Source organism: Aricia agestis, chromosome 2 (genome assembly GCF_905147365.1).
Source record: "Aricia agestis chromosome 2, ilAriAges1.1, whole genome shotgun sequence".
Classification (NCBI taxonomy): Eukaryota; Metazoa; Arthropoda; class Insecta; order Lepidoptera; family Lycaenidae; genus Aricia; species Aricia agestis.
The window spans coordinates 12220134-12791001 of NC_056407.1; the positions used below are offsets into that span (position 1 = coordinate 12220134).

Sequence of the window (570868 nt, forward strand, 5' to 3'; positions counted from 1 at the left end):
AAATCCGTCGAGATGTTTAATTAGGGATTTGGTGTCCACGATGCATGAAGGCCAGCGAGATTACAGCGCCTCTTCGATACTTTAAATTCCTATTAATACCGTAATTGTATAAAACCGTTTTAAGAATGCTCAGATAAAATTTGATATTTTCATGCTCGTCTTAGTTATATTTTTAGAATTATACGTGGGAAAGCCATGTTTCAGCACGAATGGGCTGGCTCGACCGGAGAAGAACGAGTGAGTGAGTTTACCGGAGGCCCAATCCCCTACCTTCCCCTATTCCCTTCCCTTCCCATCCCTACTCTCCCCTATTACCCTATTCCCTCTTAAAAGGCCGGCAACGCACCTGCTGCTCTTCTGATGCTGCAAGTGTCCATGGGCGACGGAAGTTGCTTTCTATCAGGTGACCCGTTTGCTCGTTTGCCCCCTTATTTCATAAAAAGAATATATTCTAAAACTAGCTGATGCCCGCAACTCCGTTTCGCGGAAATTCGTTTACTGCGCGAGAACCGTACACTTTTCCGGGATAAAAAGTATTTCATGTCCTTTACCGGGACTCAAAGTATCTCCATACCGGGACTCAAAGTATTAATTATAATAATATTAGTTCGAATTTACTAGAAACCAACAGTACCTACCTACCCTGATCATTGTACTTAAATGCAGCTTTGTTCTATGTTTGATTCAGTCAGTTTCCGATCAAATTACAAAATAGTATACTCTTGAAATGATTTTCATAGGTACAGGAGCTACAGTCTTAAAACTGCATAAGTATACATTGAGACACAATTTGTCGTTACATTTGTTTTTGTAACATACCATTAAAACCTACAAAATACTTTACAACTAATTATAATAGTGGGGAGCCCAGGGTACTATCGTGTAGTTACTCGAGCGTCCGCGTCATGGAGACCTAGTAGGTTTTTTACATTAGGTAAGACTAATAGAAAATAAAAAGTGAGTTTTTTTTTATTTTAGCGGTGGGTTCAGAAACTGCAGCCATTTTAAAGTTATGAAAAAGAAAATATATTAAATATATTAATAAAAATTGCTTAATTAGATAAATTATAACAAGAGTTTAGACAACAAGAACGAAATTATTCAGTCGAGTGCAACATAAAATATCTGCATAAATATAAGCTGAACATTAATTTTATAACCAGTGAAAGTTCCTTCTTCTAGTTAATTTTGTGACATAGGGCGTATAATTATGTCTAGGGCTGTTCCAGTTCGGGTTTTAGTGTATGTGTAAGTGACCCAGAGGCGAAGTGTGAGATAGTGGTCTTTGTGAATATTAAAACACGCCGCGCTAATCTCTACACACTCGAGGATTTTCAAGACGTTGCACGCTGCAAGAGATTCGGTGATGAAGTCTGAGCACTGCCTAATCTTGCTTACACCCGGAAGCAAGATGGTATAGTATGGAAGATGGTTAAAAATATGTGAAAAGATATTAATATGTAGACTAAGCTATATAATAAATTGTTATTACATCGCAGTGCTGAATTTTTATTTATTACTAGCTGTTGCCCGCGACTTCGTCCGCGTTAGTATAGTAGATCACGTCCCAAGTATTATTTATTGTACAAAAGTATTCAATGTACAGCATTGACTTTCCTACGATTTTATTATATTATATAGATGATCCGCGCGGCTTCGCTTGCGTAATTTAGGAATTTCACGCCACCGTACATTTTTCCGCAAAAAAAAAGCCTATGTCCCTTAACGTGGTCTATTCTTCATGTTTGCCAAAAAACATAAAAATTGCTCCAGTAGTTCTTAAGAATCTTAAGATAATAAGCAATTTCATATAATTTCCCCCGTTTTTTCCACATTTTCCTCTATTTCTTCGCTCCTATTAGTCGTAGAATAATAAAATATAGCCTATGGCCTTTCTCGATAAATAGGCTATCTAACACTGAAAGAATATTTCAAATTGGACCTGTAGTTCCTGAGATTAGCGCGTTCAAATAAGCCCTTTCAAATAATTTCCCCCCGTTTTTCCCACACTTCCCTCTATTTCTTCGCTCTTATTAGTCTTAGCGTGATAAAATATAGCCTATAACCTTTCTCAACAACTGGGTTATCTAAAACTGAAAGATTTTTTAAATCGGACCAGTAGACCCTGAGATTAGCGCGTTCAAATAAGCCCTTTCATATAATTTACCCGTTTTTTTCACATTTTCCACTATTTATTCGCTCCTATTAGTTTTAGCGTGATCAAATATAGCTTGTAGCCTTCCTCGATCAATGAGCTATCTAACACTGAAAGAATTTTTCAAATCGGACCAGTAGTTCCTGAGATTAGCGCGTTCAAATAAGCCCTTTCATATAATTTCCCCCGTTTTTTTCACATTTTCCACTATTTATTCGCTCCTTTAGTTTTAGCGTGATCAAATATAGCTTGTAATCTTTCTCGATCAATGAGCTATCTAACACTGAAAGAATTTTTCAAATCGGACCAGTAGTTCCTGAGATTAGCGCGTTCAAATAAGCCCTTTCAAATAATTTTCCCCCGTTTTTTCCACATTTTCCTCTATTTCTTCGTTTCTATTAGTCTGAGCGTGATAAAATATAATAATAATAATAATAATATCTATGGACGCTTCACACCACGTCAGTCTGGCCCTGTGCTAAGTACCTGAAGGACTTGTGTTACAGGTACCAGACAACGGAAATATATTTAATACTTTTATACTATACATATATTTAAGATTTTTATTATATCATACACATATTTAATACACATCCAGACCCGGGAACATTGAAAACTTTTTGTTCCGTCGGCGGGATTCGAACCCACGACCCCCGGCTTGAGCTACCGACGCGCTCACCACTGAGCCACAGAGGTCGTCAAAATATAGCCTATAGCCTTCCTCGATAAATGGGCTATCTAACACTGAAAGAATTTTTCAAATCGGACCAGTAGTTCCTGAGATTAGCGCGTTCAAATAAGCCCTTTCATATAATTTCCCCCTTTTTTTCACATTTTCCACTATTTTTTCGCTCCTTTAGTTTTAGCATGATCAAATATAGCTTGTAGCCTTCCTCGATCAATGAGCCATCTAACACTGAAAGAATTTTTTAAATCGGACCAGTAGTTCCTGAGATTAGCGCGTTCAAATAAGCCCTTTCAAATAATTTTCCCCCGTTTTTTTCTACATTTTCCTCTATTTCATTAGTCTGAGCGTGATAAAATATAGCCTATAGCCTTCCTCGATAAATGGGCTATCTAACACTGAAAGAATTTTTCAAATCGGACCAGTAGTTCCTGAGATTAGCGCGTTCAAACAAACAAACAAACAAACAAAAAAACTAACAAACTCTGCAAAATTATAATATTAGTATAGATACAGGTAATTCTTGGTAAATATAATGTTATAATTTGTTTTATCATAACGTAAACATGAAAGTTAAAACTGTGTATGTGCAGCTCGGCTGCAGATTACCAACGATCTCGTGGCACTTAGATGACATTACCATAAGTATGAGTGTCACAACTCCGTTCGCAACAGCTGTCTATCCAGCGACAATAACTTACAAGGCCATACAAGCTCATTATTATTATAGGACTGTATCCTACTAAAAAGGTTTCAGCTATCTCTTCTAAAAATAATGTTATTTACAGAGTAAAATGTAGTCCAATAGCTATGTCCACACTATGCGCTTTCGTCTTCAATTTTCGTCATCTTCTTTCATTCAACTTTCGTTTTGGCGCATTCAATAATTGAATGCGTCAACGAACGCAACGCCAACATTGTCATTTTGTTTTTTGGATACTGTCAGAGCTCAGGGGGCATACGTCGCGGGCATGCCTCACGTTCGCTGTTGACTGCGCTATAACGCATGCCCTTGACGAACAAAAAAAGGCACAGTGTGAACAAATCATTTAGGCGTCATTGAGGCATAAAACTAACTAATAAAATATTATATCTACATTTGTATGAAATTTTGTGCCTGGCCTCTTTGATTCTGGTAGAGTCATATTATAGTCATATACGTAGTTTTCATGTCCTTAGACTCCTTACTAATAAAGTCAACATCCAGTAGGCAGTGTCATTATGTAAACACGCTTGGTACGCTATACTTATCATCTGTTTAAACAATCTTTTGACGTGGACATAAAAATATACTTTTAGTTTTTAACGTAAGGCCCGCTTGGAATAATCTGGCTAAAAGGTAATTAGAAATTCGATATTGCCAGAGTACGTATAACCATTTTGTAAAGTATTTTTGTTTTCAGTACGTAAAACCAGCCGAAAAAATGTACCATCGAGGAAACTGATTCCTAGGCAGTTGACGGGACCTACGTCATTTGGTCGGCTTATGTCAATTCAATGTCTGTGATCGGTTGGACACCATAGACATAACTGTCGGATGGGTTTGACTTAACACGACCAAATTACTTAGGTCCGCCGTCTGCCTAGGAAGCAACTTCTCTAATAGTACAATTCTTGGGCGATAAACGAATTACAGTGCTACAAAATTGCGTGTTACCTCTATCCATACTAATAATATTATAAATGCGAAAGTGTGTCTGTCTGTCTGTCTATTACCTCTTCACACCCAAACGGTTCCCGCGCAAAACGATTTTTGCAAAATGGTATTTGTGGTATACACACTCATATTATATCTTTCATTTAACCAATATTTGTGGTATCTGTTCATTTAATAAAGTCATTTTATGAATTAATTAATTTTATAATGATTGTGGAAACGAGTATTCATTAGGACGGAGTAATTATATTTCACAGTTAAGTTTTTTATTAAAACAAACAAAATATCAATAATAATTATAACATTCACTTGTCTTATGCAAACAGCTAACCATTAGTTTACCTGTTTTAGTTTGAGGCAACATTACATTCAGAACATATTTTTGTTTGTGGATGTACCTCAAGCATGCTCGAGAAACTCGCGCTTTCATTAGAGGTTCCAGCCCTAGTAGACAAGTGGCAAGCGATTATCGTAAACGCTAAAAAACGTATGCAATTTGACATATTAAGTCATCGCTTCGCTAACAAATACTAATGTCAAATCCCATACATTTTGTGGCGTTAGCGTTGGCGTTTACGATAATCGCTTGCCGCTTGATAGACATTAGAGAGCGGCAAGCGATACAACTGTTTGTACAATACGAACGCTTCCAAAGCTTCATGAAAAAACAAATATATTGGATCGATAGACCTTCGATACAAAGTATACCACCTGAATATTAATTGTGTACATTGAATCATGTTCCCCGTTCCATTCCGAACTTTCCCGGAGCCAATCCACGTTTTTAATCCGTCGGTAATACGAAAATTGATGTAAAAGTCCACGCAGACCCAAACATCGGGACCCACCGTCCATACAAAGTGTAAAACCTCCGAAAGCTTCTCAGATTTTCCACCAGAATCACTGCGGCAGCGCGGGCGTGCCAAATTGTAACCTGAACCGAAGCAAAAAAGGTTTAAATTCAATTGGTTTACGAGATTATTGGAAGCAATTCCGTTCAGAAAGAACTATAGAACGTGTTCGGGGTAACAAATCGAGCGAGGGGACAGAGAACGTCGCGGGCTTAACGTCGGTTTATTTAAGTTTTTATGAAACCACCGACATTGGGACGATTTTCATTCAAATTTTATTACGTGACTCAAGTTAATATGCAACGAATTTCTCGAGTGTTTTATGTAAGTGTTGTGATAATTATGTAATTTGAAATTCAGATGTATGCGCGCTCTTACGCGGATATCACTAGACGGTTTCATTACACTTTACTGCGAAAAGGTTCAATAGCACGGTTATCGGAAGTTAGCCATTAGTGTCAGTAGATATTATAGTCAATAGTCATATTATTTTACAACGTCTACTTTATCACACCTCATGTCGTTGTTTTTATTGGTGACTTTTCGGTTTTAAAATCGGTTCAGTGATTTAAGCGTGAAGAAATAAGAGACAGACAAACGTACATACAGACACACTTATGCGTTATTATGGATATATTTTCTAATTGCTGTTATAAAAAATATCCACAGCTGAACCTCCTCGTTTTTGGAAGTCGGTTAAAAGATTGTTTCGCTTTGCTTTGTTTCTTGCTGCATTCTTCCTTTTCGCAAAAGTTCGCATCCTCAATGAACTAGCACGATTTATATGATTATAAAGTGAAGTTGATTTTAAATCTTTCTAATTGGTTTTATACTTAATAGTCAAAATTTAATAATAACAATTCTTTTTCCTGCCAATATTTATAAAAATAATAACAGTTAAATCAATATCCATACTTTACTATCTAATTTACATTATTATTTTTAACAAAAAATTAAAACCGACTTCCAAGGTAAAAACAATAATAACATCCCTATAATATGAACTAAAAAGTATTAAATAATTTTTCCTATCTAATAGTGCCTTTTTCCGAATTCGGCTAAAACTCAACTATTTCTGTACTCAATCTTCATAATTTTGAAGTCGGTACCAGATATAGCTGAATCTTCAGTCTGTCAGAATATTTGAAACTTTTGTAACTGGTACCGACTTCAAAATTATGAAGATTGAGTACAGAAATACCTAGTTGAGTTTTAGCCGAATACGGAAAAAGGCACTATTAGATAGGAAAAATTATTTAATACTTTTTAGTTCATATTATAAGGATGTTATTATTGTTTTTACCTTGGAAGTCGGTATTAATTTTTTGTTAAAAATAATAATTATTTCACTCTTTTTAGTTACCTAGTAAACTATCGCGTACTATACGTAGAATAATTAATACACTATATTATTCTACGTATCTTATTACAAGCTCACCGATGAGCGAGACACAATAGAATAACAATAGATTTCCAAGAATCCACGATCGAAGGATTAATAGGAGTATAATCAGTAAAACCGTTTCGGAGGAGTAAGGACACGAGAATTTTAAATAATTTATGAAGATAAGAAGATGTACTTATTTATTGTATTAAATATTAATATTATTTGACGACCTCTGTGGCTCAGTTGGTGGGCTGTTGGTAGCTCAAGCCGAGGGTCGCGGGTTCGAATCCCGCCGACGGAACAAAAAGTTTTCAAAAAAAAGTTCCTGGGTCATGGATGTGTAATAAATATGTGTATCATATAATAAAAATCTTAAATATATGTATAGTATAAAAGTATTAAATATATTTCCGTTGTCTGGTACCCGTAACACAAGTCCTTCAGGTACTTACCACGGGGCCAGACTGACGTGGTGTGAAGCGTCCATAGATATTTATAAGGCACTTATTTAAAGGGGCAGTTGTAAATTGCAGTTTTGGTACTCGTAGGTTAAAAATTATAAATGGCACGTGTAATAACTAGTTTAGCAGTTAAAACTAAGCAGTAAAGTAAACAAAAATGAGTTATAAAAAATAATGAAACGGATCATTGAAAACATTACTTACAACAGTAATATGGGTGGTAAAAATTAATGAATGAGTGGTTACGTGTTGGCAGTAACGAATCGGAATTTGTCAGTAAGAAATCTCATTCTAAGCAGTTTTTTAAACAATGAGGTGGTAAAATATAATAAAATCGGCCAAGTGCGAGTCGAACTCGCCCATGGAGGGTTCCGTACCGTTATAAAGCGAAAGACGTTATAAGCGAAATAAGACGGTCGCCGGCGGCTGCTGCAGCACGCTCGCTGCGCTCGCTCGGCTCCCTTTGTGTTGTGGTCTAAGTTCTAACCTAACCTAACCTACTCTTGGACTTTCTGGATTGTGTTAGTTTTTGTTTAGGCGGGGGGCTGCCCCCCCCCCCCCCCCCCGCTACGGTATCCGTGGTTAAGTAGGCCTTCTGTTAAGTCGTTATCGAACCGCTCATTGCATCATTTTTATCTCTCATTCAGTTATTGGACTACGCAATTATTTTTTTATTACTGTCCATGTTTTACAGTCGCAATAATTAATCAACCGCCATAAAATTAAATAACTGCTCAATATTTTTTAAACTGATCATAATAACATCTCAAATATTTAAATAACCGCTCAAAAAATTAGTTCCCATATTATAATAAACGTAATTATCCTAAAACGTATATAAACTACATAATAGAACAAAAGTTCTGATAAAATTTTAATAGTCTAATTCAGCAACTCCACAGAATATACATTTGTACAAGCTACTCTAATTTAATGAAATTATAAATAGTTTCTTTTAAACACATTAACTTATAAGTAGGGAATTATATCGTAAAAGAAACACAAGCACGAATATTTGTTCGTAATTTATTTATTTGACAACTACTTTGCTACATATCCACCAATAGGATGTGAATTTGTGTACGAATTCGGACATCTACCGGTCCCTAGCAGTAAGTTGTATGACTCAAGCGATCTTTACACGAAATATTTCGAGTGTTTTGAGAATACACAAACTATTAGCAACAAATTATATCGTGCAGGAAACCGGTCTCGAACGCTTCAACTCCCAAGCGGACACATGTGGTGTACGAATTCGGACATCTATAACCGGTCCCACTCATTCGACTCGAGCGATATTTGCACGAAATATATTTTGAATGTGAAGTTTTGAGAAAACACAAACTGTGTTACGCTCGTAAAAATCTCATAATTCGGTATTTTATTCGAAGATGAACTTTTCTCACAATATCCTGAGAATTATGCCCCAGGTGCGTGTAGTCTATGGCGCGGGCGGTTGCATACTAAGGAATCTATGACTATCTCGATGGCCGCCGCGGTCTGGCCGCTGCGGCTCGGCCGCTAGTGCGCGCCCGGCCCCGCACCGCCGCGCCCCGCTCGATTGACAGATTAAAGCGAAACGGCAGACAGTTATTGTACTAATGAACGCTAAACGCAATGCATAAGGTTGAAATTAGGTTGTTTTCCAGAATAGTAGGTAAATAATAGATCGGCAATTTCGCGCAGTTTGTATTACTTTGTATGGAAGTGAGACAATATGCATGTTACTTTATCGAAGCAGCTTACTTCTCAGAAGTAATGTCAAATGTGTGCCTTACGCTCTGGAGTTAAGGCTGAATTTGTTATGTTTAATTTTGGTGACATTGGTGACCCTGACGTGGTAATGATGATACCATATGCTTTCAGTTCTTAAAACAGCGCCTAAGCCCCCAAACTTATATTTATAAGGAATCCGGAGTTCTGTTAGTATCTTCGGGACCATAGTATGCCTAGGCGCAAAATCTTGCGTTTTGGTAGCATATGCTTAGGATGCTTCTCATAAAACCAAAATCACCATATGTTTCCATATAAATTTGAAGGAGTTCCCTCGATTACTCATGGATCCCATCATCAGGTCACCACTTTTGTGAACATGGTATCTAATTGGAGTGAAACCTAATACAACAAAACAAAAATTTTGAAAATCGGTTCACAAACGGCGGAGTAATCGTTGAACATACAAAAAAAAAAAACTCCACAGCCGAAAATATAACCTCCTCCTTTTTGGAAGTCGGTTAAAAATTCTCATGTCACTCCTCTGAAATGGCTCGACCGATTTTCGTGAATCTTAGCGAGTATATCAGCTAGGGTTGGGAATCGGACAACATCTACTTTTTAGGGTTTATTATATTAATCCCATACAAAAAACTCAATTTTTGACCTAATTTTGCTCTATAATGGTACGGAACCCTTCGTGCGCAAGTCCGACTCACACTTGGCCGATTATTTGGTCTTTTTGGCTCGTAATCCATAATGGCAACATATAGACACTTGAATTTTTTTTACAAAATCCTCAATTATTACATAATAGGGATGATGACAAGGTCAAAGATTAGCGAATTTTGTTAATAAAATAAAAAAATTACGGCAAAAAATAAGTGTTCCCAAAATTTCAGCTTGATAGCATTTGTATTTTTTTGTTATGCGCCTTCAAGTTTGGATATTCAAGTCGAATTTTTTTTCAATAATATTTCTTAATATTTCTATACAATTCGATAACTTATGCAATTAAAAGCAACTTTTGTTATGAAACCACTTTCATAAACGCAATATTTAATATACCTGTCGAACAAAGTTGTCTCCCGATGCGTACAAACTACGAAAGACTGACGTCATACTTTCGTAGCACTTTGTATAGAGCGTTTCGGGCAGGTCTTTTTATGAGATGTTTGAATTGTCATATCTTGGTGAATTTTTAAGCTATCAGAGTCATTCTTTCAACGATGTTTCTATTTTTTAAGTGTCTTTCAATTACCAATAAGAAAAAAAAATTGTCATCATGCCTATTATGTGTACATTAATATTAAATAGTAAAATTAAAATACTTATAAAATAAATAATTAAGGGGGGCTCATATACAAAAAAAACACAATTATTCCTTATTTTCGCTCTATAACGGTACGGAACCCTTCGTGCGCGAGTCCGACTCGTACTTGGCAGATAATCTAATATATAAAATTCTCGTGTCACAATGTTAGATAGCGTACTCCTTCGAACGGCTTTACTGATTTTAACCAAATTTTATTTGCATATTCAGTGGGTCTGAGAATCGGCTACTGGGTACTTTTTATATTGATAAGTGCATTTGTTGAATAAATAATAGTAAATTATTACAACTCGAGATTGACGGCGACCATTGTTTGTGCGATGGGAAAGCGATGGACGTTGCCATGGTGACATACTTATTTAGTCACTTCAATAAAATAATACGGGCAAAATACTTTATATGGCAAAGAAACGTTTGCCGTGATAGACGACAGCTAGTAAATTATAGAAATGAAACTTATAATTTAATTTTTTATTTGAGGTCGAATTTCGTCCATTGGGCGATCTCTAGTTGTTATAAAAATGCGAAAGTGTGTCTGTCTGTCTGTTACCTTTTCACGCCCAAACCGCTGAACCGATTTTGCTGAAATTTGGTATGGATATTATACTTTTAGTTCCGGAAAAGGATATAGGATACTTTTTATTCCGGAAAAAATGTACGGTCCCTCGGCGATAATCGCTTCACACGTCATCTAGTCTATACTATAATATTATAAAGCGGAAGAGTTTGTTAGTTTGTTTGTTTGTTTGAACGCGCTAATCTCAGGAACTACTGGTCCGATTTGAAAAATTATTTCAGTGTTAGATAGCCCATTTATCGAGGAAGGCTATATTTTATCACCCTAACACTAATAAGAGCGAGGAAATAGAGGAAAGTGTGGAAAAAACGGGGGGAAATTATTTGAAAGGGCTTATTTGAACGCGCTAATTTCAGGAACTACTGGTCCGATTTAAAAAAATCTTTCAGTGTTAGATAGCCCATTTATCGAGAAAGGCTATAGGCTATATTTTATTAGGCTAAGATTAATAGAAGCGAAGAAATAGAGTAAAATGTGGAAAAAAACAGGGGAAATTATTGGAAAGGGCTTATCTCACGAACTACTGGAGCAATTTTTCTGTTATTTGGCACAGATAAGAAGTAGACCACGTGAAGGATCATATGCTATTTTTTGTGGACTAATTTGTCTGTGAAATATCTAATTTACGCGGGCGAAACTGCGCGGCACGTTATATTTCGCGTGGTCACGACATCACGCATAAACGGCTCGACCCATTTTGCTGAAATTTGCTATAATGATACTTTGAGTCCCGAAAAAGAACATAGGATACATTTTGTCCCGAAAAAATGTACGGTTACTGCACAATATACTTTTATGATTTGCGCGTAAACTATTCAATCAATTTTGATGGAATTTGGTATGGAGATACTTTGAGTCTCGGGAAAGGACAAGGAATACTAATTTTGTCCCGGAAAATGTACGGTTCCCGCACAATAAACTTTTGTGATTATCGCCTAAACTATTCAATCTATTTTAATGAAATTTGGTATGGCAATACTTTGAGTCTCGGGAAAGGACAAGGGATACTTTTTATCCCGGAAAATATACGGTTCCCGCTCAATAAACTTTTATGATTCTCGCCTAAACTGTTTAATCTATTTTGATGAAATTTGGCATGGAGATTGGTGATACAAATTTGAATCTGGGACAAGGAATGTTTTTTGTCCCGGAAAACACGGGAACAACTATAAACTAAAGTCCACGCGGACGAAGTCGCGGGCAACAGCTAGTACTTCATAATGCTTCACATTAGATACGCCTGTTTAATTTCAATAGCAATCACCAGATGCTCAATATTGATCAGATTGATCAGAGTCATACTTGTTCTTTCATCGTCATGGCCTATACAGCAACGATACCATACAGGGTGTAACAAAACTAATTGATAATACTTTAGTGTTTGTATGTGTGTGAAAGTGGCAGCGCTGAAAAACCATTTTTTTTTTCACCTTTGTATGGGTAAGCGTCCCAGTGTTACGAGTTTCCCCAATAAATGATTACGATGAAAGAACAACTTAGCTACTTTTGAAAGCTGGTCGTACAACATCAACTTACACACAAGAAAGTATCAAAATAACAAGATTAATCAATTCAGGTAACCCTTATTTAAACATATTCGGGCGGCCTTGGATCAGACCCTGCATTAGGGTTGCTGAGGATTCCTCTTCCGCTTCCTCATAATGAGGAAGTTCCGCAATATTTTGGGTTCCTCAACCGTTTCCGCATCCTCATAAATAAAAATAAAAAAATCCTCTTCCGCTATCGCTTCCTCAAAATTTTAGAGGAATTTATGAGGAATTTCACTGCGCATGCACGTCGCGTATCCAATCATGGCAACGCACACGCCAGAGCGCGAAAATTGTATCATTCACTCATCTTTTTAGGGTTCCGTACCGAAAGGGTAAAAACGGGCCTATTACTGAGACTTCGATGTCTGTCTGTCTGTCTGTCTCCAGGCTGTATCTCAAGAAAGGCTATAGCTAGCCTTCTGAAATTTTCACAGATTGTGTATTGTTGTTGTTGCTATAACAATAAATACTAAAAACAAAATTGAATTGAATTCAAAATTGAAATCTATAACGGTACGGAACACTTAGTGCGCGAGTCCGACTCGCACTTGGCCGTTTATTTTTGTTTGCGTGTGTTGTGTATATTACTGAGCAGCAGCAGTAAGAAGAGGTCCTTACTGCTGGACCGATTTTGATGATTCTTTATTGTGTGTGTTTTGAGAATGGTTTAGATTCATAGTTTGGTCCACTGGAAAATGCCTTTTTAATTATTTTTTTGTGTAATGTAATGTACCTATTTATGAATAGACTGGACAAATGCTTTTGGCTTGGGTCCGCTAGTATTTACAATTTCCTATCATCCCATTCCTCATCCGCTTCCTCATCCGCATCCTCTTCCTCAAAAAATATCCTCTTCCTCATCCGCATCCTCTAAATTTGCGCGTGACAATTCCTCTTCCTCCTCCTCTTCCTCATAATCACTTCCTCAACAACCCTACCCTGCATGCGTCTATTAAATTAACCTATTCCGTCGATAATCGGATCAGGTATCGGTATTCCACGTAGCGTATTGTATTAAATCCATTGTACGTTAAGTTGGGAATTGTTCTAAGGAGAATTAATAGAAGTTCCGCAGAGCCCCGGAGCCCTATTGTGGCCTGATTTATCGGTTAAGAACAATGATAAATCAAAACGGAATCGGGCCGTCTAACGTTCTTCAAGAAACGCAGTGGAACCCACAATATGAGATAGTTGCTGTAATTGAAGATTAATAATCGCTCACAAATCGCAATCGATTAATATTTTAAACTATACTGTACTCGGTGAAACATGGCGTGGCGGTCATTCGCTCCCTACTCCCTGTCAAAAACTTATCTCATTCTATATAAACCGCGATTAATAGTGAAGTGTCAGATGTTGTCAATCGCGGCTTTGTATAGAAAATGACAAGTTTTTGACAGATAGTCAATGACTGTTGCCGCCATGTTTCGCCGAGTACTGTATAGTGTTCTTTAATTCTGCTATTCTCAAAGTGTGCTCCGTGGAGCCCTTTGGCTACTCAAAGCCTTTGTAGAGCTCCGTGAGAAGTCTAGTTTTAAAAATAAAAACCGGCCAAGTGCGAGTTGGACTCGCCCATGAAGAGCTCTGCAGCAGCAATAAGGTTTATTTTTATGAATTTAAAAGATTTTTGATTTATTTTTATATTTTAGTTGATTTAATGAAAGTTAAATTAGGGTTTACCATGACGTATAAAAAAAAACTACTTGCTAGATCTCGTTCAAACTAATTTTCGTTGGTAGTTATTATAATAATATACATCATACATTTTTTTTAGAATTATCATGCACCTACTTTAGAAGTTAGAGGGAGGGTGGGACACACATTTTACCACTTTGGAAGAGTCTCTCTCGCAAACTATTCAGGTTAGAAAAAAAATATATTAGAAACCTCAATATGATTTTGAAGACCTATCCATAAATATCCCACACGCATAGGTTAGATGAAATTTTTTTTTGGTTTCAGTTGTACCTATGGGGACCCCTAAAATTTTTAATATTTTTTCCATTTTTATATTAAAATCTTAATGCGGTTCACATACTACATCTACTTACCGACTTTCAATAGTATAGCTCTTATAGTTTCGGAGAAAAGTGGCTGTGACATACAGACGGACAGACAGACAGACAGACAGACTGAGAGACATGACGAATCTATAAGGGTTCCGTTTTTTGCCATTTGGCTACGGAACCCTAAAATCCCTAAACCTGTGATATCAATCAATGTCAAATCATTTATTATTTAGTTTCCTATGCTTTTTACTTTTTTTTAAGTGTGATCAATTAAGAGGAGTCCACACCGCCGTTTTTCCATACAAACGCTGCCCCTGTTTCCTCCCTGGATAATGCCGGTAGACTTATGATTTTTTTCCTGAATATCTATGGCCACTATTAGCATGTCCCTATGTTTTCTTTTTTTTCATAATTTTATTATTAAAAAAGATAAGAACGTCCAAAGACCCAAAAAATGGCCAGATTTTCCTATGTGTTCAAACACCCAGAAAACAAAACTGGCTAGAATATACAAAAAAAAAATAAAACATAGGAACACAGCTCAAACCTTGCTTTAATTTTTAATGAAAAAAGTACTTAAATCGGTTAAGTTTTGGAGAAGGAATCAGCGAACAACGAATCGAAGATTTTCTGTTCTTTTATTAGAACTTTTGTCGTGTTGTCTCTATCGCGCTCTGCGGTGGGAGACTTGAGATTGGTGAGACAGCAATACATTTTCAAATACCTATTTTCAATTTCTCTCGCCCCTGGTGTATCCTCTTAATGATCACATTTAAAAAAAGTAAATAACAATGTTCATTTTACACTGATTAACAATCATTACAAAATGCACATAGTACGGTACTTAACCTTTTCTAATATTTTGGGGTTCCATCAAAAGGGTTTTGGAAACAAAAAATTAGTTTGAGAACCGCTGCTTTAGTTAGAATATTTATTCTAGTAACTTTATTTTAAAAAATGTGGGAGGTTATGATTAGTTGCGGGCTAAGGTAACTCACATTTATTGACTTCGATTAATTAATTATTATTATTGCAATGAAATTCAAGGATCGGATTAGATTACCCCGTTGAACATAATATTTTTTCGAACTAAAAGTAAGCGCGTAAGTTTGTCTTTCATGTAGAGAAGTGTAGTCTAATCGACAAAGTCAAAACATTTGAGGACCCCTCTACATAAAGTTCAGATGAATATTACTAAATAAAATACAACTTATACAACTACAAGTATTAACATACTAAATCTTTTACAGCTTTTTTGTCACAATTAGCATGTAGTCTACAGAATTTTTGTAAAGTACTTAAACCTCAATAAAATATCTAGTAATACCTAGTAATAGCTAGTATAGTGCGTCAAGAAAGTGAAGAAATTAAAAAGTGGCAACATCGTAGTATCATCCCTTTTTTCTTAGATTGATTTGAAAGGGATGACACTACGATGTTGCCACTTTTGAATTTCTTCACTTTCTTGACAGACTATAATCTAATACAAAAATAAAATGTTCACAAGGCTCAGAATTGTGTCGAAAACAAGTGACTCCACTGACGAAAGCTGATCACAAGTGATTGGAGAAAACGGATTTGAAAGGATTATCTCAATACCCCTCTTCAATAATTTGGAGCAGTACAGCAACAAATAAGTGAGGAGGCTTAAGGAATTACGCGCGGATGTTGATTTATTCCAAACATTCTAGTTTGTGTACGTGATTGGTTTATTTTATACTAGCTATTTGACCGAGCTTTGCTCGGTATTCGATAAAACACGAATAAAAAGACATTTTCTAAAAATGATTCGCGGATTCTTGGAAATCTATTGTTGAGGCATCAAAGGACTTATCAACGTATGTATTATTACAGACATTGATTTATGATCAGATGGCGGACCTATGCTATTTGGTCGGGCTATGTCAAGTCAATGTTCGTAATCAATCGATCAGTAGTTAAAGTAGGCAGGTCTGTCAATTGCCTATAAATTAGTATGGTTAGTAAAATTATGTTTTACCTAGTCTACACTATCAAAGGTGATGAGTGATGAGTGATAATGATGGCTAAACGCTAATATAAACATCATTATTCCTCTCTATGAAGCTGATGAAGAGAGACTAGCAAAAACAGTACAATTGCATTAGTGATAACACATCAATAAGTCGGCAGTCGGCGTTGATTGATGGACCAGCCCAATCTGCTAATAGCCAACCCGGCCGGGGCTAATACAAAAACATAGCAATTGCCAAACATTAGGCACGTTGTTTTTAGGGATTTTTATTTTATTTTAAATTATAACGAGATAAAAATCAAGAAAATAAGGGGAGAGATCGCACCCTGGACGTTATTCGAGAGGACTCCTCTGGAGCATGCTGATCTAATCTGCTCTGCTAGGAATGTTTCTGAGGATTAACAGAAACGCCTCGATTGCCTGGCCGCGCAGGCATAGCAGGGATTCTGTTGGATCTTCAAAACACCCTCCACGGAACGCAGCTTAGGTCAGTACCGGTAAAAACGCAGCCTTCTCTGCGATTAGTTACTCCGAATGTAATATTTTATGCGCCATTTTAAAAAGTATAATCTGAGAACTGTTACTTTTTAAAATGACGCGCGCGCGTATGTGAAGATTCTTTGCAAATGCCATAAGGTGTTACGGGTACTGTATTTAGATAAATACTAGCTATTTGACCGAGCTTTGCTCGGTATTCGCTAAAACACGAATAAAATGACATATTTTTCTAAAAATGATTCCTAGCTAGATCGATTTATCGCCCCCGAAACCCCTTATATACAAAATTTGAATGAAAATCGTTGGAGCCGATTCCGAGATTCTAATTATATAATATATACAAGAATTGCTCGTTTAAAGATATAAGATTATAATTACTAGAGATCGCCCAATGGTCGAAATTCGACCTTAGTTTCAATGACATTAGGACTACTACCTATATTTTGTAAAAGATATTGACTTTATCATTTTTTTTTCAACTCTTGTCTCTGGGACTTAGCTGATCTCAGACTGGCCGTGTAAGCATTGTCTAATAGTATCTTAGATTCAATAAAAAAAACTATAATCCATTTTCAATTTGTCAACTTGTTGTCAACAGACTTCAACCATAAATAAAAGAGTATAATTCGTATGTATAGGCTTGTCACTCAAAAATCTGTCATTTCTCATGTGTGTGTGTTGTAGTGTGTGTAATGTTTTATTTGTTAAAAAAATGTATGATAAAAGCATAATTTCAAAATAATATTAGTTCGATGCACTCCTTCACCATATAAACTATAACTGTGCAAAATTTCATGCACCTACGTTTCCCCATTTTTCGTAAAAAGGGTTACAAAGTTTTTCGTTCACGTATTAATATTATGATAAGATTATAATTCAATATATTACTTATGTTGAATTAACCTTACGTAGCTGGAATCTAAGATTAAGTAGCATGGACCCGATATCTATTGTATGTAATAGGCCGGTGGAATAGCTAATAGCCGGACCCACGACCCCTATGAAACTCCTTCCGCTCGCATTAACCTTTCTAATCGTGTTCGTGCTCAAATAATTCCATATTAATATCGTAAATCAATACACAAATATTTTGATTTACAAATATAATATCATTGAGCTTTTAATTTTATGTTGTTGACTCTTTGTGTGGTTCTTTGACAGAAGTTTATAATTTTAATAGTGATTTTAATTGGCTTACGCTAAAATAATGACCAGTCGACGACACTTTAGGGTGCGTCCACATTTGTATCATTTGCGCGATCAGATCTCCGATCAGCGGGGCTAAAATGGTCGCTTTGAAGAATCATGATATGAATCATAATATGATTCATTTTTCTAAAATCGCAAAATGCAACTTTGCTTGCAATTCATTTCTTTATTTTTGTACTGATTTGACATATTTTGTCAGTTTGATAGTTTTGACAATTCATTTGCTGAATTGATTGAGAGGAATTGCTAAATGTGACCATTTTAGCCCCGCAGATCTCCGTCGCGATCATCGCGCCGTATCAAGTATGCGTATTATAGTGTGGACGCCTATTAGATCATTCTGCCGATCATGTGCACTACGCATACTTGATACGGCGCGATAATCGACGGAGATCTGATCGCGCAAATGATACAAATGTGGAGCACCTTTAGAATAGTAATATTGTGTCAGGAGTTGCATAGGGGACATAATTATTAAATTCCGTTAAAAAAATGAATTTGATAAAAAATAATATTTACTTACCATATTATACTCTGCTGACTGCTATCTGAATATAGAAGTACATATCACATTCGTAAACCCTACCTATAAACTTTTGTACTCCACAAAACCGAGTTCGTAAAGTTCGCAATCGAACTGAGTTTTCCACTGACAGTATTTCGGGAGCAGCCTGTATATGAGTTTTGAAATTGATACAATATGACATAACTTCTCGGCTGGGGGAGCGCCTAAAGACGCGGAGGCAAATTTAATATACGAATAGAAATGTCTAATTAATTTTGTAACGAGGGAGTTTCGTGTATTTAATTCATTAACACAATGTCACAAACATATTATACACATTTGAACCCACTCGCACGGTTATCGGGACGAGGCAATCCACACTTCCTGCTTCACCCCTCGCCTGACACTAAAGATATAGGAAGTTAGTAGATAGTAGATACCCTGTAATTCCAAAATATTATGTTGTAGTATTTTTTAAACGACTTCCAAAAAACGAGGAGGTTATATATTCGGCTGTGGATATTTTTTTAAATCTTTTTTATTTTTGTATGTTCGACCACTACTCCGCCGTTTGTGAACCGATTTTCAAAATTTTTGTTTTGTTATATTAGGTTTCACTCCAATTTGGTCCCATTTTCACAAAAGTCTGATGATGGGATCCATGAGTAATCGAGGGAACTCCTCAAAATTTATATGGAAACATATAGTGATATTGGTTTTATGAGAAGCATCTTAAGCATATGCTACCAAAACGCAAGATTTTGCACCAAGGTATACTATGGTTCCGAAGATACTAAGAGAACTCCGGATTCCTTATAGATACAAGTTTGGGGGTTTAGGCGTTGTTTTAAGAACTGAAAGCATATGCTACTAAGCAAATTACATTCATCATCATCATCATCATCATCATCACTACCATGTCAGGGTCACCAATGTCACAACTCACATGGTTGTATATGGATACAATATACACACAACACCATAAAATATCATCAGTCATCACGTTATGTCCTTATTTATTTGGTACATTTTAAAGCGATTTTAATACAAAAAAATATACTTAATGTTGTTTCAAAGTACATAATATTTCAAGTATCACAAAATTGAACATAAGTAACAAATTCAACCTTACTCCAGAGCGTAAGGCACACATTTGGGTTGGACTGAAGGAAACGGGACACTATGGAAAAATACTTAAAAAAAATTTTCGTCTAAATTTTAACCTCCTATAACCACCCTTTTTGAATATACTAATCGATAGGGGGCGCCAAGCGGAGCAAAAAAGCTCAGATAAACTTTTCTCAAAAATCAACCCCTGTCGAAAGACAGGCCGAAATCTGACCCTCGTTAGCACGGAGAAAATACTTAAAAAAGGACGAAAAAATTCAACCTCTTATAACCACCCCTTTTGGATACACCAATCGATAGGGGGCGCCAAAGGGAGTAAGAAAGCTCAAATAAACTTTTCTCAAAAATCAACCCCCGGCCAGATACAGGCCGATATACGAACCTCGTTAGTATGGCGAAAATACTTAGAAAAATTTGGCTAAGGTTTAGGAACCTACGTCAATTAAATGTTGGTGACATGGGTTAAGGAGGATTGTTTTGGGTGAGAAAAACTCCTACTTACCGTTTCCACCGCCAGTAAACTCTCCGTTTAGAAGAAATTAGCATTTCAGATTTTCGTAATCTTCAGATAAGATCATCTGTTTTCTGATGTTTACGAAGTATTTTTAAGGCATCTCAAGGCTGTGATGAGTGGGTCTTACTCACAGATTTTATAAGTAAGGTCTTACTTAACTACTCAGCTACGGATACCGAAGGGGGGGGGGGGGGGGGGGGGGGACTTCAAAATGATGAAGATTGAGTACAGAAATATTTGAGGTTTAGCCAAATTCGGAAAAAGGCGCTATTAGATAGGAAAAATTATTTAATACTTTTTAGTTCATATTATAAGGATGTTATTATTGTTCTTACCTTGGAAGTCGGTTTTAATTTTTTGTTAAAAATAATAATTAAATACGCCCTTTGTTGTGTCTGTTTATTATAGCCTTTATTGTCAAGAAGTTTACAAAACACATTTTATAGAGACTGCCCTTCACGTTAGGCTATGGGTCCATAAGAATGTCCCAGATTGCTACTACCCATGCATCAGCTGTATAAGGGTTGATTCAGACTGCAACGCAACGCGTAGATGCATTTCTAAATTTATATTAGGCTGAGGCGTCAGTGACGGAGCGTCGTTGCGTCAAGTTGTCAAATGTGTGTTTTGTATACAAAAAACACATTTGACAACTTAACGCAACTTGACGCTCCGTCACTGACGCGTAAGTTTGTTCTAAGCTTTAAGCCCGGCCGCACATTGTCCGAAATTTCTGATCAGAAACAGTTGAACGTCCGCGCTGTCTCTTACATTTTGTACTGAGCCGAGTGAGCTCGAACTCGCCAGAAGGATATTTCGGATAGTGTGCGGGGTGGCGGTCCGGCGAAATTCAACTGTTTCTGATCAGAATTCGGACAATGTGCGGCCGGGCTTAAATGGATTTGACAGATTCGCAAGACGTCCGCAATTGAAATCTGTCAAATCCATACAAATTTATGCCACTCCGCGCCTCGCCTCGCCTCGTCGCATTGCGGTCTGATTTGACCCTAAGGGTTGATTCAGACTGCAATGCGACGCGTAGATGCATTTCTAATATATTATGGATTTGACAGATTCGCAAGACGTCTTACGCAATTGAAATCTGTTAAACCCATACAAATTTATGCCGCGCCGCGCCTCGCCTCGCCTCGTTGCATTGCGGTCTGAATTGACCCTAAGGGTTGATTCAGACTGCAATGCGACGCGTAGATGCATTTCTAATATATTATGGATTTGACAGATTCGCAAGACGTCTTACGCAATTGAAATCTGTTAAACCCATACAAAATGCCGCGCCTTGCCTCGCTTCGTCGCGTTGCGGTCTGAATTGACCCTAAGGCACAAATATGACAAATTCTTTAATCCTAACATCTTTTAATATGGATAATCAATATCGATCATGCCTATAAATAGTTCGTGGCATATATTATTTGCCCATCTTGAGACAACGAGAACAGGCCAATATGGATAGACGATATAATCATTGGTCAACTTTAACCTTTGTACTTATAACTACATCAATTATTTTGTACATGAGTGTATATCTCAATAATAAAAATTGTACATGTAGAATGGGATGCGAAATCAAAGTTTGCCTTTGTTGTTATAAAACTCCCCGCAGACAAAAAACAGGTTGAAAGTTCCCTCTAAATCTCCTTTTGATATACTTCAACCGTCTGTACGTTTCTAGATCTTCATTTAAGCCCTTTGCATGAGCTAAAGATTTAATACCAAGGTTGCCCCAGAGATAGACGTATTATGAGACAAAAAGTACACGCAGCAGTCTTATCGCCCGCGAACATTCACCCCAATGTTAGTGAAAAAGACGATTAAATTGCTTTTGTTTCAAACGAAGTCTTATTAAGTGAGAAATATTATTCAGAAAATTTATGCGATATTCTTAAAGTTCCCTAACCTTACTAAATATGTAGACCTATTAGGATAGCCAGTAATTATACAATTTTATTTTTAATCTTCTTAGAACTTCAATGCACTGATAGGTATTCTTTAATTAATTAGGATTGCTTCATAAAGTGCCTTTCATGGTGCAAAAGCGTCTATTCATTGAAAAAGGTTACCGTACCGCAGTAAGTCTTCGTGGCTTAATTATCTTAAAATTAAGGCCTTTATAATTGGAGACAACGAATTCCAATAATTTCTCCACAGTGTTTGTTACAAAGCTTGTTAAGAGAACGGTGGAACGGTTAGCGGTGTAAATTTTGCCAACTACTCGCTTCGGTGTGGCCACTAAAATTGTCGCCTTGTTTTGCACCTTTTAACGTGTGTCGTGAAAATACTGTTTTCATATTATATTATGTGGAAGACTAGACTTGTGATTGCAAAGCTTCGCACTGTATATACTACCATAATATTTATAGTAGAGTATGTTGGTATTTTAGTCTCTTGGAAAATACATACATTTCATAACAATAATATTACGGTAGGTAATCAATTCTTTCTTTTATTTTATAAATTTTCGCAACACTATTTTTTTAGGTTTTGTCATAGTGCCACAAGCATTTCCCACATAGTCTAGAGTTACCTACTAGTGGTCGCATACTACCTGTTTTATTATTTTTATTAACATTGAAATTTCGTAATGATTTCCTATGTTTACGCGAGTATCACTCATGAATTATAAGGTTTGAAACACTTACGGATTTTTGTCGCATCGTTTTCATTAATCCCGACGTTTCGACTGCTTTACATCGGAACGCAAACAAAAAATTGATGAATCTTCGGGTAGCTGAAGAACGACCGCTGTAAAGCAGCCAAAACGTCGAGATTAATAAAAGCGCTCGGTGACAAAAATCCGTAGTTGTCAACCTTATAATATTACTATATGTCCCACGCGGCTTCGCCCGCGTAATTTAGGATTTTTACGGAAACCGTACATTTTCCCACAAAAATAGCTCTTATGTTCCTACTCCCTTCACTTGGTTTACTCTATATCTGTGTCAAATATTGCCATAAAAATTGCTACAGTAGTTCGTAATTTCTAATATTTTCCCCGTTTTTCCCAAATTTTACTGAGTTTCTTCGGTCGTATTAGTCTTAGCGTGATAATATATAGTCTATAGTCTTACCTGATAAATAATCTATCTAACACTGAAATAAGTTTTTAAATCGGACCAGTAGTTCCTGAGATTAGCGCGTTTAAGCAAACATACTCTTCAGGTTTATAATGTTAAGTATAGATTTTTTTCAATTATCGTTTGACAAACTCGAGTCTCGATCTAAAAGACTATGAAAAGTACCAATAACAGGGTCATTATAGGCTCATAAGTCATAACCATGGAACGATATATGGTATAATATGGTAGTGATGATGATGATGATGATGAATGTCATTTGCATAGTAGCATATGCTTTCCGTTCTTAAAACAACGCCGAAACTCCCAAACTTGTATCTATAAAGAATCAGGAGTTCTCTCAGCACCTTCCGAATCACGGTATACCAGGTATACCTCGGTGCAAAATCTTACTTGTTGGTAGCCTATGCTTAGAATACTTCTCACGAAACCGAAGTCACCACATGTTTCCATATAAATTTTGGGGAGTTCCCTCGATTACTTATGGATCCTTCATCAGATCACCACTTTTGTGAATATAATACCAAATTGGAATGATACTTTATACAACAAAAGTAAAATTTTGAAAATCGGTTAACAAACGGCAGAGTAATCGTTGAATATAAGAAAACGAACATAACACCTCCCCCATTTTGAAAGTCGGTTAAAATTGTAGCCTATGTGTTATTCTGATGTATAAGCTACATTATTGTAAAGTTTCATTAAAATCCGTACAGTAGTTTTTGCGTGAAAGAGTAACAAACATCCATACATCCACACATCCATACATCCATACATCCAAACAAACTTTCGCCTTTATAATATTAGTAGGATGTGAGAAAAAACCTTTGTCACCCTTTTTACGAAAAATGAGGAAACGTAGGTGCATGAAATTTCGCACAGTTATAGTTTATATGGTGAAGGAGTGCATCGAGCCAATATTATTTTAAAATAATGCTTTTATCATATTTTTAACAAATAAAACGTAACACACACTACGACACTACTACTAGGAAAAATTACAGATTTTTGAGTGACAAGCTTATACATACGAATTATACTCTTTTATTTATGGTTGAAGTCTGTTGACAACAAGTTGACAAATTGAAAATGGATTATTGTTTTTTTTAATTTAATTTTAGATACTATTAGACAATGCTTAAACGGCCAGTCTGAGATCAGCTGAGTCCCAGAGACAAGAATTGAAAAAAACTATGATGAAGTCAATATTTTTTACAAAATATAGGTAGTAGTCCTAATGTCGTTGCAAGTAAGGTCGAATTTCGACTACTGGGTGATCTCTAGTCATTGAAATTTCGTCTAAATTACATGATATTTCCCAAAATTTTTGCACATCAATCTGTTTGTTGCATTCCCACGTTATTTTTTCGGCTTTAACAATTAGTTTATGTATTTTCCCGGACTAATAAATAATTACAGAATCACACTTAAACTGCTAAACCAAATCCGATAAGCTGTACACTTAGTAAAAATATTTTAATCTACATTTTATCCGCCGGTTTAGGTGCCACACCAACCTTAAATGCTCTCTAATAAATTAGCCAACTGCTATTGTGTGGGCTCACTTGGTGGCAGACTTATTTACCTGAGCATCGTAGTACTTGGCCAGAATTCAGAGCTATCCCTTTTTATATAAATTATTGAACCTTTTTGTTGGGACTCGGCGCAGATTTGACAGGCAACAGACGCGACTCAACGAAGCTGAAATACACTTCCAGTTTTCGCAACCGGCTACACGTGAGTGGTGATGATGATGCTAACTCCGAATGACTCGTTCGCAGTCCAATTCCGTGTCCATATACAGGATTATTTTTTTACCAGTGCAATTAATTTTACCACGTCATTGGTATCGATAATAGAGTCTAATTTCACAATTATTTTTTTTTCATTTCAATGAATTCACCTATATCCAATCTAATTTCGCTTGGGCGCACTAATTACAAGGCGACAAAGAGCGCATTTCAAACAGTTCTAAGTGTAAAGCCAGCCTAAAGACTACCGAGTCGTGTCGTGCGTCGCTGTCGCTTGTGTCGCGTATGCAACTATGCACTGGGCCTTATATAAATTATTGTGCCTTTTGTTTAGATAACGTTGTTCTTATTTATTTAGGTCAAACCGCCTGTGTTTTAATTTAAATTTTACTTTACACACTCTTTGTTGCATTAATTAAGTGTTTGTTACACACTCAGTACTAAAATAGAGCTTAGCAAGATTAGAAATTGTAAAATTCTTTTGCACTGGAATCAAAAGCAATAACATTCAAACTGCAAATGTTATCGTTATAAGAATATTATGTTATTTTTTTCTAGAATTTTCAGTTAGGATATAATATCAAAGTCTTAATAATAATTATAGTTTTTCTATCTAAACAGGCAAACTAATATATTTTTGTAGTCTTTCGTCTTTAGTTTGTAGTTAAATAAAAGACAGACACATTACAGACAATTATAAAAAATTTCATGAAATAACATTTTCGTAATCCCGTATTTATTTCATAAGGCGGGGACATCTAGACACTGCAAAGTCGCTCCTCCGCAAAATTTAATCCGGGATAGTCCCTGATATTCCGACTGTTTTTTTTTTTTCCCGGGACACACTGAGTGGACACGCGGGATTTCATAGATTGCGCAAATATTTTTAATCTTAATTTAGACAAACGTCGCAGTTATTATGTGAAAAACGTTAATTTGTTGTAGAGGTCAATTTGATTACGTCGAGAGGAGTTGCGATACATTTTCAAATTTGAAAAAGGCTGCAGGCATGTAATGTGATTTTATTAAACAATAAAGTGTAATCTTAATATTATGTAGAGTATAAGCCTATTTTAATATGTATTGCATAATGCATTGCACCGACCCGTCACGACTCACGACTCACGTTGCAATGTGAAGTGATCCTAACGTTTGAAAACGAAAACTGAATGGGTCTAATTTTCATGGAAAAAGTAAACTTAACGGTTATTGTAGCTATAAATTTAAAGAACATTATTTATACAAAGCCCGTCGGACGTTAAAGACCACTTTCAAAAGACGCCCGGCGAACTGAGTTAGGTTGAATTTATGTTTTGTTCATAAACGCTTATGATATAGTTTTAAACCTCAGCGCAGATGTTCGGCTCTTACATGACTTGCATTTAACTTTACCGTACGGATTTATTTATTCGACTTTAAATCGAATATCGATGTAGCTTCACCAATTTTTACTTCATAAAACTTTATGTCTTAACTGTTGCAAACGCGAATTCAAAAACATTTTCGGTCTCACCACAAAAAACTAAACATTTGTTGAACAGTTGTCTTGCGACCATATTGTATTGAATTTTTCTCTGATCAACTGTTCAACAGGTGTTTAAATCTTTTGTAGTAAGACCCTTAAAGGTTAGACTCGAAATTTTGGCCCTTAGCCCCAATTTCACCAACGACTGTTAAAGTTAACGCCGGAATTAGTATGACGTTACCTCTTTCATATGAATGAAAGAGAAGACATTACATTTTAACAAGCTGTTAACAATAACAGACGTTGGTGAAATTGGGGCTAAGCCTATCACTAGTCACTACCTATCTCCTTTACTAGGACAAGAATTATAGACTGCTATTTCGTTTACAAAGCGAAAACAATTATAATATTTTCATAATATGAATTAATAACCCTCCTGGCGGTCGGGTAAAAAGACTAAATGCGATTGTTGAATAGCCGACTTTCTTACCTATGATAACCGTGCTATACTCTCAGTAAACTTAAGAGCTACAGAATTATAGACGCTCTCATTCTTTAATTAATTATTGTACCTAGCTACACCGAATATATTATATAAGTACTTAATTTTTTATATATCCAACAATATTTTTTAAATACACATTAAAGTATTTACTGTATTTTATCCTTTAAGAGTGTTACAATTTACCTTTACATTATTAATTTATAAGCTATCCATTAAGTACAATTTTCCTTGAATATTCAGTATTGCAGGATTTTAAGAGTTCCCAGCTCTCCCAGAAACGATTATCCTCTTGTCGGGAATTTTGCAAAATGGCGTCGCTCTTCAGCCCTGTTTACGAGGCACTCAATGCGTATTTACTGTACTTTCAGACTCTCCACGTAATACCTTATTGAGGCACCCGTTATAACTAATGCCTTAATAAGTTAATTGCTTCCACAATGACGTTTCAAAAGCCACTTCATAAACTTAATACGGGGTCAACAAATCAACAAGCTTCCCAAGATTTTTGTTAGCTTAATTTTGTTTTTGCGGTTGTTCAGTATTTTTATTTCTCGTAATAATGTTCTTAAGAGGGCGACTAATGCAAAAAATCAAACATCGTCCTTTTCTCTTCACACTTACGCCCGTCTTTCATATGCCAGGTGAAAAAGGACGACGCGGATTCATCGCCAAATTAGTTTCTTCTCAATAACTCGATAAATATACACCATTTGAAAAATCCGATTGGTCAGTTTCTCAACAGTAGAATATTATACAATGTGTTAAAATATTAACTTAGTTTAATGTACGGTTTTGGCAATATATATGAAAAATTCGTGAAAATAAGATGCGTTTCTATACAGAAAATTTTAAGATATCGTATTTTCGCTAGGTCGGATCCTCAGAAATATAAATATGTAGTATCTATGTTTAGAAAATGAAACAATTCGGGTCTTATTTTCAAGTACAAAAATGAATTATAAAATCGACAATCTAGGGTAAGTCGCCCCTTAAATCTAAATAACACATGACAGAAAACTATACTATTATTACTTGTACTATTCAGTCTGTGCTATTAAATATTATCCGTAACTAAAACTCATTGAACTATTTTACTTTGACTTACAATCGGTTCCTCATCAACTTATTAAAGTTAGAACCTATGTAATTGCTTTTCGTGACTGTCACTAATACGATATCTATAATATAGATATCGTATTATATTATAATATATAAAAATGGATTTCCAATTGTATTAGTAACGCTATTATAACTCGATAACGGTTAAACAAATTATGCTAATTTTGGTCTTAAAATACTCCTTGAAGTTCAGGGAAGGTTTTAAAGTATCACGAAGTTCATCGGGACAGCTAGTTATCAATATAAGAAAAGTATAATTAATCGTGATTGGGGTATGGCTTATGAGCGATGTGTTGACTCACTCAATGGAGGGCGCTGTTGGACGCGAGCCAGGACGCGTTTATGCAAGTGTATTCAATCTAGAAATTACAAAAATTTTATATCTTACATTTTATTATGATATCACTGATAATTATGTTCACTCGTGTTTGGAGAATAGAATCGTAGACGTAAATTCCACGTCCGCGAGAAGGCTAATCGAATAATTGGAAAGTTTACAACGTAAGACTTAAGAGCAGGATCATTGTATGGTCAAAAGTGACTAAAATTGCGAAAAAAGTTACTAATTGAAAAATACCTGATAGCAAAAACTTAATATAATTATTATAATAAAATATGGAGATACATTTTATGGGTTTATAATAGTATACGTTTTTGGGCTACATGTTAATTTCAATACCAAATTATTATATTTCTGTTGAATTATTTTTAATATTTCATTTGAAATATCGAAAGGTATCTGGCACCCCTGGTTTTGTAGCGGAAAAATGCTCCAACCGTGGACACTTAAAATTATTACTGCATTACGAAAATTTCAACCACAGCTCAAATCAAAAAGTCAAAATTCAGTTCACATTTTCTTCTAAATGTATGAATTTTCGAAGTATTTTTGGCAAATACTCTCGACTCGTCCTAACCAGCCTGTTATCAATACTTTGGCCGGCTGCCAACAGGAAGCTGATGTTTTTACCTTCCGATTATCCTAAAGCTATCGTATTCCACCCTCTTTTGTTTTAAATAAGACATTAGGAATAATCAAATGTGTTTTGTTCCAGGAGTAACCCAGCATTCACTATGGATTTTTTTTCAAATTCCATAGGAGAAAAAAGGTATGTGACAGGTGTTACAAAACCCAAAATAAGAAATTTTATAAAATAACTAGCTGTCCCGGCAAACGTTTCTTTGCCATATAAAGTATTTCACCCGTATTATTTTTTTGAAGTGACTAAATGAGTATATCACCATGGCAACATCCATCGCTATCCCGTCGCAAAAACAATGGTCGCCGTCAGTCTCGAGTTGTAATAATTTACTATTATTTATTCAACAGAAGTGACACCTGTAGACAACTGGCGGGAATAACTAATGAAATGACGATTGATCAGTATCGACCGGGGATGAACAATGATTAAATTACTAAAATGGCTATAAAAAATAGGAGTTGGTGATAAAAAAAGTAAAAATTTAGGGTTGTATGTATTTTTAATACCACATTATAAAAAAATAAAAACAAAAAATTTCGTCCAAAAATAAAAATAAAATGTTTAAGGGTGAACAACCCTTATTACTTAGGGGTATTCAAAATAGATGTTGGCCGATTCTCAGACCTACTCAATATGCTCACAAAATTTCATGAGAATTGGTCAAGCCGTTTCGGAGGAGTACGGGAACGAACATTGTGACACGAGAATTTTATATATAAGATATAATATTTTAGGCATATTTTTAGGGTTCTATTACTGAGACTTCGATGTCTGTCCGTCTGTCTGTCTGTCTCCAGGCTCCACTGAAGAACGGTAATAGCTAGAGAGTTGAAAATTTCACAGATTATGTATATCTGTTGCCATATACAGTGTGTAACAAAAATAAGTGATAATACTTTAAGGTGTGTACGTGTTCCTTGTAGAGAGTTCACTGTGAAAGTAGCAGCGCTGAAAGACCAAACATTTTTTTTCACTTTTGTATGGGGAAACTCGTGACGCTCAGGCCCTTGCCCATACAAAAGTGAAAAAAAATTTCGTCTTTCAGAGCTACTACTTTCACAGTGAACTCTCTACAAGGAACACGTACACACCCTAAAGTATTATCACTTTTTTTTGTTACACACTGTATATAACAACAAATACTAAAAACTAAATTAAATTAATATTTAAAGAGGCTCCCATACAATGATCGTGATTTTTAAGCCTTCTTTGCTCTATACTAACAATGACAACAGGTAGGTACTTGAATTTTTCTCAAAATCCTTAGTTATATACACATATAGTACACACTTTAATATGTAATAATAATATTGAAATAAAATAAAAAATTAAGGGGGGCTCCCATTCAAAAAACACAAATTTTGGCCTAATTTTGCTCTATAATGGTACGGAACCCTTCGTGTGCGAGTCCGACTCGCACTTGGCCGAATATTTAGTTTTACTACTACTAATATATATTCTGTGGTTTTACGTAGTGTAATGTCAAAGTTAGTCAAAGTGATCCACTTCAAAATCTGTTTATTGTAGCATTGGACGCATTACATTATTTTAATGCGCCCAATGCTAATAAACAGGTTCACCAAAGTAAAAAAGAATTTTATTGACAACACAACTCAAGAATCATTTTTGTTTTTTTCCACAATAACTGAAATTCCCTTTCCACTCAAAAACTCGTCCTACCACTTTATTTGTTTCATTAATTTTTCATTAAAATTGGAATGTCAGCCATATTGAACCTTTGACAGGAGCTGTTCGATCAAAAACCTATTTTCAGTCGTTTTATTGAGGTTCAATATATTAATTGCGCTGGATTCATATGAAAGATAACTTTCCGCCTCGACGGTCGGATAAGCGATATGAGCCGTATGTAATGAATTGACAAACATATCTATAAAATATTTTATAATATTATTATCATTTTAAACCTTATTAAAATGATCATATTTTTGATATACCTATATATACCTATATATTTTTATTAATGACGTTTTGACACAATAATTATTATGATAACATTTTTAACTCCCGACAAAAAGGAGTGTTTTGAGCTTAGCCCGTGTTTCTTGTGTGTGTGTGTGTGTGTGTGTGTGTGTGTGTGTGTGTGTGTGTGTGTGTGTGTGTGTGTGTGTGTGTGTGTGTGTGTGTGTGTGTGTGTGTGTGTGTGTGTGTGTTCGCGGAATCGTCATCCAAACGGTTGGACCGCTTTGATGTAGTTTTTTTTGTTTGAAAGCTGACCTTAGAGAGAGTGTTCTTTGGTCATCATTACAGCCTGCCTGATTTTACATTTGAAAAAGATTTAGGGAGTGTATAGGTAATTTATGGATTTCCCTCGGATAAACCCTCGGGGGTCACTCAGCAACCCTCTTAATGGTTCTATAAAATACTTGCAAGTTGAACTGTTTATCTGTATATCTAACTTAAGATGTAAGCATCATAATTTTATAATCAGTACCCTTGATTCCACTATTTTAATGCAATATCAATGCAGCTTCTTTCCTTGCTCAATCCATTCCGTTTCATAAAAAACATTAACGTGTATTTTTAAATTTTAACAAACGTATCCATACTAATATCATAAATGCGAAAATGTGTCTGTCTGTCTAACTGTCTGTTACCTTTTCGCATCAAAATTTGGTATAGGGATACATTAAATCCCGGGCAAAGACGTAGGACACTTTTTATCTTGGAAAAATGTACGGTTCCCGTGAGATAAACTAATTTGGTCGCAACGGAGTTGCGGGCGTCACCTTAAGTATATACGTACGTAATAATATAAATAATTGGCCAAGTGCGAGTCGGACTTGCGCACGAAGGGTTCCGGACCGTTATGGAGGAAAAATAGGCCAAAATTGTTTTTTTGTATGAGAGCCCCTTTAATTTTTTATTTTATTTAAATATTATTATCAATTATTATTTCTTAAAGTAGACATAAAACTAAGGCCTTTATGTAAATTTCAAGTGCCTAGCTGTTACCATTATTGACTACGAGCACAAAGGGCCAAAAAAATAACGTTTGTTGTATCGGAGCCCTCCTTAAATATTAATTTTATTTTTTTGTTTTTTTTTGTATTGTATTTGTCGTTATACCGGCAACAGAGATACACAATCTGTGAAAATTTCAGAAGTCTAGCTATAGCGGTTCTTGAGTTAAGGCTTGGAGACAGACAGACAGACGGACAGACATCGAAGTCTCAGTAATAGGGTCCCGCTTGTACCCTTTGGGTACGAAACCCTGAAACCGAGCTTTGTGAGGGCTCGCGTTATCAAACCTTGACTGATGATTTGAGCACATCTACACATAAATTAAAATTATTATACTCGACTCGGGTTAACTTGTCGCTAGCGGTCATTGACTCCCTGTCAAAAACTTGTCATTTTCCATATAAAACCACGATAAACAATATCTGACACTTCATTGTCAATCGCCGTTTATATGGAAAATGACAAGTTTTTAGCAGGGAGTCAGTAACCGCTAGCGACAAGTTAGCCCGAGTGGAGTATAATATGTTAAAGCACAAATAAATAGGCGTGATAGTTTTTCCGTACAGTGTACCACAAAATGTACAAGTTGTGGGATATATACTAGGGCTCGCTTCGCTCGCCCTGATTATTATGATGCACTTCAAGTTTTAACTACGGTTAATAAGATTTGACATTGGTTTGATCAATGTGAAACGGACTGGTTCGAACGTGGAACGAAACTGCATTATTATAGCATTAACATTGCTGAATTGGGGTACTGCGTACAAGTTGCGATGTCCTAGTTACTCATTGTTAGAAGCCTATAGAATGCAGTTCTATAAATAGCGATATCGACCAACTCTACTGCAATATATTTTGCATTCGCTATCAGTTATTATCATACTTACTTTTGTGATAGGTCCAAGTCACTTCCAACAGTAAATCGCAATAAGTTTCGGACTATATGGCAGCTGTTAATGATATTAATGCCTCAGTGCCTTAGAGCGAAGGTCTTGACTAGAAGGTCGTAGGGTCGATTCCCGGGTTGAAAAAGTATTAATTTTAAGCATGGCCAGGACTAGTAAAGTATAATTGTAGGCTGATCCATCGTTGAATACATTAAAGGTTAAGCCCTATGTCTGATCTCTTACCATTCGGGTCGGCAATGTGACATAAAGTTACTCCTGAGTTGGCCTCGTTTTCAATGAAATTTAATAAATTTACGTGGGAAAGCCATGCTCTGGCACGATGGGCCGGCTCGACCGGAGAAATACCAAGTTCTCACAGAAAACCGGCGTGAAACAGCGCTTGCGCTGTGTTTCGCCGAGTGAGTGAGCTTACCGGAGTTTTATCCCCTACCCTATTCCCTTCCCTACCCTCCCCTATTCCCTTCCCTTCCCTAAACTCCCCTATTTCCCTTTTCCCTCTTAAAAGGCCGGCAACGCACCTGCAGCTCTTCTGATGCTGCGAGTGTCCATGGGCGACGGAAATTGCTTTCCATCAGGTGACTCGTTTGCTCGTTTGCCCTCTTATTTAATAAAAAAAAAGTTTATATTATGACTTTTCTAACTTCAATTAGTAGCACACATTCGGGTGACATAATATTGGGTACTTCCTTTGCATCCATTGTGGATGATTTATACGGTAACCAGTAAAGTTTTTAAATGTATGGTTGCCCAAGCACATACATACGGCATTCTCGCAACATAGTCGGGCTGGTCCAGAGGAAATAACTAGTCAATACGTCTGGGACCAACTATGTGCGGGTTTCCTCACGATGTTTTCCTTCGCCATACGAGCGTCCTACTTGAGATCAGAAAATGTCTCATTGGTACATGCCTCCACCCGTGATCGAACCTACACCCTTTCGAGTGCGAACCAAAGGTCTACCCACTAGGCCACTGACGTGGGTTCTTCCAAGTTCTATAAAATTGTGTCAATACAATTTCCATCGAAGCCGACGATCGATATAAAAGGTAAAGCATACAAATGTTTACATCGGATTGGAATCGGGCGTCGGACATCGGCTGGGGAATCAATTATTAAAGCCCCTGTATCGATTCGGTCATTACTTCCCTTGGCGCCTTACTCATAATAACGGCGGTGTCACAACGAGCTACCTAAGATCATAAAAATTGTCTAAAAGATTGAAAGAATACAGTTTTCTTTCAGGTACCAGAAAGCCGTATTCTTTTAGGCTAAATATACCTTAGATCAAAAGGGGTCCAATGCTACCTCTGCACCTGCTCTACTTACCTCGAAACTTGCGTCTTAAATATAGGTACATAGTTACTAACATTTAGTTTAATTATTATTATTATCTAGTTTATTACTTTGTGACTTTACCAGCCAGCATCGCCTCACCGGGTACATCGTCCACTAGCCGCAATGTACCGCGGCCTGGGCGACGCGCGACGCCGTATCGGCATTATTGGGCTTTCTCGCTACACCGACCGGTCAGCAAGCAGAGCACATCTCTCCTGGTCAGCACGTAGCATTGGCCCCGCACGGCAGCTATCCGACTAACTGGATCCCGTGCAGCAGCATCACAATTCCGACTTACTGGGACTTCACCGCAACAGTTCCGATTCACTGGAACTCCTAAAGCGTTCCAGTGAGTCGGAACTGTTGCGGTGGCGACTCAAGCGACAAGACTTTAAGATTCGACTCCGGTCTTCGGGGGGGAGTAAGGCTGCCTTCACATTAAGTCGCGTGTAGTGCGGCAGCCATGCGACTTCTATACTAAAACGAGCCGCGCGGCAGCCGCGTGGTACGCAGCAGCCTAATGTGGCGGTACCCACAATTAGCGCCACATTCCTGCATCGCGCTATCGAAGTTTTCAAAGTGCGTCGGTATATACAGTGTGTAACAAAAACTAGTGATAATTCTTTAGGATGTGTACATGTTCCTTGTAGAGAGTTCACTGTGAAAATAGCAGCTCTGAAAGACGAACATTCTTTTTCACTTTTGTATGGGCAAGGGCCCGAGCGTTTCCCCATACGATAGTGAAAATAAATTTTGGTCTTTAGCGCTGCTACTTTCTCAGTGAACTCTCTACAAGGAACACGTACACACGTATTATCACTTGTTTTTGTTACACCCTGTATACGACAGCTGAAATATATCACGTGGGTTCCGGCCTCCATGCATATTCCCACTATATTATGGACTAATTTTCTTTCTAAAAAAATAATACAAAGTTAGCACTGATTTAAGTAATGGAACATACTCTATAATATTATGTATGTGTTTGCGAACCCCATGTGTCCAGTCCAGACTTTATTTACATTATCTGGGGTGAGTAGGCGCTAACATACACTGTGGCCTCCTAATTAAAGCAACACTCAAATCACGTATGGAATACGTGCCTCCATAAGCTTGTGGGCAGCATCTGTTTATCCAAACGTAGTCCTGGTTTTTATAATTGCTTAAACATTTTCAATAAAATCTACCAAATCGCAGTTAACTAACGAATTATTTTTCTAATATTATGTTTAGCGTATAGCCGTATGAGCTTTAGAAGTGATTAAAATATGTAGAGTATTGTAAAGTTTTAAAGCAATCTATGTTTTATTTTTCAATAAAACTCCCCAGTGTGCGACTGTCTTATTTCATATTTTATTATTTGGCAAAAAAAAAAACAGTGACGTTAATGAAAATATTTTTAAAGTTTTTGAATACTTTTTCTTGAAGTTTCAATTATTGCACTTGATTTTATACTAATCATTTTCAAATCTCGCGTTGAGAGTTGAGATTTAACCTGATCTTTGCACAGATGTTCTAAATGCAGTGATAATATAAGTTTTGAGGAAATATTATTATCTTAAAGATTACTGTGTTAATGTCAGTCAGTTTTAGCACGTCGAAAACACTAGCACTAATGAATCTACTTCTTTGACCAATATATCATTCTAAAGTTGATATTTAAACCGCGTTTTTAGAGCGCAATAAATTTTAGCGATTTCAAAATCGGCTCGTCGCATTCCTGAATAACGTGTAAAAAGTATTTATAAGTTTTTCTCGCATGTTAAGTTTTCTTAGCCGTGTAAATTATCGATTTTCTATACGTCCATAATGAAAATAAATTGTTTAGTTGTACGGCGATGTATGTGGCGCGGCCAGTTGTCAGTTACTTGCGGCGTGGAGTGGAGTTCAGTGGAAATAAAATTGTTTTTCCACCGGCTTTCCGCGCAACACGTGGCTTCGAAAGTTTGCAAACAATTTCGGCTGATTACGTTTCGTGGATCTAATTACGTGTGTGTGTGTGTGAGTGTAGTGATGAGTGTGTGTTTGGGGTGAACCGCTCGGAGTTTGCTGATTTAATTATCGGGTAAGTGCCTGTATAAATGAAGAACGCTGTCAAATTAAAATGCCAAAATCCGTTAGTGTAACTTCACGTTATACTTTTAAAATGCTTGTAGGTATACCTTGTTGATAATAATATGGTTTGCGCGATGATAATATTATTAAACGTTTTCTTAAACTTTATTCTTAAATACAACAAAATTATATATGATGGAGAGAAGTAGTGTGTCCAAATCAAAATTCTTGTAATTATCTTATCAAAATGATCTTACCCAAATTATTAATCTCATATTTAAGTTTCACGTTACCAAGAGGCAGATACTGCATCCATACTTCCATACTAATATTATAAATGCGAAAGTGTGTCTGTCTGTCTGTCTGTCTGTCTACCTCTTCACGCCCAAACGGCTGAACTGATTTTGCTGAAATTTGGCATGGAGATACCTTGAGTCCCGGGAAATGACATAGGATATTTTTTGTCCCGGAAAAATGTATGGTTCCCGCGCGATAGTATTTTAATAAACACTTGATAAAAAGATCCACAATTATATATGCAAAATTTATAGTTACACAATATTTCGTTCTTGTCCTAACCTAACATATCGGAAATGCATACATTTTATAACAGTAAAGACAGTATAATTGCATTACCGATCATTTTACTGGTAAGGAGATAGGGCTGTGTCTTGGTTATATGACTTCAAAATTATGAAGATTGAGTACAGAAATAGTTGAGGTTTAGCCGAATTCGGAAAAAGGCACTATTAGATAGGAAAATTATTTAATACTTTTTAGTTCATATTATAAGAATGTTATTATTGTTTTTACCTTGGAAGTCGGTTTTAATTTTTTGTTAAAAATAATAATTTCAATCTTTTTAGTTACCTACTAACCATCGCGTAAGAAAATACTTCAACCCCTTAATATTATCTTAATCTTGGTAAATGCTTACAAGCCTACCCCAATTTATTTGACAAACTACTACAAAAGAAAGTCGACGGAGCCCCGCTACGCGGAGCTCCTATATCTGGGTGTTGTGGTCTAAGTTCCAACCCAACCTAACCTACTTTTGGACTTTCTAGATTGTGTTTGTTTTTGTTTTGGCGGGGGGCTGCGCCCCCCCCCGTCCCCCCCCCCCCCTTCGGTATCCGTGGCTGAGTAGTTAAGTAAGACCCACTCATCACAGCCTTGAGATGCCTTAAAAATACTTCGTAAACATCAGAAAACAGATGATCTTATCTGAAGATTACGAAAATCTCAAATGCGAATTTCTTCTAAATGGAGAGTTTTCTGGCGGTGGAAACGGTAAGTAGGAGTTTTTCTCACCCAAAACAATCCTCCTTAACCCATGTCACCAACATTTAATTGACGTAGGTTCCTAAACCTTAGCCAAATTTTTCTAAGTATTTTCGCCATACTAACAAGGGTCACATTTCGGCCTGTCATTCGACAGGGGTTGATTTTTGAGAAAAGTTTATCTGAGCTTTTTTGCTTCCCTTGGCGCCCCCTATCGATTGGTATAATAAAAGGGGTGGTCATAGGGGGCTGTATTTTTGTCGTCAAAATTTTTCTATTTTCGCCATACTAACGAGGTTGGTATATCGGCCTGTATCTGGCCGGGGGTTGATTTTTGAGAAAAGTTTATTTGAGCTTTCTTACTCCCCTTGGCGCCCCCTATCGATCGGTGTATTCAAAAAGGGTGGTTATAAGAGGTTAAAATTGTGACGAAAAATTTTTCTAAGTATTTTTTCCATAGTGCCCCGTTTCCTTCAATCCAACCCAAATGTTTGTTACTTATGTTCAATTTTGTGATACTTGAAATATTATGTACTTTGAAACAACATTATGAAACAACATTAAGTATATTTTTTTATATTAAAATCGCTTTGAAATATACCAAATAAATAAGGACATAACGTGATGACTGATGATATTTTATGGTCTTGTGTATATTATATTGTATCCATATATTTACAAACATGTGAGTTGTGACATTGGTGACTCTGACATGGTAGTGATAAAGATGATGATGATAAATGTAATTTGCATAGTAGCATATGCTTTCAGTTCTTAAAACAACGCCTAAACCCCCAAACTTGTATCTATAAGGAATCCGGAGTTCTCTTAGTATCTTCCGAACCATAGTATACCTTGGTGCAAAATCTTGCGTTTTGGTAGCATATGCTTAGGATGCTTCTCATAAAACCAATATCACCATATGATTCCATATAAATTTTGAGGAGTTCCCTCGATTACTCATTGATCCCATCATCAGCTCACCACTTTTTTTTTGTTTTCCACCAAATTGGAATGAAACCTAATATAACAAAACAAAAATTTTGAAAATCGGTTCACAAACGGCGGAGTAGTGGTCGAATATACAAAAAAAAAAAAAATAAAAAAAAAAATATCCACAGCCGAATATATAACCTCCTCATTTTTTGGAAGTCGGTTAAAAATGCTAATTGCACTTGTTGCAGCATTAACTATTAGCATAATAATAATAATATTAATGGACGCTTCACACCACGTCAGTCTGGCCCCGTGCTAAGTACCTGAAGCACTTTTGTTACGGGTACCAGACAACGGAAATATAATTAATACTTTTATACTATACATAAATATTTAAGATTTTTATTATGTGATACACATATTTAACACATCCATGGACCATGACCCAGAAACTTTGAAAACTTTTTCTTCCATTGACGGAATTCGAACCCGCAACCCCCGGCTTGAGCTACCAACGTGCTCACCACTGAGCCACAGAGTTCGTCTGCATTAACTATAATTAGCATATTATGCTAATAGTTAATGCTGCAGCATTAGCTATTAGCGATATTATAAGGAGGTGATAATGATGATGAATATGCAGCAAGTCTATGCGTTTTAAGTAACATGTGACCCGTGAGTTATCTTGTCAGTCTGACCGCTCACAGGTCAACGCAATTCTCTATCGTCTTCCTCGATCCTACGACGACGGGAGTTATCATATTATTATTGTTTGCATCTTATTTGTGTCCGTCTGTATGATGTTAGTACGTAAATACACTACGTATCTAAGTCTGTATGATGTTAGTACTTAGTAGATGAATACAGTATCTAAGGATATAGACATTGCGTGATATACCTTTCCGTGGTCTACTCTCATTTTCAATTTATATTGTTATCCACCACTATCTCTATAATCTTAAATTGTAATAAATCATAATTAATATCCAATAACATTAGTCATATTTATTATGCACTAGAGATCGCCCAATGGTCGAAATTCGACCTTAGTTTCAACGACATTAGGACTACTACCTATATTTTGTAAAAAAATATTGACTTTATCATATTTTTTTCAACTCTTGTCTCTGGGACTCACCTGATCTCAGACCGGCTGTGTAAGCATTGTCTATAGTATCTAAGATTCAATAAAAAAAACTATAATCTATTTTCAATTTGTCACTTTGTTGTCAACAGACTTCAACCATAAATAAAAGAGCACAATTCGTATGTATAAGCTTGTCACTCAAAAATCTGTCATTTTTCGTAGTGTGTGTTGTAGTGTGTGTAATGTTTTATTTGTTAAAAAAATGTATGATAAAAGCATAATTTCAAAATAATATTAGCTCGATGCACTCCTTCACCATATAAACTATAACTGTGCAAAATTTCATTCACCTACGTTTCCCCATTTTTCGTCAAAAGGGATACAAAGTTTTTGGCTCACGGATTAATATATAGATTTGACAACAGTCTGTGGGAAGTGGCAAAGTATAATTACTTTTCCTCATTCCAATCCATTATTTTCTATGTATAAAGCAGGGGTCACCAATTAGTTTCGCTCGGGGTCCATTTTAAGAAATGAAATGACCTTCGTGGTCCTCACATTTTATTTAAAAAAAATGAAACAAAGATAACTACGGAAATTATAAAATTATTTACATTATCGATGAAAAAAGTGTACCGTACCTAATTTTTTGTAGCTAACTATTATCTCTCTGATGTTTAGAGTGAAATTGGTGCAAGCTATTGATATAAAATCCTGGAGATGTTCATTAGTAAGTCGAGACCGAAATTTATTTTTAACGAAGTTCATCTTCGAAAATGCTCGGTCCGCACACAATTATGGGTCGCCGCGGTCCGCCATTTAGTGACCCCTGGTATAGAGTATATTACACAAAGGTCGAGGCAGAGGACGCTACTAGCACATACGGTATAATAATATAATAATCCGACCAAAATCACACACACACGTCTTATCAGAATATTGACAGAAACCTTATCAAATATCGATGAAAAACTGTGCTGGTGCTGGTGCTAAGATGTTAGTGTAAATCTCTATATTAGCTCCATGGTGTAAACACCGCGTTATCCTTGAAACCATCAAACGAGCCCGTCAAAATGAACAACTTTTTCTATGAGAACAATCCTCAACTGCAACTCAAAAAAATCCGTCTTCTTACCCATACAAATTGCCGATCCGGTATGGGTATGAAGACGGCATTTTTTTTGAGTTCCGGATCGGCAATTTGTATGGGACAAATTGCCGATCCGGTATGGGTATGAAGACGGCATTTTTTTTTGAGTTCCCAGCATTGTTCTCAGGGAAAAAGTTGTTAATTTGGTGGGCTCATTTGATGGTTTCAAGGATAACGGTGTTTACACTAACACACTGTATAATAATAGCTCCCACACCGGTTTCTGTAACGGTGGCTAGTTTCATTGAAACCGGGCCAGCTACGTAGGAGTAATTTTATAGTGTCCAAGTGTGTACGCAGTACACAAGAGCACTCTCTATGCCTTTACTCTCATAACCAAGTAGGACGGAAGACCGACACGACCGGCGAGAGATCAGGCGCAGGACCGACTTTTTACATGCCCATCCGACGCATAGATCATCTTACTTGTCAGACAATCGGGTGATCAGCCTGCATCAAACTTGGAAATAACATGTTTCCAACGCGGGAATCGAAACCTCCGAGTCACGAGCCGCGCTCTATACCTCTGGACCACGGAGGCGTTCATATAATATTATGCTATTAAGTACTTAGGAGGAGTCCACACCGCCGTGTTTCCATACAAACGTTGTCCCCTGTTTCCTCCCTGGATAATGCCGGTAGAGTTATAATTTTTTTCCTGAATATCTATGGCCACTATTAGCATGCCCCTATGTTTTGTTTTTTTTTCATAATTTTATTATTAAAAAAGATAAGAACGTCCAAAAACCTAAAAAATGGCCAGATTTTCCTCTGTGTTCAAACACGCAGTAAACAAAACTGGCTAGAATATACAAAAAAAACATAGGAACACAGCTCAAGCCTTGCTTTAATTCTTAACGGAAAAGTACTTAAATCGGTTAAGTTTTGGAGAAGGAATCAGCGGACAACGAATCGAAGATTTTCTGTTCTTTTATTAGAACTTTTGTCGTGTTGTCTCTATCGCGCTCTGCGGTGGGAGACTTGAGATTGGTGAGACAGCAATACATTTTCAAATACCTATTTTCAATTTCTCTCGCCCTTGGTGTATCCTCTTAAGTATTATTTTGGCTTACGCCTATAAAATAAATACTGCCTTCTACTTCTACGCTCGATCGAAGACACGATGATGACGCTGTTATTTTCGTGCCGCCTCCACACGTCGTCCGCCACTGAAACATAATAAAAGAAATCTTGTAAAATCGGCAAACATCCTTTTACCACCGTGAATTATCTGAGAACCCTTTTTTACACTAAAACAAGACGGGAATTCAATTTGGGATCAAAAATAAGATCCCGGCCAAAACACATTCCAATGAAAAATTTGGTTACATAGAAACTGCGGACTAAATTTAGTACTTATAACTTTCTCCTGACAGCCCAGTTTTTACTGCAGTGTCTAACCTATGCATTATGCAAAGTACCCTCTCTATGATAATTTTCCACTTGCTGATTAACTAATTATACAATATACATACTCGGCAGTTCAATACACTCGCTACTAGGTACTAGAGATTATTCATGCATCAAAACTTGAACCCTTAAACATAATATTATAGTGTATAACTAGATTTCCTTTATCATACGGAAATCTGATTTTTTTAACTAAGTCCTTTCCCTCAAAATATCCGATATCCGATAACATCGAGTATTATTGCTAGATGAAGAAAAAATTTGAACTAGGATAAGAAAATTCCGATCACTTTTTCTGCCCCTGTTCACACAATTTTTGTAATTACGTTTTTATAAAAAATATATTTAATTTTCTGGGTGAACTGACTACTTTTATAAAGAGTAATAATTAAATTTATAAAATAACAAATAATGTTGAATGAAAAGTGTTTTGTTTCCCAAATTCACCTACGACGTCTTTTAGGTTACGCGCGACCACTGCCTTTACAAAATAGCGCGCTCGCTTGAAGGTTAAAGAAAAGTTTTACGAACTTTTTTTATGTGCGTCTAATGAAATTGCGTTTAAAATATTATATATATATATATATATATATTTATATATAAAACTCAAGGGTGACTGACTGACATGGTGAATGGTGATCTATCAACACACAGCCCAAACCACTGGACCGATCGGGCTGAAATTTGGCACGAGGTATATGACGTAGGCATCCGTTAAGAAAGGATTTTGATCAATTCTACCTCCAAAGGGTTAAAATAGGGGATGAAAGTTTGTATATAACAATTAGACATCGGATTATATGCATGATCAAAGTGCCGAAATATGCATGCAAATATAATAATAATAATTTGACGACGAAGCGCGTTTTCAAATCCCACCAACGGAACAAAAAGTTCCTGGGTCATGGATGTGTATTAAATATGTGTATACCTATAATATAATAAAAATCTTAAATATATGTATAGTATAAAAGTATTAAATATATTTCCGTTGTCTGGTACCCGTAACACAAGTCCTTCAGGTACTTACCACGGGGCCAGACTGACGTGGTGTAAAGCGTCCATAGGTATTTATTATTATTATTATTTTAAAACATTTATTTATAAATACTAGAGATCGCCCAATGGTCGAAATTCGACCTTAGTTTCAACGACATTAGGACTATATTTTGTAAAAAATATTGTTACGTGCTAGGGTTCGAAGGATTTGGAGAGAAAGACCTGCTGACTCTCTTGAAGACTTTATTCACTAAGTCTAGGCCACACAAGCACACACTAGGTCACAACACTTAGCACTAAGTCCAAACACTCATCACCAGGTCCAATCACTAAGCACTATCACTGTCCTAGGTCGTAGCCAAGTCGAAGGTTTCACTGTTGATCACTTATTGTCAGTCCGAAATCGCCTTGATGATCGCTCGAACCGAACTGAACTGCCGGGCCGTCTACCTGCGGCTTTTTATATGGCGAGACGAACTCCAGAAAGTTCCCGATACACGTAAACAAGTAAACAAGTGTGGGAACTTTCTAGGAGGCTCGAGCATGTACCACAATAAACATAAACAACTAAACACGTAAACAAAATAAACCGGTAAACAAGTATTGGTTTTATAGAAGGTTCGAGTATGTACTTGCGCACCTCATGCCATCTAGTATTGAGTAGGGGATTTATGTTGCCTGTGTTCCCTCGGTAAGTTTCGCTGGTTTGTCGCTAGATGGCACTACGTGTCCGTATACCATGTACCGTAACACTATTGACTTTATCATATATTTTTTTCAACTCTTGTCTCTGGGACTTAGCTGATCTCAGACTGGCCATGTAAGCATTGTCTAATAGTATCTGAGATTCAATAAAAAAACTATAATCCATTTTCTATTTTTCAACTTGTTGTCAACAGACCATAATAAAAGAGAACCATAAATAAAAGAGTATAATTCATATGTATAGGCTTGTCACTCAAAAATCTGTCAATTCTCATGTGTGTGTCTTGTAGTGTGTGTAATGTTTTATTTGTTAAAAAAATGTATGATAAAAGTATAATTTCAAAATAATATTAGCTCGATGCACTCCTTCACCGTATAAATTATAACTGTGCAAAATTTCATGTACCTACATTTCCCCATTTTTCGTAAAAAAGTTTTTCGTTCGCGTATTAATATTATGACGATGATGATTATTCTTATTGTTCTACTTATATCTAAGCCAAAAATACTTGACCTCTGGTGAAATTTTTAGATACGTGATAATACTGTGCGGCATAAAACTTGCACTCTACGAGAACATTTTGTGCCAAGAATGCGTCTATAATTGTGAAGGGTATATAGGATGAAAGTAATTTTGATACATATTACAATGTATATGTCGCAGCTAACTGCTTAAAATAATCGTTCAATCAAACAGCTAGCCCTTTGACTGAACTGAGCCCTTTGAACTATTCAAATTTCAATCACACGTCTAGCTTTTTAATTGAGTATTTGAGTTGCTCAAAACGTTCAACACGTCTACAGCTGATACAAAAGCTTACAATATGGCGTAAACTAGCCGTTGTTGTTGGTTGTTTCAAGATATTTTTTCGAAAAGAAAGTAGTAAGTACTTATACGTTACAAGTGTTATTTAAGAGACCAAAATTATTGGGGCACATACGAGTGATACGAGAATAAATATTATTACGAACATATAAAAATATTATGTAATTTCTTGCTTCGTAAATTTTGAGTTTGTAATTTTTGGCTTGGTGCTATTAAGATTATTATAATAATAATATTGTGTTTACATTTTTAATTATTTTATCAAACTTTTGGTCACCCCTTAAACTTAATCCAAGAATAATGAATAATCTACCTGTGAAGACTTGTAATTGGCTTTTCGTTTTCTATAATTTAGAGTAAACTAGCTGTTGTGATAGCGACAACGGTTGTGCGATGTAGGAGACGTACAGCACCATCTATTATGACTTTTTGGAACTAACTTAATTTGAACGAATTTACGCATAAACACCCCCTTACAACCCATTTTTCCAGTTAAAAAATAGCCTATGTCCTTTCTCAAGCTTTAGCTGTGTACAAAATTTCATTACAATCGGTACAGTAGTTTTGGCGTGAAAGCGAGACAGACAAACAGAAATACTAACGCATTTATAATTATATTAGTATAGATTTAATATAGTTAGCTGTAAGCCCACCAAACATGATAAAATAAAATAAAATAATTTTCCAAGAAATTAAAAAAACTTTCCTATTCTCTCAATTAATATATTAAACTAACGGTCACCTTAGTGAATTTGCCATTTAACCAGTTAGCTAAGCATCATTTAGCTGAACTGTTGAACGTTGAAGTCAACAATTCGGCTAAACGACGCGAATAGCCACGTGATTGAATGGCGTTGTTCAGTCAAAGGGCTAGCACTGCTGTTTGATGGAACGGCTGTTTTAGCCAGTTGGCTGCGACATAATATTATTATTATACAATCATAGATATTGAAATAAATCTGGAATGTGGGAGTGACCTCTAAATGATTATTTTCGGTTCGATAAGAAATGTCGCGGAATATACCTGTCGCTGGCGCAGCGCGTTATAGTCCAAGAGCTAAAGATAAATTCTATAACCCTACAAATAAATGCATTTTTTTAAGAAATAAAGTTTCATTTATTTTGTAATTTGTATCAAATTACTTTGTTTCTCAAATAAAATATTGTCAATATAATAAGTTTTCGAATATTTTTTATGCATAATACTAAAAAGGTTGCATGAAACTATAATTAATATTGTACTTTTTAGCATACATATATTTGGTTATTTGCCCAATTATTTTGTAAAATTGTTCGTAATGTACCAAAAAGGGTGAAATTTGTAAAAATTATATATTTTTTTAAAAATAATTGAAATATAAACTTTTTTCGACGTTATAGAAATCCTAAAAAATTCAGACCTCCGACTAAGCTATTTTAGAATACGGCGCTATAAAAATTTTACTTCACGATGAAAACTTTCGGATGAATATAAATAATAAACTATCTATCTTGAAAATCTTTCTACTTTAATCTTTAACTGGCTTAACTTTATTTTCATTTCAATTTATTTACCATTGTGTCACTTGCCAGTTAATAAAGTGAAATAAAAAAAATATATCTATTGAGCATGGACACTAAACATCGTGGTTGTGAATGCACAGTGTATTCCAAATTCAAACTGTCTACATTACTCCTGCAAGTATAATATAGGCAAAAATGCATTTCATCCCTTTGAAGTGCTGACAGGACATACAATTCAAACAGTTCATAAAACCGTCGCTTCAATGTGTCAGTGGTTCACGGGGCATATTAATAATGGTGTTCGCGGGTTGACACTCAAATTTATACGGGCGTAACGGTTCTATATGCATCATGCTCAGCCGTGAAATTCGGTTAAGTATGTATTTTGGATGGAGTCCAAAACAATTAGTGCAGTTATAGTGTAGAACGAAAGCGGCGAAATTGACTGAAACAACGTTATAGTTAGTTTTATCAAGTACAACTATTTTATATTTTGTTGGATTCGCGAATAAAAAACATTGTTTATTTGTTTCGAGACGTTTTAATGACACAAAAAATTGGACGCGCGCCACGCGATGGAACTTTATTTGTGTCAACGTGTCAGATGATTTATAAGATTCTCGCTATAAGCACCTTGATAAATCAAAGGAAATTCTTCTTATTGTTGAGTGTCAAAATTTAATAAAATTTCCGGCGGATATTTCAAAACCTCTGAGGCTTCGTCCACATTTGTATCATTTGCGCGATCAGATCTCCGATCAGAGCTCCGTCGCGTATCATCGAAGCGTATCAAAATGATACGCGTATCATGATACGCCCCGCGTATCTTATACGTGTCGTATCAAATACGCGCATGATCGGCAGAATGATCTAATAGGCGTCGACACTATGATACGCATACTTGATACGGCGCGATGATCGCGACGGAGATCTGATTGGAGATCTGATCGCGCAAATGATACAAATGTGGACGCACCTTTACAGTATTATTTTCATATATCTAATTACCTAATGTGCCTTATTTCAATAGAATTGATGAAATAATGCCTAGTCAAAATGGTTTTTAGATACCAACCAACGCTCGAAAGATATACGACTGCACATCAGCAAAGTTATTTCATTCAAGCATAAAACTTTCATGAGATTTAAAGTGAACTATTTAAAAAATCATGAAAATATTATGCCATAATAAAGTTCCAAGCTTGCAAGATTAAGCGCTTGACCAATTGAGCTTTCCCCGCCTTTTGATGAGGTAATCAAATATTTACGTCCAGCCGCTTTAGAATGTATTAAATATTAAAACTTAGATATATTTACCTCCAGCGAGCTTGCAACTTTTTTATTTCCTGAAAAATATTCACGTTAAAAAGTTTCTAAAGAACTTTGCACTTAAACATCCTTGTAGACGAATTCATCAAAATGAAAGACTGAGTTTAACCGGAATAGAAAACTTTGACGAACGTTATTTTACTTAAAATATGTGTAACATCTCGATTTAGTATTTAATACTAATTCTGATAAACAAATTGACAGGTTTAAGCTGAATACATCCTACCTTAATATTATAAAGGCGAAAGTTTGGATGTATGTATGTATGGATATATGGATGTTTGTTACTCTTTCATCCAAAGACTACGGAACGGATTTTAATGAAACTTTACAATAATGTAGCTTTACAATAAAATTGTAGCCTATGTGTTATTCTGATGTATATCAGAATAACATATTATACAAAAAAGGTAAGCGTGAAAACAATCATTGAAAGTCAAGTTGAATACACAGGGTATTATGAGCTCTTAAATCCATTCACTTTACGTCCTTATACAGTCAGTAGCTTAGCTAATTGAAGACCCAAATTTTTAACACGAGTCCATTATAGAATGGTATAATTATAGCTGGCATTCTAAGATGAATCGTAGATTGTATGAATGAATGAGGTTGGTGTCTGGCAACTAGCCCAATTCAAGACTTTAATACATTTAAATGTAATATTATCATCCCTATATACATTGCGACAGGGAAATAAACAATCAAGGATTATATGGGATATGAATGACCACTCGACTTATCGTATACAGCTAGCTGTGCTCAGATAAATAGCTATGTCCATACTATGCGCTTTCGTCTTCAATTTTCGTCATCTTTTTTGTAAGGTGGCTCCAAATATGGAAGGTCTGATTGACATCTGACGGCAGTAGCCGACGTGTCGTCGACTATTGTTTCTATGTATTTCTATGAAAGTATCGTTAACTTCGCGTCGCTAGCTACGCAGGGTATTTCATAGAAATACATAGAAACCAGTTATAGTGTCGCGACGACATGTCGTCTGCAATTGCGACATGTCGCTCGGTTCCAACTTTAACCTTAAGTGTCGCTAGCTTCGTGTCTCTAGCTTCGAAGGGAGATTCATAGAAATACATAAATCATCAGACATCGAAGTCTCAGTAATAGGACCCCTTTTTTACCCTTTGGCTACGGAACCCTAAAAACCAGTAGTGACGCGACGACACGTCGTCTGCAGTTGTCACTCGGTTCCAACTTGTACCGATCAAAATTCACAAGGGTTAAAAGCTCCAAGCATATTATTTTTATTATGCATGTAGATAGTAGGTGTAATACAATAACTGAGAACAAATTAACATTGCCGGTGTAAATAAATTTGAAACAGGCCACTGCACCCTCCAATATTTGCTTTATCATAATAATAATAATATTAATATCGAAATTGAAATGTAACGTTTGTTGCCTGATGTAGAAAATAACAAAGAGGGCAGTGGCCTGTCTGAAATAATTATATTTATACCAGCAGTATTAATATAAAGTTCTCAGTAATTGTATTGTCTTTAACTACTTACATACAGGAAACAGTTTGAAATTGTTTTCTAAAATTAATTTATTGTATATATAATTTTAAGTTATAACATTGTAAACCTTATTTTAAAAGATTAATTTTTTCTCACTTTTTTTGGTAAAAAAGTGGGCCCCGTGCGAGTTTCTTACGCCGGTTCTTCTCGCCGGGTTAGTTCCCGAACCGGTGGTAGGCATCATGTAGACGTTCAGAGAATATTTGCAAAAAAAATATTCTGAATAAAAAAGTTAGAGTTTGAGTTTAATAATTAAAAAGAAATAAACAATCAGAACAGGTTACTCATGTAAATATTATAGTTCTATGGTAAGGGATTGATTGGATAATCTTTACCGTGTCCCTTTAGTGGAGTCTTGCCTTAAAGGTAGTAGTAGGTATAATTTGTTCAAAAACACATCAAAATACATTATGTAAAAAGCCGTGGACGTATCGGTCAATACGTATCCAAGTAACAGGCGACCTCATCAACAATTGATTGTCTGATATCGATCAGCGGCATAAGGTGGACTATACCGTCATTACTGAAGGCTATTACCGCGCTATTTTACAGGGGGTTGAATTTTTGATCGCGTGTCCATTTTGTAAGAAATGACAGCAATCTATGTATTTTGTGTTTGTAATTTATTGAAGCAGTTAAATGATAATGCTTTAATATCGTGTAATTCTTTAGAAATTCGGCGCAAAAATTCTGATAAAAATGTTTGAATAATTTATTTTTAAGTCGAATCAAGTGAGCTATAAGAATCTAAATCTCAGTGAATGCTCTGAAACTCAGTCACTGTTGATGCTGGTGTTCCTCAGGGCTGTGCGCTATCGCCTACCCTATTCATACTGCATATCAATGACATGTTACAGACCAAAGGCATTCATTGCTATGCGGATGATAGTAGTAGAAGTCTGCGCGTTCACCACTAAAAAGTCACCAATGGTCGTATATCCTCGTTTTGAAGGCACCTCTTCAATAATCTCCCTCAACATTGAAACACTTGGCGTAAACATATCGAGCGAAGTCCAGTTTCGATGTCATATAGAGGGTAAGGCCAAGTTAGCCTCGAAAAAGCTTGGTGTTTCTATCCGGACCAACGCCTACAACTCTACAAGGCGCAGGTTCAGCCTCAGTACACTACAGTATTCTATATACGGTTCACATCTTGTGGCAGAGGCGCCAAAATACCAACTTCTACCTCTGGATTGTACCCAACAGCGGGCCGTGTGCGCGCATTGTCATTGCATAAGGTGACCAAAAATATTTTATGCATCAAATTTCTGATTTTTTTCGTTCATATTCTTTCAAGATTAACTTTTACAATATTATGTGTGACGCAAAAAAGGTTCCGGTTACTTAAAGTCATAATTGTTATTACGACGATAATAACAAAATTGGTCAACGAACATTGAAGTGGTCGAAGAACATACAAATAAAGCTAGAATTCAAATAATATAATATAACACTTACTAACAGTATTGTACTCCTGCTTTTTGGAAGTCGGTACAAAGGTGTAGGGAATAAAACGTATTATCAATTTACTTACTTGCTGTTAAACTTAAAATATTATGTTTTTTAGGGTCCCGTAGCCAAATGGTAAACACGGAACCCTTACAGATTCTTCATATCAGTCTGTCTGTCTGTCTGTCCGTCCGTATGTCACAGACACTTTTCTTCGAAACTATAAGAGCTATACTATTGAAACTTGATAAGTAGATGTAGTCTGTGAACCGCATTAAGATGATACAAAAATGGAAAAATTATCAAAAATTTTAGGGGTCCCAACTGAAACATAGAAAAATTTCATCTAAGCTATACGTGTGGGATATCTATGGATAGGTCTTGAAAAATCATATTGAAGTTTCTAATATAATTTTTTTCTAACACCTGAATAGTTTGCGAGAGAGGCTCTTCCAAAGTGGTAAAATGTGTGCCCCCCCCCCCCTCTAACTTCTAAAGTAGGGGCATGATAAGTCTAAAAAAAATATATGATATACATTACTATAAAAACTACTAACGAAAATTGGTTTCAACGAGATCTAGCTAGTAGTTTTTTTATACGTCATAAATGGTAAACCTGAAAGTTAATTTAAAACTTTCATTAAATCTACTGAAACATAAAAATAAATCAAAAACCCTTTAATTCCATAAAAAATAAACCTTATTGTTGCTGCGGAGCCCTTCATGGGCGAGTCCAACTCGCATTTGGCTGGTTTATTACCTAAAATACCTGTAATTTTCTTTTTCGGATACTTAAGATTTTAGAACCATTACGTTGTAGGCCACTTGTGTGATACAGACCACATCGCAACCACGGCCGACCACATCGCAACCACAACTTTACATCGATGCAATGACAGTGCGCGCACACCACCCGCGCTCTCCCTCGTACTCAAACTCAAACATTCCAACGCGTTTGCGTAAGACACCCACATTTTGAAAAATCCCACGTGAGATGACTATACAGTCTGTAACAAAAATAAGTGATAATACTTTCGGGTGTGTACGTGTTCCTTATAGAGAGTTCACTGTGAAAGTAGCAGCTCTGAAAGATGAAATTTTTTTCTCACTTTTGTATGGGCAAGGGCCCGAGCGTCACGAGTTTCTCCATACAAAAGTGAAAAAATTTTTTGGTCTTTCAGCGCTGCTACTTTCACAATGAACTCTCTACAAGGAACACGTACACAACCTAAAGTATTATCACTTATTTTTGTTACACCCTGTATACTCAGGGTAGGGGAGGGGGTTGAATCAAATCTCACGAGATCTCACCAGGGGGGAGGGGCGTCAGAAAATCTAAAAAAGCACCTCACGTAATTTGCGGACGCCCCCTAAGGCTTCAGTGCTGTAGGTGCTCTTATAAATGACACTGATTTGATTAGGCTTGGCGTTGATTTGGGCAGAGATATGTTTATAAATAATCTCAGATACTAAAATATATTGAAGACGCTATTCTTCGAAGATAGAAAGTTTTCTTCTGACAGACAGTTAAGTGATATAAATGATTAGGTCTTTTGAGACGATTTATTAGATAGAATAAGACTTACCGACCAACATTATAACTTATAATTTTATATATTTGTGACGTGGGAGAGCCATGCTTCGGCACGAATGTGCCGGCTTGACCGGAGAAATATCATGGGCTCACAGAAAACCGGCGTGAAACAGCGTTTGCGCTGTGTTTCGTCGAGTGAGTGAGTTTACAGGAGGCCCAATCCCCTTTTCCCATCCCTACCCTCTCCTTTTTCATTCCCTACCCCCCCATATTACCCTATTCCCTCTTAAAAGGCCGGCAACGCACTTGCAGTTCTTCTGATGCTGCTAGTGTCCATGGGCGACGGAAGTTACTTTCCATCAGGTGAACCGTTTGCTCGTTTGCCCCCTTATTTCATAAAAAAAAATATAATAATAGATAATGCAACATCCAGACTTCAGAAGAATGTTACAACTATTGTAATAATTATTAAATAACTAGATGTCCCGCGCGGCTTCGCCCGCGTAAATTAGGAATTTTACAGAATCCGTACATTTTCCCATAAAAAATATTTCCCCCGTTTTTCCCACATTTTCCTGAGTTTCTTCGGTTGTATTAGTCTTAGCGTGATAATACAATATAGCCTATAATCTTACTCGATAAATGATATATCTAACACTGAGATAAGTTTTTAAATCGGACCTGTAGTTCCTGAGATTGACGCGTTCAAGCAAACATACTCTTCAGGTTTATAATATTAGGTAGGTATAGATTTTTTTTAATTATCGCTTGACAAACTCGAGTCTCGATCTAAAAGACTATGAAATGGTATATAATATAATAGTGATGATGATGATGATGATGATGATGATGATGAATGTAATTTGCATAGTAGCATATGCTTTCTGTTCTTAAAACAACGCCGAAACTCCCAAATTTGTATCTATAAAGAATCAGGAGTTCTCTCAGCACCTTCCGAACCACGGTATACCAGGTATATATCGGTGCAAAATCTTACTTGGTAGCATATGCTTAGAATACTTCTCACGAAACCGAAGTCACCACATGTTTCCCTATAAGTTTTGAGGAGTTCCCTTGATTACTTGTGGATCCTTCATCACATCACCACTTTTGTGAATATAATACCAAATTGGGATGATACCCTATATACCAAAAGAAAAATTTTGAAAATCGGTTAACAAACGGCGGAGTAATCGTTGAATATAAGAAAACAAACATAACACCTCCCCCATTTTGAAAGTCGGTTAAAATTGTAGCCTATGTGTTATTCTGATGTATAAGCTATATTATTGTAAAGTTTCATTAAAATCCGTTCAGTAGTTTTTGCGTGAAAGAGTAACAAACATCCACACATCCACACATCCATACATCCATACATCCAAACAAACTTTCGCCTTTATAATATTAGTAGGATACTAATAAAATTTGAGATTTTTGTTGCATGGAAATGATGTCTTTTTATGGCTATTCAGTTGTCTTAATAACTCATATCACCAGCTTCAGATTATATCTGAGGCTAATTGACGATGACACACTGCTCCATATAAAATGCAAATTATATTCACCTGAGGGCACTCTGAAATATATCCGGAATAATGGCCTTCGTGACCTCAAAATACGATCAAGACTGACAGTCGATATGCATAATCTATATTACTCCGCAATCTCTCATCACAGTCATGATCATCACCTCAAGATAACCATCATCATCAACAGGATTATTATGTTATGTATTCGTTGTTAACACCTAATTCGGATTTATTTTATTTGCAGCTGATTTGCGCTCAACATCACTGCGCGTAAATTTGTCCCCAATAATTTCTATGTTATCCCGGGTTTTAAAGTATGTGTATAAGTACCAAAATTTATCAAAGGTTCAATGGTTTTTAAGCCTGTAGAGGTAATAGACATACACATATTTAAATTTATAATATTACTAGATGTTCCGCGCGTTTTCGCCCGCGAAATTTAGGAATGTCATGGACACCGTACATTTTTCCGCAAAAAAAGAAACCTTTGTCCTTTCACGTGGTCTATTGTTCATGTGTGCCAAATAACATAAAATTGCTCCGGTAGTTTCTTAGGATAAAAAGCAATTTTAAATAATTTCCTCAGTTTTTTCAACATTTTCCTCTATTTCTTCGCTCCTGTTAGTATAAGATTGATAAAATATAGCTTATAGCCTTTCTTGATAAATGAGCTATCTAACACTGAATTTTTTTTTCAAATCGGACCAGTAGTTCCTGAGATTAGCGCGTTTAAACAAACAAACAAACTCTTCCGCTTTATAATATTAATAAGTATATAATCATTTCTTCGCTCCTATTAGTCTTGGCGTGATAAAATAATAGCCTATAGCCTTTCTTGATAAATGAGCTATCTAACACTGAATTTTTTTTTCAAATCGGACCAGTAGTTCCTGAGATTAGCGCGTTCAAACAAACAAACTATCAAACTCTTCCGCTTTATAATATTATAAGTATATAAGTATAGATTTTAGGATGGAAGTAGGATTTGCGTGAAACATTAATTGCTATATTCTATATGGTTGGAAAATGTAAGTGTACTTTACATAATGGAATGAATTTAGTGCACATTAACCAAACTCATGTCGTCAAAAGCAATACAGTAAAAGGCTTCATTTTATTCATTGCCCACTTATGTAAATAAATTTTAATTGTGGTACTTGTGGTTGACCCGTTGCGATAATGATAATACACATTAATACAAAGTAATAAAATGGAGAGCATTATTACGATTGCAGTTGGGATAATATTTTGATGGTTCGAGATCTCATAATAATAATTTATCTTTTGTCTTCAACATATTATTATAACTAGAGATCGCCCAATGGTCGAAATTCGACCTTAGTTCAACGACATTAGGACTTTATTTTATATTTTTCAACTCTTGTCTCTGGGACTCAGCTGATCTCAGTCTGGCCGTGTAAGCATTGTCTAATTGTATCGATTCAATAAAAAAAACTATAAACCATTTTCAATTTGTCACCTTGTTGTCAACAGACTTCAACCATAAATAAAAAAGAGTAGAATTCGTATGTATCGGATTGGCACTCAAAAATCTGTCATTTTCCCTAGTGTGTGTGTTGTCGTGTGTGTAATGTTTTATTTGTTAAAAAAATGTATGATAAAAGCATTATTTCAAAATAATATTAGCTCGATGCACTCCTTCACCATATAAACTATAACTGTGCAAAATTTCATTCACCTACGTTTCCCCATTTTTCGTCAAAAGGGATACAAAGTTTTTGGCTCACGTATTAATATATAGATTTATATATCTATATTTTATCGAAAACTTGAGAACAATGTTGTGGGTGAAACTTCACAATAATTAGCAATCGTGTTATCAATGTTTTTGACATCGATGTGACATAATTATGTACCATATTTTAATGACTGCAGTGGGATTTGGCCTAACAGAGCACATAAATTGGATGAAATATGTTATTTCAGGTCTTGCTACCATAATAATGTTAACAGTTTATAATATAACTATCTGTTTGACCGAGCTTTGCTCAGTATTCGATAAAACACGAATAAAATGACATTTTCTAAGAATGATTCCTAGCTAGATCGATTTATCGCCCCCGAAACCTCCTATATACTAAATTTCATGAAAATCGTTGGAGCCGATTCCAAGATTCAAATTATATATATATATATATATATATATATATATATATATATATATATATACATATATATATATATATATATATATATATATATATATATATATATATATATATATATATATATATATATATATATATATATATATATATATATATATATATATATATATATATATATATATAAGGTGTAACAAAAATAAGTGATAATACTTTAGGGTGTGTATGTGTTCCTTATAGAGAGTTCACTGTGAAAGTAGCAGCGCTGAAAGACCAAAAATTTTTTTCACTTTTGTATGGGCAAGCGCCCGAACGTCACGAGTTTCCTCATACAAAAGTAAAAAAAAAATTTGGTCTTTCAGCGCTGCTACTTTCACAGTGAACTCTCTATAAGGAACACATACACACCCTAAAGTATTATCACTTGTTTTTGTTACACCCTGTATATATATATACAAGAATTGCTCGTTTAAAGATATATATAATAAGATAAGATATTATCATAACTCTTTTTATATTGACAAAAATCACTACTTATTCCTTTGGTTTCGCAATAGTCCTGACTGTTTTACCTTCTAAAGTCTGTGGGTTTACCTGTAAAAGACAATTATTTTCACAGTAGGATTGTTTCAGCTGCACGATGTCTTACAATTATCATTCGTAGTTCTTATTTTTATTATCTTTTATACTTCGAAATCGTCCGTCACCTATTAAAATATACTAACACTCAACCAAACCATTATCACTTTCGCACTTTAACATCTTTACGGTAGAGTAAAAACTTACGACGCATAAACTATTTATGAGAGTAAACGTTTCATACGTGGCGAAAGTAAAGCGACTCACAAATGGCACATGCTAAGCTTTATTATCCCATTTTAATATCACTCCCCTTTTATGGTGTTCCGATTGCAATAATAACAAAACACAAGGGGCTATCATTTGGGTGCATAAGGGTTGGAATACCCCTTAGGGCAGCAGAGTAAGATAAAGACTTTCTTCAAGGGTTAAAAAGTCAAAACATTAAATTCTGTTATTTCTGCTATAATGTTAGTTGCAACAACAGTTGTTGTATCAAGTAGGTAAATATTATAACTTAAGGTGCCCTTTATTTGGGAAAATAATGATTATTTAATGCTTTTATGTTACAAGAAAGATTTTATTAAACTTAAAATTTAAAGTGCCTATTTTTTATATTTTATTCAATGCCTGGATTTAAATATTTAGGGCCTGTTTCACCACTTTCTGATAAAGTTCCGAGTAGGCTTTTCACAAGTTTTTTGACAGATTCTCCATACCTACTTGATCTGTCAAGTTAATTGGTGGATAGCCTCTTTGTCACTTATCAGGAAGTGGTCAGGAAGGACAACGATGGTCCTTTTTAGGGTTCCGTACCCAAAGGGATCCTATTACCGAGGCTTTTATGTCTGTCCGTCTGTCTCTGTGTCTGTCTATCCGTCTGTCTGTCTGTCTGTCCGTCTGTCTGTCCGTCTGTCTGTCCGTCTGTCTGTCCGTCTGTCTGTCCGTCGGTCTGTCCGTCTGTCTGTCTGTCTGTCTCCAGGCTTTATCTCAAGAACCGCTATAGATAGACTTCTTAAATTTTCACAGACTGTGTAATGTGTATTTCTGCTGCCACTATAACGACAAATACTAAAAACAAAATTTAGAGGGGGCTCTCACACAACTAACGTGATTTTTTGGCCTTATTTCCTTGTAATCAATAATGGCAACAGGTAGGCACTTGTAATATTCACAAACGTAGGTGCATGAAATTTTGCACAGTTATAGTTTATATGCTGAAGGAGTGCATCGAGCTAATATTATTTTGAAATTATGCTTTTTTCATACATTTTTTTAACAAATAAAACATTCGGTTGTCTGGAAGAAACTGCTTTAAAGCAGTAAAACCGGCTTTTTGCACAATTTTGTAAAAAAAAATTATACCTTTTTTGTTGCTGTTATTTCTTTTGTTTTTTTCTCTTTTATGTGCTTTTGTCTTTTCTTTTGTGTGTGCAAATAAAGAATTTATTATTATTATTATTATTACACACACTACAACACACACTTGGGGTAAGCCTATACAATTACGAATTGTACTCTTTTATTTATGGTTGAAGTCTGTTATCAAACTGAAAATAGATTGATATGAGTTTTTTTTTATTGGATCAATACTGTTAGACAACTATTACTATACAGCCAGTCTGTCATCATTTGACTTTATGCATCTGAGACTGCCACAGGAATAATTATGTCTAAAAAATAATTTAAGTAATTTTTTTGACAATAGAATATCTATATATATTATTAATACGTGAGTCAAAAACTTTGTATCTCTTTTAACGAAAACTGGGAAAACGTAGGTGAATGAAATTTTGCACAGTTATAGTTTATAAAATGAAGGAGTGCATTGAGATAATATTATTTTGAAATTATGCTTTTATCATACATTTTTTTAACAAATAAAACATTACACACACTACAACACACACACTAGGAAAAATGACAGATTTTTGAGTTACAAGCCTATAATATAATATACATACGAATTGTACTCTTTTATTTATGGTTGAAGTTTGTTGACAACAAGGTGAAAAATTGAAAATGGATTAAATATTTTTTTATTGAATCTTAGATACTATTAGACAATGCTTACACGGCCAGTCTGAGGTCAGCTGAGTCCCAGAGACAAGAGTTGAAAAAAATATGATAAAGTCATTTTTTTTTAAATATAGGTAGTAGTCCTAATGTCTTTGAAACTAAGGTCGAATTTCGACTATTGGGCGATCTCTAGTCAATAGAAAAGCGTTGAAATTTTAAACTTATAATTAATTTTTTTGTCTGAGGTCGAATTTCGACCATTGGGCGATCTCTAGTAATAATAATCCCATCAAAACATTAAATGTAAAAAGGAGCCAATCAAAATATTGCATAGCCATGCAATATATCTATCGTAAAAAGTTTTCAGATCACATTCAAGCCAAGCCTTCAACTTATTTTGTAATTTAAATCAACATTAAGTGAATTTATCAATTGTTTTCTTTATTTTATAATTATTATAGTGGCTCGGCAATGAGCACAAGAAAAACAAATATAAAACTTAATATTTGGGGTAGTTCATACTTACTCAAACGGCAAGGCGCGTAAAGTGGTTTTTGGTATGTAACGACGCATGTGGACGATGGTACCCAATAAATTAAATCAGTTGCTGATTATTTCTCTAGTGTTCATTGCCAAGCCACTATAATAATTATAAAATTAAGAAAACTATTGATAAATTCACTGAATGTTGATTTAAATTACAAAATAAGTTGAAGGCTTGGCTTGAATGTGATCTGAAAACTTTTCACGATAGATATATTGCATGGCTATGCAATATTTTGCTTGGCTCCTTTTTACATTTAATGTTTTGATGGGATTTCATTCATTTTTTTAAGGTTTCTTTTCTTTTCAGGTCACGTTAAAACTTTTCTGTACTTAGCTTAGCACCCATTATCTATCTCTAGGTATATATTCTAGGTCGTAAAATTAATTGATAATACCAGGTAGGTACTTCTACAAAGTACAAATTCTATGACGATAGCCCAACAACTTTTGAACTTTCAGGAGGTTATTCGTGCACCGATGTTACTTTCGATTGAGTATAAAGGACCTATCCCGGATTTTTTTAAACCATAATAATAATTATACTCCGCAAACAAGCGATACCGCGATATAAAGGGAGTGCTACACCATCTATCGAGCGAATATGGAGTGTACATCGTAATTCGCAGTTCTGATTTTATTTATATTTTAATCGAATTTAATTATCATAGCTTCATTGTTAACTTTGTTAACACTATTTTTCCTTTTGTACGTAAAATAATTATTATGAAGTCGAAACTCATTTTTAATGTTCTTGCAAAGCCACAAACATAAAAATCTTTTCTTTTATTCAATAAAGTTATATTATACTTTTCAGTTTTTAGGTTTCCTTGCCCAAAGGATGAAAACGGGAGCCTATTCCTAATGAGTCTAGATTTCGCTGTCTGTCTGTCGTCCGTCCGTGTGTCACGAGGCTAGATCTCGAGAACCGCAATAGCTAGATATTTTAATTTTTTACAAATTATGTACTTTTGTTGTCGCTATAAAAACTAATAGTCCAACTAAAATAAAATAAATTATTAATCGGGGGTCTCATACAACAAACACGTTTTTTTTGCTCTTTTTTGCTCTATATCCATAATGGTAAAAGTAGGGTTTTTGAAAATTTCAGAAAATACTTAATTGTATTTCAACTTTAATAATAAGTTATAAAAAGTACATAAACTTGTGATTTAAGGGGGGCTCCCATACAAATTTACGGTACGGAACCCTATGTACGCCAGTCCGACTCGCACTTGGCCAGTTTTATAATTTTTACTTTCATTGTGGATAACGACCTACCTTGTTGTCAAATTTCAAGGTTCTAAGTCTGCTAGAAGTACCTTAGAATTTTGATGATCTGTCAGTCAGTGAGTGACAAAATGTAGTAACTTTGATCATCCGTAACGATTAAACTATTTACCGAAATGTTATGTAATATGGAGGTTAAGCTAGTTTTAATACTTGCTCCTAGTCACCGAAATTCTAAATCCCTAGCTTTGTTAACATCGAAGATAAAGGGGGTGTGAAAAAGCCGCGAACCGCTTCGAGAAAAGTATGCTACGGCCGTGCCTTTGCTAAAAAGCTTGGCTGGGGCACGGCCGTGGTCCCAGATATTATAATAAGCAAATGAAACAAATTTAGATTTGGTTCGGTGCGTTTGATATTTACGAACCCTTATAAAAATGCAAAAACGTTGTTGGAACTTTGTAATCGTATTTTATCAAAGTCAAATCATGTTCCGACATCGTGCAACTGTATATCTGACCTGATCGCATCAAATTGTTCATGAATAAATAATATTGTGAGAGCACTTAAGGAGAAGATTAGGGTACAAGATTGATCACGTGTAGAGCCAACGTATCTGATAATTTAAAGGATATTTAAAATGCTTTAGCGATTTCACAAACTTAAAGAAAACACGCTTAAGAGCCCATGTGACCCTAACTTGACTACATACTTTAACCTAGATCTCTCTAACTTGACTACATACTTTAACCTAGATCTCTCTAACTTGACTACATAATTTAACCTAGATCTCAAAATCTGTAAGTATGACACAAGTAACTTCAGTTCATAAAGATTAAATGCTCTAGACGAAAACACGATTACACAAAAAATGCTCGATAGTTTCTTTTTTACAAAAACCTTGTTTTAGACACATTTTTGCTTCGATCTTCGAAGTTTGCTGTCTTTTCTTAAAAATTTTTAATATCTAAAAAGGTATTGATAAAGCCTAAATTTGCTCAAAACACTTTTTTCATAATCATTATATTTCGTCTTTTATTCAAGTAAAACTAACTCGGCGATGATTCCTCGCCGTCCTTTTTCACCTGGCACATGAAAGACGGGCGTGAGTGTGAAGAGAGAAGGACGATGTTTGATTTTTAGAGTCAGGTGAGCTCCTAACTGTGAATTTTGTCTACCTAGCTCCTTTTACGTAGGCTTGGTAGCTTATTTCAATGTGGCTACGCAGAAAAGTAGCTTTATGCGTATTTTAGGCGAAATTTTGGCTAAGTCCCCAATGTTTTATATTGTTGAAGAAAAGCTTACTAATTAATAGGTGTTCAATTTTGTCTGCTTGCCAGTAAGAAAGCGTAACGCCAAACCTTACTTACTACTAAGTCAATTTTAATTTGATTTAATCATTGGTTTTAGTTCCCATTATATCATATTCAAAGTACGATCTTAAAGGCCTGTTTCACCACTTCCTGATAAGGCTATCTACCAATTAACTTGACAGATCAAGTATGGAGAATCTGTCAAAAAAGTTGTGAATAGTCTATTAGGCACTTAATCAGAAAGCGGTTAACCATTTATTTGGATTGAAATAGTTTTATTAAACCTACGTAATATTCAATAATATTATGTTATAGCTTATGCATAAGTTCTGTAAATCCGATTCTAAATCATTGAACCAACCGTAATCCCCAAACCAAATTGAGATTATACGCTTACTCGCTAAGCTCTTATAACATGCAAATTTCATTTTCCATCTTACTAAAGTTACAAAATATAGGCCCACAACATTTTACCCGGCTTGATAGATTTTACGCATAGTGACCCTAAACGTTTTTGATCGCTAGTTTTATAAATAAGGGTTTCAGCCGATACAATCAGATACTGTACGAATAGGTCGTACCTGGTCATACATATTCGATTACAATATGTACGTGTACTATAATGTATGTGGAAGAGCCATGCTTCGGCATGAATGGGCTGGCTCGACCGGAGAAATACCACGTCCTCACAGAAAACCGGCGTGAAACAGCGCTTGCGCTGTGTTTCGCCGAGTGAGTGAGTTTACCGGAGGCCCAATCCCCTATCCTATTCCCTTCCATACCCTCCCCTATTCCCTTTCCTTCCCTACCCTCTCATATTACCCTATTCCCTATTAAAAGGCCGGCAACGCACCTGCAGCTCTTCTGATGCTGCGAGTGTCCATGGGCGACGGAAGTTGCTTTCCATCAGGTGACCCGTTTGCTCGTTTGCCCCCTTATATCATAAAAAAAAAACAATATTATGAAACAATTATTACTGAAAATGATTTACTCTGATCACAAAATACAGATTGTGTAACAAATCAGCGATACCAATCAGTCAAGTAACATGATATAATAATTGTACTAGCATTTCAATAAAATAATACGGGCGACATACTTTATATATGGCAAATAAACTTTTGTCAGTATCAATATAATATTAAAAGTAAATAAAACCTATTTTGAGGCCTAACGAATGTACACACAATATTTCATTAACATCGGTTGAGGCGTTTTGGAGGAGTTCGCGCACAAACACAGTGTTTGTGCGCGATACACGAGATTTTTATAGTATTCTATACTCCACTCGGCCTAACTTGTCGCTAGCGGTCATTGACACCCTGTCAAAAACTTGTCATTTTCCATATAAACCGCGATTGACAATGAACTGTCAGATATTGTTTATCGTGGTTTTATATTGAAAATGACAAATTTTTGACAGAGAGTCAATGACCGCTAGCGACAAATAAGCCCGAGTGGAGTAAAGCTGTCCCGGCAAAAGTTTATTTGACATATATAAAGTATTTCACCCGTATTATTTTATTGAATTGACTAAATAAGTATGTCACCATGGCAACGTCCATCGCTATCCCGTCGCAGAAACATTTTGGTTGCCGTCAGTCGCGGGTTGTAATAATTTACTATTATTTATTCAACAAATGTACTTATCAATATAATAAGTACCCAGTAGCCGATTCTCAGACATACTGAATATGCATATAAAATTTCGTTACAATCAGTAAAGCCTTTCGGAGGAGTACGCGGCCTAACATTGTGACACGAGAATTTTTTAAATAAGATTACATAAAATTATACTTTATTGTGAACGAGCATTTATATCTACGATTGATGCCTTATGGCAGACGTAACGCCAAACGCGCACGTTGACCATGGTGAAATCCACCATGGCCAACTCGACGTGGAGACGGGCTTAAATAATTTTAATATGCAACCTCTTTTATCGTTTAGTATTTTTTTTTATTTTGACAAGTAAGGCAAAAATGTCACTTACGAAATGACAATTCAAAACTTTAGTTGGTTTTAGATATGTGACTGGAGTATACGCAAAAATTTTGTGTGTTGTGTGTTTTTGTATTTTTTTTATGTGACTGTTTGATTTTTCATTTTTGTTTCAAAATTTATAGTTAACTGTTATGGTTTCTTGTGTAGTGTCGTGATTTTGTGCATTTCATTACATAAATTCTGAGTTGGCGTAATATCAAAAATTTTAAGTTAGAATCTAGTAAGTTTTCTAATTATTATGGTTAATATTATGCTTTAAGACATGAAATTACAAGATAAGGTATCTGATTTTACGAACTTCAATTAACAAAGATTTTGAAATGAGCATTTTTAAATACGACTTGGCAGAATCTTTCAACCGCTAGCCAGCTGAGCAGCAAGAGTAAAAAATATACGCCAAAAAACCGGCCAAGTGCGTGTCGGGCCACGCGCAATATAGGGTTCCGTAGTACCGCTAGTTTTTTATAATTCTTGTATCCAGGTCACTGAATGCACAATTATAATATTGTGTTTTACACATAAAGTTAATATGCCTAGCGGAACCGGAGCGGCGGTTAATATACCTACCTAACTAGCCAATTTCGGTTACGTTTGACAGCTCGAGATTGTTGCTCTGTTCCACTACGTATATTAACTTTATGGTTTTACACTACTAACAATTTCATCTCAGTTACGTTCAAAGGATTTTGAACGAAAAGTTCCTTTGTACTTTTACGAATATATTTTTTTAGTTTATCGACTATTTAATAACTTACTAGCTATTTGACCGAGCTTTGCTCGGTATTCGATGAAAATGACATTTTCTAAAAATGATTCCTAGCTAGATCGATTTATCGCCCCCGAAACCCACTATATACTTAATTTCATGAAAATCATTGGAGCCGATTCCGAGATTCCAATTATACAGGGTGTAACAAAAATAAGTGATATTACTTTAAGGTGTGTACGTGTTCCTTGAAGAGAGTTCACTGTAAAAGTAGCAGCGCTGTACTTTTCACGAAACCGAAGTCACCACAGACTTCGGTTTCGTGAAAAGTATTCTAAGCATATGCTACCAACAAGTAAGATTCTGCACCGAGATATACCTGATATACCGTGGTTCGGAAGGTGCTGAGAGAACTCCTGATTCTTTAAAGATACAAGTTTGGGAGTTTCGGCATTGCTTTAAGAACGGAAAGCATATGCTACTATGCAAATCATCATCATCATCATCATCATCACTACCATATTATAGCATGCATCGTCCACGAGATCACCATACGGTGATGTCGTGGACAGCACTAGGAACTTCCGTGCCTTTAAGCGTTTTTGTCACAATTACTATTGGCAACAGTCTACACAATAAATTAATTTAGCTCTAGCGAAGTAGTCACTATTATTATTAACGTTTATTCCCGTGGTGCTTCTCCCCTTCAGTTCTTTGACTTTCGGTCACTGCAACTTTGTGCTGTCTCCCGCTTTATATTGGGGAGGGAATCTGGAATTCTTTCTACTCCTCCTATTTTCTTCTGATTAATTTCGTTGCGGGTCCCAAGACAGCTTTAGAATGTCCCTCGGGCTCCCTGAGATCATATTAAAAGGTTTTCGTGGTTGGATACCGCTGTCGATCCTGGCGACACAGGAGATACAGTGGTGGGAATGTGTGGTGGGCCAAAGCCAGATTAAAAATAAAATACCATGCATCGTCCCATAGTTATGACTTATGAGCCTATAATGACACTGTTATTGGTACTTTTCATAGTCTTTTAGATCGAGACTCGAGTTTCTCAAGCGATAATTAAAAAAAATCTATACCTAGCTAATATTATAAACCTGAAGAGTATGTTTGCTTGAACGCGTTAATCTCAGGAACTACAGGTCCGATTTAAAAACTTATTTCAGTGTTAGATAGCTCATTTATCGATTAAGACTATAGGCTAAATATTATTACGCTAAGACTAATACGACCGAAGAAACTCAGGAAAATATGGGGAAAACGGAGGAAATATAAGAAATTACCAACTACTGGAGCAATTTTTATGGCAATATTAAGCACAAAATAAAGAGTAGACCAAGTGAAGGGAGTTATAGGGACATAAGCTGTTTTTTATGGGAAAATGTACGGTTTCCTAATTTACGCGGGCGAAGCCGCGCGGGACATCTAGTTAATACATACATTCTTACCGAATTACAGCTTTGTAGGTCTTATAGTCTCTGAGCAAAACCGCGGACAGACAGACGGACAGACAGACGGGCGGACAGATCGAAACTATAAGGGGTTCTTGTTGAGTACGGAACCCTAAAAACGGCTACTGAAACAGTAGTATAGTTTTAAGAGGTAATAGAGCAAAACTCTATACATACTAATATTATAAATGCGATAGTGTGTCTGTCTGTCTATCTGTCTGACTGTCTGTCTATCTGTCTGACTGTCTGTTACCTCTTCACGCCCAAACCGCTGAACCGATTTTGCTGAAATTTGGCATGGAGATACTTTGAGTCCCGGGAAAGGACATAGAATACTTTTTATCCTGAAAAATGTACGGTTCCCGCGCAATAAATGAATATTGGCGCAACGGAGTTGCGGGCGTCATCTAGTAGTTTATATTTCTTGCTAAAACTCGAGAACTCGAGAACAATTGAACCGATTGGCAAATTTTAGTCTCGAAATATTCGTGAAAGTCCAGGGAAGGTTTATAAGGAGGGAAGTGATATGAAGTTCACCGGGACATCTACTAAGATATAATAATATTATGTAGAAGTGAAATCTATTTGAAGGCATGTAGCTGTCTTAGGCGCCTACCAGACGTGCATGCTTGACCACAGTTTTGCTTGCGCAGGCCGGCTTGTACACTAACATTGTGCGTGTAGTTGGTAAAACGGTAGTATGCGCAAGCCCCAAAGTTTGGCTTGACGGTTTTTAAACTTCCTTGAAATTCTGGCATGTAAGCCCTTCCGTTCCGTGCCGTGTGATAGATATGTCAGTCTTCCGTTTTGTCATGCGAGAAGCATGCACCAGCAAAACTGTGGTCAAGCATGCACGTGTGGTAGGCACATAACTGAAAAACGCTATATTTTCTTTATTTGTGGTAGATGAATCAAATGCGAAGTTTCAAGATGGGGTCTTGTAAGAAATTAAAGACATAATTCGTAGGCATTTTAGAGTTACAAAATCTATTGATTTTTTGTTAGGCGCACTATGTTTGGAGAGTTAGGATACCAACTGTGGTACAAGATTAATTATTTTACTCATTTCCTATCACTTCACATACCTATATTAACATTTTAAGGTACAAAATTAAATGTAATAAAGCTTTATGTTAAAAAAATGTTCTTTTTATAAGGAACTGCTAGCTTTCACTACCAGCTACTTTTTATATTCAAAAGCTTTAATTTTTGTATGCGTTCACTTCCCTCATCTAGTTCTTAATCGGCTTATCGTATCAGCGGCCACATGAAAAAGCTTCCAGCAGAGTTTTTTCCGACTTAAGCCACTTGGCATAGAATTACAAATTGGTGCCCATTCTATGCAAATTCTTTAAACTGTTATTTCTTTAAACTTTACATTTTACAATTTTCTTTTAGCTCTTTTATATTTTTATGTTTCATTAGTTTCTATAGCTATGTTTTGTAGGGTTCCGTACCCAAAGGGTAAAAACGGGACCCTATTACTGAGATTTCGATGTCTGTCCGTCTGTCTGTCTGTCTCCAGACTGTAACTCAAGAACCGATATGGCTAGACTTCTGAAATTTTCACAGATTGTGTATTTCTGTTGCCGCTATAACAACAATTATACTAAAAACAAAATAAAATAAATATTTAAGGGCCTCCCTTAAATATTTCTTTTATTTTCCCTTACAACAAACGTGATTTTTTTGCCTTTTTGCTCGTTATCAATAATGGCAACAGGTGGGCACTTAATATTTTCACAACGGCCTTAATTATATGTCTACTTTAATATTTAAGAATAATATTAAAATAAAATAAAAAATAAGGGGGGCTCCCATATAAAAACACAATTTTTGGTCTATGTTTGCTCAATAACAGTACGGAACCCTTCATGCGTGAGTCCAACTCGCACTTGGCCGATTTTATAGCTATGTTTTTTCTATTTTTTCTATTTATTAACCCATCAGTCTCCAAGCGGCAGCCGGGTGCCGCATAATAATTGAAAATCTACTGTGTCTGCGATACCCACGATGGAGGTGCTACGGTTTAACCTAAAATGCTTATATGGTTACCGTGTTTTTATCCTATAGTTTAACATTAGCTTTTGTACTTTCTACTTTAAGCAAAGTTTGTTCAATTTCTAAAAACACAAATAAAACACAAAATATTGTGTACACGTAATAACGTGCACTTTTTCCACTATATTCATTAATTACTACAAATTTAACTTAAACACGACCGGTTTCGATATAAATCATCATCAGGTGTAACCACTTAACGTCGGTAGTTTTAAATAATTAAATATAATCAATTTTCATAATCATTAATAATCATTTTCAATTTCTAAAACCATACAGCACAAATTACAATTAATCGATCACTAATATTTTGTTATTGTGTTTTACTTTGCTTTAAAAAACCACCTTTTCACCAGCATAGAGCAAACTTAACAGAAACATAATATTATGAATACGGTGGTTTATATAGACGGCAGGTTTATTTTCATTTAAAATCTAGCACCTGTAAAGCTGTAACATTTTCTCAGCACAAAGCGTATGCGTTCACAGGGTTGCGTTTTATATGGCGGCTGCCTCTTCAAAAGCCTCTCTTTGTGACAATCTCTCTTTACTTTGACGAGTGTCTGTCTGAACGACTACAATCAGAGTAATTACAAATGCAGACTATCACTTGTAACCTGCAGCTGGAACTGTGAAATCAAAATATGATAGTTTTTTTTTTATATAACGCGGCAAATGTTATATGTATAACGTGCACGACATACAATTGTGTACGTAAGATAATAATAATAATTTAAGTAGTATAATAATTATTATGTTCGGGTGAAATTTTGGAACTCAATTTTGAAGTGGATATATTTAACCGATCGAGCTGAAATTTTGCAAGCACGTTTAGTTTGGATGACAATGCATGATATTGTATGTGACATCACTCTAAATCCAATATGGCCGACCATCCAAGATAGTGAAATAGTTATTATCTATGCAATTCTACAATATGGATATTAAATGAAAGGGTTTTTTGAGACTAACTCGGAAACGAATGTAATGTCATACTACATCCAATATGGCGGCTCATCCAAGGTAGAGTATAGTTATTTTTAATGCACTTCTGCGATATGGGTATCAAATGAAAGGGCTCATCGAGAGTAACTCGGAACGAATATGATGTCATACTACATTCAATATGGCGTCTCATTCAAGATAGGGGAATATAGTTGTTTTTAATGCACTTCTGCAATATGGGTATCAAATGAAAGGGCTTATTGACAGTAACTCGGAAACGAATGTAAAGTCATTCTACATCCAATATGGCGGCTCATCCAAGATAGGGGAATATAGTTATTTTTAAAGCACTTCTGCAATATGGGTACAGGGTATCAAACAAAAAGGCTCATTGAGAGTAAATTCAAAAGTCATGTCGTGTCGTGCCGTATCGTGTCGTATCGTAACATGTCGTGACGTGACGTGTCGTGTCATGTCGTGTCATGTCGTGTCATGTCGTGTCGTGACGTGTCGTGACGTGTCGTGACGTGTCTTGTCGTGTCGTGTCGTGTCGAGTCGTGTCGTGTCGTGTCGTGTCGTGTCGTGTCGTGTCGTGTCGTTCGTGTCGTGTCGTGTCGTGTCGTGTCGTGTCGTGTCGTGTCGTGTCGTGTCGTGTCGTGTCGTGTCGTGTCGTGTCGTGTCGTGTCGTGTCGTGTCGTGTCGTGTCGTGTCGTGTCGTGTCGTGTCGTGTCAGCAAAACCAGCCGGGAATTAGAAAATGCCCGGTTGAATCCGGTAATTTTTGGTTAAGTGATATTTAATTTAGACACAAAACAAACTACAATCAAGCAGACTTAAGAAATCTAGTCAGAGATTTAACTAAAAAAAAAAATTATAAACAAAAAACTTTTTGAAAAAAAGATTTTATTTAAATACTATATTTTTTTAAAATCCATACTAATATTATAAATGCGAAAGTATCTCTGTCTGTCTGTCTGTCTGTCTGTCTGTCTGTCTTGCTTTCACGCCAAAACTACTGAACCGATTGCAATGAAATTTTGTACACAGTTATTCTAGAGTCTGAGAAAGGACATAGGGGCGATTCCGCTAGAGACGACCCTCGACACGAATTTTTAAATTACAGCATTTGTTACATTTTTTTATTGAATTATATATAGAAAGATGTATATTTACTAGCAAAAGAACTTTTATCAGTAAAAATTTAAATCTGAATGATTTATAACATTCTGAAGTGATATCATCTAACGGCGCGAGAAAACCTGCTTATGCCACACATGATTATTTTTACGACAAATCACTAGCTCGAAGTTGAATTTCACTACATAATATTGACTGTATAACATAAGTTTATATTTCTGCGCAAAAAAATCAACAATTTTAAATTAGTTTTCAAACATTATTAAAACAAAAGTTGCAATTGTTGCACCCGCGATAAAAAAGGTACAAAAGTTTAGTTTTCTCGCTAAAATGTATTGTTAATAATTTGAAACTTTGTAAAAGTAAGAAGAATTGAGAGGGAAATAGGAATTAATCATTGGAATAAACTATTTTATGGTTTTCAATGAAAAAACAGTACCTTAAAAGTGGTTGCACCCGCGATCGAAGCAGTACAATTGCAAAAGCAACAATTTATTTTTAACTATTCTAGTAATTTTCGACATGTTTAATATTATTAAGGTAAACAATAACGTTAAATTATATTTGTTATCAATAGTTTTCATGTAATTACAAGATTTATAAAAATTTCAATAGAGTCACATCGTGTTTTATATTTTTAGATATATTTCATGTATTACTTAAGAGATGTTTCAAAATGATGATTAATCTTCTTTTATTTTTAAACATTTTATAAGACATGCTACAAATGACATAAAAATCATATATATTTCATATTTTTCTTTGAAAAAAATATTTTTACTTATAATTCTACCATAGGTATTCTTTTAAATTATACATATAAATTTTAAATTCAATGTTCTATAAAACCGAACTGTAGCACAGTTCGGTTTTATAGCAATACATCGAAAAACGTTTGCCTAAGTTACATTATTAAATTGTTTTTAGTGATTTAGACAATTTATTTTCTCAGATCGATAAATGACTGATAATTAAAAAATAACAAAATTTTAAGTAGTATTATTACAACTTACTAATAATATTATGTATTGCATATCAAAAATGTAGAAATTAGTCGCAGACTTATGAGTAAATTCAATTTCTTTAGACTTGTTGCACCCGCGATATTCTGATGTTGCACCCGCGATCGTGAAAATTGTTAATAATTCCTAGTACTAATAACTTAAATTAATTGTATCTAGTTAAATCATTTCTTTGTCTTATACACTTTTGAAATATGGGTTAATAAATAACTAAAAGTTTCACAATTAACAGTATTCTCAAATGAACTCGTCCAAGTTCTTAATGGAGGGCCGATTTGGTTGCACCCGCGATACTACTTAAAACATATTTTGTGGCTTTTCTTAGATTTAATTATAGTTTTCATTTACATATCATGATTAAACTAGTTAAAATGTATCCCTTCAAAAGATAATTTATTAATAGATATGTTTTATTTTGTCAGTAGGACGCTTTAAGTGCGTCAAAAGGTTGCACCCGCGATAATGGAATCGCCCATAGGCTACATTTTGATGTGGGAAAATATCTTATTTCCATGAAAATATCGATGAAAATGAATTCGCATTGCGCGTGGCCAGCGCTCATCCCGGGGGTCCTGGGTTCGAGTCCCGCAGGCGGAACAAAAAGTTTTCAATGTTCCTGGGTCTTGGATGTGTATTAAAATAAAATTTCAAAAATCTTAAACATATTTTATGTATAACATTATGAAAAATCCAGAAATATATCGATGCAATGAACATTTTAGTTCTAATACGATTCAACAGATGGCGTTTTATTTTTTACTTTATTGTAACATAGAACTAATCATACTTATTAGTTAGTATGTTTTTGTTTATAGTTTTTAATACGTTAGAATATTATGTTTAATAATATAATCACTTGGTATAATAATAATCAATCTATCTTATCTTATAGAACTCCTACTGCATTTCTAATATATGTGACAAGTTGACAACAGAAGGCGCTCTAAAATAAAGTAGTTCGAGTGTACCGTGTTGGCCTATATTCCATCCAGAAAATATATCAATGCAATCAACATTTTAATTCTAATATATGAAAACAGATGGCGTTTTATTTTTTACTTTATTATTGTAACAGAACTAATCATACCTACTTTTCTATTTATTATTATTTTTATTCATAACTAGCTGTTGCCCGCGACATCGTCTGCGTGGACTTTAGTTTATAGCGCGCGGTGTCAACAAAATCTGTGTCAAATTTAAAAACTTTTTAAAACCCTGGTAAGTGGTACCCTTCTTAGAGCCGCGCTACACCGGAATGGCAGCGCTGAAAGTGCTCGCCTCGCATGGCAGCGCCATTCCGGTGTAGCGCGGCCCTTAATTAATCAAAATACCTAAAAACAGCTGTGCAGTGTGCACATAATCTATACTAATATTATAAATGCGAAAGTATCTCTGTCTGTCTGTCTGTCTGTCAGTCTCGCTTTCACGCCAAACGCCAAAAGTATCTCTGTCTGTCTGTCTGTCAGTCTCGCTTTCACGCCAAACGCCAAAACTTCCGAACCGATTGTAATGAAATTTTGTATACAGATAGTCTAAGGCCTGAGAAAGGACATAGGCTACTTTTTTACTGGAAAAAAGGGTTGTAAGGGGGTGAAAATGCGTAAATTTGTTCAAATTAAGTTAGTTCCAACAATTCATAATAGATGGCGCCGTGCGTCTTTTACATCGCGCTGAATCTTGCTCAAAAGTCTTTCTATAAGACGTGGTATCATCTTACATTTAAGTTTCGATTTTTTTCGATTGTTATATCTATTCTACGGTATTAAATAACTCAGTACTTTATCTGTGCAGTGACGTAACCTTAAATCTATCAATGATAAATAGTTTATGGGTAAAGTTGTGTAATTGGAGGGCTAAATAAGCTTTAAAATTTGGCATAAAATATAAAGTTTAATATAAAAAAATGAAATACTTATTGTGTGCACACTGCACAGCTGTATTGATTTAAGGGGTACCAGGGGTTTTTTATAAAAGCTTTTGACACCAATTTTGTTGACATCGCGCGCTATAAACTGAAGTCCACGCGGACGAAGTCGCGGGCAACAGCTAGTACTTTAATAATAATAAAACTTGTATCTATAAAGAATCCGGAGTTCTCTTAGTATCTTCGGAACCATAGTATACCTTGGTGCAAAATCTTGCGTTTTGGTAGCATATGCTTAGGATGGTTCTCATAAAACCAAAATCACCATATATTTCCATATAAATTTTGAGGAGTTCCCTCGATTACTCATGGATCCCATCATCAGATCACCACTTTTGTGAAAATGGGACCAAATTGGAGTGAAACCTAATATAACAAATTAAAAATTTTGAAAATCGGTTCACAAATGGCGGAGTAGTGGTCATACAAAAAAAATATATATATATCCACAGCCGAATATATTATAACCTCCTCGTTTTTTTTGGAAGTCGGTTAAAAAGCTTTTCGCGAGACTTAACAATTTGTCAATATTTAAGTAATTACTTTATTAATAAAATAAAAAATATAACATCAGTAATTTACTCAGTTAAATTGGCACTTACTAGTAATTTACTACTTACAAATCACGCGACAAGCTTTTATTATCATGCAAATTGTATAATATATTGAGGCTATAACTTAATAGCTAGAATTTTTAAGGGGAAATTTATTTTCTTCTTTTAAGAGTAAGTATTTAAATAAAAGCTTTTTTTTCAAAAAGGTTTAAAAGCTTTTTTTTCAAAAAGGTTTTTGCTTATAATTTATTCTTAGATTGATTTAAAAGGCATGACACTACGATGTTGCCACTTTTTAATTTATTTACTTTTTTGACAGACTGTACTTTATTTTTTCCTAGTGTCTCTGCCACAAAATCGCCACAAAACCATACCAATTTTTAAATATTTTTATAGGATGTCTCGCATAGTGCAACAATACTTATGTTGCTTGATATTTCGTAATTCGAAGTATAAAATACTCACACCATACTAAACGATATTTATATATATCGTTTAGTATGGTGTGCGATTTAAAAACCCACTTTAACTTTGTAGGATTTTTAACATCGGCGATTTAAATGTGGATCGACTTTTAAGCGTTAAAAAAGATCGAATCTGTAATTCTGCATCCCCAATTGTTCTCTAACGAGAGAAGCAAAACGCTGACACTAGCGGTCGGCAATCACTCCGTAGAGCCCAATTTTGACGGAAATTACTGTGAGAGACGAAACGATTATATATTTTGCAAGTTTTTTTTTTAAATCAATGATATAAATCCTACCTAATATCATAAAGGCGAAAGTTTGGAAAAAAGGCGAAAAACTACTGAACGGATTTTAATGGAACTTTACAATAATATAGCTTATACATCAGAATAACACATATTATTATGCTATAATTTTAACCGACTTTCAAAATAGAGGAGGTGTTATGTTTTAAAGATTTCAGAATTGTTGGATTCTGACAATTTTAATCGCATGTGCCAAAACATAAACAACAATACGACCAAAGAGGAACACGTCCAGCGAATATGTCATAGTTTTAAATTCGTAAGTAACAATTGAATAACCCTAGGGACGATTTTCGGCATAATACGTCAAATTTAAAAATTTCAACATCAGTTCTAAGTCGGCATACTCTATAATTCTGTCTACTCTGGTATAACCTATACCAGAGTAGACAGAATTATAGAGTATGCCGACTTAGAACTGATTTTGAATCATCCCAATTTGGCACCATATTCATAAAAGGGGTGACCTGATGACGGGATTCATAAGAAGTTGAGGGAACTCTTCAAAATTTATATGGAATCATGTGGTGACTTCGGTTTCGTGAGTAGACTCACACTCATGAAACTACTATTATGCTAAGTACTCTCATACGGTTTTGCTAGATCGAGCAATAACGACGAGCAAAACCCGCGGCTCGGGATTTCGTCCACACATTCAGCATTGCTCGATAGTTTTATTCTAAATCGATATATTTAATTCCATCAAGCCGGCTCGATGCGAGCCTTCGAGCTGTCAGTTTTGCAGTCCACACAGTAATTATTACTCGATTTGGAGTAAAACTATCGAGCAAAATCGCATGTTAGTTATACTTAGCATTATATTGATTTGAATGTTCACTTTGTCATAAGCAATAATATATTGTCAGTGCGTGCGAAATATGGGTCATATTAAAACAGAATTTGTGATATATTTAGGATAAAATGACACCTCAGATCCACAACATTTGGCTGGAGACGTGCCAGGGATGCTATTCATCATTACCTCACTCCAGCTTAGTTACCTGATTTATGGTGACAACGTGTGCGCTGACAACTGGATGTGTCTTGAAAGCTTTGAGAGGGAAAGTAGGTAGCGAATCAGAATCTCCTTCCGTTAACCTTGCTCTTTCATCAACGTATTATAAGGGTAGATTCAGACCGCAACACGACGCGTAGATGCATTTCTAAATTTATATGAATTTACAGATTCGCAAGACGACTCACGCAATGGGCATTGTCCAAAAAAAATCACATGTACTTTTTAAATTCTTTTTCGTTAAAATAGGGTATTTTAAGAATATAAATTAAATAATTTTGAAATTCATTGGCTAGTTTTTTCTCAATAAATTTTTAAAGTTTCGCTCTGACGTCATCATCGGCCGCTAATTGACCTCTGCATATGTTTTAAATTTCCTTTCAATCTTATTTATAATGGCTGGTTCGTCAAATGCAAGTTCTCATTATGTGAAAGCTGATACGAGAAGCTTAGCAAAAGTTCGAAACGTAATGTTGGTCGAATTTATTGCTAATTTAACGCCATTGAAGGTCAAACAAAGGTTAAACGTATTTGTTCAAAAATATAAGTAACTAATGGGTATTTTTTTCGTTTATATACAGAAAAGCGATCACTGACCTTATTCCTCGAAATGTTTTTGTAATGAGCAAAATTAAAAAAAAAAATGGACAATCCCCATTGGAATCTGTCAAATCCATAAAAAAATATTTTTTCGCCTCGCCTCGTCACGTTGCGGTCTGAATTGACCCATAGCAATTCTGTCTACTCTGCCATAGCTAACAAAAGTTTCTGGCGACTTCATTCCGATTATCGTACGGGAACTTTAGATTTTTGTGCTAGAAACTGCTCTTTGGTTTTTGTCAATAACGTATGCGCCTCACGGTCTTGTTTAAATAATCGGCCAAGTACGACAAACCCGCTCGGCGCTCACGAAGGGTGGTGGTGGTTGGTGGTTGGTGGTAAGGGCGTTAAAGAGCCAAAATATGCCAATAATTGCGTTTTTTTTTGTATGGGAGCCCAGCCCTTAATTTTTATTTTATTTTAATATTTTTATTAATTAATAAAGTATACACATAATCAATGACTTTGTGAAAATTTCAAGTGCCTATTTAAAAGCCAAAAAATCACGTTTGTTGTATGGGAATTAAATATTATTTATATTTTATAGTATTTGTTGCTATACCATCAATAAAAATAAACAATCTGTGAACATTTCATAAGCCTAGCTATAGCGGTTCTTGAGATACAGTCTGGAGACAGACAGACAGACGGACAGACATCGAAGTCTTAGTAATAGGGTCCCGTTTTTACCTTTTGGGTACGGAACCCTAAAAAGGTATAAAACCAAAACAAAATTATATGAACCGTCAATCACTGTGTTCACCCTAAACCAGAATGAAATGTTCGCTAACGCATCGGTTCAAGTTTTCTCGTTAACAGGGGTGAAAACGCCTTAGTCTTGAGGTTCGTTCGTTATTTGATTAAGGAGGCATCTGCCATCATTTTCCTCTCAAGAGGCGATTAGCAGATAATTTTGATGACAGAGAAGTTTCATTTGAGTGAGCTTAATCATTTCGGTACAGATTACAAAATATTTTTGTATTAAGGGTGAAACCACGCACCGGATTTTAAACGCGCAAAGGAGAAACTTAATATGACAGCTGCTTACGTGCAATTTTAATAATAATAATCTTGGTTGAAACAATAACATTTACTTATAGTATTTTACGCGTAATTTCCGCATTGTTTGCACGTCGTTAATATTATACTTTGTACCATCGTTTTTAAAGTACAATATAGCTCTAAATCACTTAGGGTCTGACAGCTTTTTATAATCTATGATAATATTAACTTACGCACCCTCAATACACAGAAAATATGTACCTAGCCTTTCTTGACGATAGCTTTTATGGGAGCTCTCGAGCCCAACATTTTATGTTCTATTATAATAATAATTTATGGCGTCTTCCTAACTTTATTTGCTATTTCCTCTATCATCTTGCATATACTTTGATTCACTAGGGACATCACAATATTACTATCATCGTTATCATCACATACTATTTCGTTATAGAATGCATCGTAGAATGATAAGATCTATTTGATATTATTCAACATAACTATAAGTATAGTTTTCTTTAAGTTGTAGAAGGTTTGAGGTTGTGGTATAGCTGTTAGAGCCATATTTTTCGCCTCTTTAAATATACCCGAATTTTGGTGAATGTGCAGTCCCTACTGATTGCGAAAGACCAGCTGATATTTAATAAATAATATGAAGCATTGTGCTAGACAGAACTAAGATACTTCTATAATAGTAATCTCACGGCTTGCGAAAGGCTACCAGGGTGAAGCATGATGTTTTCCCTGCGAGTAAAGAAATATACCTGCCCTAGTAGACAAGTGGCAAGCGATTATCGTAAACGCCAACAAAATGTATGCGATTTTGTTGGCGTTTACGATAATCGCTTGACACTTGTATCTAGGCCCTGCTCAAAACTTTTTTAATTCAATGATACACAAAATAGTCAAAATAAAATGCTTTCTTTGGCTACAACGGAATTAATTAAGTAAAATGGTAACAGTGGTGTTAATTTTGGTTATTTTAATTCGTTTCAGGTTCCCCGACAGTCGGCAAGCTGGCGCATTTAAGTGAGTACAACAATGCCTGTTATCGGTTCAATTGAGTTTGCGAACAAAGCGGCTTGCGGCTCTTATCTCGCTGCCTTAGTCTGATTGTTGATTTAAAACTTCCATTATATAAATTAATTATATTGAGTCTTTGCTGTAATTAATAAAAATAGGATACGATCGGAACATAAATTCCCGTATTTAACTTAGACGTTGAAATCACTTTTAATTATTTATGAATTAATCGTGTTTCTACCATAATAAACTTTTTTTGAGTTTGAACCAATTAAAGTGCGTTTGAAATTTTTATTTATTTATAAGAATACCATTTTGATGCTCTATTGAACCGAAAATGCATGAAAAATGTGTTGGCTTTGTCCACACTGTGCCTGTTTTTGTTCATCAAGGGCATGCGTTATAGCGCAGTCAACATCGCACGTGAGGCATGCTCGCGACGCTCGTGTCATACACTTTTCTTTCCAACGCGGGTGGATTTTGACGCATTCAATTATTGAAATTGCCAAACGAAAGTTGAATAAAAAGATGATGACGAAAATTGAAGATGAAATTGCATAATGTGGACATAGCTATTAGCTATGTCCACACTTAGCACATTCATCTTCAATTTTCGTCCTCTTCTTTCATTGAACTTTCGTTTTGGCGCATTTAATAATTGAATGCGTCAGCGACCGCAACGCTAACATTGTCATTTTTGTCAAAAGAAGATACGATCAGAGCGCATGCGTCGCTGGCATGCTTCACGTGCGCTATTGACTACGCTATAACGCATCCCCTTGATGAACAAAAAAAGCACAGTGTGGACATAGCTATGTCACACGTAAATTCTATCAAAATCGACTGATATATTAATTAATTACATAATAATATTTTGATAGATTTAAAATAATTAACACTAATTATAAATCTATTGATTTATAATTAACAATGGATTTATAATTAACTGCAAATTTACGAGTTTCAAAGGTAGAGTTGAACAAAGCGCGGCAAAAAATACACTGTTTTAGAAGCCTGACTTAAATATTGTTTCGTTTATAGTATAAATAGCAAAAGTGTAACATTCGTTAAAAGCAGATGGTTGGATATCAATATAATTAATAATAAGGCTAGGTTAGGTTTAGGCTAAAAACAAAGTTCAAAATTAACTAATATTATGTCGTTAACGATAAAAAATAAGACAAGCTGCAAAATAGAATTACTTTGCACATCTTCCAGTGCATCGTACGACCGAGTGAAATTGAAAAATTCGAATGAATATTTTTCTAGTGAAGAAAAACATCAGACTGCATTCAGATTCCATCGAAAAGTTGAATAAATGAACTGCTCGCTCACGACAAATCGCGCGTGTCTCGCCCGTCCCGCTACGTGAAACTTGGACCATACAAGAGTTTCACGTTCAATATTTAAAAACAAAATGAAATTGAATTCTCCAGGACTATAACTTTTGTTTCAATTGAAATAATTGTTTCAACTGGCGTTTTTTCGTAGGTGTTTAAAGTTTGGCACGCATAATATAGAATGAGTCAAACGCGTGTTGTACAGTCGCATATGCAATCTTTTAATTGAATCGCGGAATGACTGGTTTTTCGTAGGTCGGTTAGTAAGTTTGTACCAAAGTCTGTGGTGTATAATGTATATTACACAAATAAAATATTATTGTAATTTAAGCCTTCAACTAAAAACTTTTCAGAAAAATTTATTTCAAAACACAAATTTTAGTGTTGAAAATCTCTTTAATAAAGGAGAGAAAATTTATCGAGAAGTTCGCAAACGATCTCAACGATATTATATCGATTTAGATTCGAGTTTTTTCGGGAATAGAAAAAATGTAATCAAAATCGACATCGGATCAGAGTTGTAAGTCGAAATCGAATCAGTTTAGGGTAGTCCTTCTTGCAGTAAAAATATTTTTGTATTATTAACACAGAAAAACAAACGTCATATGAAAATCCTCTGAAAAATTTAAACGCGAAAGTGGAAAAGATTTAAAGGCACGTGGCTCGTGTCCCGCTTTATTTGGAAGTACTCTTGGAAAATAATCTTAACTTACACGGTGAACTTCGCGCGTCGTCTAAGTAAAGAGTTTGCGAGAGTTGAGTTTGAAAAAACATTTATACAAATAGAAATCATAATAGCGTGAATATTTTTATTTGTTTTAAAGAGTTTTAGGAAACTGATACCTCACGAGAAAGAAAAGGTTAGTTAAGACTTTGCTATTATGATGTGTTGGTAAAGCCTGAATTGGTATTTTTAATTGTTTCTTTGTTTTGTTGTATGTTCACCTGATGGAAGGCAATTACCGTCACCTATGGACACTCGCAACATCACAAGAGTTGCAGATGCATTGCCGGCCTTTTAAGAGGGAATACGCTTTCTTCTTGAAGGTTTGCAGGTAGTATTGATCCGAAAATACTCCTGGCATAGTCATTCAAGAAGTTTACTATGCGTGGCAGAAAGTTATGCAAAAAACGCATAGTGGAAGACTGCCACTCATAAAGCTAATAAGAATGGTATATTTTTCGCATGGAACGATGGCGAAAAGTTGTTGTCAGGAGCAGGAACACCATTGGGGTTTTAGTGGGTAGTCCCGGGTGCGTCTTTAGTCCGCCCCGGGGAGTCCCACATACCTCGGTGGTCCTCCCCAGGCCCCGAGGATGCGTAAAAGCATTCCCCCAACGAAAAAAAAAGGACGTATGATTCTGAACAATTCCTCAGAGCACTCCCCGTGATACAACATATAGAGGACGCAGAGCGAAGGCACATCTCGTGGTCCAGCTTGTTTGAAGCACTATAAGTATTTTTTTATAGACACAACATTTTTGAAAAACTAAATCTATTTCTGTTTATCGTAATTTTGAGAACTTCAGGACGACATTCATGTTTTTACAAATTATCATAATATTTGCGAACGACGAAATTCCCGTTGACACGTCACGTGCGATTTGCCGGATTTATTACTGTGACACGGCGGTAATTCAAATTTCTCGAAACATTTTCTCGTTCGTTTTCAAAGAGAAGTCTGAGACCGCAGTCATTTCGCTCCGCCCCCGGGGTTAGCAGTTCAAACCTTATTTACAAGGCGAGAAAAGTAAATTACCCGACGGATTGATTGTTGCTGAAGATTGCGACTGCACGATGTAATTTTGTGGCTCGTCCGGAATCCCGATTATACCGTGTGTCCGGATTCTGGTTCACGTTTCTTTGTAAAGTTGAGCGCTAAGCAAGCTATAATAAAGAAACTTAAACACACAGTGTACTTTTTCTTCTATAATCCTAATATCCTATATCCTATATTCCTATATTCCTATATTCCTTTATTCCTATATCCTATATAATATTATAAAGGCGAAAGTTTGTTTGGATGTATGGATGTATAGATGTTTAGATGTATGGATGTATGGATGTTTGTTACTCTTTCACGCAAAAATTACTGAACGGATTTTAATGAAACTTTACAATAATATAGCTTTATACATCAGAATAACACATAGGCTACAATTTTAATCGACTTTCAAAATGGGGGAGGTGTTCAACGATTACTCCGCCGTTTGTAAACCGATTTTCAAAATTTTTCTTTTGGTATATAGGGTAATATCCCAATTTGGTATTATATTCACAAAAGTGGTGATCTGATGAAGGATCCATAAGTAACCGAGGGAACTCCTCAAAATTTATATCGAAACACGTGGTGACTTCGGTTTCGTGAGAAGTAGTCTAAGCATATGCTACCAACAAGTAAGATTTTGCACAGAGTATACCTGGTATACCGTGGTTCGGAAGGTGCTGAGAGAACTCCTGATTCCTTATAGATACAAGTTTGGGAATTTCGGCGTTGTTTTAAGAACGGAAAGCATATGCTACTATGCAAATTACATTCATCATCATCATCATCATCATTACCATAATTATTATACCATGCATCGTGCCATGGTTATGACTTATGAGCCTATAATGACCCTGTTATTGGTACTTTTCATAGTCTTTTAGATCGAGACTCGAGTAATTTGTCAAGCGATAGTTAAAAAAAACTATAAGTACCTTCCTAATATTATAAACCTGAACAGTAAGTATGTTTGCTTGAACGCGTTAATCTCAGGAACTACAGGTCCGATTTAAAAACTTATTTCAGTGTTATATAGCTCATTTATCGAGTAAGGCTATAGGCTATATATTATCACGCTAAGACTAATACGACCGAAGAAACTCAGGAAAATGTGGGAAAAACGGAGGAAATATAAGAAATTACCAACTACTGGAGCAATTTCTATGGCAATATTAAGCACAGATATAGAGTAGACCAAGTGAAGGCAGTAGGGGCATAAGCTATTTTTTACGGGAAAATGTACGGTTTTCGTAAAATTCCTAATTTACGCGGGCGAAGCCACGCGGGACATCTAGTCAGTTAATAAATTTAGGTAGGTACATGAATAAAGATAAGAAATACACATGTAAACAAATAACAGCCGAGGAAATACTTAGACTATTATAATAATAAAAGATGTGTAATATTATTTACATGTGCGATATTATACAGAAGTAATAATATTAAAAGATGTGCCATATTATTTAAAAAAACTGATAGTGTACTTATTAAAATAAAGCTGACGATTAAAAAAAATCCGGCTATAAAATCTGGCTTCGCAGCCGACGTTATTTCAAAATTAATTATGCTATAAAGGTTGCTAGTTCATTACACAGAGCCGAAGCCGTAATACCGCCGAAGGGGTGAAAGTGGTGAAACCCCACTCGTTGCCATGGCGAAGGCTAGATTCGCTGTAATTGGGAATCATTGTTGGCCTAATGAAAATATGTCCCATTTTATTTCACGTCAAAGGAATTCATCAGTTCATTAATTAACGCCGAAGCCGATGGATGCGGATCAACTAATTGGTCTGAGGGAATATTAATAAATACGGCTGGTTGCCGGCCGGTTGCTACTGTTTGTCCATTTTATTGGTTTTCATGTATCAAAGGGACAGTCAAAGAGTAAAGATGGCCAGAGTTATTGTTGTTGTAATATACAATTTACATTTAATTGAATAATTTACATTAGACTAGCCAAATTGGCACATGCTCTTATGCAACTTAATATGTTCCAAAACAATGCAATATCTTGCGTTGCACGTGCGTAGAACTTGTTGTTTCAGAGAGTTTGACTTAGAGCCTTTTCACACGGCGCGTTGCGTCAGCGTTGCGTCGACGCAGCACTGCCATTGCGTTGTTTTACATACAAATAATCACACGGCGCGCTGCGTCGTGACAGCAGCGCGCAAGTCGCAACGCACACGTCATGACTGACAACAGCCCCCGAGACGAAGCGGGAAGGGGTATTTACGCCAAGACTGCTTCGTGATAACGCTGCAGTGACGCAGCGCCCGTGTGGCCGGCTATGCGTCAAACGGCAGCGCTGCGTCGACGCAATCACGCTGACTCAACGCGCCGTGTGAACAGGCTCTAAGTAAACGGCTGGGGTGCATCAGCACAGTACCATAGTATATTATATTCACTTTGCACAGTACAATGTGTGATATTATTTGTAACTAGCTGTCCCGGTGAACTTCGTGTCACTTTAAAACCTTCCCTGGACATCTACGAATATTTTAAGACTAAAATCAGCCCAATCCGTTCAGCCGTTTTCGAGTTTTAGCGCGACTAACACATTTGAAAATCCATTTTTATATATAAGAGATATCGTGCTATCCTGATTAACCACAAAACTACAATAACAAAATGGCTGCGCTAACCTCCCAAATGGCGCTTCGTAGCCGTCGTAGCCAGGCGTAGGCGATAGCGTAGAGGTTGTAGCGCAACTCGACCTAGCGTCGACAAATTACATTTTTATATATTAATACGTAAGAGAAAAACTTTGTAACCCTTTTTACGAAAAATGGGGAAACGTAGGTGCATGAAATTTCGCACAGTTATAGTTTATATGGTGAAGGAGTGCATCGAGCTAATATTATTTTAAAATTATGCTTTTATCATATATAATTTTCACAAATAAAACGTTACACTCACTACGACACTACTACTAGGAAAAATGACAGATTTTTGAGTGACAAGCCTATACATACGAATTATACTCTTTTATTTATGGTCGAAGTCTGTTGACAACAAGTTGACAAATTGAAAATGGATTATTGTTTTTTTTTATTTTATTTAAGATACTATTAGACAATGCTTAAACGGTCAGTCTGAGATCAGCTGAGTCCCAGAGCAAGAATTGAAAAAAAAAACTATGATGAAGTCAATATTTTTTACAAAATATAGGTAGCAGTCCTAATGTCGTTGCAAGTAAGGTCGAATTTCGACCATTGGGCGATCTCTAGTTTTTATAAAACCGTTTTGTGACTTTAGTTTTATTTTTATAAATATTTAATAAGCGATTTGAATAAGTGATAACGTTTGTAAAGTAAATAGTACAATATTTTTTCGTTTTAATAAAAAAATATTAATTTCAATGTTATATTTTTTTTTTATGAAATAAGGGGGCAAAGGAGCAAACGGATCACCTGATGGAAAGCAACTTCCGTCGCCCATGGACACTCGCAGCATCAGAAGAGCTGCAGGTGCGTTGCCGGCCTTTTAAGAGGGAATAGGGTAATAGGGGAGGGTAGGGATTGGAAGGGAAGGGAATAGGGGAGGGTAGGGAAGGGAAAAGGGTAGGGAATTGGGCCTCCGGTAAAAATTATTGATCTTGGCATTGATATGCCGGGCATAGGTGAATAAACTTTGAGTTCAGATGTTTTCAAAAGAGTTTAAAACGACGCGAAGATTTGCTGATAAGTGCCGGATAGGTTATCCACAACTTATCTGACAGATAGAGTATATAGTATCTGTCATATAAGTTGTGGATAGCCTATCCGACACTAATCAGTAAGTTGTGAAACAGGCCCTTATAGTTGCAAATCACGCTGATGATGACTATGTTCCTTGTAAATGGTATTCGTAATTTTGTATCAGAATTAAATTGTTACCGCCGATTCTAATCTGCTAAGTGGCGTCCAGCTAACTGCTAACTCAATTAAGGGAACCCATCGAACTGTCAATAGAGCTAGTTAATATTTTATATTCATGTTTTTGCTAATGCTATTATTATAATGGAGATCGTGAAGGCTATTGCGTAACTTGTTAGCGGAAAATAGAACACTTTATTTGCGACTGCCAATTAGATGGTTACAACATTTTTATTTCTATTTCTTCGTTTTACTTTAATCTAAACTTAATTATTTCTTTAGCTAATTAGTAAGAAATAAGCATTAGTTTTTTAAGGCAAATCTGAAGCTTTGATGTAATGTTCATATTAACACATTTTTTGCAAAGCTATACAATTATATTGCAAATAAGAATATTGTAAATTGACAGAATATACTATAATATAACATTATACTCTATCATTTCTTAATGTACCAAAAAATCTCGAAAACAATATTTTACAACTAAAGAATATTTTAATACAATTATGATTATGAAAGTTACATACTAAATTAAGAATTAATTTTTTAAATGACAGTATTATCAAAATAACACCCGTCGGACTGAACAAGCCATCAATTTCAATAAAACGATGATGGAGGAGAAAAAACCGTCATCAATCACTCTATGTCATTTTGACAGTATTTTGGGGTGACCACGCGGTATCGCGTTCCAAATATTTGAGCTTCGCAAGGTTTAATATTAAAAATACCTTTTGTAATATCTTATATTGACCACAGGATATGACATAACGTAGACCTTACACTTCGCAAAATTAGATGTTTTAGAACAGGCACAGGGTGGAATTATGGTGGTGGGTGTGCGAAATATATTGTGTGACACATTATGTGAATGGGGTTAAGAAAAGTATGGCGATTATGATTATGAATTTTACTGAGAGTCATACTGGTATTTATTTTTTTAATGTTTGAAAAATTCTACTCTTACAATGTTCTATATAATAAATTATTGTTTTTGTGATTCGAGAGTTGTAGATACAGCAAGACTATTTTGTAAATAGTCTTGCTGTATCTACAACATTTGTGTAATGGCATATCTACGAAGCCTGTCCTTCTTTTATTTGAAGAGGTCGCTGACATAGATCTTCAGGGTGTAACGCTTGTATGATAAATTGTTTTATCAGAATTTGTATGCGCAGCCAGATTATCTGAGATTTGTAGTTCCTTTACTATTATAGCCCTCTACCATTTTTCTTACGTTCCTTTACAGAAAAAAAATTCGAACACAGAATATACAATTATTATGTTAAACATGTTTAGAATACTTACTGAAATATTATAAAATTATAATATTATCGTTCAATATTATGATATTGTATTTCCGAAAGATCCTTCTCTTGATCGTTTTCTTGATTTAAATTATAAAAATATATACTTAGATCATTATAAGATAGATAAATATATATGATGTCATGTTAATGTCATGTTGATACCTCCTTTTTCCTCCGAGAATAAAAATATACTTATTTTTACAACTGCTTAACACGTTTCTTGTATGATGCAAAATAAAATGGAACCTATTTCGAAAGGGTCTACACACCCTAGGATGAAACCACTTCTATTGCAGGAAATAGTTCCCTTAGATGAAATAGAATTAAAGAAACGTCTTGCTTGTTGTGGAAACGCCTTAATTATCACGATAAAACGAAAATGTACGCGATTTTTTTTATTCGCTTACATTCTCGTTATTTTTTAAAACCTTTATGATGAAAAATATTAGTATCTTGATCATGTTTCTTTTTGCATAATACTGCGAAAATACTGTAGCATATATTGTTATATTATAATATATATTACTAGATTTAAAAATCTACATCAACGAATTTGATTATTAATCTTAAACATAATATGCTTACAATTGTATCATATTCATATTTTAAGTAACGTGCTATCTACAATACTATAATTAATAAATCAGCAAACAAAGTGCTAGATATAGAATTATTATGCAAAGTGACACGTCTAACATCCATGATATAAGACAAAAGAATAACGACGCCAATATTACAAATATGACAGCTGGAATTGGTTTCCAGGCGCTACTGTCATGTCGTTTCGTTTGCATAATTGCATGTTAAGACCAGGGTAGGGTGTCCTTGATGTATTACCATAAAACATGGCTCCGTAGACAAGGGCTTGAATCCATAATGACGAATACCAGTCGTCATCGTTCAGTTGGTGATTTACATTCGAGAATTGATTTTGTAATGAGATCCCGTATTTTGTAGGAGTCGAACCCGAATGGGACTGCTTAGTAATGTATTGTAGATAGGCTCATTATTTGAAAAATAAAAGCATTCGGTTGAACTTTAGCTACAAGTAACTGCTGGTAAAATATGCTAATTGTCCATTTAAAAAAATATTGGAGCTGATAATTATTATTATTAACATATTTTTTTAACCCCGACAAAAATGAGGGGTGTTATAAGTTTGACGTGTCTGTCTGTCTGTCTGTCTGTCTGTGGCATTGTAGTATCCAAACGGGTGGACCGATTGTGAATTAGTTTTTTTTGTTTGAAAGCTGACATGATCGAGAGTGTTCTTAGCTATTATAGTTCACATCATCAGCCTGCTCATTGCTGGAAAATCGCGGTTCATATTCAGTCGGCGGTCTATGTCAGTTAGGTGGGTTTTAACATGTAACTGTCATGTTAACACATATTATAATCGGATATCTAATATTAGCACCGAACATCGTGTTAGTCTAGGTGTTATCGCGGTGTCACGGGGCAACACGCACGAACGCGAACCAAACACGACAAGTCGACCGGGAAATTGATTCAAAAATAACCCCCCCAAATTGAATAGTCGTAAGTGAGTTACGTAGAACCTCACGGTTGAGTTAGCTAGAGGGTTGTTCATTGTTTTGTTACGTCGCCACCGATATGCTTTATTACATAGATATTGTATAATTTTTCTAGTTTGTATTTTTTTTTACTTCAGTGTTATTTAGTTTTATCGTATGGTAGCTAAAGCCCACTTACGCCAGTCTGGGTAAAAGTTAACCCTTAGGGCCAGGCCACAGCAGTGCGTTTCGGTGCCTCATTGTAAAAATCTATGACGTCGCAGAACGCATCCTGGTTGCTACGCGACAGCGAGATTTCCGATGACATTTTTGCGTTGTGACAACGCATCGCATTTCTGTGATGTTGTTTTTGCGATACGACGCCGCAACGCAGTGTTGTGGCCTGGGCCTTATGGCTAAATATACAGACCTAGCGTTATCGCTCTCATTTCATAATGTATTGATACAATATGACATCAAAGTCTTGATATTATTATAACACATAGTTTATTTTAACACGTATTTTGGACCTAAGATTATCTTTTTCGATTAACAGTAAAGACTTTGAATGCTACAAATAATATTATGGTGGAGCCATTTTGTAGTGGGAGCGAAATTATTATTTACTCTTAAATAAGCGTTGTTAGTATGAAACAATTAATAATAGAATCATTTAATTTGAAATCACATTTTTATTGCATGCAAAGAAACTTAATATTATATTTCTTGGTACCTGATAGGAACATCATCTTCTGGTGCACTATGTGTATCCCGTTTTTGTACATCAACGGCTGTCTCATAGCAAATTTGTTTTCGATTTTCTCTATTCAAGTCCATTACGATGATGGGTTTCGTTAACGACGGGAATATTATGCGAGAATATTATATATATACATATTATGTATTTGCTATTACATTATGTGTCCTGCAGAATCTTCAGACAGAAAACTTTGGTTGTGTTTATCTTATTCTTCTGTATACTACTAAACATTAATGTTATCAGTGTTTTTAAGGTTCCGTAGCCAAATGGCAAAAAACGGAACCCTTATAGATTCGTCATGTCTGTCTGTTTTTCATAATAGTTAAGGTATTTTCTTACTATTTTACCTTCTTATAAATAAATCAATACAGCGAATACCCATACAGAGTCTGCTTGTCCTTGAATAGTTAAAAATACGCTGCGTAAATATTATTTTTAATAAGCTATAGAGTATACTATTATATTAATTATTTCTTAAAATCATTTACTATAACTAAAAAGATTATACTTACTGCAAAACTCAGTGCGTAAAGTTTCAGTGTAAAAATTCTTTATTTTGTCAACATAAAGAGACAAGAGGTTTATAAACTTACTTTAGGTCCCCGGAGTGAAGGGAATGTGGAAAAACTCACTAAGTACTCCCCCACGTGTGGGTAAGGTTACTAAAAGTATATTGTTATTGCTCAAAGGTAAGAGATAGGTACATCTTAATTTTATTCTAGTGCTTCAACGGAAGGGCGTCTTTTACTTAGTTTTATTACAAAATTGCCTTGGTTAGGTATGTAATTTTATATCCAACTAGCTGTCCCGGCAAACGTTGTTTTGCCATATCATTTTTTTTTTGTATGAAAAATAGATGTTGGCCGATTCTCAGACCTACTCAACATGCTCACAAAATTTCATGAGAATTTTTTCTGTTTTTTCATGAGAAAAAAATTCGGAGGAGTATGGCAACGAAAACTGTGACACGAGAATTTTATATATTAGATATTTTCTTGATTTCTTTTCATAAGGTTCTTTATTATATTGTTCTATTTTTACGCATACGAGTAGTATAACTGTTATTGCTACAAGTTTTCGCAAGGATTAGTTTTTATATGGACATAACGATTTTAAATGCATTAAACCCTATTAAACCTATATAACTTTCCGACGTCATAATCCCATCGTGTTTTATTTAAAATACTATCAAGTTTGTATTTATTTTTACACATGAAAATAATGCCCCAAGAATTTTTATTCACTGTCCAACCGGAAAAACTGCGAGGATTTTATTAAAAAATATTCGGCATTCTGTAAGGGCTTAAAATTTTCAAAGGCGTATTGATTTCCGCGCCCCCGGGCTAGGGTATGTTTGGCTGTCAATATGTTTGGGAATAAGGGGAGAGTACAATCGGCCGTCGGCTGCCCGCGGCTATCTGTTACCTGATGCGCCTTTGATGACGTCAGCATATGCAAAGGGTGATAGGTTTATAGTACAAGGAAAATTGGTTTAATTTCTACGAAATTTTTGTAAATAATGTTCACGTATTACACAAGTTACTCGACTGTAAGTAGTCATTTAAATGATGAATTAATAAGACTCGTATTACATTTTATGGTGACAATCATGTTTTTAACTCTTTGGAAGTCGTTTTATTCACTCGTACTTCGCAACATAATAATATAAAATATGAATATTACAGAAAATGTTAAAAGTTAACTTCGCGAGTAATGGATCGAACTTTATTTGGCATAAAAAACGTCCCATAAAGAAAGTAAATTTAATTGGTACGTAAAATAAATGGAAACATAATAAATGTAGCCTCGGGAGTTACGTAAATTTAATGACGAATTAATTTATATTCACCTGCAAAGTTTTCACGATTTTCGGGGTTCATTGGTTTAAATTTTTATTAAACCTCACAACTACTGTACATATATCGCAATTAACTATTTTATTCAAGTTTAAATTTATTTTATGGGTGAGACAGTACTAAGGCTCAATTCAGACCGAAACGCGACGCATGATGCATTTCTAAATTTGTACTGAATTGACAGACTTTAATTTCGTGAGACGTCTTGCAAATCTAGACGCTACCAGAGATGATACATTTATAATATACTAAATGACGCCCGCAACTCCGTTGCGCCAGAACTCGTTTATCGCGGCCGAACCATACATTTTTTCGGGATAAATAGTATCCTATGTCCTTTCCCGGGACTCAAAGTATCTCCATGCCAAATTTCAGCAAAATCGGTCGAGCGGTTTGGGCGTGAAGAGGTAACAGAGAGACAGGCAGACAGACAGACAGACACACTTTCGCATTTATAATATTACATAATATATAACAGAGTTGTCCATAATTATCATTGCCTTTCCTTTTGGCTTTGTCGTAGTCGAGTAATAAATAATATTAATGTTTTCTTTATATTTTCTTTGAAGAGCATTCTCGGAGTTTTTAACCTTTAACTTACCTAAGGAGTACGCTATGGCATCTGCGTAGTATCCATAGCATGCTCACTCCTTAGCGATATTAAAACTAATAAAGTTGGCGAAAGAATTTTAACACTCTTTATGACTTGGGTGTTGTTTAATTCCCTACTTTTTAATGAAAATATCTGCTATGACATAGAATATGTTATAGTTATGACTAATTATGCATTATGTTATGTATAAAGCTTTTTTCAGCATATCAGACAAAGACTAAATTTATAGTTTAACTTCACTATAATGTATGTTTACACAATGTAAATATTGTTTGTTGGTAAAGGTTACGTAGTAACTATTTAATAATCTGTGGTAAAGGGGTTTATACAATAATATTTTTTTTCGTACGATATGAGTTCACTTACCACGTCATAATCCAGACATTTTTGCCATTAAAAGTATTGTTTGTCACTGTAACGCTGACTCTAGTAAAAGGTAACGCGTTTTCATTTCCGGCAGCTGCTAAGGACTCATGGGAGTGTTTTGGTACAAAAAATACCCGCAGAGGTCCCTGGCCCCCGCTAAAATATTCGATTTACACGCCAAACAGACTCCGTGCTTTATATAAACACTGCCTTTTGAAAATTTATTAAATATTCTATATTGGTTTATCTAGATTCTAGGACCTTCTTCTAATAAACAAAAAATTTGGGAAAAGTATATTGTAAATCTTCACCTGATGAAACTCAATAAAAGGTGTAAGAAGAGTACTGTACGCCTAACTGCTCAATTTATTATCAGATTGCCCAAAAAATATTTATCTTATATCTTTAAATGAGCAATTCTTGTATATAAATATATAATTGGTATCTCGGAATCGGCTCCAACGATTTTCATGAAATTTAGTATATAGGGGGTTTCGGGGGCGATAAATCCATCTAGCTAGGAATCACTTTTAGAAAATGTCATTTTAATGTGTTTTATCGAATACCGAGCAAAGCTCGGTCAAATAGCTAGTGGTTATTAAAGGCAACGTTTTACATAAGGCCAAATCAAAATTAAAGATAGTTCATACGTTAAATTTCACATACTAGGCACTTATTATGCTAAGTACTCATATACGGCTTTTCTCGATCGAGCAATAACGTCAAGCAAAACCCGGCTCGGGATTTCGTCCACACATTCAGCATTGCTCGATAGTTTTATTCTAAATCGATAATTATATTTAATTCCATCGAGCCGGCTCGATGCGAGCCTTCGAGCTATGAGTTTTGCGGTCCACACAGTATTATTATTACTCGATTTGGAATAAAACTATCGAGAAAAACCGCATGTGAGTACTTAGCATTATAAGAAACGATTTTTTACACTACCTCTAATTAATGTGAAGCTAGTATGACAATATTTACAACAAATAAAACATGATATTAGTATTTTCAGATTTTTTTCATAATGGTAAACCGTAAAATATAATATTGTGATGCTTAGAAAATCTTATTCAATACTTGCTTCTACTCAATAAAAGTCCCAAAACACAATATAATGATGGCAAGATAAATGGATTAGATTTTTTCAGTCACGTGACTTTCACAACCGTGGATTAACAATGGAGTAATATGGATAAGGGAGCCTTTCCCGGGCCCATACAACTGAACTCCATACATGCGATATTGGAATTCGTCGATAAAGGACTGGACAACCTTTCACTGGAATACACTTTGTTCATCATTGAAATGTATACAAAAGGCCATGAATTCTTTTGTATAATAAATATAATAATAATATCATATTCGTAGCGTACCGTAGATGACAATGACGATATTAAATTCATACTGCGTAACGTGTGTTTATTATTACAGTTTTTTTTTTTGAGAACTATTATGTTTTTAATATTTTGTGTAAAATTGAAAAAAAAAAACAAATCTTAATAAGCACATGCTACAAATATAAACATTATTATTTTTAACAAAAAATTAAAACCGACTTCCAAGGTAAAAACAATAATAACATCCTTATAATATGAACTAAAAAGTATTAAATAATTTTTCTTATTAATAGTGCCTTTTTCCGAAATCGGGTAAACCTCAACTATTACTGTACTCAATCTTCATCATTTTGAAGTCGGTACCAGATATAGCTGAATCTTCAGTCTGCCAGAATATTTGAAACTTTTGGAATTGGCACCGACTTCAAAATTATGAAGATTGAGTACAGAAATAGTAGAGTTTTAGCCGAATTCGGAAAAAGGCACTATTAGATAGGAAAAATTATTTAATACTTATTAGTTAATATTATAAGGATGTTATTATTGTTTTTACCTTGGAAGTCGGTTTTAATTTTTTGTTAAAAACAATAATTTCACTCTTTTTAGTTACCTAGTAAACTATCGCGTACTATACGTAGAATAATTAATACACTATATTATTCTACGTATCTTATTACAAGCTCCCGGTGGTGAGCGAGACACAATAGAATAACAATCGATTTCCAAGAATCCACGGTCGAAGGATTAATAGGATTATAATCAGTAAAACAGTTTCGGAGGAGTAAGGAGTAAGGACACGAGAATTTTAAATAATTTATAAAGATAAGAAGAAAGCACTTATTTAAAGGGGTAGTTGTAAATTGCAGTTTAGGTAAGTTAAAAATTATAAATGGCACGTGTAATAACTAGTTTAGCAGTTAAAACTAAGCAGTAAAGTAAATAAAAATGAGTTGTAAAAAATAATGAAATGGATCATTGAATTATTGAACAGTAAAATTATTAAATGAGCGGTAAACATTTGTGAATGAGCGGTTACGGAATTTGTCAGTAAGAAATCTTATTCTAAGCAGTTTAAAAAACAATGAGGAGGTGGTAAAATATAATAAAATCGGCCAAGTGCAAGTCGAACTCGTCCATGGGAAGCATGGCTCTCCCACGTATATCCCTCGGAGACATGCATGTACTTACTTGTATTATCGAAGCAGCTTACTTCTCAAAGTAATGTCAAATGTGTGCCTTACGCTCTGGAGTTAAGGCTGAATTTGTTATGTTTAATTTTGGTGACATTGGTGACCCTGACGTGGTAATGATGATGATGATGATGAATGTAATTTGCATAGTAGCATATTATGCTTTCATTTCTTAAAACAGCGCCTAAACCCGCGAACTTGTATTTATAAGGAATCCGGAGTTCTCTTAGTATCTTCGGAACCATAGTATACCTCGGTGCAAAATCTTGCGTTTTGGTAGCATATGCTTAGGATTTTTCTTATAAAACCAAACTCACCATATGTTTCCATATAAATTTCGAGGTGTTCCCTCGATTACTCATGGATCCCATCATCAGGTCACCACTTTGTGAACATGGTACCAAATTGGAGTGAAACCTAATACAACAAAACAAAAATTTCAAAAATCGGTTCACAAACGGCGGAGTAATCGTTAAACATACACAAATAAAAAATAAAAAAACCGGCCAAGTGCGAGTCGGACTCGCGCACCGAGGGTTCCGACAGCTTAAAGGTATTATAGACCTGAGTATTTGGTATGAATTTCAATTTAATACCTCTACGCGTTTATGAGGAAATGGGTAGTAAGTTTAAAATTATTAAAAAAATATATATTATGTGATGTAACTAAAAATTTATGGTTTTCGTAATTTTTCCTTTATCTATGCTATAAGACGTTGCTTCGTACCAAATTTCAAGATTCTGAGTTCACGGGAAGCACCCTGTAGGTTTTGATTCCCTTGCAAGTGTCGAAAATTTGCGGCATAAACGGCTGTATCTTTTGATTGCGTTGGCTTAGAAGTTTGATTTTTTCACAGCTTCAAGGGACAGTAGACCTGAGTAATTGATATAAATTTCAGCTTCATACCTCCACGCGTTCCTGAGAAAAAGGGTCTTGACAGACGGACGGACGGACAGACGGACAACAAAGTGATCCTATAAGGGTTCCGTTTTTTCCTTTTGAGGTACGGAACCCTAAAAAATATCAACAGTCGAACATATAACCTCCTCCTTTTTGGAAGTCGGTTAAAAATATGTTGTTTAGGGGAAATTTTCACAAAATTTGTAAACTCGCCCCCGCCGTTTCACAATCACGCCCTCATTTTTGTCGAATTAAACTTTTCGACTTTCGCACGTGCGAATTGCGAAAGTGAAAGTGAAAGGGCGCGGCAACCTGTGAAACTTTACAAATTTTCTTCAAACTTGTTTCGCCCATGGTTTTTTACACGCCCGCCTAAGAGAATTTGTAATGACATTCGACGCGTTAAGAAATTGCTCGCTGATGAAAAATGTTGCACGTTGTTCATGGCGCTACGACGAAGTACGTTATTTTTCACTCCAAGTTATGGGTTTATGAATTTAATAACGTTACTGAAAGGAGCTCATATTATTTATGAACTGCGTGAATTAATTTAGAATAAATTTTTAAAATATCGTGCAAGAGTACGGTATTCCCTGTAAAGATAGACGGGATGATATTTTAATCTTATATTTTTATTAGTTTTACACATAAATAAAATAAAATTTAAATCGTTTAAATAAAATAAAAAAAATCATTATACATTATAATATTACGGTAACAAATATTATAATTCAACTAGCTGTCCCGGCAAACGTTGTTTTTCTATATAAAGTATTTCCATTGACATAAAGAAATAGTATTTCGCCCATATTATTTTATTGAAGTGACTAAATAAGTTTGCACCATGGCAACGTCCATCGCGATCCCGTCGCACAAACAACGGTCGCCGCGAGTCTCGAGTTGTAATAATTTGTACTACTATTGATTCAACAAATGCACTTATCAATATAAAAAGTAGCCAGTAGCCGATTCTCAGACCTACTGAATATGCATATAAAATTTGATAAGAATCAGTAAAGCCGTTTCGGAGGAGTACGGTAAGTAACATTGTGACACGAGAATTTTATATATAAGATATTTTACAGTAGCTGTTATGTAGCACCTGGCTAAATATTGATAGGTAAAAAATTCAGGAATCCTATGGTTTAGTAACCGTACTAAGGTTTTATTAAAATTAATTTTGTTTAACTTCTTTATTTTACCCAAAAAAAAAAATATATTATTAAGAATGTTGTATATTAATTTCGTTAATAATATATTATTAACATAATCAGAAGGCTTTGTAAATTAGAATTAAACACAATAAATAAGTACAAGTACTAATAACAGTGAGTGCACAAATATGATTATTTTTTTTACATCTTATAATATGTTCGAAAGAGCACATGAGCACCCTCATTGTTCCAATTCGAGGGGAATTGGAACAATGAGGGTGCTCATGTGCAATGATTTTCGCTTCCTCTCTATTTCCCCCGTCAAGTCGCGCTCAAATGACGGAGTTTGAGGTTTCTTGAGCGGTTCCGATCGTTTCTCAGCTTTGCAGGTATAAAGATGCTCGGTATTGACCTAAGTAGATACTGAGTTATTCTACCTGTTTTTGCACGAAACTCGAAAGCAGGTGTGTTGTTCATCCTGAAGCAAAAAAAAATGTTTAAAACAATAATAAGAAATTATATAATACAGCCGCATTTTAAATGATCGTTTTTAATTTCGTTGCTCGTAATATCTCAAGGAGGTTTTTCGGAATTAAAACAAACACAAAGACGGAATCGAGGCGGCGTGACGTTATGAAACCATTACTCATCGAAATAGGTAATCTTCCGAAGCACCCCTTTTTAATTATGCAAAATCTGTCCCATTCATTAACCTGCCAGACGTCCATATTATTATTAGGGGGGACAAAATGTACACCTGAAAATTATGAAACAAAGACTGATGAGCGATGACGCTATCTTTTTCAATTTTACTCAGAGCGATGGCTTCCGTTCTCTATTCCATTTATCACGACGAACAAGACTCGGATTCGCTGAATTTTTATCGTCAATTTTTTTTACTTGAAATCACTGATCGACGTTTCGTTGGGCGTCTCTATATTAAACTTTTATCATCGCTATTGAGTTTTTTCACCCAATTAGGTTAATAACAGGAATTTTAATGAATATAATCTATTTTCAGTAATTGATCTTTGATATTTTCGGGCGCGAGTTTTATTGGAAATATTTTTACTGGCCATTTATCTTCAGATATTCGTCTTAAAAATGGCAAAGGAAGGGAGAATTATTGTTAATGGTACTTAAAATTAGTATTTAGTTTTTTAAGGGAACATACCCATACTACATGACCTATTTAGGGGGGGGTCGGGTCCACTAATTGCTTAGAACAGCGAAACGAAGTTCGCGCGGTCAGCTGTATCAGCAGTATATAATTATATAAAAAGCTTTGTCCATGACATGAAAGTGGAATCACCGTACAGCCTAAATCACTGATCGTAGATTTGAAAGGCAGTTCTCCGTACGACTTAAAGTCAGTAAATATTATTTCGTTACTTTTTAAGTTCGTAAGTTTTTTTGGTGGGTTTTTTTTTAATTCCTTAATTTAATTTAATTTTATGCTTTTTAAACTTGTTCAGATATTATGTCCTTTTGAATGAAGCCGTCAATAATATGAGCCCAAACATGAAACCTCCACTTTGGTTTCATACGGAGCTCGGCTCCTATAGAATCCAGGTGATGCTGCAGCAGCAGCATGAAAATTGGTCACGCAGTATGAGTATGTTCCCTAACCGACTTCTTAAAAGGAGGTGGTTATCTAATTTACAAAGGTTCCGATGAAAATGAGCGAGGGCGTTATCCTCATTTCAAGACTCTTTTCTTAGTGTACGAGGAGTAAAGCTTTAAGCTGTAAATCCTGAATTATATGAGCTACGTGTGAGCTACAGCCAGTAAATAAATCGAACGCTCTAAAAGGGGACTGATCTTAGTTTTTTGAATCGGTAGCTCCTGTTATCACGATCCAAACGGCTGTACGCTAATTCTGCTCTTTTAATCCAATTATTATAAAACTTCGAATCGATTTTGATACGGTTTTGGTATAATAAATCTGCAATGTAGAGGTTTTCATGCTCTACCCATTGAGGCTTTGATGAATCAGACAAGTGCTGCACCTCGATTTGAAGACGGTGGCGGGCAGCGGATTGATGAGGATGGTAAGCTGCCAGGCAAGGATAGGCTAGCGATGCTTCTAAAATTTGAGACCAACGTTAAGAGGAGTCCTCACCGCCGTTTTTCCATACAAACGTTGTCCCCTGTTTCTTCCCTGGATAATGCCGGTAGAGTTATGATTTTTTCCTGAAAATCTATGGCCACTATTAGCATGCCCCTATGTTTTCTTTTTTTTCATAATTTTATTATTAAAAAAGATAAGAACGTCCAAAACCCAAAAAGTGGCCAGATTTTCCTATGTGTTCGAACACACAGAAAACAAAACTAGCTAAAATATACAAAAAAAAAAATAAATAAAACATAGGAACACAGCTCAAGCCTTGCTTTAATTCTTAATGAAAAAAGTACTTAAATCGGTTAAGTTTTGGAGAAGGAATGAGCAGACAACGAATCGAAGATTTTCTGTTCTTTTATTAGAACTTTTGTCGTGTTGTCTCTATCGCGCACTGCGGTGGGAGACTTGAGATTGGTGAGACAGCAATACATTTTCAAATACCTATTTTCAATTTCTCTTGCCCCTGGCGTATCCTTTTAAATGCTTTCTAATTGGTCCCTCCACAATTTGAGGTTTGTTTAAAGTTGAAGCTGCAGTAATGCTGCATACCAGAATCGGGGTATTCCTTTGAATCGGGAGCCCCCGGGATCGGGATACAAAACATCTGATTACGTTTCAAATGGCATTTCATGGTAGCCGATTATCAATTCACCTCGTTCGCAGCTAGTCGCTTGTCAATATTCATTTAGCGCGCGGCCGCCGCTCGGCGCGTGATTTGTCGCTGCCCGTCGACGCTGAAGGGCGGCGTGACGCGAATAGCAAACGAAAAGGGGGCAAATATTGCGGTGGACGATTTTAAAGTTAGTGATTGCTTGGTAATTGTTTTCGTAGGTGATGGCGAGTTATAGTTCGCTCCATCGGGATGTTTTTCAACTTGGAAGTTAGGCTATGATGGGTAACCGTGATTTAGAACATGGTGAAAATCATGGTAGTAGCACTTAGTAGTATGCACAATCGACATCGATCATCGGCGGCAACTATTGTCTATTATTACTAGAGATCTCCCGATGGTCGAATTTCGATCTTAAATTTAATTATCTTCTTCTTTTGGCCTTTACAGTATTAACTATTTCAGAGTTAATAAAAAACATTTTTTTTTTTCAAGTGAAAACTTCTTTAGCGGCGTTGAGCACTTTTGTGGGATGGGTAAAAACTGTGAAACTCACGTCAGATTCTCGTGCTGATCGAAAAACCGTAAGACGGTTGGAGAGTAGTGTTGTAATACCGAAATCGATTAATCGAACAATCGATTGCTTTTTTTCGATTTTCGATATTTTTTAATCGATTGTAAGGGTTTCGATTAATAGAAAAAATCGATTTCTTAAAAATCGATTTTCATAAAAAATTGGTTAAAAATTCAATCGATGTAAGGGTTTGGAATAATTTAAAAAATCGTTTTTTTTTAATTGATTTTCAAAAAAAATAGGTTAAAATTTATTCGATTGTAAGGGTTTCGATTGATTTAAAAAATCTTTTTAAAATCGATTTTCATAAAAAATGGGTAAATAAAATAATGCACAACGTTCGTTCCGTAGCCAAATGGCAAAAAACGGAACCCTTATAGATTCGTCATGCCTGTCTGTCTGTCTGTCTGTCTGTCTGTCCGTCCGTATTTCACAGCCACTTTCCTCCGAAACTATAAGAGCTATACTATTGAAAATTGGTAAGTAGATGTAGTCTGTAAACTGCATTAAGATTTTGATACAAAAATGGAAAAATTATTAAAAATTTTAGGGGTCCCCATTGGTACCTAAAACAAAAAAAATTTTTTTCATCTAACCTATACGTGTGGGGTATCTATGGATAGGTATTCAAAAATTATATTGAGGCTATACGTGTGGGGTATCTATGGATAGGTATTCAAAAATTATATTGAGGTTTTCTATGTCATTTTTTCTAACTTGAATAGTTTGCGAGAGAGACTCTTCCAAAGTGGTAAAATGTGTGCCCCCCCCCCCCCCCCTCTAACTTCTAAAGTAGGGGCATGATAAGTCTAAAAATAATATATGATGTACATTACTATAAAAACTACCAACGAAAATTGGTTTGAACGAGATCTAACAAGTAGTTTTTTTTATACGTCATAAATGGTAAACCTTACATTAATTTTCATTAAATCAACTGAAATATAAAAATAAATCAAAAACCTTTTAATTTCATTAAAATAAATCTGATTACTGCTGCGGAACCCTTCATGGGCGAGACCAACTCGCACTTGGCCGCTTTTTTTGACAACATGCTTCAACCATAAACAAAAAAGTATAGGTAATTCGTATGTATAGGCTCGTCTTTCAAAAGGATGGTAGTGTTGTACCTTGTAGTGTTGTCATTTTTTATTTGTAAAACGAAATTATGATAAAAGCATAATTTTAAAATAACTAGAGATCGCCCAATGGTCGAAATTCGACCTTACTTGCAACGACATTAGGACTACTACCTATATTTTGTAAAAAATATTGACTTCATCATAGTTTTTTTTCAATTCTTGTCTCTGAGACTCAGCTGATCTCAGACTGGCCGTTTATAAGCATTGTCTAATAGTATCTAAAATTAAATAAAAAAAACAATAATCCATTTTCAATTTGTCACCTTGTTGTCAACAGACTTCAACCATAAATAAAAGAGTATATATAATTCGTATGTATAGGCTTGTCACTCAAAAATCTGTCATTTTTCCCAGTAGTAGTGTCGTTGTGTGTGTAACGTTTTATTTGTTAAAAATATATATTATGATAAAAGCATCATTTTAAAATAATATTAGCTCGATGCACTCCTTCTCCATATAAACTATAACTGTGCGAAATTTCATGCACCTACGTTTCCCCATTTTTCGTAAAAAGGGTAACAAAGTTTTTCTCTCACGTATTAATATATAGATATTAGCTCGATGCACTCCTTCACTATATAAACTATAACTGTGCATCATTCACGGTTTACGTTTCCGCATTTTTCGTCAAAAGAGATCCAAAGTTTTTCGCTCGCGTATTAATATAATAATGGTATAGGCGTATATTATGCTCGTAAATCATAATAATATTATTATAGGTTTGAAATCGCTTAGGTACCCTTATATTTTGTCCACCATGATTCATGGGTTAAAGTATAGAGACCGTACAATGTAAATTCATATTATATTTTGATAGTCAAAATCACAAAAAATAACGTTGAATCTCATAAACTTTAGGATTTTTTCTCAAATTCGACCTAGATAGAACACTGTATTTTATACTATAGATACATGCTTCTGGCTTCAAATATTTGCTACGAGGATGATTTTTGTAAATAATTTGTGTAGTCTGAGTGTAAGGTCAGTGACTGCAGCCTGATTAAATGTGGTTGGCTAGTATGAATGTATTGAAAATACCTTGTTCACAATTTAATATAATATGTATAACCTGACGTATATTATAAATATTATACCTAAGAATATTACTTATGTAATATTTGACATAGTATTTCACCATGTAGGTTAATACTGTAGTTGCTTTATTTGCTACTAGCTGCGCCCCGACGATCGCGTAAAAGTGATAATTATTACCGCATCATGATGTACCCTTTGTGTTATTCTGATATTATTGTGTATAACATTGTAAAGTTTAATCAAAATCCTTTCAGCAGGTTTAGCATAAAAGAGCAACAAACATCCTCACAAACTTCGCGTTAAAATTATTTGCTGTAATTTTATTATAATTCATGTTGAATTGTTTCAGATTTTACGCAGTTCATAGCAGACATGGAGATGGATTATAAGACGTTATCCGGAGGCATTGACAGGTTTTTATGACCAATATTATCAATTTTTTAAGGACATGCGTCCTCTCATATTATGATTTAGCGTAATAATATTATAATTATATATATTTTGTTGACATCGCGCTTTATAAACTGAAGTCCACGCGGACGAAGTCGCGGGCAACAGCTAGTAATAAAATAATTGAGAATACCGATAAGTGTCGAACGAAAAACAAACTTTAATAGAAGTTCTTTTAGAGATTTCCGTAGGGTTTCTACACGTGACCCTCTACCAACTTTTTAAACTCAAGCAACAACTAACAAGTCATAATTGCTGCTTTAATGCTACCTATTTAAATGTCGAGCGCTAACAGAGAAAATATGATGAAGAGTTTTCATTTTTAATTTTTTTGTTTTTTTTTTAATGAAATAAGGGGGCAAACGAGCAAACGGGTCACCTGATGGTAAGCAACTTCCGTCGCCCATGGACACTCGCAGCATCAGAAGAGCTGCAGGTGCGTTGCCGGCCTTTTAAGAGGGAATAGGGTAATAGGGGAGGGTAGGGAAGGGAATAAAGTAGGGGATTGGGCCTCCGGTAAACTCACTCACTCGGCGAAACACGTTTCACGCCGGTTTTCTGTGAGAACGTGGTATTTCTTCGGTCGAGCCGGCTCATTCGTGCCGAAGCATGGCTCTCCCACGTATAATTTACTTACACTAACTTACATTAGAATAATTAAAATTATTTGAATTTGGATTGAAATATAAGTAAAGCATACGTTTTTTTATCTAAATTTATTGTAAACATGTTTTGTGTGTACAGTAAATTGTACACACACAAAGCACATTTACAACAAATTCAAATAAAAATCGATTGAAATAGAGTAGGTACTATTTCCATACATTTGAACTGGCCATCTTATCCATTTCCTCATAATACATAACCATGTAAGCACAATAGCTGGAGCCTTGTTAGCGCCATGTGTATTGGTTGATCTTAATTGAGTTATTAACCGTCTATGCATGTAGTTCAAACAGAGATCGTACGTTCAACACACTACAATATCGGGTTGTTACACGATTATACCAGAGCCAAGATATTGTTTAATTAATTGGTAACCTTGTACGCAAGATTGGTAAGATATCCGATAGACGGCTTGTAGATTATTATGAGGCTGAAATATGAGATAAGGTTTAAGTTTGGTTCGGTAAGTATTCTGATTAAAGTTCGCTTCTTAGCGGTTTAGCCGTCAATCAAAAGTGTGTTACTTTATGGATAAACTCAATTGAAAAACCTTCTCTCTACTAATTAAAATAAAAAGAAAACATTTCAGTTTATGTATGAATTTTCGTGAATACTTAATAGACGGCCGCTCATTTGAAATGTTGTTGAGTTTTCTGGAAAATGTGGTTTCGATATTTGAAACGAGTTGGTAAAAACTAGTTAGGAGCTAAAATATAAGAAACCATGAAAAAACAGTCCATTAGTCCATCTAACCAACATATTCGTAGCTTTTATTTAATATCAATCCATACTACTTTACTACTAATATTATAAATGTGAAAGTGTGTCTGTCTATCTGTAGGTCTGTCTGTCTGTTACCTCTTCACGCCCAAACCGCTAAACCGATTTTGCTGAAATTTGGCATGGAGATACTTTGAGTCCCGGGAAAGGACATAGGATACCTTTTATTTCGGAAAAAATGTACGGTTCCCGCGCGATAAACGATTTTAAGCGCAACTGAGCTGCGGGCGTCATCTAGTGGACTATGAACGCATTACATATTTTATTAAGTACGTCCTATCCTATTCCTTTGTAAAAAGTAACAGCTTAATCAATGTAAAAGGTGTGTAAAGATGTAAAGTATCATGTACTTAGGGAGGAGGTACTTCGTAAACTAACTTTTGCTCTCGACTTGGTTCATGTGACATGAAAATTTATATTATTATAATGTTGAATCGCGTAATATTTTTAACGGATCATAAGGTTTAATTAGACTGATAAAAAACAGGAATAGTGTTTCTTTCAAAAATACTTATAATATGTTAAAATACTAGAGTAACTTTTTTTAACTTTTGTATGGGCAAATTCATGACGCTGAGGCGTTTGCCTATACAGATCAGAAAAAAAAATTTGCTTTTCCAGCGCTGCCACTTTCACAGAGAATTCTATACAGGTTGTAACAAAACTAAGTGATAATACTTTAGGGTGTGTATGTGTTCCTTGTAGAGAGTTCACTGTAAAAGTAGCAGCGCTGAAAGACAAAAAAAATCACTTTTGTATGGGGAAACTCATGACCCTTGGGCCCTTGCCCATACAAAAGTGAAAACAAAATTTGGTCTTTCAGCGCTGCTACTTTCACAGTGAACTCTCTACAAGGAACACGTACACACCCTAAAGTATTATCACTTAATTTTGTAACACCCTGTTTAAGGAACACATACACAACCTAAAGCAGCCTTTCCCAAAGTGGGCTGTAACGCCCCTTTGTGGGCACTGAAGGTCTAAAGGGTATTGAACCCAGAAAAAAATGGGGCCGTTGTGTAGAGACTTGGGGAGGGTGATTTATTTCATCTGGATGCATTTCAAATTGAGACAATAGGGGCGCTAAAACATATTTTTTTCTCAAAGTGGCCAGCAGACAAAATAAGTTTGGGAACCCCTGACCTAAAGTATTGTCAAAATGTTTTGTTACACCCTGTAGTGATGCTCACTACTCAGATTTAGTGAGGAAATCTCTTGAGAGTCGAGATTCCCTTATCCGTAGCAACGTCATCCATCTTGTTTTTCTTGTTTCTCCCATCTCGAGCCGTGTATTCGTCAAAGTGCAATATCATCAAATCACTGTAAAAGAAGTTTCATGATTTGGGTGGAGGGAATGGGGATAAAATATTACAGCGAGAAAGTTTAGCTCGCTGGAGGACGAGTTGCTTTAGGGTTGTGTTCCAGTAGCAGCTGTGCGATTTATGTTGTTTTTGTAGCGTATAGTATTTCAATGTGGATATGTACTAGTACTAATACTAATCGTGTTAAGTATGTAACATAAGCGTGACGTTAATACGCTACGCTACGTAATTTTATGTTACGCACTTTGTAGTTCGCACATACTATTACTATGTAATCACAATACCAATGACTTTTAGATATTGTCATTCTTCTAATGATAAACTCGATTGTCAAGAGCATGGGCTCTCGATAATCGATAACCAAATTTTACTATGCCTATCTTTGAGTCAGTGAAACGACCTTTGCAGTTTATTACTAATTATTCTTCTATATATCTTTCTAAGTGCCTATCAAAAATAATCATAACTCAACCATGTAAATTAAAATTGATGTAAATTATAGCTTGCAGTGTGCAACAAATATCTGATGCTTAGTAGCGGCATCTTGTGCCGAGTCACTCAAGACGTATTTCATGGTACGTCGACTCACGAAATGATATTGTTGGAAATATGATTTGAGAGAGTAACAAATGTATTATGTTGCAGCTTTCTCGGGGCATGTGTTTGATTCCATTAAAAGTTCGCACGCATAGGTGTTAGACCAAATTGGGGCTCCATTATTTTTGTAACGCCGGAAAAATAATGTACCCCTCGTAAAGTTATTTTACGTTAGAGTTGATGGTATGAAAATGTAGTCGATCTTTATTGTGAGTTAGGGAGTAACTTTTTATTTTTACTCCATAAATCCCATCAACATTCATGAAAGTTTCCATTACTAGGATAGTTGGTCTTGAAACTACATGAACCTGGAATCTTTTGCGGAATTTGAATATAGCATTATCATACTTTATGAGTTTATGTGTTGTGTATATATACTGTGTTTGCACATTTAGTATTGTCAAAAACTTATAGTTTTATAGATGTGTCGAAACAGTAGGGGTTTTAAAAGTATTGATATATTTCTCAATATTATGCGACTTTCACATAAAATAATATTATTATCAAGAACAACATTACGTGTTAGAAATGCCCTGTATTTAGCGTGATATACAAAGCTTTTCTTTTAACTTTTATATTGAGAATGGATAACTGGGTTGATTGTCAATAATTAATTGAGCGTCGAACGTTTTACACATAATTAGCTAATAGGGTTGTCACGGGCGGGTGTCTAGAATAGCATCAGCCCAGTTTCGCCGGTTCAGTGGCGTGCCGGTCGGGCGTAAAGTGGTAGCCCTAACGCATGGCCGGCTCAAAGACAGGCGTGCGTGAACTGTGGCAGCTTTGGTTTATCGCAACATATTCTCTGAGGCTTTGTATTTAATTAGAATCACTCCCTTAAGGTGATCGCACATTTTATTATCAGCACGCACGAACCTGCTTCATTTTAGAATTCGTTGTATGAAATGATGCACTCGCATATTCGTCCGCACCGTACGTGCCGCATTTCGTGTATTATGCGGTGCGTTCGGCGCGTGGCGTATACGGCACGTACGGTGCGGACAAGATATTATTATGTGCGATCAGCTTTAGTAATAAAAAACTCTAAGGTATAAAGAGTATTGACGTGATTTTTATACAAAGTTTTGTTTGTGTATGTCAAATGACTTCTGAAGTATTTTACAAGGACGAAACTATCATTTTCACGATCAACAACCATCGCATGTAAGTGTTATTGTTTCACAAATCTGTAAGGTATAATACCAGCTATAAAAGAAATTATAATCACAAAAAATTGTTAGCATTTTGCTAACAATAATAATTATTACGTTTCATTAATTAACGTTATGTAAAAGTATACTATCTTACAATATTAACTTATAACAATCACAAGAAAATCAAGTTCACAAATTGTTATTCACAAGACGTATTGTGACCTATCCTGGACAATCGCAAGTGAATCAGACGATATCAACGGACGTAACAGACGATTCGCAATGGCGGATAATGCGGACGCCGAGGTAGAAGTTTATCGCCGGTCTTAATAGTGCTGAGACGGTGGCTAATCATAGCTCCTGATTCCACTGGCTGCGGCTGATTGGATATCGATCGGGACCCTTTTGATATTTACAAAAATATACAAGATACGTTTGATATCAGCTCGGATAATCCGTAAAGGAGACGGTAATACCGTTGATCGTATTAGAATGAAATATTTAAGTAGGTTATATTTTGTCGTATTCGTGTAATCTTCTCGGCGTGTTACATTGTGTTGGTATTAGCAAAAAAACTTAAACTTGCGTTGTTTTAAATTAAAAAACCGGCCAAGTGCGAGTTGAAGGGTTCCGCAGCAGCAATAAGGTTTATTTTTATGAAATTAAGAGGTTTTTGATTTATTTTCATATTTCAGCTGATTTAATGAAAGTTAAATTAAGGTTTACCATTTATGACGTATAAAAAAAACTAGTGGCTAGATCTCGTTCGAACTAATTTTTGGTAGTTTTTGTAGTAATTAATGTACATCATATGTTTTTTTAAAATTTATCATGCCCCTACTTTAGAAGTTAGAGGGGGACACACATTTTACCACTTTGGAAGAGTGTCTCTCGCAAACTATTCAGGTTAGAAAAAAAATTATATTAAAAACCTCAATATGATTTTTGAAGACCTCTCCATAGATACCCCACACGCATAGGTTAGATGAAAAAATTTTTTTTTTGTTTCAGTTGTATCTATAGGGACCCCTAAAATTTTTAATAATTTTTCCATTTTTGTACACTCACACACTACATCTACTTACCAAGTTTCAATAGTACTTATAGCTCTTATAGTTTAGGAGAAAAGTGGCTGTGACATACGGACGGATAGACAGACAGACAGACAGACATGACGAATCTATAAGGGTTCCTTTTTTTCCATTTGGCTACGGAACCCTAAAAATACGGAGGAAGTTTTCATTTCTGCCTGCGCTTCCAGAATACAAGCTGCTGTTTTAAGCAATTGCATAGATTTATCGCTGGCTTTGAACGCGGTGACCGAATCAAGAAATTCCGCAACGAAAAAACTCTCACTCGTCTAAAGTCGTTTTATTTCGGAAGATTTGGGAACGGTGTTCATGTGCGTGCGACTAACTGCAACACCTTACTCCTGCGGCAGTCCGCGTACCGATTGCCACACGTATTTTTTTACATAATAATATTTTTTGTATGTTAACGAAACGAAACAACACAATGGTCATACAAACAGTCAACGTCACTACATTGTAAGCTCGGTAACTTTAAAAATGCAAGCGTAACAAACTGCAGCAGAGTTCGGTTCGGATTCGCGTTGACGTTGTAAAAACTTCGTCATGCAAAGCCGATCGAGTTGAAACTAGAACTAAAAGCCCAGGTAGTTTCAAAGTTGATTGCCTATAGTGCTGTTGCATGGCTAGGCAAGTTTCACATGCCTAGGTTATTCAAATAACATCTAAATTATATTTAGCTATTCATTTCTGTATGCCCTAGTGCATTCAATGTGTTACAAAATATTATCGAGACAAATGAAGCTTAGGAAATCAAACAAGGTCTTTACATCCATTGTGGATGATTTAAACAGTATTTTCAGAAGTAACCACTCTTCAAAATATACTGTAGTGTCTGGGAAAAGGTTTTAAACGTCCGTATAGTTGCCCAAGCACATACGGCATTCTCGCAACATAGCCGGCCTAGTCCATTGGAATGAGCAGGTCAATACGTCTGGGACCAACCATGTGCGGGTTTCTTCACGATCTTTTCCTTCACCGTACGAGTGCCCGTATAATGTACTTGAGATCTGAAAGTGTCTCAATAGCTATGTCCACACTATGCGCTTTCGTCTTAAATTTTCGTCATCTTCTTTCATTCAACTTTAGTTTTGGCCCAGTCAATAATTGAATGCGTCAACGAACGCAACGCCAACTGTCATTTTTATTAACAAAGCGAAAGTTTTGGATACGGTCAGAGGGCATGCGTCGCGGGCATGCCTCATGTTCGCCGTTGACTGCGCTATAACACGGCATGCGTTATAGCGCAGTCAACGGCGAACATTGGCGAACTTGACGAACAGAAAAAGGCACAGTGTGGACAAAGCTATTGGTACACGCCTCCACCCAGGATTGAACCTGCACCCTCTCGAGTGCGAACCAACGGTCTTCCCACTAGGTCACGGGGCTCTTATTCATGTTAGGAAATTATGTCTATAAAAAATCATGATGTTACTCGAGGCGCACAAGAAGCACCTACAGTAATTGGAAAATGTTGCTGTTCTCTTAAAAAATCCTTACAAAAATAACAATGAAATAAATCGGTAGTGCTAGTCTCGTTTGTAGGCACTTGAAAAGTCTATACTATTGCGGAATTCGTGAAGAAGCGTTTCCAACTGTTTTATCGTTTCGTGCGGCTCACATCGATGGCTGGGATTAAATATTGTTTCTCGTCTTCGTAAAAAACCCGCAATGCATCGTTGGTATTCTTTTCGTTCGAAGCAAATTAAACAATAGAGCAAAAATATAATGGTACGTCTTAGTTTTTGAACATCAATGAGGGTCCTAGAAAACTTTATTTATGAGTGAACTCTTCAAGTTGGCTAGCCTATACTCGGTAGCATCATTGAACACTAAAATGTACCGTCTTAATTTGCTTATTATTTTACGTCTGAATCACAGAATATTCTGTGTAATAAGATTCTCGTGTCTCGACATAAAAAATAATAATCTTGTTACCACTGTCATGATTTTTTACTTTACGAGACAATGCAAGTTATTTCCTCAATTGAGAGTATCGTAGAAGTATGATACTATTTCCGTATTACGATTCTTCATCTATGAGTTGTTATCCTTGACTTTTTCTACTAAATAATAATTAGTAATTTTGTAACGTTTTAGCACGGTGACAGTATTACCTACATAATCTATATAAATAAAACTCAAAGGTGATTGACTGACATGGTGATCTATCAACGCACAGCCCAAACCACTGGACCGATCGGGCTGAAATTTGCCATGCAGGTAGATATTATGACGTAGGCATCCGCTAAGAAAGGATTTTGATCAGGGGATGAAAGTTGACGTTTTAAATGTCAATTCATTGTCACGCGTTGTTTTGTTTGCTGTTGTTTTTGTAAGCGAGCTAGCAGTTTTTGATATTTAATGTGTTTAAAATTGCAGTTGGACTTAAAAATAAGTGCGAAAAGTTATCTAAAAGTGTGTCTGTAAATACAAAATGACTGATACATGTGAAATTAGTGCTGAAAGTTTAACAGAACCAGAAACTAATTCTGAGGTTACGTCCTTTATAATTCTATGGTGTATTACCTCAAAGATACATAGGAAAAGATAGTAACCAATCAGAATAAGAGTTGGCCAGTAAGCAAAAATCAAGCCAATCAGCGTTAAGAATGTGCAATGTTACGAAGGCAACTCGCGTTTTCCCAAAAAACCTAATTTTTTTAGGATAATTGAAAAATGTTATCACCATTATCTAATTATCCGTGTTTTCGAAAAATCCCTAGAATTTTCGCGTAAATTCGATTTATCAAATAATCCTACGACATATATAATAATTCATCTTAACGCGAGCGAAGCCACGGGCAAAAGCTCGTATTATATAACGTTATATCACCGTAGTATGAGACAAATATTGGAGAATTACAAAGTACATAGTTGCTAAAATAATTTTATATAAAAGTAGTGAGACTGTCGTTTTACTGTTTTGCTGAAGAGCTATAAAACTAATGTACTATCAGAGAAGTTGATTCCTATGCAAATCGGGGACCTAAGTAGTTTGGTCGCGTTACGTCAAACCCAGCTGACAGATCACAATTAACATTGAATTGACATATTCGACCAAACAACGTTGGTCTGTCAATTGCATAGGAATCAACTTTTACGATGGTACTTTTTGAAAGTTCCATCACATCCTCTCATTTTGGTCACATCGGCTGCATATTTAGATAACTCTCAATACTGATGGAATATGAGCCAAAATAACCGAACGCGACATTAGGTCCTTAATGGGTACACGTAACCATTTCAGTTATCTGGTGTGTGATCTTCTCGACGGGTTCAGTTTTCAATTACAGCAGAATCTATTGGCCGATTTTCCACTGCCACCGTTAACGTGACGTCACCGACATTAAATCAAATAGAATGCCACTTTATGACCTAGCTAATAGATTTGATTTTTCTCTACGTCGCTACAAACGGGCGCCGACATGGGTCGCTAGACAAATATCAATAGGAAATGAAGGCTATAGCCGAGGTCATAAAGTAGCATTTTATTTGAATTTTTGGCGGTGAGGTCCCGATGACGGCGGCAGTGGACAAACCGCCATTAGGTAGTTGAGATGATACTCAGCCGGGCGACGCGAATTGGCGAGTTGCTGACGTGAATTTGGAGAATATAGAACGCTAGTGTTCTTTTAAAATACCGAAGAATCCTAGCTTTTTAAATCCGACGAAAGTCTTGTAGGAATACTTTGTTTAGGTAAACAAATATTTTTATCGGTATATTTATGGTCCTACCACAAGCTAGAATTTTCGACCATGTTTTTTTGTTTGATTATTGATTAGTTATAACTAAAACTATTATGTTTTTCCCTAATTACGTTCAATGTTGAATTGTGAACTGAATTTTGATATTGTGGCTCGTTTTTCCATAATTGTAGATCCTACCCCTACATTGGTAAAGCTTTGTAAGCTGCTCGGAAACTATTTAAGTAATCAAGATTATAATTAACAAATTAACACCCAATAAATAATCTTCCATCATCAATAATTTACGGAATACTCCCAAAATTGCGTTAAATTTTTGAATATCCCATAATGAACTCATCAGTAGCGAGTTTCAATGTAATCAATCCTTTTATTAATGGAAGTTTTTAATAACTGTAATGAAAGCTGCAAGTATGACGCGAGGAGTATGCATACACATTACACTGCGGGTGCCAATAGACGGACCATAATGTATTCATGAGCGGAAGCGGGTAAGAAATGTTTTTTTGTAGAGCCAGAAAATTTGGCACCATTAAATAAAGATTATTTCCATGACTTATTATTTAGTGTCTCTAGAACAGGGGTCGGCAAGTAATTTTAGTTGGGATCCGAATACTGTGGAAAAATTTTGACGAAGACCAGAAAAAAATACACTAGTCCTATGCAGCTTAATAATATTATTATTTTAATTAATAAAGGTATACGTATACCTTATATAGATATATTAATTGATACTTGGTATAAAATACATTACAATATTTCTCCGCGGACCGCGGTCCGCCTGTTGCCTACCGCTGCTCTACAACCATCTAAATCCACTATTCAATATACCATCCTTGAATTTTGCCTTGAATATTGCCATTGTGGATCACAACGGCAATATAAAGTCAGTTTTATAAAACGTAAAGTGACGCGTACGGAGTTTTATTTTTAAGGGTCGCCTCTTATAGTGTTTTTCTGTACTATGAATTTCCAAGCTTTATAATAAAAATAGCTGAAAAGTCCAGGTTTTTACATCCATCGTGTTTCTTTCAAACTTTCCGCACAATCATCGTAAATCGCTTGACGCTTCCTCAAATTTTTGTTTAGCTTACGAGTATTTTCTATAATATCGCTAAGCTCGTCAGCGTGGTCGCGTCACAGGTTTCATTTCCTACTGAACGCCAACTACGGTGCATTAGTAAATTACTCACGTACACACGTTCCGAACTCCTCAAATCTTGGGATTCGTCGTGAGATTTTATACCGGACCCCGACTAATTTGTTTAATTAACGCTGAGACATCAGAGCCTTAATTGATTTTGTTATTTGAATGAAAGGTTATAAATAGCCCCTCGAAACCCATACCGGAAAGTTTGTTGTAAGTTGGACGGTAATTTGGAAATGAGCAGCGCCGAAATGAAGATTCCTATGCAGGGGCGACTATTGTTTCAATTTCGCTTTGATACATTTTATAAGGAAAAAAGCCTTAAAGATACAATTTCTGTAACATTTACCAATGAAAATCTTTTTTTAATTTAATAATTATCGTTCATTTCGCACATTTTACGCTTTTGACGTTAATTAATTTACGCGTATCTACCTCTACAGTCGTAAAATTTGTAGAGGTTCCTTTCAAAACACTTTCGTGTCAAAATTAACAATTTAATGAATTTTTAGTTTAGTATTTATGTATTAAGTTTGCATCTATTTTGCATTATTTCATTTTTATCTTCGTCTTTTATCTTATATTGATCAAAAGTTTTCTTATTCACCAAAAGGAATCCCCAAAAACTTAATGTCCACATTCACAGTCATTACGGCGGAAAAGAGATAAACAAGATAAAAATAAGGCTATAAATATTTAAATACAAGCTAAACAAAAGGAGATAAAGGTAGAGATAAGGCCGTATTTTTATATATTTAAAAATAAACTTACGGAGCCCCGAGTTCTTTTGTATGGTATACGTATTATCCCTTGTCCTCCTCAAAGGTCCCACTAATGCCCTTTATGTTTTTATTCCATTAAGTCGAGCCACAACCGCTGGCCCCGGTTTATACCTCAGGTCGTCGTTAAGGCAACAACGACATTATGCCTTCCACTTAATTCTTGCTTGTTTCATCGGTGGATATTTTTCTGGTGCTGAAGGAAAAAAAAACTAGGCCTTTACATCCGTAATGGATGATTTATACAGTATTTTTCAGAGCGAAGTAACCACTCGTCATGTAAGTAGTGCCTGGGACAAGATTTTTAAATGTCCGTATGGTTGCCCAAGCGCATACGGCGTTCTCGCATCATAGTCGGCCTAGTCCAGAGGAAAGAACTAGTCAATACGTCTGGGACCAACTATGTGCGGGTTTCCTCACGATGTTTTCTTTCACTGTACGAGCGTCCGTATTATGTACTTAGGACAGAAAATGTCTCGTAGGTACACGCCTCCACCCGGGTTCGATCCTGCACCCAATAAGAGTGCTAACCAAAGGTCTATCGGTCCATTAGGCCACGGACGCTCAGGAAGGAAAGGGATTTCAATTATAGGAGTAGAAGATGCATTTAAAAAGTCAGAGCGACCACTCATGGGATGGATTATTTTTATTAGTCGCGAAATAGTGGCCACCCTTTTAATTTCGGCCCTGATAAGATAAATAAGTAAATAACATAATTTTCTAAAGTTACTATATAATGATTAGAATTAGTCTGTTTTGTGACATAATCATTTTGTTATAATATTACAAAATTACTTAATACTCACATTGACTTATGAGCGTAACTTTTGGCTTTAAATGCAATTAGAGTTATATCCCATAATTATTTTAATGCCCTAACATTTGCAATTCAAAAGTCCGATGCAAATCACAAAAATGTTTAAAGAGACCTCTTATTGAACGAATTTCATCCATATGGCATGGGAATAAAGTCGACCAGAAAAGGAGTGTTTCACCAGCCACAATGCGAGTACATCCTGATCTAGTATCAACAAAAGATCGACGGATAGACATGATGTTATACAGTTTTGTATCCGAGCGGGTGATTTTTAATCAGCAAACTTTGGAATCTGCCCAACAATATTGGTATGTCGGATTTTTAATCAGAGTACCTTTGCAATGAGATTCGTCGGAACTCGTTATTAATTTTCGGTTTGATATCCACGTTTTTATTACACAGTATTTTATTTGAATCATTCTATCGTGTATGACGAAATCACTCCGAATAATGTTTATTACGTTTTTTTTTAATGAAATAACTGGGCAAACGAGCAAACGGGTCACTAATTGATGGAAAGCAACTTCCGTCGCCTATGGACACTCGCAGCATCAGAAGAGTTGCAGGTGCGTTGCCAGCCTTTTAAGAGGGAATAGGGTAATAGGGGAGGGTAAGGATGGGAAGGGAAGGGAATGCAATTCAATAGGCAAAAATGTACAAAATTGCCCTCCCGGTAATGTCGCAAGTCGCGGTCTCGCCTACTAAGATGCTACCTTTAGATATAATCTAATACAGTAATGGATGTTCGATGTAAGCTCGGGGTCGTAAGTCAGCTCCGATATTAATGAAAACTGTGTCCACACTCCACCTGGTACTCGATATCTTGCCGCAATGTATTAGATTCATATTTCATTATACTTGAGATACATTCAATTTCATAATATTTTATTTAGTACAATCTAGATTGTGAGTGCAGCTGCAGTAGTCAGGACGAGCGAAGCGAGTCCTAGTATATCTTACAATCTGTACGTTTTGTGGTACATTTTACGGAAAATATATCACGCCTTTAATTTACTTGTGCCTTAACAAAGTAATTTTTATTTATGTGTAGATGTGTTATCATCAGCCAGTCGAGGTGTGAGGATGCGAGCCCTCACAAAACTCGGTTTTTATCTAGTTCATTTTGACTGTGATTCTCTTAAAATAAAAGTTGTAGATTTTTTTTATTGTAACAAAAATAAATTAGGATTTTCAAGCAATACTGATCTATTACTTGATTGGCCATTTTCACACCTGATTCAGTGCAATATAGCTCTCTGATGGGACTGATGAAATATTACGAGACATCCTTCACATTTATCTCCCCATGCAATTTCCTGAGACTAGAAAAATTGTTACGAAGTTGGTATCTTGAATAAGTAGGTACTTCGCTGTCGTCTTGATGTGACAATTTTCAATAACACAAATGGGTGGCCGTGGAACAGTATAGACTAGTCTCACACCTGCGACACTGGAGGGGAAATTTTGAGGAGGTTATTGTGAAAGCGATGTACATTGCGTATTATTCACTATTAATACTGATGTTTATATTATCAGTCCACAGTGTTTTCATGAATTTGGAATTAAAATTTTGAAAAAAAAAATAGGCACATTAAAGGTACTTATATATTATATTATTACGTCTGTTACTTTTCACGTTGACATCTGGTATGCAGATACTTTTATAAGCCCCGAAAAAAGGACATACTACAAAGGATTGTTTTTTTTTTTTAAATGTACGGTTCCCGCGCGATAGACGAGTATTTGACGGGCTATCTTACACTGAAAGAATCATCAAAATCCCTTGCGTAGTTTTGAAGATTAAAAGGGAACAAAGGGACATGAGGGAAAAAAGCGACTTTGTTTTATAATAAGTATAGATTATTTAAAGACTGCAAGAAGATTAGCCTACTTACTAGGCAATGTATGAGACCAGTATGAAAAATGTCGTTATGCTGGTTATCCCTATTTTGAAATATAGTTGGGTCCCAGATGCAAGTCCCCTTATACTAATTCAAACATTTAATCGACCGGCGTCGGTCGCCCCTAGTAACATAGGTAATTATGTTGCTCCAAGAAAATATTGTTTGTAATAATATTAGAACATAATGTCTTGCTTTGATATGTTAGAAAAAATATCTGAATATCTGAACATAAAAAGATTGATGATAATTGTTTGCAGATAATGCCTAGAAAATGTGTCTATATTACTGATTCTTTTCTGGGTAAAACAAAGGGATGTATGACATAAAACTATTAATTAATATTGTTTTGTCGAAATTGTAGATCCACTCTATATAACATTTTACTATATATGATCAAATAAGCAATGAATTTCTGAATATTCACTACCATTTTACATTATCTACAACATTGTAGCGAGAACACAAATAATATACTACAAGGAAATATCTACTTATAAAATCGAATTTATTTATATGAAACGCTCATAGTTTTATTGGAGAAATACGGAATGTGATTTTCTATAGCTTGTAAAAATAAATGTATTCAATTTAACAGATCGAAGCCAACTCCCAGTAGACGATGCGTCTTCACTGCGAAATTTCCATAAATCAATTTCAATACAAACACCTCTTAGTGAACTCTGTCCGTAGTTGAAGATGGGGTGTGGTGCCAGTTTTAGCGATAGCTGAAAATATATTGAAAATATTTTTGTTATTTTTTTCCAACAAAAATAATATTGTTTATTATGATTTACTTCGCCAAAACTTTGAAATGAAGTCTTCACTCTATACTCCAGAGTCTAGACTGTTTGATATATTATTGTCATGGTATATAATTGTCCACCACATATTTCCACAACTATAACTCCTTTGTCGCTGGAAGTTATTGAAAAGAAAAATAAGACATCAAAACTAATGCATGAAATGATTTTATAGACAAAAATATTATTTTCGTATCAGATGATAGTATAATCATTTGCCTAAATTTTGTTATTATGTTTATGTTCCATGCAATATTCGTGTACAAACAATCCTGATAATTCTGTCCCAAAGATAAACTTTTTCCCAAAGATAAATTGTTACTTTACTCGAGAACTTTCTATTCTACTAGGTAAAACCTTGTAGAAGCTCAATTTTTTGATGATGCCGATGACGAGGAAACGCTTTCAGTCGCGCCACGCAAAGTCCGTGACTTGGATGGCGAGCGGGCCGCGGTTACTCGGCGACAGTTGGAACGCAGTTATAGTGATCAAATTGAGTCAACCGCAGAAGTACCGGCGCGGGCGAATACGCGGCGCGGAATCTAGACTACGTAATGGAAAGTTATTTAATATTTTCACAGTTCGTTTTGTTTTTTAAACCGCAAAGGCGGAGTTTTAAATGAGCTTCTCACTACGTTTTTAGATCGAGTTGACGGACTATTTGGTCGGAATAAAGTCGCACGGTGTTCGTTTAAAAGTTTACAGATTACTTTTCACAGTTGTGAAAATTGTGGCCTCTGATTTAATTATGAAACATTTCGTCTACGAAACTTGATTGCAGAAGCAAGAATATAGCTTACGGAATTGTTCCGTTCCGTAGAGGTTCCGTAGGGTTCCGTAGCCAAATGGCTAAAAACGGAACCCTTATAGATTCGCCATGTCTGTCTGTCTGTCTGACCGCCCGTATGTCACAGCCACTTTTCTCCGATACTATATATATCGCCCCCGAAACCCCCTATATACTAAATTTCATGGGAATCGTTGGAGCCGATTCCGAGATTCCTGTTATGTATTATATACAAGAATTGCTCGTTTAAAGATACAAGATTTAAGTCAACTGAATAATGTAAAAAAAGTTGAAAACCTTTTGATTTCATAAAAATAAACCTTATTGCTGCTGCGGAACCCTTCATGGGCGAGTCCAACTCGCACTTGGCCGGTTTTTTATTTATTGATTAAAATATTAATAAATAATTATATACCACAAAGGCTTTTACTTGATCATTTATCAAAATAACATCTTTGATAAATGATTGAGTTTCAGGAGATGCATAAAATATTAGCCTAAAGCCATACGCTAGCCCTTTCGGGAAAAACTGGAAAAGGTGTCCGAGTTTATGCGTATTTTTTGCTTCGACTGTACTGTTTGTTCGGGCCTGGACAAACTTGTCTGGTAAAATAGGTTTTCTGTCGTGCACATTAGGATCGGAAATCGTTTAAATCGTTCGTTTCAGTCAGATTAGCAAATGGTTTACTATACTGAACAACCTTCGGCCGGAACCGCTATAAATATTTACCGAAATGCGGTTTCACAGAATGTAGGTTTGGAGATTTGGTGCTCTTTGTTTGTATATAATATGGTTGCACGTTATACAGAACGTGAGCTTCATTTAGCCGCTATAGACAGTATCTTCACGTGTTTCTACGAGTGTAGACTGTAGTTACATAAAAAAATATGGTAAAAAATTGAGTCAAGTATAAAAATTCTCGGTGTATCTTTTATTGTTTGTTAGAGCCATACTTTAGCACTAATGAGCCATTTCAATCTGGTCCATGGCATTACAGTAAACCAACGTTAAACTACGTTTAATTTTTTATCGTGTTTATAGAGTGAATGAGCTATGGCAGAGGGGAACTTTATGGACCAGTGACACAACTCGCAACACTAGAGAAGTTACACGTGTACTTGTTACTTCTCTACATTTAGTATCCCGTTTTGGTGTGGCTAAGTTATAAATAACTGAGCCTCACAAAACAGGATACAGAACGTATTTCCCTTAAACGCGTTTCAATCTCGACACACTTTGCGAACGTCAATAAAACATAATTACCTGAAGCTCCGCTCGTGTTGATTGATTACAAAAACGCCAATTTATACCTCGTCGAATGCAAATGTTTATTGAAAATAATGGAGAGATGCAGGAAAAGATTACCACTGATTGATTAGATCCGCAACAGGTGAAGGGGAGACGGGGTAAAGTGGATTACTCGAGCACTTTGAAGCCCGCCATTTGCTTACAAGCTGCCCGGACGTGCCTTTTCAGTTTTATATTCATTGAGTCCCTATCAGATATAAAAGAATTTAAGCTTGCCTTATCGATGTTAATACTGGACAACCCTGAAAGGGTGGGCTTGTTTTGATTTTATTCAAAGAAAGGTAGAGGTTATAATGAAATTCTTTTTCGGTTCCGCAATATTATTGAGATCCAGATTATAAGCTAGTTTTATAAGTTATAACCATCATATTTCCTTCGCTATATTCCTGGCTCCTAAGCAAACTAAGCAACGGGAAACACATCGTATACAAAACGAGAAAGGTTAAACAAACAGCTAGGAAACGTAACATCAGTATCAAAAGAATTATGAGAAGGTCGGTAGTTCTCCGTGAAACATGACCTTCGAATTACAACCCTGGTTTGTTTAAACACTCGATTTAAACTTTAATGGCGGAGTTGTGAAACAAATGAGAATAGTTTGCGGACAATTAAACTGGCTAATGCCGGCTAACTGCGTTTTATCCTCTTTATCTTTCACCTCGTTGTACTTACTTAAATTACCTTTTATGGTACCGAGCTATTTGACATTTAGTCGGTTTCTTATGATGCCTTCTCACGGCGCGTATTATCGCAAGCCACGCCGCGCCCGCTCGAGCCACGCGCCGTGTGAAGGGGTGGCTCGGGCTGGCTCGAGCAGGCGCGTTTAATATCACGCGCCAGCTCGAGCCACGCGCCCGAAGAAAGTGGTGGCGTGGTTGCGTTCTCACGGCGCGTGCTAACACAAGCCGCGCCGCGCCCGCTCGAGCCACGCGCCGTGTGAAGGGGTGGCGCGGCGCGGCTCGTGCAGGCGCGTCCCGATCCGATTAAAGTCGGTAACTTCAAAGGCGCGGCTTGAGCAAACAGGCGAGCACGAGCCACCCCTTCTCACGGCGCGTGATATCACAAGCCGCGCCACGCCGACAAAAATTCAAGTAAAATGAAACTTTAGTAACACGATAATAGATATTTGTTTGCTCTAAGCCACTTCGATAAATAAGTAAATTTTAATGAAATGCAACTTTATTCACTAGGCAACTAGGTTGCATTTCAATCTATGCCGCTAATTTTATTAAATTAAGTGTAATTCATTTATTTGATAACAGATGCCGCTGCTTGGCGGCTACATCGCGCTATAGCTAGCACGAAGATTTTTATTATAGGTGATTAACTAATATAAAACTCTTTCCACTTACACTCATTCTTGGTGTTATAGAATTATCACGCCAGAGGGATTTAAGCCCCAGGGTGGGATACCCTGGGGGCTGGGACTAAATTCCTATTGCGTGTATTGGTCCTCAAATACTGGTGGCAGTTTATTCCTGAGTTTTACAGTGCATGGCAGGATGTTACGCAAAAATGCACTGTGGAAGACTGCCACTCACCAAGGTGATGAGGATTGATAATGGTATGTTTTTCGCGTGGAATGATGACTAAAGCTTGCAGGATGTACGATTCCGAACAATAATAATTGCTCAATACCTTGCCAGTTCCCCGTGATGATAAACTACTTTTATGATTTACAATAATAATAATTATTATGTTTCCACTCATACTGGTGGAAGAATGACGCTTCTGTTCGAGCACAACATCACGAAATCCGTCTGTACGGGCTACGGCTACCCTGGGACTAAAATTGCTCTGGCATGATAATAATTGTACAACACCAAGAGTGAGTGTGAATGGAAATAGATTCATACCAGATAATCACCTTATACCTATAGGCTATAACAAATATCTTCATGCTAGCTATAGCGCGATGTAGCCGCCAAGCAGCGGCATCTGTTATCAAAATAAAGGAATTAAACTTAATATAATAAAATTAGCGGCATAGATTGAAATGCAACCTAGTTGCCTAGTGAATAAAGTTGCATTTCATTAAAGAGCTATGGCAGATTTTTAGGTAAAAATTTTTAAAGCGTCTTAGGAATGCATAGCAACCAAAGAATAACATATATTCGTAAATGATTTTCAACGATTTTGTTACATTGATCTAAAGCCAGGATAAAAAGATAATATTTAAAAATAGCCAAAGTGATTTCCTTTTCCAAAATGGCAATTTTCTGTCATCCGATGTTGCCAGACTAAATAATTATTTTTTCCAATTTAAAATCAAAAAAGTTTTCTATTTGTAATCACATTAAATGTGATTACAAATAGAAAACTATAAATTTTATAGTGCTTATATATTATGATTAATGTAATTTATTCCATTATTTGTATATTTTTATGTAGATTTTATATGAAATATTGAATAAGTATTTAAAGTACTTACAATTCATTTTATGCACAGCGGAGCTAAAATGGTCACATTTAGCAATTCCTCTCAATCAATTCAGCAAATAAATTGTAAAAACTGTCAAACTGATAAATGTCAAATCAGTACAAAAATATAGAAATGAATTGCAAGCAGAGTTGCATTTTTCGATTTTAGAAAAATGAATCATATTATGATTCATATCATGATTCTTCAAAGTGACCATTTTAGCCCCGCTGCCATTTGTAGTAAAGTACATAGGTATTACGAATGTAAAGCAATTTTGAAGGAAAATAAATTCAAGACTGCATCCAGATAAATTCAAACAATATTAGGTACTTAAATGGACTGGACTTAATAAATCATCATAAGAAACCTACCTAAAATCTTTTTTCGTCATATTAAAGTACACTAAGAAGCCTTTGCTAGCCCTGGCACGACTAACTACTTTTCTTAATTGTTTATTGCAATTTGCAATAAGTGAAAACATGAATTAATTATTCCGTTAGATATAATTTCAAGCTATAAAAGCATGTCATACATTTCGATGACTGATGTCTCCATAATATCTTCCCTCAACATCCATATTTCTCCCTCTCACTATTCATAAAGTTCAAGTTATTAATAAGGTTATCACCAATCTAAGTGGGATCCACATCCCATTGCTTAACTTGTGTTTTCATTAATAATTTTTGCCTAGCAATCGTAACCTTCATTTCCCCAACAGTTTCTTGAATATTTAATAATTAATACATTATTAAACATGGTACATGCATTAAATAATAAGCTAAATAATTACATAACCTTCAAAACTTCTAAGTATGATAACTCAAAAACCTGGCCTTCTAAAATCACGATTTTTTTTCTTAAGAATCAGTAAAAAATGCTCTTTAAAACAAGGTATATTTTATTCATAGACGCTTACTTTATTTATGACCTAAATTCGTCTATGGGAAGCTGCCATAGCTCTTTACTTATTTAACGTAGTGACTTAGAGCAAAATGATATCTATTATGGTGTTAATAAAGTTAATTTTACTTGAATGTTTGTCAGCGTGGCGCGGCTTGTGATATAACGCGCCGTGAGAAGGGGTGGCTCGTGCTCGCCTGTGGCTCGTGCTCGCTCGTAATAGCTGACTCGGCGCGGCGCGGCTTGTGATATCACACGCCGTGAGAAGCCAGCCTTATAAAGACAATGTTTAGTTTTAATATCTGAACAGAAACGACTGCTAGTTGGGAATAATTTTATACTCAGAAACTTAATAGATACAATTTATTAAAAAGATATATCCATGCAGATAAGTCTCTTATTTCTTTGGTTAAACTGATGAACCGAATTTGATGAAATTGAGGAGGTACTATGTAGCCCCGGGAAAGAACTTAGAACATTTTTCATTGAGTAAAATAAACGATGGAATGAGTTCCTGCGAGAAACATCTAGTGCTAAATATATAAGTAATAAAAACACACATTTTAACTGAAATATGAACAATTAGATGACGCCCGCAACTCCGTTGCGCCAAGAATCGTTTATCGCGCGGGAACCGTACATTTTTCCGGGATAAAAAGTATCCAATGTCCTTCCTCGGGACCCAAAGTATCTCCATACCAAATATCAGCAAAACAGTTGAGTGGTTTGGACATCAAGAGGTAACAAATATTTTGCATTTATAACATTAGAGTGGATAGATAATATAAATATTTTCTTTCAGCAATCGGTATAAAAAATTATTAATGTCTAATATTCAACACATATTTTAAAAACAGCAACTCTTATTGAACGCGAGAGATAAACAGAAACAGATTTAGGTGCAATTAAGAAATGGAATTCATTTATTTAGCGCCGGACGTTGGACATCTGTATTTATACTAGTTCCCGGATAACGACCGTGAGCCTGAGGCTGGAGTGAATTAGTGGCACTTGAACGTGTGACAATCAAGATTAACGACTGAAATACTTATCGGAGTATAACGCCTGAAGCGTCGGATTAACAATGATAAAACTACAGTAATTATACAGTACAGTCTAGCACGGTCCCAGAGTCTTTGACGAGATTGAGAGCCACAAATATATACAGATAAGACATCCTATGTCAAAATGAAAGACTCACTGACTGACTAGGGGAAAACCCCTAGGTTGGGAACACTGCTGAGACAAGTTGAGTGAACCACCGACCGCGACCGTGTAGAATGAATTGAAAAATGGTTAGGACCAAATTCCCGACAAAGGTTACCTTCGCGTCCAGAGTTTCTTCCTGACCGTCTAGAAGGCACTTTATAATTTTGTACCATCTCAAAAATTTCATATTATACGGAATTCTTACAAACTATATGTTGGCTTAGTTCAAAGTCTTCAGACTCTAGATTAATGTCCCGTAAATTATTGAAAACTAATTATTGTACTAACGATCCATCACCATTGAGAAAAATGTTACTAGTAAGTACGCGGTACAACCAGAGGACTAAATATCTGTACTCGGAGTCATGAAGCAAAGTAGGTACCAGGCTACATTATATATATATTTGTATATATTCTACCAATAAATAATGCTTGATTATTGGTGGAAAGTTTTAAGGTGATCTACGTGTAAATGATGATTAAATCGATTCCGACGGTGATTAAAATCATGCGGAATTCGCTCTAATTTTTCCTTTACCCGGTGCTGGGCGCTGGCCCAGTAATTTCCCTTCGCACCCTTTATAATTTGTCCAAATTATTGCGGGTCGCCAACCCTTAAATTATTTTGGACAGCTCGTTCGTTACTGACCGACGACTCGTTGATTTCGATGTTTATTTTACTTCATCTTGTGTAAAGAGTAAAATTAATATATATATATATATATATATATATATATATATATATATATATATATATATCGACGGGTGCAAAGTAAAAAGAGTCATCTACAAAACAGCTACTTTTCAGGAGAGCGCATAATAGGAAAAAATACTCCCATTTTGTCAATTTCCAATCAAATTTATTGAAATTTTCATCATTGTTTCAATATTTATTAATGAATCCACATGTATATTTAATTTCTTCTAATAATGTTTAATTTACGAGATATTGTAGTTGTCTGCATCTACATTGCGCTTGAAAATATGACAACTGAGTTAACTACCACTTGGTCGTTTCTACGTGGGAATTAAAAATTATATTTATTAAAGTATTTTTACCGATTACTAGTACAATTATCAGTAACTACGTAAAGTGTAACTCTTTATGTTATTAAAATATGTAGTTAGTGCCCGTTTTACATCTTAAACACACCAAGTTCAGAACATAATTGCGTAGATATCTTTTTCTACGTTGTCGATTCGGTGCAAGGTGCACGATTTAGAAGGAAGTTAAAATATGAAATACTAGCTTCTGCTTGCGGCTTCGCTCGCGTGTAATTTGAAAATCGCGTAAAATGCAAATATTCCTGTAAGCTCTTTTAGAAACATGATGTTTTTCCAAGACCAAAAGTAGCCTATGTCACTTTTCATCCTTTCAACTAAGTTTGTGCCAAAAAACAATACGACTAGTTTCTTCGTTAGAGCGTGAAGGGAGGACAAACAAACAATTAATAAATAAACAAACATACTTTCCCATTTATAATATTAGTATGGATATACTTAGGAATAATTCATTTACTTTCGTAAAAATCGTAATTTCTCACAACAAAAATGAAATTCTGTGTCAATACTTTAATTACTTTAAAACTAATTTAAAAAGTATTCAGTATCATTATCAGTACAGGAACTATGTTGTAAATTATTATAATTTAGGCAGAGGCTTATTCAGTCTTTGTACTTGGCACTTGTGATCATGATGGATTCACTATAACATCATAAGCATCGCCGGACGTTTTACACCATCGGAGGGGTGTATACGATTCTTCAGAACACAAAATGAAATTTTATTTCAACGATTGCTCAATTGCTTTTCGTAATCACAGAGATCCCAAAACCGGTCAAATATAAGTTAATAGTAAAACTTCGTGAGATATTTTTGCGCTACAGTTAAACTTGTAAATGCCGGAATATGATGTTTCGCAGGTTGCAATTTCCCATTTCTGGACTGATGTAATTGTTTACCTAAATTTTGTCGTAATTTACGACTCGTATCAATACACGTGTCTTTATTTCTCAATCGCTTTTTCTTTAGATCAATACTGAACTGACGTCTTTTTCTACCGTTTAACGAGGAAGGCGTAGAATATTCACTTGATGCCTCCACTGCCGAAGAAGTATCAATGGTGTTGTCTATAGAAGATTTACAGTTTGAGAGGGACAATATACTCGATGGTCTGTATGAGTTAATAAACTCAAGCAGGCCATAGATTAGGTATATGAGGTCAAAATATCTGTTTAATAAAAAAGATAAAATATGTTGATCTAATATTGATAATGGACGCGGCGGACTTGAAGTGATGAATTGTATTCTGAGGGTGTTGGCGTATTTGTTAATTTGCTGAGATCGACATCCAAATTTTCAAAATCATTTTATATTTCAGGCTGAGAGTGAACTGGTGTGACTGGCCTAGAGTATTCAGATCATGGGGACTTATATTACGAAGTTAACTTATATTAATTTGTCTTCATCGCTAACACATTAAGGTTTTCTATAAGATGTTCAATAACTTCATCTCTACGATAAATCTATCGTTTATGTTCTGAAAACTTTCAACTTCTTTAAAAAGTCGTTTTGGACTTTCTGAACATGAAACAACAGTTAAAAATAACAGTAAGAAATTAGAAGTCAATTAATATAGCTAACAATAAGAATTAACATAGATAGGTACCTATAAACATAACAAACCATACTTATTTACAAAAGTAAATTGAGACATCTAAATCACAATCGCAACGTAGAAAAAGCTATATGGCAGATAGCCGCTTATGCCGCATAACATGAACCCCGCGCGTCCCGCGTATAGACGACCAGCGGTAGTTATCCGCGTTTACATCGTGCAACTTCACAAAACAGGAGTAGATGTCTTCTTTTACGTGACAAAAGTACCAAAAATAAGGTGATATTTGAATTTTTGTTTTTGGTATGTTGTAGAACATGATATTTTAAGCTAGTTTCTACAAAAAAACGAAAAACCCAAAATTGCAGATGACTTTTTTTACTTTGCACCCGTCGATATATATATATATATATATATATATATATATATATATATATATATATATATATATATATATATATGTATTTAGTTGATTATTTCTAAAAGAATTGTACAATCCACACTCTAAGTACAATAAACATTTTCGCAATTAAAATTGCCAAAATGTTTATGTACTCATGTATTAATTACTTTCTCATGCTGAAACTAAGGAACTGATTTTTAAGAACTACGAGTATTATAATATTATTTATCTGAGAAAAAATATTATACTACGCGACAGTTATTTCGGCACAATAAATTTGAAGGAAGGGTCTAAGTCACTAGTCACTATAAAACAAAGTCGCTTTTTACGTCCCTATGTCCCTTTGTTCCCTTTAATCTTTAAAACTACGCAACGGATTTTGATGCGGTTTTCTTTAGTAAATAAACTGATTGAAAGGGAAGGTTTATAAGTATAATAACATTGATTAAATAGTGGAGAAATACTGTTCTTTTTGAGGTTTCTAATGTGATGTCGTAAATTACATTTTTTACGCTTACATTGCAAACGCAGGCTGAACCCTGAAAAAAATTCAGAAGTCTAGCTATAGCGGTTTTTGAGATATAGCCTGGAGACAGACAGACAGACAGACAGACGGTTAGACGGACAGACAACGAAGTCTCAGTAATAGGGTCCCGTTTTTACCCTTTGGGTACGGAACCCTAAAAATCAAGTGAATGGTCTGTTTGATTAATTAATAAAAATAAATATTAAAATGTAAATATAAATCGTTACGTGGCATTGGTTTACTCTTGATTCTTTGAATTTGAATTATTTTCACTGAGCTCAATCTGTGTCGTGCCTGTCACAAAGGCCCGGAAATGAATCAGAAACCTCTAATTAAGTTTTAGTTGTTTTTGTAGCCCCACAGCTCTGTTTCAAGCCCGTCACAGAATTAGCTTATTTATTAATATTTTTATAGCTAGGCATATTACTATAATTATATTTTCTATACTTACTAAATTTCGCGTGACCGCACACTCAGCTATAAAATATATTTCTGGTAGCTACTATAACATATAATTATTATAGTACGGTATATTAATATATTATATTATAGCTAAGTCTGTAACGGGCTTTAAGCTATTGCATAGCTTTTGTCGCGGGCTTTGAGCGCGGCGACTTTACGGAAATCAGGAAATTCCGTAACGAAAATAAACCTAACACCCCCCACTCCGACCGGTGGCTGTGCCGGTCGTTGCCGTGTTGCCGTACATCGTCTTACGTCGTATGAGTTGAACAGACTTCAGCACGGTGTTGGTGTGCGTGCGACTAGACTTATGCTAATTATAATTGCATAATCCTGTGTAGTAGTTTTACCGCGGCAGTCCCCGAGTTCCACACGTACTTTTACTAAGATTTACATGGGTCTTTAATGAAGTGCGCAATAAGTAATCTTCACAAAGATCTAAGGCCTTCTCCGGATGTTTTCATTTCTGCCAGCACTTCTGGATTGCAACCTGTTGTTTTCTTTCGTTCATTCCTGAGCAAAGCTTTTGTATCCCAGGTTCTTTAATATTAACTAGATTTATTAACTGATGGTGGGATCTATGAGCAATCGAGGGAAATCCTTGAAATTTATCAAAAGACTCATAGTGGTTAAAATGTTGTTTCTAGTAACTTAAACATATGTTACGAATAAGAGAAAGTTCATACGAAGGTGTATTTTGGTCCAAAGGTACTGAACAGAACTCCTGAACCTTTAAAGATGAAAGTTTTTAAATTGCAGCATCGCTTAGATAACTGCAAGCATTTACCACAATTTCGCTTACAGTAACATAATGTGAATAGTTAACATTCGTAGCGGTTATTTACGCATAAAGCCTTATCTTGTAGATAACTAAAAAGAGTGAAATTATTATTTTTAACACTAAAACAAGGTAAAAACAATAATAATATGAACTAAAAAGTATTAAATAACTCTTACTCTATAATAGTGCCTTTTTCAGAATTCGTCTAAATCTTGACTATTTCTGTACATACTACAGTCTTCTTTACTTTGAAGTCGGTACCAGTCCCAAAAGCTTCAGATATTCTGACATTGACTGAACTCACGATAAAATTAGCTGGTACCGACTTCAAATAATGAAGACTGTTGTATGTAGAGAAATAGTTGAGATTTAGACGAATTCTGAAAAAGGCACTATTATAGAGTAAGAGTTATTTAATACTTTTTAGTTCATATTATTATTGTTTTTACCTTGGAAGTCGGTTTTAATTTTTTGTTAAAAATAATAGTGTAAAAAGGGTTCCAAAGTTTTTCGCTCGCGTATTAATGTAACAATTATAATATTATCCAGTTACATGACATCTTAAAAAACTGATCGTAAAATAAAATTATTATCATTTTCAGTAATTAACGTAGCGAGCACGATATTATATAATAAATTAACTATAACGTATAATATAACATTTTAAAGATACTCACACCGAGTGGAACCGCAAATTTAATTTAACCTAAACGTCTAAAACACTCCTTCCAAGCAAATTGGATGCTGAATTGACATAGCAATTAACTTTTTGTATACTCTTAAGGTTTTAAGCTAATTAAAATGGTAGGGATATTACGAAATTGACTTTAAATTGAGATTTTAGTTCGAGGCAAATATAATTTTCGTATTAACTGTCGAAGTAGCTTTCTTTTGAATGCGATTACCTATGGGCTATGGTATATGTGATAACTGATAAGTATTCCAATGAATATTACAAATGTGATAAAAATATATATTTTTTTTTGCTTAACGGGCTTTGGCGCACCACACATTCCCACCACTGTATCTCCTATGTCGCCAGGATTGAAAGCGGTATCCAACCACTAAATCCCTTTGATATGAATATCTCAGGGAGCCCGCGGGACATGCTAAAGCTGTCTTGGAACCCGTAACGAATTTAATCAGAAGAAGATGGAAGGAGTTGGAGGTACACAGTTCCCCCCCCCCCATAAAAAGCGCGTAAATTATACGCGTCGAATTGATTACCTCCTTTTTTGAAGTCGGTTAAAAATACAAGATTTTTTCGTATAAAACGCAAGAGATATCATAGCTATAAAGCGTCGTACACACTGAAGCCTCTCTCGTGTATGGATAATGTTAATCGATCAGTCATCAATCACTCTTGTCCGTCGGCGCTGTCGCCGTACCCTCTGTTTTTGTACTGTCAACGTAGCCCGTAGGTAACTTCATTTGCAAACGTATGACGTCACACTTCAATGTTTTTTCAGGCTTTCGCTAATTCTGTCTACTCTGCTTTCGCTATGCCATGCCAGATACAAGTACTAAGGATCACTCGGACCAGTCTAGATTATTTGAAATCGTAAGTTAAACATTATGACTTTTCATTTATGATTCCCTAGAAGGAAATACATAGTGTTTAATGAATATTGGCTCAAGAGAATATGATTTGATAGAATTGCTAGAATAAAAATAATTGTATAGGTACCACTAAAATTAAAAACAATAGTAGGTAAAAAATTAAAATTCAGAGTTAATGTATTAAAATAATATAAATAATATACTCAATTTTAAGCTATGGATTTCCACAAAGTAACGCCTGATTCTATTTACAACAAAATATAATCTATAAATTCACACAAATGAAACGGGAATGTAAATGCTTTGATAGTTCAGCGAAATTTCCTGCCATGATATTGCTTTATTGCCGTTTTCTGAACTCGGAAAATCTGTTAATGAAATTCTTCGCAAAGCATTTCAAATAAATAATTCAATAACGTTCACAAATTGCAAATGCGCTGCATGATGCACACGCTTTACTTTTATCGACATACTTAATTTGTACCGTTTACACCTTTCCGATTTATTTATTTTGTAATGAAATAAGGGGGCAAACGAGCAAACGGGTCACCTGATGGAAAGCAACTTCCGTCGCCCATGGACACTCGCAGCATCAGAAGAGCTGCATGTGCGTTGCCGGCCTTTTAAGAGGGAATAGGGTAATAGGGGAGGGTAGGGAAGGGAAGGGAATAGGGGAGGATAGGAAAGGGAATAGGGTAGGGGATTGGGCCTCCGGTAAACTCACTCACTCGGCGAAACACAGCGCAAGCGCTGTTTCACGCCGGTTTTCTGTGAGAACGTGGTATTTATCCGGTCGAGCCGGCCCATTCGTGCCGAAGCATGGCTCTCCCACGTATAAAATTTTGATTTATTTTGATCCGAATCAAACTCTACTTTGCTAACATTTGAAGCTGTAGTGCTTATTTTCAACATATTAATAAGTCACCCAGAAATAAAGAAAACAATATTTATTATTTAGGGTTAAATCAGAAAGTTATTTAACTCATCAAAAAACGTTGTAGTTTTAAGACAGTTTTGATTGAGGCAATAATTATCCGATTATTTCAAATAAAAATCCTTCGTCTTTTACAATATCAGCTAATAATATTATGAGTTACGTTACCTTAACTGGACTAATTTAACTTGGCATTGAATCTTTTTTTAGGGTTCCCTACCAAAGGGTAAAACGGGACCCTATTACTGAGAATTCAATGTCTGTCCGTCTGTCCGTCTATCCGTCTGTCTTCAGGCTGTATCTCAAGAACCGCTATAGCTAGACTTCTGAAATTTTCACAGATTGTGTATTTCTAGTGCCGTTATAACAACAAATATGAATAAAAATAAAATAAATATTTAAAGGGGGCTCCCATACAACAAACGTGACTTTTTTGCCCTTTTTTGCTCGTAATCAATAATGGTAGTAGGTAGGCACTTTAGATACTCACAATATTCGTAATTATATTTGTTCTTTAATATTTAATAATAAAAATAAAATAAATATTCAAGGCTCCCATACAAAAAACACAATTTTTTGCCTACTTTCGCTCTATTACGGTACGGAACCCTTCGTGCGCGATTCCGACTCGCACTTGGCCGATTATTTTATATTTTTCTTGGTCGGCTCTAAGAAAATTCCGTATCGTACTCTCTATAATACTCGTATGTACGATGTCTATTTTACTTAATTAACTTACTTATTATAACATTTCTTTTTATTAAAAACAAACACAACGCACCGATAAATTATTATACGCTTTGTAAATCGATGCGAAAAACGTATATCTACGGTTACATTTTAATAAAGTAAATGTTGTAAATAGGCTCGCTTTATATTCTTTTTAGTACGAGTAGCGTACAAAAACAAATATTTGCTCTCCAATTTCAGGGCCCTCGGGTAGGGCTAACTAAAAGTTAACCGAGTACTGTGCGAAATGCGGGTACTGTCAATAAAAGAATCCCTGTATGAGAGTGGACGTACGTTATTATAAAATACTATTTGAAAACTGGAAACTTCAAAGGACGATTTACATAACTATTTGCGCGCCAGTCATGTGAATTGCAGCTGCGTTTTCTTTTATGCTGTGCTTCAATTTGCTATGTCAGGAGATAATAGAGGATACTGTCCTAAAGTTATCTATACATACGAGGGCTGCTATTTATGTATCCGGAATTAAAAAAAGAAACAAACATATATCATTTAATATGGTTTTATTGCTTTTCAAAATATTCGCCGCGATGATCGACACACTTTTGCATACGCTGGAACCAATTTTCATAGCACTTTTTCCATTCTGATTGAGGTATCTCCAAAACGTGCATTTTGAACGCATCAACAGCCTCTTCGCGGCTCGAAAAACGTTGACCACGTAATTTGTTCTTCGCGTATGGAAATAAAAAGAAATCGTTAGGTGCCAAATCAGGGCTGTACGGCGGATGACCAGTCAATTCGATCTTTTGACCCTCCAAAAACTGAGTTGTTTCAGCTGAGGTGTGACAGCTAGCATTGTCGTGATGTAATATGATTCTGCGTTGTCGGGTGTCCTTTCTTATTTCTTCAAAGACTTCTGGTAAACAAATGGTCGTATACCATTCAGAATTAACCGTTTTACGATTCTCTAATGGCACTGTAGCCACATGTCCATTAATTCCAAAAAAACAGGCGACCATTTGCTTCAAAGTACTTTTTGCACGAGTAACTTTTGTTGGTTTCGGCTCATCTTGGAACACCCACACCGTTGACTGTTGTTTAGTTTCGGGGTCATATGCATAGATCTGTAGCGATGTATTAAAATGTCTATAATTACTTTACTGTTTTATACTGTGGTGCGGTTCGGATCTAAGGAATGCGCACGCGCAGCCTTCGAGCGATGCCTCGCCAGTCTGAAACGAACCTCGGCACTGAAGGCCGCGCGCGCGCATGTTATTTATGATATTAGCAATTATTACATTACGTTTCTTAAATTCCTGTATTTGTGGTTTTTCTAAGAGACAATACAGTGTTTAAATTTATATAGGTGTATTTTTTACCGCCTTCTCACCTATATAATTGGTGACCCGGTCGGACATTCGCACGTGTTTGTCGCTCGCGCGCGTGGACAAAGTTATCAGCTTTGCAAGCTTTTATTGCGGTGAATACGGTGAATAGTGGAAAAAACTATAATAATTATCGTGATGTCTGCTTCGGACAGTGAACAGCAGCAAGATTTTAGGGACGCTTCGGATGCAGTGCCCGAGGAAGTATGCACTGTATCTGTGAAGGTTCCGCCATTTTGGCCCAACGAACCGGCATTGTGGTTTGTACAGCTGGAAGGGCAATTCGCCCTGGCAAATATTACTGCCGATTCCACAAAATTCTATCACGTAATTTCCAATTTGGAATATAAATACGTATGTGAAATTAAAGATATTTTAACGAAGGCGCCAGCGAAGAACAAATACGAGAAAATTAAATCAGAACTGATATCTCGTTTGTCAGCATCCCAGGAACAAAAAGTTCGTCAACTCTTGACCCTGGAGGAGCTTGGTGATAGAAAACCCTCCCAGTTCCTGCGGCATCTAAGGAATTTAGCTGGTTCGGAAGTTACCGAGGAATTTATACGTTCATTCGCTTCATAATAGCTGACGTCACGAGACCAATCATAGGCATAGATTTTTTGTCGCATTATAATTTACTTGTTGATGTTAGACATAATCGCTTAGTTGATAATATTACTTCATTCACTGCTTTTGCTACGCCCGCACCTGTAACTCCTCATCAAATAAAATCTGTAACTAGTAATACTTCGAAATATCATTGTTTACTTTCTAAGTTTCCAGACATCACGCGCCCTGCTGGAGATCTTTCGACGCGTAATATAAGGCATAATACAGTTCACTACATTCGTACAACTAGCGGACCACCCGTGTTTACGCGCCCTCGTCGTTTAGCCCCCGATCGACTTCGTATAGCTAAGCGTGAATTCGAGGATATGGTTAAAGCTGGTATCGCGAGGCGGTCCGATAGCTCATGGTCTTCTGCGCTCCATTTGGTAGCTAAAAAGAATAACGAATGGCGCTTATGCGGTGATTACCGTGCACTTAATGTACGTACGATTCCCGATAGGTATCCTGTACGTCATATTAGTGATTTTTCGCATCATTTACACGGTTGTAATATATTCAGCACTATCGACTGTTTACGGGCTTACAATCAGATTCCTGTCAATCCACCTGACGTAGCTAAGACTGCGATAACCACACCGTTTGGAATGTTTGAGTTTCCGTATATGAGTTTTGGACTACGTAACGCGGCTCAAACATTCCAACGGTTTATGGATGAGATAATGAGAGGGTTAGATTTTTGTTTTCCATATATAGATGACATTTTAGTAGCATCTCGTAACGAAGATGAGCATTTACAGCACCTACAACTTGTTTTTCAGCGTCTTCAAGATCATAGTGTTGTAGTTAACTCGTCTAAAAGTATTTTAGGTCAATCGCAAGTTGAATTTTTAGGTTACTCTGTTTCCTCTCGAGGTATTCAACCATTGCCACAGAAGGTTGACGCCATACAAAAATTTACCCGTCCTCGTACCATAAAAGAATTGAGGAGATTTCTTGGTATGACCAATTTTTACAGACGTTTTGTACCGAACGCAGCCAGAATTCAGTTGCCCCTTTACAGCTTGTTGTCTGGTCCAAATGTTAAATCTAGCACAGTTATTTCTTGGACACCAGAGCTAGAAAGTGCATTTTTAAATTGCAAGGCGTGCTTGGCTAAAGCCACTCTGTTAGCTCACCCAGATCCTAATGCTCATCTCACCTTGTGTACTGACGCATCTGATAATGCAATCGGTGCTGTTTTACAGCAAGAAGTTGATTCCAGTTTTCAACCGCTAGCTTTCTTTTCTAAAAAGCTTAATAAGGCTCAAAAGAAATATAGTCCTTTTGATAGGGAGCTTCTTGCCATATATGAGGCGGTTAAATATTTTCGGCACATGGTGGAAGGTAAAAATTTTACGATCCTCACTGATCATCGACCTATTGTTTCTGCTTTTAAAAAAAACCGGCCAAGTGCGAGTCGGACTCGCGCACCGAGGGTTCCGTACAAACCTGCAAGGTTTACAAAGTTCGTTCATTACGACAATCGAGTCATAACTATGGTATTTTTATTGCAAAATGAAATTCATAACATTACAATGGGGAAAGATGGAGGAGCATAAAAAGACAAAGATCTCTTTATCGTTTAAGTAGTAGCGCGTTCATGAGGAAAAAAGAAATAAGTTTATATTTATTAAAAAATATATATTTTGTAATGTAACTAAAAATTTAAGGTTTTCGGAATTTTTCCTTTATGTGTGCTATAAAACGTTGCTTCATGCCAAATTTCAAGATTCTAGGTCGACTGGAAGTACCCTTTAGGTTTTGATTCCCTTGCGAGTACTTGCGAGTTTCAAAATATGCAGCTTAAATTGCTGTTTCTTTTGATTGCGTTGACATAGAAGTTTGATTTTGTTACAGCTTAAAGGTATTATAGACCTGAGTATTTGGTATGAATTTCAATTTAATACCTCTACGCGTTTATGAGGAAATGGGTAGTAAGTTTAAAATTATTAAAAAAAAATATATTATGTGATGTAACTAAAAATTTATGGTTTTCGTAATTTTTCCTTTATCTATGCTATAAGACGTTGCTTCGTACCAAATTTCAAGATTCTGAGTTCACGGGAAGCACCCTGTAGGTTTTGATTCCCTTGCAAGTGTCGAAAATTTGCGGCATAAACGGCTGTATCTTTTGATTGCGTTGGCTTAGAAGTTTGATTTTTTCACAGCTTCAAGGGACAGTAGACCTGAGTAATTGATATAAATTTCAGCTTCATACCTCCACGCGTTCCTGAGAAAAAGGGTCTTGACAGACGGACGGACGGACAGACGGACAACAAAGTGATCCTATAAGGGTTCCGTTTTTTCCTTTTGAGGTACGGAACCCTAAAAAGCATCTGATAGCTGCTCTCCTCGTCAGTATCGCTATTTCGACTTTGTGTCTCAATTTAGTACTGACGTTAGGCATATAGCAGGAGACGAAAATGTCGTAGCCGATACGCTCTCGCGTATTGACGCTATTACCGATAGTCACATAAATTTAGAAGACTTAGCTTCTTCTCAAGATTTAGACAGTGAGCTTCAGCAACTTCTTCACAGTAGTTCTTCTCTTGTCTTAAAGAAGTTGAATGTATCTGGATCGCAAAAGTCACTTTATTGTGACGTGTCCGGTTCTTCTCCACGACTCTATTTGACCCCAAAGTTCCGTAGACTTGCATTTGACTGCATTCACGGGCTCAGTCACCCTGGAGTCAAGGCTACAGTCAGATTAATGACTGATCGTTACGTCTGGCCTCATATTAAAAGGGATTGCAGTAACTGGACTCGTACTTGTCTTCCTTGCCAACGATCGAAAGTCGCTCGCCGTACGCATTCAGCAGTACACTCCTTTACTCCTCCCTCAAATAGATTTAGCCACGTCCATATTGACTTGATCGGACCTCTTCCGACTTCTCAAGATTTTAGGTACTGTCTAACCTGTGTAGACAGATACACTAGATGGCCAGAGGTAATACCGCTTCGGGACATCAAAGCTGACACAGTGGCACTCGCATTTGTCACTGGCTGGGTATCACGCTTTGGTTGTCCCGAAAAAGTTACGTCGGACAGGGGTAAGCAATTTGAGGCTAATCTATTTAGGGAGCTGTCTAAACTTATAGGGAGCTGTCACTCGCAGACGACGGCGTATCATCCGGCAGCTAATGGAATGGTCGAGCGCTTTCACAGACAATTAAAAGCTGCTATAATGTGTCATGCTAAGGAGGACTGGTACGAAGTCCTTCCCTTGGTTCTCTTGGGAATTCGTTCAGCGTGGAAAGAAGATATTAATTCTTCTTCGGCCGAACTCGTTTACGGTGAAACGTTGCGTCTTCCAGGACTATATTTTAATAGACAGCCAACTGAAGAAGTAGATCATGCTGATTTTCTTTCACGCCTTCGATCTAATTTAAATTCCCTTAAACCTACTCCTGTACTACATCACGGTACATCTCCTATTTTTGTTAGCAAAGATCTTAAGTTGTCTTCCGAGGTATTTCTTCGCCAAGACGCGGTTCGAAAACCTCTTCAAGCACCATATTCTGGGCCGTATAAAGTTCTCGAGAGGCACGAGAAATTTTACAAAATTGACGTCAAAGGTAAGCCGGTTACAGTGTCAATTGACAGGTTAAAACCCGCGTACGTTCTGAGTGATGAGATCCCTCAAAGCGCTTTAAACACTCTTGAGCAACGCTTACCGCGTACAACACGGTCTGGTCGTCGAGTCATTTTCCCCGATTTCTTTCGACCTTAAAGGTCTCCGGGGGGGCTGATGTAGCGATGTATTAAAATGTCTATAATTACTTTACTGTTTTATACTGTGGTGCGGTTCGGATCTAAGGAATGCGCACGCGCAGCCTTCGAGCGATGCCTCGCCAGTCTGAAACGAACCTCGGCACTGAAGGCCGCGCGCGCGCATGTTATTTATGATATTAGCAATTATTACATTACGTTTCTTAAATTCCTGTATTTGTGTTTTTTCTAAGAGACAATACAGTGTTTAAATTTATATAGGTGTATTTTTTACCGCCTTCTCACCTATAGATCCAAGATTCATCACCTGTGTAGATATTATAAACGGCTTTTGACGTACCACGGTTGTATTTTTTTATCATTTTTTTGCACCAATCGACACGAGCCCGTTTTTGATCGATTGTCAAGTTGTGCAGAATCCAACGCGAACATATTTTTTTTACAGCCAAATGTTCGTGTAATATCTTATGTATGCTCGTCATACTTATGCCTAAGGACGCCTCTATCTCGCGATATGTAACATGACGATCACGCATTATTAGTTCCCGCACAGCATCTATATTTTGTGGGACAACAGCTGTTTTTGGGCGACCTTCTTTATTTTCATCCGTGAGCATAGACCGCCCACGATTAAACTCACTGTACCAGTGATAAACAGTGGTTTTTGATGGTGCTTCATCTCCAAAAGTTGCGGTGAGTTGAATAAAGCACTGTTGTTGATTTAGCCCACGCCGAAAATCGTAGTAAATCATTGCACGAAAATGTTCACGCGTTAAATCCATGGCAAATGAAGACACGCAATTTTCAAAATGACGCCACAATGGAAAAATAATTGACAGTCACATGAAACAAAATGTATTCTTCAACCAAAGAGTTCTATTTTCAAATGTTGTAATTACTTTTTAAATATTGTTCTTGTAAGTGGCCAGTTCCGGATACATAAATAGCAGCCCTCGTATAAATAAAATTGGAATGTCTGTTTGTAATATTGAAAGAACCGTTTTTTACTAGATGCATATGAATGTATATAGGGTACGTACACCAAAACAACATTTTTTTACAATTTTTGTCTGTATGTCTGTCTGTCTGTCTGTTTGTTCCGGCTAATCTCTGAAATGGCTGGTGCGATTTTTAAAGTTTTTTTGGCACATAGCTGATGTAGTAAGGCATAACTTAGGCTACTTTTTAACCGACTTCCGAAAAGGAGGAGTATATATTTCACTTTTTTTTATATTGGTTCGCGGACAACTCCGTCGTTTGTAGACCGATTTCCAAAATTCTATTGTTGTTGTATGAGATGTAGCCCGAATTTGGTAACATGGTCACAAAAGTGGTGATCTGATGATGCAATCCATGAGAAATCGACAGGACTCCTTAAAATTTATATGGAAACATATAGTGATTACGTTTTTGTAAAGGATTTTAAGCTTAAACTACCAAAAAATAAGGATTTGCGCCAAAGTACACCCTGGTTCCGAAGATGCTGTACAGAACTCTTGAATCCTTATAGATAAATTTTCGGCAATTTTGGCGTTGTTTCAACAACTAAAAGCATATTATCAGAGTAGACAGAAGTATAGAGTATGCCGACTTAGAACTGATGTTGAAATTTTTAAATTTGACGTATTATGACGAAAATCGTCGCTAGGGTTGTTAACTTGTTACCTACGAATTTAAAACTATGACATATTCGCTGGACGTGTTCCTCTTTGGTCGTATTGTTGTTTCATGTTTGTGTTTTGGTACATGCGATTAAAATTATCAGAATCCAATTTTGAAATCTTTATTTGAAATATTTATTTTTAAATATAATCAGCCAGCGCGAGGCACCATCCGTTCATAATCCTAGTGAAACCCGACGAATTTGACAGATATTGAAACCTGTCCGTTTCTTTGCAGTCGAACTACTGGTAGTTATGTCTATTGTGATATTATTATGTCAATGTGTCAATAATACTAATCATCATCATCACTATAATTATGCCATGAATCATCACAATATTATTATCAAATATCTTGCCTTTGATTATATTATTGTTCCACCGTTTGTTGACTGATTTTCAAAACTCTTTTGATGCTATTTAGTGTTTACTGTTTATAGAGGTACAATAATCGGGTTATTGTATTGATATTTGGTACAATGCTTACGGAAGTGGTGATCTGATACTGAAATTCGTGAGATATAGAGGGAACTTCTGGATATTTTTTGGGACACATATAGACGCGTCAACTATTTCTGTATTCAATCTTCATAATTTTTTACTCCGTAGCAGATAACTTTAGCGCAATTTCTATGTGCAATTTACCGCTTTTTTTGTAGATCTAGATTAAATGAACTAAAAAGTATTAAATAATTCATATTCTGTACTCAGTATTTCTGTTCTCAGTCTTCATTATTTTGAAGTCGGTACCAACTACCGGCTAACCTAATCACCAGTTCTATGACAAAATATTATATCTGCAACTTAAATGACTGGTGCCGACTTCAAATTATGAAGATTGAGAACAGAAATACTGAGCACCTACAGAATATGAATTATTAATTATTAATAATTTTTAGTTCACTTAAGAAAATTACTATTGTCTTTACCTTGGAAGTTGGTTTCAATTTTCGTTGAAAAATAATAATTTTACTCTTATTTGTTATCCTTAAGATTTTCTATACAGTATTGGCGTTTTTATCCACAACTTTAGGTTCATGAAAAGTGATCAGATCAACTACTTAACAAGATCCCATTTTTACTATTTGGGTAAGGAAGGGGAAAATTTATCTCTTTTTCATTTTCTTTTTTTATCACATTTTGCTGACGCGGACGAAGTCGCGGGCAACAGCTAGTTCATAATAATAGTAATGTGTATTATACTCATAAGATAAAACTATGTATGACCTCTGTTCGAATCCCGCCGTCGCGACGGAACAAAAAAGTTTTCAATGTTCCTGGGTCTGGATGTGTACTAAATATGTGTATGATATAATAAAAATCTTAAATATATGTATAGTATAAAAGTATTAAATATATTTCCGTTGTCTAGTACCTGTAACACAAGTCCTTCAGGTACTTAGCACGGGGCCAGACTGACGTGGTGCGTCCATAGATATTATTATATATTTGTGTGTGCGGTTGCTTGTTAAAAACCGGCCAAGTGCGAGTTGGACTCGCCCATGAAGGGTTCCGCAGCAGCAATAAGGTTAATTTCTTTAATATTAAAGGGGTTTCGATTTATTTTTATATTTCAGTTGATTTAATGAAAGTTAAATTAAGGTTTACTATTTATGACGTTTAAAAAAAACTACTTGCTAGATCTCGTTCAAACCAATTTTCATTGGTAGTTTTTATAGTAATGTACTATCAGAGAAGTTGACTCCTATGCAAATCGGGGACCTAAGTAGTTTGGTCGCGTTACGTCAAACCCAGCTGACAGATCACAATTAACATTGAATTGACATATTCGACCAAATAACGTTGGTCTGTCAATTGCATAGGAATCAACTTCCTCGATGGTACATCATATATTTTTTTTTAATTGTCGTGCCCCTACTTTATAAGTTAGAGGGGGGGGGGGGGGCACACATTTTACCACTTTGGAAGAGTCTCTCTCGCAAACTATACAGATTAGAAAAAAATGATATTAAAACCTCAATATGATTTTTAAAGACCTATCCAAAGATACCCCACACGCATAGGTTAAAGAAAAAAAAATTTAGTTTCAGTTGTACCTATGGGGACCCCTCATTTTTTTCATAATTTTTCCATTTTTGTATCAAAATCATAATGCGGTTCACAGACTACATCTACTTACCAAGTTTCAATAGTATAGCTCTTATAGTCTCGGAGAAAAGTGGCTGTGACATACGGACGGACAGAGAGACAGACAGACAGACATGACGAATCTATACGGGTTCCGTTTTTTGCATTTGGCTACGGAACCCTAAAAACTACTAAATAAATATCCATGTAGGTGTAGATAGGGTTTTAAATGTTTTTAGAATAATTTATTTCTATTGAGTTCTCCTTATTACTGCACGGAGTCGCGAATCGAAAAAAAATATAGTGATATAAAGTATTATATAAATTATTATGTATATATTTAGGTATCGGATAAAAACTTGTTCAAAAGTCGATATGTTTTTTTTGGTTCCTTTTATTAGGATGATAATGATTCCAAATTCAAATATAATTTCTTTTATATCCAAATATTCGTGAGATTTAAGTCAGTAGGTATACATCTTCAAAAGAAATATCAGGATTTAAGCAAGATAATCCGTGCCTCGTGTAAGTTAATCAAATCAAGCTTAAGATTTGTGAGCGTGAAAGTAATCTGTTACAATAAAAATTAAACAATTTCCTGTTTTTCTCTATTTATCATGAAATGTTTCGTATCTATATATTAATACGCGAGAGAAAAACTTTGTATCCCTTTTGACGAAAAATGGGGAAACGTAGGTGAATTAAATTTTGCACAGTTATAGTTTATATGGTGATCCTGCATCAGCATAATATTATTTTTAAATTATGCTTTTATCATACATTTTTTAAACAAATAAAACATTACACACACACTAGGAAAGATGAACGATTTTTGAGTGACAAGCCTATACATACGAATAATATACCCTTTTATATTTTATGGTTGAAGTCTGTTGACAACAAGTTGAGAAATTGAAAATGGATGACAGTTTTTTATTGAATCTGAGATACTATTACGGCGGTTCCCAATATTTGATCTATCTCTGGTTAGGCCCTACTAGAGATAGGAATAGCTCACATTAGACATTTTTTCTTATTATAAAATTGGGGCCGTCTATAGACTGTTCGTCCATATCCTTTTTTTGATAATTGAAATAATATTATGAATTTTAATTAATTGTGGTCCATCACGCCATGGACACTTTTTTTTTTTTTTTTTTTTTTATATATATATGTGTATATGTATATTTAATAGAATAGAGTATAATATGTTATACATATAATAAATAAATATATACATTTATTGTTTTATAAATTGCATAATAATAATATTAATGTTTTGAACGGTGAGGTCCCAGTCGGTGTGGCGGCCAGTAGATCCGACATTTTCCGATTTCCTTAGATTTTATGCTGCTCCACCCTTTGCCTTTAGATGTTGTGACATTGGCTTGGTGGAGAGGGGTCACTCAAGCTGGGTGGAGTTTCTAGGTTGTTAAAAGACATCGTTCTGTGTCGAATCTACCCGCCATGTGGCTTAGGACTTTATCGTTCCTGTCTTTTATTACACATTAGACATTAGAGACATATATTTTATGTCAATTGTGAGCTATTGCTATCTCTAGTAGGGCAAAACCAAAGATAGATCAAATATTGGGAACGGCCGTTAGACAATGCTTATACGGCCAGTCTGAGATCAGGTGAGTCCCAGAGACAAGAGTTGAAAAAAAATATGATAAAATCAATATTTTTTTACAAAATATAGGTGGTAGTCCTGATGTCGTTGAAACTAAGAATTTCGACTATTGATATATACAGGGTGTAACAAAAACAAGTGATAATACTTTAGGGTGTGTACGTGTTCCTTGTAGAGAGTTCACTGTGAAAGTAGCAGCGCTGAAAGACCAAAATTTTTTTTCAATTTTGTATGGGGAAACTCGTGACGCTCGGGCCCTTGCCCATACAAAAGTGAGTAGAGTAATGGCATTTTCTCTACTGAACGAACTTGCTATCTGGTGACCATTGAAATCGAAAATGAGTTCGTGTGACCTGAACCAATGTTCTGATATACACATAATGTCAATGTTAAATTCCTTTAAAAATAACTCAATTTCAAGTTCTTTACCTACCATACCTTGTAAATTCTGATGCACCAGATTAATTAAATTACAATTTTTTGGATTTTTTAAATTGTTGGTAGGAATTTGGACATTTAAACTTAATTCATTACTGCAAGAGACATCCTCCATTGTCTTAATATCTAATTTAAATAAATACTTGGAACATATTCCAATTCGTTCATACTATGACTAGTATTCTGCTCAATAGAAGCAGTAGTCGCTAAAGCCAAACACTTGGCTGGTTTTATAAATAAAAAGTTAAATAGCAACTTGGCTATACGTCTTTTATAAAAGTTAGATAAGTAGTAACTATCTCTATTCATAGTATGTACCTTAAAATCTAAATTATTAATATCTATGACCTGACATTTCTTATATGAGTCATTCAATATTATACAATTATTATTTACAGCTGTATATATTAGGCTATTCAGCTGATATCTAGTTAAGTTTTCTTTATCATATCTTTTTGGCAACATTTGTATGTAGTATTTATATATGGATGCTGTTAAGCATTGGTGTGTCATCCCACATCGGACTAGTTTTGAGTAATCGGCGTTTTAAGTTTTTTTGGAATAATCTTTATTTTCTGCTTATTTTAAGCAAAAAAATGTAATTGTGCGGTATCATTTTTTTTGTTGAAATGCGTAGATTATGATTATGAAAAAAGAAATTAATTGTACATTCGTTTTTAAGAGAAAAAGTATAAAAATGTTTAATGCTATATTGCTATAGGGCTTATTACATATAACATTAATGTCCTATTATATAAAATTACCTCGTCACGCCCATACCGCTGAACCAATTTTTCCGAAATTTGGTATGGAGATACTTTGATTCCCTGAAAAGGACATAGGATCCTTTTTATTTCGAAAAAATGTACGGTTCCCAGGCATTCAATAAAAATGATTTCTGCTTATACCGCTACATGGATTTAAATGATATTTGGTATGTAGATACGTTATGTGTCGGGAAAGGACATAGGATACTTTATATCCGGGAAAAAGGTACGGTACCCGTATGATAAACAAAAATGATTTGCGCCTAAACTGCTGAACCGATTTTGATGAAAATTGGTGTGCACATACTTTGACTCTCGTGAAAGGACATAAAATAATTATTGTCTTGAAAAATGTACGGTTACCGCGTTATAAAGTTTCCTATTTTGCGCCTAAGTCGCTGAACAAATTTTGATGAAACTTGGTATGGAGATACTTTGAGTCCCGGAAAAGGCCATAGGATCTTTTTTATCTCGGAAAAATGTACGGTTCTCAGGCGTTAAATAAAATGATTTCTGCTTATACCGCTACAATGGATTTTGATGATATTTGTATGCAGATATTATACGTTATGTCTCGGGAAAAGACAGAGAGTTCCCGCTTCCTCTTCCCTTCCCGCACTTCCCGCAGAGAGCTCTTATGTATTGCGCACACACTTGGCCACTATGATATTACTCCTGCGTAGCTGGCCTGGTTTTATTGAAACCGGCTACCGCCACCGAAACCGGTGTGGGAGTTTTTAGGGTTCCGTAGCCAAATGGCAAAAAATAGAACCCTCATAGATTCGTCATAACAGCTATACTATTGAAACTTGGTAAGTAGATGTAGTCTGTGAACCGTATTAAGATTTTGATACAAAAATTGAAAAATTATCAAAAATTTTAGGGATTCAAATCAAATCAAATCAAAATATTTTTATTCACAGTAATTTTTTTACAAAAACTTTTCAGAACGTCGATACTAAGGTGCCTACCACCGGTTCGGGAACTAACCCGGCGAGAAGAACCGGCGTAAGAAACTCGTACTAAAAAGATGGAAAATTACAATTTAAAACATATATTTAATATAGTGCATCAAGGCTTTAAATGAATATTGGTAAATTGGAGAACTGTCAAAATGACGTTTTTGTATGATTCCCTAGGTGCAACTGAAACAATTTTTTTTGTCTAACCTATTCGTATGGGCTATATATGGATAGGGCTTCAAAATTCATATTGAGGTTTCTAATAATTTCTTTGTAAACTGAATAGTTTGCGAGAGAGATTCTTCCAATGTGGTAAAATGTGTGTAACCGCCTCTAACTTCTAAAGTATGATATATGATAATTCAAAAAAATATATATGATGTTCATTACTATAAAAACTACCAACGAAAATTGGTTTGAACGAGATCTAGCAAGTAGTTTTTTTTTAAATACATCATAAATGGTAAACCTTAATTTACCTTTCATTAAATCAACTTAAATATAAAAATAAATCAAAAACCTTTTTATTTCATAGAAATTAACCTTATTGCTGCTGCGGAACCCTTCATGGGCGAGTCCAACTCGCACTTGGCCGGTTTTTATTTATTATAATTACCAGCATTGGACATTGGGTATAATTATTGAAATACTCGTTAGTCTAATTAAATTATTAATCTACTTGCAAACTAAAATTAGAATACATTTTATACATATTATTATTATTAACTAATTAACTTACGGGTAATTTCAAATGCACAACTTCATCAATCTGATTAATTTGTAATCTGATTAAAATTACTAATTACTTTATGCCCAACTCTGCACGTGATAAACTAATTATTTCTACATTAACTAAATTTAATCAAAATCGGTTCAGCAGTTTAAACGCAAATTAATAAAGTTTATTGCGTGAAAACCGAACATTTTCCATGATAAAAAATATTATCCTATGTCCTTCTCCAAAACCTTACGTCTCCAAAACCTTAAATCTGCATGTACTCTATATCGATATCATAAGCCAAACTAATTTTTGTTGACTGCTCGGGAACCGTACATTTACCGGGAAAAAAGTATCTAATGTCATTTTAATTGATTCAAAGTATCTGCATTCAAAATTTTATCAAAATCGGTTCAGCGGTTTAAGCGCAAATCATTTTAGAAACATAGTACATAAATGCTATATACAAAACCTCACTTACAGGAATAAGCATTAACCATTTTTGTACTCTAAAATATGCTACAGTTGGTTTAAAAAAAAATGGATTTCACTGTCGTTACTCTCTCCTTAAAAAAAATGGATTTCACTGTCGTTACTTTCACCTTATGTTATAAAGAACTAAACTGCATTATTAACTCAAAATCCAATTTTATGTGGAATGAAACACTAATGCTTAACAGCAGCCATATATAGTTAATATACTTTCTACCTATTGTTTTTATCACAAGTTATAAAAATTTTATGTTTACTTTTCACCTTTACTCAAAGGTTATATTATTTTGATTAACTTGAAACCCTTTAGTGTAGAAAGTCAATAACCTCAAAATAATTAATTGTTTCTTCTCATAACGAAGCCCTAAAAATAAACGCTTGAAATATATATTAAAGTTAACGTCAGAAATAAAATAAAAACTTTTGGGTATGTTGTCTTAACTTTTTAATGTTAAATAATATTATACTATACAATATATTTTAATGTTTTATAATGAAACTTCTACTTGAAGTTTAGAAAAACTTTTTACATACTATCAAGTGTATATAAAATGACTCCCCTCGCGTGCTCAACCATATTCGTGCACCGTAGCATCGCACGAGTCGAGGGGAGATTTTTCCCGATTCCCTTTTCGGGTCGGGATGCGATATCGAGTGTTATCAACACGGGGCGCACTTCAAAGAGTCTGGTCGCTTAGCAACCGTCGCGACTCCATGCCGACTGCAACACGGTCGCTTTAATTAACTCCAGGGTTGCAGTTTGCACCTAGGCACTAATGCCATCACTAGAACAGACCTACCCCGCCTGCAGTTTTCGCGTCTATGCCCATGATATAGAGTGCATTTTCGTACAAACATTTTTATTGTGCAGCTTCGATTATTGTATACAATTTATTGCTGAAATACTTTAGAGCGGTCATTAAATTTAAATGTGTTTAAGAGCCTTGTCAAGTCGTGAAGTTTAACGTTTTAACATAAATTGCTTCATTCCTTATTCTACAGTTTAAACATGGTGAATTTATCTTACTTTTAAATTGTTACGAGAATTAAGTGACTTTGTAATTTTACGACTAGTGTTTTCTCTGCTAGTTCAACTACTATAATGGAATTACATTACGTTTTAGTTCTTTTTCCTTCTGAAGGCTATAATTCAGTTTCAAAAACATAAAGTTAAAAAAAAAGAGTTTGTATTCATATTTATTTATTATTTTGTTTAATTTTTAAATATAAAGAATAAAGTATTTCCCGTAATAGATTCATATTTAAGACATAAAATTTATCACTCTACTGAAACTGAATGTATTAATTAGATGCTAGCTTAAGATACGATCTGAAATACTCTAAATCGTTTTAACTATAACTCTATCTTCTATGCCTTGTATTTTAATTCTTATTGACTTCTGGTTTTGAGTTTTCTCTGTGTGTGTGTTCAAATTTCGATGTCAATATTTATTCTCTGGCGCAATGCTGACGCAAATATATGTGTGGAATCGTCAATAAATAAATAAATAAAAAAAATAAGTTGACAATATTACCTCTATTATTATGATTTTGTTCAGTATATGTATACTAGCTGTTGCCCGCGACTTCGTCCGCGTGGACTTCAGTTTATAGCGCGCGATGTCAACAAAATTGGTGTCAAAAGCTTTTATAAAAAAAACCCTGGTTTAAATCAAAACAGCTGTGCAGTGTGCACATAATATTTCATTTTTTTAAATTAAATTTTATATTTTATGCCAAATTTTAAAGCTTATTTAGCCCCCCAATTTCACAACTTTAGCCATAAACTATTTATCATTGATACGTTTAAGGTTACGTCACTGCATATAATTTAAAGTACTGACTTATTAAATAACGTAATTAAGAAATAACAATCGAAAAAAATCGAAACTCGTATTTATGATGATACCACGTCTTATAGAAAGATGTTGGGCAAGCGTTAGCGCGATGTAAGAGACGGCACGGCGCCATCTATTATGCATTTTTGGAACCAACTTAATTTGAACAAATTTACGCATTTTCACCCCCTTCAAACCCTTTTTCCAGTAAAAAATTAGCCTATGTCCTTTCTCAGGCTTTAGACTATCTGTATACAAAATTTCATTACAATCGGTTCGGTAGTTTTGGCGTGAAAGCGAGACAGACAGACAGACAGACAAATATACTTTAGCATTTATAATATTAGTATAGACTAGTATAGATAAGACCTTGTTCGTGTACTTTTGTATTCCGAAAGTAGCGCGTATTAAACACGTCTTTGCACGTATTTTCTGACGATTTATCACTTTTTCTAAATATTACCTGTGGCTGTAGGCTGTAGTCCAAGTCCCTTTCGTTGAAAACGATGACGAAATTCGTTATCAAAATGTATGGGATTGTCTTAGAAAGCGAAATGTCATTTAGCGATGACTTCTGTCAAACCGCATACATTTTGATAACGAATTTCGTCATCGTTTTTAACGAAAGATACTTTGTCTAAGGGGCAGTTTACACACCTGTTACGTAAAACAATTCAGTCGCAAAACACTAATGCCATCGCATTATGAGCCGTGCGCGAGCAAGCGCGGTAAGTGGGCACTATTTCGAAGGAAGGTAGACACTAGACAGTAACGACGCGGGCAGATGGTACAAATCTCAGTCGTTCGGTACAGGGCATCAATGAATAATGTATGGACGAAGCGTGGTTCCGTACCGCTGCAACTGTTAACGTATTTCTTCTGAGTATTTATTGCTTACTTCCCCGCGTATCTTCGTGCTGACTTCGACGATTTACGGTTTTATTGTTTGTTGTTATATTTAACAACAAAGTACAGTGCTCCTAAAGTGATAATGCGCATAGAAATTTTCGTAATTTTTCGGCAACGGTCGTATTTCCTGAGCGTCGGAAGACGTCGCTGCAAGCGCTGTTTTAAACTTTAAGAAAAACTGCGCTTTGCAGCGACGTAGAGGCGCCTGACGTTGCTTGGACGTTACCATGGTAACACCGCGATGGCTTCCCGGTGAGTTATAGCACTTATTGACGGACCGGCGATAGTGGACAGCCACCGGTTATAATATGATATTTACTTCTATTTCCTTTGAGAAAGGTGCAAAATGCAAGTGCATTGTTTGGGGCTCTTACGTTTTATAGATTAGGGTGTTATCGTGATTACGACAATTAGCGAAGATTTGCATGCGCATTATTAATTTGGGAGTACTGTATGTAGGTACAAAATGACTAGAACAAGGCGGCCGATTATGATGAATCGTCACTGTCGTGCTTGTAAGAAACCAATTCATGCCAATTTATTTGCGACACATCATAACGAATGACGCAAAGTCGTCCTTGCTTTCCTACTCAAAGTGATGGTAATTAGCCCATCAGTATGTTACCTTCACGTGTAAATAAAATGTGGAAAATTTGTTGCAACTGGGACCTGCACGATTTTCCCTGACAAGTTGTCCATTACATTTTATCAATGGTAATGTGATTATTTAATAATCAATTTTCAATTCACCTACATTATGCTGTGGAAATTGAAAATCGTTGAAGCATAATATTGTACCTAAATTATTCCTAATTACATCACCGCTCTTTGCTCATAATTTATTCGCTAATTGCAACAACGACTGTGCACTAAAAGAGCATGATGTTACTATCATCGATTTGGAAATTTAAAATTAAATTTTGATTTTAAACAACAATTATGTCGCCGTCAGAAACTTTTCGGCTGCTCATTTATTACGAATTTTATTTTTATAATGGCGCCGCTATTGAGAGTGCTCCGTCAGCGGCCCGGTCTACTGGGAGGGCCCGAATACGTGTCTATTTAAAACGCCACGTCGATCGCTTTGATGTGCACGACGCACGCGATGACAGCTCCGATCCAATTATCGAATCCGCATCACCGAATCGGTTTAGTTTAGTCAATTGAGAAACGCAAGATCACGAACGAGATTAAAATTTGTTCGGATGCGGAGGGGATGCGAAACAAAGAAAGGCCCTGTAGGGCGGGCGGGGGCACGTGTTGGGCGGCTTGGGCGGGCAGTAGCGCCGGGATCGCCGGCGGAGGCAGACGCGTCGGTGTCCGACCCGCTATCCGAGATTACGCGTAAATACGACTGTGTTGTGTTTTGTTTTTTTTCTTTACATTACCTGTAAGTAATGTAGAGTCAGTGGATGGCAGTTGCGATAGCAGTTAGGTCTGTGCGGACAAGCATGGCTCGGAACACTTGACGGTGAGTCCTCGTAACAATGAATCCCCTATCGTAAAATATCGATAATTTGCCGGTATGCTTATAGAGAAGTGTGGCTGCAGCAAGCTCCATCCATTTTCATTGGATTTGTGGAATCTTACGTTGATTCAGTTAAATTGTGATTTTCCATAATGGATTATTTTAAACGATATATTTTTTTATCACGGTAACTTAATTGCTTGTAAAGTACCAGCTGAAATTCATATTCATAACAATTATTGTACTTTACGTAGAAAACTTGTTTTTCCAATGACACGTTCATAAACAAAATATGAATGATAGCGCGTTTATCAGAGAGTTGGTCGGACAGAAAATGCAGATCGACTGATAGTTATTCTGTGACAAAATATGCATTTATAATTTGAATTTTAATAGTAATTGAAGTCTTTTGATTTTTTTTTTGGAATACACTATACAGTTCAGCTAATATAAGCATTTTTTGTGATAAGGACACAAAAAATACAGTTTTATTTAATGTAAAAACTTCTTTGTTACCTTAAATAAAAGTTAAACTTTGAACTAAATATTATGTTACTTATAGTCCAGATACAATTTTTCCCGTAAAAATCTTAAAATGAACATACGATTTCAGTATCATGTAAACCGTAAAAGAGCAAAGGTCCTTTGAAAGCCGGCTGCCTGACGTCTATCATACATGTGACAGTTTCAGTTAGTGCGTATGAAAGCTTTCATATTATACGCCAGTCTGACCTAAAACTGTTAAACTGCAGTGTAAAATCTGCTTAAAATATAAAGAATTAAACGGTAATAAGGCATGAAAGATAAAAATAATAATAAAATTAGCATAGTCTACTGAAATACTCAGTAATAAAAATACATAGCAGACTTGACACAAATTATTATTATTGCCAAACGGATAGAGTTATTTTAACTTACAGGTAAAGTATTTTTTATTATTATTATCTATGGACGCTTCACACCACATCAGTCTGGTCCCGTGCTAAGTACCTGAAGGACTTGTTTTACGGGTACCAGACAACGGAAATATATTTAATACTTTTATGCCATACATACTTTTAATACCTCCATCGTGGGTATCGCAGACACAATAGATTTTCAGACAAGCAGCAGCAGCCGGCTGCCGCTTGGGGATAATTGATGGGTTAAGATTTTTATTATATTATGATACACTATATATTTAATACATATCCATGACCAAGGAACTCCGAAAACTTTTTACTCCGTTGCCGGGATTCGGACCCGCGACCCCCGGCTTGAGCTACCAACGCGCTCATCCGCTGAGCTACGGAGGTCGTCAAAGTATTACCTATTAGACTTATAAATTGTGTGTGCAAATTCACAAAAAGACAAGCGAAAAATGTACACCCTCCACACAGGGTGAAAATGTTTATATTGACCGTGTCGCACGCCATAAAAGTTTTCAATACTAAATGAGTGCGTTCAGGCTAAACTTCAAACAAAGGGTGTTAATTATCGGTCGTTTATTGCGCGACAGGTCTAGCGGCTGTTAAAACAGGATAACATCAATTTGACTGCATAATTATATTGTTTTGCGCAATTAATGTCGTGTGTTTAAAAATATTAACGAGCTTTTAATAACGCTTTAATAGGATGTAATGACGGCGTAGCACCACGTAGCTCGCCGCTACGGATTTTATGACGCGTTTAGTGATGTCACAATAATCGTATTACTTAGAATATTATGTTCGTAATAAGATGATTAACGTCCTCGTTATTAAGATCAGTGTTAATATCATATCTCATACTTAGGTAACGAAAGGTTTAAGTATTTTTATAAAATGTTATTTCTAAATCGAAATAAATAATATTGGTTGAATCTACGAATAATAAAAACTAAGGAAGAGTAGCTGTGTCAAAAAAATTGTTCACAGTCTACAAAATGTGCCCCGAATACATGCATACTTTATGCATGTGTTCGGTACACAATTTTGTGTAAATATAGAAGAGACAATTATGTCAACGGCTTTATTTCGTAAATTTGAGTATCAGTGTTTCGTTGCTATTGCCATATTTTAGTGTGCGAAAAGGAACCGTTACGTTTCCTTAGTTTTTATTATTCGTAGGGTCGAATGTTATGGGTATAAACCCATGTACAGTTTTGAGGTTATTATAATACGTACGATATAAATAAAATATAAGTAAACTAGATAACGCCCGCAACTCCGTTGCGCCAAAACTCGTTTATCGTGCGAGAACCGTGCATTTTTCTGGGACAAAAAGTATCCTATGTCCTTTCCCGGGACTCAAAGTATCTCCATGCCAAATTTCAGCCAAATCGGTTCAGCGGTTTGGGCGTGAAGAGGTAACAGATAGACAGACAGACACACTTACGCATTTATAATATTAGTATGGATTATATTTGTACCTCATTACTCATAGCACAAAAATCCTTTGACTACCACTACCGTTGTAGTAGGTACTGCTATCAACTATTCCGTTAAATAAGTTCAAAACAATTAAACTAGTGAAATATACATTTATTTCAGTCAATAACTATAAATATTAAGTTAATTCTTTTTCGTCTAGACGATAATTCTAACTGTATAATGGTTTAACACGCGACATGCTGTTTTCGAGATACAGATCTGTAGATATACTTTTAGCGAGCGTATAAAACGCGGACTTTACTGCTTAAACGTGAGGCCACATTGTTCAGCTACATTGTGTTGCGTTTTATCAACGGAACGGTATAACACATTGTACGCCACATTCGCGTTGCGGCAACGCGTGACAACTGTTCCAATATTTATTATCATAATGACGAAGTACACATTTCTATTAAGAGGAGTCCACACCGCCCTTTTTTCCATACAAACGTTGTCCCCTGTTTCCTCCCTGGATAATGCTAGTAGAGTTATATTTTTTTTCCTGAATATCTACGGCCACTAATACGATGTCCCTATGTTTTCTTTTTTTTCATAATTTAATTATTAAATAAGATATGAACGTTCAAAAACCCAAAAAAATGGCAAGATTTTCCGCTGTGTTCAAACGTCCAGAAAACAGATTTGGCTAGATTATACAAAAAAGCAAAACATAGGAACACAGATCAAGCCTTTTTTATATCTTTAATGAAAAAAGTACTTAAATCGGTTAAGTTTTGGAGAAGGAATCAGGGGACAACGAATCGTTGATTTTCTGGATTTTCTGCAGTTGTCTCTATCGCGTTCTGCGGTATAGGCTTGAGGTATGGGAGACAGCTATAGATATTACACGTGCTTTTTTTTCATTTCTCTAGCCCCTGGTGTATCCTCTTAAGGCGTCAACCCACCGCGGTGCACGGAGAGGCTACACACGTGCGTCAAGCTTCGCTTTGTAAGAAAATATATGTGACTGTGTCCACTGCAACCCACGCACACGCTACGCACGAATTGTGTCAAGTCAAAAAAATAAACCCATGCGCGTCCACGCGTGCGCGTGGCCGTGCACCGTGCGCCGCGGTGGGTTGGCGGCTTTATTTATTATCAAAATGAAGAAGTTCACATTTCTATTTTTTATTATCAAAATGAATTATTTATTATCAAAATGACGAAGTTCACATTTTAAATGAATTAAAATTCCGTGATTCACCGTTTGGACTTTACATGACCGTGGCAGCGATATTGCTATTCGCCCTTTATCTTCTGTCACTTAAAACATCGCATCCGTGGATGCAATAATGTGACATAGTATCATAAAATATTTACTTTGTGAAACTTTGGAGCGTTGACGCTGTGACAAAGCACCGTAACGCAACGAAGCATTGTGGCCTCACTCTTGGCCGTTTTTTTAGATCTTTAGATTGGGAATTAAAATTTGCAAAAGTGTCTTTTAATAGATCACAGTTTTGGATGCTACAAAAAATATAATATTAATATCTATAATAATACAATATTGAATGTTTTGTATTAGGCATCCATAATGTAATTTTATTCATCCTAACTATGGCAAAATAACATACTATGTTTACAATAGCCGTTAGTAGTTAATTTATAATTTAATTGTGATAAGCATTAATTACGTAGCAATAATGTTGATCCCCAACTTTTCAAAAGCATGGAGCACGTCAGACTGGTATTATGACAAAATGTCAGATTAAATTTTTGACATTCATGGGAAAATGTCAGATTAAATTCTTGTTGGTTATGGGGAAATGCCAGGTTTGTTTACAATCAGAGTTTTTTTAATACGATTATGGAATTTTAACGAGCAATGGCATTGAGAGGGGATACCAAAATTAAAAAGTACTTATATTATGTAAAAAATATCCCTACTAATATTATAAAATATGTAGATAATCATTAATTATTAAATCTCTCAGCTGTTAGTAAAATATTATTATCAACTAGCTGTTGCCCGCGACTTCGTCCGCGTCAACAAAATGTAAAATACAAAGGTAAAAAATAAAAAAGTAAAAATATGTCCTCCTCCTTTTTGAAAGTCGGTTAAAAAGTAGCCTAAGTTACTCCTTATTACATCAGCTATCTGCCAATAAAGGTCCCGTCAAAATCGGTCCAGCCATTTCGGAGATTAGCCGGAACAAACAGACAGACATACAGACAGACAAAAATTCTAAAAATTGTTATTTTGGTGTAAGTACCGTCTAAATATTCATATGCATGTAGTAAAAAACGGTTTTTTTTAATATTACAAACAGACACTCTAATTTTATTTATATGTATAGATATGTATAAATATGTATAGATATGTGGATATGTGGAAGTTCACATATCGAATCTTATTAAACCAACTCTACATTGTATACGTCTTATTATCTAAGCTCTCTCTCCATCTCTTTCCCTCTCAAGTCATACACCAACACCTAGGTTGCCGGCTCGGTTTAATGATAGAAATTGCTCTCGTATATAGTTATCTGGCGATCGCGATGCTCTCGGGCGAATAGTTCGCGTATTGTTCCCTCTCAACAGCACTCCTTAACAATACCTCGCTATATTGATTCTATATTGTTAAAATATTTAGGTGATTATCGGTGCTTATCTTATTGAATTGATATAATTATGTACCTATTACGGCATTTTGTAAAATGCATCAATGAAACTAAACATAAAAATTAATAACTATTTCATTCCCAAATTGGTTAGTTTAAGGGAGATCGCAGACGACACACTTTTTGTGTGATCGAGTCTGCGGCGCCCATACAGTCGGCATGGCGCGGTCATGCCGACTGCATGGGCGCCGCAGACTCCCTTACTAACACTTTTAGAATGTCTTACTTAATGCCTACCATTGCATCGGTTCGAGAACTAATCTGGCGAGTGAACCCGGCGTAAGAAACTCGGAAATCTCAAAAACTTAATTTTTGTAGTATATGAAAGTTATTACAAGCAAGCTGTTAAGGTGCATAATACAATAAGTCCGTTTTTAATTTAGTATCCTCCAATGGTTCTAATTAATCTTATCCTGCTGCGGTCGCGTACGTAGCAAAAGGCATTGATACTGGACCGAGTAAAACATAATGTAGCCTTTTAATAAAACGTATGACTACATTCATTAGGAGCGAGCGGGCTGCGGCTTGTGGTTTTTTGTTTCTGACTCACATTAATTGTTCTTTAATGAGAGACCGCGACACCGCAGCCCGCTCGCCCGCTTGCGGCGCACTTTGTTATATTGCGCCGTGATATAATTCACAGGTAATGGACTCGGGGGACAAATTGACCGGGTTGTGTCACGATGGTGAATCCATTGTTGCATGAGTTTGATGTCTATGGTTTGGTAGTTACTGAATACTATTGCTAACCTAGGAAATTATAATATTATTATTATTTAGGCGGTTGTGCGCACGCATAGGCTAGCAGGGAGACGCGAGTTAGAAAGACTGCGATATCACACATAAAAAAACACATCGAGACGAATTAAGCATTGTTTTGCTAAAACCCTAGAACGGCTAGACCGATTAGGCTTTTAATGGAAGGCTTACACGGTCAGACATTAAAAATGCCCTATTATGTTCATATTAATTAATAACATCTGTAGAATTGTCAGAACAACTAATGCTCGACTAATAATAATATGAGTCCGCTAGAACATAACAAACAATTGCATGTAATTTACGCCGCTATCTAGATATTAATACGTGAGCCAAAAACTTTGTATCCCTTTTGACGAAAAATGGGGAAATGTAGGAGAATGAAATTTTGCACAGTTATAGTTTATATTATGAAGGAGTGCATCGATCTAATATTACTTTGATATTATGCTTTTATCATACATTTTTTTAAGAAATAAAACATTACACACACTACAACACACACACTAGGAAAAATAACAGATTTTTGAGTGATAAGCCTATACATACGAATTATACTCTTTTATTTATGGTTGAAGTCTGTTGACAACAAGGTGACAAATTGAAAATGGATTATAGTTTTTTATTGAATTTTAGATACTATTAGGCAATGCTTACACGGCCAGTCTGAGATCAGCTGAGTCCCAGAGACAAGAGTTGAAAAAAATAGGTAGTAGTTTACAAAATATAGGTAGTAGTCCTAATGTCGTTGAAACTAAGGTCGAATTTCGATCATTGGGCGATCTCTAGTTTAAATAAATCGATATATTATATGTGGCAGTCGACTGGTTAAAAAAGCCAATCAATCAAACAGCTAGCCCTTTGACTGAACAACGCCATTCAATCACACGGCTATACGTCGTTTAGCCGACTTGTTGACTGTAACCTTCGACACTACAGCTATAGATGACGCTTAGCGAATTGGTTAAATGGTAAATTAACTATGGTGACCATTAAAGTTTAGTGCTATTATTACACAAGCGTAATGATAACAAGCAGATTAATTGTATTCTAACTCATTTCGAACCCAATTGCAATAAATACCTTGGTGATGCATTTCATAATCCCGTAATTTCTCCTCGAATATTTGTTTAAATTTAGATTCACTCGTATGTGCCCCCATAATTTCTGTCTCTTTGATAACAGTTGTAACGTATATCTACGAAAAATATCTTAATACAACCACAAAACACCGGCTAGTTGACGCCATATTTTAACAAAACGCACTTAGCGCCGCAGTAGTGAGCGCTGAACTAATTAAATTAGACGGCGGCTTTTGAATCAGCTGTAGTATTGAACGTTTTGAGCGACTCGAATATTAAATAAAAAACCGGCCAAGTGCGAGTCGGACTCGCGCATCGAGGGTTCCGACAGCTTAAAGGTATTATACACCTGAGTATTTGGTATGAATTTCAATTTAATACCTCTACGCGTTTATGAGGAAATGGGTAGTAAGTTTAAAATTATTAAAAAAAAATATATTATGTGATGTAACTAAAAATTTATGGTTTTCGTAATTTTTCCTTTATCTATGCTATAAGACGTTGCTTCGTACCAAATTTCAAGATTCTGAGTTCACGGGAAGCACCCTGTAGGTTTTGATTCCCTTGCAAGTGTCGAAAATTTGCGGCATAAACGGCTGTATCTTTTGATTGCGTTGGCTTAGAAGTTTGATTTTTTCACAGCTTCAAGGGACAGTAGACCTGAGTAATTGATATAAATTTCAGCTTCATACTTCCACGCGTTCCTGAGAAAAAGGGTCTTGACAGACGGACAGACGGACAACAAAGTGATCCTATAAGGGTTCCGTTTTTTCCTTTTGAGGTACGGAACCCTAAAAAGCTAGACTTGTAATTGAATGGCGTTGTTCAAAGGGATGTGTTGTCAAAGGGCTAGCTGTTTGATTGAACGGCTATTTTAAACAGTTGGCTGCGACACATAGATTAGCTTGTCATATTTCGCGGTGTAGCCGCCAAAACGCGAGATTGGGCGGACGCACATAAATCCAGTCTTAATATATCGGGAGTTAGTACATACTACATATTAATAGTAACTAAAATAACAACCAATGGCTGTGTGTTATTTGTGTTTATAAACCAAAGTAATAGTTGCGGAAACGATAGTATTGAAGCCTGAAGGTTTCCGAGTTATTATTCAACACCGCCCCGAGACTGTAATCCTATTCCCGATATTAGCTAATTACTACCGAGTTATTTAACTTCGTGAGCTCCGGGCACTATAATGAGATCTACAGATTTATTTTCAATAACATTACGACGGGTGCAAAGTAAAAAAAGTCATCTGCAATTTTGAGTTTTTCGTTTTTTTGTAGAAACTAGCTTAAAATATCATGTTCTACAACATACCAAAAACAAAAATTCAAATATCACCTTATTTTTGGTACTTTTGTCACGTAAAAGAAGACATCTACTCTTGTTTTGTGAAATTGCACGATGTAGATGCGGATAACTACCGCTGGTCGTCTATACGCGGGACGCGCGGGGGTCATGTTATGCGGCATAAGCGGCTATCTGCCATATAGCTTTTTCTACGTTGCGATTGTGATTGAGATGTCTCAATATACTTTTGCAAATTAGTATTGTTTATTATGTTTATGAGTACCTATTTATGTTAATTCTTATTGTTAGCTATATTAATTGACTTCTAATTTGTTACTGTTATTTTTTACTGTTTTTTCATGTTCAGAAAGTCCAAAACGACTTTTTAAAGAAGTTGAAAGTTTCCAGAACATAAGTGATAGATTTATCGAGCAAAATACTGTGTTGCCGGATGAAATTATTGAACATCTTATAGAAAACCTTGATGTGTCACCGATGAAGACAAATGAATATAAGTTAACTTTGTAAGATAAGTCCCCATGATCTGAATACTCTAGGCCAGTCACACCAGTTCACTCTCAGTCTGAAATATAAAATGATTTTGAAAATTTGTCGATCTCAGCAAATTAACAAATACGCCAACACCCTCAGAATACAGTTCATCACTTCAAGTCCGCCGCGTCCATTATCAGTATTAGATCAAAATATTATATATTCTTTTTTATTAAACAGATACTTTGATCTCATATAATCTATGACCTGCTTGAGTTTATTAACTCAAACAGGCCATCGAGTATATTGTCCCTCTCAAACTTTAAATCTTCTATAGACAACACCATTGATGCTTCTTCGGCAGTGGAGGCATCAAGTGAATGTTCTACGCCTTCCTCGTTAAACGGTAGAAAAAGACGTCAGTTAAATATTGATCTAAAGAAAAGGCGATTGAGAAATAAAGACACGTGTATTGATACGAGACGTAAATTACGACAAAGTTTAGGTAAACAATTACATCAGTCCAGAAATGGTAAATTGCAACCTGCGTAACATCATATCCCGGCATTTGCAAGTTCTCGCGAAGTTTTTCTATTAACTTATCTTTGACCGGTTTTGGGATCTCTGTGATCACGAGAAGCAATTGAGAAATCGTTGAAATAAAATTTCATTTTGTGTTCTGAAGAATCGTATGCACCCCTCCGATGGTGTAAAACGTCCGGCGATGCTTATGATGTTATAATGAACCCATCATGCTTACAAGTGCCAAGTACAAAGACTTAATAAGCCTCTGCCTAAATTATAATAATTTACAACATAGTTCCTGTACTGATAATGATACTGAATAATTTTTAAATTAGTTTAAAATAATTAAAGTCTTGACACAGAATTTCATTTTTGTTGTGAGAAAATACGATTTTTACGAAAGTAAATGAATGATTCCTAAGTATATCCATACCTACTAATATTATAAATGGGAAAGTATGTTTATTTATTTATTTGTTTGTTTGTCCTTCCTTCACGCTCTAACGAAGAAACAAATTGTATTGTTTTTTGGCATAAACTTAATTGAAAGGATGAAAAGTAACATAGGCTACTTTTGGTCTTGGAAAAACATCATGTTTCTAAGGGAGCTTACGGGAATATTTGCAATTTACGCGATTTTCAAATTCCACGCGAGCGAAGCCGCGAGCAAAAGCTAGTATTTCATATTTTAACTTCCTTCTAAATCGTGTACCTTGCACCGAATCGACAACGTAGAAAAAGATATCTACGCAATTATGTTCTGAACTTGGTGTGTTTAAGATGTAAAACGTTTAACTAAATATTTTAATAATATAACTTACTTTTAATAATATTTTTAATAATATAAAGTGTTACACTTTACGTAGTTACTGATAATCGTACTAGTAATCGGTAAAAATACTTTAATAAATATAATTTTTAATTCCCACGTAGAAACGACCAAGTGGTAGTTAACTCAGTTGTCATATTTTCAAGCGCAATGTAGATGCAGACAACTACAATATCTCGTAAATTAAACATAATTAGAAGAAATTAAATATACATGTGGATTCATTAATAAATAATGAAACAATGATGAAAATTTCAATAAATTTGATCGGAAATTGACAAAATGGGAGCATTTTTTCCTATTATGCGCTCTCCTGAAAAGTTGCTGTTTTGTAGATGACTCTTTTTACTTTGCACCCGTCGATTATTAGCTTGCGTGTTTCATACGTTGTATGAACATTGTACAAGTGCCCTGCTTCGAGTACCATGCAGTGCTTTTTAAACGTATTCAAAGGTGGGTCCAGATAATAGTTGTGACTATGACAAGACTACGAACATTCCTCTGACATAATTTACATAATTTATCGTAATGGACGAATATTGAAAGACGCCATTTTTTTCTGAGAAAAATATTATCACATACTTATTTTCATATCATAATAAAGACTATGTAACCAGATATGTGGGGCAGTAAAGCTTATTAAATAAAATAACTCTTGTTGATTTACAACACCACAATTTTGCACCCTTGTCGTCATAAAACAAGATTATCCCTTATGTAGATTAGACAGTGCTCAGGGATTCGAACTGTATATCATTTTAATGTACCTAAAGGGTTGAATCTTAAAGCCAAAGGTCCGACTCGAGGCTTTTCCGAACATCTTTTCGTTTTAATAAAAGCGCTGTAAGCAGAATTGCGTTTTTATATATTTTATTTTTGTGCCGCATATAATGAACGATGTTGTTTTGAATTCCTTGTGGCTGTTAATATATTTTATAACTTCTTTCATTTATTCATACATTGAATAATTAGTGTTTGCCATATATTTTGTTATTAATTCACTGTGACAAAATAAAAATTTTTGCCCCTGACAAAAAAGAAGATATAGAGACGTATCTATCAATCGGTCTGTGTATATTATGTGCTTGTAAGTGCACCTACGCGTGTGTTCTCTATCTAGTTTTTTGTTTGAAAGTCGAATATGATCGAGAGGGTTTTTTTTAGCTAAAGTTCATCAGTTCAGTTCATCTTAAGTTGGCTCATTGTTCAAAAAATTGGGAAGCTTTTTAAACTTCTCAACTGTGTTATGTGTAATACATTCATATTCTGACATATTGTCATAGACTCTTGCTATTTAAATAGCGAAGGCATTTCGTCTCAGATAAAATGTAATTGGATTGTGACTAACGTGTAATGTGACAAATGAATTATTCATGATGGAGTGACCCTCAAATTAAATTCAGCCCCCGTGATCAACGCTAATGACTGCAGATAAGTCACCTCTTGACTCTCCAACAATGAATTCGATGAACGACCTACTTTAATTCCTTGATGACGACCAATGAACACGCCTTTCAGTTTTCAGTAGAAATATTTTTGGGAGAGAATAAATTTAGAAATTATTTAATATTTGTCTTACATTTAAAGAAAAGTAAATGAGAAAAAAATATTACACTGGTTAGTATATTTTTTATGTAACTATTAATATTTTCATAATCTCCTTAACTTCCAAATTACCTAAGATATGTGATGGCCGCTCTCATACCGTTTTAGAAAGACATTATTTTAACCTACCTAAAAATTTAATAATATTACGATCCTCCCCCTTCATTTAAGGCCATCCCCCGAGCAAACGACCTTGACCATACATTTGCCGCGTTGACGAGATCGCACCAAAATCCTATTTTTTACTTATCTTAGTTCAAAATTGACCTAAAAAAATTCAAACGGATATAATATCATCATTAAAAACAAAAATTACGGCATCTCCGTAGTCCGGAGTGTCTTAATATTGAGTTTTAGTGTTTATTTATCATAACTTTCGTTGTTTACATTTACAAAGCTATGCCTCATTGCGTCTGCCAAAAGCTGGTGATTACCTACAGTGATTTATGTAACACCAATATCCTTATCGTTAAAAGCGCTTGACATTTACATATTTATTAGTGATTTTCACATAAAATAAACAAATGAATGAAATGCAATTTTCGAGTTGTAAAACTTTTAATGTCTTTTTTAAATAATCAGCCGATTGCGAGTCGGACTCGAACTCAACGAAGGGTTCCGTACCGTTATAGAGCAAAAATAGGCCAAAAATTGTGTTTTTTGTATGGAAGCCTCCTTTAAATTTTTATTTTATTTAATTATTATTATTCATTATTAAAGTGCACATACTGTTGTCATCGATACCGAGCAAAAGATGTTGGAAAATCACGTTTGTTGTGTAGGAGCCCCCCTTAAATATTAAATTTATTTTGATTTTAGTATTTGTTGTCATAGCGGCACCAGAAATACATAATCTGTGAAAATGCCAACTCTCTAGCTATTACCGTTCTTGAGTTACAGCCTGGAGACAGACGGACAGACATCGAAGTCTCAATAATAGGGTCCCGTTTTTACCCTAAAAATAGTTTGACTCTGTAAACTCTAACTGAATTTCAGAATGAGAGTAGTGAAATAAGGTAGGAATTCTACTTAATGCTATAAAAGGTTAAGTAATTTTACATTTACAGTGATACATAATATATAACTATACAGTAACTGTACCTGGATGACCGAGCTTTGCTCGGTAAAGCAAACACTCATTGACTTCGTGTTACTTAACAACGTCATCTGCCATTATTCGCCAATAGATGTCAGGAAGAGTCATATTTTTCAGTTTATCGATTATCGATAAAACACGAATAAAAAGACATTTTCTAAAAATGATTCCTAGCTAGATCGATTTATCGCCCCCGAAACCCCCTATATACTAAATTTCATGAAAATCGTTGGAGCCGATTCCGAGATTCCAATTATAAATTTAAATACAAGAATTGCTCGTTTAAAGATATAAGATCAATAAATACTTCAAATCAGTGCATATTTCTAATAAGTAACCATTTTAAATCACTTCTGTATCTCGATATTTGACTGAAAAAAATATGGAATGGATCAAACACATCGTTTATGACTTGATTAGATATACGTAAATCACATAAAATTGTATGTACTCATATTGAGTTTGTTAGGTGTCTCTACACGCTGGTATGTGCGAGACCGTGGGGGTGCAATGTCTAGAAATTACAAGATACGCCATAGAAAAGTATTAATATTTGGAAGGGTACATGCAAAGAACAAGAAATTTTCTAATGAATAGAAAAACGGGTTTCTTTACCGGTAGGTATATTATCACGAACATTCCCAGGTTTCGGCCTTAGGCAAAAACGTCTCTTTCACCCCATCAGCTGTTTACTTTAAAAAAAAAATTAAGTGATTGGGCCCTAACTTCTGGGAAAATTTCAATAGAGTTAAGAAAAAAATGTGACATTCCCTGTTTTTACCCTTCATTTATTTATCTTAATGCTTTACTAGACTATGGGTGATACTTAAAAAAATAGGGTATCTAGACCAAAATATTATAATAATATTATAATACTTATTTGGTTGATAAGGAATTCATACAATAATATTAGTCGTGTTCGTTTCCGTTTTTCAATGTACATTGCGCATGCGCAAAGTTAAAAATTAGTGTCAGTGTGAGTGTCATGTTCTAAAATCTGACAGAAATTGTTAGAACATGACACTCCATTATGAAGTTGACAGTCAGCTGCCAAACTGCGAAAAAATGAAACGAACACGGCTATTATTATGTTACGTCATACGTGATATATAACCGTCACCGTCGACGTTGACCGTACGAGAAATTTTTACACCGTTATAATAATTACTAGCTGTTGCCCGCGACTTCGTCCGCGTGGACTTCAGTTTATAGCGCGCGTTGTCAACAAAATTGGTGTCAAAAGCTTTTATATAAAAAACCCCTGGTACCCCTTAAATCAAAACAGCTGTGCAGTGTGCACATAATATTTAAATTTTTTAAATTAAACTTTATATTTTATGCCAAATTTTTAAGCTTATATTCTAGCCCCCCCCAATTACACAACTTTACCCATAAACTATTTATCATTGATCGGTGGTTACGTCACTGCATAGATAAAGTACTGATTTATTAAATAACGTGTAAAAAAGAAATAACAATCGAAAAAAAATCGATAACCAAATATAAGATAATATAAGATAACCTCTTATAGAAATACTTTTGGGCAAGCGTTAGCGCGATGTAGGAGACGCACGGCGCCATCTATTATGAATTTTTGGAACTAACTTAATTTGAACAAATTTACGCATTTTCACCCCCTTACAACGCTTTTTTCCAGTAAAAAAGTAGCCTATGTCCTTTCTTAGGCTTTAGACTATCTGTATACAAAATTTCATTACAATCGGTTCGGTAGTTTTGGCGTGAAAGCGAGACAGACAGACAGACAGACAGAGATACTTTCGCATTTATAATATTAGTATAGATATAGATTATTTTATTTAGTAGTATTCGATAGGAAATTGCCTAAATTTTCTAAGCTAATACCAACATTATATAGGTAATAAGATAATAAATATTTGATCTAGTATTTAAGTATAAGTTAAAGTGTTAGTTGCTGTGTATATGAAAATTCTACGCCGCATCTACGAGAGCTTTGCTCTTTGGCCGGCATTGAAAAAGTGAAAACTTCGTATTCGCATATCGGAATATTTTGTGAGCAAACAATCATATTGAATGGTTGTTTGCTGTAACTGATACGAGGGTAATAATATTAAAGCCGGCGTGTGTTTGTTTGTTTTCTATATAATACGTTCAATGTACATATTTACTGGTATCTACAATGTTTGAAGTCTTATATTAAAGCGATAATCTAAAGGCATGTATTTAAATCAATATCTGTATATTTCCTTTTCTCGATCAAAATATTTGAAAGTTTCACCAAAAATACTGACTTGCACACTAATTATGCACCCTAAATAATGCGAATTCAGCATACTATTTAAAGTTATTTGCGAAACTGTTTTACTGAACGAATAACTATTATTAAAATAGTATAATATCTAACAATTCCTTAGTTCAACAAACATACTACAACTTTTTAAAGGAAAACCATCACCTAAATTACTTTTAGGAACATCATTTATTCTAAATAAAACCCAATTTAATCTGTTATGTTCATATAAGTAATTAAGAACACATAAAAATCACCAAGTGCTAACTTAACATGGACTAAACTTTGGCACAGTGAATGGTAACTCAGTTTATAAACAATAATAATAAGCGATCGGTAAAGAGCGAGTCGGATTCGCGCACAAAGGGTTCCTTACCGACATATTGCAAAATAATTAAGCCTCCGGCTTAGGAATTGCACTCTAGGGGTTGACAATCTACTAAAGAAAAAAAAAGAAAAAAAACAACGCTACGCGGGGCTCCTATTTCTGGGTGGTTCACAAAAAAATAACCACGATGGCCAAGGCGGGAGCTACGCTGCGCTGCGCTCCCGCCTTAGCCATCTAACCTAACCCAATCAAGTCGTATTGGGCCAACATTGCTATTAATTATTTAAGAATCATTAATAAATTTATTAACCCATACAATTACAATACAGTAGTAAATTTTGATAATTTTTCTTAATTTTTATCAAGATCTCATCATAATTACCAAAAATCTTTGTCGCTAACACAGAAATAGATCAAGATATATCTATGGTCGCTAAAGAGTAAAGAGCGAGCGCAAAGGAGTAAGTGCGGCGTTAGATGAGGAGGCCCCAACATGTTTTTCAGTAAAACAGAGAAACAAAAAGAAAATATAGTTAGGCTAAAAATATTTTAGTTGCACGATTTGTCAATTCGTAGACTTGTTTTGATAATAGAAATTGATTTTATTGTGGTGCACCTTTCGATATCGTTTTTAGAAATTCCGTTGTAAAATTGTCCAATTTAGAGTGCAAGTTAGTATTTTTGATAAACAATTTAAATTTTAGTTTTACAAATAATATATCCGATGTATGAACCATATTTTTGGTGTGAATTCGGTTATAAAGGTCGTCTTGTTTTGTATGATGTTTAAGTTTTTTTTTGAAGGACATGTTCAGTTAATCAATTGTTTTTTTTGATCAGCATTAGTTTTTCTGGTATGCATTCAGTTAATTAGCGGAGTTAAGGTAGTGTGCTGCAAAATTATTCTGATGTGCATTTAATAATATCCCTAATCTAAATACTGATTTAGTTGAAACTCACTTGTAGGTGATCTAAATGGGGAAACAAAATTTCGCACAGTTATAGTTTATATGGAGAAGAAGTACACCGAGCCAACATTGTTTCAAAATTTTGCTTTTATCATACCTTATTTTAACCCATCAAGCCCCATAAACTCACCGGTGAGCGAGACACAATAAAATAATAATAAATTTCCAAGAATCCACGATCGAAGTATTAATAAATAAAACATTACACACACTACAATGCACACTACGATATTTTGAATGACAAGCCTATACACACAGTTTTATTTATGGTTGAAATATGTTGTCAAATTAAAAATGGATTGCTGTCAATATTTTGACACTAGAATATCAATAGAAAAGCGTTGTTTGAAACTTTTTAATTTTTTATTTGGCGACCTCTAGAATATTTTATTTTGTTAAATACATGACTCACGAGTATCTACTGGCTGCAAACCTAATATTATGATTCATGACAATAACTATGATTGAAATGTTTACCATAAAGTTTCTATACGTATAAACCTATAGACAAATTATTAATATGATGTGTAATTTGGTTCCTAAAATCCTTGAGAATATATTAGGTATGTGTCATGGGCGTATATATAGCTTTGATAAGGGGAGGAGGGTCCCTAACGTAAAAAAGCGGCCAAGTGCGAGTTGGAATCGCCCATGAAGGGTTCCGCAGCAGCAAATAGGCAACGTGTTTAGGAAATCAAAAATATTTTTTATATAAAATATTTTTCGATTTGAATCGGCGAGGTACATATAATATTATTGTCGAAATTGGATAAGTAAGATGGATAGTAATGGGGGGGGGGTCCGGACCCCCAGGACACCCCCCTTATATACGCCCATGGTATGTGTAGAGTAACCTAAGAGAACACCTATTACTCGATTCAATAAAGAAGATTACATCAGCATACCCATCATTCGGGATCAAACTAATAAATTAATTATTCTACCCCAGAGCGTTATTTTTTTGTCCGTGGGGGGTTGGATTTCAAAAGTGCATTTTCAACCCTCACGGCCCATTAGAGGAGTCCGCGGGAAACAGTCATTTGCATAAGCGGCTTGGCTCTACACATAGTAATTGGGATCACATGCAATGGCTACTCTATGCTGAGACGCCGCACCCCCCCGGCGTAATATATTGCCGACGCCGATTGGTTTCGACTATTACGTGTATGGACATCGATCGTCTTAGTTTTTGTGGATACAATATGTAAAGTTGGTGTAATAGATGCACCTCGTAGAAGCCATTGAAAATCAAGTAAGTTAATTGGAAAGATACCATGATTTACATGGAATACCATTGTTAAGCCTGAAGGGTATGAGGTGTCTAATTATTTTCGTTTTACTGAGTTTAATTTAAATTTTATTAAAATTGAGTTAAAATTACACTTACAGGATTAAAAATATCACGGATACATGTTAATGAAATCCCATTAGAGTAAACGAATTTTTTTCTCGTCATTTACTTACAAAATAATATCACAATATAAGTATACAAATAACGATCGGTCTCTCTTTCACGTAATTAGCCCTCTTAACCCGTTCGCTGCGTTGGGGTCTAGGTAAACTGGCCTGTCCAGTGTGGGTCGAAGTTGCTAGTCCGCTGTTTGCTCTGCACTTAAATGCGCGTACCTCTTGGTGCTTTTAATCGAAGTGCGAAATTTGAATGTGATTTAAATTCGTATTGTTTTAATGGATACGAACCGTTTGCTCCGTAAACTCTGTAAGAAATTAGCATTCGATTTGAATATTGATCTAAGTTTGCTTGCTGAGTTTTGTTTCCAAGTAGTCTATTAGATAATACGTAATTTTATGATTACGTTTCAGTACTACGAATAATTTGCCTTTTATATAGATGCCGATAAAAAAACGTAATAATATACAATCACAATCAGGTTAAAATATAATATTGAGTGGAAAATAAGGTCGGTACGGATCAAGAACGGATTCTTAAATATACTAAATAAATAGAGTTGAATTGGCAACATAAATTGATTCTAACAACATCACCAAAGAAACGACAACAAAGTTCAACAATTACTCTTAAATGTCGGGCGAGTCTTCGAATAGTTAATTAGTAATTTAGTTATAAGTTACGAGGACGTTATCCCGAAGTTGGACGTTGGTGAAATTTAATAAAACCCGGGTACCGGGTCGGTGTGTCATCATTTACATTTAAAGTACGAATTATTTGACGTCATTAGCGCCCTCTGGTGGACATTAAACGCACCCAGCACGCGTTTACCGCTCTATTGCGGTGATAAATTAAAAAATAAAATGTTTTTTTTTTTTTTGTAGAATTACCCAAATGAAGCCGTCGATACGTTTTCAGATAAGGTGAGCGTGATCGGAATATCGGTTAGATCTTGATTACGTCGATTGATGTGAAATAAATATTTTTTTACGTATTTGATGAAATTGATTTGCCTTCAGAATGTAAATGTTGTTACAAGATTCTGCGCACACAAAAGCTATGTCCACACTATGCGCTTTCTTTCTTTCTTGTCTTCAATTTTCGTCATCTTCTTTCATTCAACTTTCGTTTTGGCGCATTCAATAATTGAATGCGTCAACGAACGCAACGCCAACTGTCATTTTTAATAACAAAGCGAAAGTTTTGGATACGGTCAGAGGGCATGCGTCGCGGGCATGCCTCACGTTCGCTGTTGACTGCGCTATAACGCATGCCCTTGACGAACAGAAAAAGGCACAGTGTGGACAGAGCTAAACAGTAGTACGCCTCATGAGACACAATTTATCGTTTTTACTTTTTAGGGTTCCGTACTCAAAGGGTAAAAACGGGATCCTATTACTGAGACTTCGATGTCTGTCCGTCTGTCCGTCTGTCCATCTGTCCGTCCGTCCGTCCGTCCGTCCGTCCATCCGTCCGTCTGTCTGTCTGTTTCTTGGCTGTATCTCAAGAACCGCTATAGCTAGACTTCTGAATTTTTTCAGATTGTGTAATGGGGATTGTCCATTTTTTTTTTATTTTGCTCATTACAAAAACATTTCGAGGAATAAGGTCAGTGATCGTTTTTCTGTATATAAACGAAAAAAATACCCATTAGTTACTTATATTTTTGCACAAATATGTTTAACCTTTGTTTGACCTTCAATGGCGTTAAATTAGCAATAAATTCGACCAACATTACGTTTCGAACTTTTGGTAAGCTTCTCGTATCAGCTTTCACATAATGAGAACTTGTATTTGACGAACCAGCCATTATAAATAAGATTGAAAGGAAATTTAAAACATACTACAGAGGTCAATTGCGGCCGATGATGACGTCAGAGCGAAACTTTAAAAATTTATTGAGAAAAAACTAGCCAACGAATTTCAAAATTATTTAATTTATATTCTTAAAATACCCTATTTTAATGAAAAAAAAAATAAAAAGTACATGTGATTTTTTTTGGACAATGCCCATTGTGTATAGTATATCTGTTGCCGCTATAACATAAAATACTAAATACAAAATAAAAATATTTAAGGGCTCCCATACAACAAGCGTGATTTTTTTGGCCTTTTTTGCTCGATATCAATAATAGCATCTAGTGTTTCGCATCGCATCATAGTACAGTGCAGTGTGGGCCTAACCACGAAGCTAAAACAAAGCTTCATGGGCGGTGGGCCTAACAGCCATGCACTAGTCAATGCCTTTAGGGGCATTCGCTGGCAGGGTCGCGGTTGTGTAACACTCGTTGGGTTTTTAGTGGGTATGCCCGGGTGCGGCATTTCACCGCCCTGGGGAGTCCCACATCCGTAGACCGCCGGGGATGCGTAATTGCATTTTCCCAACGATAAAAAAAAATGGTAGGCACTTGATATTTCCACCAGAGCCTTAAGTAATTATATGTCAACTTCAATAATAATAATAATATTTAAATAAAATAAAAATTTAAGAGGGGCTCCCGTACAAAAACACAATTTTTGGTCTATTTTTGCTCTATAATGATACGGAACCCTTTATGCGCGAGTCCGACTCGCACTTGGCCGATTTTTATTTATGACTAAGTAAACTACAAAATGATATCTAGTATTATCTACTTACTACATAGTTATTACCTGATACAAATCCTTAATGTAATTTATGGAGTTTCCAATTAAGTTAATTACTTTAATGTTAGCAACATAACAATCAAGCATTTCTCGGTCATTGTCTCTAATCTCGGTGTACATTAAATAATATTGAACGCTCGCTGTAATTCAGCAGGTATCATGGATAATCCTAAACCGCCTAATTACGCGAAGTGATTTATTTGAATCAGCTCTCAACGCTCCGCCGCGCCGGACGTACACGCACCGATATAATTGCATACAATCCGTCGACTATTCAAAGGCGATTTGGATAATGAAGTCGAAATTATACGCTTCGAGTGTACTTACAGTCAAAGGCTACATGTAACAAATGAGTAATGTGTAATTATTTTACACTATAACCTATAACCTAATGAAAATAAGAAAGAGGTGAGGCCTTTGCCCAGCATTGGGATCACTGTAGGCTGTTAATAATAATAATATTAACTTTATGATACATGTTACCACGTCGTATCGGCAAACGCCATAGTCCTTCCATAGTCCCAGTTATCCAGTCCACTAGCACCCCACCTCCATAGCCCTGTATCATTTCTAGTATCCATTCTCTGCAATAGTCCTACACTGGCCGCTGGCTCTCCTTGGTCGTGCTCTCATAGTGCGGACAGGGAGAGTCGAGAGTTGGCCCGACGCATGCCTTCCAAAGGTCCAGAATTAAATTGCCCGTGGGCAATCATAATCATAATCATCATGCTTTACACAAACATTATAATAATAAACCTAATGAATACTAAAACTTACTACATATGAGATAATAGCAATTATTATCAACAGATTAAATAATTAATAGTACCTACTGTGTGCTAATTAGATGAGTGTTAGAAAACAAACACTGTAAATTAATTAATGTTTGCGCTCGAATAAATATCTACATTCAGACATTTTTTTCGACGTAAAGCTAAACAATGTAGCCCCTTTTAATTTTCACAGTCATTACCTCCCAATTTTTACTCCCACACAAAAATGCTAACTACAAAAAAATCTTATAACGAAGCAATTACGGTGTGTCATTTTGAGTGATCGATGGGGTGCGGGTGCGTCCTGCACAATACTGAGTCTCCCCTAGTTTATGGGGTATCGATATTTTGAATATTCTATCGGTCCTCACATATTCGCTGGGATTTTTCATCTCACTCAGAAAGTTCGCAGTCCATAAAATGTATCCCCGAGATAAAATAAAGCTATGGTCCCTTCTACCCCCAATTTTATATAATTCGGCCGAGGCACGCGTCGGAGACCGTTGAACCGTAAAAAGGGAAATCAATTATAACAAAATGGTGGCCTTCCACGAGGGGCCACAATGCATGCTATTATGTACTAGAGTTACATACTTTTTGATAGGCGCTGTCCCTTTTGTGAGATTTAATTAAGGTGAGGGGTCCGCATATCCCGAAAATAAATTTGTGCGTGTTCCGCTTGTTGTTAAAGTTATAATATATTAACTAATGATACTGCTTTATCATTAGTTTTTCCACCGCTAAAAAGTCACTTGTTTGTAATAATTGTTCTTCGGATTTACAACGTTCTACAAAAAAAAAAAAAAAAACTGGCAAGTAATCGAAACGACAAGCAAGTTTTTTCAATTGAAATATTATAAAGAACAATAACATAATATTATAATTGACATACTATGATGATGTAATTATGATGTGGAATGTTTAAAAAAATATATTATTCTGTTTATAGTACAAGGAGAATCGCCTTTTTTTATTCGAACTAAATCAGAGCGCTTTGCAGAGAAAGAAATACTCTTATTTTCTTCCTTTTCACCGTCTTTTTACCCCTGTTCCGTCTTTCATATGTTACAAAGTGTTATTTAGCGAATGTGACAATAGGGTAATTGCCTACTTGAGCTTAGCTCGTTGAGTACAGAAGGCACCCTTGTTAGCTCCCTCGTACTTGATTGCAATTCACAAGTCTGCGCTGAAAGAATGTTATGTAACTATTTTATGTCTGAATTGGCTTCAATTACCATGTTGAAGTTACTTTTTTGTAATTGCAATAATTTTGTTACTCATGAATAATATTATTATAGTGTTATGTTATTCTCATAAAAATAGAAGAATCAAAAGTTCTTTGAGAACGAAATAAAAGAAACAAAATAATTATTGTTTTATGTATTTAAGATTTTGATTTTCACACTATTATAATATATTTACTTAATATGTTAAGTAAGTTTAGGTGCAGCTACTTACAGTAATTGTTCTTTTTATGCCTTGCTCATTGTTAACATTCGTTTGCGATTGAAAGCCTTTAAAGGAATTTGGTAAAAATGTAAAAACTAAGCAATCTCGCAAAATTACATGAATATTTTTCTGAAATTATTTTATGAAAAATATGATACAGAAGCGCTGTTAAATTAATTTTCCCGAATAAAGTAGTCGTGAAATTGACGGACGAAGGTAATTCGGTTAAGCTGCGATTAAAACGAAATTATTTTAACTTTTAGTTGAAATTTTCATTTACTACAAATTTTCAACGTCAAAGAAAAACCTTTGAACATGCTTTTAAACAAGTAAGTTTTAATTTTTTTAAAGTAATATAAAGATTTTACGCTGATAACATAATCTAAAATCGACGATGTCGCAGTATTTTTGACCCAATTTGAATAGGAGTCATAATATTACTAATATTATTATGACGGTATAGTTTTATACTTACTACATCTTTTTTATTTTCTTACGCGGCACAACTGATAACGCTTCATCCCCGAAGCAAGTAGCAAAATTTGTGAATTTGTGATAAGACAAAATATAATGACTAAATTTGGTTGTGTCACCGTCGTTTTATAAATTTTATATTGTGAATATTGTTGACACACGAGAAGTATAAATGCCCACTGAACCTCGTAAGATGCAGATTTTCTTTATAACACCTACTGTAGACACTAATTAATTTTTGGTTTGTTTGTTCAAATTCGCCGAATACAGGAGGAGTAGGAGGTGAAGATAAGCTAAAGAGAAGATGAATTTTAGTGTTTGAAGCGAGCCAATGCTCTGTTTATTTCATCTCGGAAAGGATTAGGTAAGCCGGCGTCGAGCAACAGGTGCTCTCTGGCAAAACAAGCTACAAAATATGCGCTAAATAGAACCAACATACGCTCTATGAGTGAGCTCTCCACGTTATATGCTTTATGCGGCTTCATTTTTACAATGAAATCGTTATGAGGCTCTTAATTTTTTGTTTATGCTTATATTTCAATTGTGTAATTTATAAATATAAGTTTTTAATTGCTGTGTTTTAAACATTGTAGAGTTAAGCGTATAATATCATGAATTCATGATATCGTAGCCAAGGGCCGTACAGCGAAACCTTTTTGAGACTCAGACAATCGTACGAGAATGCCGCGTCCTACTCTACCAAATGAGCAATTACGATGTTAGAGCAGGACACGGCATTCTCAGCCGATTGTTTGAGTCTCAAAACGGTTTCGTAGTAGGCCTACAGGCTTTAGCAGTTTATAATGCATAATCTAATCTTATATGTAAAATTCTCTTGTCACAATGTTAGGCCGCGTACTCCTCCGAAACAGCTTTACTGATTTTAACCAAATATTATATGCATATTCAGTGGGTCTGAGAATCGGCTACTGGGTACTTTTTATATTGATACTAGCTGTTGCCCGCGACTTCGTCCGCGTGGACTTCAGTTTATAGCGTGCGATGTCAACAAAATTGGTGTCAAAAGCTTTTATATAAAAAACCCTGGTACCCCTTAAATCAAAACAGCTGTGCAGTGTGCACATAATATTTCATTTTTTATTAAAATTAAACTTTATATTTTATGCCAAATTTTAAAGCTTATTTAGCCCCCCAATTACACAACTTTACCCATAAACTATTTATCATTGACAGGTTTAATGTTACGTCACTGTATATGATACTAGCTGACCCGGCAAACGTTGTTTTGCCATCTAAATTATTTCTAGTATCATTATAAAAAGGAGATAAAAACCTATTCTCAGGTCTAACAAATGTACACACAAAATTTCATTAAAATTAGTTGAACCGTTTTGGAGGAGTTCGCGCACGTTGTGCCGAAGCAGTAAAACGCTGGAACGTACTGTCGCCAGCAGTATTTCCGGCGAATACGTCATCCAAACCTTCAAGAAAGAGCGTATTCCTAAAAGGCCGGCAACGCATCTGCAACTCTTCTTATGTTGCGAGTGTCCATGGGCGATGGTAGTTGCTTTCTACGACGTGACCAATGTTACACAAACTTGGACTTCCATGCACATTTAAAGACTAAAGCCAAATCGGTTCATTTGTTCTCTACTTTTAGCGTTACTAACAAAATTAAAATTTATTTTTAGGGTTCCGTACCCAAAGGATAAAAACGGGACCCTACTACTAAAACTTCGTTGTCTGTCCGTCTGTCTGTCTGTCTGTCTCCAGGCTGTAACTCAAGAACGGTAATAGCTAGAGAGTTGAAATTTTCAGCGACTATGCATATTTGTTGCCGCAGTAACAACAAATACTAACAACAAAATAAAATTAATATTTAATACTGCAGTACACGCGTGGACTACCATGGTAGACCAGGGTCACTTTTTCAGTGATATTTTTTCAGTAAAACTCGCTAGAAACTTGCCATTCCAGGTAATCCTCGTTTGATAAATTTGACAAAACCTCAGTACCTCCTGTAACCTTATAGTCAATGGAAATTATAGATATTATTTTGCATCAAAAACGCTGGACTACCATATTAGTCCGCGCGAGTATTGGTGTACTAAATTCAACCAAGTGTGTTATTTTAATTATCGACCTTTTTATTGTTTAAAAAGAACACATTACTTGGAATGTCACTATCACAAAGGATCACCAAAGTAACGAAAGTTCTCGCGCACGTAGCCACAAAGATAGATATAACGATAATATAATTTTTTCCGTGCTCTGAAATGCGACAGGATGGAATGACATATCAGTTGGTTGTCAAATCTAATGTCAAATACATATTGAGATTGCGTTCAGAATTTAAATTCAAATTCAAATATTTTTTATTTGCCAGAATATGGTACAAAAAGATGTTAATAATAATAAATAATAGCACAAACATATTCTGCCATACACGGCGTGCAAATATTTAAATATAGATAATACATAATAGCTTGGATTACAATAATTAATTAAAACAGTAAGATTGAAATAAATTAGATACAGTAAATAACATTTTATAAATTCATTAATAACATTTTATAGATTCAATAATTACATTTTATAAATTTATTAATTACATTTTATTCTTAACTTGTTAACTTAAGATTTATAATTTAATTTGTCTTTATTATTATTGATTTATCTTTCGATTTCTATATAGTCTTATTAAAAAAATAATCGGACAGAGTAACAACTTAAGTTAGCTAAAATAAAAAAATAATCGGACAGAGTAACAACTGAAGTTAGGTAAAATTGTGTTTATTTATGTACTATGTATTTTGAGACTATGCAATTTTGTCGCGTTCGCGATTCACTTTCACTTTTGTTGAGTTTCAGAACGCGATATTAGGTCCTCCAACGCGCACGCGAATTTGAACTTTATGCAGCGGTAATAAATTACAAATTGACTCTCCATTTTATTTAGAAAACGTTTGTATGGGAAATAGAAAAATGCTGTTTTGAGGATTTTCCCGGCAATTATTCGAATTTTTCTCACCTTTTAAACCTTCCCTAGACCTCCACGAATAATTCAAGACCAAGATAAGATAAATCCGTTCAGCCGTTCTCGAGTTTTAGCGAGACTAACGAACAGCAATTGATTTTTATATATATAGATGTGCGATAATAAATAATAGTAAATTATTACAACTCGAGACTGACGGCGACCATTTTTTGTGCGACGGGATAGCGATGAACGTTGCCATGGTGACTATTTAGTGACTTTAATAAAATAATACGGGCGAAATATTTTATATGACAAAGAAACGTTTGCCAAGACAGCTAGTATTATATTTACTTCATTTCATTATTATCTTATAAACTTCAGAACTGATTGTACATTTTAACGCATACTTTACATTTGGCACGTTTAACTGAATGTGACTGTTGAACTTAACTTTTATTTCATTTTGTTTCAGGTAATTTCAGATGCTGTTTGACTTGAAGATACTTTGAAATAATATAACAACTTTCATACCCACGTTAGATTTTAAAATCATTTAAGAAACCAACAAGCATTGACGTACCAAATTATTGAAGAGTAACTTAATCAAAAAAGATTCCACAACATACACAGTGCACACCAAGATCTACCTTTAGTTGGACTTGGTTGTCACGCTCGACGGATTGATCATAATAATTACAATTTTCCTAACTGAAGCCATGTTTGAGCAGCCTGAAGTATGTGGCTATCGTTCTATACTTTATTGTATTTCGATGCCAACAAAAGGAGAACGAATATTTTGAGTTTATTTATCCAGCTGTGCGTTTCGGACTACCTTGTCGATTTATTTATGCACAATTACGAGTTGAAAATGACAGTGTGAACATCGTCCGGATGACATTGTATATGATGCGTATTACCGCGTGATGTATGAAATAGCTCGCGACCGACTTGGCAGAGATACTCAACTTACGATTGCAGTAAAAGCACGGCTATCTAAATAGCAAATGCAACATATCTTAACGGTTAATTATAACGATATAAACTAAAATAATACACCTTAACCTCAATGCTAAAATCGTATGTTTGTAGATTTAATGCAATTAAATCATTTTGGTACGATATTGTAACGTGATTTAGTTCTAAATGAATGGTTTATAAATGTAGAATTTCAGGTATGTTTTGTTGGCGCGAATAGAATAGTGGTAATAAAATTTTTACTTTTTCCCAAAATACTTTTGTACTTATAGCACATGTTTATTTCATAAAAATAAGCCTGTAAATTGAAAATGTTTATAAAATTAAAAAAGAAGGTCCTGGGTATTGCGTATACATTTTGGCACCACAAAAAGGCTTCTTCGTGGCGGTAAATCCACATCGAAATCAGTGTAGGATATTTTGTTACATAAATGTAAAATACTGATTTTGTATGAGTATCTCGTCAACAATAAACCCAATCGCATCTTCGAGCCGCTCTAAATACAACGATTCCGTCGATACAACCGAAGATTCCTTAAATTTGCCAACGGAATGGTAATGATACTGAAATATTCTGCATGCCGGTGTAATTACTCAACCGTGGCGTCTCCCCGCGGCCGACGAGTGCTTTAAATGTTATTTTTGGATTTACACCTGCTTCTGAACTCCTATAGATGTGTTTATGTTACGAGACATTGACACGGAATTAGAATTGGGTTGTCTGATTGAGGATCAAGATGTGTGATATAACTTTTGGCTTTGGCTTACGTTATTGCTTCCCTAAATGGATAGATCAAAGAGTGTCTTTTATACCTGTTTTCGCTAGCAGCCGCTGAACTGATTTCGATGTAGTTGAATATGAAGATCCTATAAATCCCAGGATTGAACATAGGATAAGTTTCCTAAGTAATTCGGCTTCATTATAAAAACTTGAGATCGCCCAATGGTCGAAATTCGACCTTAGTTTCAACGACATTAGGACCACTACCTATATTTTGTAAAAAATATTAACTTTATCAAATTTTTTTCGACTCTTGTCTCTGGGACTTAGCTGATCTCAGACTGGCCGTGTAAGCATTGTCTAATATTATCTTAGATTCAATAAAAAAAACTATAATCTATTTTCAATTTATCAACTTCAGTCAACTTGTTGTCAACAGACTTCACCCAAAAATAATTCGTATGTATAGGCTTGTCACTCAAAAATCTGTCATCTCTCATTTGTGTGTGTTGTAGTGTGTGTAATGTTTTATTTGTTAAAAAAATGTATGATAAAAGCATAATTTCAAAATAATATTAGCTCGATGCACTCCTTCACCATATAAACTATCACTGTGCAAAATTTCATGCACCTACGTTTCCCCATTTTTCGTAAAAAGGGTTACAAAGTTTTTCGTTCGCGTATTAATATTATGATTATGACAACATCTAGCACAATAAAGCTATGATAAAGGTTTTCTTCATACTTTTCTCGGACATCTATTATTATTTAAGGACACTTTTACCAAGCGATTACTTATATAAAAGCGACTGCTTGACATAATATACAAAGAGATCTTTCGACATGTAATGGGGGTGCGGGTAGCGCGAGGCGTGGCGGAAGTATCGTCGTCGTCGCGCTCACGTCACGGTCGTATCCGGCGCGGCCTCGTTACGTACGCTTTGTGTCGGACGGTGTGAATGAGCCATTGTCCGCCACATCACACTCGAACAATTTGCGTATGAGACCTGTGAAATTGGCGAAGTAATTTTTCGTCTCGATGATGTAAATTTTGATCGTCCCAAGTTGGGGGATGTAAACAGTAAAACGTATTGTACAGTTCAGAAGTTAACCTTAAATCATTGTACTCTATTTTATCAACTGCAACATAAAATTCAATGCTACGAATAATAAAAACTATTATAATTCGTAGAGTCAATGTCACTTTTTTTTTCTAAAGCTATATAATATTGTTTATTTACGTCGTCACTCATCATAAATTAGCAAGCTACACCCAACTTGGCAGAATGAATTGTTATCCAATATCCAATGCTGATTTTTACGAACTTTATGGAGTCTTTAATTAGGCGTGGCATTTAAGTGATAAAACACACTCACAATACCCGACATGATAGTCTTAAGGCAGACTATTGTGGTAATTTGTGTGTGTATCCATTTGATTTGTATAATTACTGAAGTCTGTCTTAAAACTTTCGTGTCTCAAAAATTAAAAAAGTAAAAATATAACACCGGTGCCACACATAAAAAATAAAATTTAAGCGCTTATTAAAAATGTAAAATATTACAGAACAGAACGCAACAAGATTCCCGCATTCCTTGCAACATTTATATATTGGCCTCTGGACATATTTTATGTTGGCACCATGGCGGCGGTGAAAAATCGTGAAACTACATTCTCCTCGACGCCGGCTAACATTTTCCGACGTGTCACGTCACCAATATTCCGCGTGTAACCTTTTCGTTTTATTTTCTGTTCCCACTCGGTGATGGTTACGCTTGTCAGTTTATTCGACCTAGCCTAGAAATTTTAGCTGATACCTGTTTTTTATGTGCTTGCCTATGAGTTATAAGATGCTCATTCATTCAGTCACTAAAATTATCATTCTATTATATTATATTCGAAGCGTTGGTTATATCATTTTGTAGAATGTCAAATCAAATGAGGAACGCGCTAATCTAATACAACAATTACGTAGGAAATGATACATTGCGATTATTTGATTTGAAATACATTTTAAAGTAGATTAAAAGATAAACTAGAATTAGCTTGTAACACAATATCTCGTCATTAATATAGTCCAAGTCTCACTTAATCAACGGCATAGAATTCGCGGCGTGCGAGGAATGTATAATTAACTTGAACGTGCACATAACACAGTCGCCAAATATTCATATTAAATCTGTTTGAGCCAATGTTCGCTGAAATTCTAAATAAAACTTCGTTAGTCGAAATTGAGATTCTAAATTTAAACTTTTTGTAATGCCTGTGTCCTCTGTCTGCCCAAAAATTCAACTATATTTTTTAAAACCAGGAAACACTTCCACTTAAAAATGCTCAGTAGATAATTAGTTTTGGAATTCGCACCAATATTTTTGCCTATTGCCTCTTCACGATTACGCCACTTAACCTATTTGTGATAAAAAATTGAATGGAGATTATTGAAGTCTTGGAAAAAACATATTATAAAACTAAGAAACCGTAAAAAACTATAAGGTTTCCGCGTTATAAATTACGACGTATCGAAATTGCGCCTTACAGTTCTATAACAGAAATGTTTCGAGAAAGAAAGTACGCGATAATACCGATATTGGTTTGTAAGTATAAAAAATCAGGGCATTAAAAGCGCAATACACAACACAAATACTCCCTAACTGAAAGCGTAAACATCTCGAAGCTCGGGAGCACTCTCCGGCATATATTTTTATCGTTTCCAGGAGGAAAAATATATCTCAACTTCACTAGTGCCTCTCTAGTATATTACACCTACAATTTACAGGAGCGGGGAAGTAATAAAACTTAATGCAAACGCGCCGACTCTGAGATGTTTGTCCAAAATCCACGCCGCGGCTGGAGCACCCAGCCGGGTAGGCCTCCGCCGCTGCAAGTTCGTTGATGAGATTTATCGAGAGCCCCCTTCGAATACGGAGTACGAGAGGTCATGCGAGTCTGGTTGTAAAACTCCTCGGTGTAATAGGGTAAACACATTAGTAGAGACGGCTTGAAATGTGGCTGTACCGAATCGCGACACCTGCACTCGATTTACATAAGATTTATGGTCGCTTTTGTCTGCCTGTCCCTTTGGGTAACTTATGTAGGTGTATTGAAAGCCTCTTATAATATACGTATCGCCACCTAAGAGTTTTCCGGGTCTTTCTTTGGAAATACGAATTGATAAATCAGTTTTATCGTAAATCGCAATATGTGAAACCTGTGCGAAAATGTATTTTTGAAAATGAATACCACGCAAGCTTTTGCAATCTGTCGATTTCAGTACCTAGTTACTAAGTCAGTCAGTCAGTCGTAATATAATATTGAATTCCCGAACATTGTAACAAGGCCATTTATATTAACGTAACATAAAAATATAAGAAAAAATACATTATTCTTTTGATTAACGCAAATCGCTTTGTCTTTCGCGACGCGCCGATTCAAAATTATGGCTACATTTCCGGGGATCGTGACAAAAAACGATTTCCGATACATTTGAAGCGAAGGCGGTTTCAATAACGACACCAGTTTTCGGGTATAAAGTTGGTGTTCAGTCATTAGTTAGTGTCGGGAGTGGCACGTCATTACGGGAACCGTTTAACGTGTAGGTTTATGACAAGTGCGGTGGCGCGGGCGGGTGCAACCGCATCCATTGTTTAAACTTAAATTGCTTTCACAATTTGATGCCGACGGGTGACATAATATCACAAACGTTTGGCACGCAAGGGTTGGGGCTTATTGGTTCCGAGTTTCCAGTTTAACATTGCTGGGTTCTAATCGAATTACGTTAAAATCACTCTTGTCTATTGTTTAAATATTCAATTTAGATTTCCCATTGAGTTTTTACATAAAATAAAATATGGTCATAATTTTATTGCATTATTCGCACTTATAGAACACTAGCTGTCTATATGTGCGAATAATGGAAACGTTGTTTTGCTAGATAAAGTATTTCGCCCATATTATTTTATTGAAGTGACTAAATAAGTGTGTCACCATGGCAACGACCATCGCGGCTATCCTGTCGCACAAACAATGGTCGCCGTCAGTCTCGAGTTGTAATAATTTGCTATTATTTATTGAACAAATGCACTTATCAATATAAAAAGTACCTAGTAGCCGATTCTCAGACCTACTGAATATGCATATAAAATTTGGTAAAAATCAGTAAAGCCGTTTCGGAGGAGTACGGTGACTAACATTGTGACACGAGAACTTCATATATAAGATTATTGTTTATAATGTTGTTACATTTAAATAACATTAACATTCTAATAACATGGCAGTCACTTACACATTACATTACTCTTATGTCGCTAAGGGATGTGCAATGGACCTTACATTGGGTCTCCACATGCATGGAAAGTTTTAAATGGATGGCATTGTGGCGATGACGAGGTGTCGGACACTGACGGCTCCATTTTGCCCGCAACAGTTTGATTTAGGCGGGCTTTTGACGTTGTTCCAACTTTACTTGTTATGCTTTTGATTGTTTACGGCGCGAACTTTGTGCGGTTGGAAAATATTACAACTTACAACATTGTAAATAACGCGCGTCAACCTTTTGACGTCGGAAATATTTTTAAGTCTTTTTCGAACGTAGACTTTTGGTTTACAGGCCGTGAATGTCTATGTTGCGTTTTAATAAAATTATAAAACTAAACATTAAAAAATCTCCTATACAGTTTACTTTATAGAAATATTGTTTGCGAGCGCTGCATTTCCTTATTAAAACAACCTTGATTTTCAGTTTAATAAAGAAGTAATCCCGGAGACTAGAGCGCTATGTTTTATTTAAAAATTATATTACTTTGTAAATAATAAAAATATTAAACGCTTTGTACAAACTTTACGATGTCAACTAATTAGCAGAAACTAAATTAAATTCAAAAGTTCTAGATTTATTTTTAGCCAAATTAATGTGGACGCACATCTCTGAAGATGCGGCTGCTTTAATATTATTATCTTCGTAAGCATCAGCTTTTTAATGTAATTAGAGCGAAACTTTCATGTGTTAATTAAAAGAAACAGTAAGAGACACAAAATAAATAATGAAAATATTTCCAGCATTATTAAATAGCCAATCTACATAATATTATTGTAAATTCTTTGCGCTGGACTGATGAATTCTTAATCTGAATTCACAGATTTTCAGCAGTCCATCTAATAATTATTATAATACTTGCTGACCCGGTGAACTTCGTGTCACTTTAAAACCTTCCCTGGACTTCTACGAATATTTTAAGACTAAAATTAGCCCAACCCGTTCAGCCGTTTTCGAGTTTTAGCGTTACTAACATAATTGAAAATCCATTTTTATATATTTGACTTATAAGTATTATCACAAATCTTTTGTATGGGAGTATTTTGTAGAGGAAAGTGTCGTTTTTGGACTTTTTCAGGATTTTTTTTTAGAATTTTTCTCTCCGTAAGAACCATCCTCGTACTTCAAGGAATATTAAAAAAAAAGAATTAGCGAAATCGGTCCAACCGTTCTCGAGTTTTGCGCTTAGCAACACATTCAGCGACTCATTTTTATATTATAGATTATTATTTACTAATCATTTTGTCAAAATATCATTGCAATTGACTTTTCTTTCATAAATATCTGGAACGATAGAGATAAGAAATACTTAGTTCACCATCCTGAATATGGTGAAATCAAAGCCACGTCAAGTTTGTTCGGGACGTCAAGATTTGGACGCGTTAAGCGGCGAAAGCAGAAAGGCGGTGATTAGTATCATTTTCAGGAAGCACGTCGCCCCCGGGGCCTTCGCCCCGAGGCGTTTATTTCGCCTCATCAAAACGTCAACACGTTGACGTATATTTTGGGGAATTATAATCGGGGCCACCGCCTGGGGCGAGGGGCCCCTCTATGCAAATTGCGCGAGCCGTTTGTTCGCATAATTGTTTCGCAGCGAACTGACACGCGGCGCATTTCGACTCGACACGTTGTGTGCGATGAATTTTGTTTATTGGCCCTATTGGAGACGCGAGAGTGTGAGGAATATCGACAATGGAAATGCAGTCAATGGACTCGAGAGTTCTTAGTGATGCAGTACTCTAAATTGTTTGATTTCAAATCAATGTGTTGTATGCTGTGTTACAATATAAACACCATTAGAGTAAAATATGGTTTAAACGAAATTTTTAACAATTTCGTTTAAACCATATTATTCCATCATTTTTTTAACACAATGTGATCTTGACTAATAAATACATAATATTACAATCCAACTAGATGTTCCGGCAAACGTTGTTTTGCTATATAAAGTATTTCGCCCATATTATTTTATTGAAGTGACTAAATAAGTATGTCACCATGGCAACGTCCATTGCTATCCCGTCGCACAAAGCACAATAGCTTTGTCCACACTGTGCCTTTTTCTGTTCGTCAAGGGCATGCGTTATAGCGCAGTCAACAGCGAACGTGAGGCATGCCCGCGACGCCCGAAAGAAGATGACGAAAATTGAAGACGAAAGCGCATAGTGTGGACATAGCTATTAGACTATAATTGTGTCTACTCTGCACAAAGTGCGCTTTTATAATTCTGGGCGTCACGTTATCGTGGAAGCCGCGGCTTCCACGATAAACGATCCATACATTATTCTTTTTAAGTCTAACAAAACTTATTTCACATCATATTTTGGTGTGCCAAATTAAAGTGAACAAACAATTCAGTGCCTAAAAATCCGATTTTAGAATTTACAAAATGTACCAAACCTTTATTTGATTCTATTTATATGAAGCGTAAGAGATCTTTTTTGCCATTTGTTTTACAAATCTAATATGGGTAGGGTTGATGTTGTGCGCCCGTTTTAACCCTCAGGGGCGATCTAATTCGAAAGCTGAAGGTGTGAGCCCCGGGCTATTTGTACCTACTTGCTTTTGGGAACTTAGCATTATGAATAATTAATGTCACGCTAAAGTAGTTGGGATAATTATATCCCATCGGCAGAGCTTGCATGCGGTCGTGTACGGTTAACTAATGTTCGAACGGGTGGCTGGTAAATTTTATACTATAATGTCGTGTTGTGGTCTGTCGGAACTCGGACGATAATAATGATACCAGGTAATGTCGCGATATCATTAGTTTCGGATGACAAAATAGTACATATCCAAGTAGTGATAATCTATACATAATATTATAAAACAAAGTCGCTTTTTTTCCCTCATGTCCCTTTGTTCCCTTTAAAACTACGCAACGGATTTTGATGATTCTTTCAGTGTTAGATAGCCCATTTATCGAGGAAGGCAAAGATAAGATAAGATAAGATAAAATTATCGATAAGAAGTAGAGCACGTGAAGGATCATAGGCTATCGATTTTAATAATTTTTTTCAGTGGTTATATATTTTATACCCGTGCGACGCCGGGGCGGGTCGTTAGTATAATATTATAAGAACTAATTATAACTAAGATTGTTTTGACGTTGAAGTCACTCCCACGTGTTTATAAATCAGAGGAAATGTGGACATAATGTGACACGATATACACAAAATAATTAGGTTATTATTATGTTGCTACTAAGTAACAAGCTTTTGATCTTATAAACAGTATAATAGATGCTTGTCACTAAATTAACTATTATGAATATAATAACTGATGAAGCTTGGTAGGTGTCGCCTGTTTTGCTACTTAGAAACAAAACGAAGAGAAACGTCCAAAATCCAACGTCGAGCTAATACAAGTACCACAAAGAAGAGTATCCTATTTTTATGTCGAGAGGACCACAGAGCTCTGGAAACATCTTTTTTGATGCTCGTCAGTTATTTGCGTTTCCGTTTTGCTCTTTTAAGAGAGTCCTTCAAACGCTTTGATGTCGGTGAAATTTTGAGGACAGCATACGTCTCGGCATACCTCGCCTGTACCTGCCAAGAGCCCTCAGTACGAAAAATATATAGGATGTGTGTCGTATATTAAATATTAAAATCAATTTACTATGTTGATATAGATTTGTATTTTCCGTTTAAATAAAAAAAAAATCTTTCGAAAGCATATGTAACATAAGCAAGTAAAAAAACTATGTATGTGTATTGTGTATAGAAAATCAGTCATTTTGGGAAAAGTTATTTTTGAAGTATGTTTGTTATGTAGATCAGTACATTTTGACATTCATACCTAACCACCCGGACACTCTGAATTCTGCTCTCTTCGTTATAATTTCTTCACAGTTCACACTTATGACGCTCAACCAAATTAGAAACAATTTGGCCAAGAGGTAAGTGGCTCCCGAGAAATAAAATAATATCACGATTGTTTTTCTCCTTTTTACAGCAAAAGGTTTACGAGATTGACGAGTTCCAATTACTAGGTATTTTAAAAGTACCTTGCTGCGGAACTAAACTAATGTAAAATATAATATATCTTTTTTCACAAAAAGGGCCTACGCCTTAGGGCCTAAGTCGTGTCGTAATGACGTGGGAGAGCCATGCTTCGGCACGAATGGGCCGGCTCGACCGGAGAAATACCACGTCCTCACAGAAAACCGGCGTGAAACAGCGCTTCCGCTGTGTTTCGTCGAGTGAGTGAGTTTACCGGAGGCCCAATCTCCCACTTTATTCCCTTCCCTTTTCCTTTCCCTACCCTCCCCTATTCCCTTCCGTACCCTCCCCTATTCCCTTCCCTACCCTGTACCCTCCCCTATTCCCTTCCCTGCCCTCCTCTATTACCCCTTAAAAGGCTGGCAACGCACCTGCAGCTCTTCTGATGCTGCGAGTGTCCATAGGCGACGGAAGTTGCTTTCCATCAGGTGACCCGTTTGCTCGTTTGCCCCCTTATTTCATAAAAAAAAGTCCATAAATAATGGCAGTAAGGAAATTTACCGCGTTATAGTGAAGACGTGCGTTTGACCTTGTTGGGTGCGTCAGAAGGTTTATGAGGGACCTAACTAGGATTTACGGCTAGTAAGCCAGGGATCAACCCGTGTACATAAAAACGTCTAACATACATACATAATCGAGCTATACACGTCTTTTTATTATACTAGTGTATAGCACACTCACTATATGGGGTTGACCTAGGAAAATCGAGATACCCAGTATAAAAAATTATAGTTTACATAATATAATTGGATGGTTGCAAGCTTTAAAATCAGGGGTCAAAAGTCACAAAAATCGATTTTGGAACGAAGTTCCTTTTTGCCCGTTCAGCACAAAGGAGGCTAGACAGAACAATATTTGACCTCGACATTTTTTATTAGTACCTGCATGGTAGGGGCAGAGGGCGTTGATAGTATTCCTGTGCGTGTAATATACTGGGTACCTCGATTTTTCGAGATTTGCTCCTAAATTGGCTTAAAGTGTTGGGACTCGTATAAAATATTTCGCTTCATAAAAGGCAGCTTTATTTTCACAATACAGTAATGGAGTGATTTATTAGCAGGTATAAAACACCAAACCGAGGACAGTATGAATTAATATCGGGTTCGTAAAATGATACGAAAATAAAATAATAGATCAATAATTCATCGGCTCGAAGTCAAATATGAATGACGAATTGAAATGAATCGGAATACATCATTAATCAATATAATTGGGCCTCTCTGCAAATAGAGAGTATAACATCTGTAAATTTGTATTGGGTCATTCGAGCCGTTGCAGTGATAATGTGTTGGTAATGAATAATGGATGAATTCTACGTCAAAATGTTGGTTGTTGTTTAATTTTAATGACGTTCCGTACAATTGAATATGAAAAATCATTCCATTTTAATATTTTCCAAGCTCCGCGTTGTGATAATGTGAATACTATGAATTTTAATGTAATACAAATTAAAAAATAGTTTTGATTTTATATTGTGGTATATTAATTATACGTCGAACAATATGAAATCAATAAACTTAATTGGATGTCAAGGTAGATAATAGATATAGTGGAATGTGTAGAAAGAATAGAAATATTGAAAAGGTTGGAAAAAAACATCGCCTCCAAATTGCAGGCGATGTTTTTTTTTAAGTAATTTTAGGCCCGTACTAATAAACCATTCGTAACGCTAAGATTACGATCAAAAGCATTTTTGTGATGCTGTTTAAACCAATAGTAAAAACCATTCTCGTACTTCAAGGAAATTATATAAAAGAAAAGAATTAGCGAAATCGGTTCAGCCCATTTTAAGATTAGCCCTTACGAACACATTTATCTATTCACGAGCTTTTGCCCGCGGCTTCGCTCGCGTTAAGAAGTATTATTATATACAAACTTTCATCCCCTATTTGAACCCCTTGGGGTTGGAATTTATCAAAGTCCTTTCTTAGCGGACGCCTACGTTATAACATCTACCTGCATGCCAAATTTCAGCCCGATCCGTCCAGTGGTTTGGGCTGTGCGTTGATAGATCACTATGTCAATCAGTCAGTCACCTTTGAGTTTTATATATGTATAGATTTCAATATTATAAATTTAACGTAGACGTCTTTAACTTACATATTATACGATGTAGACGTCGTAGACGTTGCTACGAGAAGTTTGTAGCACTCAGGTAGTGCGCTACACCGGTTCCTTACAAAGGCAACACTATAATTATTCACCACGTTGTTTAAACGGTGGGTAGGTACTAGCTTCGTAAAGTTCCGTAAGAAAATATAAGCAAAAAGTTTTAGGTAGTTGCTTGGTGCTCAGATAAAAAGCCAAAAAACCAATCCGCAGTTGTAACTGTTAGTAGGATAGTGATATATTTATTATAATTGGTTTGTCCTTCATCATAAGGACTAAAATATGTTTGCCGCGTGTGAGACGCGTATATTTTGCTGATAATGCTATACTATACAGTTAATATACCTAGCGGAATAGAGGAACAAAGGCCTGAGCAAGAGAGATGTCACTATCAGTAACACTGCGTGGTAAAAAGAGACGTATAATACATGACAGCAGCACTCTTTTTTTGACGTCCAGTCGGCACGTGCCACACGTTGACAATTTAATCTCATAGAAATCATGTTCAATCATGCAAGCATGAAAATGTGTGTACGTATACACTTACACAAGTGTATACGTACACACATTTTTACACATCTGATGAAACCAGGTAGGTAGATGGAACCACTATTCCGCTAGGTATATTAACTTTATGTGCTATACTATGTCTTTCTCGGCAGCTCAAAGTATTAACATACCAAATTACACCAAAGTCCCTTCAAACGTTTCAGCCTGAAGAAGTAAGGAGATACAGATATACATAGCTTATTGGTTGATCTGAGAGTCTAAGAAATGTATACACTAGTCACAGACATCGAAATAATATTATGCCATAAAATTCATCTTGTAATAAGCACGGAGGTCAATAACGAGTACTCGACGACAAATGCACGCCAATTATATAAAGTCATACCACTGGAAGCGATGACTTTCCCCTTTTTTCGGGACAGAAAAACATTTCTTTCTGAACCCCACATTCACAACGCTTTGCTGACTTTTTGTTTGTTTTCCGACTGGCTGTTGTGTATGTCTGAAAGGTAGTACTTGTATTGGTATAATGAGAGCGGAGCAATCATCACAATGAATGGAGACTCCGGATGCAAGAGCCCTTGTCTACCGTCCTTAGTCGACGGAGCTTGCGGTGACCACGATTCTTGTGCTCTACAGACACGATTATTTTGAGGTTAGTAATTCTATTTGGATCTGTAGATTATATTGAAAGATATTGGGCAAATAATGTTCAGTATACTTCACGCGTAACTTCGAGGAACATTAAAATGTTAAACGTGGGAGAGCCATGCTTCGGCACGAACGGGCCGGCTCGACCGGAGAAATACCACGTTCTCACAGAAAACCGGCGTGAAACAGCGCTTGCGCTGTGTTTCGCCGAGTGAGTGAGTTTACCGGAGGCCCAATCCCCTAACCCCTACCCTATTCCCTTCCCTACCCTCCCCTATTCCCTTCCCTTCCCTACCCTCCCCTATTACCCTATTCCCTCTTAAAGGCCGGCAACGCACCTGCAGCTCTTCTCATGCTGCGAGTGTCCATGGGTGATGGAAGTTGCTTTCCATCAGGTGACCCGTGTGCTCGTTTGCCCCCCTTATTTCATAAAAAAAATGTGATCCATGTGTATAAGGTATAGAAAGCAATTCGTCACAATCAAAAACTCGCACCGTTTTGTTGCTCACCACTTTCAAATTAAGCATAGCTAACATACAGATTGCAGAGTTGTGTTAATAATAATTTAGAACTATTTTTCGTTACGAAAATCACTATCCCATAGTCCATACTTACATTTCACACAATGCTATTATCACAGCTTAGCTAAATGTTCATTTAATAAAAAATAAGGAAGCCTTACATGAAATAAAATTTCCAGTTTAGACGTTGATTCAGTTTGGTCACCCCAATAGATTTGCTTTTATGATTTGGATCGATTGTGTGATTTATTTTATGTTTGTAATTATGCATGCAATCTCCAGACTTCATAGTCAATTCTATGAAGAATAATGACCTATATATCCATAACATTATTTCAAATAAGTAACTTACTTTTTGAGTAATACATACAGATACAAAATACATAATATTTGAAATAAAAATGTATACTTGCAATTTAATACATCCCATAGTAAAACATTTAAGATCAATAAAATACCAAAAGATGTTATGAATAAGGGATCAATTATTTTGTTTTTCATTACATTCCATGGCGGAACAATAGAGCAAAATGCAGAATATGCCAGGCAGAACGAAAATGTTTAGCGCAAGTAAACGCCACGGGGGTCCAGGTGTTCGGGGAGATATATAATAGAGCCGGACTGGTCTTTGCGCGGCGCCGCTGCATTGTCTGTTTGTTTAGCTAATTCCAAAAATAGCTCCAGGAATTATTCGCCCCCAAAGTAAAAATTCATTAAGCAGACGAAAGTTAATAAAAATACAAACGCCACATCTCCCGCTTTTTATTTGTTCTCCGTTCCTCCCGCGCTCTGCGGGTGAATACTTAAGCTCGCTATGCCAAGAATACTTGCAAAGGATTAATTTGTATCACAAAGTAAATAAGGCTTCTATGTGATGGATATAACGAAGGGAGCGCTATTCTTTTAGTTTTGACTTTCTTCTTACTATTTTAATTAAGCTAACTGCACAGAAAATATATTCTTAAAAGTACATTGAAATTTAAATTGTACATGAAAAGCTGATTGGGTATAAAGGCTGATTCAATAACATTGCTGATTTTCAATGCAGATGGCTCGAGATGCGAATAGAGTTTTAGGAAGCGTTTGATAACTACGCGGAGCGGTCAGATCTGATATTTCATACAATATAATATTTGGTATCAAGCTCACGACCAACGAGCGGTCAGCGCAAAATTAATTGTGGTATCAATTTGTATTTCACTCACAGTATGACATCTACGTGTATGTAAAATATGGCTTAGTAAAAGTGTCTTTACTTTCCAAGGTGGGTTTCATTCTCGGCAGTGAGTCGTGTCACACAATAGGCAGTTTGCGTGCACATGACGGAGCTCGCTGATATATCGTGGACCATATCCGCCAGACGTTTAAGTGGCCCGGAGTCCGAGACAATGAGTACTTTATCCGGGATGAATACGGCCCTCGGACGCGGAGCCTCAACACATTAATTAGGCGCTTTGCGGCCGGCCGCGTCGAGTGGGTGTTTGTGAGTGGACGTGTTTAGGGGCACAGGTGCCATGTTTCATACATGAACTGAAGAATGTTAGGGACGATTACAAGAATCGGGATATATTCAACTTAACAATTATTTTATTATATCGAAAATATAAGATTGATTCGGGCTAATTGTAAATTTTGCAACTTATTGCTTTGGTTCAATGAAATGGGTCTAGGCTTGTAACACGAGTTTGCATCGGTATGAAAGTTTTTTTTTTTCTAACAGTAACTGCCGTCATCATTTTTCTAACAATAACTGATATTTTTTACCGTCTTTTATTTACAAAAACAGTATTATATAAATGTTTTTGTATAGAAATTACGAGACTAGAAACCAAAATATATAAAAGAAAATATAATTCAGTTCGCAGAAATCTCGGCGCATCGGAAGTTACAACTTAAAGATTTTTTTTACTTTGATTTTTGCTGAAATATTTCCATTGTTAAAGGAGAAAATTTAATTTTTCTGAATAGAAATGAATTGTTTTATATATTTTACATCCAAATTGTGAAAAATTATTGTGTTAAAATAAAAATGTAAATTTTCGTAGCACTGTGCTACGAGAATGCTACGAAAGCTCATGTTTTGCCAAAATACTAAGTTTACATTAAAATATGCTTCTTTTATTACCTAATGTTTTTCACGTAGATAATAATATTTTAATATGGTTCCAACATAGTTAATTTAGTAGTGTTTTAAAAAAAATATACCCAAAATCGTGATTACGTCACGATTATGCATAGAATTTTGACGTGGGAGAGCCATGCTTCGGCACGAATGGGCCGGCTCGACCGGAGAAATACCACGTCCTCACAGGAAACCGGCGTGAAACAGCGCTTCCGCTGTGTTTCGCCGAGTGAGTGAGTTTACCGGAGGCCCAATCCCCTACCCTTTTCCTTTCCCTACCCTCCCCTATTTCCTTCCGTACCCTCTCCTATTCCCTTCCGTACCCTCCCCTATTACCCCTTAAAAGGCCGGCAACGCACCTGCAGCTCTTCTGATGCTGCGAGTGTCCATGGGCGACGGAAGTTGCTTTCCATCAGGTGACCCGTTTGCTCATTTGCCCCCTTATTTCATAAAAAAAAAAAAGAATATAAGGCCCTACCATACCTAGGTACCTACCTAAAATAACATTGTACCCTATAAAGTTAATAAGGTTTTTACGAAACTTAGTGTAACACGTCTGCGCTTTGCGTTACTGTAACGCTACCCAGTCCTAATGTCGTAGTAGGGGAGCCCAAGCACATAATATACCACCGGTGATTTAAAAGTACTGGATGCCATTAGGGATATTTTAAAATTCCAAAAAATGTAGATTCGTATTTGCAGAACTAAGCTTCCTAAATATTTTAAATCGAACTCAACTAAATGGTTTGCATCTTGTTGTTCAAAACTATTATCATTTATTAAGCTTACATTATTTCTTTATTATAGTTCAAAACGACTGCAGCATCTGAATTAATCGCAAAAAAATTATAATCCTACTATTTTTGCTCCGTTTAATCTAAAAAACCTTCTCGGTCTCAACGATTTCCAAGTATAATAAATACACTAATAGCACTTTGGGCTCCCCCACTAGGTGCAGAGGCACACGTAGCCTCTTTAGTATTCATCGCCGGTACGGTCACTCAAATGTCTGCTTTTAAATACGCTCCCCGCAGTCTCACTGTCTCATACATACGGAATAAGTGTGACGTCGGCTGACCCATTTCGGTTTCGGATACCGTCCGTGTCATGTGCTGCGGTGGACACTTGAATTGGACCCGTGCATCGTTTAGCTGGCCTGTTTGCTCTTTAGCCGTTCCAGTGTTGATAGTTCGTAACGTTCACTGTAATTGCGTATTGTGTTTTGTCACTGTACCGGCGTGTATTTGATACATATTCTGTATGAACAGTGTAAAGGGCGGTTCTCATGGTTCTTCAGGTTTTGATGTCTCGTTTTGGTGGCTCGCTCGCTTGAATCACAAATAAAACTGGAAACCTTTGGCATGGCTTGAAATAATTGATCACTAATGATTTGCTTCTTGTATATTCAACTTCTACTAAAAATAAGAGTAATAAATATTTTATCAGTACGTACTTAAAGTATTATATTATTACTAGCTGTCCCGGCAAACGTTTCTTTGCCATATAAAGTATTTTATTAAAGTGACTAAATAAGTATGTCACCATGGCAACGTCCATCGCTATCCCGCACAAACAATGGTCGCCGTCAGTCGCGAGTTGTAATAATTTACTATTATTTATTCAACAAATGCACTTATCAATATAATATGTATCCAGTAGCCGATTCTCAGACCCACTGAATATGCATATAAAATTTGGTTATAATCAGTAAAGCCGTTTCGGAGGAGTACGCGGCCTAACATTGTGACGCGAGAATTTTATATCAAAATCTTTGTAAAAATTAAAATAAGTTATTTATTATTTTTATTATTATTCATAAAAATATATATTTTATACTAAACAAATTGAGGTAGTCAATAAATAAAATAAAAGCAATAATCGTCGATGTAAAAACATTAGGAATCATTTCGTGGAGACTCCATTTTGAAATGGAGAATATTGGCGCAGGGTAAAACAAGAGGAAGGCGGAGCATTTTATGTTCAGAGACTTGATTACTTCCTGGCGTCTCTGAGAATACAATGTTAATTTGGAAACCGAGATTTCGTCAATGTCTTCTTGAATCGCTTGTGTTGCAGCTTATTTACGTTTTGCGGACGAAGTAGATTGGTTTTGTTGAAACGTGTTTGGTTTCGAACTGATGTATTATGTAGCGTGCTCCGAATACAAAAGTTTTGTGTTAAAATTTGAATTGAATTGAATACAAAAATTTGTGAATATTGGATTTTGATTTATAAAATGGATGAAGTTTTTTTTTAAGAAGAATAAAAATTCAAATCATATTATACTTAATATAATTTATGTTTAGTTTTAAAATGCAATAAACAAAAATATATTTAACATCCGTTTCAAATGTTTTAAAGCTTGAAATCTAAGCTAAAAGTCACGAATGTTCAACAAAATGTTCTTCAAGATTTTCGCGTCGACTGTACAATAAAGCAGTGAACGGTACCGTTTTCCTTTAAGTTCACCTTCCTCGGACGCGTGCCAACAGAATATGGACCATAATCGTCATAATGTCGTCGGCCCATCTGGCTCCTTAGTTTTATGCTCTCATTGCCGCTGCGATATAATTTTATTGATACATTGATTTAAAACATGTCTGTCCCGCGAGTGTGTCGTAAAATCCGATTTATGATCAAAACTACACTTTTGCATTAAATCGCTTTCAAATTATAAATTACGACAGTTTTATTATGTAAAGTACTAAAAAGTTTACACTGTTTTCTACTTATTTTTAATTTGCTTGCCTGGTTTTGAATGCATAAAATCCCACCTTCAAAGGCTTCGGATGTGGACTGTACCTCAATTGGTTGGAATGTTAAAATACTAAACTCGTTGAAGCCACAACTTTTGCTTCTGAATGCTGTGTTTTATCATTAGCGGGGCCGTAACGTAACTATAACTGAAAACATTGAATGCGAACATTGAGTTTCACTTTGTCTTGTCCCGTGATGTTTTTCCCATTCCGTTCGTGAATGCAACAGCTTAGAGTACCTCGTTAGTGGTGTATTTCAAAAAGTCGAATGAGGCGCCCGAGTGCTGCTGAGACGGGCTTTCAGCTGTTCTGCAAGTAAGTTGATTGCTCCCCATAGTTGCCTCAAGAAATTACCGCTAACACTACATTTTGCAGTTAATGCCTTTTTTGTCTGACTACGCGGAAACCAAACTGCCGGATTATTTTGTCTTTAGAATATTTATATAAGTTTAGGCTTGTCTTAGGCTTGATCTAATTTCACTATAATTATGAGGCGTTAATAGGTTATAACGATGTCCGCCTCATAATTTAGTTATTACAGTAACTTTGCTATTCGTTGAAAAACAAATGAAATTAAAAACCTGACTAGAAAAGTATTTTCAAACCCACATCATATTTTTATAATTACTTAATATATTTTAACATCTTATCGAATATTTTGCAAATAATTCCGTCTATAAAATGATAATCTTGTAACAGGTAGTACGCTATAAAATAGTTGCTTGATTTGAGATAACAACAAAGCAAATATAACTATCCATTACAGCTTAAAACGTCCATAAAGTTACAACGTAGAAACGAGATAAACAAGTTCCGTTAAAACGGAATCATCTATAGTAAATTTGCACGTGAAATTGGTCCGCACAATCTGTCAGCAATAGCGATATTAAATATTTGTATAGGAGAATATTGGATCGGATCTCGGGCCAAGTATAAATATAAGCCTTTTTCCCAATAAGTGAACACATAATAATGTTCTAGTTGTCGCACAGTTCACAGAACGTAAAACTCGCTGAAAATAGTGTAATGCCCTTGTCTTCAGTTGCATTGTAAAGCGAAAGCTATACATTAATACGCGAGCTAAAAACTTTGGATCTACTTTTGAAGAAAAATGCGGAAACGTAGGTGATTGAAATTTTGCACAGTTATAATTTATATGGTGAAGGATAGCATCGAGCTTTAAATATTATTTTAAAATTACGCTTTTATCATACATTTTTTTAACAAATAAAACATTACACTCACTACATCACACACACTAGGAGATTTTGATTGACAAGCCTATACACATGAATTGTACCCTTTTTGGTTGAAGTCTGTTGTCAAATTGAAAATAGATTAAGTTTTTTTTTTATTGAATCTTAAATACTGTTAGACAATTCACAATTATTACACTGCCAGTCTATCATCATTTGATTTTAATAATCTGAGACTGTCGCAGGAATTATGTCTAAAAATAATAAAGTCAATATTTTGACAAAAAAATATCAATAGAAAAGCGTTGAAATTTGAAACTTTGAGGTCGAATTTCGACCATTGGGCGATCTCTAGTATCTTATATCTTTAAACGAGCAATTCTTGTATATATATATATTAATATACAACATGTCACCAGTCATGTTGTAAGTATATTAATATGTTCAATGTAGAATTTTCAATAAAGCAAAAATTTCCCATAAAGCGATCTTAGTGGATATGCTTAGAGAATAAATATACTTATTTTAAATTAAATTTTTCTAATACTCAAAAGCTTTCAAGTATTATCCATATATTATTACGCAGATAATATTATGTCATATAGATCTTATGATAATTTAAAAATAAATTATTTAGCTATGTATTGAAAAAAATGCCACTATTTTTTAAATAAAATACCTAATTATTAACCTTATTATTAAAATAAAGAAAAGGAAAAGAATTACATAAAAATAATTAATTATAACAGTAGTATAGTGACATAATAAACAAAACTACGATTACTTATTGTACAGTTTCAATAATTCAAACACGATTTAGTTCAAAACTGATTAGCCTGTAACGTTGTATTGACGTACGACGCTCATAATCAATTTACCGTACATATTGTATGTTACGTACAGTCACCGACAAATATAGTATGTAGCTTTTGAACTCTACTGTCATAGTAATAAGGTCGACGAGTGGTAAACAAGTTTTGTCGACGAACATGTAAATTGATTCAAGAGTTAGGGCCGACTGAGTTTCTCATTTCACGAGGCCCGTTTGACAATAGAGCCTGAGGCTACACCTCTAATTCGATAACAGCTTGTATTTGTTTATAATATATTCCTTATCTGTACACTACGTCTGCACATAATACATATACACTATGTATACATAATACTGCAACGTCATATTTGTAAATAAAATTAAATTAATAAATTTAAAAAAACCCCCGCCAAACAACTTTAAAAAGTAATGAAATAATATATTTTACTGACTTAAAGTTTAAATAATTCCTAAGGGTAAAGTGATATTTTAGTCCATAATTGTTGTCACAGTGTGTCGGGGGACCGCCAACAGTTTTGCATTTTCATTATTTTGCATTTTGTATCGTCATGTCACTGATTGTTTCGATTCGGTTCGCTGTGAACTGACCCTTAAACTATAATGTTATGTGAAATCAAACATCTACATTAGCGGTCCCCCGACACACCTTGACAACAATTATGGACTAAAATATCACTTTACACTTAGGAATTATTTAAACTTAAAGTCTGTAAAATATATTATTTCATTACTTTTTAAAGTTGTTTGGCGGGGGTTTTTTTAAATTTCTTAATTTAATTTTATTTCATGCTTTTTAAAATTGTGTTGGTTATAGTGCAGAATAATCCCTATCAACAGAATCATATTATATCCCAATGAATACTCTACGAATAATCTACGAATGTCCTTTTGGATGAGGCCGTCAATATGAGTCGAAACATGAAACCTCCACTTTGGGTTCATATGGAGCTCGGCTCCTATAGAAGCAGCAGCATGCAAAAATTTATTGGTTATCTACGTCTTACTAGTTGTCGCAATTCAAATGAGCCCAAACACTAAACCATTGCTCTAAGTTGGTGAGGAGTTGGGTATACTAGTCATTACCAGGTGATGTTGCAGCACCAGGTCAACTTTCCATTAATGTGTAAATATTCATAAATGTCACGAACTAGAATGCAATAAAGCCCACCAAACGACTGCAAGTTGCTAATCGGCCCTTCACGAACCAGATGAACCACGATTTTTCAGCACGGAGCAGGCTGATGATGATGAACTATAGCTGAGAAGACTCTCAATGAAGTCAACTTTCAAAAAAAAAAATAGATCGAAATCGGTCCACCCGTTTGGATGCTACGATGCCACAGACAGACAGACAGGCAGACAGACAGACAGACCGACAGACAGACACGTCAAACTTATAACACCCCTCTTTTTTGTCGGGGGTTAATAACTATATCCGCAACGTCTATCGTGAAACCTTTTTCCGCGATAAATACTCTAAATGAAATGATAATATTTTATTTCTAAATCAGTTAAAAATTAACACTTTTAGGACGTCCAAATCTTTTAATTTTTACATTCTAATTAATGCAAATAATTATATTTAAACATTATTATTTTAAAATTTATATGTTTCAACAACTAAAAGCACTTCTGACGTGTAAAGTGCAGAAATACATAATATAGCTGCTAGCTATATTTTATTTTATTTCACAATTTTATATAATAGCATATTTTATTCCACGGGAGAAGATTCTGCAGCCACATTTCATACTAAAGCTGTCCTCGTAAATCTGACTTAAATGTGAGCCAATTTTATGTCAAAACTAACACTTTCAGTGCTTTCAAAGTTTTATGAAAAAGTTTACTATTCCCCACCAAAACTTAATAAACACAATATAAACACGAAATATTTTGTGTTTACGTGTCTATACAAGATTTTACTTCATACTTGTATAAGTAGTACTTGTTTACTACCCGGCTTACTAGCTATAAATTAAGGAAAAATTAGAGCGAAATAATGACAAAAGTGTTTTAAAAAGTTACCCCGTAAAATTGTGGAAATTAGCATTTTTTGTCAACACTATTTGAGCGTGCAGGCGAACTCGGGCCATTACTTGTTTATTACCGTTGAATAAACCATCCCTAACGTCTAAAGCAAGGGTGGCCAACACGCGGCCCGCGGGCCACATGCTGCCCGCCGTTTGTTACCTTGTGGCCCGCGAAGCCGAGTACATTTTTTAAAGTAAAAAAAGTTAATACTAAAAGAACCATAATATTATCATACCTACTATAAAAAGCAAACTAAACACATCTTTTTTTTAAATCAACACATGCTTTATCTACATAAAGTGGGGCTGACTTTAAAATAACGTACTGAGCGCGTAACTGGGATATTTTATTTGCTTATTACATTTTTTGTTCTAAGCTCTAACTAAGTTCTAATAGGAAAAATTAGTATCCGATTTTGACTGTGCGCAGACTTATCTGGCGCGCACTACGACTACTACACATGATAGTGCGGCCCGGGGTAAAATTCTACTTCCGAATTTTGGCCCAAGTGTCGAAAAGGTTGGCCACCCTTGGTCTAAAGTAACATCTTGGACTGCGTTATGCGAAGTTATAGGCGCAATTTGCATAGAAATTATATCGCGTCCGCGATACTTGCTCCTAGGAAATTTTCCTAATTAAAACGCCTTCGGTGCGCGGATTTTGTTCCAATCAAAAGTTTTCACTAAGTGTAGCTACAATATAAATATCATTCAGTAGACTAACTAGACGGTGTACTTGAAATAAAACTCCTCGTCTCTGTGAGGCAAGTTTTATTCGTGTGCAATGTGATACTACGTGATATTTTTGCTGTTGTATTTTTTCCAAGTCTATTCAGTATTCTATATATAAGTCTATTATGAGGATGGTCTGCAATCTTCTATATTATTTAATTGTATTATGTAGACTTAAGTAGACCATCTGTTGTTCAGTATTGCGTACGTTACTCAAGTAGTGAGTCATATTGCATTTTTGTTGTAACGATTTAGGTTTGTCCATATAATATAATAATATGCATATTAATTATTATTTAACTGCTTGTTTGCTTTATTATGTACTACATAAATAAAATAATATTTCCAGTACCAAGAATTTTTATTTTTATTACAATAAATAAGCTCGATTTTTCCGAAATCACTTAAAACATCAGAGGCACTCGACATTCCCAGAATAAAATTATTTCAATAAAAAATAATAATAATTTATAACAAATTAAAAGTCCGCTTTTAGATTTTCCGTAACGAATATTTAAATAACTGTATTTTAAAAAGTTAAACCGACTTCAAAATTGTACGTAATTGAGAATTATAACCACCTACCTTCAAAACTACTGAAGCTATTTTAATGAAACTTGCACTAATCCCTAAGTGGAACAACACCTAGTTCAACAAAAAAAGAATTACTGAAATCGGAATGGTAGTTCCAGAGATATGCGAACACAAACATACATACGTACATACTTACACTTTTGAAATTTGGCACATTTGTTCATACGCTGATATAGACTAACATATTATATATTATATACGAAAATTGGATAGTTCTGAAAATATTACATACATACGCAACGAATTGATAACCTCCTTTTTTGAAGTCGGTTAAAAACAGGGAATCTTCCTAGTCTACTTTAGAGAATGTTTATTTTCTCAGGTTCGCTTCTCTCGGAATATGAATTTTTAAATGGGTCTTCTGAGAAATAATCACAAATATATTTTCTATTTATAAGGACTAGAGATCGCTCAATGGTCGAAATTCGACCTTAGTTTTAACGACATTAGGACTACCACCTTTATTTTGTAAAAAATATTGACTTAATAATTTTTTTCAACTCTTGTCTCTGGGACTTAGCTGATCTTAGACTGGCCGTGTAAGCATTGTGTCTAATAGTATCTTAGATTCAATAAAAAAAACTATAATCCATTTTCACTTTGTCAACTTGTTGTCAACAGACTTTAACCATAAATAAAAGAGTATATTTCGTATGTATAAGCTTGTCGCTCAAAAATCTGTCATTTCTCATGTGTGTGTGTTGTAGTGTGTGTAATGTTTTATTTGTTAAACAAATGTATGATTAAAGCATAATTTCAAAATAATATTAGTTCGATGCACTCCTTCACCATATAAACTATAACTGTGCAAAATTTCATGCACCTACGTTTCCCCATTTTTCGTAAAAAGGGTTACAAAATTTTTCGTTCGCGTAATAATATTATGATAATGAGAGATTTAGCTTATACGCACGACTAACAAAATAGAGGATTCATGATAATATAAGATCGGATCACTTGATTCGGACGGTTATGATTCTTGTGATTTACTCAACAAGAGAAAATTATTGTTCTCAGAATTTATGTTCAGGTAAGGTACAGTTTTTTTTCTGTTAAAGAATAGTTACAGTTTTCCATGGAAGGTAGTATTTGTGATTATTTAATCCTTCGATCGCGGATTCTTGGAAATCTATTGTTATTCTCTGTGGCTCAGTGGTGAGCGCGTTGGTAGCTCAAGCCGGGGGTCGCGGGTTCGAATCCCGCCGACGGAACAAAAAGTTTTCAAAGTTTCAGGGTCATGGATGTGTATTAAATATGTGTATCATATAATAAAAATCTTAAATGTATGTATAGTATAAAAGTATTAAATATATTTCCGTTATCTGGTACCCGTAACACAAGTCCTTCAGGTACTTACCACGGGGCCAGACTGACGTGGTGTGAAGCGTCCATAGATATTATTATTGTTATTATTATTATTGTGTCTCGCTCACCGGTGAGCTTATGGGGCTTGATGGGTTAAATAGGTAACAATAAGGTCCAATAATTATGCTGTAACCTTGTCCATATTTAGTTGATAATAAATTATCACGAAGAGTATTGAAAACAATTAATAATAAAGTTTTACTTATCATCTACGTGGACAAGACCAACGCCAATTTTAAATTCACGCCAGCAATTCTACCGTTTAAAATAAGTTTTTCCAATACAAGATTAAAAAATAAGTTAACAAATAGACAACATGTAAGCGAGAAATGAGATGGTCGTTGGCGGTCAGCCGCAACACCGACCGAGACTGTATTTTTCCATAAAGGAAAATAACCGTATTCGTTATGTTGAAACAAATAAGTGTTGGCTTTCGAAAGTAGTTCGAAGTTTTCAAAGGAAAGTTATAACAAGTTTTTTAAATATTTTCATAGGAAAAATTTGTAAGTAATAAATTTGTAGCTTTTTTATTCACTTCAAGCCAATAAATAGCTTTGTTTCCGTTGCGCTTTTTGAATTTAGCACCTTTTTAAGTATTAATTACGCTTTCGGAACTTTCGGATAAACAATTCGTAATAGTGAAATAGACCCCTAGTGTGTAGTTTCTACATTACTTACGTATGTATATCACATTAATAAATGTCTAGGTACGTATCTAAATACTTTTTTGACATAATCGCATCAAAAGTGTATCAAGAAACCTCAGAAAACGAACACAAGCCAGCTGTAGCCACGTGTCCTTTAACAGACATATTTGACAGGCAGGTCTTGCGGCCTGTCCAGTGTTCACATCTCCACGTCACGACGTCGACAACGTGGAACGGTGCGGTAACGTGGCACGGTACGTTGACGTGACGTGCATATTATTTACGGCAACGTAACGTAAAAATACACGTCACGGTGTAGCAACATTTTAGGCTTGCTTTTGGAACGAAGTTCCTTATTGCGCATTGCGAAAGGGGGCTAGACAGAAAAAAATCATACGAAAAGTTGTAACGACTCTTTTTGCCATAATATGTCAGATATGCGGGACATGCGTGTTTCTCTCTCTCTTTTTTGTTTTTTTTTTATTTTTTTTCTGTTACATATGTATATTTTTTTGTTGAGTGTTTACAGGTTTTTGTACATATTATATACAAAAACCTGTAAACACTCAACAAAAAAAAAGCCGTTCCATCCGGCTGTCCCTTGACACCTCTCAATTTTTTTTCTTAAATCTCTCTCTCTCCGTCTTCTTAACAATAGCAGAAGCAGAATACGTATTATGCGGTCCATATCTAGATAAATAGTGAAGAATGTAGCAGTTTCACAAGTTACAAGTAAGTTTTCACGTCACGACAACGTTACCGCACCGTTCCACGTTGACGACTTCGTAACGCGGACATGTTGGACAGGCCCTTAGTTAAGCAATCATTCATACTTTACCACGGACGTAAAAAAAATACGGACGGATCGCCATTAAGAAATGAGTGAAGCACCCTTAATAAGCCCAGGCGATCATATGTACACATCTTGCACAAACACTAGCACTGTAATAAGCCGATCGTACCGCCATTACGCAATTAGACTGCATCGCGGTGACACATCTTTGTCATTCATAAATAAAAATAAATATGCCATCTTGTGTAGTAAAATGGTGCAAGAACAATACAACCTTACACAAAAAACATCAAGGAATAATATTTCATAGGTAAGAAAACATATTTTTAAAGTATTTTGATAAAATAATGTAAATATTAATTCAACTTCAACAGGTCAGTAATGTCTATAACAAAGTGGGGAAATTTTCCCCAAACCGGGGAAAATTTTAAATTATTTTTAAATAATCAAATAATTAATTTTATTGTCTTTTATTAGTGTCATGTAAGTATTTAGCATACTATTGACCAGTAATTAGGCAGGAATACAATAATAGGGGTGTAGACAGTAAACGAAATCTAATACAAATTATTGTTTTTTTGAGAGTTTGTATTATAGAATTACCGAAAATGGACATATTTTACTCAATAAATAACTTTATAATATTTTTTTTATTTAATAAGTGATTTTTTTATTGAAATAAGAGTGTATTTATTTTTTATACATATTTTTAGGTGTACCAAAATACTTATGTACTATCAGAGAAGTTGATTCCTATGCAAATCGGGGACATAAGTAGTTTGGTTGCGTTACGTCAAACCCAGCCGACAGATCACAATTAACATTGAATTGACATAAGTATTCGACCAAATAACGTTGATCTGTCAGTTGCATAGGAATCAACTTCCTTGATGGTACATCTGTAAAATAAATATATTTTCTAAAAATAGTCTACACCCCTATTAATTTCTTAATTTATAATAATAATAATAATAATAATAATAATAATAATAATAACTTTTATTTCGGATCACAACAAAAATCCATAGTGTTAGTAAATAATATAATTGAGACTTAAACTATGTTAGTACATCACATTATCAAATAACAATAGCAGCAATTTGTGTATTAGGAATGGTGAGGCGTTGGAACTTTTAATTTACAAAAGTGGATATAGGTAACTGTTGTTTGACGACCTCTGTGGCTCAGTGGGTGGGCTGTCGGTGGCTCAAGCCGGGGGTCGCGGGTTCGAATCCTGCCGACGGAACAAAGTTTTCAAAGTTCCTGGGTCATGGGTGTGTATTAAATATGTGTATCATATAATAAAAATCTTAAATATATGTATAGTTAATAGTATAAGAGTATTAAATATATTTCCGTTGTCTGGTACCCGTAACACAAGTCCTTCAGGTACATATCACGGGGTCAGACTGACGTGGTGTGAAGCGTCCATAGATAAAATTGTTGTCTTAGATTTCCTTCAGTAGTAGGGGAGGGAAGGTGCTATTGGTGTAGTCACCCGAGCGTCATTGAGACCTAGTAGGAATGAAAATATTGAATGGACCTCTAGACCAGGAATAAATTTAACACCATGTTAGGTGATTTGATTTGACGTTAGCGCATGGTAGAACTCTCGATAGCTCTAACAGGCCGTTAACTGATTTAACAAGCCATTATTTATTTAACATTACTTGATTGTTTGATGAAACGGGTTACGGGACTTAAGTATCTTATATCTTTTCGTATACAGGTTTCTTATATAGGTTTCGGGGGCGATAAATCTGTCTAGCTAGGAATTATTTTTAGAAAATGTCATTTTATTCGTGTTTTATCGAATACCGAGCAAAGCTCGGTCAAATAGCTAGTAATAATTTTATTATTGTAAACGTTTGTACATAATCATTATTACTAATAATGTTATGTAAATAATATACTTCGCTGTACGTAATATCTGTTTTTTTTCTATCTATAGTGTCATAAAAATAATATTTTCATTATGACATCTTTAACAACCGCTTACATTTCTGAAGCGAAAAAAACATAAAAATATGTTTAAGTATAAAAAATACATTTAACTTGTCTGAGTTTACAAAATTTAAAAGTAGGGAAATTTATGATTTATATGGCAACCCTCATATCACGCACACGTCCTACACGGGCGGCCATAACTAGGCTTCACTCGTGATTAGAGAAGGTTACGTCCGTACTTTTTTTACGTCTGTGTACTTTACTTACAAATGCCAAAAAAAATAAACCCACGAAGGAACATATAAAATAATACTCCTTCCTATAAAAATGGTATTATTTCTTACACTCGACTTACGAACACAAAAGTTATAAGGAAAACGGCCGGCTTTATGGAGAGAAATGCTTTATACTTGGTTCTTATGTTGGGTCGTGCGAGGAATTATATTCTTAAGTCCTTTATTTTCATTCATTAAATAATTTCTAAGGATTACAATATTATCTAGTTTTCCTTATTGCTAATGATTGATCAGTAGCAATAAGGACTTAACGATGAGGTTTTTCATTAAGATATTATTTTATTTTATTCTATTTTTTATTTTTTACTTATTAATATCGTAAAGTTTGCTTGTTGTTTGCATCGTGTATAGGCTCTGAAACTGTTGAGACGAAAATCCTAGACGAAAGCTTTTCTGCTACGGGGATCCGTAATTTACTCTAGGGTTATACCTAGAGTAAACTATGGAGCCCCGTAGCAGAAAAGATAAAACCAAAAACCGGCCAAGTGCGTATCGGGCCACGCGCAATATAGTGTTCCGTGGTACCGCTAGTTTTAAAAAAAATATTTCAATGAATTTATAACGTGTTTTACACTACTAACAACATCACCTCAGTTACTTTTAAAGGAATTTGAACGAAAAGTTCCTTTATACTTCGCCAAATACATTTTTTTAGTTGATCGACTATTACTCAATAACTTATGAAGTCTTCTTAGCCGTGATAGTTTTCCTTTTAAATTCAGCATATTTTCTACTCCCGTGTTTTTTTTTTCACATTTCGAGAAGCAACCGTTTAGCTGGTAGAGGGAAGAAAAAAATATTTTAAAATTTCATGTACCAATTTGTTGGCATCATTAATATTATGTGCATTCGTACCAAATTACAGCTTTGTAGGTCCTATAGTCTCTGAGCAAAACCGCGGACAGACAGACATACAGACAGACAGATAGACAGACAGCCAGACAGACAGACAGACAGACAGACAGACGGATGGACAGACCGAAACTATAAGGGTTCCTTGTTGACTACGGAACCCTAAAAATGGATTTTTCTCAGCAAGCTCACTAGTTAATAATTATGTAAATTATATTATTTATTCCCTACGTTTGTTATTTACAAATAGTTCAAAACTTTTGTCCCAGAACATGTTTTACGGACCAGAAAAAAAACAATTTTGTGAGCAGAACTTTGTTTAACCGTAAAGCTTAGTTATTCAAACATGTGCGTGTTCCAAACTAACATTGAATTAAAAATAAACGCTGTACAATCTTCAAATAATCAAAAGACCGTAAATCATTTAAATGAGTTGTTTTCTTTTTATTGTGATTTCGTAGAGCATGCAAATAACTGAAAGGCAAGGAGATTCAGCACGCAATGCGACGTCTGGTTTTTTATAAAAAATATTTTTGTTCACCAATTTTTATAAACGAGTCAAATAATAATTTATCTCGGCATATTTTTGCATTTTTACTTTTACTGTGAGTTTTTCTCTGTGTATAGAAAATAGAACATAACATAATATTATGTGTCATGTTACAAAATAATGAAGAAAAAGAATAATATCTAAAGTAATATCTATAGACGCTTCACACCACGTCAGTCTGGCCCCGTGCTAAGTACCTGAAGGACTTGTGTTGCTGGTACCAGACAACGGAAATATATTAAATACTTTTATACTATACATATTAAATTTAAGATTTTTATTATTATATGATACAGTATACACATATCTAATTAATACACACCCAAGACCCAGGAACTTCTGAAAAACTTTTTGTTCCGTCGGCGGGATTCGAACCCGCGACCCCGGCTTGAGCTGCCAACAGCCCACCAACTAAGCCATGAAGAAAACTTGACATAAGTTAAATTAGAACCAAACAAATTGCAAATTGCAATATAATCATCAATATACAGTATACACTATACAGTATATTGCAATAATAAAATTTAAAAAATGTAAAAAGAGCACAACAGCGCTGGAATTACGAAGGATTGAAGGCAAAATAATTTTAAATGGAATCTAGTCTTTGTTTTTTGTATTCCTTGCAGTAAGTACTAAGGCAGCAGCGGACCGCGGAGTTCAAATCCTACCCATCAAACTTGTTAGCTCGAGCACTCGGAATATTCATACCCGGGAAACCTTTTAAAAGGAAGCGACGAGTGGTCGAAGACAGAATAGATTCTACATCGATATCGCGAATTAATTGAATAAAACGTAATATCGAGTGAAGCACGAGATAGTCGACCGGCCCTCATGAATATGGATTGAGCGAAGTGCTCTCGGCTTTTGTGAAAAAGTTTGACTTATTAATTTGTGAGTGTAAGTCGGCGGTTAATGGAATCTTTAGCGTTTCATTTTTTAATCATCAGTATCACTGTTATGACTTATGACTTGCGGTAGATATATTTTTTTTTTCCATCGGCTGATTTGGTTTTTGTGTACAACAAAGTGTGTTGGATTAAGTGTGTTGATGCGTTAAGGAGTGCGCACACTGAGACGGGTCGTGCTGGGGCTCAGCGTGCCGGGGCTCATCGCAAAAATCCGAATCCATACAATTTGTATGGAAGCGACTGCGCGTATCGCACACTGTGTCGGGGCGCAGCGGATTTCCGCTTCCATACAAATTGTATGGAGGCGGATTTTTGCGATGAGCCCCGGCACGCTGAGCCCCGGCACGGCCCGTCTCAGTGTGCTCACTCGTTTATAACGCATTATTTAAAACCTTGGCTTTTTCTTACGAAAGTTACGGGATTTATTACAAAGCTACCAATCAAATAAAAACTCTATTACGCCATCTGCGAATACCTACCTTCTATTAAAAAGTATTTTTAAAAGTCTATTTGTATTCGTTACACGTCGTATGCATTTCAACATCATTAAAACAACAAAAACAAAAAAGTTTATAAAATTCCCGTATAGTTTCGTGATTTGCCTCATTTGTATAATTTAATAGTCTCCAGGGAAAAATCGAGTTGCCGTCTCTCTCCAACCGCCTAATGCAATAAGCGACAGCGCTATGCAGAAACAAATAGAACATTGAAAACCTCACAACGCCACCGATCCGATATTTGGAGTGTTGCCAGACGTTATCGAATTTATGTAAAACGAAGGAAATTGAGGTGAGAAACGACTACCGTAACTACGTCTGCTTTTGTTATAAAAATCGGGTGAAATAATAAAAAAATGTGGGTATAAAAATGTGGAAAATATATTTTCAAACTTTATGATCTCAGTTTAGAGTTCACGAATTAAGAAACAAGTTGGGACAGCACGCGAGGGAGTTATTGATTACGCCCAGTTAAAAGTTTGTTGGGTTTCTTTGTGCTGTTTCATGTTTTAATAATAGGGAAAGTTTGCGTCTTTAAGCGCGCCCTATTAATGTTATGGTATCAATAATGACGGTTGTACACTTCGTGCGGCTGATGTTCCGCTGATCCATGAGATAGTTGCATTAGTTCCATTGTATGTCGACTGACAAATGGTATTGTGACTAACTTTATGAGTTCTCTTTTTTGTGAAGTTTACAATAATTAACTATTCTATGCGGCTCTGCCCGCATAAATGAGGAATCTCGTATCAATAATTCTAATATAGTAATCGGTAATTGTACCTAATTTTTCCCACAAAAAAGAAACATAATCTTGTTTCCCAGTGGCCTACACTGGGGACAATATTTAAATTAAAAAAATATAATAATATGACTAATACAACTTACATAACAATATATTATATTAGTTATAATACAGTGAAGTTTGAATAATTCCTAATTTTTATTTTTATTTTTTCCAATATTTTTTTGCAATACGGAACTCCTAAGAAAGATAATTAAAATTTTAAATCCTGGAGGGTAAGAGAATCAAATAATTAATAACAAAAAGCTGGCTTGTTCCTACATCTGCCGTCATTGTTTTCTCATTGGGGGCTCATTTAAATTCTCCACTCCACTCTTAACGAAACAGAATTACTTGCCCGAAATATTAAATCAGAATAATATGACGTTTGGTTTCATAATATCATTTTATCATTAGTTATATAATATAATATTGAATTTTCTGTTAAGTTATAACATATTTTCCAATTACATAGCTAAAATTTTATTTATTTTAACTACTTGAGATTATAACTTTGATGAACATACAAAATTTCGTATAAGAAACATTTCAAACATTTTTCTTGTTTGCATTCAGTGGGCTCCAAAGGCAAAGGATATATTGTTATTATTTTAATCAACTTTTAAATTAAATCGCCTTAAAGCTAGCTGCACTATGACTTTTTGCCGCGCTATTATTTTACCGACCAATTATTTTATGCGGTCAGTTCTTTCTTGTTTAAATATTTTGAGGCATCATCAGAAAGAGGCAAAGTTTTGAAACTGAAGAAGCTGATATTTCGCCGTATCTATTTGCCTATGAATCGATGACAGTAATCGATTTGAATCGATTAGAGAAATAGATTCATGATAGGTATCATAATATAGGCAATTAGATACGGCATCTACGCTATTAGGTCAGGTTATATTAGGTCAATGTTAGTCTTGACCTGATAGGCTGGGCTTGACATAACCCTTCTAAATTAAGTTAGCAAGCTATCTGCTGCTGAAACTATAGGTAATGTGACAGATATCCCACCGCTAATACACCTCGCTTGTATCCGCTAAGACGAGACCCCCAGTTAATATATCACACCGCATAAACTGAATAGCAATTTGGCTGATGGCGTTAATTAGATGAGGATTTAGCATAACTCCGTTTCGGCACGAAGCGGTCCAACTTGTTTTCGGCCCGAAACAGCTAATAAAACTTCCCATATGGGATAACTTTTGCTTAATGACATCTCTATATTAGTAGAGTTGTAACGCGTAACTTTTCATATTCCCCTCCCCCGGTCTTTAATATAAATCTGACAAAAACTTTGCTAGCCAACTTTGTCGACTTTGAAAGTCGGGAGGGAGCACTTTGAAAGAGTTATTATTTTTTTAAAGTACCGCCCACTCTGTCATGCGGTGTTTATTACTTTGTTGCATTTTTGTCTCATAAAGTAATGGAATAGTTTGAAAGAAACTTAGTCAAAGAGCCTAATTATTTTATGTTTATAAATATACATATCCCGTCCTGACTGATGATAATTGAAACCACTTTTAATATTCTTTCATGTAGCCAACTTTATTAAAGCTGGTTCTTTATTAAAACTTATAAGCGTAAGACTATCCAAAGCCCTTTGACCTACTTTAACGTTTTATATTAAATGCTACCGGAAAAAATGTTGTAATTAAAGGAAAAATGACTTGGTCTGCTTTACCACAGAATATATATTAGGCTATACTAACATGTATGGCATGTTTTGTATATAACGTGGAAATACATTTCTGAATAAATACTCAGAAGTTACTGAATCGAATTGGTAAAATTTTGCATAGATAAAGATTATCATAAAGCACGTAGATACGTAGATTCATGAGACATGAGACATGAATCAAGGAATCAGAAACTCAAACCTAATAATACCCGTCAACAATACATAATTTTTAAAGCTAAAACAACAACCCACATCTTAGGAATTTAATTCATAGCTTCTTCTACGGCGTTATTAATACCCCCCCCCCCCCCCCCAAATGTCACGGGACACGAAAATTTCCATTAATATAATAATACCAACACCATAACTCACAATCCGAAAGAACGCCACTTATACTCTATTGTTGGGAAGATTAATTCGTACCCCGGTTCAATGTTTAACGGCCTAAGGTACAAAAGGAAAGAAACGGTCGAGATAGAGGACTGTCATCCCGGTAATGTATAGCCGACGCCGGGAGAGATATGAAAATTGTCCCACGACACGTTCCCATTCAATTTATTCCGTTCCTAGTAGGTACACGGGTTTTATAATTGTTTTAATTTCTTGCTACTGACTTTGTTTTCCTCGGAGTTATTTGTGGTTGGTGTTGTATTAGATGTAGTTTCTTACCTATTCGTAACATGATTGCTTGGCTCTTTGCAGTTTAGTAGCATTTAAGTTGTAGTTTTAAGTAAGCAATGAGAATGAATACTTAAAAGGATACTTAAAAATAAACAACGCCGTTAAATATTTACGAATCCTTTAAAAACATAACATTGATCGACAGTAAAACGTTTAATACAAAACAATACACTGAGCGGACGATAAAAGTTTATACGTGTGTTTTTACAGCGATGTTTTTAAAACAAAAGACTGCGAATGCAAACATCTGGAAATAACGAATCTCATTTCTGGCACAAGTGGGCGGACCGTAAGCCGTAAACCCGAACAAAACGCATACGATACTGCAATCATAAAGTCCAACAAAGTTATGTAACTACGGCACCCGGGAGATTAAAGGGGATACCTTCACGTTGTCTTGTTTTAAGAAAATAATTGCAACGTTTTGTACAAGGTATGCGAGCACCGAGAACGCTGTTTTTATGGAGCTAGTGTATTTCATATTATGCGGTTTCACAATTTATACGAAAATAGAAAATGCTTTTGATTTTCATGTATCCCTCCACTCGGCTTTTATTCAATGTTTTGTTACTTTTTTCTATTTGTAACATCAGTTTTTGAACAAGAAAAGCACGCTCGTGATTTCGCAATAAATATATTATGTCGCAGTCGACTGGTTAAAAAGGTCATTTAATCAAACAGCTAGCCCTTTGACATTAGATTATGTTGAGTTTAGAAAAATATTTTAAAAAGTTGATAAACTATTACTTGCACAGTATGTTAAGTTACGTAGCAAACTGAAGGCGCTATGCGTGTAAAACTGCACTTCTTCAACATAATGCGCATTCTTATTCAAAGCTTACTGACGAGATAAGTGTTGTTTATAGTAAAGCAGTAAGCGCGTAGACACACGTCTGATTGTAAGAAATGAGTGCCTTGTAGGGTATACAATATGGGCTGCAGTAACGTGATAGTTCTGAACTGACTGATTTTAGAAAACTGTTTTACCGATGTCAGGGCCTGACTCCCGAAACTGATTCGATTTCGATGCCCGAGACTGATCCGATATTGATTTTAATTTAGTTTGCATCGCAATTCAAACTTCCTAAAATCTCGAATTGGAATCGTTTCTTCTATTGGTGTAATTATTGGTATTACTAAAAACTATCGAGTTCGTTTTGATTTAATTCTCGACAATGTCAAGAATAAGGGTCCCCTATAGACTTTTGTATTGGCGACATAAAGATCATCTTATATATTTTATAAAATTCTCGTGTCATAATGTTAGTTACCGTACTCCTCCGAAACGGCTTTACTGATTCTTATCAAATTTTATATGCATATTCAGTAGGTCTGAGAATCGGCTACTGGTTTTTTTTTATATTGATAAGTGCATTTGTTGAATAAATTATAGTTAATTATTACAACTCGAGACTGACGGTGACCATTGTTTGTGCGCCGGGATAGCGATGGCCATTGCCATGGTGCCATACTTATTTAGTCACTTCAATGAAATAATATGGGCGAAACACTTTATATGGCAAAACAACATTTGTCGGGACAGCTAGTAACTATATAAAATACAATATCGTAACTCTGAACGTTTTTGCACAAGTTCTGCGATGTTGCATTGACACGGTACGCTCTCAATATTTGGCAGTCAGTACAAATTATTACAATTTAAAAGCGTACGTAGCCATTAAGCAAATTGGTCCTGTTTGTTTTTCGTAATTGCGAAATTGTAGAGTGCGGCGACTCTTTCCTTGTATACGGAAATAGGTTAGCGGAGTACAATGAACCTAATTAGTACATTGCCTGCGAAAAGACTGCGAAACTTTCGAAGCTTGGATTTCGTTGTGAAAAGTTGCTAAATGAGTTTATAATTAAATAGATAACGGACAATTTATATAAGCTAAATTAAGAGAATTGGATTAGTTTTGTATGTGCATTTTGACATTTTAAAGAAATTGAAAATGTTAAAAGCATAGTTTTTTTATTGTACAGAGGTTTTTAATCTATTTAGATTTCATTAAATTCTAAAACTAAACTCTAAAGAGCTTTCTATAATAATTACAGTTCTGAGATATTGAAGAAATATGATAAACCACATAGCTCTTACCGAATAATAACAATTATTTTCAGTGCAAAAAGAAAAATTCAGACGTGTACACAGATACATCAAAAAAGTCGTTCGAATGCAAGGACAAAGCAGATACAATTAAGTACTTACATACAATGTTTAATGGCGGCTCTCGACATAGGCGAACGCGTTGGCCAACGCGTCTGCAGACGCGTTATCCCAATGTGTAGAACGGGCGTTCGCGCGTTGGCCGTAGGTATTTAGACGTTGGCCAACGCGCGAACGCCCGTTCTACACATTGGGCCAACGCGTCTGCAGACGCGTTGGCCAACGCGTTCGCCTATGTCGAGAGCCGCCATTAAATTGATACAACGTATTAATTTTTTCGCAAGATTCAAACACTCTCGTAATATTCTTGGGAAGGGAAATCATAGATTACAAATAGGAAACGTTCAATGCGTACTGTTTCCTAGATTATTCCGAGAGATCTCACAAAAGGGCGTCCGTGGCCCAAATCGCGATAAACACATAAAGGAGGCTTTTATAGAGCTACGGGTCGCGAGTCACAGGTTTCAGATTCAATTTGTTGGGGCCACTTTATGTGAGACAGCGCGATCAAAGAGGACGATTTAGCGATAGAATTAGTTTTGTCACGTTTTCACGCCATTTCGCAGTGCTATTTCTGTGAATATGTTTTTTACGATCGTGTCGTTATTTTTTATTGCCTTTATTTTTAAACGACTACCGGGTATTTTAATTTTTATTATCTCTCAGCATGTTTATTTTATTGACTCCCTAACACCTAAATACACTTATAATAAACGCTCTATTTTAAACAGAAATCTTTGGACATACATAGCTAAAAACTGCAGTACAAGATAACCGGTATTTATTTTAGTAGAGCTCCCAGTGTAAACATAGCTCAAGCGCTCCCTTAGGCACGTCTGTGCAGAGTACATAATGGCAACAACACAAGATCTACATAGATGCAAAGACGTTCTCCCCCGAGCGATACTTTTCAATCCGGATAGAAGTTATAATCTTAGCAAAGTGGCAAAGTTGTGTGCAAACAAAGAAACTAGTATTAAGCCGAGTACACACCCACGCTAATCCGGCCCGGTTGTAAGTTGTAATGCTCCCCGCGCCGCGGCGAAAAGTTGAGCCATCCGACGCGCTCTTGATATTAAACCGGTTTAGGGCGGTTTATACTGGCTTTATTATATTAGCGCGTCGACGTTCAGCTCGCGAATTTAGTGGTTTAATTACGAGCGGATGTGAGTACGTAGCGAGCGTGTTGCGATTGCGGGTTTAATTACCCATATTTCAACATGTCTGATACTTTTCACATCGACGTTTGATTTCGATTTGCTTGAAATTATTTTAATGTTTCGTTGCAATCGAAAAATGTTTAAGCGGGTATTTTACTTTTCAATTTTTCAACATTAACATTACCTAACTATTTTTAAATGTGCTAACGAAGGATAACATATTTTTATATTTAAGTTAAGTGTGTAGTAAGACATTTTTCATTCAATTTGTAAGAACCTTCAAGTTAAGGTCGCATTCAGACCATCCATCAACAAGTGTTGAACGTCTTCGACTTGACCACGAGTTTCACAATTCGGTGAGTTAGCCTTATTCATTAAAAATGCGAACTTTCTTATTGGAATGTGTCCAGATCTCAGTCTAAACGCTAATTTTACAACCTTACGGCTCAACTCAGGTTTTATAAACCATGGTATACGAGGAGGCATCGATTGCATTGTTTTATACCAAATACCTTTTGATTTTGAATGTTCGTCGAAATATTCTCGTCAGTGTTCGTAATTGCAGGTTTTGAATAAAGTTAAAATTTCGGAATAATCTTGTGGAACGATTACGATTTTGTAACATGAAATTATAACTTATCTGTGTCATCAATTAATAAAATAAAGTAAGTACTAAAAGTAAAACTTTTAGTAATTTATTTTATTAACCTTACCAAAATTTTAAAATAACTTTGTAAATAAAAACTTTATGATGTAATTGGTGGTTTCCGCCAACGAATGAAACAATAAGTTGAACAGGTAAATTAGCCGTCAGTGGGGAAACTGCTTCATAATCTCGCGCCACAGTCTCAGAACTTAGCGAGCACTTATCAAACTTCTAAGTCAAGAATTCGCTTTATAGCGCTAGGTGCTGTAGGGCTGCTACCTGTGTGATAATTTATGTTTCTTTTTTATTTCTTCAGAAAATTTAAAGCCACGCAATAGCATTTCAAGTTATAAAAATGGCAATTAGCTTTAAAAAAAGCTCCTTGCCATTTTTATTAAAAAAGCTACTTGTTATTTTTAGTGCATACTCTTTTATCACATACCATATTATTTCTTTTATGTTAATGCTTTTTATTAAATTTTTTGAAATATTAAAACTTATGAAATTTTGTTTTTGTTACAGGTACTGAACGAGTCTATTTCGATAGGCCAGGCCCCGTTACACCGCTTTAGTTTCATAATACATACATTTAAAAAAATCAGCCAACTGCGAGTCGGAGTCGCGCACGAAGGGTTCCGTACCGATACAGAGCAAAAATACGCAAAAAATTGTGTTTTTTGTATGGGAGCCTCCTTAAATTTTTTTTTTTATTTTAGTATTGTCATTAAATAATAAAGTACATAATATTATATAACTAAAGAATGTGTGAAAAATTCAAGTGCCTACCACTTGCCATCTATACTTTTCTATACTAATATTATAAAGCGGAAGAATTTGTTTGTTTGTTTGAACGCGCTTATCTCAGGAACTACTAGTCCGATTTAAAAAAAAATCCTTCAGTGTTAGATAGCTCATTTATCGAGGAAGACTATAGGTTATATTTTATCACGGTAGTACTAATAGGAGGGAATAAATAGAGGAAAATGTAGAAAAGACAGGGGAAATTATTTGAAAGGGCTTATCTCACGAACTACTGGAGCAATTTTTCTATTATTTGGCACAGATAAGAAGTAGACGTGAAGGGTCATATGCCATTTTTATGGACTAATTTGTCTGTGAAATATCTAATTCCAAGCCGCGCGAAACGTCTAGTTGATATAGACGCAAAAGGATGAAAATCACGTTTGTTTAATATGTGAGCCATACAAAGTAAAATATTAATTTTATTTTGTAGTATTTTTTGTTATAGCGGCAACAGAAATACACAATCTGTGAAAATTTCAGAAGTCTAGCTGTAGCGGTTCTTGAGATACAGCCTAGAGATAGACAGACGGACAGACAACGAAGTCTTAGTAATAGGGTCCCGTTTTTACCCTTTGGGCACGGAACCCCTGAAAAAACGAACAATACATTTAAACTCGGTGGTACTAGGTCAACATGTTGGACGTCCTGAAAGTATTTACTGCAAATTTATTTAGTACTTTTTTCTAGTTTTTTTTTACTTTTTTATTTTGAAACATATTTTTTCCAAAAGAAAAAGTAGTCATTTTGCCTAGAAAATTCTCCCTATAACTTGTAAAGATATTGGACATCTCGTACAAAGTTGGTGTAAGCATAGAAAAACATGAGACGGCGACACTTCATATTTCCTGGACGTATTCCCAAATAAATTTGTTAGGACCCTGTCGGACTCACGAAAATAAGTCGGACGTAATGCGAGCGCAAATAAAAAGAGATTTTCCCGCGTCTTCCCCTATATTATCTCATTCGGAGCAACTACTTCTAATGCCCACCATTACGAGAACTAATGTTTATGCTTGTCGGGCATTTATTGCACCGGTTTTATAGATGATTGTACTACACTTTGCAATTTATTGCTCACAATAAACACTAGTTCTTTTAAGGTCGCTTTAATTGTGGGTTTAACTGCAACAAGCTGTGTTTTTTATTTGCTAGATTTATTGTTGTAAACATTGAGCGTGTGTAACTGTCGTAATGAGTTTGGTTTATTTAGTGAATGAGGTTATTAATACTTTACTACCACTTTCTAGGGTTCGGTCATAGTATAGGTACATAACTGTTTTTCAAAAAAATTAAATGAATTTTAAAATTAGTCTGGTATTACATTTGGCATATCAGAGTAAGTGCTTGGATCTATATTCTATAGGTACTACCCCAAAAACCTAACACTGTACACTTTTGCGGTGGGTGTCATTATTCCCGCGACTCTGCCTTCAGCGGCAGCAAAACATCATGTTTTAGATAATATACTGGCTCTTAGAGAGTCCCACATAATAATAATATAATAATAATATCTATGGACGCTTCACACCACGTCAGTCTGGCCCCGTGGTAAGTACCTGAAGGACTTGTGTTACGGGTACCAGACAACGGATATATATTTAATACTTTTATACTAGACATATATTTAAGATTTTTATTATATTATACACATATTTAATACACATCAATGACCCAGGAACTTTGAAAACTTTTTGTTCCGTTGGCGAGATTCGAACCCGCGACCCCCGGCTTGAGCTACCGACGCACTCACCACTGAGCCACAGAGGTCGTCCACAGCCGTGACTCTAATCCTCCAGAAATGCGTAAAAAACTCCTACTGTACAGTGTACACCTACTGAAGAGTAGCCAAAGAAACGGAGAAGGTTGAATGTAACAACAAGTGATATTGATTCAAGTAATTCCCCGCACCGCCGTCGCCCGTGAGTACGAAATAAATTTATCACTCCTCGAACATTACGTGTCAGAAATTTCCAAAGGATCAATCTTAATTTGTATCGCAACACGGGGGATATAATTTGACGGGCGAAATGAAAACTTTCTATTGCTCTCGTCTCGGAACTCGGTAAGTCGTTACTCCGACGTCGGAGCATTATTTAAGAGGTAAGTTGTGTTCGAGTAAACTAACTCAAAGTAGGCCCCCGAAAGTGATTAAAAGTACATAATATCCCCACTGAAAAAATAAGACGCAAAAATGAAAGTTTGATCCTTAATAATAATTTTTATGGAGAGTTGAAACACGGTTTCGACATAAAATAAGCTTTTAAGAATATCGTAAAGTTCTTAGTAGATACAGTCGGAAAAATAAATGTACTAACAATTAACATAGAAATTGCCCTAACTGTTCTTTACAATATACTAGCTATTTCACCGAGGTTTGCTCGGTATTCGATAAAACACGAATAAAATGACATTTTCTAAAAATGATTCCTAGCTAGATCGATTTATCGCCCCTGAAACCCCCTATATACTAAATTTCATGAAAATCGTTGGAACCGATTCCGAGATTCCAATTATATATATACAAGAATTGCTCGTTTAAAGATATAAGATAATAACAATTGTCATCGGTAGCTGATGATGTTTGCACTTACTATTTTTATATCTAAGTTCTTAAAAAATTATATTCCTTTTATATATTACTTTCTCGGTATAAATATTCAAGACGCTGCCTAAAGAGGCGTATCTTCATACAAATTTCATATACGTTCATTTCGTGTAGCATCCATCGTTCTCCGTACTAATTCAGTCATTTTGAGAAAATATGAGCATATTTTATGTAAAAATCTTCCCTTAAGTAAAGATGAGTCGTTACACGGAAGGGCCATAATAAATCGCGAGACGCGGCCCGTGACGCCGCCCGTACATTTTCACGTGTTTGCTAATGTTTCATACACGATATTCAAGACGGAACAGTTGTTTTACTTTTTGAGGGGGCAACTAACCCTAAAGTGTCGATTTTATAATTCATTTTTATACTTGAAAATAAGCTCCGAATTGTTTCATTTTCTAAAATTAGATACTACATTATATTACCGAGAATGCGATCTGAGCAAAAACACGATATCTTAAAAATTTCTCGATAGAAAAAAAATCACAAAGATGCAACTAATTTTCAGGAATTTTTCATTTATTGCCATAACCGTGCATTCAACTTTAAGTTAATATTTTAACACATTGTATAAAATTCTATCATAGAGAGATCGACCTAGCGGTTTTTTAAAATGTTGTATATTTATCGAGTTATTGAGAAAAAACTAATTTGGCGATGAATCCGCGCCGACCTTTTTTACCTGGCATATGAAAGCCGGGCGTGAGTGTGAAGAGAGAAGGACGATGTTTGATTTTTGGGGTTAGTCACTTTCTTAAGTAGCTTTCATTTAAAAACAGATAGACTGCAGTCTTAAGATTGCACTCTAGATTTGAATCTAGTATAACATCGAAGAAATTGATTCATAGACAGATCACGGACCTACGCTATTTGGTCGGGTTATGTCATGAAATGATATAATTCGTGATCTGGGTTTTACATAACGCGTCCAAATTACATATTTTCACCATTTCTGTATCATTTTACTGATACTTGATAGTACATACATGTTCTAGATTTTAAACTATGAAAAAAAAGTGCGGCGCGGTTGTTCACTATTTCACTTAATCCATTAACGTTGTTGAAGAAAAAAGGAAGACAAAATTTTATACTTAAACAATATTATAAGCTAACACAATATACCTGTATCTACAGACTTTATGGCCATGAAATCTGCATTTCAATCACGAAAACAGTATTTATTCAGTGTCTAATAAAACATATTTAACGTTCATTCAGCATCAATACAATTGAGAAGCGCTTAATTAAATTGTGTTCGTGATAAAAATACAATTTGCTTACTTGTTCCAAAGTTCTGACAATTTTCCGATTTGTTTCCCTTTTCATACTTTAACGGCTCATAATTGAATTCGCAAAGTAAATACAACTACCCCCAAATTACTGACTAGAAACTTGGGCTGTTGTTTGCTCTCATCTCGAGATCAAAACATCTCTCATAATTACGCTCGCTGATCTGATTAATTTTATTCGATTATATATCTAGTTATTACATAAATTTATATTGAGACTTGTAAATACGAGTAAGTTGATTAATAATTATTATTATAGCTCTGACATCGGTTTTGGTGATTGTGGCCGGTTTCATCGAAACCAGGCGAGCTACGCAGGAGTAATTTTATAGTGCCCAAGTGTGTGCGCAGTACACAAGAGCACTCTCTATTCCTTTACTCTCATAACCCAGTGGGACGGAAAACCGACACGACCGGCGAGAGTACAGGCGCAGGACCGACTTTTTACATGCCCATCCGACGCATGGATCACCTTACTTGTCGGACAATCAGGTGATTAGCCTGCATTGTCCTAACCAAACTTGGAAATAACATGTTTCCAACGCGGTAATACTCGTAGACCCCACGACCTCCGAGTCAAGAGTCGCGCTCTATACCACTAGACCACGGAGGCCTTAAGTTGATTAAGTGCCTAATAAAATACGAATAGATTATGTTACTGCGCCACTATAATGTATTTAATTAAAAGCTTAAAACTTTAGCTAAAACTTACTTAAAATCATAAATATTTATTTGAAATAGAAAAAAAATTGTACAATTTGTGAGTTTCTCTACATAGAAATTGAATATAGTAACACAAAGTGATAACAATTAAATTATACTTAAATACTCCTAAATAATTTAAGCAACTAAGGAACTATGGAAGCTTTCCTACTTAAAAAACAGCTGTTGCATTTAAAGTACTAAGACATCTCGATGCTTCGAAGTATTGGAGAAAACAAAGGTGCCAGTTGTGGTGTAGGACGTTCATCATTAGACGCTTACAAGATGTTTCGTGGACTCCTGAAGCCGGGCGCCGCCGGCGCGTGCCAACCCGCGAACTTCGTCAATAAATAATTATAACGGGCACACTCGAACGGCAGAATTTAATTATATCGAACAACTTAACTTCAAAGCCCCAGGAATAAATGTTTGTGATACCCCGACATATTTGTTCAATGATTTGTTTTTAATTGACGAACGCTTGAAGCTTGTTTAAAATGAAGAAATTGATTATTTCTATCATCATTTGAAAAACTTTTACCGTCGTGTCTTGTTTGCAATACCATCATGTTGAAGACAAGTGAAAAGACAAGTGTGTATTTTGGTATACACATATTGGTATATACATATTATACGTGAGAAAGCCATGTTTCGGTACGAATGGGCCGGCTCAACCGGAGAAATACCACGTTCTCACAGAAAACCGGCGTGAAACAGCGCTTGCGCTGTGTTTCGCCGAGTGAGTGAGTTTACCGGAAGCCCAATCCTCTACCGCTACCCTATTTCCTTCCCTAACCTTCCCTATTCCCTTCCCTTCCTTACCCTCTCCTATTCCCTTCCCTACCCTCCCCTATTACCGTATTCCCTCTTAAAAGGCCAGCAACGCACCTGCAGCTCTTCTGTTGCTGCGAGTGTCCATGGGCGACGGAAGTTGCTTTCCATCAGGCTGCATCACATCAGTGAGCATACGGGTGCTCGTATGCCCCCTTATTTCATTAAAAAAAAATACACAATTAAAAATAGAGAACGTAATGAATATAATTAAATAAATATTCTTTAAAAAATATTTATTTTTCTTAAACGCTAACAAAGTTTATGAGCTTAAGCAAGCAAAATTTCAACACCTAAGCAAATAGAATACGAACCCGTAAAGACAAAACGGTGGCAGTGAAAATAAATTTAATAATATAATAAGGAGAATAGAGCTCGAAGAACTTAAACCGTCTGTACTTAAATGAAAACTTGAATGCCGTAAAAGTAAATGCGAAGATTTAAACGACGGCGTCGGTTCAGCTGTAGCATAAATCAGGCTCGTACATTCCCGTGAGCGGGACTCAGGTTACGCACACATTCGCAAAAAACTCATTAAAGCATTAAGAGCGCCTTTGGGTTGGTAGGAAGCTAAGGTGTTAGGGTTGCCACATTTTTTTTTTCAAAAAAACTTATTTGAGTTAGAAGTTCATTGATGATGTTACTAAAATGTGTGTGCCAAAACATAATGGACGATTTTTGAAGCATTATAATAAAGTATGTATTTTATTTTACAGTACCTCCGTTAATTTTATAAAGCATTTTTAATCGACTATGTATATAATGTATATTTAAAATGAATACCACACGGCTGCATTGCGCACCCAAAGTCATTATTTGCCAAACTTTTATACAGGCTTAGGCCTCATACTCACTCATAACACTCTATCTCTTGTGTGGCCAAGTAAATGAGTGAGGGCATAGGCATGCGTACAGTGGCCAAGTAAATGAGTGAGGGCATAGGCATGCGTACAGCGCCTCCCTCCTCTCCCACACGTCTATGCGTACACTCGCATGCAAGAACCAGCAAATATCACCACCACACAAGCAATAATGTTAGCAAATTCGTGCAAGGCCTCTCACCTACACGAATAACGTTTTTTTTTTTTTTTTTTTTATTAAATAAGGGGGCAAACGAGCAAACGGGTCACCTGATGGTAAGCAACTACCGTCGCCCATGGACACTCGCAACATCAGAAGAGCTGCAGGTGCGTTGCCGGCCTTTTAAGAGGGTATACGCTCTTTTCTTGAAGGTTTGCAGGTCGTATCGTTCCGGAAATACTGCTGGTGACAGCCCATTCCAGAGTTTTAACGTCACTCATTTACTTACAGGTTGAGGTTTATTTCGCGGAATATTGCTAAAAATGTCAACATACTGAATTTTAAGCCGTAAAGTAACGCCTGATTTTATTAACTATAATATTTCTATCACACTTACTGAGGCTACACAAAAATATTTTTCAAATAGTCACGGTTTCTGACAACCCTAAAGCAAAGGTCGCCGTCCCATGTCTTAACAAATAAAAGATTCTATTAATAATGCTCGCCTATTGGCGTTTCTTTCGTTTTGTATCCCCGGAACGGGGACTCTGGGGTTCGCCGAGCTATAATTTATGAACTCGTAATAATATTTATTGTTTATATTTTGGATTCCATACCGACCTCTTTACCAGATCTCCAAGAATATTTGACACAAGAAAATATATATTTGTGTAATAAGTATGAAATACGTTCGGGGTATTTATTATACAGGTAAAATAAATCTTTCTAAATCAGTTTCTAGATCCGATCTAAAAAAGCTTTAGAGGAGGTTTGTTATTTTCCAATAAACACAGAATTACAAAGTTTAAAAATTTGCGCTACAATCATGGTGGCTACGCAGCTACGGCGTAGAGCCTGCGTAGACCCACGCTACGTCGTGTGATAGGCATGAGACACGAGACATAATATCTAAGGCAAACCACATGTTTCTTTCCACTCACAAATAAAATTTTAATATGTGTGGGAAAAGAGTGAAACATATTAATAATTAGGACTAAGAATTAAGTACACAAAATTATAGTTATCATTTTTTTATGAAATAAGGGGGCAAACGAGCAAACGGGTCACCTGATGGAAAGCAACTTCCGTCGCCCATGGACACTCGCAGCATCAGAAGAGCTGCAAGTGCGTTGCCGGCCTTTTAAGAGGGAATAGGGTAAAAGGGGAGGGTAGGGAAGGGAAGGGAATAGGGGAGAGTAGGGAACGGAATATGATAGAGAATTGGGCCTCCGGTAAACTCACTCACTTCACGAAACACAGCGCAAGCGCTGTTTCACGCCAGTTTTCTGTGAGAACGTGGTATTTCTCCGGTCGAGCCGGCCCATTCGTGGCGAAGCATGGCTCTCCCACGTATAAAATCATATCATATTATAATTTAATAGAGTTATTGTGACATATAATATCAGGAGGCCAATTCCACCTCCAATCTCGGTTAAATTACCTCGTTGCAAAAATTGAGACCGAATCATACTTTGCCTTGAATGTCACTTTTATCTCTAGTAGTGTCATACAGTGGAAGTGTGTGCGTGGGTGTGTGTGCGCTAGTAAGGAAGCCTGCGATCGAAGTGGTATTGTAGGTAAAGTCTGGGCCATAAGATCATAAATTAAAGATTGAAATCTACAATCGTGTAATAACAAGTAGCAAGTTTAATTGCGTGTCACGTTGAGCACACATTAAGTACTCGAGCGAGGTATATTGTGAAAGCTACTTTTAATTTGTGTAATTTACTATGGCGTACGGTTTCATTAAGGGGCGGTCAAAGTGCTATTTGACTAATACTGTGTGCAAATCATATTTCCTTTGTTGAATGACTTAATATTTTTTCCTTTCGTATCAAATGTCGGGTACTTGTTTAGGTTTTCATTGATATTTATTTATTTCTAGTTTAAAATAAAGGCTACTCGTTAATGTGAAGGCACATTAACGAGTAGTGCGGCAGCTGCGCGACTTCTATACTAAAACGAGCCGCGCGCCTAAGCTGGCTTTATAATATAAAATTATATTTATACTAGCTGTCTCGGTGAACATTGTGTCACTTTAAAACCTTCCCTGGACTTCTACGAGTATTTTGAGACTAAAATTAGCCCAATCCGTTAAGCCTTTTTCGAGTTTTAGCGTTACTAACACAATTGAAAATCCATTTATAGGTTATTATATAGGTTATTATTATTAACCTATATAATAACTCTATTCTTAAATTGCTAGGAATATTTTGTTAGAATATGTTACGGTAATACATCGAATTCCGGAAAATGACGTAGGACGTATTTCCATCCCATAATATTGGGACAGCATCTTCTATGATACAAATGTCATAAGCATCATTATAATATTATTATTATTAAGTATAACCTTTTCAACTTTTAGTTAAGAAAAAATAACTTATTTTAATAACTTTTTAACGAATGTGTAGCAATTACTAGTTTTATTAGTTTTTCTTTAATCCAATTGGCTCCAATACTAGTTAGCCGATAATAATACATTTTACTCAAAGTAAGTATAGAATAGATCATTAGGACTTTAACCGAGCAAAATGTACTATCCGTGGGATGACCGTTTATGTGCGGGAAGTCGCAGGCAATATCTAGCAGTGAGATAAATCACAAACTATGATATATCGCGGTACAAATGGATACTTGTGCCGGCAGTGTGTATTTCGGTGTTTGGGCACACTACAGTCGACAGTGTAGCGCCAGATGCGAGTGACAAACAAACAGACAAATGAAAATTAAACTGCACGAAATCAACGCTGTCTTGGTTACGATTAAATTGAACGCGATTATAGTGTAAGCGAGACAGTTATTGTCTTGCTCGCATTGTTTTAATGAGTTAAATGTCGTTGTGCTGATTTCCGTTCTGGAACGAAGTTCCTTATCGCGCGTTCGGCGTAAATCTGAAGGGTAGACAGAACGATATTTGACCTTGATTTGACCTCGACTCTTTTTTACTAGTATCTGCATATTAGGGGCAGAGGGCGTTGATACTAAGTATTCCTATGCATCAACTAGATGACGTTTTTTAAAAAAAAACAGCAACGCATTGTTAGTATTAGTATTCCTGGGCGTCAATAGATTGCTTTTTTTTATTTATTTTTTTTGAGTGTATTATTTATGTACATACTTACAGGTTTTTTGAACATAAGAAATAACTTCGTTCCATTCAGGTGTTCCTTTGACACCTCTCAAGTTTTTTTATTAGGATTAGTTAAAACAACAAAGTGACTAACTGCCGTTATACTCAGGGAAATTTAATTGTGATTAACATTCAATTTAATGAAGAGTTTGACAGATAATGTATGAGGCTTATGTCAAAAATTTAAATTAATTACATTTAAGTAATTAATGTTCCACTCTGAGTGCGGCAGTAAGAAGCGTATTTAAAACACTTTCTAATATGATTTTTCTTTTGTTTCAGGTGGATGACAATAATAATCATTTAGCTTAAAGAAGCACCACAACCAGTAAGAGTATAACTAATTTTAAATACCGAGTAATAACTAGCTAAACGGCTAGCTTTGTGAGGGCTCGCTTCATCACACCTTGACTAACTGATAGTAATTTTTATTTATATTATGTTGATGATAACACATCAACATAATTTAAATGAAAATTACTATGTTAAGACAAAAATCAATAGGCGTAAAAGTTTTTTCCTAAAGTGTACCACAAAATGTATAGGTTGTGGGATATAATATGGCTCGCTTCGCTCGCCCTGATTTTATTGTTTTTTTTCGCCACTGACGAACTTCGGTCTGTTCTAACTTCTTTTATGGTCAGTTTACACCGAGATATCAAGCAAGATTATATTACTTACAAGTCTCAAAATGACATTTTTTTTTTTTATGAAATAAGGGGGCAAACGAGCAAACGGGTCACCTGATGGAAAGCAACTTCCGTCGCCCATGGACACTTACAGCATCAGAAGAGCTGCAAGTGCGTTGCCGGCCTTTAAGAGGGAATAGGGTAATAGGGGAGGGTAGGGAAGGGAAGGGAATAGGGAAGGGTAGGGAAGGGAAGGGAAAAGGGGAGAGTAGGGAAGGGAATAGGATAGGGGATTGGGCCTCCGGTAAACTCAGGCGGCGAAACACAGTGCAAGCGCTGTTTCACGCCGGTTTTCTGTGAGAACGTGTTGAATATCTCAAATATATCGCGAAGCGCTGCTTCTCGGTTTAAACTGACCTTTGTATTACACTTTATCCAAGCTTTCTTTATTCATGCGATATTATCGCAACATCGATAACTAAGTTGAATACCTAGCCATGCGACATCGATAGTTATATATTTCTAATACAGCAGTACGAGTAAAGGAGTGAGCACACTGAGACGGACTGTGCCGGGGCTCAGCGTACCGGAGCTCATCGCAAAAATCCGCCACCATACAATTTGTATGGAAGCGGATGCGCGTATCGCACACTGTGTCGGGGCGCAGCGGATTTCCGCTTCCACACAAATTGTATGGAGGCGGATTTTTGCGATGAGCCCCGGCACGGCCCGTCTCAGTGTGCTCACTCCTTTAATCACATTAATAACACCTACGCGTGACGATTACCGCGAGTCGATCTAATTGCGGCGGCCATATTGCCGCGCGGTCCGCAGGCCCCCGCGCGTGGCCCCCGCACGTGGCCCCCGCACATGGCCCCCGCGCCCGTTTCCCCCGGCCGCAACTCGTTGCCCGGTGTTAGGTTTCGCAAGGGCCCGCAGCCCCACAAATTATCCCCGGCGGGCCGTTGACGTAATCGCAGTGATTCGTTTAAGCAGTTAGACGTGTCGCTGCCCCATGTTAGATTAGGGATTAACATGAGCTCTCTGAATAATTAATTAGATTTTTATCACACTTTAATTACGCCTATCCTGTTTCGGGGATTATATATGACAGGACATGATAATTAATTTCATTTTAATTAACGGACGGTAGTATTAATGTCGTAGGTCATTTTTTTGATAGGTACAATAAAATGGTTTACAATACCTAATAATTTATGTTGCAATTATCTTTTTGTATCGAATCAAAATTTGATACACAAACAATTATTTGTTATTAACAAAATAAATACAGTATTGAACACTAAAAAAAATATTTTATAAGGACAAGAAAACCATAAAAAGAATAAAGAGCATTCTTAAATACGCTACACCTATAAAACGTAATCAACGTGATTAAAAAATGGGCTCGAAACAATAAAAACGCATAAAATCTGATTAAAACCATTCTCCCAAAACCTTTACGGTGCTCATCTAATTCCATTCTGTTAAATAGAAACAGAGGCTCTTTAATGGAACCACAAAATGTTCCGACAGTTTTCTGGTAAATGGTGAAGCCGCAGAAAAACTGATTAACGTTATGTGACCCCACCCCGGGTCAGAATCACTAAGGGGGCTTTATCGAGACCGCGAAATTTCATCTGCAAGCGTTGCTAGTATCATTAGGGGAGCACTGGAGACGTCGAGGCACGAAACGCCCGTTACGACTATTAGAGATGGCCCCATGTCGATACTTTTGTGACACTCGCTCGCAGGATTTTCTGCCTTTTCTGGAACACGCCGCGACCGCAACGCGTTACGTAACTCCCAAGCAAATATTGTGTTTTCTAAGCGTGATAACAAGTAATGGACGGCGTTTATCTTCACTAGAATAGTTTCTGAAGTACTTTACTAAACTCGACATAGTTCTACAGAGTGCTCTCTTGTTACGAAACTATTTAATTTTATAACACAGTTTAACTCTTGTTGTTATAAAGTATTATATTGTTACAAAATATTGACAATGGTCAAATTTATGTTAAATTATGAATGAATGAAATTAACTTTACATGATATATTATCTATCTCTTTAGAAATATTTATTATTTTTGTGTTTATTTTATCGATAACAGATTTTTAACATCCCTAATGAGTAATAATAGAGCACATTGTCGAGAGGTTTGGCATTCTCATATTTCTTACATCATTAAGCCAAACCTCCTGTACCTTTAAAAGTGAAAGTACGGCGCCCCTGCTCGTTGAAATAAATTGTTGAAAATATAAAACTTTTGCAAGGACAGGTAATGAATTTCAGCCGAAACAACTGGATAAGTTATAAACTTACAATTTATAAAACAAATTATTTTTTTGTAAATAAGAATCTGCAGATGCTGTAGCCTGCAAAGTCAATGCAGATGATGTTAATAATGATGACGAAGATAAAAAAGATGGTGATCACAATGATGATTGACAAATAAAGTCACGTAGATCTCCAGCAGATACACCAAAATTTTGGGATGTAATAAGAAAGCCCCACGATATTGATATTAACCGAAAACCCCCGATTACATACCGAACATAAAATTTTATAGCAGTCAAGCTTGGAACTCGAATCGCTCTATTTTCTTTCCAATTCGATACCTGTGCTCTCCGTACAATAGTAAATGTCTATTGAGCCTCACATGTGTCCCGAAACAATATTTCTAAATAAAATACCTCTATAGGGGAATTTCGGAGCTGTCTCAATTCACAGGAGGCATTAATTTTTTATTAACTTTTTTTACTGTTTGCCTTTACCTTTTACAAACTTTTATTTGTGTTGCCGGGTGTATATTTTTCTGCCAATTTGTAAAAGGAAATATGATATCATTTTATGGTTACATTTTATGGTTGTTATTTTTTGTGTGGGTTTCTATTTGTAGCTATTTTTTTCTGGTAACAATGTCATTGATTGAGTTTCTATTTGTTTTCGCAACATCTCAACACTGATTTCCATTCGAATCACCGGCCAGCTGTTGTCAGAACTCGACAACACCGTACAACGTCTCACTTGAACTCAACACAAATTGAATAAAGAAGGAACGTAAACAATCTAGCCTTATTTTTGGTAATCCATACTTTCTTGCTTTGTCTGAATCATAATATTAATACGCGAACGAAAAACTTTGTAACCCTTTTTACGAAAAATGGGGAAACGTAGGTGCATGAAATTTTGCACAGTTATAGTTTATATGGTGAAGGAGTGCATCGAACTAATATTATTTTGAAATTATGCTTTTATCATAAAAAAAATTAACAAATAAAACATTACACACACTACAACACACACATGAGAAATGACAGATTTTTGAGTGACAAGCCTATACATACGAATTATACTCTTTTATTTATGGTTGAAGTCTTTTGACAACAAATTGACAAATTGAAAATGGATTATAGTTTTTTTTTATTGAATCTAAGATACTATTAGACAATGCTTACACGACCAGTCTGAGATCTGCAGCTAAGTCCCAGAAACAAGAGTTGAAAAAAAAATGATAAAGTCAATACCTATGTTTTACAAAATATAGGTAGTAGTCCTAATATCGTTGAAATTAAGGTCGAATTTCTCTATATAATCTGTAATAATCTAATAGATTCGACGTAAATAATACTATCTGATAGACAGTATTATTATCTGATAGATTCGATGACATTTCAATATTCTAAATTAATAACTTTTTTTAACCCACCACGTGAGAAATCTGATTTCTATACCATGATAACTAGACACATCATGTCGAAAGCCTATACAAGCTTAATCTGACACGCTCCAGCTTGTCGCGAAATCCCCTCTTCCCCTCCCTAACTATATATCTATGGACTATGGACTTATTGGATGCTTCACACCACGTGAGTCTGGCCCCGTGCTCGGCACCTGAACGACTTGTGTAACAGTTACCAGACAACGGAAATATATTTAATACTTTTATACTATACATATTTTTAAGCTTTTTATTATATCACACACATTTAATACACACCTAGACTCGGGAATATTGCAAACTTTTTGTTCCGTCGGCGGGATTCGAACCCGCGACCCCCGGCTTGAGCTGCCACACACTCAACCGATTGAGCCACAGAGGTCGTTATATTATAATATTCATTTTCCGTTATCTTTTGATTGACGTGACTTATAATGACGTGTAGTTTACTAATAAAGTTGATGACGTATTCACATCAATTGGAGGACCTTTCTGCCCATCGGCACCCTCCTCCAAGATTATATCTTTGACGCTTGGGGTCTGTTGAATAGCAAACAACCTTTGAATATCTAAATAGATTAACAAAAGTGACAGCGAGTGGGAGATTTGCATTTTAAGTGTATCAAGTCATTATATAAAATGATAGCGAAAAGATTATATTCATTGTTCAGCAAAGTTTAACGAGCAAAATAATGATCGACGAAGGGTGGAAAAAGTTTACCCCTTTAATACTATAGGCAGATATTTCTTTTACTATTAACAAATTATGAATTAATATTTCTAATGCAACCTGTAAGATAATGATAATCATGTTAAAACACAAAAATCAATACAACAGTACGTTTAGGAATCGCACATTTTTCTGGACTGAAAAGTATCCTTTGTTATTTCTAAGGATTCAATGTATCTCCATACCAAACATTAAAATCTGTTCAGCGGTTGGGGCGTGTGGAGGTAACAGATACAAACTTTCGCATTTATAATATTAAGTATGAATTTCTCAAATATAAAAAATATTAGTAAACTTACACCACTTAGGGCGGATTCGACCAAACTGGAGTAAAATTTTACTCGAGTATAACTGTGTCCTAATCTAAGAGTAAGCTGGTTTTGCGTTTTTCCAACTTCTAATCCAAGAATGAGGTAATTACACGGGAGTAAATATTTACACGGGCTATTTTGGTGGAGTAAATATTAAACTGAGAATAGTTGCACAACAGGGTGTCAACTGTCACGGTCGGTGTCATTGTGAACTATAATTGACATTTTATTTCATACTCTTTGAGTAACTTGGGAAAATGCAAACGATAATATCCTAGAGTAAATTAAAGGAGTAAAATTATTCTCATGATAGTTATACTCGTGTAACTTCAAGTTTGGTCGAAGCGGGCCTTAACACTATAAAATTCTACATCGCATTTATAATATTAAGTATGAATTTCTGAAATATAAAAAATATAAGTAAACTTCCACCACTTCTTATAAATAAAAATCTCGTGTCACACTGTTAGTTACCGTACTCCTCCGAAATGGCTTTACGGAATTTTACCAAATTTTATATGCATATTCAGTAGGTCTGAGAATCGGCTACTGGCTACTTTTTATATTGATAAGTGCATTTGTTGAATAAATAATGGTAAAATATTATTACAACTCGAGACTGACGGCGACCATTGTTTGTGCGACGGGATAGTGATGGACGTTGTCATGGTGACATACTTATTTAGTCACTTCAGTAAAATAATATGGGCTAAAATCGAAATTCTTTATATGGCAAAACAACGTTTGCCGGGACAGCTAGTAACACTATAAAATTCTACAGCGAGCAAGTATTAGTAGCAGTAATAATGGCAGTCTGAGCTCGTTCGATGTAGGAGGTCTAATTGACAGGCTAAACGGAAAGCCACTTACGGCGAAGCACGACGCATTCCGCTAATGCTTGTACATTATTTATTTCAGTATCATTAAGTAGCGGCACAAGATCCTAGTTAGATTAGTAGACAAACAAAAGGTATTGTGGATGGTTTTAATATTTTCTTGCTTGGATGTTCGTTTATATTTGAGGTTATGTTTTGTGCGCCGCTACGATGAATATCAGGAAACGAAGTATAAACAATTATATATTATTTCGCAGTCATCTGGCTGAATCTGCTATTTGATTGAATGACTAGCGAATTCATTAAATGAAACCGTTTACAGTCAAAGACTTGACAAGTTGGCCTTAAGACGTTAAACGTTACAATCAACGACATGAAGAGTTAGCCTTTAGTGATATCATTCCACTCAATAAAGTGGTTTCATTCAATAAATTCGATAGTCATTCAATAAAATATCATATTAAACCAGAAGACTGTAATGTTAGTGAGGGAGGAGCATAATTTTTTGTGATTACTAAGAAGCTAATTTTTTGTGAGTTATCAAAATGTAGCTACTCACAAAAATAAGCTTGTTAGTAATCACAAAAAAATTTGTTCTAGGGCTCCCTGACTATGTGACATATATACAGCATGTATTAAAATATGTAACTGTATAGGGAATCAAAATATGCTATTACAGTCATCAAAGTGAAAGAAGAATATAAATTGTAATGTCACACACTGAGATTCGTAATACTCTAATCATTTTCGGCCTCGAGCCATAATCATACGCTTCTCAATACAAATAGCCCCCTTTCTATTTTCCTTTCAAAGTATCTGTACAGAATAAATATCATACAGTAAAACAACTTAGACGTGTCCTTGAAATTAAACTGTACAAAATAATTATATGAGTTGAAAACAGACGTTATACTGAAATATAAATATTGCTACCTACGACTACAGAGATATAACAGTTTAACTTTTAATTTGATCATAATTTTGACATTTCAAGTTTATTTTATTTTCTGTCAAACTCTGCATTAAATTAAATACAATTAATCATTATCTCCCTCAGTGCGACCGTTATAAAGTTGTCTTAGTATAGGAAAATGCGTGCGACCGATTTGCGCGATGTCTTTGTATTAACTGTATATCATTTATACTGTGGTATATGTACGGGGAGGCAAAAATGGAGTATTGAATGTAACAGTGGAGCGTTGAGTGCTAATTGACAGATTGAGTGATACCGCACTCGCTCCGGCGGCGATACAACATCAAATATTTCTCACGTTCTTTCGCCGAATCGATTTGTTTATTGTGTAACAAAAGAATGCGAATTGAAATATCAGAGCACAGTTTGATATTGATGCGATTATTTGGCCGATATACAATACGTCTTGCCACAGTAATATTTTAACATATGAAATTGTCGTGTCCGTGTTTGTTGCCTCTCAGGAACGGCTAGGCTAGTCCAATCTTACCTTGCGAATGCGCTAATGAGTTTGCCATAATATTGAAGTTGCTTACTTATGGATTTCGCACACAAAGTTACCATAAAATTACTGCAAATAATACAACATTGTCATGGAGTATGTTGTACAAAACAAAGGGAATTAGAGACATCAAACTATGTTTTGCGTATCATAAATAAAACGTGAATGGTAAATTGTAGTTTATTTGTTTTGAGCGAGTGATTGATGCGTTTCCGCGTCTGGCACTGGGCGCATTAAAAAAGATCTGCCGCCGGTAATATTTCATAAATTTACATTGCGTTTATTTTTTATTGAACAATCGACGTTTAAATTTCATTTAATCGTTTGTTTCGTTCGGATGTGTTATTAAAATATTTTCGACGGTAATCCCATTACTGGGCGTGTGTTGATTACTTGTTTGTGCACAGTCGGTCGTTATTCGGTTGGCAGTTATCGATTTAATAACACTCGAAATTTTCTTTATCCCGTTCTGCTCAGCTTATTATTTTTTCATGATTTAATAACATTTTTATAACCCATATCCGTAATTTATAAATACGAAAGTGTGTATGTCTGTGATTTACCTCTTTACGTCGAAACCGCTGAACCGATTTTGCTGAAATAGATACTCTGAGTCCCGCGAAAGAACATAGGATACTTTTTATCCCGACAAAATTTACGGTTCCCGCTAGATAAACGTATTTTGACGCAACGGAGTTGCAACGCCTGCAACTGGTAACATCATAATATATTTGATGTTATATATCTTGTCAAGTAATACAGGATACTATTTACAATTCTATAACGCCCAAATTCGTATATCATTAGACTACAACTACATGTATATATATATAGATACACTTTTACGGAAAAAACTACCGTATACTTTTCCCGGGATTCAACATATTATGCATACCGTATTTTAACAAAATTGGTTCCGCAGTTTAGGCTGGTTGCAAACGCACATTTTCCGTATTCGATTTCCGAATCCATTTTCCGTCTTCTGTATTCCGTGAGACTAGCTCAAACGTTCGTTTGAATCATGCGTGGATGCTCCGGCTTGCAATTGAAACGTACGTCCGGAATCCGTTCCGTACGGAGACATCATATAAAGGAAACATGTGCTGCAATAAATGTATTTTCTATAACTGATTCCATGCATTCGGATATCCGAATACGGAAAACGAATTCGTAAATCGCATACGAAAATGCGTATGCGGCCAGCTTATCTTAAGGACATGAAAAATAGATCGACAATACCACTTTTGTATTTATAATATTATAAGCATGGATAATACTGTTATAACCACAACAAAATATTATTATAATGTAATATCAAGTTTTCCCTCAAGCGTCTCCCCGAGGTCAGTGTAAGACAGTTCAGACAGAACTAATGAAGTCCCCAATACACATTGTTTCCACAAGCTAAAGGTTACACAGGGTTATATCGACTTATCTTGTGATATTATATTCTAACGTACCTATATGAAAAGATTTCTTAAGAAAAAGTCATAAGACTTAGAAAGTGTAATAATTTTTATAAAAAAAAGAAAACAAAAATTGTTTTTCTTAAATATAGTAGCTCTATATTTTTGACAATCACATACCGTATTTAAATGGTTTTATATTGGTTCTTTCGCCAAAGGTTGCAATCAAACTTGTACGAGCCGAGAAATAATTTATGAGTTTTCCTCGTACGAGCCGGTACGTTTTAGTTCCCAAGTTTTTTTTTTCCTTCTAAGAAGTGTCACAGTACAGTATAAAGTGTCTGTTAATTATTTATTTATCGGTGTCCAAGCGTTATTTACGATGTGCGACGGTCCATTTAACGGTTGGCCGCCCCTGCCTCTACGGTCTACGACGTAGAGGGGCTACGCCGTCACGGAGCTACGCCGTAGCCCGTAGCGCTAACCTATCTCGCTTGATGAATATTTATAAGCCTCTTTTATGTCACACTAACTTTATCTATCGATACACATTTGTAATTGTTGTCCTACGTTATGCTTTTTCCCAAGTTACATTTAAAGGTAGAACATACAAAACTATAATTAATGTACATGACGTTATAATCAAATATGTCTATATTTCGATAGCATAATATTATTTCAATTATATTTAAACAAGAGTTAAACAATAATTCTATATTTACACTGTTTTCAATGAGACGTTATGGTTATTACAATGTTTTGTTTAACATGTTACAAACGTGGCTAGATAGACAAGCACAAAACAATGTCTATAATGTTTGCAAACACAGTAAGTATATTTCGTTTTATTAGTATCGGTGGAAAGATGTACAAACTGTTATATGTATAAATGCTACTTGTTGCCAGCTGTACATTACTCGCCCTCCGTACAGCATTCCACATTCCGCTTCATCGCTCTGGGTCCCAATTCTCACACCTTGTATGTCATTTCGACCGCACACATAGTCTCCATACTCAGACTGAAACTTGTACTCCCAGTGTCATATTCACCTCCTATAATAATAATAATTAGAGTAATAATTATTATGAGATTACTAGAAGACTCCGTTGCAGCAAGATTCGCTTATTGTGAGGGAGCCGTACATTTTTCCGAAGTATCCAATGTCCTTTCCCGTAACTTACTGTTTCTCGTTTCAGCGGTTTAAGCATGAAAAGGTAACAGACAGACAGAGAGAAAGACAGACAGACAGATAGACAGAAAAACTCACTTTCATAATATTTGTAATATTGTTATGGATTTGTTTCAACATAGGCCACCCCCAACCTACGAAACCCCTAACCCTAAAATCTCGCGCGTAATAGTTATTGTCTTATGCGCGAGTTATACGGCTTACGATCCAAACTACTTTCGGGGTACGAGAATCGGGACCCACATGATAACCGTTCCAATGCATAAAGTTCATTTATTCCGTTCGTGGAGGGCTAATTCGAGTCGCCTCACGTCCCGACGCGATGGCCGGCGCCTATTTGTACCGAACACTATAAATTGGAAATGCGGAGTGGACGTCGTTATGTAATGCGATAGTGTCGGAATTACCCCCGGAATATATTATCTTGTACAAACCTATCCCTGATAAAGAAATTTACGTTCTCAAGGTTTGCTGTATGTGTGTGTCATGTCTCATGTGCTATATCTATCTAATATATAAAATTCTCGTGTCATAATGTTAGTCCGCGTACTCCTCCGAAACGGCATTACTGATTTTTAACAAATTTTATATTATGCATATTCAGTAGGTCTGAGAATCGGCTACTGGATACTTTTTATATTGATAAGTGCATTTGTTGAATAAATAATAGTAAATTATTACAACTCGAGACTGACGGCGACCATTGCTTGTGCGATGGGATAGCGATGGACGTTGCCATGGTGCCATACTTATTTAAGCACAATAAAATAATATTGACGAAATACTTTATATGGCTAAACAACATTTACCGGGACAGCTACTAGAGAAATATAAGAGCCTTGTGAAGTCGCTTGCTGTGTTAATATTTTTGTTCATAAGCGGACTACTATTATCTATCTTCTTTATATACTATTATACTTATAATAAAATCGTAGAGGTAAAATTTTTGTACATTGAAAATAAAATTTAAAAAAAAACGAGTCAGAGGCATGTTAGAAGAGTAGTAGAACCCATTTTAACTGTTTTTGAAATTTTTGTTTCTCTGTCTGTTTGTCTGTTTGTACAGGCTAATCTCTGAATCCGCTGGACCTATTTCAATGAAATTTGGCATGGTGATTACCTACCTTACATCCCTGGTCAACATCTTAGATACTTTTTTAACCGACTTTCAAAAAAGGAGGAGTTAATGTTTACTTTGCTGTTTGTGGTAAGATTTTCAAAATTTCTTTTTTTGTTGCATACATTGCCCGAATTTGATACCATGTTTACAATAAAATCGGCCAAGTGCGAGCCGGGCTCGCGCACGAAGGGTTCCGTACCGTAATAGAGAAAAAATAGGCCAAAAGTTGTGTTTTTGTATGGGAGCCCCCCTTAAATTTTAAATCTATTCTAATTTTATTATTCATTATTAAAGTACACATATAATTAAGAATTCTGTGAAAATTTCAACTGCCTGCCTGTTGTCGTTATTGATATCGAGCAAAAAAGGCCAAAAAAATCATGTTTGTTGCATGGGAGCCCCCTTAAATATTTATTTTATTTTCAGTATTTTTTGTTATAGCGGCAATAGATATATACAATCTGTAAAAATTTCAGAACTCTAGCTATAACGGTTCTTGAGATACAGCCTGGAGATAGACAACGGAGTCTTAGTAATAGGGTCCCGTTTTTACCCTTTGGATACGGAACGCTAAAAACGGTGACTTGATAAGTAATGGAATTGAAGGAACTCCTTGAAATTAACAACGACAACCAAAGTGATTACCAATTCTAGCAAAAAATGTCGATCTTTAAAACTTTTCCTAATATTCGTAAACGATTGTATCCAAACCCTGGATGGCTAATGGATATTGACAACTGCTGTGTATCTCAATTCGTTACCGGCCATGGAAATTTTAAAGTCAAACTTTACGAATCTAAGTCACTAGCCTCAGTCGAGTACATAGGTAGTAATGGTAGAATATGTACGACCGAAGGCAGTATGTTTGAATAAACCTCTCATCATGTTCTCTGGGAGAGTTTTTTCTGCCAAGACGAAAGAACTACAATGCTAGACAACCTACAGTGTAAATCTGATGTCGCATACTACGGTGATATCGTGGACAGCGCTATAAGAACTTAATCCGTGCCTTCAAGCGTTTTTGTCACAATAATTATTATTGGCAACAGTCTACAACAAATTCCAATATTAATTTAGCTATACCTACTGTGGCCCCCATCCCCTGTCCACGCCAAGCGGTCTTCAAAGAAAGGATTTTTCAAAACGATAAGTATCTAAGGTTCAAGATTCCTGGGTCTTTGATGTAAATTAACAATTTCGTGTGTAATATAGATCCAACTAAAATAGTCGTCGATGGGTGTTCAATTTTCTAAATCTCGGTTTTAATAACATACATTCACGCGGACGAAGTTGTGGGCAACAGCTAGTATTATATATAGCTTTGTTAGGATTGTAAATAAAATATTTTATCAACGGGATACAGAAAACATTAAAAAGTTTTAGACGTACCTTAAATTTGTTATAATATTTGTGTAGATTTGTTTCTATAAACTTAAAAAATCGGCCTGATCCAATTATTAGTACCTTACTTTTTATTTAAATATTATATACCATGAATGCCATTACTTACTGAAGTATGGTCTTTTAAATGGCAAATAATTGGGTGTTTTACCGTACCATTTAATTTCTATGAACTGTAAATGTGAAATCAGAAATTAATGAAATGCGAAATGAAGTAAAAGTGATATTAGTTTATAATAATATTTCGTCTAGCAACATTTATATTTCGTAGCACTTAAATTCAATTCGGTTCCTCCATTTGTCAGGAGCGTACAGAATGTAAGCCGTAAAATAGAATTTCTGCCACTCTTATATCAACAAGTCCTCTTTGTAACCACATAATTTCTCTAGAGAGACAACATGTCTATATTCAGTTACTCATCTCACTAAGAGGTATTTATTCTTCAGCGTTGTGAATTTCGCGTATTTCTCGTGTGGTCGTAATTTATGACTTTGTACAACAGAGGCATTGTATTCTTAAGATGATGTTCCATAGACGTACGCAATAGATTTACGCATGCCTACAATTATATGCGTTATATGTGTTATATGTGTAGGTACATGAAAATAGTACCTATGCTCAAACCGGCCCTTTTTAAGTCTTACCTAATAAATTATAATATCTAACGAGCTTTTGCACGCGGCTTAGCTCGCGTTAAGGAGTATTATTATACACAAACTTTCATCCCCTATTTTAATCCCTTGGGGTTGGAATTTATCAAAATCCTTTCTAAGCGGATGCCTACGTCATAACATCTACCTGCATGCCTTTCAGCCCGATCCGTCCAGTGGTTTGGGCTGTGCGTTGATAGATCACCATGTCAGTCAGTCACCTTTGAGTTTTTTTTTTTTTTTTTATTAAATAAGGGGGCAAACGAGCAAACGGGTCACCTGATGGAAAGCAACTTCCGTCGCCCATGGACACTCGCAGCATCAGAAGAGCTGCAGGTGCGTTGCCGGCCTTCTAAGGGGTAATAGGGGAGGGTAGGGAAGGGAATAGGGGAGGGTACGGGAGGAAATAGGGGAGGGTAGGGAAAGGAAAAGGGTAGAGGGTTGGGCCTCCGGTAAACTCACTTACTCGGCGAAACACAGCGCAAGCGCTGTTTCACGCCGGTTTTCTGTGAGGACGTGGTATTTCTCCGGTCGAGCCGGCCCATTCGTGCCGAAGCATGGCTACGTCAACTAGCGGGAACCGTAAATTTTGTCGGGATAAAAAGTATCCTATGTCCTTTCGCGGGACTCAGAGTATCTTTTTCAGCAAAATCTGTTCAGCGGTTTCGACGAAAAGACTAAAGAGGTAAATCACAGACATACACACTTTCGTATTTATAAATTACGGATATGGGTTATAAAAATGTTATTAAATCATGAAAAAATAATAAGCTGAGCAGAACGGGATAAAGAAAATTTCGAGTGTTATTAAATCGATAACTGCCAACCGAATAACGACCGACTGTGCACAAACAAGTAAACAAGCGCTGTTTCACGCCGGTTTTCTGTGAGGACGTGGTATCTCTCCGGTCGAGCCGGCCCATTCCTGCCGAAGCATGGCTCTCCCACGTCAGTTAAATATAAAGAAGAAGATAGATAGATACTTGCAACAGCAACTCTAGCTTACGCTCTAGCTAAATGTTGTTATGCCATATAAAGTATTTCGCCCTGGATATTATTTTATTGAAGCTACCAAGTATAAGTATGGCACCATAACAACTTTCATCGCTATCCCGTCGCACAAACAATGGTCGCCGTCAGTCTTGAGTTGTAATAATTTACTATTATTTATTCAACAATTGCACTTATTAATATAAAAAGTAGCCAGTAGCCGATTTTCAGACCTACTGAATATGCATATAAAATTAGGTAAAGAATAGTGAAGCCGTTGCGGAGGAGTACAGTAACTAACACTGTGACACGAGAATTTTATATATACATTTTTTTTTTAATTGTATAAGATTTTAAACTCTCGTGTCACAGTGTTGGTGCGCGAAATCCTCCAAAACAGCTCAACAGATATTATTAACATTTTGTATGTACATTCGTTAGGCCTGAAGATAGGTCTTTATCTACTTTTTATATTGATACTAGAAATAATTTATATGGCAAAAAAACGTTTGCCGGGTCAGCTAGTTTACTATTATATAACATTCTGTCGTAGAACATTTCGCCGTGAATAATATTTTGCTAAGCTATATACAAAATAATTAAAATTTATTTCACTGATTACAAAATATCATGATTATACTCGTAATAAGCATGTCCTGTATTCAAAAATAAATAAAAAGAAAGTAACTCGGTTAACTATTCTCAAAACGGCATGTTACAGTTAAACTCGACGATATTAAAACTAGATTAATGCAATCAAAATTAAACGAACATTCCCGAGGTGTTCGTAAACTAATGAAGATATCTGAGGTGCAAAATGAACTTCCCGGCTCCTCTCAACTTTGACGTCTCTTTGTAACTTAGTCAGCTTCGCCCTGTGCCCGATACTACCGCAGAGTCTGCTGTGACGAAAACGGATGCGGTTGTTTCAAATTTTCTTACGTACTACATACATAGTGGAAACAGTACATTTGTTGCTTATTATTATTATACTTTAATTTATTAACGACTAGATGATTCCTGCGAGTCCAATTTTATTTATAGCGCATAATTTTTTCTAGGATAAAAAGTATCCTATATATTTAACAAAATAAAACATATTTACCTTTTATAAAGGTGACGACGGGGTATGCGGTGAGCCAATACGAGTACCAGATTTAAATGTTAAAAACTGTTATTAAACATTCGTAAACATTTTCTATTAGTGTAGGAGCACGTATAACATGTAACAGTAACAAAATGTAACAATTGACAACATTTGTTAGTATTTTTTTTTTTATGTTAGAAATTTTTATAACGGCAGTACCGTAACATACATCGGCTTTAGCGTCGATGTCTATCTAACCGTGTCATTCCGTCTACACGTAGACTTATGAAGCTACATCGGTTGGTTGGTGATCGATAGCAACACCTTCTGAGTTGCATCTACAAAGTTGAACTGTATCAGTTCCGTTCATCATCATCATCAATATCATCGTCAGTCTATCGCCGTCTATACATCATCAGATCATCAAGATAGTCAATCCCTCAATGAATGTCAACTATTCCGATCTTGCAGCCGTCATCCATCCCCTGCCCGTCACCTTCTTTAAATCTTCAATCCGTCGTGCTGGAATCCTACGAATTAAAAGGAACGCTACGTTACTCATGGTATTCCTATATTTATGATATCATTTACATCAGTAAATGAGACTACGAGTAGGCAAACGTAGGCAATACGGTATACACATGAGTTGGAGCTCCATCGACCGTCTAAAATCATATTAGAATCAAACCAATATCATCACCGGCTTTACATGTTAAAAAATTATTCCATGCAACCGCTGAAATAGACCAAAATTGTCTAGCACAAACTAAACTTTTTTTAGATTCGCGCACGCCGTCAGAATAATCAAACCCGGCCTCGGCGTTATATCTCGGCAACAAATGACTCGCAGTTAGTTTAACGGCTATATTAATTGCTGTTTTGTCTACTCGGCCCGTAGCCATCGCGATTTATAGTTCGCCGGCTGAATCGATGGAGCAACAAAATACTGGGTGTTCTATGACCGACGATTAATGTTAGCATGACAAAAGATTTTACAACCGTATTGTTACTAAACGGCTCCACCCGAGGCTGCCAATTCGAGCGAGTATAATACGTTAACTGTGTGCTCGTATTAAATTTGATAACAAGTACGATAGGCGAATCGAATGGCCACATAAAACAAGTGCTTCAAAATTAAGCGGAGTACAACTACTACTTTAAATGTTTTCTTTCCTAAAATAACCTGGACTTTTCTTTATTTCTATTTCTGCGACCATCGGGAAAAATGGAATAATAAATGTTTCAAGCGCAGCCGGCCCTTAAAATTGACGACTTTGGAAACAATCGCGGGCTCTTGTTCGATCACTCGTTAACTGCCGGAGCTGGGAAACCTTTCGAGGGGGAAAATTAAGAAGAAAAATGTGAAGTATGCAAACAATGTAGACCGGGAGCCCTCTCGTTTCTCTAACTTTCGCTGTAAAGTTTGTCGACGTTTATTTATATTTTTCTTGATTAAAGACTCGCGACGACCTCAGAGTGAGTGACGCTACGTTTGAATATGAAGCGCAAGTATTTTATGTCGTCTTTTTTTTTAAAGTATGAAAACAAATATTACTGCATGTTTACTTTTATACTGCTTATTATTTTTCTTATATTTTTTGTAACTTGGCTTCTTTTTAAACCAAACGTCTATCTTTGTAACGCAATGCAATTAAAATAAACAGTTCTTGCATATTATGTTAGTTATCCATTTAAGGTAACTTAATAATTACAACTTAAATCTAACCTTCACTAAAATTTCATCAAATATAGATTCCACCATGTGGTCCAAATTCTGGCAGATGGTAAATGGCTGTTATATTTTATCGTAAACAAAATATCGAGTCGAGTGAGTAAGATAGTGTCGGGAGTCAGGACTCACAAGCGAACGGTCGACCGCTCGACCATCGAATGCGTAAATCAAGACGAGCTTAATTGATCGATACTGTTGATGCTGAGGAATAAATAACCTTCTGTGTTACATATTAATATAATTGCGTTATCATGAAATATTATCATTAAGGCAAGGAGTTCTAAAACCCTTGCTCTTTCCATATAATATTTTAGGCATTTTAAGTTTCCAGATCACTGTGGATTATTCTGTGGACTAATCTGAAGATTTGATAGTACAGTGACTGGATAAAGAATATTTCAATATTATGGATAAATAATTTTTGTACTTATGTAATTTCATTTCACTACCTCTGTAAGTACACTTTTACAGTAACAAACACATAATATGAAATATCTCAATAAAGATACGGTCATTGTCACAGTTATTTAGGACGTAGGTACCCATAATTTTTTTGTGAAACCAAAATTTCACAAAAAAAATCTACACTCAAAATATACAAGAAAATTGAGTGTGAATTGTGACGTTGAGAAGAGATTTGTACGTTAACGCTAAAAAGCGTCCAGAATTTTTGTAAGAAACAAGAAGTTGCAATTGCGAACGGCAGTAACATCTCGCAAGTCACCTAACAGTCGTTCGAAACAAATTGTCGCAGTCGCCATTGCGCACGGACTACAGAATAGGGTCGTTAAAAGAAGGAACTTTCGCCATAACCATTATCACTGTACCGCCCTTAGATTTTTGGTACGAAATTTTCGTGCAACTGTTAACAAAGTCGCTTATTTATAAGCGTTCCAGGCTTTTCTTACGTGACTCACCTTTTGTATCATTATTACGTTTTCGCTCACGTTTCTTATTAGGTTGTGAATTCGTGTCAATTCTTGATGTAATTATTTGATATTTTGCCTCACATTATTACTTCTTTATCCACAAAATCCCTAAACATCATGCTTTGAATTCGTTTCTCTTTCGCATTTCACAACATTTCATTTCGTGAAAGGTAAGAAGTAGTATAACAATTAAAAGCGGCCAAAAAAACTTGGCCACATTGTAAACTTCGAGTCCGGAGATCCTTAAACTACGTTAATTAACAACCTTTTAATTAAAATTCCTTTTGTCCGAGTGGAAAAATGCAGTTTTTTTAATGACGATGTTTCCGTTTTTTCTATTAAAAATGTAGTGTGTATTGGAAATAGGTAAAGATCTACTTTTAAAATATTGTAATAATAATATTATAATATCCTTCCCGAGGCCTTTCCAGCCAAAGCGAATCTAAATAACTCATTCGCGATAGTACGATTTCGTATTTTTTTTGAGATTTTGATTATTGATTGAGTGAAAATGAAAAAATATAATATCACAGTATCTATCATTTGTTTTTTTCAATTTTATTTGTATAAGATTCATTTGTTATGTGTATTGACTTTTTTTTTTTTTTTTTGACATAATACATGAAACAGGCACAAATCTATTACTTTTGCATATAATTATAATAATGTTTGTGAGAAAAATATTATTAGTATCATATTATGATTCATATTAAGATATAATGTGATGTAATAAAACAACTTGTTATGGAAGAATCGGATAGAAAAATTCATAATATGACTGAAACTGTTGATGAGCTGTAGCGATGACTTGCTCAAAAAGTTTCTGTTAAAATAGCTGAAAAACTCTCCTATGAAACGTCCATTTTAAAATGCATTCTAGAGAGTTCAACTTGAATTATTCAACTGTACGCTATGTACTGAGAATTTGATGAGATTCATAATACAAAGTTGTGTGTCGCCGGTGGAAGTACCTGAGCTGATGGCACGATTCGACGAACCGATGCGGCCGGAGAGACGATATTATTGTAATTGAATGGGCAACCGCCGGCGGCTGCGCTGCTCTGGAAAATTGATAAAGTTTCCACGAAAATTCACTGCCCACCGTCGCCAAATTTAAAACTCACGGACAGCAACATTTTATTGTATGCTGTTGCCAATGCGGCTGGCATTATTTTTTATGAATTTAGTTTAAGAAGCGAGAGTAGGCGCGAGAGAAATGCGTAGCTCGATTTTTATTCGGCGGTATCCGCTTCTCTGATATTTCACTAGATTTAGTTTAGTGAAATGACATATCACTAGATTTGTTTAGTAAGAAGACGTAAGAAACAAGAATATTCATATCCCTAGGGATTTCGGGATATCCCTGATATCTTCTTTTCCATGCGACATATACACATCCAAATTATTGTCACTTGGTTCTATTACACCGCGTATGATAGAGAGGTAGAAAAGTCCACCTTTTTACGGCTAAAATAGGTTACAAAATAAAAATAAGAAAATAGTAAAACGTGGAGTCGGGCAACAGCTCGTCAAGAAATCCAGTGTCTCGAAGGCCGTTTGAAACCACAATACAGCTGGCAGGTGTGCGAATTGAGATTGTTTCTCTACTATGTAAATATTAGTTAATTAAGAGCAAACCGGGGAAAGCAGTTAGTTCGGCGGCGAAGAAATGTTTGAGTTGAGACTGTGTTTAATAACCAGTGCTAACAGCGCCGCGCCTTAACTTGAGTTTCATACGCCTTCAAATAGAAATGGCTATAGAAATTCTCAATTTAAATCATCATTTGTAAGGTTCAGTACCTAAAAGTACTAATTACAGTAACTACAATGCATATACTGCAAAGTTGTGTGTCTGTGGTAGCTCTCAGTTACTTGAATACAACAGTCTTAAGTGACCGATATTATTGGTATACACATACAGATCTGTTATATTCTGTCTTAATACTGTTTGGATATCAAGTGAGCGCAAGTCCTATCAGCCAGCGCAACTATGAAATGCTTCATCTTGTTTTTAACCGACTTAAAAAATAGAGGAGGTTTCTTAATTCAACTGTATATACATTTTGTTTTAGTTTTTATGCCTTTATTATAATAAAAGTTGAAATGCTAAGAACCTTATATAAATAATATTATTATTATTTATGACCGAGAAAGATTAATGAGCACTTAGCATATTTCAAATTAAGTGATTTACTCAAAGCGCGATTCCCTGTTTTCTTTAAAAATAATTTATGTTATGTTTTGAAGATGGTAATTTGTTTGAATTTATATTCAAGCGTCCTCGATTCTTGACTGGGAATTAATATGTTCAGACTAAAGATCTCGGGTAGTATTTTTTTGTCTACTATTTCTGTTAAATGTTTAAAAAGCTCTGGTATAAACTGTATGTTGCTAGCAGTATCACTTATTACAATTACGACCTGTAATTTGCAAACCTTTAAGATGTGAGTATTCCCCTTTAAAAAGCTGGTTACACACTTGCAATTATTCTGATGTTGCGAGTGTCCGGGTGAAGTACTCGTGGTTGCTTCCCATTAGGTAACCCGATTTCACGTTTTTTTAAAAATTGTATATAACAAAAATACATAACCTCTCCTCCCTAAAATTATTAAGAGCTTACCTGACTCTAAAAATCAAACATCGTCCTTCTCTCTTCACACTCACGCCCGTCTGTCATATGCCAGGTGAAAAAGGACGGCGCGGAATCATCGCCGAGTTAGTTTTACTTGAATAAAAGACGAACTATTATGATTATGAAAAAAGTGTTTTGAGCAAATTTAGGTTTTATCAATACCTTTTTAGATATTAAAAAATATTAAAGAAAAGACAGCAAACTTCGAAGATCAAGCAAAAATGTGTCTAAAACAAGGTTTTTTGTAAAAAATAAACTATCGAGCATTTTTTGAGTAATCGTGTTTTCGTCTTGAGCATTTAATATTTATGAACTGAAGTTACTTGTGTCAAAAAAACAGTTTTCTAGAACTTACATGTTTTGAGATCTAGGTTAAAGTATGTAGTAAAGTTAGGGTCATATGGGCTCTTAAGTACTTTCAGCTATGAAAGTATGGAAGGGTCGTTGAGCAAATGCGAATGCTCGACGTGCGCTTCCAATTTTCATAGCAGAAATTTGTACTTAAATAATAGAGTATTAGAGATAAATATGCCGTAGGCAATAAACTTGTCGCGTCGCGACGATTCAACTATTATATCCCAGTATGTTGTGCCCTAGATAAATATCTAGTCCTCGCAAATCTTAAAGAAATAAAAACGTATTATAGTTCTTACTGCCGCGGCTGCCGGGCCTCTAATACGAAAAGTATTTTACTGCTAAATAAACATAGTTATTGACAATCGTATACTTTTATTGTTTTCCGCTACATCTGAAACGATCAGTAATTAATTCTTAATAGTCAATCCGACCTTAAATAGTAAGTAATATATCTTTCGGCGACTGGAATATAACAAAAATAAAGTTTATTTTAGCACGTTTTCCATATTCGATTTCCTAGTGGAAATATGATTTGGAATTCCGTGAGACTAGCGCAAACGTATGTTTTTTTCACGCGAACGCGCCGGCTTGCATTCGAAACGTAAGTGCGGAATTCGTTCCGTTCGAAAAGAAGCGAACATGTGCGCTAGTTAATGTATTTGCTACGTTTTCCGTATTCAGAAATTAGGATCCCACCAAAAACATTTTCATGTAAAAATGTTGCCAAGATGAGAACATAATATTATAGTTCGTCGTGTCAAAAAATAGTGAGATCGCATGTAGAGCCCATACAAAAAACACAAATTTTTGCCTAATTTTGCTCTATAATGGTACGGATGTAGGTTAAGTTGGGTTTGATAATTTTTATGTTGTTTCAGTACTAATATTATGTTACATACCAAATTTCAGCTTTCTAAGACTTCAGGAAGTACCCTAACAGTTTTGATGATCGGTGAGTCAGTGACCAAATTGTGGATTTTTGGACACCTATAAAATCTAAAGTATAATAGCTACGATATTCAAAATCTGCGCATTTAATAACTATACCCATGTCATTATATCTTAAAAATTTCAACTATCTGGCATTATTCAAACCAAAGTTACGAGGGTTCAAAAATACGAGGAAACGTTTCGAGAAAAGGTAGGTAGTGCCCTTGCGCGCTTCGCTTGGCTCATCTTGGCGGGCGCACTCCCGTGCCCCCAGATTTCCGAATATGGAAAACGTGTGTATGCGGCCAGCCTTTGTAAGCGTGCGTTATCAAAACGCGCGTCGATCGCTTGTCATCAGAACATGCCCTAATCTAGCTGGAGCCGAAGAGACATAGGTAGCAATTAATATTCCACACTGAGCCCTTTGAAGTTCAGAGCAAACGTCTAATTTGGTCCCTAATTGCCTGTCTGATTGTCAATGCGTAAAATAATGTGTTTCGATGCGGAATCGAAAGGGAAGATCGTTATAGTACAGGATGTGATGGTGGTTTTGATGGTTTATTTTATTTTCTAAAAGTGACCATTGATCAGTAGATCTTTAGTAAAAGTATTTATGAAAGTTGTAAGAGTAGTAGTAAATGAAGTAATAATAATGATTAGGTTCATTATTACCTGCTTGTAGTAGAGTTTGACAGCTGATTTGTTGTTTCCAAATTCATGCTGAAATTCATTCCAATATTGCGCAGTATTCGTACTTTTTGGCACAAAAACTATCCTTTGTCCTTTCTTGGGTCTAAAGTATCTTTGTACTTTCAGGTTTTATAGCTTTTTTACTTTTGTCAAGTGCATATTATAAACTAACTTACAACAATTGTTAAATAAGTTATAAGCATGCACATGCGGCTTAAAACGGGATCTAATGATATAATGGATAATATATATAATGGATGATGTAATGGATTGTCATAGTCGAGCTGAGTGAACTAATGAATGTCAAATAATATGAGTCCCCTTTTTATTTGCGTTCCAATACATGTAGCTTTGATTTCTTTTGCGGGTGGATCAATTTCTGACCTTTCTCTTTGACATTCAAAATCTTGATTCACTGATTACAGTACTTATAGGGATTCACCCCAATTCAATTTTGTTAATTAGATGACAACCTTACAAGTAAAAGTACTGTATCTGTGAGTGTACCTACATATCACATTTAAGTCAGTTAAAGAGTTGGGTTTTTAGTCTAGTAAGAAAATGTTTTAAGAATTTCACTACTTGTTGACCTACCACCGGTTTAAGGACTAACATTGCGAGAAGAATCATTTAAATTGTCATGTTTAAATAGTGTTCAAAAGGTTTAATTTTAAGTAACCATGTTAAAAAAGGTCTGATAAAAATCGTCCAACATCTGTTTTTAGGGTTCCGTAGCCAAATAGCAAAAAACGGAACCCTTATAGATTCGTCATGTCTATCTGTCAGTCTGTCTGTCTGTCTGTCCATCTATATGTCACAGCCACTTTTCCCCGAAACTATAAGAGCTATACTATTGAAACTTGGTAAGTAGATGTAGTCTGTGAACCGCTTTAAGATTTTGATACAAAAATGGAAAAATTATTAAAAATTTAAGGGGTCCCCATAGGTACAACTGAAACCAAAAAATTTCAAAAATCTTAAATTGAGGTTTTTAATATCATTTTTTTCTAACCTGAATCGTTTGCGAGAGAGACTCTTCCAAAGTGGTAAAATGTGTGTGGGGGGGACACACATTTTACCACTTTGGAGGAGTCTCCCTCCAACTTCTTAAGTGGGGGCATGATAATTCTAAAAAAAATATATGATGTACATTACTATAAAAACTACCAACGAAAATTGGTTTGAACGAGATCTAGCTAGTAGTTTTTTTTCACGTCATAAATAGTAAACCTTAATTTAACTTTCATTAAATCAACTGAAATATAAAAATAAATCGAAAACCTTTTAAATTTCATACACATAAACCTTATAGCTGCTGCGGAACCCTTCATGGGCGAGTCCAACTCGCACTTGGCCGGTTTTTTTAACCTTTGAATAACGTTGTGACTTGTAACGTAACAAACGGTGCACATTCCTGAATTGTGCCTATCGAATTTTTTGAAATCGGCGTGAAATTAGCAACGTCTCTAAGAAAAAGTTCGAAATTTTAATAGTAGGCTCAAGTATATTATTTTCACACAATCTTTATACTATAACAACGTTCAACAGTTTTAGCCGTTAAGCGTCGTTTTGCCTATTAGTATCTATATATTGAGAGGGAAAAACTTTGTATCCCTTTTGACGAAAAATGTGGAAACGTAGGTGAATGAAATTTTGCAGAGTTATAGCTTATATGGTGAAGGAGTGCATCGAGCTAATATTATTTTGAAATTATGCTTTCATCACACATTTTTTTAGCTAATAAAACATTTCACACACTACAATACGCATACTCAAGAAGATGACAGATTTTTGAGTGTCAAACCTATACATACGAATTATACTCTTTTATTTATGGTTGAAGTCTGTTGACAACAAGTTGACAAATTGAAAATTGATTACAGTTTTTTTATTGAATCTAAGATACTATTAGACACTGCTTACACGGCCAGTCTGAGATCAGCTGAGTCCCAGAGACGAGAGTTGAGAAAAAATATTATGATATGGTCAATATTTTTTAACAAATTAAAAGTAGCAGTCCTAATGTGTTTGAAACTAAGGTCGAATATCGACCATTGGGCGATCTCTAGTAAATGTTGAAAGGTATCAATTAGCTACAGGCTAGGAAGAACGTTAGTAACAGTATGTGGGGTATGACCTGGGGGTCCGGGGCGGCGGCGGAAAACATTGCGGGGAGGAAATTACGTTTCCTCAGCGACTGTACTGGCAAAGGTCGACGGGTGTTCCTAATTTGCTGAATAATTGCGGGAACAAACTCCACTGAGACGCGGGGGAAATCTCACGGAACGCTATTGCCTTTCGAACTGTTGTGCACATTTCATTTTATTTTTTGAGCGTTTCGATTTTTCGAATCTGTATTGTGACCATAAAGTTAATATACCTAGCGCAATAGAGAAACAAAGGCCTGAGCAAGAGAGATGTCACTATCAGTAACACTGCGTGGTAAAAAGAGACGTGTGATACATGACAGCAGCACTCTTTTTTTGACGTCCAGTCGGCACGTGCCGCACGTAGACAATTTAATCTCATAGAAATCATGTTCAATCATGCTTGTGTAAGTGTATACGTACACATATTTTGACACACAGATGAAACCAATTTCGGTTTCGTTTGACAGCTCGAGATTGTTGCTCTATTCCGCTAGAAGGTATATTAACATTATGATTGTGACTTTTTACAAGTCAATTTTGTCAAAGGCCTGAAAAATAAATGTTCATTTCGCAAACAACTTTTTTCATTTTGATCCGACTTCCAAAAAGGAAGAGCTTATAATTTATATTATGTTCGGCTGTGGATATATTTTTTGCCATTAATGATTTCGCTTTGGAATTCTCAAATCTATCGCAGGACATTAAGCATTACAATATTCAATCAATGTTGTTTCAAATTAATCAAAACTATTTTGTGTGATAACAGGACACAAAATACTTCCATTTAATTAAATTATTGCCCAATAGCGAAATACCTTTTGCCGATTCCGTGCAATTACGAGACCGAGGTTACAATGAAATTTCTAAATGGCGAAATTCAAAACAGAAATAACTCATCACCGAGCCAAAGCAAAAGTTGGGCGAATGAAAATTAATGAAATTCTCTACACCGACCGACCATTTACGCGAGCTGTGTTCGGAAACAAACGAACCGGGGTCTCTTGGCCGGCGTCAGTGGAACGGAAAAATTTGTTATATTCTAACCGACTCGGAACGGAATTTTAACAAACCGGACTAATAGCCAACCAACCCTGGACAATGCCTCCAAATTCTAACTTGCGTAAAAAATAATGCGATATAGTTTGTTGTGGATTTATATCATATTTGAATTGCATTATTTTATTTAAAAGTAGCAAATACGAATAAATGATTTGATTTTTTGTGTCAATTATTATGCTATTTCATTAACCTTTTTATGCGTTTGTGTACAGCATTATTATTAAGGTTTCAAATTAGTAAAGAAAGACTAAATATTGTGGGATATGTGTGTGGTGGCCAAAGGAAGATCTTCCGACCGAGCTAGGTGGTATGCTCGGTCAGGCCGCAGCCCACGTGATACATTTCAGCTGTCGTATATATATATACCTACCGACACACTTAGAAAACTTCGATAGCGCGATGCAGGAATGTTAGGCGAATTGTGGGTACCGCCACAATATAATTGTACAATGGCAACCTAAATAACAAACATTAAATAATATTATAATAATCGAAAGTCATAACCAGTCAGAAATTGGAAAAAAATTAGAAGCCCAATTTTGCATGAAACGCCGATAAAATTAAATTGATTCTGTCAAACATGATTCCGTCGTAAAAATATAAGCGGATAAGAAAAATGTCTACGTGAAATTAAGGTTGGCTTAAAAGACTGACTTCTAATGTCACATAATGGCTTTCCAATTTACGAGGAAATGCCGACGTAATTTATTCGCGTCGTCGGAATACTGACAATAACCTTTATTAAAACCTTCGTCGAAAATATGGCAATCGAATGGGGGAGCGTTCGAGAAAAAAATTCTCCATTCGGGGAGCGCCTAAAGAGTGAGGGACCTTTTCGTGATGTCGATTCGCGTGTCCATTGAAAAAATTGCAATTTATGTGCTCTGAATAGTCAATGCAAACAAATTACTGCTACCGACCGGTCCTGTAAAGGAAGGGTTAGCATTAATCTTTTTAGGCTACAACTTTGTTTTATATTCAGTTCTTAGAACTTAAGGCTGAAGCTAGTTTTTTTTCTTTTACGTACGTACTTTGGTGTTGAAGAATTACTTGCTATGGCATAGTAGCGTAACGCGTAACTACGCGATAGTAATGTTAAGCCGCGTCCTCCTCCGAAACGGCTTTACTGATTTTAACCAAATTTTATATGCATATTCAGTGGGTCTGAGAATCGGCTACGGGGTACTTTTAATATTGATAAGTGCATTTGTTGAATAAATAATAGTAAATTATTACAAGTCGAGACCGACGGCGACCATTTTTGTACGACGGGATAGCGATGGACGTTGCCATGGTGACATACTTATTTTGTCACTTCAATAAAATACGTAATATGGGCGAAATCAATGATGTTTTTTTATAATAAAATACTTATCACTGGGCGAAATACTTTAGATGGCAAAACAACTTTGCCAGGGACAGCTAGTATTATTATAACTAGAGATCGCCCAATGGTCGAAATTCGACCTTACTTGCAACGAATTAGGACTACTACCTATATTTTGTAAAAAATATTGACTTCCTCATAGTTTTTTTCAATTCTTGTCTCTGGGACCCAACTGATCTCAGACTGGCCGTTTAAGCATTGTCTAATAGTATCTAAAATTAAATAAAAAAAAAACAATACTTAATCCATTTTCAATTTGTCAACTTAATGTCAACAGACTTCAACCATAAAGAGTGTAATTCGTATGTATAGGCTTGTCACTCAAAAATATGTCATTTTTCCTAGTGTGTGTAACGTTTTATTTGTTAAAAATATATATGATAAAAGCATAATTTTAAAATAATATTAGCTCGATGCACTCCTTCACCATATAAACTATAACTGTGCGAAATTTCATGCACCTACGTTTCCCCATTTTTCGTAAAAAGGGTTACAAAGTTTTTCTCTCACGTATTAATATATAGATATTCATGCGCGTAAAAGGTACAAGTAGCAATAAGTTTAAATTACTACGTGTTCACCGACAGGCGACAAGTGACAACATAGCTTAAGTAGGTACTAAAGGCATATAAATACGGCCTAATGAGCCTACCATTTAAGTATTGTAAGAACGCAACTCGCTCGGTGTTTCACATAAAGAGTTACATAAATGTTTGGCGAGCGACAGAACTACTCAGCACTTGGCAGCCTCCAGCCATTGTAAACCATTATCTGTTGAATTGTTATAATGGAATTTAAACATAGTGGAAACTTTGCGATATTTTAAATTGACTTTCCGAAAATGTTCCGGCGTATTTTTGTGTTTGAAAACTATGACTTTATGGAGCAGTTATTTACTAACTGCAATTTAGAGGATTTTAATAAAATATACAGTGTGTAACGAAAATAAGTGATAATACTTTAGGGTGTCTACGTGTTCCTTATAGAGAGTTCACTGTGAAAGTAGCAGCGCTGAAAGACCAAAAATTTTTTTCACTTTTGTATGGGGAAACTCGTGACGCTCGGACCCTTGCCCATACAAAAGTGAAAAAATTTTTTGGTCTTTCAGCGCTGCTACTTTCACAGTGAACTCTCTACAAGGAACACGTACACACCTTTAAGTATTATCACTTATTTTTGTTACACCCTGTATAGCCTATTATGATTACAAGAATGTGCAAGTCGTCCACAGTTATAGGGCTATTCTAGAGATTTTAACTACGTTTAATGCGTCAATTAATTATAACAACGTAATAATATTATAATAGATTATGCAGACCATGTTTAATGAAGAGATTAAACAATATGGTAAATTCACGCAGCAATCCTATTTAGTAACATTGCTAAACATAAACTTTAGGCACCTTCTCGTTGTAATCTTACCGTAGAACTTAGAAGATGATAGAAATGTTGTCGTGTCTTATATTTTCTGTGATAATTAATTTTATAAATCGTCTCCAAGTCAAATTCGAAGTACACCAAATCTTCTACCTTCTCAGTTCTCTTTGACCTACCGAATCTATCGCAACTGCCATCCTCACTCATATTATTCCTACCATTAGGGACAAAGTGAATAAACCATAGTGTATCAGTGCTGTCGTGTTAAGCCGGAGTGCATAAGTGTAGGGAGTGCTTAAATATGTCGAGAAGATGTCACAGCCGGACAGGACGCTGACCCGCGGTCTGAGCAAACATCGGAGGGCGCGCGTGTGAGTGTCAGGTGGCGATGTCGCGGGGGACGGGGGTGCCCCCGCGCTTATCAGGAGATAAGGCGTCGGCTGATAACGGCGCCGCACTCGCAAACGCAGGCGAGTCCTCACCGTGACCAGGCCGCTTGGAAGCCAGCGGCCGCCGCCCGCCATGCTGCACTCACTGAACGCACTTGCCGGCAAGATATCGCCGGGCGGCGGCCTCGACTCAAACGCGAACAGGCACTCGCACCCCAACAGGAACCACAAGGCGTCGTCGCCTTCGTCGCCATACTCCAAGACGAAGTAAGTGCCTATCTCGCATATAACCTCTTAAGGGTCAATTCAGAACGCAACGCGACGCGTAGATGCATTTCTATAGATTTGACAGACTTGAATGACGTCTCACGCAATTGAAGTCTGTCACTTCAATACAGGAATGCATCTACGCACCGCGTTGCATTCTGAATTGACCCTTAGCGATCGACTAGACGAGAAAGCATCATAGACAATATCCACTTTGATAGATGTCAATGTCTATGATTTCCATTCTTGTTTGGTCGATGGATCAGTTACCTGTATCTTCGTCGTGTTTAACCGAGGACTGAGTGTAAGCTTAGGGCATTTTTTACCGTGAGGACATTACCCACAGTTTATATGGCAACGAAACAGCGCCTCTATTGGCAAACAATGGTAACAGATTTGATGCTATCTAACAAAATCTGAGTTCTTACGTTGAGAAGTACCTAAGGGCTCCCACACATAACTGCGTTTTGTGCGAGTTCCCATCGCAATGTCATTTTTATTATGAGTTTTGTCGCAGATATTTGTGTGGAAGCCCTAAAACATTATTATTATACCTACTCAGCATCAGCACACTGTCTCGCGGCTAAGTATCCAACGCATGTCAGATGATTTTGGATTGTACTCGTAATGAGACTATTAAAGTGGTTAAGCACTTCGTTAGCTAGATACGTCGCAAAATAGGGAATTTAATAATATTTTTTATGGCTTTTTTTTAAGTCAATTTGCTTATTAACATTGAGTACCTGACAGAAAAGAATCACCCCATGATTTCGAGCATCCGTTACTCGTTAATAAGTTGACGAACGTTATTATTATTTTCGAATATATTTTGAGGCTGCAAAGTCTTCAGAAAATCGCGAAATACAATTTACATAATTGACGTGATATTTACATAAAAAACAGATCTGAAGAGGTTTTATAAGCAATCCAAAAAATAATTTCGTCTTGATCTATTCTGGTAACAAAAATGAAGTCAACATTGGAAATCATTACTTCCGTAATGAAGGAAAATCTCGATAAGAAATAATTTCCTCGAAGACAACGTACTATTTAGGGCGAGATGAATATTCATGCCGCATTTTGTAATGTTTGAGTTGCCGGCTGGTGACGGCGCGCGGCGTCTATCATTTTAGCTAAATGAAAGTTTATTTTGGCTTTTTGTGGCCATTTAATGGTACCATTATCATGAACGACTCAAACAAGTAACATTGTTAGTGAAATTATTTTAATTTCGTCTTTTGACTAATTGAATAGAACAACATTTTTATTGATGATTTACGCGAATACTGTGCTGTGTGCAGTGTAAAATGTTAGACACTTAGGGTCAATCAATGGCAGCGCAGCGGCGAGCATTTTCAGTGTCATATGATTTTCAAGTTTATCTTCATTATTGTAGTATATAGTATCCCTTGAAAACCTTGGCCATTTCACCCATTTTTAGCAGAACACTTTTCTTGGACAAAATCTATTATTGTCTAAAAAATGAGGTAGTATCTAGTAGCACACAGTTTCATTATTTTTCTTGCGTCATGCAACTTGGATAATTGCATCATACACGTATCACAATGTATAATTTGTTTAATTGTTGAATTTGACTCGTGTTTTAAGGAATCTCTTTTTTGAAAGTGCCGTCTTGTGACAATTACGGCCTATACAAGGTACTTGAAAATCAACAATGTGGTCCTCACTTCTTAGACAGTCTCTACCCCACTTACGTTTTTACTCTCACCATCATTTGCGTCGTGAAAAGGAGGCATTAGAGTAGTTTGAAGAGGAAAGGTCGACTCACACTTCACCTCACTTGAACTTATTTATCTATAACGAGCTTTTGCCCGCGGCTTCGCTCGTGTTAAAAAGTATTATTATAATATACAAACTTTCATCCCCTATTTGAACCCCTTGGGGTTGGAATTTATCAAAATCCTTTCTTAGCGGATGCCTACGTCATAACATCTACCTGCATGCCAAATTTCAAAATTTCAGCCTGATCCGTCCAGTGGTTTGGGCTGTGCGTTGATAGATCACTATGTCAATCAGTCAGTCACCTTTGAGTTTTATATATTAAAGATAGATAGATTCCGTACTACTATAGAGCAAAATTAGGCCAAAAATTGTGTTTTTGTATGGGAGTCCCCGTTAATGTTTAATTTTATTTTAATATTATTATTAAATATTAAAATAAACATAAAACTAAGAATCTTGAGAAAAAATCAAGTACCTATCTGTTGGCATTATTGATATAGAGCCAAAAAGGCCAAAAAAATCACGTTTATTGCATGGGAGCCCTCCTAAAATATTAATTTTATTTTGTTTTTAGTATTTGTTGTTATAGCGACAACAGATATACACAATCTGTGAAAATTTCAGAACTCTAACTATAGCAGTTCTTGAGTTACAGCCTGGAGACAGACGGACAGACATCGAAGTCTCAGTAAATAGGGTCCCGTTTTTACCCTTTGGGTACGGAACCCTAAAAATGTAACGTTTTCACGTGCGTGAATTTTGGTGCAACATAATCTGCTCGCATCCTAGTGTATTAAACCACAAAAATATGAAACCAAATTTTTTTTTTGAATTGATTAAAATATATTTCATTTTTCATAATATTATATAATAGTAATTATTACTTTATCTTCTTATATATAAAAATGGATTTTTAAATGTGTTAGTCGCGCTAAAACTCGAAAACGGCTGAACGGATTGGGCTGATTTTAGTCTTAAAATATTCGTAGAAGTCCTGGGAAGGTTTTAAAGTGACACGAAGTTCACCGGTACAGCTAGTATACAATAATATAAACCTACTAATTTATATTAGACAGGTACAAAGAGTGATATGATTTGTACGCTAAAAATGTTCTCACCGTGATCGGTGATACCGAATTTGAGTCATGTTCTATTCGGTGCGAGCTAATCAGATAAGAATTATCTAGTTCAGCCTGTAGTATCTCACTTATACCATAAATAGAGGGAATGAAAGTACGGCGTATAGTTAGGGCTTGGTAACGGCCCAAGCGTGGGTCGAAGCATAAGGTCGAACCACCGAAAGTGGCCAAAGCCGCAACCTCGATCCAACACTTCAACACTCAACAAGTCCAAAATATTTGTTCATTAACAATAATAACATATTAATATTATGTTGAAACACTTATTTGTATACGACTATTAATTACTTAAAAATCATTGGATATGTCCAATCTTAGTGAAATTGAGCCTAAAATTACTAACTAGTCGAAGCTATGACTAAGTTTCAAATGATTCTACATACCTATATAGTTACATTCATCGTTGTTGATCTTGACTTCAAGCAGTTGAGCTCACTGCCGATACATATCGTACAATTATCACTGTGTAATCTGCATTTATATACGTGACAAGTTGACGACATGACTGCTATCATATTAAATTCTCTAACTTTAGGATAGATATGACACAGGATCTATTGAATTATTATAATAAGTTAAGTTAGTGTAGGCCCCGCACAACTTTAAGACCACTCGGCAAAACAGAGAAAGAATAGGCGCATGTAAATAATATCTTACAATAACACAATAGTTACCACATGTAAATCTAATACCGTTCCTTCGCCTTTCGTTTTTACCGAGCGGTCATAAAGTTATGCACAAAGTAAGCAAACTATTATAATACTAATGATTAATGATGTATCAATTAATTAATTATTGAACAACTACTAATTCTTACTAATAATACAATGGATATTTTATGCTATACAATGTGTTTCCTTTTCTATAGGACGTCCAAAAACGTTTGTTACGAGGGCAAAACCATGTAGGTACAGCGTACTAGTTATTTGTTACAAGAAATGGTTTAATAATTTTCAAACACGTAAGTGGTAACTTTGTAAGTTTATTTTGATTTAGAACTATGAGCAAGTCTGAAGGATAACGCCCATTATCCAAATTCACGGGGGAAAATCCCTCGTACGGACTCCTCAATGCACATCCGACTCGCGCTTGGCTGGATCTGTTTCCCGCTGATCGGGCTTAATTAATGTCGAGCACGTCTCCTTGCCCCGATACTCCATGTAAAGTCAATAACAACATCCTCTATGGATTCTAAAGAAAATGAAGTTACTATTGTAATTAATGTTAGCAATGTGTTTGCAAAGAAACTAAAATACGGACTGCTCTATGCAAACCCGACTCGCGCTTGGCCGGATCTGTTTTCCGCTCATCGGGTTTAATTAATGTCGAGCACGCCTCCTTGCCCCGATACTCCGTGTATCACGTGTGCGCACTTGACCCGGCCACGAGCCCGCGACACTCGATGCCCGAGGATCGCATGCGATACTTTAATATTCCTGCATTTTTATGAAATTCCACTTTCTGCTACTATCCGCTTTTTGTTTTAGCAGTGGCGTTCGGCTGTAACTACTTTCATATCGGCTTTCCTTACTTCATTTAATGATCGCCCAAATCCGAACAAACGAAAGTCCTAACCACGTCCTAACCTATTTTACAGGGCTTTCGTCTGAAAAAGACAGGTCTAGCCACTGCATTCTGGATTATCAACGCGCAACCTCCAGAGACTAAGGGCCAGTACACTGCGTTGCGGCGTCGCGTCGTAAAAATCTACGACGCCACAGAACGCATCGTGGAAATTTCCGATGCGACAGTGACTATTTCCAATGTGCGCTCCGACATCGCATCACATTTCTGTGCGATGTTATTTTTGCGATACGACGCCGCAACGCAATTTTGTGGCCTGGCCCTATGGGTTGGGGTCTAAGAAGCATGGTGGCTAATTACAGAACACCATCCACTTCCAATGCTAATCGTGGAAGCTTGCGCACAGAGTGTACGCAATACGCATATTTATTACCTGAAAAAGGAAACTAACGTAGTCTAGTAACCATTTAGTAATCTGTGGTAAAACTGCTATTGTATTTTTTTTCCAAAGGAAATTTCGCAGGACATAGTTCGCAGCTGTAGTTCATAAAGTTACGAGCCATGAATAAATAATTATCAGCAATTTTAGCATTACCACGGCGGCAGTGTCATGGAATGGAATTATTGACAGGTTTTAGGGACGATTTTCTGTGAGTCTATTTCCTTCGCCTTCTCTATTCTCTTCAAGGAATCCTTTCTATGGTTGTTAAGCTAAACGTGCTGTAGGTAAGTACAGTCGAAATGGATCCGACATAATATCCAACATTTTCGACCGTACCCAGAAGTTTTAAGGTTCACAAGTGACAAATTATCTCTGACTTCGCCAGTACATACTTAGAACGAATAATTTCCTGCTGAAAGTACATTCGTGACCGACGGAGAATGCCCTAACGAACTATTCCACGAATGTGTTTATTGGACTTTTGATAAAAAATGTTTCAAACATTCGCTGTAGTGAGTTATGGATTTTTGATAACTCTGTGCGTTGGATATTACTGATTTGTTTTTAAAAAGTTAGTGAAAATTATATTATGTATGTATTGAACGTAATATGTAATATATATTGTAATTAGGTACACCTGTGGACTGTGTAATTAACTATTAACTAATCATTATTATGTTGTTGTAAAGAAGGTTGCAAATTACAAAGGCCTGAGTATGTAATAATTATATTATCCTGCTTTTGTGCAAAATATTATCTAGACTATTACATAAACTGCATAGTGCTATGAACATATGAAAACCAACTCGTACCACAGAATATAATATAATTAGTACCTTACGGTACTCGTACAGATAGACAAAATATAGACACGTTAAGAGGATACACCAGGGGCGAGAGAAATTGAAAATAGGTATTTGAAAATTTATTGCTGTCTCACCAATCCCAAGTCTCTCTCCTCAGAGCGCGATAGAGACAACACTACAAAAGTTCTAATAAAAGAACAGAAAATCTTCGACTCGTTGTCCGCTGATTCCTTCTCCAAAACCTAACCGATTGAAGTACTTTTTTCATTAAGAATTAAAGCAAGGCTTGAGCTGTGTTTTTATGTTTTTTTTTTTTTGTATATTTTAGCCAGTTTTGTTTTCTGGATGTTTGAACACAGAGGAAAATCTGGCCATTTTTTTTTGTTTTTGGACGTTCTTATCCTTTTAATAATAAAATATGAAAAAAAAAACATAGGGACATGCCGTAGATATTCAGGAAAAAAATCATAACTCTACCGGCATGTAATACATGTTTGTATGGAAAAATGGCGGTGTGGACTTCTCTTAACGCACTGCTTTTTGACCGACTCCCAAAAAGGAGGAGGTTATAATATTATGTTCGTCTGTATATTATTTTAACATCATCGGTTAAAATAATAGCATCGTTACAATACACGCGTGTATACAACACATAATACCAACCACGGTATCGATCTAGCGATAATACTAGATAGGGCACTTTAATGTTTACTCTCCAACTGATTAGCCATATTGCTGTTCTATTTTTAGTTTCCACCCAACTAACCCTTAGCACAGTTTTACAATAATTGGTATATTGTAATACTGTGCCAGAGTAGACTGTGCGGTGTGCCTTTAGTGACAACTAAGAGCGACCTATGGAGTGTAGGTGGAGGAGAATTATCTCTGTATGTAAAAAGTGTCCGCTGAAATGCGTTAAATTAAAAATAGATGGCGCTACAGTAGCAACAGGGTAAATTTTAAATCATTTAGCAACTTTTATTTCAGCTATTTTAGGTTATATTTTTCAAAATATATTGGTATTAACCCAGTAATTCTGTGACCCTTCTATTCGGTTAACTTCAATTTATATTTTGTCACCAACGGCTACATTCATTCCATACCCTTTGCTGCAACTAGCGCCACTCTTGGAGGATTTTTCAATTGTTATTTACTGCGTACAGCTGGACACTTTTTCAAATATCCCCCATATAAGATAGTTCTCTTTCATCTACCCTCCATATAGCGACCGCAGACTTACAATTTCAAGTTGGCCGACTATCGCACAAAGCTAAATGGGCATTGTCCAAAAAAAAATCACATGTACTTTTATATATTTTTTTGTTAAAATAGGGTATTTTAAGAATACAAATTAAATAATTTTGAAATTCATTGGCTAGTTTTTTCTCAATAAATTTTTAAAGTTTCGCTCTGACGTCATCATCGGCGGACAATTGACCTCTGCAGTATGTTTTTTAAAATTCCTTTCAATCTTATTTATAATGGCTGGTTCGTCAAATGCAAGTTCTCATTATGTGAAAGCTGATACAAGAAGCTTACTAAAAGTTCGAAACGTAAAGTTGGTTGAATTTATTGCTAATTTAACGTCATTGAAGGTCAAACAAAGGTTAAACATATTTGTTTAAAAATATAAGTAACTAATGGGTATTTTTTTCGTTTATATACAGGAAAACAATCACTGACCTTATTCCTCGAAATGTTTTTGTAATAAACAAAATTAAAAAAAAAATGGACAATCCTCATTGCGTAGTTTTACAATTTAATTGGACAACTTTTTAATTTGTAGGTAATCAGAAAGGAATCGCGGTTCTTATGCGATTAGTGTCCAATTATTTATGTACTGTACTATGCGATTTAGTTGGCCGACTTGAAATTGTAAGTCTGTGGTCGCTCTAAGGGTTAGTTCACACAAACTAAGTTTACAATTTGACTAAGCACTCAGATTACTTCGTCTTTTTTATTAATGGCTCCTTTGTGACTTGCCAATATCAGAGGGCTTTGGCAAAGACTCTGCTTTCTAAGTAAGTTATCGTAAATACCCAACTGAGTCATTCAGCTGACTGTATGTGCCTCAAATGGCACCCACACATTCAAACAGAGTATTATTATCAATATCAGCATAATATTTTATCGTTGAAATAATAAAGGTGCCTCGTTGACCCCAATTGACTGTTGGCGAGGGTTAATCCGGCGGTTATAGCTAATAACAATAATTATTTATATCTTGTTTAAAAAATGTAAAACATACAATTATAGTACTGGTAAAAAATCGAATTTAGTATTGTTTGTATGCTTATAGTTTTTTAAATTAAAAATTAAATACTTACTCGTATTTACCTACTTAAATAATTTTCGTAATTGGATATATTTTTTTTATGATATAAGGGGGCAAACGAGCAAACGGGTCACCTGATGGAAAGCAACTTCCGTCGCCCATGGACACTCGCAGCATCAGAAGAGCTGCAGGTGCGTTGCCGGCCTTTTAAGAAGGAATAGGGTAATAGGGGAGGGTAGGGATGGGAAGGGAAGGGAATAGGAGAGGGAAGGGAATAGGGGAGGGTAGGGAAGGGAATAGGGTAGGGGATTGGGCCTCCGGTAAACTCACTCACTCGGCGGAACACAGCGCGAGCGCTGTTTCACGCCGGTTTTCTGTGAGAACGTGGTATTTCTCCGGTCGAGCCGGCCCATTCGTGCTGAAGCATGGCTCTCCCACGTATAAAAGTTTGTTTTTTTTTAAGTGCTTTCTTTTCTATTTACTAATCATATTCACACAATAAAAAATAAAAAATTTTTCTTTGAAAAAAAGAAAAAAAATGAGAAAAAATATTGTTCACTCAATACTTTTTACATTTAAAAATACTATTACATTTTTACTAGAAAAACAAAGTTAGAAATTGTGCAAAATGACGGTCTCATCGCTTTGAATGGTTTTTTCCATGCAGCCATCAATATTATTGTTAAATTCCCTTCTTAATCAAATTAAAATCGATACTTGACGATTTACGAAACATAATCGTATGCACCTAACAATTTGGGAACTGGCAACACTATTCCGCGTATGGCAACTTTGATATGTCAAAACAACAACGAACTGCGGGTAGATGGCAATGTTATAACACGAGATAAGCGCTAGTTATAATTTAACCTGCGCTCTCGCGCTGTTGATCGACTTTGATAAGTGATAAGGCTGGTGTAATCGAGGCAATGTATGCCTTTATCAGTGATAAGAGGACGGCAAACAAGTACGCCGAATACGCAATATGGAACGCAGAATATTCTAGAACAATACGGTACGGCTTAAGTTATTATTCATGCTTGAGTTTGCAAAAAAAATTTTATACGATTTTGGTAGGATGTCACCAGGTTTGGTAATAAAAAAGGTCATGTACGTGCATTCTTTACTGTATTCTTTATCTACTATCTGTGTGTAATACTATCAAGTTGTTATTACACGTATTCATGTTTATTGGTACTTTTTTCTGTATACATAGATACAAATAACGAGTTAATACAGAAGCAGTACGTAGATGGATCGTCAATAGCTATATCCTTAATAAGTATGTTTAATACAGGCTGTGTGAAATACTATGGTCCAAACCACCAGACAGGTCACAAAAATAATAAAACTGGTTTCAAAATGGATTTGCTATACCGTTTATTCCTGTGAAAAGTATTTTCCAATGTTACAGAGAAGAACAAAATATAAAATGTATGTAATATTTGACATACTTAGGGCCTGTCTCACCACTTCCTGATAAGGCTATCCACCACTTAACTTGACGAAGTTTATACGAAGTTTATACGTGGAAGAGCCATACTTCGGCACGAATGGGCCGGCTCAACCGGAGAAATACCACGTTCTCACAGAAAACCGGCGTGAAACAGCGCTCGCGCTGTGTTTCGCCGAGTGAGTGAGTTTACCGGAGGCCCAATCCCTACCCTACTCCCTTCCCTACCCTCCCCTATTCCCTTCCCTTCCCTTCCCATCCCTACCCTATTACCCTATTCCCTCTTAAAAGGCCGGCAACGCATTTGCAGTTCTTCTGATGCTGCGAGTGTCCATGGGCGACGGAAGTTGCTTTCCATCAGGTGACCCGTTTGCTCGTTTGCCCCCTTATTTCATTAAAAAAAGTATGGAGAATTTGTCAAAAAAGCTGTGAATAGCCTATTCGGCACTTTATCAGAAAGTGGTGAAACAAGCCCTTAATATTGTGAAGGTTTAACTTATCTCGTAGCTTGGACTAATTAGGCAGAATTAGGTATTTAATTGCAGACAAATAAGCTTCACTAATTTACTAAGAAAAACTTTTAATAATTCTTTGTTATTTTAACTTTCTTTTTCTGACTTCAGTGACAGTATGTTTCACAATAATTATTATTAAAAATAATAATCGGCCAAGAGCGAGTCGGACTCGCGGACTAAGGGTTGCGTACTATTATAGAGCAAAATTAGGCCAAAAATTCTGTTTTTGTATGGGAGTCCCCGTTAATGTTTAATTTTATTTTAATATTATCATTAAATGTTAAAATAAACATAAAACTAAGGATCTTGAGAAAAATCAAGTACCTATCTGTTGCCATTATTGATATAGAGCCAAAAAGGCCAAAAAAATCACGTTTATTGCATGGGAGCCCTCCTGAAATATTAATTTTATTTTGATTTTAGTATTTGTTGTTATAGCGGCACCAGATACTCACAATCTGTGAAAATTTCAACTCTCTAGCTGTTACCGTTCTTGAGAGACAGCCTGGAGACAGACAGGCGGACATACAGACATCGAAGTCTCATGAATAGGGTCCCGTTTTCACAATTTGGGTACGGAACCCTAAAAAGAACTGTCTTGGTCATAATAATATATAATATTACTGTATACTAATCTGCGCTAAGTTGGATATCGGAATAAGCAATTTATAACCGACGACTGCTGCTATAAGCGATATCGTATCGCTTCATGTGAAAGCGCCTTGGCCCAAGACCCTAACCCAACAAGCCCAAGAAACCTAACATTATGTTAAAACACAGCGCTAACGTTCCATCTTATTGTTGTTCCAGTGGGATGAACATGAACATAAACAACAACAACGCGAGCATCAACAATAACAACAACAATGACGAAAAGTCGGAAATGCCGGATCCCGATTACATCAAGGTAACTTCACCCTTATTATGTGTAGCTTAAGATCGAGAATCACCCGAGTTCTAATTTCTTAAAAATATTTTCCTTTAAAAATTTATCCGCTTACACTTTTTCTACCAGTTAATTGAATTTCTATTTCTGTTTTCTAAGGATTAATTTACGGTCTCGTATTTTTAATTTTACTTTGTTTTTTTAAATAACAAAGAGAATTACAAAATAATATTGTTATTTACTAGAAATTAGAATAGAATATTATGGTAGTATGGCTAGTATGTCTTCTATGTAAAGTGTTAGGTTTTTTTCGTTACGGAATTTCTTGTTTCGATCCACGCGCTTCGCCCGCTTAAAGCCCGCGATAAAAGCTATACAATAGCTAAATAAAACGTACACAATAATAACAAGAAATCTTGAAGCTTATTGCAAGAATCTTAAAATTCTCATTGAAATTGTTATAAATTATAATATTATTTTCACAATTAACAATTTAATAATTATAAAAGCTCAAGGAACGTATTCGAGTGTAACGCGGTCGCGTCGCTTAGATGTTTCTATTCATAAAAGCTACTTGGGAAAGCTGACTAATGCCCCGGCTTTTCCGCCTCGCCCCGCGAATCCTTGTATCTGTACACCGGATTTGTAATAAGCTTTTCAGATTCGCAGGAGCTTAAATTATATCACTCCGTATATTGGCCCGCGTCCCAACTTTTGTTCGCGTGCTATGAGAATTCATTTCGTTGGTATGTTTTGAAATTGAAATTAAAACCTTGAAATTGAAAAAAAAGGTACATCTGAATACTAGTTGATGCCCGCAACTCCGTTGCGTCAAAATAGTTTATCGCGCGGGAACCGTATATTTTTTTCAGAATAAAAAGTATCTAATGTCCTTTCCGGGGACTCAAAGTATCTCCATAGTCCATACTAAATTTCAGCATACTCGGTCCAGCGGTTCGGACGCGAAGAAGTGACGGACAGACAGACACACTTTCGCATTTATAATACTTGTATGGAAGTATGGATTATGCACTTTGTTGGCTATACTTTTTGACAGGAACTGAATGAAAGTGTTGTAATATTTTCTCTTCCGGTAAAGAATACTATCATTTTCATAGACGTGTAAGGGTGAAGTCAAACGAGCGTAATTTTGTGAGTCGTGAGTCGCAGAATTTCTGCCGCGTAAATATTATATTTTCATACAAAATATCATGATTTACAAAATTACGCTCGTGTGAATCAATCAAGACTTTTGCATAAAACTGAATGCAGACAAATCATGATTTACAAAATTACGCTCGTGTGAATCAAACAGGACTTTTGTATGAAACTGAATGCAGCAGAATTTCTGCCTGCCGAAATTCTGCGACTCACAACTCACAAGTTACGCTCGTTTGGCTTCACCCTAAGAACATTACATCTCGAAGCAAAACGCTTAGACAACTTAAAAGGGTCAAACTTTGGGTTTGTTGGGGTCTGTCCATGAATTAGTAGTTTGACTTGTATAATAATGTGCAATTACTGGCTTCACCTAGTTGACCGTAGAACTCTTTCTATAATTTCTTCCGATCTTAGGTTAATGTATAAACGACGTACGTACTGAAAATACGGTCAAGATAGTCGCCCTTACTAGTAAAAATATTTACACAATACCTAATTATAACGCTACACAAGTTTTGCCTGAGAAGTTAGAAAAGTCATTTGACAGATAAACATTGTATAGCATAATAGGTTTGTCCACACTGTGCATTTTTCTGTTCGTCAAGGGCATGCGTTATAGCGCAGTCAACAGCGACCGTGAGGCATGCACTCTGACGGTATCCAAAACTTCAAAAATGACAATATTGGCGTTGCGTTCCTTGACGCATTCAATTATTGAATGCGCCAATATGAAAGTTGATCACGAAAATTGAAGATGAAAGTGCACAGTGTGGACTGTGGACATAGCTATTCATCGTGTAACATTTTTATAAATAAGGAGGAAAAGATAAAAATCTAAGCCTGCACTGCAGTGTTAGTATAAAAATTGCATTTTCGCCGACGATAGTGATGCGATAGTGTCACTATCATTTGGCCAGAAGTGGGTCATCCGAAATTGAGTTAGGCCGCGATAGCGCCTTTGTAGCAGGTACAGATACTCATTTGAATAAAACACTCTCACATAAAGCTAATACTTTATAAAAACACCGCCAAGAATAGCGGCGGAATTTTATTTATATATTCCCGTCGGCTACGGTGTCGTGCTTTTACTTTATTACTAGAACACTGAACAGTTTTTGCAATCGCGTAGTTGCATAACATTAAATGTAGCTAAATTATATACAACGTTCCTTGCTTCTACATTCACAATAGCAAGTCCAATTTTAAAGCGACCCACAGCCGAAATCTAAATAAAATTACCTTTGTGAAAGAAAATTACGAGCACGGCTTTATTTGCTTCAAGTTTAATCAGATAATCCTGATTGTAAGCCGGGTGACTCTCAAAAGAAATTACAATCAATCAATTCAAAATAAACTCACTCCCAAAAATAAGTTAAGCCTAGCACAGCGAGTTGGGAGTAATCAGCGTACGGTGTTCCACCCATGCATGCAATTATAGTTCGTAAATCATAAGCTTAAAGGCTAAAATTGTATTACTTTTTGCTGAAGTTACCAAAATGTTTGGTGCTGGTAAAATGTATCGATAAAAGTATCGATAGTCAAAACGATATCATTCTATCCATCGACCGACCATAATCGACCATAACTAAAATTGGATTTTCTTTTTTCAATGACAGCCAAAAAGCGTTTATTACTTAATATATTATTATTAAAATAATATTTTGATTTTCGTAACTAAATGAAGTGAAACTCAATCAAACGTTCAATGAGATTTTTGATTACCTTAAAATTATAAAAATTAATACTTACCTACAATTATTAGTACTTACATAATTTTATATGAGTTGCGTTTAATACGAGGGCTGCTATTTATGTATCCGGAATTAAAAAAAGAAACAAACATATATCATTTAATATGGTTTTATTGCTTTTCAAAATATTCGCCGCGATGATCGACACACTTTTGCATACGCTGGAACCAATTTTCATAGCACTTTTTCCATTCTGATTGAGGTATCTCCAAAACGTGCATTTTGAACGCATCAACAGCCTCTTCGCGGCTCGAAAAACGTTGACCACATAATTTGTTCTTCGCGTATGGTAATAAAAAGAAATCGTTAGGTGCCAAATCAGGGCTGTACGGCGGATGACCAGTCAATTCGATCTTTTGACCCTCCAAAAACTGAGTTGTTTCAGCTGAGGTGTGACAGCTAGCATTGTCGTGATGTAATATGATTCTGCGTTGTCGGTTGTCCTTTCTTATTTCTTCAAAGACTTCTGGTAAACAAATGGTCGTATACCATTCAGAATTAACCGTTTTACGATTCTCTAATGGCACTGTAGCCACATGTCCATTAATTCCAAAAAAACAGGCGACCATTTGCTTCAAAGTACTTTTTGCACGAGTAACTTTTGTTGGTTTCGGCTCATCTTGGAACACCCACACCGTTGACTGTTGTTTAGTTTCGGAGTCATATGCATAGATCCAAGATTCATCACCTGTGTAGATATTATAAACGGCTTTTGACGTACCATGGTTGTATTTTTTTATCATTTTTTTGCACCAATCGACACGAGCCCGTTTTTGATCGATTGTCAAGTTGTGCGGAATCCAACGCGAACATATTTTTTTTACAGCCAAATGTTCGTGTAATATCTTATGTATGCTCGTCATACTTATGCCTAAGGACGCCTCTATCTCGCGATATGTAACATGACGATCACGCATTATTAGTTCCCGCACAGCATCTATATTTTGTGGGACAACAGCTGTTTTTGGGCGACCTTCTTTATTTTCATCCGTGAGCATAGACCGCCCACGATTAAACTCACTGTACCAGTGATAAACAGTGGTTTTTGATGGTGCTTCATCTCCAAAAGTTGCGGTGAGTTGAATAAAGCACTGTTGTTGATTTAGCCCACGCCGAAAATCGTAGTAAATCATTGCACGAAAATGTTCACGCGTTAAATCCATGGCAAATGAAGACACGCAATTTTCAAAATGACGCCACAATGGAAAAATAATTGACAGTCACATGAAACAAAATGTATTCTTCAACCAAAGAGTTCTATTTTCAAATGTTGTAATTACTTTTTAAATATTGTTCTTGTAAGTGGCCAGTTCCGGATACATAAATAGCAGTCCTCGTATTAGCTATAATGTAAACCTATTAACGTTTATTATAACAATTATATACTGTTAGTTACTTTCGCAAATTAGTTCTTATCGATATCGATAAAGAAAACTAGTCAGCACTAGCGTTGTAAAACTGAACTCACGGGCTCGTGCGGTTCAGCCGAGCGAAACCTTTTTAATTACGCCAATATATCACCTTCATTTGTGAACCTGCAAGTTGGCGCCATTTCCGTTTTAAACACGTGTGACAACTGACAGATATATGTCACGTGATGTCATCAACGTATCGCCGATATTTTTTATAGCTTTTCACATTGAAATAAAAGCTTTTAAAAATATATCTTAATATAATGATTCCTACTGAAAATCCACCACTTCATATTCCTTTAGTAAAAAACACTATTCAGTATTCACTTAGGTCTTATACTATATTGCACCATGTGCCATAAATATATTTATGAGTCAGAATTTTGGTTACTTACCAACATTTTTCTCGGTATATGGAACAAGGTAATGACGAGAAAAATATTCATACAAGACAAAGGTTATGTTCTAGTATTTTCTGGTACTTATAGTAAAGGAACACACCATTTACGTCAATATAATAATTATGTCACAGGATCTGCGCGGGCATACCTGCACAGGCGGCCTCTTCGGTAAACCGTAGCGTACAGTTCGACAAGGCTTTAAAATACGAACGTGGGTGATATTGACGGGAGCGCTGCTGGTAAAGGAGAACTGTCAAACACATGTCAAAAATGATGTTTTTGTATGATACTTGAAGCGTTTAGTTCCTTTTCTCGACACGTTCATAATATAAAGCCTTGTCGAACTGTATATGGCGTACATTATACAGTGTGTTAGTGTAAACACCGTTATCCTTGAAACCATCAAATGAGCCCGCCAAATTGAACAACTTTTTCTATGAGAACAATGCTGGGAACTCAAAAAATTGCCGTCTTCATTATACCCATACGGATACCCGGATCGGCAATTTGTTGGGTGGTAGACGGTTATTTTTTTGAGATCCCAGCATTGTTCTCATAGAAAAAAGTTGTTCATTTTGACAGGCTCATAATATGATGGTTTCAAGGATAACAGTGCTTACACTAACGTATATATTATACTGATATTATTAGTATGTATGAGACTATACGTTTATTCTACCCACTCATGCTTTTTGTTCTCTCCATCACTGGCCCGCTAGTTCCATCACTAATGACTACACCGTCTTCCAGATGTTCGTGGGGCAGGTCCCCCGCAGCATGGATGAGAACGACCTGCGGCAGATGTTCGAGGAGTTCGGCCGCGTGCACCAGATCAACGTGCTGAGGGACAAGGTCACCGGCGCCAGCAAAGGTCAATATCATTGCTTTATATTGCTTAGAATGAGGACACTGCCAACAAGATTCTCGCAGAGGTCAAGGTCGTTCCTTGCTCAATATTGTTTAGTGTTATACTACTCGTAGTTTGGCCCTGGTGATTATTCAGAACTTATCCATCCGATGCGGTGATATTATAGTTCCTTGCTCGATATTGTTTGGAATAGTTACTAGTTGGGTAATGCCTACAATTCCCGCGGTGGAGATAACTGTTCCTTGCTCAAAATTGATTGGAACATGAGGTCACCAGTGCCAGCACTTGCACTGATTACAGTAGAGGAAGTCATTGGATCGTGGTGTTATGGGCGATCCAATTTACAAGAGATTCGTCATATCTGACACTAGTCAGAAAATTGTTAAACCTTAAAGATAATCAGGAATTCTAGTATTTCCTATATTATATTACACATCTTAGTGTACACCTTCAGGCTTCAAAGCATTCGTCATGAAATCTAATATAACAAAGAGGTACTTATATTATGTTCTACTTTAAATTTTAATTACAAGCTTTAACGAAATAAAGCGGTATTTGGAACCTTAAGCCCCTCGACATGTAATATTAACGAAAACCGAGCCGGCTTCACTCAGAAAGAAAGGAATTGTAAATTAAATTGTAGGTGCGTACTTAATCGGAATTTAGGGCTTTACACAGAGATGCGAGATTGACGTGCGTTTTGGGTAGGTACGCGTTTTTTCAGCGCTGCTGATATGCTTTTCTTTTTTGTATTGGTGATAATATTTTTATTAATTATTATACAACACCTAAAACATACGATTACGTAAACGACACTGCGTATACGCGAAGACGATGCCTGTTTTCAGCGCCGCAAATGCTGCTTGTTGCATAAATCATAACAACATAGACTTTTTTCTTAAAATCGATGGTAACGTACTTAATTATATACAATTCAGTCACACTAATTCACTAAGCATCATTTTCTTCAATACTCTTCACAACTTTAGTACGCTTGATCTCACTGTAAATAAATGAGAAGCCTCGCGCATCTTTTGCGAATGCGATATCACTTCACGTTTCGTTGCGCGTTTACAAAATATAACATTGTGTCCTAGCCTTTATACGGATTTTCTATATGAATTTCATTGGTGTAACCTGATTTTCGGATTTCCCAATTAACAAAACTGTACGCTCGTGTGTCTCTAAGCACCGTACCTGGGGTTTATGTATCGTTTTACACAGTTGGAACTTGAAATAAACGTTGGAAATTGAATAGTTAATAGAATCAGGCGTTACTTTGCGGAAATCCATAGCTTAAAATTTAGTATTTTATTATTTTTAGCACAGAAATGGATATAGTTAGAACCGCCATGTCGCTCCAATTTGTATGAATACGAGCGTGTCACTTTTTTCATACCTACTGTGACGTCACAAGAGCGCTTTAGTGATGGGAATACCCGTACGCGCGGAATCGATTCGAAGGCATCGCCGCGCCCCGTCTCTTTTGCCACTTTAATAGGTATATCGATTTTTTAATCGATTATTATTCGAGTTAATATACAGAGCAATGATAAATCTAAAGATACGTGCTTGCCAGGACAGCTAGTAATATATCATATTATTCTAAACTAAATCACTAAACAGGAACATAAATATATATTACATAAAATATAATTACCGAGTGACGAAATATCCCAAAGCGAACATTATCATTCCTCTGTTTCATGTTTGTTTCGAAAATCGATTAATTAGAATCGAGAATATGTACAACACTATTTGCTTCATTTGACAGAAAAATGAGAATATTGACTGTACCTCGAAACTAAGCGATAAGTGAAAGTATCGATTGTTTTATTTCCATTGCGCGCTCAATAGCGGACAAACAGAACGGGCTCTATAATTTTCTAACTAAAGCAGCAATGTATTATGAATCATGCGGTACACACGCAGTTACGTAGATTTCATGGTAAAAACTACAACCACCCACGATCAACATTAAATTATTGAATAAAGGACACATGATTTAATAATAAAATTACTTACCGATGAAAAGAAACGTATCCACTATTTAGACCAACGTTTCTAGTCGAATTTCCACAGCCCAATACGTCACAATTAGACATTTTTTAGAATTCCGATTGACGTCCGATTCCGATAACGGTGGAGCGCAGACTAAAGAACAGACTTTCGAAATTTTGACATTGTACAACGTTTGGGAACGCGATGGCACGCGAAGTACATACACATGGCAGTTCTAACTATATCCATTTCTGTGATTTTTAGCAATATTCCGCGAAATAAACCTCAACCTGTATGTAAAGGAGTGAGTGTACGCAAAGGCATGCGTACAGCACCTCCCTCCTCTCCCACACTACCTATGCGTACACTAGTAGCTCTTCTGATGTTGCGAGTGTCCATGGGCCACGGAAGTTGCTTTCCATCTGGTGACCCGTTTGCTCGTTTTATATTCTTTGATTTATTTCAATTGAATGTGTTGATCTTTTTGAATTTTTTACATCATCAGGTTTTTTAAATAAAGCACAATAATACTTAGTCTTTTCGTATACCATCAATAAATTGCCCAATATGTATTTGGTTTCACTGAGATGAATTTATTTAATTTAAAATATAATCAAATAAAATAATAATATATAATAAATAATAATAATAAATAATAAAATTAAATTAAATAATTTATTATTTTAGTATAATATGTATAGATATTTTGAGCTTGACTGTACTAAAATCTGCGCTGCGGTACGAATCGACTAATTCAAAAAAGGTCTTCGCTGTTTCGGACGCCGGTACGAAACAGGCAATTCAAAAACAGTACTTCGCTGTTTCATACCGCGGTATGAAAAATAAGTGGTATGAAACGGGAAGGACCCATTCTGCCACCTTTTAAAATTGTGTGATTCAAAAGATTTCATCATCAGAAGAGCATTCGATAATAGTATAAATAAGTGTAAAAATAGGATCATACCTAAATTCGAGAGGCACAATAAGTTTTCGTCATCAATTACTTATATTTCAGTAAAAATTGTATACAAAAGTCTTACTATTGAATAAGTTTAGTGAGCAGAAATAAGAAATATATCAGAAATATTAAATTACAAAAGTATGTCAAGGAAAATATATTTTTGTAATAATGAAAATGCGTAGTGGAAGGGCAGGCATAAAATATGACTTACGAGTAACCCCATTACCTAGCGAAGGGTCGTCTTTATTCTAAACAACATAAAGGAATACCTTCACCCACATTATGTATGCATATTGAAATACTTGCATCGAATATTCTAGTAATACTCGTGTAAAAATATAAGAGGAAAAAAATGTCGTCCGTTCTACAAGTCGGTCGGTATTGCTGTTGACATATTTATGCTGTCTTTTGTTTCGAGGGCCCTTGTAGTTTCTTGTGCAAATGTAAAACGTTTTGTCCAGTGTGCTGTAAGTGTATTTTTGTTGAATTACACTAAATTCCATTTTTGTAAAGAATTAACTGTACTGACAAGGTTTTCATTAATTAACTAAAATTAATAATTTCAGTGATTGCATGTACTTTAACATTGTAAATAAGTAGATGTGGAATTTCAAAGAATAACTTACCTTACGTGTCAATATTATAGTAGTACATTACTTGTTCCGTAGTAAATTGTCCTGCTAATGTTTTCTATACAAGGTTCCATGTATGTGACGTATAGGCTGCATTGGTGTACTTACTATTCATATTAGAAGTAAGGTGTGTATTGTACATGTGAAAAGAAAAGTGGGTTCTTGGTCAAGTTGCATTCGATAGTTTTGACTGCGAATTTAGTAGTAACAAATTCTCGGAACATCATTAAATAATAATTTGGCATCGCAAGTGCCATGTCACTAACGGCCGTTCCCAATATTTGATCTATCTCTGGTTTTGCCTTACTAGAGATAGGAATAGCTCACATTAGACATTAGAGACATATATTTTATGTCAATTGTGAGCTATTCCTATCTCTAGTAGGGCAAAACCAGAGATAGATCAAATATTGGGAACGGCCGTTAGAGATGAATTATTTGTAATTGCATACATTTTATTTTCGCTGTCGGACTTGACTAACTACCCCGTTATGGTTCGGTCACATTTGTCCGATATTATGAACGTTCCAAACGAAACTAAACCTTCCTAGCAGAAAATTAAGTAAATATTTGTATGGACCTGAATTCAGTTACCCATTTCTGCATTTTGCGCTCGCAATTAAAAACTTTATCTTCTGTGCGGAAGGTGGATTTTGGCGTGGAATATCGGTAGGATGTGCGAGCCTCGCCAGGTGTACCGTAGGCCTTAGCCCTTGTAACGTTCTGTGTCGTCACGTTTGTAAGTGTGCGCTTCTGTTGCAGGATGCTGTTTTGTGACGTTTTTCACGCGCAAAGCGGCATTGAAAGCGCAGGACGCTTTGCACAATATCAAAACGTTGAGCGGGGTAAGTGCGTTTTATGTTCATTCACGTTTTGGTGCGATCGAGAAGATAGCGGTGGCTTCGTTAGTTGGTGATTTTCAGTTTTTTTTTATATGAGTCAAAATTTTGAAGTGATTTTCATCGCGACTTTTTTTTAATTATTTTTGCCCTGGCCTATTATCGTAGTTAAAAAATACTAATTTTGTTAGCTATTCATTATTATTTTTACAGTAATTAATGGGTAATAATAAAGAAGTTACATTATTATTATTTTGATCACGCCATTATATTATGATTGTGCGTGAAAAATCGCAGCGAACCACCGCCCTCTTGTCAATCGAACCAGATTTATTACTAGTTCCTTACCTATTTGTAAGCGTTTAATAATGTTGTTCTATTTCGGTACCTAATAATTAGTGTAGCTTTGTTTTGTCCTTGCGTTTCGCTAGCTTACATTATAAAGAAAAATGCTAGAAATCAGTACACAGGTTTCTATAACATACATACAACATAACTGAACATTATTAAGATTAACATTTTTAAGAAATCTTCGAATAAGTCGTGTCTAAACTCTAAAGCTTATAAAAATATGGTATGAGCGTATTTTGTAGACACAATTATTATAAAAATATAAAATAAAATTATATACTTAACGTTACAAAATGGATTATTGTACTTAATTGGTAGACTTTCACACACAACGGTTTTTGACTTTTTTGTACGATATATCTGTTGCCTTTGGTCAAGTCGATGTTCATCTTAGACTTGATAAAACGCAAAATTATGTGGGTACACTATGTACCTATGAATCAGGAAAAAGGTTTTTTTTTTAATTTGTATTTTATTCTTCTTCTGTTTACAACCTGCTTAAAATTGAATCGTAACAATTGTCGAAACTCGAATCCCGCGACCGCGTCATGTTATCGAACGTTCTATTCGCCGCGAACGATTGTTGTCGATACAATCGAGTTACCGATCTCTCGGATCGTCTTCACCCTCGCCTCGTCTCCTCGATAATTCAATTCCATTATACTATCGAAGCTTTGGCGGCGTCGATATAAGCATTCGCAATTGATACTTGTAGTAATGTTTATTATGTGTTTGATGGTAGATATTTTTGGGTTGCTTTCGGTTGGGTAATATTGCTAGGAAAAAGAATCTCGTAATGTTATGAGGATGAAAATTAGATACTAAATTATGTAGTTTTTAGTATCGACTGAGAATAAAGGTAATTTATAATCTTTAAAAGATATTTTGAAGCACACAAAATTAATAAGGTTTAGGTTATCTATTAAATTATGTTATCCAATTACGTTGTCCATGGGCGACGGTAGTTGATTTCCGTCAAGTGATCCGTTTACTCGTTTGGTCCCTTATTTTATAAAAAAATATTAAATAAAACCGAGTAAGTGTGGTCTATTCACATAAGCCGCTAAAACCTTTCTCTGCCATTCCTTTCTCGTCTCACCGTCTGTAGCCCTAGCATGGCCACCAGTAGAAGTGCGAAAGTATAGACAAACTGTGGACATAAACTTAAGGTGCCGGCTAATCGCGACCGACAAAAATTCAATTAAATTGCTACTTTTTGACGGACTATAGTCTAAGTCATAAAGTAGGATATTATTTGAATTTTACTATAGTCTGTCATAGAGTGGCATTAATAATTGAATTTTTCGGAACGAAAAATGATCGGAACGGTACCGTTTATCTCCACAGTTTGTCTATACTTTCGCATTTCTACTGGTGGCCATGCTAGGGCTACTGCTATCCTTTTGGTATCACTCTGATAAGAACAAAAGAAGAACAATGTCTAGTCCAAATATTATATCGTCGGTCTTTATACGGGGGCTTTAATAGAAATGGCAGGTATTGGCAGATCCCGTTTCACGGAATCTTCAGCAAATATTTGCCGATTCGCAGTTTAGTGGCAGTCTCGCTCCACCCCGGGGATAAGAGGCGGGAAACAAAAATAAAACGGCAAACACCCGGGGAATTGATGAGATTATTGTATCTTTATACACGTGTTCGTATATACCTGTACTATGTTATATATTACACACTACAGGAACATACTTCCATTCAAACATAATTCTATAGAATCATACTGTATGTTAACTGCATTCGTTTCACTGGAAATAGTTTTCCGCGCGGAAATCGTATGTACGATTACTTTTGGTAGTTTCGTATAATTTATTAGTACCTATATAACTATTCGGCATAAAATATACTAAATATAGTATCTCGATGTATAATTTCATTCAAATGAGTTTAGGGGTTGCCTGAAAAGGAATCCCGAATCTGTCTTAGAAACATAAACATTAAACAAACAATTAATAAAAAGGCTTTCTCATTTATAATAACTAGAGATCGCCCAATGGTTTAAATTCGACCTTAAATTTAATTATGTTCTTCTTAATCTTTAAGTATTGACTATTTCAGATTTATTAAAAAAACAACAATCAATTTTTAATTTGACAACAGACTTCGACCATAATAGACTAGCACGAGTCGGCGTATGAGTACCGAAAACTATTCCACCTCAATTTTTTTATGCGATCCTCTTCAAATTGCCCTCCTGATAATACAAATGCATGTTGCCAGGGCGCAACCCGGTGCCATATTGTTTAAACAAACATTGTTTAAACAATTGCAAGGAATTGTTATTTTTCAACCGAACAATTTTTTTTTAATATTCTTTATTGAAATGCCAATAAAAAAGGTCCTATGACTTTTTACGATAAAGTTAATATTTTTAAAGATATGAATTTTTAAAGGTTCGAAAAACCTCAAATTTGGGTACTTTCGACCGATGAAAAATATATTAAAAAAATAAATAATGTCAAAGTAATATATTTTTTTAAATTCTATACAGTGTGTAACAAAAATAAGTGATAATACTTTAGGGTGTGTACGTGTTCCTTGTAGAGAGTTCACTGTGAAAGTAGCAGCGCTGAAAGACGAATTTTTTTTTTCACTTTTGTATGGGCAAGGGCCCGAGTGTCACGAGTTTCCCCATACAAAAGTGAAAAAAATTTTTGGTCTTTCAGCGCTGCTACTTTCACAGTAAACTCTCTACAAGGAACACGTACACACCCTAGAGTATTATCACTTATTTTTGTTACACCCTGTATACAATAGTTAATAATATTGTTAATAGAGATTTCAAAAAATTTCATTGTTTATATCTTTTTTTATCTTAGCAAAAGTAGACAAAAAATTGTGTTTTTGCATGGGAGCCCCCCTTAAACAAACTTTATTTTAATTTTATTATTAATTATTAAATTACAAATATAATTAAAGACTTTGTGAAAATTTCAAGTGCCTAACTGTTACTATTACTGATTACGAGCAAAAAAGGCCAAAAAGGTATGGGAATACAAGAAACGTGATTTTTTTTTGGCCTTTTTTGCTCGTAATCAATATTAGTAACAGCAAAATGTCATTTTATTCACTAAACGATGAGGGCCGCGAATATATATGTATATATATATATATATATATATATATATATATATATATATATATATATATATATATATATATATATATATATATATATATATATATATATATATATATATATATATATATATATATATATATATATATATATATATATACATATACATATATATATACATACATATATATATATATATATATATATATATATATATATATATATATATATATATACATATATATATATATATATATATATATATAAATCATCGATGATCGCGGCCCTCATCGTATGATGAGGGCCGCGATCATCGATGATTATATATATATATATATATATTCGCGGCCCTCATCGTTTAGTGAATAAAATGACATTTTCATAGAAAATAGAATGGGTAATATCGATCATTTTTATATGCAGAATATAATAAAGTCCAAGGTAAATATTGGGGTGAAAGTTTACCCTGGGTTAATTTTATTATTTATAACGAGAAACGAGAGCTATCTCGTTGATAACCCCAGGTTAACTGAAACGGTTAACCTAAATCTGTGAGAATGTAAGACTCTAAAATAATAATGTAAGATCGTGTCGTACTTATACCTATACTTTATATATCATTATAATATACGTGATAGCGAAAAACTTTGTATCCTTTTTTACGAAAAATGCGAAAATGTTATAGGAGTATGAAATTTTGCACAGTTTTAATTTCTATGGAGGAGTGCATCGAGCTAATATTATCTTCAAATTATACTTTTATCATACATTTTTTTAACAAATAAAACATTACACACACTACAATGTGCACACTAACATCTTTTTGAATGACAAGCCTATACATTCGAATAATTATACTCTTTTTATTAAATACTAGGACGAGTCGGCGCATAAATACCGAAAACTATTCCACCTCAATTTTTTTATGCGATCCTCTTCAAATTGCCTTCCTGATGATATAAATGCATGTTGCCAGGGCGCAACCCGGTGCCATGTTGTTTAAACAAACATTGCTTAAACAATTGCAAGGAATTGTTATTTTTCAACCGAACATTTTTTTTTATATTCTTTATTAGAATACCAATAAAAAAGGTCCCATGACTTTTTACGATAAAGTTAATATTTTTAAAGATATGAATTTTTAAATGTTCGAAAAACCCCCCTATATACTAAATTTCAGTAAAATCGTTGGAGCCGATTCCGAGGTTCTAATAATAATATATATATATATATATATATATATATATATATATATATATATATATATATATATATATATATATATATATATATATATATATATATATATATATATATATATATATATATATATATATATATATATATATATATATATATATATATATATATATATATATATATATATATATATATATATATATATATATATATATATATTATTAGAACCTCGGAATCGGCTCCAACGATTTTACTGAAATTTAGTATATAGGGGGGTTTTTCGAACATTTAAAAATTCATATCTTTAAAAATATTAACTTTATCGTAAAAAGTCATGGGACCTTTTTTATTGGTATTCTAATAAAGAATATAAAAAAAAATGTTCGGTTATACTAAATTTCAGTAAAATCGTTGGAGCCGATTCCGAGGTTCTAATAATATATATATATATATATATATATATATATATATATATATATATATATATATATATATATATATATATATATATATATATAGGGGGTTTCGGGGGCGATAAATTGATCTAGCTAGGAATCATTTTTAGAAAATGTCTTTTTATTCGTGTTTTATCGATAAACTAACTCTTCCTGACATCTATTGGCGAATAATAATACTATTTTGTGAGCAACTACTTGCTTTAACGACACAACAACAGCTAAATCTATTCCAGGAGATGGCGCTGTTATGTAACACGAAGCAATGAGTGTTTGCTATACCGAGCAAAGCTCGGTCATCCAGGTACTAATAATTTATACAACAAAAGATAGATTTTTACTATAATAATATAATACACCCGAACTTGAGAGTTGTACGTATGTGAGGAAGCAATGGATTTAAAAAACGTAAATCATACTACTACTTGGTCAATAAAACTATTCTATTATAATTATCAAAAAAGACAGAAACAAGAAGACTCGAACAACAAAAAAGTATTTGCTCCATATAACTTCGCGGCATTGTTAAACTTTTCTTAGCAATGTCATTCCGGTAAGCATAGAAATACTAGACTGACTCCTATTCAGTGAAATATAATACGAGGGTCACATCTAGGCAAATTATATATTTTTTTTTTGTAATCTACGTAAATATAAATGAATTTTAAATTTTGTTAGTTTCGCTAAAACTGGGGAATGGTTAAAACGTTTTGGCTAATCCTGAATGGTAGTCCTGAAAATATGGAATTCCTGAAAAGGACGATAGTGATATGAAGTGCACGGGTCATCTAGTAAAAAAACTAAAATAACGAAATCAAATTAATTAAACATCTGTATGTCCATCCAAAAACGTTGTACATAGCTTAAAAAACAACGGATTACATTCCGGACAAGTGAAAACAAAATTCAAGAAGCAGGAATACATTTTCCCCGCGTGGGCAAAGAGGGACTTAGGCATATTTCTCCGACCGACTTTTCAATGAGTTTTAACTATTTAATGGGCACAATGCCGCAAAAGAAGATTTTATTTCATAAAATATCTTTCTTGCCCAACAGTTTTGGAACTAGGTAATATTTTAAAGAATATTGTTTTGATGAAGTACCTTACCTAGTTTTAGTTCGATGGAAAAAGTATTGCAGTAAGGTAGCAGCATAAAAAGATATTAGTCATGGTGCCGCGTGCAGCGGACGTCTAGTCTTTGTACTTGATCTCTAAATAATTGAACGAGGAGTATTATGAGGATATTCTGTGCTCTGCAGGAAAACTATTAAACTAGCATTGTGCTGAGGAATCATTAGATAAAGTGACACTTTTATGGTCTCTTTCTGAGTTCGACGGGAGTTTATGTATTCGATAGCACTGTTGATTGGATAACATCAAAACGCTGACCAATCAAAAAAAATTAAATTGAATTAATCTCCCTTTATGGGTGAGGCCAAACGAGTGTAATTTTGTAAGTCGCAGAATTTCTGTTGGCAGAAATTCTGCTGCATTCAGTTTCATAGAAAATTCCTACTTCATTCACACGAGCGTATTTTTTAAAGTTATGATTAGTATAAAAATAATTTACGTGACCGAAATTCTGCGACTTACGACTCAGAAAATTACGTTCGTTTGGCCTCGCCGTAAATACTTTGGGATCAAGATATTAGTAGACCAGCTTATTACTATATCCTGCTTTGTTAAAATATTAGCCTTATTCACAGACTTGTATCGTGTATGACATTTAAAATGTGTTTTAATATTGTATTTCCCTTTAGGGTGAAGCCAAACGAGCGTAATTTGTGAGTTGTGAGTCGCAGAATTTCGGCAGGCAGAAATTCTGCTGCATTCAGATTCATACAAAAGCCCTGTTTGATTTCACACGAGCGTAATTTTGTGAGTCATGATTGGTATGAAAAGATATTTACGTGACCGAAATTCTGCGACTAACAACTCACAAATTACGCTCGTTTGGCTTCACCCTAAATTATAGATATTGCTCGAGACTTCGCTTACACTCGGTATTAACATCTTATTGTACTAATTTGTATATTTTACTTACATTAAAATCATTATGAAACTTAACTAGATCATAATATCTTTTTCAATATATTGGTTTCATTAATTTTCATAATTAACCCTCGACAAAAAGAGGGGTGTTATAAGTTTGACGTGTCTGTCTGTCTGTGGCATCGTAGCATCCAAACGGTTGGACCGATTTTGATCTAGTTTGTCCTAATTTAAAAGGTATAATAGACGTATAATTATAATCAATCTGTAGTATTAACTCCGGTACCCTTAATCGAAATCCCGCAAAAAACCCATCACAGAATTATTCCAACGAGCCTTTAAGATTTTCCAAAGGCTTAAAACTCCAGTAAAAGCCTTTTTCTAAAAGAACCTTGTTTTCACTAAAGAGATTACTCCCACTTCGGACTAAACAGGCGATTTCCATCGCTCTATATTCGTTCAACCGTTGTAAAAAAACAGACCTCGTCAATCTTAAGGATCTCGTCTGAAGCGGTCTTTATAGAGTAATAATAAATCAATCTTCCATAGTGGACGCCTGGACGGAGCGGTTGGAAAATGGCAAACCTATATTTTTATACTAGGACAGTTTGGAGTGAAAATTTTATGCGCGGTAAGACCTTAAATCTCTAAGATGGTTATCCATTTTACTCACTAATATATACACGTGAAAGTGTGTATGTCTGTTACCTCTTCGTGCTTAAACCACTAAAGCTATTTTTATGAAGTTTGGTATGGATACTTTGAGTCACGGGATACTTTCATTCCCGATAAACGAACACGAGTCAAAAAATAACCTAAAGACCTACCTAATAGTCTTTCGATTATAAGTCAAAAAATAACCTAACCTAAAGTATGTAATAGTCTTTCGATTATTAGTCAAAAAATAACCTAACCTAAAGTATGTACTACCCCTTCGATTTTCGGTGTGACCGTACACATTTATCAAATTAAATAATCGTCCGAATGTACAGTCGGTCGGCGGTCGCGGCGAACTTTGATCGATAGCACGGATTTATGATCGAGTTGGCCCCGGTCTTAAGTAATTGACCGGTTCCATTAGTGGGCGGTTTCGGTCAGTTTGGGCGGGCGGCGCGTATTCTAAAGGTTTTTCTCGATAATCGCGTTGGAATTTTTCATGATATTGGTCGCTGGGAATTTCCGATGAATGATATCTGGGAAATGTCTGTAACACTGTAATAATTGATATCTTGAAGAATAATGGTTTAATTTTTTTTACATCTCTCTTCAGATAAAAGTTATGAATATCTGTGAAATAATAAAAAAAACATTTAACCTTCAACCTCGTTATTACGTTATCAAAATTAAACACTCAAAGACGTACTAAAATATAAGAGTCAAAGTACCAAAACGTTACAGCTGCAACTGCGTTGGGTACGCTAATCTGCTTAGCATGGGACAGGACAAAACTTGTAGCGAAATAAGGGACTTAGACTAATGAATCACTAATGAACCAGTGTAAAGTTGGCAGCTTAAATACGACCACTTTATGTAAATTACAATAAAGTACGCTTTGAGCTCCCGCATACGTTTTGTACGGGACGGCTGTTACCAAGAACTGTCGATACTAGCTTAAATTCAAATTTAACTTCTTAGCAAACGATGAAGTGTAAATTGAAAAAAAACCTATACTAACGAAAACGATCAGGGACATATTTAAAAGACTACTTAACAAGTTCTAGAAAATGTGTGGTCCTTTGTCAAGACTTTGAAGTTAGTGTCTAAACACACTGCCGAATTTCCGCGGCGGAAATTCCGCATAGTGTGTTTAGACACTAACTCCTTACGAAATTAACCTAACATAATATTTTACCAATCAACGGATATCAATCTGACGATATTTACCTTTTGGGAAAAGTTATACGAAATGTATACAATATTTTGTTTTCACGGGCTCGTGTAGTCGAATTTGTGTACGAAAATTAACGACGTGAAAGCCATAATAAACTTCCGCCATAATTACTTTGGAAGTGTATTAAAAGATACATTCATAATTCGAAATTTCCCAATCAATGTTATGAAAGCTTCGACTTATAGGTTAAAGGGGAGTTATAATACGAGCCGGTAAAGGTGACTCTCCGATCCTCGCAGCGAGCGAACGCGACCGACGAAAATTCAAAAAACTTGAGAGGTGTCAAGGGGCACCTGGATGGAACGAAGTTATAAAATATAGAACCAAGTCTATTTCTCAATACTAGAGATCGCCCAATGGGCGAAATTCGACCTCAAATAAAAAATTAAATTATAAGTTTCATATTTCAACGCTTTTCTATTGATATTCTATTGCCGAAATATTGACTTTATTATTTTTAGACATAATTCCTGCGACAGTCTCTGATCTATTAAGTTAAATTATGACAGACTGGCCGTGTATTATTTGTCTAACAGTGTTTAAGATTCAATATTAAAAAAAAACTAAACTAGCAACGCCCTCTGTCCCTACTATGCAGGTACTAATAAAAAAGTGTCTTTACAACTTTTTCAGTCTAGCCCCCGCTAGGCGCATTGCGCGATAAGGAACTACGTTTCAACGAAATGCCACCAAGACTATAGGTTTCATTTTCTACCGACATATTACTCTACTAGCGACCTATGCCGCCGCTGCTTTGTAGTGGCGTAGGGCAAAATGAAATCTGTAGCCTAGTTCATAAAGTGTCATTTTATTTAAAATTTTGTCGGTCGCGGTCGTTTGCCTTGGGGAGGAATTGGAATCGGGAAGTCACCTTAAGACGCACGGGGGAATGGGGTGACTCGAGACACTTAATACCATGGCCGCTATCGACGGAACCGCCCATTAAAGTTATTGACATGGGGCTTAAGCCGACCCAACCTACCCCCATCAGTTTTATATCAGCACAAAAGACTTTAAATATTAACGACTTAACTTTCTCTTCATGTTGTTATGGGTCGTAGGCGGTAGGTATTAATTTTGTTAATATCTACAAAATATAATATATTATGGTCTATTATATTACTTATTGTTGCTTCTAAAACATAGAATCATAGAGTAGGTCCTGTGAAAATATGGTCACCAAGGTTTTATCAAAATTTTACCCATTACTACATTTTTTTAAATTAATTCAATTATATTCTTCTTCTTTTAAATATACGTTGGTAGTCATAATAAAATAAGAAAAATTAAGAATAATAGTGATTCCGTCAATTTTTTAAGAGTTTAGGAAACTCTGTTCCAGTACCAAAATTGAGGTCTTCAAATGTATTTTTTCTACCTAGCTGTTTTTATTTACTGTACATTAAATTAATAACAATATTGTATATTATACATATTGTATGTGTATAATGTATAATATTTATTTTTCAAACCGTTTCAATTGCAACTGAAAATTGCTAATAAAACTCATTGCTAATGCTCACTCACAAACGCGAGTGAAACGTTTCTGCGGTTGAGTCTCGAATGTTCGCACTTTTTATAATTAACATTAAAAGTAAAATGAATTTCATAACAATGAAAATTCTTTCTGGCTCTCACTTTGCTGTGAAAATACGTGCCTAATACGATATAAAATCGTTTAATTAAAAAACTCAAGCTTTATTCTTTCGCAAACAAAAGAATTTAATAAAGAAAATCAGATCCAAATTAGGTTTGTCAGTAAAGGCAAAGAATCACCGTATAATCAGCGCTAATAAATTATTCCACGAAATTTGCCTTCTTTGTGTCTCGTAATTCTTATTCAAAACTCGACTAACTCATAAAAAATTGTCATTTTCGTTTTCAAGTCGAACATAAAAAGATCTTTTGGTACAGTGACGAATTGAAAAAATAAATGAAATTCAATTTTTAGTAAACAAATTACAGTAAAAAAATATATAGAAAAAAATTATTAGGAAAATCGTATTCGATACTGCTGATACTGTACGGAATCATTTTTGTGTACAGTATATTAAATATAATTTATTATTAATGAAAATTAATCATGAACGCTTTACGCCAATTTAAACTTTGCCAATTTATATATTTGGTGCGTTGGAAATGTTGTCTTGTTTATATCGAGCGAGGGTTCAATTTCGCAGATACCGAAGAAAAGGCTTTGAAGTGGTTTTATAACGAAATATGATTATAGAGGCTTTAGGAAACCCCTCGTATTTGGGAGCGTGTAACTGTGGTGCTTTCTTATAATTCGGTTACTAAATGACTTGAATAAATCTCATTTCGAGTTTCATAAATACATAAATGATTCTTCAGTTTTCAGATCAAAATTTACCGCTCTATAAATGACTAAACGGACTTACCCTGAATTGATAAAATAATCTGATGTTTGAAGGATGAAATAGTTATCATTTTTGAATTGTAAACCGAATCCAAAAATAACTCATTTATATCGCCATTATTAAAAATAGTAGCTGTGCCCCGCGGTGTCACCCGCTGTTTAAGTGATATATAATAAAAGACTGAAAAGTACCAATAAAAAGGTCTAAACGGGACGATGCATGGTTCTATAATGGTTTATGGTAGTGATGATGATGATGATGAATGTAATTAGCATAGTAGCATATAATGCTTTCCGTTCTTAAAACAACTTTGAAACTCCCAACTCCCATGGTTTACCTTGGCGCAAAATTTTACTTGTTGGTAGCTTAATATGCTTAGAATACTGCTCACGAAACCGAAGTCAACATAATATGTTTCCATATAAATTTTGAGGAGTTTCCTCGATTTCTTATCGATCTCTTCACCAGGTTACCATTTTTATGAATATGGTACCAAATTGGGATGATAACATATACACCTAAAGAAAATGTTTCATGAAAATCGGTTCACAAATGGCGGAGTAATCGTTAAACATATAAAAAAATATATATACATACAGCCGAACGTATTACCTCCTCCTTTTTTGGAAGTCGGGAAAAAATAAACCGAATACAGAAATAACTCATTTATATCGCCTTTATTAAAAATATTATACATGGAGGAAAACCGGCATTGAATAGTTTTTTTTCATCAAAATGTACGTTTCCCATAATATGAGGATCCTACAACAAAGTCACGGACAACATAAAATAATAATATAATATCTATGGATGCTTCATACCACGTCAGTCTGGCCTCGTGGTAAGTACCTGAAGGACTTGTGTTACAGGTACCAGACAACGGAAATATATTTAATACTTTTATACTATACATATATTTAAGATTTTTAATATAAGATACACATATTTAATACACGTCCATGACCCAGGAACTTTGAAAACTTTTTGTTCCGTCGCGTCGGCGGGATTCGAACCCACAGAGGTCGTCGAATAAAATGTTATGCTATATTTCTAGATTCTAGTAATGTAGCATTTACCATAATAGACATACATCTTTAGAAGTACAACACAACAACAATAATTCCTGATATTACCATAACCGTGTTCTATTTCAATAACGCCGAAATATAATCATAAAGATATTCGGATTGCTGATCATAATATGCATAAAGGGTTCCTTTACTTTTATGTCTCACTCGGCTGAGTGCTGACGATTTTATATGTTGTTCGCGTGATACATGTCACTACATGTCACGTAAGATGGAGGAATATATGAATTTCGTCATTTAAAAAACCTAGCCATAGCGTTTCATTTTGATCTCCAAAGATACAAACGTTGGAGTTTATATTAAATTTTGTTTCAGGTGTTACATTACGTTTGGTTTATTAGGGTGATTAAGAGTATTTTAGTGTCATAAAAATGTGTGACGTGACTGATTCTGATTCTGAATGTCAGGGTCACGGTTTGTCAAAGTCATGACATTTTCTAAATCTTTAATCTTTAGGTATATGCTTCCATATTCTGACAGTAAAATATATAATATTATATCTATTTTCGCTAATTGTTATTTACAACCGCAAACCTTTTATAATGAAATTGAAATCAGGTTGCGTAAATTAAATTGTATCTAGGTAGAATAAATCTAACATAGCAATAATAGAAAGATAAGTGAGCAAGTTCAAAGGAAGTGGAAAGCCTTATTGGAGTGGGACTAGTAATAATTACATTTCTTCGAGTCGGATTGTGGGCGGAACGACATATTTTACACACCGCAAAGTAAAATCATCGGACAAAAGGCACAGTAGAAATTCATACAGTATAGTTCCTTTATACTTGTCCGCAAAAAGTTGTAAAAAAGAGGTAAAGACCTTTTATTTTCTTTTAAATTTAAGTATATTATAGTGAAAGTAACCTACTTCACAATCACGAAACATTAAATTACATCTGTGGTCTTGATCTGAACTTAATTTTTTTTAAGTAAGGATTGCAGTTTGTTAATGAGCCATCATCGCTCCGTCAACATGTCTAATAACAGATTAGAGCTGCAATACTACAAATTGACGCACTCAAGTGTAAGCGTATTTCAATAAAAGTTATAGCACTAGAACAATGTGCGTAAAAGACTCTATTTTTTAATTCTATATATTTTAAGGAAATATTTTCCTAGCTAACTATAACATTATGTCAGTTTCCACCTAAATAAAAATTCCCTGGACTTCCGTGAATATTTCTCTTGTTAGTAGAGTTCTCGAGTTTTTGCGAGACTTACAAAGTTTAAAATTATGTTTTGTTTTTATAGATTTCTTAAAAAGTTACAATTTCATATTTTACATAACATTCAAGTTTGATTTCAAGGACACGACAGAGTTATCCTACTGTATAGATTTATACTGTGGTCTGAGAGAGTATCGACCCGGGTCGGACAATCGAGGAAATTGAAAGGTCTAACCCGGATGCACCTCCCCGCAACATTGTCTTATCCCGCCATACATCATCCTTGATGGCCTCGCCCTGGGCCTATTACGTGTGAACAGCGATTGCTTTTACTCCCCTGATAATGGTAACTATTGGTTCAGAGATATTACTTCCAGAAACGAGTACGCTTTTTGAGATAATTTTGTTCCGCCTAGTAATTAATAACCACCGCAATTAATAACAAAGTACAAAGTATCTCCATACCAAATTTCAGCAAAATCGGTTCAGCTGTTTTGGCGTTCAGAGGTAATAGACAGACAGACACCCGTCTATCGCATTAATAATATTAGTATGTATAAATAATTAACTTTGCAAATTTTTCTATACTTTATGGCTCAGGTTTTCCTTACCAATGAAAATGCTAGAGGTTTTCAAGCTAACATTAATTATTTGTTTTCTCAATTTTTTTATAATTTAGTACAGAAATATAGAGCAGCTTTATCATACTTAGCGCAGTAGGGTTAGTTCAGCCTTGTATGGGAATCTGAAATTAATTATAGTCAGAAATTTTTTTGCACCTGTGTTTAGAGGTAGTCATGAATAGCTTAAATTCAAAAACTCGACCAACCCCGACGTGTGCGTTAGCCGCCATATTGGTTTGAAGATCAAATCTTTTTTTAGACATATCTCCGATATAAATTTTTCACAAAAATGATAAGAACTAAATTTGTTGTAAATTTAATTTTCTACATTTTGAGTTCTTATAATTTTCATTGTAAAATCAATATTTACGGAGATAAATGCAAAAAACAAGTCAAAGTATAATTTCGCTTGTATGTCAATTATTATCGAATTTAGCGAAAATAATTGTAGAAACAAAGTTGTACGTGATAGATCATTAAATTTCCTACAAAGATTCTTATTTTTTGTAGAAATCAATATTTAAGCTCCTACACCTATGGTAAATGTACCGGGTCCCAAGCGACTGGATAAAACTGAATATTTCTGATCATGAATTAGACCTTTTAACAATTACGGCACAACCTACACCTGAATATTTATTTAAAAATGGCCAAGTGCGAGTCGGGCTCGCTCATGAGGGTTGCGTACCATTATAAGGCAAAGATAGACAAAAATTTGTGCTTTTTGTATGGGAAGCCCCCCCCTAAATATTTATTTTATTTTAATTTTATTATTAACTAGATGTCCCGCGCGGCTTCGCCCGCGTAAATTAGGAATTTTACAGAAACCGTACATTTTCCCATAAAAATTATTTCCCCCGTTTTTCCCACATTTTCCTGAGTTTCTTCGGTCGTATTAGACTTAGCGTGATAATATAATATAGCCTATAGCCTTACTCGCTAAATGACCTATCTAACACCGAGATAAGTTTTTAAATCGGACCTGTAGTTCCTGAGATTGACGCGTTCAAGCAAACATACTCTTCAGGTTTATAATATTAGGTAGGTATAGATTTTTTTTAATTATCGCTTGACAAACTCGAGTCTCGATCTAAAAGACTATGAAATGGTATACTTAATATGGTAGTGATGATGATGATGATGGTGATGATGATGAATGTAATTTGCATAGTAGCATAATATGCTTTCTGTTTTTAAAACAACGCCGAAACTCCCAAACCTGTATCTATAAAGAATCAGGAGTTCTCTCAGCACCTTCCGAACCACGGTATACCAGGTATATCTCGGTGCAAAATCTCACTTGTTGGTAGCATATGCTTAGAATACTTCTCACGAAACCGAAGTCACCACAAGTTTCCCTATAAGTTTTGAGGAGTTCCCTCGATTACTTATGGATCCTTCATCAGATCACCACTTTTGTGAATTTAATACCAAATTGGGATGATACCCTATATACCAAAAGAAAAATTTTGAAAATCGGTTAACAAACGGCGGTGTAATCGTTGAATATAAGAAAACGAACATAACACCTCCCCCATTTTGAAAGTCGGTTAAAATTGTAGCCTATGTGTTATTCTGATGTATAAGCTATATTATTGTAAAGTTTCATTAAAATCCGTTCAGTAGTTTTTGCGTGAAAGAGTAACAAACATCCATACATCCACACATCCATACATCCAAACAAACTTTCGCCTTTATAATATTAGTAGGATTATGAAAGTACAAATTACAATTATATATTTTATGCACATATTATTATAATTATCATGATTAATATGCTTTATTTAAATAAAACTTATTTTATGCATATTTTAACTGTCTTAGTGCTGCTATTTTTGATAAAGAGCAAAAAAGGCCACTAACTCCTGTTTATTATATGGGACTCCCATCAAATATTAAATATAATATGTCTTTTAGTATGTGTTGTTATAGAGGGAAACAAAATACATAATATCTGAAACTTTCAAGTCTTTGCCTATCACCGTTCTTGAAGCCTGGAGACAGACAGACGGACAGACAGCGACGTCTTAATTTTAATTGTGGTTAATGTAAAGAGCTACAAGTTTATTTCTGTTTTTTTTTCCGTATTTGACAATAATCGCGATACAGGTCGAACAGGTCGAAATTATACTTTGACTTGTTTTTTGCAGTTATTTCCGTAAATAATAAAATTATAAGGATTAAAGTTGTAGAAAATCAAATTTTCGATAAATTTCATCCTTAACATTTTTTTTTTTAAAATAAAGTAGATAATATAGTTTAAAAAAAGATTGGACCTTCAAACCAATATGGCGGCTAACGCACACGTCGTGGTTGGTCGAGTTTTCGAATTTAAGCTATTTGTGACCTCCTCTAAACACTGGCGCAAAAAAAATTCTGACTATAATTAATTAAAAAAAAAAAACTAACTCTACTGGGGTAACTGGCGATTTTCGAGCAAGGCGACTCTCAGATTAGTGAGCTTAGCGTAGAGTAGGGATGGTGCGTCGTAGCTCGTAGACGTCAGGCCCGCGAGCCGCTACGAGTAACGTGCTACGCCGTAGAGGCTCGTAGACTCTGAGTACGTAGAATGTAGACCACAGTTTTAGTTTTATTTTGTTTATTTCAGTTGTTATTTCTGTAGTTAAATCGGTCAAGATAAAAAAATAATAAGTAATAAAAAATATTAGGAAACACTATTGTCACATAAAATATGTTAATGTAATTTGTTATTATAAAACATCAAAAAAATAAGAATATAACTGAGCTTAAACTACGTGTGCTCAACAAAACTTAACTAATATCCAACTACGAGTGTGACACACATTTCAGTGAGCTAAACGACGCTTAAACGAGCTATATGTTAGCGACGGCTTTAGACCATTAAATTTACACGCTTCCTATGCGATGTTATTACAACTTTGACTCGGCGATAGACTCCGGGCTATATCTCATCCGAACTATATTTTATGTCCGACTTTGAGGACAGAGTTTGCATCGAATAGCCATGTTGAGGATACTATTCATACAAAGTAGGAATTGTATGTTTCTATATTTGAATTGTGTTAGGTTACTGGTTGAACCAGAGTATTTGAATTATATTGATTTAGTGGCGGAGTCCACAAATGTTTTGACTACAGATTGCACATATTTTTATAAGTGGATGCGTTTTAAGGTAAAAAAACCTAGGCTATGAACACATAAAACGTTAAAACAAAAACATTTCTCATGAGTGTTAGATTTTCAAATCTATAACATCACCGCAAAGTTTTTTGGTGCTGTATTTTTCCTTTATTTCCGCATACTCCGGAATTTTATTATATTCCGCGTATAGTCTCAGCCTTACTGTAATAAAGAATATTCGAATAAAGAAACGTACAAAGTTTTTTAACCCCCATCAACCTTTCTAATAAGTGAACCTTTGACCGCTCTATCCGTATTGCGAAAAGAAACATACCTCTAGATATTCGGAGCAAATGGAGCTGCGTTTGATTGATCGCACCGGCCGGACCCGGATAAGACAATGTACCGGAAGAACGACCGGCCCGGGCCATGAATCGCTTGACCCGCCTCTTATCGGATACCCGGGTTTGATATCGGTCGACGCGATGACTTTGTTACGTTTCAGTCCAAATTTTTTGTCTACGGTAAATGTCATCGTCGAAGCGTATTTGGCTGGTCTGTAAGGACTTCTGGCACTACTTTTGTTTATTTGTTATTTGTTTGACCATTCTCTGCAATCTACAATGTACCACTAGGTATGTGATATGCGAGTGACTTTGAGTTTAGGCAGTTTACACAGACGCTTCTCAAACGCTTTTTAAAGTTCAAATTTAGACACAAGTAGAATATACTTTTGCTTGTAGGAATAAAATAAAACTTCTGATTTAAATGCCATTTAACTCAAGTAATTTCAAGCGATTTGCCGTGAAACAAGCTACAAAATCTTAGTGTTATTTATTTGTATTTACTTACGATATTCTCTCGCCAACAAACACCGCGCGAGCAAACTGTACTCCGCGCCCGCAGGCCGACACGGGCTTCACTTGCAACATTAATAAATTAAATTCTTAATATACTATTTATTCATCGCCGGGTTAATTCATTTTTAATGAGCCGCGTCGCCCACTTTATTTTCAATTAAAATGCGATACTATAATTTAAACTGTGCGATCCTTTGCGATGAGTAAAATTTGAACTTTCTAATAATCAAATACGGACCATCGTGCCCCGAGGGAGTGGAACGATTCACAAACGGGTACCTCGGGAAATGTTGAGGCGATGTTAGGCAGATTGAACGTTTTCCCAGATATTATTCTAACAAAAGTTGGCGGATACGTCTATATTGCCAAACTAGCGTGGAACTCCAAGCCCGGTGCCGCTACTTAATAAATGTACGAATGGGGAGATCGAGATAAAATGGTTACTCTGTGTGTAACGACTGATCCCATATCCAATCGTAAATGGCTCACGATTTCTGAGTATTGAAATGATGCTCCCTACGGTTTATGAGAATGAATTGTGGGTGAAGATCTCGATCCCTCACAAATAATGTGGAGTGGAATTGGCCTTTAGAGCAATTCACTGGATTGATGAAACGATTTTATTAAAAAAAATAGTTGAGAAATGTCTTTGTCTTTATTTGTATATAATATTATGTCATACGATATTGGGAAGAGCTAAAGAATTCAATATCTGCCGGTACTTTTATTAACATACATCACTACATTCCGTAGCGCTGTAAATTCTTTATGCCATGGATCATAATATAAGACTAGACCTACGATAATATTATTAATAATTCAAATATTATAAAATATACTACTGGCAGCGGTTCTTAGGGTATATATAGGGTAATAGTAGGGGAGGTAGTGCTATGGTTTGCTAAGTAATTTCATACCGACCAAATTTTTGTCCAGCGGTAGCTTAATATTTATCAATCAATATAATCAGCGTCAGTCGCCGCACCCGTGGTGGAATGTTAACTGAGAGTATTTCAAAGTTGTAAAAAAAATAATTGTGAAAAGTGATTTTATACCGAATGAAACTTTTATGGATGATTATTGAGGTCATGCTCAATCAAAAATGCACCGTCAGCCGTATCGCAGACGGGGGATTCAACGTCAGTCGCGTTACTGAACTATGTTAACAAAATTAAAATATAAAGTCATTTCATACCGTACAAAATTTACACAAAAAACAGGTGAATGTTGATACCTTTTTAATAATAAAGACCACCGTCAGTCGTTAATATGCGGGTGGAAAGCCCGTCAGCCAGCGATGTAAGCTATAAACATTATAGCCCTACTTCGCGCTCAATGTATCCTAGGGCGTCGCGTAGACGACATTTCCACCTGCAAATATTCAGCTGACGGCGATTTTCGTTTGAATTAACCATAAAATTGTCTCACATAGCAATTTTAAGTAATTAATTCGATAGTCAATATTTGTGAAGAAGAATTATATACATTTTACTTTAAAAGCGCCGTGCGAATTGGGATCTTTTTAATGTCAATTCAATACGATTCCCAACAACAACTTTGAGATACTCTCAATTTTTATTCCACCCATATTGGAGTAGCGGACGATCAAAACTCTTATGTATTAATAGAATAGTATTATTGTCACGATTTTCGATATGAAATGACTTTTTAAAATGAGCGCGACCTCCCCTACTATAAGAATCGAAAATTTATAAAACTTTGCATAAAAGTATACGTCATGTATTCGGCGAGAAAAAATGGTGTGTCATTTGTGAGATTATTTCATGGGGCTTTTTAGATTGAGTTATAGAATTTACGTTATTTGTTTATTGAATAACGTAAATTCTATACGGTTAAAATAGTCCTGTGAGTCATGACTTGTAATCAGTCGGCTGTATTCGACATACCTGACTAAATCATGAAAGTCCCCCATTTGCCCACAATTCAATTTCTCTAACAGTAAAATATAGCACGCACAAATTGTTTGCCTAGCACAATTTCTGTCATAAATAAGAGCTTATACACAATTTTGAAACGTGTACTTGAAAACCTCCAATGTGTACCAGGACTTAGAGCTGTCGCGTGCCAGATCTAGACTTTATGAGTTCAGACAAACAGAGCTCGAGCGCTTTGTCCGGGGCAAATCCGAATGTATAAGAAGCGGGAATATTCGTGTCTTTCAGTGGGACAGCAAACAGTTGTCTTGTAACTCATATCGGCCGCTGACGGCTGTGTAAGGATCAGGTCTACAATGGGCCACGGACGCAATATAGACGTTTACAATGGAGGTATTATTGTCGTGCGCGCACTGGTTGTTGGCTCGTTTTTCAATTTTCAAAGTTGCCATGTTCGAAGTTCAAATGTTTCGATTTTCCGTTTCGAGTTCGTTGCTGTTTTTTTATTATTATCTAAAGGCGAGATGTGAAACATGTACATACAAAACTTTCACATTTGTACTTGTATTGATCGGACACAAAATAATATATAACTTGATGAGACGTTTAATCATGAAGAAGTAACGGACAGACACATTTTGCATTTACATAAGTAATATTATTAATTTGCAATATGGATATTTTAACATACTTTAAGAAGGCTTCTATTAAACAAAACCATAATAATCATAACATATTACAAAATGTATTGTGTACTCTGTGCTATGTATTATATTATAAAGTACGTTGTTTAGTTAATACTTAGATATATAGATTTATACGTGAGAGAGCCATGCTTCGGCACGAATGGGCTGGCTCGACCGGAGAAATAGCGCTCACAGATAACCGGCGTGAAACAGCGCTTGCTGTGTTTCGCCGAGTGAGTAAGTAAACCGGAGGCCCAATCCCCTACCCTATTCCCTTCCCTACCCTCCCCATTCCCTTCCCATCCCTACCCTCCCCTATTACCCTATTCCCTCTTAAAAGGCCGGCAACGCACCTGCAGCTCTTCTTATGCTGCGAGTGTCCATGGGCGACGGAAGTTGCTTTCCATCAGGTGACCAGTTTGCTCGTTTGCCCCCTTATTTCATAAAAAAAAGATAGCGGAGTTTTGTATGTAAACTCTCGTAACATCTCGGTATCACGGATGTAATCAGATTCAATGTCGTCCGAGCTTAACCTGCGATCTGAATATAAATTACCGTTTATAGGAGCGATGTTTTTGCCCCCAATACCCCATTACCTCATTCCCCCATACCCCATTTCCCCGTCGATAACTTTGTCCTTCCAGTATCACCCGACGGTTACTGACCCCTAGCCCGCTGGTTCTTTTTTTTTTTGTTGTAAACGGTAAAAACTAGCCATTGGTTATGAAATTCGGATGCTGGACAAGTATACTTTAATTTTTAACCACCAATACCTTCATTTGTTCTCGTTTTGTTGCGCGCGGCTTCACTCGCGTGAAAACGGATATTCTAACTTACTTTACAGCTTTTTCCTTAACAGAAAGTAGCCCAAGATTTTTCACTGCCTCTCATACAAACAAACAAATTTTTGCTTGTCATTAGCTCCGTTGAGTCCGCTTTTTTCAGCTTAACCGGTTATGAATCCATGCAATTTTACTGGCAACCTATTCCAGTTGTAAATTGTTTCCATGCGGCCGGTATGATTAGAATCCAGTGCGATGCCAATAGTCATAATGTACAATTCCATTATCATAAACACCAGTAATATAAATCCATATACGCAATTCTATTGTGTTGTGTTCTGTTATTCGTTTTATGTATTATTTAGGACAGTTCTGTTGATTCATAACATAATATTTTGTTATATCCATAACGGTTGAGGACGTCTGAAGGTTTATGCTAGATTGTTATGAGTTTATGACTAAACCAATTTATGGTATGAATTGTTTTTCACTAAACAACAAAGTTTAAGAAAGTAAGAAATAATCGGCCAAGTGCGAGTTGGACTCGCGCACGAAGGGTTCCGTACCATAATAATATAATAATAATAATAATGATGGACGCTTCACACCACGTCAGTCTGGCCCCGTGCTAAGTACCTGAAGGACTTGTGTTACATAACAGGTACCAGACAACGGAAATATATTTAATACTTTTATACTATACATATATTTAAGATTTTTATTATATCATACATATATTTAATACACATCCAGACCCGGGAACATTGAAAACTTTTTGTTCCGTCGGTGGGATTCGAACCCACGACCCCCGGCTTGAGCTATCGACGCGCTCACCACTGAGCCACAGAGGTCGTCATATAATAGAGCAAAAATAGGCAAAAATTGTGTTTTTTGTATGGTAGCCCCCCTTTACTGTTAAGTTTATTTTAATTTTATCATTAATTATTAAATTATAGATACGATTGACTATTTTGTAAACATTTCAAGTGCCTACCTGTTGCCATTATTGAGATCGAGCAAAAAAAGCAAAAAAAAAACACGTTTGTTGTATGGGAGCCCCCCTTAAATATTTAATTTATTTTGTTTTTAGTATTTGTTGTTATAGCGGCAACAGATATACACAATCTGTGAAAATTTCAGAAGTCTAGCCATAGTGGTTCTTGAGATACAGCCTGGAGACAGACAGACAGACGGACAGACATCGAAGTCTTAGTAATAGGGTCCCGTTTTTATCTTTTGGGTACGGAACCCTAAAAACTTACCTTTTTAGCTAACCTGATACGGTACGGAAATATAAATGGCGAAACGTGCACGAAATTTCCCCATAACTACCCCAAAATAACTCGGAAGTCGTCCCACAAGAAAATCCCCGAACTGTAAAGTATATAGCGGAGTAAATATAAAAGTAGTATGTTAAAAGGTCGATAAGGGTAATCGTATCGAACATCGTTACGGGCCGTAACATCGTTCGACAATTATGTGGGTCGTGGAATTTTCCACTCGGGCACCCTAAGCGGGAGCTGCGCAGGCAACTTTAAAAGTTCATTCTCCTCCGCTCCATTAGTTTGGGACGATTTTTTCCGACCCCAAACGTTTGGACCCTATGCTTCACCGAAAATAAGCAGGCCGTCGGATTTTTCCGCATTAGGCCCTTGTGTTTTAGGAATGGTTACGGACATCAAAGCAGCACTAGCGGCTTTGGTTTTAAGGGGGCGACTAACTCAATATTTACGATTTTATAATTCATTTTTATATTTGAAAATAAGCCCCGAATTGTTTCATTTTCTAAAATTAGGTACTACATTATATTTCCAAGAATTCGATCTGAGCAAAAACAGGATATCTTAAAATTTTCTCGATAGAAAAAAAACGCAAATTGTATAAAATTGTATCATTGAGAAACCGACCTAGTGGATTTAAAAAATGTTGTATATTTATCGAGTTATTAGGAAAAAAATAATTTAGCGATGAATCCGGCGATGAGAGAAGAACGATGTTTGATTTTTTGGGTTAGTCGCCCTCTTAAAGCTTCGTGTATAACGTGTGTCGCTATGGTCGGTAATAAAGACAGAAAATGTTTCACTACTGTTTCTAAGTGGCAACTGGAGACAATATGCATTTTCTAACACTTTTGATTGGCTGACGTCAACTTTTAGCAATAAACAACGCTGTTGACAAGATAAGCTTGTTTAAAAAACTTGTCAAGGGACACGCGAATGAAACGAAGTTATTTCTTATGTTCAAAAAACCTGTATACATAATATACGCTCAACAAAAATATTTAAAAAAACGCCATCTATTGAAACCAGTTAAACTAACAATTAATTATCTTTCAAGATTTCACTTGTATGTCACCTACGTCTTTAGGGCGTAGGAACTCTTGTGAAAAGTTTTTTCAGAAACGTGTTTTTTTTAGATAAATGGCCCTAAAATACCACTAGGAAACACTTAGCCGTAGGAGGTGGTCGGTGAAAACTGTCACTTAAATCCTTACTGTAGTTCTTTAGTGCGACCCCTCAACTTACTTACTGGATGCTCCACCGGAATGGCTGGAAATAAACAGGAATACCTTGGATTTTTCCGCATTAGCTCCACACGGCCGGCGCGGCAGTAATTTTAACTCCATTTGGGTGTTTACACAACACTGACTCAGCCCAACGGTCATTACCTATCTTAGTCTTCGTGTTCGTTAAAACTTTTTTTCATTGTTTTCATTAATGGGTTACATTTTTATGTTGACGTATTTTAGAATTTTGTTTGCTTGAATTCTTAGATACCCCGTTTTAATGTTCAACTACTTAACTGAAGTTTTGGTACAGAATGAATGCTTAAAAATTACTATCTCCAGCATAATAATATCGTCATCGTTGAATGATATAATACTTATCGAAAACATAAATCATAAATTCCGCAATTATATTTCATCAAAACTTCCTTATTAGTTTAGGAGCGTACGCGACACAAATGAACTTTTCCTAGGGCGTAAAAATATGTCCCAAATCCCAATCCCAACATCCCAAATTAAAGCAGATCTAGAACTAAAATTACATAGAGATAAAATTTAGCTATTTTACAATTTGTAGCCACTTTTTATCAGATTAAACTAGCTGCTATTTCAAAGAATAAGCGTAGTGAATATTCGGCAAATATAACACTGCCATAGTTAGTTCGAGTTGTCGTTTTTGTTTTACACTGCAAAGCATAAATAAAGAGCGTCGGGGGAAATCATTAAGCTTGACTTGTGCTGTTTTATTTGCTAGATAGTTACAACACACGGGATTAAAAAGTATCATTGAATAATGAACCCTAATGAGTAGAGAATAGGAACTGGTTTCGAGCGAGAAACGGCAGGTCAAAACTGATAGAGAATTCTTTCAAAATTAGCAGAGCAGCGTTGAATTCGAAATTTAAATTTTGTAACAACAATCGCGTACACCCGGTGCGGTCAAAATCTTTATTGTCTTCTTTGAACCTATTTTCCTTGATTTAATATTGAATTAATACTAAAACCCCCTTTGAAAACGATAATATTTACGCAGCATATTACTATAGAAAGTTCACTGTCCTTGTGTATCATATGATTTTTCTAATGTGTCAGACTAAGACAAGCAGATTTTGTAAGTACAGTTATTGTATAAATATTTTATTATATGGAGGTTGGGATTGTACTGAAGTTCTGATAAATGTTAAAACGCCAATTTAAAATTTTTATTAGACAAAATATAATACAATTAGATTATCAAGTCTATCAAGTATCATTTGTATTTAATATCAGTGTGAATTCCACATACATAACTATAATATCGAAGATTTCCATATAAGCGTTGCAATATAATATACAATATAGGCACAGGTATGTTTTCCTGTGAAGTGGCCTTCGTCAATGTCTATTATATTAACACTTAGGCCCTAACCTTTTTACACTTCGTTTAATATTTATACGCTAAAGGGTATATTCAAGATATTGCGCGTATATTATACAGTATGTACTTGTAATTTGTATATAATAATAATCGATTGTAATGTAACGAAGAATTGTGTCAATTTTATTTCGATTTTTCTAAAATTTAGTATGGAAATTGAGTAATAGGAAAGCACATACAGGTTTTTTTTTTTTTTTATGAAATAAGGGGGCAAACGAGCAAACGGGTCACCTGATGGAAAGCAACATCCGTCGCCCATGGACACTCGCAGCATCAGAAGAGCTGCAAGTGCGTTGCCGGCCTTTTAAGAGGGAAATGGGGTAATAGGGGAGGGAAGGGAAGGGAACAGGGGAAGGTAGGGAGGGAAAGGGAATAGGTTAGGGGATTGGGCCTCCGGTAAACTCACTCAGTCGGCGAAACACAGCGCAAGCGCTTTTTCACGCCGGTTTTCTGTGAGAACGTGGTATTTCTCCGGTCCGGTGGTGGCTCTCCCACGTTAAAAGGAGTTGCGGGCGTCATCTAGTTTAAAATAATAATATCTTTATAGAAAACTAAGAGAATTTTTCGACTACAAGGTAAGGTAAGGTAATAAAATATCTTATACTTACTTATATAAAATTCTCGTGTCACAATGTTAGTTACCGTACTCCTCACAAACGGTTTTACTGATTTTACCAAATTTTATATGCATATTAAGTAGGTCTGAGAATCGGCTACTGGCTACTTTTTATATTGAAAAGTGCATTTGTTGAATAAATAATAGTAAATTATTACAACTCGAGACTGACAGCGACCATTGTTTGTGCGACAGGATAGCGATGGACGTTGCCATGGTGATATACTTATTTAGTCACTTCCATAAAATAACACGGGCGAAATACTTTATGTGGCAAAACAACATTTGCCGGACGGTCAGGAATGTCCGTGTCCAAAAAAACATTTCTACATTTGAAACGTAAGACACGGTCTGTCTTACGTTTCAAATGTAAAAATGTATAATGAAAATACTTCATCGCTAAAAGTGTTGTTTAGAATGAAAATAGACAACGTTATTTTTATTTACTGCGTCGCTCGGGGCCTATGGCAATATTTTCAGAGCCCGGAAGACAATACGGGGGGTAGTCGCAATTATTTCCTATTATATTTTGCGGCTGCGGCCTCGCTCTAAGAGGGTTTTTATAATAAGACTAAAAGCCTTTTGATTCTCCTCTTTATTCACCTTTGACGGACTCTTCTGGGATCGCGATCGACGTTAAATCGATAATAAGCCGCTTTTTACGTGGGCGCCGTAAGTCTTAAGTTATATTTTGTCGTAGAGCATTTTTTTTAAGGTCATGAGGTCATAAAAAAAGATATATTTTGAAGGAGACTCTGCAATCTATTCTAGAATATACATTATACAGTATACACGTCTATTACTTATTATAATATGTTGTATTTTTTTTTTACCATATAGGTTTACATAATAGTGTATCAGCTAATCACTTAAAGAGGTTAATTAATAAAGTCGTTATTCGACAGTCAGATTAAATTTTATTATGTCCATCTAGAGGTTGGCCAGGAGCGAATTCATTATGATGATTCTTCTCGTCGGGCTAATTCTCGGTCCGGTATATCTTTCTATACTTGACGTTCCAAAAGAGTACTGTACAAAACCAATCCATACTAATATTATAAATGCGAAAGTGTGTCTGTCTGTCAGTTACCTCTTCACTCCCAAACCACTTAACCGATTTTGCTGAAATTTGGTATGGGGATACTTTGAGTCCCGGGAAAGGACATGGGATACATTTTACCCGGAAAAATGTACGGATCCCAAGTGATAAACGTATTTTGGCGCAACGAAGTTGAGAGCGTCATCTAGTCCTATAATTATAATATGATAATAAATATTTATTTTCTCACCACAAAATTACAACATTAATGCAGATTCTACATAAAACACAGGCTTTGTGGGAGACTGGTGCCTAAACTAGGCATTGCCTGTATTACAGCACACCAGGGCCTCCGGACCAAGCTTGGAATACAGTAGGACGTTATTTAGACAAATTACATTTTAAATAATTTTATAAAAGTGTAAAATGGAGATACCTATATAAATATACATTTTCCCCTTTAATAGCCCTCAATTTTTGTTTTAGGGGCTACCCTTTATCGGGTCTAAAACAAAAGTACAAAGAAACGATTTTACGTAAATTGGTCGACACAAAAGTTTTCATGTTTTGTCCGTTTTCGAATGAAATATTTTAGAAAGTGTTTCAATTTGTCCACCTTTATATAAGTATTTTATTTACATCATTTACAACAAAATAATGATAAAATAAACCCAAATATTGCGCCTAATGTTTCTGTGGCTGGAAATAAACACTTAATGGGGTTGATACTTTTACGTTAAATCGGAAAATATCGTATTATTTAAAATAGTTCCAGTTCGATGAACGCATGTCGACGCAAAGAATTTACGGGAGACATATCAGTCTAACTAGTTTTTAGGATCTCTGTGTTTTTAGGGTTTCGTACCCAAAGGGTTAAAACGGGACCCTATTACTAAAACTTCGTTGTCTGTCCGTATATCTGTCCGTCTGTCTGTCCGTCTGTCTGTCCGTCTGTCTGTCCGTCTGTCTGTCCGTCTGTCTGTTCGTCTGTCTGTCTCCAGGCTGTATCTCAAGAACTGCTATAGATAGACTTCTGAAATGTTCACAGATTGTGTATATCTGTTGCCGCTATAACAATAAATACTGAAAACAAAATAAAATTAATATTTAAGAGGGGCTCCCATACAACAAACGTGATTTTTTCGACCTTTTTCGCTCTATATTAATAATGGCAAGAAGTAGGCACTTGAATTTTTTACACATTCTTTTGTTATACGTGTACTTTAATATTTAATAATAATAATAAAATAAAAATGTAAGGGGGGCTCCCATACAAAAAACACAATTTTTAGCCTATTTTCCTGTTTCCTGTATCGGTACGGAACTCTTCGTGTGCGAGTCCGACTCGCACTTGGCTGATTTTTTAATATAATATTATGCCATGCGATATTATGTCTCATGCCGATAAGCAATATTGAAACTTAAAGTCATAGAATAAATATAGTACAACGATTAAAATTCTTTAAATGGCTAAAATGTAAAAACCGCTCGGTGTTCGTACAATGCGGCAATAAATTAATTTGTGCTGCACTAATGACTTTGGAGAACGACTTGGCTCAAATCGAACGCGGCTCGTTTATTTTCGAACGTCAATCGTTTGAGCATTACGTGTCTGTTAGACACAATTAAACATATTGATGACTTTCACTATGACCTTTTGGATCGGACAAAATCATTCGTACACACAACAAACTTAAAACATTAGTCCTCTAGCTTTTAATACTAGTTATGCCCCTTATACACTGCGACTTTTATCAGCGATGCAGTCGCAATGCAGCATCGATGCAGTCGCAAATGGTCCACCATTACACACTTGCGCTACTTTAAGTATCGATACAATAGCGATGCTGTCGCGATGCAGAAGCAAAATCAATGCAAAAATCTTGTCGCGCGTGTGTATCGATGCTAACGCGCAACTGTATCGATACTAACGCGCGACAGCATCGATACAAAAATTGCTGGTGTCGCGATGTTATCGCGCGTTTCAAAAACGCGCGACTGCATCGCTGTTAAAAGTCGCAGTGTGTAAGAGGCCGATGACATTGATGCCCGCAACTCAGCGCCTAAATTCGCGCGGGGACCGTCCATTTTTCCTGGATGAAAGTTTCCTATGTTCTTTCCCGGGACTGAAAGTCTCCAAACTCAGCCAAATCGTTTCAGTGGTTTGGGCGTGAAGAAATAAGAGACAGACAGTTTCTTAGTATATGGTTTACACAGACACGTTGTAGTTGCATGATTTAATGCCGCACTCAGAAACGAATATAAATTACTTAATTGTAATTAAATTTTGATCATCTATTTATTAATACGTGAGCCAAAAACTTTGTATCCGTTTTGACGAAAAATGGGGAAACGTAGGTGAATGAAATTTTGCACAGTTATAGTTTATATGGTGAAGCAGTGCATCCAGCTAATATTTTTTGAAATTATGCTTTTATCATACATTTTTTTAACAAATAAAATATTACACACACTACAACGATGTTCGATGTATCGACGACCTCTGTGGCTCAGTTGGTGGGCTGTTGGTAGCTCAAGCCGGGGGTCACGGGTCCGAATCCCGCCGACGGAACAAAAACTTTTTCAAAACTTCCTGGGTCTTGGATGTGTATTAAATATTATGTGTATCATATAATAAAAATCTTAAATATATGTATAGTATAAAAGTATTTAATTTATTTCCGTTGTCTGGTACCTCATGGCTCATACCTGTAACACAAGTTCTTCAGGTACTTAGCACGGGGCCACACTGACGTGGTGTGAAGCGTCCATAGATAAAAAAACACACACACACACACTAGGGACACGCCTTAGATACGAATAATTGTACTCTTATAATTATTTAATATGGTTTAAGTCTGTTTTCAAATTGAAAATAGGTTTAGTTTTTCTCATTGAAATTTGAATCTTATATACTGTTAGACGTATTATTTACACGGCCAGTCTGTCATAATTTGATTATTAATCTGAGACAGGCTACGAATAATAAAACTAAGGAAAAGACACACTTATGTCAAAAAATTTGTCCCGATTCTACAAAATGTGACCCGAACACATGCATACTTTATGCAACAAGTGACTCGAATACATGCAAACTTTTTGTGTAATTATTATAGAAGTGACAATTATTATTGTCAACGGCTTTAATTTGTCAATTTGAATGTAGTGTTTCGTAGCTATATTGCAATATTTAAGTGTGCGAAAAGGAACCAAATTCAAAACGATTGAAAAATGAGAGTTACGTTGCCTTAGTTTTATTCGTAGTCTGAGACTGTCACAGGAATCATGTCTAAAAAATAATAAAGTCAATTTTTTGAGAATAGAATATCGTTGAAATTTAAAACTTATAATATTTTTTTTTTATCTGAGGTCGAATTTTGACCATTGGCACCATTGGGCGATCTCTAGTCTAATTAAATGTCTCTGAATGCGGCTGTCAGACCTAGTCAAAACATTGTGTTTAAATTTTAAACTAGAACTTATGGCATTTAATCCATGAGCAACGAAGACAATTTTACAGGTTTATGTTTAGACACTTTATATATTTTAACCAATTGAAGAGGAAGAGTAGTAGATACTAGGTACCTCATAATATAATTATTTTATAGAGTTTTTTCCAACTTTAATATTCTATAAAAAAGTTTAATTGTATCATAATTAAAAAGTCTAAATAAATCTAACAATTTCATGAAACAGAGCTCAAATTAATTTATATACTTATAGTTGTTAAATAAATAAATGTACCTATATAACTTATGGAGGATACACCAGGGGCGAGAGAAATTGAAAATAGGTATTTGATGATATATTGCTGTCTCACCAATCTCAAGTCTCCTACCGCAGAGCGCGATAGAGACAACACGACTTGAGCTGTGTTCCTATGTTTTATTTTTTTTGTATATTTTAGCCAGTTTTATTTTCTGGGTGTTTGAACACAGAGGAAAATCTTGTCATTTTTTTGGGGTTTTGGACCTTCTTATCTTTTTTAATAATAAAAATATGAAAAAAAAGAAAACATAGGGACATGCTAATAGTGGCCATAGATATTCAGGAAAAAAATCATAACTCTGCCGGCATTATCCAGGGAGGAAACAGGACAGCGTTTGTATGGAAAAACGGCGGTGTGGACTCCTCTTAAAGGTCTTTATTTCAAAAGAGAAGCATATTTTATAACCGTTATAAAATATGTTACTCATCTAATCAGTGTCAAATCTGGTAACCGTCTTACGACTCAAATACGTTACTAGCACGTCTTCACTCTAATCTCGAGGGAAAGGCTCACTACATCATGAAACTTGTTTTATTGCTGTCAAATAGCCAACCACATGTTTTACGCGTTGTTTGCTAAATGATGTCAAATAAAATGTCCACGATTTTCACCGCCTGAGCCATAAATTCATCTGAATTACAGCGCGGCAAAATGTTTTAATCATCGTGTCTATTTCGTCTGGTTAGTATAGATTAGAGAATTATATTGTTTTTCTTTAGATTTGTAGATAATAATTTAGATGTTCTTTTGAAGATAACTATGATTGAGGAAATAAATAATTTCTTTCAACTATGTTTTAAAAACACTTATAATATTCTAGTCTTATATTGGAAAGTCTTAAATTCTAGTGTAATATTGAATACATTTAAAATTTCGAACTCTACATTTGCAACGGTACTTTTAGTAGCTTGACAATGTAGCACTCTCTACAGAACTTTGGCTACTACGATGAATATTAGATCCTTTATATTACAACTTACTTTGAACCTAACACTACTATTTACAATGTGTACTATGAACATAAATTTTCTATACTTAGTAGAACTTTCTGTGATACGAGTGTTTTATCTCACTTCGATGTGAACCTCAGTTTAAGAGACACTGGACATTGTGCTGATTATCCCAAGTAGATACAAATATTATAGTTTCCTGAACACTTCAATCGATACTGATATTATAAATTAGAGAGTGTGTCTATCTGTCTGTCTGTGTGTTACGTCTTCGCGCCCAAACCACAGTACCAGTTTAGCTGAAATTCGGTATGGACTTGAGTCCCGGGAAATGACATAAGATACTTTTTATCCTGGAAATTTGTACGGTTCCCGCGCGTTAAAGGAACTAAAAAAATTGGTGCAACGGATTTCGGGCGTCATAGCTAGTAAGGTATAAATGCTTTATAGCTAGTAAGGTATAGTCCTGTCTTCGCATCATTGGTTTCAGCAGCTCTACCATGAGTTTAAAGCTATAATATTTATCGATACTCGATACCGCCTACGTAAATATTTAGTATGGCGATTTTAGTTTTTTTTTATGAAATAAGGGGGCAAACGAGCAAACGGGTCACCTGATGGAAAGCAACTTCCGTCGCCCATGGACACTCGCAGCATCAGAAGAGCCGCAGGTGCGTTGCCGGCCTTTTAAGAGGAAATAGAGTAATAGGGGAGCGTAGGGATAGGAAGGAATGGGAAGAGAATAGGGGAGGGTAGGGAAGGGAATAGGGTAGGGGATTGGGCCTCCGGTAAACTCACTCACTCGGCGAAACACAGCGCAAGCGCTGTTTCACGCCGGTTTTCTGTGAGAACGTGGTATTTCTCCGGTCGAGCCGGCCCATTCGTGCCGAAGCATGGCTCTCCCACGTATTCCGTAGTTCCGCAAGTGACCGCTAGAGGCGCTGTAAATTTTTCCATAAGTACTAAAAATTTACGGTAGTCGGTATATATCGATAAACACTATAGCTTTAAACTCATGGTAGATCTACAGACGCGAGTAGAATATAGCACTACTTTGATTAGAGCGCCTCATTTTGATCCACGTGACACCGCTGTCACGGCTGATTAATGATATGTCTCAGTGTAATTAGATAAGGCTTAGGACTGTGAGCAATTTGCGCGCGAACAGCCGACTTACATACAGTCCATGTTAAATCACCGTATGATTAGCACCTTGCTGTCTATTAATTATGTCTGTGGTGCAATTATAAGGGGGATCGTCGAATTTCAATAGTGTTAATACAGGTAAACATAATATTATATGGTAGGATTGCACGGTAATCATCCACGGAATATAATATATACGCAGATTAGGGATGTTGAAGTTCAATTGGAATCTCATGGTACCAACTTCTGTGATGGTCAATACACATACTAACGAGCCTGTCTGGGTTACACCTTCAATTCTCATTTAAAAGAGCCATTACTATATTTACAAAATATTTTGGCCCAACAAAGTATATTTTGTTAGTCGCGGAGCGCAATCATTGAGTATACTGAATGTGAAAATATTTAAATATATTTTGTTGGAGCGAGGAGCCCCCAAAACGCTTAGCCGAACATAGTACGAACTACATAATATTTTGAAACGAGGATTAGCCGACGCTAATCGTTCTAGAATGTAAAATATAAAATGTTGATCCAAAGATATAAACCTGCCTAATTCTATAATTTAAAAATAATCTGTGCAACATACATACATACATAGTATGTTTAAATTTAGTTCTAGTTTTTAGATACAATATTATTCGCATGTATTTTTAGAACATACAGTTAAGACACGTCTGTTTCCGTAACAAAATCAATCGGCACTAGTTTATTTCTGTACTGACTATGGCGATTGGCGACCGCTTACCGAGGAGCGACGAATAATTATTGTTCGATGTTCATTTCACGACATGTTATACTCTCATTCTGCTTTATTTTGATATAATAGTAAACAGAAAACCGACCAACCAATTTTTTCGTGTAATAATCAAGTGAAAACAATAAATAGTATTTATCCCACAATGTTATTTTGTAATACACTTTACGGAAAAACTAAAAAAAATATAATAATAATAAATAATATTATTATGTTAAGAGCGCGTACATGCCAATAACCTTAATAATTTGCCGGGATATTAATTTTAGGGTACTTTTGTATTTATTTTAAAAAATCGATTAAAAAAAACCTTTAAATTAGTAGCATTATGAGCAGCGCATACTGAACTTTGGTTCATTTTACGTTTTTAGTTTTTTCATAACCAAGTTTAAAAATGAAATACAAACTAAATAGAGGTATTTGATTTGGTATACTTAATATTTTACAAATAGATTGAAGCAACATGTTACATGATATAATAATAATATATTGTTTCCGTGAAATCTGTAACACCTTCGGTATGTGAACAGAAATTCAGCCAAGTATTATAATAATCCGATTATAAGGAGACATTCAATATGTCTTTGTCAATTTTGAATTGTGCGCCGAAACAATGTGTTCGGCATTAATCATGGGACGATTAAGATGATGTATTACGTCATTACTGGATGTTCGTGACGTCACAGTTTCAATTAAGACGTGTATTCATTTATGCACGACATTACTTTGTTGTAAGTTCCGAAAACCCCAGTATACAGGCACAGGCCTGTACTGCTGCTGGCTACTCATGGGTATAGACCCATGAGTATGAATATTACATAATGAGTCTATTTTTTTTTTCATTTTTTATATTTTGTTTAGTTTGGGGTAAGAGTTAGGTTAAGAGGAAGATACTCCTTGTATGATGTATCACTATTAGTAAGAACAGACAATTTGACTGTGGACCAAGTACATATTTTGTCATTTTCTTCCTAAAATCTGGTAATATTTTATATTTCTATCCTTGCGACTGGTCCACGTTTATAATGAACCAATGCAAGATATTACAAACATGCATAAATTACATAATAGTTTCTTACGGTTATCGACAGTATAATTTTTCGTACATCGATAATAGTGTATTGTTATTTGTTGTAGAATGTAGAACAACAAAGCTGTCAAATATTAATATTTTTATCTATTATTAATATTTTTAAAATATTATTAAAAGCGTTACTTATATTTTCGTAGACTGACAGTGAACATTTCTTGTTGCAGATGCACCATCCTATTCAGATGAAGCCAGCTGATAGTGAAAATAGAAACGGTAAGTCCCTTTACAATTTACACGCCGAAGTATTTCATTGGTTATAATTTTCATTTGCGAATGAATGCTATTCAAATCACCAATTTAGAGTCTAAACAACTTTGTAATTATCTTGGAACGATCGAAAATTTTGAATCGAACAAATTAATGTTCTGCGATGATGTCGCCTTAAGATGATCGCACACTTATCAGCTCGCACGAGGTGAACGTACCGCATTTTAGAATTCGTTGTATAATAATATAATGATGTGAAATATCGCTCATCCGTCCGCACCGTACGCGCCGCATTTCGCGTTCGACGCGTACGGCGCGTACGGTGCTAACAAATGTGCGATCAGCTTTATTATACATTTGACGTAACGATAACGAATCGTTGTGATTCGGCTTATGCCGTCGTGTTTGTTCGCGCGTCGATCAGCTGCCGATATTAGTTGATATTCGGTATCGGTTGTTGTGAATTTTCATTGAACCAAACGTAAATCAATCCCGTCATTAATCGCAAAATATCTGGAATTAGTCGATGTATTCAATATTTAGCGTGAACAAACTTCGTGTAATGAGGGGTTGGGATTTGTGATAAATCACCATGGATGCCAATAATTTGGAATGACAGTTGTTTAAGCTATGTAATAAGCCATCAATTTTTATCTATTAATGTAGATATCACAGACATTGATCAAGATCTAGATTCCGCATGTGTATGTACTTCGCGTGCCATATTATTGCGTTCCCAAACGACGAGCAATGCTCGTCTTTCGAAAGTCTGTTCTTTAGTCTGCTATCGGAATCGGACGTCAATCGGAATTTTAAAAATGCTTAAAAGTGCCGTATTGAGCTGTAGAAATTTAAATAGAAACGTTAGCCTAGATAATGGACACGTTTCTTATCGTATTACGTACGACGTATTCGTACGTCACAGTAGGTAGGAAAAAAGTGGCACGCTCGTTTTCATACAAATCGAGCGGTATACCGCATGGGTATCTATCTTGATCTATGTCTGTGGTAGATATGGATGTGGCAAGTTTAATAATATTATAAGTAATAATTTTATTTCCGATGCTTGATGCTTAATATTATAACGATCGCCATACAAAATCTAGAGAGGATCTTTATGCCGATTTCATAAGGTTCACTCTCATTTCAATCCGAAGGTAAAATAATTTTGAACGGTCTGCACTTACCTATGCACAAAGCGGGTCACGGTCATGGTGGCAGACTGGCAGGCAAACGCTTCAAGTGCCAACCCTGGCGAACGCATCACTTTGTATGTTTGTCTGACCCGTTTTACAGCGATAACCAGTCATAGATTTACGGCTGGCGCATACACAATGTTTGCATTCTGTTTAGACGCTAATTCCAGCGTCATACTAATTTAATATACAACGCGTTTACGGCCGGTAAAATTTAAATTTATTTGTCGCCACTTTGAAATCGTTTTCTCGGTATCACTGGAATAAGAAGTGATGTTCAAGCGATAGAATTATAAATATAATTTGAATGTGAAATGTTCACCGGTTGGGTTGTAGGTATGTTATTCTCGTCACACACTACCAGTGTGATTGATTTAATTGATTCTTACCTATTTCTATTTATTATATATTTTGTAAGAACTTAGAAAGTATTAAACCAAACTTAAACACCTTCATCGTGGGTATCACAGGCAGAATAGATTTTCAATTGTTATGCGGCAGCCGGCTGCCGCTTGGGGATTGATGGGTTTAACTAAGATCATGTGAGTTATCGTAAATAAAGACATTAAAGGAGTGAGCACACTGAGACGGGCCGTGCCGGGGCTCATCGCAAAAATCCGCCTCCATACAATTTGTATGGAAGCGGAAATCCGCTGCGCCCCGACACAGTGTGCGATACGCGCATCCGCTTCCATACAAATTGTATGGAGGCGGATTTTCGCGTTGAGCCCCGGCGCGCTGAAGCCCGGCACGGCCCGTCTCAGTGTGCTCACTCCTTAATTGAGACAGTATACTATATTTTCTTACTGTAACGTCTGCACATATTTCTATGAAGTTTAGTATTTAGTGCTTTTATAAAAAACCGTCTTAGATACATCTCATTCTTAGGCTTAATGCGTAAACTCTATTGTTACTGCGTTTTGTTTTACTCGCGAGTGATAAAATCAAACCTGAATACAGAATATTTGCTTTACGCTGTTAAAAAACGCTCGAATATTGATATTTTATTAAAACTGTTTTCAAAGTTTGCAAAACAAGGTATAGTGAAATAGACATGAATCAAAAATTGTGTTGTGTAAGCAACAAAACTGCGTTAAATAAAATTGACCTTTCGGCGTGTATTCGCAATAGACCGAAAATTGCTTGCACAGATTGTAGTATTGACACTATTTAGGTAATAGCTGTGGGCAAACTGTAGAAAATTTTCATTTTTTTTTACAATAAGTATACGGTACTTATATATTTTTTTCGTAATAGTACACACTGGGAATAACGTTCTTTAGTAAGGCTGCTAGTTGTATATTAAATTCTAATCCAAGCAGTTTTTTTAACTGCAAGACTTTTAGGTTTATATCGTCCTTGCTTCCATAATAGTATTATAAATGCTTTTAGTGTATCAGTCATGACGTGTCCATCTGTAACCTTTTCACGCTCGGATGGGTGAACCGATTCAGATAAAATTTTACTAATATTTTGAGGGACGGAAAAGATATCCTCTTCCTATATTTTAAATGCGAAAAAATATGCGTTTACGCGGCGATTACGCTACAGAGTTGCAGGCGCCATCTACTCGTATCTATAATGTTAATTTGTGTATAGTGTGTGCGGGGTCTAAAGCCGGCGATTTGTCGTCACAGTGTCAAATTACATGCGCACACGTGATGATGTCGCATAATATGCACTGCACCAGAGTAGACAGAATTATAACTGCACTATTTATAAGTTCACATGGATAACAGCTCGTCAGCCTTTGACATTAATTTGGTTCAACGTTCTTTTTTCAAAATTTTCTACACTGCATTTCTAATAGTTTTATATTGATTATTTTTCCGACCTAAATATCGACCAATAGAATTGCACCATTCGACGTCACGTGGTACAACCTACATGGTATTATACTGATAATTTTTTGAAAATTTTCTCTGGTAGTTGCTATATATAAAAGACAAACACGTCAAACTGACAGGTTGAATTCAATTGTGTCTCATGGTGCAATTATATTGGCCGACATTTGGGACGGAAAAATAATCCCCCGAATACCACACGAGCTTCAAAATTATCTGGCATTTCCCTCAAGGTTCCCTGCAAACAAATAAAGTCGTCAAGTTTTTCAGGAAAAATCACTCGCGCTTCGCGCTCGTGATTTTTTAACCTGAAAAACTTGAATCCTTCATTTGTTTGCAACGAACCTATCGGGAAATATCCGATAATTTTGAAGCTCTTGTGGTTTTATAAGTGATAACTCGATAGCGGTCTAGACGTTTTATTATCAGTGATACTGAATAGCTAATTTTACATTCGTTTTCACAACATTTATGACATAACCGAATGGCGTGCAATTGTTGTTAACATTCACAAATTGTCATTTAATTTCAGAGTCACTAAAGATGCACTTCCAACATTTTTTTTATATCAAAGCGTGGACTTATATGGATTGCTTTAAATATGTAACTAAGAATTTTCAGTATATACTTGCTCTGGGCAAATTATAACTTTAAAACGTCAGCAATCTCAGATTCCTCCGTGTCTCGCGACAGTTGGCCAAGTCGCGTAAAGTTGGAAGACAAAAGCCGGGACATGGTCTCCCAAACGAGTTCCCAAGTTGCCGGTGCACTGGCAGCCCGGATTTATCGAAACAATGTCCGCGCGCCGACTCGGAATGAGTTAGTGTTGTGAAGATTTGCTCATCTAGAATGGGGCACATCTTACGAACTTACGGGACGAGGGGTATAGTCCGCTATCGAAAGTTTTTAGAACGTTCGGCGTGGGCTGCGCCCCCCCCAAACCCCCCCCCCCTCCCCCCTCCTGGTAATGTTGCCAAGCCAAAATATGTTGCGTCGTTAGTGTTGAGTTTTAATTCTTATTCCTTAGGAACAAACTAAGTTATTAATTAATAGTGAAACATGTGAAACATACAGATTTCGAGTGTCATTTGATTAATATGAGGGAGGCTTTGCCTGGATATGGACAGACGGACAGGTTGATATTATATCTTTGTACTCGGGTTCCGTTTTTTACCATTTGGGTAAGGGACCATAAAAAGGAGAGAATTATCCCATTCCGTTATTATACTATGTTAACGCCTACGAAGTCGCGGGAAACAGCTATCCATACTAATATTATAAATGCGAAAGTGTATTTGTTTGTTTGTCCTTTCTTCGCAGCCTAACGAAGCAACCAATTGACTTGATTTTTGGCATCGACTTAGTTGAAAGGATAGAGAGTAACATAGGCTACTTTTGGTCTTGGAAAAACATCATGTTTTTATAGGAGATTTGCAAGAATATTCGTATTGTACACGATTTTCGAATTTCACGCGAGCGAAGCCGCGGGCAAAAGCTAGTATACAATATACGTATACACATATTAATGGAAAGTTGACCTGGTGCTGCAGCATCACCTGGCAATCAATAGGATATCCAACTCCTCGCCAACTTAGAGCAGAGGTTTCGTGTTTGGGCTCATTTTAATTGCGACAACCAGTAAGAAGTAGATAGACAGTAAATATTTACATGCTGCTGCTGCAGCATCACCTGGATTCTATAGGAACCGAGCTTCGTATGAACCCAAAGTGGAGGTTTCATGTTTGGGCTCATATTAACGGCCTCGTCGAAAAGGACATTGATAGATGGTAATCATGAGAATATGATTCTGTTGATAGGAATTATTCTGCACTATAACCAACACAAGTTTAAAAAGTATGAAATAAAATTAAATTAATAAATTTGAAAAAACCCCCGCCAAACAACTTTAAAAAGTAATGAAATAATATTTACTGCCTTTAAGTTCAAATAATTCCTAACTTGTGTAAAGTAAAATTTTAGTCCATAATAATTGTTGTCAAGGTGTGTCGGGGGACCGCTAATGTAGATGTTTGATTTGAGATTGCACATAACATTATAGTTTAAGGATCAGTTCACAGCGAACCGAATGGAGATAATTAGCGACTTGGCGGTTGTAGGCTGTAGTTTACTTGGCGGTCCCCCGACACACCGTGACAACAATTATGGACTAAAATATTACTTTACACAAGTTAGGAATTATTTGAACTTAAAGGCAGTAAATATTATTTCATTACTTTTTAAAGTTGTTTGGCGGGGGTTTTTTTCAAATTTATTAATTTAATTTTTATATTATTAGTATGAATTATTTTTGCACATAGATATATAGATATAAAACAGCAAGTCAATAAAAACATTGCGTTTCATCGCAATGTTTTTATTGACTTGCTGTTTTATACTCTATTGCGCCTAGTTCTAAAATCTAACTCCTATTAGCTAAAAGTAAAACAGACTGCAATGAAGTCTAATCTGTATTCGAAAAAAAGAAATTTTATATTTTCAGATTGCTTACAATCTAACCCTTATTCATCTAAAAATAAGTAAAGAAGGAATTACATACTTAAATCATAGTGAGCTCTTAATCTGGTGTGATGAAAACGTAAACCTTCAAGGATTAAGTGTTGCCACTAATAATATCGTCAATATTAGCTGTTCTCATCACCACAAATATTTATAGATATGAAACTAAAACTAGATAAACAATCTAGTTTGTTTAAATTAGTTTAATTATGAATTTATTTGTCTATAAATTAACATTGAGTTTAATAATTGAAATAGATCTCTATCTATGATTTTTAAATCTAAAATTTGTATTACTTAGAGACTGGCGATTATTTCTAAAATAAATATGAGAGGCACAGATTATTGTTTGACCATAAAACCGATCAAAAAGTCGAAGTCAAAATAAAGTTAGAAGTTGTACCTACTGTAATTACTAGCATAGTTCAGGTCAACTAGTAAAGATGCACTGCCAAAAAAGTAAAGTATAAATTACAATAATTTTAAGATAAATAAGATAAATATTCTTTATTGTGCACACATATAAATTATAACAGTTTAAAGAAATTTCCAAAACACAACATTTTCAACAGTACTTACTACTAATACCACTAGTACTATTAAGTATGCGAAAATACAGCCGAACCTATTGACGCCATAAAATCAGCTCTACGGGTATCACGGCAAAGGAAGTGTGTTAAGGATTAGGCCTTTTATAACTTTTCGTTACTTGACTTTAATTTGACTAAGAGTTTGTTAAAAAAATATGGACTCTATTGTAAAAAAAATCATTAAATTAAGTTAAGTGATACTTAAAAATCTCTCTGAGTGCGACAGTAACTGTGTCTAAGATTGTACATCGTCGGTCAAACGCCTGCAGTGACGGAGCGTGACGGCGATAATATATCCGAGACCTTCAAATCGTTACATAACTCGGCTCACATTAACTGGAGATTTGTTAACAATGCAAAACGCTCTACCGTTCCCGCAGAGCATTTTTGTAATTATTATAAATCGCTAAGGTGCACTAATTATTATGATAATGCGCATATTTCGCACATATTAGGACGTCATTTTCATTTTTCTTTTTTTCGAAAAAATCCAACATAAATTGATTATTGTACTTTATAAAATATAGAGATTACAATTTTACCATGTTTTTGAGGTCTGTGAGACTGTGACGCATAATTCATGATCGTCTATCTGTAATGCATTATGAGTAATGGCTGATGAATTTACGTCTTGAATAATAATTTAGTAACGCTGGGCTCTATGAGTATATTATGTTCTCTAAACAAGTTCTCTCTCGTATCAGTCAGTCGGTTTTTGCCTCAGTCACCTCAGTCTACTAAATCATTATTAAATCATTCGGTGTTTTAAATACTCCGTAAATGTCTGCCAGGAACGCTCCAACGTAAACAAGCTCATGATTCATGTACGAGAATGTACCGTCGATCTCTATTGTTCGTCTACGATGCTCGAGTTAGAATGCGGCCCTTCAGTGGAGACTGGAGAGTCGCCGAGCGGCGCGGGCGCAGGACGGAACTCATTAGCATGCAGAGTGGGGCGCGACGACTCGAGGTGACACTCACGAGGAATGACTGATCGTCTGTCAACTCACGCGCACCTATCGGTATTGTTGCGACCTGCGGGCGCGCGTGCGGTACGTGGCCAGTAGTGTCGCGGCCGCGCTTGACTGCAGACGCGCGATGTGGTGGTAGTTCAGTGTTGTGCAGTGTGAAGGATGCGCGGGGAGGCGGGCGGCGCTCGCGGCAAGGCGAGGTCCGGCGCCGGCTATCCGCCCATCAGCGCCGCCTACTGGCTGCCCTCGAACCCGACCCCCTACCATGTGCCAGGTTCGGATTTTTCAGCATACCCTTAATGGGAATCGTCCGCCGACGTGACCCTCGATTGTTATTCAATAAGCGATGGCTTTAAGAGCTCGGATATGCTCCAGCTCGAGCGAGTCAAGCGACTTTGGATCCCGAGGAAGCGAAACGATCGGCCGTAAGATGCTATTTCGCGTAGCGTAACTATCACAACAATAGGTATTTTTATGACGTATAGCGCGCCTAGCGTATTTGATATTTGCGTTCCGACGAAATGAGTTAAACAAACAATCTTCGCGTGTACTGCATTTGCACGACACTCGGTAATATATTAGCGGAACCATGTCAATACGCCATTAAAGCCGGGATTCAGGTATTATTTGAAATTAAACGCGTCGCCAAGGTGGATTTCTTGGCATGCGTTTTCAATATTTTGTGCTGAGGTTTTCTTGCGTATTGTGTACTTTGGACGTGTTTAGTAACAGCTCCACGGTCAATGGATTATGCCGTGTTATTGCTCTACGATTTGCGAGGTTTTCGGTCAGTGAATCCGAAACCGAAAGTGACCTCGACCGTTGCGCTGTCTGAAAACACTGACGAGTGACGTTACACAATACTCTTGAAATAAAAATTAATAATCGCTCAGGTATCGATTCTAAATTGTGTTTAATCAGTCACTGAAACTAAATACCAAGCGTTCCAATTACATTTGTTATTACCGCCAATATTTTATAAAGTAATTACCCTATTGAATAATCGTAAAACCTAGACAAGTTTCCAATAGATCTTTTCAGAAGATTTGTTTATTTTTAACTGACTCCCTAAAGAGAGGAACTTCTCTATATTCGGTAGAATATTTTGTAAGATTTAATGGATTCAATATCTAACATTAAAACTGCCACAGCCTACTGCATTGGTCTACAATGATGTTGCATTATGAAGTAGGTACAGTGATGGTAAATATAAATATTGTTGTGCAAATGAAGAGATAATTATACAATGAATTTTAGGAATTGCCATTACGTATAACTAACACGTCTATGATATCCATGCGTTTATTATGATAACATGTTTGAATTACAAGTAAATCTTAAGTTCTTTATCATAATACTATTCACTGGTTTTCGTAGGATGTCCTCAATGAATTTCAAAAGAATTGATCCAACGCTCATCTGGACATCCTCTTTAAGGCTCTTTGTGAGTCATAAACTCTGTCTAAGTACTTGATCTAGATCTATTTTATCCTATAGTATCTTTCTTAAAATATATTGTTATCTTTATCTGATATTTTATATACCGTATAAAGACCAAAAATCACTATTTCGGCCGCCGCTTTTTGAGAGCTTTGTACGGTCTATGGGATTCTTCAATATTCAGTTTTATATTATATTGTTTTACCGAGGAATTTAATTTTAATTTTTTTTATATTCAATTAGTCCAGTAAAAATAGCAATAATCCAGTTAAAATAGTAAAAATACCCCAGATTTGCTATCATTTCATTACTCCATAGGGTAGTAAAATATTACATAGTATGATAATTCTGGAGTAACCGCATTGCGTAAAGTATCAAAACCAACGGATCCCGCTGAGTTAATCACGAACCTGCCTGATAGTAATTAGATTAGACTGCACAGCATTCAACTTTGAACTATACAAGTGTAATTACAAAGATGCATTGTCAGTGCAGACGCGAATTATGTTCAATTTATAACCTATACGGCACATCGTTGAGACGCTATTGTCTATGTGCAGAGAGCACGGTATCATAGAGATATCATCCACGTACAAAATCTAGGTAATTTCTTTATACCTTTAGCCCCCTAACATCTCGAGACACTTCTCTCCTGTTTTAGGTTATAAGAGCCCCCGATTGCCCTCATTTCTTATGTTTTACCACTATTTCCTTGAAGGTTAATCTTCCATGTTGAAGGCGTTGTGAAACCTTATCTTTTTTACTTCAAACTCTACCCAGACAGTTACGATTACGATAATATCATAAAATTTTATATTTTAGTTAATTATAATCCGCCCGTTCCGCTCAGATGGTTTTACTACTTTTGCAGTCGGCACATTACCGCTAAACTTACTTTCCTGCCTTCACTTTCCTTAAATATTATGCGGAGCGATAAATTTCAGAACGTTTGGTGGAGTTTACGCCGTAAATATAGAGTATGAAGTGCTAATAATAATTTATTGGGTGATAATGTGAAAAACTAAGCATACCAACCGCGCTAGTCTAAAATATATGTAGTTAATTATAACTATTAAATTAGGTATATGTAATGACGTAATGTAGTAAGACAGCTACATAAATATGTATGTTTTATTGTTATTATAAAACGCTCATTAAATTAAAGAGGATTTGGTGCTGGTTAATAGGTGTTTAAAATCATTATAATATTATATATACTGGCTGTCTAATTAGATGATATAAATTTAATACTTTACAAATTAGTTTTTAGTGTTAACAATGACGCTGCTGACGTAGTCAAAATTAAAATTATTCACTTTAATATTTGTATTAAAGGGATCATATTTCGTTGAGCAATCAAATTATTGCAAATATGATGAATCGTCGACATCTAATACATTTTGCCCGTGACTATGTCTACACAAAAGATTGCAGCTTAAACTTTTTTGCCGATTTTAATACCTTAACATACTTGACCTTCTCATCTACTTATTCTTTGTACTCTGATTATCTGATCTGAGTGAAATCTTAACAATGTTAGTTCAGTAGTTTTGCAGTTTATCCAAAGTAAGAAACTGATAAACCTTTCTTTATCATCGTTGGTAACTACTAACATTTAGGCGTGTGAACGTATGACGCAACTCCTAAGAAATCATCAATGGCTAAAGTATTTATCACTACACCTACACCGCATGTACCTTCACATTGCATTTACATGTGTGGGTACTAAGTATCCTAGTGACCTAGCTCGACGGTTGCGCAGGATCCCTAGGACAATATATCAATTGTTTTCTCAAAATGGCAAATGATTTGTTATTATTTTTGCTTGTATCTTTTTAAATTTAATGCTAAGTACTCACATACGGTTTTGCTCGATTGAGCAATAACGTCAAGCAAAACCCGCGGCTCGGGATTTCATCCACACATTCAGCATTGCTCGATAGTTTTACTCTAAATCGATATATTTAATTCCATCGAGCCGGCTCGATGCGAGCCTTCGAGCTGTCAGTTTTGCGGTCCACACAGTAATTATTACTCGATTTGGAGTAAAACTATCGAGCAAAACCGTATGTGAGTACTTAGCATTATACTTACTTTAAAATAGTCACTTTAGCTATTTAGGCATAAAGCAATGTCAGACTCATTTATAATCAAATATTAGTACTCTGGATTTATAATGTCTAATGTCTGGTCTACATCTCTATATTAATAATTGCCGAATATATTAATATTAAATATTAATATGAGGAATTTTTTATACTTTCATAAGGGAAATCATGTAGACGGTGATAGACTAACTCCATCTTGGAGCTGAAAGTTTCAATTGCTTCCCTTGATCCCGTATTATATATTATTACAGCAGGACTTATAATTCTCTGTAGGAAACTACACTGTGCATAGCGACAGAAATAAATGTCTATCTGTTTCCTCCTTTTGTATTATCCTCTTGTTAGATGTTGTTGAACTGAAATTGTTGAGTTAAACATTTTTGGGTTTGTATGTTGAACGTTTTAAATATGTAATAAAATATCTACATGATTAGGCCGTTTATACTGATATCGTAAATGCGAATATTTTTTGTCTATCAATCATTTACCTGTTCTAATAAAAACTGTTGGATGTATTTCGATGAAATTTCTCATGGAGGCACTTTACTCATAGTCATAGGCGAAATTTTTTGCAAGAAAAGTACAGCTGCTAAGGGTCGGGACACAAAAACACGACACGACGTCATGTCGTACCACGACACAGCGTCGTTTCACGATGCGACGTCGTGTCGTGAGAGTCCACGACGATAATCGTAAAAACTACGACGCGACATCGTGACGTGCCACGATATACGGCACGACGTCGCGTCGTAGAAACTCACGGTGAATTTCATTGGAGTTTCTACGACGCGACGTCGTGCCGTAGTTTTTCAAGATGCTCGTCGTGGATTCCCACGACACGACGACGTATCGTGTTTTTGCGTCCCAGCCCTAACGCGCCCAAGTAATTTACTAGTAAGTAGCAACATCTAGTGTTTGTCATACATAATAACGTTATCGCTGCTTACGAGCTTAAAATATTCGAGTGCATCTACACCTCTGGGAGTGTTCTTAAACAATGATGTAATTGTTCCGAGGCTCCGATTGCTATCTGCGCCTGCGTAGAAAGTCAACAAGATAACGAAGGTTCCCCAAAGGAAGTGAGATCTCTGAACTTATGTCATCAAGGTATGTGGTGTAATGAACAAGATAAGGCCGCTCAGCCGAGGACGTTCAGTGTTGGAATATAGAGGAAATTTAAGGGAATAATTAATTGATAGCGAATTGTTTGTGTCGATACATTTTGACGCGACTAATTTCATGTGCCTGTATTTCCTTGACAGGCATTTCAAATTGGTAGTATTATACCGGCTTAAGACAAAACGCATTGAAACGGAGTTAAATAAATTATTTCTATGGTTGGACCATAAATATGATTGAATGTACGTGGCCTTATTTTCTGCTATATCAACAGCTATAAAATTCATTATTAGTTGCTGAATGCTGACAGTAGCATTTCTCCGAGTGTAGAAATCTCTCCCTTGTGTTTTCTTCTCAGTGGTAGTTTCATCAATGCCTGTTAAAATATATGGTAATGTTTAAGTACTACGTTGCTTCTTTTACTCTTCCTATTTATACAAGAAAAGGCAAACGATTATTAATCTAACACACGTTGATTTCAACATAATTCTTGCCATATGTATATAATATTAATGTAAATTATTAATGAATCCTGGTTTACAATTACAATCCAATATTGATAATGTAATAAACCTATAAATAGAATAATTTACAATTTAACAATCGATAGTTTTCCTCCGTGTCATAACTGACCCTGATAGTAATGCTGTATGAGCAGCTGACCCTGCAGTACCTGCATAGTTCAGTTCTATTGACACCTCTATGTCGTCGACATAAGAACTATAATCAGAAACTTGGGGTAGAACGTTTTTGAACGGTCGCGCTTCTAATGCACGGTGCAAACATTAGATGACATACTTTAACGCGTTAATTGCGCATTGTTAGTGTTTAGAGGTCGCATGACCATCTTGGCCGATTGCGATCGATCGTTTCGATTCATCGCAAATTAAATTGTTACGAACTGGCTTCTTATATTTTCTTTAACAATAATAATTAGTAACTAATCCTTTTAAAGTTCAAGAAGAAATGGATTTTTAATTCTTGTATCAGCTCTTTATTTGTGCGTATTGATTCTGATTAATAAGCATCTAAAAGAGATGGCATGATGAAGATAAAGATAGATTACATCATAATAATACGAAGATGTGTGTGAGCACGAAACGCATTCAACTATTGATCGATAGAATGAATTTAATTACTGCCGACTAGATCTAGTGCATGCATCCGTATTTTTATTTACTCATTTTATATTAAGAAGGCTTACAGACTGACAACTTAAATAGCTAATACAATAATTTAGATAAACAAATAGCTAATAAAAATAAAAAGTTAGCAAAAATGTGTCGAACTATATTAATCTACCTACTAATTTTGGAAAGATAATGAGAAATAAGCAACTGAAGAATGAAACAGCCGTAGGTATATATTTCGCAGTGTTTGTTTTAACTTATATTATGCAAGTTGTTAAGAGCGTCCACGACCTCAAGGCTAAGAGGCAAACGCTGGGTCGATGAGGTGTTAATATTTATTACAATGTTATAAAACGAATTACGGCTCCGTAGTCATGTTTTCTATTCCCGAGTTGGAAAATATTGTTTGAAAGCACCTGCACCCACACTTGGTGTTATACTTTGTCTTGTTTCAATGAAACCGGCCACCAACATCGAAACGAGTGACAGAATTCTTAGTAAGACTTAATATCGTATATGGTCGCTGTTAAGCATTAGTGTCCTAACCCACAATTTTTTTTGTTGTTAAATTTTGAATGCAGTCTTGTTCTAAATCATCTACAGAACATAACTGCATTCATAACTCAATACGTAATTTTTATGTGGGTTAGTACACGAATGCTTAACAACGTCCATGAAATAGGAGTTGTTACGACAAAAGCTCTTATTCAATCCATAAAAATGTCTGACTCAAACCGACGCGACGCGGGTACGATGCAATAATGTTTGTGCAGAGAACACAAATATGACATTCCATGCAGTTGCGATACACAACACCCATTGTGATCGGACAAACAAACAAACATTCGACGGTAAATAAGACCCTATACACACGGTGCGGTGATCTGCTGCTGCAGTACGGTACGGTGCTGCTGCGATTTCCAAATCCGGATCCGCATTCCATAGCGATTAGGCGAAGCAGGGGCACCTACCATTTCTCTAAGTGTTTCGTCGTTTCTTTGAACCCTCATAGAGTTCGTTTCCGATGAACCAGATAGTTCATATTCTCAGGATATGATGCCAATAATAGACTAATTAAACATACAACGTCTCAATTTAAAAGCTCTAATACTTTAGATTTTATTGATATCCAAAATACACCGATTTCGTCACTGACACACTGATAATCATCAAAATGTTTGGCTACTTCCTGAAGTGCTAGAATACTGTTTGATAAGTATGTAATCTAAGTTTAATATACAACCAACAAAAAAATTCATAACTTATAACTTTCGCCCTCCATCCCCTAAAAGGGGGGGGGGGGGGGGGGGGTGGAAGTTTATATGGGACTTTCACCAATTTTATGAATTAAGACATAAGAGTTTACACGGGACTGTAGACAGTAACTAAAAAACGTTTAAATAAGTAATTACAAGAACCAACTTACAAAAAGAACTGATATCCCACCAAAAACATTAATTGTAAAATGTTGTCAACGTAAATAAATTATTGTAAAGGTTTACGTGCAGAAGATCATGCATTCCATAATGCCTACCGCATTTCAACATTACCGCGCCGCAGAGTGTGGTAGCCTTAACACATTCTCACAGAGACTACAATACTCAAAGAAGCTAACTGGAAAATGATTGTGCAATTACATTATTATATCTTATTGATACCTACACGGTACACCTACAGTAATGACAAAAAACAAATGAATAGTTTTACTTACTTTACTATTTTACTATTTTACAATACAATTATGTATAATATGTTTATATTGTGTTTAAACAACACACGTTATGCTTTAACTTTTAAGTAAATAAAAAAAAACTATGTCGATAATAACTAATTGTAAACGTAAAAGAATAGAAAGAAAAATATGCGTAAAATATCGGTACTAATCCAAAAAAGAAATAAATAATATATTAATTTGTTGTAACTAAAATATTACAGGCCAAAAATGAAAACAGTATTTATACAATAATTATAACCATAAGAGCAATTACATCAGAATTCACTACAACCAAGTAATAAAACCTCTAACAAATTAATAAAATATTAATTAATGCATTTTATGACCGATACAATTAAATTTTAATCTTCACAGTTCGAAAAAACCTAGTCATTACGCGAAGCAGTTAAATATAAGCATCTTAATGGTCAAAAATTGCTTTAAACCGAATAGTAATTGCTTTATAATTACTACGATTTTTACATAATTTAGTGCTCAATTACGGTTGACTCAAAATGCAGTTTGACTGGCCAGCTATTGTTAAAGTATTTTAGTGAATCACACGACAATATAACCGTACTTTTGAACTCTACTTCTTGCTATTGGTAGCAGTAAAAATCTTAATGTAATAGCGGGAAAATTCAAATTAAATATTGTCATAATTTGAAAAACATTAACATGGCAATAAGAAATATTGAACCGTTATTCACGTTTGACCTTATACAATCGATTGACCTAATGAATTAATAAATCATCTTGATATTATGACCATTTACACTGCTTTTGGAGTTAAATCAAATCAAAATGTTTTGATGTGATGTTGGATAATGATAATGATATCGGATTATAATAAGTGTGCGTGTGTATAATTATTAAAAAAAAAGTTAAAAGCATAGGTGGAGGTAACGACAAGATTAAATAATTATTATCCTCCACCGTAATTATAAAATCATAAAATTATATTTCGCTGTACAATTATTATTCTTATATTCTACCATAAATATGACGTCATTGTTGTTTCTACGTAGGTCATGGGTTAAATTTTGTTTGGATGGAGTAGGTTTGTAGAGACCTTGCAAGCGGCGCGGCAGTGCAGCCATCATTATTCTTACATTAGTGAGTGAGTCATGCGGTGACAACACTTTTGTATTATTCTTGACTCTTTAGTGGCCGTACTAATAGATATTAAATTAATACTCAACCTTAATTCAATAAAGTTATGTAAAGATTCTCACATAATCTCCATACATTTTCTATCAAAATCTTCATTTAATTAAGTTTAGGATACCAGTAAAATAATGTCTCTGAAGTCTGAGTACTACCCTTTGGTTTTTTTTACAAGCATTGTATGATGTCAGATACTAAGTTCTCTATAATAAGGACTTTTTGGAACGGATATCCCGAGGAAGTATAAAAATCCTCGTAATTAAACTCAGTTTACAAGTTTCCTAAACTTAGATAAGACTCAGTTTTAATCTCATTCTTATCTCCGCTTACGCTTAGTACGTTTATTATCGTACTAACCTGTATTTTATTCTTTATTGAGGTCAGTTGCATTATATAGAGCTATAAGAAAATTTAATAATAATAATAATTTTCAAAGTAACATAAAGATATTATAAGTATTCATATTTATCATTTCCTCTGCAAGCAAAACATGTTTAACTCTAACATAGAGTTAAACATGTTTTGCTTGCATACATAGTCAGAGTTAGACATGTTTTGCTTGCATACATGATACAACCAACATAATATAGGTATACTGTATGTAACTATGAATGTGAGCTGATGATGATGATGATGAAAGTCATCAATAAACATAATATCTCGCAATAACATTTATCTTTTGTTTCTGATCTGGAAAATTGAAACGTGAGTCCATACAGAAGTTATTTCCACCAGTCGCTGTGCCCCGCTGCAATTTCCGTCGCAGTCGATTCCAATAGCGGTCCGTAACGTGTACACAGCAGTCTGCCAATGAGCGCGAGCATCAATTACACTTAGACATACAATGCGTACATAAAATCGGAACTCGCTCGGAGCGGCCGTACCGAGTCAGCCGTGTAAATGTAACTGCTTAGCCGCTGTTAAATGTCGCATCAGGGCGCATTTCCAGCGCGCATTACTATTTATTACGAGTTCACACCGACGATTTGCTCTACTGCCTCTATGGTTCTATCGATGATTTTAAGGGTTCCGTACAAAAAGGGTAAAAACGGGATTATTTATTATTAGTAAGACTTCGATGTCTGTTCGTTTGTCTGTCTGTGTGTCGCCTGGAGACACACTCTCCAGGCTGTAACTCAAGAACCGCTATAGCTAGACTTCTGAAATTTTCACAGATTGTGTATATCTGTTGCCGCTGTAACAACAAATACTAAAAACAAAATAAATTAAATAATTGAGGGGGGCTCCCATACAAAAAACACAATTTTCAGCCTATTTTTGCTCTATTGCGGTACCCTTCGTGCGCGAGTCCAACTCGAACTTGGCCGATTTTTTTATTTATCAGTAATCGAGTATATTCAATATTGATTTAATTTACATGTAAGAGCGTAGCCAGTCATTTAAAACAGATTATTAAATAGAATTTACTACGTGTGTTTAATATTAGTACCTGGATGATATAGCAAACACTCATTGACTTCGTGTAATCGTGTTAGTTGTTACTTAACGACGCCATCTGCTGGAATAGCTTTAGCTGTTGTTGTGTCGTTAAAGCAATTAGTTGCTCACAAAATAGTATTATTATTCGCCAATAGATGTCAGGAAGAGTCATATTTTCAGTTTATCGATTATCGATAAAACACAAATAAAAAGACATTTTCTAAAAATGATTCCTAGCTAGATCGATTTATCGCCCCCGAAACCCCCTATATACTAAATTTCATGAAAATCGTTGGAGCCGAATACGAGATTCCAATTATATAGATATATACAAGAATTGCTCGTTTAAAGAAACTTATTCTCACTTACGTACTCAAATTGATGAAAGCGCTTAGACAGCTTTTATGTTGATAAAGCGAGATATTTTCCTCTATTTAACACGAAATTTAATTTAAGTTTAGTTCTAAAACCTGTGAAAAGTGTATTTAAATTTTTACAGCGAACAAAACTTCTTAGGTTTATATTTTAGTACTCCACAAAGTTTTAGTTGAATTAGTACTTATCTAGAGAATTCTAGTGTATTTGTCCTGCCCCCATGCAGTGAACAATGCTTTGTGCTTGGTCTATCTTGCAGTTGGGACTTAGGACTCGACTGTTCTTAACCATCCCGCATAGTTCTAAAGTTTGGCTAAATAAAATAATGTATTACGTCAAGCAAAATTATGAGCACAATTTAAGGAAATATATAAATAATTAAGGTCATTGTATGAAAGTATAACATAAATAAAAATAATATCGTTATATCAACATAGAAAAAAACATATCATGAGGCAGGCATATAACATTATTAAATTGTAATGCAATTATGATAACTTACGTTCTAAAATATATTTTTTCTGTAATATTGAAATAGATATGTAATTGCAAAATCCCAAATTAGGCAAAAATGTTTACAATGAGGTGTAAAGTTGCATACAACATATATTTGCGCAATGCAATGCAAAGTATTTCGTAACGTGTTATTAAAATAAAACTAAAAAAAGATAACATTTATAATTATAATCTACATAAATATTTTGTTTCATTTGTTTTCGAGTTATCTTAGAACGTCATTTTGGAATCGTATTATGTTACTTTTGGAGTTTTAGCAAACAACTAAACAGCTTCTATAAAATGTTCAAGATTTTAACTATACAGGCTGTAACAAAAGTAAGTGACAATACTTTAAAAAATATTTTTTGTGACCTATGGAGCCCACTGTAAAAGTAACAGCGCTAAAAGAGTTACTTTAAAAAAATTAAAACCGACTTTCAGGGTAAACAATAATTTATAATGAACCAAAAAGTGTTAAATAATTCTTACTCTTTGATGTGCCTAATGCATAACTCTCTTAAACCTCAACTATTTCTATGTACACAATCTTCATTATTTTGAAGACGGTACCAGCTAAGAATGCTGAGTTCTATGACAAAATATTTTTAATAATTATTTAAGACTGGTACCGACTTCAAAATAATGAAGATTGTATACATAGAAATAGTTGAGGTTTAAGAGAGTTATGCATTAGGCACATCAAAGAGTAAGAATTATTTAACACTTTTTGGTTCATTATAAATTATTATTGTTTTTACCCTGAAAGTCGGTTTTAATTTTTTGTTAAAAATAATAATTTCACTCTTTTTAGTCATATTTAATAAGCTGTTTTTTTGTACAGACCAATGTGTTATGCTTAGTGACTTTGGATCCGACAGCTCGCTCTTAATCAAGCAATGATAAAATTGTTCATACGCCTGTCTTTAAAGGCTCTAAAGAACTGTTCAGTGAATTTTTCTATCATTACACTCATGGAAACTCATCAGCTCAACATAATATAATATTATGCTCAAATATAACTATAATCGTCCTTATACATTTTAAGGAGAATAACATACCTCATAGATCTTATGATCAAATTGCTAACTTGGTAACCTAAACACCAAGATCGAATCATTTACATTGAAATAACATTATAATTTTGTAAATCGTTCGACAAATTCGGGTTTCATTCTTAAAGACGATTAAAAGTACCAATAATAAGGGTTATAATTAGATAATTCATGGTGTGGTGACTGGTGGTAGTGATAATGATGATGATAAATGTAACTTGCATAGTAGCATATGCTTTCAGTTCTTAAACCAACTCCGAAACCCCCAAACTTGTATTTATAAGGAATCCGGAGTTCTCTTAGCACCTTCGGAACCATGGTATATCTTATTGCAAAATTTAGCTTTTTGGTACCATATGCTTAGCATACTTCATAAAAAATTGAAATCACTATATTTTTCCATATAAATTTTAAGGAGTTCCCTCGATTACTCATGGCTGTATGGTGGAATGGTAGTGATGATGATAATAATTAATGAAATTTGCACAGTAGTATATGCTTTCAGTTCTTAAGACAACGCCGAAACCCCCAAACATGTATCTATAAGGAGTACGGAGTTCTGTTCACCACCTTCGAACCATGGTATATCCTGGTGCAAAATCTTACTTTTTGGTAACATATGCCTGGAATACTTTATATGAAACCAAAAAAATCATATGTTTCCATTTGAATTTTGAGGAGTTCCCTCGATTACTCATGGATCATCAGGTACCACTTTTCTGAACATGGTACCAAATTGGAGTAAATATCCTATACAACAAAACAAAAATTTTGAAAATCGGTTCACAAACGGCGGAGTAATCGTTGAACATACAAAAAAAAAACCACAGCCGAAAGTAATAACCTCCTCGTTTTTGGAAGTCGGTTAATAAAATAGTATGGAAAAATTCATGACGTTGAGGCATTTTTATAGAAACAGTGGTCAAAGGTCTTTCTGCTACTTTCCAAGTGTACGTATATATATAATACGTATATATACGTACACTTGGAAATATAGTACGTAGGTACATATATAATAATAATGTTCTTTATTCAGCTCGAAACATAATAAAAGGGGCACATAGACACCCTAAAGCATTATCACTTTGTATTGTTACTGCAGCCTACATTACCTCTATCAAACGGCCGCCGGCCGCTCCAAAAAACTCATTCTTAACAGTCTCATTCATGGAGTGTAAATTTAGTTTTTGTGAGTAAGTGGAATCATAATTCTTAATGCGTCCCAAGTCCCAAACACTATTCTGTCCCTCGGTAACTCACTAACGACCTTCTAACGGTTGTCGGTGAGTTTTAATTGAGTTTAAAACAAAAGACGCTCGGCGGTGGGTATCGTCGAAATTGACATACACGTCCCGAAAGACGAACGTGCATTAGTAATAATGAGTCGTGCTATACTCGAACGATCTCGCTATAAGAGGCTTGTTCACTATCATGATTGGTGTCATAATGGCTGTATAAGAACACTAGTGATTGGTGTAGTAACCGCCGTGGTGCGTCGAATACATAGGGACTTGATGTGGCTTGTCCTTAATTTTATGTTTGCTGGTATTTTTAAATAATTATGGGTTATAATATACCTATTTGCTCACCTTAGGGTGGCCAGTAGCCTCAGCCAGCCTAACTCATTTGGGTCTAGTTATCAAACAATCGATCGTTGCGATTATTCGATATTTTAATATCAAAGTTATATTTATATAACTTTGATATTCAATATAAGATACCATCATTAGAAACTAATGAATACTGATTTATCTGCGCTTGATAGAAACTGTCGATCATAAATTAATGGCCGCTCTATTAGCGCTTCTGTGAATGTATGCGTCCGCCTCAAACCGCGCTTTCGCGCCACAAATCCAGCCAAATAAAGGTATTGCGCCCCCGAAGTGAGCACGGGCCCTTACAGGACAGAGTTAAATTCGCTACGAGTGCTACAAAGGCAGTAGTAGTTTGGCTTCCGCAACATTAGTGCCGGGACTTTGAATATTATGAATTTAATTGATGTGCTTTACTACTTGGTGGTACAGAGTTGATAATTGTTTTATTATAACTCGCATTTCTGGTGCCGCTCAAGTTGCACAACTTAGATTTAGAGCGTTTGTAACTAGCGATTCAACTAAATAGAGTCTCGTAGTTGTCGACGTTTGAGTTTAAGCACCTAATTTAAGTCATATTTTCATTAGTAGCTTCTGATGAGCATGTATTCCTATAGTGAGTAATAGGTGGTAGGAACTAGTGTCGCCACTCGCCAATCTTGTGAGACTGAATCTTGTATCCTATAATTCACTTGATACTAGACGATGCCTGCAACTCCGTTGCGCCAAAATTCATTTATCGCTCGGGAATCATACATTTTTCCGGGATCAAAAGTATCCCACACCCTTTTCCGGAAATCAAAGTATCTTCATACCAAAAAGGAAAACCGCTGAACCGATCAGCGTTTTGGGTGTGAAAAGGTAACAGACAGATAGATAGACACACTTTTTTGTAATAAGTATGGAAGTGCTGCAATCTATATTAGTTCCAGCGCGTTTTCTCTACAACTAGGGTTACTAGACGTCCGGATAAAGCCGGACACAGTCAGGCTTTTTGCTTGCATGTCCGGCCAAAATTAAAGGGAGTCCGGCTTTTGTAGAGCCTAGAATCTATAACTTTATATAAAAGTACTACAAATTTTAGACGGCTGACAGACACCTAATGAGATGTTAAATTGTAGAGCTAATAGATGTTAAATTGTTTTAATAAAACAGAAAATCTGTACACGCTACCGAACGTATTGCTATACTAAAAGATTACATTCGAAGTACCTACTTGATAGGAAGGTTCCGGCTTTTTTGTACTAATGTCCGGCTAAGCTGACTTAAACCGGCTTTTCGGTCTAGCAACCTGGCAACCCTATCTGTACTCACACATACTTGAAATTCGGTATTCTATAACGATTACTGCCTACAGAAACACAATGTTTTCTCCCCTGTATTATAATATTATCTTCACCGATTTATTAACTAGAGTCCCACAGACCGTTCGTACAGAGTCTGGCGTCGGTTCTTTACGGCTACATTGAAAATGACACATTTTAAATTATAACACAGGAACAATACGTCGGCGTGACACAATAATTAATGATAGCGCCCGCTACAACTATTCACTAAGTAGCCGGTGTCGTTGCCAGACGTCCAGATCTGCCAGACTGGTCTGCCAGACTAGCGGGTCAGACTAGCAGACAAAGGAACTTAGCCAGCACGTTTTCTTTATAGAATTTGCTGTGTGGAATTGACAGAAGCATTCGCTACAGTGAAGTTGACATTCGACTCTTTTCATAACAATTAGATCAGCAATTCTATAAAGAAACGATAAAGACAACGTGTTGGCTAAACGTTCTAATTGCCAGACTGGCCGGCCAGACTGCCAGACCGCCAGAGCTGGCCTCCGCAACCCCGATCCTTATCGCGTATAATTCTTCCGCTCCTTCGTTCGCAACGCTCCTACATTTGCTTCGAGATTTGTAGTAGATTAACGGTATCCGTTGAAATAAATTTAAACACTGTCTCCATGTTATCCGAGAAAACGAATGGGCTTTTTCCTTTAAGCTTACAACTCTACAAGTGAATGTTTAAGCGTCTTTTATTTCACTTTAAATTTTCCCTTTTCTATGGTACATGTATATTTAAGTTCTAGATGTAGCCAACTTAGTTGCACTGAAATTCCTTTATCGCGTGGGAACTGTACATTTTCCGGGACAAAAACTGTCCCACCTTACTTAAGTTAGGACTCCGAGTATCTCAAATGTCATCAAAATTGGTTCAGGAACATATGGACAGGTACGTTTTCGCATTCATAACGTTAAATATCCAGCATCTATTAATTACGCATTTAACTTCCAATTTGCGGTTGCTTCCAATTTTTCTTAAATCCAACTAAAATGCAATAACAATTTTTGTTCAGCTAGTTTTAAAGACTAAAGCTAAGCTTTAAGTAACCTGTGAAGTAGTGATCCGGCTGTATTGATACGTCGGATTAATTAGTCTTAGCGTACTCGGTGGAGCATTAGATGTTAATCCCGAGAGCTACGAGCCATCCCCAGTTCGACGCACAGCTATTAGTTTGATCACATGTACTGAATAGTGAATATAGACCTGTGCCACTTAGAATAATTGTTTTAGAGGGGTTATGTTAATTCTTGAGAAAAAAGAGAGTAGTGACTTCTTAGTTGTTTCTGTGTGCTGAGATTTTTAAATAAATATTTTACTTTATATGCATTGAGCCTTATAAAAAGTTTTACAGTCTATTTACCTACAGATATTACATTTATACAATAGTTATGTCCTTGTCCAACCATGATATCTCAAAAAAGTCGACTGATAGACACAAAACTAAATCGGTAAACACAGTGTGGATCGTCCAAAGGAGTAAATGCACAAATACATAATATATATATAATTAAAGCATTCATTTAATTATAATTAAAAAACGCGTACTAAAAAACAAAAAGCATTCAATTGATAACAAAATTCAATCATAGAGATTTTACCTGTTACCATTCTCTACCATTGTGTCTGTCCTGTGCGGGCTGTGGCAGTCACCTCAAGTCACCTGTATAAACAAACGCGTGACCTCTGCGGTGTAACCCGAGTGTCGGTCGCACCGGTAGTGAGGTGTTGTATAGCTAATACTTACTACCTACTAGCTAGGTGCAACCGGCAAGTTGAAGGTGACGACGCACTTTGTGGTGTTCCGGCTTGGTAGAGTGAGGTATTTTGAGTCCCGTGAAAGGACATTGCTTAGTTTTTACACCGGATTTGCCGAATTTTGGAAATGTGTAGTTGTAAATAAGAGGAAAGGAAACGTCCGATATTATAGCATCTTTTATAATTTTTTATTGTAAGTTATACATGGCCGGGAAATAAAGTCATTATCCTTGACGCTCCCTTGAAATATTCACGATAGACGAGACGCAATTGGGGCAGTCGCGATGGAAATAAACGCAAAAACTTGATGCCATTTTCACCTCTAACGGCCGTGCCATTTTTTGGTTAGGTGTCGTGCACACTGTATAAAGCAACCGCTTTGAACTCAATGTCAAACTTTAACTTTAACTTTTGTGTTAACGCACCTTTCGGAGGAAGATTTTTGCACATAAACTGTCTGATAAACTTTGGTTTAATGAGATCCGACTGTAATAGTGAACTTGAAATAAATAATTAATATTTAAAAATGTCTACAATAGAGCATTTAGGATAATATATTTAATAGTCTATAAGTTCGTTTAACCAATTAAGACGAAATTCCTATAGAAAAATACTGAGGACTGAAAAAAAATGTCATGCACACAAAATAATATCTATGCTATTAATTACTTCTCCGCATAGTTTTAAAAGCAGTTAATAACTGTATTATTGTCTTCTATCTTATTCTCAAAAAATTCGTGTAACCTAAGACGTACTAAAACTAATAAATTATTAATAAGACTTAAACATGTGTACATCCTAATGTACGGATTACGGACCGCACGTGAATTATTAATGTTGTTTTTAAAATTCACTCGTGTAACCGCACCCTTATGTTTAACACCCTAATAATTTATTTGTTTCCATACACCCGAATAACGTAAAGTTTAAATCTGCGCCGTGTGACGGCTCACAAAAGGGGAAATTGGTTTTAATAAAACATTGACTTTTTATTTTTGTGTTTGTATTCACCTGTTAATTTTAATGCGATGCGGTAGTACACAAAATGTTTCACCGCAACGACAGATGCAAAAAGAATTGGTAGCATTTTTGAGTAGGTAATTTGGTGAAAAAATGACATTGTTACCGAGAAATACAAAAAAATAAAAATATATATTCACAGCCGAACAAATAACCTCCTCGTTTTTTGGAAGTCGGTTAAAAATAGAGTGCAACTTGCTTTATTATAGCTGAGATTATAAAACAACATAGTTTTGATTTCCAAACGTTAAAATCTAAATTTGATTATATTATCTAATTCCCATAACAAATTATTCATTCTTCATCATGCTTAAGATCATTATTGATCCATTATATTCTATCCATGATCATCAGCTTTGCATCAAAACGCGTCAAATGTTTAAAAAGTGTCAATCATAATTCATAATGCTAACCGGAAGTCTTTACATATCGCGCGTAAAATGGCGGCACCATTAAAATATAACAGATATTAAACAATGGCGTGCAGTATGCAGCCCGTAATCGATTACCCGCCAAGTGGGTCGAACCCCGCATATTGAAACAAATCACGATACGTAAACGTTTCTAAAACACATTTCCTCGAAACAGCCATTCCCAAAGTGTGCCGCAGAACCCTGGGGAAACGCAAGGACCATTCTTAAACTACTGAATTCTGTCCGTTGCGGTTGTTGACCCCCTGTCGAAAAACTTGTCCTATTTCATAGTTTTTTATACAAACCGCGATTGACAATTTGTAGTGGGAGATGTTTCTAGTCTGAGGGAAATATCGTACTTTGGATACTCGATGTAAACTAAGTATATCACTTCGAACTCATAAATAGTTATAGATTATTATCATTCTAAGAGTTACCAAGAGGTTCAATTCACATTATAGCTCCTGGACTAAAAAAAATAATAATAGCTTACAATATTTTAACTATAGTACTAGAATCTCTGCTTTCTTTTCGGTACATTATTATCGAACTAACGCACTAAGAACGCACTAAATTTTTCTTTAATTTTGGGGTTAAAAAAGTTTGCCTTTCAAACGGGCTCCGTCACCAAAAGAGTTTGAGAACCGCTGCCTTAAAATGTTGTAGCGATGTGTACGGGCACCGATAAATTCTCTGTCCTCGAATAAGTTTTATGATCTCTTTTATTTCGTAGCACCCGGGTCCCGGTTTCAGCTCGAAATAATATGCTTCTAGTTTTCTAGCGTCGTGTATTCATATTTTGTACGAAATAAGAATTGAATCTTTGGGTGGAGTGTTCTAAATTTGGGATAGACAAGTGAATGAAGATGTCGTTATTAAAAACGACACTCTGTACTAAAACCCTGATTCGTCTATTTGACGTATATCAAATAGACGAATATATAAATTCCATTATATAAATAATATAATGGATAGTTTTCCAAGACCTCTGATTACGCCTTTTTAGTCAACAAGAAACCCTTATAGTTTCCGTCTGTCCGTCCGTCTGTCCATCTGTCTGTCTGTCCGTCTGTCCGTCTACGGTTTTGTTCAGAGACTATAGGACCTGCAAAGCTGTAATTTGGCATGAATACACATATTAATGACGCCGACAGAATAGTACATAAAATCTTAAAAATATATTTCTATACGGTACCTGCCCCGTACATAAAGCGGGGATGACTATTTTTTTTCGCGCCCACCCATATCGTGTGAGGTGTTGTTGGATAGGTTTTTTCTTAAATATTATGAGTATTCATAGATCATTTTTCGATTTAGGGATCCATTTGTGAAATATTAAATTTTAAAGTGGAAAAAATCGCTATAGTCCAGTATTACCAGCTAAGCAGTTGCTTCTGGAAATGACAAAAAAAAAACACGGGAGTAGGAAATATTTTAATTAAATTCAGCAATTTAAAAGGAAGCTATCACGGCTAAGAAGACTTCATAATTTATTGAGTGACAGTCGATCAACTAAAAAAAATGTATTCGGCGAAGTATAAAGGAACTTTTCGTTCAAATTCCTTTGAAAGAGTTACTTTGAGTTACCTAAGAGATGATGTTGTTAGTGGAGTAAAACACGTTATATAAATGTACGTTCATTACCATACAAAAATTTTAACGAAATAAATATTATACAAAAACCTAGCGGTACTACGGAACCCTATATTGCGCGTGGCCCGAGTCCCGAATCCCGAGACGCACTTGGCCGGTTTTTTGGATTATATCATAATATTAATACGTGAACGAAAAACTTTGTAACCCTTTTTACGAAAAATGGGGAAATGTAGGTGCATGAAATTTTGCACAGTTATAGTTTATATGGTGAAGGAGTGCATCGAACTAATATTATTTTGAGATTATGCTTTTATCATACATTTTTTTAACAAATCACCACACACACTACAACACACATACATGAGAAATGACAGATTTTTGAGTGACAAGCCTATACATACGAATGATACTTTTTTATTTATGGTTGAAGTCTGTTGACAACAAGTTGACAAATTGAAAATGAATTATAGTTTTTTTTATTGAATCTAAGATACTATTAGACAATGCTTACACGGCCAGTCTAAGATCAGCTAAGTCCCAGAGACAAGAGTTGAAAAAAAAAAAAGATAAAGTCAATCTTTTTTACAAAATATAGGTCCTAATGTCGTTGAAACTAAGGTCGAATTTCGACCATTGGGCGATCTCTAGTTTCTGGTAATTGTTATGAGGCAAATTTACGCAGTATGAAGATAATAATACCCTTTAGAGTATAATAATTTTCAAAAACAATGAATTTATATAATTATTAATTTTTAATAATGTTACTTGTACATAGCTTGTACTTACATCATAATATTTTGATTATTTTACAATTTACATAATATCATAATCCGTTGATAGTTGATACAAATGTAACTATTCTAAAGCTAATGTATTTCACGTCGCCACACAAATCATTCTTAATAAATTATAATTGCAGCGCGTGTCTCTGAAATCATTATGTTGTTATTCGATGAAATATTAATTTCATCCCCTGAAAATTTGCTCGTTACAGATAATTGTTTTTGGGCGAGGTAACTGTTTTAATAGTTTAGGTGGAACATTAATTAGTTCTTAAAACATACCATGATTTTATATGCGTAGGGCGTAGATAACAGATTTACATTATATTGTTGTTTTCAGAACGTTAAAGATGGCGACTAACGGTTGACGACCGTCATTTTTTTTCGCCATCTTTAACGTTCTGAAAACAACAATGCAATCTGGTTCTGGTACAAAAAATACAAAAAATATATATAATACTTTAATACACATGAAAATCTTTATACAATACCCATGTCGCAGTCAAAAATTGCTCTCAGCTAAACTGATATCATTCAAAAATCGTAACATAATCCTCATAAAATCCTTTATTCATTACAAATTGAATACACCCTTCTATACGGTGACATAAAATTTTATTAAAACGAAATAAATATTTATCGCGTGGCACTTTGAACACCAAGTTCGGGCACTTAGCCCGCTAATGCTAACCTCGACCATCGTAAACGTTGACCATGTCGGGGCTGTCGCGTTAACCGTTTATGACCCATAAATAAACCCTCACATTATGTTTTTATAATGCCATTTTAAACTCCCAAATTACACGATGTTGGGAATTTTTTACCCTACTTTTTATTTTTGCAAAGAATATAATAAGTATGTAGTTTGTTAAAAACATGGCATGAATAAAATGTTTTGGTAGTTTTTATGGTTCTGCAGACATCATTTTAATTATATGACAAAACCAAGAAAATAAATTGGTTGAAATAATTTACTTTATATAAATTGGACATATTTTGTATTCCGTATGAAGCGCGATCTTTTAATAAATAATATGTGCAGATTTAATTTTTCCGAATGCGATGAACTGCAATGAAACGAAATGAAATTTCTTTTGTAAAATGCATTGTTTTATTAAATAATGTTGATAAATGAGTTAATATTTAATTAATTACTCAATCAAAACTTTTTAAATTCACATTAAGTACATAATATTTTGACGACCTCTGTGGCTCAGTTAGTGAGCTGTTATAGGTAGCTCAAGCCGAGGGTCGCGGGTTCGAATCCCGCCAACGGAACAAAAAGTTTTCAAAGTTCCTGGGTCATGGATGTGTAAGATACATTAAAAATCCTCAACAATATATGTATAGTATAAAAGTATTAAATATATTTCCATTGTCTGGTACCTATAACCCAAGTCCTTGTACTTAGCACGGGGCCAGACTGGCGTGGTGTGAAGCGTTCATAGATATTATTATTATTATATTATAACTAGCTGTCCCGGCAAATGTTGTTTTGTCATATTATAAAGTATTGCACTCGTACTATTTTATTGAAGTGACTAAATAACAATTATGTCACCATGGCAACGTCCATCGCTATCCTGTCGCACAAACAATAGTCGCCGTGAGTCACGAGTTGTAATAATTTACCACTATTTATTTAAAAAAATGCAGTTATCGATATAAAAAGTAGCCAGTAGCCGATTCTCAGACCTACTGAATATGCATATAAAATTTGGTAAAAATCAGTAAAGCCGTTTCGGAGGAGTACGGTAACTAACATTGTGACACGAGAATTTTATATTATATTAAAGATTAATAACCTAAATCAAACAATGCATTGAAAATGTTTGTTTCAGACAATAACTTGATCTAATTTAATTTTGGACCTACTGCTGGTATCTTACTAGATTTTAATACAAAAAGTATCGTAAAAAGCGCAATAACTAAACTCGAATGCTTAAAAAAATCGAAATCACAATATGTTTCCACACAAACAAGGTGTCCCCTCAATTCCTCAAGGATCCCATCACCAGATCACCACTTTTGTGAACATGGTACCAAACTCGGATTCAACCCTGTACAACAACAAAAGAATCGCGAAGTTATGGTTGAACATACAAAAAAAATATATAAACAGACGAATATATAACCTCCTGCTTTTTGGAAGTCGGTTAATAATTGTAATCATGGCTATTTACGATACATTAAATAAGCTTTTTACGGTAATGTTAGAAATAAGAGAACCCGTTGCACTGCGGAGTTGGAATTTAACGCTTAAACACAATTCTCTAATGACCGGCGCAGAGGAAAGTACTTATCTCGCAAACTACGCTTATTACGTTAACGCGCGGTCGGGGAATTGACGGGGCAATGGTCATTTGTAATCACGTGCAGGTACGAGTAACGCTTTTGTACATGAGTCATGACTCATGACGCAGCCGTTAGGGGGTTAACTCAGACCTAGGGGACTCGCGGATCCTCAAATTGTTATTTAATAAATAATAACAAACGTTACTTCAATGTGATGGTACACTCGTTAGCGGATCGTTAGCGCAGTAAAAATGTTAGGATTAAGTAAGGAGTGAAAATTGTACTACAATTAAATATATACAGACACTAGGTTATATTATAACAGTACTTTAATATCAGAATGCCATAAATGATATGTTTATGCAAATCATCAACAACCTTGATAAAAAATATAATTTCATTTTAATTGAATTTTATATTTTTCAGTACTTATACATAGATACTGAAATAATTAGGGTGGGTTGCACCAACTTACTTTAGCTATAACTGTAACTTTAACTACAATGCAAAATGTCAAATCTTTGGTTAAAGTACAAAATGGACGCCATATTTAACCATAACCTTAAGCTCGACAAGGCTTAAATGAACGTGGCGAAAAAAGAAACTAACGCTGTCATCATACAAAAACGCCATTTTTGACAGTTCTGACCAGCAGCGCCCCCGCCCACACACAAATGACATTAACCACCTCACACCATGTAGCAAGGATTGATTCAGACCGCAACGCGACGAGGCGAGGCGAGGCACAGCGCGGCATAAATTTGTATGGATTTGACAGATTTCAATTGCGGACGTCTTGCGAATCTGTCAAATTTTTTTTCAGAATTTTATTTGCCGTAAAATAATTTGTTATTACAATTTTTTCGCTTATCGTTGGCACCTGAGCGAGTACCGTAATAAAATGAATAAATAAATAAAATAAAATATCTTTTTTTTCAAAATGGGTATCATTTTTTTTTTAATGTGAGAAGGAGGCTAACGAGCAAACGGGTCACCTGATGGAAAGCAACTTCCGTCGCCCATGGACACTCGCAGAATCAGAAGAGCTACAGGTGCGTTGCTGGAGTTTTAAGAGGGAATAGGGTAATAGGGGAGGGTAGGGATGGGAAGGGAATAGGGGAGGGTAGGGAAGGGAATAGGGTAGGGAATTGGACCTCCGGTAAACTCACTCACTCGGCGAAACACAGCGCAAGCGCTGTTTCACGCCGGTTTTCTGTGAGAACGTGGTATTTCTCCGGTCGAGCCGGCCCATTCGTGCCGAAGCATGGCTCTCCCACGTATAAATCATGAATACACTTTTTGAAAATCGTAGGAAGAACGTAAAAACTACGATGCCTACCATCGGTTCGGGATCTAGCCCGGCGAGAAGAATCGGCGTAAGAAACTCGCACGTGGTAATCTTTTACTAAAAATAATTACACCTTTCAAATAAAATGTTAAATAATATATAACAACTAGCTGTCCCGCTGAACTTCGTGTCACTTTAAAACCTTCCCTGGACTTCTACGAATATTTTAAGACTAAAATTAGCCCAATCCGTTCAGTCGTTTTCGAGTTTTAGCGCGACTAACACATTTGAAAATCTATTTTTATATATAAGATTATTTTATGGCTTACAGCTATGTAACAAGGTGTGCTGTCCTCTATGAAATCATTAACTTTATAAATACGCTTCAGCTCACGAACGTTCTTTAACTGCTTTTTAAAATTTGTTTAAAGATAGATTTTGAACATTATAAGTTTCTTTATAATCAAATTATAAGTTTCTTTTACACGATACCAATTTAGTGATTTCTACGGTTCGCGCCATATAACACACACACACAAACACAAATTTTTTATAATTTTGATGATATAAGTTTAGCGACTAGCCTCAAGGTTTGAACAACTCCAGACTGACTTACACGTAACATTTTGTACTCTTTATTCGTCTTAAAATACTTAGCCTTGTACAATAATACATGGAACATTGGAACATTAGCTGTTTTATTGTTTAGTTACAGTCGGATTATCGCTCGACCTTGCGAATGATTTTCTCTAATGACCAACATTCGTATTGAGGACAGAAGCTGAGCTAGTTAGCATTTACACAACTATTTAATAGTGAATATTACATTTCAGAATAAGTTTATTAAACAACTTTATGATTTGTTTATTTAAAATTGTAAAATAATTGGCAATAAAAGTTATGAAACGTTTTAGAAAACAGTTTAACTGCTACTGAGCGTTAATACGTTTCTCTTTGGCAATAAATTGTGTTTTCCTTAGAGCTCACCCTACTCGATCAGCTGAACTCACATGGGCGCCGTAACTCACATGCGCCTACATTCAGCACAATTTTGCCAATAACGTGACTTTTTTTTTTGGGAAAACAATAATTGATCAACTCTCTGTATCATTAATTGACTAACAAAGATACAGAGAGTTCATGAACTCAACAACAAATTGTATGTTTTCATTAGATTCACCGCATTAACCCTGCACTACACTTACCTAGGTTAGGCGCCATACATTCGCCCATTTTCAGCGCAAGTTTTTTTTCGAATGATACGTACTGTAAGGCTGATTTTCCTGTCACGCTGACTGCGCGTGCACCATCGGCACCGATGGCCCGAGATGTATGAAATTGTAGGAAGCGTTTTTGAATAACGCGTAGCGGTCAGCGCTGATATTTCATACATTTCGCTATCGGCGCCGACGGTCAGCGAGCGGTCAGCGTGACAGGAAAATCAGCCTAACTCGCTGTATCTTCAGCAAACAGTTGAACATCCAATAGCTATGTCCACACTATGCGCTTTCGTCTTCAATTTTTGTCATCTTCTTTAATTCAACTTTAATTTTGGCGCATTCAATAATTGAATGCGTCAACGAATGCAACGCCAACTGTCATTTTTAATAACAAAGCGAAAGTTTTGGATACGGTCAGAGGGCATGCGTCGCGGGCATGCCTCTGCACGTTCGCCGTTAACTGCGCTATAACGCATGTCCTTGACGAACAAACAAGAGCGTCCGTGGCCTAATGGGTAGACCTTACGTTCGCATTCTTTAGAGGGTGCAGGTTTGAATCCTGGTGGAGGCGTGTACCAATGAGACATTTTCTGATCTCAAGTACCTACATAATACGGACGCTCGTACGGTGAAGGAAAACATCGCGAGGAAACCCGCACATAGTCCCAGACGTATTGACTAGTTCAGCTCTCCTCTGGACTAGGCCGATTATGATGCGAGAATGCCGTATGCGCTTGGGCAACCACGGACATTTAAAAATTTTGTCCCAGGCGCTACAGTATTTGAGGAGCGGTTACTTCGCTCTGAAAAATACTGTATAAATCATCCATAACGGATTTTAAGGCCTAGTTTTTGACGAACAGAAAAAGGCACAGTGGGGACAAAGCTAAACATCAATATTATAATTATATTTTGACCATGAACAATAAATCGTGCGCTTCCGCTGGGGCTCACCCTACTCTGCCTCAACTCACACGGGCGCCATAACTCACATTCGCCCACTTTCAGCGCAGTATCGCCAATAACGCAACTTTTTCCATTCCCCAATGTGAATTATAAAGTCCGAATTATAAGTTCATGAATCACGCTGTATCGCAGCGAATATGCGAATGTTTTATTTATCACCGTCGCTTTTAAATTGTGCCAAATGTATTCCATATCGGAGGTATCGAAACAGTCAGCCATGGTGGAATTTATTGTTTGTGCGAGTGAATGAGGTACTCGTTATTGACTTAAAAATTGTGAAGAATAAACATTCATAGATCATTGTGTAAAAGTGTAACAGCGAGCAAAACCATCTGCTTATAATAATTGCCATAGCATTGTGTTCATTTCATATCTATAATATACATTTTTTTTTCCATTACATTATAAAGACTTTTTTTCTGACCAATGTACATCTGTCTTCACATTATTCTTCTGTTTTTGTTATATTTGTTTATATTTTATTGTATTTTGTGTATATTTTATAGTATCAGTATAATATCGTATTTTGCGTTTTTATGTAAGTATTTATTATTAGTATTATTTTATCTATATTTTACCTTAGTTTTAGCTTGTTAGTGTTCAAGTTAGCATAAGTTATTTTTTTTGTTTTTTTCTCTTTTACCTTTTTTTGTGTCTCTTTGTGTACATGGCCCATCTATGACAAATACATCCACTATTTATAAGGTTTGCTGGAAGAGATCTCTTAAAGAGATAAGTACACCGTTGCATTATTATAACTTTTAAATGTATCATTGTTTAACTCTGTGCATAAAGAATAAATAAATAAATAAAATAGGCAAACCCATTACATACTTTAATTGAATGCCATGCAAATATTGTAACGAGAGGGGGTCAGAGTAATCTGGTCCATCGGCGAGCCTTCAGTTACCGAGGCAGATTGAAATCTCGGCGCTTAAACGATGCCCGCTTATAATACAGTCGGCTAACCTAACTCACGGAACGATGTTATCCCCGATAAATATTTTAAACTATAAATTTTACAACGCTTTGTAGTTTGACGGCAAATATTTGCAACGTTTGCCGAGCTCGTAATATAATAACCGGTGAAATTTGCAGTGACACAACAATTTTTATGGCATACTAGCTCGTGTCCGCGGCTTCGTACGCATAATATAAATTCTCACATGAACATTATGCAGATGCATTTTAGAGTGATAAAAAGTAGTCTATGTCCTCCCCGGTGGCATCTATAAATCCATACTTAATATTATAAATGTGAATGCGAATGCGAAAGTGTGTCTGTCTGTTACGTCTTCACGCCCAAACCGCCGATTTTGCTGAAATTTGGTATGGAGATACTTTGAGTCCCGAGAAAGGTCATAGAATACTTTTATTATCCTATGACCTTTCTCGATAGCCAGAAAAATGTACGGTTCCGTCGCGATAAAATTGCGGGCGTCATCTAGTACTCTATGTATGTACCAAATTTCACGAAATTCGGCCGAGCCGAGCAAGAATTATAGGGCATCATTTCATGAAATTAAAATTAAGTAAGTATGCTCAAAATAAAAAACCAGTAATCACATTAATCACCATAATAATAATAATATCATAATCAATCAACTCTACCACTGCATAGAATAAATTTGTCAAACTACAGCTGTAGATCGGTTGAAGATATTTTTAAAGAATATCAATAAATAGGACACACGAATAATGTTTCTAAATATTGTTCGTCGTCCAGAGGCGGCGAGTGACGAACGTAGCACGTGCGTCTCGCCGCGCCGCGACGCGTCGTTGACTGATCTAGCGGTAATCACATCGTTAATACTAATTTTTAGTGTTCGCACTATTTCTTAATAGTCTTGTCATACAAATTTGCCAATTTCTACGCGGAGAATTGTAGTTAGCAATATGTATTATGTACTAACTTTTATTTGTATGTTATTAAATTTTCAGAAAAAAAACAGTTGGTTTGAAAAATTCTGAAAAAACTATAATTACGAACGATGAGAAGAGATATCAAGAGGAAAATTCTTGACATAAACACTTGTTGTAAAGTAGGTCATAAATAAGCCAATGTACTAAAATCTCATCGCTAGAGTTAATAAATAAACAGTACTTTTAAAAGATGCTTCATAGCTCATACTTTACGAGCTTCAAAATCAGCTGCATATTTCACTGATCGCTGTGCCGCAAAAAACTACAAATAATCCAGCCAGCGCTCGGAAATCGAAAACTGGTCGAACGTTATCCACTAATAAATATTTAAAACAATAAATCTGGAGCTACTAACTACGCATAGTTGAATTGTTGAGCTGAAAATACGATCACAACCACAAAAATAAATCAAAATAGAACGGCTAAGCGGGTGGAGTACGCGTGTTTCAATCTTGCTCTGTCGTGCAAGATTCATTAAACGTTCATTCAGTAAGCGCGCACGTCTCGACTTGATTACACCGGAGCGGTTGTGCAAAAATACCTCATTGTGCAGTGTCTAATTGTAAAAACAGAAGTACGAAAGTGAATCGGTCAAAGGGAGGTATTTCTTGCCACGGGTAAGTTATTTGTTTTAATTAAAAGCAAAGCGAAAATTGACACGAGCGATTCCTTAGCAACAGACGCGCGTCGCCGTTCTATCTTGATTCATTTCTATGATCACAACAAAGCAGAGCGTGGTCGAAATCAATCACTGTCGAGTCGGCGCGACGCGCCCACCGGACTATTATATTCATTGAGAAAAAAATACCGAGAAACTATCATATTTACTAACCTACCATAACACTCGGTCAGAAGGCTATAATAGGAGGTTCATGCGTCTCATGCAGTCTACATGCCCGTGCCAAGAAATAGGCACAATCTCTACCACCGCTTTTCGATCGGTCGGATAATAATCTCTGAAAATACAACGTTAAATTCTTTTTGCGGAAATGCGGGCTTTTAACATGTAATTAATGCATTTCCAAAATTAATGTGATAAACGTATTGCTGCTTTACGCAATGAAATCCGAAATTTTCAGCTACGAAAACATTGGCTTTGTGTTTTTTTTTTTTGGACAACTTACGTCTGTGTGCCGACGGTATCGGTTTAACTGTTTTTATAAGCGCTCCGATAAAAGTGTGTCGGTTCGCAGCTCCATTAGTTAAACAAATGTTTGATATTCGCCCGTCGTCCCACAAGAAGTTCAGGTGACGCATCAGTCATTAGTGTACTAGAAATAAAACGTGACCGATCTATAAAGAACTTTTCACTTCGTAGTTTGTCTTGGAAACTTTTGCTTTACTAATTTTCGAGTGTACTTATGAAACTTTGAAGAAACAACTCGCTTTATTCAATTGAATTTCTTATTGTTTTACACTTTTAGATGACTTTTAGAGTTTTTGTTTGGACGAGTCTGTGTTATGTTCGGAAAAGTTTTAATTAAAATATATAAAATTATGTTTTCATTCTAGTTCAGTTATGCAGATGCAGTAAACAATGAACATAAGTTTGTAAATTTTATCCACATGAATATGAGTTATATTCTTTTACAACTATTTTATATTAAAGTGGTAAAAAGTAATTTCAACATTGTATAGACGATTTTCTCAACAGTACATTGTATTTTTTCATACCGTTAAGACGTCAATACAATCCATAAATAGGTGATATTCTAAACCTTTTATAGTAAAAATCACAAAACTGTTGCGGGTTTGAGTTGGATTATTTAAAAATACAAAAAAAAATGTAACTCCAACATTAGATGATAATTGAAATGATCTTTCATGTTGTGCATTAAAACTTATAGAAAGACTGAATTTTAACTGTTAAACCACGTCTGTTAAATCAGCGAAATCGGCAAAATTTCGTATACGGACTCTTAAACTGCTACACCGATTTGGATTGAAATTCGAAACTATTAATGTATTTCATTTAATAATAATGATTACATAGTATAAAACAAAGTAGGTTCCCAACAAGTTAGTTTAGTCCCTAAGTATGCTTCTCTTATGTCATCTCTTAATTTGGTAGATAGAGCGATGCAAGAGGAAGGCTTATAATATCTATATATAACAACATGCACCATATTATTATGCTATACCGTGTCAAATCAACATCTGCCGGCTCATCAAATAATAACTCCACACAATTGTATACACCGTAGAGCGTAGAGAGTTCACGTAGTAGTGGTCGGTTATAAATAGTGATGTCACTTAGCGTGCGGTATTCGGTTCCCGAATGCCGATGCAGAACCGATGTGGAACGACGACGTGTCAATCGACGCCTCTGACGGCTGAAGCGTGCTCGATACTTTCGCGCTATAATTGGGCGTGTTCGCGAAAATGTCGCCTCAACGATACACCGATGCGAGTGCGTCGGGGATTCCCAAAGTTGTTGGTTTTCCCCTTATGTATTACTGAGGATTACAGGTGAGGCCCTCAACTCGGTTGCGCCAAAATTCGTTTATTTTGATTGAACCGCTCACTTTTCCGGGAAAAAGTATCTCATGTCCTTTTCCGGAACTCGTATCAGCAAAATTGGTTCAGCGGATTTGGCATGAAGGGGTAACAGATAGACAGATAGACAGACGAACACACTGATGGACACATTTTTGCATTTTAAATAATATTAGTATGGATATAAATCTTTTAGCATGTATCAGCTGATTAGTGATTAGGCTGGCTCCTTTAACGGCTTACGTACACAAGAGCTCGAAGAGTGCTTGTTTGTACTGCTCACACACTTGAGTACTACGAAATACTCCTAACTTTGATACTCCTAAGTAAATGTTTCAATAAAACCGGCAGTCGTCATCAAAATCGGTTTGGGAGTAAATATAATTACTGAGCACATCTTGTTTGATAAAATTAACGTAGCTCTTACAAATTCAACAGCACTGATAATCTGCTTAAACGGTTCTGACGATCGCAGATATAAATTATTACTTCTAATAACCGGGAATTTCTCGGTACTGGAATCTCAACAAGTCGAACTATGTATCTCATTAGGCTAGCTCGGTAATCGACGGATTCCGATTATTCGAAATATCTCAACTCGCCGCGCCGCTATTAGGTCGATTGTTCGATACAGCTGTATCAGGTAATTGTGTTGATCACAGGGGCGGCGTAAAGCGTGGGCGGTGTGGGCGACCGCCCATGGCCTCGCGGTCTAAGGGGCCTCGCGCCCCTTGGACCACGAGGACTTTTTTTTAAAGGATTTACAAGTTTTGATACTCAAATATTCATAAAAAAAGTTTCGTAATAAAAGTTTGAGTATCAAAAAATTATTTCTCTCCAAAAATCCGTCTTCTTGCGTCATCCATCAGGGGGCCTCACAAAATATATTTTAGGGGGCCTCGCAATATATACCTTGCCCACATCAAATTTAGGTCTTGCCCCGCCACTGGCTGATCACTTCATCTCTGTTCTCTATGTTTTAATCAAATGAAGCACAAAAATTCTAAGCTAATATTCTCTCTATAAGATTATTTATAATAAGCCCCATTTTCTAGGTTTCAATACGATCGAGCACAAAAAAAATCTTGGGAATATTCTGTATATAATTAAATATCGTAACATTGATAATATTATAAAGGCGCGCACACACACAACTACTAAACGAATCCCGAAGCCCAGATTTTCTATGTTCTAAAATCGGCTACAAGAGCGTTGTACTTTTCGCCATTGTGAAAAGTACAACGCTCTTGTAGCTGGACTTTTTCGGGACACTCCGAAAAAGTACTGTACTGCGGTGAAATTAAATAAATAACGAACACTCAAAGTGATAAACGGATTATAGTATTATATAATAGCTCTTTACCATAATCAAGAATGTTATAACTCGAGCTTGGCTACATCTGTTTAAATGTACAAAATTACTTAACACGTGATTTACAAAATCGTTACATGGTATGGAGTCACAAAACGTCAAGATACTGAGATTGATGTAAAGCTATCGTCCGTTCAGAGTTTTATTACCTCGGAGTTATATCACTGTGTACTCTAAGCCGTTGGTATAAAGGTGGTATAAGGTAATATAAATCTGAATGGGTATAAGGTTATAGCGATGGAAATCGTAGTGAAGTTATGAAGAACTGGCGCAGTCCGCACGCAGCTATAGTCACGCGAACACAAATTAGACTCGATTTCAAACAAAAACAAGGATTAATTAGAATCCACACATGGGGCTGTATGGCAGTAATAAAAAAAAATTATGGAAGAAAGTTCTAGTTTTCAGCTCTATAACTTAAATTACCTTTGAATATCACGTCATACTCAACGCTTTTAAGGAGTTTTATGTTTTCTTTTTTGCAATAAATTAGTTTGATTTAAAATAACCAGTTTGACAGGATCCAGACTTGATCCAGGTTGTATTGATGTTCAATCACATTAATAGAATCTTATTTCATCAAGGTGTAATTAGTCCAGATATATAGTATTTAGTGAATAGTGCAATGATTGATCAGCAGATTGTAACAATGGGCTGCGGTTCATCCCCGGGCGTTTGCTGTCAGCGTATTGCATGAACTTGTAACTCCTGTAAGACCTGGTGTACATTGGGTGCTATCAAACGCACTATAACGAAAACGTATCTGTACTAACGCGCGTTTTGAAAAGGTTGTAAGAGCTTGCGTTTAAATTTGCAACATTTTCATGGAAATTTTAAAGTCTACTAATCTATTGCTTTTTAATTGCACATTGGCAGGCGCGTGCTTTACCTAAACCGCGCTTCGAAAAGACTACTAGAGGCTTGCGAGGTTACAATGTACTTTTTTAGATTAAAATGTAAAGCGACATTTGACTAACGTGCGATTAAACTGACATATAATTTTAATTTTCGAAAACGCGCGTTTTAAAAATGGTTTGTGTACTAGGTCTTACTTTTCATAGTAGGCAACTAGGTACTGATTCAAGATTACGTTACCGGATCTGTGGACTCGATGTTAATAGAATATGCACGTACAAATTGTACAATAGAGCTTTGTACGGCATCGGCAGCCTGCACTCATATTCGCGATTGTATTAACGGAACACTGCCGCTTCTATGAACTACTAAGTATCCTATTCTGTTTGTAATATCGAAAATGTAGCCTCCACTACGTTTACATTGTACAAAATAAATTAATTTTCTGCTGTATATTTATCAATTGATAATGTTTTGTGACGAGCCTAAAATATAAAGAATGCAGTATTTGAGAAAAGAAAATATAGAAAAATCTCATAAACACAAAATTATTGGAACGACCGAAAAAGTTGTAACGACACTTTTATTAGGACCTGCATGCATGCAGAGGGCGTTGATAGTATTCCTGTGCGTCAACTAGATAGCGGTTTTTGAGAAAAAACAGTGACGCGTTGTTAGTATTTTAGATGGCGTTTTTTTTTTAATTTTTTTGAGTGTATATTATGTATACTTACAGGTTTTTTGAACATAAGAAATAACTTCGTTCCATTCGGGTGTCCCTTGACACCTCTCAAGTTTTTTATGTTTAATATACTAAGCAGTTACCCCATTAAATCCCATGATGGCCAAATGCTTTGAAATACTAAAATCGAGGGGCTTTTTCGTCCATGACTGGCCTGACCAGCGTTGACTGAGAATGCTATAGACGACATCACAATCTGAATCATCCCAGATAAAGATAATTTTTATATAGAAATAAGTATAATTATTATTAAAGTCAAGGTGAGTGTTTGCCACCTCTAATCTAAAACTTAGATTAAACTAAAGTTTAAACAGTGAAACAACTTTAGCCGGTGTCAAACGTGAGCGGACTCATTAATATCGCATTATTTTTAAACGGCCCGCAAGCACCAGTAATTAAACGCGCTCACAAAATTAATTTCCTGTTTTCTAAACGAATTGACCTCAATGATGCGATAAACAATTTAATAGCAACAATATGGGCGTATAGGCCGCGCGCAAACGGTCGACTGAAACTGCCCATTTACTGGAACATTTTTCGCCTAATTTACTCTCTAATAAATTGGAAAAAAACGGCAGAACAAGGCTGATACAGTAGTCGTACTGGTATAATTATGTATGTGCAGAATATGTTTAGTAGCATTTCCTATTTTATCTTTTTTGACACTTATTTCGGTGTAAATATAAAAACAAGTGCCAAAATTATTTGTGCTGCATTAACTTACGCTTTATTACATTTTAATTTAATAACCCATTTTTTCACAAACCAGAAAGTACAAAATATTGACTATAGGGCGAATTTCTGAAATAATGGTCGCACGACTAAGTGTAACTCGTTTCGCTGACTTTAATACGTACATGTGTAAAGGCTTTAACATTATCGCATCGATGACGCGTACAGGCTCACAGCACGTAGGTCGTGGCCTAATAAAAGCCTCGTCATTTCTGTTACCTTGATATTAGCAGAGTACTGGAAATCAATTAATTTTTCACTGCAATCGATGCAATACATAAGCACCATTATTATCATCTTCATGTTCTTGATTTTCAATTGAAAAATGCATTTTTATTTTTTATGATATTATGTTTCATGACATTTTCTTTGTAGCTATTTTAAGGAATAAGGTTTAACATTTTTTGAGATATTTTTATGATTATCTAGCTTAAAAATTATTAGTTTCCTAAAATATAAAAATGGTTACAAAATTTAATTTCAAATAGTATCAGTAAATGCCGTTTGAAACTTTCAACGCTTTACGTTTGCTCGATTTGTATTCCCCAAGGCGATAAATTGAAAATTCCCAGTCAGCCGTCGTAATTTGAAATATCGAATATGAAATTAATTTTCAACTTGACATGGCGATTTTGTCAACCACGGAAGATGGGTAAAAACATCGAAGTGATACTAAAAGTTACACACACAGTGAGCGGCTATTTGTTTCACAAAACATCTAGGCAACTCATAATAGTGAAAGAAAAATTTTGATGGCTCTTCGCTTTTTTCTAAGGTGTCTTAATTTTGGTGTCCAAAATTATATTATCAATTTTATTGATGGCTTATTTATAACGTAAGAAATTCGTGAATCGTGATTACAACGACTCACAATTAGACTCCTAATCTAAAGTAGAAAGAGCTCTACAAGACAAAATGGGCCTATCGCTCTTTCTATGCTACAAAACGTACTCTAAGTTCTCGAAATAATTCTATTAAAGTCTATGTCAATAGTGGAGGAGATAGTCGCTATTCCAGACTATATACCACTGTTTATACTACCAGTTACCTGCCGAATTACAATGAGACATGGCGCTCACAGATGAGTTTAGTATCAAGGTCTGTAATCTCGCAGATAGAGGATATTGGATGATCAGACTGTTAAATGCAGCAATAAAAATCCTTTATATAATAGTTAGATATTTTAGATATTTATATATTAATAGGTGAACGAAAAACTTGTTGACGGAAAATGGGGAAACGTAGGTGATTAAAATTTTGCACAGTTATAATAGTTTATATGGTGAAAGAGCGATTGCGAAGCGAGCATCGAGCTAATATTATTTTGAAATTATGCTTTTATCATACATTTTTTTAACAAATAAAACATTACGCACTCTACAACACACACACTAGGAAAGATGACAGATTTTTGAGTGACAAGCCTATACATACGAATTATACTCTTTTATTTATAGTTGAAGTCTGTTGACTTCAATATTATTATAGTTTTTTTTATTGAATCTTAGATACTATTACTTAGATACTGTTAGACAATGCTTACACGGCCAGCCTGAGATCAGCTGAGTCTCGGAGACAAGAGTTGAAAAAATATATTATAAAGTCAATATTTTTTTACAAAATATAGGTTAGGTAGTAGTCATAATGTCGTTGAAACTAAGGTCGAATTTCGACCATCGGGCGATCTCTAGTTTAATTTAAAATGTCATCGCTTATCCCGCGAGGCCGTGCATTTCTTCATATTATTATACAGAAGTGTCCTATGTCCTTTCCCGTAACTCAGAATATTGTTTTCACTCTCCATACTTCATTTATTGATACGCGATAACGCCAGCGCAATTATGACATTCAAGCAGATTTTTTGCTTTAGAATATAATTGAAATAAGCTATGTTCAAAAATACATAATTTATTTATAATATAGTTTCATCAGGACTTAAAAACTTTTCATTAACCATGTGGCGGTATCCACAATTCGCCTAACATTCCTGCATCGCACTATCGAAGTTTTCTGAGCGCGTCGGTATAATATATACGACAGCTGAAATGTATCACGTGGGCTTCGGCCTGACCGGGCATAACACCTCGCTCGGTCGGAAGATCTTCCTTTAGCCGCCACGAACATATTCCCTCATTGGTGACCCTCGACAGAACACGCCTCCTTCATCATCATCACTCCCCGCCCCTCCGCACTGCGCCAGCCAGCATCACCTCATTGTGTACATCGTCCACTAGCCGCAATGTACCGCGGCCTGGGCGACTCCGCATCGGCATCAACGGGCTTTCTCACTACACCGACCGGTCAGCAAGCAGAGCACATCTCTCCTGGTCAGCACGTAGCATCGGCCCCGCACGGCAGCTATCCGACTCACTGGATCCCGTGCAGCAGCTTACAGTTCCGACTGTAATAGCTCTTCACATGTTTCTTCATCTTCATTCAATTTGCCAATTACTTTGTCATGTCTACCAATGCTTTTTAAGCGATAACCATAGAAAGTATTCTTTATTCAAATTATATGATAATTTAACTTTTTTTTAAATACAAGACAATGGTCCGCGTTCATTGGCCGTCACGTCAAAAGCCCGGACGCTGCGGCGCGTGGTCTGCATACAGATATACCAGTGGCCAGGATTTCATAAGCGCGGTGACGATGTTACATTCGTGTTAAGCTTTTACCGAAATTCTGGTTAAATAAAAATGTTAAATCTTTATTTAACCGGATTATCCTTATTCTAACAGAATTTTAAAGTGTCTTTTAGTTATAATAGTTACTATGTTTTAGGTTGTTGAAATGGTTAGTTTTAAGTGTACCGATTGTATTGTTATTTTATGCTATAACGATTACGATATGATTAATTTATGGTTTATTATGATTTATGATTTAGTGCTAAATTATAGATAAATATGTATTTATCGGCTTCATGTTGATATGTTTTAATGAGTATGTTTTTCTGTTTCAGGTAAGTTAGCTGCAGTTTACTGGTATTGTAATTACAAACATTTCTATCGAAGGAAACAATTCGTGAAAATAATGCACATATAAAATTAACAATTTAAGAATAACTAGAGATCGCCCAATGGTCGAAATTCGACCTTAGTTTCAACGACATTAGGACTACTAAGTACCTATATTTTGTAAAAAATATTGAATTTATCATATTTTTTTCAACTCTTGTCTCTGGGGCCGTGTAAGCATTGTCTAAATAGTATCTTAGATTCAATAAAAAAACTATAATCCATTTTCAATTTGTCAACTTGTTGTCAACAGACTTCAACCATAAATAAAAGAGTATAATTCGTATGTATAGGCTTGTCACTCAAAAATTTGTAATTTCTCATATGTGTGTGTTGTAGCGTGTGTAATATTTTATTTGTTAAAAATATATATGATAAAATCATAATTTCAAAATAATATTAGTTCGATGCACTCCTTCGCCATATAAACTATAACTGTGCAAAATTTCATGCACCTACCTTTCCCCATTTTTCGTAAAAAGGGTTACAAAGTTTTTCGTTCGCGTATTAATATTATGATATAGCGAGAACATTATTTATACAATCTAAACACAATCTAAATAGACACTGTTTCTGTTTTCCACTCGCATTGAATTAAAATCAACTTGAAGTGTATTTGGAAGATGCTTATTTCAATACACTAGCAAGCCTTCCGTCTCCGAGTTGTGAATAATTAATAGCTTCAGCTGGCGGCAGCTAGTGCGCGGTTTTCACGAGTGGGTAAGACCCCTAAACCTATTTTGCATTTCGCGTCCTCTTAGCGCACGTGTGAATCGCGTCTTATAATTGAAGACATGAGTGAAAGAAGTCGGTAACTACTAACTATAGGTCTACCAGAATCTAATGACAGTTTTTGACTGAAGATTTTCAAAAAATATCCTTGATCATTGGATAAATTTTTATATTTGGATGTTTAACACACAGAATAAGCCGCTTCAAGGAAAAAACCGGCGAAGTGCGTGTCGGGCCACGCGCAATATAGGGTTCCGTATAGGGAATGCAAATCTCGCGAGATTGGGGCTCAAGCGAGATCCCGCGAGTTTATTAATACAATACCGCGAGATCTCGCCAATTTCGAGGTCTCGCGAGATTAGCAGTTTGGTAGGTTTTTTGCAAATAATCACAATATTTGAATAATTTACAAATAAAAAGTACTTAATGAATATTATTATAATTATTATAAGATTAACATTCATTTTCACGAATTTTTTCAATTGAATTTTATGCATCAAACATTGTTTTACGTATCTGTATATAATTTTTAAGTAGTAAACTTTGACATAAGTACGTATAGACCTGGATCCCAGAAGGATAAGACATAACTTACTCTCTGATGGATGAAACCATAGGTTATTAGTAGAGCTCGTGTACTTAGAATACCTGCGAATTTGTGTAGCTCTAAGTGTGACACCTGGTCAGGTATCAGGAACCAAAGTGGACTAAAAATGAGTCTTACTTTACTTATTTTCAAATGGCTAATATTTATATATAATTTGTAGATTATTGTTCTGAACTAGTATCATGTAGTGTAAGATACTGTTCAATGACCAAAACTATTGTCAGACGTTTTAAAAGTAACTTTGTTGCTATTTTTTATTCAAAGGCATTATTTTTATTTTATAAATTAATATAACACCTTAGAAAACAATACGATGTTGCAAGAATTTATTTTCTACTAGCTGTTGCCCGCGACTTTGTCCGTGTCAGCATACTGTATAGTATAATAACAAAGATGGACAATTTTCCTCTGTTTCCTTACCCAAAGGGTAAAAACGGGACCCGATAACAAAGATATTTCAGCCTGTCCGTCTGTCTGTCTGTCTGTCTGTCCATATCCAGACTGTACCTCCCCTTTCTAACGTGTAGTAAATATTATTAAAGTAGTAAAGTAGTAAAGGATACAATTGAGTATTTTTTGGTCATATATATCAAGTGCCTACCTGTTAGACCCAGATCTCTGAGCGATAAGACAACTTACTATCACAATATGGGTGAAATCTTAGGTTCTCAGTATTTTCTTATGTACTTAGAATACCTTCGAATTTGTGAAGCTCTACATGGAGCTATACTCACTCTGCAGCACTCTGAAGCAGCACTGAAAGACCAAAATTTTTTTTCACTTTTGTATGGGGAAATTCGTGACGCTCGGGCCCTTGCCCATACAGAAGTGAAAAAAAATTTTGGTCTTTCGGCGCTTCTACTTTCACAGTTAACTCTCTACAAGGAACACGTACACACCCTAAAGTATTATCACTTTTTTTTGTTACACACTGTATACTTCGCCGAATAGATTTTTTTAGTTGATCGACTATTACTCAATAACTTATGAAATTTTCTTAGCCGTGATAATTTTCCTTTTAAATTCAGCATATTTCCTACTCCCGTGAATTTTTTCACATTTCCAGAAGCCACCGTTTAGCTGGTAGAAGGGGGGGGACACAACGGATCCCTTAATTGGAATATGATCTATGAAAACTCATAATATTTTTAAAAAAACCTATCCAACGACACCCCACACGATGGGGTGGACGCGAAAAAAAAAATGTCATCCCCGCTTGATGTGTAAGGAAGGTACCGTTTTTACCCTTTGGGTACGGAACCCAAAAAAGGATCAAAATGTTTTATTCCAATTTCCCCAGTCGCGGTATTGCTAGAGTTAGTTTATTTTATCACTTTTTGCCATCATATTCTGGTAGACCTATAACATTTTACTACAGAGAGCAATATATAAGTAATTACTCTTTTTCTCCCTTATAATTTGAATGAAGCTTACCTACTTCATCAGATGGCTAACATATTATGTGGCTATATATTAAACCCACATTTTTTATATCAAATCATTTTCTCGGTACTAAAACCTCCACTTATGCAAAAAAAATACATTCTTCAAATTGTTAGTTACCTCCTTCATGCACTCGCGTCTTCAATAACCGACGGCAGTCGGGCGTCTTTACGGTAAGTGGTAATGGTATAACAAATATACTTAATCCGTTCCAGTGAATTCTTTCAGTGTGTGGTTAAGCGCCGATTTAATGCTTAAGGCGAGCACATACCTCTATTCCAAAACGATAACCTTGCATACAACCGAAGTCGTGTACGCATCGCAATAAGATTCATTTTAGCTTACCATAAAATTGTAGTTTCGAGGGGCGGATCTTCTGTACCTATGTTATTTTTCATGTGTTTTTTAAATATCTTTGGAAATATTTACCGGTTCAGACCGTTTTATTATAGATTCACGAACAATTTATTCAAATAAAAGTGTTATCCTACTTATATTTCGATGATAAAGATTTTTGTCGGAGGTATGTTTGTAAATTAATTACAGCCAAAGTATTACGTTTTATTAAAATGTTTATGATTTAAACCCTTTTAAATATTGTGCTTTATATCTCATATTTTTTACATTTCGTTATTATATTGGAACTAGGTAAACCGGGAGTAAATAAATAACAAATTGGGGTTTGTCCTCGCCTTAAATTGCTTTTGTGCGTTGGTTTCGATATGAATTCGAATGACATGTACCGACTACCGATAGCTTATCAAAATTGTAGAGCAATCATAGGCAGTTATTTTATTACGTTATGTTAATTTTGTATTAAAATGACGAAAACTTTTGCCCTAGTATTATAGATAGGAACTTAATTGACGGTCTTCATAATGAAAGAGTTAGGAGACTCCAATAGGAAATATCTTTTAGGAATTCCGTGCCATTGGTTTATAAGCTTTGTATATTATGAGCAGAAATACCAGAGTGAATCTTGTCATCTTGTGGGCAATAAACGTTTCATAAAATATAAATCAATTGTAAAATTAATAGCTCAATATACTTATATGCCGCAAACTTTACTCAAGTAGCCGTCGTCTCGTACGTCGAGCATCGCATAAACAAATTGATTTGAGACATTTATCTCCTAACGTTGTACTGGCGATAACTTGTTTTAGTAAAATATCACTACTGGCCGGACGCCAGACAATTTGCTGAAAAAAAAAGTGATGGCTGGTGATAAATCGAGCGCGGAGCGTACCCCAAAACGTTTCGTCAAACGCGCGTACGTAATCAGTTATGTGTCACGTCTATACGTTTGTGGTTTCGAATGTCTTTGCTGGGATTTAGGTGTGAGTGTGTGCGTATGATGTTTGGTTAATACGTGCGTCGCGGCGCACACGGTGATCCACAGGTAATTCATACTATTCAGGGTTGCCAGATCCTTGAGGTTATTGAAATTGTTGCAAATTCTTGTGGGGAGTGATAGTTCTATTACTGGATTTACAGGGCACATTAATTGAGTTTAAAATTAATTTTCTTTGATGCAAATGACCTCGTCACAAGCACGTGATCTCTGCTAATTCTTAATACATAAAATTAAAATGAAATTGAAAGTTTAAACACAGCCTTAAAACCCAGTGTATATTCTAACAATACTAAATGTATGATTAAGTTATGTCCTCCTATACTTCCGATGTTGCAAATAAAAAAAAAATAGTCATAATATAACATTGCTATATTCAGTTACTCAAAGAAAGAAAATATATTGATGATAGCGTTCTATGTTAGTAACAAAATAAATCAATATTTATATTTTTCATGCTACGAAAAAGTTTTGTATACAAGTTGTTTGAAAGGATGTATTGTGTGACATAATAATATCCGTAACATCAATCACGGCAACCCTGACGAGGAATTCTCTGTATGTGGCGGTGTGTGCGTGTGTAGGCGCGATAACAATGCATCTGTTATGCCGGCTTCACACCTCGAGTTTAAGCGATACTCCCCGAGGAGACGCGTGTTAAACATCCGCCGCATGCAAATGTGTGCGTACGTCTAGGCCGCCTGGGAAACGTTTGCGGGGGCCGGGGGGAGGATTCAATTTACAAATTGATGCTTGTAATATTTTCAAAGGCGTAATCCACGCTTTGTGTACGACGTGCCGAGTGTCGCGTGCTCGGTAATTGCCCGTTGTTCGATGAAGTTCAACGGTTTGAACGTGCACGTTAATTTTCAGTTGCATCGCCAAAGGCCCGATTCGATTTACACGCAACTTCGACTCGATTCTAAATCGATATTAAGCTCGAGCTCGTTCGCGATCTCGATTACTCGTTATTGAATTTGAATGCACATTCGCATAATGAAACATTGTTTCATAATTGCCTTGGAATACTTCGTTACTGCGCTGCAGCAGAAGCTTTGAATTTCGATAGTGAAAAGTATAATGTGACTGGACAATATGTCACCAATTAAAACTCATTTAAAGACCTTTAAACTTCACGCATATTTTGACGGGGAGCTGCAGGGCGGGTCACACTTATCGTAAAAGTTTTATGACCCATCGCGCACTTGACTGTCAAACTTGTATAAAATATAATGTGCAGGAGGCTTTATGCAACCGAAATGCGTATATTAATGAACACCATCCACGTAGTCGAAGCTTACAGTGGCAACTAATAACACAATATATAACCAATACAAAGTAATCCGTCATTACGCGCGGCTTATGCGGCCGTTAACGGGGGTTTATTCGCTCAACATTCCACATAATAACGGTAATAATCTCGTAGGAGATGTCTTCACTAACCCATTATAGTGGTTATTATGAGGCGGGATTAGGAAATAATTAACTTTGTTCGGTGAGTATGGAATAGTTAGTTTAATTGGGTTTGAAGAATCCGGTATGTTTCTAATGACAAAAGCATGACAAATCCTTAACTGTAATCTAACTCTGAATATATTGTACCTAAATTGTCAAAGTACAGTATTTTTCCTCGTATGAAAAACTGGAAAATATTGTAAGACAACTTTTAGTATGGTAACGTATTAGCATTTTGAATGTTACGTGTAAACGAAAAATTTAAGTTAGGGCCTTTATTTAGCAAATTACGTCTTGTGAATGATTCGACATTTATTTTTCTACCTAAAAATTTTTACAAAGTACATCATAATAATATTATGCCTAGAAGATTGTATCTTGATATTATTGGAGCCTACGAATAATAAATTTCAGCCTAAATATTTTAACATCTTAGGTACATCTTACTGGTAAACTACCAGTAGCTAATTGTTACATTAGCTTTATGAAACTCGATAATAATTTAGACTTAGGTCGGGGGTCGGGGGTTCCCGCAGGGACGGATAATTTGCCCGATGAATTATTTATGTATATCGCGGGCTAGAGGGGATCTAAATTTCTTGGATTTATTTCCTTAATCTGTTCCTACCATACCGGGGGACAGCTTTAAAGTGGCGTTACGACAAACAACTGAATTCACTTTCTTAGGATTATATCGAATATAAATATGATTGAATATTTAAAACTCAGCTAATTATTCCTATGAGTCAAAACTCATAGGAATAATTAGCTGAGTTTTAAATATTCAATCACTTTATAACACCTTTTATATGATTCATCATAAATTAAGACAAGAAATATTTTTTGAGTAAATACTCTTAGAAGTTTTAGTTGCTATTCTAATGCAACATCCAGTCTGTTTTCTATGATCTATGATCTATATGGTTTGATAGGAAACGAACTAGATCGAACAAGTAACATAGGAATCTACATTAATGTTGCATTACATTCATGTTATAACTTTTGGGAATTTGTATTACATTGTCTCTACGAAAGTAGTCAGTTGTTAAGAAATTAAACTTTCCATCACGCATTGAAATATAAATAATACCTAGCCCAAAATATAGATAGAGCTGCATTTATTTCATGAAAATAGTTGCCCATTCCCTTCCCCATTCGCCATTCCCGGTACGTCCACTTTGGCGTCAGTTTTACGGCGACCGTTTATCGGGGCGGAGTCGGTGACGCTTGAATACTACAGAGCTATACGCGTCCTTTTTTGTTTGGGGATTTTTGGCTTTTCCACTTTATCTACTCGACCACTCCAACTTTTGACTACTCTAATCGCCGCAAGTTTGTTTTGATGTGCGATACGGACTGCTAAAAACTTTTAAATATTGCTGCATGCCATAATGAAGTTTTATTAAGCTAAATTAACTTAATCGATGCCTGCTGCTACAAACAGTTACTTTTTATTTCCATTGAATTAAATCCTATAATAAATATTTAAATATTTAAACAATTTGGCACATTATGCCGAGTCTTAAAGTAAACGTTAATATGAAGATAAGTCGTAGAGAATAGAATATTCATTATTCAGTCCTCGCCGTGTGAATAAAAATATTATTACGTTATCCATACTTATATTATAAATTCGAAAGTATGTCTGTCTGTCTGTCTGTTCTCTTCACGTCCTCTTCACGTCCAAACCACAGAACCGATTTTGCTGAAATTTGGTACGGAGATACTTTGAGTCCCGGGAAAGGACATAGGATACTTCTCATCCCGAAAAAATGTACGGTTACCGCGCGATAAACGAATTTCGATATTATCTAGATCTATTAATAACTTAAGTTATTAATAGATCTTAAATAATAGAGATTCGTTGCATCTTATAGATATTCGTTGCATCTTATTAATAGAGATTCGTTGCAAAATAGTCGCATAGTTTTTTCTTTGAAAAATTCAGCTCGTACGTTCACGTGCCGATAACCACACACAGTAAAAGTATGGCCGACTCAACTTTTAACACGTCACCGTATAATTTAGTCGACACTTCGCCCCGAACTGTGTTCGTGTCGGCGGTGGCGCGATTTGAAAACCGTTTGGCTGTTTGTCCACAAACACCGTCACCGAGAACGATATTATTTTCGGCTGATAAGGCTGGCCCCATACACACCGTTTTCCGTATACGTTTTCTTTACGTGAAATTATGATTTGGAATTCCGTGAGACTAGCGCAAACACTTGAAACGTACGTGCGAAATTCTTTACGTTCGGAAAAACGCGTTCGCGCCAGTTAATGTATTTTCCACTGATTTCACGCATTCCGATTTTGAAACGAACTCGGAACTCGAATACAGAAAACGTTTGTATGTGGCCAGTCTAAAATTCCACTTTAAGATCATAGGCGTAGGTTTCATTTTCTACCGACATTAATCTGGCGATTCATGCCGCCGCTGCTTTGTAGTGGCGTAGACCAAAATGAAACCTAGATCAGCGTTTTCCAAAGTAGGCGATAACGCCCCTTGTTGACGGTCTAAAAGGGGGGCGATGTGGGACCCAAAAAATGGGGGCGTTGTTTCGGGGGTGATTTATTTCATCTGAATGCATTTTAAATTGAAACAATGGGGGTGCTAAAACATAATTAGTTCTCAAAGTGGGCAGTAGACAAAATAAGTTTGGTAACCCCTGGCCTAGAGTGGCAATTTATTTGAATTTTGGTCGGTGACGTCCCGTCGACGTCGGCGATGGACAAACGACCTTAGCCGCCGCGCCGTACAAATTATAGCTCCCTACATTATTACTCGATTAACGTGTGAAGGCAGCCACAAACTACGTCCGTAATCAAAAACGATACAAAAGTGACGTAATGGAAAATAATTGTCGTGTGTATAAATTGCGGCTATAATGTTTAATTGGTCAGTTGTAATTTATTTTTTTTCATTATTTGAGGGCAGTTTAGATTGTAAAGATTGTGAATAATCAAAATATATTCTTTAAGTCGAAATGTTTCTGAACGAAAACGACCGACCTATATTCTACTTAGGTACACAATATACACAAATTATAACACATTTTATAATATTATATCGAACAATATAACGAGGCAATGAAGCCAAAATCGTATTTATTGCCTACGAACTACGAATACTTAATAAAAACTTAGGAAACTTAACTCCCATACTATTGCCGTTTTAAATTTGGTTCCTTTCGAACTGTCATGTAACGTCAGCCTGATACCGCTCAAGGCCATCTGAATATTGCAAATGTATTGAAAATGTGTACCTAGGTACACTTTTTTGACATGTTTGTTGACGGAGTTACTTTTGCTTAGTTTTTTATTATTCGTAGCCTACGACGGACGAAGTACTACGGCGGCTTTCGTTCGTAGAGCTCTCGTAGCACGCTACGGCCACGCTCAGGAGGTGCTACACGTTTTCACTATGTTACATTATAATAATAATATTAATTTTTATTTAAAATAACATAAAACCACGTGTTTAATAATAAATACACTGTCCCGAGATATGCTGTTTTTAACCGACTTCAAAAAAAGGAGGTTATCAATTTCCAGAACTGTCCAGTTTTTGTATAATTATGTTAATAATCTATAGCAGCTTCTGAATAAATGCGCTAAATTTCAAAAGTGTATGTATGTATGTTTTTAAGTCCGATTTAAGTGATTCTTTTTTTGTTGTACTAGGTATTGTTCAACTTAGGGAATACTGCAAGTTTCATCAAAATCGGTTCCGTAGTTTTTGAGATAGGGAGTTGTAATTCTTAGTTATGTACAATTTGAATTCGGTTTTTTCTTTTTAAAATACTATTATATTGATCCTTTATTGAACGTTAGTGTTTTCCTAGTTATTTAGCCAACTAACCGTAAAAACTTTTCCTAAACGAATACAGTTATTTTAAGACCAATCCAACCGTTTTCAAGTTTTTGCGAGACATTCGAATTGCCATCTCTCTTTAATACGTCTCAGAATAATTATTTATTGCTCTGACTTTGATGTTTTACGATGACACTTTCGTTATTTTCATTACTGAAGTAAACCCGTACGTGCGTGTATAATTCGAAACACTCATTACATCACATTATACCCCTCCTATTTATTCACATCAAAGACGACGGATATAATATACTCGTACGACGTATATCAAATAAAGATTCTTAATACGCAGAACGCGTCCCAGGTAGAGGGGGACTCTATCCCAATTAATACCCACTCGATACCTGGTATTATCTCTCGAATCGATACTCTGTAATAGGGCTGCTTACTGCTAAGTGGGAGAGAAATGGCAGCAATTTTATTTTATGTAATTAAAAAATATATCGGCTAAATCTACTGAGACCTGAGGAATAGATAAGTTTGCTTCTGTTTCACTCATGCATTTGTTGTAAAAATGAAAACATTATAAGAATCTTAAGTTTTTTAATAATATGCTAAAAGTGTAATATTATAATGTTTTCAATTTTTGAATGTATACTCACATAATATTACTTAATAATCTTATGCTTTCGATAGATACATGGAGGTGTCTTGGTATGCAGCAGCATCGTAGCATCTAGAATGCTCAGTAAACTAACATTGATAGCTATTAGTAATTGATGCTCGATCGCTCAGCCCCCCGATTCCTAGAAAAACTCCAAACTTTTAGATCTAAAAACCACATTTTATCTATAAATAGGCCTATTTTGGGGTATCGAAACAAAGTGAAAAAAATCCTTTGCTCATTAGCGTGACAGCCCTGTCTGTGTGCAGCGATCGCCGGTGATCCCAAATATTGACAGTCGACAGTCGATACCGCTGAGCCCCGACGCGACGCCACGCGCTCGGTCCCACACGTGTGGTATATTATGTATTTCGTATGTTCCTTATGTTCCAAAGGGCTACGGAAAATATATTATTTTGTACTATATGTGTTCTTATGCAACTCGCAATTAATGCCGCGAATGGAATATAGTACAGGTTCCCTAGAACATTTTTTTATTACTAATACTATCAACTATCAAGCTAACTTTTCGTGAATAGCTTCATGATAAGACGAACAACAATTTCCTCAGCGGAAAATCTCGAAGGTGGTAGCTAACAGAATTATTAATAACTAAATTATGGATTGTTCTTTTTGTAGGACAATGTTACTGTTAAGTTATATAACTATTAAACTATCAATATACAAAAAAATCAACTGGTTAGGGTTCCGTTTTAGGGTTCTGTAATCAATAAGTTATCGTTGACTACGGAATCCTTAAACTGAAAACTAACCAGCTCTTTTTTCTATATGATAGGTTAATAGTTATATAATTTAAGAGTAACAATGTCCTACAAATAGAAAAATCCATATTTTAGTACCATCAAATCAAAATATTAAATGTTTTCTATCTCTGTTAGCTACCACTTTCGAGAGGTTTCGCAGAGTAAATAGTTGTTCGTCTGATCAAAATGAAGCTACTCACGAAAAATTAGCTTGATAGTAATCAAAACAACATTTTATCAAGGGAACCCGGACTAATATGTTTGCTACAGAAAATAAAAATTTAATTTGTTTCGAATTATTTTGTTCTTGTTTTCGTTAACTTCATTACACATAATAAAAATAAAAATAAAAAAAGTTATCCCGGCAAACGTTATTTTGCCATATAAAGTTTGATTTCGCCCATATTATTTTATTGAAGTGACTAAATAAGTATGGCACCATGACAACGTCCATCGCTATCCCGCACAAACAACGCGAATTTTCGAAAATCGGTCGAGCCGTTTCAGAGGAGTTCAGTTACGCACCCCGTGCGTGACACGAGAATTTTATATATTAGATAGGTACCGCTAATTTAGAATACTTTGGTTCAGATTTAAAGTATTCGTATTGGAGAATGTTTCTGGCAAGTGACAGGTTTATAAACCTATCTAAACAACAATAAAAAAAATATTTAAACAGGACTTGGTACTAAATAAACGAGGAATTTAAAACTATTGTGACTAAAACTCGTTTTAGTTAATTACTATTTTAATGGATTTTCACAAAACATTGTTGAGGAGTGAAAATGACGTTTCATTATTTGAAAATTAATAAACAGTTTTTCATCACAAAGCCCGAACAAGGCGTTAATAATGGGGTCGAAGGTCTATTACTGTCTGATATTAATATTATAATGCAATATTAACTATGAAGCTTTCACATTACTTTTTCTGAAATAGTTAGGTATTTTGGCGTGTTTCTTGATGTGTATGATTTATACCCTCGGTTGATCGCGTGGGGTCTTTAAAAGCCCGGAGTTTGCGAAAACGTGAAAAAACTATATTTAAATTAATCGTAGCAACTCCACTCTTTAGTTAGCTTCCTAAAAGGAATTATTTTTCAATACAATCGCCACTCGTCTGAGCTCACGTGCATGTGTTGTGTGTTACAGATGCGTTTATTCACGCAGGGGTCTTTAAAGACCCCAGGTGACCAACCACGTCACTATATTTGATTTGATATTTCCATACAGTTTTCACACCGAAATGGATTTCTTCCGTGATTTTCATTGTATTTTAATAATAAATCAATAAAAATCATCGTGTGTTGGTTCTTATTGTTTTATGTCACTTAGAAGAAGCGTTAGATGCACTTTTCCAATAATGCATATTTTGCTACCTAGACCGAAATTATGGTTATTATTTTTTGGTGATGATGAGAAAGTAATTATTGGTATATTTACCATACGTTTTAAGTGTTAGAACGGGAAAATATGTAAAATATAGTAGGTTTTGATGCTGGAAATTTGTCAATGTTTAACATTCAATAGTTTATATGTTTTTTGGACTTAGCTTTTTAAATTGCAGGCTAAGTTATAGAAAATTTAACTGTTATTTCAGTTATCTTCATGTTTTAGTACAATTTTAAAATAATTTTGTTTTTTTTGTCAATTTTCCAATCTCACGGTCTCCAGCTGAATTTTTTTTAATTGCATTTTTAAATTGTGTGTTTAGGTTAATAATCTTCAAAATATTAGTAAGTTTTTTATTGAATCTGATTATTATTGAATTAAATAATAATAATATAGATAAAAAGATGAAGATATATATAAAATTATGCTATTCTTATGTCATTTCATTTTCGGGCTTTCAAAGACCCCGGGTGACCAACGGCGTTATTTTAAAAGCGCGACCAACCGAGGGTTAATAATATCAGCATTTATATATATATATATATATAGATAAACGTAAGCACTGTTGCTGTGAAGCCAGTGTACCCCATGTGGTGGATCCACCCACCACCAGTGGATCTATGATGAGATAATATTATTAATATGATGGAAAGTATACTCTCTCGTACATTTTCAAACTTCAGATCTTGCATATAGAGATATCGCAAGATTTGTTGCCAGCATTTTTATATTAATTATACCGAAACGGATGACTCATTTTAATGAAAATTTGTTTAATGAAAAGGATGTTGGCTTTACAACTGCCAAACTCAGAGACGAATATTAATTACTGTAATTAAATGAAGGGTTTGACAGATAATGTGTGGACAGTAATGTGTTTGACTATGTCATAATATTTACTTAATTACTCTAAATAATGAATATTTCTCTCTGAGTGCGAAGACACTTTTTGCTACAGAAACTCAAAGTCGAAAAGGAATAATTTCGGTTTGGAAGTATTTTCTTAATAGAATAAATAAATAGTTTCTGGATGTTGAGCTGAAAGGATCGAGAGTGATCCATCCATCCAGTGTAAAATCTAAAGCGTTGTGACGTCACAGACTCACAGTGTTTCGGCGGGGGCGGGATCCACGGGAGGGCAATTCCACGAACGAGTTTAATTAATTTTCATTAGTGATGCGGTTTTTCGCTTATTAGCCGTGCGTCGCTCGCAAATATGTACACCCAATAACAAATATCTGCTTTACAGCGGCGGTGTGGGTTATTTTATACATAATTATACGCCGTGGTCATTTTATAATTAATACTAAGCATAATTTACCTCGTAATGTTACAACTAAGGGCCACTTCAGACCGCTACGCGACGCGTAGACGCATCTCTTAATTTGTATGGATTTGACAGACTTCAATTGCGTGAGACGTCATGCAAGTCTGTCAAATCAATACAATAAATGCTTCTCAATCTACACGTCACGTTGCGGTCTGAATTGACCATTACGGCGCGATCAGACGTGCGCGTTTTTTGCTGTAATGTTTGGGGAAAGACGCGAGCTGAATACGCGCGTAGAAAACACGCCCTTAGTGGGATTTTAGCGTACGTTTTAGCGTTTATTAAACAGCTTGTGTTCATAGATATAATTACATAATATGAACAACAATAGCTATGAATGCTTACTATATTGAACACGCAATATCGAGTCTATGCGACTAAATAATAAGCTAAATAGGCGTAAACTGGATGATAATATGCGCCAAAGTGACAATGTCGTGTATTGTACATCAAATTGTTCAATCGTGTGTCTCCTCATGGGGTGTATCGAGATCCCCCCCCCCTCTTTACCACCCCTCCCGCGCCCGCGCCGCGTTCGCCACCTATTGTGTTTGCTCGCTACGAATCTTGTATCTTTACAATTCATTGTGCCGTTATGTGCCTGATCAAACACGTACTCGGAAATTACGGTGATATTTTAGGCGGAGAATACAGACGCGGATGAAAAGACTGCACTTGTAGTAGTAGTATGTAGCACGAATATAAAAACAGAAATGTCCAAACGTCCTTAGTTAAGCCGCTCGCTCATCCGTACCGCGAGCAACAGATGTCAAGAACCTTTTTCTGAAAAGTACGCACAAAACAAAACACGCGCAACCCCGCTTTTCAAACAAAAAAAAATACACAAGAGTTACCCATATTTAAGCATAAAAACATGAATACAAAAGCTTTCCAGAAATAATATTAAAAAGTGAAGCGAACCTGCGTCGCTATGGCGCACGGTGCGACGTAGAGTTGTTTAACTTTTTTCAAATGAAATCGTGCACTGGAATTGTTTTCGTCGGGGCCGTCAGCGCGACAGAGGTCGCGTATGTTTCTCGTTGCATAATTCCATTGTTTTAAACTGCATTATGCGAGAACGCTTGAAGAAAAATGGTTCAGTCTAAAAATTAATGATCTTAATAAACATAAAACACAGGTAAAGTTATGCATCGGAGATCTTTGTGATGTTTTTATGGTAATGTATATTAAACATTTAACAGTGTACAATGTGTCTATATACAGGTTAGTGGCTACTTGAAATGTTAAAAAATATTATGAAACTGTTGTAACTTGTTACGCTAGTCAGCACACAATTCCGAAAGCTATTTTAGCGTTTCCAGAGACTGATAAATGGTAGACTGATGGACATCTTCCGGCAGTTCTCTTTGATTTTGCGTTATAACTGACAAAACAAACTCTTTTAGTGCATATTTGATATTTATCTTCGCATTTTTACTATTGCTTGTAGAGTATCGAAGCCGTTCGTTCATTTTATTTAAAAGTATGCAAATAGATAACATCATCGAATGTATTACACTTTTTTTAAGGAAGGCAGGTTGCTGTAGCCCTGACGTCACTGCGACTCATAAGGATCTATTGTGACTTTGTATGTATAAGCCCGGCCGCACATTGTCCGAATTCTGATCAGAAACAGTTGAATTTCGCCGGACCGCCACCCCGCACACTATCCGAAATATCCTTCCGGCGAGTTCGAGCTCAGTCGGCGAAGTACAAAATGTAAGAGACAGCGCGGACGTTCAACTGTTTCTGATCAGAAATTTCAGACAATGTGCGGCCTGCTTAGACGTGGAAAATTAATTGATTCTTTAAATATTGTGAAACTTTATTTCTATATCTAACTAGCTGTTACCCGCGACTTCGTCCACGTCAACAAAATTTAAAATACATAGGTAAAAATAAAAAAGTAAAAAAATATCCTTCTCCTTTTTGGAAGTCTGTTAAAAAGTAGCCTAAGTTACTCCTTATTACATCAGCTATCTGCCAATAAAAGTCCCGTCAAAATCGGCCCAGCCATTTCGAAGATTACCCGGAACAAACAGACAGACATACAGACAGACAAAAATTCTAAAAATTGTTATTTTGGTGTAAGTACCGTCTAAATATTCATATGCATGTAGTAAAAAACGGTTATTTCAATATTACAAACAGACACTACAATTTTATTTATATGTATGTATGTATAGATTACATATATTGTATCTAACCTCCTGCCCACGAGTTCGACGAAAAGTTACATAACTTTGCGCTTTTGACATTCCAATACTTACCTTGATATTTGATTTTCAATATCGAAATTTCTCGAAATAATTTTCCTTTTACGTTCCCGACCCGTTTTTATTATATTATACACATACGTGGAGCCTTACCCTCACATCAAAGAGTATAAAAAGAAATAATAGGCAGTATCGAGGGTTCGGTAAGTGTCACATTAGGCGAAAAATTGCATATGGAAAATACAATCAGGTACTCTTTTACGCTTATCTCTCTTCGTTAATGTATGTACTACGTATGTACTACTTGTAGTATATTACAAAATTATTGTAGTTTTAGAGTAAATACAACGTTTTCCTATACATTTTATTATACCTTATAATATACGTTAGAGCGTTGCTAACTTCTATTAAATTTGAAATAAATTGTATCAATAAAGAAGAAAATAGCATTGGCACACAACATAAATTCCCTACTCATTCTTTCAAAACATTAATGCTAATAAGTAATAACATTTCAAAATTTACATTAAGTTTAAGAAATTGTATTAAACGAAAAAGGACTAATATTTTCGTCACCACTACTTAACTCAACTTTGGAGTTCAGATAAGTACCTTTCACATTTTCACTTGAAATACTTTAAAATAGTCGGTCCCAACGTTTCGTCCGGGTTCCTTAAGCTTAAATGACTCCTGCCGGGAGATCTTATACACATTCAAATTTATTCAATTTTAGTAAGCGAGCCGGGAAGGAAATGCCTAGATACCTGGTGCATTACCATCCGACTGCGGAGTGCCCTAATTCTGAGAGAAGCAGCGTTTACTCGAAGATAAGCGTATTATTTTGACTGTGATAAGCATACTGATTCACGCCGTAGCCAGAGCCATAACTACACGAAATGTTGCTGTCAACGTTGTTAGTTTCGAAAGCTTAAAAGCTTTTACGTTTATTTCAATTTGCTCTTAAATACTTCTTCTTCTATTTAAGGGAGGGAGAGGAATTATTTTCTTCTTATGTCTATTCCCATCTTGGTAGAGCCGCCACTTTTCTCTTGCTTCTGCCAGCACCTTTAGCTCTCTATAAGACGTGACATTCGCATACACTAATAGAAAAGAAGAAATAAATATAAGAACAGTTGACTTAAATTTTTCCTATCTCTTAAGCACGCTGCACGCCATCTTGAAAATATAGAATCCAAATGCGATTCAACATTCAGATGATGCAATGGAAAGTTCCACAGTATTCGATTTACGATTATACAGTAGTTTTTACTCTTGCGCAGTTTTATTAGTAACTCGACCACGATTTTGTTACGTCACTCATACAGGACAAAAGTTTCAAGTATGAGGAAATTTCCAATGATAATATTAAAACAATGTATGACGAATGGGAAATTCTAAATGCTATCGCTAAATATGTCCATTGCTCGAGCTTGGTGTAATTTTCAAATGTTATGTTTGTCTCGTTTTATTTTTCAAAATAAATTATTGAGTTTATAGAGAAAGCTTAGTATTTTATTACGCTTTGACTCACCGGTCATGAAAATCACATAAAACATTTGTTACATGTTAAATATCCATATAAAAGAAATTAGTTAAAAAGCGGAAATCGTAAAAGTTGCAACCTATCATTACTTACGTTATGAAAAGCTTTTATACCCATTCATTTTCATATTAAGGCAATTTAGTTCCTTTAAAGTTTTGACCTTGAGCTGTATATAACTTTGTATCGATTGTTCTAAATTCCATACTTATGTTATAAATAAGAAAGTGTCTTTCTACCATGCTACAAAAACTAAACCGATTATGATGGTTATAGGATAGTTGTTGACTAAGATAGTTTTTGTTGCTAAAAATGTATGGTTCCCGCGCATTACAAATTGTTAAGTGTAGTAGGTTGATAAGTAAAGTTTTAGTATCAAATTCATTAGAAAGTTTAGATGTAAAGTATATAATACTTTTTTTACTACCCAGTAGGTTATTCAATTTGTAACGTCCGAACGAAAACATGCCGAAAATATTAAACCACCTGACTCTCTCCTGAAGTTGAGAATACGAGATTACAAATAAAAAATGGCGACTTTAGTCCTGTCTGTATAAGTGAGAGTCTGGAGACAGCTTCCCGAACAAAATAATTTCCGTAGACGCCGGTTTTATGAATGGACGCTTAAACATTTCCAATTCAAATTCTTGACTTATCTGATGCAGCTCAACTCTCGTACAATATTATACGTCGAGTTCGGTACTCCGCGATTTATATCTTGTTCGCGCTTCGGTATGAAGTTGTTGACAGAATATGCGACTGTATTGTGATGTTTTTTATCCACATTTCCATTCTAATATTAACGCAAAAGTGTGTCTGTCTATCTGTCTGTTACCACTTCACCCCCAAAACGCTGAACCGATTTTGCTGGATATGGAGATACTTTTATTCCAGGAAAAGGACGTAGGATACTTTAATCCCGTAAAAATGTACAGTTCCAGCGCAATAAACAAACTGTATCGTGTTGGAACCGTACATACAATAAAATTTATATGTATAATAATATTTAACTAGATGATCTAGTTGATTCATTATATATTTTTTTTTATGAAATAAGGGGGCAAACGGGTCACCTGATGGAAAGCATGGGTCTCCCACGTCTAAAATTCATTTCCCCTTATATTAGGCACTTTCTTGATAAGCTTGTAGAACAAATGCTGAAGATTAGAATATAATAGCCAGTTTTTAGGGCAAACTACCCAATCGTTGATATTCTTCAACTAAGTAACACCGTAGGATTCGAAATAAGAAATGCCAATAATAAGATTTACTCTTTAGTAATTACCCTTCAAGTGCCAATAATAATTAGGTACTTTTCCCATTAACTTTTATGGTAATCTTTTTAAATTATGGTATGAATAAGACATCTCCTCAAGCAATCGAGTGAAAGAACAATAATATTAATAATATTTTATTTTATTAATTATTCTTCTTTCATTCAGTTTGCTCGAGGAGATGCCTTGTTCATCAATAATCATCCTATTAATATAAAATCAACATACTTCGAATGCTTTCATACAAGACTATATGTTTGAGGAGACAAAGATTTCTCTTTTCGTATTTATAAAGTAGATGAGCAGAGCTGGAAATCATACCGTCTCTGCAAATACCGTCACAAAGCATTTGCAAAAATTCTTAGCAAACGAATTCCGTTCTTGGCTTGAGCTTTTGAAATTATCACCCGAACCCCAGTATAAATGTCGTGCAGTAGAGTAGCTTTGTTGTGTCTTTGAAATCGAACAGAATCAAGTTTTTCGCGTGCGCGTTTTAATGCTTTATCGCTTTGGTTCCACAACTTATCTGAAATCTCTCTAATGCGCCTGATTCAAGCGATCCAGTATGAGTAAAGTCTACTGGGTATATTATATTGTGGCCGAACCCGGCGCAGCTCGCATTGTTTCTATGACGACGGCAGCGGCGGTGTCTCCGGAACCGTGTTTCTCGCGTCCGTGTTTGACGACTTTATAATGTACGCCTGCTTTTCGTCATACAAAGAAAAGCCTTTGACACCGCCGGTAGGATCGTGTGACACGATTATTCCTACATCAAATTAAAGCAGTACTCCGTTTCTTTGTTTGATATAGACCGTTTTTTTTTTATGAAGTAAGGGGGCAAACGAGTACACGGGTCACCTGATGGAAAGCAACTTTCGTCGCCCATGGACACTCGCAGTATCAGAAGAGCTGCAGGTGCATTGCCGGCCTTTTAAGAGGGAATAAGGGTAATAGGGAAGGGTAGGGATGGGAAGGGAAGGGAATAGGGGAGGGAAGAGAAGGGAATAGGGTAGGGGATTGGGTCTCCGGTAAACTCACTCACTCGGCGAAATACAGCGCAAGCGCTGTTTCACGCCGGTTTTCTGTGAGAACGTGGTATTTCTCCGGTCGAGCCGGCCCATTCGTGCCGAAGCATGGCTCTCCCACGTATAACGTTTTCTATCAAATTCCAAAAAAAAGTATGCCTTTGCATTCAACATAGGTGTTAAAGTTACGACAATAAAGCGAATTTTGCAGAAAAATTCAGTATTCTGCTTCACTCGTATCATAATACATAGAGTACTAACAAAATATCTGTGTTTTCACACTTGACTTGAGAGCAGACCCGCTTATCTATTCCCTGAAAGCCAACATAAATTTACGAAACGAAAAATAATTTTGAGTCTCGATCGAAACTTTATTTCGGCGCGTAAAAATACAGAGTTTAAGTAACAAATGGCGTCCGGAAATGTTTTGATCGGCCAAACAGTTTTACACAATAATTTATTAACCCAGATTTAGAGCTTTGCGCGCGAACGCAGCCATTTGCAACTTTGCAAAGTGTGCGAAACGAAACAGTGTGCACTGTGTATTGATTAGTATAATTTTTAGGGTTCCGTAGCCAAATAGCAAAAAACGGAACCCTTATAGATTCGTCATGTCTGTCTGTCTGTCTGTCTGTCCGTATGTCACAGCCACTTTCCTCCGAAACTCCGAAACTACAAGAGTTATACTATTGAAAATTGGTAAGTAGATGTAGTCTGTAAACCGCATTAAGATTTTAATACAAAAATTGAAAAATTATTAGAAATTTTAGGGGTCCCCATAGGTACAACTGAAACAAAATTTTTTTTTTTTCATTTAACCTATACGTGTGGGGTATCTATGGATAGGTCTTCAAAAATCATATTGAGGTTTCTCATTTCTTTTTTTTCTAACCTGAATAGTTTGCGAGAGAGACTCTTCCAAAGTGGTAAAATATGCCCCCCCCCCCCCCCTCTAACTTCTAAAGTAGGGGCATGATAAGTCTAAAAATAATATATGATGTACATTACTATAAAAACTATCAACGAAAATTGCTTTGAACGATATCTAGCAAGTAGTTTTTTTTATACGTCATAAATGGTAAACCTTAAATTAATTTTCATTAAATCAACTGAAATATAAAAATAAATCAAAAACCTTTTAATTTCATTAAAATAAACCTTATTACTGCTGCGGAACCCTTCATGGGCGAGTCCAACTCGCACTTGGCCGCTTTTTTATCGTTACCCATGCATCCATGGTCATAAAGTAAATCATTAGACTTATCATTGACTTTAACATTTACTCACATGTGGTATATAAGACATAGTAAATCGTTTTTAATAACAATAATTTATTAGGTTTAGTTATAAAGCTGTTTATTTTCCCTAAGAAATATTAATAGGTATTTAACTTCTGGAGAAACTTATATGTTTTATATATTTTTTTATAATATTATAATAGAATTATTAATAATTAATACTTATATAATAAATTGGAGTCAAAAACCTTCATTCATCTTGTTTAATCACCTTTTTTATTATAAATTTTGCACCCAAAGGCGGGCTTAATGCCTTTAGGCATTTTCTTCCAGCCAACCTTTGGGTGATGTAGAGACAATATGAGGTAGATGCAAAGTGCAATTTTATCAATAGTAATAATTAATACATACTATAATAATTACTATTACATACTATACGGATACTATATTTCAAATAAACTTTTTATGACCGAAAATATACTTACTAACCTAATCTGAATGGTACCTTCCATATTTATATGCTGTGGTGCCCTACTAACCCAGGAGCTTATTATGTCCCGTTGTATAAGCATTAAGCAGTGCTTAGTAGCTCATAGTAAATAGAACGGACACTATTTGTGGAGACAGACCAAACTATGTATATCTTTGTGATTTGTTATATTCCTATGAGCAGTATGTGTTTATATACTTAGAACTTTTGTTAATAAACTTACCGCAAAAATGTTATTAGAAAAATAACATTCCCAAAATTGACTCAGAAACTTTTCTGAGGGTGTGGTAGGTATGCAACTTTTTAACTCAAGGAACCTATGTTAACCCCATGAAGCTCTATAATAGCTTCATGGTTAACCCTAACTTCATACTTAAGCTGTCCATGACATGACTAGTCTATCATGAGCAGTCTATCAAGCCAAATAGCATATCATTTAAAGACAATCAGAGTACAAAATCATCTGGCTGAATGGCTTAAGCCTGGATACTTGACTTATTTGGAATGTGGGTGCGAAGTCATTCCAAATGGAAGGCACATTTGCTGGCCCTAATCTATGTACCTTTACACGATAAGCCAAAGTAGCGCAACGCTTAAGCATCCTTTGTCAAAAGTGTGTTGCATAACTAGCGGCCTTAGGCCGTTTGTCCATCGCCACCGTCACCGGGACGTCATCGACAAAATTCCAAGTAAAATGCTTCTTTATTACCTAGGTTATAGGTTTCAAATTCTACCGACACTGGTCAAGCAATCCATACCGACGCTGCTTTGTAGTGGCCTAGAGCGTAGGTCAGGGATGGCGAACCAATGGCGATATAAAATTTAGAGCTTGCCACTGGTCCCAAAACTAGTATCGAAATTATTTTAACTAACAATGAAGATCCTCCTCTGCATAGTGGACACCAAATTAGGCAAATTTCTAAATACGCATAGAATCACAAAAAAATGAATGGCACGTTTATGACTTGACTAAAGATTTCCTCAGAAAAGGGCACGTTGATTTGAAAAGGTTCGCCATCCCTGACCTAGGCTATAGGTTTCATTTTCTGTCGACATTGGTCTAGCATCTCATGCCGCCGCTGCATTGTAGTGGCGGCATGGGTTGCTAGGTATACCTAGGTCATAATTAAAGTTTATTTGAATTTTTGTCGTTGACGTCCCGTTGATGGCGGCGGTGGACAAGCGGCCTAACGGCGGGTTATCGCTAAGGAGCTGTATTAGTGCTAATTGTATGCAAGTGTGTCGTGCTAGTGTTGTGTACAGTGTGTTCGCACCTTCAACATGAGCCGCCGTTTAGCGGCCTCGAAATTTACTGTTTACTACCAGGTTTATTACTATAAATATAAGGGGTCTTCCGTCTTTCTAACACCGTTAGTGAGAGTGGCAGCGTCTTTTCATAAAAAAAAATGTTCTAAGTACGGAAGAGGTGAGAGAGACATTTAGTGATTAGAAAACTTAATTTCGGTGAGGAGTTTCATAGAAAAATGTGTGGCTTTACGTCAAAAAATTCACGAAGACAAAGTTTATTAATTATTTAATCAAACGCAAACGCATACGAGTACAATATACGGACGGAACGCCACGGAATAGTGTGTCATCCTTCGATCACTAATATACAACATACTCAGTCCGCGGCAAAAAACGACCTCCCTAAAAGAGCACCAAACGCAACATTCTGGTGGACTTTCGATTTAGTAGTGCTCGAACGCTCCGCTGGGAAACATGTCCCAGTGCTCGTTCAACAATTGTAAAAATCATACGTTTAAAACGCAAAAAAAGGATGGAATTTCATATTTCCGGTAAGTATTAATTTTATCCTAATATATTTCATACAATTGTATTATAAATATTAGTATTTCGTTAAGAAATCAACAAAAAACAGTTTTAAAATTAAGTTGTAAATAAATCAACACGAGGTATAAACCATCTCAATTGCGAATACTCATACTAAAGGTACTTATCGTAGTTTATCATGCCCACTTGAAATGTTCGGGTTATACACTGTGTTTCTGTTCCATTTGGTGGAGTCGCTATTAATTATTATTTATTTTATTGAGGAATATATTTCTTTTAGGTTTCGTCGAGATCCAGTTAGATGTGGAGATTGGATATCAGTTATAGCACGGCAAAGATGCGAACAATTTTTCAAGCCGACTTTAGCGAGCGTTGTATGTTCTAAGCATATTTTTTTTTAAACGGGCTTTGGCCTACCATACATTCCCACCACTGTATCTCCTGTGTCGCTAGGATCGACAGCGGTATCCAACCACGAAAACCCTTTGATATGATCTCAGGGAGCCCGAGGGACATGCTAAAGCTGTCTTGGGACCCGCAACGAAATTAATCAGAAGAAAAAAGTCAATGTAGTAACGCACAATCAAAAAGTCTGCGTTAGGAAGATAGCATGTGCGCCGCAGACTCGATCACACAAAAAGTGTATGTTTTAGTCAATTATAATAATATTTCTTGCGACACATCACACATACTCATAGACGAAACGGTTAGCGCTTGATGTGCCTCTAAGTGATGCCAACGTGGCCTCAGTGAGAATTGAGAAACACCTTAGACAAACAGCCAATATTAATCATAGTCAAATACAGCAAACAAACATCCGCTTATATCGAAAGACCAAGAAATTTTATACACTTTTCGTTTTCCATTACGTTTATGTAAAAAAGTTCCTACATTACTACGTAGGTACATACATTAAGATGTCTTATATAGTTTCATTATTCGTAGGTGTTATATATCTTTGTGTTAGTAACTTAACTAGTGTGTGCGCGTTTTTTTTTATAATTTGTAAGACTTAACACACTCAGTAGCGGCGTTAGGGAGGGGCGTCGATAGGCGATCGCCCAGGGCGCCGAAGGCAGACAAAAAGGGGTATCTTAGGTCTACCAGCACACTGTGCTCCGAAGAAATCTCGCCCAGCGCAAGTAGTGCTAAAATCAGCAATGAACAAACTGAATATGTTTTATCTACTTAACATAAAATCAACACATACATATTTTTATTAATGTTAATAATGTTACCTCTTCACAGTTATACACTCAACCAAATTGGATGTTTAATATGGAGATACTTTCAGTCTCCGTTAAAAGACTAATACGGTTCCCGCGCTATCCGCCTAATAGGCTATCCGCCACTTAACTTGACAGATGAAGCATGGAGTATCTGTCAAAGAAGCTGTGAATAGCCTATTCGACACTTTGTCAGAAAGTGGTGAAACAGGGCTAACAGGCCCTAAGTGTCATTGATGCTTAAAGTTTAGATATCACAAGCGCACGCACGTAGGTAATAGGTGTAGGTTGGTCCGTGTAGGATGTTCGTTACAAAATAATAAGTACAGTGATTACATTATTTTCACCTCGAGTGGCACCTCCAGGCGGCCATAATAAACTGCGCGTGGGGTTAAAATAATAATTGTTTGATATTAGATAAAGAAAAATCTCTACTTCGTAAAAAATAAACAGTGATTTACCACTATAACAAGATAAATTAAGATTAAAGATAATTTTAATATTAAACAAAGTAATTGGTAATGTGAGAGTGTCCCTAATTATTTCCACCGCCCGAAGTTGAAAATGTATTTTAAGGCCCGAAAATATTTAAAAATCTAAGGCTGTAAAGTATAAAATATGCCTTATAAAGCAGTATCCTATAACAGTACAATTTAGAAACTTTCAATTTGAAGACTAACGAACAGTCAGTTCTCAAATACTCTGCAGGACTGATGTTAATCTGTACCCGCCTTTTTGGCTCTACCGGAACTTAACGCCTGCAACGTAAGGTTCACCTCCATCAGAAATCAAGTAAAATAATCGTAAACGGCGTACAGTCGGACATAACTCAGTCCAGTGCCGGCGCGACAAGTAAAGGCACTCCGACTTTGAAATACGGCGTGACGGTGACGTGACACCCGACGCGATATGACGTGACGTGCGTCATATCGCCGACGTGATTTACAACACGTGCCTAGAGAGAGGCTGTCGACACAAATCTGTGGCGTAGAAAAAGTGACCCTTTTGAATTGTAAATGTCATGTACTATCAGAGAAGTTGATTCCTAGGCAGATGGGGATCTAGGAAGTTTGGTCGCGTTACGTCAAGCCCAGCCAATCACAATTAACATTGAATTGACATGATCTGACCACATGACGTTGGTCTGTCAACTGCCTAGGAAATAGGAATCAATTTCCTCGGTGGTACTTACATGTAAATTGTTATAGGATTTTTTACTATACTAAAAGCCAAAACTCTAGGCATATTACTTTATAGGGTCCTTCCCGTTTCATACCACATATTTTTCATACCGCGGTATGAAACAACGAAGTACTGTTTTTGAATTGCCTGTTTCATACCGGCGTCCGAAACAGCGAAGACCTTTTTTGAATTAGTCGATTCGTACTCGTACCGCAGCGCAGATTTTAGTACAGTCAAGCTCAAAATGTCGATACATATTATAGAAATTATAAAATAATAAATTATTTAATTTATTTTTATTATTTATTACATATTATTATTTTATTTTATTTCATTATTTAAATTAAATAAATTTATCTCAGAGAAACCAAATACATATTGGGCAATTTATTGATAGTATACGAAAAGACTCTAAGTATTATTGTGCTTTATTAAAAAACCTGATGATGTAAAAAATTCAAAAAGATCAACACAATCAATTGAAATAAATCAAAGAATATGAAACGAGCGTTTGCTCGTTTCATATTCTTTCCATTCTTCTTCTTCCATTCATATTCTTTTCATTCTTTCCATCAGGTGACCCGTTTGGGTCACCTGATGGAAAGCAACTTCCGTCACCCATGGACACTCGCAACATCAGAAGAGCTGCAGCTGCGCTGCCATCCTTTCAAGAGGGAATAGGGTAATAGGGCAGGCGAGGGTAAGGAATAGGGTAGGGGTTTGGGCGGTGGGCCTCCGGTAAACTCACTCACTAGGAGAAACACAATGCAAGCGCTGTTTTACGCCGGTTTTCTGTGAGCCCATGGTATTTCTCCGATCGAGCCCGCCCATTCGTGCCGAAGCCTGGCTCTCCCACGTCACAACCATACAAAAAAATTAAAAAACTAGCAGTACTACGGAACCCTACCTATATTGCGCGTGGCCCGACACGCACTTGGCCGGTTTTTTTTATTTGTATTTTCTGAACTATCTTTTTTCATCAAAAAAATCAACGCACTCTATGAGGGCACTTTTGAGATTGACAGCTCCCGGACCATAAGTACATTTATATTCTTTTTGATAATTTAAAATTAATTATAAAGTGTTAATTTTAAAGTTCTATGTGTAATTTAAAATCAAGCTGTGATTCTATTGTTAGAAATCTGATAGATAATATATTTTTTGATTTTGAAATAAATGACATTTCTATATACAAAATATTTTTTTATTTCTTCTTGTTACCACTTTTGTATACGCCAGTATAAATAAGTGATTAGACACAAAATATTTAATAAAATTCATGGTACGAATCCACCCATACCAAAAAAGAATTCGTCGTTTCGTACCACTCCAAGCACCTCGGTATGAAACAGACAATTCAAAAACAGTACTTCGCTGTTTCATACGGCGGTATGAAAAATATGTGGTATGAAACGGGAAGGACCCACTTTATATTGATGCACTGTGTCAATTTAAAGTTATGTGCTAGGCTCGTGGCCTTTTTGTAAAATTATATAGTGAGAGTGAGTGAGTGTTTTTAGCCAACGGTACCCTGGAAAGGCCAATTTATGTATGTTATCATTTAAATACTTACAGCATTTATCACTGAATTAATTACTAACTATTGAAACCTTAAATAATAGGGTCCCGTTTTTAGCCAACGGTACCCTGGAAAGGCCAATTTATGTATACTATCAGTTAAATACTTACAGCATTAATCATTGAATTAATTACTAACTATTGAAACCTTTAATTAGTTCAGTTTTTTCAGTCTTTTATGTTGAAAGTAATGGATCCCTTAACTATTATTTCCTACTTCTTTTCCAATTGAATGTACAGAAGCAGGACTTCTTAAGCTTTTATAGCACTTCTCTTATATTTTACAAGAAAATGTGAAACTGCACTTCAGATCTACTTTTGCCATAAAAATATCAGAACATTCCAATAAAACTTTTATGGATTTCATCGTGGTTCGCTTTACATCTTAGTTTTTAGCTCAAGTTTCTTGAAGATGTTTTATTTTGTGCTAGGATAGCGATTAAATAAAAAGCTTATAAATTACATGTTTTAATGTAATTTATAAGCTTTAATTCATTAGATCTGTAGCTTTGGTAATATCAGAACCAGTCCAGTTTTTCATTTATGCATGTGAAATATCGTATGCGAAAAATCTCAGCATTTACTTATTAGTTCGCAGATAATCAAAAAAATATTATATAGGTACATCACCTTTATGGAAGGCGGTAAATGAATCAATTTATTGTAGTTACTATGGGCCGAATGATCACTGAGAAGTTGTTAAAAAGCTGTCACCTATATTGGATATTATGTTCTTTTAAGGCCGTTCCCAATATTTGATCTATCTCTGGTTTTAGATACGATATTGAATGTACTGTCACTTCTTGGTGGAAATTCATGTTTCATTAATAATTATACACTTTACATGCACTTATTCCACTTTATTTTAATAGATTTATTACAAAATTATTATTATTTTTTTTTTGTTTTGGTTTTGGTTTCGACAAATTCATCATCTCTGGTTTTGCCCTACTAGAGACAGGAATAGCTCACATTAGACATTAGAGACATATATATTTTATGGCAATTCAACGCTAGCTGCGATCGGTTGTATGTCAAACCAGAGATAGATTGAATATTGGGAACGGCCGTTGGTGTAAAATTAAAATAGACTAGAATCTAGATGACGCCCGCAACTCCGTTGTGCTAAAATTCATATATCGCGCGGGAACCGTACGTTTCTCCGGGATCAAAAGTATCTTTAACCTTTCACGGAACTCAAAGTATCTCCATACCAAATTTCAGCAAAATGGGTTCGAGCGTAAAGACGTAACATACACTTTCGTATTTATAATATTATTAGTATGGATTGTTACGGCGTTCCCCCTACGGAGATGTCGTAATTTACCGTTTATAGAGCCTTATTAACTCATAATTTGAAAGCTACAAAATTATTTAAGTAAATAAAAATACAGCAATAATCTTCAATATATGAACGTTCCTTTCATAGCTATTAATTTCCTATTTTTGTTTTTTATACTCATGATATAAGCTTCCAAAGTAATACCAATTTATTAAAATTCAAGCATACATTCAGCATCTCCCTAGTATATACAAATTACGGTTATTTGAAACACACGACAATAGATAGACAATTTCATTAACTACATATTCCCCTTTTTAAACTTTTAAGATCAATTTTGATTAGTTCAAAATTGATCTAAAAAAATTTAAAACAAGTAAAAAAAAAAAGGTGAAAAAATAGGATTTTTGTGCGATCTCGGCAACGCGTCAAATATATGGTGAAGGTCGTTTGCTCGAGGGATGGCCTTAATACAGCTGTAGTTTCATTACCATACGCGCTAACACTTGCCATTATCACGCCAATTACCTCATGTGACATGTACCGTGTGTATGTGTGTCTCTGTGTGTACAATGGCGATAGCGGACAGGTTTCGTTACGGAAAAACCACTTATTGTTATTTCCAATATTTGATTTCCATGTATACGCATTTACTGACTACTGAAGAATATATATATATATATTTAATTCGGGCATCAGAGGCCCATATAACAAATACTTTAAATGTAACATACATATAATTATAAGGGAAGGTGAGGTAAAATGATCCCCTTAAGGGAAAAATCTTAAGTATGGCTATAGTTGAAGGAAAAATCGCAATATTTATATGGCTGGATGTAGTGAATTTACCAAACTTCGTGATAGCACACTTATTTTTTATCATATTTACGTACTTTTTGTACTAGAGGTTTTTGTAAAAGTTTAACTAAAGGATCATTTTATACACCCCTATGTATAAAATGATCTATGATGAATGTTAAAAAGAAATAACAATCGAAAAAAAAATCGAGACTCGCATGTATGATGATACCACCTCTTATAGAAAAATGTTAGTCAAGCGTTAGCGCGATGTAAAAGACGCACGGCGCCATCTAGTATGAATTTTTGGAACTAACTTAATTTGCACAAATTTTCGTATTTTCACCCCCTTACAACCCTTTTTTCCAGTAAAAAAGTAGCCTATGTCCTTTCTCAGGCTTTAGACTATCTGTATACAAAATTTCATTACAATCGGTTCGGTAGTTTTGGCGTGAAAGCGAGACAGACAGACAGACAGAGATACTTTCGCATTTATAATATTAGTATAGATTTAACGGGCTATAGCCTATCTATACATAAACTAAATTTTTTTTGAGTTAAGCGTACTTACTTCTATATGAATATGAAAAAATACGATATTATGTTACAATTATCATCATGATGAGCTATGAACTAAGATCGTCAATAAATATCCTCAGATTGATTTTACGGGTTTAATGTAGTGGGGTGATAAAGCCGGCGATAATAATATCACCGCACCGGTAAAGTGATACTTTCACGGCGTCGTCAACTTTTCTTACTTTATTAACACTGTCGAGTGTTTCTAACACGCTCATAAGAGGACTAGGATTAAAACAAACTAACGTTTAATATTATCTTATATTAAACTTAATGTAACTAATTCCTTTTACTATTTAAACGTGTCATTTTAGAGTGATGATTATTATTATTAGACTATGTTTTCTGCAATATCCTTGCGTTTTTAAGAACATAATTATATTAAAATCGCATATACTATAGAAAGATAGACACAGATTCGCATTCATAGTATTGTGGCGGTACCCACAATTCGCCTAACATTCCTGCATCGCGCTATCGAAGTTTTCTGAGCGCGTCGGTATATATACGACAGCTGAGATGTATCACGTGGACTCCGGCCTGACCGAGCATAACACCTCGCTCGGTCGGAAGATCTTCCTTTGTGGCCGCCACGCACATATTTTTTTTCTGTTTCTCTCCAATCAATCATAAATCATAATAATCCTCTGGAGAAGATATTCTAGGTGGACCTCGAATCAATAACTTCCGAGTTTACCCCAAGTTTCTTACATTATTCGATGTATTATTCTTATTCACCTAATGAATATACATGGGACCCCACAGGATCTTTGGCCCTTTGGCCCTCTTGAGTCCTGAGGTTATGTAAATCGCTTAACGACCATCGCTATTAAGACCCGATGACCCACTTAGCATTAACATTTTAAAATGTAATTCTGTTAAGTAGACAATTAGTCCGCTTCCCGGGACGGGCATTGTTCGCCCATTAGGCGGACTCCTATTGAATCCTAGTTACGAATCGGCATTAAAGACTTCTTTGTTCTATCGCGGAGGGGTTTGTTCAGGGACAGGTAAACCCCTAAAAGCATCAGATGAATTATTATGCTAAAACTATAAATGGAAAGTTTGTTCGAAGGGTTTGATAGTTTAACTGTTAACATAATATTATAATTTATATGGTTTCGCCATTTTCTCGTAGCTCTACAAATTGTAACGCGGAAGAAACACAAAAGCAATTTTTATTCATCCGCGCAAATTCAATGCGACACAAAGAAAAGTCAAAGTTTTACATGAAAACACAATACAACAAAGTTTAATTTAAATTTTCCTAGCCGCAGTCGACTCGATCGTGAACCGGTCCGAATTTTCCGGCAGCAATCTAAATAAATAGGTCACCTGAATAATTCCCACTCAAGAACCCGCGTCAAACGGAACCACCTAGTGGAAACCAAAGGGTACGTACATGAGGTGATTCCGCAGCCCGTTTGTTGGCGAATTTTATCGCGCACACAAAGCGGTTCACAGATCCGGAAACTTCAGGTTATGATATTGCGTGTATGAGTTTTTGTAGTTTCTCACAAAACGCTAAATTGAATTTTACCTCTAGTCTAAATCACAACGCGGTTGCGCTATTTTTGTTTGTGATTGTACTCGGGTAATGTTGGTGAAGCTATCGTCGATAGAATATGGACCATGCATTGTTATTATATTATTTTGTTTAAATATAATATTTTTAGACAGACATGTCTAACATCTTAATTGTCAATGGGCATAAAGTACAACATAATCTCTACCGTTTGTGGTGATTCTTGTATAAATAATTATTATACTTTTATAGCCTGTATAGTAAGAAATCATTTTCATTATAACCATAAAATCCGATTATAACAAACGAAACCATCCCTGAGATATCTTAGGCTTATCTTCAAACGATGGCCCTAACACACGGAGTTAAAGTTGTTTTTGCAATACAGTCGGTTTTCGCGCCATTTTCATGCTAATTTTCCAGGGTGCGCTGATTTGGCGAGGTTATGAAATATATGCAACAGACCCCCGTACCTTTTCAATTTACCTGGCGTCTTGCCCCCTGGGATCCGAAGCTGAAGACAGAATTTTGAGCATAACACAATATTGCATTGTGTTTTAGTGAATTTCTCTGATTGTATTTTATGTGGCTGCCGCAACGCGTAACTTTAACCTGCAGAATTGATTTAATGCGGTGCAAAGTATGAAATATTTTGTGCTATTTTTCGTTTTATGTTACCTTTAATATATCATTGCAAAGTCGATTTAAAAAGTTGAACCGTTCAACTTTGTGTGAGCTCACAGTGAATATTTCAGGCGCTTGAAAGGTTACCGCTGGTCAGTTTGACGTCAGGAATTTTAGGGGTATGCAGAGGACAGAATAGACGGTTATAATTAGAAGGATAACTTTGATCAGGCCTTTGATGCAAGCAGGTATTGGACCCAAAATTGTGGTCAAATAGCGATCAGATATTTCACCTCATCCTATCGAAATCCTAAAAGCTGTGGTACAACCAACTACGACTATTTCGAGCATTTTTATGGTCTACATGTCTACGGCTGCACATTGAGGTCTTAGTGAAAAAATACTCAATTAAAAAAATCAATACCTATTCATTTTAATCTCATGCAACTATCCGCTCTACGCAATCAGTCTCTACGTCAATATAATCTAATGTATTTTTTTTACCGAAAATAATATAATAATTATTGCTTCCTTTGAAAATCACTTAAAAACGGCCTAAAATCAACTTTGTGTTGCTTTACATTGTTGCTGCTATATACTATGTGCTATGTAGAGTTGGCGCGGTTTGAAATAGAGTACACTTCTCCATTTCCGGCGAACGTAAGTGGACACGGAGACAGCTACATATTCGCCACTAAAACGAAAATCTTGTACCAGTGATTCGCTGTAATATTAAATAGTTTGGCGGCGAGGGGCCGATGTTTCCGCGATGCACTCAACTCGCGGAGCGTCAAACGCAGAGACTACGTGACGAGAGTATCAGAGTACGTGACGCTCTCGAATAACACAAATCTTTTATACTTTGAGTCGGATAAAATGTCCCTGCGACGGTTCAACGTTACCATTCCGACTTTATTGTGGAAGGGACGTCGTTATTGGGATAACGAATCTAATGTTTCCTGGAGTTTTTTCTCGTGTAAGAATATCTTTCTTTGTTGTTGGAAATTATTAGGAACGTACGTAACATATAAATGAGAAGGGATATTGTATTTTGGATAGGGATAGTGTTCCGTCGGTGGGATTCGAACCCGCGACCCCCAGCTTGAGCTACCAACGCGCTCAGAGGTCGTCAAATATTGTATGAATCTGAAACTTACGAAACGTGATTTGAATTTAAAAAAATGGTAGTCCATTTTTTTTTTTAAATATCAGAAATATGAAATATACTTTAATTCCTTATAATATAATCCAATTTTATTACTATGTAGCATTAAAAAAGGTTATCGTGGTCCCCAAAAAAACAAAACTTTATAATATTCGATACGCGTAGGTACCGTATTTCAACGGAGTTCGTACGAGACATGTGCTGCGCGCATATAAAAAACGTATCCTTGTACATAGTGAAAGTTTAAACTGTTGTGCCTTATATTAAATAATAAATCCGAGGAGACATGTTGCGGGTGTAAAACGTAGTGTGGCTTATACCGCCTGTAATACGGCTATTTGCTTTAATATTCTACTCTAGCTTTACGGCGTCGAGCGCGTCTTAGTATAAGATGAGTAGTGAGTACCTAAACTGAAACCTCTTAGACCAATTTCTTTTGAGCTAATCTCGACTGTACATGTTTGGTTTTTATGAATTATGTACTTACAAGTCATGTTAATATGTAGCATTATAGCATAGTATGAGAAGTTCGTGTATTCGAAACATAATATTATGTAAGAGTATTTTAATACACGTCACATTAAGTCAATATCTGCTCTGAATATAGTGGTCACAGAGATAAAAGATATTTAAACCTTTCTGAAAGTAGCGTGTAACAGAAAGAATATTCTCTATAACCTTCAAATTTAGAATGCCAAGAAGCTTTAGAATGATAGCTTTCCCTTGAGATCTTTGACTTTTGACCATTACTGCGCGCTGATCTCCACTTTGTACGAGGAGGCGTAGGCCATATCCGTTAAAAAAAATAGGGGTAGTAGAGTTTGAACGTGGACTGGAGCAATTAAAGCACACTTAAATTGACCATATAATTATGTACCTAATTGTATATATCTCCTTGTTCCAGAACGCAAGCTGTTCGTGGGCATGCTGAACAAGAAGTTGTCGGAGAACGACGTGCGTGTTCTGTTCTCGGGGCACGGCGCGATAGAGGAGTGTACGGTGCTGCGGGACGCGCAGGGCCAGAGCAAGGGCTGTGCTTTCGTCACCTTCGTGAGCAAGCAGGCCGCGATAGCCGCTATCAAGGTAGGGGCCATGTAGTTACTTATATGGTAGGCCGTTGCTCGATGGTCATGGGGCCGCAGGACGCGCAGGGCCAGTGCAAGGGCTGCGCTTTCGTCACCTTCGTGAGCAAGCAGGCCGCGATAACTATCAAGCGATCAAGATAGGAGCCAGGTTAATGGTACACATACGTTATAGAACACTCTTGTAGAAGTTAGGCCCTAGATGCTATAAAGGAGTGCAAACGAGAGCAAAACTTTCGTGAGCAAGCAGGCCGCGATAGCCGCTATCAAGGTAGGCCAAGTTGATGACTAGAATCCGATAGAAGGGCGCAGACCAGAGTAAAGATTGGCATGTTCAATTCTGTCAGCAAGCGAGATGTCAAAAACCATTGTTAAGCTCCTAGCTAAGTTGATAGACCATCGCGTAGTACGAAAAATATCAAAGGGCAAAGGAAGTGCCTCAATCTCGCTAAGCGTAAATTAATTTATCCAGAGTAATAGTAAACTTTGTGATTTACTTGTCCAATATCTGTTCTACATTATTGATCATGAATCGCTGGCTGGCTGGCTCACCTGATGATGAAGTAACAAATCAGATCTAGAACATTCCAACGCCCAGGGGTAATGTAAATATCTAATGATGTCAAAGACGTTTAATTAATCGATGGCGGCCATCAAACAATCACTGATCGATCCCGCCGGGTAATTAATTAGGCAGGCTAATGTGTAGTTACCGCACACGGTAACAAAAGACGATTGCGTCATCGCTCCGTTGGGTTTGTCGTGCATTTAGATGTTGCTTATTGAATGTGTTTGTTGCATTATGCATACGGTTTATTATTATGTTCTTGTGTGTGGTTGTTGTAGTGTGGTTCGGATACAACCGTTATAGAGTAATTTCTTTAAATATATACAAAATATAAGAAAATAACACAAGGGTGAGGCCAAACGAGCGTAATTTTGTGAGACTTGTGAGTCGCAGAATTTTGGTCGCGTAAATATTTTTTTCATACGAATCATGACTCACAAAATTACGCTCGTGTGAATGAAGTAGGAATTTTCTATGAAACTGAATGCAGCAGAATTTCTGCCAGCCGAAATTCTGCGAATCACAACTCACAAATTACGCTCGTTTGGCTTCACCCTAAATGAGCATAACATATGCATAACCAATATTTAATAACAGGGACACCGGTGGCTGCAAAATTCTACCGACTACCACTCTTTTATTTTATTAGTTATCACAAAAATCCTATAAATCAGTTTAAGTTACATGAACGATAAAGAAGATTAATTCCTCTTGCATGACACGTTCCAGGCGCTACACCACAGTCAAACGATGGAGGGTTGTTCTGCGCCGCTCGTGGTGAAGTTCGCGGACACGCAGAAGGAGAAGGAGCAGAAGAAGATGCAGGCGATGCAGGCGAGCCTGTGGGGACTGACGACGCCGGTCGCGCCAGCCGCGTACCTGGCCTCGGAGGCCGCGCTCTCGCCGGCCACGCAACTGCAACTGTTGCAGCAACTGCAGGCGGTTGGGTTGCAACAGCAGCTACTGCAGAACCAAGGCTCAACGTTGTTGCAAGGTAATATTGTCATTTGTAACTTAAGCAAGGTGTATTTTAAACTAAAAAATGTTATAGTATAAGCTAGAATACTATTGCACTTTGCGCGCTTTCATTGCTGGTTGTGGTTGTCAATCGTCATACTTAAATCCTAGTATTCTGTAAAAGACTGAAATTGTATAGATCGTATTTTCACGCCATGGCTAGATTTTCCCTCTATTCTGGTCTTTCATTCGAAAACAAAGTTATCTAAGCAGTATTTAGAGGCGACCTAGAAAAACCAATAAGGCTTTGCGTAATAAAAGACACAATACAAGCGAAGAACGTCGCAAATCTCGGAGGGGCGTTATTAGAATTTTCTCAGGCAATAAATCCTAACCTCCTTACGATACACTCCCCGTTGTCCTCAAGAGAAACAATTGAACTAATTTACGCACGGTCCTTAATTAAAAACGTTTTACGCTGAATGCTGATTAGTAATTATGACTTTAGTGTGAGCAATTTCATTATCTTTATTTGAGGCAATTGTTTTATACCAGTTTATAATGATACGTCGAAGTGTGTTGGGTTGTTGTCGTTTTGGTCTTGTGGTTCCTATTTTTAGGATTCCGTGCCCAAAGGGTAAAAACGAGACCCTATTACTAAGACTTCGTTGTCTGTCCGTCTGTCCGTCGGTCTGTCTGTCTGTCTCAAGTACCGCTATAGTTACACTTCTGAAATTTTCACAGATTGTGTATATCTGTTGCCATTATAAAAACAAATACTAAAAACAAAATAAAAATAATATTTAAGGGGGGCTCCCGTATAAGAAACGTGATTTTTTGTTGTAATCAATAATGGTAACAGCTAGGCACTTAAAATTTTCACGAAATCCTTTATTATAATTATACTTTAATAATAAATAATAATACTAAAATAAAATAAAAAGTTAAGAGGAGCTTCCATACAAAAAACGCAATTTTTGGCGTATTTTTGCTCTATAACGGTACGGAACCCTTCGTGAGCAAGTCCGACTCGCACTTGGCCGATTTTTATATATTAGCAGTTGACAGTTGTCTTATATTCTCATTAATGTTTACAATTTACTTGTACTTGTACATTATTTTTACTCACTATTAATATTTTATTTAACATAACAAAATGTTATTATTAGAATGTTTCAAACTAATTATTCAACTAAACATAGGTCCATAAATGCATACGTATCGTTCAATAATGCAACACAAAAACTACATTTAAATGTACAACAAATAAACCTGTAGATTGTTGAAATGTATTGTCGAACGTTTACCTAGTAATTGTAAATTGTAATTTGTATTGTATTACAAATTACAACACCTATTGTAATGACTTGGTGCCTAATTAGGAACCAGCTTTTTGTCTAATTAATCATCAGAATTAGACACGTTTAGCAAATTATTTTGAAACCATTTACCTAACTTTGCATCGCAACTTAGGTGCTCTTTAAATCTAGGCTGTCACTATCTATACTATTCAAAAAAAAAAGGACAGAATATATTGTTATGAAAAGTTTTCTAACTTCTATCAAAAAGCACAATATTTGAGTCATTCCATCACAAGCATATTAATATGAATTATGACGTCAAGTGCTAGTTTATACATTGTTCGAGTAATGCGATCGTCTCTCGTTTGACCTTTTCTTTGTTTTTGGTAACTTTCCAATTAGCGACTCAATTTGAAAACAGCAATGTAAATTATTGTGTTTTAAATTCAATGCACGCTCTTAAATGTTTATCTGCTCGTATCAAACAGTTCTCATGTAATTTCAATGCGCGTTTGTTTTAAGTTTAACTGGTTTAATTTAGTTGGTATAATTTAATTTGTTATTTTTATATTTTATGTTTTACTATTATTTTTGTTTTTTTTTTTTGTTCATTTTTTTCCGTTATCCTTTCCCCTAGGTGTTAACTATCAGGATATCGGTTTCAATGGCGCAGGGCTGAGCGGCGGCGCGGTGGGTGGCGTGGGCGGGATGGGCGGCGGGGCGGCGGAGCAGCTGGGCGGGCTGCTGGCACCAGTGTCGGTGCAGAACTTGGCAGCCCTGGCAGCCATGACCCAGCCTGTGGTCACGCAGGCGCCCGCCGCGGCTCCCCAGAGTGCCGCGCCGCAGTTGTGTAAGTTTGTTGGCCAACTGTACCATCATTTTGTAAGAACCGATGAAAGAAGCAGTTATAGAAATAGGTATAGAACGTCAGATGTAGCAAAATCAATCAACTGCTTTATTATTGGCGTATGATCTACTGCGGAAATACATATTTTAGGCAGCAAACTAAAATGTTTCCCCACAATATGCAAGTTGCTGATAACAGCATTCCTATAAAGGAATGTATTATTTCTTCGAGTATGGCGATTTTTCTGCCTTAATGTATCTACATAGGCAGTAAAGCTGTTGGTTAATTTTAGTACAATTATTATAAGGAGACAAATTATAGTTAGTTTATAGTTTTATACATATTACAACTATAATCTACATCGCCGGTAGAATATCCCCAATTGGAACCATGTGAGTGACAGGTCATTAAATCAAACATGTGGTGTCAATCGCACGTCCATGTGCTTGAGCCTTGGCGTCATATCGGAGGATATTCAAGTCACAGTCGATACAAACTGAAAAATTACTGCTATGGCAGAAGTATTGGAAAATAATGTTACTCATAGTGACTAGTCCATTTTTGATAATCTAAAACTAGAATAGAGTATCTAAATCTAAAACTAGTGCAGAAAACCCATTCAGATAATATTTTGAGCAAGAAAATTGTCTAGTTTCATTCGCTGACTGGGCATGATCAGCTCACAAAAGTAGTGTTAATGAATTAATCACAGGAGTAAAATGTCTGAGCTGAGTATCCGGCAGCGTATAATTGACATTTCTGCCGGATCCCTGGCGGATCCCGGCCGGCCCGGACCCGGAATTCATTCTCCGGGGGCAATTAAGGTTCTATAAATTCCGCTTTAATTGCTTTACCTGTCCAAATCTCTAATTGGAATGTAGCCACGTAAGTCGGCCGCGGAAAAACGTAACGATCTTTTTTGTCCTGAAACTTTCCTCTTTCAGATTGGGCTTTAATACCTTGAGAGTAAAAAAGTATATTAACGATGAACATTTTTCACACTCCAGGTCTTCTCGGAAAGACTAATATAACAGGTAAAGAGTCTGCGACGTGTGTAATGGAATGATTTTATTTGTGGTCATTAATAATATTAGTCGTTTGCGAGATGTCTCTGTGGTAATATTAATTTGTTGCGTGCGCGGTGCACTGTCTGTGAGTTATGAATTCTATATGTGAGTAGACGGTAATTTGGAAAGTTTAATGACGTAACGCGTGTAGATTTAAGCGGATACAGGTTAAGGCTATGTTTACATGACGAGGTTTCGACGCGCTTCAAACGTGTGTCGAGAATTGTAAATAGTGTAAGCGTGTAAACATACCGTAAATAATTGTACCTAGGTACCTACTTCTTTGGAGTATATTTTTAATAATGTGTGAAATAATTAGCTCACAGATAGTGCACTAGTCTGACGATTTGTAACCATCGAAGTTGTGCTTAAAAACAATTTAATTGTGCTTGTTTTCGTTATGTACATATTATTCATGTCTTTCGTGAATATAATACTGTAATTACAATAATACTTGTTTCTAATGTTAAGGCAGAGCATATCAACAAATCTTCGGTTTGGACTCTTTGTTCGTCTTTAAATTTCAAAACATACGAACTAAGTTTTAAAGCTTCTGAGCATGCGGCATGACAATTTTATTGCTAGACAAATATTAACTTTAAAATTACAAACTACGTAATAATTGTAAGTAGGTAAGTACTTAATATAGAGAATATATTATATAATATTAATTCTGACACAACCAAAGATATAATATGTAAACTACACGTCGAATAAAGTGTAGATACCAAAATAAATTCCATTTGTATGAGGATAAGTCAATAATGAAGTAAATATAGCAACAAAATGTTTGAGGAAATTTTTATCTGTCTATGGGTGTTTGTGTGTGCGAAATTTATAGTAGTTTTATTTACAGTAGTCACAGGGAATATTCTAAACTAAACGAACTCCAAATAATTGAAGCGCGCGTTTTCCTTTTAATTAAAGTCTTGTTGCGCTGTTTTTCTGCATGAGGGTGCTCGTGTTAAATTATAACATCACTACATGGCTTGACATAATTTATAAATGTGTTGCTAGCTACGAAACTCTATCTTTGTTCAATGTTTACCGCTTTTTCAGTTCTAATTAGCGTATACCTACATAGTTTTGAAACTGTATGAAGCATGATAATATGTTATTGTATTTAAAGTAATTTAATATCAAATTTAGTTTGTAGAGTTTTATGAATGTATAATGTTTCAATTTTTCGTAATGTAGATTATATGCGCATATGAATTTTTTTATGTATTATTATAATGCATTATTATGAAGGTTTATACAAGTAGAATAGAAAACTTTTTATTTGAAATCTACACTTAATAATTCAAACACTTTTTACTATTTCTCCCAAATTAAAACCCAGCAGCAGCAATATACTTTAAGGTTGGGTTACACCAGAGGCGTGGTTAAAGTTAAAGTTATGGTTATAGTTAAGGATAATTTTAACTTTAACTTTAACCTTACCTTTGACCGGAGAAATTGACAGATGACAGCTGGTCCAACAAGATTATAAATGAACGTGAGCGGGGGCGCTGCTGGTAAAGGAGAACTGTCAAAAATAGCGTTTTTGTATGATGACAGCGTTAGTTCCTTGTTTCGCCACGTGCATTTAAAACCGTGTCGAGCTCTATGCTTATGGTTAAATATAGCGTCTTGATGTCGTCCATTTTTAACTTTAACCAAAGATTTGACATTTTGCATTGTAGTTACAGTTATAGTTAAAGTTAGTTGGTGCAACCCAACCTAAGTGACATTTCCACTTACTAACAGACTTACGTAGTTATTTAAATATGAGCAGAAAAGTTAAGAAACAACAATTATCTATATAGATGATAACTGTAGGTATCTAATTACAATAATAATATAAAGATGGATAATAAAGATGCAGGTAGACGCGCATAATGTTTGTGTGAACTCGTATGAAGTAATCGTGTTTCGATATTCTTAACCCGGTCTAGATAGAGTTTTCCTCGGAGAGTAACATTTCATAACCAGATGTCGTAAGCTATTATAAAAATGAACTAGATTCACATGACGCCGATAAGCCACGATAAAATTATTCCGCCATTGTTGGGAACTTTCCCGGCGTTTTTGTTGCGACTCTGCGACGATTGTGTGGTCGCTGTTAATGGTCTTTAACGTAATTTGTGTTTCGTTTAAGAATGGCGACTTTCCATATTTTACGGGCATATAAACATAATATATTCTGGGTTCTGGTAGTTTTTGTTCAAGTTAACCTAAATAATTGTTAGTTGTTTATTCTTTTAGCTTAAGGTACAATTCCGTGCATCGCGACAGTCGTAAGCCGCGCGCGACCTACGACTGTCGTTGGCCGCGCGCGCCAGTCAAAGTAGCCGCGCGCGGCTCACGACAGTCGTAACTCGTAGGCCGCGCGCGGCTTACGGCTGTCGCGATGCACGGAATTGTACCTTAAGTCCTGTTAAGGCCCACTTGTGCAGGTCTGAAATCTAGATTAAAGTTAACCCTTATAATGAGAAAGATATAACGTTGTAATAATTAGGTTACTTAACTTTAAACCTGATCTAAATGTATCTTTAAGCAATTTTACACCGCTTTTCGAGTCATCCAATCAAGACTGTCCGTGAATCTTTATCCGTTACAGCGCCATCCGACTTTAACCGAAGTCCTATGACTACAATAGCTTATGATCTACTACAACATTCCAAGTATGTCTTATTCTATAGTTTCTACTACAATTTCCAGGGTCTACGGCGGAGCAGCTAGGCTCGGCGTACGCGACGCAGTTCGGCACGGCGTTCGCGGCCGCGCCGCTCGGTTCGGTGCTCGGCTCGGCGGCCGCTGCGGCGGCGGGGAAACAGGTTGAAGGTAAATAATATGATGAGTCTTCATCATCATCAGCCTATTGCCCTCAACTGCTGAACGTGGGCCTCCCCCAATGAGCGCCAACCATCCCGATCTTGGGTCTTGGGTATGAGTCTTATATTATTACTAGATGACGCCCGCAACTCCGTTGCACCAAAATTAGTTTATCGCGCGGGAACCGTACATTTTTCCTGGATATAAAGCATTTATATGTCCTTTTGCAGGACTCAAAGTATCCCCATACCAAATTTCAGGAAATCGGTTCAGCGGTTTGGACGTGAAGAGGTAACAGACAGACAGGCATACTTTCGCTTTTAATATTAGTATGGATACAGGCGCGGTCCGAAGGGGGGGGGTCACAGGGGACATGACCCCCCCCAAAATCTAAGTACAAATTCGAAATCTCTACCTTCTCTTCAATCTTACCAAATAATAAAAGGAAATTTCTAGCTATCCCCTAACCACCACTGCGTCCTTAGACCTTAGACAGCTGTCAACCCAGATCCGTCCGAGGGCACAGATAAAAAAAATAGTGTAGTGATTAGTGAGTGACCCCCCCCCCCCCTCCCCAATTTCAGGCTGCGACCGCGCCTGTATGGATAAAGAGTCGTCACTTTAAGAGTTGATGGAGAGCTTTGAAAGGACGTGTAGGTAGTCTTTTTGAAGTCGGGGGTTCTGTGTTATGTCGCGGCTGCCCTTTGGGTTTCCATGAGTGGCGATAAATTTGCTGTGATGAATAAACCTCGTATAAATAGTATATTGTTCTCCCTTTCATATTATAGAGAAGGCTACGAACGAAAATTTCAAAATTCAACTTAGTCTCCGAAACAATTTGCTTTTCAAATGCTGCGATCAACAATAACCAAGATTTATTATTTGGGTTAACTAACTCTAACTCAAACTACACAACCTATATCTTTGAATTCTAGGTCCCGAGGGCGGGAACCTGTTCATCTACCACCTGCCGCAGGAGTTCACGGACACGGACCTGGCGTCCACGTTCCTGCCGTTCGGCCACGTCATCTCCGCCAAGGTGTTCATAGACAAGCAGACCAACCTGTCAAAGTGTTTCGGTTTCGTCTCCTACGACAACGCCGCCTCCGCGCAGGCCGCCATACAAGCCATGAACGGCTTTCAGATAGGTACAAAGAGACTCAAAGTTCAATTGAAACGTTCCAGGGAACTGTCCCGGCCGTACTAGTGACGGGCTACGTTGTTGTGATGTTCGGTGCACTCGTACTGAATAGTTCGTAAGAGATGCGAGTCCACGTGCACAGTTGTTATATAAGTTTAAGGCTAAGGTTTGTGTCAAAGGATTTAACGTTTCCAAAGTATTCCCCAAAATCGTTGTTTTTTTTTTATTTTAGGCGCTTCTGAGCGCTTTTGAATTTCGAACGCCAAAGAGCAAGTTTTGAAGTGTCATATTATGATTTAAGGCGACTCCCGACGTTCGAAGTGTCGAACTACCTTTACTTATGTAAATTGTAAGCTAGAGTCGCAGTGAAATAGTATTTTGTATACAGTGTTAGAAATTTTTCGTTACCAAAAATGTGGCCATTACGAACAGTAATTGTTGTGATGTAAATTAGTTTACGATCTCAATGTGTCAGTCAACATTGTCAGTGTAATTGTTTTTGCTGTCGTAACAAATGTACTTAATAGGTATAACGTAATATTTTTCTGCGTGAAGTTTCTGGTGCACTTTACCAAATATTTAAAACCTACTTCATTAGTATATAATTTTAAATATACTTACCTATAGGTAAACATTCAAAGATGGTAAATTTTCGTTTGTATATGTATGAAATGACGAATGTCTTTTGTAGTTTGTGCTTTTGTTGGAACATCGAACATTGACCGTAGTCAAAATCTTTTGTTAGATTTAAGTATTTAAAATGTAGATTAAGTTTTTTCGTAAGTATCTACGACATTCAACTTCGTATGTCAACGTTTACTATGTCATGTGTCACTCCTTTGTTAAGTATATTAAATTGTTGTTTTCTTTAAGATTTATTATAGCTTCATTCTGAGTATCTTTATTGCATAAAGAGTAACAAATATTTACTTATAGTTATAATTAAGTATTACTTAATCGATTAATTAATTTTTCGAAGCTTATATTATTAGGTAATGAACTGTTGACAAACATAGCTCAAGAGGGGTATAGTTAACTTTAAATTCCTACTAGTGTACGTCATCACTTAACCCATTTAAATGTTTATTTCCTTTGTCTTTCATCGTTTATTAATTAGATAAAGAACTGATAGATACAACGTTCGTAACTTATAAATTTAGTTGTGTATTAAGTTTTATTTATTACAAATCTATTGTAGAGTACACAAAATATTAGTTAATTTTATCGTTTTTGAAGTGAAATCAACAAAAGTTATGAACATATTACTGTTTTTTTTAATTTTTTCCCTAAATTGCAGTTGGAAATTTTGGATAATGAAACAAATTTTTATTATATTTAGTTTGTAAGTATATAAATAAATTATCTGTAAACGGGGATGTTTATTTACAATGTACTGTTTTCGTGTATCAGTGTATAGCCAGTGCTACTTTAGTTTAATAATGGAAATTGTTAAACCTTGAAGTAGCACTCTAATGTACTAAAAAGTATTGTGGCAAAATGGCAAAAGAACTTCGCCTTAACTGATCTATTAAATCTTTAATAATCTGGGGGGGGACACGGCAGTGCCCCAGCCGAGTCTAAATTCTTATAGACACTAATAAAACTCCTGTATTCATTTGAATTTTGAAATTGTGAGTATAAATCCTGGACACGATCGATTTAAGCTGTCTGTTTATATGTGTGATGTAGATAAATAAAGAAATTTAATATAAGATATTTTATCTTACAATTTTATTTTTCATTAACTTGAATGAGACATCGTTGTTGTAACTGTTTATTTAATAAAGTAAGTGCTAGTAAATGAACTCACCGCGTAGATCAAACTGAGAATTTCACCAACTTCAGGCTGAGCTCTTAGATCATGAAAATATTGAGATGGCCTTTGTAGAGTTCGATTTTTTTCTCTATAACACTAAATAGGAAGCTATATTGGCCATAGAAAGCGGCTGCTTTATTTCTTGTTCACCATCTATGCCGTTTTAAAATAGAGGTAACTCTCTATTATTATATTTTCATGATCTAATAAAGTCCTCGCCATTTACTCTTTAATTTTTCGCTATTGGATGTATGTAATTTAGCTTTTGCATAGAAACAGTAAACTAGTTTTTACACCGACGTAGTGACGACGTTTACCTACATGAAGGACAAATATTTTTATATGGACGAAATCGTTTAATAATAAAGTGATCGCTGTTGACTCTCATATTAAACGAATCCTGATTTAGGATGTTAGATACCGTAAAAAGTTTGGACTACTTAATTTTTAAATGTTACTGATCGGCGTTGAATAAGATCGCTAGATTGTTTAAATTGGTTTGACAATGTGATTAAAAAGCATGTTAAAATAAAAAGTTGAGCGGTGTTGTGGACTACGCCGTAGTTGTCGCGGCCCACGAGCGTGTCGCTACGTCGTTTTTGACGCAAGGACTACGGCGTAGTTGCTCGCACGTCCTGCGCTACGCCTGGCTACGACGCATAGTTAGAAGCGAGGACTACGGCGTAGTTGCCCGCACGGTCCGTGCTACGCCTGGCTACGACGCAAGGACTACGGCGTAGTTTGGCATACGGCCTTTGCTACGTCTGGCTACGTTGCGTCGTTTTAACTTCGGCGTAGTTCTAACATTGCATTAACTGGCGTAGCGTTAAGCTGCATTGATAATATTATAAAAAAATTGCTGGATCATCCAAGATTAGAGTTATCCAAGAAAAATTGTGATCGGTACTTTTTAACCTAAGTAAACAAATAAAAAGGATTCAATCTGAAATTGTTACTTTGGCTACTAACCACATTGTCACTAGAACCACTATTGTTTTCTACTTGAATGAAATGTTAGAGTCACGATTTCTACATTCGAAGTCACAAATTGAGTGATAAGTTTTAGTTGAGCCAAAGAATGGATGAAATTACTCAATTTTTCGACTTCCTCAGTATAAAAAACAAATTACAGAAATTATTTTCACGCAAATCGAGGCACCGTATTGAGTAGATATTAAATGGGTAAAATAATTATTGTAAAACTGTTTTATACAACACCCGTTTTGTTGATATAAATGTAAATAAATGTCAAGTTAAATGTTTGCTTTTATTTCATCATCCTTTCTAAGTTCTTACTTACAATAGCCTAAATTACTAACTATGAAACTAGTACAGTTATATATACTACCAAGCCAAGTACCAATAATTAAAACTAAGGAAACGTATATAATTGTCACTTTTATAAAATATACACAAAATATAAATATATGCATGTATTCGGTACACAACCGAATACACGCATAAAGTCTGCATATATTCGGGTCTCATTTTTAGACTCGTGGAACAAATTTTTGACACTGTTACTCTTCCTTAAGTTTTTATTATTCGTAGGTTATATAAATTGCTTTGTCCTGAATGACATGCAAGTGGAATCATCGTTCAACCTAACCACGATAAGAAGGGATTTTTAGAAATTCGACCCCTAAGGGCGGACGAAATTAAAGTGTGAACCCTAGACCGGTCGGTGGAATTGACAGGCCTTGGCCCTTGTCCCTCCCAGTAACATCCCCTGGCACTTCACACATGGCAACTTTATGGAGGACATGATTCTGGCGGTTCCACTGGCTGACAGCTGGTAGGTTCGCCACATAACGATAATATTATCTTCTTGATATCCTCGGAACTCCACCCAGCTTGACATCCTCGGAACTCCACCTAGCCACCATCTAAATTCTAAAGGCAAATGATGGACCATGGATTTAAGAGCTCATGAATCATGATAGAGGCCCTGGGGGCCTATTATGAGCTCTTAAATCCATTCACTTTACGCGACAGCCAGTCACTTTGAGGACGTAAAGTGAATGGATTTAAGAACTCATAATAGGCCCCTGAGGCCCTTGAGGTATTGCCCATACCGATGGGTTATTTAATAATTACCCCATCAAAAAGTAGAAAATTGACTTATTTAGAGGACTGTACAATATTATGCTATCCTATTTTGCATAGTTTTATAATCAATTCTGGATTTATAAACAGGCCGTATAGGCCGCGGCCTAGGGGCGACAGCGACCAGATTTAAAGTGGCCTACACTCATAAAAAATATAGGTAAATCTGGCTCTGGTAATAGACTGAAAGACAAATAAAAACCCAAAAATACAACAACAGTTTATTAATTCAAATCAAAACCAATATTTGAATCCTTCGCTTTCGTTTCTTCGTCTGCGCTCACTTCTTTGGTCTCAGTTTCTTCTGTCTTCGTGGTTCTGACGAGCCCGTATTCGTCTACGTGGGGGAGTATATCACAAATGAGGGGTGACTCCACTCCGAGGATGTAGTGACAAGTCCTGGGCTCCAGCAGGTAGAGGGACACTTGAGCAGGCGTGGAGGAGTTCCTCACGCATTTCAGTTTGACTTCAGTCTGGCGCGGCTTTTCAGTCTCGTCGCAGAAGTCGCCGTCAGAGTAGAAATGTGATATTGATGTGCGCTTGTCTGAAAGCAAAATATGCATTAAGTTAAACCGTAAAAAAACCCTTAATGGCATAAAGTGACATTTTATTTGAATTGTTGTCGGTCGCGGTTAGCCTCGGCAAGGATCAGAACGGTACCTTTGGATTGCGGAGCCTTCCCGCGGTTGTCCTTGATCCAGGCGATGTGGGCGTCCTCATGGAACCTGCCCAGCAGCAGCGTGGTCTTCTCGCCGGTGCGGTCCACGTGGTACTGCTCCACATGCCGGCCGTAACAGAACTCGTACTTCCACCACCCGGTGCCCTGGGGATCACACTCGTTTTTGACTAATCAGAGAAGTTCATTCATAGGCGGATTGCGGACCTATGTAATTTAGTCGCGTTATGTCAAACCAAGCCGATATTACGACTATAGTGCGACAAGGCTTTAAATGAACATGGCGAAAAAAGGAGCTAACGCCGCCACCATGCCGCCACCATACAACAACGCCATTTTTGACATGTTTTTGACAGTTCTCCTTTACTTGCAGCGTCCCCGCCCTCATTCATTGAAAGCGTTGTCGCATTCTAACATTGAATTAACACAATCCGACCAAGTGAGAAACGATGTATGTCCGTCAACTGCCTATGAATCAATTTCTTCGATCGTACAATTAGATCATAGTCATTTATAAAAGCTGAAAGTTTTTCTGTATAGTCTGTCAAGAAAGTGAAGAAATTAAAAAGTGGCAACATCGTAGTGTCATCCCTTTCAAATCAATCTAAGAAAAAAAGGATGACACTACTATGTTGCCACTTTTTAATTTCTTCACTTTTTTGATGGACTATACAATAATGTTCCTTATGGTGACAATGACCATAAATAATTGGCTTTGGGTCACCATTATTTAAGGAAGTACCAATATTGAATTGGGGAAGTATCAAGTGGTGAAGACTTGCTTAACCTTAAAGCCAAATATTTTGTCTATAATAAAGTTATCAGAAAGAAAAAAAAATTTTGGGACAACTTTCATACAAATCATAGTTTATGTCCTCATGATCACTCACTAATAATAGTATGTCACGCTTAAATGGTATGAAGATACTTGAAGTATTTTAAAGAGACGGAAAAGGACATAGGATACTTTTTGTTGCCAAAAAAATATACGACTCCCCCACTATACACGACTTTAGGCGCAACGGACTTGCGGCATCATTTAGTACTTAATTGTATTAATTACTTAATTGTAATTAATTCAAAATTTTGGCATAAGCCCCATACATTATCTGTCAAAGTCTTCATTAAATTGAAAGTTAATCATAATTAAATGTCTCTGGGTACGGCGGTCAGAGATCATTTAATTATGATTAACCTTCAATTTAATGAAGAGTTTGACAGATAATGTATGAGGCTTATGTTAAAATTTTAAATTAATTACATTTAAGTAATTAATGTTCCACTCTGAGTGCGGCAGTCAGAGTTGAGACCCAATTTCACCAACGGCTGTTAAAGTTAACAATCAAATTACTATCATTTTACGTTTTTTGTTTTTCGTATGAATGAAAGAAAAGACATGACATTTTAACAAACAGCAACAGGCGTTGGTGAAATTGGGCCTAAATATAAAAGTTACCCTGCTCTCTCCAAGTGTGTTAATACAGGGTGCAATTAAACCTTCCTGCCAAATTTTTCCAGGGCTTAGGTATCATTAGGAGGGTCCACTTAACTAAAAAAAAATTGGGCGTTGTTTTTTTTTCAATGACATATTTTATCTCATTTAAAATCCTTGCAGAACGGTCACTCGCGGCGGTGGGGAATGAGAGGGGGTGACGCGGGATGAGGCACGCGCGGCCGACGCATCGTGTCCATTAATTGTAGTGTTTTTTAGGGTAACTTGCGGAAGGTATTTTTCAACATTTTAGTACTGAGTGACTATAAAAGAAAAAATACGTGTATTTTTATTTTTAACAAGGATCAATATATTAAAATTTGGCAGGAAGGTTTAATTGCAGCCTGTATAAAAGTTACCCCGCTCAAGCAGTTCTCTCCGTTCAGGAAGGCTCGGACGGGCGAATCGTCAGTAATTGGTGGTGGTTTTTCCGATGTGGTGGTCGATGTGGACCGGTGACCCTCCTCTACATCCACATCCTCCGACAACGGATGCAGTTCCAATTTCAAATGCGCTTCCCCATCCTGTAGAACATAATTCGATATTTTAAAAAGTAATTTAAAAAAAACCCTTTTGTAACATATACCCAGCGATATAATATATTTTTCATGAGTAATATTCTTGTAAATAGATAAAAGAAATATCAAATAATGGCATGATATGACAGTCGTACGAACTGTTGTTTGGAGAGTTTTGATGATCAAATTCAAATAGTATTTTTAGATATCAAATTGATATAACAGCAAACACTGAACAACAAATGATTTAATATTTTCTATTTGGTATAATAAACATTTACAGTTTATTCACGAGTATAAGATCTTTCGGCTATAGCTTATAGTGTTTAAAAAATTATGTATTTTTTTAATAACACTAATGATTTTTTTATGATAAAAATGCACATTATCGCCAAGCAAAAATAATGTAAAACATCACAATAGCAATTAAAACATTAAACAAAATAAATGAAAAAATTACCTCATCGATTTTTTCAACTTTCAACACGGCTAAGACATCCCTAACATGATCATCCTGAATATAGCAACACAACAATTGTTAATTAAGCAACTAAAACTACAGCGTGTTCAGAGTTAATTTACCTTGGAATTTATAAGAAACAAAAACTGGTCTGTCATAGTTATACTTACTTAGGGTGGGTGGCACCAACTTACTTTAACTATAACTGTAACTTTAACTATAACTTTAACTACAATGCAAAAGTCAAATCTTTGGTTAAAGTTAAAAATGGACGCCATCAAGACGCCATATATAACCATAACCACAGAGCTCGACAAGGCTATAAATGCACGTGGCGAAAAAAGGAATTAACGCTGTCATCATACAAAAACGCCATTTTTGACAGTTCTTCTTTACCAGCAGCGCCCCCGCCCATGTTCTTATAAAACCTTGTCGGACCAGCAACATCTTTTATCAAATTCTGTGGTCAACCGTCATACTCGATTTACACTCGCGCGCGAGCCACGAGGCGAGCCACGAGGCGAGCCGCGAGACGCGTCACGAGCCCTGCTGAGTGTAAACTCGAGCTCGCGGCTCGTCTCGCGGCGCGGCTTTTTGTTTATGTCGCAGCCGACTAGTTTAAAATAGCCGTTCAATCAAACAGCTAGCCCTTTGACTGAACGACGCCATTCAATCACACGTCTAGCTTTTAGATTGAATATTTTAGTCGCTCAAAACGTTCAACACTACAGCTGATTCGAAAGCCGCCGTCTAATTGAAGTAGTTCAGCGCGCACCGCTGCGGCGCTAGGTGCGTTTTATTTACAATTTGGCGTAAACTAGCAGGTGTTTGTTGGTGTTTGTGGTTGTTTTTCGGAAAGAAAGAAAGTTACTTACTAGGGAGTGCCTCTGTACCTACCGAAGCGGGGGCCGGGGGGGCGCAGCCCCCCGCCAAAACAAAAACAAACATAATCAAGAATATCCAAAAGTTGGTTAGGTTAGGTTAGAACCTAGACCACAACACAGAGGTAGCCGAGCGAGCGCAGTTTTACTTATTGCATTAAACTTTTGGTCACCCCTTAAACTTAATCCGAGAAATTTTCCTATTCTCCCAAATTACATATTAAACTAATGGTCACCCTAGTTAATTTGCCATTAAACCAGTTGGCTAAGCGTCGTCTAGCTGTAGTGTTGAACGTTGTAGTCAACAAGTCGGCTAAACGACGTAAAGCCGTGTGATAGAATGGCGTTGTTCAGTCAAAGGGCTAGCTGTTTGATTGAACGGCTATTTAAACCAGTCGGCTGCGACATTTACACTCGCGCTTCGACGCGAGCTGCGAGACGCGCCGCGAGCCGAGCCACGAGACGCGAGTATAAATCTCGTATAAAAGTTAAGATTAAAGTTAAATTAGCCTTGACTATAACCATAACTTTGGCCATAACTTAAACTTTAACCACACCTCTGGTGCAACCCAACCTTAACTGTTATCTTATGGATGCTGTTAAGCATTGATTGTGTATCAGCCCACAAAAATTATGTAGTGAGTTATGTTCTTTACATCATTTAAAACAAGACTGTATTCAAAACTAAAAAAAAAATGTGGTTTGATTTAGAAATGCTTAACATTACAGTGACTATGTTTAAGGTTGTTTCCATGGTAAAATCACTTTGAACAGCCTGTATGGCGTAGAATATAAAATGCAGTATAATATTCGTAAAATAAAATCTAAACAATTTATATAATAATTATATGAATAATTAAGGTGCAATACTTAAAAAAACATTTACTAATTCATCAAGCCCCATACGCTCACCGGTGAAAAAGACACAATAGAATATCTATTGTGTCTAGTTTTCCCACTATCGACGGGTTAATATTAAACTGCATGCACATTGGCCTAATAATAATACACTTCAAACTACACATAAATTACTATAATAAAGAATTTAATACACTACTAGAAGTAGACTGCAGAACGAAATGTATGTTTAGTGAAACATGCTATAGCACCTCCATCATGGGTATCGCAGACACAATAGATTATCAATTGTTATGTGGCAGCCGGCTGCCGGTTGGGGATTGATGGGTTAAACTAAATGTGTCATAAAATGTTTGATAAAAATATTGCTAAATCTGCAGCATTAATTTAATATAGTACTATATTTGACTAATAGCAATAAGAGCAAATACTAAGTACAAAGGTTATGCTAATATTATTATACTCACTTCATTGACTAGTTTTAAGCTTTGTTGCTGAAACTTAAGACTTTCAACCTCATGTTTTAGTAAGCTTCTAGGCTTTTTGGGTGCATCGTCAACGGGTATACAGTTGATGATATTCTCATTCTTGTCCTTTGGTTTAAAATGAGGGTGTTCACATAGTAATGGTGATAGTATGATGGCCTCATACGCACAGGTTGAAATCTCTTTAAATGAATACACCTCATGTTTCCCATGGGCATAGCAAACATAAAGCACTTTAGTGTGCCGGGGTTTTCCATTTAAGTCACAGACTGTGCCTGTAATAATTGTAAGTTAAAGGGTGTTTATTGATAAGAATTTAATAAAAATTGGCCCATAAAGCTCTCAAAAGTAAGATTTAAAAAAAAATAGATTTTTCACTAATTGAAGTAAACCATATTTTAATCATCATACCAACGAAATTGTTATATTTTATCATGTGGTACTATAACTTCAAACTTAATACAAATAGCTCTTTAGTACCTACCATCATCCATATCAATTTCTAAGCATGGCAGGGTCATGCCCTCAACTTGGGTTGTCTTTATAACAGCTTTCTTTTCTTGATCATCTTTTGTTTCTTTCTTATCTTTATTAGCATTATAATGTCCCAAAAAATACTCTTGTGTTTTCACTTGTTTCCCTGAAAAAATTTAAATTAGGAATGAATTTTTCAAAAGATTTCCTTTTTAAAACTGATACATATAATTTTATTACCTTCTCTTTCTTCATGATATTGTCTGATGTATCGACCATGGCACATTTCATAACTCCAGTATGTTTCCAGTCTGTATGAACAGATCTTTTGAGAGAATAATGGTTGCAGTAGAATAATTGGGGATGGGCCATCATACTCTTCAATGTTAGATGCCTGTTTCTTGTGCACTTCTGGTAGATGGCATTTATATTTCTCCTTGTTGGTTGTTGTAACCGTCACTACTTCCTTGCTCTATTGATTAAGAAACATAAAATAATCAATGATACACATTACACATGGATATTATACAATTCAAAAACTATGTGACTTTTTGTTGTTATTATATTATTTCCTAAAAATGTTGAGATTTTACATACCTCTGCCAGTATATTATTTTCATCTCCAAGTATTTCCGAACCGGGCCAATTTATACCAAACAAAATAGTGTCATCAAACCCTTTGAAATCATTTTCCATACACAAACTGCTTCCAATAAGAAGAAAAATTGACAAGAAATTCATGATTTACTTATTCTTTTTTTACTATGTTTATCTTTAATTAATTGATAGAACTTTTTTTAAACCATACTGTTAAGAAGTAACTGAATATTCCACGTAAAACCCGTAAAACTTTTTAATATAATTTTAAATAACATCAACTTTTCAGTCCGCTGAACGATATAAAATTATAGTCTAGTAGAATTATGATGGGCCTTTTCTTTAAGTGTTTTTATCAAAAAAAGGGTCTTCTCAATTTGTCCGGGTAGCATAATATGACTTGGTTTCATGGCATTTGTCAAATTACTGTCAATGTCACTTTATTATAATCTGACGGCATATCTTTTTTTTGGAAATTAAAATTTAGTAACGAATTAAGCATAATATAGGTTGTACTTGCTTGGATTCCTGGTCATAGCGGGATTATAGGAAATGAATGTGTGGATCTATATGCCAAAGAAGCTGCAAAGTCTGGTGGGAGTAGGAATAAAGGTGGTTTTTACGCTAAAATTCGAGATTCAGTACCTAGTCGACCGTGGTTTTTTTTAATATTTGAAAGCTATAATAAGCCTGTTTGCTCTATTATCTGTCGGCTACGTCTGGGTCACTCGTGTAACCCGGTATTTTTAGCTAAAATAAGGGTGAGGGATAGCTCATTGTGTGAATGTGGCTTGGATGAAGGCTCTCCAGACCATATATTTTTTGCTTGCGAGAATAACCTTTCATTGTACGATTACCTTCCTCCTAATATTCCTCGTCCCACTAGTCTTAAATCTATTTTATCGTTAGTATATTCTCCATTTATAGACATCTTATGCTCGTTCATTGCTCATAATCAAATTAGGCTCTAGTTGTAATATGAATTCTCTTCCTTTTATTTAATATATTAATTATTTATATTGTAATTATTTACTCTGTGTACTTATATATTTTAAAGGCTAAGAAACAATATTTTGCTTTAATTTTGCTTGTTCTGGTTTTTTCCGTTTCATTATTAAGTATATCTTGTATTTGCATGGTCGCATGAAGTCATCACTCATTACCCGTGCTCAGTGCATGGCAATCAGTTTACGTTTAAAATATAACTGTTCACAACTTTCGCCTTAACTCTGACGCTGGCAACTCCTAAATGGAGAGGCTTACGCCAAAAGAAGAAGCATAATATTTTATCAATGCTGATGCAGCCCTGATAAGGAGTGAGCACACTGAGACGAGCCGTGCCGGGGCTCAGCGTGCCGGGGCTCATCGCAAAAATCAGCACGCTGAGCCCCGGCACGGCCCGTCTCAGTGTGCTCACTCCTATACAGTACGTGTAGACTGTGGTACAGATGTACGCTAAAGCTATGTTATTTTTCATAATTTATTTAATCAAAATTTTTAATTTCCCTTCTGCTAAATTATGCAAATTAAAACTCTAAATAAGAAGTAGAAGAACAAGAAACTTAAAAATAATTATGTGTTATGTCAGTTATATGTTAAAGCTGTCAAAATGGCGTTTAGCTTTCCAGCTTTTTCGTACATTATTGCGTTAATTGTAGACGCATTTCTTATTTTCTTTTCAATTTTTCATGTCATAGCATTTGATGAATTAAAAACCGATTATAAAAATCCAATAGATCAATGTAACAGCCTCAATCCAGTGAGTATACGACCTTATCAAACATGGGTCCTGTGATTCTTGTGACTTGCATTTAAATAATCATTTCTATTTCAGTTAGTGTTGCCGGAGTACCTACTACATTTATTTATAAATATATTGTTCCTTCTATCGGGAGAATGGTTTTCACTGTTAATAAACGTTCCACTAATCCTATATCACATTCACAGGTAAATAGGTTATGTTGGCCAAGAATACCTTTACTATTTTATAAGCTTTGAATAGTTAATACTACCTGTTGTTTTCGTTTTCAGATACAGAAACAGGCCAGTAATGTCTGGACCAGGGCTCTATGACCCCACCAGCATAATGAATGCTGACGTCTTGACTGTCTGTCAGAGAGAGGGGTGGATCAAACTAGCATTTTATTTGCTTTCTTTCTTCTTGTATCTCTATGGGTATGTATCCAAGAGTTTTAACTCATGTTTTTTAATGTTAAGATCAAGATTAATTTCCAACTTTGTAAGTTTTTAATTATTTACTTACATTAATTATTATTATACTAACTATAGATTTTATTTCTTTCAGAATGATTGTGGTGCTGATAGCAGTGTAACAAGAATGGCATTTACTTTTTCATAATTTTTTATTTATTTTAAATAGAATCCGTAAGAAAAGTCAACAACAAAAGTGTCATTGGACTTAGAGTCTAGATTTTTGTGAAGTATTTTAATAATAATAAATTTAATAATTTGTAGAAAGTATTAATTCTTTGCCTCTATTCTCACGTCAAAGAATGAAAAAATTATGCATTAAAAACATGCACCTCAGGTTGTAAAAATTAAAAGTAAATAGATTATAGCATAGTATTACCCAGAAAGTTCCTCTTGCTTGCTACTAAGTTAGTAATAAAATTAAATTAAGAAATTTAAAAAACCCCTGCCAAACAACTTTAAAAAGAAATGAAATAATATTTACTGCCTTTAAGTTCAAATAATTCCTAACTTGTGTAAAGTAATATTTTAGTCCATAATTGTTGTCACGGTGTGTCGGGGGACCGCCAAGTAAACTACAGTCTACAACCGCCAAGACGCTGATTATCTCGGTTCGGTTCGCTGTGAACTGATCCTTAAACTACATATAATGTTATGTAAAATCAAACATCTACATTAGCGATCCCCCGACACACATTGACAACAATTAAAGACGTGAGTGGAAGAATCGAACAAGTAACATACTGACAATAACTAATTTTTTCCCTAATTATTTTAATAAAACTTGTGACTTATCTACTTCATAACCAAGCTAATATATCTGGCTACACATATAATCCCTACTTTTTCTATATCAAATATTTATAGTATTATGCATTAAAAACATGCGCCTCAGGTTGTAAAAATTAAAAGTAAATAGATAATAGTGTAGTATTACCAAGAAAGTTCCTCTTGCTTGCTACTAAGTTGATACTTTGAGCATGGAAATACTTTGAGCTCAAAAAAAGACAGGCTCAAAGTAATTCAGCAGTGAGCATCATGAAGTAACACACTTATAATTATTTACTAGCTATTTGACCGAGCTTTGCTCGGTATTCGATAAAACACGAATAAAATTAAATTTTCTAAAAATGATTCCTAGCTAGACCGATTTATCGCCCCCGAAACCCCCTGTATACTAAATTACATGAAAATCGTTGGAGCCGATTCCGAGATTCCAATTATATCTTTAAACGAGCAATTCTTGTATGTATAATTGCTCGTTTAAAGATAATATAAGATGATTAGAATACATGTTTGACAATTTTCTTTATAAGATAAATACATAGTAAATTTCTTCGCGGTAAGCAGCTTGTATATAAAAATCCCTACATGCCTAATGTAGGTTTATTATATATAGCTGCTTGCCGCGAAGAAATTTACTATGTATTTATCTTATAAAGAAAATTGTCAAACATGTATTCTAATCATCATAAATTGGTTGGGTTGCACCAGAGGCGTGGTTAAAGTTATGGTTATAGTTAAATATGGCGTTCTTTATCTTTAACCAGAGAAATTCACAGATGTCTGTTGCGTTTATTTTTTTATTGAAGCTACAGTTAACGGGATTGAGGGTATAAAAAATTTAATTATCCGTAAAAATCGACAGGAAAAATATAACACTGTAAAACATAGTAAATTTTTGACACTAATAAAGTAACTAAATAATTTGTTAGTGTCGGCATCAAGGCAAAATTATTATAATCTTAATTCTTATTACATGAGCTAATGAGTCACAAAACAATTTACATCTATCTTGTAATATAACAATTGCTTACTTCCCGATGTAACAATACAACTATTGACTATTTCTATTTTAATAAACATAACGCACTTATTTTAATATGCATTCCAGTTATATGATGCAAGTAAAACAAGAGGTTGCAGGGAAACTGGATGATCATAATTCATTTCGCACGTGTCAAATGCTGGACTGCGTACCTAGGTAAGTAATGAGCACATTGTAGACAACAGAGTATCAAATGGCGGAGCAGTAATTGGATACGACGCTAATACTTCCATGTAGTAGTGGAGTGGTTAGTAGTTAGTATGGTATATTATATACTTGAAGCCACGGACGTAAAAAAAATTTTACGTCTGTGCTTGAAGCTACGTAGAGTGGTACTACTACTAATATAATATATTCTGTGGTAGAGTTGAAGACATTTTTCAGTAGAAAGGTTGAAAATATTAATCTGATTAGCCAATTATCACTGCCACTGAACACATAACACGGATTATGTTAGGCCTATAGTTAGGTCGTAAGTCGTAACATTAAATTATTAAGTAGGTAGATATTTTTTTTCTAATATGAACAATGTCTATTATATTTAATCTATAAAACACAGTTAAGTACCTACTTATTAGTTATTCGACCCATATTACTTAACAAAGTGTTCTCAAAATAACGAATTTGGATCCAGGAATAGGGAACTCAAAAGTCTGCTTTGCCGTTAATAGTAGGTACGTAGGTAAACAATATAATAATAAGTACTTATAACAGAAAAAGATAACTTGTTACCTGATGTTGTGGAGATATCAGGCAGACTGCAGTAATTTGTAATAATGTCACCTTAGATTCGAATTATTATAGTCCATGATGTGAAAATAATGTTAATTTCAAGACTATACTATGCAGATTGCAGTAGGTACCTACCTAAAGTAGGTGCGCCGCCCACGTTCGAGTCGGTTAAATCCTAACTGACGCACGCGTTCGCCGAACCATTTTTCCGAACGGAACGAATTTCGCAAGCACATTTCGAGCGCGATCGCGCGCAAGAAAACCTAACGTTTGCGATAGTCTCACGGATTTCAAATTCGAAATTCCACACGTGTTTTATTGACTCAGACCGGTGCCGGTCTGAGTCAAGAAAACACGTGTTATCGAGACATTTTGTATGGAACCCTGCTAGCCACAGCTAGCTAGCCTGTATGCACACACATTTTCCGTACCTACCTATTCGATTTCCTAATGTGGAATTTCGAATTGGAATTCCGTGAGACTAGCGCAAACGCCAAACGTTTTTCTTGCGCGCGATCGCCGCCGAAATGTGCTTGCGGAATAATATTATGTTCCCATCGGTGACAAAAAGACAGCTAGTAGAATAGATGGATCATGGATAGCAAAGGCAGGGTTTTTACTCACCGAGAAATCTCTAATTATGTAGTATGTACTGCGGTGGCGTACAACCATGGAGCTAGTGCGTACAACTTACAAGTTACAACGCCCGCCCGTAGCAATAAAACCTTTTGTCACTTTTGAAACGAGAAACGAATAACGTATAAGTATATATTTATCTTTAGTTTTAAATAACTACACTGTGCAAACAGGAAGGTAACTTAGATACTAATATTATAAAGTGGAAGAGTTTGTTTGTTTGAACGCGCTAATCTCAGGAACTACTGGTCCGATTTGAAAAATTCCTCCAGTACCTAAGATGGTCCATTTATTGAGGAAGGCTATAATAATACATATCTACGCGCACTAAACCTAATCTTCACTATAATAAAGCTGAAGAGTTTGTATACCTAGTTAGATTGAACACGTTCATCTCAGAATAATATTCAGAAATTACTCGTTGTTATTAATTAATTTTTTTTTTGCTAGATTAACCATAATTGTCGAGAAAGGCTATATGTATGGGTAGGTAATAATATTTTTACATCATAACGCTATGACCAATAGAAGCGGAAAATCGGTGGCAAATATGGAAAAAAACTGGGAAAATTATAAATCGTTGATGGATTAAATTGGAAATTTCTTTCTCGTTTTTGATAATAATCAATTTGTCAAAGATGGCTTGAAGATACATAATATATAGTAAATTATAGTAAGTAAAATATTAAAATATAATTCTCCCCCCACTCCGGCTCCACCCCTAGGAGCGGGGACTTTTAGTATGTTTATCTTCTGGACATCCTGAACACATTTCTGAAGCAATTGCTTAGGTTGCAGCTCTTCTGTCAGGTCTTTTTTCAGTGGACTACAATATTTTATTGATGCGGACGGTGTCGCGGGCAACAGCAGCTGCTAGTTTGTTACTAAAGCCTCCTGTTAGTATCGCAATATTATTGAAGTAGTTAAAACTAACGTGATGCAGGGAAACTTGCTAGACTTGCTGTAAAGATCCAGGCGATACGATATCACATAGTACCAGTCAAGCTAGTCGGGCTTAACACAACTAAGGGTTCCGTCCACCAACGTTTGTTATTTTAACTTTAATGGACAGGAAACAAACACTCAGGAAGAAACAGCTTTTATAAATCTGCTAACGTTAAAGCTGAAGCAGCTCGCAGCTCTGAAAAAGACAGGTGAAAAAGGATCGGCTCTATTTTTTTTATATTTGGACGTGAGATTAATTATTACAAAGAATACGATTATCAATATGATTTTACTCCTGAAATTTTGTCTTGCGTTTTCCGAGCGGTTAAAAACATATCACACGATTCATTTAAATATCTATCATGATATATTTTAAGTATGTGTTAGAACTTACATAATATTGATATATGTATATAAACGCGGGTAAATAGGAATGAATCATTATTATTGAATCGCCTAAAATTACCTACTACACATAAGCATAACACAAACCGACTGAAAATAGCTCGTGTCAACTGAACGCCCTGCCGGCGACTAGTAGGCCGAGCGGCTCAGATCGAGTATATCGCGCGCAATGCGGTCACACGTATACGCAGCTGTGCTCCTGTTAGCTGTCTTGAAGGATGCCTGCGGTGCGAGAGTACTCGGCCTCTTCCCCCACACGGGGCGAAGTCATCAGATGGTTTTCGAGCCGCTGCTCAAAAGGTTGGCCGAACGAGGACATCGGGTCACGGTGGCCTCGTTTTTCCCCTTGAAACATCCACCGACGAACTACACCGACGTCAGCTTCCAAGGTGTCGCCGATATAGGAATCGAAACCGTCGACCTCAGCTGGTTCGAAGGTCCAGAAATATTTCTGAAGATTCCCCTCGCTGGAAGATTTATGAAGTCGCTAATGGAATTTCATGTGTTGGCCGATATGGCCATCGGGATCTGTACGAAGCTGGTGGACTGGCCTCCGCTGATAGAAGCGTTGCAGAAAGATTACGACGTCGTTCTTTTGGAAAACTTCAACAGTGATTGTATGGCTGGCTTGCTCCACGTGTACAAGATCAAGGCTCCAGTAGTTTCGTTGCTCTCCAGTGCGCTGATGCCTTGGACGGCTGAGCGAATGAGTGTCATGGATAATCCGTCGTTCGTTCCCAATCTGAGCAGGGACTACATCCCGCCCCTGACGTTCTGGCAACGTATGGAGAACACGTTTCTGAGCGTTTACTATAAATATTGGTTTCGGTTTATGATCCAGACGAAGGAGCAGTATATAATAGAGAAGAGGTACGGCAGGATACCAGCCCTAGACGAGCTCGGGAAGAACATATCTCTCATGTTAGTGAACACTCACCACTCTTTGAACGGCAGAAAAGTTTCGCCACCAGGGATCGTCGAAGTCGGCGGAATGCATTTGGATCCAACTAGAAAAACTGTTCCAGAGGTAAGACAAATTATTTTACTGTTAAAACATATTGAACTTACTTATTTCATTATTAAACATATTTATTGATTAATTATAGTTGCCTAGGTATCGATCTAAAATCGGCGGTGCGTAACGCATTTCCCGTCGTAAAAAAGTTATCGATCGACTTAAAATAAAAGTATAGGATAAGTCCCTACCGTACTCAGTACTTATTTATATTATCTGTGTTTATATTGCTCATAAAATGTAATGTCATACATAGACTAGTTTCGAGGTAATGTGGTGCAGTCAGTTGTTTTTATAACAACTTAATTGTACAAGGTTAGGCCTAGGTTCTCGATAGACAATCATACATAACTTTGAAGAGCTACTCCTATTTAGGAGTTAAGAACTAGCGGAGGCGCCTATAATAATCTATATATTAATACGTGAGAGAAAAACTTTGTAACCCTTTTTACAAAAAATGGGGAAACGTAGGAGCATGAAATTTCGCACAGTTATAGGCTGAGGAACCCTAAAAATATGATAAAGTCAATATTTTTTTACAAAATATAGGTACTTAAATAGTAGTCCTAATTTCGTTGAAACTAAGGTCGAATTTCGACCATTGGGCGATCTCTAGTATTACAATAGTTATCTGTTCTTACTTAATATTAGTATGATTTATTACCAAAATTGTATCCAGGGACAAAATATATTCGGTATCCCGGCCCCGCCTAATCAACGTACTTATTCTTTTTATTTAAGTACTTGCGGTAATTTCTAAAATAATATTAAGGTAGCCAGCACGTTCCATTTAAATTATTATGACCATATTTTAATTTAGTAATAATATATTACAAAAAGTTAGTCCATAGTAAATAATTATGATAGAGAGAAAGTGTTCAATGGAAGTGCCTTTATGCTATCGGTAAGAAATATAATTTTAGGTGGTACTAATTTTAGATCGATGATTATCAAATAAAACTTATTGGAGTATGTACCTAATTGAGTTCAACTATCAATTAATCGTCAAGGCAAGTGCACTCGACGACGTAGAGTCGCAGACGACGCAATGAGGCGACAGCATCTAAATTCTAAAGAATACAATTTCCTACTCAGATGTTTTAGAATTTTAGATAGGCTTTTGTCGTCTCTCTAGAATACAATTCCTTACTCAGAAGTTTAAGATAGAGAGTTTTATCGTCTCTTTCTACTGTCTAGTGTCTAGTGTCTAGTGAGTAGTTGAGTAGAGCACACAGGGTTAGGAATAACTTGTCGTCTCTGTCTAGTGTCTAGTGAGTAGTGAGTTGGAAAGATGTTTCTCTGAGTTAGAGAAGATGTTTTAGGTAGAGCACACAGGGATTAGGAATAACTTGTCGTCTCTGTCTACTGTCTAGTGTCTAGTGAGTAGTGAGTTGGAAAGATGTTTCTCTGAGTTAGAGAAGATGTTTTAGGTAGAGCACACAGGGATTAGGAATAACTTGTCGTCTCTGTCTAGTATCTAGTGAGTAGTGAGTTGGAAAGATGTTTCTCTGAGTTAGAGAAGATGTTTTAGGTAGAGCACACAGGGATTAGGAATAACTTGTCGTCTCTGTCTAGTGTCTAGTGAGTAGTGAGTTGGAAAGATGTTTCTCTGAGTTAGAGAAGATGTTTTAGGTAGAGCACACAGGGATTAGGAATAACTTGTCGTCTCTGTCTACTGTCTAGTGTCTAGTGAGAGTGAGTTGGAAAGATGTTTCTCTGAGTTAGAGAAGATGTTTTAGGTAGAGCACACAGGGATTAGGAATAACTTGTCGTCTATGTCTAGTGTCTAGTGAGTAGTGACTTGGAAAGATGTTTCTCTGAGTTAGAGAAGATGTTTTAGGTAGAGCACACAGGGATTAGGAATAACTTGTCGTCTCTGTCTAGTGTCTAGTGAGTAGTGAGTTGGAAAGATGTTTCTCTGAGTTAGAGAAGATGTTTTAGGTAGAGCACACAGGGATTAGAAATAACTTGTCGTCTCTGTCTACTGTCTAGTGTCTAGTGAGAGTGAGTTGGAAAGATGTTTCTCTGAGTTAGAGAAGATGTTTTAGGTAGAGCACACAGGGATTAGGAATAACTTGTCGTCTCTGTCTAGTGTCTAGTGAGTAGTGAGTTGGAAAGATGTTTCTCTGAGTTAGAGAAGATGTTTTAGGTAGAGCACACAGGGATTAGGAATAACTTGCCGTCTCTGTCTAGTGTCTAGTGAGTAGTGAGTTGGAAAGATGTTTCTCTGAGTTAGAGAAGATGTTTTAGGTAGAGCACACAGGGATTAGGAATAACTTGTCGTCTCTGTCTAGTGTCTAGTGAGTAGTGAGTTGGAAAGATGTTTCTCTGAGTTACAGAAGATGTTTTAGGTAGAGCACACAGGGATTAGGAATAACTTGTCGTCTCTGTCTACTGTCTAGTATCTAGTGAGTAGTGAGTTGGAAAGATGTTTCTCTGAGTTAGAGAAGATGTTTTAGGTAGAGCACACAGGGATTAGGAATAACTTGTCGTCTCTGTCTACTGTCTAGTGTCTAGTGAGTAGTGAGTTGGAAAGATGTTTCTCTGAGTTAGAGAAGATGTTTTAGGTAGAGCACACAGGGATTAGGAATAACTTGTCGTCTCTGTCTAGTGTCTAGTGAGTAGTGAGTTGGAAAGATGTTTCTCTGAGTTAGAGAAGATGTTTTAGGTAGAGCACACAGGGATTAGGAATAACTTGTCGTCTCTGTCTAGTGTCTAGTGAGTAGTGAGTTGGAAAGATGTTTCTCTGAGTTAGAGAAGATGTTTTAGGTAGAGCACACAGGGATTAGGAATAACTTGTCGTCTCTGTCTAGTGTCTAGTGAGTAGTGAGTTGGAAAGATGTTTCTCTGAGTTACAGAAGATGTTTTAGGTAGAGCACACAGGGATTAGGAATAACTTGTCGTCTCTGTCTACTGTCTAGTATCTAGTGAGTAGTGAGTTGGAAAGATGTTTCTCTGAGTTAGAGAAGATGTTTTAGGTAGAGCACACAGGGATTAGGAATAACTTGTCGTCTCTGTCTAGTGTCTAGTGAGTAGTGAGTTTGAAAGATGTTTCTCTGAGTTAGAGAAGATGTTTTAGGTAGAGCACACAGGGATTAGGAATAACTTGTCGTCTCTGTCTAGTGTCTAGTGAGTAGTGAGTTGGAAAGATGTTTCTCTGAGTTAGAGAAGATGTTTTAGGTAGAGCACACAGGGATTAGGAATAACTTGTCGTCTCTGTCTAGTGTCTAGTGAGTAGTGAGTTGGAAAGATGTTTCTCTGAGTTAGAGAAGATGTTTTAGGTAGAGCACACAGGGATTAGGAATAACTTGCGACAGCAATGTTCCTGTAGTTTGACATCAGATATTACTTACACAATTGTGTAAGTAATATCTGAAATCCCTGTGTGCTCTACCTAAGTTGCTGCAAAATACATAGGCAGGGTAATTGCCAATGTATTTTGCAGCGACAGCCGACAGGTGCTGCTGGTTTGCAAAATATATGTATAGTTATGTATTGTGAGAACCAGCAGCGCGGCGGTTTCTTAATTCTGAAGTTGTCGGTAGGTTCATTGTCTATTTACTTCAGTAAACAGTTAGGGAAGGTAAAGTGTTGCGATAGGTAATTCTTGAATGAGAGTTTGCGGATTAGAATTATAGGAACTCGAGAGTTGAGACGTTTTAACAGATTTATTCGTTCTTAAAATTGTTGCCTGTGGGCCCTGAATACATACTTACTAACATAATATACATCAGTAGGTATAAAACGTCTTGTAAAAGCTAAATTTAAATTTTCAAACTGTGCGACATAATATAGGTACGAGGTGTTGAAATGATGGCATTGGAACATGAGGCAAACAAAAGAAACAATTACTTATTTACATACATATTTTACTATAATGTAAGTCATTAGTCACTACGCGTTTCCAATTGTTACCAAAAGTATTGGCGAGTGGCGACATGATTGCCTACATAAGAAAATTAAGGAAGAAAAAAAGTAACTAAAAAACTTCTGAATATGTTTTGTACCATACTTTTCTCAAAGCGGTTCGCGGATATTTCACACCCCTTTTATCTTCGATGTTAACAAAGCTAGGGATTTAGAATTTCGGCCACTAGGAGCAAATATTAAAACTAGCTCAACTTCCAAATTACGTGAAATTTCGATAAATAGTTTAATAGTTACGGATGGTCAAAATTACTACGTTTTGTCACTCACTGACTGACAGATCATCAAAATTCTAAGGTACTTCTAGCAGACTTAGAACCTTGAAATTTGGTACTCGGATAGGTCTTTATTCACAATGAAAGGAAAAATTATGAAACCGGCCAAGTGCGAGTCGGACTGGCGTACAGAGGGTTCCGTACTGTAAATTTGTATGGGAGCCCCCCTTAAATAATAAGTTTATTTAATTTTTATAATTAATTATTAAAGTGCTCATTGCCAAGCCACTATAATAATATTAATAATAAAATAAAGAAATCTATTGATACCTTTACAGAATGTTGATTTAAATTACAAAATAAGTGGAAGGCTTGGCTTGAATGTGATCTGAAAACTTTTTACGTCAGAAGTTATGAATAGCTTTGCAGTATTTTGCTTGGCTCCTTTTACATTTCATGTTTTGGTGGGATTTCTCTTTGTGCGATGTCAATGTAATAAAAATAATATAACCCAAATAATTATTTTGTGACCAAAGCGCCAAAAACTTTTATCTGACCTAGACGTCCTAAATATATTATCGACCTACTAATTGAACGGAGACGCAGATTAAAAACATAATATTATGTTGTTAAGTTTTGATCGCACTCAGTTGTTGGTGAGGGACATAGTATTTAATTTAAATAATCTCAGTCTATGACTTACAAGAGCAAGAACAATTTTTTGTGTGATTTGTATGGGCAAGCGCCCCATGAATGAACAATTAATGTTAAAAGTAAAAGTCCAAGTGCGAGTTGGACTCGCGCACAAAGGATTCCATACCATTATAGAGGAAAAATACGCAAAAACTGTGTTTTGGTATCGGAGGCAAACTCTACAAATTAACTCTTTCAGCTCTGCTTTCACAGTAAACTCTATACAAGTGAATAGTGATACGTACACGCCGTAAAGCATTATCTTTTTGATTTGTTTCACCATGTACAGTAGTAATTTTCCATGTTAGTATGAAGTTTTCTAGCTACTGTGTAACTTTAGTTTTTACAGAACAAAGCCGGCCAATACTTATTGTTTTGCTAAGTAGCCTCAAATAAGTCTTAAGTGTGGTTTTAACATCATACTCATACAATAACACTAATATGTCTCGGTTGTCAATTCCAGAGCTGTAAATATCGCTTATTATATTGTGTTAAAAGTACAAAAGTACAATTATGTATGGTATGGTAAGACTCGGTAAGAGCCAACGCGACGACGGTCAGAGGCATAATAATTATTAATAATTAAGTATAGCAACAAGTATGAACACAAACCTTCTTGAATGGTGAAGTTCACCGGGTCATCACTTATCTCCTAAATCCTAATATAAATTATAAGCCTTCCCAGTTCCCTGGACCACGAATATTTCAAGACTAAAATTAGCTAAATCGGTTTCTCGTTTACTAGTTTTATCGCAACTAAGAAAATTTAAAATTCATTTTTAGGGTCCCGTACCATCCCTTAGTAATAGGGTAAAAACGGGACCCTATTACTAAGACTTCGTTGTCTGTCCGTCTGTCTGTCTGTCTGTCTGTCTCAAGGCTGTATCTCAAGAATCGCTATAGCTAGACTTCTGAAATTTTCACAGACTGTGTATATCTGTTGCCGCTATAACAACAAATACTGAAAACAAAATAAAATTAATATTTTAGGGGGGCTCTCATACAACAAACGTTATTTTTTTTGCCTTTTTTGCTCGTTATCAATAATGGCAACAGCTTGACATTTTCATAAAGGCCATAGTTATATGTTTACTTTAATAATTAATAATAATATTAAAATAAAATAAAAAATTCAGGGGGGCTCCCATACCAAAAACACAATTTTAACCTATTTATGCTCTGTATCGGTACGGAACACAGAAATGGATATAGTACGGAACCCTTCGTGCGCGAGTCCGACTCGCACTTGCCCGATTTTTATATATAATTAATATTTATCTCTTGTTACATAGAGTTTACTGAAAAATATTATTTTACACGGTGCGTTTGGGCTAGGATTACTCACTGCATCATAAATGCATAAATATTCATCTAGATTCTAAGTACTTACATCCAATCTTACATCTACAGATAACTTCATAGAATGCAGATAATATGCACTCGGAACTATAATAATTAAGAAGAATAGGGTGTAATACTTATTTATCGCTATGATGATTGAAATATGCGATACAAATATTTGAATCATCTATGCTACTTAATACTTATTATGCAAAAGTATGTCTGTCCGTACCTCTTCACGCCCAATCTGCTGAACCAATTTTGATGAACTTAGGTATGGAGATACTTTGAGTCCCATAAAATGACATAGGCTCCTTTTTAGGTTTAGGTTTTAAGAATTTATTCTCAGAAGACATACAGCCACTTATATTATGAGAACTTAAAACTAAAGTTACATTTTTACAGTAGTCATATTACAGTACCTAATATAAATAAACAGTATGAGTTGTTTTTATTTGTGTTCCACCGACAATATGTTTTATATTTGCTTTAAGTAACTTTAATTACTTTTTTTATATAAAATATAAACTACCTGGGAGAGTTTTTACGTGGGAGAGCCATGCTTCGGCACGAATGGGCCGGCTCGACCGGAGAAATACCACGTTCTCACAGAAAACCGGCGTGAAACAGCGCTTGCGCTGTGTTTCGTCGAGTGAGTGAGTTTACCGGAGGCCCAATCCCCTACCCTATTCCCTTCCCTACCCTCCCCTTCCCTTCCCTACCCTCCCCTATTACCCTATTCCCTCTTAAAAGGCCGGCAACGCTCTTGCAGCTCTTATGATGCTGCAAGTGTCCATGGGCGACGGAAGCTGCTTTCCATCAGGTGACCCGTTTGCTCGTTTGCCCCCTTATTTCAATTAAAAAAAAACCTACGGGGCCCGACGCTTATTTTTTATCCCGGAAAATGTACGGTTCCCGTGCGATAAACGAATTGTGGCGCTACGGAGTTAGAGATGTCGTCTTATTTCTAATCATACAATTAAATACTTTTAATTTTTAAATTAGAATCATAAAATTCCCGTGTTTACGTCGGTAGTCGGTACGGTAGGAAATAGTTTGGCGCGAACTTTGTGGAGACTGGAGGTCAGTTGAGTTCCTCTATGGTTTGTTATTCTAGCGGCATATTAGCGTTGTAAATAAAGTTTGCCCTCGAGTTGGTACGATGCCAACATCAACAATAATCGAATGCAGTCCTTAGCGTCCAGGGTAAAATTTAAAAATAAAACCGGCCAAGTGCGAGAAGTTTTGCGGACGAAGGGTTCCGTAATCCGTACTAACCGTCATAAATTATTTTTTTTAGTAGTACTATAAAAACAAATAGGTACTTACTGTTTTCCGTGATATAGTGTGCCTACATCATACTCTGTGAATATTTTAATTACCTAAACATTAAAATGCTATAAGGAGCGGCTAGCTTAAAGACGGATGGCTGATGCATTCTAATATCTTTAAAACTTAAAAAAAAATGTTAAAAAGTTTAAAAGAGCCACTGTAATAAATGGAAAAAAATAAAAAATAATAGCAATAACGTTTTAAAGTAGAAGCCCTTTAGCCAAGATGTTTTCTTTATTGATTATATTTATAGAATCGCCGATAAAAATGTATGTAATAAGCGTTCGATAATGTGAAGTCGACGTACGACTTAAATATGTTATGTCAATTCCATACATTTTGATCGGCAATTCTATAAAGAAGCGATAAAGAAACGACTTGGCTAGGCGCTCAGTTGTTTGCGTGCAACGCGACTGTGCAATATGCACTGTGGACTAGGTAGGTACATATTATTATGTGTACATAGATAATCAATCAAGCTGCAGCCAAGCGGTTGATTCAGTCAATAATGGACTCCCGGAAATGTTTTGTTTGATTAATTGGTTGATTACAGTTTATTAACCCATTTAATATTTATCTCTAAATGCAGAAGATATAACCATGGTCCATTGACCACAATGTCGACGTCTTTATCAATAGTTTTGATACATTTTAGTAGAAAAATAAACAAATACAGAGTCTATTAAAACCTAATGTCAATGAATTCAAAGCACAATTTAACTTATTGTATGATTATTATTTTTAACAAAAAATTAAAACCGACTTCCAAGGTAAAAACAATAATAACATCCTTATAATATGAACTAAAAAGTATTAAATAATTTTTCCTATCTAATAGTGCCTTTTTCCGGATTCGGCTAAACCTCAACTATTTCTGAACTCAATCTTCATCATTTTGATGTCGGTACCAGATAGCTGAATCTTTAGTTCTCTGACAGAATATTTGAAACTTTTGGAACTGGCATCGACTTCAAAATTATGAAGATTGAGTACAGAAATAGTTGAGGTTTAGCCGAATCCGGAAAAAGGCACTATTAGATAGGAAAAATTATTTAATACTTTTTAGTTCATATTATAAGGATGTTATTATTGTTTTTACCTTGGAAATCGGTTTTAATTTTTTGTTAAAAATAATAATTTCACTCTTTTTAGTTACCTACTAACCATCGCGTAAGAAAATACTTCAACCCCTTAATATTATCTTAATCTTGGTAAATGTTTACAAACCTACCCCAATTTATTTGACAAACTACTACAAAGAAAGTCTTAGACTATATCTGGGTGTTGTGGTCTAAGTTCCAACCTAACCTAACCTACTTTTGGACTTTCTAGATTGTGTTTGTTTTTGTTTTGGGGGGGCTGCGCCCCCCGTCCCCCCCTTCGGTATCCGTGGCTGAGTAGTTAAGTAAGACCCACTCATCACAGCCTTGAGATGCCTTAAAAATACTTCGTAAACATCAGAAAACAGATGATCTTATCTGAAGATTACGAAAATCTCAAATGCGAATTTCTTCTAAACGGAGAGTTTTCTGGCGGTGGAAACGGTAAGTAGGAGTTTTTCTCACCCAAAACAATCCTCCTTAACCCATGTCACCAACATTTAATTGACGTAGGTTCCTAAACCTTAGCCAAATTTTTTAAAGTATTTTCGCCATACTAACAAGGATCACTTTCGGCCTGTCATTCGACAGGGGTTGATTTTTGACAAAAGTTTATCTGAGCTTTTTTGCTTCCCTTGGCGCCCCCTATCGATTGGTATAATAAAAAGGGGTGGTCATAGGGGGTTAGTATTTTCGCCATACTAACGAGGTTCGTATATCGGCCTGCATCTGGCCAGGGGTTGATTTTTGAGAAAAGTTTATTTGAGCTTTCTTACTCCCCTTGGCTTGGCTCTTGTATGGAAAAAATACTTAGAAAAATTTTTCTAAGTATTTTTTCCATAGTGCCCCGTTTCCTCCAGTACAACCCAAATGTGTGCCTTACGCTCTGGAGTAAAGGTTGAATTTGTTACTTATGTTCAATTTTGTGGTACTTGAAATATTATGTATTTTGAAACAACATTATGAAACAACATTAATTATATTTTTTTATATTAAAATCGCTTTGAAATATACCAAATAAATAAGGACATAACGTGATGACTGATGATATTTTATGGTGTTGTGTGTATATTGTATCCATATACAACCATGTGAGTTGTGACATTGGTGACCCTGACATGGTAGTGATGATGATGATGATGATGAATGTAATTTGCATAGTAGCATATGCTTTCAGTTCTTAAAACAACGCCTAAACCCACAAACTTGTATCTATAAGGAATCCGGAGTTCTCTTAGTATCTTCGGAACCATAGTATACCTTGGTGCAAAATCTTGCGTTTTGGTAGCATATGCTTAGGATGCTTCTCATAAAACCAAAATCACCATATGTTTCCATATAAATTTTGAGGAGTTCTTTCGATTACTCATGGATCCCATTATCAGATCATCACTTTTGTGAAAATGGGACCAAATTGGAGTGAAACCTAATATAACAAAACAAAAATTTTGAAAATCGGTTCACAAACGGCGGAGTAGTAGTCGAACATACAAAAAAAAATAAAAATAAAAAAAAAATATCCACAGCCGAATATATAACCTCCTCGTTTTTTGGAAGTCGGTTAAAAAGAAAAAGTTATTCTTTACAGTCAAATAAAGTTGAAGGTACCACTTGAATTAGCTCCCTATTATGTAGAGTTTTGATACAAATGCTGAACCCTACATAAAATGCATCTCTCAAATTTTCTCAGTTAGTAGTGGGGTTCCGACTTCCGATATACTTACATAAAAGGTGAGAGGTGCCTTTTATGTAGGCTGAACCCTACATAAAAGGCACCTCTCACCGTAATTAGTTGTAGAGTTCCGATATAAATGCTGAACCCTACATAAAATGACCTCTCACATTTTCTATGTTTTCGTCAATTCAATTATTGATAAATAGAATTTGATAATTATTTTCAAAAACCGTTATCAAAGTACCTTGAATGTGTACTTCAAAATTAGAATTTGGCAATGTGGGTAAGGGATAATAATAAAAGGAGAGCTCTACCTATAAAATATTCACGTAACTCTATCTTAAATTGTATCATAATATTATTGGACAGCAATACTTAAATCAATATCAAAACTAAATAATGATATTTAATTCAATATTTATCTGTCCTTTGATTTATTAAAGAAAAATCTAGTAAGATTGAGCAAATAGATTAAAGAGCTGTTTCATCTCTCTTTACCATATCGGCCGTTGACTTTAGCAAAGCCACAGAATATATATTAGTAGTACCAAGCAAAGCTAAGGAAGAAGTATGAACATGAAAATAATATTAATAATAGGTTTACATGTTTAATTAAGAAATTATCGACTAGAAATTATGTCCTAAATAAAATTGGAAATAACGTACCTATAATATAAATTGATTGTTTTTTAATTATTATTTTTATCTATATTAGACAAGCAATATTGGTGCCAGATATTTTACTTATATTCTATAATGTACATAATTAATTTGTAATACTAACGCGGTTAAGTTGTTTTTTAAAAATTGTGGTGTCTCCAAAGTGTGTCACACAGACACTGATATTGAAGTGCTTTATTTACTATCAATTGGGTCAGCTTTATTATTCATTAAATGTAAAACACTGATTGCTGTCATCATTGTTTAAACTACATTATTTTCATGAATTACACGAGCGTAAACCAAAATAGTTACACGCTATTGACCATTCTCGAATTTTTCCCGTAGCACTAATTTGAATTGCTGAACAACAGAAAACTGAGCGTAAATGTACGATCGTACGGACAATGTTACAGTTTGTATACTTATATAATGTAACAGCGGCGGTGGCGGCTCCAGTGTTGCGCCTGACTCGGAGTTAATCGCGCGCGATGCGGCCCGCGTTGCTCACTTTCTCGATCGTGCTCGGCTACGCGGAGTGCGCCAGGATACTCGGCCTCTTTCCTCACACCGGAAGGAGCCATCAGATGGTCTTCGAGCCGCTGCTGAAGGCCCTGGCAAATCGCGGCCACGACGTCACCGTTGCATCATTCTTTCCGCTGAAAAATCCTCCGATAAACTACACGGACATCAGTTTCGAGGGAATCGCCAGCATCGGCATCGAGACGGTCGACCTGACCGACTACGAGAATCCGCCGCTATGGATGAGGGTGCCGCTATTAGACCGGCTGTTCAGGCAGATAGACGACTTCCACCCGCTAGCCGATATGGCGCTGGAGACCTGCAGGAAGGCGGTCGACTGGCCTCCTCTTATAGACGCGCTGAAGAAGGACTACGATGTAGTTTTAGTGGAGAACTTCAACAGCGATTGTATGATAGCCCTCCTTCACGTCTACGAAATCAAAGCTCCCATAGTTTCGTTGCTATCGAGCAATTTGCTGGCGTGGTCGGCGGAGCGCATTGGGATCTCGGATAATCCAGCGTTCGTGCCCAGTTTCGGAACGATGTACCAACATCCGATGACGTTTTGGGAGAGGCTGGAGAACGTTTTCGTGGAGCTCTGCTACAAGCTCTGGTTCAGGAATATGGTGCAGATTAAAGAGCAGGCTGTTGTGGAGAGACGGTACGGGAAGATCCCGGATTTGGGCTCGCTGGCAAGGAATGTGTCTCTAATGCTGGTGAACACCCATCATACTCTACACGGGCGAAAGGCTCTACCGCCGGGAATCGTGGAGGTGGGTGGGATGCATCTGGATCCAGTGAGAAAACATATTCCCCAGGTAATGCTTTTTTTGAATAACTATACATATAATTTATAAAGGAATAATAATTGTTATATGAATATATATTACGTGTACTCTCTCAGAAAATTGTACGCTAATGATGAACATTGCTATTTGTTTGTAGACATTTGCTATTAATATCGGATATGTTTTTGTACGGTTACTTGTTGAGTAATATTACAGCTGTAAAAGAAAAGAGAATAATTATTAAATTTTATTAATACTATCCATGAATAAATGTTTTAAATTTATAGATTTACTACACACCTTTCTACTTGTGTATTTAATACATAGGTATGTATTAAATACACAAGTAGAAAGGTGTGTAGTAAATCTAAAAAGCAATAATATTAAAGTAGATAGGTATCTACTTTAATATTATTACTAGCTATTTGACCGAGCTTCGCTCGGTATTCGATAAAACACGAATAAAATGACATTTTCTAAAAATGATTCTTAGTTAGATCGATTTTTCGCCCCCGAAACCCCCCGAACTAAATTACCCCCTATACTAAATTTCATGAAAATCGTTGGAGCCGATTCCGAGATTCCAATTATTATTATATGGGTAATAGGGGAGGGTAGGGATGGGAGGGGAAGGGAATAGGGTTGGGGATTGAGCCTCCGGTAAACTCACTCACTCGGCGAAACACAGCGGAAGCGCTGTTTCACGCCGGTTTTCTGTGAGAACGTGGTATTTCTCCGGTCGAGCCGGTCCATTCGTGCCGAAGCATGGCTATCCCACGTATCAACTATAAAATTACTCCTTCGTAACTGATCTAGTTTCTTTGAAACCAGAGTGCTCTTGTGTATTGCGCACACACTTGGGCGCTATAAAATTACTCCTGAGTAACTAACCTGTTTTCAGAACGCGTCGTGACCGTTTTCATTAGGGCCACAACACGGATTCGCGTCGTGGCTGTTTTTAAATGCTCAGAACGCGTCATGGCTTTTCTCGATTACCACAACGCGTTGTGGTCAATTAGCACGTCAGCCACGACACGAATTTTACTTTGTGGTATTTCTGTGATTACCAGAACGCGTCGTGGCCGTTTCACTATGACCACAACGCGTTGTGAGCCATTTTTTCGCTCACTGAGCGTTTTCGGTCTTTGAGCGTAACATATACAAGAATTGCTCGTTTAAAGATACTAGAGATCGCCCAATGGTCGAAATTCGACCTTACTTGCAAAGACATTAGGACTACTACCTATATTTTGTAGAAATATTGACTGCATCATAGTTTTTTTCAATTCTTGTCTCTGGGACTCAGCTGATCTCAGACTGGCCGTGCATTGTCTAATAGTATCTAAAATTAAATTAAAAAAAACAATAGTCCATTTTCAATTTGTCATTGTTGTCAACAGACTTCAACCATAAATAAAAGAGTATAATTCGTATGTATAGGCTTGTCACTCAAAAATCTGCAATTTTTCCTAGTAGTAGTGTCCTAGTGTGTGTAACGTTATATTTGTTAAAAATATATATGATAAAAGCAAAATTTTAAAATAATATTAGCTCGATGCACTCCTTCACCATATAAACTATAACTGTGTAAAATTTCATTCACCTACGTTTCCCCATTTTTCGTCAAAAGGGATACAAAGTTTTTGGCTAACGTATTAATATATAGATAAGATTACTTATTGTAAAATTACGTCAATAGCAAACACTGTCCCGTGTTTTTTGCTATTATAAAATCAATTTAAAATTATAAATTGTATGTTAACCTATTTAAATACATATTATATTATCTTCTTACTTCTTATACTTAATATATTTTATACAGAATGTAACAAAACTAAGTAATAATATGTACTTTAGGGTGTGTACTGTGTATATATTATATTGTGTTCCTTGTAGATAGTTTACTGTGAAAGTAGCAGCGCAGTAAGACCAATTTTTTTCACTTTTGTGCGGGCAATCGCCCCAGCGTCATGAGGACTTTCCCCATACAAAAGGGAAAAAAAGATCTTTCAGCGCTGCTACTTTCACAGTGAACTCTTTACAAGAAACACATACACACCCTTAAGTATTATCGCTTAGTTTTGTTACACCCTCAGCCCTCTATTTATATATATTTTAAGTAGTCTCACGTTCCCATACAAAAACCTCAATTCTGCCCGACTTGTAGTCTAGAATATTCAGTTATTGTTTTATTTAAAAATTACTCTCTTAATGACGTAGGTACATCATAAAATGCATTAAGTATTCATTAAATTTTATACGCGTACTTAATAATATTAATATTCCTCGATGCTCTTGCATCGTCAACAATTTAAATTTTACCATTTATTAACTTAAGTAATGGAAAATAAACGTTGGCGTACCCAGGGGGGGGGGCACCCTGGAAGATAAAATAAACGTCTATTTTCCTGGCAAATGGGAATTACAAACGTGTTACCTACTCTGCGCAAAATGAAGTGTTGAAAACTAAATATCTTTTCAGTCTGATTAATAAAAGTCAATTTTCATGATTTTTTATTTCAATATACCAGGCCGACCATCTTCTTCGACCGGTATGCTATATAACCGGTATATAAAACGGGTCACCTGATGGAAAGCAACTTCCGTCGCCCATGGACACTCGCAGCATCAGAAGAGCTGCAAGAGCGTTGCCGGCCCATCGATCGTGGAATAACGAGACACAATAGCTTTTCCATTGTTATCGCGGCCGGATGCGGCCGCTTAGGTCTTCATGAATTAAGAGGGAATAAAGTGATAGGGGAGGGTAAGGAAGGGAACGGAATAGGGGAGGGTAGGGAAGGGATTAGGGGAGGGAATTAGGCCTCCGGTAAACTCACTCACTCGGTGAAACACAGCGCAATTTCTGTGAGCACGTGGTATTTCTCCGGTCGAGCCGGCCCATTCGTGCCGAAGCATGGCTCTCCCACGTATAAAATGATCTGAGTATGATCAGCTCACAAAAATATTTTTTGTAGGTAAATGTCGGCTTTGAAGCTGTGAGTGTCTGCTTTTAGATTTTTTATAAAAGATGATCCCAAAACAAATATGTGTCACAGACGGCTTAAGAGGATACACCAGTGGCTAGAGAAATGAAAAAAAAGCACGTGTAATATCTATAGCAGTCTCCCTTACCTCAAGCCTATACCGCAGAACGCGATAGAGACAACTGCAGAAAATCCAGAAAATCAACGATTCGTTGTCCCCTGATTCCTTCTCCAAAACTTAACCGATTTAAGTACTTTTTTCATTAAAGATTAAAAAAGGCTTGAGCTGTGTTCCTATGTTTTGATTTTTTTTGTATAATCTAGCCAAATCTGTTTTCTGGACGTTTGAACACAGCGGAAAATCTGGCCATTTTTTTGGGTTTTTGAACGTTCATATCTTATTTAATAATTAAATTATGAAAAAAAAGAAAACATAGGGACATCGTATTAGTGGTCGTAGATATTCAGGAAAAAAATTATAACTCTACTAGCATTATCCAGGGAGGAAACAGGGGACAACGTTTGTATGGAAAAAAGGGCGGTGTGGACTCCTCTTAAGGATTTATCTCTAATCCGCTCATCCACTAGGCCGCAGACTGCATATTTTGCTTAGAGATATCGCGAGCGCGATACGCAGTAAGGAAATATATCACCTGTCAATGAAGGTTAAGCATTTGATATTATAAAGAAATTTTGCTCTACCTAAATATTTCCTCGTGAACATGAATCATTAAACAGTTTACCGAGAGCCTCGAATCGAGCAAAACGCGCGCGATGCGACCCGCACTTTTTTATTTTTTCGCATTCGCTATATTTAGCGCACAGTGCGCGAGGATACTCGTATTATTACCGCACACTGGGAGAAGTCACCATATGGTGTTCGAGCCCCTGCTGCGGACGCTGGCTAAAAGGGGACACCATGTTACCGTCGCGTCGTTTTTCCCGCTGCGAAATCCTCCCGCTAATTACACGGACATAAGCTTGGAAGGACTCGCTCCCGCGGGAATCGCGACCATGGATCTGAAGGCGTGCGAGAATCCGGGCATTCTGACGAAGCTGCCTCTCGTCGGGAATCTCCTGAAATCGATGCCCCAGTTTCGCGCGCTGAGGAACATAGCATTAGATCTCTGCAGCAAATTCGTGGAGTTCGAACCTCTCATCGAGGCGCTGAGGAAAGAGTACGACGTGGTTCTGGTGCAAAATTTCAACAGCGACTGCATGATCGGCTTGCTCGACGTGTTCAAGATCAAAGCCCCGGTCATCTCGCTGCTGACTTGCACCTACATGCCGTGGTCTGCGGAGCGGATTGGCATCGTGAGCAACCCGTCGTACGTGCCCGTCATCACGCCCAACACGTACTTCGATGCGCCGATGACGTTCTGGGAGCGAATGGAGAATACGTTGTTCAGGGTGGCCATGAATTATTGGATGAGATACGAGGTTCAGAGGAAGGAGCAGGAAATTATAAGCAGGCGGTACGGAAAAGTGCAGGACCTCTATCAGCTCGCGATGACACGGAGCTCCTTATTGCTCATAAACACCCATCATTCCTTGAACGGGCGTCATCTTGTGCCGCCTGGAGTTATAGAAGTCGGTGGCATGCATTTGGATCCAACAAAAAATATTATTCCAAAGGTAATAATTTAATTATATCATAATATCATTATATGAGATAATCAGTAAACATGACAATCCATACTAATATTATAAATGCGAAAGTATCTCTGTCTGTCTGTCTGTCTGTCTGTCTGTCTGTCTGTCTGTCTTGCTTTCACGCCAAAACTACTGAACCGATTGCAATGAAATTTTGTATACAGTTATTCTAGAGTCTGAGAAAGGACATAGGCTACATTTTGATGTGGGAAAATATCTTATTTCCATGAAAATATCGATGAAAATGAATTCGCATTGCGCGTGGCCAGCGCTCATCCCGGGGGTCCTGGGTTCGAGTCCCGCAGGCGGAACAAAAAGTTTTCAATGTTCCTGGGTCTTGGATGTGTATTAAAATAAAATTTCAAAAATCTTAAACATATTTTATGTATAATATTATAAAAAATCCAGAAATATATCGATGGAATGAACATTTTAGTTCTAATACGATTCAACAGATGGCGTTTTATTTTTTACTTTATTGTAACACTAGCTGTTGCCCGCGACTTCGTCCGCGTGGACTTTAGTTTATAGCGCGCGGTGTCAACAAAATGTGTGTCAAATTTAAAAACTTTTTAAAACCCTGGTAAGTGGTACCCCTCTTAGGGCCGCGCTACACCGGAATGGCAGAAGAATGACGTGCTCGCCTCGCCGCTGCCATTCCGGTGTAGCGCGGCCCTTAATCAAAATACCCAAAAACAGCTGTGCAGTGTGCACATAATCTATACTAACATTGTAAATGCGAAAGTATCTCTGTCTGTCTGTCTGTCTGTCAGTCTCGCTTTCACGCCAAACGCCAAAAGTATCTCTGTATGTCTGTCTGTCTGTCTGTCAGTCTCGCTTTCACGCCAAACGCCAAAACTACCGAACCGATTGTAATGAAATTTTGTATACAGATAGTCTAAGGCCTGAGAAAGGACATAGGCTACTTTTTTACTGGAAAAAAGGGTTGTAAGGGGGTGAAAATGCGTAAATTTGTTCAAATTAAGTTAGTTCCAACAGTTCATAATAGATGGCGCCGTGCGTCTTCTACATCGCGCTGACGCTTGCTCAAAAGTCTTTCTATAAGACGTGGTATCATCTTACATTTAAGTTTCGATTTTTTTCGATTGTTATATCTATTCTACGGTATTAAATAACTCAGTACTTTATCTGTGCAGTGACGTAACCTTAAATCTATCAATGATAAATAGTTTATGGGTAAAGTTGTGTAATTGGAGGGCTAAATAAGCTTTAAAATTTGGCATAAAATATAAAGTTTAATATAAAAAAATGAAATACTTATTGTGTGCACACTGCACAGCTGTATTGATTTAAGGGGTACCAGGGTTTTTTTATAAAAGCTTTTGACACCAATTTTGTTGACATCGCGCGCTATAAACTGAAGTCCACGCGGACGAAGTCGCGGGCAACAGCTAGTAAAATATATTCCGCAAATAATTTTCGTCAGACTTCCGAGAAACGAGTTTAAGATTAAGAACTAATGCGAATCACTTAAAAAGAATAACTTTAATGTCATGGTCTCCCAACAGTTAATTTATTTAAATGTATTATTATATTATATCTATCTACGTAATAATAATGCTAGTTCACGTGGTCCTATTAGTATACCTACGTATTAAAAATTAAAATAGTGTATACCTACCCTATAACGATGTCGTTCATCCATACTAATATTATAAAATATGCGAAAGTGTGTCTGTCTGTCTGTTACCTCTTCACGCCCAAACCGCTGAACCGATTTTGCTGGGCATGGAGATACTTTAAGTCCCGGGAAAGGACATAGGATACTTTTTATCCCGGAAAATTAATGTACGGTTTCCGCATGATAAATGAGTTTTGGCGCAACGGAGTTGCGTGCATCATTTAGTTTGTTACTAAATACTTTTAGAACCCAATTTAAATATCAGTTATAAATATGCACATAATACTTTCATACATAGAGTAACTTTTTGAATAATGATTAAATACAGAGTGTAACAAAACTGAGTGATAATACTTTAGGGTGTGTATGCAGCCTTATAGACTCGATCTGTCCGTCCGTCTGTCTGTCTGTCCGTCTGTCCGTCTGTCCGCCTGTCCGTCTGTCCGCCTGTCCGTCTGTCCCTTTGTCCGTCTGTCCGTCTGTCAGTCTGTCAGTCTGTCCGTCTGTCCGTCCGTCCGTCCGTCTGTCTGTCCGCTGGTTTGCTCAGAGACTATACATACAAAGCTGTTATTCGACATGAATGCACATATTAATGATTAGATGTCCCGCGCGGCTTTGCCCGCGTAAATTAGAAATTTTACGAAAACCGTACGCTTTCCCGCTACAAAATAGCTTAAAATATGTCCCTTCAGGTGCTCTACAGTCTACTCAATATCTGTGCCAAATAAAATGAAACTTGCTTCAGTAGTTCGTGAAACCCTTTCTTATAATTTCCCCGTTTTAACCACATTTTCCTCTGTTTCTTCGGCCCTATTAGATTCAGCGTGATAATATAAAGCCTATAGCCTTCTTCGATAAATTAGCTCACTCAGAAAGATTTTTTTAAATCGGACCAATAGTTCCTGAGATTAGCGCGTTCAATCAAACAAACAAATTCTTCAGGTTTATGATATTATTAGTATAGATTTTTTAAAATTGCTTGACAAAATCGAATCTCGATCTAAAAGACTATGAAAAGTACCTACCAGTAATAGGGTCATAATAAGCTCATAATCATGGGATGATCCATGGTATAATATGGTAGTGATGATGATTATGATGAAGTTAATTTGCATAGTAGCATAATATACTTTCCGTTCTTAAAACAACGCCAAAACTCCCAAACTTGTATCTATTAAGAATCAGGAGTTCTCTTAGCGCCTTCCAAACCATGGTATACCTTGGTGCAAAATCTTACTTGTAAGTAGTATATGCTTAGAATACTTCTCACGAAACCGAAGTTACCACATGTTTCCATATAATTTTTGAGGAGTTCCCTCGATTACTTATGGATCCCTTCATCAGATCACCACTTTTGTGAATATACCTAGTACCAAATTAAGATGATATTCTGTACATCAAAAGAAAAATTTTGAAAATCGGTTCACAAACGGCGGAGTAATCGTTGAATGTAAAAAAATGAACAACTCCTTCCCGAAAGTCGGTTAAAATTGTAGCCTATGTGTTATTCTGATGTATAAGCAATATTATTTTAAAGTTTCATTAAAATTCATACAAATAAATTCCGCAAAAAATAGCCTATTTCTCTTCACGTGGTCTATTCCTGATGTGTGCCAACTGCCAAGTAACATAAAAATTGCTCCAGTAGTTTTTTTTCAATGAATTAAGGGGGCAAACGAGCAAACGCGTCACCCGATGGAAAGTAACTACCGTCGCCCATGGACACTCGCAACATCAGAAGAGCTGCAGGAGCGTTGCCGGCCTTTTAAGAAGGAAGGACCTTGAAGGTTTGCATGTCGTATAGGTCCACAGGTGACAGTTCGTTCCAGAGTTTTACAGTGCACGGCAGAAAGTAACGCGAGAAACGCACGGTGGAAGACTGCCACTCGTCAAGGTGATGATGATGGTATATTTTTCGCGTGGGACGATGGCGAAAAGTTGCAGGTGGTATGATTCCGAACAATTCATCAGAGCTTTATCGTCCTCAGAGCTTTTATTCATTATCCTTGGATAGGTTTTTTAACAGAATATTATGGTGCTTTTTGTAGTTCAAAAATTATACATAATCCGTTATTATACATTCAGTTAAGAGGATACACCAGAGGTGAGAGAAATTGAAAATAGGTATTTGGAAATGTATTGCTGTCTCACCAATCTCAAGTCTCCCACCGCAGAGCGCGATAGAGACAACACGACAAAAGTTCTAATAAAAGAACAGAAAATCTTCGATTCGTTGTCCGCTGATTCCTTCTCCAAAACTTAACCGATTTAAGTACTTTTTTCATTAAGAATTAAAGGAAGGCTTGAGCTGTGTAAATAAAATAAAACATAGGAAATGTTTTATTTTTTTTTGTATATTTTAGCCAGTTTCTGGGTGTTTGAACACAGAGGCCATTTTTTTGGGTTTTTGGACGTTCTTATCTTTTTTAATAATAAAATTATGAAAAAAAGGAAAACATAGGGACATGCCAGTGGCCATAGATATTCAGGAAAAGGAAAAAAATCATAACTCTACCGGCATTATCCAGGGAGGAAACAGGGAACAACATTTGTATTGTTGTTCCCAACAACATATGGAAAAACGGCGGCGTGGAATCCTCTTAATACATTGTACACTTTATTTTTCTTAGCGTACGGTATTTCACGATCGTGTGCAAACAAAAATAGCTCCGCTTCTCTATAGTCATTATCATTACGTATACATAGGGTTAAATATAGGTTACGGTCTAACCTAAATTACATAAGCAGATAATACCACAGTTTTTCGCGTGACACGGTTTCGGCAACATCTCTTGCTATGCGCCCTTATATTTATGTATACATATTCGTGCTGTCCTGTCTAGTTCATTATACACAATGTGCCAGAATCCTGGGGTTATTCCCTCACACGGGGAGAAGTCACCAGATGGTATTCGAGCCCCTGCTACAGAAGCTCGCCGAGCGTGGGCACCGAGTCACTGTGGCATCGTTTTTTCCGCTGAAAAATCCTCCACCCAATTACACCGATGTTAGTTTCGAAGGCTTGGCCAGCATCGGTATCGAGACCATGGACCTGATGTGGTACGAAACCCCGAGCATGCTTACAAAATTCCCTCTCATCGGAAACATTGTGAAGGCACTATGGAGTTTGCACCCCTGGTAGAGAGATCCCTGAATATCTGTGACAAACTAGTCGAATACGGTCCACTCGTGGAGGTTTTAAAAAAGGAATACGAGTACGATGTAGTGCTAGTGGAAAACTTCAACAGCGATTGCATGATCGGTTTGCTTCACGTGTTCAATGTTACGGCCCCGGTGGTGTCCGTACTGTCGTGTGCTCCGATGCCGTGGTCCGCTGAGCGTATAAGTGTGATGGATAATCCCGCCTTTGTGCCAATTATGACCTCACCGTTCGCTTCGCCGATGTCATTTTTGGAAAGAGTTGAGAATTCTTTATTTAGCGTTTACTTGAATTCTTACTGGTTTCATCGTAATATCCAAACAAAGGAGCAGAAAATTATAGAAAAACGTTACGGAAAAATTCCTGACCTCGGTGGTCTCGCGAAAAACCGGAGTTCTCTTATACTAGTCAATACCCATCACTCCTTTAACGGACGTCGTGTATGGCCTCCCGGCATTGTGGAGGTAGGAGGTATGCATCTGGATCCTAACCGAAAAAATTTACCAAAGGTAAACTAATTTTGTCTGCATAGCTAAATAGAAAATACCTATGTATTATTTAATCACCTTTTCTCTGTTATCGAATGGACTGATATAATTAATGCTCGGACAGTTGGCGACTTCATACTTACTGATGCATTTCAAAATTACTACAATTCCTGTTTTTTCTGCTTCAATAATAATAATATGTACATATTTTACCGTTTAAATTTAAATATAGCAAAAAATTAATAACAGCTGTTGTAAACAGAATGCATTAAGGGATTTTTCCATCATCCATGTGCCTATCAGCTACCACCGCGATTTTTACGTCCTTGACTTTTAAGAATCAATTGTGTAACATCATAATATTTTGTTTACATTATCAAATACTATAGTTTCTGACCATGTTCCTTATAGGTTCATAATACGTTCTTATATTATTACTAATGGGTGGGTTACACGAACTTACTTTAACAATAACTGTAACTTTAACTATAAACTACAGTGAAAAATGTCAAATCTTTGGTTTTAAAGTAAAAAAATGGACGCCATATTTAACCATAGAGTTTGACAAGGATTTAAATGCACGTGGCGAAAAAAGGAACTAACACTGTCATCATACAAAAACGCCATTTATAGGGTTCCGTACCCACAGGGTAAAAACGGGACCCTATTACTAAGACTTCGTTGTCTGTCCGTCTGTCTGTCTCCAGGCTGTATCTCAAGAACCGCTATAGCTAGACTTCTGAAATTTTCACAGATTGTGTATATCTGTTGCCGCTATAAGAACAAACACTGAAAACAAAATAAAATTAATATTTAAGGGGGGCTCCCATACAACAAACGTGTTTTCGGCCCTTTTCGCTCTATATCAATAATGGCAAGAGGTAGGCACTTGAATTTTTCCCACATTTTTTTATTACATGTGTATTTTAATATTTATTAATAATTTTAAAATAAAATTAAAATTTAAGGGGGCTCTCATACAAAAAACACAATTTTTAGCCTATTTTTGCTCTATATCGGTACGGAACCCTTCGTGCGTGGGTCCGACTCGCACTTGGCCGATTGTTGATAGTTCTCCTTTACCAGCAGCGCCCCCGCCCACTTTCATTTGAAGCCTTGTCGGACCAGCAACGTCTGCTGTCAAATTCTGTGGTCAAATTAAAGGTTAAAGTTAAATTAGCCTTAACTATAACCATAACTTTGACCATAAATTTAACTTTAACCACGCCTCCGGTGCAACCCACCCTTAGCCTCATAAACTGTGATTTAGCTTTACAAATCTATAACACGTTGTCACGAACTAGTTACTAGTACAATAGGTTGTTGAACCTTGGCATCTATAATGCATTGCACTTGACCGCTAAGTTCACTACTTGTTAAGGTTACCATCTAAATCTAATAGACTTTTATTTCCTTAGTTTATCGTTTCATTGATTTTATATTCTTAAATCTTAGCACATGATTACGTATAAAATAACGCAAAAGTGTTGGTATAATGTACTTAATGCTACTTATTATGCTATAACACTAAGACGTATATTATCACATATTAGTAAAGGTTATTCCCTCACACGGGGAGAAGTCACCAGATGGTATTCGAGCCCCTGCTACAAAAACTTGCAGAACGTGGGCACCATGTCACCGTGGCTTCGTTTTTTCCCCTAAAAAATCCACCAGCGAACTACACAGACGTCAGCTTCCAAGGCTTGTCTAATATTGGAATCGAGACTATGGATCTGACGTGGTTCGAGAACCCAACCATAGCGATGAAGTTACCGCTCCTAGGGAACCTCATGAGAGCGTTGACAGCGATCGATCCCCTTGCCGGGATGGCGGTGGACATTTGTGGTAAAATAGTGGATTACGCTCCATTTACTGACGTGCTCAGGAAGGAGTACGATGTAGTGTTGGTGGAGAATTTTTCGAGTGACTGCATGATCGGTTTGCTCCATGTGTTCAATATTACGGCCCCAGTGGTTTCCTTACTCTCGTGCACTGTGATGCCGTGGTCCGCGGAGCGTATGGGTGTGATGGATAACCCGGCTTACGAGCCTACTGTGAGCTCCCCGTTCAAATCGCCAATGTCTTTCCGGGAAAGAGTGGAAAACTCACTATTCAGCTTGTATTTGAATTATTGGATGCGCTACGAGGTACAATTGAAAGAGCAGAGCGTTATAGAACAGCGCTATGGAAAAATCCCTGACCTCGGTGAGCTCGCGAGACATAGGAGTTCCCTTATGCTCGTTAACACTCATCATTTTCTCAACGGACGTAAACTTTTCCCACCCGGCATCGTTGAAGTAGGTGGTATGCATCTGGATCCAACTAGAAAACATATTCCAGAGGTAATGATAACGTCAATTGCCTATTATTGCAACATTATTAACTCAGTGCAAGGCTAATAACACTCGTCTAGTGTTTACTGCTGATAACATAGTGACTATAATAGTCCTTTGGCATTATTATATAAGAGTGATATTATTAATTCGTACAATTAGTATATCGATGGTGGAAATGTCAAAGGAAATGTGAAAATTTTTCAGGAGCCGAAAAACTTTTTTTATAGAAAAACACATAACTTTGTGGTTTTATCTACAGTTTTGGTTTAAAGACCATTTTTTATATTTTTTTGCGCTGAACTGGATCCAATCGTTTAATTTGGTCTAGCTAGCGTAGTTAACGAGATGAGTGTCCTTTAAGTTCTGTGATTTTTGGTAAGTGTCCTTTAAAGCCAAATCAGAAAATACAAAATAAAATCGTTACAGCCTAAATAAAATTTTAACAATGACGTTAGGCCTTAAAGGACAACTACATTCTGGATATCCAAAAAATTGTCCTTTAAACTGTAATTGGCAACTGGTTATCTCATGTAATATTTTTGAAAATAAAGCTTAAAAAGCATTGGCTCATTAATATTATTAATCAATATTATTTTATTATATTAAAACAGAATGTAGGTACGTTAAAACTTAAATTGTTTTTAATTTTACATTTTTTAACACTTTTGTCAATCAGATTTAGCCTGTCTCAGTGTTTATTATTTATATTGCTTCTCTTCCTTTAAGTTTCAGTGTTTGATTTTGATTGTTATGAAATAAATTGTATATAGGTATTACATTGCCCTTATAATATAGGTACTATTATCTAAAAAAATATTAAAATAACTAAAAATGACTTAGTCGCATCTAAATCAAAAAGTAAGCTGAAATTAGTGATAATTGTATTGAGGAGAAAAAAACTATAATTATATTAAGTACGTACCTAAGTTTCTTGATCTTTTAAATAACCATTCCAAAGAAGTCAATGGTCGTAATTAAATACGATACAATATTCAAATACAATTTTAAAATGAGTTTAAAGGGTGTTAAATTTCATGTTAATAACCAAAGCCCGTGTAAATAGCCAACTTTAAAACTTAAGAGCAAAGAGAATATTAACTACAAGCGTAACAAGAGTCGGACTTTAAAGACAAAAATACAATTCGATCTAATATCGACTGTGATTGGTAAATTTTGATTGTGTTTAGCTAATTTTAAAGAAAGAACGACGGCGATTGTCTGAAAACGGACAAATAAAAGTTTAATCTGTGTTTTTTTAACTTAAACTTCAATAACCGACGTAATTTTTTTTTCTAGGTTCAACCTCTTAGATCCTCTTTTTACTGTCTTTCTTATATTCTCTTTGTCCTTAAATACCAAGAGCAGACTAATAATACAACCTTAGTGTCCTTTAAGCCAAATAAGAATGTTTTTAAGTTGGTGATCGGAGGTCTTAAAATTTGCATCAGTTAATAATAATGTAGCGATATTTGTTATATGTACGATAAAATCGCTACGCTTATCGCTTCCGCGCGGCGCGTGTCCGTCTCCCTTACAACCGGTCGCCGAGCGCGCCGGCTTCCAGAAACGACGAGCGCACACGCCACTCCGCTGTAGGCTCTCATACGCACCGCCTGTGTCCCTTGTACTTAGACATTTAGCTTACGTAGTTCGATCATTTTGTCATTCATCATTATTTCATTTCATATTTTCATTTGTGCTTTTCCATACTGTTTTTCTGTGCTATTTCTTTAACTTCTCATTTCACTGTGCTTGATCCTTACTGTGTATTCATCCTCATAATAAATTTCATTCTGTAAGTATTTCATCTTGTTTCTTTTCATCTTTCATATTCATTTAGTGTTAAGCGCTTCACGCAATATATACCTATCCTCCTTATTATTGCTTACATATCGGGTTCGAATCCCGATAGCGGAGTATATTTTATAGTTATATGTAAGCCGTAGGGGATAAATATTATCAGACATACAGACCGACAACCTTAGTTCCGAACTTAAGTACAGACAGACAGATCGACAGTTAGGTGGGGTAAATATTCTTTAGGATATTTGCCTCAATCCTACAGTGGTGACCTTCCGACGATACGCAAGGACATGCAGGACGAAGCGGGCGCAAGCGACAAGATGGCGGGCGAACAAGGTACCGCGACCGACAGAATGGCCTGCGGACACATTAACTCGGGCGAAGTTTATCGAGTGGGCGTACGCATGCCACCATTTTGGCCTGAAGAACCTGAAGTGTGGTTTGCACAGGTGGAATCGCAATTCACGATATCTGGCGTAAGTAGTGATGCTACTAAATTTAATTTTATTACAAGTCAGCTCGATCAAGAACATGCCAGAATTGTTAAGGATATTATTGTAGATCCACCGTCCAGCAATAAATATGAGAAACTGAAGTGTGAATTAATTAAAAGAATTTCACAATCGCGCGAGAAAAAAATCTTGCGTTTGCTCCAGCACGAGGAATTAGGGCGGGGAGTGATGATGATGAAGGAGGCGTGTTCTGTCGAGGGTCACCAATGTGGGATAATATGCGTGGCCACCACAAAGGAAGATCTTCCGACCGAGCGAGGTGTTATGCTCGGTCAGGCCGAAGCCCACACGCGACAAAGGTGCAAGCTATTCAAGATTTCCCTCAGCCGAAAACTGTGAAGGAGCTTCGACGTTTCCTGGGGATGGTAAATTTTTACCGTCGCTTTATCCCCAAAGCAGGAGCTTTTCAAGCACCGCTAAACGCTCTTCTAGCGGGCCCCAAGGTCAAAGGTTCGCAACCCATCAACTTCACTGCTGATCAGCTGCAAGCTTTTGAACTCTGCAAGAAGAGTTTGTCAGAGGCTGCCATCCTGTCATATCCAGACCCAAGGCTCGAGCTGGCTATTCAAACCGACGCTTCAGATAAAGCCATCGGAGCTGTACTGCAGCAGAAGTCGGAGGAAGGCTGGCAACCCATAGCTTTCTTCTCCAAGAAGTTGAGCCCAGTGCAGACCAAGTATAGCCCGTATGACCGCGAACTCCTGGCGATATATCAGGCCATACGGCATTTCAGGCACATGGTGGAAGCAAGGACGTTTACAATTTACACGGACCACAAGCCACTTACCTTCGCTTTCACTACACGCCGTGACAACTGTTCTCCTCGCCAGTTCCGGTATCTCGACTATATCAGCCAATTTTCCACTGACATCAGATTCATCGGTGGAACGGAGAACTGCGTGGCTGACACCCTCTCGCGGATAGAAGAGGTGGGACTGACTCTTGTCGACTACAAGTCGTTGGCGAGAGATCAAGAAAGCGACCCGGAACTCCAAACCTTGCTGCAGTCTGGATCATCGCTTCGTCTGGAGAAGATGAACGTGCCTGGCACTGATGTCGTCGTTTATTGCGACATGTCAACTCCACTTCCTCGGCCCTACATCACACCATCGCAGCGACGTCATGTCTTCAAGACCTTGCACTGCTTAAGCCACCCAGGAACCAAGGCGAGTGTCCGCCTCGTCACGGAGAGGTTTGTTTGGCCTGGGGTCAAGAAGGACTGTCGGCAGTGGTGTCAAGAATGCCATGAGTGCCAATCTAATAAGGTTGGACGGCACACCTCTGCTCCTCTCAAGCAGTTTAGTTTACCGACAGCACGTTTTCGCCATATTCACATGGACATCATTTCCATGCCGCTGAAGAATGACTTCAGATACTGTCTGACAATTGTCGACAGGTTCACGCGTTGGCCAGAGGCTTACCCACTACGTGACATCACCGCGGAATCCTGCGCAGCTGCATTCATAGCTGGCTGGGTCTCCCGTTTTGGATGTCCCGAGAGAATCACGACTGACAGAGGGCGTCAGTTCGAGAGTAGCCTATTCAAGAATTTGGCAAATCTCCTAGGAGCTACTCATCACACCACGACGGCGTATCACCCTGCTGCCAACGGACTCGTCGAGCGTCTTCATCGGCAATTAAAATCGGCGATATCTTGCCACTCTACGCCGAACTGGGTCGAAACTTTGCCGATAGTGCTTCTAGGCATTCGGACCGCCTGGAAGGAAGACCTGCGTGCATCATGCGCAGAGCTGGTTTACGGAGAACCTCTTCGCTTGCCGGGAGAATTCTTCTCAACGAGCTACCCCAGCACCATGGAAGACCTGTCGGAATTTAGGAATCGTTTACGCAACCACCTCAGCAGATTGAGCCCTCAAGCAACATCATGGCACGGGAACCGTACATTTTACGTACCGAAGAACTTGAAGGATGCTACCTACGTCTATCTTCGCCAAGGTCCGGAACGCAAGACTCTGCAACCAGCTTACCTTGGTCCCTTCAAGGTCATAAGAAGAGGTAGTAAGGCGTACGTCATCGAAGTTCAGGGACAAGAGCAGACCGTGACCATCGATCGCCTCAAACCGGCCTACGTGACATCGGAGGGGTCAACACCTTCAGAGAAAACGTCATCTCCAGCTGAAGACACCACACCGATGACCACGACTCCGGAGCCAAAACGCACCAGAAGCGGTCGAAGGGTTAGATTCCCAGACTACTATCGTCCGTAGTCAACGGACTCAGCCGGGGAGTACTGTAGCGATATTTGTTATATGTACGATAAAATCGCTACGCTTATCGCTTCCGCGCGGCGCGTGTCCGTCTCCCTTACAACCGGTCGCCGAGCGCGCCGGCTTCCAGAAACGACGAGCGCACACGCCACTCCGCTGTAGGCTCTCATACGCACCGCCTGTGTCCCTTGTACTTAGACATTTAGCTTACGTAGTTCGATCATTTTGTCATTCATCATTATTTCATTTCATATTTTCATTTGTGCTTTTCCATACTGTTTTTCTGTGCTATTTCTTTAACTTCTCATTTCACTGTGCTTGATCCTTACTGTGTATTCATCCTCATAATAAATTTCATTCTGTAAGTATTTCATCTTGTTTCTTTTCATCTTTCATATTCATTTAGTGTTAAGCGCTTCACGCAATATATACCTATCCTCCTTATTATTGCTTACATATCGGGTTCGAATCCCGATAGCGGAGTATATTTTATAGTTATATGTAAGCCGTAGGGGATAAATATTATCAGACATACAGACCGACAACCTTAGTTCCGAACTTAAGTACAGACAGACAGATCGACAGTTAGGTGGGGTAAATATTCTTTAGGATATTTGCCTCAATCCTACAATAATATTGCTAATCACATATCCTTATGCATTTATAGCAAGATAAGATTCATTTACTTAAAGTGTCAACAAATTTAGTAACGAACATAAATAAATAAAATTAAAACAAAGATTAAATTTGAATCTCTATCAAGTTTATCAATCTAATTTTGTTTAAAAAATTTAAAATATTCAAGGCTATTTCCTAATAACTAAGAGCTACATTAGTGAAGAAATCTAAACCACATTTTGAACCGTAGGTACCTACAGTTGCGGCTTTGGTAAAAGTAGGCAATTATTTTAATGATGCTATCATACTGGTTCAGATAGAGATGCTGGTCTACTTAGGTCTTAGAAATTATATTCTATTATTAGTTACTTTTAAGATACAGCATCATATTTTGACGTAGGTATTTTGGTTAAAAAAATTCGGTTCGAAAGAAGACAGTAATTTACGAAATTATTGTCGCTACTTTGGAATATAATATAAAATAATTATTGCACTACTTTTTTTTTTATGAAATAAGGGGGCAAACGAGCAAACGGGTCACCTGATGGAAAGCAACTTCCGTCGCCCATGGACACTCGCAGCATCAGAAGAGCTGCAGGTGCGTTGCCGGCCTTTTAAGGGGTAATAGGGGAGGGTACGGAAGAGAATAAGGGAGGGTACGGAAGGAAATAGGGGAGGGTAGGAAAAGGAAAAGGGTAGGGAATTGGGCCTCCGGTAAACTCACTCACTCGGCGAAACACAGCGGAAGCGCTGTTTCACGCCGGTTTTCTGTGAGGACGTGGTATTTCTCCGGTCGAGCCGGCCCATTCGTGCCGAAGCATGGCTCTCCCACGTCAAAATACACTATACACGTCAACACAAAATACACGTCAAAATATACATTTATGTTATGGTATTCTAAATGCTACAATCTATAAGATAATAATATCATCCATTATTTGATCTTTAGTGAAAGTAGAATGTCTATTTAATTTTATAGCTACGGCCCCAGTAAGTGCGTTTAGTACACCTTTCACTTGACCAAAAAATTTAAAAGGTAGGTATAGTAGTTAGTACTTACATTACCTATAATAGAGTAAGAAAGTTTAAGAACGTTGTAAGAGTGATATGAATTTAATTTAAAAGCACTTTATGTAAAAACAGTTGAAACTTAAACAACTCCCTCCTACCTCCCTTAGAAGATAAAATAAACGTCCATTTTCCTGGCAAGTGGGAATTAAAAAACAAAAATTTTGAAAATCGGTTCACAAACGGCGGAGTAGTGGTCGAACATACAAAAATAAAAATAAAAAATATCCACAGCCGAATATATAACCTCCTCGTTTTTTGGAAGTCGGTTAAAAACGTGTTACCAAGCCTGCGCAAAATGAAGCGTGGAAACAAAATATCTTTTCAGTCAGATATTAATAAAAGTAAATTTTCATGATTTCTTATTAACCCCCGACAAAAAAAGAGGGGTGTTATAAGTTTGATGTGTCTGTCTGTCGGTCTGTCTGTCTGTCTGTCTGTCTGTCTGTCTGTCTGTCTGTGGCATCGTAGCATCCAAACGGGTGGACCGATTTTGATCTAGTTTTTTTTGTTTGAAAGCTGACTTAATTGAGAGTGTTCTTAGCTATAGTTCATCATCATCAGCCTGCTCCGTGCTGAAAATCGCGGTTCATCTGGTTCGTGAAGGGCCGATTAGCAACTTGCAGTAGTTTGGTGGGCTTTATTGCATTCTAGTTCGTGACATTTATGAATATTTACACATTAATGGAAAGTTGACCTGGTGCTGCAACATCACCTGGTAATGACTAGGATACCCAACTCCTCACCAACTTAGAGCAATGGTTTAGTGTTTGGGCTCATTTGATTTGCGACAACTAGTAAGACGTAAATAACCAATAAATTTTTGCATGCTGCTGCTGCAGCATCACCTGGATTATATAGGAGCCGAGCTCCATATGAACCCAAACCTCATATTGACGGCCTCATCCAAAAAGAACATTCCTAGATGGTATTCATTGGGATATAATATTATGACCCTGTTGATAGGAATTAGTCAGCACTATAACCAACACAAGTTTAAAAAACATGAAATAAAATTAAATTAAAAATTAAAAAAAAACCCCCGCCAAACAACTTTAAAAAGTGATGAAATAATATATTTTACTGACTTCAAGTTTAAAATATAATTCCTAAGTGTAAAGTGATATTTTAGTCCATAATTGTTGTCAAGGTGTGACGGGGAAGCGGCCGCACCCCCTAAAGGGGGGTTCGGGGGTTCCAGAAAGTCCAAGAGTAGGTTAGGCTAGGTTAGAACTTAGACCACAACACAGAGGGAGCCGAGCGAGCGCAGCGAGCGTGCTGCGGCAGCAGCCGGCGACCGTCTTAGGGTTGATTCAGATCGCAACGCGACGCGTAGATGCATTTCTAAATTAGTATGGATTTGACAGATTCGCAAGACGTCTGACGCAATTGAAATCTGTCAAATCCATACAAATTTAGAAATGCATCTACGCGTCGCGTTGCGGTCTGTATCAACCCTTACTTTCGCTTTATAACGGTACGGAACCCTCCATGGGCGAGTTCGACTCGCACTTGGCCGATTTTATTATATTTTACCACCTCATTGTTTAAAAAACTGCTTAGAATGAGATTTCTTACTGACAAATTCCGTAACCGCTGATTCATAAATTTTTACCGCTCATTTAATAATTTGACTGTTCAATATTGTTCAATGTTTTCAATGATGATGAACAAAAATGAGTAAAAAATAATGAAATGTCATTATTTTTTACAACTCATTTTTGTTTACTTTACTGCTTAGTTTTAACTGCGAAACTAGTTATTACATGTGCCATTTATAATTTTTAACTTACCAAAACTGCTATTTACAACTGCCCCTTTATGATATTAATATTGAATACAATAAATAAGTACATCTTCTTATCTTCATAAATTATTTAAAATTCTCGTGTCCTTACTCCTCCGAAACGGTTTTACTGATTATACTCCTATTATTCCTTCGACCGTGGATTCGTGGAAATCTATTGTGTCTCGCTCACCAGTGAGCTTGTAATAAGATACGTAGAATAATATAGTGTATTAATTATTCTACGTATAGTACGCGATAGTTTACTAGGTAACTAAAAAGAGTTAAAACTCTATTTCTGTACTCAATCTTCATGATTTTGAAGTCGGTGCCAGTTCCAAAAGTTTCAAATATTCTGGCAGACTGAAGATTCAGCTATCTGGTACCGACTTAAAAATGATGAAGATTGAGTACAGAAATAGTAGAGTTTTAGCCGAATTCGGAAAAAGGCACTATTAGATATAAAAAATTATTTAATACTTTTTATTTCGTATTATAAGGATGTTATTATTGTTTTTACCTTGGAAGTCGGTTTAAATTTTTTGTTAATCACCTCAAAATTTTGCATATTTGCCCTTCAATGCGAAATTTTTGAACCTGTTTCAAAAGTAGGTTCAATGAAAGTAAATTACAAAATCATTGAAGCAATCTTGAAACGTTGCACTTTTATTGCTCCAATCTCCGTTCAACTTGAAAGGGAAAATTTCCACATTATTTGTTATCTCCACTCTGGTGCTAATTGCAACATGTAGAGCAATACTCAAATGACAAGATATGATTATTATTAACGCAAATAAATCAATGGCACGTTAATATTACATACCATTATTACGTGCCCGTATTACCTATTTCCTACCTTGTCTGTCTGAGAGATGAGCAAAGGTATCGTATCAGTCTCATGGAGGTAGACTAAGGCTACCCCCCCCCCCCCCCCCCCCCCCCTACCCTTACCTTACGTAGCAATGTGAGGTGTACCTTACGTAGTCCATTGAGTTAACATGAAGTACATAATGGAAGATGACAATTTAAGTAAATATGATTTTCATTCCTTTGCAGTACATCGAAAAGTTTCTGAACGAATCGGAGCATGGAGTGGTTCTGTTCAGTTTCGGATCTCTCATCAAAACGGCGAGCATGCCTAAGTACAAGGAGGAGATACTCATCAGAAGTCTGTCCAAGTTGAAGCAGAGGGTCATATGGAAGTACGAAGACAGCCCCGAAGAGGGAAACTTAACTGGAAACATTTTGAGGGTCAGATGGCTTCCGCAATATGAACTGCTGCGTGAGTAGATTTTTTCCTTTGATTTTTAGATACTCAAGATACAAGGTGTAACAAAACTGAGTGATAATACTTGAGGGTGTGCATGAGTCCCGTGCATAGAGTTCGCTATAAAAGTAGTAGCGCTGAAAGAGCAATTTTTTTCACTTTTGTATGGGCAAATTCATGACGCTAAGAGGCTTTCCAATACAAATCACAAAGAAAAATTTGCTCTTTCAGTACTGCTACTTTCACAGCGAACTCCATATAGGAAACCCGTACACACCCTAAAGTATTATCACAGAGTTTTGTTACACCCTGTATATGACAGTCGCAGATCAATAAGCATAGATAGAGCTACCTTATCAGCTGTATAATTTTTTTAGAATGTCCTCTGCATAAAAAAATCTTCAATTCGATAGCTCGAATTTTCGTGGATTCCGCTAGGAAGTTTTAATACAAGCCCCCTGAAGGCATTGCTACGAGTTCTTAGCGGGCGAACTCTTATTTCTAAACCAATAATCATATTTAACAGGTCAATTGGTAAATAGCAAGTTAATCTGATTTGGTAATGTATTAAATTACATAAACGGGGATGATACACACGTATAAGTATGTATATTGTATAATCCAAGGGCCAGTGACAGCCACACTTTCGTCATTTTGTAAAAGCTGAAAGTTTTCCTATACTTATATTTATCCTATATACAGGTAAGAACACGATCAGTAACTATGGAGTTTTGGTCGCTAAAGAAAACTTTTAGCTTTTATAAAATGACGACAGTCTGGATGTCGCTGGCTCTTGGGTTATAATGAGGATGTAGCCATAATATGTAGAGTAGGTGCTTAAAGCATTATGTAGTTTTAAAATAACATTAAAGTGAGAATAATATATGTGAGTACGTTATGGTGTGGCATTACAAAGACGGCCAAGGCGAAGACGTCGCAACGGGCGCGACATTCCGCCTTAGCCAGGGAACTCGGGGTGACGGTATGGGGATGCCGCCACTCATTGCACCGAGTCCCCGAGAGAGTCGCGATGCGCGTTGTGTTCCTGCGCATCGCGACACAAAGAAGACGACCGGCCTATGCAAGCCATGTGGGGCCTCTTTTCGGCCTAGAGACCCCCCAACAGCGTGGGCCTGCTTTGGGTGAGCAGGCGAGCGCGGACGGAAACCACGGAAGACGTGTTACAGACTCTCGCGTTTCCGTCCTGTGCGGAAGTAGGAACACGGTCGGGTTTTAGTGGGTACAGCTGCGGCTACTTACCATTTCTTCGGCCGTAGCAAGTCCCATATACCCCGGTGATCCTTCCCCAACGCCGCCGGGGATGCGTAACAGCATTTCCCAACCCAAAAAAAAACAAGGTGCTGGCTGCTGCTAACAAATTCTAAAAAGATCGTGATTTGGTGCTACATCATACATGTCGCACCGATCGTATAGAGACTTGGGATGGAGTGTTGAAATGGGTGATGAAAAGGGGGGATAAATTTATTACTTAACTACTCGATTCCTTAGTACGATCTGCTCAATATTATTAGAATTATTCAGTATTTTATGGAAGATGTAAAAAAAGCTTGGCTGGGGCACTACCGTGCCCCCAAATAAAGGAAAAGCAGAGTCAAAACTCGACTGCAAACTGTTCGCATCATAGCATGATTAATTTATTTTGATGCACTAACAATAAACTAAGATGGGAATGAGAAACAAAATAAAAATAACTCCTTCGGTTATTTTCGACATGATTTATGGGTATTTATTGTTTATGTTAAAAACCCTCAGTTACTTTTAAGGTGCACAGTGCACTCAATTTAAATTCATGAAATTGACGTACTTAATAAGCTTAAATAAATATAATAATATTATATTCATATTAGATTTATTTAATGTTTATAGTAAACTAGATGACGCCCGCAACTCCGTTGCGCCAAAATTCGTTTTTCGCGCGGAAACCGTACATTTTTCCGGGATGAAAATTATCCTAATGTCCTTTCCGAACTATAAATATCCCCAAACCAAATTTCTGTAAAATTGGTCCAGCGGTTCGGGCGTGAAGATGTAACGGACAGACAGACACACTTTCGCACTTATAATATTCGTATGTACCTATTAAAACGAATATTGTAAATGCGAAACTATAAATCTGGGGGCACGGCAGTGCCCCAGCCAAGCTTTTTAGCAAAGGCACGGCCGTACCATACTTTTCTCGAAGCGGTTCGCGGCTTTTTCACACCCCCTTTAATGTTAACAAAGCTAGGGATTTAGAATTTCGGTCACTAGGAGCAAGTATTAAAACCAGCTTAACCTCCAAATTACATAACATTTCGATAATTAGTTTAATAGTTACAGATGTTCAAAGTTACTACATTTTGTCACTCACGGACTGACAGATCATCAAAATTCTAAGGTACAATTCTAGCAGACTTAAAACCTTGAAATTTGGTACCCGGATAGATCTTTTCACAATGTTCCTTTCATTTTCAAATTATGAAAACGGCCAAGTGCGAGTCGGACTGGCGTACGTAGGGTTCCGTACCGTAAATTTGTATGGGAGCCCCCCTTAAATAATAAGTTTATTTAATTTTTATTATTAATTATTTAAGTTAAAATACAATTAAGTCTTTTCTGAAATTTTCAAAAACTTTACTGTTACCATCTATACTAATATTATAAAGAGGTAAACTTTGTTTGTTTGTTTATTTGTTTGTTTAATTGTAACGAATAGGCTCAAAAACTACTGCACCGATTTTAAAAATTCTTTCACCATTCGAAAGCTACATTATTTACGAGTAACATAGGCTACTTTTATTTTGGAAAATATAGGGTTCCGTAAGATATTTCAGTTTTTCGGAAACAACCAGAAAATTTACTTATTTTGCGTACGCTAAATAAAACGTAAAAGATAGAACCATACAATGTTCTAAGTAAATGTAGATCTTATAAATATCTACAAAAATGTCCGCGACACACAATACCTATCTATGTCAAGTGAGTCACAACAACCATATTTTTATTTAAAAATCTTGATATTTTTTTTTGGACTACATTTAAATGCATTTATTTTACTCATGATAATAATCCTTATCAAAATAAATTATTTCATCTCAAAGTACAGTTTATGTGGACAATATTTGGTCTTTGAATGATTAAAATTGGACGTTTGGTTTAGAAGTTCTGGCGAAATTAAAATATTGCGATTTACGCCCGTTTCGAAGTGGGCGCTACCAAGGCGGGGGTGCGCCCGCGGGAGGGGAGTTTAGATCTATGAGTATTGACGGACAGACAGCGAAGACTTTTTAATAATAGGGTCCCGTGTCCCGGTCCCGAAAAAAAAACCTTCAAAAAAGAAATGAAATCCCACTAAAACATAAAATGTAAAAGGAGCCAAGCAAAATATTGCATAGCTTTAATACTTCTGTCGTAAAAAGTTTTCAGATCACATTCAAGCCAAGCCTTCAACTTATTTTGTAATTTAAATCAACATTCAGTAAATGTATCAACAGATTTCTTTATTTTATAATTATTATAGTGGCTTGGCTTGGCTTGAATGTGATCTGAAAACTTTTTACGACAGAAGTATTAAAGCTATGCAATATTTTGCTTGGCTCCTTTTACATTTTATGTTTTGGTGGGATAAAAATTTAAGTATGTATTTTACTTACAGACTCTTTGGTATCCATTTTCTCATTATTAGGTAACAACAAAGGTAACCAAAATGTAACTTTACACGTCATACGTATTATTGTAGTAATATAATATCTATGGACGCTTCACACCACGTGACACGTCCTACCTACACTCATTTATGTATTTTACAAAGTTAAGAGTATTAAGCTTAGCAATTTCCATTTAAAGAGTCATAAATCATATATTATGTCTTTGCAATGCATAAGTAACGAAAAATACTAAAAAGATTTTGTTAGCAATTTCTTGTGCAACAATTTGCTAATCGCGTAGAATCGAAAGTCTCCTTTCAGCTTTTTACTGCTCTCCAAAGTCTAGTACTTACTCAGAGTATAGACGATAGTATGTTTATGTTACATATTATGTATGTATGTATGTAAATCCTAGGCAGATGGGGGATCTACCTACGTAGTTTGGTCGCGTTACGTCAAACCCAGCCGTCAGACCACAATTATAGGGGGTTTCGGGGGCGATAAATCGATCTAGCTAGGAATCATTTTTAGAAAATATCATTTTATTCGTATTTTATCGAATACCGAGCAAAGCTCGGTCAAATAGCTAGTATAACATAATGTGCCTAACGCGTCTCAGCCCTCAACCTATAACAGCTTATCTAATGCAATAAAGTTACGGCATATTTTGACAGCGCTCGTTAGTTCAACTCTCCGTAACCTATTTATTACATATCGCAACTTTACGCAGATTAGTTAAATCAGAGTGACTATTTTTAACCGACTTCCAAAAAGGAGGAGGTTCTATGTTCGGCTGTGGATATTTTATTTCCGTTTGGAGACGAAGCATATATAATAATAATGCTGATAATAATAATAATAGTAAAATCTCATACGGAATACGAAAAAAAAAACTCTAAATAAATAAAAATTATGCACAGATACCATTGCATATTATAATATTTTTTCTTGTAAGTAGGTAAGTAATTTTGTAATCTTGTGTTTCGTGAATCGTGTCGCTAGACGTACCCTTGACTCTTGAGCGTACGTTTACGATATTGATGCGAAGATAACGGATTGTTGGAAAGGCCTTTACCTACTGATAACAATGAGATCAGATTATTCAATGAACTTGGATTATCGTGATGCACATGATCACATCACACATGAATCATGATCATAATACCACAATCAATGACCACAATATTTTTTTTTAGGAATTGCTAACTATAGCTACCTAATAATTTATAATATAAGTAAGTACGTCATGGGCAGTGGGCACCCTATTTTTCTAGTGTTAACTATAAATACTATAAATACTACAATTAACTTTTTTATAATAATACCGCCCTGATATTACCTAAATAAGCAACAAGTTAAAAGTTAGAATAGTAACTTAAGTAGGTACTTACCTACTTATACTTTATACTTACTTACAATTCGCGTACCTACTTATTTAATGAAGCCCGTTCCCCGGGTATATTAAAATTACCGATGAAAAAATTGACAAAAAGATTTGGATATAGAATGACATAAGGGTATAGAATGACATCTCAATAAGCCCTTTCATTTGATACCCATATTGCAGAAGTGCATTAAAAATAACTATTCCCATATCTTGGATGAGGAGCCATATTCGATGTAGAATGACATTATGACATTCGTTTTCGAGTTACTTTCAATAAGCATTTGATATCCATATTGCAGAAATGCATAAAAAATTACTATTCCCCTATATTGGTTAAGCCGCCATGTTGGATGTAGAATGAAATTATATTCATTTTCGAGTTACTCTCAAAAACCCTTTCATTTAGTATCCATATTGTAAGACTGCATAGAAAATAATTATTTCGCTATCTTGGATGGTCGGCCATATTGGATTTAGACTTTAGAGTGATGTCACATACCATAACGTGCATGGTCATCCAAACTAATTAACGAGTACGCAAAATTTCGGCTCATCGGAAATCAAAATTAAAATAAAAAAAATCAAAATTAAATATATATCTACTTCAAAATTGAGATTCAAAATTCCACCGTAACATACATACCTACTTACATACATACAGAGCAAGTTAAATAAACGCTTTTAACTTTTCATAATAATAATAAAAATTAATGACAAATAAAAATTAATGACAAATAAAAATTATTTTACAGAACACAAGAAGGTGATAGCGTTTTTGGCGCACGGTGGGCTTCTGGGTATGACGGAAGCGATTTCCGCGGGAAAACCCATGGTGGTGGTACCGTTCTTTGGTGACCAGCCCACCAACGCCGTAGCAGCTGAGGCGGCTGGATTCGGGAAGATGGTGTCTTACATGGACCTCTCCGAGGAGGCCTTGGACGCCGCTCTACAGACCGTGCTGAGCGCTGAGTAAGTTGAAGTTACTTAGTAATAGGTATAGGTACCCACTTAATACTAATAAGATCTACACTGGGTAAAGGTGGTTATGGTTACACAATATTATTCTGTCTTCTTGTCTGATAGGTTAGAAAAGTCGCAAAACATTGTATATTCAACTACATAGTTATCAGTTATTACGTCCGTATTAGACACAGCGTGAATGTTGTATAATTCAGGGATTTATAGATGTTATCAATGTTAGGATGGAGGATCCTAACATCTTTTGACTTAAAGGTCTGTCAAAGGTTTGATGATTCTGAATGAACTGCAGTCTGCATGTAGTTCTTCCGTGATCGGTTATTATCAGTAAGTAGACGAAGGATATACATAGTCTCTTATCAACTGATAAGTGCCGCATCTTCGACTGAACTAAAATCATGCAACATTTGAGGGTCGAGAATCGAGACAGCAAACATCGCCGTCATTAGGAAGTTATTTGATTTATTGGCAGATGGCAGACCTATGTGATTTGGTCGGGTTGTGTCAAGCCAATATTATGTTATCCGTCTGTCGTCTGGGTACGCCATCTGCGTATAAATCAATTTCTCTGACAGTACACCTAAATAATAATTCGTTATTAAAGCTCTTATTTATTAACTTTAAAATGTTACTTTCTATTTTCTAATAAATTTAATGATGGGGCATCAAATCACAGCACCCCGCTTGCCCTTCCACGGCGCATCAGGGGGCCGCGGTGCACAGTTTGGGAACCCCTGGTCTAACCTATTTTCTTAAGTCTTTATAGTCTAGATAGTCTAGACCTCAGAACAGGAAAATAAGGTCTAGACCCACCTTGACGTATAATAATAAATGTATTGTCATTTAAGAACCCATCACAAGCCACCAACTTTTTGATAAGTTATAGGTAACTGTATTCTTCTTTAATTTCAGGACCAGGATGAAGGCTCGGCAGATGTCCAAAATCTGGAGCGACAGACAGAATTCCCCGTTGGACACAGCCGTTTATTGGACAGAACGTGTGATCCGTTGGGGCCACGCTGCCCCTCTACACTCCGAAGCGAGGAACATGCCCTTCTATCAGCTAGCTCTATTGGACGTCGCCGCAGCTTACCTAGCTATAATAATCTCTGTCATCGTAGCAATATGGTTCATCATACATAAGATATTGAGACTATTCGTGAGGGAGGGTAAAAAGAAAATACATTAAGGAGTAAGAGCTTAGATAATATGAATATTATGTTCTAGATCAGTGGCACTCGACCTTATATTTTGGTGGTGTTAACCTAAATACATAGTTTTAACCTCACACGGGCCACCGATTAAAAGTCCAGGCGCGGCGCGGCGGGCCGCTGGTTGAGTAAAGCTGTTCTAGATGAATGATGAAATGAGTGCCAAAGCCCAAAACTGTCCTTAAAGTTTAAGATCTAAAACGCTTACGTTCAAGTTTCTGCTAAGAAAACTGAAAAGTTTTTTGTTTGAGTTTGATATTGATACTTGCTGCTAGGTTATTGTCAGTTATTGCAATACCATTCTCATAATTTTAAAACATACGTTTATAATTTCGTATACTTATGTATTATGTATAATTTATCTAAGTAAGTACCTACTTATAAAATTTTGTTCAGTGAGGCCGCAACCCAGTCCGGCCGACGTATCTGTGCCGAATACCTTTTTTATGAATATAGATGTCTTGTGGAACATCTTTATCGTTTTTGTAGGCTGTGTTGTTATCATTTGTTTTTTTTTTTTAATTTATTTAAATCAGGCTACGTAGGCCCATACAATATATACCTTAATGACTAACATACATAAAAATTATATAAGTAAACTTAACAACTACACATTATCACGAATTAACGGCGACGTGACGCGCGCTTCATTCCGGAGTCTCCCCCGGAACCTTCGGTAAACCACATCAGTCGGCCAGAATTCCTCCGTTTCAAAGGTCGAGAGAAGATGCGTCGGTACTCTCACCACAAAGGAACTGAAGTTGACCTTATGGCGAGACTGCAGACGCTCGACCCTCAAGTGGAGGGATGTCTTCTTACTGATGTAGTGCACGACGTCTTCGACCTCCATGGACCAGTGCAGGCGGGATATGTACAGGGGCGTCGCGGGGACCTCGCTCCGCAGACGCAGCTCAGGTACATATGGCGCGGTGCCGCGATGGTTGCGGGCGGCGGGCTTCTTCTTCCTTCTCTCCACCAGTATGAAGCCCTCCTCATCGCACCTCCTGCTCTCGTCCTTGCCAGGTCGAGAAGACTTAGCCTTGCGGCTCTTCGTAGCCTTGCGGCTCTCCGTAGTCTTGCGACTCTCCGAAGCCTTACGGCTCTGTTATGAATTATGATTTATGTGTATAATTTTACGTTACTATAAGTAGGTGAAGTTTATGAATAAAATATTTTGGTAGGTAAGAGCAAGTACAGACGAACGGCGAACTAGTAAGTACGTGATACATCAATAAAATAATAATTTAATTAATTTTGATAAAAAATATGTTAAGTAACCCTTAAATGTTTTTTTTGTTTATATATACAATATACAATAAGTAATTATTACCCTATTTATTATTATTGATTTACGTATTATGTATGTTACATTGAAATATTAATTTAGTTAAAAGAGTTGCACTCTTCTGCACATACAGTAAAAAAGCAACCAAAACCCTATAACATCTCACAGGCGTCATATATCCAATGTCATATCTCAGAATATTGACAGCATAGAGAAAAACATATACATGATCGGGTAATTGACAGCACGCTGTCAATCTCTTTGTTGCTAACATGGGCGTACCGAGGGGGGGCGGGGGGGGGGGGGCAGCTGCCCCCCCCCCTGGATCATATTGACGACCCTATGTATATTATCTAGTACTTTTATCTATAAAATTTAAAAATTAAGAGAACTAATTTTTGCCATTTGTTTGCAATACAATATTTTTAAACTAAAAATTAATAATTTTTCGTTTTATATAAACACCTACCTTATAAAAAATCTGATTTGTCCCCCCCCCCCCCCCCCCCCGGGCGCAAAACCTGGGTAATTTGCCCCCCTTGGCCCAGAACCCGGGTAATTTGCCCCCCCTGGCCCAGAACCTGGGTACGCCCATGGTTGCTAGCGCTGCCTTTAGCAGCCTCTAGCTTGAAAATATTGCCTTTTATCCTCTGTTTTTCTCACGAAAGTCGCAAAGTACTTTTCTTAGTCTCAGGCCGGTATAAATAGTCAGTACTCAAGATGCATCTCGGTCTCAAGACACGGTTCAGGCTCTGTGATTGGTTGGCTATCAAATTTTGGACCAATCATAGAGGCGAACCGCGTCTTGAGACCGAGATGCATCTTGAATACTGACTATAATATATACCGGCCTCAGCGTTTCGGTTACCCCTCAGGACTCAGAACTTAGGTAAAAGTTATTATTATTTTGTCTTTTGGTAGTTCTAGCCACGTTCTAGCGAGTAGCAACTTCAACTGTTGTAGTCGAAGAAAGAGACTAACCGCCGTACTCAGAGACATTTAATTACGATTAACGTTCAATTTAATGAAGAGTTTGACAGATAATGTATGGGACTTATATCAAAATGTTTAATTAATTACATTTAAAGTAATTAATGTTCCAATCTGAGTGCGGCAGTGACACAAATACTACGCGACATTTGTCCTTAGGGTATGTGCCCAAAACAATTATTGTTAAATAAAATTTTATTTCAATAAGACAGCGTAAGTTTTATTATATTTTCAACAACTCGTAACAAGTTTACAGTTTGCACACAATAAAATAAATTATTATACTTATAAATTATTATACATAAAATAAATATCAGCTTGAATAACAAGTATTATACTTGGAGTATGTTTGACTGGTTAAAAAGACATACATACATGCACAAATCATTAATGTGCATATTTAATATCCAAATGCCTAATTTAAGGTTCCGTACCCAAAGGGTAAAAACGGGACCCTATTACTGAGACTTCGATGTCTGTCTGTCTGTCTATCACCAGGCTTTATCTCAAAAACAGCTATAGCTAGACTTATCTGAAATTTTCGCAGATTGTGTATTTCTGTTGCCACTATAACAACAAATACTAAAAATAAAACAAAATTGATATTTAAGGGGGGCTCCCATACAACAAACGTGATTTTTTTTGCCTTTTTTGCTCGTAATTTATATCGTAATAAGTAATTGAAATTTTCACAAAGCCTTTATATGTGTAATTTAATAATTAATAATAATATTAAAATAAAATAAGGATTTAAGGGGGGCTCCCATACAAAAAACACAATTTTTGGCCTATTTTTGCTCTATACCTTCGTGCGCGAGTACATTACATATCATTTGAAATAATCCTACAGAATTATGTTTTGTATATTAAATATGTCTTTGCTTTTACTATTAATTGGAAAAGTATCGATATCGATATTTTTTTATTATTCAGTGACATCTCTAGTAAAATCCGCCATTTTTAGTTTACAAATTTTGAAGGCAGGCGTCTTTCGTGGTCATTTCGTGTCCATATAGCTTCTCATATCGATGGTATCTATACTAATATTATAAATGCGAAAGTATCTCTGTCTGTCTGTCTGTCTGTCTCGCTTTCACGCCAAAACTACCGAACCGATTGTAATGAAATTTTGTATACAGATAGTCTAAAGCCTGAGAAAGGACATAGGCTACTTTTTTACTGGAAAAAAGGGTTGTAAGGGGGTGAAAATGCGTAAATTTGTTCAAATTAAGTTAGTTCCAAAAAATCATAATAGATGGCGCATTGCGTCTCCTACATCGCGGCGACGCTTACCCAGACTTCTTTCTATAAGAGGTGGTATCATCTTACATTCGAGTTTCGATTTTTTTTCGATTGTTATTACTTTCTTACGTTATTAAATAAGTCAGTACTTTATCTATGCAGTGACGTAACCTTAAAAGTTAGACCTATCAATGATAGGTCTAACTACTAACTAACTATTATAGTTTATGGGTAAAGTTGTGTAATTATGGGCCTGAATAAGCTTTAAAATTTGGCATAAAATATAAAATTTAATTTTAAAAAATGAAATATTATGTACACACTGTACAGCTGTTTTGATTTAAGGGGTACCAGGGTTTTTTTTATAAAAGCTTTTGACACCAATTTTGTTGACATCGCGCGCTATAAACTGAAGTCCACGCGGACGAAGTCGCGGGCAACAGCTTGTTTACATATAAATCCGGGCCCTAATTATAATATTATATTATATTGCTGAATAGTTAGGTTTAAGCATCTGTGCAAAATTCATGTTCTTAACAAGAATTAATATGCTTTCTATTCCTAAACACATTCTGACTTAGCATAACAACAGTAGACATGGGAAAGAATCGACATACTGACAGATTTTATTGACAAATGGTGGATTTCCATTGTCTAACTCTCACTTTGACTATTCTTCCGTAGAAAGAAACTGTTTCTATGGTGACCATGCTACGCATTCTGGTCACAACATTTTTACTGATGAAATGCATACAGAGAACATCAGATAAATCAACTGTCATCTTACAAGACACATTATTGATTTGGAGATGTTGCAATCTCTCGTTCAAGCTTCTTCATTTTAATTTCCAGAATATTCACCATCTCTTGACACAAGGTGTATTCTTCTTTCATCATCAAAGCTGCATCTTTGTCCTTTGCACAAATATCAACAACAGATTTGTAGGAGAGATAACTTTTCCTTATGTGATCCTGCTGAATAACTTTATCCAATGCAATTCTCTTCATACTGTTCCTACCTATAAAAGCATAAGCACTTATGACAGGTCTTATAACATCATGTTCTAATTTTTCTGGCATTTGACCATTCTTATCCTTGAGAGAATCTAAGAAGTTTGTGTAATTTTCGATACTCTTTTCACACAGTAAATTGATTTTCTTCAGTAGATGTGGGGTGGGTTTCTCTTTTGATTTGTTTAGTTTCTCCAGCTTTATTGACAGTATATCAGAATAAATTTCACCAAGTTCATACCACAGCTGTCTAAAGTATTCTAGATAGTACTGAGGGTTCACTTCTTTGATGAGATCCTCGAGCATGTCAATTCTTCTTTTGTGCATCTTTGCTCTTCTTTCATCGTCCTCTTCAAAGAAAGCCAAGTAGGAGTATGATTGAGAACTGTCTTGCACTAGCTCAATGTGATCACATGCTAAGGAATCCAACTTATAATAGGCTTTAGCCTTCTCTAACCAACCTTGGCAGCACAAGAACACTTCACGGGCATCTTGGTAAGTGAGTAGAAACTTATCAACAATTTTTGCTTCATATTTGGAAACATCCAAATCGGGAAATACTAAATTTTTAACATCTCCCCCACAAATATTTTCGTTATCCTCCAACTGCATGTTCGACATATCTGTAACATATATAATATTATTCTTATTTTAATTTATTGTATAAGCCATACATGCATATTATACAGTGTAATGCTTTGAAAACAAATAAATACCTTACATTGGATGTAATCGTTACATATTTTAATATTAAGTACAATATAAAAAAAATTAACTACCTGTACTAGCATCTTCTATGTTTTCTTCATCTGACATCAACCTAGTTTTAGAAGCTGTCATGAGGAGAAGACAGTACTTTACCCAGCACCTGGCTACGTCTGCTGACCTGTGATTAAATGTTTCCTTTTTAGCCAAGAAAACTTCATCTTCAATTTCAGTTTCCATCAACTTAGTTTCATATTGATCTAGTACTGTAGAAGCTGCAGACAAGTGATGCCTAGATTGAAAGAAGCCATTATGTTCTGCAAAATATTGTGATAAAGTGGCCGAATTCAGTGCCCAGTCAATTGGCTCATAATCGGAGTATTGGAGTTGCCTCCTCAATGTCACGTGACAATATATAGCTGATTTCAAATTTTCTTTTAAAGAGCCGTACACCTGAGCCAAATAATATAACGTAAGTGTGTGAGCCTTCTCTAGCAACATAAAGTCTCCAGTTACGGCTTCGCCAACATTGTGTATGATTTGTTCTATAGGCAAAGGCATTTGCAGTGTACATTTGAAGTTTTCATATAACTCTTTTGCTTTTAGTAAAAATGACTTAGCTTTTTCGGGTTCATCCCGATTTGACCAAAGGATGCCTAAATTGTTTTGGATATTTATAATGGTGATCACAATTTCAGGTTTCATGGCATTTGGAGCGAGCAACTCTTCGGCTTCCTTTAAAATTTGTTCACTCGCACTTAGCTCCTCTGTTTCCATGTTTATAATGCCAATATTCAATAGGACTATGCCTAACATGGCATCAAGTTTAACACTGTCTAGTCCATTGTCGTAATTAGCAACTTTTGATAATGCCTCGCGCATATTATTGAGTAGGTCTTTAGCCTTGTATTTCGATAAATACGGTTCGTTTTCGGGGTCATTCTTGCTGTCTTCATCCAGCAACTTACGTATTCTGCCATAATTTTCTTTAAAATCGTTAATAACTTCTTTTGCAGACATATCTGTTGTTACTATCATAGTGACCACTAAAAGTTCACGTTAAAAGTACACAATCGATTACTTAATTACTTTATTGTATTTGTATAGATGTTAAAATTATTTTTGAAAAATATTAAAATACGAGTTACGAGTAATTCTTCTTCTTCTTCTTTTTATTATGGCGGCCTCAGTGAGTTGCCAATGTCAGATTGATTCGGCTTTTCGGGGATTTTGCTCAGGTCTGGTGAAGGAACAAGGTACGGTACGGTATAGACCTCAGTATATAGACCAATGTAGGTTTTGAGACAACATTTAGGGTGCCAATATACGCATATTTACAGACTTACCGAGGTGAACTTACTATACTAATTGGACGTACTCACGTATCACGTAACACGTTTGAGTAAGCGCTTGTGCGATGTAGGAGACGACACGGCGCCATCTATTATGAATTTTTAGAACTTAATTTCCAACAAATTTACGCATTTTCACCCTCTTATAACCCTTTTTCCAGTTAAAAAGTAGCCTATGTCCTATCTCAGGCTTTAGACTATCTGTGTACAAAATTTCATTACAATCGGTTCGGTAGTTTTGGCGTGAAAGCGAGACAGACAGACAGAGATATTTTCGCATTTATAATATTAATAATTAATTAATAGTAAAGATAGTAATAGATGACTCTATGATAATAAAATAAAGCACACAACAATTTGCAGAAAAGGCCTTTTATTTGTGACTTAAAAGTTCCACAATCCACACAATGTTGTTCTGTAAAATTTGAATGTCTAATCAAATGTTTACTTAGGAACCACCAAAATATTTTCAGGAGTAAAAAATGTTGCTTTTATTAGGACTGAGCCCATTGAGACGGGCCGTGCCGGGGCTCAGCGTGCCGAGGCTCATCACAAAAATCCGCCTCCATACAATTTGTATGGAATCGGATGCGCGTATCGCACACTGTGTCGGGGCGCAGCGGATTTCCGTCAATGCGACAAGGCCCGGCAAGGCCCGACAAACCCGCTGCGCGCCGGCAACAGTGTAACCACACTTCACATAGATTTCCACTTTTTGGTAGATTTGAGGTCAAATGAATGACGATTTAGTAGTCCAAAATTTTTTGTAAATTTTAATAGAAGATCTATATTATATAAATATAACAAATATTATAAAAAATTAAAATGCATAATGAAGACAGTCCTTAGATAAACATTTTAGTTTTACATATTTTAGTTTCAACCACGTAGTTTCAACAACATTTTGATTAATAAAGGTAGATTTTCGGTAGAAGCTAAAACACGGTCTAGAAGATTTAAGTAGAATATACTCAACGTTTTTGATATATCGAGTCACAAGTGATTTAAGAGTGGTCACACTGGAGCTATCTAAAATACTCAAAATCCGTCAATGCGATGCGGCCCGGCCCGGCAATAGTGTGCTATAGGCATTTTGCGCTGCGCTGAGCCCCGATCCGCCCCGGCACGCGCCGACAAACTGTGCGCGTACCTATTCTCATAATAAAATTAAGTATTACACTATCATAATAAAATTAAGTATTCAGAGTTATTATTAGCAAATAAATTAATGTCTTACCCTAGCTTTAGCTTTATTTTAACATATTATCTTTTTATAATATTAGAATGAATAGATCACTTTGTTTCTGAAAATATGGACAAAATATTATAATGTGATTCTGTTTTCCTTAATTGCAAACCATGCTATAGCTCGAACCTAGGAGAGGAGACACAGAACTTCAAAACATTTTTATGACTTTCAGTGCCATATCTCAATATTTACCCATGGTCGTTTTAATAAACATAAATGCCACTTATATTCACATTTTTATAGCAGGAATATTTTAACAGATTTGTTATTACTAATAAAATTATACCTAATATTCAAAATTAAGATAGAAAAGAAGTACTTAAAAATATAAGATATATAAATAGATAGAAAAATGGCTTAGAATTACTCATATTATGTAAATACACGATAATATTACGTCAGATATAGTTAAAACTAAAAATCTAAACTAAATTTATATTTAAAAGGTTACATCAACTTTTAAGTTAGCTTTACAACTAAAATACTGTACTACACGGCCATTATGGAACATAATATTATACTGCTTTACACTAGGAATAATAAAAACTAATGCTAAGTACTCACATACAGTTTTGCTCGATAGTGTAACTGTGTCAACTCTTACTCGTGTCGAGTAAGCTAGATGGAAATTTGATTTTTTAAATTCCATCAAGCCGGCTTTATGCGAGCCTTTGAGTTGTAATTTTTGTGGTCCACACAATCATTTTTACTCAATTTGGAGTATCTACTATTGAGTAATACCGATAGTGAGTATTGACCATTAGGCATAGGTACATACAAAGCTATTGCGGTTAAGGTAAAACATTGTGATTTGTATTTGACAAAGTATCTCATTTTTTACCAAAGTTTTATGAATTGAATACCTTTAACTGAATTTTCCAGCCCTTTATGTGTCCTACAGTTTGTCAAAAATTAGAATCCTCATTCATATTAATTGTAACATTCAATTTTGAATTCATATTGTTTACTCATAAATCAAAATTCATGAAATATAACAACCTGTCTTATCCATTATATTATGTCGAATGCCTCTATTTATATATATTTACATTGCACTATTTACTACTTTAAGATATGAGGTCAAATTTATAAAAATATATTTATAAATAATATGTTTAAAAGAAATCACTTTGCTTACATTTACCATTCTTTAGATGTGTCTTTTCACTAGGCACAACCAACAACCAGTAATCATAGGATTTGAACAATTCTATGTTAGCTCATAGACTAAGCAAAATATAGGTTAGCTTCAGATTTTTCATTATGAATGAAGGCTTCCTATTGAAAAAACACTTTTATTTAGTATAATATCAAAAGCACTCATGCCATTCTGTATTTTGACATGACCTAAAATGCTTGTATTAGGAAATTGTTTCTGGTTCAGGTTCCTCATTAACATTTTTTCTTGGAGGAGAAGTATGAGAATTTAACTGGGAAAACACTTCCTTCTCACCAAGAGCTAATGGATCGGGCTGTGAACATACCATCATAGGTGAGACCATCATAGTCGGTGACACAGGCCTGACCATACTCGGCCCTGTTACTTCTTGTTCCTCTAAGAACCTATCCATATAATCCGTGTGGCCAGGATGAAGGGTGTACTTTTTCTTTTCTAAACGAGTTTTATTGGCAAATATATCATGTCTCTCAGTTTTCTTCCAAATATAATAAAATTGTACTAATTCACCTACTGACCGAGTTCTTACCTTCTGTTGGTGTATTTGGTGGAAATCTTTGCCGTGCATTTTTATTCCACTTTCAAAATTCCTACATTCCTCTTCTGACCACACACTGGCATGGGAAGGTGCTTGAGCAGAAATTCTCCGCCTTCTGAGAGCTTCTTCAACATTGTGTCCACACTGTTGCAGTAAAAATAAGGCTTCCTCGTCATCACGCAGTTGCCTACCTCTTGGTACAGCATCTACACCAGTTCCAGAATTCATAGCACAGATTGTTCTCATGTATTCTTCAATTTCTTTCTCATCAAGTACACTGGGGTTCCAAAGCAATTTGTCTTCATTCTCATAAGGTAAGGCATCATCATAGCTACAAAGCCCCTCAGGAATCCCTGCTTGGTAATCGCTACCGACCATGATAGTTTTTTTCCAATCATCTTCATCTGGACTATAGTCATAGTCATCTTCTTCTTCTGAAGGAGGTCTAGAGCCAGATCTCAAACAACGCGTCGCTTCAGGGCTCGTAGTTTCTGTGTATAACTGTTGGAGAGCAGACTCCGTTTTACCATTTTCTTCTGGAACCACTTCTGGCTGTTCTTCTTGTACTACTTTATCCATTTTCTTGTTGTAACCGTATAATGCGAGTAGTTCTTCTAAAGGCATATCACCTTCTCGTTGTAGGCTATTGAGTTCTGCCTTGGGATCCTGATGCTCACCAGCAGCCAAGGCTTCTTCTTCATCTAATGTTCTCTCGTCATCGAAGTCATTTACCATCATATCAATAGTAGGTTCGAAGAGAGATTTATCGTTGCCCACATCCATGCTGGCATCGTGTTCATTTACTGTGGCTACCAGCGCACACTCTGACATGACTACCACCAAGATCTATGAAAAAGTAACTGCTTAAACATGACAACTGATGCACTCGTACACATTTATTTGCCGTAGGATAACTTCTAAGAATCTTTACAGTGAGAAATTATGCACTTTATTAGCTGTTTTTTGTGAATATTATAACCAACAAAACAAAAATATTTTGACACGGAACCAAACCATCTCTACTCCATTCCTAAATTTTGTTGCCATATTCCAATTTGTTTTGCGCCTATGGTTTTGCGTATATTTAATTTTCATAAATGGTAATAAGCATATTTTGTTTCATAAAATAAATTTTGAAAATCGTTTTGTAAATTGTAATTTGTACATAGCTATGTTACCAAGATGTATTAATATTAGTATATAAATCTATATATATAAAAATCAATTGATGTTCGTTAGTCTCGCTAAAACTCGAGAACGGCTGAACGGATTTATCTTATCTTGGTCTTGAATTATTCGTGGAGGTCTAGGGAAGGTTTAAAAGGTGAGAAAAATTCGAATAATTGCCGGGAAAATCCTCAAAACAGCATTTTTCTATTTCCCATACAAACGTTTTCTAAATAAAATGGAGAGTCAATTTGTAATTTATTACCGCTGCATAAAGTTCAAATTCGCGTGCGCGTTGGTGGACCTAATATCGCGTTCTGAAACTCAACAAAAGTGAAAGTGAATCGCGAACGCGACAAAATTGCATAGTCTCAAAATACATAGTACATAAATAAACACAATTTTAGCTAACTTCAGTTGTTACTCTGTCCGATTATTTTTTTATTTTAGCTAACTTAAGTTGTTACTCTGTCCGATTATTTTTTTAATAAGACTATATAGAAATCGAAAGATAAATCAATAATAATAAAGACAAATTAAATCATAAATCTTAAGTTAAATTCTGAACGTAATATAATAAAATCGTAGGAAAGTCAATTCTTTATATTGAATATTTTTGTACAATAAATAATACTTGGGATGTGATCTACTATGCTAACGCGGACGAAGTCGCGGGTAACAGCTAGTTATAAATAAGTCTATGATTAATATTATGATCATAAACCTTTTTTTTTTTTTTTTTTGTTAATTCGTCCCGGTCGGGACAGGCAAAGGTGATCATAAACCTCATATAAGTCTATGATTATGATTAATTATATGGGTTAAATGTCAAGTCGTAAACAGTTGTCGTTGCCATGGCATGACATGATTTGGACATGCGCAATAACTAGGTTTTCCGTTTTGCAGCGAATGCGCAAAAAATTACGCTGACGAACACGGCCAATATATATGTCGCAGGTGGATTGTATATTTAGCCGTATTACATTACGGCTAGCCGTTTTGTAATGCAGCGTGTCGAGTGTCGACGATTAGCCGGATTGAATGCGGCTGAATAAAAATCCGCCGGAATGTATTCGGCGCTATACGTCATTCAATACAGCTAGCCGTAATGTAACAAAGCGAGATACTAGTCGCCTTTTTGTCAGTTTTAGTTCCTTTTCTTAACACTCGTAGTGCTGCCCGTGTCATAACAAAAACAATGGCGTTGGATATGAAATGTGTGGTGCGAAATTGCGGTGCATTAAACAAAGGAAACAGTGAATTTAATAACAATTTACAGTTGCAATTAAATAATTTTATTCTTCTCAATGTGTAACAGTAAAAAAACCATGGACCGAGTTTTAGAGGTAATAATGGAGATCAAAACTGCTAAAGTGGCTATGGATTCTATTTCCAAGAAATTGTCATTTACAATGATGTTATATACGAAGCGAATGCCGCGTCCTGCTCTAACAACGTCATTTCACGTTTGTAAGAGTAGGATGCCACATTCTCGTACGATTGTTTGAGTTTCAAAACCGTTTCGTGGTATGGGCCCAGACTCTTTCGCAATAAATCGTAATAAAAAACATGGCATTGACAAATGACATCTGTAATTGTCATTATCAATTGACATTTCACATTTGACAGTTGTCAGTTGCATTGTCTTGTCAAACATGTACCTCTGATTTACTAAAAAAATTGATAAAATATCCTAAAATTGGGGTTTTTATCGCTATTTCAGTTTGTGAAAGGTTAATTATGTTATGTGTTGTAAAATTTTTGAAGTAGTTTACTTAAGTACCTTAAAACTATAAGCTGTGTAAAATGCCGCATACTGTGTTTTTGGTGTTGGTTACGTTGTTTAGATTGGCTTCGTCTAGTTTTTCCGACGTTGGGAAATGGGATTTGCCGCTTAATGGGGTAAGTTTTAAGAAGGATCAAGAAGCAACTGACTAGTGAGGTACAATAGTTCTTAATTTGCATACAGATTTATTGATACCCAAACTTCTTTACAGGAAAGCTGTAACTTCACACTGGCTAAATCACTTTTTAAAGACTCAAAGTTGATTGTGGCAAGTAAGTAGCATGATATTTTGGTCAAACGTTTGATAAAAGGTCAGCTAAATATAAAATAAATTTATTGTTTTCAGTGCATTGTGATGTCACAGTGCCTACAAATATAACGGTGGCATATTCATGGAGGCAAACTCCATGTTCACCAGATTACTTTCATTACTTTGAAAAGGTATAATTTTGCATAAATACATTAATATGTTTAAGAAATAATAATATGTTTACAACTTTACAAGGCCTATCCTGTTTTGTCAAGTTACTGTAAAAAGTTATGAATCACCAAGGATAAAGAGTATTAAATGGACATGAGCAAATTTAGTATGGACCACTGCCATAAATGTATAAAGATTATTTTTTTCTTCTAGTTCTGTTAATTTGTCTTAATCCTAAAAGTAAAATGTATTGTAAAATTTCTATGTGAAATAGAAGTTTTATTATGCTAACTATTCTATTTTATACTATACCTATATACCTAACTATTTTCTATGTTATAACATTTCATCAATTATTTTCAGAGAATCGTGGATTGTTCAAATGTGGTTGAAAGACCATTTTATGAAAGCAACTATAGCACTGCTCAAGTTATTAATGTAGTGGAAACGCACACATGTAATAGTAAAAATATAATATATTTTTATAGTAATAAGAGTCCAAGTGGAGGTGATGCCAAGAGTTATGAAGCAGTTATTCAAGCTGTGAGTAACATATTATTAATTGAATTACTTAGTTGTCAATTTATTTTATTTATTTACTAGTTGACGAAGGAATATAATATTTAGAAACTCATATGTCTGTGCAAAGGGATAAAGATGCCCCAAGCAATAAATTGTAAAATGAATTATGAATTTTATACTAATATCAACAATACTGTCTCCAGTTTTACATATAAGATAAAAAGTATAGTTTTATTTTTTCAGAAAGCTCCTCTCCTCACAGTGGAGAGGGAAGGTGTTTATATGTTGACAATGGGAGTTCGGAGTAATGTGAAATTTCAAGTGTCTTTAAACATAGAAATGGTTTCACCTTCGGGATATTTATCAGCTGCTATATGGCCACTGTTACCTGTAAGATATTTTTTTTTTAACTCTATTTCATTGGCCATGGGCGATGGACGACCGTAGTTGCTTTCCATCAAGTGACCGTTTGCTCATTTGCCCCCTTGTTTAATAAAAAAAATTAAAAAAGTCAGTTTCACCACTAAAAAGCCTACTGTGCACATTGGGCTAACGCCTTGAGGGCAGCGTATTGGGCCAATAAGTAGGGTATGTAATGTAGTTGCCAACTTGTAGGCTTTGTAGCCAAGTAGGGCTCTTTAGTCTTTAGTCTTTACATTGGCCCAATAAGGCAGGCATAATGTTCTTAACAGAGCGAGACAGTACTTCAGTCCGGACCAACGCCTACAACTCTACAAGGCGCAGGTTCAGCCTCATATGGAATATTGTTCTCACCTCTGGGCTGGGGCGCCAAAATACCAACTGCTCCCTCTGGATCGTATCCAACGAAGGGCCGCTCGAATTGTAGACTGCCATAGTGTTTCAAACAGCTTGGACCCTTTGGAATTACGCTGAGATGTAGCTTCACTCTGCATCCTCTATCAGTTGTATCACGGGGAGTGCTCTGAGGAATTGTTGGGAATCATACCACCTGCAACTTTTCGCCATAGTCCCACGCGAAAAATATACCATCCTCAACACCTTCATGAGTGGCAGTCTTCCACAGTGCGTTTCTCGCGTAACTTTCTGCCGCACACTGTAAAACTCTGGAATAAACTGTCACCGGCAGTATTTCCAGACCTATACGACCTGCAAACCTTCAAGAAAAGAGTGTATTCCCTCTTAAAAGGCCGGCAAAGCACCTGCAGCTCTTCTGATGTTGCGAGTGTCAATGGGCGACGGTAGTTACTTTCCATCAGGCGACCCTTTTGCTTGTTTGCCCCCTTATTTCATAAAAAAAAAAGTTTATGAAATAACATGGTTGGCAGACAAGGACCAAACATTTTCCGTAGCCAAATGGCAAAAAACGGAACCCTTATAGATTCGTCATGTCTGTCTGTCTGTCTGTCTGTCTGTCTGTCCCTCCGTATGTCACAGCCACTTTTCTCCTAAACTATAAGAGCTATACTATTGAAACTTGGTAAGTAAATGTAGTCTGTAAACCGTTTTAAAATTGTGGTACAAAAATGGAAATTTTTTAAAAAATTTTGGGGGTCCCAATAGATACAACTGAAACAAAATAATTTTTTTTTTCATCTAATCTATGCGTGTGGGGTATCTATGGATTAGTCTTAAAAAATCATATTGAGGTTTCTAATATATTTTTTTTCGAACCTGAACAGTTTGAAAGAGAGACTCTTCCAAAGTGGTAAAATGTGTCCCCCCCCCTCTAACTTCTAAAGTAGGGGCATGATAAGTCTAAAAAAAATATATGATGTACTACAAAAACTAGCAACGAAAATTAGTTAGAACGAGATCTAGCCAGTAGTTTTTTTTTATACGTTATAAATGGTAAACCTTAATTTAACTTTCATTAAATCAACTGAAATATCGAAATAAATCAAAAACCTCTTAATTTCATAAAAATAAACCTTATTGCTGCTGCGGAACCCTTCATGGGCGAGTCCAACTCGCACTTGGCCGGTTTTTAGGGTTCTGTAGCCAAATGGCAAAAACGGAACCCTTACAGATTTGTCATGTCTGTCTGTCTGTCCGTCTGTCCGTCGGTCCGTCGGTCCGTCCGTATGTCACAGCCACTTTTCTCCGAAACTGTAAGATCTATATTATTCAAACTTGGTAAGTAGATGTAGTCTGTGAACCGCTTTAAGATTTTGATACAAAAATGGAAAAATTATTAAAATTTTAGGGGTCCCCATAGATACAACTGAAACAAAAAAAAATTTTTTTCACCTAACCTATGCGTGTGGGGTATCTATAGATAGGTCTTCAAAAATCATAATTATTGAGGTTTCTAATATAATATTTTATCCCCCCTTCTAACTTCTAAAGTAGTATGATAACTTCTAAAGTAATATAGTAAGATAAGTATGATAAGTCTAAAAAAAAAATATGATGTACACTACAAAAACTACCAACGAAAATTGGTTCGAACGAGATCTAGCCAGTAGTTTTTTTATACGTCATAAATGGTAAACCTTAATTTAGCTTTCAATAAATCAACTGAAATATGAAAATAAATCAAAAACCTCTAAATTTCATAAAAATAAATCTTATTGCTGCTGCGGAACCCTTCATGGGCAAGTCCAACTCGCACTTGGCCGGGTTTTTAATTTTTATAATATCATTATCTGTATACATAAACAGTTTTTTTGGCTGGGTGGTTATAATAATAAAATGTATTTAAACCACTAATTTTGCTACAGTTCTTTGGAGTGATGTGTGGAGTGTACACAGCGCTGTGTATGTGTTGGCTGATCGTATGTGCACTGCAATGGCGGGACCTGCTTAGAATACAATACTGGATCGGCGGGGTAGCTCTGCTCGGAATGATCGAGAGCGCAACTTATTATGGAGTTTATTCTTCTATCAATAGGACAGGGTAAGTTAAGTTTCTCATGTAACTATATTAAAACTACTATTTTCACCAACCTTAAAGGCCGCGCTACACTGAAATGGCAGCGGCGAGGCGAGCACTTTCAGTGTCATATGATTTTAAACTTTATTTTCATTATTGTAATACATAGTACCGCTTGAGAAGTCTAAAAAGTTATGAAATAATATTTACTGACTTTCAAGTTTTAATTATTCCTGTAAAGTAATATTTTAGTCCATAATTATTGTTGTGTGTCGGGACTTTTGCATTTTGTATCGCCAAGTCGCTGATTGTCTCCAATTAAATAATTATACACTTTTCTTGCACTTATTCCACTTTATTTTAATATATTTATTACAAAATTGTTAAATACACGACCGGTTTCGAAAAAATCATCATCAGGTGTCTCGATTCGGTTCGCTGTGAACTGATTGTCTCGATTCGGTTCGCTGTGAACTGACCCTTATACTATTATGTCATGTATAATGTGAAAAAAACATTTCAAAACTATTCATAGTATACTGATTTAATTATTTTTTCAGGTTGTTCAATTCTGAAGCATACATGTTTGCGGAGTGGGTTTCAGTCGCAAAGCGAGCTCTCGCACGAATGCTAGTCATTATTGTATCACTGGGCTTTGGAATAGTTAAGTACGTAAATTATAAATGTCTTGAATTACCTATATTAACGTATTATTAAACCAGTTACTTCAATAACATTGTAAAGTGCAAAGTGATTTGATTGCAATCGAAAATTTGAAAATGCCAAGTATATTTAATACTATCGAATTGGTAACCTCTCTTTTTAAGTTTCTATTATATCCAAAAGGTAATAACGGGACACTGTTACTGATACTTTGTTCCGATTTTTGAAACGAAGTTCTTTATCGCGCGTTGCGAAAGGGGGCTAGACGGAAAAAGTTGTAACAACACTTTTTGACCGACACTTATTTTAGTACCTGCGAAGTAGGGGCAGAGGGCGTTGATGTGGTGATGACGTCAACTGGCGGGAAATTTAAAATTCTACCATTCCTCTATGGCGGGAAATTTTAATTGTTTTAGCTGGGTGGGGTGTTTTTTTATAACTTCGTTCCATCCGGGTGTCCCTTGACACCTCTCAAGTTTTTTTAAAATTAAAATCGGCTAAAATATAAAAAATGCACAGGCCTCGTCTGGGCCCCGCACTGCAGCGGGTGGTCGGCGCGGGCGGCGCATGGGGCGCGCTGGCCGCTCTCGAGGCGTGGCTGCGACTACACCACAAGGTAGTGTTGGTAAAAATACCATTAGCAATAATAATTAATTGTTAAATGCCCATTAGCAATAATTAAATTAATCGTACTTGCTAAAAAATACGATTGCTAATATTATCGTGCGTAGCAATAATCTGCGATCATGATAAAAAATTCACGTCCGCGCTGTTACGCACTGCGGCGCTATCTGTTAATGAATTGCTATTTTTCGCTCGATGCGAAATAATACTCGACGTGAGCGGTGCGATGTACGAGGGCTGCTATTTATGTATCCGGAATTAAAAAAAGAAACAAACATATATCATTTAATATGGTTTTATTGCTTTTCAAAATATTCGCCGCAATGATCGACACACTTTTGCATACGCTGGAACCAATTTTCATAGCACTTTTTCCATTCTGATTGAGGTATCTCCAAAACGTGCATTTTGAACGCATCAACAGCCTCTTCGCGGCTCGAAAAACGTTGACCACGTAATTTGTTCTTCGCGTATGGAATTAAAAAGAAATCTTTAGGTGCCAAATCAGGGCTGTACGGCGGATGACCAGTCAATTCGATCTTTTGACCCTCCAAAAACTGAGTTGTTTCAGCTGAGGTGTGACAGCTAGCATTGTCGTGATGTAATATGATTCTGCGTTGTTGGTTGTCCTTTCTTATTTCTTCAAAGACTTCTGGTAAACAAATGGTCGTATACCATTCAGAATTAACCGTTTTACGATTCTCTAATGGCACTGTAGCCACATGTCCATTAATTCCAAAAAAACAGGCGACCATTTGCTTCAAAGTACTTTTTGCACGAGTAACTTTTGTTGGTTTCGGCACATCTTGGAACACCCACACCGTTGACTGTTGTTTAGTTTCGAGGTCATATGCATAGATCCAAGATTCATCACCTGTGTAGATATTATAAACGGCTTTTGACGTACCACGGTTGTATTTTTTTATCATTTTTTTGCACCAATCGACACGAGCACGTTTTTAATCGATTGTCAAGTTGTGCGGAATCCAACGCGAACATATTTTTTTTACAGCCAAGTGTAATATCTTATGTATGCTCGTCATACTTATGCCTAAGGACGCCTCTATCTCGCGATATGTAACATGACGATCACGCATTATTAGTTCCCGCACAGCATCTATATTTTGTGGGACAACAGCTGTTTTTGGGCGACCTTCTTTATTTTCATCCGTGAGCATAGACCGCCCACGATTAAACTCACTGTACCAGTGATAAACAGTGGTTTTTGATGGTGCTTCATCTCCAAAAGTTGCGGTGAGTTGAATAAAGCACTGTTGTTGATTTAGCCCACGCCGAAAATCGTAGTAAATCATTGCACGAAAATGTTCACGCGTTAAATCCATGGCAAATGAAGACACGCAATTTTCAAAATGACGCCACAATGGAAAAATAATTGACAGTCACATGAAACAAAATGTATTCTTCAACCAAAGAGTTCTATTTTCAAATGTTGTAATTACTTTTTAAATATTGTTCTTGTAAGTGGCCAGTTCCGGATACATAAATAGCAGCCCTCGTAGAACCGATAATTCACGATGCCGCTTTTTTAGAAAATAGCAAAGCAATAACACGCATGGGCGCCGGCAGAACGTGCCAGGTGGTGCACTTGCACCCCTTGGGAATGTCGGGATCAACAGGAATTATTGAAATAGAAAGCCGTGTGTAACCCTATTACCATGCCGTACAAAGATAGTTCGTAATGTTTCGGTACTAAAATATGTATTCTGTTGACGTTAATAGACATTAAAGAAAAGAAAGAACTGAACTAAAATCTGGACCCCTTGGAAATTATTTCTACCGGCGCCTATGATAACACGTAAAGTGCGACAAGTCACAAGACTTTTTAAGAATGTGGGCGGGAGCGCTGCTGGCGGGAGAACTGTCAAAAATTACGTTTTTGTAAGACGGCAGTGTTAGTTACTTTTTTGCCACGTTCATATTTTAACATGCTAATTTTGATGTCACAGCATACTACAGCTTGATAAGGCTTTAATATAGAAAATAGCATTAATTTCCATTACTACCGCCAGGCTGAAGACTCCAACAGGGATCTGCTACTGACCCAAGCACCGCTGTCGCTGCTTGACAGCGCCATCTGTTGGTGGCTGTTTGTGTCACTCGCGCACACTATGAGGACACTACAGTTGCGAAGGTTTGAACTTTGAATATATTTTTTTGGTCCCTTATATGGGACCTCTTGTTCCCCCTTCATTGAGAAGGGACAATTGTTTACTTTATTTTTTTTTTACTACTTTACATTGTTTGATTCAACTTTGAATATTGTTTGCTACTAGTTATTGATTGTTTTTTTTTTTCAGGATAAAAAGTATCCTATGTCCTTTATCGGGACTCAACGTATAGCTTGGCAAAAAAGAGTGCGTTTTAAATGATGCTTTTCTTTTATCAGAGGCAACCCTACACTACATTTAAACAGGTGTTTTTTTTTTTACTTTTAACACAGTATTTACGAGAATTGATAAGTAATGTAATGTTGCCATATATAAAAACTTTTAGTCCCAGCTATCGGACACTTTTTTGCAAAGCTGTACCTTTTTAAATGGGGAAATGCTTTGCGCTGACGCATCCCCGACGGATCTTCATAATATATTACATCCTAATCTGTTCTGCGGTTTTACGCGTGAAGACACTTTCACATTTATAGTATCAGTATGGACTAAACTTTTTTTTTTGTGGACACCTTGACTTTCTAATGCTTCCCATATTTTAGCGTGTTTGAGTGAGTCAAACGCCTTATTATAATCTACAAAGAACTATGGCAAGCTTTAGGGAAGGCCTATGCTGAAAGCAAGTCAATCTTTGTGTAACTGGTGTCAATAATTAAAAAACAATATGTTGTAACGTTAATAAGTAAGATTGTCAAACAAATAACAATAACTTAATAGTAATCTACATGCAAATGAAACAAATAACACTGTTTTACTGCTTTATTTTTCACTTCATAAAGATCACAACCTCTGCAAGTTCTTTGCGGTCTGCCACTCACTAAAAGCTGGTTCTCACTTTTTCAAAGAAACTGTAACATCCTGCAATGGCTTAAGTGTGGTCCTAAACTTGTTGAAGCACTTGGAAGTCGTCGTACTGGCAGGCGACGTGATAGTTGTTGCAGATGTTTCGCAACAACACAGCACAGGTGTTAATTGTTGTTTTTCTTGTCAATGTGTTAAACTCGTCACAAACAGCTCCTTATTCAACCCTTGTAATGGGTTTTAAACTCAGAGTCAGACAGTTCCAGCGTCTGGGCTCGGTCGAGATTGCGAGGTCTTATTTAGCTGTATTTCTGGCTACATCTCTTGTTTCTCCTTCAAGAATGTCTTCTAATATGAGCACTGTATGCGCCAATGTTATAAAAATACGTTTTACAGTTTAAACATTGACGCAAAACACCACTAACCTCTCAGCGATAAACAAGCAATCGGTAAAAAATCACCTTTGTTGTGATCGCTATTTGAATTTTGACAGTTCAAATTGCTCGCCGATCGCGATCGCATTGCTGTTAAAAGCCTTACGTGATACGAAATAAATTTCAAAAGTGTGGAGATTTAGCGATTGTAATGCAATTATAGTTCCTTGATTGTTCGGCAGAGGGAGTACTGTCGATCGATTGCTATAGTATTGTTTTTGCTGATACATATTACGAAATTGCGATTTTTGCACAATTTTTGCTATCGTTTTGCTTTCGCGAGATATGTGATAGCCCTGCCGGATGGAACGAAGTTCCTTTCGATTAATTAGTGAAGGAATTGTAATAAAATTTATTTAAACGTCCGGTAGATGTCGCTGTTTATTCTCAAAAACGCCATCTAGTTGACGCCCAGGAATACTTTCTTGGATGCATAGGAATAGTATAGTATCGTATATTATAACTTCGTTCCAATATTATCCGCTAGCTCACGAACAAATTCTCGTTTTACAGAAACACAATCAAGCTGTCCCTGTACCGTCACTTCACGAACACGCTGATATTCGCCGTCATAGCGTCCGTTATATTCATGCTCTACTCGCTCAAGTCCTACAGAATATTGTTCTGTATCACTGTAAGTATATTTTGTTATTTTAGCCTGTAAATTGCTAGATTATTTCAGAGAGACCCAGATACTTAAATATTTTCTTTATTCCTTATGCCAGAAGTTATAGCTTCTGTGATGTTTGTCTAATCTTCTTTTAAATAATTATTAAGATTTAAGTGTGTGAGAATCAAGTCCCAGCTGTCATATTATTATTTTTCGGTACCATTAATTAAACGAAATCAGAATATTTTAAAAAACTTAAGAAGTGTCAAGGGATGTAGTTATAAAAACGCCATCTAGTTGACGCATAGGAATACTAACAACGACACTTTTGTAGAATTGTAATAAAATTTATTGAAACGTCCGGTAGATGTCGCTGTTTATTCTCAAAAACGCCGTCTAGTTGACGTTGCCAAGGAATACTATCAACGCCCTCTGCTCCTACAGCGCAAGAACTAATAAAAATGTATCGTTACAACTTTTTCTGTCTAGCCTCCTTTCGCAACGCGCGATAAGGACCTTCGTTCCAAAAAAAAATATAATTAACCCTTTTGCTTTCTTCCAGGAGTGGAAGGAAGTATGGATGGACGAAGCGTACTGGCACATTCTGTTCGCCGGTGTTCTGACTGTGATCATGGTGCTGTGGCGGCCAACCAACAACAACCAGAGATACGCGTTTACGCCGCTACTCGACAACGCCGAAGACGACGACGACGGTAAGGCCACGGTCCACAGGATGTAGAAAAACAAGTGATAATACCACAGCGTAATAAAGATACAGTGAGACAACACGTTTGAGTCGCGCGAAATGCCGCTTTTGTGTAGGTATTCGTCATTGCTGCAGGGTTGTCACAATAATGTGTTTTATTATAATCTGTTCTACATTTTGTGTATTCGTAGTATGTGTATTTAGAGTAAATAAATAAAACAAAAATATATATATATTAGCTCGTCTGTCAAGCGCCCAAAATGAGCGTCTTACTCTAAGGCTGCATCCCCATCAGACACGGCGCGGCGCCGGCACCGTGTTACGGCACGACGCCGTCACCGTGATACGGTACGGCGCCGCACCGTGTCACGGTGCCGCGTACGGTGCGTCCCTATTCAGTCGATATTTGCGCTCGAACGAGAGTGCTTGTCTGGATAATGGATATGGATCGCGAAAAAATTATTCTCTTGTTGTTACTAAGACGAAGATTGAAAAAGAAACCGAGGAAATTTTATCTATTATTTATTATAGATAAAATTTCCTTGGTATACATGACAATATTTGCATTACGCGACTTTGATATGTATTTTCATATTATGCCTCGTTTAAGTTTGGATACAAATTTTGTTCGGAAGTTTCACCAGAATAGGGGCGCGCGGTGCACCGTACACGGCACCGTGTCACGGTGCGGCGCCGTACCGTATCACGGTGGCGGCGTCGTGCCGTAACACGGTGGCGGCGCCGTGCCGCGTCTGATGGGGACGCAGCCTAAGACTATTTATTTAAAATATTTTCGAAAATGATTTGACAGTTCGTGACAGATGAAAAGATATAGAAGTATTAATGAAGAGTTTTATTATAAAAAATACAAAAGCTCAGGGCTCGCATGATATATTATATCAATTGATATATATATCGGATATATACATATATCATGTTATATGTATATCAATTATCAATTGATATAGTGTGTAACAAAAATATTAAATAAGTGATAATACTTTAGGGTGTGTACGGGTTCCTTGTAGAGAGTTTAGATTGGGAAAGTGCAGCGGTGAAAGACAAATTTTTTTGTCACTTTTGTATTGGCAAGGGCCCGAGCGTCACGAGTTTCCCCATACAAAAGTGACAACGAACAGGTACACACATTAAAGTATTATCACTTATTTTTGTTAAATCCTGTATACCAAAATTAATATTTATATTTAAAAATGTACAATAATATTTTGAATGTAAAAAAACTTACATCAAGTCATAGTCTAAATACACAAGTCTTATTTTCCGAGAGTTTCACAAGCCTAGGTCATCAAAAACTTGCTATTTGACACGACATTAACTAATCATAGCTGTCGACGCGGCTTGTAATACGGCCTTTACACTCGCGCTTCGTCCCTCGCCTCGTGGCTCGCCTCGTCCCTCGTGCGAGGCTCGTGTTGATCGATGGTTAATAAGTTGCCTGTTTACACTTGCGGGCCGAGTTCAGTCGTCTTTGAGCTAGCAATAATGGACTCGGACGTCGAAGTTTTAGCAGCAACAATTTTGTGAATACTGGGCTTATACTGCTACGTCACTAATTTAAATAAAAGGAAAGAAAGTAGGGTCCCAAATGATTCGTTTTTTTTTAAAATAGTTCTATGAACTTAAATGTTTCCTCTTGTGACCAATCCATTATACGATGCGTTTTTGTGTTTGCGTATTTAAAACTAAACACAACCTGCGCGGCGGCTGCACGATGTAGAAGCCAGAATAAAGCGGGAGGGCGAATGTAAACACCCACTCGCGTGCGACGCGAGGTCCTTTGACTCGTGCCCCAAAAACCGCCCCGGACGCGAGCGCCGCGAGGGACGAGACGAGGGACGAGGCGAGCCACGAGCGTCTGTTCACACTTGTACCTCGCCCCTCGCCTCCTCCCTCGCCTCGCGACTCGTACGCGAATGTAAATGGGCTATCACTAAGGCTTATGACACCCACGTGACCCCCTGTTTTTCGGAAGAAAATTCCTTGTTATTAATTATTATACTATTGTTATACCATTTATACCATGTGTCAAATTAATTCGACTGATGAAATTAATACACTTTTTTTTCTTCTGGTTATAAAGAAAAGTCTAAAGTAAAAAACTACTGGCTAGATCTCGTTCGAACCAATTTTCGTTGGTAGTTTTTGTAGTAATGTACATCATATATTTTTTTTAGACTTATCATACCTAGACTATACTATACTACATATTAAGTTAGAGAGGGGGGAGGGGGGGGGGGGGGGGGGGGGCACACATTTTACCACTTTGGAAGAGTCTCTCTCGCATCTGCATGATATTAGAAACTTTAATATGATTTTTGAAGACCTATCCATAAATACCCCACACGCATAGGTTAGATGAAAAAAAAATTTTGTTTCAGTTGTATCTATGGGGACCCCAAAAATTTTTAATAATTTTTCCATTCTTGTATCAAAATCTTAAAGCGGTTCACAGACCACATCTACTTACCAAGTTTCAATCGTATAGCTCTTATAGTTTCGGAGAAAAGTGGCTGTGACATACGGACGGACAGACAGACAGACATGACGAATCTATAAGGGTTCCATTTTTTGCCATTTCACTACGGAACCCTAAAAAAAACTATAAAGAATGTGGATCTCGGAGTTTTACTATGTTTATATAGCTATCAACTATAGTATTTTGAAAGAAAAACGCGGTGAAACAAAATTGAGCTTTTTATCACACTATGCACTGTGTACTGGCAGTATGATACCGCCTACCTTTGATAAGATGTGGTCACTTTCAAAGGCTGGATAAACATCTGTTTAATTTGACCATTATCCTCATGCGTCATTATTATTGCTAATTTGGAGTAGTTGTTATTTTACTACTCTGAAGTATTTAGTGAGTATAATATTTTACTGTGCCTTCTTAAATACATACTAATAAAATATCTTCCACTAAGACACGAGGCTCTTTAGCATTATATTTTAGTTGTAGTATTAATAATTACTAGTTTTTAATTTTGTAAATTAGGTCATAACTCATATTACGGCGAAGCTTAAAGGAAGGATAATTAAGTAATGATTTGGTGGTCTGTGTATGTAGTGTGTACATGATAGTGTAATATCTAAACTACTCATCCGGTTTTATGAGTATACTATAAATAGATGAAATAGATCACTATCTGACATGTTGAAAAAACCTATAATAATATGTTATAGGGTAAATGACAAGTGATTGGACAGTACCAGTCATTGGACAAAGTTATACAGGGTGAACATGACTACTGATTGGACAGTAGGTACTAGTCATTGGACAGAGCACAAAAACACAATATTTATTAAAGTTGCTTTAAAAACTGTCCGTTTTTAAAGTTATAGAACACCTGATTTTAAAGAAAAACAGGTAGTTTTTAACAAATGCCGGCGCCCATGGACCATCGCAACATCAGAAGAGCTGCAGGTGCGTTGCCGGCCTTTTAAGAGGGAATACGCTCTTTTCTTGAAGGTTTGCAGGTCGTATAGGTCCGGAAATACTGCTGGTGACAGTTCGTTCCAGAGTTTTACAGTGCGCGGCAGAAAGTTACGCGAAAAACGCACTGTGGAAGACTGCCACTCATCAAGGTGCTGAGGATGGTATGTTTTTCGCGTGGGACGATGGCGAAAAGTTGCAGGTGGTATGATTCCGAACAATTCCTCAGAGCACTCCCCGTGATACAACCGATAGAGGATGCAGAGTGAAGCTACATCTCGGCGTAATTTGGAATTATGCCGAGATGTAGCTTCACTCTGTCTGGGGTCCAAGCTGTTTGAATCACTATGGCAGTCAACAATTCGAGCGGCCCTTCGTTGGATACGATCCAGAGGGAGCAGTTGGTATTTTGGCGCCCCTGCCCAGAGGTGAGAAAAATATTCCACATGAGGCTGAACCTGCGCCTTGTAGAGTTGTAGGCGTTGGTCCGGACTGAAGTACTGTCTCGCTCTGTTAAGAACACCAAGCTTCTTCGAGGCTAATTTGGCCTTACCCTCAAGATGATATCGGAACTGGACTTCGCTCGATATGTTGACGCCAAGTATCTCAATGCTAGGGGACATGGTTAAAGATGTGCCCTCGAAACGAGGATATACGACCATTGGTGACTTTTTACCGACCTTAATAAATATAGAGATTTTGTGCTCTGTCCAATGACTACTACTGTCCAAGCACTAGTCAGTTCACCCTATATAACTTTTTTTATTTGTAATAGAGTTAATAATATTCTTAGTTAAATTACAGTTTTTAACTCTCGATTATTCTCTTTGCAGAGGAAGAAGAGCAATTCGTGAACGACGCGTACGGCGTTAAGATGCGTGGTACTAGTATAAGCGAAAACGATTCGTCACGCGACAGAGAACCGGAACCGAATACCACGTCTCTGGACTCCGACCTCCGATGGGTGGAGGAAAATATCCCGACGAGCACACTGCCTCTACTAGACTCGGACGAAGAAATTATAAACACAAAGTTCGAAGTATCCAAAATGCAATAATCAGTATTAGACACTGATCTGAATAATTACAGTTAAGTCCGGTTGGGGTATGAAGAGAAATAAGTTGTTTGCTTGTCTCTTTCACTCGCACATGCAAATATTCGTGCGTGCAAAAGATCTCGTTTTAATTATCATGGTGTGAGCTAGACTCCAATATTTGTGTGTGAGAAAGAGACAAGCAGCTCGGACAATGGCCGAATTTCGGTCTATCCGGCGACCGGACTATTCTATCTTTTTTATTGGGGACCTGAAATAAGGGGAGGAGTTAAAAGTTCGGCCCGTAAGTGCGACGCAGATGTGAACGCAGACCGTGCGTTGCGGACTACGTCCGTATGTATAATGGGCCTCGAACAACAGGGATGTTACTTAGTGATGAATAAAATATTTTTGCAAATTACATTCTAATATTGCTGTATAAAGTCAAACAAAGGTGAGAAACAGATTTACGTTATCGTGATTGAGAGATGGGCAATATTTTTACGAAAATATAAAATATTGCCAACCTTTATCTCGAATGCAGGTGGTTAGTGCAGGTAATTCATGATTAGGAGAAATGAAAGGACTTGCAATAATCAGTCACTGTCCACACACGCTTTCTGCACTAATCACTAATCAAAGTGAATACAGGCCTTAAATGTTGTTTATTTAGTGAACACGTCTTGTACTTCCGTGGCGGCGCGGCGTCTGCGTCGCAGTTTAACGGGCCTTAATTTTTGACGTAAATCTTTTGAGTAGATTATATTTTCTAAAGAAACACAAGAAAGGATGCTGTAAAATTTAATAAAAACATGCAGTAAAATTGTTACATTAGCTGTTTCTGCCCCTCCAGCAAGTTATGGAAGACTAGCTCAAACTTTTATTAGCCTTACCGTACCTCTTTCATTACCTATTTATATTTTATAGCTGCTTTATGTTGTAAACGCATGATAGTATAATAATTGCTTGTAACGGTAGTCGTGATGTAAATATTTGATTTCCATTTGTCGATCATGACTTTTATTTTGTAAATGTCGATGCTTTTGCTTTACTTAGAAAGTAAGTTTAGAGCTTTTTCTCTATGGTAAAGTCATCCCACACAAATTACAACGCGAAGCAAATATACATATTATTTATTTTGAGATTGTTGTATGTACTATCAGAGAAGTTGATTCCTAGACAGATGGGGAATCTACGTAGTTTGGTCGCGTTACGTCAAACCCAGCCGTCAGATCACAATTTACATTGAATTGACATGATCCGACCAAATGACGTAGGTGTCTCAACTGCATAGGTATAGGAATTAAATTTCCTCGATCGTACATTATAGTATGTTGTATTTGATAGTAAAATAAAACCTAAACAAAAAAGTATGAGTACGCATTGACTTCGTGACATCTTCAATAATTATTTTGTCTTCGGCTTAAAAAAAAGTACAACTTCATACTGATGCAATGATAATCTGTCGCGAATCTAACGCATTTCGTCGTTAAATAGAACTTACGGCCTTGGCCTTATACATATAGGACTTACGGCCTTGGTCTTATATAGGACCACGAAGCTCAGACAAGCTTCATGTATAGGACTTACGGCCTTGGCCTTATATATGACTTACGGCCTCAAGGCTTGTCTAATAACATTTTTTTAGTATTCAGAGTACTACACTCTCCAAGTAGAAGAGTAGGTTTTGGACCCTAATTTCTGACTGTTGAACAAGAACAACTAGGTTTCTAGCTTATGATTTGTACTTACACGAAAAGTCTAGCAATTACATAGTAGAATATTTATTCTGGACATTACATTTAAAAGGTGTTTATTAGAACAGATACTTTTTTATAATATTCGGTAGGTTTGCACAATAATGGCAAAATAATTTGCCAATTAGTAAGTATTGTAAACCGAATCGTAGTTGTCTTGGTTATTTTCTGTAAAATATACATACATAACAGGTTAGCGCTCTCTTACCATTTATTTTGTTTTAATAAGATTTGTACATACTTAGTACATTGCTAGTATTCAGAAAAAACCGTGTATTTTTTTCCGTTATTCATTTAAGCGAAGAGCCAATTACAAATCCAATACAAAAAGAACAAATAAATGTTTTGATCTCTTTAAAATATCAGACAATAATGATTTACTGAGTAATTAAAAATTGTATTAAATCTTCAATATTTTACATACTTATAGATACTTAATACTTTTTTAATTTATATGTAAATATGTATTTGGTGAGTTATTCAGATCAGTGTTATTGTAAGACACTGTGATTGTTTATAATAAATTGCACATAATATGACTGTACTAATTTGTGAGTCCTATTTTTAGTTATTTGTAATTATGTTTAATTTTGTAAAAGAATTATAAGATTTTTAATATATAAGTAAATATAGTATGCGGTACAAAAGTTGTTTTAATTTTATTATTTACTTATTAACGAAATAATAACAAAATTATCTATGTAAAGTTTGTCAAAATTAATAACACATTTCGAAATATAAAATTTTATATTTTATTTGATAATAATACTCTTACGACTAATAATAATTATTATTTAATGTCTGTTGCATCTAAATTCTTAATACAAACATAAACATAAATTCATTATAAAATAAAAACATTAAACATACTTACTAACTTTAAATTGTATTTTAATATCTTTTGTTCATATAATATCCATTATTATCTTTGGTTTAGTGTAAAAAAATATGGCCACAAAGTATTGCAATATTGTGCATACATTATTGCTCAATAAAATTGTTACTGGTTACCATAAAATATTGCAAGTCATTTCTAATAGAGTTTTCATTAAACTTGTGCTATGGTCAGAGTAATTAATTTTATTTAGGTAATTTTTCAATTTGTTTTTTTACAGTTATGTGCAAAAGTCATGACTGACACTGTCTATAATAGCAGTGATATTAAATTTCAGAAATTTCACGATTACTTTGCACTATTTTCCCAGTGGGCGTGAATTAAAAAATGACGTGAATTTGACTTGAAGCGGGCTACTTAGGGGTATCGCTGGTTGAGTATAGCAGCTGATCTACAGTATACGCACAATGTAGAAAATTACACCCATTTTACATTCAATCTGTAATATTTCCAGTAAAGTATTATTAACATGGAACATAGATATTTATAGTTACAATTCAGTAAATCCAAGTATGAATTATTAATATCTACATAATAACATATTATTACATAATAATATTATGTAATGCAATTTTCAGTAAATAATTGCTGAAGCCAAAAAATAAGTAAATAAGTTGAAATGGAATATAACAAGGAATGGTTAATAACTTGATTTTACAAAATAAAGAAAGTGATTATATCAAACACAAACAGACATTCATGGCCAATTTTTCAATTATACCCATCAGTCTTTGAAAATACTTTCAGAGGTCTCCTATAAAAGTGACAAGATTATTATAGATATGCAAATTAACAATTTAAAAATCAAGAATATAATATCATTTTTAATTGTTGTCATAGTAAAAATCGTAGTCTTCTGGTTCTGGTGGGATTACAGGAGGTTCCTGTGGAATGTCTATACCTTCTGCATCGAGAAGCCTAACTTTGATATCCATAGACAGTAAGGTCTGCAAATCGTTCTCAAAGGATTTGCTAGTCATTTTTTCTTTCAAGAGAGCATTGATTCCATCGGTCCAATAGTCAAATATTGATTCATCAGGAGCTACAAAGTCTAAAGAATGAACCTCCGAACCTTTTAGAATTAATGAAAATGCCAGCTGGTTGCTACCAATTTTTCCTTTTAAATCTTTCATGTGGGGGCAATCCTTACCAACAACGAGGCTTTTTATATCAGCCACGGCTAGTTTGGTACCTAGTTCTTCTAAGCTGGGTGTGCTCTTTTCGTCGCATTCACCATAATGTAAAGTTTTATGGTTCGGTGATAGCCTAACAAACCAGAATTTGTCTTTCCTATTAATTTTCATGTACTTTTTGAATCTTGTTCCACCGACTAACACTCCTAGTCTTTGCTGTTGAATTAAGTCAATAATTTCCGGGGTGATCTTCTCTTTGAGTTCCTTAATTGGAATCGCATGAGACTCCCACACTTCTCTGTTTGTACGTTCTTGCTGCCACAGGTTAGTGATATCAATGTATGTTAGCTTCATTATCTTAACACGGAATGCATCAAAACCTTGAGGAGCATCAGCTAGAGCCCTGGAAATCTGTTCCCTCACTACACTTAGAACTTTACTAAAATCTTCCATAGTAGCTTTCATTTCCTTCCATGTTTTGTTCAATAAAACAATGCAAATACAAAAGAGCTCCTCGAATGGGTGATCATGAGTGAAGAATATAGGATGATATGTCTGTCCTTGTTCATTCGGTGGTTCTCCTATATGCAACATGTCACAGAGCAGTTTGACTAGCTCTACACTGGTCTTTCCGAATGGACACTCGTGCTCATCAGTTCTGCAACTATTCCGAAGCACTATTTTACTGTACTCCTCTGTATAGTTTCTTGCAAAATACAACATACAGTCCAGAGCTAGTGCCCCAGGAGGCACTTCCTTGAAATCTTTTGTTGGATCAATTTCACACTTGAAACCAAGTTTATTTTTGTTGTCTTTCGAGAGACTACCAGTTTGACGTCTGGTGGTTATTTCCAAATTAGTATTATCATTTTCAAATGCATATTTATGAAGTTCTTTAATTTTGTCTAGCATTAAAGAATTCCATTCCTGCTCGTTGGTATCAGGTTTGGGCTGCATTGTTGTTTCTAACAGACTTAACATATGAGTTTGGAGCACATAAAGCTGATAAGCTAGTTCAGTGCCCAAGCCTTCCTTCGTTTCATTCTTAGTGATAAGATTCTCATATATTTTGTTGCGAACTTGTTTAGAGAACAGAGTGTCTGCCATCATTTTCTTCTTAGTTGGGTCTGCTTTTTTAAAAAGTGCATTAATGAGTGCTATGGCATTTTGTTGTATTACTCTGTCTGGGTTTTCCAAATGAGAAATAAGACTAGGTATTGTTATTTCTTTTTCTACATGTAAATTTTTCCCAGAACTATTCAGAACAATATTTTCTAGAATAGACAAGCATTGTTGTATAATTTTTGGATCTTGTGCAATCGATTGGTTGCTAACGAAACTTATAACTTTATTAATAAAAAGATTTTCCAAAATGTCCCATGATATGATACCGTGGTCCATCAACTCCACAAATGTCATGAGAGCAAACTTTAAAGAGTTCACTTTAAATTTGCCCGTTTCGATGTTGTTTATTATGAGCGATAATCCTTTTTTGTTGATGAATTCGAGAGCAAATGTGAGATCACTGCTTACTTTAGATAACTTCTCCAGGGCCATCATTTGTTCTATGTCACTTCCAGTGTTTATTTTCGCGAGGATATCTTGCACTGTCTTAGCGGGAGATTGTTCTAATCGTAGAATAGAACCATTTTTGATTTCGTTGCGATTTTTTTCCGTAACGTAGTTTTGGTTATTGCTCTCTGAAAATTGCAGGGCATAGTTCTCGGGATCCGGAAGGCCCCACGCCTTGCAAAGGAGCTGTATAATACTAGAAAGAGGCTGGCTTTGATCGAACTCTATTAACTGAGGAACTTTGTCGGGGGCATTGAGCATTTCCACTGCTATCTTTAATATTGTAGAATCCTTCGTGGCTGACGGCATTTTAATGGCCTTAGAAGACATTTATACACCATTTAACAATCACTTCCTCGACTTTAAATCGCACTGGGAATATAAATTGGGTAGATACTGAACAAATTTGGAAAACAAATTGTCAACAACAAATGAATGACAAATGACGTCCGACAGTTCAAACTTCTTCTTCTTCTTCCTCCAGTTTCGTTTCCTAGGATGCAGACCAAGTGTGACCAAATATAAAAAATCGAGCTTAGCCGGCTAACTTCATAAAAACTAAAAAGATCTTTAATGTAAATTATGTCACAGGCGGATTGTATAAGGCTGTTTACACACACACCGCGGCGCGGTGCCGCTCCATTACTCATCCTTGTGTTTCTATTTGCCCTTACACACGGCACCACCGCGGTGGCGGTGATTATTTACCGCGGCGGCGAAAAACGCTGCCGCTGTGGCACCGTGTGTAAACACGCTAATCCGCCATTTTACATTACGGCTAGCTGTTTTAAAAAGTTTTGGCGATTAATCGATTAGATGCGGCTGAATGAAAAATCTCCGGAATGTGTTCGGTGCAATCTACGAATAATAAAAACTAAGGAAGAGTAACTCCGTCAAAAAACATGCTCCAAAATACTTGTCAAAAAAGTGTACCCTAGGTACACATTTCAATACATTTGCAATATTTAGGTGCTCTTGAGCGGTATAAAGGCTGACGTTACAATATGACAGTTCGAATGGAACCAAATTTAAAACGGTAATAGCATTGAGGTACTATAGACCGGAGAGAGCAAGAAGTTTACACCTTGGGAGAGAGCAATGATATTCTACTTATACAGATCTGTTACGTTCATACTATTTTCCGGTTTGAATCTCTTCCGAACAACATTGACAAATTTGACAGATAAGTGAAAAAAAAGATACGAAATGCCATTTACATAAAAGAGACATACTAACTAAAAGACGACCCAATTGGGTCGTATTTGAAGCTTCAATACGCGCGCGGTAGTAACATATCTGCTTTGAGTTTTTTTATATAATATATCATTGGGAGAGAGCCTTATATCGGTGTATAAGCGTCAAAAGCGTGTAATGTTATGTCTTACTTACTAGGACATAACAAAGGAGTCGGTCGGCATATTTCATGTAATAAAAGTGTTAAAAAAGCTTTTTAGTGAACATTTAATGCTAGATATTGTTGAGTTTTGTGGTTCCGCTAAATAATAAACCATTAGAATGGCCAAATAATGCCTCAAACACGTGGATTTAACATTAAATACGTAAGTTTTGAACAACGTCTTTGGGCTTTTCAATCGGTATTTTTGTTAGCTAAAAAGATAATTTATAAGTTTATTAATCCCTTATTCGTGTTATACAGGGTGCAATTAAACCTACCTGCCAAATTTATTTGGGGCTTAGGTATCATTAGGTGAGTCCATTAAATAAATAAAAAATAGGGTGTTAATTTTTTTACAATGACATATTTTATCCCAAAAAAAATCGATGCACAATGGTCACTTCATAAGTTAATATTTTTTTTTAAATTAAATAAGGGGGCAAACGAGCAAACAGGTCACCTGATGGGAAGCAACTACCGTCGCCCATGGACACTCGCAACATCAGAAGAGCTGCAGGTGCGTTGCCGGCCTTTTAAGAGGGAATATGCTCTTTTCTTGAAGGTTTACAGGTCGTATAGGTCCGGAAATACTGCTGGTGACAGTTCGTTCCAGAGTTTTACAGTGATATGATTTCGAACAATTCCTCAGAGCACTCCCCGTGATACAACCGATAGAGGATGCAGAGTGAAGCTACATCTCGGCGTTATTCCAAGGGGTCCAAGCTGTTTGAAACACTATGGCAGTCAAAAATTCGAGCGGCCCTTCGTTGGATACGATCCAGAGGGAGCAGTTGGTATTTTAGCGCCCCTGCCCAGAGATGAGAGAGAGAGAGTACTGTCTCGCTCTGTTAAGAACACCAAGCTTCTTCGATGCTGGCCTTACCCTCTAGATGATATCGGAACTGGACTTCGCTCGACATGTTGACGCCAAGTATCTCAATGCTAGGGGAGATGGTTAAAGATTTTTAGTGGTGAACGCGCAGACTTGTATCTTGGCGGGGTTGAATTGGACCAAGTTACGTCTACCCTATGCAGAGACCTTCTCCATTGAATTCTCCACCTTAGACACAAGTTCATTTCGACTCTCAGTGACATTTTGCCGAGAAATATTAGGGGAGCCGGTATATACAGCATCACCTGTACTATCATCCGCATAGCAATGAATGCCGTTGGTTTGTAACATGTCATTGACATGCAGTATGAATAGAGTAGGCGATAGCACACAGCCCTGAGGGACACCAGCATCAACAGACTGAGTTTCCGAGCATTCGCCGTCAACTACGACCTTTATGCTTCTGTCTGCTAAGAAAGTAGTGACCCACTTACATAATTTCTCGGGTAGCCCGTATGATGGAAGCTTTGATACTCGTAGCAGCGCTTTATGCCAAACCCGATCAAAGGCCTTCGCAATGTCCAAACTAACAGCCAATGCCTCTCCCTTTGACTCAATTGCCTGAGCCCAACGATGAAGCAGGTATGCCAAGCGATCACCTGCCGAGCGACCCTTACGGAACCCGTATTGTTTGTCGCAGTCGCAGTATTCTAAGCATGTGCTACCAACAAGTAAAATTTTACACTAAGGTATACCTTGGTTCGGAAGGTGCTGAGAGAACTCCTGATTCTTTATAGATACAAGTTTGGGAGTTTCGACGTTGTTTTAAGAGCGTAAATCATATGCTACTATGCAAATTACCTTCATCTTAATCATCATCACTACCATAAACCGTTATAGAGCCATGTGTCGTCCTGTTTTGACCCTATTATTGGTATTTTTCATAGTCTTTTATGATATATCACTTAAACCGCGGGTAACACCGCGGAGCACCGCTAGTTATTAATAATTATAATTAATCTGTCGCAAATGGCGGTTAAAATGTTGTTTCTAGTAACTTAATTACTAGAAACAACATTTTAACCACTTTGAGTGTTTTGATAAATTTCAAGGATTTCCCTCGATTGCTCATAGATCTCATCATTAGCTCATCACTTTCGTAATTGTTATACAAAATTAAGATCTTTTCCTATACAACAACCCAAGAATTTTTAAATTCGGTTCACAAAAAGCGAAATAATCATCAAAAACATCTGCTTCGATCACGAAAAGTACCAATAACTGGGTTATAACGTGGATGACCCACGGTATAATTATTATCGTTGTGATGATGATGATCAATCAAACTGATGTGTTGGCTTATGCTTCCAGTTGTTTAAACAATGCCGAAATAAAAAAAGTTCTGTTCGGTAGAACAGAACTTTTGAATCCTTCAGATCCAGGATATAACCTGGTGCGAAATCCTAGTTTTTGGTAGCATTTACCTCGAATGCTTCAAAAAAATTTAAAATCACTATATGTTTCTATACAAACAAGGAGTCCCCTCGATTCCTAATGGATCCCATCATCAGATCATCATTTTTGTGAACATGGTACCAACCTCGGATTCAACCCTGTATAACAACAAAATAGTCATGAAGATCGGTCCACGAACGGCGAAGTTATGGTTGAACATACAAAAGAATATATGAACAGACCCACATATTATAACCTCCTCCTTTTTGGAAGTCGGTTAAAAATATTAAGTACCGCTGGTCTAACGCTTAAAATTTTGAAGAAACGTAAAATATGTACCTAGCCATGCTTTGTACTTTATTTGTAAGTTCTAGGATTTTTTTAATAAAGTTTTGTAGTTATTTGTATACTTAGTTAACGTGGGAGCAATTTACAATATAGTCATCAATTACACCAATTAATTCAAAACTTCTTGGGTTCATAATTAATAGGTCACTCGGTTATTGTTTCAATAATGCACTGAAACTAGATATTTCACTTGTACATAATATTTTAAACAAGCATTTTATTTCCAACATCATATTCTGTAGTTCGATTCATTTGTATCTAAGAACGTGCTTGGAGCAAGGATTAATATTAATTTATCATAATATTTTTTCTTAAACAGTTTTAAATTCTTATAATGGATCCCTTTGGAAAATTATTTTTACTAACACTATTAATATTATGCTTAAATATTGTTTGTGTTTATTGTTTTCGATGTGATAGACGACCGTATGGATCTACAACTCAGTCTTCAGCTTCGGATGGACGATTTCAACTATCGGTGCAAGGTGTTGAGGATGGGTATATACCTGAGCAGTTGTACACCGGTAACTTATTTACTTTTTGTTAAAAAATACCATAGTACCATACCATAACAGCAAAATGATGTTAGATTAACGGGTAAGTGTTAGAAATACCTAGCCATAAATATTAAATATGTATTTGATTTCTCTTTCTTTCAGTTCAGATAAGTGAAACTGATGGAAAATCAACATTTACTGGTTTTATGATATCTGCTGAAGGTGATCTAAAGCAAGACCCTGCTAATCCCAGGAGAATAATATCTCTTTCACCGGGACAAGTGAGACCGCAAAATTCAATCACTACAAAATTTAGTGATCGATGCTTGTATTCTGTAGAACACACTATGTTGGCGCCAAAATCGTCTGTAGAGGTACATGTTTTAGTAAATAAAAATTAAAATAAATATTAAAAGTTCATATTTCCATGTCAGGTTTTATATACCAGATTATTTACTAAGTACGGTATGTAATTGTATTTTTTGTTGCAGATCTATTGGCAAGCTCCTAGTACGAATAACGGATGTGTTACATTACGTGCCATGGTGGTTGAAAACGAAGATGTCTGGTATGAGGATGGTTCGCCGCTAACTCAGAAGATTTGTGAAGATTTGAGACAGCCAGACGATATAAGTCCAAAGTTCAATTACGACTGTAAAATATGTAATGAAGCAAAATACGAAGTAAATATAATTTACTGATGGAAATATAAAGATTTTAAGTAAATGCAGGATTATTATTCAAGATTATTATGAGGTACTATTATTTAAAAATGCATCCATATAATTGAACATAACTTTCAGGTTAGTTTTACAGGCATATGGTCTAGAAACACTCATCCTCGTTTATATCCAGAAAACGACTGGATTCCTCGCTACAGTGATTTAGTAGGCGCTTCGCATGCTGTTGACTATATTTTGTGGTCTCCTGGATCTATGGCTACTGAAGGATTCAAAGAACTCGCAGAATATGCTAATTCCAGTAAATTGGAGGAAGAAATTCGGGAAAAGGTACTTATTGACCGTTAAGATATAATAAAACTTAGGTAACAATATTAACATAAGTGTGCAAATTCTAAAATATTTGGCCTCTTAATAATAATATTATTATGCTCCCATACTTTGATTTGGCTATTATAATAGACGCCGAGTAAAAAACGATAACTAAGTAGGTATAGACATGTAAATAGTTTTCGTTAATTTGGACAAGACAAATGTTTATGGTTTTAGATTGGCGACGGTGTTCGCACTTTAATTAAAGGTAAAGGACATGGTTATCGCAAAATGAACAGCCCGACATACTCCTTCTTCAGAACTGACAACAAAAATCACCTATTCACAGTTGCAATTGCCATTTACCCATCTCCAGATTGGTTTCTTGGAGTAAATAGATTTGAATTATGTCAGGAGGATGATACTTGGCTACAGAATAGGGAATTAGACCTATATCCTTGGGATGCGGGTACTGACAGTGGAGTCTCGTATGAGGTAATGACTAATGTAACTACTGTTATTATGTTAGTTAATCCTGTCTTAATTAGTACTTAGTTAAAAATTTAAGACATTATTAGTTTTACAATATAGGTAGATTACCTATAATATAATGTTTTATAAAATAAGGTTTATTTCCTTTAAGTATAACAACTTATTTATAATAATACTTATTCGTAATATGTTTTATGTTTTAGTCGGTTAATATTGCGACTTTTCCTCAAGATGCTATTGCAAGGGTTCAGCTAAGTTCTTATGACAAAAACTCGCCATTTTACGAAATGGATGCAAAAGATCTTCATCCATTTGGCAAATTGCACATAAAATTGATAAGAATATATGAAAGAGAGTGTGGGGAAGAAACAACAGGTGAGAAAAAAAATTGATTGTAAAATATATTAGATATCTATATATAAAAATGGATTTTCAAATGTGTTAGTCGCGCTAAAACTCGAAAACGCCTAGACGGATTGGGCTGATTTTAGTCTTAAAATATTCGTAGAAGTCCAGGGAAGGTTTTAAAGTGACACGAAGTTCACCGGGACAGCTAGTATTATATTATTTTAGATATATTAGTTCGCATATTCCTTCACCTGATGAGGCAAAAGTATCTTTATATTATGACATACTGTTTGGAACAGGTACATGCCCTTTTCTGTTACTGATATTAGATAATATATTAGTAATAGAAAAGGACATGTATCTGTTCCAAACGAATAATTATATTATCTACTACTAAATACTTTGGATCTGTTTATGATGGCACTCCGAATTATTGCAATAATTTTGACTCAAGTAATTGGATAGTATCGTCTAATTTGAACAATAATTGTTTATCGCAGATTCCTGTATCCACTAAAGATGTAGAACGTAAAATAAAAAAATTGGATAAAAACAAGGGCTCTGGCCCCGATCGCATTCCACCTAGTTTTGTTAAATGCTGTAATAGAGAATTGTCTAAGCCTCTCTCCATCATTTTAGGTTTATCGCTAAGAACTGGTATTTTTCCGATGCGATGAAAAACAGCCTTTATCACCCCTATTCATAAAAGCGGTGACAAATCTAATTGTGAGAACGACAGACCTATCAGCATTTTATCATGTCTCGAAAAACTTTTCGAATTCATTGTATACGATCATAATAATATACAACTACATTAGGCCTATTATTTCTAATAAACAACACGGTTTTGTTAAAAATAGGTCAAAAATTAGTAATCTTCTCGTATATAAAAACTACCTGTGTTAATCTTATGCACTTGGTCACCAAGTAGACGCCATTTATACCGACTTTTCCAAGACTTTTGACAGAGTAAACCATGTCTTACTTTGTCAAAAGTTTTCGAGTTGCGGTATTAGTGGTAGCTTATTTCGTTGGGTTAGCTCTTATCTTAACAATAGAATTCAGTTACTTGCTCTTAAGGGATTATTATCTTTGCCATTAAAGGTGACTTCTGGGGTTCCACAGGGCTTCCATTTAGGGCCTTTATTTTTCGTCATCTTTATGAACGACTAGCTGTTGCCCGCGACTTCGTCCGCGTGGACTTCAGTTTATAGCGCGCGATGTCAACAAAATTGGTGTCAAAAGCTTTTATAAAAAAACCCTGGTACCCCTTAAATCAATACAGCTGTGCAGTGTGCAAACAATAAGTACTTCATTTTTGTATGTTAAACTTTATATATTATGCCAAATTTTAAAGCTTATTTAGCCCCCCAATTACACAACTTTACCCATAAACTATTTATCATTGATAGGTTTAGCCCCAATTTCACCAACGTCTGTTAGTGTTAACAGCTTGTTAAATTATCCTGTCTTCTCTTTCATTCATATGAAAAACGAAACAGCTAACGTGGTACTAATTCGAGCATTAACTTTAACAGTCGTTGGTGAAATTTGGTCTTAAGGTTACGTCACTGCCTGCACAGATAAAGTACTGAGTTATTTAATACCGTAGAATAGATATAACAATCGAAAAAAATCGAGACTTAAATGTAAGATGATACCACCTCTTATAGAAAGACTTTTGAGCAAGCGTCAGCGCGATGTAGAAGACGCACGGCGCCATCTATTATGAATTTTTTGAACAAATTTACGACCCTTACAACCCTTTTTTCCAGTAAAAAAGTAGCCTATGTCCTTTCTCAGGCTTTAGACTATCAGTATACAAAATTTCATTACAATCGGTTCGGTAGTTTTGGCGTTTGGCGTGAAAGCGAGACTGACAGACAGACAGACAGACAGAGATACTTTCGCATTCATAATATTAGTACAGATTATGTGCACACTGCACAGCTGTTTTTGGGTATTTTGATTAATTAAGGGCCGCGCTACACCGGAATGGCAACGGCGAGGCGAGCACTTTCAGCGCTGCCATTCCGGTGTAGCGCGCTGCGCGGCCCTAAGAGGGGTACCACTTACCAGGGTTTTAAAAAGTTTTTAAATTTGACACAAATTTTGTTGACACCGCGCGCTATAAACTAAAGTCCACGCGGACGAAGTCGCGGGCAACAGCTAGTTATGAATAAAAACAATAATATATAATAAAGTAGGTATGATTAGTTCTGTTATAATAATGAAGTAAAAAATAAAGCGCCATCTGTTTTCATATATTAGAATTAAAATGTAAAAATATTTTCTGGATGGAATATAGGCCAACACAACACACTCGAACTCCTTAGAAATGCAGTAGGAGTTCTATAAGATAAGATAGATTGATTATTATTATAGCAAGTGATAATATTAATTAACATAATATTCTAACGTATTAAAAACTATAAACAAAAACATAATAACTAATAAGTATGATTAGTTCTATGTTACAACGAAGTAAAAAAAAGCGCCATCTGTTGAATCGTATTAGAACTAAAACGTCCATTGCATCGCGTCGATATATTTCTGGATTTTTTATAATATTATACATAAAATATATTTAAGATTTTTGAAATATTATTTTAATACACATCCAAGACCCAGGAACATTGAAAACTTTTTGTTCCGCCTGCGGGACTCGAACCCAGGACCCCCGGGATGAGCGCTGGCCACGCGCAATGCGAAGTAATTTTCATCGATATTTTCATGGAAATAAGATATTTTCCCACATCAAAATGTAGCCTATGTCCTTTCTCAGACTCTAGAATAACTGTGTACAAAATTTCATTGCAATCGGTTCAGTAGTTTTGGCGTGAAAGCGAGACAGACAGACAGACAGACAGACAGACAGACAGACAGAGATACTTTCGCATTTATAATATTAGTATAGATTTAATTATTGCGCTTTTATCTTGTCATTGTTTACTGTATGCAGATGACCTAAAAATCTTTAATCAAATAAGTTCTATAAATTGTTGATTGCAATAAGCTGCAAAGAGATCTGGATGTTGTTCTTAACTGGTGTCAACGCAATCAAATGCACCTAAATATTAAAAAGTGCTCTGTCATCTATCAACAATCAAGAACTTGCTCGATCTACAATAATGCTATTCTGTTTGATGACAAGCTTTCTTTTAAATCCCATTACGAGTACATCACTTCAAAGGCATTTCGACTTCTTGGATTTGTTTGTAGATCTACCCTAGAATTTAAATATCCACAAAGTCTCCTTTACCTTTTCTTTGCACTGGTCCGCAGTGTCTTGGAATATGGTTTTTTTTTTTTTTTTTATGAAATATGGGGGCAAACGAGCAAACGGGTCACCTGATGGAAAGCAACTTCCGTCGCCCATGGACACTCGCAGCATTAGAAGAGCTGCAGGTGCGTTGCCGGCCTTTCACGAGGGAATAGGGTAATAGGGGAGGGTAGGGATGGGAAGGAAAGGGAAAAGGGGAGGATCGGGAAGGGAATTGGGCCTCCGGTAGACTCACTCACTCGGCGAAACACAGCGCAATCGCTGTTTCACGCCGGTTTTCTGTGAGAACGTGGTTTTTATCCGGTCGAGCCGGCCCATTCGTGCCGAAGCATGGCTCTCCCACGTATAAATGGTATGGTAATGGCACGTATGGTAGTGTAATATGGACACCTCACTATAAAACACAATATTATGTAGATTCTGTGGAGCAGATTTAAAAAAGTGTCTTAAGATTCTCTGCCATCGTCATTAACCCGGACTCTCAGATTTGGGATATGCAGACAGGCTCCGTATTTTTAACATTCAAACTTAGAAACACGTCGTTTAATACTTTGATTGCATTTACCTCTACAAAATTGTACATTCTCTAAAAGATTGTCCTGAACATCTTTCTTGCCTAAGCTTCAATATTAAATACAGTGCATGCAGAGCGAATAAAACAAATCTATTTCTGTCACAAGTTTATAACTACGGAACCCTAATAAAAACAATAGGTATTTCATATTTTAACCCCATTACTAGAATGGCTCGTCATTATAACGGGCTCTTAAAAGGATAGTATAGATATAGACATATTTATCCAGAACATAAATAAATTTAAAAACACTTTGATGAATGTCCTTCAAACCATTTAGCACTCTCTCTTGTAATCAAAATAATATATTAGTCATAAGCATAACTCATATTGTTATCTTTGTTTAATATCATTTACGGCCATTCCCAATATTTGATCTATCTCTGGTTTTGCCCTACTAGAGATAGGAATAACTCACATTAAACATTAGAGACATATATTTTATGTCAATTGTGAGCTATTCCTATCTCTAGTAGGGCAAAACCAGAGATAGATCAAATAATGGGAACGGCCGTTAATTAAGTATAATAATTTGTCACTCAATTTTAATGATGTGTACGCCTATAATTGGTTCATAAATGAGATTTTTAGTTTGCTTAATTATTATATATTATATGTGTATCAAGGTATGTACTGTTGGTGTACCTTATAAAAGTAAATAAATAAACTAATAAAATTAAAAACATTGGGCGTAATCTAAGGATCACATACGAAGCGTTTAACCCTTATCTATACCTACCCTAAAAATAATTACCTTAAAAATTAAAGGAATACCTATTAAGTATATCAAAAGTGCGTAGCCTAGTGTTTTCTAAGATAACTAAATAAAATGAGTTTATTTTCTTTCTAAAGAATCATCTACTGCTTCAACAAACGATGTAACGACGGAAGAAAATGGCGATGGCAACGAACCATCAGAACCAGAAGAACCATCCAGGTACAGCAACTCAGAATTAAGTACCGGTCGTCGAGGGGGGTGAGGCTTGATAATAATTTGACTAACTACTTTTAATTCAAAGTTTTTTTGTTATAATTAAATATACTTTAAGTAATCCTAAAATCCCTCATTACGAGTATAGTTTGTCACCCTAAATAATAAAATACTGTAAAATCCCTGATTAATCGTGAGGTTAAAAAGGTTTGAAATAATAAAATTTTATGAAATTTATGATTATTATGTAAAGACAATTTTTCATATAATATTTTTAGTGAGGCACCAATAGTAACCGATCCGGAATCTTCAGAGGACTGTCCAATGTCACAATGGCAAGAATGGAACCCATGTGACGGTCCTTGTGAGAATGGAAAAGTAGTTGGATATAAATGGCGAGAGAGATATCATTTAGTCGATGGAATACCTGTGGAAAAATATGATCCAAATGTAAGTTGTGCTCTAAATAAATCAATAAATATGGCTAAAAATAGATCAATAATATTATTGGGACATAAAACTGTTTTAGGTTGATCCATCGACCTTGAAAGAGGTTCCAAGTTTTTGTAAAAATCATTATGAAGATTTTGAAAGGGAAGATTGTGAAGACGATTGTACGGAAGAGTTTGAAGAGGAAGCTAATGGTAAGAAATTAAAGTAAACGTGAAACTCGTGAAAATAAGAAGGCTTTAATTTTAATTGATTTTATCATACCTAACTTTTATTTTTCAGTTGAAAGAAGAGTTATGGTGCCAGTCGCCCCCGGAAATAAGTGGAGTGCAACTAAAAGGCATTTGGGAAGCAAGGAACAGTTGTAACTTGTTGTTTCTGTTAAGTTGTAGTAGATTTATTTATATCACCTTTAAAATATTCTACTTAGATAAAATAATTTTGCAACTTTGTAGATAATAGTTAAGAAACGAATAAAATATATGTCTAAGTTAGGCATATGTAATGGCATTTTATTATAAAATTATTAAAATAAATTTAAAATAGTATTATAATATTTTTGAGGTAAGTTTCGGATATTGAACACCATACTTATAAATCTTGTGATTTGTTAAATGTATTTATATTTTTAAAATAGCCTGTCATTCCTAAATCCTAATAGTTACTTAATAGGACTATCTGCTGCAGCATACGTTCTAAATAAGTACATCATGGTATTATGAGACATGGAACAATCAAGATTAAGACGCGAGAAATTTAACACTAATTGGGAGAATTCAGTTGGCGTAGAGTAATTGGATCAAATAGTTGCCTGAGAGACAAAAATATAACTTTTGAAATTCAAGCAATAAATACAATATGACACAAAAATATAAAGGTATGTAAATCAACTTTTTTTATTAAGACAGTTTATAACGTATTGCAACTAAAATCTTAGTAATGAACGTTTGCGTATAATATATAATTTTTCATAGCCTAGTAGCACGTAATACGAGTAGGTACGTATGCAATAAGTATTTAATTTTTACTTGTGTTTTATATTTATTTAATATTTTTAGGAATAGAAAATCGTAACATAGTAGCAATTTTCTTGGTTCTAATTATTATGAACTTATGCGAATGTGACGAGAAAATTTGTGATCGTCGACCTCTGGGTACCAAAAGCGATCCATTGCCCCCAGACGACAGATTTAGGATTGAAATTATTGGAATCATCGATAGCTTGTACATACCCAACTCTCAATATACAGGTAATGTAATGATTTATTATGACGTGTTGCGTATACCGTTCATTGTTTTAAACCCTAACGAAGTTAATTAACAAAATATTGTTACACTCGTTTTGTAAATTATTTTGTTATGGAATTAATGTTCAAAATGATTTTAGTCCGCCTCCATTCTACTGATAAGACGTCAACATTCATAGCATTTACAATATCAGTTCGTGAAGACACGAAAGCCAACGAGAAAAATCCCCGTAAACCTCTACTGTTAAACCCTGGCATTATATACCCTTCACCGGACTCTGATACAATTCCAAGTCATGTATGCAATAATTCTGTTATCCAATCCGATATCACACCAAAAAAATCAGTTCAGGTATGTGTCTATAAAATTACAAGTAGGTACTTCTAAAACGTTTCAACTTCTTTACGTTTAAATAGCTGAAGCTATTTTTTGGAATTACTTTAAAAGATGGGAAAGTAGGTAGTATAATAATATAGTTTTTTGTTGCAGAAAAAAATTCTGTTGATAAATTTAGCCGCAACGGAGTAGTGAGCTTGTCTAGAATTATTATAAAAGCGAAAGTCTGACTGTCGACAGTCATATTTTGTCAGTTACATCTTCGTGTATTAATCGCTAAACTGATTTAGATAAAATTTTGGAATGCAGATGCCGCAAAATGTATGGTTCCGCGCGATATATAAATTTTATAGCAAAGTAGTTGCAAGCAACGTGCAGTACTTAAGCATTAAATGAATTAATTCTAAATTTTAGGCTATTTGGCGAGCACCACCCAAAGACAACAAATGCGTAACAATTTATGCAGTATTAGCAGTAAAGCCAGATGTATGGTACAATTTTGAAGGACCTCTTTCAAAAAGGGTTTGTGAAGATAGGCGTAATGCTGAGGATATGCAGCCGATTATAAATGATGATTGTCAGGTTTGCGAAGATGCTAAGTATTTGGTACGTTAAGTTTGAGAGATACGTGCTCATGTTTTCTGAATAACCTAATAAATACTACATTTTATTTATTTTTAGCTTACATTTGAAGGAATTTGGTCATTTAATACGCATCCACAGGTGTTTCCTAATTCCAGTGAGATAGCACGATTTAGTGACGTTGTGGGAGCTTCACACAGCAAAAATTTTAATGTTTTCAAACTTTATTCGGATGCAAGTCAAGGACTAAAAATGCTTGCTGAACAAGGAAACACTACAAAATTAGAAATGGAAATACAAGCAAAGGTATACGGTTCATTTTTTGGAATTCCATTAATAATAGTTTTTAAATATTTCTTTGATTACTTAGCACAAAACATTACAAGACTTATATTTCTTCGCAGCTTCAAACTTCTGTTAGAACCGTGATAAAAGCCTCCAGTCAACCTAGACCTGACATGACGACAACTGCAATGTTTAGAGCTACTCAAGTACATCACCTACTATCGCTGGTAGCAGCTATCATACCATCCCCTGACTGGTTTCTAGGAGTAGCGAATATGGAGTTATGCGACGTAAAAACCAATAATTGGGCTCCACATCTTACTTTAAATATCTATCCATTGGATGCGGGAACTGATAGTGGTCTTACGTTTGAGGTATTTTAGCTTTTAAGTCAATCTTAGAATACACATTTAAACAGTACTCATTTTGTAAAACACAATATATATATATACAAAAATCAAACATCTCTAATATTACATAAAATATTAAACTGACAATTACAGTCATCGAACGAAGAAACGATGCCACCTCAACCTATATCGAATGCGAATATAACCAAGAACATTCCGAAAGAAGATTTGAGGCCCTTTGCAAAATTGCGTCTAGATCTCATGAGGACATTTCCGAGGCCTGGCTGTGTAACAGAATCACCACCTTTTTCAATAAGGACACTTACAGGTTACTTATCTATATATTAATACGTGAGCCAAAAACTTTGTATCCCTTTTGACGAAAAATGGGGAAACGTAGGTGAATGAAATTTTGCACAGTTATAGTTTAGATGGTGAAGGAGTGCATCGAGAAAATATTATTTTGAAATTATGCTTTTATCATACAACTTTTTAACAAATAAAACATTACACACACTACAACACACACACTAGGAAAAATGACAGATTTTTGAGTGACAAGACAATGTGTAGATATACGAATTATACTCTTTTATTTATAGTTGAAGTCTGTTGACAACAAGGTGACAAATTGAAAATGGATTATAGTTTATTTATTGAATCTTAGATACTATTAGACAATGCTTACACGGCCAGTCTGAGATCAGCTGAGTCCCAGAGACAAGAGTTGAAAAAAATATGATAAAGTCAATAATACATATTTTTTTACAAAATATAGGTAGTAGTCCTAATGTCGTTGAAACTAAGGTCGAATTTCGACCATTGGGCAATCTCTAGTTTGTTATTATTCTTCTTTTAAATTCTTTTTCGCTTGAATTTCTAAATTTAAGGATAATAATTTACAGATGAATCGGATAACAGCAACGAAATCCCAAACCAGCCACAAGTGACACCATCCACAGAGTAAAGTATACTAAACAGTAACTTAAGTAATGAGTAATAACTATTAAGTAATAACTAATGATTTGGTAATAAATAAATAGAAATTATCCAAAGATATCAGCCTTAAAAACGATGTTTTTCATAGGGAAGAAGTTCCCACAGCAGACCCAAACTCATCACCGGATTGTCCAATGACTGCGTGGGAAGATTGGCTGCCATGTGAAGGAGAGTGCGTTAATAACAAATTAGAAGGTTACCAAACGAGGTTTCGTTATCATATGGTCGATGGAGTTATTGTAGGAAAGTATGTAGAAAGTGTAAGTAGTACTTACATAAAAAAAATTCTTACAGTTTATCTTATTGGCCCGTGTTGATTTTTTTTTCTTTGCCCTGTTCGCGCAGGAATCACCGGTTGAGGATAAAGAAGTGCCTCAATTTTGTATTGACAACTACCCTGACAGTGAAACTCAAAAATGTGAAGAGCTTTGTGAGGACCCAGCACAAGTAGAAGATGAAGGTATTATGAAATTTTAATAAAACATGTAAGACAATGTGTACTAACTACACATTGCAGACTTATTTTATACCTATTTGGCTTAGCTATAAGGAAAATACATAACTCTAAACGGACTATTCTAACTTTTAAGTACGAAAATCGAGAGCGACAGTATGATATATTTGTTAACTTTCTTGTGTCATAATAATAATTACTGTTATTTTATGGTTATTTTAGTCGTAATATCATCGTGTTTTAAAAAAATAAGTAGTAATCATATTTTAATAATTTAACATGAAAAAGCACATCTATTTAATTAAAATATTTTGATTTCAGCTCAAGCCCAAGGAAGACTTTATTATAATAGCGACTAATTCTATAATATAGACTAATTTATTTCATTTATATTCAGCGATCATCTTCTTAAGTGGAGGAGTTAGTACATTATTATAGAATGTTGTATTTTACATTAATTTAATACATTTTTGTCCTTAATATTTATATTAATTTTTTTTATTATTTTAAATTTTACTTCGTTACCGTGTTTAAGACAAGATAATACTATTGTTTATAAATTATAATATAGGTGAACTTTTAAGACGTTGTAAAAATCTTAAACATAATATGGGTAAATTCTTATATATTTTACCCCCTTATTAATCGACAATCGTAATGGATAAGATGTTGTATTTTTATTACTGTGGCTATGATTAAATTAATTTCATGTAAAAAAATAATTATTTGTAATCAATAAAAAAGATAACTTGTACTTATGTTAAATTTATTATTCGTAGGTAAAAAATAAAACATTTAAATAATGTGATATTTTCATAAAGTTAATATACCTAGCGGAACTAGGTATATTAATTTTATGGATATTTTACAGTTTGAAACTGACTGTTTCTGACTCAATAATAAAATGATTTTCGCAAAATCACTCATCAAACGACAGTGTATTGAGCAAAGGTATCTGTCTCAACCTAAAAGACTATGTATAGTGCTAAATAGGTTCAAAATACGATGATGCGTGGTGTAAGGGAAGTGATGATGATGACGAATAATTTAATATGCTTAGTAGCATATGCTTTCAGTTCTTAAAACAACACCGAAACCCCCAAACATGTATCCTCAAGGAGGTTGGAGTTCTGTTCACCACCTTCGAACCATGGTATAATAATATGTAGGTGCAAAATCTTACTTTTTGGTAAGATTTACTTGGAATACTTCATTGTTTATCCAAAATCACTATAAGTTTCCATTTGAAATACTTACTTCAGATTTTGAATCGAAATTACAATATCATCCAGATAAATATGCGGTTTTAGTATAAATAGCGAGGAATACCCTCAATTACTTATGGATCCCATCATGAAGTCACCTTTTTTATGAACATGGTACCAAATTCGGATTAAACCCGATACAATAGCGAAAAAATCTTGAAAATTGGTCCACAAACAGCGAAAAGATCGTTGAACATACAAAAAAATATATAAACAGACGAACATAATATAACCTCCTCCTTTACGGAAGTCGGTTAAAAAAATACAAATGAATAATCGGCCAAGTGCGAGTCGGACTCGCGCACGAAGAGTTCCGTACCGCTACATAGCAAAAATAGGCCAACAATTGTGATTTTTGTATGGGAGCCCCCCTTAATTTTTGACCGATTTCCAAAAAGGAGGAGGTAATACGGCTGTATGTATCTTTTTTTTTGTATGTTCAACGATTACTCAGCCTTTTTGTGTTGTCTAAGGTTTATCTCGAATTTGGTACCATGTTCACAAAAGTGGTGATCTGATGATGGGATCCATGAGGAATCGAGGGAATTCCTTGAAAGTTGTATGGAAACATATTATAGTGATTTTAATTTTTTCTGAAGCATTCGAGGTAAATACTACCAAAAAGTAAGATTTTGTACCAGGTAAAACCCTGGATCCGAAGGTACGCAACAGAATTTTTAAACCTTGTAGATACAGGTTAGAGGATTTTGGCGTTATTTCAACAACTGAAAGCATAAGCCAATATATCAATTTGATTAATCATCATCATCACCACCATAATTATACCATCACATTATGACCCAATTATTATTACTTTTCGTGATATTTTGCATAGAAGCTGATATTTTTGATGATTACTTCGCTGTTTGTGGACCGATTTTAAAATTTATTGTATTGTTGTGTAGGATGTAATCTAAATTTTGTATACTTAATAATTACGAAAGTGGTGATCTGATGATGGGATCTATGAGCAGTCGAGGTAAATCCTTGAAATTTATTAAAATTCAAACGGCGGTAAAGAAGTTGTTTCTAGTAATTTAAACATATTATGTTACAAATAAGTGAAATTTCAGACAAAGGTATCTCTTGATCCGAAGGCACTGAACAGAACTCCTGAACCTTTAAAGATAAAAGTTTGGAAATAGCAGCATCGCTTAGATAACTGCAAGCATTTACCACAATTCCGCTTACAGTAACATAATGTGAATATTAGTCAACATTCGTAGTGGTTATTTACGCACAAAGCCTTATCTTGTAGATAACTAAAAAGAGTAAAATTATTATTTTTTAACAAAAAATTGAAACCAACTTCCAAGGTAAAAACAATACTAATTACTAGTCTTAAAAATATGATATAAAAAGTATGAAATAATTCTTATTCTTCATTAGCACCTTTTTCGAAATTCGACTAAACCTCAACCAATTCTGTTCTCAATTTTCATTCTTTTGAAGTCGGTACTGGCTAAGTTCCATGTCAAGTATCTTAGTTCTGAGCTCCGCGTGCGCTCACTCTAACCTTGTTTTTGCTACTGATTCCATGCGCGGGAGAGCGGAGCATGCGGGCGGGATGGTGAAATTTGGATGCAGTCGGTATGCAGTTCACACGACTGCACGCCAACTGCAACTGAACTGCAATCCGACTGCGTATTTGGTTTGCAGTTCTATTGCAGTCGTGTCAACTTCATTCAAACTGCACTTGAACTGCAATTTGCGGTTGGATTGCAGTTGAGATGCGGTCCGTCTGTATAGACCCTAAAAACCTATCCAACGACACCCCACACGGTGGGTTGGACGCGAAAAAAAAATCACCCCCGCATTGATGTGTACAGTTCGACAAGGCTTTAAATGAATATGTCAATGATGTCAATAGCCGTGTTCGTTTCCATAAAGTTAATATACCTACGGAATAGAGGAACAAAGGCCTGAGTAAGAGAGGTGTCACTATCAGTAACACTGCGTGGTAAAAAGAGACGTGTGCTACATGACAGCAGCACTCTGTTTTTGACGTCCAGTCGGCACGTTCCGCACGTTGACAATTTAATCTCATAGAAACCATGTTCAATCATGCTTGTGTAAGTGTATACGTACACATATTTTTACACACAGATGAAACCAATTTCGGTTACGTTTGACAGCTCGAGATTGTTGCTCTATTCCGCTAGGTATATTAACTTTATGGTTCGTTTAATTTTTTCACAGTTTGGCAGCTGACTGTCAACTTCATAATTGAGTGTTATGTTCTAAAATACCAAGAAGTTTACACCCTGTAAACTTCTTGTAAAATACCAATAAAATACCTACCAACAATTTCTGTCAGATTTTTGAACATGACACTCACACTGACACTAATTTTTAACGCGCGTCAAGGGGTGTAATGAGGGGATGGGGGATGTGTTTACAGCCCTCTCACTTACTGAACGAAGCATAGAAGCGGTAAAGCTACTATTCAAGCAGAATTAGGCTACAACGCATCGTATTTTAGTTATTAGCCAAAAACCAAAAATTTTGACTTTTGTCACCCTCCCCTCACTCCAGCTCACCTCCTAGACTTAAGGACTTTTAGTATGTTTTGTCCCTAAGCACCCTGAATAAGTTCCAGCAGAAATCTCTTAGGTTTCCCGCTCACGCATTCTACAACTACTTTATTGACTATACGCAATAATAATTAGATCAATCAATCAGTCTTTGTTTTACTCGACTTGACTGAAACTAGACTAAAAAATAAAATAAACAAACAGTAACTTCTTAATAAAAAATTAAATGATTTATTAAGAAGTTAGTGTTTGCTTATTGTATTTGACAGTGACTCCCAGCGCCTTCTCCATACACGACCGATCCGTCGCGTCACTCTCTCACGATTCACATTTCACACAGTCTTTCGTAACAGGTTCGTTCAATTTCGACGGTTGCTCGGACCTTCGGCGAAACCTTTGGCTTCGGCCGGCATTTAGGCCGAAGCCGAAGGTTCGCCGAAAATGTTTTTTTTGGCCGAAGGCTTCGGCCGTCGAAGCCGAAGCCGAAGCTTCGGTCGGACACTAGAAATCAATCTAAGAAAAAAGGGATGTCACTACGATGTTGCCACTTTTTAATTTCTTCACTTTCTTGACAGACATACGTCTACAGAAGTGAGGACTGAGGCGAAATGTTTGGCTTTAAAGTGGCTAAAAGTAAATTATTAGTTTTGTTATAATTGGTAACACTGAAAAACTTTCGTCATCTCTGAAGGTTCTATAGAGAAAAAATATTTGGTAACAACCATAGATAAAGTATTATAGTATAGATGTAGTCTTAGCCCGTCATCGCGTGGCCATTTTGTGCTTATTTTCATACAAGTACTGTGCGTTTATTTTCTTGAATATTTCTATTTGTCGATTATTTCGAAGCACATTATGATATAGGAAAGAAAGTCAATTAGAATCCGTAAACACACGTAAAAAAAGAATCCGAAAACACACGTAAAAAGCTATGCAATTTTTATAGACAAATTATTAATTGTTGTGACATTTTTAGCACTAATGCCTTATATAGCACGAATAAGGGATTAATAAACTTATAAATTATCTTTTTTGCTTACAAAAATACCGATTGAAAAGCCCAAAAAACGTTGTTCAAAACGTACGTATTTAATGTTAAATCCACGTGTTTGAGGCATTCTTTGGCCATTCTTATGGTTAATTATTTAGCGGAACCACAAAACTCAACAATATCTAGTATTAAATGTTCACTAAAAAAGTGAAAACCTTTATTAACACTTTAATTACATGAAATATGCAGACCGACTCCTTTGTTATGTCCTATATATATATATATATATATATATATATATATATATATATATATATATATATATATATATATATATATTTATGGCTCTCGCCGTGTAAAGTACCTCAATGGTAACAACTGGAGACCGACATGACAGTATATTATGAGTTTATGCTTGAGACATCTATGGTAAGATATATTATGTCTATGGGTAAGACCATGGTAAGACCGACCGTAGTGATTATAATATTCTCTTTGAGACCGACTTTCTCAGTTTTATAGAAAAAAAAACAGACTTTTACAAAATCTATACAGATTGGTTGAAAACTATAGATGAGATTAAATTGGCTTATTATGATGAATTTCAGGATGTTACTAAATGTTTTATAATCAGTAATATGTGCTCTATCTACACAGCCGAATGTTATGCTGTTTAAATGGCATTACAATATATAAAAACTTTGTCATATTATGTAAATAATTTTCTTGTAATATCAGCTAGGTAGTAAAAGTGTGTTAGTAGCTCTAAATAATAGTAATTTAAGTTTCAAAAGTAATTATTTAATTTTTAAGATCAAAAACATTCTACATGAATTAGTCAGTAATAACATTATTATTGTTATTACTGACTGAATTTCTATGGGTTCCCTCCCACAGAGCAGATGAGGATCTTAAGGACATCATAAAAGTGCCATTTACAGACCTCTTTTTAACTGTCAAAGATGAAATGTTTGAGCTATGGAAAAGAATCTGGAATATAGTAAAGGTTATTAAGGGTAAATGGTACAGTGACATAAAGAAAGATTTTTCAATCCCATGGTATAACACGTACAGTCTGAATCAAGAAAATTCACATCAGTAATAACAAGGATGAGATTTGGATATTGCTTGGTCCCCGGGAACCTCCATAAATTAAGAATTTTAGATGATGCCCCAAATGCAAGCCGGCGCCAGACATGAGCTTCAAAGTTTGAGCAAACTTTGCACAAATAGGAAAATGCCAGCAATAACTTTGCACATATAGGCAAATGTCAGTGCCACACTTGGCGAATTTGCGTATTTGATCACATGTCTGGCGCCCGCATTAGAAAATGATGCTGACCTCAAACATATAAAGGCCGGTCTACACGTTGGCCGTGTTTACCGAACAGAAGGAGACGGCGCTATACCAGAAAGAAAGATGCAAATAATTCAATCTCTTTTTTTAGTATAGCGCCGTCCTATTCCACGGAATCGAAGACACAATAATAGATTAAGAAGTATTAAGGCCAATACCGAATTAATGCACAGAAGTATATTCTGCATGGCAATTCAAATATTCAATAAAATACCGGAGCAAATAAAACTTTTACAAATTAGACAATTCAAAAAACTTTTAAAGGAATATTTGATAGACAAATGTTATTACTCTGTTAGAGACTTTTTAAATTCACAATAACTATATTGAGTACTTACTAAACATTTTATACATAAATTTATTTGATTTTTTAAATTTTTTATCTAAATTTAATATATTAACATAATATGATTATTTATTTTTAAGTAGGAATTTTAATAATTACATTTTTTATTTTATGTTATTGACAATGAATTATATTTGCTATTTGGATTTATTTATTTTTTGACATTATTTAAAGTAAGTGCTGACAATAATAATTATCTATCATGTAATAAACTCAAAATGATTAATTATAAGAAGAAATAAAAATGTAATTTGTAACGCGTATTTGACATTTAGTTAAACGAAAAATATAATTATTACGGTGACAATATTCACACACCAATGTAATGGTATGATGTGTAGGTACGTACCAATGATTAAACCATCTTTGTAAAACCACATCAAGTGAATAAATGATTATTATTATTATTATTATTATTATTATTATTATTATTATTGTCCTCTTCTGTTCGGCAAACACGGCCAACGTGTAGAGGCTGCTTAATCTTTGATCATGTGTCGTGTTCAATAACATCCTAACAGTTCTGACAGAAATTGTTATACTTCCATCGGCATCGTGGGTATCGCAGACACAATAGATATTCAATAATTGTTATGCTGGCAGCCGGCTGCCGCTATTGGAGATTTATAGTTATAGAAATTAATTATAATAGCAATAAAAAATAATAGTGATTCAAAACGTAATGAATTAATGAAGCACTATAATATTATCCCATCAATGAAGCGGCACCCGGCTGCCGCATAACTATTATATTATAAATCTATTGTGTCTGCGATCCCATGATCGAGGTAATAATAATTAATATTTACGTGGACTCTCCGGGCGAGCACACCCGCGCGGCGCGCCTTGACGACGCCCAATTCGCAACGTGCAGCAAAAATTGTAATATTTTAATTTCGCCCATTAAAACCAAACGTCCAATTTTAATCATTCAAAGACCAAATATTATCTACATTAACTGTACTTAGTAATGAAATAATTTATTTTGATAAAAATTAATGCCATGAGTAAAATAAAGGCATTTAAATGTAGTCCAAAAACATTTCAAGATTTTTTAATAAAAAAATGGTTATTGTGCCTCACTCAACATAGATAGGTATAGTGTGTCGCGGACTTTTTTGTAGATATTTAAAAGATCTACAATTACTTAGAACATTTTATGGTTCTATCATTTATAGTTTAGGCAGCGTACGCGAAAAAAGTAACATTTCTGGTTGATTGTTTACACCTTGCGTCCGAAAATCCCAAATATCTTACGGAACCCTATTTTTTTCCAAAATAAAATTTAGCCTTTGTTCAGCAGAATTAATGTAGGATTCCAATGGTAAAAGAATCTTTCAAATCGGTCCAGTAGTTTCGGAGCCTATTCAAGACAAACAAACAATCAAATCTTTCCTCTTTATAATAGTACTGTAGATGACACTCAATTATGAAGTTGACAGCAGGGTTGCCAGATTGGGCGACAAGTAGCCAATTGGGCTATTTTGCGGTCCTCCGCGGCTACAAAAAATCTGGAATGGCGTCTTATCGCCTGTTGGGCGACACGGTTTTTTACTTATCGCCTATTGGGCTACTGCCTACTATTGTATTTTCGTGAACGCGGCCATAATATCAACGAACGCAGCGATGCGTTGTCTATGCGCGGCCACTTTCACTCATAATCTGTGGTTCGCCGCGTGGGTGGCTGTTGAATATCATTCTGTTCAGGAGCAGAGAGAGCTCCGGTAGGAGTGTTAGTGTTCTGTGAGAGAGAGGCAGTAGATATCATAGATAATCTATACTAATATTATAAATGCGAAAGTATCTCTGTCTGTCTGTCTGTCTCGCTTTCACGCCAAAACTACCGAACCGATTGTAATGAAATTTTGTATACAGATAGTCTAAAGCCTGAGAAAGGACATAGGCTACTTTTTTACTGGAAAAAAGGGTTGTAAGAGGGTGAAAATACGAAAATTTTTTCAAATTAAATTAGTTCCAAAAATTCATACTAGATGGCGCCTTACGTCTCTTACATCGCGCTAACGCTTGCCCAACCTCTTTCTATAAGAGGTCGTATCATCGTGAATTTGAGTTTCGATTTTTTTCGATTGTTATTTCTTTTTTACATTATTTAATAAGTCAGTACTTTATATTATATTATATATACAGTGACGTAACCTTAAACCTATCAATGATAAATAGTTTATGGGTAAAGTTGTGTAATTGGAGGGCTAAATAAGCTTTAAAATTTGGCATAATATATTATAAAGTTTAATTAAAAAAAATGAAATATTATGTGCACACTGCACAGCTGTTTTGATTTAAGGGGTACCAGGGTTTTTTTTATAAAAGCTTTTGACACCAATTTTGTTGACATCGCGCGCTATAAACTGAAGTCCACGCGGACGAAGTCGCGGGCAACAGCTAGTACATATATATACTGAGTAGATATGTTGGATCGTAATTTGCTCGACACCATCCAACTTTTTGCAGCAGATGACGATTAATATGCATAAAACATTTTTTATTTGTAAATACATAATTTTAAAATAATGAATACTATGAATTATAGATTTTCATTGCTAAATGTCACTTTTATAGTTGGGAAAAAAACCCCAAAAAATAAAAACAACTCGTTACCACTAATGCAAATTTACAAGTATCCAATTAAACCAAGAATCTTATGTTATATTATATAAGCTTCTTGAATTAAACGAAGCAAGTCTCCTTAAAATATTGATAAAATTACATGTAAATACATAACTCTAATGTAATAGAACAGTAGCATATAATATTATTCATACGTTTTATTGACATTACGTTTAATTACCGTGTTTCTTTTTTATTGGGCTATTTTGGGCTATCTTTTTATCGCGAAGTGGCGATTTTATCGGTCTTTGATCTGGCAACCCTGGTTGACAGTCAGCTGCCAAACTGCGAAAAAATGAAACGAACACGGCTACGACAGTATATTTATTAAGTCTATGGCTATTATTATTGTAATTTTTTTGGAGCAAAGGACTCGTTTCCAGCTCCCAATAAATTAAAAAAAAAACTGTCATAAGTCATTAGTCATATTTGCAAATTGCAGCCGACATTTTAATTTTTATGGTGAAATTCACCAGGTGATTTCGATGTCTATACAAATAATTAACAACTACTTACTCATTAAATATTTTAATACAAATTAATCCAGCAGGTTATTATGCTTGAAAAGAAACCAAGCCCATCTTATAAACGTTGGCTTGGCACGACTGCAAAGACCATCTTCGTCGCTGAGGTTGTGGGCTTTGCGTTTTCCTATGGAATTTGGTACAAATTAAACACTGAACGGGGTAAATATAATTGCTATAAAACCAATTAAATTATATATTGCTTACATCGCAATATTTAGAGTTGTATTCAGTGATAGTTTCTTTGTTGTTTTTGACTTCAAATTACAAAAGTAACATTAATCATAGACGTACATTTCCAGTTTAATGATATTTAATTAAAGCTTTAAGTTTTCCATGCATAAAATAATTTGTTAAGTTTTGGTGAAAAATTTCCTTTAGTAGAAAAATTTCCAATTAAATTTACCTAATTTTTTTATTTTAGATTTCAGATTGTACATGCACAAAAACTTAAATTGGGTGTTGGAAGGTTATTACCGGTTAGGTGAGGTGATCGCTGACCACAAAACTCGCGAACTCGACAAAAAAATTTGGACTCAGGAAGGAAAAATATAATATCCTGGTGAGATGAGCATTATCGCTAGGTCCTTGTTCTGGGTGGTATCTATCGGAACAGTTAGCTATGGCCTACTTACATTCGTCAAACCTGACGATGATCTGCTCAAAAAGGTCATTAAAATTGACATTAATGTTTATTGTGTGGTCTATGAATTGAATGTTCTTACTAACAAAAGTTTCATGCATAAAATTTACTCATTTTATTTTTAAATGAATCAAGTTATCTGAAGGTGTTGTATATAAATCTACATAATATTACATACCAAAAAAGGAAGGGACACTACATTTCTCAGGCATTACAATCATGTTAGATCTGTGTTTTTCAACGTGTGGGTTACGACCCCTGCGGGGTCGCAAAGCTTCTGTAACTTGAGGGTTGAGAACTATTTTAGTAAAAAAATAATAAAGATTTAAAAGATTCATATAATATATTAAGTAGGAAAATTTTAGCAAAAGGATATTTTCTTAACAAGTAAATTCATCAAGCCCCGAAGGGTTCCAGGTGACCGAGTCACAATAGAAATTCTATTATGTCTCGTTTTTCCATGATCGACGGGTTAAATAAGCAAAGGAGAGGTCGCAAAATATTTTTACACAATATTCTGGGAGTCGCATTTCAAAAAATTTTGAAACACTGTGTTAGAACAAATTATATAATCAGAATAATAGTTATTGTATGTCTGCTTTATTATTTTTATGTAAGTACATAATATATTATATTGTATAATAATAATTATTCATTTCACAGTTTGAGGAAGAATCGAAATTCACTGATGCCAGTAGAGTAACAAAAGATACAATTGCAATACTTAAGGAAGCAACCAATCCAAATTCTGAGGTAAACAAAAAAGTAGAGGAGCTTTTGAAGAGGGCAAAATGAGTGACAAAAATGCTGTTTTAGAAAGATTAAGTAGAAGGGACGCTCAACGCTTAGAAAAACTACAAAAGGCACACAAAGCAAGAGAGGAAGTTGATGCTACAAATGAAAATGAGGACTATTTCTCAGCTGCATTTAAAATTCGTTCAGAAAACATTGAACAACTGTTATCTCAAGTACCAACCCTGGAAATAAATGTGCTTTCTATGCATTTTGATAATATAAAACGAGAGGTGAATGAATTACAAAAATTTGTAGTAACATCTTCTTTCTTTCTTAAAGAGTTCAATATGAGAAAATACTTAGGAATAGTACAGAACCTCCAAACAAAATGCTACGAGCTAGAGGATAGGTATGTTCCAAAGAAAAAATTTGGTTTTACAAGAAAAAAATTACCTAAATCAGATAGCCATAAGCAAGATTCAATAGATGAAAACGATGGTGCTGGGAAAACTGAAAACAAATGGGACGAGAAACTCTTTGGCTTTGACTCTCAAGAGAATAAAGTACTGTGCATGGAGAGTGATGAATTATTTCAACGAGATGTCACTCTACGTAACTTGAAGAACTGCTCCATCGCTTTAAAGGGTGTAATGGGAACATTGCACATGACAAACTTGGAAAATTGTTATATTCTATCTGGACCCGTAACATCATCTGTTTTTCTTGAGAAATGCAATAACTGCAAAATAATAACGGCCTGCCAACAGTTGCGCATGCATAGTTCCACTAAGTGCGATATATACTTACACGTGACTAGCAAAGGTATTATTGAGGACTGTTCAGAAATCCGTACGGCACCATACAATTTGCATTACGAAGACTTGGAAAAACATTTAAAAATGTCATCCTTAGATAGAAATAGTAATAACTGGGACCAGTTGGATGATTTTAACTGGTTGGCTCCTGATGTACCTTCCCCAAATTGGTCAGTGTTAGACGGTCCAAAAAGAGTTAAAAACTGGAATGAATGGTTTTCTAAATCACCATCACAAGTTTAATATTTAGCTATGTTACTTTTCCCTAAATTATGTTTTATATATTATTTTTAACATATTTTTTCTGGTAATATATTTTATTGATTTACAATTTTATGATCAGCATTTTAAATTGTGTCTTATTCCAATGTTGAAACATTGGTAACAGAGTAATGTGCATCATAATTAACTTTATTCTTTATTGTTATTCCAGGCCGATACTTGATATTATTATGTTAATTGCTTAGTATTAATACTAATACTGACCAACTTTGATTTTGGTACAAATTTCAAGCATTATTTAATCACTTGCTGTAACAAAATATGTTGATTGGAAAGGAGGCTTCCTAATTAAAATAATGTACAAATTTAATATTTGTAATAAAACTAAACTTTAACGTAGTAGGAACTATTATGTAGATGCTTTTATTTATGATTAAACCATTTCCTATACCTACATAATTGTCTTCTTTATTGCCTTTTTAGGGTTCCGTAGGCAACAAGGAACCCTTATAGTTTCGGTCTGTCTGTCGGTTCGCGGTTTTGTTCAGAGACTAGAACCTACAAAGCTGTAATTTGGCATATTTAATGATGCCTACAAAATGGTAATAAAATCTTTAAAAAATATTTTTTATGGTACCTACCTCCAGCTCCCCTACACGTCCGCGTCAAGCGGGGATGATTTTTAGGGTTCCGTACCCAAAGGGTAAAAAGGGGACCCTGACTTCGTTGTCTGTATGTCTCCAGGCTGAACCTCAAGAACGGTAATAGCTAGAGAGTTGAAATTTTCACAGATTGTGTATATATCGCACCTTCGGTACAACAAAGTCACAACAGCTCATTTTCAAATTGTGCAGGACAAGGGTTTTAATTGTTTTTTCGCATGTTTTTCTACATTTAAGGATAACAATTCATAGTAGGTTTGATATCTTTAAATAATTAATTCTATATTTAGTTGGCTATAGTTCTAAGTAAAAATCTTCTACTTAATTAACAAAAAAATCTAATAAAAGACTAATAAAAGTGTCCTTAATTATGCCTTTGTTGCTCCAGGAGTTATTAAGTTTAATGACTTAAGCAAGGTATGTTTTAAATGAAATAAAGTGTCTTAATCAAACATAATCGTATATTTTCTTCTCTAAAATCAACTACTAATAAAAGGTAACGCAAAACAATTACATTCTAATGACATTCACAAGTCAGTAAATGGCATCATTTTAATACTTTGAGTTGCATTCTGACGCCTCCGTGGTCTAGTGGTAAAGAGCGCAGCTCAAACTCGAAGATCGAGGATTCGAATCCCGCGTTGGAAACGTGTTATTTCCAAGTTTGGTTACAACTAACAATGCAGGCTGATTACCTGATTGTCAGACAATGAGCGATTTTCCTATTTTTTTAATTTGATTGTCAAACAATTTCCATTTTAGTAACTAGATGGCGTATGGGTAGACAACTATCGGTAATACCAGGGAATAATAACAAGTAGAATAACAATAAAAAGTAGAAGAAGTTTGAAAGTGACATGCCCGCCAAAACTCTTTTAGTTGTCAAGTTTCAGTTTGACAAGTTTTTATTATGTCAGCGTGTTCCTAAACTATTACCAGTGTACTGATCTAATCGCTTAGGCCAATGATCGCTTAGGTTTAAGATATTTTGATTTATGTCACACTTGACAGTACACTGATATTTTTTGGAAACACAACCCAAATGTAATCAGTGATGCCAACCTGCAGATAATTTCAGATCGGTGAGGAACCAATAGAAAATCTAGAAGTGTCTATCCTTACGCCATCTAGTTAAGATTGTTAAAAATAAAATTAAAAAACATAAATGAAAATCCCTCATTAAGATGATCCATGAGTCGAATGGGCGTGTAAAAAGTCGATCCTGCGCTCGATCTCTCACCAGTAGTGTCGGTCGTCTGTCCTACTGGGTTATGAGAGTAAACGGAATAAAGAGTGCTCTTGTGTACTGCGCGCATACTTGGGCACTATAAAATTAATCCTGCGTAACTGGCCTGGCTTCAATGAAACCGGCCACCGTCACCGAAAGCGGTGTGGGAAGTTATTATGCTTGACCATTATGCTTGTTTTTTTAAATACTTTCTCTGGTTTTTTTGCCATTGACTCGGGTTTCTGGTTCTTTTTTAGACTTTGTAATAATACTTCCTTGTTCAGTACTTGGTATATTCTCACAGACTGCATTATGATACACAATTATTGGCACATTAGAAAGACGTTTGCAGCGAAATGTAGATTTAGAGTGCTTGGAACGACTGCCAGATGAGAGCTAGATGAACTTGAGCTGGATGTACCGCCATTTGAGCTGGAAGAATCACCGTTAGAATCGAAGGAATCACTGCTAGAGCTGGATATTCTACGGATTGTCGGAATAACTTTCTTTTGTACATTTTTTCCGGTGGTTCATAGTCAGATCCATCTAGAATAAAAATATTATTAATAAATTACATTTTTATAATGCAACAGCCTGAAGTCAGTAACAACAGTAAAGAAATTGTGAATTGTCTTCAATTTTATAGTTAATCTAATTGATCAACCCTTAATTAGATCAATTAAAATTGAAGACGAAACTCTTTCGGTCCAGCGTGGATCTTCAAATTTATGTTCTAGAATGTAGATCATAAAGTTGGAAATCCATTGGGTACATGATTGTAGTTTCGGTGACGAGCTCATCATACAGCCTTTCAGAAAATAAAATAGCTGATCATCACTATCGTCATCAAATTATTAATAAATAAAAAATATGCGGTTTACTTGCAACTTTGATAAAAAAATGAACATAAATGAACCTATGGAGTAACAAAGTCTCAATTTTATTTTTAAACTAAACAGAAAGTACTCACGATACAAAAAATTGGAATCAAAAAGTCACAAGTCCTTTATAACCAAGTTTTAAATAATAATATTGAACCTTTACAGCATTATTATAGTTTATGACTTTGTAGATACAATTTGTATAGTTAAATAATATAATAATTTTGGATCAACAAAAACGGTTATTAAAGAAATGCCGTTGTAGCTCCAAAATTATTGTAATTTTTTAAAAAATATTGAGGTGTTAATAACAGATACGTTTTTGTTGCTCCATCATATAATAATAAAAATGGTCATAAATACCTTTGTGTGGCTGTAGCTCCAATGTACGTCAAACACTCGCGGGCTCGGGGACACTACTGATTAATGAAACTTTGTCGGCCCAAAACGCAATGGAATAACCGCCAATAACCACAAAGGCACTTGCGCCATCTAGTATAATTTCGAGAAACTTTCGCGAATGTCTTTGTTGCCCCAAGTACAGGCATGGTTTAGAAACAATTTGGCATAATTAGCTTGATTTTGCAGTTTTGGCTATTTGTGACTTTGTTGCACCGAAGGTGCGATATGTTGCCGCTTTAACAACAAATACTAAAAACAAAATAAAACTAATATTTAAGGGGGGCTCCCATACAACAAACGTGATTTTTTTTGCCTTTTTTGCTCTATATCAATAATAGCAATAGGTAGGTACTTGAATTTTTCACACAATCCTTAGTTTTATGTACAATCCGTCAAGACCGTGAAGAAACTAAAAAGTGGCAACATCGTAGTGTCATCCCTTTTTTCATTGATTTGAAATGGGGATGACACTTTTTAATTTCTTCACTTTCTTGACAGACTATACTTTAATATTTGATAATAATATTAATATTTAATAAAAAATTGAGGGGGGCTCCCATACAAAAAACACAAAATTTGACCTAATTTTGGTCTATAATGGTACGGAACCTATCGTGCGCGAGTCCGACTCGCACTTGCCCGATTATTTTTTTCGCGTCCACCCTACCATAAAAAAACACCCTAATTTTAACCGCGAAGATGGTTGGGTGCTGCCATCTAGTTGGGATCCAGTGATAAATAAACTAAAACACAAATCTAGGAAACCTCGGCTTCATGACACTGTAAGTTCGTTCTGCGTAGATCGGAACGCAAACAAAAATTGATGAATCTTCGGGTAGTTGAAGAACTTCAATAAATTGGACGCCTGTCATTTAAGTCCACCCGTGACCACGGCCGCTGTAAAGTAGCCGAAACCAAAGAGAATATAATCACTACGTTTTAGCCGAAACGTCGGGATGAATAAAAGTGCTCCGCGACAGAATCCGTAAGTGTTTGAACCTTGCAATATAATAGGGATCCATTTGTGAAATATTAAGTATTAAAGTGAAAAAAATCGTTAGAATCCAGTATCCCCCCATTCTATAAAGTTAAATTTACCTTAACTATAACCATAACTTTAACCACGCCTCTGGTGCAACCCAACCTTACTAATTTATTATTTGCAATGATGAAAAACTCAAAGCAGATATGTTACTACCGCGCGCGTTGTGAAGATTCAAATACGGCCCAATTGGGCCGTCTGTTGTTTAGTCTGCATCGAGCGCAGTCACGAACGTGCTGTGTCTTGTCTTACCTAAATAAATTGAAAATGACGTCGTGCGTGTATCGAAAATGTACCAATTATGACTCGAAAGTAAACAAAATACATGGAATCCCTTACCACATGTCTAGATTGCAATAAATACCTCGATTATTTACATTTTCAATTATTTTTTCGAACAATCTGGAAAAAATCGAATTTTCGTCATAGTTTAGGCGAAGAAAGAGACAGCGATACGATTCGACGTTTAAAAATAGAACTGTCTCTTTTATGTTAATGGTTTTTCGTATCTTTTGTTTCACTCATCTGCCAAATTTGTCAATGTTTGCAATAATTTTGAATTTGAAAATTGTTCGGAAGAGATTTAAGCCGGAAAATAGTATGGACGTAACATTATCTGTATAAGTAGAATATCATTGATTATTTGGCAAAAAGACGTCAACAGAAACAACGTCGACTGCGAAAAGCGTGCGCCCGCGCCGTGTGCCCGCCGTCGCGCGTGTAACATTAGTCCGTCTACTATACCGTATACTATATGGCTTTTTGGGCTGCAGCCCAGGGCCCCGCGAATACAGGGGGTCCTTTTTCCAGTCTCATCTTTCGCTAGCCAGACTCTAGGACGTTTTAATTGGAATGTTTTACAACATAAGTAGTCTTAAGTACATAATTCCCAAATAACAGCATCAGACATACTTAATATTATTTTGATGATTGGGTTTAGACCAAAATCATAATATTATTACTCAATTAAGTACTTACATATTATGACATTACCTATTAGTGTAAATCAAATACTTTAGAACGTAATATCAATTTTATTTTAGTTGAATTGACAAATAAAATAATGAAAAACATAAAATCGCGCTAACGCTTGCTCAAAAGTCTTTCTATAAGAGGTGGTATTACCTTATATTTCGTTTTCGATTTTTATTTCTTTTTTACGTTATTTAATAAATCAGTACTTTTAATCTATGCAGTGACGTAACCCTAAACCTATCAATGATAAATAGTTTATGGGTAAAGTTGTGTAATTGGGGGGCTAAATAAGCTTAAAAATTTGGCATAAAAAATAAAGTTTAATTTAAAAAATTGAAATATTATGTGCACACTGCACAGTTGTTTTGATTTAAGGGATACCAGAGTTTTTTTTTTATAAAAGCCTTTGACACCAATTTTGTTGACATCGCGCGCTATAAACTGAAGTCCACGCGAACGAAGTCGCGGGCAACAGCTAGTACACTATAAATTCGTCTTGTATACAAGCAAATTTAAAAAACAATCACTACTTATAGATTTTACTTAAAATATTACATTTTGTTTATAGTGACGAAGCTAAGTGACGAGCGCTAACAACTTTACAGATCAACTAGAAACTCAAGATCGTCTTATATTGAGGCCAGAATATACTTTACTTCATTTTGCACACCGTCACATACACATCTCTATTTAAGTACGCTACGAACTACGTGGTGCAACTAGGAGGAGATTTTCTAGCCTTTGTGGTTATCAGTCCAACCTCTTTTTTACTCAGAGACATTTAATTATGATTAACCTTCAATTTAATGAAGAGTTTGACAGATAATGTATCCAGGGGCTTATGTAAAATCCACTCTGAGATAGACTTGTTATTTTTATTAATTCAATAAATATTTGTTAGAGCTCGTTACTTTTATAACGTGTCTACGTGTGCATTTTATTCAAAGCTTTATTACTCAAAGATAGATAATTAATATTATCACGATATGTCCGAATATTAAACATAAGTAAATAACAGTTTATCTTACAATAAATATTATACGATAAATATCTACATTTTCAATTACCTATTAAAGATTGAAACTATTTGTGAGAATTGTGAGTAGTTTTATCGAAAAGCATTGATATAATTTGTCAGAATATGCATGTTAAGTAAAACAATATTTTCCTCTATTAGGGGGGTATTACATTATCATTTATATATGATCATTTCTATGATCATATATAGGATCCAATATGTATGATCATTTGATTATATCTGCATATTACATTATCATATTTCATTTAAAATATCTTACGTCATATGTGGTTTCAATAAGCTAATGGAGAGCGCTAACGCTGACAGGTATTGACGTCAGGGTTACTAGATCTCAGAGAATTCGACTTGTCAAAAGACATCGTCATTTTTAATATGGCTTGTTTTTTGTTATTTCAGCAAGATTATCCAAGTATATAATTAGAAAAATAATTACATTACATTATTTGAAACATATTAACGAACAAGAAATTAAAAACTCTTTTTTATATTAAATAACTGGCAACACCTATTTCTATGACCGTATTGGATCCAATCTCTCAGCAAATGTCAAAAATCTTTGATCAAGGAAAAAATGAATCATATGTCTATATTACATTATCCAATATCATTGACTCAATGATCTCGGATCCAATATATATGATAATCTAATATCCCCCTTAGACAAATAGGTAAGTAAAAAATTTAATCACATTTTTTGAAAGTAAAGAATATAGGTATATTAAACAACTTTAATATGTATAATATATAATATTATAGTATTAATACGCTGTATGGTATAGTCTGTCAAAAAAGTGAAGAAATTAAAAAGTGGCAACATCGTAGTGTCATCCCTTTCAAATCAATTTAAGCAAAAAAGGGATGACACTACGATGTTGCCACTTTTTAATTTCTTCAATTTTTTGACAGACTATAATTGGTAATAGTACCTACACCATGACGTCACAAATTGTTTTGCAAGACAGAGATTGGCAATATTTTCTGTCTTAAATTTGATCATGCCATTAAAGATAATAGCATAATCAAAAGTAATAAAGAAATTACTTTTTACGTTTGTTAAACAATTTAATTATATTTTGTAATAATGTGCTATTTGACAGCTGCAGGCAACTTGCCTAGACAAGACCTAGAATCAAGGCCATACCTAATGGGTAAAGAACGAAGTTTAAGCACAGAAAAATACAAACTTATTAAGTAAGTACTTAATAATAATTATTAAATACTATCTCCTTGAAGTGTCATACATTTTTAATCAAATTACTAGCAGCCATTAATAATTATTTCTAGTAATATTTATAATAAGTAATACAATAATTTAACAAATTCTCTTTAAATGTGTATTGCATCAAATTAAATATTTTAAAGAAATAATAAAGAATATTTCAAACATACAACATACGCGCTAAACACATAATGAATATTGTATATCAATGCGATTGCGATATCATCAATTAAAATTTGATTTACAATTTTATCTAATCCTTAAAAGGTACACATAACGTCTATTAGATAACAAAAATACCATACATAGAACAAAAAATACTTTACCAATTTCAATATACATATTACATACCATACCTAAAACTTAATATCGAATTTATACAAATAAAACCTTGTTAGTTTTTATATTATAATTTATAATACAAAAATATTCTACGAGCTAAGGCAGTTTTAAAACTTTACGCGGCGTTATTTGAGTTACTGGTGTGAATCTAATGTCGATTTCATTGTTTCAAATAATAATTAAAAATGTAATATTTGTGTATTAGTGTTTGTGACAGTTACTTGATTTAAAATTGACTAAAGGTGATCGTACATTTATCAGCACGCACGTTTATTCATTCATTTTAGAATTCGTTGTATGAAATGATGTGAAACCTCACACATTCGTACGCACTCCGCACCGAACGCGTCGCATATCGTGAACTATGCGGCGCGTTCGGTGCGTATCGCGTGACGATTGTGCGATCAGCTTTATACCATCTTTGATCTTTCATTTTGTAGTTGCATTAAAAGTTACGATAAATCGATAAAATATGCAATATTCTATCATTAACTACTAGCCACACTTAGTTAAGTAGAAGAAATTTTTGTAACCAGTTTGAGTAATAGCATTTATAGGATTCACACCAGTTGTCTTTTAAGAGTAATAAATGCTAGAGTACTATAAACTATTTTCACCAGTTGGGCTTTTTGTGTGTTATCGTCCATTTCTGGTACGTGTTGTTGGGGTCGCATGGCGCTAGAGCGAGGGTCTTGGAGTGCGGTTGCAGCGTCAGACAAAAGCTGTGCAGCCTGTGTATCAGTTGATTGAGATCTTCGTCGTAACTGAAATTATTATTTAGGTCAATTCTGCTGTGTGATGTGTCGCGTAGTTTCGCTGACATGCAATGTGGTTAAGCTCCAGTACTGGATTTATATTATATTCTTGTAAAACCGTCACATAAGAGATATTGATCTTGAAGTTGAATTCTTAAAAATGTTAGGAAGTATTGGTATTTCAACGACGGAATGTAAAATTGTTTTTATGGGCATAAACATTAGCGCCGGCCTTTCCGTCAACTTGTTAAATGACTTCACTCTTATCACACGGTGAGATATTAAAAAGATGGGAAAAATCTCCAGGGACGGTTTTAGCACTACCAGCGCCCTGGGCGAGGTTTTATCGGACCCTGGGGGTCAAGTGGCGGGGCAAGACCTAGATTTGATGTAGGCAAGATATTATGTCTTGCGAGGCCCCCTGATGGATTACGCAAGAGGACGGATTTGTTGAGAGTAATAATTTTTGATACTCACACTTTTATTTATAAAACTTTTTATTTATGAATAATTATTGAGTATCAAAACTCGGAAATCCTTAAAAAACCTCGTGGTCCAAGGAGCGCGAGCCCCCCTAGACTGCGAGGCCGTGGGCGGTCGCCCACGTCGCCTACACCTTACGCCACCTCTGCCAGGGTGCTGCCTTCAGCGCCCCCTTTTTATCCGGCGCCCTGGGCGGTCGCCCGCCCCAACGCCCCTACTGAGAATCTCACCTCCACGGGCCGTCAACGGTGCCGAGCCTGCAGATGGCCTGTTTGACGGAGTCGTTGTCGGCCTCGACGCAGCGCTCGCCCACGCCCAGCTGCCCCGCCTCGTTCAGCCGGAACAGCTGGTTGTTGCCCGCGCCGTGACACGCCGACGTACCTACATAACATGGTCAAAGTTTTTTAAGAGGATTACAGATACAGAGGTTAGGCAAATTTGCAAAGTAAAGGTCAATTCAGACCGCAACGTGACGCGTAGATGCATTTCTAAATTTGTATGGATTTGACAGATTCGCAAAACGCCTAGATAAATGATTGGTCTCGCGCGCGCGCTCGACTAGATACCGCGCTGTATAGAAAACACAGATTCCCGAATGCGGCACCTCAATATTGTAGTGTGTGTAAAACAATGCACAAATATTGTTGTGTGCGTAGATCATCGGGTTGCCAGATACGTGACTGGTGCCCAATCAATGGGGAAAAATTAGTTGCTGTGGTCTTGTAATTTATTATTATTGTATAGTAATTGCTGATTTTTCAATCACCAGATAAACTTTACCATTGGAAAAAAGTCCGCTCGAAAAGAATGCGATAAAATAACAACGTTGTTTAGGTCAACGAAATATAATGGGTACAATATTGATGAGAAAACAATACAAAAACAATGGTAGGAAGTTTAACGAAAGTTAAGAATGAGTCATAAAAAAGCAAATGTTAAATTTGTTTTCTCATTTGTTACTGTATTGTGTACTTACATAAAATATAAACTGTATTTAAGATTTTTATTATAATATGATACTCATAATTCATTTTTATTAATACACATTCATGATCCAGGAACTTTGAAAACTTTTTGTTCCGTTGGCGGGATTCAAACCAGCTACTCTAGCTAGAGATTTTAATGCGCTCATCCACTCAGCCACTATGTATATATAAAAAAATAAGATATAATAAATAAATAAATAAAAATCACAATCTCAGAAAAATTTGGGAATTTTTAGTTTATGGTAATTGGCAACACTGAACATCAAGCGGTACTCCGATCCGAATTTTCAGGTTTATATTATTTTTCTGTGTTTATGACGATTTATATAATATTTACTGATGGTATGTGATGCCAGTACCTTTCTTGTTTCTTGTAGTGTTATTATTGCATAGTCTTACTACGCAAACTGGCATTTTGCTACGGACGTAACTTAAAATTTCGAAAATTATCGACACATCTACCTCACCCGAAGCTTGCGGCGCGACTGGCGCGCTTACGCCTTATCAGGCGTATGATTTGTTGCCGCATTTTTCAAGTACTCCGACGGTATCTAGCCGTAGCGCGAGCGCGAGACCAATCATTCACGGCAAGGCAAAACGCTTAAATCTGTCAATTTAGTACAAAAGAAATGCATATGCGCGGCGCGGTGCGGTCTGATTTAACCGTAAGGGTCAATTATCGCAACGTGACGGATTTGCAAAACGTCTCGAGCAATTGAAATCTGTAAATTCAGTACAAATTTAGAAATGCATCTACGCGTCGCGTTGCAGTCTGAATTGATCCTAGCCCTACCAATTAATAATTAACGTACCTATCCGCCGCCATCTACCTACGAATCAATTTCAGAGAAATATTTTATGCAACTAGAGATCGCCCAATGGTCGAAATTCGACCTTACTTGCAACGACATTAGGACGGCTACCTATATTTTGTAAAAAATATTGACTTCATCATAGTTTTTTTCAATTCTTGTCTCTGGGACTCAGCTGATCTCAGACTGGGCGTTTAAGCATTGTCTAATAGTATCTAAAATTAAATATAAAAAAAAAAACAATAATCCATTTTTAATTTGTCAACTTGTTGTCAACAGACTTCAACCATAAATAAAAGAGTATAATTCGTATTCATAGGCTTGTCACTCAAAAATCTGTCATTTTTCCTAGTAGTAGTGTCGTAGTGTGTGTAACGTTTTATTTGTTAAAAATAAATATAATTTAATATTAGCTCGATGCACTCCTTCACCATATAAACTATAACTGTGCGAAATTTCATGCACCTACGTTTCCCCATTTTTCGTAAAAAGGGTTACAAAGTTTTTCTCTCACGTATTAACATATAGATGTCAGACAGCTGTCATAAAATTTTAATATGTACTTTTTATTACCATCAGTATTTCGTCAATCAGACTGATGGATCAGATTGATGAAAAACTGATCGTGTAACCTACGTCACGTATAGCAATATGACATCTAATATATACTGTGCCTACGTCAAGCGTCATAGGAGCGTGATACAAATTACAATGTTGTATGTTAAACACAGATATTTCTGCTATTGTGTTTGTGTTAGTTCTAGGTCAATCAACTCCTGTAAATATGTAATTTTTGTAATCGTACACTTGTTACCTCACCAGACCTTTGCTACATAGAGAAAAGTCTTCTCGAACCACTATGACATTGGTAAGTGGCAACTCACTTTACAGGTGAAAAACCATTTAAAATAATATCATGTAGGTTTCCTTGTAATTAAACACATACTTGTAGTTCGATTGACTCTTAAAATATTTGTGCTGCAAATGCCACAACTTGATACTAATTTATTATTAGGTACATAAACTTTGCATACTCAGTTTATTATAGTGTGGTAATTGCACGGTAATTGGTAATTAATATTGCAATTCTACGAGTAGGTGTTTACCTCCAAGGTTTAAATATTGGCATTATTTGAGTAATATATTATAAATTCTACATTGTAACTAATAAAATACGATCCTTAAATTTAAAGGTTTAGGCCTTTAATTGCGTGTATCAAATATCCATACGAGATAAATGTTGATGGACTTACCTATGTAAGAGGGCGCGGCTTTGCCCATAGTGTCCATACAGAGCCCGCTCGCCTTATTCTTCACCATACCCCAGTGAATATTCTTGGGTAGCTTCGGGAACTTGTCGTATACATCGTAAGCGACGTTCTCCATAAACCAGCCGAAGCTCTTACACTGCAATTTCTCTTTCAAGGCCACCTGCTCGCTAATATCACCCATGTCCAGGAATCGCGCCATCGGCTCGCGGGTGTAGAAGTACTCCTTATGTTCCTCGTCGAACCACGTCTCAATCACGCGTTTGTAGTTGATGGTTATGAGAGAACCCTTGCGGTTCTTCGCGAGGTTTCCGAAGGAGTAGGGCATGAATGCGCGGTACACGTGGCCGACTCTGGAACACGGAACCCACTCTATGCTGCCGCCGCACTGCCAGATCTTAAAACTGAGCTCGAAGTTCTCCCCACCCCAAACTAGTAGACCGGGATCGTACGCTCCTATCTTCAAGAAGTATTTTCTATTAATCGCGAAGAGTCCGCCGGCGTGGGTCGGACTCTTGTAGGGTTCGGAGCTGTGTTTGTGAAGACTCGCTTCTCTATCGGGCACTTCGTTCTCTTTGTACAGCATACCCCACTCGAATATACCCCTGTAGTTCGTTCCGTGCGAGTACACGGGTCTGTACTCGAAGGTTCTGTGGTCTATGCCGTCGATTACTGGCACGGTCATCGTCCTGTAGTCCCTGTATATTGGAGCAAGAAGTGGAGGTAACCAGTTTAGATTGACCTCGCAATGGGCGTCGAGGAAAACTATGACCTCGCCCGTCGCTTCTTGAGCTCCTCGTGAACGTGTTCTGATGAGACCCTCTCGCTGCGCATTCCTGATCAGTCGGACTTTACCGTTCCATCTTTTAATATAATTATCGAGATTTTCTTTGAGGTTTTCTTTATCAGAAAAGTCGTCTACCTGAAATTGTTATTTACGTCAATTTACTATGTGATTGTGGGCATTTAGGATGAAGCCAAACGAGCGAAATTTGTGAGTAGCAGAATTTCGGCTATAGCAGAAATTCTGCTGCATTCAGTTTCATACAAAAGTCCTGTTTGATTCACACGAGCGTAATTTTGTGAGTCATGATTTGTATAAAAAGATATTTACGCGGCAGAAATTCTGCGACTCACGACAAATTACGCTCGTTTGGCTTCACCCTTAAGAGGAGTCCACACCGCTGTTTTTTAACCGACTTCCAAAAAACGAGGAGGTTATATATTCGGCTGTGGATATTTTTATTATTTTTTTTATTTTTATTTTTGTATGTTCGACCACTACTCCGCCGTTTGTGAACCGATTTTCACTATTTTTGGTTTGTTATATTAGGTTTCACTCCAATTTGGTCCCATTTTCTCAAAAGTGGTGATCTGATGATGGGATCCATGAGTAATCGAGGGAACTCCTCAAAATTAATATGGAAACATATGGTGATTTTGGTTTTATGAGAAGCATCCTGAGCATATGCTACCAAAACGCAAAATTTTGCACCAAGGTCCGAAGCTACTAAGAGAACTCCGGATTCCTTATAGATACAAGTTTGGGAGTTTAGGCGTTGTTTTAAGAACTGAAAGCATATGCTACTATGCAAATTACATTCATCATCATCATCATCATCATCACTACCATGTCAGGGTCACCAATGTCACAACTCACATGGTTGTATATGGATACAATATACACACAACACCATAAAATATCATCAGTCATTACGTTATGTCCTTATTTATTTGGTACATTTCAAAGCGATTTTAATACAAAAAAATATACTTACTTAATGTTGTTTCAAAATACATAATATTTCAAGTACCACAACATTGAACATAAGTAACAAATTCAACCTTTACTCCAGAGCAGAGCGTAAGGCACACATTTGGGTTGGAATGAAGGAAACGGGTCACTATGGAAAAAAGACTTAGAAAAATTTTTCGTCAAAAATTTAACCTCTTATAACCACCCTTTTTGAATATACCAATCGAGCTTTTATGCGCCAAGGGGAGCATAAAAGCTCAGATAAACTTTTCTCAAAAATCAACCCCTGTCGAAAGATAGGCCGAAATGTGACCCTCGTTAGCACGGAGAAAATACTAAAAAAATTTGGACGAAAAAATTCAACCTCTTATAACCTTTTGAATACACCAATCGATAGGGGGCGCCAAGGGGAGTAAGAAAGCTCAAATAAACTTTTCTCAAAAATCAACCCCCGGCCAGATACAGGCCGATATACGAACCTCGTTAGTATGGCGAAAATACTTGGAAAAATTTTGACGACAAAAATACAACCCCCTATGACCACCCCTTTTTATTATACCAATCGATAGGGGGCGCAAGGGAAGCAAAAAAGCTCAGATAAACTTTTCTCAACTTCAAATCAACCCTGTCGAATGACAGGCCGAAATATGACCCTTGTTAGTATGGCGAAAATACTTAGAAAAATTTGGCTAAGGTTTAGGAACCTACGTCAATTAAATGTTGGTGACATGGGTTAAGGAGGATTGTTTTGGGTGAGAAAAACTATAACTTACCGTTTCCACCGCCAGTAAACTCTCCGTTTAGAAGAAATTCGCATTTGAGATTTTCGAAGTTTACGAAGTATTTTTAAGGCATCTCAAGGCTGTGATGAGTGGGTCTTACTTAACTACTCAGCCACGGATACCGAAGGGGGGGACGGGGGGGGGGGGGGCGGAGCCGCACCCCTTAAAGGGGGGGCTCGGGGGGCGCAGCCCCCCGCCAAAACAAACACAATCTAGAAAGTCCAAAAGTAGGTTAGGTTGGAACTTAGACCACAACCCCCAGATATAGGAGCCCCGCGTAGCGGGGCTCCGTCGACTTTCTTTTGTAGTAGTTTGTCAAATAAATTGGGGTAGGTTTGTAAACATTTACCAAGATTAAGATAATATTAAGGGGTTGAAGTATTTTCTTACGCGATGGTTAGTAGGTAACTAAAAAGAGTGAAATTATTATTTTTAACAAAAAATTAAAACCGACTTCCAAGGTAAAAACAATAATAACATCCTTATAATATGAACTAAAAAGTATTAACGCCCCTGGTGTATCCTCTTAAAGTTGGGTATTTTAATTCAAGCATTAAGCCCGTCACAGACTTAAGCTATAATATATATTAATATATTTATAGCTAGACATATTTTCTATACTAAATCCACATGCCACAGAAATATATATTATAGCTGAGTGTGTGGTCACGCGAAATTAGTATAGAAAATATATGTATATTAATATGCCGAGCTATAAATATATTAATATATATTATAAGATTTATAAGTTAAAGCTAAGTCTGTGACGGGCTTTAGCAGTAAAATTATACTGTCGACTAGTTTATTTTGAAGCTCTTTCTTTGTAATCAAAATCTTTTTTCGTGAACGATACCTAAATTTTACGTGGTAAATATTTGGCATTGAACTTTACTTTTGTTAGAATTCATAACGTAAAGGATTCCACACCGCCCTTTTTTCCATACAATAGTTGTCCCCTGTTTCCTCCCTGGATAATTCTAGTAGAGTTATAATTTTTTTCCTGAATATCTACGGCCACTAATACAATGTCCCTATGTTTTCTTTTTTTTCATAATTTAATTATTAAATAAGATATGAACGTTCAAAAACCCAAAAAAATGGCCAGATTTTCCGCTGTGTTCAAACGTCCAGAAAACAGATTTGGCTAGATTATACAAAAAAAGCAAAACATAGGAACACAGCTCAAGCCTTTTTTTAATCTTTAATGAAAAAAGTACTTAAATCGGTTAAGTTTTGGAGAAGGAATCAGGGGACAACGAATCGTTGATTTTCTGGATTTTCTGCAGTTGTCGCTATCGCGTTCTGCGGTATTATAGGCTTGAGGTAAGGGAGACAGCTATAGATATTACACGTACTTTTTTTTCATTTCTCTATCCCCTGTTGTATCCTCTTAAAGGCGATCGTCACGTAAACATGATTTCAAGGTACAATGCTTTATTGGAACATAATTACTTTTCCAAATCAGATTAAAAGTAATGCTTTCATAAAAATGTGAATGCGAAAGTGTGTCTGCCTGTTATAAAAATCTATATTATACATAAATCTATATTATACATAAAACTCAAAGGACTGACATGGTAATTTATCAACGCACAGCCCAAACCACTGGACCGATTGGGCTGAAATTTGACATGCAGGTAGATATTATGACGTAGGCATCCGCTAAGAAAGGATTTTAATCAATTTCACCTCCAACTTCCAAGGGTTAAAATAGGGGATGAAAGTTTGTACATAATAATACTTCTTAACGCGAGCGAAGCCGCGGGCAAAAGCTCTTATATACTAAAGTGAGTCTGTCTTTTCAATCTTCAAGCTTAAACTATTGAACCGATTTTGACGAAATTTAGCAAGGAGATAGAATAAGCTCCGGGACAGCTTTTGTCACGGAAAAAATATTCAAACGGGATCTTCAGTCAGTCAAGTCAAAGAAAAAACTTAAACGCGTACTACACGCGTTTAAGTTCTAGGACGGCTTGCGCGCTCCTCGGAGCTTAAAAATAACTTTCAGAATTATTGTTACTTACCAGTATAATTTCGTGTAGGATATTAGGTGGAGATCTGTCAATGACGGTGTGGACTGTCCTCATCAGTACAGTAAACCCTTCATTGTGGAACACGATGATGACTGAAGTGGACGGGAGGTTTTCGGGGTAATGCCAGTACTTGCACTCGTCTAAACGCGTGTCTGGTATTGTTCTAGAACGGAAACGATCGTTAGAAACGTATCATTTATTTGGCTTACAACTTACGACAAATCGATGTACCTATACGGTATACCACACGTCATATTGTATAGTACCTATGTTTTAAACGTATACCTACCTACGTATTTAGACGTGGGAGAGCCATGCTTCGGCACGAATGGGCTAGCTCGACCGGAGAAATACCACGTTCTTACAGAAAACCGGCGTGAAACAGCTCTTGCGCTGTGTTTCGTCGGGTGAGTGAGTTTACCGGAGGCCTAATCCTTTATCCTATTCCCTGCACTACCCTTCCCTATTCTCTTCCCCTCCCATCCCTACCCTCCCCTTATTACCCTTTTCCCTCTTAACAGGCTGGCAACACACCTGCAGCTCTTCTGATGCTGCGAGTGTCCATGGGCGACAGAAGTTGCTTTCCATCAGGTGACCCGTTTGCTCGTTTGCCCCCTTATTTCATAAAAAAAAAGTAAATATATTTCAAATACTTTGACTTCGCGAATATAATATCGTATTTACAAAATGTAATGAAAACTGTTTTGTAGTAAACACTAAACATTTGCGCGATTATTGATAAGGCATTCCGGTGTTTACGATTTATGTATCGAAGTTCGATTATGCAATGTTTTGAATATTACCATCTTAACATGCAGCCTTGATAGCGCTTTAGTCGAGCTACTTTAAATTCGATTTTTGGAGAGCATTAAAATCATCAGATTATGGGATTTTAGGCTCGATTTATATAATGCGTCCGCGCGAAGAAGCGGTTTGGCCGCTAAATCGCAAAATCACAAGCAATTAAATAGTATGTAACGATTCATTTAAATAGCGGCGCTGTTGCGCCGTCATTTCCATGCAACAGCTTGTGAATTGTGATCGCGCGGTATAGCCGCCAAGCCGCGCGTTCAGGGGGACGGACGCATATAAACTGAGCCTCAGCAGAATTCTGATAATATGCCGGGTCTAAATTTTTTTTTTAAATGACATAAGGGGGCAAACGAGCAAACGGGTCACCTGATAGAAAGCAACTTCCGTCGTCCATGGACACTCGCAGCATCAGAAGAGCTGCAGGTGCGTTGCCGGCCCTTTAAGAGGGAATAGGGTAATAGGGGAGGGTAGGGAAGGGAAGAGAATAGGGGAGGGTATGGAAGGGAATAGGGTAGGGGATTGGGCCTCCGGTAAACTCACTCACTCGACGAAACACAGCGCAAGCGCTGTTTCACGCCGGTTTTCTGTAAGAACGTGGTATTTCTCCGGTCGAGCCGGCCCATTCGTGCCGAAGCATGGCTCTTCCACGTATAAATTTTAACCACGTATAAATTCAAAATGTATGAACAGAGTGCGTTTTGGCGGGCGTCCCAATTTTACTGATTAGAAATTTCGGATACTTAATGTGCGGCCGGGCTGAAGCCTTCTTTTATTTTAAAGATAAAGAAGAATAATATAAGAAAGATAAAAAACACTCATTGTGAGAGACCCTCTTGGGAAACAACGCGAGTATAAATACACCTTTAAAAGAGATTCTGATAGCTTAAAATTATGCGTGAAATGTGCATAATTGTATAGCCTTTTATTGATGTAAAAGAAAGATTGATAAATAGGTTATAGTATAAAGTAAATATAGTAGTGAGTCTATAAATATTATGTTTACATAACAAATATCAACCAATGGGGCTACAACTTTTTTGTTTTTAGAGTGACTGATGCATCATGATCTAATTATATACATCCTACCAGTAAAATATAACTGGAAAATCAAAATATAAGATACATGGCCAAAATTAGATATGCCATAACTGTTCAGACAACTGGAAATACTTATTACTGTATGTAGGTACTTATTTTAATATTGTGAGATAATATTACTAATTATTTTTTAATTATTAATTATAAACCAGAGATTACTTGAAAGTTAGGAAAGAATTAAATAAAATAAATAGAGTACTAGTACAATTTGAATTGTTTAAGGCCTAACAACTATATTGCTTAAAGAGATATCCTATTTTAATAAACAAACACTTTGAAAATTACCTGTTCATGGCAATGTCATCAGATGCAGCTATGTTCATTCCATATTCACTCTCGGCTTCCGCTATATCGTTTGCACGATCTTGTGGCATGTTATATGGACGTCCACCTTCTCCGGGCCCATTAACAGATCTTTTATTTCTAGGTTCAAAGTTTCCAAGTTCTAAAAAAGTTAAGAAATGAATGAGAATATAAGTAGATTCTACATGCTTGTCTTTAATTGTATGTAATTAGAACTTGAAGAATAATTTGTAGGTATCATTTGATACACCTAGTCAACAACTTTATCTAGACAGAGCAGTTTTTATAATTATTATGTTACCTTGTCCACAAATTATTATTACTTACTATTAATAAGTTGAGGTCAAGGTGTATTTGATAAATTTAAATTTTATTCTCAGAATATAGAGAAAGTTCTTTACTATTTGGGTAGAAACCGGTTTTAAAGGAGCATCAACATATTATATTATGATATGTCTTGCATTGTAAGATGCATCAAACAGTTTTTACTGTATTTGCACTGGAGTGTGTATACCGGTAAAATGTTAATGTCTAGCTCGGCTAACAGTACTTTTTATACGTTTTAATCATGTGAAACATAACGTATTGGAAAACAATTAAATTATACACTTACCGGTTTTTAAGACCGGATATACATCTTTGTGAGATTTGTATTGTTCGGGATGGACATCGAAGGTCCTTTCGCCGAGCTCTCCAGATACAGCCTCACTTCGTGAGTAATTGAATAAAGTATAAATAAGAATAACTAAAATAGCGCAAGCACTCCCTATTCGTATTATTCTACCGGACCGGACGTTTGTTATTCTCATTTTTGATAGCTTTTCTTGTACACTTATTTCATACGATCAAACTTTAAACACGTTTTAAGTATTTTAAAATATTTGTGCCAAATAAATTAACACCAAGCAAAGCAAAAACACACACCGACTCGCTAGAATTCCGCTTTCGAGCTGTCAGCTGACGTATCATGTATTGACGATTGACGCACAAGCGTCAATGTCATTAATCAATTTTTTTTTCATAATAAGGGCTATAATGGCTCCCTGAAATAGGAGAGAGCCTCAGATGAGCTCAGAAGTCAGAACATTTTCGCGGTTTATATAAAGTAAAAAGTAAAAATCGCCGTACAACCATGTATCGGATAGACGGATACTAGTGTCCGACCGAAACTGATTTTTCAGCCGAAACCGAAACCGAAACTTGGTAAAACATTCAAAATTACGATTATTTACGGAAATTTATTGATTTTTAACATAAATTACAATTTTTTAAACTCAGGAAAAAGTACCACATTGAATTTTATACTTTTTGCGACATTTCTTACCATAAATATTGTTATTCTTAAACTCGAATAATTTTTTGTACTTCCGTTTTTTTTATACGATTCCAAGTAGATGTATATTGTCTCATTCACAGAAAATACGATTTTTATCTTCTGAACGCCCAATATTCGAGTTTTAACTTCATAAAACACATGTCTTGTCGGTGTAGTGTATGACAGATCGAAAAACATAGGCGAAAAAATGGTTAAGTTGACAGTTTTCACAGATATGCGTTTGGTTAGCTTATTTATCGTTTCTTGCTATTTGTTCCTTTTTATATAATTTAAATCTATTTGAAACAAAACGAGATTCGCGTCGCCATATAAACGCGTTCATTGTTCAATGAGAACTTAGTTTAATAAAACGTTTTAAAGTGTGATTGGTGAAATTCCACTTAATGTATTATAATGAAGGATTACCCTAAGAAACAAGAGCAGAAGTTATTTGAAGTCATTTTATTTAGGTGTGATTCACCTAAGAAATAGAACGCGCTTAGTGTACACTAAATTGGTTCTGCACGTATAAACGCGTTTATAGCACCAAATTGCATTTCACTAACATTAAGTTCACAACAAATCCATGTTTTAGCTTCAGAACGTCCAACGTTGCACGGTTAAACTTCATTAAAGCCATTACAGTCCTGCCAGTGTAACTCATGGCAAATCGAAAATCACAGACGAAAAAAAATATGCGTTTGGGTAGTTTATATATCGTTTCTTGCTTTTTATTGATCCCCGTAGGAACGCGTTTAATGAGTACTAAGTTTTATAAAACGAAGTTGTGCGATTGGTGAAATCCTCTCTTAGACATACTACTGAACGACGAACTAATGAAAACAAAATCAATAATTGCAGTATAATATTATTTTTATGGGAGACATGGACACGATCGCGGTCGAAGTTCAAAACGAAATGACTTAGCAAACTTGCAGTTGACGTGACGTCACATTTTTTTTTCTCCAGAAGGCGTTTTGCCACTAAACCTGAAAAATATTCTGAGGGCCGCAAGACTGAAGCTTACGGGGAAGTGGGCTAGATAAGATTCTAGCAGGGTAAGAACGGTCTAAGTCCTAAGAGATTGCGTGTCCAAAAAAAAAGAGTGAGGGGAGATGATTTACTAGATAAATCTCACAAGATATATCCTAAGATATCTTATAATCTCAGTCAAACAAAATTCTTAAGTAAATAAAGTTCACACACAATTTAATCAATTTATCATAGCATTTACTAAATCGTTTGTTTGGGAAACATTGTTAAAATAGCACGTAATTTGCCATCAGTTATATATATTAAATAAGCCTGCTTTTATCGTAGAAATAAAATTCAATAATATAATTTCGATAAAAATAAGTTAAGACAATTTAATGAAATAAAACGAAATCTCAAAACATGATTAAATAGATGGTGGCGAACTGAGCCAGGGCCTCGCTGGCAAGCAAGCTCGAGTTAACTGCGAAGTTTACCGAATGATGCATGAGTTTCGGTTTCGGTTTCGGCTATATTTTGGCCGAAACCGAAACTAAGGCCGAAACTAGATTTTTTGGCCGAAACTGGCCGAAACCGAAACCGAAACTGAAAGTTCGGTCGGTCACTAACGGATACTTTATCATGATTGTAGTATCACGTCAATCACTAACTGTACTACTGTGATACTGTGATTCGGCCTATTACACCATCAATATTATCACGGAATCGTGATAAGTATAATAATATATCAATGATGCGTGTGATATACAGTATGCCCACTGACCTTCATTATACAACTTGTGTAGGTAAGGCAACAAGTAGGTACCGTACCTACTGATAGTTGGCAGAAAAAAACTAAATGTCAAAATTCAAATATCCAACGAATATAAATAATTCAAAATTTGAATTTTGCAAACAAAATTCTTGTTTGTTGGCTTTATTATTAACCAAATTATTAACAGCAAAGAAAATATAAACAGGATAGTAATTAAAAGTACTGAGCCGTACAAGTTGTAAGAAATAATTAATCCTGGCGGCTGGCGCAATGGAGAAAAGTAAGTATCCGATAAAGATTTGCGGGATAATTGGGGTTATGATGGTTAATGTAATGGTTAACTAAAATGTAGTCTATAGATAATGTAAGTACCACATATACGTATATTACAACAAAACATGTATAAGATTAAGTTCTCCTAAAACTTTAATAATTTCAGTTCCACCGAGCATTGAACACTTTATAAATACCTGGAATGCCGAATTCCAAAACTATCCGCTAACAGCCATAGATCTTAAAAAGCCCCAGACACTAATGGGAGCTTTATTCCAAGTTTTTGATCGATTCGGGATTGACAGAGATGCAGTACTAGCGGTAAGTAGTATTATCATATTTTAAAAGTCACACACACATTGTTATTAACTTACATATTGTTACTCGTCTCATTTTATTGCTAACTTATTATCTTTTTATTCTAGCCTCCACCAGAAGAAAGTCAAAACCAGCATACAATCTACTACTGGGATCTGTTACCCATTATCAACATGACAAGGGTTTTCAACCACTTAGTATCAGTGATGCCACAGAATGTGGACTTCACGATATCCATCAATTATTTTCTGCAACCCAGTTACACCACATCTCACTCACTCCTTATGTTTATGTTCAATATGATGCTGTTCTATGAAGATAGATTGAGGAATCTAGAACCTCTTGAAACAAGTTTATTTGCTAAGACTGATGAGGTGAGCTGCGCTTTTTTTCTTAAAAGATAGAATACAGTTGTATAAAACTGAGAAAGTTAGGATTAACATTAAATTTAATACTCTTTCAGGTGAAAGCTCTGAATGATGAAAAAAATAGGCTCCTTGAGATGCTTAACCAGCAGGCAGAAGAAAAGGCAAAAAGATCAGAGAGATTAGAGAAGGTAATAATATTTTTATATTGATTTTTATTTCATTCTTCCTTTGGCAATCACAAACACAGGGTTCACTCATTCAACCAGTTTCAAGTACATTTTTATTTTCATTGTGATCATCAAATTTTTTTTCAAATTTCAGCTAGATAGTGAAATTGCACAGATCGAAGAAGAAATAAAACAAGAAAAGGAAGCTGTTGATGCGGACAAACAGGAACTTGAGACAGTACAAAAAGAAAGAGCTGAGTTAGAACATGTTCTGGAACAGAAGAAAGGTCAGAGGGATGCTCTTCTCGCTGAGATTGAGAAGAAAGAAGCACTCAGGGTGTATGATGCTGATGATATTCAGGCCAAAGTGGAACAAGCCAAAAAGGACTGTCAAGAGGCTGAAGAGAAACTGAACTCACTGAGGGCAACTCTACTGCAAAAGGAGAATAGTTTAATAAATTTACAAAACATTAAACCTTCTTTAGAAACTGCTAATAATTTGTTGAGTGAGATTGAAAAACTGACAGATAGCATAAGGTAATGATTGTTACTAAATATGTTGTTATTTCTTAAGTTCTATAAAGTTGGTAAGCTGTGCTTTAGCTCTAGTGAGCAACTTCAGCCAGCTTTCATGTTACCAGATCCCCTAGCGGTAGTAAGAATCATGTCAGAGATGAGTTAACATCTCTAAGAATTCAAAATTGAAATGTCCGTTACTTTTACTAATATTATAAATGCAAAAGTATGTATGTCTGCCAGCTGCCTGTACAAAGGTAAATGACATAGGATAGTTTTTGTTGTGACAGAATGTTTTCTGTGCCGTAAAACGAATTTTGGCACAATAGAATTGCACACATCACCTAATCATTATAACTGTCATTGGTCCATCAATCTCCCTGAAGCCGGGCCGTCAGATATACTATTCATTACCAATTTAAGGGATTACGAGACAGGTGACCTAGAGTCTGACAGTGCGGAGGGAGAGCTAGATGTGCTGATCACGGAAGTGAATGAACTGGAGGCACAGTTGAGTGAGATTAGAGCTGCGAGGGCTGATGCTGCTGCCAAAAGATTGGAGAATGAAGCCAAGAGAGAACAGGACAGAGCGATGGCAGAAAGGTACTTACTGTTTCCTTAAAATCTATCACTTGAGAGTTAAGACTATTAACATTTCGTCATAATTACGAGCTCACTGCTTAAAAGCCTAATCTTTGTGATAAAATTTTATAAAACAAAAGTTATTATTAAGTGGTCCTTAAATCCCCTGCCCGACGACTATATAAAAATATTATGTATAGAGTGTATACAAGGTGTGCTCGGTTGTAATGCTCGGTTCTCCTTCACTGACATAATACTCGACTCTGTAACGTAAACGTAACATTACATGTGAATGCTCCCAGTGAGAGAGCACCTTTAGGCGAGTTCGAGTCGGCTAGGCGGCGACCTTGGTGTTTAAGCACCTTAAGGATTATACGTTTTTGTTTTAGCTGTCTGAAAGAATCTGAAGAGAAAGAAAAGAAGAATAGAGAGCTGAGCAAACACGCGATACAGCGGGTCCAGGAGATAAAGCAGGCAACTGTCAAGTATGAGCAGGAGCGGGTTGAAGGTTTCGAACAGCTGGCTAACATTAGGCAGACGTTTATAGCTGAGGTAATGTATATTGCAGATTCTTTGTGTTGTTATGATGACTGTATATACTAATGGGGATTTTCAAGGTGGGTATTGAATAAGTATAGGGGTTTTGTCTATCTTAATCCTTGTTGACTGACTAGGGTTGGGTTGACTGGGTTGGGTACGTAGGAGATGACTAGGGTTCTATCAAATCACAATACTAGGTAATGTGATTATTACCTAATGGTTATTATTTTAATCGTAAAATAATCAAACTAGGTATGAGAATTATACCTAAAAATCGACTACCTCTATTGTACAGTAAAAAAAGAAGTAAGAAACATAACTGAGTACTATACAAATAATCAACATTTTGTTTTCAGTTGGATGCTTTTGAAGATGCACTGCGTAAAAAAGCTTTGGAGTCCAAAGAGAAAATAGAAGAAAGACTTAAGCAAAGATAAGGTTAAAGTTATTACTGTAAGTTTTCACCAATTTATAACGTAATATAATTTTATTTCATTTTTACTTTTTTATTTTACCCTACTACTTTTTCTACTCCAGTGGGTTGTAATTTTTGAGTTCTGTATTATTGTCCCCACATTTGTCCCTTACAATTTAACCTCAATTAATATACGTACTGTGTAAAACGCTCAAAATGTTAATTGTAACTAATAAGAAGTCAAATTAATTGGTATTAGGATTGGTAATTGGATTAGAATTTTTTGATTGAGTTTTTAATACAATACTAAAATATTGTATTAAAAACTCAAAAATCCTTTAAGTTAAGTTAAAAAATTGTTACCTTATTGAATACGTGGGAATATGTATGGGCCGGCTCGACCGGAGAAATACTACGTTCTCACAGAAAACCGGCGTAAAACAGCGCTTGCGCTGTGTTTTGCCGAGTGAGTGAGTTTACCAGAGGCCCAATCCCCTACCCTATTCCCTTTCCTGCCCTCCCCTATTCCCTTCCATGGGCGAGGGGGGGGGGGGGGGGGGGGGGGGGGGGAGGGCTGCTGCCCCGCCCCCTGGATCATGTTGACGTCCCTACTAAGTATATTATCTAGTACTTTTATCTATAAAAATCAAAAATTAAGAAAACCAATTTTTGCCATTTGTTTGCAATACAATATTTTTACAACTAAAAATTATAATTTTTTTATTCTATAGAAACACCGAAGCTTATAAAAATCTGATTTGCCCCCCCCTGGCCCAGAACCTGGGTACGCCCATGTTCCCTTCCCTTCCCATCCCTACCCTCCCCTATTACCTTATTCCCTCTTAAAAGGCCGGCAACGCACCTGCAGCTCTTCTGATGCTGCGAGGGTCCATGGGCGACGGAAGTTGCTTACCATCAGGTGACCCGTTTGCTCGTTTGCCCCGTATTTCATAAAAAAAAAAATACTCATATTTACGCCTCTAGTCCACCGACGCTGCCAACTGCGACACAGCGGCGAACCGATTTACTGTCTCATCCGCCACACGACAATGCGTTATATTGCATCTCGCTCTATTCCTGTTTCGCAGATATTTCGCAGTTAACAACGTCGGTGGACTAGAGGCGTTAGTTAATTTGCACTGAACCTACACAAAACTAATGAAGCGCTATTTGTTTATGAAAATTAAGCGAACAAGAAACAACAAAGTGGAATTAAATAATTGGACTTCGAAAATTACAAAACTTAAAGTTAAAAGAACACTACTGTGCTCTCGTGGTGTGCATTGATGAAACGGACGTAAGTACGGAGCTACATTTGTACGCACGCTTTGGAGTGTTGATTCTTTACTTAGTGCCTTATCACACTGGCGATTAACGAGCGATTTGAAAGCGACGCAACTGTGAGCGAGCGCACACGCCGCGATTGCGCGGCGTGCACGTCGCGACAGCGCAGCGTCGTCGCGGCGTTTGTACACTCGTCGTACTAGGGAGTGACGTCAGAATCCATTTTGCTGCTGAGTGTCCAAAACGCCCAAGGCAAGCTGCGTGCACGCCGTGCAATCGCGGCGTCATCGCGGCGTGTGCGCTGCGCAGTCGCGTCGCTTTCAAATCGCTCGATAATCGCCAGTGTGATAAGGCCCTAAGGGTTCTGTACTTAGGGTGTGCATTGATGGTATTTACATTTTATTTATAAATACTATCAATGCACACCCTAGTGTTACTTATTGCCTATTGGTCTTTTAAGGTCATTTTGTAACCCAAGAGAAGAACATATTTTCTAATGATGCGTACAGTGGCGGCTTTACCCATTGCGAGGCCCCGGGCGGAAGGTCTTTGCGAGGCCCTTTGTCTTCCAAAAAACACCTTGCGAGGCCCCTGCAAGCGCGAGGCCCCGGGCGATTGCCCTATTCGCTACCCCCTCGGGCCGCCACTGGACGCGTATGTAACACCTTTTCTAGTTACTTATTGGTCCTTAACGACCACTAGAGAATACCGGGCCTTTAGTAAAAAAGGACTTAAGGAATAGGAACTGAATAAAAAAGAATATGTACTTATAAGAAAATATAATGTTTAATACTGTGACATTATTATTATTTATTAAGTTCTAAACTCTAATACTGAATGTAGACGATATTCAGGCTTTGGCTAATGGATACTTTTAGTAGACGGAATTGAATATAAAATGAAGAAAAATATATTTTCAGAATCTTCCCACTTGTCCTATTAATTACTGCCGGTTCGGGAATTTACCCGGCGAGAAGAAACGGCGTAAGAAACTCGCTTGGGGCTTTGTGTGATAAATATAAAATACAGTGTAACCATTAGTGTAACAAAAGATAATACGTTCTTATTTCTATTGAATATGATCTCTCTCTAATTCTCTAACACTTGGAGATGTCAGGCAGAGCGCCCTGGCAATGGTTCTTCCATCCGTACCACGCGTTGAAGCCGTGCCGTTGGAAGATTTTCTTCGCACAACTTGCCGCTTTTGTTATATCGTCGGTTAAAAGATCTGTAAGTAAATGTGTATATTTTATTGTTATTTATATTCCTTGGTTAAGTTAAAACCTTCAATAATAGAGGGACAGATTAAAGAGGTGTAAAAAAAGCTTAATACTTTAGGGTGTGTATGGAGTTGTGAAAGTGGCAGTGTTGAAAAAGTAACCTTTTCGTAACCTTTGTGTGGGCAAATTCATGACTGGGGCAACAGATCACGATAAAATTAGCTCTTGCGCGCGCCCTTGGCTTTGGTGAAAATATTGTTTTCTTAAAATATACTTGAAGACTGAGAGATTACTAACGCGAACGCTTATTGTGCGGTTACTGAAAACAGGCATAAGTGCACATACTGCGCTCTACAATATAAGATAGGTACATACCAGCGCAAGTGACGTTGCAGTCTTTGCCAGGTGTTTTGGTGTTGCTGCACCAGTACTTGTCGTTAATCTGGAACAGGCCGTAGTCGCGGGATCTGTTGCTGTTCACAGGTCCCACTTTACTTGTAGTCCGGCTGCTCTCGTTCTCTACCAGACAAACCCCTGAACACAAAAAAAATACAATTTAGATGAATGTAATCGTGGTCTTTCTGTGCCATTGTTTCCTTAGCACGCATTGATAAGGAGGAATACCCTTTACATTAGGGTCAGTAGGCACTAGGCACACAATTGAATCGACAATCTTTTTTACATATTAAAACCAGATATTGGCAGCAATTGCTACCCCGAAATTCATATTATATAACTGACATATTTTCCGAGACGAAATATCTTTCCCGGGACTCAAAGCAGGCATCTCTATATAAAAAAATCGGCCAAGTGCGAGTCGAACTCGCGCAGGAAGCGTTCCGTACCGTCATAGAGTCCCATACAAAAAATTTGTTTTTTGTATGGGAGCCTTCTGTTTTTAAATTGTAATTTAAATTTAATTTAATTATGAATATAATTATGAATACTTATTGTTAAGTAATTGAGGATTTTGTGAAAAATTCAAGTGACTGGTAGTTTTTAACGTTATCGATATCGTTTCGATTAACGATATCGAGCAAAACAGGGCAAAAAAATCACGTTTGTTGTATGGGAGTCCCCCTTAAATATTAATTTTGGTTTTGTTTTTAGTATTTGTTGTTACAGTAGCAACAGATAAGTATACACAATCTGTGAAAATTTCAGGAGTCTAACTAAAGCGGTTCTTGAGTTACGGCCTGGAGACAGACGGGCAGACATCGAAGTTTCAGTAATAGGGTCGCGTTTTTACCCTTTGGGTACGGAACCCTAAAAATACTCACAATCCCTCATTTTCGCTTCTGGAAATCCATGTTTCCTCAGTTGGTGCACTAACTGACATCTAGTGAAGGTTACTCCCTCGCACGTCGCCAAAATGGCTACCGCGACACCAAGAATTATCAGCTTCATGACTAGTGTAATTGTCGTTAACCTGTAGTCACGAGTGAACTCACGACAATATTGTTCAGCTTATATACCCGTTTGTATGTAAAGGGTATTCCTCCTTATCAATGCGTGCTAAGGAAACAATGGCACTGAAAGACCACGATCCAAGCGCACGGAAGTGCGCAAGCCAAGTATCAGCAGGCCGCGCGCATGCCGTGCACTCTTTACACGAACCGTTTCGACGCACTTTTGACACCCCTGTAGCTCAGTGCCTACTGCCTATTGCGAGTGCGAAGATAAAATTATACCTACGTAATTATATACTATAGTATAGCCAATTTCATAAGTATAGCTATTAGCTTTGGTAGATCCTGAAATATGTCCCTGTAAAAATAGCTAATTTTGGCACTCACTCACTGACCGGTAACAAAATCTCTAGGCCACTTCCAATTGTCCTAGCGTTATGAAATTTGGCACAGGTCGTGTGTTATAATTATTTAGGTTAACAAAAAATTGAGAAATTTATGAAATCGGTCAAGCGTGAGTTGGTTCATCTACGAACTTCAGAGGCCACTTCCAATTGTCCTAGCTTTATGTTTGGCACACAGGCCGTGTGTTATAATATGTAGATTAACAAAAAATTAAGAATTTTTTAAGAAATCAGTCAAGCGTGAGTCGGCTCATCTACGAACTTTAGATAAAAATTACCAGTGATACAATACGATGAGGAGGGTGGAAGGAGGAGAGGGGGGGGGGGGTATAAAAATTGTCATGTATAATGCACACTGTATATATATGCATCTAAACTTGCCATTGGATTGGATTTCAACTCTTTTTAGACCAAAAATTATCCGATAGGAACTTGGCCCCATTTTAACAGGTGTCTTTGGTGGTATTACAATTTGCCGCATCGCTTCCAATAACAACTTATTTATTATGTCTTCATACAAACAGCTATATGTATAACCCATGACCAACCGTTGCAAATGATTTATTTTGTTTACATTTATTGTGCAGTAAATCCTTTGAAAGTAAGCGCAATTTCTTCCTTTTCTTCCTATAGTCACTTATTTCGCGCCTTTATAAAAAGTAATGTTTATATTATGTAAGTTTATATTATACATCAGATAACTCAGAAACTAAGGCCCGTATTTTTGGTCAGTACTTAAGTTGCGACACGGTCTCAAGACGCGGTTCGGCTCTGTGATTGGTCCAAATTTTGACAGCCAACCAATCAAAGAGCCTGAACCGTGTCTTGAGACCGAGATGCAGCTTGAGTACTGACCAAAAATACGGGCCTAAGCAAGTGCCGGATTTATATTTTTTATCAGAGTATAGGCCACTTTATTACCGCGGCCCCATGTTTCGAAATCTGCTGCCCCTCTTTGACGTTGCCACCCTTAGGCCGCGGCTTATATTTTTATATTTAAACTTAACCCTAATTTTCAGACTTGTTGATTTTTCCTTTCACATAACCTTCTGACTCTACGGGTCTGAACTCTGTAGTACCACAGAATATATATTAGTAGTACCAAGTAGTACCAAAATCTTGGTCTGTTTGCCCTATCTTGGCTTTCCATTCTGTTCTGTTTAGCGCTGTCGATGTCCAAGTTTTTCCTTTTGGTTTTTTTTATTCATCTTCCCAGCTTCGAACTGCCTTCCCCTATTTCTTTTGCCATTTCTTGGGTGCCAGAACATTACATTTTTAGTTCACTTTTCAGTGCCTCTTATTATGAGACCGGTCCACTTAGTTTCCTAATTCTTGTTATTACATCCTCGTTTTTTGTACTTTTTCTAATTGTTTTTTATTCTTTCGGCCTTCCTTATGTTCAGCATGCTTTGTTTCATTGCTGTCTGGCAGGTTCTCAGTTTTTTATTCTGTTCTTTGGTGAGTGCCAAGTGTAAACTTCTTGGTGAGTGCCCAAGTCTGGCATCCATAAGTTAAGACTTATTATTATAGAGTATGCATATATCCTATCCTACTTCCAACTAATATTATAAAGGCGAAAGTTTGTTTGGATGTATAGATGTATGGATGTATGGATGTTTGTTACTCTTTCACGCAAAAACTACTGAACGGGTTTTAATGAAACTTTACAGTAATCTAGCTTATACATCAGAATAACACATATGCTACAATTTTAACCGACTTTCAAAATGGGGGAGGTGTTATGTTCGTTTTCTTATGTTCAACGATTACTCCGCCGTTTGTTAACCGATTTTCAAAAATTTTCTATTGGTATATAGGGTATCATTCCAATTTGGTATTATATTCACAAAAGTGGTGATCTGACGAAGGATCCATAAGTAATCGAGGGAACTCCTCAAAATTTATAGGGAAACATGTGGTGACTTCGGTTTCGTGAGAAGTATTCTAGGCATATGCTACCAACATACAACATACAACTGGTATACCGTGGTTCGGACTTCGGAGGGTGCTGAGAGAACTCCTGATTCTTTATAGATACAAGCTTGGGAGTTTCGGCGTTGTTTATAGAACGGAAAGCATATTATGCTACTATGCAAATTACATTCATCATCAACATCATCATCATCATCATCATCATCATCATCATCATCATCACTACCATAATATTTATTGGTACTTTTCATAGTCTTTTAGATCGAGACTCGAGTTTGTCAAGCTATAATTAAAAAACAAAATCTATACCTACCTAATATTATGAACCTGAAGAGTATGTTTGCTTGAACGCGTTAATCTCAGGAACTACAGGTCCGATTTAAAACCTTATTTCAGTTTTAGATAGCTCATTTATCGAGTAAGAATATAGGTTAAGACTAATACGACCAAAGAAACTCAGGAAAATGTGGGAAAAATGGGGGAAATATTAGATGTTACGAACTACTGGAGCAATTTTTATGGCAATATTTGGCTCAGATATAGAGTAGACCAAGTGAAGGGAGTAGGGACATAAGAGCTATTTTTTATGGGAAAATGTGCGGTTTCCGTAAAATTCATAATTTACGCGGGCGAAGCCGCGTGGGACATCTAGTTGTATATAGTTTAGATTTTACGTTCATCTTTGTTTCGTTATTCTTCAACCTCCGGCGTTCCTTAAACCCCCAAAAGCATTTTCAAGCCTGCGCAATTTTTGTGTCTATTTCTTGTGACATCGTAATATTATTCGCCGACATTTGCTGGCCGAGGCCCGGGGTAGGTGTATTCCTTCACAAACTCAATCGTTTCGTTTCCGCTTATGATAATGTTCTCTTCTGTTGCGTTTGTCAATGCCTTTGTTTTGTTAGCGTTAATAATGTGAGGCCTACTTTTTTGCTTTCTCTTTCTAGGTCTATGAGCATGCTCTGAAAGTGGTTTTTTGTCTTGGCAAATAATATGACGTCGTCAGCGAATCTTAGGTTTGGTTTGGTTTTTTAAATGCAAGGCTGCTCTAAGTTCTAACCCTGCTAAGGCTTGACGAAACATAATAATATTATTATTATCTTGCTTAGTTTGAGATCTGCCCACTCATATCTCACAATACAAAAGCCATTTTTGGGCAGCACGTAGGACCCGATTTAGGATTTGCAGCTCAGACTCTTTCCTAGACTTTTAGCTACAGAAGTCGCCAGTTTTTGATAAAGGCCAAGCAGTCTTCGGCTTATTTTCTAAAAGGTAAATAAAACGTTTGCTCTACATAATATTATATCGACATTTATTTAAATTAAAATTAGGTACAAATTGGTTACAAAGATTCATATATTTTTAATTATCAATTTGATAGGCAACGTAATGTAAGAGTAGCCTCACGAAGCGTCTTGTCACTTATTATTAAAGTTAATACAGGGATAAGAGGACGAAGATGAGAGTTTTGCCAGAGAGACGAGCTTAAAAGAGGGAGAGAGAGAGAGAAAGAGAGGCAGCTGAATTAGCAGGAGCTGATGTCGGGTAGGGAGCTCGATGACTGACAGTTGTTTCGCCAGCCGTACCAGGCCTGAAACTGGTGGCGCTTGTACACTTTCTTCGCGCACGACGATATCTTCGTGATGTCGTCAGATAGGAGTTCTGAAAATATGTTATCTATATATTAATACGTGAGAGAAAAACTTTGTAACCCTTTTTACGAAAAATGGGGAAACGTAGGTGCATGAAATTTCGCACAGTTATAGTTTATATGGAGAAGGAGTGCATCGAGCTAATATCATTTAAAAATTATGCTTTTATCATATATATTTTTAACAAATAAAACGGTACACTCACTACGACACTACTACTAAAAAGATGACAGATTTTTGAGTGTCAAAGCTATACATACGAATTATACTCTTTATTTATGGTTGAAGTCTGTTGACAACAAGTTGACTAATTGAAAATGGATTATTTACGACCGTTCCCAATATTTGATCTATCTCTGGTTTTGCCCTACTAGAGATAGGAACAGCTCATAATTGACATAAAATATATGTCTCTAATGTCTAATGTGAGTTATTCCTATCTCTAGTAGGGCAAAACCAGAGATAGATCAAATATTGGGAACGGCCGTTAAACGGCCAGTCTGAGATCAGCTGAGTCCCAGAGACAAGATATATAAAGATATAAGATTAAATATGAACTGTTTAAAGATGTAAGATTAAATATGAACTGTGAAATAGGAGTATAAAATTATTGTTACGAAAACATTTGAAAAAAGTAGATGCATGAAACGGAACTTATATCAATAGAGATGGGCGCTGTTGAATCGAAATCAAATCGATAAAAAAGGGCGGCCATCTTAAATCGCCGGCACCACTGAAATGTCAGTACGAAATCGATAATTTCGATTGCAATTCCTTTACAAAGTCATTCGATATTTTTAAACTATCGATTAATTTTTGTTAGGTAACTTCCCTAGTATTGTCAATTTTAATGTGTTACGGATATCATCATAAAACGCACAAACTATAGTAGTCCTAATGTCGATGTCGTTGCAAGTAAGGTCGAATTTCGACCATTGGGCGATCTCTAGTTTATTTAAATTAGTGACTAGATCTAGAAGCACAATAAGTATAGACGGGGTAACTCAAGTATGGACGGGGTAACTCAGCCATGTAATCAAAGTCGCTAGTACAGAATCGAGTTACGTTCAGTAAGTTTAATTAAAATACTGTAAATCGAATAACTAAAGAAGTCGGTTATAAATACAAAACGTTAAAAAAATAGGCCGTCAGCCGCGGTCTCATTACTAATCTATTCACACCTAAATAAATCTTTATTAGCAATAAAGTGTTTATCTAAATTCGAAATAAATATTAAAATTGGCCCAATAGCTTAGCCGCTACGAGAGGCACAGTCACACAAACTTAATTACATACATACAAAGAATGCCAAAATAACACTTCCTTTTGGCTTTAACGTATACTTAGTCTGGTAAAAATCTATTACAATATTATTAGCATGTAGATACAAACCAGAGCAAGTGACATTGCAGTCCTTTCCCGGCGTACTGGTGTTGCTGCACCAGTACTTGTCGTTGATCTGAAACAGGCCGTAGTCTCGGGACCCGTTCTTGTTCACTTTGCCGATTTTACCCGTGTTCCTACTACTCTCGTGCTCCACTAGACACACCCCTGGAATAGAGAAATGTATTAGCTGGTGCCGCTGGTGGTAAAACGCCAAAGCGAGCCGCGTGGAGCAGATTTACATGGGCTCTTGAGTTTTGGACCACACTGTTCATACAATGATAGGCATGTGCGTACCCAGGTTCTGGGCCAGGAGGGGGGAAATTACCCAGGTTCTGGGCCAGGGGGGGCAAATCAGATTTTCCTTAAGCTAGGTGTTTATAAAGAATAAAAAATTAATAATTTGTAGTTGTAAAAATATTGTATTGCAAGCAAATGGCAAAAAATTGTTTTCTTAATTTTTAGGGGGGGGGGGCAGTTGCCCCCCCTCGGTACGCCCATGATGAAATAGGGTTTAAAATTGAACACTCCATGTGGATATTTGGATTATTATACACTATGCTGTTCGAAGGGAAAAATCACTAAAAGACCCGATGGTCTGAGAATTCCTAGATATCAAGTGATAAAGGTCTCAACTGAACTAAATGATCCTTACAAAATTAGTATTTTAGTATTTAAAATATACATACAATCCCGTAGCTTATCTTCGGGGAATCCTTGGTTTCTTAACTCGCGAACTAGCTCGCATCTTGTAAACTTTTTGCTCTTAACGACTGACGCTAAAACTAATACGCTAACAATAAGAAGCAGCTTCATCTTGAATTAAAAAAATACTTTATTTTTTTTAAAGTTACTCGTAGAGAGTTCGGTATTGAATGTTCTATTTTAAGAAGACGCAAGCTTTTATATACAGCTGAGAGAGATCTCACAGGGAATCCCCATTCCCGTATCTCAGAACGCGACTGCGGCTGACCCGCGAAAGATAAAAAGATAATTTAAATATCTATAAGACGGTAAAGGTAAATAGGTACAATATTATGTATGTACATACATGTTCTACGTTTTAAATTTTAATACGTATAAGCTACGAATAATAAAAACTACGTATAAGACATCAGTTTCTAGATACGGTAAGGTCAATAAATGACCCCACTTCGGTGTTATTTGTGGTCATCTCAATGACATTACTTGAAATAACTTATTTTATTTCGTGTAAAGATTTTAATATGCTGTATTCAAAGTATGGAAACGTTCTATTATTTTTATTTTGACTTTGTAATTTGTATTTGCACTTTTGTAACCGAGGAATTATTAAACTTGCGCCTTAGGAATAATTCGCAGAGAGCTGAAAATTTTTAGAGACGTTAAATAGGTACACCATTATTTAATTAACTATAATATACACGCATTTCGCTTTACGGTATCGCAGTAGAGTCCCGATTCTCGTGTCATTGTTCGTTATCGACATGTTACGTTATTATTGTGGCTGACATAGAGATCAATTATACCGATGCAATATGTAGGAAAAATATGCATTGGTGGATACAGGATACTTAGATATTATCTTGCATTCTGTATTTGAACTTCACAAGTATTTATGTTCGAAATTCAAAGCTGTAGATATCGGCTATTAGGTAATCTAAATACTATACAATCAATAAAATATATTATACACATTGCAAGTTGCTGAATTAAGAACACTTCATTTCTTTGAGTCCCAATTAGGGCTTGACTCTATATTTCTGAATTCGTGGCAAAGTTATACTTATAAAGTTATAACACAGTGTGGAGCAAAAGTCGCAATTTTTTGTAAGCTTCGATGACGAAACGTGATGACTGATAGCCGCAAACAGGGGAACTACCGCATCGTTGGTAGTCATCCTATTATTGGCACCTTTTAGATTTTTGTTAAAAGATACTATTTATTTTTAAACAAAAATCTAAATTTTTATGATTATTATTAGTATTTTAACCGACTTCCAAAAAGGAGGAGGTTATATTTTCGTCTGTGGATATATTTTATTTTTGAATGTTCAACGATTACTCCGCCGTTTGTGAACCGATTTTCAATTTTTTTTTGTTGTATAGGGTTCAACCCCAATTTGGTGCCATGTTCATAAAAATATTGACCTGATGATGGGATCCATGAATATTCGAGGGAACTCCTCAAAATTTATATGGTAAGATTTTGCACCAAGGGAATAGCATCCCTTTCTTTTTTCTTAGGTTCTGAAGATACTAAGAGAACTCCGGATTCCTTATAGATACAAGTTTGGGGGTTTCGGCGATGTTTTAAGAACTGAAAGCATAATATGCTACTATTTAAATTACATTCATCATCATCATCTTCTTTATCATCATCATCATCATCACTACCATCACACGATGCATCGTTATGAGTTATGACCTAATATTGGTAAGTACTTTTCATTGTCTTTTCGATCGAGACTGAGTATGTCAAGTGATTTTGAAAATTATATGAACTAAAAAGAATTAAATAATTCTTACTCTTAATAGTACCTCTTTCTGAATCCGTCTAAATCCCAACTTATTCTGTACATACTATAGTCTTCATTACTTTGAAGTCGGTACCAGTCCCAAAAGTTTCTGATAATATTCTGTCATTGACTGAACTCACGAATGACGATTAAATTAGCTGGTACCGACTTCAAAATAATGAAAACTAAATATACAGAAAAAGTTGAGATTTAGACTAATTCTGAAAGAGGTACATACTATTAAAGAGTAATAGTATTTAGGTAATACTTTTTAGTTCAGAATATTATTTTTGGTTTTACCTTGGAAGTCGGTTTTAATTTTTTGTTATCTTTAGTAAGTATGAACTTTTAAAGTGGTAAGAACTGGGTGTTTAACCTATATTCTAAGAATTTTAATCATGTTTTTTTTTAATGATATAAGGGGGCAAACGAGCAAACGGGTCACCTGATGGAAAGCAACTTCCGTCGCCCATGGACACTCGCAGCATCAGAAGAGCTGCAGGTGCGTTGCCGGCATTTTAAGAGGGAATAGGGTAATAGGGGAGGGTAGGGATGGGAAGGGAAGCGAATAGGGGAGAGTAGGGAAGGGAATAGGGTAGGGGATTGGGCCTCCGGTAAACTCACTCACTCGGCGAAACACAGCGCAAGCGCTGTTTCACGCCGGTTTTCTGTGAGAACGTGGTATTTCTCCGGTCAAGCCGGCCCATTCGTGCCGAAGCATGGCTCTCTCACGTATAACTATAACTACACGTATAACACGTATAACTATATAAATGTCAGAAGGTTGATGTTGTAATAAAATTATTGTTTAAAACATATTATGGATGGACGGTCAACGAGCGATAACGCTCAGATAGTGCAGCAGGATTTACCGTTGCTAAATGGTTACTCATAAATCATAATAATCGCAAAATATTGACCAAGATTAATATAAATAAATTACGGACAATAATTTTTCTATGCGGTTTATTAACAGTTTAAATTCAATTCAATTAAAATGTTATTAAACATATTATACACATTAATGTTGTCGAATTTTATCTATATTGCATTTAGGAGTTGCAATGCTATTTAATGCGACGCGACGGCGATAATTTGGCTGTAGCGATATCGATTTTTCTCAGCCACTCTTTGAATTACCCATAGCATTCTGTGTTATACAAGTTGACCAATCGTGTTGAATAGTCAACTTTTATAACACAGAATAACCAATCAAAAATACCTCTGTAAAAAAAGGATTCTAATTCTACCAACAGAGGAGAGTGATTTAAGTTTCCAAAATTTGTACATAGATTGGTTTAAGCATATACTTTAATTTGCCCATAGCTTATATGAAATATATTTATGGATTTTAAATTACGCGACAAAAACCATATTTTTGTCGCTTACGCCCTCTTGATTTCTTGCTGTTCCATTTCTTGTTATCTATGAGAGGCCGGGCCGGCCTCTTATAGAAAACAAGCAATCTAAAACATATCCAACACAGTTTTTAGGGTTCCGTAGCCAAATGGCAAAAAACGGAACCCTTATAGATTAGTCATGTCTGTCTGTCTGTCTGTCTGTCTGTCTGTCTGTCCGTCCGTATGTCACAGCCACTTTTCTCCGAAACTATAAGAGCTATACTATTGAAACTTGGTAAGTAGATGTAGTCTGTGAACCGCTTTAAGATTTTGATACAAAAATGGAAAAATTATTAAAAATTTTAGGGGTCCCCATAGAAACAACTGAAACAAAAAAAAAATCATCTAACCTATGCGTGTGGGGTATCTATAGATAGGTCTTCAAAAATCATATTGAGGTTTCTAATATAATTTTTTTCTAACCTTTAGTTTGCGAGAGAGACTCTTCCGAAGTGGTAAAATGTGTCCCCCCCCCTCTAACTTCTAACGTAGGGGCATGATAATTCTAAAAAAAATATATGATGTACATTACTATAAAAACTACCAACGAAAATTGGTTTGAACGAGATCTAGCAAGTAGTTTTTTTTATACGTCATAAATGGTAAACCTTAAATAAACTTTCATTAAATCAACTGAAACATAAAAATAAATCAAAACCCTTTTAATTTCATAAAAATAAACCTTATTGCTGCTGCGGAACCCTTCATGGGCGAGTCCAACTCGCACTTGGCCGGTTTTTTTTACTTTAACGCGGCGTCACCTTAAAGTGAAATCCCATTATCTTTTGATATATTATACTGGCTGCTGGATAAATTGTGGAACATATCAAATTGGACGAAACCAATTTGACGAAGTACTCTGAAGTAGGTACAATCGACCTTATTGCCAAGGATCTGTCTTCAACGATACTTAGCTTATTACTTATTAGCAATAATTTTCTATAGTGATTTTGACCTTTTATTTATGTTTAGGTCAAAGTCATAGTACGTGATTCCAACATTGTTCGATATTTTGCTTATCGTAAGCTACAAAGCTATAAACTGGCAATTTTTTTATATTTATTAACAATGACAACAATAATATAGGTATACTGACGAATAACTGTTTTTAACATAATAAATCCCACCCCGGTTTCGGTGACGGTGGCCGGTTTCATTGATACAGGCCAGTTATATACCATACTGGCGAGAGATGGGCGCAGGACCGACTTCACATGCCCATCCGACGCATGGATCATCTTACTTGTCAGACAATCATGAATCAGGTGATCAAACTGTCCTAACCAAACTTGGAAATAACATATTTCCAACGCGGGAATCGAACCCACGACCTCCGAGTTAAGATCCACGCTCTTAACCACTGGACCATGGAGACGTTTTTATCTTAATAATAATTATTCTTTATGAAACTAGTAGAGCACTTTGACAGAGTTGGGGCGTGTCGGAGTGGGAGAGATGGAGAGGGAAACGTTCCCTCCTGCGGGGCTAAAATGGTCACATTTAGCAATTCCTCTCAATCAATTCAGCAAATGAATTGTCAAAACTGTCAAACTGACAAATGTCAAATCAGTATAAAAATACAGAAATGAATTGCAAGCAGAGTTGCATTTTGCGATTTTAGAAAAATGAATCATATTATGATTCATATCATGATTCTTCAAAGCGACCATTTTAGCCCCGCTGGGCAGTCGCCAGGAAGTGAGATCAGTCTCGTTTAGGCTTACAACTAGCCAACAAGTTCCAGAACTGGCCCTAGTTTCGTTTAAGTGCTTTGTGCAGAGTGAAGAGTGAAGTGATTAAAGTGTGTTGTGAGGTGATAATTATTGTAAAGTATTTAGTGAAAGTGTAAGTGTTCTTGTGAAGTTTCATTGTGAAAGTGTTTGTAATTATTAGGAAATCATTTTAGTTTTGGTGACATTTGTCGTTAATCCCATCATGAATATTAATTGTTAATTGATTAATTATTTCACGGTGATGTTATTTCAGTATCGAAGGCTATTTTAGTTAAGAGGGCGACTAACCCAAAATTGTCGATTTTACAATTCATTTACTTGAAAATAAGCCCCGAATTGTTTCATTTTCTAAACAGATACTACATTATATTTCCAAGAATTTGATCCGAGCGAAAACACGATATCTTAAAATTTTCTCGATAGAAAAAAATCATAAAGATGCATCTAATTTTCACGAATATTTCATATTTTGTCATAACCGTGCATTAAACTAAGTTAATATTTTAACACATTGTATGAAATTATATTATTGAGAGATGGATTTTTATAATGTTGTATATTTATCGAGTTATTAAGAAAAAACTATTTTGGCGATGATTCCGCGTCGTCCTTTTTCACCTGGCATATGAAAGACGGGCGTGAGTGTGAAGAGAGGACGATGTTTGATTTTTTGGGTTAGTCGCTCTCTTGAACAAATAGATGATTGAAGTACTAAATTATAATACTTACCTATTGTTATTTATATTGATAGTCACATTTATTTTTAAATAAACAAAAATAACTATTTTCCTGTTCCTATCTCATAATATTGTCTCTATTAACTATGCTATATCTAGAAAATAATTAATCCCATCACAAACATCCTGTAAAAAAACCAAGTCTCGCAACTCAGTTTTTATACCGTAAAAATTTATGAGATCCATGCAATACCAAGTCGGTTAATTTATTCAGTCCCTACCTAGGGGACCTTCTGTCTCAAGTTATTACGTAAGTTATTATCATATCAATATTAAAAATCTCTTACGTTTTAAAAAGATCAACTTGGACATCGCATGGAGCGCAATAGACTAAACAATCTAATAATATAATAATTATGTATTTAAATTGTATATTATGTAAAGATACACGTGTTTTCATGCGATGTCCAAGTCGATCTATTTATTTAAAACGTAAAAGATTTTTAATATTAATATGATAATAACTTACGTAATAACTTGAGACAGAAGGTCCCCTAGGTAGGGACTGAATAAATTAACCGACTTGGTATAGCATGGATCTCATAAATTTTTACGGTATAAAAACTGAGTTGCGAGACTTGGTTTTTTTACAGGATGTTTTTGATGGGATCTCACTTCTTTTTGTAGAGTCCGACTTTTCTCCTTTTTGGTACCTTTTACTACTATAAAATATATCAATAACGATTGTTATAAGAAACTATTAATAAAACTAACAATTAATAATAATATAAGCATTATGAATACAGTATTACTATGGTATTACTATACTACTTGCCTTTCATGACTATCCAATATCCATACTAATATTATTATAAATGCGAAAGTGTGTTTGTTTGTTTGTTTGATTGTCCTTCCTTCACGGCCTAGCGAAGCAACCAATCGACTTCATTTTTGACGAAGACTTAGTGGGTCTTGGAAAAACGTCAGGTTTCCAAAGGAGGTTTACAAGAATATTCGTATTTTACGCGATTTACGCGATTTTTTAATTCCACGCGAGCAAAGCCGCGGGCAAAAGCTAGTGCTTCATATAATATATAGAAAGTAGATACCTATCTACAACTATTACTCCTTCGAATATACGTACGGAAACATCGATGGTACATGATTCATAAATTGCAATTAATGTAACTTTGTAATCTTATACATGTATATGGGATTACAAAGTTATTCACGAAGTTAGAGAAAGAAGAAGAAAACTTGACAGTAATTATGAAATGTTTATTAGGTTTTCCCTTAATTAAGACCCTAAACACTAGCTAGATATCTCTCTACCGACGATAGAGAGATATTGATGGTACGGGTACAATGATTCATAAACCGCAAATGTAACTTTGTAATCCTATGCATTTATATGGGATTACAAAGTTATTTACGAAGTTAGTGTATCTAGGAAACTGGACAGAAATTTTGAAATATTTGAATTTTCCCTTGATGTAGACACTAAACACTAATTATATTCTAAATTTGAAGGTTCTATGTCTGCTAGAAGTGCCTAAGACTTTTGGTGATCGGTCAGTCAGTCAGTCAGTGACAAAATTAAGAAACTTTAACAAGTTACAGTTCTTAAACTACTGGTGCAAATTGAATAAAATTTTAAAAATACCGTGTTTATACAATGCTTGCTTAGCAACTCAAAATTCAGGCTTGTTGGTTTATCCACAATGAAGTTATAGGGGGTCAAAAAGAGCCTGAATTGGTTCGAGAAAAGGATAGTACGGCCGTGCCGCTTTTTTGCTCGACTTGGAGGGGGCACTGCCGTGCCCCCAGATTTTCTATACTAATAAAGAATTTAAAGAGGGAAAGGTTTATTACTTTGAATTAAATGAGCTTCAAAGTTGCTATTTTTTCGATGTTACTGCAATTTTATAAATTCCAAATTAATTATCGATAAGTTTATTGAAATAGTTTCAGAGTATCTATAAACTTTAGAAGGCTACGGGAGATTCATTCAGCGCTATTCTACCTCTGGATTTTCGAAGTTGAGTCTTATGTTTTTAGCATAGATGTAATGTTGGAGGCAAAATGACTCTGCACGGCAGTTGCGCCCGCGGAATTCCCAATGAGGAATGTCGGGAGCATGTTGCGGCGACTCATGCTTGATATAATATTTACAAGTTGTACTTAACTTAAATGAAACTGGAACAAGTTAAGAACTCAAAGGGCGGGGCGCAGCCCCCGCGAAAGGGGGCCAAAGCAAAAAAATAATAATCCAGGAAGTCCAAAAGTAGGTTAGGTTAGGTTAGAACTTAGACCACAACACAGAGGGAGGGAGCAGCCGGCGACCGTTATAATGTAAAAGTGGGGCTCGGGGGGCGCAGGCCAAAACAAAAACAAACACAATCCAGAAAGTCTAAAAGTTGGTTAGGTTAGAACTATGACTGTGCTGCGGCAGCAACCGGCGACCGTCACAAAACACGTTGTAGGTTGGGTTAAAGGCGTTAAAAAGTAACTTAAATGAACCTACTTACTTTGAGTAACTACTCAAAGTAAGTAGGTTCATTTAATCCTGAGATTCCTAAGGAGTGCAAGTGCACCACCTGGCGCCCATGATTAAATCAAAACGATTTAAACTAATTAAATTAATCGATTTTGATTGATACGTTCGATACATAATTTGTTCACTCCCTTTTGTTACACTTAAGACAGTCAAGAGAAAATTAAATAGACCTAGAATAGTTTTTTTTGCATGTCACAATTTGGTTTATTTAGATCCCTAAAAATGTAGCCAAAAGAATTTTTTATGAGATCTTGTCAAAATGGCAATCAAACATCGTCCTTCTCTCTTCACACTCACGCCCGTCTTTCATATGCCAGGTGAAAAAGGACGACGCGGAATCATCGCCAAGTTAGTTTTACTTGAATAAAAGACGAACTACTTATATAATGATTATGAAATAAGTATTTTGAGCAAATTTAGGTTTTATCAATGCCTTTTTAGTCTATATTAAAAAATATTAAAGAAAAGACAGCAAACTTCGAAGATCCAAGCAAAAATGTGTCTAAAACAAGGTTTTTTGTAAAAAAGAAACTATCGGGCATTTTTTCAGTAATCGGGTTTTCGTCTTGAGCATTTAACCTTCATGAACTGAAGTTACTCGTGTAAAAAGATCAGTTTTCTAGACCTTACAGATTTTGTGTTCTAGGTTATAATTATATATAGGTTATTATTATATTATTAAAATAATTGTAATGACAATGTACTTAATTCTTATTATTATTGTAATACACTCCGGACAAACCTTCGTGGTTTATGGAGAGTATATCTCAAACGTCTTGTATGATTTATGAAAATAAAGGAATAAATAAATAAATAAAATAAATAATAGGCTAGGGTATGTAGTCAAGTTAGGGTCAGGTACATTCTTAAAAAGTGAACTTATGTAAGCTTTATGTTTAGTTTATGTAATAATTTACGTTAAACCTTAATAATATATTTGATTATCTTGGTATCAATAAATATTTTAATATTCCATAATCTTGCATTTAAGACAAAAGTCTTAAATGCATGATTATGGAATATTAAGAGCATTTTGTACGTAACATGGGATAATAAACAGTTTAAAACATAAGTATTGAAGTCTTTGATTATACTTATACGCCAGGATTGCTATTGCGGGCGTAAGTAGCGGTGGTAATTGCTTGCCATATTGAGGCGATCCGTTAATGTCCTACTTTCAACAAAAGGACTCATCGGAGTTCACATTGTGAATTGAAGCAGCTGTTATTTATTGATTGAAATGTTGTTACACTTTAATTGGTCTCTACGTTACTAGTTTTGGTAACGTTGAGACCAAATAAATTTGGTTAATTTTTTTGTGTAAAAGCGGATTTACATACTAATAAAAAAAATGTTTTATTTCTGAGTAAATTTGAATCAATTTTTTTCAGAATGTCTACCTGATGCCTATCACCTTTGATACTAATATCAAATTAGGATCGAGTCACTCGATGTTTTATTTCAGCCCAGCGTCCTTTGTTACAATTAAGAATAGATTCCAGAATGAAAAAATTCCAAAATGAAAAACTACTCTTGCAACGATGATAAAATTCTCTACATAGTGTGTCTTGAAAAAAACTTAATCCCACCAAAACATTAAATGTAAAAAGGAGCCAAGCAAAATATTGCATAGCCATGCAATATATCTATCGTAAAAAGTTTTCAGATCACATTCAAGCCAAGCCTTCAACTTATTTTGTAATTTAAATCAACATTAAGTGAATTTATCAATAGTTTTCTTTATTTTATAATTATTATAGTGGGTCCGCAATGACCACAAGAAAAACAAATATAAAACTTCATATTTGGGGTATTTCATACTTACACAAACGGCAAGCGTAAAGTGTTTTTAGTATGACGTAATGACGCATGTGGACGATGGTACCCAATAAATCCAATCAGTCGCTGATTATTTCTCTAGTGTTCATTGGCAAGCCACTATAATAATTATAAAATAAATATTTTGCTTGGCTCCTTTTACTCGTAACATTTAATGTTTTGGTGGGATTTCAGTTTTTTTTAAGGTATGTTTTCTTTTCAGGTCACGTTAAAACTTTTCTGTACATAGCTTAGCACCCATTCTCTATCTCTAGTATATTCTAGGTCGTAAAATTAATTGATAATAACAGGTAGGTACTTCTACAAAGTACAAATTCTATGACGATAGTCCAACAACTTTTGAACTTTCAGGAGGTTATTCGTGCACCGATGTTACTTTCGATTGAGTATTACGAGTTACGACCTATTCCGGATTTTTTAAACCATAATAATTATACTCCGCAAACAAGCGATACCGCGATATAAAGGGAGTGCTACACCGTCTATTGAGCGAGTATGGAGTGTACATCGTAATTCGCAGTTCTGATTTCATTTATATATTTTAATCGAATTTAATTATCATAGTTTCATTGTTAACTTTGACTTCGCTGTCTGTCTGTCGTCCATCCGTGTGTCACGAGGCTAGATCTCGAGAACCGCAATAGCTAGATATTTTTATTTTTTTACAAATGATGTACTTAATTTGTTGTCGCTATAAAAGCTAATAGTCCAACTAAAACAAAATAAATGATTAATGGGGGGTCTCATACAACAAACACGTTTTTTTGCCCTTTTTTGCTCTATATCCATAATGGTAAAAGTAAGGTTTCTGAAAATTTCAGAAAATACTTAATTGTATTTCCACTTTAATAATAAGTAATAAAAAGTACATAAACTTGTGATTTGAGGGGGGCTCCCATACAAATTTACGGTACGGAACCCTATGTACGCCAGTCGAGCGACTTGGCCAGTTTCATAATTTTCCCTTTCATTGTGGATATCGACCTACCTTGTTGCCAAATTTCAAGGTTCTAAGTCTGCTAGAAGTACCTTAGAATTTTGATGATCTGTCAGTCAGTGAGTGACAAAATGTAGTAACTTTGATCATCCGTAACTATTAAACTATTTATCGAAATGCTATGTAATTTGGAGGTTAAGCTAGTTTTGATACTTGGTCCTAGTCACCGAAATTCTAAATCCCTAGCTTTGTTAACATCGAAGATAAAGGGGGTGTGGAAAAGCCGCGAATCGCTTCGAGAAAAGTATGGTACGGCCGTGCCTTTGCTGAAAACACTGCCGTGCTCCCAAAAAAGAATGTCCCGTCATTCTTTTCGTCAAGCGTCACTGTCATACTTACCTCAAATTTCAAAATGGCCGAGAAACGAATTTTGGCTCAACAGAGTTGCGGGCGTCATCTAGTATTTTAATAATAAATGCATTAGAAAATCCTTCGATCGTGGATTCTTGGAAATCTATTGTTATTCTATTGTGTCTCGTTCACCGGTGAGCTTACGGGGCTTGATGGGTTAATAATAAATGCATTAGTTTTAAGTCTCTATATTATACCTTGTCAATTATAATATACGTCTATGTTTAGCATTTTAACAAATTTATAACATACCCAAGTTAATTAATTAAAGTTTAAAACTAAAATAATTAGGGTATCGAGTGATTTATAAGATACTCCTTCAACATATTGCGAAACACATTTAGAAATGTGAACGAATCTTTTTTGTGGAATTCACATTCGGCTCTCGAATGTGTTGGGAATGTTTCATTATTTATGGCTGAGCCGCCTACGGCTACGACGTCATGTCCCGAGGGAGAAATAAAATACTTACCGCATTTATTGGGAAAAACGGTTTCAAATCTATTGATGGAATCGTAACAGGTGAAAGAATGTAAAAATCTGTAAAATAAAGCTTAATAGTTTAAAGTTGCTTTATTTTCAGGTTTCAAACTGTGAATGTGTCCATTTCACCCAAATCTGTTTAGCCACTTTAAAGTGTATTTATGTACGAATTTATTTTGGTTTTAAAAAAATTTATAATTTCTAAAATATAGGCACTTACTGCCGCACTCAGAGTGGAATATTAATTACTTAAATGCAATTAATTCAAAATTTTGACATAAGTCCCATACATTAACTGTCAAACTCTTCATTACATTGAAGGTAATTTTGACATGGGAGAGCCATGCTTCGGCACAAATGGGCCGGCTCGACCGGAGAAATACCACGACCTCACAGAAAACCGGCGTGAAACAGCGCTTGCGCTGTGTTTCGCCAAGTGAGTGAGTTTACCGGAGGCCCAATCCCCTACCCTTTTCTCTTCCCCACCCTCCCCTATTTCCTTCCTCACCCTCCCCTGTAATACCCTTCCCTACCCTCCCCTGTTACCCCTTAAAAGGCCGGCAACGCACCTGCAGCTCTTCTGATGCTGCGAGTGTCCATGGGCGACGGAAGTTGCTTTCCATCAGGTGACCCGTTTGCTCGTTTGCCCCCTTATTTCATAAAAAAAAGGTTAATCGTAATTAAATGTCTCTGAGTACGGCGGTAAGCTTTTAAGTCCATAGTCAACGAGGTCTTGTTGATTACAAAACCCAGAAACGGAACCCTAACCAGCTGATTTCTTGTATATTGATAGGTTAATATTTATATAATTTAACAGTAAAATTGTCTTACAAATAGAACGATCCATATTTTATTACTAACAAATCAAAATATTAAACCCTTTCTATCTCTGTTAGCTACTATTTCCGAAAATTTTCGCAGAGTAAATTGTTGTTCGTCTTATCAAAATGATGCTACTCACGAAAAATTAGCTTGATAGTAATAAAAAACATTGTTCAAGGGAACATGTACTTTAATAAGAGACACCCCAAAAGCAATGAAAATTATATGATATTTGAAAAGAAGGCATTCAATTATGTTTCTTATAATGAAACCCCAAGTCAGGTAAGTCTATTAAAAACTCGTTAAAACCATACAACGTTATTCATGAGTTCACATAAAAGACGTAAAATAATTAACTTTACTTGCCAGAATTTTGTCGGAATAATAATTTGCTATTAATTCTTATATTATACTAGCTGTCCCGGCAAACGCTGTTTTGCCATAATATAAAGTATTTCGCCCATATTATTTTATTGAAGTGACTAAGAAGTCCATCGCTATCCCGTCGCACAAACAATGATCGCCGTCAGTCTCAAGTTGTAATAATTTACTATTATTTATTCAACAAATGCACTTATCAATATAAAAAGTAGCCAGTGGCCGATTCTCAGACCTACTGAATATGCATATAAAATTTGGCAAAAATCAGTACTTAAAGTCGTTTCAGTGGAGTACGGTAACTAACATCGTGACACGAGAATTTTATTTAGAAGATTTTATGTCATCAACTAAACCTGAACATTTTTTAATATATAAAAAATCTCGTGTCCCGGTGTTTCTTAGCATTTTCTTTAGGAACGGCTGATCGATTCCGATACTATTTTGTGTGCTTCTCGGGTGGATCTGAGAATGGGCCAACATCTGTTCATTCATAGAAAATATTTAATACTATGTAGATGACGCCCGCAACTTTGTTGCCCCAAAATTTGTTTATCTTTGGCGCAACAATTTTTTTCCGGGATAAAAGTATTCTACGTTCTTTCCCGAGGCTAAGGGGCGATTTCACCAAAGAAATGGAACGCGTTCAATGCACACTGAACCGGTACTAAACGTATAAACGAGATTATAACATCGAATTGCATTTCACCAACATAAACTGAACGCGTTCACAGCTAATCCGAGTTCTATCTTCTAAACGCCCAAAGTCCGAAGTTTCGTCATAAAACCCGTTCAAGCCCTGTCAGTGTAGTGTCATGGCGGAACAAAAACATAGACAAAAGAAATGTTAAGATGACAGTTTTGACATATGCGTTGGGTTAGTTAATGTTTTGTTTCTTGCTATTTTTTTTTTAAATTAACGTGACAACTGAAAAGGCTCCAAAATGATGAAAAAATGTAAAATAATCGCGTGACGTCACGTAAACTTAGATTTATTAATCGCGATCAAAAGAAGTTTGTGAAATCCATTTCAAACGTGTTCAATGAGAACTAAGTTTTATAAAACGAAGTTTTAAGGGTGCCTGGTGAAATCTCACCTCAAAGTATCTCCATGCCAAATTTCATCAAAATCGGTTCAGCGGTTCTGGCGCGAGGAGGTAACAGTCAGACAGACACACTTTCGCATGCAAGCTAACTAGGTAAATGTGTAATTTATTTAAAAAATTCATACTTTAACTGATGGTATCAAGTAATCTGCAGATTACCTAGGTAATGTGCACGTTAACGTATTCTGCATTCAACATCTATACTTATTAGACATTATGCAAATGAAACTAAAAGAAAACAACGAATTTAGTTGTGATGCCGAGTTAAGTGGTTTTTAGACAACTCCACGGATCCCCAGGAACTCTAACCGTTTTATGTTCGGTCGTAATGGCGGGGATTTCGGGTCGATGAAAGAATCGTTAGGTGTAATTGAAATCGCTGAGTTACATTTGTTTTGTAGCTCCGTATACAGCGTGTTTACTTTATAACGACTCCCTTTACACAGAGTGTTTGAAAGAATCGTTAGGTGTAATTGAAATCGTTGAGTTACATTTGTTGTGTAGCTCCGTATACAGCGTGTTTACTTTATAACGACTCCCTTTACACAGGGTGTTTGAAAGAATCGTTAGGTGTAATTGAAATCTCTGAGTTACATTTGTTGTGTAGGTCGATTTTGTATACAGCGTATCATCGTTACAATATTATAGCAAAAAGCAAAGGATTCTTCAGACAAATGTTTCTTATACTTCCAACCATCCAAGCAGAGTAGACAGAATGATAGAGTATGCCGACTTAGAACTGATGTTGAAATTTTTAAATCTGACGTATTAAGACGAAAATCGTCGCAAGGGGTTGTTAAATTGTTACCTACGAATTTAAAACTATGACTTATTCGCTGGACGTGTTCCTCTTTGGTCGTATTGTTGTTTGTGTTTTGGCACATGCGATTAAAATTGACAGAATTCAATTTTGAAATCTTTATTTTAAATATTTAAAAATAAACTATACCAGCCAGCGCGAGGCACATTCCGTTTATAATCCTACTGAAACCCGACGAATTTGACAGATATTGAAACCTGTCCGTTTCTTTGCAGTCGAACTACTGGTCGTTATGTCTATTATGATCCAAGTTTCCAACCATCCAACGTTATTTTAATTGTGAGCAGCATCCCCGGGCTACACTTAACGAATTAACTTTCTTGTATTAAAAAAATAAAATTATAATACACGAAAAAGACGGACCGGAAATGCTGACGTTTTTAAATACTTCTCTAAAGGTACAAGTTGGAAGCCGGCTACATGAAGCGACAGCAGACGACGCGACGTCGGGACGCTACTTACTAGTTTCTATGTAGTTTCTATGAGTAAGTGTCGCAAGCTTCGTGTCGTTAGCTGCGGAGGGTATTTCATAGAAATATAAACCAGTAGTGTCGCTACGATACGTCGTCTGCGGTTGCTTCATGTCGCCCGCGGCTGCTAACCGGCACCTTTAGGTTTAGGGCGACCGCACATTTGAGACACGACAGTTTTAAGACAGACTATCGCATAATAAAAAGTACTAGACGCGCACATTTGAAACAAACCGTCTATCATAGACTAAGTTGTCTAATGCGTATAAAAACTGCACCGCGACAGGTATGACTAACGACTGTCGGCTTCCCTTGGAAGTGTATGCGAGCGCGCACATCAACGACAAAACTGCCTAGCGGTGTAACTAGTCTGATCCGAGAGTTCTCTACCGATAAATATATATAATTGTATGCGTTGCGTCGTCGTAGACAAAACAGTTTCGTCTTGGCATGCGCCGCGTGGTAGACACAACTGTTTCTCTTTAGTCTTAAAGTTTGACTCGTCTATGTGAAACAAGATTGTCTAAAAACTGTCGTGTCTCTAATGTGCGCTATCTCTTACCTCTACGAGGTCTACGCGGGCTACGAGCTACGCCGCGCTACGCTGTAGCGCTACGCCGTAGCAGGTGCGCCCTAGCTTTAATTTAGGAGCTTTTGTTCTGTTTTATGCATAATAATGATACTTGTGTTAAATATATTCATTATTTTTATATCACTTTTGTAACTTTCAGTGTTCAGTGGAACACCTCCTCAGCAATGAACATACCATCTGATAATGGCTAGTGAAAGCCGAACCAGATAAAATAGAGAAAAGATAAAAAACCTGTACTTATTTTTTTTAAGATTTTCGTATTCTAAGTTATAAAATGATATTAAAAATGCAGAAGTTTTATAACAGTTTTCAAAGAAAATCGTTTTGATTGAGTCAACTACGAAACTTACAACACACAAACGTGATTGTAAAGTAATTTTAATTCAGTTATCATGCTTTCTCTTTCATGAATGAAAACGTAAGGCGATGAATTAGTGGATATTTTATTACAAAAGGATACATTGATGAACATATTGTTCATCAACATATGAACATATTGTTTACAAAAGGATAATTTTTTTACATATAATAATTTGAACTACCTTTTAAACCTACTTCATCATCTGGCTAATATATCAAATCTTCATTTTCTAATTTCAATTCCTTTTGCCGGACAGAAAGCCTCTTTAATGCAAACTTAAATTTTCAAATTATCACTTGTCCCACTTCATCCACTTACGTCTTCAAATTTGGACGGAAAGAGATCCATACTAATATTATAAATGCGAAAGTGTGTCTGTCTGTCCGTCTCTCTGTCTGTTACCTCTTCACGCTCAAACCGCTGAACCGACTTTGCTGAAATTTGGTATGGAGATAATTTTCATCCCAGGAAAGGACATAGGATACTTTTTATCCCGGAAATATGTACGGTTTCTGCGCGATTAATATTATAAATGCGAAAGCGTGTCTGTCTGTCCGTCTGTCTGTCTGTCTGTTACCTCTTCACGCTCAAACCGCTGTACCGACTTTGCTGAAATTTGGCATGGAGATACTTTGAGTCCCGGGAAAGGACATAGGATACTTTTTATCCCGGAAAAATGTACGGTTCCCGCGCGATAAACGAGTTTTGGCGCAACGGAGTTGCGGGCGTCATCTAGTAACACGATATTCAATTAACAATAATTAATAAAGACGTCGGTGTAATTGGCACTGAAACAAATATACGCGGTCTCAGAAATCACATAGGCATGAAAGTTTCCAGCGCGGCGTAACAAATGGCGCGAGATGTTTTGTAACAATTACAAAACATTTCAAACATTTGTTACGTTATGTTTTGTGTAACATATTGTTTTGTTTTTCATTAACGTTACATATTTAGGGGTATCATATTTGTAATTAGAGTATTTTTGTGACTTGTCTTTGTTTATCATCGTACGCAGTTTGTATAGATAAAATTGATTTTTGTTCGATTCATTTCTTATGACACTACCAAATTACATTTCCTTATATTATTAAAATATTGCATTAAAGTAGATCGTACAATCGGGGTACTCGTTTCTAATTGTGAAATTCATTGCGATTTCCGATAATATTTAACGTCAATGTTAATTGTTTAGTGTAGATTAAAAGCTCAGCGTAGGTGCAGTTGAAAGCGTTCGCCCACACGTTAACAAGCCTAACAAATTGCTAGTAAAACCCGTTTTAAGACTGAAATAGGATACCTTAAAACCTTTAAGAAGTATATGCAGAGAAGTTCTTTTAAAGGTTTCATGAATTTACTTTTATTTCGTTCAAAGGAAATGTAGGCATTTTTACTTAAACCTGCAAAAGATAAATAGCGCAAGCGAAATATATTTTTAAAGTTTCTGTTAATTTTTCACCAGCTGGCTCGGTGGTTTAGCCGGCGGTTACTGTAGGAGCCAACGCCTGCCAAGATATATATTTTTTAGAGCTGTTTTCATTTATAATTTGAATTCGAACAATATAAAAAGTTAACTTATTATTTTGATGGAAATTTTCGTTTACAATAATTAAAAATATAAGACATTGCAAAAGCAATAATAGAATAGGGATTTTAATTACTTTAACATAAAACGAAATACGAGATTACGGTACGGTAATCTGTGATCCTTATTACTCTCGGATACGATTATAATTTCCATTTCACAGTACAGTTGATGAAATGAAACTTTATACCTTACGCGAAAATGATACTTATCATTATTATAGACATAAAAACGTCTGAGTTCTAAATTGGCAAATACATCTTAAACGACTACAGCAGTTATTATATGTTATTTGTTTGTTATTAAACGTTGCAAGATGCGACGTACATGTCTTTGTAAGGTCTGTGTGCGAAAATTTTCCTAATAAGGGTATAAAGTGAACTCGCCCCTCAAATCCAGAAAAAACCTGTGCTTGAAACTCCCTGTAATCACCAAATCCGCACCCGCTTCTCATCGCGGGGTCCTCAACTGAGGCTGCGTTTTCACCGCTTAGCGAGGTTAGGAAAATGAGTGATTCTATAAAATCTATATCCTATGTTCTTAAAAACACATTACTTTTGTAATTATTTTATTATTCATTAATAATTATTATATTATAATTATTTAATTATTAATTTTATAATTATAATAATCAAACACAGCTTAGCTCCGACAGAAACGCACCCTAAAGGTGCTGGTGGCAGACGACTTGTTGCAGTGACACGCTTACTATGAATTTGTATAACAACCTCATGTCGCTATAACTAGGAGGGA

General features: G+C 35.9%; 15 protein-coding genes and 3 long non-coding RNA genes across 32 annotated transcripts; 10 read left to right on the forward strand and 8 right to left on the reverse strand.

Moving 5' to 3' along the window:
• The first annotated feature begins 36223 nt into the window (after positions 1–36223).
• Positions 36224–400878, forward strand: LOC121740021 (CUGBP Elav-like family member 1). 9 transcript variants are annotated; one of them, XM_042132700.1, is made up of 13 exons: positions 36224–36431; positions 77696–77728; positions 101518–101581; positions 265214–265310; positions 270765–270885; positions 275239–275321; positions 310334–310382; positions 388929–389107; positions 390404–390668; positions 392570–392782; positions 393787–393813; positions 396550–396672; positions 397599–400878. In XM_042132700.1, exons 3-13 carry the CDS (start codon positions 101541–101543, stop codon positions 397868–397870), a joined length of 1470 nt encoding a protein of 489 aa, XP_041988634.1. In that variant the 5' UTR covers positions 36224–36431; positions 77696–77728; positions 101518–101540; the 3' UTR covers positions 397871–400878. The 9 variants fall into 9 exon arrangements, with proteins under 9 accessions (XP_041988634.1, XP_041988637.1, XP_041988636.1 ...); XM_042132703.1 differs by lacking the exon at positions 36224–36431 and adding an exon at positions 63674–63714; XM_042132702.1 differs by lacking the exon at positions 36224–36431 and adding an exon at positions 63710–63725.
• On the forward strand, positions 322559–341734 carry LOC121740023. The gene is made up of 3 exons (XR_006037525.1): positions 322559–322570; positions 337900–337905; positions 341645–341734. It is a non-coding gene; the product is annotated as an uncharacterized LOC121740023 (long non-coding RNA).
• LOC121740022 lies at positions 342973–349517 on the reverse strand. The gene is made up of 3 exons (XR_006037524.1): positions 349507–349517; positions 344215–344221; positions 342973–343066 (listed from the first exon to the last, which is right to left on the reverse strand). It is a non-coding gene; the product is annotated as an uncharacterized LOC121740022 (long non-coding RNA).
• A 1055-nt stretch (positions 400879–401933) lies between the features above and the next one.
• LOC121739756 (endoplasmic reticulum lectin 1) lies at positions 401934–408395 on the reverse strand. Of its 2 annotated transcripts, XM_042132308.1 has the most exons (8): positions 408168–408395; positions 407811–408042; positions 407581–407736; positions 407079–407371; positions 404873–404926; positions 404254–404418; positions 402387–402549; positions 401934–402270 (listed from the first exon to the last, which is right to left on the reverse strand). In XM_042132308.1, the coding sequence occupies exons 1-8, from the start codon at positions 408309–408311 to the stop codon at positions 401951–401953; spliced, it is 1527 nt and encodes a 508-aa protein (XP_041988242.1). In that variant the 5' UTR covers positions 408312–408395; the 3' UTR covers positions 401934–401950. The 2 variants fall into 2 exon arrangements, with proteins under 2 accessions (XP_041988242.1, XP_041988243.1); XM_042132309.1 differs by lacking the exon at positions 404873–404926.
• Positions 402279–406442, forward strand: LOC121739757. Its single transcript, XR_006037491.1, has 3 exons — positions 402279–402292; positions 405191–405203; positions 406397–406442. It is a non-coding gene; the product is annotated as an uncharacterized LOC121739757 (long non-coding RNA).
• A 1351-nt stretch (positions 408396–409746) lies between the features above and the next one.
• LOC121736887 (UDP-glycosyltransferase UGT5-like) lies at positions 409747–457468 on the forward strand. The gene is made up of 10 exons (XM_042128377.1): positions 409747–409926; positions 410002–410114; positions 410199–410342; positions 410473–410496; positions 412273–412362; positions 413748–413751; positions 415061–415951; positions 449530–449755; positions 455527–455743; positions 456665–457468. The coding sequence occupies exons 1-10, from the start codon at positions 409777–409779 to the stop codon at positions 456939–456941; spliced, it is 2136 nt and encodes a 711-aa protein (XP_041984311.1). The 5' UTR covers positions 409747–409776; the 3' UTR covers positions 456942–457468.
• Positions 457469–461146: 3678 nt separating this feature from the next.
• On the reverse strand, positions 461147–463298 carry LOC121739872 (KIF-binding protein). Its single transcript, XM_042132463.1, has 2 exons — positions 462271–463298; positions 461147–462114 (listed from the first exon to the last, which is right to left on the reverse strand). Exons 1-2 carry the CDS (start codon positions 463232–463234, stop codon positions 461276–461278), a joined length of 1803 nt encoding a protein of 600 aa, XP_041988397.1. The 5' UTR covers positions 463235–463298; the 3' UTR covers positions 461147–461275.
• Positions 463299–464739: 1441 nt separating this feature from the next.
• LOC121739874 (mesoderm induction early response protein 1) lies at positions 464740–467558 on the reverse strand. The gene has a single exon (XM_042132465.1). It carries the CDS (start codon positions 467341–467343, stop codon positions 466159–466161), a length of 1185 nt encoding a protein of 394 aa, XP_041988399.1. The 5' UTR covers positions 467344–467558; the 3' UTR covers positions 464740–466158.
• Positions 467559–468684: 1126 nt separating this feature from the next.
• Positions 468685–484917, forward strand: LOC121739873 (transmembrane protein 87A). The gene is made up of 13 exons (XM_042132464.1): positions 468685–469025; positions 469403–469581; positions 469677–469737; positions 469812–469906; positions 470250–470429; positions 470652–470798; positions 473111–473286; positions 473823–473930; positions 474445–474541; positions 476580–476701; positions 478484–478604; positions 479143–479293; positions 483574–484917. Exons 2-13 carry the CDS (start codon positions 469486–469488, stop codon positions 483795–483797), a joined length of 1578 nt encoding a protein of 525 aa, XP_041988398.1. The 5' UTR covers positions 468685–469025; positions 469403–469485; the 3' UTR covers positions 483798–484917.
• A 1514-nt stretch (positions 484918–486431) lies between these two features.
• On the reverse strand, positions 486432–489542 carry LOC121739685 (engulfment and cell motility protein 1). The gene has a single exon (XM_042132217.1). The coding sequence runs from the start codon at positions 489458–489460 to the stop codon at positions 487250–487252; it is 2211 nt and encodes a 736-aa protein (XP_041988151.1). The 5' UTR covers positions 489461–489542; the 3' UTR covers positions 486432–487249.
• Positions 489543–493430: 3888 nt separating this feature from the next.
• Positions 493431–501228, forward strand: LOC121738419 (spondin-1-like). Of its 2 annotated transcripts, none has more exons than XM_042130459.1 (10): positions 493431–493685; positions 493821–494032; positions 494150–494341; positions 494462–494668; positions 494888–495145; positions 495346–495517; positions 500200–500323; positions 500557–500728; positions 500808–500922; positions 501011–501228. In XM_042130459.1, the coding sequence occupies exons 1-10, from the start codon at positions 493496–493498 to the stop codon at positions 501094–501096; spliced, it is 1728 nt and encodes a 575-aa protein (XP_041986393.1). In that variant the 5' UTR covers positions 493431–493495; the 3' UTR covers positions 501097–501228. The 2 variants fall into 2 exon arrangements, with proteins under 2 accessions (XP_041986393.1, XP_041986401.1); XM_042130467.1 differs by having other exon boundaries at positions 500200–500284.
• Positions 501229–501434: 206 nt separating this feature from the next.
• Positions 501435–505462, forward strand: LOC121738433 (spondin-2-like). The gene is made up of 11 exons (XM_042130477.1): positions 501435–501605; positions 501787–501978; positions 502116–502327; positions 502727–502918; positions 502994–503200; positions 503299–503553; positions 503683–503857; positions 504435–504492; positions 504617–504788; positions 504874–504988; positions 505304–505462. The coding sequence occupies exons 1-11, from the start codon at positions 501587–501589 to the stop codon at positions 505339–505341; spliced, it is 1635 nt and encodes a 544-aa protein (XP_041986411.1). The 5' UTR covers positions 501435–501586; the 3' UTR covers positions 505342–505462.
• Positions 505463–514535: 9073 nt separating this feature from the next.
• Positions 514536–516064, forward strand: LOC121738448 (protein CEBPZOS). Of its 4 annotated transcripts, none has more exons than XM_042130513.1 (3): positions 514536–514556; positions 514652–514789; positions 515052–515296. In XM_042130513.1, the coding sequence occupies exons 2-3, from the start codon at positions 514660–514662 to the stop codon at positions 515180–515182; spliced, it is 261 nt and encodes an 86-aa protein (XP_041986447.1). In that variant the 5' UTR covers positions 514536–514556; positions 514652–514659; the 3' UTR covers positions 515183–515296. The 4 variants fall into 4 exon arrangements, 3 of the variants coding, with proteins under 3 accessions (XP_041986447.1, XP_041986454.1, XP_041986435.1); XM_042130520.1 differs by lacking the exon at positions 514536–514556 and adding an exon at positions 515934–516064 and having other exon boundaries at positions 514577–514789; positions 515052–515189; XR_006037288.1 differs by lacking the exon at positions 514536–514556 and adding an exon at positions 515934–516061 and having other exon boundaries at positions 514578–514789.
• On the forward strand, positions 516057–517496 carry LOC121738442 (tubulin-specific chaperone C). Its single transcript, XM_042130486.1, has one exon. It carries the CDS (start codon positions 516062–516064, stop codon positions 517061–517063), a length of 1002 nt encoding a protein of 333 aa, XP_041986420.1. The 5' UTR covers positions 516057–516061; the 3' UTR covers positions 517064–517496.
• Positions 517497–524677: 7181 nt separating this feature from the next.
• LOC121739767 (N-acetylgalactosaminyltransferase 7) lies at positions 524678–536858 on the reverse strand. 2 transcript variants are annotated; one of them, XM_042132320.1, is made up of 6 exons: positions 536535–536858; positions 535904–536063; positions 533699–533870; positions 529122–530058; positions 526301–526451; positions 524678–525596 (listed from the first exon to the last, which is right to left on the reverse strand). In XM_042132320.1, exons 1-6 carry the CDS (start codon positions 536728–536730, stop codon positions 525446–525448), a joined length of 1767 nt encoding a protein of 588 aa, XP_041988254.1. In that variant the 5' UTR covers positions 536731–536858; the 3' UTR covers positions 524678–525445. The 2 variants fall into 2 exon arrangements, with proteins under 2 accessions (XP_041988254.1, XP_041988255.1); XM_042132321.1 differs by lacking the exon at positions 536535–536858 and adding an exon at positions 536338–536342.
• A 2245-nt stretch (positions 536859–539103) lies between these two features.
• LOC121738089 (rho-associated protein kinase 2-like) lies at positions 539104–542244 on the forward strand. Its single transcript, XM_042129928.1, has 8 exons — positions 539104–539263; positions 539423–539577; positions 539682–539948; positions 540038–540130; positions 540264–540646; positions 541049–541228; positions 541597–541759; positions 542104–542244. Exons 1-8 carry the CDS (start codon positions 539254–539256, stop codon positions 542182–542184), a joined length of 1332 nt encoding a protein of 443 aa, XP_041985862.1. The 5' UTR covers positions 539104–539253; the 3' UTR covers positions 542185–542244.
• Positions 542245–544499: 2255 nt separating this feature from the next.
• Positions 544500–546116, reverse strand: LOC121739670 (lysozyme-like). The gene is made up of 3 exons (XM_042132191.1): positions 545947–546116; positions 545042–545200; positions 544500–544674 (listed from the first exon to the last, which is right to left on the reverse strand). The coding sequence occupies exons 1-3, from the start codon at positions 546071–546073 to the stop codon at positions 544544–544546; spliced, it is 417 nt and encodes a 138-aa protein (XP_041988125.1). The 5' UTR covers positions 546074–546116; the 3' UTR covers positions 544500–544543.
• A 3584-nt stretch (positions 546117–549700) lies between these two features.
• On the reverse strand, positions 549701–552329 carry LOC121739669 (lysozyme-like). The gene is made up of 3 exons (XM_042132190.1): positions 552136–552329; positions 551456–551614; positions 549701–550073 (listed from the first exon to the last, which is right to left on the reverse strand). The coding sequence occupies exons 1-3, from the start codon at positions 552260–552262 to the stop codon at positions 549937–549939; spliced, it is 423 nt and encodes a 140-aa protein (XP_041988124.1). The 5' UTR covers positions 552263–552329; the 3' UTR covers positions 549701–549936.
• Between the last annotated feature and the right edge of the window lie 18539 nt (positions 552330–570868).

Bases quoted from the DNA above. Each gene is read 5' to 3' on its own strand.
- LOC121739767 (XM_042132320.1), bottom strand. From the start codon at position 536,730: ATGAGAATAACAAACGTCCGGTCCGGTAGAATAATACGAATAGGGAGT. The intron at 533,871-535,903 runs GTAATTTTCAAA...TTTCCGTTCTAG, and splicing joins GATGACATTGCCATGAACAG to AACAATACCAGACACGCGTT. The intron at 526,452-529,121 runs GTAAGTCCATCA...CATGTTATGTAG, and splicing joins AGCCGCGCCCTCTTACATAG to GTACGTCGGCGTGTCACGGC.
- LOC121740021 (XM_042132695.1), top strand. From the start codon at position 254,373: ATGCTGCACTCACTGAACGCACTTGCCGGCAAGATATCGCCGGGCGGC. The intron at 389,108-390,403 runs GTAGGGGCCATG...GACACGTTCCAG, and splicing joins CCGCGATAGCCGCTATCAAG to GCGCTACACCACAGTCAAAC. The intron at 393,814-396,549 runs GTAAAGAGTCTG...TACAATTTCCAG, and splicing joins CGGAAAGACTAATATAACAG to GGTCTACGGCGGAGCAGCTA.
- LOC121739756 (XM_042132308.1), bottom strand. From the start codon at position 408,311: ATGAATTTCTTGTCAATTTTTCTTCTTATTGGAAGCAGTTTGTGTATG. The intron at 407,737-407,810 runs GTAATAAAATTA...AAATTTTTTCAG, and splicing joins ATATCATGAAGAAAGAGAAG to GGAAACAAGTGAAAACACAA. The intron at 404,419-404,872 runs GTAATTTTTTCA...TATGTTCTACAG, and splicing joins AAGTTGAAAAAATCGATGAG to GATGGGGAAGCGCATTTGAA.
- LOC121738442 (XM_042130486.1), top strand. From the start codon at position 516,062: ATGAGTGACAAAAATGCTGTTTTAGAAAGATTAAGTAGAAGGGACGCT.
- LOC121738433 (XM_042130477.1), top strand. The intron at 503,201-503,298 runs GTATACGGTTCA...ATTTCTTCGCAG, and splicing joins AAATGGAAATACAAGCAAAG to CTTCAAACTTCTGTTAGAAC. The intron at 504,789-504,873 runs GTAAGTAGTACT...CTGTTCGCGCAG, and splicing joins TAGGAAAGTATGTAGAAAGT to GAATCACCGGTTGAGGATAA.
- LOC121739874 (XM_042132465.1), bottom strand. From the start codon at position 467,343: ATGTCAGAGTGTGCGCTGGTAGCCACAGTAAATGAACACGATGCCAGC.
- LOC121738089 (XM_042129928.1), top strand. The intron at 539,949-540,037 runs GTGAGCTGCGCT...ATACTCTTTCAG, and splicing joins TATTTGCTAAGACTGATGAG to GTGAAAGCTCTGAATGATGA. The intron at 541,229-541,596 runs GTACTTACTGTT...TTTTTGTTTTAG, and splicing joins GACAGAGCGATGGCAGAAAG to CTGTCTGAAAGAATCTGAAG.
- LOC121738448 (XM_042130513.1), top strand. From the start codon at position 514,660: ATGCTTGAAAAGAAACCAAGCCCATCTTATAAACGTTGGCTTGGCACG. The intron at 514,790-515,051 runs GTAAATATAATT...TTTTTATTTTAG, and splicing joins CAAATTAAACACTGAACGGG to ATTTCAGATTGTACATGCAC.
- LOC121738419 (XM_042130459.1), top strand. From the start codon at position 493,496: ATGGATCCCTTTGGAAAATTATTTTTACTAACACTATTAATATTATGC. The intron at 494,669-494,887 runs GTACTTATTGAC...TTATGGTTTTAG, and splicing joins AGGAAGAAATTCGGGAAAAG to ATTGGCGACGGTGTTCGCAC. The intron at 500,729-500,807 runs GTAAGTTGTGCT...AAACTGTTTTAG, and splicing joins TGGAAAAATATGATCCAAAT to GTTGATCCATCGACCTTGAA.
- LOC121739873 (XM_042132464.1), top strand. From the start codon at position 469,486: ATGCCGCATACTGTGTTTTTGGTGTTGGTTACGTTGTTTAGATTGGCT. The intron at 470,430-470,651 runs GTGAGTAACATA...TTATTTTTTCAG, and splicing joins ATGAAGCAGTTATTCAAGCT to AAAGCTCCTCTCCTCACAGT. The intron at 476,702-478,483 runs GTTTGAACTTTG...CTCGTTTTACAG, and splicing joins AGGACACTACAGTTGCGAAG to AAACACAATCAAGCTGTCCC.
- LOC121739669 (XM_042132190.1), bottom strand. From the start codon at position 552,262: ATGAAGCTGCTTCTTATTGTTAGCGTATTAGTTTTAGCGTCAGTCGTT. The intron at 551,615-552,135 runs GTATGTATATTT...TCTCTATTCCAG, and splicing joins CGAAGATAAGCTACGGGATT to GGGTGTGTCTAGTGGAGCAC. The intron at 550,074-551,455 runs GTTTGTATCTAC...ACATATTTTCAG, and splicing joins CTGCAATGTCACTTGCTCTG to AACTCCTATCTGACGACATC.
- LOC121736887 (XM_042128377.1), top strand. From the start codon at position 409,777: ATGGCGTTTAGCTTTCCAGCTTTTTCGTACATTATTGCGTTAATTGTA. The intron at 409,927-410,001 runs GTGAGTATACGA...TTTCTATTTCAG, and splicing joins AATGTAACAGCCTCAATCCA to TTAGTGTTGCCGGAGTACCT. The intron at 415,952-449,529 runs GTAAGACAAATT...ATTCCTTTGCAG, and splicing joins CTAGAAAAACTGTTCCAGAG to TACATCGAAAAGTTTCTGAA.
- LOC121739670 (XM_042132191.1), bottom strand. From the start codon at position 546,073: ATGAAGCTGATAATTCTTGGTGTCGCGGTAGCCATTTTGGCGACGTGC. The intron at 545,201-545,946 runs GTGAGTATTTTT...TTTTGTGTTCAG, and splicing joins AGAAGCGAAAATGAGGGATT to GGGTTTGTCTGGTAGAGAAC. The intron at 544,675-545,041 runs GTATGTACCTAT...ATTTACTTACAG, and splicing joins CTGCAACGTCACTTGCGCTG to ATCTTTTAACCGACGATATA.
- LOC121739685 (XM_042132217.1), bottom strand. From the start codon at position 489,460: ATGTCTTCTAAGGCCATTAAAATGCCGTCAGCCACGAAGGATTCTACA.
- LOC121739872 (XM_042132463.1), bottom strand. From the start codon at position 463,234: ATGATAGTAACAACAGATATGTCTGCAAAAGAAGTTATTAACGATTTT. The intron at 462,115-462,270 runs GTAGTTAATTTT...TATATGTTACAG, and splicing joins CATAGAAGATGCTAGTACAG to ATATGTCGAACATGCAGTTG.